At 41.4% G+C, this 477,249-nt stretch overlaps 7 protein-coding genes, 1 non-coding gene and 1 pseudogene across 33 annotated transcripts; 4 read left to right on the top strand and 5 right to left on the bottom strand.

The window, feature by feature from the left end:
- Positions 1-38,376: 38,376 nt before the first annotated feature.
- On the top strand, positions 38,377-258,006 carry MAST2 (microtubule associated serine/threonine kinase 2). 16 transcript variants are annotated; one of them, XM_064589223.1, is made up of 32 exons: positions 38,765-38,881; positions 57,536-57,789; positions 74,116-74,263; positions 77,721-77,863; positions 124,452-124,483; positions 156,192-156,386; positions 194,878-194,969; positions 220,382-220,457; positions 221,884-221,904; positions 223,743-223,821; positions 225,993-226,147; positions 227,977-228,052; positions 238,955-239,164; positions 244,092-244,193; positions 245,186-245,318; positions 246,129-246,190; positions 246,460-246,545; positions 247,007-247,215; positions 248,247-248,385; positions 250,418-250,550; positions 251,333-251,498; positions 252,057-252,158; positions 252,411-252,533; positions 252,712-252,821; positions 253,149-253,303; positions 253,550-253,818; positions 253,927-254,124; positions 254,746-254,969; positions 255,149-255,271; positions 255,692-255,828; positions 255,943-256,136; positions 256,443-258,006. In XM_064589223.1, exons 4-32 carry the CDS (start codon positions 77,813-77,815, stop codon positions 257,948-257,950), a joined length of 5,160 nt encoding a protein of 1,719 aa, XP_064445293.1. In that variant the 5' UTR covers positions 38,765-38,881; positions 57,536-57,789; positions 74,116-74,263; positions 77,721-77,812; the 3' UTR covers positions 257,951-258,006. The 16 variants fall into 16 exon arrangements, with proteins under 16 accessions (XP_064445290.1, XP_064445289.1, XP_064445292.1 ...); XM_064589220.1 differs by lacking the exon at positions 57,536-57,789 and having other exon boundaries at positions 38,377-38,881; positions 255,946-256,136; positions 256,446-258,006; XM_064589219.1 differs by lacking the exon at positions 57,536-57,789 and having other exon boundaries at positions 38,377-38,881; positions 255,946-256,136.
- LOC123860604 (U6 spliceosomal RNA) lies at positions 148,357-148,463 on the bottom strand. The gene has a single exon (XR_006794733.1). It is a non-coding gene; the product is annotated as a U6 spliceosomal RNA (small nuclear RNA).
- Positions 258,007-262,092: 4,086 nt separating the features above from the next.
- On the bottom strand, positions 262,093-385,422 carry PIK3R3 (phosphoinositide-3-kinase regulatory subunit 3). Of its 2 annotated transcripts, XM_064589214.1 has the most exons (11): positions 384,604-385,422; positions 356,537-356,621; positions 310,411-310,519; positions 308,007-308,105; positions 296,466-296,646; positions 295,702-295,827; positions 279,128-279,270; positions 276,772-276,948; positions 274,204-274,278; positions 273,592-273,762; positions 262,093-265,545 (listed from the first exon to the last, which is right to left on the bottom strand). In XM_064589214.1, the coding sequence occupies exons 3-11, from the start codon at positions 310,491-310,493 to the stop codon at positions 265,347-265,349; spliced, it is 1,254 nt and encodes a 417-aa protein (XP_064445284.1). In that variant the 5' UTR covers positions 310,494-310,519; positions 356,537-356,621; positions 384,604-385,422; the 3' UTR covers positions 262,093-265,346. The 2 variants fall into 2 exon arrangements, with proteins under 2 accessions (XP_064445284.1, XP_045753734.1); XM_045897778.3 differs by lacking the exon at positions 356,537-356,621.
- LOC123841834 (ubiquitin-ribosomal protein eS31 fusion protein-like) lies at positions 366,214-368,342 on the bottom strand. The gene is given in 2 exon segments (XM_045871326.3): positions 366,214-367,366; positions 367,369-368,342. Coding segments are annotated over 2 exon segments (447 nt in total). The 5' UTR covers positions 367,517-368,342; the 3' UTR covers positions 366,214-367,067.
- LOC123841835 (large ribosomal subunit protein uL15-like) lies at positions 369,994-370,433 on the top strand (annotated as a pseudogene).
- Positions 385,423-417,592: 32,170 nt separating the features above from the next.
- Positions 417,593-428,133, top strand: TSPAN1 (tetraspanin 1). Of its 2 annotated transcripts, XM_045897780.3 has the most exons (9): positions 417,593-417,724; positions 423,169-423,308; positions 423,755-423,819; positions 426,285-426,491; positions 426,700-426,774; positions 426,943-427,041; positions 427,121-427,276; positions 427,374-427,457; positions 427,645-428,133. In XM_045897780.3, the coding sequence occupies exons 3-9, from the start codon at positions 423,763-423,765 to the stop codon at positions 427,690-427,692; spliced, it is 726 nt and encodes a 241-aa protein (XP_045753736.1). In that variant the 5' UTR covers positions 417,593-417,724; positions 423,169-423,308; positions 423,755-423,762; the 3' UTR covers positions 427,693-428,133. The 2 variants fall into 2 exon arrangements, with proteins under 2 accessions (XP_045753736.1, XP_045753735.1); XM_045897779.3 differs by lacking the exon at positions 423,169-423,308.
- On the bottom strand, positions 419,421-419,960 carry P3R3URF (PIK3R3 upstream open reading frame). Its single transcript, XM_064589215.1, has one exon. It carries the CDS (start codon positions 419,958-419,960, stop codon positions 419,712-419,714), a length of 249 nt encoding a protein of 82 aa, XP_064445285.1. The 3' UTR covers positions 419,421-419,711.
- A 2,146-nt stretch (positions 428,134-430,279) lies between the features above and the next one.
- POMGNT1 (protein O-linked mannose N-acetylglucosaminyltransferase 1 (beta 1,2-)) lies at positions 430,280-439,990 on the bottom strand. Of its 4 annotated transcripts, XM_045897777.2 has the most exons (22): positions 439,852-439,990; positions 439,200-439,369; positions 438,461-438,575; positions 438,191-438,309; positions 437,456-437,521; positions 437,252-437,365; positions 435,893-436,010; positions 435,601-435,699; positions 435,306-435,433; positions 434,886-434,956; positions 434,582-434,657; positions 434,311-434,394; positions 434,180-434,221; positions 433,909-433,967; positions 433,496-433,568; positions 433,277-433,405; positions 433,067-433,192; positions 432,034-432,098; positions 431,794-431,838; positions 431,427-431,562; positions 431,057-431,166; positions 430,280-430,958 (listed from the first exon to the last, which is right to left on the bottom strand). In XM_045897777.2, exons 2-22 carry the CDS (start codon positions 439,317-439,319, stop codon positions 430,871-430,873), a joined length of 1,983 nt encoding a protein of 660 aa, XP_045753733.1. In that variant the 5' UTR covers positions 439,320-439,369; positions 439,852-439,990; the 3' UTR covers positions 430,280-430,870. The 4 variants fall into 4 exon arrangements, with proteins under 4 accessions (XP_045753733.1, XP_045753732.1, XP_054368860.1 ...); XM_045897776.2 differs by having other exon boundaries at positions 433,067-433,405; XM_054512885.2 differs by lacking the exon at positions 435,601-435,699.
- Positions 439,991-443,297: 3,307 nt separating this feature from the next.
- On the top strand, positions 443,298-467,311 carry LURAP1 (leucine rich adaptor protein 1). Of its 6 annotated transcripts, none has more exons than XM_064589211.1 (4): positions 443,298-443,672; positions 455,023-456,186; positions 456,519-456,730; positions 466,890-467,311. In XM_064589211.1, the coding sequence occupies exons 1-2, from the start codon at positions 443,469-443,471 to the stop codon at positions 455,536-455,538; spliced, it is 720 nt and encodes a 239-aa protein (XP_064445281.1). In that variant the 5' UTR covers positions 443,298-443,468; the 3' UTR covers positions 455,539-456,186; positions 456,519-456,730; positions 466,890-467,311. The 6 variants fall into 6 exon arrangements, with proteins under 6 accessions (XP_064445281.1, XP_064445280.1, XP_064445279.1 ...); XM_064589210.1 differs by having other exon boundaries at positions 455,023-456,211; XM_064589212.1 differs by having other exon boundaries at positions 443,299-443,672; positions 455,023-455,376.
- The last annotated feature ends 9,938 nt before the right edge of the window (positions 467,312-477,249 follow it).

Here is a 477,249-nt window from a genome sequence, read left to right as displayed (position 1 = left end):
GCTTCCCGCGGAGCAGGGAGCCCGATGCGGAGCTCGATCCCAGGACCCTGGGATCATAACCTGAGCCGAAGGCAGACGCTTAACGACTGAGCCACCCAGGCGCCCCATGATTCGATTATTTCTATCTTCTCTTTATTCTTTACCATTCACTCAAGTCATTTTTTCTTTTTAGAGATTTTATTTATTTGACAGACAGAGACACAGCGAGAGAGGAAACACAAGCAGGGGGAGTGGGAGAGGAAGAAGCAGGCTTCCCGCAGAGCAGGGAGCCCGATGCGGGGCTCGATCCCAGGAGCCTGGGATCATGACCTGAGCGGAAGGCAGACGCTTAACGACTGAGCCACCCAGGCTCCCCTCAAATCATTTTCTAAGTTTGCCTAAGCCTGGCATTTGGATGGATGCCTGCTTTTGAGGGAAGGGAGAACTCCAAATGTCTAGTTCTTTCCACTGTTGAACCTCAAAACCTCATAATATGTCACATCCGTGGCTTTCAAATATTTTGATCCCAGCCGACAGTGAACAAAAACATTCTACCTCAAACCCAATAATATCACATAGGTATATACAGATATATATATATGAAACAAAAATTTCACAGAACTATATACTTACTGCCAACAATTCACTAAATTTCTATTTCTTCTTTTTGATTCATTACCAAAAAGTGCTAACAGGGACCCCTTGTCAGAAAAATTATTGTCCAAGACTCGGAAATGAGCAAAAGCGATTACTTGGTTGCCCTTTTAGTGTAAGGCTAGGCATTGTCTAGCAGACTTTGGAAGGATTTGAATCCATAAGGACCTATGACTTTCTATTGATGAAGCTATTTTGCAAGAAAATGGGCATTTCAAATAATTCTTGTCCACTCTGTAGAAAAGATTACACAAAAAAACATTAAGTTAGGGGCCCCTGGGTGGCTCAGTCGTTAAGCGTCTGCCTTCGGCTCAGGTCATGATCCCAGGGTCCTGGAATCGAGCCCCGCATCGGGCTCCCTGCTCCGCGGGAAGGCTGCTTCTCCCTCTCCCACTCCCCCTGCTTGTGTTCCCTCACTCGCTGTGTCTCTCTCTGTCAAATAAATAAACAAAATCTTCAAAAAACAAACAAACAAACATTAAGTTATATTAACCTATGGCATATTAAACCACTTTTCCCTCTCAGCAATTTCAACATTCCTGATTCTTAGCAAATTCATACAGCATTCCTGTACCATTTTACTGGCTCCCTCATTAATTAATATAAATAACATTTTTGGCATGTGTTAATTTTATATTTCTATGACAGTCCTAATTTTACCTTTTGGGAAATTATACTTCAGCACCACTAAAATTAATTTCCCAATTTACTATTGGTTTGCACCCAGCAATTTGAAAACCAGTGTATATATCTGAGAGCAGAACTGCTCAAACATATGGCATGTACATCTTCAATTGCACTAGAAAATACCTCTTTTCGAAACTCTGACCGATTTACATTCCCGCCAGTAGTGAATGAGTTCCCTTCCTCCACATCCTTGCCAACACTTAATATCATTAGATGTTTAAATTTTGTATAACCTGGTGAGTGTAAAATGATGTTTCATTTTGTTATAATTTACATTACCTGATCATTTATGAGATCAGGCAGTAAAAAGATGTTTATAAGATGCTACAGACTGAATTGTGTCCCTCCTCCCCCAAATTCATGTTGAAGCCGTAACACCCAGTGTGATGGTGTTTGGAGATGGGGCCTTTGGGAGGTAATTAGGGTAAGATGAGGTCAGGGGAATGGGTCCCTTATGACGGGATTAGTGATTTTATAAAAAGAAATACCACAAAACTTGTTTCCTTCCTCTCTCCGTTTCTCTTTCTCCACCCCTCCCGTTCCCCTTGAACCCACTAACTCACTGTGCACACGAAGACGAGGTCAAGTGAGCACACGGAGGTGGTAGCTGCCTGCAAATCAAGAGAGAAGCCTCAGAATGAAACCTACCTTGTTGGCACTTTGATCTTGGACTTCCAAGCCTCCAAAACTGTGAGAAATAACTTTTTTGTTTAAGCAACCCAGTCTATGACATCTTGTTATGTTAGTCTAAGCGGACTAATACATAGCCAACTAAGTTTCTTTTCCCATAAAACGGCTGTTTATGTCTTTTGTCCATTTTTTCTATTGAAGTTTTTTTTTTTTAAGATTTTATTTATTTATTTGAGAGAGAGAGAGAATGAGAGACAGAGAGCATGAGAGGGAAGAGGGCAGAGGGAGAAGCAGACTCCCTGCCGAGCAGGGAGCCCGATGCGGGACTTGATCCTGGGACTCCAGGATCATGACCTGAGCCGAAGGCAGTCGCTTAACCAACTGAGCCACCCAGGCGCCCCTATTGAAGTTTTTTTAAATTGATTTTTAGGAGGGTTTTTTTTATTATAGGCACACTCATTTTATTGCTCTTCACTTTACTGTGCTTCACAGGTACTGCGTTTTTTACAAATTGAAAGTCTGTGGCAACCCTCATCAAGCAATTCTCTTGACACCATTTTCCAACATCATTTGTTCACTTTGTGTCTCTGTGTCACATTTTGGTAATTCTTGGAATATCTCAAACTTTTTCATTGTTATTATTATATTTGTTACGGAGATCTATTATCCGTGAGTATGACTCATTAAAAACTCAGATGATGGTTGGCATTTTTTACCAATAAAGTATTTTTTAAAATTTTATTTTATTATGTTAATCACCATACATTACATCATTAGTTTTTGATGTAGTCAATAAAGTATTTTTTAATTAAGATATGTGCTTTTTTAGACATAATGCTATTTATTGCACACTTAATAAATGACAGTATAGTTTATTTATTTGACAGAGTGAGAGAGAACACAAGCAGGGGGAGCAGCAGAGGAAGAGGGAGAGGGAGAAACAGGCTCCCAGCTGAGTAGGGAGCCTGATGTGGGGCTCTATCCCAGGACCCTGGGATCATGACCTGAGCCAAAGGCAGATGCACTGACTGAGCCACGCAGGTGCCCTAAAAGACAGTATAGTTTAAACATAACTTGTAGTCTGCACTGGGAAACCAAAAAATTCATTTAATTCATATTAGTGCAATATTTGCTTTATTGTGCTGGTCTGGAACTGAGCCCATGATATCCCCAAGGCTGTATATGTGTTGTTCCTATTTGTGGTTTGTCTATATCTTTCATTTCTTGTCTCTTTTGATGAACAAAACTTCATAATTTTACCAGTTTATCAGCCTATTTATTTTTTGCACTTTTGATGTGTTGCTTAAGAAATTCTTCCTCTCTCCAGTGTCAAAAGATGTTATTTTATATTTTCTTCTAAAAGTGTTATAATTTTGGGGCGCCTGGGTGGCTCAGTTGGTTAAGCGACTGCCTTCAACTCAGGTCATGATCCCAGGGTCCTGGGATCAAGCCCCGCATCGGGCTCCCTGCTCCGTGGGGAGCCTGCTTCTCCCTCCCCCTCTGCCTGCCGCTCCCTCTGCTTGTGCTCTCTCTCTCTCTGCGTCAAATAAATAAAATCTTTAAAAAAAATAAATAAAAGTGTTATAATTTTACTTTTTACATTTAAGTCACTAGGAATCAATTTTTTTAAAGATCTTATTTATTTAGTTGAGAGAGAGAGAGAGTGAAAGAGAAGAAGACTCCCTGCTGAGCAGAGAGCCCAATGTGGGGCTCGGTCCCAGGACCCTGAGATCATGACTGGAACCGAAGGCAGACGCTTGACTGACTGAGCCACCCAGGCACCCCAGGAATCAATTTTTGTAAGTGGATTAATATAGGAGTTCAATTTCTTTTTTTGTTAATATGCATAACCAGTTATCACAACATTATTTAATAGTTCATATTTCCCCACTAATCTGCAATCCCAGATCTCCCCTAGTTACATTTCCTTTAGGCCTGGGATCAATTCTCTATTCAATTTCTTGGTCTATTCATCCATGCCCTACTGTTTTAATTACTATAGTTTTGTAATAACTCTGGTAGGACAAGTTTCTACCTTGTTCTTCAACAGTGTCTTGGCTGTTCCTGGGACTCTTGGTTCTTCTACATGGATTTTAGAACTAGCTTGTCAAGTTTTACACACACATATACACAAGGTGGAGGTTCTAGTAGGATTTCAATAAGTCTATAAGACAATTTAGAGAGAATTAACATCTTTATACATTGAGTATTCTTATCCATTAACAAAATTAAATTTTAGATTTTTTAAAAAGATTTTATTTATTTATTTATTTGACAGAGAGAGAGCAAGAGTGGGAGCACAAGCAGGGGGAGTGGGAGAGGGAGAAGCAGGCTTCCTGCCGAGCAGGAAGCCCAATGTGGAGCTAGATTTTTTTTTTTTTTTTAATTTTTTATTTATGGGGTGCCTGGGTAGCTCAGTCTTTAAGCGTCTGCCTTCAGCTCAGGTCATGATCCCAGAGTCCTGGGATCGAGCCCCGCATTAGGCTCGCTGCTCAGCGGGAAGCCTGCTTCTCCCTCTCCCACTCCCCCTGCTTGTGTTCCCTCTCTCGCTGTGTCTCTTTCTGTCAAATAAATAAATAAAATCTTAAAAAAAATTTTTTTTTTAAATTTATGTAATCTCTAAACCCAATGTGGGGCTGGAACTCACAACCCTGAGATCAGGAGTTTCATGTTCTTCCCACTGAACCAATCAGGCTCCCTTAAATTTTAGAAATTTTAGAAGTTTTATAACTTTACCCATAAGGGTCTTACATGTCTTTTATTAAACTTATTCCTTTTTTTTTAAAGATTTTATTTATTTATTTGACAGAGAGAGACACAGCGAGAGAGGGAACACAAACAGGGGGAGTGGGAGAGGGAGAAGCTGGCTTCCCACAGAGCAGGGAGCCCCATATAGGACTTGATCCCAGGATCCCTGGGATCATGACCTGAGACACCCAAGCACCCGTAAATTTATTCCTAAGTACTTTTATCATACATTATATCTTTTTAAGAATTACACTTTATATTTGTTAGGTAAAGAAACTAAATTCACTTCTGTACACTAGTTTTATAGACAACAAGCTTAACTCCCTTATTAATTAAAAAACTATAGGTTTGTGGGGTGCCTGGGTGGCTCAGTTAGTTAAGCATCGGACTCTTGATTTTGGATCAGGTCGTGATCTCAGGGTTGTGAGACTGAGCCTTGCATCTGGCTCTGCACTGGGCATAGGGCCTGCTTAAGATTCTCTCTCTCCCTCTCCCTCTGCCCCTCACCCACTTAAAAAAAAAAAAAAAGGAATTTGTGCATTCGTATTTATGAGTGAGGCTGACCTTTACTTTTCCTTTATTATACTATTCTTTTCTGATTTGAGTATCAAGAAAACTAACCTTCTAACTTGGATTTAGGAGTGTTTCCTTTTTTCCTTTTCTTTCTCTGCATGAGTTTGAGTAAGGTTGAAGTTGGGTAAGATTGGAAGAGGTTGAACTTGCTTATAAAACTATGTGGCTCCATTGTTTTCTTTGTGCAAGGATTTCTACGTGTTGATTCAATCTCTTTAATGGTTATAAAACTATCATGTTTTCTCTTTATTCTTGAGTCAGTTTTGCTAATTTATATTTTTCTAGAAATTTGTCTTTTTAACAAAATTTTCATATTCATTCACACAATAAAACAATACTATTGTTAATAATATTCTGAAATTTTAATCTCTGTTGTATCTATAGTTATGGCTTCTTTTTAGTTCCTTTTTTTTTTTAAGTAGGCTCCACGCCCAGCATGGAGCCCAACATGGGCCTTGAACTCATGACCCTGAGATCAAGACTTGGGCTGGAGATGAAGTCAGATGCTTAACCAACTAAGCCACCCAGGCACCCCTTCTTTTTAATTCCTAATATTTATTAATGGCATCTTCCCTTTTATCTTCATCAGTCTTGCCATAGATTTCTCAATCTTATTCTCTTCAAAGAACTAACTTTGGCTTTGTTGATCCTCTCAATTATATCTTTGTTTCCTACTTCATTAATTTCTGCTTTTATGTTTATTATTTACTTATCTTAGTTTTCATTGAATTTACTGTTTTCTTATTTTTTAGTTTCTTAAGTTTTTGAGTTGCTTAGTTCCTGATTTTCAGTCTTTTTTCTTTTATTTATTTATTTATTTATTTATTTATTTATTTATTTTTAAAGATTTTGTTTATTTATTTATTTGACAGAGAGAGAGAAACAGCATGAGAGGGGATAGGGTCAGAGGGAGAAGCAGGCTCCCCTCTGAGCTGGGAGCCCGATGTGGGACTTGATCCCAGGACTCCGGGATCATGACCTGAGCCGAAGGCAATCGCTTAACCAACTGAGCCACCCAGGCGCCCAGTCTTTTTTCTTTTAAAATTTAAATTTAAGGCTATAAATTTTCCTCTCAGTATTGCTTATAATATAAACATGAATAGTACCCCTCTGGTAGCTAGGCAACAAAGTAGCCCTGTTGGTTATAGTTGGTGGTAGAGACAGAGCTGATTAGGGAAACATAATTAAATTGTCTGGCAGTAAGGGTTAAAAGCTCAAGCGCTAGAATCAGAATGCCTGATTTGAAAATTAAGACTCTGTCGTTTATTAGCTGTGTGACTTTTGGCTATTTACACTTCTGTTTCTTCGTCAAAAAAATGCAATAAATATCTACTTTCCGGTGGTGTGTAAGTATTAAATGTGTTTATGCATATAAAGTATTGATACCATTTTTAGGAATAAACATTTAGCTATTGTTTTTCTTATTTATCTGGTTTTCACTGCTTGAGATAAGTAACCATGAATTTATAGTGGCATGGATTTACCCAGTTGAATGATTTTCCTTCAATAGTGCTTTGCAGCCTGCCTGGATACGGAAAAGCAACCATTTGGATTGATCCAAGATTAAGGTTTTGCTGCATAGATAGAGTGAAAAAAAAATGGGTCAAGGACCTTGAGGATTTTATGACAGTGGTTGAATGAACTGAAAGAGTCATTCTTTCTTTTTTAAAAAAGATTTTATTTATTTATTTGACAGAGAGAGAGACAGCGAGAGCAGGAACACAAGCGGGGGGGCGGGAGAGGGAGAAGCAGGCCTCCCGCCAAGCAGGGAGCCCGATGCGGGACTCGATCCCAGGGCCCCGGGATCATGACCTGAGCCGAAGGCAGACGCCCAACGGCTGAGCCACCCAGGCGCCCCTCTTTTTTTTTTTTAATTTTTTTATTGTTGAAAGAGTCATTCTTTTTTTTAAAAATTTTTTTGTTATGTTAATCCCCATATATTACATCATTAGTTTTAGATGTAGTGTTCCATGATTCATTGTTTGTGCATAACACCCAGTGCTCCATGCAGAACGTGCCCTCCTCAATACCCATCACCAGGCTAACCCATCCTCCCACCCCCCTCCCCTCTAGAACCCTGTTTGTTTTTCAGAGTCCATTGTCTCTCATGGTTCATCTACCCCTCCGATTTCCCCCCCTTCATTCTTCCCCTCCTGCTATCTTGTTCTTTTTTTTTTTTCTTAACATATATTGCATTATTTGTTTCAGAGGTACAGATCTGAGATTCAACAGTCTTGCACAATTCACAGCGCTTACCAGAGCACATACCCTCCCCAGAGTGTATCACCCAGTCACCGCATCCCTACCCCGCCACCCCCCACTCCAGCAACCCTCAGTTTGTTTCCTGAAATTAAGAATTCCTCATATCGGGGTGCCCGGGTGGCTCAGTCATTGGGCGTCTGCCTTCGGCTCAGGTCATGATCCCAGAGTCCTGGGATCGAGTCCCACATTGGGCTCCCTGCTCGGTGGGAAGCCTGCTTCTCCCTCTCCCACTCCCCCTGCTTGTGTTCCCTCTCTCGCTGTCTCTCTCTCTCTGTCAAATAAATAAATAAAATCTTTAAAAAAAAAAAAAAGAATTCCTCATATCAGTGAGGTCATATGATACATGTCTTTCTCTGTTTGACTTATTTCGCTCAGCATAATACCCTCCAGTTCCATCCACGTCGTTGCAAATGGCAAGATCTCATTCCTTTTGATGGCTGCATAATATTCCATTGTATATATATATATATACCACATCTTCTTTATCCATTCATCTGTTGATGGACATCGTGGCTCTTTCCACAGTTTGGCTATTGCGGACATTGCTGCTATAAACATCGGGGTGCACATACCCCTTCGGATCCCTACATTTGTATCTTTGGGGTAAATACCCAGTAGTGCAGCTGCTGGATTGTACGGTAGCTCTATTTTCAACTTTTTGAGGAACCTCCATACTGTTTTCCAGAGTGGCTGCATCAGCTTGCATTCCCACCAACAGTGTAGGAGTGTTCCCCTTTCTCCGCATCCCTGCCAACATCTGTCATTTCCTGACTTGTTAATTTTAGCCATTCTGACTGGTGTGAGGTGGTATCTCATTGAGGTTTTGATTTGGATTTCCCTGATGCCGAGCGATGTTGAGCACTTTTTCATGTGTCTGTTGGCCATTTGGATGTCTTCTTTGGGAAAATGTCTGTTCATGTCTTCTGCCCATTTCTTGATTGGATTCTTTGTTCTTTGGGTATTGAGTTTGATAAGTTCTTTATAGATTTTGGATACTAGCCCTTTATCTGATATGTCATTGGCAAATATCTTCTCCCATTCTGTCGGTTGTCTTTTGGTTTTGTTGATTGTTTCCTTTGCTTTGCAAAAGCTTTTTATCTTGATGAAGTCCCAATAGTTCATTTTTGCTCTTGCTTCCCTTGCCTTTGGCGATTTTCTGAAAGAGTCATTCTTTTTTTTTTTTTTTTTTAAGATTTTATTTATTTATTTGACAAAGGGAGACACAGCGAGAGAGGGAATACAAGCAGGGGGAATGGAAGAGGGAGAGGCAGGCCTCCCGCGGAACAGGGAGCCCGATGTGGGGCTTGATCCCAGGACCCCGGGATCATGACCTGAGCCGAAGGCAGACGCTCAACAACTGAGCCACCGAGGCGCCCCTGAAAGAGTCATTCTTAAAAGTCCCAGGAAATTTGTTCAGTAGAGCATGCCAGTATGCTCAAGGCCCCAGATAAGTCTGTGGCTGAGGTCTACTGTTGGCTGAGATTCTTCTCTTGCTAACTTTTTTTCTGTTTTTACTGAGAGGAACTGAAGAAGAAAGGGAGAGGAGACATGAGAGTGAGCTTCATTTATTCAACTAATACTTAATGAGTGCCAACAATGTGCCAAACACTTTAGGTTGTGGTGATACAATAGTGAACAAAAAAGGTTCCTGTTCTTGTGGGATTACATTCTGATTGAGGAGGCAGAAAATCAAAAAATAGGTGAATAAATATGTGATATAACAGGGGATGATAAGTGTTATGAAAACAGACTTGGGGAGCAACTGAGCAACCAAGTTGTAAGATTGGGTGGATATTGGATGTGGTCATTGTGTGATGTGGAATTTCAGCAGTTCTAAGTGGGGGCCTATTCCAGGACATGGTCTTGGCAATGGATGGTTGAAGTAGAGTGGAGAAGAACAGTCATGATTCACTTGCTGTTGATCAATGTTTAAAACTAATGTAACATCTTTTAAAGTCAAGTTTATTGAGGTATAATTTACATACAGTAAAATTTATCCTTTTTGGTTATATAGTTCTGAGTTTTGACAAATGTATTGTGTTAGTCCAGGTTATCCATAAAGCAGAGGCCAATATGAGATTAAACATGCAAGGACTTTTGGGGAGGGGCAACACTTATAGTAGAAATGATGAGGGAGCCAGGAAGAGCTGGGTGAACTATCTGATCACAAGGCCAGCCTGATCCAGAATAAAACAAACAAACAAAAAAACACAAGGAAACAAAACCAAGGAGAAAAGGTTGAGAGTATCCTTGAATGCTAAGAAATCTAAAGAAAGATCAGCAAGGACTTTGTGAGGCTTTGAGCTAAAGCTGACCTTCTGAGGAGCTTCTACAATGGACAGGCCTTAATTTTCTTGCTGTGTCCAGTCATTGTCTGGGAATAGACCATTGAAATGTAGCATTGATTCAAATAGGATGATGGATTCCTGGACCCAGCAGGTAGGGCCCCAGGTCAGTTATGCTTCCTGCAGTTGAAAGTCTGCAAGGCACATTCAAATGGCCATCAGAGGTATAAAGTCATATAGCCTACCACAATCAAGACATAAATTATTTCCATCACCCCATAAAGTAACATAACTTTTGAGGACTTGTTTTCTCTTAATTTCTAACCACAAGTATTTTCATTATCTTCAAAGACCTTCTGCAATTTGCTTGGTAAAATTTTGAAACCAATTATCATAGTCAATCTCAACAGCTTAATATATGGTTTCCATTAGTAACTGAATTCATCATGCCCAAGAGAAAACTTTTCACTCCCAGTGGGCAGTTCAGGGATCAGAATCCATGGAGCACCTGGCTGGCTCAGTCATTAGAGCATGTGACTCTTGATCTCAGGGTTGTGTGTTTAAGCCCCATATTGGGCCTAGAGCTTACTTAAAAATAAATAAATAAACAAACAAGTAAATAAAAAGAGAAGTGCAAGTGTGAGCCATTATCAGCCAACACCCCCAGCAACTGGTTGGACCAGCCTAGTAAAGAGGATCTGGGCAGGACAACATCTGTTATGCCCAATATTACGTTCACTTGTCACAAAAGTCTGTCAATCCTATTGTCTTAACATCTCTTGTTATTCTGATTACCACTGGGTTAGTTCCTACACTCTTACATCATTTTTTGCCTGGAAAACCACAAGCCATCATCATCTCTCACCTAGATTATCATAGTAGCATCCTAACCTGTCTCCCTGCTTTAGACCTTGTTCTACTACAATCCATTTTGCCCAACAGAGCAAGCAAAGAGCCATGTAAATGTAAGGTGCCCTTTCATGATAAAAACACACAACAAACTAGGAATAGAAGGAACTCCACCTATCTGATAAAGGGCATCTACAAACACCCCGCAACTAACATCATACTTGATAGTGAAAGGCTGAATACTTTCCCCCTAAGATCAGGAACAAGATAAGGATATCTGTTCTCACCACTTTTATTCAACATTGTGCTTGAAGTTTAGCCAGGGAAATTAAGAAAGAAAAAAGAAATCCAGATTAAAAAGGATGAAATAAAAGGTTTTATTTGTAGTGATATGATCTTGCATAGAAAATCCTACAGAATACACACACACACACACATACACACACAAACTGTTAGAATTAATAACTGAATTCAGCAAGTTTGCGAATATATCAATATACAAAAGTCAATGGTATTTCCACACACTAGAAATGAACAATCTTAAAATTAAGAAAACAATTTCATTTATAAGACCATCAAAAACACTAAAATACTTAGGAATAAATTTAACAAAAGAAGTACAAGAGTAGTAACTAAAACACTATAAAGGCATGGCTGAAGGAAATCGAAGGAGAGCTAAATAAATGAAAAGACATCCTGTGTTCATGGATCAAAAACTTAATATTGTTAAGATGACAACATTTTTTAAACTTATCTCACATTCTAAACTTATATGTAATCCCTATCAAAAACTCAGCTGGTTTTAGGGCGCCTAGGTGGCTCAGTCAGTTAAGTATCTGCCTTGGGGGGCACCTGGGTGGCTCAGTTGTTAAGCGTCTGCTTTCGGCTCAGGTCATGGTCCCAGGGTCCTGGGATCGAGCCCCGCATCGGGCTCCCTGCTCAGCGGGGAGCCTGCTTCTCCCTCTCCCTCTGCCTGCTTCTCTGCCTACTTGTTCTCTCTCTCTATCTCTCTGACAAATAAATAAATAAATCTTTAAAAAAAAGTATCTGCCTTGGGCTCAGATTATGATCCCAGGGTCCTGGGATCCAGCCCCACATCGGGCTCCCTACTGGGAGCCCGCTTCTCCCTCTCTCTCTGCCACTCCCCCTGCTTGTGCTCTCTTACTCTCTCTCAAATAAATAATAAATAAAAATCTTAAAAAAAAAAAATAAAACCTCAGCTGGTTTCTTTGCAGAAATTGACAAGCTGATCCTAAATTCATTTAGAATTAAAGGGTCCCAGAATGGCCAAACCAATTTTTAAAAGGAAGTACAAAGTTGGAAGATTTACACTTTCCAATTTTAGAACTTAATACAAAGCTACAATAATCAAGACAGTGTGATTCTGGGATAAGGATAGACATATAGATAAATTAATAGAATTGAGAGTCCAGAAATAAACCCTCATGTCTATTGTCAATTGATTTTCAACAGAGATGCCAAGACAATTCAAATGGGAAAGAAGTCTTTTTAACAAGTGGTGCTGGAACAACTGAATATCTACATGCAAAAGAATGAAGGTGGACCCCTCCCTCATACCATATGCAAAAACTACCTCAAAATAGATCAAAGACATAAGCGCCAAACTATGGCAGTGTAGAAGAAAACATAGGCATAAATTTTTGTGACTTTGGGTTAGGTAATGGCTTCCTAGATACATACCAAAAGCACAAGTGACAAAAAGAAAAAATAAAGTGGACTTTGTAAAAAATAAAAACTTCGTGTTTCAAAGGATGTCATTAAGAGAGTGAAAAGACATGTATGTTAACTAACTAGAATTTCAATAAAATTGCACGCACACACAAAAAGAAAGTGAAAAGACCACCAAAAAATGGGAGAAAATTTTGGCAATTCATACATCTGATAAGGCACTTGTATCCCGAATATATAAGGAACCCTTACAACTCAAAAATAAAAAGACAACCCAATTCAAAAAATGGGCAAAGGTAAACAGTCATAAATCATGTCGATGGTATGTACCTTTAATATAAGGTGACAGAAATGGCATGTTACCTCTGTGATCCTCCTCAAAACCTACAACCCCTGTCTAATCATGAAAAACACATCAGAGAAATTCTGATTGAGGAGGATCCTACAAAAAACCTGACTAGTACTCCTCAAAACTGTTAAGGTCATCAAATACAAGGAAAGTCTGAGCAGTTGTCATAGCCTAAACACATGACAACTAAACATAATATAGTATTCTGGATGAAATCCTGGAACAGAAAAAGGACATTAGGTAAAAACTAAGAAAATCTGAAAAAACTATGGAATTTAGTTAATAATATTTATCAATATTGATTCATTAATTGTAACAAATGTACCATACTAATGTAAGATGCTAACAGTAGGGAAATTGGGTGCTAGGTAGATAGGAACTCTGTTCTATCTTCTCAATTTTTGTGTAACTCTAACTAGATCTGCTGTAAAACTCTAAAAAATAAAGTCTATTTTCTTTAATGAGCAAAGGAGTTTTGTTTTGTTTTTTTTTTAGAGAGAGAGGGGCAAAGAGAGAGGGAGAGAGAGAATCCTAAGCAGGCCTCACACTCAGTACAGAGCCAAACACAGGGCTTGATCTCAAAATCCTGAGATCATGACGTGAGCTGAAATCAAGAGTCAGATGCTTAACCGACTGAGCCACCCAGGTGCCCCACAAAGGATTTGATTTTACATTCCCCAAAGAATATATACAGATGGCCAATAAGCACATGAAAAATGCTCAACATCATTAGTCATTGGAGAAATGCAAATCAAAACTACAATAAATTCAAAACTACACCCACTAGGATGGCTAAAATAAAAGACAGACAATAGGAAGTGTTGATAAGGACATAAAGAAATGGAAACCTTTTATTGCTGGTGGGATTGTTAAATAGTGCAGCTACTGTGGAAAATAGTTTTGCGGTACCTCAAAAAGTTAAACATAGAGTTACCATGTGACCTTACCATTTCACTCCCAGGTATATACCCAAGAGAAATGGAAACATATATCCATAAAAAAACTTGTACAGGGATGGTCATAGCAGTACTGTTCAAGCAGCCATCAAGTGGAAACAACCCAAATGGCCATCAACTGATGAACGCATAAACAAAATGTGGTATATCTAGGGACGCCTGGGTGGCTCAGTCGGTTAAGCGTCTGCCTTCAGCTCAGGTCATGATCCCAGGGTCCTGGGATCGAGCCCCGCATCGGGCTCCCTGCTCCGCGGGGAGCCTGCTTCTCCCTCTGCCTCTGCCTCTCTGTCTCTCATGAATAAATAAATAAAATCTTTAAAAAAAAATGTGGTATATCTATACAATGGAATATGATTTGGCAATAAAAGAGAATGAAGTACTGATATATATTACAACATGGATGAACCTTGAAAACGTTATGTTAAGTGAAAGAAGCCAGTCACAAAAGGCCACATATTGTATGATTCCATTTATATGAAATGTTCAGAATAGGCATATCCATAAAGATAGAAATTAGATTTGTGATTATCAGGAGCTAAAATAAGGGAGTAAGAAAAGAGTGACTGCTCATGGGTACAGGGTCTCTTCTCAGGATAATGAAAATGTTTTAAAATTAGGTAATGTTGATTGTTGTACAACTATGTAAATATACTAAAAATCACTGAGTTATATACTATCAAGGGATACATTTTATGGTATATAAATTATATCTTTTTTACTTTTTTATTTTTATTTATTTATTATTTTAAAGATTTTATTTATTTATTTGATAGAGAGAGACACAGCGAGAGAGGGAACACAAGCAGGGGGAGTGGGAGAAGGAGAAGCAGGCTTCCCGCAGAGCGAGGAGCCCGATGCGGGGCTTGATCCCAGGACCCTGGGATCATGACCTGAGCCGAAGGCAGACGCCCAACGACTGAGCCACCCAGGCACCCCAATTATATCTTTTTTAAAAAAGATTTTATTTATTTATTTGACAGAGAGAGAGAGAGGGAACACAAGCTGGGGGAGTGGGAGAGGGAGAAGCAGGCTTCCCACTGAGCAGGGAGCCTGACGCGGGACTCCATCCTAGGACCCTGGGATCATGACCTGAGCCGAAGGCAGCCGCTTAACTGACTGAGCCACCCAGGCGCCCCTATAAATTATATCTTGATAAAGCTCTTATATTTTTTTAAGAGTTAGATTGTATTGTTCCTGCACTCAGAACTCTTCAGTGGCTTTCCATTTTACTTAAAGTCAAAGTCTTCAACTGGCCAAAAGATCCTGCAAGATCTGCCTCCCCATTTGACCTCATGTACAGCTCTCCCCTGCATTCACTCTGCTTTAGCCTCTCTGGCTTCCTTACTGTTCTTCCACACTACAGGCACACTCCTGTTTGGGGACTTGCGTTTGTCTGGATCATTCTTCCTCAATATATCTTCGTGGCTCATCCTTTCAGGTTGTTTTTCAGACTTTACCTTCTCAGTGAAACCACCCTGATTTCCCTACTTAAAATTACAGTGAAACTCCTCCCAGAACTCTCTTTCCCAGTCCTCATCTATATTTTTCTCCATAGCATTTATTTCCATTTGACATACTACAAATATTATGTATTTATGTGTTTATTGAGTGTCTTTCCACGTGCAAGCATAAACTCTTTGAAAGTAGGTATTTTCCCCTATTTTTTAAAAAAGACTTATTTATTTATTTGAGAGAGAGAGAGAGCAAAAGAAAAAGAGAGAGAGAGAGCATGTGCAAACAGGGGGAGAGGCAGAAAGGGAGGGGGACAGAAAATCCCAAGCAGACTCCCCACTGAGGCAGGAGCCCGATGCGGGTCTTGATCTCATGACCCTGAGATCATGACTGGAGGGAAACCAAGAGTCGGATGCTTAACCAACTGAGCCATCCAGGCGCCCCTATTTCTATTTTGTATTCCTGTATTTTCAGTACCTAGAACAATGGTTAGTACATGGGAGATGTTCAATATTTACTAAATGAATGAATGGATGAATGAATAGCATTTTACTCTTTCTGCCTCAAGTTGATCCCTGCTCCAATCCATCTCCACCTGCAAATCAGAGTGCTCTTCCTGCATGTGGGATTATATCACACCCTTGCTTATATTCCTTCGGTAGTTTCCTATCATGTTCAAGAAGAAATATAATGAAACATTTAAGAGTACAAGCCTGAGTCAGAGTGCCTAGGTTCAAGGCAATCTGCCTTTGGGCAAGTTACTTAACCTTATTGGTAAAATAAGAATAGTTAGAATGCCTTTCTCTTAGAGTTGTGGTAGTGATTAGAAATCCTATACATGTAATGTTGCCTAGATAATTGCCCAAATCCATTATTTCATTAGAGGTTGCAAAATGTTGACTTAAAATTCTGTCACTTCTTTATCATTCACTTACTAGCAATGATACTTCTATGAAGAACTTTCCCACATCATACTCTTAAAGTATAGTCTATATAGTAAAGACAGGATAGAAGCTGGATGCTTACTGTTATTTATCAATTTTTCAGATTAATGATTCAGTGCCCTAGCAACTTGTAAAGGTGGCCAAAAAATACATTTTGTGTCATTATGAAATAATAGATTTTACATATTTGATTTAGTTCAATTCACTGAAGTCATTATTTTAATTGATACTCAAATTATCCCATCTTTGGTAAGTAGGAATCCCTGTCTAGTTGGCTCCTGTATCATTTTGACACACCACCAGTAGTCTTTGATAACTTCCTTGCTTTCAGGCACAAGATATTTTAGGCTCATCTTAACATTTCTTGTCCCAGGCCTGGAATCAGCCATTTATCCAAAGAGCTCTAGATTCTTTTTAATGGGAAATGGTATTTAGAGACTATAATTTGGACACCAGAGGGAGCTAATTGCTACTGGGTTAGAGCATACATCATTTAAAAAATATTCTGAGTTGTTAGCACAGTTTAGATAATACCATTGTTTTCCTTAGAAGGTTGTGTTAAAGACTAGAGAATGGAGATTTTCCAATTTAGCAAACTACTTCACAATGAAGCAGACTAAATTTATTAATCAGAAGGTGCACTATTATTTGTTTTTTTTCTCTCTCTCTTTTTTTTTCCATTTCTCCTGAGAAATAATAGTTTGAGCTGGAAATGAGGAGTAGGGAAGAAAAATGGTTGATAAAAGAACCTGCTTTAAGGTTTGAGCAGAACATTTGCTGTAGAATTACCAGAGGCAGAGACAAAACAGCATTTCTCATATTAACCAAAGAAATACATAACTCTGGAACGTAGAGAAGACAGAAAATGCAGTGGTTCCTTCAAGAGAGGGTCATGGAAGGAAAGTATATGAATCTTTTTGGTGCATAGCCCAAAAGTGCTCAATAACTCCACAGTCATTATATATATATACTAAATTATTAGGCAAATCAACAGTATCAAAGAACAAGTAAAGTAGCTTATTTACACACCAGAAGAGAACTAACTCAAAGTTCACACTCCACCACTGTCCTTACTTCCCTCAAAACTGAATCTTGAATATTGGTTGAGGGCCACTTTGCATCTAAAACATGTGTTGGTTTTGACCTCTATTTAATACCCATTATTTTATTTTGGTTAAGAAAAGAGAGATGTTGGGGCACCTGGGTGGCTCAGTCATTAAGCGTCTGCCTTCAGCTCAGGTCATGATCCCAGGGTCCTGGGATCAAGCCCCGCATCAGGCTCCCTGCTCAGCAGGAAGCCTGCTTCTTCCTCTCCCACTCCCCCGGCTTGTGTTCCCTCTCTCACTGTGTCTCTCTCTGTCAAATAAATAAATAAATAAAATCTTTGAAAAAAAATAAAATCTTTTAAGAAAAAAAGAAAAGAGAGATGAATGCTGGCTGAACCTCTTGTGATCTGGATTATATTTCCTCTAGGAGCCAGTTTCAGGGCTTCCAGGAGTTGGGTTTAACCAGAGAATCACCCTCAAACAGGATTTTTTTTCAACTAGGTCTTTTTTTCACAAAGTACTTTTCAGACAATTGCCTGTTTCAAAGACTATAGTTCTTAGCCCTGGGTGCCCATTAGAATCACCTGAAGAGCTTTTAAAAAATAATACCATGCTGGGGTGCCTGGGTGGCTAAGTCGGTTGAGCATCTGACTCTTGGTTTTGGCTCAGGTCATGATCTCGTGGTCATGGGCTCAAGCCTCCATATGGCAGCTCACAACATGGCAGCTTATTTCGTCCAATCTAGCAATTAGAGATAGTCTCCTAGCAAGACAGTTACAATCTTATGTAATATAATCACAAACAGATAACCACATATAAATATAGTCACTTTTTCCATATTCTATTGGTTAGAAGCAAGTTACTGGTCCCATTCACATTCAAAGGGAAGGTACCACATGAGGCAATGAACACCAGGGATCATGGGGACCACCCTAGAGTCTGTCCACTGCACAAACTAAATACTAAATACATGAATGAAGGAGGAAAAAGGGAAAGCTTTTGTTTGTGGTAACAGACCAACTAATAAATGTAGAAGAGTGATAGTCAAGTAGTCACTATTTTCAACCATCACAGCAATAAAGGATATAAATAAAAATAGTCGGTGGATGCTAAAATCATTGAATAAAAAGATGTCAGAGAACAGGATATTTACATAATTTCCAAGTATCTCCTCAAACTTTCACTTCCAACCATAATTTACCCTCCAGCATAAAACATGTAATAATTTGGACAAAATATTTACAACAATATTTTTCAAATATTAGAAAACAGGCAGAACAAGAGAGTGATTCTTGAGAGAAGGGAATCAAATGAAGTGAGTCCTATAATTGCCCCAGCTTACTGCATGGAGAGAATTTCCTGCCACAGTTCAAGGGAAGAACTCAGAATCCAGCATTCGTACTGAGTTGAGGAGACAAAGTTGTTTCTTAGTAGTGTAATTTACCTTGTTCTATTCCTTATTTTTTCTGTAACTAGAAGTTAGGACTAAACGTTTGCTTAAATTCAATTAAATATTGAGGCAAGAATATTTCATAGGTTTTACCGGGTACTTTATACTGTATTACATCACGATGCCCATAATGTTAGGTTGTTTCATTGATAGTGATACTAGATTTGATCACTTGGTCAAGTCAGTGACCCCTAGATCTCTAAATTGTAAAGATAGGTTTTTCTTTTTGCAATTAGCAACAAAATAATCTGTGGCTGATGCTTTGGCATGGTGCAAATACCTTGTCCCCCCAAAGACTTTAACTTGTGATTTCAGCATCCCCCGGTTTTTTCTTGCCTTAAACAAGTATTTTATGAGGAGTAGAGAAATGGCAATTTTTTAATTCAATTATTCCTTTTACATTTACTAGCTGACATTTTCCCATAAAGGAAAACTTTTCCTTATCTACTGTTCCTCCTTAAAAGGTAAGGTAAGTGCTTACATTTCTTGGGGCGCCTGGGTGGCTCAGTCCTTAAGCGTCTGCCTTTCAGCTCAGCCTCCCCCTGCTTGTGTTCCCTCTCTCACTGTGTCTCTCTCTGTTAAATAAATTTAAAAAGTCTTAAAAAAAAAGTGCCTATATTTCTTTTAGTAGCCAATTTTCAGAATAGTGTATATAAAAGTTTATTTTCAATTATTTCCTTTTCTTTTTCTGTTGCTCTCTGAGCATCATTATGAACTTTCTAATTAGTATGTATTCAATATTTTATTTTATTTATTTATTTGTTTAAAGACTTTATTTATTCATAAGAAACAGAGAGAGAGAGGCCGAGGGAGAAGCAGGCTCCCCGCTGAGCAGGGAGCCCGATGTGGGACTTGATGCCAGAACCCTGGGATCATGACCTGAGCCGAAGGCAGATGCCCAAACATCTGAGCCACCCAGGCGCCCTGTATTCAATATTTTAAAGTCACAACCATTATTCTTTTTGATTCTAAAGTTATCCCAAATTTGGCCAATGAGAATCCCTTCAACCTGCCTCCTTGTGCTTATGATATGTTTCCATTAGTCTTTGAGAGATTCCTTGTTTTCTGGCACAATAAAATAACCCAGGTTTACCTTACACTTTCCCTGCCCCATACCGCTCATAAGCTATTTCTTTTAAGAAATTGTGGCTCATTTTAGTGAAAGATAATAATTAGAGGTCACAATGTCAGTGCTGGTATACTGATTACTATTGGAGTTTGTCTTCATTTGGATTCCCCTGAAAGCAGACCCTGAGACAAGGATTTGAGTGCAAGTATTTTCTTTGGAAGACGATCCCAATAAGTATAAATCAGGAAGTGGGGAAATGAATCAGGAAAGGGAAAAAAAAAACAATAATGTTTGTATTAATGAACACATTACTGTTGTGAGCAAATGGGGCTAGATCCTGCTGGAAATCTTCTGAAGAAGAGCCTAAAATTTGCCCCAGAACTATCCCACCCAGGGACAGAAATGCTGGTGTATTTATCCACTAGTCTCCATCCCTCACTGTTTGAGGGATTATCTAGATTGTTAAATCCCGGCACCTCTATCAGAGGTTTGAATTCATAAGCATGACTGGAACTATTTACTGTAGCTTCAAGTGAATTCAGAGCAGACAGAAGGGAATATAATATAGGCCATCCACACAACCCAGGTGCTTCTAGGTGCTTTCAAAAGACAAAGCTGAATCCATACTAATTTCAAATACAAAATGAACATTATAGAATTTTTTTCTTTATTTTTAAATTTTATATTGTATCTCCCTTCTCTTTTACTGAGAATCTTGATTTTTTTTTTAAGAGTTTATTTATTTATTTGAGAGAGAGTGAGAGAGAGAACATGAGATGGGGGAGGGTCAGAGGGAGACGCAGACTCCCTGCAGGACCCTGGTATTATGACCTGAGCCGAAGGCAGATGCTTAACAGACTGAGCCACCCAGGCTCCCATTGGTTTTTAATACTAATAACATTTACTTATTTGTTTTATCCTACAATACACATCTTTTTTTTACATTTATTTTTAAATTTAAATTCAATTAATTAACATATAATGTATTATTAGTTTCAGATATAAAGTAAAGTGATTCATCAGGCTTATAATACTCAGTGCTCATTATATCATGTGCCCTTCTTAATGTCTATCACCCCCACCTCCCTCCCCTCCAGCAGCCCTCAGTTTGTTTCCTATGCTTGAGTCTCATGTTTTGTCTCCCTCTGATTTCGTCTTGTTTTATTTTTCCCTCTCTTCCCCTATGATCCTGTTTTGTGTCTTAAATTCAACATATGAGTGAGATCATATGATAATTGTCTTTCTCTAATTGACTTATTTCACTTAGCATGACACACTCTAGTTCCATCAACAGTGTTGCAAATGGCAAGATTTCATATTTTTTTGATGGCTGAGTAGTATTCCATTGTATATATGTCCCACATCTTCTTTATCCATTCATCTGTCCATGGACACTCTGGGCTCTTTCCATAATTTGCTATATAATACACATCATTAAATTAAAAATGCATTACCAGGGGCGCCTGGATGGCTCAGTTGGTTGAATATCCAGTTCTGGATTTTGGCTCAGGTCATGATCTTGGTGTTGTGAGATAGAGGCCCGCCTCAGTCGGGCTCTGTGCCCAGTGCGGAGCCTGCTTGGGATTCTCTCTCTCCCTCTCCATTTCCCCTCCCATGCCTCCCTCTCTAAACAACAACAACACAATAAAATTATTGAATAACATTGAAGATTTCTTTGAAAATTTTTTATCCTTAAGATATACCTTCTGACTGTGTCCAGAATGTATAAAGAACTCTTACAACTCAATAATAAAGAGACAAATAATCCAATTTAGAAGTGTGCAAAGGGTTAAAAAAATGGGCAAAGGATATTTATGAATAGACATTTCCCCATAGAAGGCATACAAATGGTCAATAGCACATAAAAAGTCATTGAGGAAATGAAAATCCAAAGCCCAATGGTGGGACACCTGGCTGGCTCAGTTGGTAGAATGTGTGACTCTTGATCTCAGGGTTCGGATTTCAAGCCCCACGTTGGGTGCAGAGATTACTTAAATAAATAAACTTTAAAAAACAAAAACAAGAGCACCTGGGTGGCTCAGTTGGTTAAGCATTGGCCTTTGACTCAGGTCATGATCTCAGGGTCTTGGGATCAAGCCCCGCATTGGGCTCCCTGCTCGGTTGGGAGTCTGCTTCTCCCTCTGCCCCTCCCCCTTGCTCCTGCTCTCCTTTTCTCTTGAAAAAATAAATAAATAAAATCTTTAAAACAAACAAACAAAAAAAGCCCACTGAGATATCACTTCACATTCATAGCGTGACTGAAACAAAAAGACAAACAATAGCAAGTGTCGGTGAAGATGTAGAAAAATTGGGACCTTCGTTCATTGATGGTGGGATTGTAAAATGGTACAGCCACTGTTTGGCAGTTCATCAAAACATTAAAAACAGGGGTGCCTGGGGGTGCCTGGCTGGCTCAGTTGGTAGAGCACATGACTCTGGATCTTAGGGTTATGAGTTCAACGCCCATGTTGGGCCTAGAGTTTACTTAAAAAAAGTAAAGGGTAAATTTCTAAAAAATGTTAAAAACAGTTACCATATGATCAAACAATTCTACTCCAACAGAAATGAAAACATGTGTGTGCACAAAATTTGTATATGATGATTCACAGCAGCATTATTCATAATAGCCACAGAGAGAAAACGACACGTGTCCACCAAGTAATGCATGAATAAACAAAATATGGTATCTCTATAAAATAGAATATTATTTGACTATAGAAAAGAATGAAGTACTGATATATGCCACAACATGGATGACCCTTGAAAAAATTATGCTCAGTGATGGGGCGCCTGGGTGGCTCAGTCGTTAAGTGTCTGCCTTTGTCTCAGGTCGTGATCCCAGGCTCCTGGGATCGAACCCCGCATCGGGCTCCCTGCTCCGTGGGAGGCCTGCTTCTCTCTCTCCCACTCCCCCTGCTTGTGTTCCCTCTCTCGCTGTGTTTCTCTCTGTCAAATAAAATCTTTAAAAAAAAAAAATTATGCTCAGTGAAAGAAACCAATCACAAAAGACCCCATATTATATGAAATGTCCAAAATAGGCTAATCTATCATAAATACATCTCATCAGTCAAGTCCAGGCTCAACTCCTCTTCCATCCTCTTTGCGTCTCCTCCATTCTTCTCCCTCACTTCAACATATCTCAACTAGCCTTAGCCATAGGAAGTTTGCTCTTATGTTGCCTTGAAACCTAAGGTTTTAATTCTCAGAAGCCAAGAAGCAACTTTTTAGTCTGCTATGTTATTTTTTCCCAAGAGGTGGTAAGTGAGGCAATAAGCTCACTGAATGGCAGAAGAACTAAAGGTATAAGGAAATGTAGAGAAATCGTCTCAATTAATTTATTCTCCCACATATTAGAATTATTCTTTTTAGTAATCCAAGAATCTTCTAGAAGAAAATTGCCGTTTCCATATCTAGGAATTAAGGGCATCAGGTCTCTTGCTGGGGTTGAGGTACTTGCACCCTGAGTCTGATGGAAGAGTCTTAGAGGGATTTCTGCCTTCCTTCTCTCTGTCTGAGCTGAACAGGCCCAGGTGCATACACTGGGCAAGGTTTCTAATACATCTGGACAACTCCTGAGATATTCTGCTCCCGGGTTCCCTCTATCCCAGCTCATACAAAGTTCTCTGAATGAATTGTCAGGAGGAGCATTATGTGGCTGAGCTGAGGACCCAACTATTTGAGAACAATCAAGTTCTTGGGCTTTATAGGGCCCAATGAAGTGGATCCTTATTTTTCCAGGAACCCTTTTTTTTGTTTTGTTTTGTATTTTAAATATTTTATTTATTTACTTGAGAGAGAGAGAGAAAGAGAGCATAAGCAGCGGCAGGCAGAGGGAGAAGCAGACTCCCGGCTGAGCAGGGAGCCTGATGCAGGACTCGATCCCCAGGACCCTGGGATCATGACTTGAGCCAAAGGCAGATGCTTATCCGACTGAGCCACCCAGATGCCCCTTCAGGAGTCCTTGCATGTCTTTAGGAAGGGAGCACTGAAGATACCAGTTTAGGAAAGCAACCAGAAGAGACAGAATTTTCTGGTTTTGGAGACAGACAAACCTGAATTCTAGTCCTAACTGTGTCACTAACCAGTTATATAACCATGGGAAAATCACTTAACTTCTAAGCTTACATCACTTTAACTATGCAATGGATATGACACTGTCCCCAAAGGGCCTAAATGAGGCTCAAATGAGATCATACAGTTAAAGGGCCTCATAAACTGTTTGTCCCTATGCAAGCATATGCCATTGTTATTGCGAGGATGATTGCTTCCTGTATGGCCGAAGTGGCTAGTGGATTTCCTGTACGTGCAGTGTGCATCTGCTCAGACTCTGGCTGCTATACTGGGTCCCAGGGAAGCCATGCTGAGTTTCTGCCTTCATCCAAGCAGTTTATTTTGTTACTTGGCCTGTTCATGTTGGGCTGGCATTGGACAGGACCATCCAGGGAGTTCTGCCTGGCTAGTCTGGGCCTCCTGAGATAAGGGGTTGGAAAATCATTATCTGGATCCTGTATATTATAGGAGAGGGCTTCTCAGTTCTTGGTTCTTGGCTCCAGTTATTTTTTAATATATAAAAAAATTGTGTATAGTTGACACACAATGTTATATTGATTTCAGGTGTACAACATAATGATTAGAGAACTCTATACATTATACTCTACTCACCACAAGGGTAGCTACCGTCTGTCACCATGTAACACTATTACAATATCACTGACTATATTCCCTAGGCTGTACCTTTCATCTCTGTGACTTATTCATTCTATAACTGGAAGCCCATAGCTCCCATTCCCCTTCATCCATTTTGCCCAACCTCCGACCCCTTCCCTCTGACAGCCACCAGTTTGTTCTCTGTATTTATGGGCCTGCTTCTCCTTTGTTTGTTTGTTTGTTTGTTTCTTGGCTTCAGTTTTTGAGCTGTCCACATCTGCTTCACTTCTCTCTGCTTTCTCTGTTTCCTGTCCCTGCTTCCCCTGCTCATGTTCATAAATATGCTTTTTAGGCTCTAGCCCAGGCTCTGCCTGGCTGGACAATCAATCATCTATTTAGCCCACCACCCAGTCTCTATGCAGCTGGCCCCAAGAGTCAGGGCTGCCTGAATAATTTGTCCCTTTAATTTCTCTCAGATCCAAAATCACAGGGCAGCTTTGAAGGAGAGAACTCTGGGCTTGGTGCAAGTTGCAGAGGAGAACAAGGCAGTATCAGCCCCACTCCTCAACCCCCACAGACTGACACACTTGTCCACAGACATGCACACACGAACACAAACACATTGTATATACACATCATGGACATAGACAGAAACATGCACATTGATGTGATCACACATAAACATACATAAATACACACTGATGCAAATACCTTAAGTCGGAAGGTCTCGATGGGGTAAGGAAAGTGATTGGCTCTGATTCCCTTTTATTCCTCAAGGTCTGAGACAGACATGTAAGAACTTTACACAAAGAAGGACTTGGCTTTTTTTTTTTTTTAATTTTATTTTTAAGTAATCTCCACACCCAACGTGGGGCCCCAACTCACAGCCCCGCGATTAAGAGTCACACCTCCACCAAATGAGCCAGCCAGGTGCCCCAGGACGTGGCATTTTGAAAGACATGCCTTCTGTCTTTTTTTTTTTTTTTAATTTATTTATCTGACAGAGAGAGAGCACAAGCAAGGGGAGAGGCAGAAGGAGAGGGAGAAGCAGACTCCCCGCTGAGCAGGGAGCCGAATGTGTGTGTGGGGGGGGCTCAGTGAGGACCCTGGGATCATGACCTGAGCCGAAGGCAGACACTTAACCCACTGAGCCACCCACGTGCCCCTGTATCTGTATTTCTTTGCCTGAAGGTCACTCAGCCCCTGTATGGAGCAGGCTGCAAGTGCACTGGAAGGGATGGTTGTGGAGGGAATGAATACCCTCTGGAGCAGTCCTCAAACAATGACCAATGGGAGTTGGTGTATATATACCCCAGTTCCTCACCCTTGACATCCAGTAACTCTGAGGCTTATATTCTACACACTTTCTTACAGTTTCTCCAAGGAATTAAGCTTAGTCACTACAGTGATAGCTCATTTGTTAATTTGTTCTTTATTGACCTTTCCTTCCCTTTCTCACTCCTCACTTTCCTACTAGTGTTTCCTAATAAACTACTTGTTCTTGAATCCTTGTTTCAGGGTCTGTTTCAAGGGGAATTCAAATTAAGACGCCCACTCTCCAAGGAGACATCAGTCCCTCTGGCATATGTGTCCCTGGTGTTCCCTCCATTCAGCTCTCATCTCTCCGTGGGAAAATTGTCACGTGTTAATTCATACACAGAGCACACACTAGCCCACTAGCTCCACCACAGTCCAGACTCTGAATGCAGTTTGGGCTAAACTGGGACTTCGTGCTGTACCTATAGGTACAAGGAACTGAGGGTCAGAGAAGGAAAGTGATACGTTTCCTTCTGGCTGTATCTGTGCTGAGGTTTGGCACACCTGGTCCTGGTGTAAACCTCAGAGGCTATTTGGAGCTGATCCTGGGTGGGAGCTTTGAGTGTGGACATGTAGATTCCAATGCTGCCCTTAATCCCAGCATCATCGTGACATGAGGCTGGGACTTTCAAAAAGGCTTTACCAAAGGCTTGAAGGTGACACCGGAAGTAAACACAGAACAGCGTGATATTCGACCATCTGTCTCACAAATAATAGTCTGTTCTCTTCACCCAGAGACATTCATTTCCATTCTAACTCTGAGCTACCTCCATGTAGTGTACTGGGCATAATCTGGTTCTCTTTTGACCTGCCTGGGGGCTGGCCTCCAGATTTTTCATCGTCTGGACACTGGAGTGATTATGATTTTCCAGACTTGTTGTCTCTATCAAAATATCTATTGGGCGCCTGGGTGGCTCAGTTGGTTAAGCGACTGCCTTTGGCTTAGGTCATGATCCTGGAGTCCCGGGATGGAGTCCCACATCAGGCTGCCTGCTCAGCGGGGAATCTGCTTCTCCCTCTGACCCTCCTCCCTCTCATGCTCTCTGTCTCTCATTCTCTCTCTCGCAAATAAATAAAATCTTAAAAAAAAAATATCTATTGACTGAATAGAGCACATAGTCCCAATTCATCCACAGGCAACAGACACTTCCTTACACAAGATGAGACCTCAATCAGGTTTTCTTTTCTTGATCCAGCCTCTTTGCCAGCTCTGCATACAATGGCCACTGGGTTTCTAAGAGGCAGCTCTGGCTGCTCCCTGTGCTTTGCCTGTAGGTTTGTCTCAGTTTCCCCTCACTGTCACTGACCAAATGCCTGGATTTTCTAAGCAACGCCGTAATTGCTCAGCATTCCTACCCATTCTGCCTTTCATTTTCCCCAAGGCTTTAGGGGAAGATTTCGTCTTATATCATAGGAAGATTACAGAATAATCTTTTCTACCCTTATAAGGCTTTGACAGGTTGAAGTTTCACCCTAGAAGACACAGCTGTATGGTTGATCAACCAGAGCCGTTTGTACTCCTAATACACACAGAGCCAAGGCAGGCTTGAGAGTCCACACTGAGTTCTGGGGAGATACCAGTGCTCTAGGCTCTATCTACAAGCACCTGAGACCTCTTAACTCTCATCAGCTATTATTCAGAAAGAATTGTAGCTGAAGTGTGGCTTACACTAGCCTAAGGAAATTGTGTTTATAACTTTCTCTGACAACAGAACATAGCAGAGATGAGGAAGCCCAGGGGGTCTATTTCTTTGGCATTACTAAGGAGCCATATTCTCAGAGATACCCTTGAGCAGTTGACCTCGCTATTGGGCTCACCTTGCTATTACTGTTGCTGCTAAGTTACAGAGAAAGAACATTGCCAACTGCATGGGTAGGCAGTGAGGTTAGAACCACCCAGCCTTGGGCCAAAGTGTAAATTGAGCATATATGTGCACATGTGTGAAGTCAGTTATATTCCACTCCCAGAAAAAAAAATGCAGCCATATCTTTTCCAAGTCCCCAATTGTTTAGACAGATCTCGTTATTTATTTGTTTGATTGAAAAAATTGTCCTGTGGTTTTGTGTGTATGACTGAATCAGAAAGAGGGCACCTGGAAACTACTCCTAGTAAGTCACAACTACCTTGTTCAGGGTTCTGCAGACCTGAGAGTCAGGACTGGTCTGAAAGGACTCAGCAGAAGGCTTCATGTGGTCAGGTCGACATCGGCAGATTTAATCCCCTACAGGCTTTCTATTCTTAAAGTTTTTTAAGGTGCCCAGCATAGTCCTAGTACATTGCAGATATTTATTTTTTTAAAGATTTTATTTATTTGTTTCAGAGAGAGAGAGTGAGAGAGAGAGAGCGAGCTCATAGGGACAGAGGGGGAGGGAGAGGGACAAGCAGACTCCATGCTGAGCATGGAGCTGGATGCAGGGCTCTATCTCACGACCCTGAGATCATGACTTGAGCCGAAATCAGGAGTTAGACACTCAATTGACTGAGCCAATCAGGCACCCCCATAGCAGATATTTAATAAATTATTTTTGAGGGAATGGATGAATGAATTTCAATAGCAAGTCTGTCTTTAAAAGTGAATGGAGAGGGCACCTGGGTGGTTCAGTCCATTAAGTGTCTGCTTTCGGCTCAGGTCATGGTCTCAGGGTCCTGGGATCGAGTCCCATGTCGGGCTCCCCACTCAGTGGGAAGTCTGCTTCTCCCTCTCCGTCACTCCTCCTGCTTGTGCTCTCTCTCTCTCAAATCAAAACAAAACAAAACAAACAAACAAACAAAAAAAAGTGAATGGAGAAAATGGCTAGAGGAGGAATGAATTTGAACGTCAAGTCATCATTCAATGAAAGAGGACTGGGAATGAAGTTGGTCAGATAAACGGAGTGTGACTGGTTTTGGTGTCAAAACAACCAACTGCTTGGGGACTAATTAAAATTCTATCCAAACCCAAAATTTCCTGTCTGAAAACTTAATAATGAGAGCAGATCCATCCAGATGTGCTGACTACCTAGTTTTCTTGATTATTTCAGACCAGGCCCAGTAGTCAAGGCTTGGCTAAAAAAGCATCTTCTCTTTCAACCATAAAGCTGAAATGGTCCCATAAGATTTTTTAATCCAGGGGCGCCTGGGTGGCTCAGTCGTTAAGCGTCTGCCTTCGGCTCAGGCCCTGATCGCAGGGTCCTGGGATCGAGCCCTGCATCGAGCCCTGCATCGAGCCCTGCATCGAGCCCTGCATCGAGCCCTGCATCGGGCTCCCTGCTCAGCGGGGAGCCTGCTTCTCCCTCTCCCACTCCCCCTGCTTGTGTTCCCTCTCTTGCTGTGCCTTTCTCTGTCAAATAAATAAATAAAATCTTTAAAAAAAAAAAATTTTTTTTAATCCATCCCCTCAGGGTACAAGAAGGTAGTCTTTAGAGTCTGGTGCCCCAGGCTGTCCAGGACTTTAGAGTGTTGGAGGAGTGGCTCCCAAGACAGACAATGACTCCAACAATTTTTAGCCCTGGTAGCTAATGCTCTTGGTTGTTTAGCAGACTTTTGCATTCACCCTTTTGGGTAACAAAACTTGCTCCTCTTTTTATAGGAAACATAATTCAGCCATGGCCCATTACAGTAGTGCATCTTCCTGGCTCAGTGATTGGTCCACAGGTGACATGTGACCAAGAAGAGCTACTCCAAGTTCCTTCTTGGCTTAACCTACACATTGTAAGAGAGAAGCACCTTCCTTTTTGGTGGCAGGATCTTATCTGAGGTAATGTAAGTCTGGGGCTGCTGGCTACAATCTTTCCTACAGTGCAGAAAGCCTGACAGCTATAGGAAAGAAACCAAGTAAGTAAAAGAGTACCGAATAATACAATTGCCTAGCATTTAGAAAATGTTAGCTTTCCTTCACCATCAGCCTTGTAAATTCAGTCTTCAGTCAAAAATCTTTCAGTTCTTTAGTTTTTTGAATAACAAATGATCCTTCTTGGGCTTTTACCTATAATCTCTATTTTTTATTCTCCCCAGCCAGGGAGCTCAGAGGAAATGTTGGCAGAGCAAGTCTAGCAGAGGAGTTTCATAGAACTAAGGACACAGATAAACAAGACAGGTATTGTCTCTGTCCTCAAGGAGTTAATGCTTTTGGGAGGAAAAAGACATTAGCACAGATAATGACAACACAATATGGCAAATGCAATGACAGAATTATGCATTAGAGGCTGTGGGTGGGATGGGTACAACTTCACGGACAGATGCAGTCCAGGGGAATGAAACTTTGGTCTTCATAGTTGCATGTTCCATCCCACAAGGTCATCACAGCTAAAATCTCCAGGTACCACAGGTGAAGCGTCCGGCTTCTATGCTGCAGTACTGACTTACTACAGTGCTGACTCCTGCTAATGGGAACTTCTGAACTGCCTTCCCAAAAGACAGCTGTCCAGACAACTGCTTAAATTTTTCTTTCTTCCTTCCTTCCTTCCTTCCTTCCTTCCTTCCTTCCTTCCTTCCTTCCTTCCTTCCTTCCTTCTTTCTTTCTTTCTTTCTTTCTTTCTTTCTTCCTTCCCTCCTTCTTTCTTTCTTTCTTTCTTTCTTTCTTTCTTTCTTTCTTTCTTTCTTTCTTTCTTTCTTTCTTTCTTTCTTTCTTTCTTTCTTTCTTTCTTTCTTTAAGACGGGGTAGGGGGAGAGGCAGAAGGAGAGGGAGAGGCTGGGAGTTAAGCAGGCTCCACACCCAGTACAGGGGCCAACGTGGGCTCCATCTCACGACCTTGAGATCATGACCTGAGCCAAAATCAAGAGTCAGACACTTAACTGACTGAGCCACCCAGCCGCCCCAGACAGCCCAGGACTTCTGTCCAAACTCAGCTATAGCTCCTAGAGAGGAGGGGAGGACTTGGGAGAACTGGTCGTGGGGCAGGGAGTGGAACCAGGCAGGAGACAGCAGTGGCTGGAGAGCAGTGGTGGGTAGCCCAGAAGAAATGCAGATGTTTGCCTAACAGCTCCAGAGGCCCCATCCATTCATCTGCCCTATCAGAAAGCCTGACTCCTCAGCCCTGTAGGGGAGATCTTCACTTTCTTTACCAAGCAGAAGAAACCACACAAAGCTCTGCCCTGTCCAGAGGAAGCACTAGTCCATAAATATCTGAGAAAATGCTCAGCCTTACTAGTCATAAAAACAACAACAACAACAAACAACAATGAGATACCACTTTTCCCCTTTCAAATTAACCTCTCTTTCTTTAAAGTTAACAGGTGTAAGCAAACAGGAATTCCCAGTTACTGCAGGTGAAAGGACAGATTGATACTCTTTCTGGAAAGCAATTGGCTTTAAAAGACTTATATCATTTGATCTGATGATTTCACTTACCTATCTATTCTAAGAAGGGAAGTTGACATATGGAGGCCATAGTAGACATTTTTTGAGGTATATTATCAGCTCATAATGATTTGCCTTTCTTTGAGAATGGAGAGTCCTATTCATGTCATCACCCTCCTTACTCCAGCCTCATTGATCCATTGACCTTGATCCATTGGCTACTGTTGACTGGACCAGGGTAGACACCTGACCAAACTAAGTTAATTATCTTTTTCACCTAGAATTCTGATTTAGTTTGAGCTGACATCTTGAATGGAAGGAGTGTAAAAAATCAGGAATTGTGTCAAGGCTATTATCCTCCAGATAGACTGAAGAGCAAAGAACACCAGTCTGTAGAGAGAGGAGAATGAGACAGAGATGTGGAGAGAAGAGGAGAAAAGAGACAGATAAAACATTCTCCAGAGGATTCCACTGCACATTCTAGCTACTTTATGAATTCCTGCCTCTTCATTCTATAAAACACAGTATCCTTATAACAGCTTATAATTTTTCCTTTAAGACAACTTAGGTGAGTTTTAATTACTTGCAGCCAAACACTAATAATAGGTTTACAGCTAAGAGGATGGTGGAGTAAATAATTGTACATTTTTTGTATGTGGATTATCTGCCATTAAAAATATTTTAGAAGACTATTTCATGACATGTAAAATGCTTATCATACAACAATAAGTAAAATTACCAGGATATACAATTTTATATGTGCAAAAAAAAGTTTGCAAACACACAAAACTTTTGGCAGTAGTTACCCTGGGGTAAGCTTTTATTTTTACTTCATACACCTTGGTTTTATTTGAATTTATACTTGGAGCATTGCTAATATTATTATGGTTATGTTAGAAGCATTTTCTATATATATACTTTTTAATTGCTATCATTTTTTAAAAAAATATTTTATTTATTTATTTATTTATTGGAGAGCGAGCGAGAGAGAAACAGCATGAGAGAGGAGAGGGTCAGAGGGAGAAGCAGGCTCCCCGCTGAGCCGGGAGCCTGATGTGGGACTCGATCCCAGGACCCCGGGATCATGACCTGAGCCGAAGGCAGTCGCTTAACCAACTGAGCCACCCAGGTGCCCAATTGCTATCATTTTAATGGTTACATAATATTGCATTGCAAGAGGATATCATAATGTATTAAACTAGTCCTTATGATTTATTAAGTTTTTAATAATTTTTGCTATTGTTTTTAAAGATTTTACTTATTTATTTGAGAGAGAGAGAGAAATAGAGAAAGCACAAGTGGGGAGGGACAGAGGGAGGAGAAGCAGACTTCCAGCTGAGCAGGGAACCATACGCAGGGCTCTATCCCAGGACCCCAAGATCCTGACCTGAGCGTGAGGCAAATGCTTAATCAACTGAGCCACCCAGGTGCCCCTATGACTGTCAATATTTAATATAAAACATAGAAACTGTTGTTGACCATGTTTTCTGCTATATGGATTGGGGAGTAGAGAAAGCCAGATTAGATAAGAAAAGAGTATTAATTCAATATGCAGAGAACAGTAATGAGATAAAGAAGAAGGATCTAGAGTACTCCAGCTTCTTCCAAGAACAGTTTGCTGAACTCCAGTTTAGTTTGTATAATCTCTGAGTTACTTTAGGATCCCTCCAATATATTCTCTTCATCAATTAGGGATGTATTCAGTTGCAAGTAATTAACATGGCTTAACCATATAGGAATTTATTTTCCTTTTTTTAAAATATTTTATTTATTTATTTGACAGAGAGATAGAGAGAGAGTACAGGTAGGCAGAGAGGCAGGCAGAGGGAGAGGGAGAAGCAGGCTCTCCGCCGAGCAGGAAGCCTGATGCGGGACTCGATCCCAGGACCCTGGGATCATGACCTGAGCCGAAGGCAGACGCTTAATGACTGAGCCATCCAGGCGCCCCTGGAGTGATATTCTTGAGTAAATGCAGAAAATGGAATTTTTTTTTTTAAAGATTTTATTTATTTATTTATTAGAGAGCGAGAGAGCGAGAAACAGCATGAGAGAGGAGAGGATCAGAGGGAGAAGCAGGCTCCCCGCTGAGCCGGGAGCCCGATGTGGGACTTGATCCCAGGACCCTGGGATCATGACCTGAGCCGAAGGCAGATGCTTAACCATCTGAGCCATCCAGGCGCCCAGAAAATGGAATTATTGAAAATAATAATAAATAATGATAATAAAGAAATCTGAACTAAAAAAAATCCACTCTTTTTAAATCTATTTCCCAACCTCTATTAGTTATGTTATTATTTCAAATTGCCACAGATTATAGCATTAATTTTGTGCTCCAAAATTATAATGCTCATGGTTATTTGAGTCTCAAGCTGCCATCTGTTTGCAATGATGGAGCATCTGAATGTTTAAGATGCTTTAGAAGCTGTAGGCTTCCTCACTTTCCTTAACCAACTGTTCATTCATTATCCTTACCTTAAATGTTGGACTCCATCCTAGACTTCCTCAATCTTTCTACTTCAGTCACGTACCCTGAATGACATATATATCCCTATAGCAAAGACTTCTATTTCCATGTGCTCCAAAATTTATATATAACCCTTAATGAATGAGGGAGAGCAGCATAGCTCAACATCTGCCTGGAATCATATTTAGAGAAGTACATAGTTCAGCAGCCAAAAGTAACTTCAAAATGATGCAAGTTATTACAGGCATTGCTTGGAAACAGAGAAGAGGATTTGTAGCAATACTCATTACAGCTCCTCTTCCTCTCCTACCCACTTCCTTCACACACCACAAAACAAGTCCTTCCAGCCACCCATACAGTTTTCTTTTCTTCTCTTTGCTTCTTAGCTCCGACCTTCTACCCACCTCCCTTTCCTCCCCTCCTATAGTTCTTCCTAAGTAATTCAGTTTAGACTCTTGAAGTAAGTTCTACTTCTTTTAGCCCTTAAATTATTCTTCTTATTTCGCATTCTCCTTATCCTGCTTCCCAAAGTCCAAAGAAGCAGTCTGGCATCCATAGAACTCTCTTGGCCAGAGGTAGACTCAGGGGTGAGAGAAGGTTGTGAGCATTTGCTTGTTAGTAATTTTCATTCTGTCATGTATATATCTGACTGAGAATGTTCCCTAAATTTTAGACCCATTCATCCATCTGGTAGATCTCACAGATGCTGCAAAATCGACATGTTTCAAAATTGTGCCTCTTTGTAACATCCAGTGAGTGTATTTGTTCAATATTTCCCTCCCATGCAAGATGAAACAAATACTTATTGAGTGTGTGAATAAATGAGTGAATGAAATTATAAAATTTGTTCTTCCTTTACTCTTTCTTGCTATATAACTTTAGTCCCTTCCCACACTGACTAGCTTTGACAATGACTAAATTGTCAACTTGACAGTAAGAAAGTCCTGAAAAGTGCTTTCACACTGGGGCTTGCTGTTTTGTCTTGTTTTGTTTTGTTTTTCTGCTCTTGGAACTCCTACCATTGACACCATGTGAAGAATTTCAGGCTAGCTTGCTAGAGGATGAGAGATATATGACTTAGTTTCTCCCATTACCATGGTCAATAGCCTTCCAACTGCCAGACATGTGAGAAAGGCCATTCTAGATTATCTAGCCACCAGCGAATCCTCAGCTGACTGCAGATGCATTTGCAAACCTGGCAGTAATCAGCTAAACTGGCCCAGATCATAAAAGCCTCCCAGTTGACCCACACAGTTGTCAACTAAATAAATTATTGTTGTTTTAAGTGGCAAATTTTGGCAAATATTGTTATATTACAATAGGTAACTGCCATCTCTTTTAGAACATATAAGAACCTTGGAGTTTTTAGATAACTAAGGTGGAGATACTAGACTTCCTGATAATATGTCATGAGGGGCCTGAGGGACAAAATAGAAAAAAGCCAAAGAGATGTGATCACATTTATACTCTAAGATTACAGAACAATTTATATTAGTTACACATCTATATACTGGTAGCCCTCAGTTCTAAGCTCTAAGTCAGTTTAATCAATGATGCACTGCACATTGTCACTTGGGGGTCTTATCAACACTTGAGAGCAAACACATCTAAAACAGTCATAATCACCTTCAAACTTCTCCTTCTCTCCTGTTCCCCTATCTCAGTTACCCAAGTCAGAAACTCAGAAATGTTCTCATCTTCTCTCTTCAGTCAATAGGTCCTGTTGTTCTACTTTCCAAGTCTAAAATCCATCCACTTTCTTCCTTCACCACTATTGCTCTTTTAGTATTTGTCAGTATCGCCTCTCTCCCAGATATTTGTAATATCCTCTTACTTTGCATAGGATTTGCTAGTGAAATGGGTGTGATGTGTATGAGAAAGAGAAGACTCAAGGATCATTCTGAAGTCCTGACCTAAGCAACTGAAAAAAATGGCTTGTCATTCATTAAGCTGGGGAAGATAAGGGTAAGAGTAGTTTCAGGCCAGATTGTATCACATGGTCATCTCTGACTGATGGGAGACTCAGAAAGTGAGTATTTGGCTGTATTTGTTTTCTATTACTATCCAATAAATTACCACAAACTTATTAGTTTAAAATAACACACACTTGGGTTGCCTGGGTAACTCAGTTGGTTAAGTGTTTGACTCTTGATCTCAGCTCAGATCTTGATCTCAGGGTCATGAGTTCAAGCCCTGCATTGGGCTCCATGCTGGGTGTGGAGCCTATTTAAAAGGCAAAATAAAAAAATAATAATACATACTTAACTCAGTTTCTGTGGCTCAGGAGTCCGATATGGCTGGGCTGTGTTCTCATCTGGAGACTCAACTGGAGAAAGATCGATTTCTAAGCTCTAAGTTGGTAGAATGAATTTCTTTTGGTTGTTGGACTGAGCACTTCGAGGTTGTTTTTGTTTGTTTTGTTTTTTGTTTTCTTTTGCTTTTTTTTCTAGCTCCTTGGTTCCTAGCTTCCAGCAGTTACTTGCAATTTCCTGCTATATGGCCCTCTCCATAAGCAGTGCAGAACATGTAGCTTGCTTCTTCGAGGCCATTAGGAGAGTGAGAGTGAGCCTGCTAGCAAGACAGACTCTTAAAAATGTAAAGTAATCAGGAAAGAGATATCATATCACCTTTGTTATGTTCGATTGGTTAGAAGTAAGTCATGGGTCCCACCTACACTCAAGGGGAAGGGATCACACAAAGGCATAAATACTGGGGAGGAGACAGATCATGAGGTTCATTTTAGAGTCTTTGTGCTGCACTGACTTTCCTAGTCCCTATAGTGGAAGGTGAAAAGTTAGAATGGATTTCTGGTCCCTAAGTTACCAAGGCTGAGTCAGTGGATTCTCCTGCCAGAGACTGTGAATCTGGAATGGTGATGTAATTATGAAGAGATTAGAATCCTTTTGCAGAGGTGTGTGGCAGCAGCATAGTACATTGTCTGGTGGTGGTGTGGGAGTGGTGGTGACAGCAGTGTCCTGAAATTGTTCCTGATTTTCAGTTTGTAGAGGCTTCTTGTTCCTGCCAGTTTTATAAGCCTGTTTCTCCAATCTCTGTTCAATTTTGTGAGCCCCTCTATATAGCCTTCCAATAAATTCTCCCTTAGGCCTGGGATGGTCAGAAGTGTTTCTAATGTTTGTAACCAAGAATGTGGCAGATCTGGTACATGCAGGTAACTATAGACAGCTGGTATAACTGTAAATAATTGGTACAGCAGGAATTAATAGGAAAAGGGAGGCAGGCAGATTTTGGATGGCCTTGTCAAATAGAGTAAGTGAACATTTCATCTTGAGGGGCATGAAAATCCATTTAACTGTTTTAAACTAGGGAGTAACATCATCTTATGTGAAGATTCTTTAAACAGCTTTTTGGAGGATGGGTTTGAAGAGAAAAGGAGTGGATGTAAGTGAAAACAGGTAAGAAAGTTTTTTTTTTTAAAGATTTTATTTATTTATTTGTCAAAGAGAACGAGAAAGAGAGAGAGAGCACAAGCAGGCAGAGCAGCAGGCAGAGGGAGAAGGAGGCTCCCCACTGAGCAAGGAGCCTGATGTAGGATTCGATCCCAGGACCCCGGGATCATGACCTGAGCTGAAGGCAGATGCCCAACCACAACACAGGCGTCCCAAGTTTAGAAAGTTTCTCAGTCAAGTAGGTGAGAGAAAGTAAGACTTGAGCTGAGGTGGTGTCAATGGGATGGAAAGAGGAGACAGTGGAGAGAAAGTAAGGTTATAGAAGCAACAGGACTTGTTGATTAATTGGACATGGGAGCAGAAGGGAAGGAAAGAGTCTAGGATGACAGCCAAATTTCTGGTTGAGGCAAATGGTTGGATGGTGGTGAGGAAACAGGGAATACAAGAGCAGACTGGTGATAGGCTGTATACTTGGTTGTGTGTATAGGGTCTGGTATCTGACAGACCTTGGTTTGAGTTCTGGCTTTGCATTTATTAACTATGTCATATTGAGCATGTTATGCAACTTGAGCCTCAGTTTCCTCAACTATAAACTGGAAATAATATAACTTAACTCTTGTTTGTGTATGTATGAATTGAATGCAAGTGTCTGGTTTCCAGTAGGCACTCTATAATGCTGGCTATTATTACTTCTCAAAAAGGGTTCAGGGAGGAGGCCCAGGAAAAATGGGTGAGGCTTTCAGGAAAGGTTTCTGGGAAAGAACTGTGTTCAAGACAAAAGAGGAAAAATACAACGTTGTGGCAGACCAGCTGAAGCCAGAAGGAGAAGGCCAGACGGGGCTGAGCTACAGCCACGTTGCTGTGAAGATGAGTCACTGGACGTGCAGGCAGGGCTGCCGAGGCCACAGCTGGACTGGCTGTGGCCAGGCTGGACTGGGCTATAACATGACTTCACTGTCAGTAGGGAAACAAAAGGATTGTTCCAGAACAATCCTTTTTGTCCTCTCCTTCCTCCCAGAAGCAATCCATCATTTCTTCCTCGTTTATAGGACTTTCCATAGCCTGTCTTACTTTCTGGAAGCAGCAGGAAACAGTGGAAAGGGACAAAAAGCAAGAATTTGAGTCCTGTCTAGTTTGGTCACTGATTTGCTGAGTGATCTGGTGCATGTCACTTCATCTTGGTCTTCTTATTTGTAACACGAGAATGAGCAGACCTGCATCCAAAATGTGATGTGAAGACAGTTGGTGAGTGCTCAATAAAAAGGCATACATTAGTATTCCATTAATTAATTGTATATTTTGTCTCCTTCTTGTTCCCGGTCCTTCTTCCCCTAGATCCTTGAAGACACTAATCAGTTCTAATTCATTTTCAGATCCCTAGCGTTTCGCTTGGCGGGGCACACAAATTCATGAATGGATGAATGAAAGAATCAATGAGCGCCCTCAGCCGCAGCAGCCGTGCCAAGAGCCCCGCCCCCTTCCGCTCTACCCGCCGCGCTGGGAGGCCACGGGCGGGTCTCTCGCGACCGTTCGCTGGCGCGTGCGCGGGAGGCCGCGCGCGGCCAGAGGTGGCGGGCGGGCTCCCCGTGCGCGCGCGCGCGCGCCAGGCGGGGAGGGCAGGGGCGGGGCCGGGCCAGAGGCGGGCGGGCCGGCTGGCTGCTGGCTGTAGAGCCGGCGGCAGCGGCGGCGGCGGGTGGCCGGCCGAGCGTGTGCCGGGTGGGAGAAGACGAGGCGGTGGGGATGTTGCCGCCTCACTAAGGAGCGCCGGGGAGGTCGTGGCGCTTGAGGCCCCAGAAAGCGCGGAGGAGCTGCGAGCTGGGGTCGGTGGCTTCGGGCGCCCGCCCGGCCATGGTGGCCGCGGGCGGTGGTTGGCGCGGCAGCGCTGCGGCCCGGGGCCGTGCGGGGCCGGGACAGTCGCGGTGCTGACGCCTGCGGGGCCCAGCCACAGATATGAAGCGGAGCCGCTGCCGCGGCCGACCGCGGCCGCCGCCGCCGGCGCCGGCGGCCGGCCGCCGGGAGGATGGGGCTCAGCGGGCGGTGGAGCTGCCCCAGCCCCAGCCCTTGCCGCCGCGCCGGCGAGCGCCTCCCGGGAGGCAGCTACTGGAGGAGCGGACCGGGGCCTCGGGGCCCGAGGTCAAGGAGCAGGTACGGGGGACAGCCGGCGTCCGGGAGGGAAAGGACGGGGAGCGGGAGCCTGAATGGGAACAGTGGGGGAGGGGGATCTCAGGCGGGAAGACTTGGGCTAGGGCATTTGAGGGGTGGGGATTGTGTAGTTCGGCAGGAGGAAAGGAAGGTCTGGAGAGGCAGAAAAATGGGGAGTGGAGAAATGGAAGTCATGGCCTGGGGTTGAATGGGAAATGGGGGAATAGGGGTTTGGAAAAGTGGTCCTGTGGGCGTTTGTCAGGGATTCTGGATGTGAAGAAGGGACGCTGGAATGTAGCCCGGGAGTAAATGAACTGCAAAGAATAGGTTTACTAAAGGGATACTGAGGAGTTAGCCAGAGGGCTAAATAGTGTAAAGTAGGGAAAATCAATATGCAATAGTAAATGTTATCCTGTTTCCTAGAGGTTGTCTTGACAGTTATAAAAACGGATGTCATTTCTAAGCATTCTCTGATTTGGCCATGATTATATAGTCTTGTAGGAATGTGTTCAAATCTTGAAGAGTCTCTTCGGTAACGATCTATTTCACGAGTAAGCACTTTTTAAAACACCTGCATATGTGTAATTCCAAATCCAGCGCTGTGAACAGAGAATTTATAGGGATAGGATCTGTCTTCTAGGAGTTTACCACTGAAAACATCTTCATGGGAAAACAGAGCTAGAAAGCAGTGTAAAAGTACTCATGGAGTTTCTGAATGGACAGGATGTGTTTGTATAATCCATTCATCAAGCATAGGTGTACTTAGAAATAGGGGATAAAGGTCAGTTTTATCAGGGAGGAGAAGTTGCCACTAGTAGCTGTAGGAAGTGTGGTGAAAGGAGAATGTGGTCTGACCTTGTGGGATTTGCAGAAAAATATTCTGTAGTAATGAACTCTAGTGACAACTTTCCTTTTGCACAGCCCTACTTGAGACCCTAGTAACTTCATCCTTGACTTTTTCAAGACCTTTATTAGACCTACCTCTTTCCCATCACTTAAATAAGTATTTTACTTAGACATCATTCTTCATTATATAGTTTCAGTGACGCACGTACTAGCACTTGGATTTTTTTCTTTTATTCTTTCACCTTTTATTCTGCATCCAGCTCTGAGTAGACTGCATCATCTGCTATCTCTGCCCTTGCTTTCAGGCCATTGAGTGTTGTCCCTGGCTGTAATTTCCTTCCTCATCCTTGTTTTTTATATTCTCTGCAGTACCTATTTGAATTAAAATGTACTTAAAGCTCTGATCCTTTCCTGACTCAGTTCACTTGATTCAACTGACCTTATTGCATGCTTCACTAAAGAGTTCAAGGTTACTTTATTTTCTCTTCTTCTCTATCTCACAGTTATTTTATTTATTTATTTAGCAAGCAAACAAGCTCTCCGCCCAATGTGGGACTTGAACTCACAACCCCTAGATCAGGAGTCACATGTTCTACCAACTAAGCCAGTCAGGTGCCCCTCTATCTCAGAATTTCTGTATTCACTCATCCTTTGCTTCAATTCTAGAGAAAGTAGTATTCATCCTCCTTTTCGAGGTTTATCCCTGTACTTACATCCTTGATTTCATCCCCTCTCATCTGATGTAGGCCTTTGTTAGGTATATTATTTGCTTTTTGTCCTATACCTCAAATAAAAACAAAACAACACAAATACTCTGAATTGTGTAACCCACCTAAGTTACTTTGTTATCTCTTCTTTGCTTCATTAGCAACCGTCTCAGCTTACTCACCTGTATACCTTCCTCATATTACAGTTTGACTTCTATTTTTTTTTTTTAAAGATTTTTAAAATTTATTTGACAGAGAGAGACACCGGAGAGAGGAAACACAAGCAGGGGGAGGGGGAGAGGGAGAAGCAGGCTTCCCGCTGAGCAGGGAGCCGGATGTGGGGCTCGAATCCAGGACTCTGGGATCATGACCTGAGCCGAAGGCAGACGCTTAATGACTGAGCCACCCAGGCGCCCCTACAGTTTGACTTTTTTTTCTTCTTCTTTTTTTAAAGATTTTATTTATTTATTTGACAGAGAGAGCACAAGTGGGCAGAGTGGAAGGCAGAGGGAGAGGGAGAAGCAGTCTCCCCACGAGTAAAGAGCCCAGTGTGGGGCTTGATTCCAGGACCCTGGGATCATGACCTGAGCTGAAGGCAGATGCCCAACTGAGCCACCCAGGCTCCCGTGACTTTTTTCTTATTTTTTTTACGTTTGTTTATTTAAGTAATCTCTACACCCAACATGAGGCTCCAACCCATGACCCTGAGATCAAGAGTTGCATGCTCTTCCAACTGAGCCAGCCAGGACCCCCTTACAGTTTGACTTCTACCCTTAAACTATTCCAAAACTATTGTCTTCAAGGTCACCAATAATTTTATATGTTTTTTACTTTGTATGTTATTTACTTTTTTTTATTGAGGTGTGACTTATATACGGTGTATAAGTAGGAGGTTCATTCAGCCCATGAATTTTTATAGAATGACTACACCTATGTGACCACTATTCAGATCAACATGTAGAACATTTCCAGTACCCTACAATGCCTCTTTGTATTTCCTCCTAGTTATTACCCTTCCCCAAAGGTAACCTCTTTCCCAGCCTCCGTCACCATGGATTAGTTTTGCCTTTTCTTGAACTTCATATAAATGGAATCATACAGTTTGTACTCGTCTGACTAGATTCTTTCATTAAATCATGTCTGTGAGATTCATCTATATTATTGCTTGTTGAAATAGTTCTTTTTCATTGCTGTGTAGTTTTCCATTGTGTGAATGTCCACGATGGATGCTAAAACTTATTTTTCAAATAAAAAAATAATGCAGGGTACTTGTGTGAAGTTTTCATTATGAAAGAATTATGCAGAGAGATATGTAGCAGTTAGGAAATTTTAAATGACTAAATTTGTTAGTCTTTACCCCATTCCTCATTCTCTCTGACTTCTTTGAACTCTTTGTCACTGTTGCCCATGTGTTCCTTCTTGATATTTTCATTTCTTTTGTCATAATGTCCATTACAGTCCTATTTCTCTGACTGCTTCCTGTGTGTCTTTTTTGTTTTGTTTTGTTTTGTTTTTAAAGATTTTATTTATTTATTTGAGACAGCGAGAATGAGAGAGACAGAGAGCACATGAGAGGGGGGAGGGTCAGAGGGAGAAGCAGGCTCCCTGCCGAGCAGGGAGCCCGATGCGGGACTCGATCCTGGGACTCCAGGATCATGACCTGAGCCGAAGGCAGTCGCTTAACCAACTGAGCCACCCAGGCGCCCTTTTTTGTTTTCTTTTTTTCTGAATGTTTCTTGAGGATATGTCCTCTGTCGTTAGATCTCTCCTTTATTGTACTGTTTTTTAGCAGGTCTAGCCTATTTGTGGCAAGTACGTAGGTTGTGGAACAGGGTCTCTGGTCTTTTATTCATGGCCTTGTGTCACAGAACCTCCTTGTAGAGTGATCTGGGTTCCAGGCTTGACCTCTTTCCTTAGCTCTACATTTCCATTTTTGTGCTTAATGTTTCCACTATAGACTCAGCATTCGTGATCATAATATTGTGATTTTTATAATTCGATAGTGTCCTTAAAGTCTTGTAATTATTTGATTTTGAAAAGATAAAGATTTCATGTGTGTGTTATGAGGCTGGATGGGTTCCATTCATTCAGGGAGTAAGCTTAGCTAATCAAAAAGCATCGAATTCTCACAGGTGACTTTGTTCTCTTTTTCTCATGACATGGAGTAATGCTTGTTATACTTTATAATATGCTGGTATTTATGAATAAGTTCTGAACAGGATGCAGGATTTGGATCTCTAGATCAGTGGCTTGCTATATCCTTAAAACAGAATCCATTATTTCTCTTTTGAACTGTGCTTTTCCCTTTCCTTTTTCTTGTCATCCAAATTGAAGTTGTATCCATGGTCTTTGACTTCCCCTTTCCTTTGACCCCCTTATCCAGGTTTTTGCTGATTCTACCTTCATGACACCTTTCAAATCTTTATTCTCACAGTCATCACCCTAATTCAGCATTTATAAATTCATCTTGGTTGTTGTAATACCTTAACTGTGTTTACTCTGCTTTTAGTCTTTTAACCTCTAGTTTATTCTGCATTCTAGTAAAGAAAAAAAAAGATTATAACTCACTGCCTACTCGAGTTCCAGTAGTAGATAAATATTTGTTAAATGATCATTTCATTTCTTTTTTTTAAGATTTTATTTATTTGAGAGAGCACACATGCACGAGTGGGTGTGGGGGGCAGAGGGGCAGAGGGAGAGGAAGAGGCAGGCTTCCCGCTCAGTGGGGTTTGGGGCTGGATCCTAGGACCCTGAGATCATGACCTGAGCTGAAGGCAGACGCTTAACCTCTTGAGCCACCCCAGCGCCCCTTATTTCATTTATCTTCAGAAACCTTCATTAGCTTATTATCTATAGAAAAGTCTGGAGATCTTGGCATTTAAGGTCTACTTGATACTTACCACTGTTTATTAGAAGAATTGGAGTTAGATTCCCCTTCTCTAGGTTCCCAAGACTTTGTTTGCTTTATAAATTCTCTGAGGCCCAGACTGTTTCATTTACTGTCCTACAACTAAGGCCCACTATGGTATTTGAAACATAGTTATTAGTCTGAGTAATTATTAGAAACATAGGTATGTGGTAGTGCTTCAAACAGATACTTGCTCAATGAATATGCTAATTGGTTATCAGTGTCTCTTCAGAGAAGAAACTCCTCAGAGACTGTCTTACTCTTTTTTTTTTTTTTTTTTAAGATTGTATTTATTTGTCAGAGAGAGAGAGCACAAGCAGGGGGGAGCAGCAGGCAGAGGGAGAGGGAGCAGCAGGCTCCCCGCTGAGCAAGGAGCCTGATGCAGGGCTGGAGCCCAGGACCCTGGGGTTATGACCTGAGCCGAAGGCAGATGCCTAACCGACTAAGCCACCCAGGTGTCCCGAGACTCTTATTCATCATTGTATCCCCTTAGTGTTTTAACTGGTATGGTAATGGGCAGTCAGTAAATATTTGTTTACTGAGGGGCACTTTCATATACTTATTTTAATTAATTATCCATCTGAAAAACTGTTTGTTCTTTGCTTCTTCCCATTGAAATAATGTTCAAGCTTCCAGGTCTAACTCAAATACCACAGAAACTGTTCTCTGAAGTTGTTTTCCATGTGAGAACCTCCTAAGAGGATCTTTGATTGTGCTTAATAAATCTTCAAATCTCCTGAAATTTCAGTTCTCAAAATTCTGTGATTCAGAAAGTGAAAGCTAGGGTTCTAGGAGATTAAAGGAAAAAATGATTAGAAAGCACTGTAGATAGGTACTTAATAAATACTAATTCTTATCTCACTTTGTTTCTATAATACATTGTTTTGCCCATTACATGGTGTATAGTAGGTTCTGAATAAATATTTGCTCAGTGAGCAGATGAATGAATCAGTGTTTTAGCACTTTTATCCTTCTGTATTCATTTTGTATTATTTCATTTCTGCTTTTAAGTTTTAAATGATTAAGGATAGGAACTAGATCATCATTTTTTCTGCTGAAATGCATAGTCAAGGGCTTTGCTCACAGTAGGTGCTAAGTAATTATTTATTGATGAATAGAAAATGATTCAAATATTTTGAATTTGGGTGATTTGAGTAATAATGATAGTATGATAGAAATAGCCAACTAAAGGAAGTGAGACATTTTTGAGGATGGAGGAAGATGGAGTTTAATTTTGGTTCCTAGAATTCCCTTAGCATCATTGAGAAATTTTCAAGATTATTTTCATGGAAATCAGCACCGTCTCTTTCTTTCTTTCTTTTTTTATTTTAAAAGATTTATTTATTTATTTGAGAGAGAGAGCACATGGAGAAGTTAAGGGAGAAGCAGACTTTCTGCTGAGCAGGGAGCCCGACTCGGGGCTCCATCCCAGAACCCTGGGATCATGACCTGAGCCAAAGGCAGATTATTTTATTTTATTTTATTTTATTTTATTTTATTTTATTTTATTTTATTTTATTTATTTATTCATGAGAGACAGAGGCAGAGGGAGAAGCAGGCTCCCTGCGGAGCAGAGAGCCCGATGTGGGACTCGATCCTAGGACCCCTGGGATCATGACCTGAGCCGAAGGCAGACGCTTAACCGACTGAGCCACCCAGGTGTCCCCAAAGGCAGATTATTAACTGACTGAGCCACCCAGGCACCCCTGTACCATCTCTTTCCTCTGCACTATAATGTTAGTACATTGGCAAAATCATAGAAAAGAAAGTAGAGGGGAAGCTGCATATAGTGTATAGGGAACTAAAATCAGTTTGGTATTGCTGGAGCTTAAAGTTTAAAGCATAGATGGTGAGTTAAGAGACTGAAGGAGCCTGGATTGTAGAAGGTCTTTAGTACTATGTAAAAGGGTAATAAGTATAGGAGCAGGATGGTCTTACTTGTGTTTTAGCTGGATTACTTTGGTAACTGTGTGGGGGATAGAATGTTGGACATGGTGATTGAGACATGGACATTGGAGAATTCTTCTGAGTTTTCAGTGTAGAAAGTTTATTAGGCCTCCTTCCAGTCTTATCCACAAGTAACATGGGTAAAGGCCAGGTCCTAAAAACCTGTTAGCTTTGGAAGATTTGATTTCATCAAAGGTAGTAGGGGTAGAGAGCCTGGGACGGTTGAAGCAGGTGGGACAGTGTTCCCTCATTTTCCTGTCTTTGTTCTACTGGGTGCCTCTTAGCCTAAAGATCAACCTAAAGGCTTTTCCACCCCAGTTACTGATGGTGACCTACAGGCATGAGTATCAGAGGCAGCTAAATATTGCAGTCAGGATATTTACTTCATTGCTGGTCTTAGCTGCCATGACTCTCTGTTAAATTTGTCAGCTCACTTTGTATTTTCTTGATGAAATCCCTATGGTACCTTGGAATTATTACTTTTCATCAGCAGGTGTTAATTGTTTTTCATCATTAATATACATACTTGGGGTTCCAAAGGAGTTTGAAAACTGGGTTTTTTGGATCAAGGCTTAGCCTTGGGGAAGAAGAAAAAGTCCTCAAGGGAGAGTAGAGGCTAGACGTTATTGGGAGTAAGGGTTTCCACAAAATACATTGTTAGTGAGACATAGTTGGCAACCTTTTGTTTTAGTTTTGAACCTCTTTGTTAACTCCCAAAGATTCTTTCCTTTTCTCTGTACTACAGCCATGTACACAGTGGATATATAGTAAATAATTGATGGGAAAAATTGAAATCAACCTGAACCTTCTACTTCCATGTTCATTAGGGATTTTTCATCTTATACCAGTAATTGTTCCATCTCTAAAATCTTAGTTTTGAGCTTGCTACACTCTGACATTCACATCATCCTCTATTTTTGTATTTCAAACTTGTTTTAGAATTTCCTCTTCAAGAATTGTTCAGTCTTTGGAACTTCTAGCTGATAGATTATTATTATTTTTTTTTAAACCATCTTTTCATTGTCAGTCACCTCATGCTTCTACTTTCCTCCTTAGTCAACTTAACATTTCATGGACTATCATAATCATTCCTGTGCATATACCTTCAGTTTCTTTGCCGTTTTCCCTTTCTGTCATATGTGACTTATCTGCAAGTAAATTCCAACTATCATTGCACCAACTCTGAGACTTGACTAAATTCCAGCCATCATTACACCAACTCTGCCTATTCTGCACCTGTGTTTAAGCAACTGAATGTGGCTGGAGAAAAAATGACTATATTGACATCTTAGTTTGTGATCAGGAACCTCAAAGAGTCTATCAGGACTGCCACTCAATCCTATCACATTTCCTCAGTCCAGTCACTTTTTTTTTTTTTTAGAGGGGTGGGGAGGGGCAGTGGGAGAGAGACTTTTTTTTTAAAATTTTTATTTATTTATTTGACAGAGAGAGACACAGCGAGAGAGGGAACACAAGCAGGGGGAGTAGGAGAGGGAGAAGCAGGCTTCCCACAGAGCAGGGAGCCCGATGCGGGGCTCGATCCCAGGACCGTGAGATCATGACCTGAGCCGAAGGCAGACGCTTAACGACTGAGCCACCCAGGCGCCCTGAGAGAGACTCTTAAGCAGGCTCCACACCCAGCACCGAGCTGATGCAATTTGGGGCTGATGTCACAACCCTGAGATCATGACCTGAGCTGAAATCAAGAATTGGACACTTTAATTGGCTAAGCCACCCAGGTGCCCCTTCCCTAGTCCATTCACTCTCTCTCTCTTTTTTTTTTTAATATTTATTTACTTATTTTAGAGAGAGTGTGAGTGGGGGGAGGGGCAGAGGGAAAGAATCTTCAAGCAGACTCCCTGCCAACCAGGGAGCCCCACTCAGGGCTCAGTCCCACAACCAATGAGATCATGATCTGAGACAAAATCAAGAGTTGGCTGCTTAACCAGCTGAGCCACCCAGGTGCCCCTAGTTCTTTCACTCTTTTTTTTTTTTTTTTTTTTTTAAGATTTTATTTATTTATTCATGAGAGACAGAGAGACAGAGGCAGAGGGAGAAGCAGGCTCCCCGCAGAGCAGGGAGCCCCATGCGGGACTCGATCCCAGGACCCTGGGATCAGGACCTGAGCCGAAGGCAGACGCTTAACCGACTGAGCCACCCAGGCGTCCCTAGTTCTTTCACTCTTAAATCATAGTTTAATTTTTCTCCTCAAACCTACAACACTCTCTTTGTCCTCTTTACTGTCAGCTGATGTCCTTGTTTCCTATTTTAAGGGGGAAAAAAGATAATCAGAAGAGAACTTCCACAAGCTTCCATTATAAATCACCCAGCCTACCTCTATCTGTACCTACATTTTATGCCTTTTCTCCTATTGCTGTGGATAATCTCTTCCTACTCCTATGAAGTCCAACCTCTACATCAATTAAGAGTTTTATTCTTGAAATTATTCCTTCATACTCCTGAATCATTATTTTTTCTTTTCTGTTGCATGCTCTGTATGTTCTGTTCTCAATATACAAAGCTGGCTATAATATTTTCCATTCTAAAAAAACATTATTAATCTTACACTGCTTCTTCATTCATTCTTTTTAAATATTTTATTTATTTATTTGAGAGGGAGAGAGCACAAGGAGGGGAGGGGTGGGGCAGAGGGAGAAGGAGAATCAGATTCCCACTGAGCAGGGAGCCCGACATGGGACTGGATCCCGGGACCCTGAGATCATGACCTGAGCCGAAGGCAGAAACTTAACCCACTGAGCCACCCAGGCGCCCCTTTCGTTCATTCTTTGATTCAACAACTTTTTGTTTGTTTTGAGTACTCTTGGATTACAGCAGTGAGAAAGGCAGACCACAAACCCTGCTTTCACAAAGTTTGTATTCTAGTAGAGGGAATGTCACACTTGATCTTAGCCAAAAGGCCCAGAAGTGATAGTAGAGGGAATGTCAGATAATAAAATAAAATATGTAGTATGTTGTATGGAGATAAATACTATGAAACAATAAAGTAGGGAAGGGGGATAAAGAATGTTGGGGGGTTGTGGTTTTATTTATTTAATTTTTTTAGAGAGAGAGTACACACGAGAGAGTGGGGGAGAGGCAGATGGAAAGGGAGAGAAAGAATCTTAAGCAGGCTCCACGCACAGCGCAGAGCCAATGTGGTTCAGTCTCATGACCCTGAGATCATACTTGGGCTGAAATCAAGAGTTGGATGCTTAACTGACTGAGCAACCCAGTTGTCCCTCGTTTTATTTATTTTTATTTTATTTTTTAAAAGATTTATTTATTTATTTGAGAGAGAGAGAGAGAGTGTGCAAGCGAGTGGGAGGAGAGGCAGAGGGAGAGAGATAATCCTGAAGCAGACTCCCCACTGAGCGTGGAGCCTGATTCGGGGCTCAATCCCAGTACCCTGAGGTCATGACCTGAGCCGAAATCAAGAGCCAGCTGCTTAACTGACTGAGCCAACCAGGTGCCCCTATTTTTATTTTAAAAATTATTTATACCATCTATCACCATATGACATTATTATAATGTTATTGACTATATGCTGTATTTTTCATTTCCATGACTTATTTTATAACTTGGAAGTTTGTACCTCTTAATCCCCTTTACCTATTTCACCCATTCCCCCTCACCTACCTCCCCTCTGGCAACCACTAATTTGTTCTCTGTATTTAAGAGTCTGTTTTGGGGTGCCTGGGTGGTGTAGTCAGTTAAGTTTATATATATATATACACCCCGCATGTTCTTTATCCATTCATCTATTGATGGACACTTAGGTTGCTTTTATATCTTGGCTATTGTAAATAGCGCTGCAGTAAACATAGGGGTGTGTATACTTTTCAAATAAGTGTTTTCAGTTTCTTCGGGTAAATACTCAGTAGTGGAATTACTGAATCATATGGTATTTCTATTTTTAATTTTTTGAGGAACCTCCATGTTGTTTCCTACAGTGGTTGTACCAATTTACATTCCCATTAACAATGCATGAAGGTTCCCTTTTCTCTACATCCTTGCCAAAAATTGTTATTTCTTGTCTTTTATGATACTAGCCATTTTTATTGGTGTAAGTTGATATCTCATTGTGGTTTTGATATGCATTTCCCTGATGATTAGTGATGTTGAGCATCTTCTCATGTGTCTGTTGGTCATCTGTATGTCTAATTTGGAAAAATGCCTATTCAAGTTCTTTGCCCATTTTTTTTTTTTTTTAGGTAATCTCTACACCCAGTGTGGGGCTTGAACTCACGACCCCAAGATCAGGAGTTGTATGCTCTAGTATTGAGCCAGCCAGGCACCCCATCTGCCTATTTCTTAATCAGATTGCTTGGGGATTTTTTGGTGTTGAGTTGTGTAAGTTCTTTATGTAGTTTGGATATTAACCCTTTATCAGGTACATAATTTGCAAATATCCTCTCCCATTTAGTCGGTTGTCTTTTGTTTTGTTGGTGGTTTCCTTTACTGTACAAAAGCTTTTTATTTTGGTGTAGCCACAAAAGTTTATTTTTGCTTTTGTTTCCTTTGCCTGAGGAGACCTATCCATAAATATATTACTAAGGCAAATGTCCAAGAGACTATTACTGCCTGTGTTTTCTTTTAGGGACTTTATGATTTCAGGTCTCACAGTTAGGCCTTTAATCCATTTTGAGTTTATTTTTTGTGTGGTGTAAGAAAGTGGTCCAGTTTATTCTTTTGCATGTGGCTGTCTAGTTTTCCCGGCACCATTTATTGAAAATACTATCTTTTCCCTGTTGTATATTCTTGTCTCCTTTGTCTTAGATTAATTGACCATAGAAGCATGGGTTTATTTCTGGGCTCTCTACTCTGTTCCACTGATGTATGTGCCAGTACCACACTGTTTTGATTACTGTAGTTTTGTAGTATACCTTGAAATTTGGCATTGTGATTCTTCCAGCTTTGTTCTTCTTTCTTTCAGATTTTATTTATTTATTTATTTGACAGAGAGATAGCATAAGTAGGCAGAGAGGTAGGCAGAGGGAGAGAGAGAAGCAGGCTGTCTGCTGAGCAGGGAGCCCAACGTGGCGCTTGACCTGAGCCAAAGGCAGCTGCTTAACCAACTGAGCCCCCCAGGCGCCCCTTTGTTCTTCTTTCTTAAGACTGCTTTAGTTATTTGGGGTCTTTTGTGATTCTATATGAATTTTAGGAATATTTGTTTTAGTTTCATGAAAAATGCTGTTGATATTTTGATAGGGATATCATGGGTATTTTAACAATATAAATTCTTCCAATCCATGAGCATAATGTATCTTTCCATTTGTTTGTGTTGTCTTCAGTTTCTTTCATCAGTGTCTTATATGTAAGTTTTCAGAGTATAGATCTTTCACTTCCTTGGTTAAATTTATTTCTAAGTATTTTATTCTTTTTGGTACAATTATAAATGGGATTGTTTTCTTAGTTTCTCTTTCTGCTACTTTGTTATTAGTGTATAGAAATGCAACTGATATCTGTATATGAATTTTGTATCTTAACTAAATTCATTTATTAGTTCTAATAGTTTTTTGGTGAAGTTTTCTATATACAGTATCATGTCATCTGCAAATAGTAGCAGTTTTACTTCTTCCTTACCATTTGGATGCATTTTATTTCTTTTTCTTGTCTGATTGCTGCAGGTAGGACTTCCAGTACTATGTTAAATAAAAGTGGTGAAGGTGGACATGTTTGTCTTGTTCCTGATCTTAAAGGAAATGCTTTCAGTTTTTTTTTTACCATTGAGTATGATGTTAGCTATGGGTTTTTCATAAATGGCCTTTATTATGTTAAGGTATGTTCCCTCTAAATTCACTTTGTTGAGGGGTTGTAGTTTTAAATAGCATCAGGAAAGGCATCCCTTTGGAATGGGATATTTGAGTAAAGACCTGAAGGATGTAAGAGACAGAGGCATTTAGAGTATCTGGGGAAGGGCATACTTGGTAGAGGAAATAGGAAGTACCCTGGGCTAGAAGCATGCCTCTGCTTCTAAAATTTGTGTTTGAGGAACAGCAGGAGGCTGGTGTGGCTGGAGTGCAGTGAGTAAAGAGGATGAGTAGTAGATGAGCTCAGAGGGGAAAGGTGGAGAGAGGAGCACTGGATTGTGGAAAGTTGTAGTTTGTGAAGGGTCTTGTAGGCATTTGTAAGGATTTCAGCATTTACACTGAATGAGATAGGAAGCCATTGGAGAGTTCTGAGTAGAGGAATCATGTGAACTAACATTCATTTTAATCCAGTCTATTGGCTACACTACTGGGACTGAATGGGTATGTGGAAGCAGAGAAACCAGTTAGGCTCTTGCAGTAATTCAGGCAAAAGAGCAAGTCATATGAAATAATTGACCACAAGTAGGAGAGTGCTCCTCTTTATAACTACTCAAAGAATTGTCTGCATTTTTGCTTTCATTTCCTCTCTCCTCATTCTTTCTTGAACCCACTACAGTCAGGCTTTTGTCTCCATCATTCCACTGAAATACTTATGTCAGGGTCATCATGGCTAAACCCAGTGGCCAGTTTGCAGTCTTCATCTCACTCAACCTGTTGCATTTGACATTGTTGATCACTCTATCATTTGGCTTCTGGGACCTTGCTCTCTTGTTTTTTTCCCTATCTCAGTGGTGGTTCAGAGGGTTCAGTCTGCTTTTACAGTCTATTCTCCTTTCTGATATGATCTCATCAGATTGTACTGCTTAAAATTCCATCTGTGTGCTGATGGTTCCCACATTTATTTATCTAATCATGACCTTTCTTTTGAGTTCTAGACTTAATTTCAGTTGTCTGTGCCTATGTCTCTTTTCATTTGGATAGTCAATAGATTTCAAACTTAATGTGTATAAAACTGAATTCTTGATTTTTTCCTCCCATTCTGCTTCTTTCCAGTCTTTCCCATGTCAATAAATGGCACTATCATTCTCTCATTTACTCAGATCAGAACTTGGAAGTTGTCTTTGATTCTTTTCTTAACTTCATATTCACATTCAGTTCATCAGGTCTGGTTGGTGCTACCTTCAAATTGCACGAGACTTTTCCCCACTAGCTCTGTTGCTACCCTAATCTTAGCCTCTATCATCATTCATCTGGATTACTGTAAAAGTCTCCTAACTGGTCTGATTATATTCTTACTTCTCCCCACCCAGTGATATTTTATACACAGAAAGATTGGTATCGTCCTGTTAAAGCTTAAATCAGAGTTTGTCACCCCCTAATTCAAAACCCTATGGTGGCTTTCTGTCACAATGGAAAGCTTACTTTGTTCTATAAGATTCTACATGATTTGCCTCTTGGCCTTCTCTAATTTCCTTCCAGTCTTCCTCTTGTTCACTGAGCTAGTAGTCATACTGGCTGCTTTGATGGTCTCAATATATTAAGCATGCTTAATGCTTTAAAAATTATTATTTGAAGAATTCTACACTTGGTAGTTTTCTTTACCTGAGATGTTCTTTTTACAGATGTATCTATATATTGGCTATAGTTCATTCAGTTTGCTGTTCACATATCACCTCATAGAACCCTTTCTTGACTAGCCTTTTTAAAGTAACACTTAGTCATTCCCTTTCCTTCTTTTTATTCATGTCTTTTATTCACCTGGTACTGTAAGATACTTGTTGTTTATTATCATTCTTCCACATTAAAATATATGGTTCCTGAGGGCAGGAATTTGGGTCTGTTTTTCTCACTGCTATATCTCTAGCTTCTAGAATTGTATATAGAAGGTACTTAATAAATATTTCTGAGTGAATTTGTAATGATGGTTTTTTTTTTTTAAGATTTTGTTTATTTATTTGTCAGAGAGAACGAGCACAAGCAGGGGGAGTGGTGGGCAGAGAGAGAAGCAGGCTCCCTGCTGAGCAAGGAGCCTGATGCAGGACTTGATCCCTGGATCCCGGGATCATGACCCAAGCCAAAGGCAGCCGCTTAACCGACTGAGCCACCCAGGTGTCCCATGAATTTGTAATGATTAAGATTGAGTCATTTTCTGACTTCAGATCCCAGCTCTGTGACCTGAGACAAATTACTTAAGTTCTCCAAGCCTTAATTATCCCATATATGTAACATGGTATTATTACCTATTTTATAGGGTTATTGTGAGGATTTAAAAATCCACATAAAACACTTGTTGAAAGCCTGATATCAAGAAGCTATCATTATATTTTTAAGGTACAGGCACAGAATGTGTGAATATAGAATTCTTTTTTTTAGTGTTCTCATCTGGTTTTAGAAAGAAAGATAATAGAAAAAGATGTGTCTTGACCTTTGATTTGTTGTTTGTATTGAACTATTCTTTTACTTTGTTCAGCTTGTAAAGGAGGCTTTAATTTGTGCATTTTTCCCTTTAGGGAACCTTTTATTTATTTATTTATTTATTTATTTATTTATTTATTTATTTATTTATTTATTTAAATTTATTTATTTGACAGAGAGAGAGAGATAGCGACAGCAGGAACACAGCAGGGGGAGTGGGAGAGGGAAAAGCACGCTTCCCGCTGAGCAGGGAGCCCGATGCGGGGCTCGATCCCAGGACCCTGGGATCATGACCTGAGCTGAAGGCAGACGCCCAACGACTGAGCCACCCAGGCGCCCCAGTTTCTTTATTAAGAAACTGGCTTAGGAGATAGTATAGTCTCCCTAGGTTTTAATGTAATTAAGAACAAATTCAGGCCAACATAACCAACCACGTTTAAAAGTTCTTTGATATCATTTAGCTGTACCAACTTTAATGTAACAATACTTCCTAAGGGTGAACCTGAGTAGCAGATGCACAAATTCTTTAACCCTTAATATGTTGGAGATAAACAAGTCACATAGTTTCTCTGCCTATATTTCAGTAAAGCAGAGGTAATATAGACTTGTCAGGCCTACTAATTTGCACAACTCTTTGAGGCTTTCAGGAATGTTTTAAAAAGCAGAGAGTAGAAATAGTTGGTATTAAATTTTAAAAAGTCCGTAAGCTGGGGCGCCTGGGTGGTTCAGTCGGTTAAGCGGCTGCCTTTGGCTCAGGTCATGATCCCAGAGTCCTGGGATCGAGCCCCACGTCGGGCTCCCTGCTCCTTGGAGAGCCTGCTTCTCCCTCTCCTTCTGCCTGCCTCTCTGCCTACTTGTGCGCTCTCTCTCTCTGTCAAATAAATAAATAAAATCTTAAAAAAAAAGTCTGTAAGCTATTTCTTTTTTTTTTTTTTTAAGATTTTATTTATTTGATGGAGAGAGACACAGCGAGAGAGGGAACACAAGCAAGGGTAGTGGGAGAGGGAGAAGCAGGCTTCCCGCGGAGCAGGGAGCCCGATGTGGGGCTTAATCCCAGGACCCTGGGATCATGAGCTGAAGGCAGATGCTTAACGACTGAGCCACCTAGGCGCCCCGTCTGTAAGCTATTTCAAAGGTGTGATACCAAGATGGTTTTGTTCAGGTGACCCAGGAACATCTGAGTCCTGCTTTTGACCATTAAGAGAAAGGGACATTTTATTAGTAGCTCTCATGTTAGTGGTCTTTTATATTAAGGAACTCTAGTTGCTATAACAGATACACTCAAAAAAATCTAGACTCTACCATTTTCTGCACATTGCTTTCAAGGTCACCTGGAGCAAGTGGGGAAATCTTGTGGGAGGTTTTGATGGGCCAGGTCTGGAAATGGCTTCATTACTTCAACCCATATTCCATTGCCAGAATTTAATCACAGGGCCGTGGGTAACTGCTAAAGGGCTGGGAAATAACTAGTTGTGCCCCAGAGGAAGGTGGGTCATGTTTGGTCAACAAGTAGCTAGTCCCCTCTCCAGGCTTCAAACCACAATATAGTCCTCAACTAGAACTATGTAGAAATCCTCTTATTTTGGGTATAGACAGCCTAGGACTGTAGTCTCCTTTCATTTCTTATAGGTCCACAGAGTTTTGGGCAATAACCATTTTGAATGCAAGTAAAGGCCTTTTTCCAAGAACATCTAGGAGATCTGGAAAAGCTTGTTTCCTCTGCCTCTGGCAGAACTAGTCACTGGCAACCCCCGTACTCCTTCAGTCTTGGTGGCTAGTGAAAGCTATCCTCAGGCTTTTCTCACTTTGTCGGTGGGCCATGGGGAAGAGGGAAAAAGCCAAAAGGAAGCCAAAGAGATGCCAGAGAGAAAGGTGACTGAGTTTCAGCTGTTCTCACTTTAATACACTTCTGGAAGGAAGCATGGCCCTAAAGAGCCCACCTCCACATATTCTTTGACTTTTTAAGTTACAGTAACGTACATTTAACATAAAATTAGTGACATTTAGTACATTCAATGTTGTGGAACCATTACCCTATCTAATTCCAGGACATTTTTTTTTAAAGATTTTATTTATTTATTTGAGGTAGAGAGAGAGCATGAGCAGGGGGCAGAGGGAGAAGCAGGCTCCCAGCTGAGCAGGGAGCCTGATAAGGGGCTCAATCCCAGGACCCCTGGGATCATGACCTGAGCCAAAGGCAGCTGCTTAACTGACTGAGCCACCAGGTGCCCCTAATTCCGGAACATTTTCATCACCCCAGAAGGAAATCTTCTACCTATTAAGTTTGTTACTCCCTGTTTCTTCCTCCCCCCAGTTGTTGGCAACTACTAATCCATTTTCTGTTGCTATGGACTCCGGACGTTTCATATAAATGGAATCATACAATATGTGGCTTTTTATATCTGGCTTCTTTCACTCAGCATAATGTTTTTGCAATTTAGCCATATAGTAGCATGTATCAGTACCTGATTTCTTTTTATGACTGAGTGTATTTCGTTGTATGGATGTACCACACTTTGTCGTCAATTGATGGACATTTGGGTTGTTTCTACCTTTTGGTGATTCAAATGAACTACGATGAAGCTACTGTGAACATGTGTGTATAAGTTTTTGTTTGAATACCTATTTTTCCAGTTTTTTTGTTATATGGACAGGAGTGGAATTGTTGGATCATATGGTAGTTTTATCTTTAAGTTTATGAGAAATTGCCAAAGTGTTTTTCACAGTGGCAGTACCATTTTAACATTGCCACCAGCAATGTACAAGGGTTCCAGTTTGGCCATGACCTTTCTAACACTTGTTATTTTCCCATTTTTAAAAAATTTTAGCCATCCTTGTGGATGTAAGTGATATCTCATTGTGCTTTTTAAAATTTTTTAAATTTAAATTTTTTTTATTTTTTAAAGATTTTAATTAATCTCTACACCCACCATGGGGTCGAACATACAACTCTGAGATCAAGAACCTCATGTTCCACGCACTGAACCAGCCAGGTGCCCCTTATTGTGCTTGCTTATGTATTTATGTATGTATGTATGTATGTAATTTCTACACACAATGTGGGGCTCAAACTCATGGCTCTGAGATCAAGAGTCTCATGCTCGGGGCGCCTGGGTGGCTCAGTCGGTTAAGTGACTGCCTTCGGCTCAGGTCATGATCCTGGAGTCCTGGGATCGAGTCCCGCATCGGGCTCCCTGCTTGGCGGGGAGCCTGCTTCTCCCTCTGACCCTCCCCCCTCTCATGTGCTCTCTCGCTCTCTCATTCTGTCTTAAATAAATAAATAAAATCTTTAAAAAAAAAAAAAAAAAGAGTCTCATGCTCTTCTGACTGAGCCAGCCAGGCGCCCCTAATTGTGCTTTTTGATTTGCATCTCCCTATAGGTTAATGATGTCGAGCATCTTTTTATGTGCTTGTTGACCATTTGTATATCTTTGTTACAGAAATGTTTATTCAGGTTCTTTGCCCATTTTCATTTTATTTATTTTTATCTTTTATTTATTTTATTTTATTGATTCATTTTCTTTGCCCATTTTTAAATTCGGTTGTTTGTTGTTGAGATGTAAGAGTTCTATATTTATTCTGGATACTAGACTCTTATCAGATATATGATTTGCAGGTGTTTTCTCCCCTTTGGTAGACTGTCTTTCACTTTTTTAAAAAAATATTTTATTTATTTATTTGAGAGAGTGAGCATGAGTGGGGGGGAGGGGCAGAAGGAGAGGGAGAAGCAGACTCCCTGCTGAGCAGAGAGCTCAACTCCTGGCCCAATCCCAGGACCCCAGGATCACAACCCAAGGCAGACACTTAACCAACTGAGCTACAGGAGCCCCTAACTTTTATTTATTTATTTTTAATTTTATTTTTAAGTAATCTCTCCACACAATGTGGAGCTCGAACTCACAACCCTGAGATCAAGAGTTGCATGCTCCATCGACTGAGCCAGCCAGGCGCCCTGTTTTAGATTTTATTTTATTTTATTTTATTTATTTATTTTTAAAAAAGATTTTGTTTATTTATTTGACAGAGAGAGACACAGCGAGAACAGGAACACAAGCAGGGGGAGTGGGAGAGGGAGAAGCAGGCTTCTTGCCGAGGAGGGAGCCCGATGTGGGACTCGATCCCAGGACCCTGGGATCATGACCTGAGCTGAAGGCAGACGCTTAACGACTGAGCCACCCAGGCGCCCCTGTTTTAGATTTTAAAGAAGTAAATACAGTTACTATTAGCATCCCTTCCCTCCCAGGCCCCACCCCAGGAGGAACCACTGTCCTGAAAGTGGTGAGTATTTATTGCTGCACGAGTGAGGAAAAAAATCCATTATTAATGATATTTATAAGTAAGATGTAGCAGTATTTGTTTTTAAATTTTATATAAATTATGTATTATTGTATATATCCTTTCACTCTTACTTTTTTTCACTCAACATTGTTTTTGAGAATTATGTATGTCATAGATCAACAAACTTTTTCTGTATAGGGCCAGAAAATAAATATTTTAGGCTTTGTCATACTGTCTCTTTCATAACTACTCATTTCTGTTGTAGCATGATAGCATCTATATAATAGGTAAATGAGTGAATTGCACTGTGTTCCTATGAAACTTTGTATGTAGACATTGAAATTGGAGTTTCATATAGCTTTCATATTCTTCATATTGAGAATATTTAATGAAATATTGTTCTTTGATTTGTTTTCCAACCATTTACAAATGTAAAAACTATTTTTAACTTTCTGGCTGAACATAAATAGGCTATGGTTAGGATTTGGCCTGGCAGCTGAAGTTGGCCAACCTTGATCTATGTTAATACATTTAAATCAGTTTCATTAATTTTTAAAAGCTATATAACATTCCTTTGAATAAATGAGTTTATTCATTCTTAAAATAATGGACCCTTATGTCATTTTCATTTTCCCTGTTACAGTGCTGCAGTAAATATCCTTGTACCTATCTCCTTGTAGATACATATTATTGCCAAATTGCTTTCTACAGTGATTGTACCAATTTGTACTTTGGCCAGTGATGTTTCTCTATGTCTTTGCCAACTCTTGGTGTTATCAGGTTATTACTTTTTGTAATTTGTTAGGTTTAGATGACATGTCAGTGTTTTAAATATATTTCCCTAATTGCTAGTGAATTATAATTTGGATTTTTCCCTTATATCCATTATTTGGATTTTTTGTCTTGTGATTTCCTTATCCATATACTTTCTTGTTTTTCTTATAGACTCTTTTTTTTAAAGATTTTATTTATTTATTTGACAGAGACACAGCGAGAGAGGGAACACAAGCAGGGGGAGTGGAAGAGGGAGAAGCAGGCTTCCCGCGGAGCAGGGAGCCCGATGCGGGGCTTGATCCCAGGACCCTGGGATCATGACCTGAGCCTAAGGCAGACGCTTAATGACTGAGCCACCCAGACGCCCCTAGACTGTTTCTTTTTCTTTTTCTTACTGATTGTTATGAGTTCTTTATTAATGTCATTTAAATATAATATGGAGAAAAAGCATGCTTTGGACTAGGTTTGGATTCTCTCAGTAGCTTGGTAAGTTTGAATATGAAATAAGGATAAGAGTGTCTATTTTGCTGTGTTGTTTTCATTGTTAAATCAAGATTTAGAATTTCTTGTTTGTATTGGATCTCACTGTTTCTGTGTTTTTTATTGTGCTTGTTTTTTGTCACTGCTCTAACTTTATGCGTAGCAGAATATTCCCTTAACTTTTGTAGCAGGCCACTTGTTTTGTGATTTTTTTTCTTCTTCCTTTCCTTTTTTCTTCTTAGCCTTTTTATTGTAAAATATAACAAGTACCGAAAAGCATTCAAAACAAATGTATAGCTTAATGAATTATTATGAGATGAACACCCTTAAAACCATTGCTCTACCAAGTTAGGAAAAACAATTTTGCCAGTCACTCTAGAAATTCCTCTCCCTTTGTCCCATTTCAATCACAGCCCCACCTTCCCTCTAAAAGTAATCAGTGTCCTGACTTAAAAAGTAATAATTTCCTTGCATTTCCTTTTAAGTTTGCATCTAAAACAGTACAATTTAGTCTTCCCCATTTAAAAAATCTAGATATGGTAAAATCTTTTTTAATCTGTAAGTTTTCCTTCTATGTCTTCCTTTTCCTTAAAATTTATATGTTAAAAAACCCCAGGGCATTTGACCTATAGAGTTTCCCACAGTCTAGCTTTGACTACTTATGGTGCATTTCAAAATATTTCTGTGTCCTTTGTATTTCTTGCAAATTACAGCTGGATACAGAGGCTTCATCAGCCTTAGGTTCAGTTCCTTTGGCAAGATTATGGATGGTTGTGTGGTCTTTCAACAGGAGGCATGTAATAATATCTGCTGTTTGCTCTTTGATTTTAGCAGTTGTTGATGCTCAGTGCCAATATTCAGTAATTGGGATTGGCAAAATGGTGACACAATTCTATCATTTTGTTTTCGATCACTAGCTGGAATAACATTTTAAGGAGAGGCTTCCCTTCATCTATTATTTAGTTCTCAGTGGCATAGTACATTTAAGAAAGACTTGATTCTTTCCTTTTAAATTTACCTGGTTTTTAAGATAACGAATTGGTTCCCTGTCATCTGCAGAAGGTGACCAGTTAATTATTTTCTTATTATCAGAAAGCCACTGTCTTATTAAGTGGTTATGCACTTAAATGTATTTGTGTTTCAAACCATATGTAATGTGTTCTTGTACTAATTGAAGCTCAGATTGTCCTGTTGTCTAGAAAGAGCATTGTTCAAAGCGGGGGAAATCGGAGGGGTAGACGAACCATGAGAGACGATGGACTCTGAAAAACAAACAGGGTTCTGGAGGGTTCTGGAGGGGGGTGGGAGGATGGGTTAGCCTGGTGGTGGGTATTGAGGAGGGCACATTCTGCATGGAGCACTGGGTGTTATGCACAAACAATGAATCATGGAACACTTCATCTAAAACTAATGATGTAATGTATGCGGATTAACATAAGAATAAAAAATAAATAAATAAATAAATTTAAAAAAAAAGAAAAAGAAAGAGCATTGTTCATTCCTTAGTCTTTTGGACTTGATCCTAATAGTTTCTTTTTTTTAAGATTTACTTATTTATTTTGGGGGGAGGGGCAGAGGGAGAGGGAAAGAAGCAGACTCTCTGAGTGCAGAGCTAGACACAGGGCAGGGCTCCATCTCAGGACCCTGAAATCATGACCTGAGCTGAAAAAGTCAGTCACTTAACTGACTGAGCCATCCAGGCACCCCTTATCCTAATAATTTTGATAGTTTCCTTGCAATCTTGTGTGTCAGGCTGTCCCAGGCTCATTTTCCACCTTAGGCCTGGAATTAGCTATTTCTCTAAGAACTGATTTCTTTTTCTTTTTTTTTTTTTTTTGAGCCCCATTGAACTCACCACCCTGAGATTAAGACCTGCGCTGAGATCAAGAGTCAGACACTTAACTGACTGAGCCACCCAGGTGTCCCATGAGCTCCTGGTTTCTTTTAATGGGAAATGGTATTTTAGAACAACTACATTCTAGATCTTAAGGATACTTATTGCTATTATGTTGGTCATTGTTTCTGTAACTTTTCAGTGGATACAGTTAAGAAATACATAACTACATTGTCAGTTAACAGTATGTTTGCAAAGAACTACAGAGATTTTTTTTTTTTTAAAGATTTTATTTATTTATTTGACAGAGAGAGACACAGCGAGAGAGGGAACACAAGCAGGGGGAGTGGGAGAGGGAGAAGCAGGCTCCCTGCAGAGCAGGGAGCCCGATGCGGACTCGATCCCAGGACCCTGGGATCATGACCTGAGCCGAAGGCAGTCGCTTAACCAACTGAGCCACTCAGGCGCCCCTACAGAGATTTTTTAAAAAAAATTAATCTCCTGTATATTACATTAGTATTTCTTCTCTTCTGTACCAAGAATCATATTCCCAAAGATTCAGGGGGTGAAAGAATTGAGTGTTGGGGAATGTCATCGAAAAGATGCGACTGCCAGTTTACCTGTGAGCTGGACCTGTGCTCTGGGAGGCTCCTTACTCTCACCCCTGTCCTTGGAATGTGGGTTCCACTTGCCTTTCTTGCTCCCAGAGGCAGGTCCAAGGAAATATAGCCTTGAGGTAGTGATGTAGTGTTGAAAACACCTGCATGGCATACGTGACTACATCTTGTTAAGGCCTCTATAAAGCAAGATCTGGCGGGCAAGTGTGGGGATCCATTTTTCTTGCTGTTCCCAAGACAAGCCTCATATGTAAGTTCCCTTTGCTTATTAATACTGCCACCTACCAACTTGGGAGTTCTCTCTCTTTCTTCTGCCTCTCCCTGCTCTCTGAGTACAGGGGCCAGTTTCAGATTACACCCAGGAAACTTCTGAGAGGGTTTTGAACCAACAATTAGAATATTCAGGAATTATTTAATTACTTTGTCATACGTTAAATATATGTCTCTAATGGCAATACTAATATACTACCACCAATGATGATTAATGAGAACTGTTAAATTTTTTTCTATAAGCTATCTCCATCTTCCCCCTTCCATTTTGTGGTCGACCTATATCTACACTTTCAAATTATATAGCCATTATGTACTATACTCTCCCTTTTAATGTACATTTATTCATTCTACAAATGACTGCATATTTAATGCTAATCACCATGTTGATATCACTCTAGTTATTTTGATTGTATGAATCTTCTTCTCTAGTGGATTCCTTAGGAAGGGCCTATTGGAACAATATTCAGTTATTTATTTTTTTTTTTGAAAGATTTATTTATTTGACAGAGAGACACAGTGAGAGAGGGAACACAAGCAGGGGGAGTGGGAGAGGGAGAAGCAGGCTTCCCGCTGAGCAGGGAGCCCAATGCGGGGCTCCATCCCAGGACTCTGGGATCATGACCTGAGCCAAAGGCAGACGCTTAATGACTGAGACACCCAGGTGCCCCCAGAGTTATTTTATATTGATAGTTTGCCTGTGCCTTTTACCTTGAAGGTTATTTATCCTGGATATAAAATCCTTGGCTCACATTGTCTTTCCTTGAGTATCATATATGCAACCCTGTTTTTCTTTCATGCATTGTTTTTCATTTGTACAATTTGAGCATATTTAAGACAGGGATTTAAAGTTTACTACTAGAGGGGCGCCTGGGTGGCTCAGATGGTTAAGCGTCTGCCTTCGGCTCAGGTCATGATCCCAGGGTCCTGGGATCGAGTCCCGCATCAGGCTCCCTGCTAGGCGGGGAGCCTGCTTCTCCCTCTGCCTCTGCCTCTCTCTCTGTCTCCCTGACTTTCATGAATAAAAAACAACAACAACAAAAACATTTAAAGTTTACTACTAGGTCTAATGCTGGGCTTCCTCAGGCATGGTTTCTGTTAATTTATTTTGATTCTTTGAATGGGCCATACTTCATTTCTTTGTATGTCTTGTGCTTTTGTTGTTGTTGTTGAAAAATGGACATTTGAATATTGGTAGCTCTGGAAATCACCTTCTCCCCTTTCCCTAGAGTTTGTTGTTTTTTGATTGTTGAAGGCTGTAGTTGTCCATTTATCTAGTGAGTTTTCTCAATTTTTTTTTTTTCAGAAATTGAATTCCTTGCTCTCTGTGATACTGAAGTCTCTGTTCCTTAGCTTGTGGGTTTTTTTTTTTTTAAGATTTTATTTATTTATTTGACAGAGAGAGACATAGCAAGAGAGGGAACACAAGCAAGGGGAGTGGGAGAGGGAGAAACAGGCTTCCCGCGGAGCAGGGAGCCCGATGCAGGGCTCGATCCCATGATCCCCCTGGGATCATGACCTGAGCGGAAGGCAGACGCTTAACGACTGAGCCACCCAGGCGCCCCTTAGCTTGTGTTTTGATGGAGATTTCCTTGGTCACCTGGAGCTAAAAACAAACAAACAAACAAACCTCCTAGAGGGTCTTTGCAGATGGACTTTGTGCTTAGCCAGACTAGAGATCAGGCTGAGATGAAAGCTTAAAGTCTTTTCAGGTCTTTCCTGAACGTGCATTTTGCCCTGCCCTGGGCTTTCTTTCTTTTTTAAATTTATTTATTTAATCTCTACACCCAACGTGGGGCTCAAACTCACAGTCCTGAGATCAAAAGCCCATGCTCTTACCACTGAGCCAGCCAGAGGTCCCTGCCTTGGGTTTTCTAAATTATCCTATATACACAGGTATTTTTAGTTGCCTTAATTTCCTAAAGAAACTCTCCTCTTTTCCTCCCAGACTTTATGCAGTCTCTTTTATGTCTCATTTATAATCTTTTGGCCCAGGTCTCTGTGGGTGGTTGGATCACTTCACAGTGTTTTTGAGCAATGCCTTCTGCTTTTCCATCATGAACAGGTTTAGAGTTAGGTGAAATAAAGTTGTGCCTTGTGTCAGTCCTTCAGGTAGCCCCAGACAAGTTAGAACAGATATAAACAATAATTTGCAAATAAGGTCTGTTGTGCTCCTTCTGGAACCAGGGACCAGGTTCCTGCACTGGAAACACCAGCTGACATCTGCAGACCATATCTAGGAGTGGGTGGTCAAGGGCAAGTGAAAATGCCACAAAGCTTTCCTACTATTATTTTTTTAAAAGATTTATTGATTTATTTTAGAGAGAGAGAATGAGCTCGTGTGTGTGCACGAGCGGGGTGGAGGGGTAGAGGGAGACAGAAAGGGAGAGAGATTCTACGGCAGACTCCCTGCTGAGCGCAGAGCCCAAAGTGGGACTGGATCCCTCGACCCTGAGATCATGACCTGAGCCGAAACTAAGAGCTCAACGCCCAACCAATGGAGCCAACCAGCCTCCCCGCTTTCCTACTATTTTTAAGTTGACTTCTTGATTTAGCATTTTCTTCGTTGTAAACCTTTGACTATTTTCCAGAATTCTGACAAAGGTAGTTCTGACACTTTCTGCTTGTTTTTCAGTTGTTTCTGTGTGAGGATGTTAGCTTGCAGCTGTGGGGTTTTTGTTTGTTTTTGTTTTTGCTGACGTTGCCTCTCATTTGATTTTTTTTACCTCATTTGATTTTAATTTTTGTTTCCCTCATGATAAATGATGTTGAGGATTGTTTCGTGTGTTCATTTGCTGTAGTTGCCTCTTGTTTAAGTGTCTATTCAGTCTTTCACTCATGTTTTTTATTGGCTTATGTGTTTTCTTATTATTGAATTTTGAAAGATCTTTCTATATACTGAATGCCAGTCCTTTCTCACATGTGTTTTGCAAATATTTTTTTCCTTGTGTGTGATTTGTTTTCATTTTTTAACAGTATCTTTTCAAGAGTAGTAGTTTTTAAATTTGATGAAGTCTAATTTATAAATTTGTTCTTTTTAAACTTGTGTTTTGTATCTTATCTAAGAACTCTAAAAGTAACAAAAATTTACTCTTGTATTTATTTTCTTCTGAAGTTTTATACCTTTAGATTTTATAGTTTGACTCATGATCCATTTAGAGTTAATTTTTGTCTGTGCTTGATAATGCTTGAGGTATGGGTCAAAGTTCATGTTATATATATATATATATATATATATATATAGATAGATAGATATATATAGATACATACATATAGATAATCAAGCAAAGGTTTTTTGACAGGGATTAAGAGGATGGACTTTGATTAGTGTGGCACCTGGGTTTGACTCTTGGTAGGGTAGGTAGATCAGGAAGACTCTGCCACAAGGTATAGAATTCTTTTCACCTACCAGTCCGCTAAATGAAAGTAGGTTCTTGGTAAATGCTGCAATAAAGTCAATTCACCTGTATTAAGTGAATTTTTTTTTTTTTAAGATTTTACTTATTTATTTGAGACAGAGAGAATGAGAGACAGAGAGCATGAGAGGGAGGAGGGTCAGAGGGAGAAACAGACTCCCTGCTGAGCAAGGAGCCCGATGCGGGACTCGATCCCAGGACTCCAGGATCATGACCTGAGCCGAAGGCAGTCGCTTAACCGACTGAGCCACCCAGGCACCCCTTAAGTGAAATTTTTAAAGGGCAGAATTAGAGGTGCCTGGGTGGCATAGTTGAGCCTGAAACTCACAACCCTGAGATCAAGACCTGGGCTGAAATCAAGAGTCGCAGGCTTAACTGACTGAGCCACCCAGGTGCACCATATCTTTTCTTTTTTTTTTAAATCTTGATGCTGGTTACATGGGTATGTTTAACTTGTGAAAATTCATTGAGTTTCTTGCTTGGGTATGTGTACTTTTCTGAGATGAGTAATATACTTCAGTAAAGTTAAAAAGACATACTAATTTAAAAGTTAAATATCATATCCAATTTAATTAATATTTTCTTCCCTTTGCAAGGTTTTGACAGGAGAGACTTGGAATAAGAAGGGGCATGATTTGCTTTTATTTTTCTTTTCTGTTTTCTGACTTTTTTTTCTTTGGTATGTTATAGGGAGTATTGGTACTGATCTTAATTGGTACTGATCTAGTCCTGTATTGGTGGTTATTCCTTTTCTGGCTAAGACTAATTGCTCATTCATACACTGTAGCAGGCATCCCAGTGCTGGCTCTCTGATGTAGCTCATTTGTAAATTATTTTGGGGATGAGACCTTTCCCTCCCCATCCTGTCTTCATATGGAATATTATTTCAGCTTGATATCTTCCAGGTCTTCCTTACTTTCCTGTGTTCTCCTCAACGATTTTGATGGATTCCTGTCTCACATTTAGGTCTTTCATCCATTTTGAGTCTATTTTTGCATATGGTGTAAGAAAATGGTCCAGTTTCATTCTTCTGCATGTGGCTGTCCAATTTTCCCAACACCATTTGTTGAAGAGACTGTCTTTTTTCCATTGGACATTCTTTCCTGCTTTGTCAAAGATTAGTTGACCATAGAATTGAGGGTCCATTTCTGAGCTCTCTATTCTGTTCCATTGATCTATGTATCTGTTTTTGTGCCAGTACCATACTGTCTTGATGATGACAGCTTTGTAATAGAGCTGGAAGTCCAGAATTGTGATGCCACCAGCTTTGCTTTTCTTTTTCAACATTCCTTTGGCTATTCAGGGTCTTTTCTGGTTCCATACAAATTTTAGGATTATTTGTTCCATTTCTATGAAAAAAAGTTGATGGTATTTTGATAGGGATTGCATTGAATGTGTAGATTGCTCTAGGTAGCATAGACATTTTCACAATATTTGTTCTTCCAATCCATGAGCATATAACGTTTTTCCATTTCTTTGTGTCTTCCTCAATTTCTTTCATGAGTATTCTATAGTTTTCTGAGTACAGATCTTTTGCCTCTTTGGATAGATTTATTCCTAGGTATGTTATGGTTTTTGATGCAATTGTAAATGGGATCCACTCCTTAATTTCTCTTTCTTCTGTCTCATTGTTGGTGTTTAGAAATGCAACTGATTTCTGTGCATTGATTTTATATCCTGCCACTTTACTGAATTCCTGTATGAGTTCTAGCAGTTTTGGGGTTTTCTACATAAAGTATCCTATCATCTGCAAAGAGTGAGAGTTTGATTTCTTCTTTGCCAATTCGGTTGCATTTTATTTCTTTTTGTTGTCTGATTGCTGAGGCTGGGACTTCTAATACTATGTTGAACAGCAGTGGTGATAGTGGACATCCCTGCCATGTTCCTGACCTTAGGGGGAAAGCTCTCAGTTTTTCCCCCATTGAGAATGATATTTGCTGTAGGTTTTTCATAGATGGCTTTTATGATACTGAAGTATGTACCCTCTATCCCTACACTGTGAAGAGTTTTAATCAAGAAAGGATGCTGTACTTTGTCAAATGCTTTTTCTGCATCAATTGAGAGGATCATATGGTTCTTGTCCTTTCGTTATGTAGTGTGTCACATTGATTTGTGAATGTTGAACCAACCTTGCAGCCCAGGAATAAATCCCATTTGGTCGTGGTGAATAATATTTTTAATGTACTGTTGGATCCTATTGACTAGTATTTTGGTGAGAATTTTTGCATCCATGTTCATCAGGAATATTGGTCTGTAATTCTCCTTTTTGGTGGGTTCTTTGTCTGGTTTTGAGATCAAGATAATGCTGGCCTCATAAAACGAGTTTGGAACTTTTCCTTCCGTTTCTCTTTTTTGGAACAGTTTCAGAAGAATAGGTATTAATTCTTCTTTAAATGTTTGGTAGAGGGGCGCCTGGGTGGCTCAGTTGATTAAGCGACTGCCTTCGGCTCAGGTCATGATCCTGGAGTCCCGGGATTGAGTCCCGCATCGGGCTCCCTGCTCGGCAGGGAGTCTGCTTCTCCCTCTGACCCTCCTCCCTCTCATGCTCTCTGTCTCTCATTCTCTCTCTCTCAAATAAATAAATAATAAAAAAATCTTTAAAAATAAATAAATAAATAAATGTTTGGTAGAATTTCCCTGGGAAGCCATCTTGCCCTGGGCTCTTGTTTGTTGGGAGATTTTTTGATTATTGCTTCAATTTCCTTGCTGGTTATGGATCTGTTCAGGTTTTCTATTTCTTCCTGGTTCAGTTTTGGTAGTTGATACATCTCTAGGAATGCATCCATTTCTTCCAGATTGTCTAATTTGTCGGTATATAGTTGCTCGTAATATGTTCTTAAAATTTTTTGTATTTATTTGGTGTTGGTTGTGATCTCTCCTCTTTCATTCATGATTTTATTTATTTGGGTCCTTTCTCTTTTCTTTTTGATAAGTCTGGCCAGGGGTTTATCAATCTTATTAATTCTTTTAAAGAACCAGCTCCTAGTTTTGTTGATCGGTTCTACTCTTCTTTTGGTTCCTGTTTCCTTGATTTCTGCTCTCATCTTTATTATTTCTCTTCTGCTGGGTTTAGGCTTTATTTGTTGTTCTTTCTCCAACTCCTTTAGGTGTAGGGTTAGGTTGTGTGTTTGAGACCTTTCTTGTTTCTTGAGAAAGGCTTGTATGGCTATATACTTTCCTCTTAGGACCACCTTTGCTGCATTCCAAAGATTTTGAACAGTTGTGTTTTCATTTTCATTTGTTTCCATGAATTTTTTAAATTCTTCTTTAATTTCCTGGTTGACCCACTCATTCTTTAGTAGGATGCTGTTTAGCCTCCATGTATTTGAGTTCTTTCCGACTTTCCTCTTGTGATTGAGTTCTAGTTTTAAAGCATTGTGGTCTGAAAATATGCAGGGAATGGTCCCAGTCTTTTGGTGCCAGTTGAGACCTGATTTGTGACCCAGGATGTGATCTATTCTGGAGAATGTTCCATGTGCACTAGAGAAGAATGTGTATTCTGTAGCTTTGGGATAGAATGTTCTGAATATATCTGTGAAGTCCATCTGGTCCAGTGTGTCATTTAAAGCCTTTATTTCATTGTTGATCTTTTGCTTAGATGATCTGTTCATTGCAGTGAGGGAGGTGTTAAAGTCCCCTACTATTATTGTATTATTGTCGATGTGTTTCTTTGATTTTGTTATTAATTGGCTTATATAATTGGCTGCTCCCATGTTAGGGGTATAAATATTTACAGTTGTTAGATCTTCTTGTTGGATAGACCCTTTAAGTATGATATAGTGTCCTTCCTCATCTCTTAGTAGTCTTTGGTTTAAAATCTAATTTGTCTGATATAAGGATTGCCACCCCAGCTTTCTTTTGATGTCCATTAGCATGATAAGTAGTTTTCCACCCCCTCACTTTCAATCTGGAGGTGTCTTTGGCTCTAAAATGAGTCTCTTGCAGACAGTATATTGATGGGTCTTGCTTTTTTATCCAATCTGATACCCTGTGTCTTTTTAATTGGGGCATTTAGCCCATTTACATTCAGGGTAACTATTGAAAGATACGAATTTAGTGCCATTGTATTGCCTGTAAGGTGACTGTTACTGTATATTGTCTCTGTTCCTTTCTGGTCTATGTTACTTTTGGGCTCTCTCTTTCCTTAGATGACCCCTTTTAATACTTTTTGTAGGGTTGGCTTGATGATTGCAAATTCATTTAGTTTCTGTTTGTCTTTGAAGCTTTTTCTTTTTTTTTTAAGATTTTATTTACTTATTTGACAGAGAGAGACACAGTGAGAGAGGGAACACGAGCAGGGGGAGAGGGAGAAGCAGGCTTTCTGCTGAGCAGGGAGCCCAATGTGGGGCTCGATCCCAGAACCCTGGGATCATGACCTGAGCCAAAGGCAGATGCTTAATGACTGAGCCACCCAGGCACCCCTGTCCTTGAAGCTTTTTATCTCTCCTTTTATTATCAGCGACAGCCTAGCTGGATAAAGTATTCTTGGCTGCATATTTTTCTCATTTATTATCCTGAATATATCATGCCAGTCCTTTCTGGCCTGCCAGGTCTCTGTGGATAGGTCTGCTGCCAATCTAATGTTTCTACCATTGTAGGTTACAGACCTCTTGTCCCAAGCTGCTTTCAGGATTTTCTCTTTGTCTCTGAGATTTGTATGTTTTACTATTAGATGTTGGGGTGTTGACCTGTTTTCACTGATTTTGAGGGGGGTTCTCTGAGCCTCCTGGATTTTGATGCCTGTTTCCTTCCCCAAATTAGGGAAGTTCTCTGCCATAATTTGCTCCAATATACCTTCTGCCCCCCACCCCTTTCTTTTTCTTCTGGGATCCCAATTATTCTAATGTTTTGCTTTGTGGTATCACTTATCTTGAATTCTCCTCTCATGATCCAGTAGTTGCTTATCTCTCTTTTTCTCAGCTTCTTTATTCTCCATCATTTGGTCTCCTGTGTCACTAATTCTTTCTTCTGCCTCATTTATCCTAGCAGTTAGAGCCTCCAGTTTTGATTACATATCATTAATAGCCTTTTTTGATTTCAACTTGATTAGATTTTATTTCTCCAGAAAAGGATTCTCTAGTGTCTTCTATGTTTTTTCCCCAAGCCCAGCTAGTATATTTATAATCGTTATTCTGAACTCTAGTTCCAACATCTTACTAATGTCCATATTGATTAGGTCCCTGGCAGTCGGTACTGCCTCTTGTTCTATTTTTTGAGGTGAGTTTTTCCGTTTTGTCATTTTGTCGAGAGAAGAATAGATGAATGAGAGAACAAAATGCTGAAAGGGTAACAACGACCCCAGAGAAATACACATTAAACAAATCAGTAGAGTCCTGAAACTGGGGGGAAAAGAAAAAAGAAGAAAAGAAAAAAAAAGTAGAATATGATCAGGCTGGTGAATAGAACAGAGCCATACACTGGATTTTGGGTGTATTTTGGTCTGTTAGAAGAAACTGGATCCCAAAATTTTAAAGAAAGAAAAACATATATATATATATATAAAATACATAATATACACACACACAAAAAATAAGGTTAAATACAATGAAGGAATGGGATACGACTAAAAATTAAAATGAAAAAAAGATTTACAAAAGGAATTGATAAGAAGTTGGTTGAAAAAAGAAAGAAGAAAAATTAAAAAAAAAAAAAAAGAATTTTGATCAAGCTGGTGAATAGACCAGAGCCATACACTAGATTTTGAGTATATTTTGGTCTGTTAGAAGAAACCGCATCCCAAAACTTTAAAGAGAGAAAAACACGCATATATATATGTAAAATATACATATATATAATATACATATACACACAAAAAATAAGGTTAAATACAGTGAAGGGATCAAATATGACTAAAAATAAAAATTAAAAAAGATTTTAAAGGAGTTGATAAGAAGTTGGTTGACAAAGGAAATAACAATTCAAAAAAAAGAAAAAGAAAATTCGAAAATTAAAGTTGAAAGACTAAAGAATCATGGAGAAAAAGCCATGAATTCTGTGTGTTTTATTCCCCTAGCACTGGAATTTTGTAGTTCTCATTGATCAGTCAGCTTGGTCTTGGCTGGATGGTCTTGCGGATCTTCTGGGGAAGGGGCCTGTTGCAGTGATTCTTAAAAGACTTTGCCCAAGGTGGAATCGAGCAGCCGTTGCCTGGGGCCAGGCTAAGGAATCTGCTTGGCTTTGCCTGGTAGCTTTTGTTCCCTGAAGGCTTTCCTTACAGCTTTGGAGGATGAGAATGAAAATGGAGGCTTTTCCAATCTCTGCCCCAGAGGAGCCGAGAACTCGGGGCCCCACTCCTCAGTGCACCCCCAGAGAAAAGCAGTCAATCCCTCCTGTCTCCCTGGTCTCTGGCCGCACTCCGTGCTCACCCGGCCTGTGACCCAGCATTTCTATCTCTGGTACTCGACCCTGTTTGGAGTCTCCAAACCCAGCAGATCCCCGTAGTGCGCTCCTGTACTGCTCCTCCCTGGGCAGGGGGGGTGGGGGAAGGGGAATCTCCCTGAATCTGCTGCTTGTTGGGTCCCTGCTCAAAGAGTAGTGGCCCGACCGTGCCGGGTATCACGGTTTATGGAGACTCTGAGCCGGCTTCCCTGCTCCGATATCTGGGAGCTCTGCCGCACTCAGGCACCCCTCATCTTCCTGTGACCACAAGGGTCCTGAGACCACAGTGTCCCAGTGAGGGTTCCACCCCCCGCTTAGCCACTGGAGTGGAGTCCCTCAGCGGAGCAGACTTCTAAAAGTTCCAGTTTTGTGCTCTGCTGCTCTATCACTTGTCAGTAGCGGCTTAAGGAGGCTCCCTCCCCCCAGGGTCTATCGTTTGGAATATTTCCTCAGATTCACTTCTCCACATGTCCTACCTTCCAGAAAGTGGTCGCTTTTCTGATCATAGAATTGCTGCTATTCTTTTCTTCAATTTCCTGTTGAGTTTGTATATGTTCAGAATGGTTAGATAACTATCTAGCTGAATTCCTGGGACCAGATGAAATTTAGGTCTCCTACTCCTCTGCCATCTTGTACTCCTCCCCCAATTTACTATCAACTAAAAAAATACTGTTCCTTGTTTCTTCTGTTATTTTTCTTTAACTTAACTTTTCTTTTTTATGTGTGGGCATTTATAAATTATATTCTGGATAGCCACTACCAACCAATACTGGCACTTTCTCATGTTTGTGAACCCACCAATCACACCGAATGACCTTAGAGAGTTGGTTTTTTTTTTTTTTTAATCTTAAGGATGTTGGCATTTTTCCATTCTTTTCCCCCCTGTGGCTTTTACTATTTACTTGAGTCTTGTTCTTCAAACAGCAGGTAACACAGATTTTAGTTGTTTCTTTTTATGTTTCTCATTTTGTCTTCCTACTGTCCATATCACTTTGATGTGCAACTTGTCTGTGTTTGTTATAGCTTCCGTTATTGAAATATGAAAGATGTCTCATTTATCTTACTTTTTTCAAAATAGTTTTTTATTTTTTGACTTTTAAAAAAATATTTATTTATTTGACAGAGAGAGAGATAGCAAGAGCAGGAACACAAGCCGGGGGAGTGGGAGAGGGAGAAGCAGGCTTCCCGTGGAGCAAGGAGCCCCATGCGGGGCTCAATCCCAGGACCCTGGGATCACGACCTGAGCTGAAGGTAGACGCTTAATGACTGAGCCACCCAGGCGCCCCAAAATAGTTTCTCTTTTAATGCTGCCAGTTAGGTGAGCATTTGCTTCAAAATGTCTGAAAAAAATTTTTAAGATTTTGTTTATTTATTTTAGAGAGACAGAGATAGTGGCAGAGATAGAGAGAGCACAGCCAGGAGGAGAGGGAGAAACAGGCTCCTTGAGCAGGGAGCCCAACATGGGGCTTGATCCCAGGACCCTGGATCGTGACCTGAGTCGAAGGGAGAAGCTTAACCGACTGAGCCACCCAGGCACCCCCAAAATGCTGAATCTTGATGATATGTTGGACACTGCTTACTGAGTGAAAAGGAGCAGGCATTGGGATGGAGTAGGATGAACTGGATTAAAATAAAGACAAAAAGGAGGCCCTCTCAATGTTTCATATTGTCTGCATTTTCTCCATAGTACTTCATGCTTTTTCATTGAAATATATTTAGCTCCTATCATAGACCTATAAGGAAAGCTCTACATTTTATTTTAGCATTAATTGAATGTTAGAGGCATTTCTAACTTTGTATAACAGGTAAAGGAAGGTCTGCTATTTATCATTTTTAAAAAACTAAAATAGGCTTTTCTTTACTGGATATAGGAAGAGTGAATAGGAGGAAAAAAGTAAATAAACATAACTAGACATATACTCATTGTGGAAGAAGACTTATTTTTTTACTTTATTTTTTATTTATTTTTTTTAGAGGGGGGCAGAGAGAGAAGGAGAGGGTGGGGGAGGGGCAGAGGGAAAGGGAGAGAGAGAATCTCAAGTCAATTCCCTGCTGAGTGTGGAGCCTGACTTGGGGCTTGATCCCATGACCCTGAGATCAAGACCTGAGTCAAAACTAAGAGTTGGATGCTCAACCGAGCCACCCAGGTGCCCCTTTGACTTTTTTTTTTTTTTTAAGATTTTATTCATTTATTTGACAGAGAGCACAAGTAGTCAGAGCAGTAGGCAGTGGGAGACGCTCGCTGAACAGAGAGCCTGATGTGGGGCTTGATCCCAGGACCCTGGGATCATGACCTGAGCTGAAGGCAGACATTTAACCGACTGAGCCACCCAGGTGCCACCCTTTGACATTTTATAATCAGTGTCCCACAGCCTTCATAGCATACCCAAACAGCTTTTACTAAGAAGTATGTTTCTGGCTTTAGCTGTTGAGGAGAAAGTGTAAAATGCTGGCACTTTTTAACTGCAATGAATGTTGTAGAGATGTTTAATACAAAGTCCTTACACTTTCAGAAAAGACATTACAGACTTATATTTTACCTTTTTTTTCTTTGAAGGATGTCATAGCTGGACTTAGTCCCCTGCTTTTTAGGAAGCTCAGTAATCCTGACATATTTTCATCCACCGGAAAAGCTAAACTCCAACGGCAACTTAGTCAGGATGACTGTAAGTTGCGGAGAGGAAGCCTGGCCAGTTCGCTGTCAGGTGAGTCATTTTGTTTTTTAAGAAATGTGGGACTGTGTTGTCAATATTTAAGGGTATATCAACTGACTTAGCATCTTCATGGCTTCTTCTTTGGTGGTAGTTTTGTATAGAACACTTATGGGTAAGGCCATCTTCCTCTCTTTACTGCTTCCTCATGACATCTCTGAATGGTAGCCTCCTCAACCTGCTAAATATTTTCTTGTTGACCACTATCACTGGTTATTCTCTTTGAATTTGACTTTTGCTCTCTGCTCCTTCTGTGGACTTCACATCCTTTGCTTCTTTTGATTTTCTTTTTCCGATTTTCAAAATCTGTTCCAAAGCCTGCAGTGCCTCCCCACGTTCCCCATAGAAAAGTCTTTAAAAAATTCACGGGGAAGAAATGATACAAGGAAGTCATGGTCCAAATAGGAAACAATTAAAATGTGACATAATTTTAAGCAATCAATAGAATATTAAAAAAAGAGAATCCATTTGGCCTCAGCTAAAAATACTAGATTAGTAGAGAAGAAAATATAATCCACCTGTACTTGCCAGTTGTAAATTTCTTTTTATTTTGTCCCTTTTCAGGACTGTTCCTTGGCTTTATCTTTCCACTCTTAGTGAAATTATTTTGCCAAGCATGTATTTAATCACATAGAGCCATTTTTTTGTTTTCATAGTATTCTGTTCTTTTAAGGATGTATTACCTTATAAATATTGTGTGAATAAATAGAATTTTGATTTTTGTATTAATTTTTAAAAAAAGTTTTCTTTTGTTTCTGAATCAACTCTTTTGAGCACCGAATAACCAGAATCCATTGCCTTGTTCTGAGATGCCATATCCCTTCTATCTTGTGGGGTAATTGGCTATTGGTTACTGGGTGGTACAATGTGAGAATGTGGTTATGTTTGAGTCTTTATAGATTTTCATTTAATCTGAGTTCAGCCTTACATCTTAATTTTATGTCCTCTTTGGTATCTTGCATTTCTGAGTACTGAATTTATCTAAGATTTTGTAGGGTAACCTACTCTCTCATTTAACTGTGATTTAACTGCAACCTCCTCTATGCTTATTATACCTTGTGTCTTTCTTTGCCCATTTCCATTGGTTATGATTCATCTGTTTTAGATTTCCCCAAATTTTATTCATCTCCTCAGTTAATCCCCCCTCCCTCATTATAGCCTTTGTTTGTTTTACTTCTTTATTCTCATTTACTGTCCTGGGTGACAAAAGATAAAAGTATGTGCTCAGTCAGACATGTTTAACTGGGAATATTTTGCATATTAGCCTCTTGAATCATTGTAAGAATAATTAGAATTTTTAAGTTTTTTTTTTTTCTGAGTTATTTCTTTACTAAAGGGCTAGTGTCTCCATTTGTTTGTATTGTTCATTCTGTCTTATGTTGTTTGTTTTCCTCAAATTCTTGGCAATCCTTGGTACATTTCAAGCCCAGACTAGTATATATCCAAATGGGTTTCTTTTGCAGGTGCATAAACCTCTTTTCTCCAGCAAGCTTTTATTTTGAAGGGAGATAGAGAGATGATACTAGCCTTTGTGTATGTGGATAGGGTAAGTCAAGGAGCTAGCTTTCCTTTAGAATATATAGATGAGGAGTAGGCAGATGATCTGAGAACTTGACAACATTGGCAGAAAGAAAACAGGCAGGCTGTCTCTACTCTGGCCTTATGGGAGTTTTGAGTAGAGAACTATTATTTGTAGAGGGTTTTATGGGAAGGCTTTCCAATAAACATACATTTGCAAACAGACTTGAAAGATAACTAGATTTTTAAAAAACATTGCATTTTTTTCTGATTAAAAAAGTAAATATGCTAGTAATAAAAAATTTGAGTTCAAAGACATGAATTATGTCAAAGTGAAAAGTTCTTCTTAATCTTTACTTTCTTTTGTCTCCCTTCCTCCAACCATTTATATATACTCCATTATATTTAAATATACATTTAAAAGTTTATGTAAATATACACAAACTTTTTTTTTTTTTTTTTTTAAATAAAACTGGGGGCACCTGGGTGGCTCAGTCGTTGAGCGTCTGCCTTTGGCTCAGGTCATGATCCCAGGGTCCTGGGATTGAGCCCTGCATCAGGCTCCCTGCTCAGCTGGGAGTTTGCTTCTCCCTCTTGTGCTCCCCCTGCTTGTGTTCCCTCTCTCACTGTGTCTCTCTGTCAAATAAATAAATAAATAACTCTTTAAAAAAAATACATAAATAAAAATTGGGATCATATGCCACACACTTCCTTTCTGCTTTCTTTACTCAACAGGAAATGTTGAATATTTTTCTCTTGACTACATTTTGAGCTGCCTCATTATTTTTAATGGGTTCAGTATTTCATTATGTGGAGATACTACAATTTCTTTAAATTGTAATAAACATTTATTTTCAGTTTTATTCTGGTGAGCATTGCTAAGGTGAGCATTCTGGTCTATTTTTTCATTATACTACATTACTACAGGTGGAATGCTGGGTCCAAACATATTAAAATTTTAGTAAATTTTGCTAAATTGCCCTCCAAATAATTTGCATCACATTTTGTTTGCAATAAAAGGATATGTTGTACCAAAAGCAAAACTAAAAACTCCGTTTGCTCACACCTTTATTATAGTGGGTATTTCCATGTTGAATAGGATTTTGCTAGGAAGAGGAAAGGTTTTCAAGTGAATTGGGTGATCAAGATAAATCCAGGTGAAAATACAGAGCATAATATTGAAGTTGAGTGAGCAAATTGGTGTGGAAAAGAGTTGAAGGAGATGAGGCCAGGAAGATAATCTGGATTTATAGAGGAGGATCTCTTTAATTTTTTTAAAAGTCTGGCTAATTTTGAATAGTAGGGAGTCATCAGAAGTTTTTTTAGGGCAGGGAATGATATCACATTTATTTTGGTTAAATCACTAGCAGCAATGTGAGGAACATTACGATGGAAGAGATTGAAATAGGACTTGCACCTCAATTAGAAAGTCATTGCAATTCTTGATACTCAGTCTTTTATAAGTGACTTTCTTGCAGTCTTTCATTGGGATTAAGGCAGTCAGTCAGTCATCCTGGACTGAACACATGGAGTCTGGCCAGAGCGTTATAGAATCAGTGTTCATCTTCTGGAAACTTAAGGACCAAACTTGTTTAGAGATGCTGTCAGCTCCACTCATGTTGCATTGAGTTGGTGAGAAACTAAGTAACGTGGAAGGGACTGGAAAACTCAGCCTGCTAGGGTGGGTGCTGGCATGGTGATGGATATTACAGAGAATTTAAAATAGTCAATTCAGTTTCAGTATTCCATTTACAATTCTCCTCTCCACCAAGACAGTTGGAATTTTTAAAGGGCTACAGATTCTAAAATGAATATGGCAGAACTTCATTTTGTTTTGGATCACTATATTTTTATCCACTTGATATCATTGTATATTTTCATTAATTAATTAATAAATAATTACAAGTATATTTTCCAAACCTTGTGTTTGAAGGTAAGCAGCTGCTCCCCTTGTCCAGCAGTGTACATAGCAGTGTGGGACAGGTGACTTGGCAGTCTTCAGGAGAAGCATCAAACCTGGTTCGAATGAGGAACCAGTCCCTTGGACAATCTGCACCTTCTCTTACTGCTGGTTTGGTAAGTGTTAGTCAAGACAGTCCCTTGCTCTATGAACAAATTCTTGATTGCCATGGCCACATTTATTATTTTTCTTTTTAGGATTTGGATAGTTTAATTTTTCAAAGTAAAGTATAAAAAAAATGGAATTTAATTGAATGTATTCTGATTGCTCTCTTATGCTGTCACTGGTACTGATTATGTAGGGAGAGTCCAGAAAAAGACTCAGTATGGTTGATTGAATGAATAAATTTTCTGGGAAAGAGCTTTCTTTTTTTAAAGATTTTATTTATTTGAGAGAGCGAGACAGAGATAGCGAGAGAGAGTGCGAGAGGGGAAGGAGAAGCAGGCTTCCTGCTCAGGGAGCCCGATGTGGGGCTTGATCCCAGCACCCAGGGATTATAACCTCTGCCGAAGGCAGACACTTAACCGACTGAGCCACCCAGGTGCCCTGTGGGAAAGAGCTTTCTATTTTTTTTTTTAAGATTTTAGATTTATTTATTTGACAGAGAGAGAGAGACAGCGAGAGAGGGAGCACAAGCAGGGGGAGTGGGGGAAGGAGAAGCAGATTCCCCACTGAGCAGGGAGTCCCATGTGGGACTCGATCCCAGGACACTGGGATCATGACCCGAGCCAAAGGCAGATGCTTAACCGACTGAGCCACCCAGGCGTCCCTAGGGAAAGAGCTTTTTTTTTTTTTAAAGATTTTATTTATTCATTTGAGAGAGAATGAGATAGAGAGAGCATGAGAGGGGGGAGGGTCAGAGGGAGAAGCAGACTCCCTGCCGAGCAGGGAGCCCCATGCGGGACTCGATCCTGGGACTCCAGGATCATGACCTGAGCCGAAGGCAGTCGCTTAACCAACTGAGCCACCCAGGCGCCCGGGAAAGAGCTTTTTAATAGACAGGATTCTTAACCTTGTGAAGTTATGTTGCTTCTTTGTATAGTTCTGTGATACACATATTTAGTACATGAGGATAGGATAGTGGGCAGTTTAGTATATATTGGATGCAAGAATGAGCCTTTTCTTTGTCTAGAATTTGTATGATAGAATCTAACAAAGTTAAGCTGTGTAGTCTGAGCAGGTTGTTTTCTGCCTGTGATTGCATCTTCTACCCTTTTATCCTCAATACCTCTGCCTTTTTATTGAAGGTACCCATTGACTTCCTGCTGATCTCACATTCTTCCTAAAGGACAAGGCACACTAGTAATTTTCAGGGTACAATAACAGAAACTTGTTCCCATTAAAATATAATCTCATCTGTTCTTTGGGATTATAAATCTTTTGGGTTGGCATGTATAGATTAGAAAGCTTTGTCCATTTGTCATTCTGGGAAGTGGGGATAGGGAAATAGTCTTCTTATAGCAGGTGGGAAGGTAATTTTTGGATCAGAAGATTTCCTTATGACCTGAAGTTTGACTCTTAGGCCATAGGAAGAATCAGGAACTTTCCTGCTCCCCAACTTTTTATTTTGAAAATTTCAAATACAGTGAATACCCACATAAACTTACTTAGATTGGTCAATTTGGTTGTAACTTACATTTTGCCACATTTGCTTTATCTGTGTATGTATGTATTTTTTTCCCCCGAAACATTTCAAAGCAAGTCACAGACCTTATGATACCTCACTCTTAAGTATTTTTTTGTAAGACCAAGGACAATCTCCTAAATAACCACAATATATTATCAGATCCAGGAAGTTTAACATCAATTTAATAATAGCATCTAATAGGGGGCGCCTGGGTGGCTCAGTTGGTTAAGCAACTGCCTTCGGCTCAGGTCATGATCCTGGAGTCCCGGGATCGAGTCCCGCATCGGGCTCCCTGCTCGGCAGGGAGCCTGCTTCTCCCTCTGACCCTACCCCTTCTCATGTGCTCTCTCCCTCTCTCTCATTCTCTCTGGCTCAAATAAATAAATAAAATCTTTAAAAAAAATTAAAAAAAAAAAGCATCTAATAGAAAGACTATATTCAAATTTCCTCACTTGTTCTCAGCATGTCTATTAAAGCCTCACATCTTCCTTTTAATCTCTGGAATACAAAAACATATATATAGATTTATGTACCCTATCATAGAGATGATTAATTTAGATTTTAAAGTAATCTCTTGGGGCTCCTGGGTAACTCAGTCGGTTAAGCATCTGCCTTTGGCTCAGGTCATGATCCCGGGGTCCTGGCGTCGAGCCCTGTGTCAGGCTCCCTGCTCAGTGGGGAGTCTGCTTCTTCCTCTGCCCCCCCCTTCGTGCTCTCTCTTTCTCTCTCAAATAGGTAAAACCTTAAAAATAAAATAGTAATCTCTACACCCATCATGGGGCTCAAACTCACAACCCCTGAGATCAGGAGTTACACTGTACTGACTGAGCCAGCCAGGCACCCCCACATAATAGAGATTTTGATCCAGTGGGACTGGGGTGATCCTAGGGATCAGTATTTTCTTTTTTAGAGATTTTATTTATTTATTTGACAGAGAGAGACACAGCGAGAGAGGAAACACAAGCAGGGGGAGTGGGAGAGGGAGAAGCAGGCTCCCCGCAGAGCAGGGAGCCCGATGTGGGACTCGATCCCAGGACTCTGGGATCATGACCTGAGCCGAAGGCAGACGCTTAACGACTGAACCACCCAGGTGCCCCAGGGGATCAGTATTTTCTTTAAAGCATTATAACTGGTTCTAACATGCACCCTTTTGAGAGTTAACTGCCAGTAAAATAAAGCTGAATGTTTTATTTTTTTTTAAAGATTTTATTTATTTATTTGAGACAGAGAGAATGAGAGACAGAGAGTCTGAGAGGGAGGAGGGTCAGAGGGAGAAGCAGACTCCCTGCCGAGCAGGGAGCCCGATGCGGGACTCGATCCCGGGACTCCAGGATCATGACCTGAGTGGAAGGCAGTTGCTTAACCAACTGAGCCACCCAGGCGCCCAACTGAATGTTTTATTTTAAGATGTTGTGTTGCACAGGGAATTCCTGGACTGAGGTTGCTAGAGTCCTAGCCTAGGCCAACTGAAGTAGAGTATTTCTGAATTACTTTTTCTTTTTAAAGGCTTATTGAGATATAATTCACGTAAGATACAATTTACCCAATTAAACTGTACTCTTCAGTGATTTTTAGTATATTCACAGATGCATGCAGCCATCATTATAGTCAATTTTAGAACATTTTAATCACTTCAGAAAGAATCCCTATACCCTTTAGCTGTCACCTCTTTATCCTCCCATCCCCCCAGCCCTATGTAACCATTAATCTACTTTCTGCCTCTGAACATTTGCCTATTCTGTACATTTCATATAAATTGATTCCTATAACATGTGGCCTTTTGTGACTGGCTTCTTTCAATTAGCATGATGTTTTTAAGGTCTATCTACATTGTAGCATGAAAGTATTTCATTCCTTTTTATCACTGAATAATGTTCCATTGTATGGATATACCACATTTTGTTTGTCAGTTGATGGATATTTGGGTTGTTGCTACCTTTTTACTGTGATGAATAGTGCTTCTATGAACATTTGTTTAAAGATTTTCATGTGGACATGTTTTCATTTTTCTTGGGTATATACTTAGAAATAGAATTGTTGGGTTGTATGGTAACTCTGTGTTTAACATTTTGAGGAATGGCCAGATTGTTTTCCAAAGTGGCTGTACCATTTTACATTCCTACCAGTAGTGTATGAGGGGTTTGATTTCTTTACATCCTCACTAATACTATTGTCTGTCTTTGGTTTTAGCAATCATAGTGGGTCTGAAGTGATATCTTGTGGTTTTGATTCGTATTTTTCTAATGACTAATGACATTGAGCATCTTTTAATGTGATTATTGGCTGTTTGCAAACATTCTTGAAGAAATGTCTATTCATATATTTTGCCCATTTAAAAAGTTGGTTTATTTATCTATTTTGTATATGGATTTGTAAAAGCATTATTTCTTTAGACCTCTATTTAGTTACTTCTCTGCTCCCAAGGATCTGCTTTTTGTTTTCTACTGTGTCTTTCTTTCCTGAGCTATTCACTTATCTATAGTAACTTCAGGCTAGTTCCTCCCTTTCCATTCTCCCATCCAAGGATATTTTATGTGGCACATTTTTTTTTTTTAAAGATTTTATTTCTTTATTTGACAGAGAGAGAGATGGCGAGAGAGGGAACACAAGCAGGGGGAGGGGGAGAGGGAGAAGCAGGCTTCCCGCTGAGCAGGGAGCCTGACGTGGGACTCGATCCCAGGACCCTGGGATCATGACCTGGGCCGAAGGCAGACGCTTAACGACTGAGCCACCAGGCACCCCTTATGTGGCACATTTGCTAGTTAGTATTGAATATCTTTTCCTGCTTTGAGTTACCCCACACTGGAATATACCTGGGTACTGCCATCCCAGCTTCTGGCTGTGACATTTCTGAAGAATCTCTCCTACCATGTATTCTCATTCTTAATAGACTTATTGCTACATAGACCCAGCCTCCAACGAATTTTTGGGTCAACAGGAGTCATATATAACAAATAGTTTTAACATTTTAACATTTAATGAACTGTCGATTATGACTTGAAACATAACTAAAAGGGGACAAGAATTATTGGGGAGATAAGTTTGCTGGAGGTTAGACTTGACCAGAGTCTGGAGAATGGATAGCCAGAAGCTCAATGTAGCAAATATTTTCTTTTTCTTTTTAAAGAATTTATTTGTTTATTTGAGAGCATGTATACATGAGTGGTTGGGGGTGGGAAGCAGAGGGAGAGGGAGAGAGAATCTGAAGCTGACTCCATGCTGAGGTGGAGCCCGACATGGGGCTCCGTCTCACTACTGAGAGATCATCATCTGAGCTGAAAGCAGGAGTCAGTTGCTTAACTGACTGAACCACCCAGGCACCCCTATTTATTTATTTTTTAAGGCGGGGAGGGGCAGAGGGAGAGGGAGAGAGAGTCCTAAGAAGCCCCATGGTGCTGAGCGCGGAGCCCCACACAGGGCTTGATCTCATGACCCTGAGATCATGACCTGAGCCCAAACCAAGACTCGACGCTTAACCAACCGTGCTATGCAGGCGCCCTGCAAATATTTTCATTTTGAGGCCATCTAGGTGATAGGTGTTTATGAAGAGATTTTTAGATTTATCCCTCATTTCCTAGTACCAGTTGAGAGGATTTCTCTGAAGACCCATTTCCCCCATATATGTAGAAACCATGATTCCTGATTAGTGGCTTCCAGGGTGTATATATATATATATATATATATATATATATATATATATATGGGAAAAAACTTAGATGACATCTTGTCCAAGATTAATTTTGTCTTTAAAAAAATTTCTATACAGTTGAAAATTTAGTGTTAAAAGTGGTATGGGAGAAACACCTCTGGATTAGAACTTGGAAGAGCAAGATGTGTCTGATACTTAGCTGTCTGAATTTGAGTAAAGATTATAAACTTTTTGAGCCTTTTTTTCACATCTTTAAAATAAACTTAATTTCTGCTTTGCTTTCTCGTGAATGTTAAGTAATACCTAAAACTTTGATCTTTGTCTTTTGTATTTCTGACATGAATCCATTGAACTATATCATCATGTCTAAGACTCCATTTTTTTATCTTTTAAATTTTTTAAAAAGATTTTTTTTTAAAGGTCATCTGTTAGAGAGAGAGCACGTGCAAGCGCACAGGTAGAGGGAGGGGCAGAGTGAGAGGGAGAAGCAGGCTTCCAGCTGAGCAGGGAGCCTGACTTGGGGCTTGATTCCAGGATCCTGGGATAATGACCTGAGCTGAAGGCAGATGCTTAACTGACTGAGCCACCCAAGCGCCTCAGGACTCCCATCTGCTTATTCTGCCTTTCTATTCCTCTAAACCAGTTCTTCCTTGGTTGTTCCCTGTCTTGTTAAGTAGAGTTATTACGCACCAAAAGCTGAAAGCTAGGGACCTGGAACTCCTTCTTGACTCCTCCTCTACCCTTCCTCCCTTCCCCATCTAGTCATCCAGAGAGCCTTAGCTCCCAGCATCTCCAGGTGGTGTACATTTTTTTCACCACAGTTGTGGCCCATTCTAAGCCATATTTACAGTCTTTTTGCTTAGATAATTGTAGTGTCCTTGTTAGGTGAACACCATATTCAGTCTTCTTCCTTTCCAGGCCACTCTTCACTCTAAAGTCTTATTTCAAAAACAAATCTGATCATGTCTATTCTTTCTTCTAGTTTTTTTTTTTTAATTGAAGTGTAGTTGATACTCAGTGTTACATTAGTTTAGGTGTATAACATAGCAATTCAACAAGTCTGTATGGTATGCTGTGTTCACCATAGGTGTAGCTACCATCTCTTACCACCCAGTGCTACTACAGTACCTTTAACTGCATAACCTATGCTGTACCTTCTTTTAGCTTTGTCTTCCAGTTTTTTCATTTGGTTAATATTTATGCAGCACCAGTGTTTAGCTATTCACTTGATTAAAATCTTTTGATAGCTTCCTATAATGGTTATTATAATGTACAATAGTTAATTATTGAGTGAATGAGTTTTCATTGAGATTAGCAAATGGGTAATGAGGAACTAGAGACAGAGATCACAGATGGAAGGGTTAGGCTTGGATACTTTTTCTTCGAAATCAGAATGTTGTGTTCAAGTAATTTATACCTCAGTATAAAGGTTGGCCTAACCAGTGAACTGTACTGAATATTGGCATTTTAGTAGGAGAATTGTAAATCCCAAGAATCTTATAATTGGTAGGATTTGACTGCTTCTCCAAATGTACTTTTGGGATTCTTTTTTTATTTTGTTGGCAGACATTGCCTTTACAGGAATGATGCTAAATTTGAAGATCTAATTAGCTTTATTAAATGATTTATGAATCAGGCAGCATCCCATCTAGCAAGTAGAAGGGAGCTCCAGGGAGTTAAGCAAGAAAAAGGTTTTTTAAAGGCAGGAGGAGGGCATACAAAGACAGAAGAAAGGAATTTATTAGCAGGGAATGCATTATTTAGGCAAGGTTGCCCTTTTAAGGGGAATAGGAGTCTATTAGTAAATTTCCTAGTATTGACCAGGAAAGTCCATGTAGATGGGTTAAAGGTTATATTCCTGGGGGTTGAAACTGCAGTTAGGTTAGGTATTAAGTCTTGGTTTACTGACTTGAGGCCTTAACCTAAGTGATGCCATTTTGGGCCTGTGGTTTTCTTTTTAACAATAGAAATGATCATTTGCAAAGAATGACTCTGTCCATCATCATGTTTCTAATCTACATGTAGCATTATATGTGGCGCATAGTAAGCAATGTATAATTTCTTATTAAATGAGTAAAGAACTTTTTGGAATATATTTGCTAATATTAGAGCTTGTTGGATTAATACTTGTTTGAAGTATAATGTCTGCAAAAGAAGGTTGATTTTTAATGTGTCAGTACCAGTCTCAAATGATGTCACACAGATCTCTATTCTTGTCCTTGTCTTAATAATCATTTTCATCAACTTCTTTCATAAACACATAGAAGGAACGCTTTTCACATAGGCTGATGGTACATTTTCCATGTTGAATACATTCGGTCAGAATCTCACAAACAGAAATGATGGCTCAAGAGGAACCAGCAAATGAGATTTAACAGAGAGAAAAGTAAGCTTTAAAGAACCAAAGCTCAACACCAGATTGAACTTTGGAGTTAAGTCAAGTTCAAAGACATTTTATCACCCTAAGAGAAAAACCTCTATCCATTAAGCAGTCACTCTCCATTCCACCCTCATCCCAGCCCTGGCATCTACCAATCTACATTCTGTCTCTATGGATTACCTAATCTGGATATTTCATATCAATGGAATCATATAATATGTGATCTTCTGTTTCATTTAGCTTCTTCAATTTCATAATGTTTTTGAGGTTTATCTACCTTGTAGTTGAGCTCCTGTTTTAAATTCTTTTGGGTATATCACCAGGAGTGGAATTGCTGAAATCATGGTAATTCTGTGTTTAACTTTTTGAGGAACCACTAACCTGTTTTCCACAGTGGCTGCATTGTTTTGCATTCCCACCAACAATGTATGAGAGTTCTAATTTCTCTACATCTTCACTAATACTTGTTATTTTCTTTTTTTTTAATTATAGTCATTCTAGTGGGTGTTTAGTGGCTTTGATTATTTAAGGCTTTTATTATTGCATTTTTAAAATTCTTATTTTTTTAAGATTTATTTATTTGAACGTGAGAGAGAGTACGAATAGCAGGGAGGAACAGAGGGAGAGAATCTCAAGCAGACTTGTTGCTGAGCACAGAGCCCATTGCAGGGGCTCGATCATGACTCAAGCTAAAATCAAGTCAGATGCCGTTGGGGTGCCTGGGTGGCTTAGCTGGTTAGGTGTCTGCGTTTGGCTTGGATCATGATCTCAGGGTCCTGGGATCAAGTCCCACATTGGGCTCTCTGATCAGCTCTCTCGGCTTCTCCCTTTCCCTCTGTGTTCTCCCTCTCTCTCTCTCCCTCTCTCAAATAAATAAATAAAATCTTTTTTTTTTTTAAAGATTTTATTTATTTATTTAAGAGGGAGAGAATGAGAGAGACAGCATTAGAGGAGGGAGGGTCAGAGGGAGAAGCAGACTCCCTACTGAGCAGGGAGCCCGATGCAGGACTCGATCCTGGGACTCCAGGATCATGACCTGAGCCGAAGGCATTTGCTTAACCAACTGAGCCACCCAGACGCCCCTAAATAAATAAAATCTTAAAAAGAAAGTCAGATGTCCAACTGACTGATCCACCTAGGCACCCCTGTTACTGTATTTTTGAGGTGGGCATATATGGGGTACACTTTTAAAAGAATTAAAAATCCATGATACCACTTAGAACCTTTTCATATCATTCTTTTTTAAAAAAGCATTTGAAATATGGTTAAACTTTATTATGTATTTTTAGATCTTTATGATTAAAAACATTTTTTTAATGTAAATTCAATTTAGTTAACGTATAGTGTATTAGTTTCACGGGGTAGAATTTAGTGATTCATCAGTTGCATATAACACCCAGTGCTCATTACATCAAGTGCTCTTCTTAATGCCCATCCCACTTACCCTATCCCCCCCACCCGCAACCTCTCCTCCAGCAAGGGGCTGGGGAGGAACCCCTGTTTTCATGTTGTTTTATTTTTCATGTTATGTTATTTTTCCTTCCTTTCCCCTATGCTCATCTGTTTTGTTTCTTAAATTGCACATGTGAGTGAAATCGTATGGTATTTGTCTTTCTCTGACTTATTTTGCTTAGCATAACACCCTCTAATTCCATCCATGTTGTTGCAAATGGCAAGATTTCATTGTTTTTGATGGCTGAGTAATATTCTATTTTGTGTGTGTGTGTTTGTGTGTGTGTGTATCTATGTGTGTATATATACATACATATATACATACATATATATACCACATCGTCTTATCCATTCATCTGTTGATGGACATGATTATTCTTTAATTATCACGTAATGACTTCAAAGAGCAATACCCATAGATTTTTGTTTTACCCACTTCTGTGTTATAAAGAGATTCTAAACTGAGCAACTTCCCCTTTCAGTCTTACCTTTCTGTAGCTGTAGCTTTGCATTTTCTACTGTGAGAATTGGAGATCTCTGTATCTATATCATAATTAGTTGTATTGAGGTATAATTTACATAGGATAAAATTCACCCATTTTAAGTGTACAATTTGATGAATTTTCCCAGATGTATATAGTTGTGTCACTACCACCAAACATGATACGGTATGGAAAATCAGGGTATTGAAATTTCTATCACCCCAAAATATTCCCTGTCTCTTGTTTGCAGTCTGTTCTCTCCCCTAGCACTAGCCCTTGGCAACCACTGATCTGTTTTCTGTCACTGTGATTTTTGCCTTTTCCAGAATCTCATATAAATGGAAGTATGTAGTATGTAATCCTTTCTGTCTTGACTTCTTTTACTTAGCATAATGGTTTTGAGATTCATTCACATTGTTTTCAGTATCAGCAGTTTTTTTTTTATTGCTGAAAGTATTCCTTTGGCATGGGTATAATCAGACTTTGTCCATTCATCAGTTGATCATTTGGATTGTTTCTAGTTTTTGCCTGTTACTGAGAAAGCTCCTATGAAAGTTTGTGTAGAGGTATTTGTGTGGGCTTATGCTTTCGTTTCTGCTTGATAAATACCTAGGAATGAGACTGCTGGGATATAGAGTAAGTGTATGTTAATCTTTTTTTTTAAGATTTTATTTATTTGACAGAGAGAGACACAGCGAGAGAGGGAACACAAGCAGGGGTAGTGGGAGGGGGAGAAGCAGGCTTCCCACGGAGCAGGGAGCCCGACGCGGGGCTCAATCCCAGGACCCTGGGATCATGACACAAGCCCAAGGCAGACACTTAACGACTGAGCCACCCAGGCACCCCAAGTGTATGTTAATCCTTATAAGAAACTGCCAAACTGTTTTCCAAAGTGGCATTTTTGCATTTCCACTAACATTTGCTTCTAATTTGCATCTCTGATGACTAATGAGGTTGAATTACTTTTTATGTGTTTATTTGCCATTCATATATCTTCTGTGATGAGGTATCTGTTCAAATCTTTTGTTGATCTTATTTTTGAGTCTTAAGAGTTCTTTGTCTGTTCCAATACTAGTTGTATATCAGATAATATCCTTTTAAATATTTTCTCCGTGCTGTGGCTCACGTTTTCATTTTCTTATCCGTGTTTTATACAAAAATCTATATATGAAAAAAAGCAAAAATCAATTGTATTTCTCTATACCAGCAATGAACAATTAGAAATTGAAATTTAAAAATCATTACTATTTACAATAGCTTAAAAATATGTAATAACTAAATATAAACAATATATTTGTAAAATCAGTACATTTTAACTGTAAAACATTACTGAGAGAAATTAAAGAAGATCTAAATGGAGTGATATGTTAATGAATTGGAAGACTCGATATCAAGATGTAAATTCCTCCTACTGATGTATAGATTCAATGCAGTCCTATTAAAAACCCAAACAGTCTTTTTCAGAAAGTGCCAAGATGATTTCGAATTTATATTGAAATGCAAAGGGCCTAGAATAACCAAAATATTGAAAAAGAAGACTAAACTTAGAGGAATCACTTCACCCAATTTTATGACTTTCTATAAAGGTACAGTAAGCAAGACAGTGTGATATTGGTATAAAGATAGACATGTAGTTCATTGGAACAGAATAGAAAATCCAGAAAGTCCGGGAAAAGCCAATGTAATTAAATAGGGAAAACATAGTCTTTTTAACAAATGTTGCTGGAACAATTTACATGGGGGGAAAAAAAAGAACTTTGACCTTTACCTCATGCTATATACAAAAATTAACTTGAAATGGATAAGATAATAAAACATGTAAAGGAAAACACAGGAGAAAGTCTTTGTGATTTTCGGTGAGGTAAATGTTTCTTAGAGTACAAAAAGCAGCACAAGTCATAAGAGGGAAAAAATCTGACTTTATCACAAAGAAACATTTTTGCTGTTGAGTATTAATTTTTAATGGGATAGAGACAAATGAAGTGCATCTACAATGAGGCACATTTGTAACATTTAACATTGTTAAACTGTTGAAGAGGTAATAGTTTTTGTTGTTTGGATGTAAAAAATATGTATCACTACCTCCTTTGGAGATAAAAATCCAGAAGTCATGATAAGTGATACTTGCAAATAACTCCTTTGGGTTTACCCATTAGTTTCTACTTTTCTAATTCCTACTCAAGAAAATATATTTGAATGAAATGATTGTGAATGCCTTCTACTTTACAAAGGAAGTAAATACTAGCTAAAGCTGTAGGCCTATATTCCATGTTCTTGTCCTGCCACTTAGCAATCATATAAACCAAGGGAAGTCACTGAACTTTAATCTTCTGTGTTCTCATCTTTAAAATCAAGATAATTATAGGGCTTTCTCATGGAGTTATTAGGATAAAATGAGACAATCCATGTAAAATAACATAGTGCCAGATTTGTCATAAGTATGAACTAAATGTTACTCTTTATTTGCATGCCTTTAGGTACCTTAAATAGTAATAGAAGCAGTTATTTATAATAAGGTTATACTCATGGAAAACTGCTGGATTAGATAGAAGAGAATCAAGAAATAAGAATGAATTCATTTACAACTTTGAGGGTTAGATAGTGGTACCTTTAATTGAAATTGGGTATATAGGAAAAAAAACAAGTTGGGAGAGGAAATTAATGAGTTTGATTCTTAGCATATTGAGGACAGGTCATATGGTATAGATATCCTTGTATGTACGTATGCATTTTAAAGATTTTATTCATGAGAGAGAGATAGCGACAGAGATAGCACAAGTGGGGAGGAGAGGAAGAAGCCAGCTCCTTACCCAGCAGGGAGCTTGATGCAGGCCAGATCCCAGGACTCTGGGATCATGACCTGAGCCGAAGGCAGATGCTTAACCAACTGAGCCACCCAGGCGCCCCTAGATATCCTTTTAAAAATAATTTATTGAGATGAAATTCACATAATATAAAATAAGCCATTTTAAAGTGAACAGTTAGTGAACATTTAGTACATTCACAGTGTTGTGCAACCACTACCTCTATCCATTTGTAAAACATTTCCGTCACTCCTAAGTAAAACCCCTTATCCATTAAGCACTTCTCCCCCTTTCCACTTCCACTCAGCCTCTGGCAACCATCAATATGCATTCTGTCTCTTGCATTATCTATCCTGGATATTTCCTATAAATGGAATCATACCCTATATAACCTCTGTGTCTGACTTCTTTGGCTTAGCATAATGTTTGGATGGTCTACCTACATTCTAGCATGTATCAGTACTTCATTCTTTTTGTGACTGAATAATTTCCCATTGTATGTATATAACGCAGTTTTTTTTCATAGATTTTTATTTATTCATTTGAGAGAGAGAATGAGAGAGAGCATGAGAGGGGGAAGTAGACTCCCTGCTGAGCAGGGAGCCCAATGTCGGACTCGATCCTGGGACTCCAGGATCATGACCCGAGCTGAAGGCAGTCGCTCAACCAACTGAGCCACCCAGGCGCCCCTATAACACAGTTTGTTTATCCATTCATCTGTTGATGGACATCTGGAATATTTCTGCCTTTTGGCTGTTGTGAATATTGCTGCTGTGAAAATGTGTGTATGTATACATGTTTGAGTACCTGTTTTCAATTCTTTGGGGTATATATCTAGGGGTGGAATTGAGGGGTCATATGATAATTCTATCTTTAACTTTTTAAGAAATTGCCAAACTGTTTTCCACAGTTGCTACACCATTTTACATCCTCACCAGCAATGTACAAAGGTTCCAGTTTCTCTACACACTTGCCAACACTTATTTTCTATTTAAAAAAATTGTTATTTTTTATTATACTATCCTGGTGGGTGTGAAGTGGTATCTCATTTGATTTTCATGACTGATGCAAATCAAATGGCTGATGACTAATGATGTTGAGCATCTTTTTTTTAATGTGCTTTTTTAGCCATTTATGTATATTTTTAGGAGAAATGTCTATTCAAGTACTTTGCCCATTTAAAAATTTTGTTGTTTTGTTGTTGAATTGTAAGAGTTCTTTATATATTCTGGATACTAGATCCTTATCAGATGTATGATTTGCAGATATTTTCTCCATTTCTGTATTTTTCTTTTCACTTTCTTTCTTTTTTTTTTTTTTTAAAGATTTTATTTATCTATTTGAGAGAGAGAATGAGAGAGAGCACATGAGAGGGGGGAGGGGCAGAGGGAGAAGCAGACTCCCTGCCGAGCAGGGAGCCCGATGTGGGACTCGATCCAGGGACTCCAGGATCATGACCTGAGCCGAAGGCAGTCGCTTAACCAACTGAGCCACCCAGGTGCCCTCTTTTCACTTTCTTAACAGTGTCTTTTGATGTATAAAATTTAAAAATTTTGATGAAATCTAATTTTTTTCTTTTTTTGCTTGTGCTTTTGGTCTCCCATCTTAAGAATACATTGCCAGGGCACCTGGGTGGCTCAGTTGGTTAAGCGACTGCCTTCGGCTCAGGTCATGATCCTGGAGTCCCTGGATCGAGTCCTGCATTGGGCTCCCTGCTCGGCAGGGAGTCTGCTTCTCCCTCTGACCCTCCCCCCTCTCATGTGCTCTCTCTCATTCTCTCTCTCTCTCTCAAATAAATAAATAAAATCTTTAAAAAAAAAAAAAAAAGAATACATTGCCAGATCCTAGGTCATGAAAATATACCCCTGTGCTTTCTCCTAAGAGTTTTATGGTTTTAGCTTTATATTTACTACATAGATCCATTTTGAGTTAATTTTTGTATATGGTGTGAAATAGGGGGGTGCAGTTTCATTCTTTTGAATGTGGATATCCACTTGTTAGATATCCTTTTAAGAGTTAGAAATAAACACCTAGAGTAAAGGAGATCAGTTTTAGAGCTATAAATAGGGATTTGGAAGCTGTGGATTAAATCATGCAAGAAAGTACAGAGAATGAAAAGGAATGTAGGAGAGCATGAAAAATTTATATCTGAAAGGGCAAGATAGTGAAGTATTCAACTTAGTAAGATTTATAGGAGTTTAGATCATTCACTGTCAGTTTGAGAATTGCTCTCTTTTGTACTCTTTGTTTCTTCTTTTTCGTAAGAGGAACATGTTTCTAATGCCACCTAGTGTCTTTTCAAAGTATGAGATTTTATATTAAAAGTTGAGAGATTTTCATGAAATTGAATAGGATATTAGCAGTTTGGTTGCTTGTTCTCACGAACATCCTTAAGAGAGAAGCAAAAGAACAGACCAGTTATTTTTGCCTGAACAAATAGAGCTGAATTTTAACTTGGATTTGTTAAACACTTTAATCATATCTTCTGTGATAATTTGTAAATTTGTAAAGAATTTAAGGTATGTAACCTTAAAAAATAGTGGGTTTCATATTTTTAAAAGACATTTAAAATTAAAAATTGTTTTAACTTAAACTGGTTGATTGGAACTATTAAAAGACATCTTACTGAATTTGTTGAGGGTTAGAATACATGACACAATGTTTATGCAAGGGTTTCATAAAATATCACATATATAAAAAAAATGGTATTGTTAAACTACCAGTTAAAAGTTATAGATATAGGTTTTGTTCTGTTTTTGTTTTAAATCTTGTACAGAAAGTCTTTTAATTGTATTATTAATGTCATGTACTGCTATGCATAGGTGTATTTAAGAATGCTGAGGAAAGATTGAGAAGTACAGGTATTGGTACATTACTATTATTATTTTTTAAGATTTTATTTGTTCATTTGACAGAGACACAGCAAGAGGGAACACAAGCAGGGGGAATGGGGGAGGGAGAAGCAGGCTCCCCACTGAGCAGGGAGCCCGATGCAGGGCTCGATCCCAGGACCCTGGGATCATGACCTGAGCCAAAGGCAGACGCTTAACGACCGAGCCACCCAGGCGCCCCTATTTTATTTTATTTTAAAGACTTTATTTTATTTTAAAGATTTTATTTTATTTGACAGAGGAGAGACACAGTAACAGAGGGAACACAAGCAGGGGGAGTGGGAGAGGGAGAAGCAGGCTTCCCACTGAGCAGGGAGCCTGATGCGGGGCTCGATCCCAGGACCCCGGGATCATGACCTGAGCCAAAGGCAGACGTTTAACGACTGAGCCATCCAGGTGCCCGAGGATACTTAATTTTAGAATAAATGAATGAAAGGAGGATTACTTTCAAAAGAGAATGATTTCCTGTGAGGTTTGAGTAAGGAATCTTAACTGTAGACCTATGCAAATTCTAAAATAGGGGATATCAGAAAATCAGTTGTCTTTTTACCCTGAGGAGTGTATTTTTCCTCTATGAAAAGCCTACCTATTTTGAAGGAATTTTACTTGACTGACTGAGTTTCCATTTAAGCAACAAATAAAGAAGTGCTTCAGGGGTGTCTCCTCCTCTTCTACAAATAAGAAGAATCCTTTGTTGAACGAATGCGAACCATAGAGGCTCCAGGTTCTGTGCTTTGTGCTGTGTGCATTGTCACATGCAGAGGATGTGGTAGGTCTAGTGAGAAAATCTCCTCTGAGACTGCCTTTAGGGTTTAGGTTTTGTAAAAAAGTGACTTTTCTCATTGTGCTTACTTTGGCGTGTTTACCATGTAAAGCTCCTTATAGCTTTCCGTATAGAGGTGTAGTTATAAGATATTCCCTTTCTGATGAATGAAAGAATAATAATTTATATTGAGAACATACATAGATGCAAACTCTTCTGAGAATTTATGTATTCAGCTTTATTTGTGCAGATGTCTAGTTTTAACCTAGTTATTGCTAAATAGTCTTTTTTTTTTTTAAGATTTTATTTTTAAGTAAACTCTACACCCAATGTGGGGCTCGAATTTATAATCCTGAGATCAAGAGTTGCATGCTCTACCAGCCATGTGCCCCGCAAATAGTCCTTTAAAAAAAAAAGATTTATTTATGAGAGAGAGAGCAGGAGCAGGAGGGGCAGAGGGTGAGGGAGAGAATCTCAAGCAGACTCTCCACTGAGCACAGAGCCTGACACAGGGGTCAGTCTCCCAACCCTGAGATCATGACCTGAGCCGAACCCAAGAGTTGGACACTTAACTGACTGAGCCACCCAGGTACCCCTCTGTCTAATTAACACCGTATTAATGTAGATTAACTGATGAAGATGTTCTGCTCATCTTTTCTAGGATAAGCAATCCTCCTCCATCTGTTCTATTTAGTTAAATATGCATGTTCTAGCAGAAACATGGGTTCAAGTTCCTACCATACAGTTTCTAAGCATGTTACATTCTCTTCTTGGGTCCTAACTTCATTTAGTTATGAAATAAAGGGTGTTAGTTAAATTAATACATCCATTTATAAATCAAATTTATTTGAAGCAGAATTCAATGTGAACTATTAGGGTAATTTTTCTTAGCAGTCCTTATGTCTAAACCCTTCCCTTCCCTGGCTGCTGTATTTACTAATCTTCTAATTATTCCTCCCTTCATGTTAGATACTATCATTAGGCATAAGTTTCCCAACTCCTACTATTATCTTTATTATCTTTTCTTCAGCAACCATGTGGGCCCTATCAATATTCCAGCATCATAGTTGCTGGACCTTATCATCATTATTTCTAGTCTACCTTTGTACCATCTTTAGGACTATAGTTTATGCATTGTCATACCACTGAAATGTTCCCCTTCTAAAATCATAATGCTGGATAACCTCCTCACCACAGCTCAATAGATTTCAGCTCCTTCATGTACTTATTCTTAAAGCATACCAGTTCTTAGGCTTATCAGTATCTCTGTTAGATCCTTCTGATTTCTTCCTGTTCTTTCATCTTTACTTTCCTCCCTTTTTAGCTTTGATTCCATGGCCCATTAACTCTTTAACTCTTTAGTCAATGTCATAAATCTTTTGTCCCATTTTTTGTCCGTCTGGTAAATCAGTCTGGTAAAACTTTTGCCTTTGTGTCACTGTAGTCCTACTGAAAAAAGCCACATGTGGAACAGAATGGTGGCCCTATAAAATTATTATGGGTAATGTCAGTCAGTCCTCAGCATTGCTCACCAGTCCTACCTTTTTCTTTAATTAACTCATCATCTTGTTCTCTACATTATCTTCAGATTTCCTTGCTCTTCTCAAATCACCAATCTCTTTGCTTTCTGCCAATTTCCTTCTTTATTTCGCAGAGAAAATAGCTATAATTTGGAAACTTCTTTAGCTTCTTTACTACTAAAATTACAGATATTTTGTTGCCTGTACCTGCTTTTTATAATGTTAGAATGGAAGAAGTATTCCTTCTATCTCTATTTATGTTCTGAATACCATCCATTCCCTTTTTTTTTTTTTTTGAGAAATTTGGCTATGAAGGATAGAAAAAGCTGGAAATGCTGTATAGATTCTCTGTCTTTATTTCCTCATCTCCTACTTATTCTGTAACCCACTGCAATTGGGCTTCTGCTCCTATCACACATCTACCCCAAAACTGTTTTTACAAAGGGCACCACTGACTTTCATGTCAGTAAATTCAAAGGTGTTCTTGGGTCTCCTGGCAGCATTTGTTATTGTTCAGCCTTCTCTGAACACTCTTTTCTTGGCTTCCTTAAGCATTTTATTTTCCCCCATTTCTGTGGTTATTCTTCTTCGGTCTCCTGCAATTTAATCAGTATTTATCAATATTAATACTAAAAAATAAGGGTTTCTTAGATTAGAGAGAATGCAAAATTTATATGAATTTTAAGAATAAAACATGAAACTACTTTTTTTGTTTGTTTTGCTTTTAGAGATTTATTTATTTAAAGAGAGAGCATGAGTGGTAGGGGCAGAGGGAGAAGGAGAGAGAATCTCAAGCAGACTCCACGCTGAGTGTGGAGCCCAACTTGGGGTTCAATCTCAGGATCCTGAGATCATGACCTGAGCTGAAACCAAGAGTCAGATGTGTAACCGACTGTGCCACCCAGGCCCCCAGAACACAAAACTTTATAAAGAAACCAGGTTGGGGAAGGAAATTTTGCACAGTGTGCGCTCTACTCTTGTCATTAGAGATAGTGAAAAAAGTTAAGAATCATTGATATATGTTGTTTAAATTGTTCCTTTCAACAGTCTTATAAGGTAGATGACTATATTCCTATGTATCCACAAAGAATGTGAGATGGAGAAGGATGGGATGTGTTCAGGGAACAGTGTGTTTTTCTTCCTCATTGGAAGGATCAGTTTACAGTAAGGTCGTAGTGGAGATACAATCTATTGTTTCAGTGTTATGGGGTGCCTTGAATGCCAAGAGGAGGAGTTTTTTTTACCTAATTTTTTAGATAGTAAGGACTGGTTGAAGATTTTTAAGCTGTGTACATTTTAGGAAAGGGAGACTGTCATGGCCAAGGGCTGATAATCTGTAACATTAATTTTAGTGACCAGATTGGCACTTCTACTGGAAGCCTTTTTGTAGATATCCTGAGGTAATGAATTGAGCCCTCTATGACATTCCTTTTTTAGCACTTTGTCTTATCTTTGATAGAATTTCTCCCATTGTATCATAGTTATTTGCTTATATTTGACTTCTCCATTGGATTTGAGGTCTTCTAGAATAGAATTATTAGTTTATGGTAGTGTTAATCTTGGTAATCTTTCCTGATGCCCATCTCAGTGCTTAGCATAATAAATGATTCCTGAATTTGTAAATGAATAAAGAGTTTGAATTTTGAATTTCTGGTCTGAACAGTTTATCAGACTGCACCATTTATATTTCTTAGGACTGATTGGAGACCGATTCCTTCCTTGTCTCTGCTGATATATGTTTTATTTACTTAATAAAATCTATTTTGATAGAGAAGTTCTATGGCTTTAAAAGCCTGTGACTTTGCAGACACTCATGTAGTGGATAGTATACCCAATGCAAATCAGCTGTCTGTTCAGGTCTTGTGTTTGTTTTCCCCATAGACATAATCCAGCCATTAGTGGTTTAAAGCAGCAGATGGGAAGAGTCCATGGAGATATGGATTTATTAGCTCTCACAACATAAGACCACACTGGTTGTTGAAGGATTAGAAATTTGTTGCTGAATGAAAGGAAGATGAATCCTGCTTTCTGTGCTATTTTCAGCAGTATGGCTAGTTCTTGCTCTTACAGTTTTAAGAAGACCAGAAAAAGATTTTGTAAATAAACTTTCCTTTAAACCCCAGACTGATGGTACAGCTGCCATAATTATATGAGCGGCAGCTTTTCTTTTCTCCTTGTTGAGTGCAAACTGAATCAGTCTTATGGTTATTGCTATATTTACTCTAAGGAATAAAATGTATATAGTCTCTAAGGAGACCATAACAGCCTGCTTTATATATACTATATATACCTTTATTTTTATTTTTTTATTTTATTATTTTTTAAAGATTTTATTTATTTGACAGAGAGACACCGCGAGAGAGGGAACACAAGTAGGGGGAGTGGGAGAGGGAGAACAGGCTTCCCACCGAGCAGGGAGCCTGATGCGGGGCTCGATCCCAGGACCCTGGGATCATGACCTGAGCAGAAGGCAGATGCTTAACGACTGAGCCACCCAGGTTCCCCTATATATACCTTTATATATACTTTTATGTATATACTCTGTATACTATAGAGAATATAACAGTGCTTTATATATACCTTTATTTGTCAAATTAGGAAATTTGGATCAATATCTCCTGCAATCCTTAGGAGAGTGAATAATTTTTATAGTATGTCCTATAGTTTGAAGAACAAATGATGATGAATTGGTAAATAATGTTTTAACCCTCTTCCTAAAAATATAGTACTGCCTTTGCTAACAATCTTTTTGTGTGTGTGTGTGTGTGTGTGATTTTTTGGAAATACCACCAACTTGCCTCGCGTTTCCCCTGTGTTTACTAGGATTCTGGAAATTACTATAAAATTGGAAAATTTAAAACATTGCTTATGGGGTGTTTAATAAAATCCTACCATGTGAGCTAACCTTTCACTATAGAACTCTTAAAATATATATATATATTTCTAATATAAATTAATACACTAGAAACATCTTTAAACTTGGCTGAAGTCTTGAAAATGGCAGCCAGTGACCAAAGAAATGATCCCAAGATTATTTAGCCTGAGTAAAACTAGACTTTTTCATGCTGTGCCCTTTGAGAAGTCTGATGGAATGGGGAGCTTTTCCTGTGACTGTACTATCAGCAGTGAATAGATGAATGAATTCGTCCATGCTCAGACTCACCACACGTGTACTAGCCCCTTCCGGGACATAAAAGAGCAGGGAAACCGACCTTAGCAGTGATCTAAGCTCCTGAAGAAAGAGGCTTTCGTAACTGCCCAAGAAGTGAAGACCAGCGTATCTAGAGATAAAGAAACAAAAGAGCCTGTGACAGTATCGAAAGAATCTGACATTTGCTTTGTCTATACAAAGGATGAAAGGAATTTTGCCGACTTAGTCAGAACAATAACTGGTTTTAAATCAGCCTCAGCCTAAAATACAGGCGTCAGAATAATATGTTTTTCTTTGTATTTCTGAAGAATTGTTATTTTTTTAAAACGGTATGTGAAGTGGTTTTGTTTTTGGGAAGGAAAACGTGACATGGATTTTAAATGCTCAGTAGCTGCAGGTGGAGATTCGCTTGTTTTGCTTGCCAAACCTTTTTAATAAGCAATGAAGTCAGGAAATCAAAGATTGGATTTTTTTTCCGGGACCTTTATCCTTTTCTTGGTTCTTCAAATATTTTAACCAAAGAGGTATGCCTGGAAAAGAAAAACAAATATGAAATATTTTCCCCTATTTTGGTGGTGATTCAGATGAGATCTGTCTGTACTGCTGTGAAGAAAGACATGGCTCTGATGGGAGGCAGAGATTGTCTACTCACACTGGACTGAGAACTGATTTAGTGGAGTGGTGGTTAGTGGGCACAGCATGGAGAAAGGGATTGTTTGCCTCTTTACCCAGCAGTAAGCAAGTAGACACTAGTAGTTGACTGTCTGGGGAGTGGCTTTTTTTGTCTGATATCTATTATGGATGATTCCAGTATTCTGCGAAGGAGAGGGTTACAGGTGAGTAACAGAAAGCCTTTTTACTGATCTCCTTCCTCTTAGTGTCTTTTGAAAATGTACTAAATGGATTGCTTCAGTTTTATTTAATTCATTTAAATGGACTAAGTTCCTCTTTATTCCATCATGTATAGTTATAATTAGAGAAATTGTCTAAGACCCTTCTACTTTGATAGAAAAAACTCTGCTTGCACTTACTTTATATTAACTGAGTGGTGCAATTAAATCATACCTTTGTAGGATGTGGGCCTAATTTTTGATATTAGACATTACTGTTGACAGATTATTTACAGTAAACATATTCTGCTCCCGACCACTGTGCCTGCTTCCCCACTTCCCCCTCCTTAATTAAGTCACATGTATAATATATATTTGACTCTACACATAGTTTTCAGAACTTTTTAAAATTACCACTTTGCATGCATATATACACACATACAGTATAGCTATATATGATAGCCATATATCTGACACCTGTTTCTGAAGCCTTCTCCTCTTTAAGTCATGGGTAATTTGGCACATGAAGAGGTAAATAAGGTATAATAATGAGGCAAAAATGGAGAGACTGATAGATAGCATTCAGCTGAGTTTCAGTGAATGTCCTTAGCACTAAAAGAAGACCTACCACATTTCTTTTAAATTTTATGATTAGGGCGCCTGGGTGGCTCAGTTGGTTAAGCGACTGCCTTCGGCTCAGGTCATGATCCTGGAGTCCCGGGATCGAGTCCCGCATCGGGCTCCCTGCTCGGCGGGGAGTCTGCTTCCCCCTCTGACCCTTCTCTCTCTCATGTGTTCTCTCTCATTCTCTCTGTCTCAAATAAATGGATAAAATCTTTAAAAAAATAAAAAAATAAATTTTATGATTAATTTTTTCATACTTTGGAAGGAGATCATCCTGTCTTGGTCTTATTAATAAAGAACGAGCCAGTTTTCTTTAGTCCAACATTGAATGTGTTAAAGGACTGACACAGTGAAGGTTTCAGTATAAAACACCGAACTCAACCATCAACCTGTGAAGGTCCCCTCGTGAAATGTAGCTATTTCTCTTGTTTTGATTTTGTTTGACATTTGTAAAGCACTTTTTTTTTTTATACAAAGCACTTTGGGTCTTTTGAATGATCATAAATTAATGTTATTTTGGTTTCTTTAAAGTGCTCAGAAAGAAAATATACAGGATTGGTAAAATTTAGGTGGATTATGATATTTGTAGTTCTTATTATTTATCTTTCTTATTAATGGTATTATGAGCATTCAAAGCCTCCTGGAAGCATTTGCTGAATATTCAGCACTTTTCCAGTATGACCGGCCTTTAAAAGTCAATGCCTTATTTTAATTTCTCCTGTTAGGGCAGTTGCTTTGATGAGATCTGTCATTTGATTTCTTGGGAATATTTTAAGAAGTATTATAAAGTACTCAGAAGACCTCTCATAAATAATGATGTATGATCAAGTAGCTGTTGATAAAAAATGGCTGGCTTTATAAGCACATTTAATTGCATTGCCTATTTATATCTTTATTTAACTTTTTAGTTGCCGGATTCAGAAAGGGAATCCTATTTGTTGAGTGAGGAATATTTTCAATTACTGTGCCTGTTTTGTGTTGACTCCGTCATTTTTCTCCCTAGTGACTGAGTCAGTCTCCAGTATCTGCTAACCCTGTTTATTGATGCCCTTCCTCCTGAGTCTTTGTTTCTATCTAGTGGGGACTCCAAATTGCCAGACTACATACACTGGAGGGTATTTTCTTATAGTCTCCTTTTTTTCCCACTAAATATTTTTTATTACTTTACAGTTCATTCTCCAAAAGACTGCATTGGAACATTCTGAAATAGAAGTAATACTTGAAAAGCAGCAGTTTAGATTATTTGTTTTAAATAGGTAAATTATAATGTAAAACTTCAAAAGTTAGTTTTAGATTTGTGTGTATAAACACACAAAAGTGAAAATGTATCCAGTGGTACAGGTAATTTACTGGATAACCTCAGATTAGAAGATAAAAATCCAAATGAATGTGTGGGCCTTACTAACTCCATTTTGATGAATAATTTAGAGTTCCTAAAAGTTTTCCAGAAAATCCGCTAAGAGACAACCCTGCTTTGACCCTTCTGGCTTTCTTTGCCAGGTTTCCTGGGGGGTGGCAGTGTGAAATGACAGTGCATTTACTGTGTGCCTGTTTTGTGCCCTCCATTGTTAGGCTGTACCTTATGGCCTTCAGTCGTCAGGATGTTGGTGATGCGTAGGTTTTATCCACATTTTCAGGTGCAGATAATTTTAAAGAAGAAACAGAAGATTGGTTCAAATTATAGTTCTGCCACATTGTAGCCATAATAACCATGGTTAAATTTTGAAAAACTCTTAATGCCTTCCATACTGTATTCCACTGTCATGTTGAGAGTAAATTGTAGAGGCAAGAAGATCTTTTTTTTTTAGATTTTATTCATTTATTTGAGAAAGAGAGCGTGCGCGCGAAAGAGAGAACATGAGCAGGGGAGAGGGACAGAGGGAGAGGCAGACTCCCACTGAGCAGGGAGCCCGATGTGGGACTCGATCCCAGGATCCTGGGATCATGACCTGAGCTGAAGGCAGACGTTCAGCTGACTGAGCCACCCAGGCGCCCCAGAGGCAAGAAGATCTAATGATGTGATAGCATCATAAGATCTTCTTGGGGTTGATAGCAGTGGAGGCGGTGGGAGATTTTCTGACTGGCCATTTTTTCAGCTCTGTGAAGCTTAGTTACTTCCTCAAGGACAAACAACTTGTAAGTGGAAGGCTAGGTATATAGGTCTGGATACTCTGATCTGAAAGTAACAGAAAACTCAACTCTGACTGATTTAAATACTTAAAAAGAGGTATTGACTCAAATATGGATATCCAGAGGTTGTATGGGTTTCAGAGTTGGGTAATCTAGTGATCTAGTGTCTTGCTCTGCTTCTCTGCTCTGTGTATTGGCCTAATTCTCAAGCTGGCTTCCTACTTATTAGAGAAAGGCCTGTAGTGGTTTCAGTGTGCATGTTCATACACTTCTAGCATCCTTAGGTCCTTTTAGACATCTGGGAGATTATGTGGCAGCATCTTTCCCTTAGACTAGAGGAGACTATCCTGTGTAGGGATTGACATTGTTTTGTTTGAAGAGTGGTTCAGGTTTGGGTCTTTGGGTCAGCTTTCATCCTATTGCTACTTTTGAGGTTGAAGTTCCTTGTGGATGAAAGAAGGTGCTTTTATATTTGCTTTATTTCCCAGTCATCTTTATGGGAGATGATTTTATTTTAACTTTGAAAGGCCAGCTGATTAGCTACCATAAATACATTTTTATTATCAACTCTTTTGACTGCCATCATTTCTGCATTTTTTGCCTAGAAGGCAGACACAGTAATTGGGCTTCGTTGTATATATAGAGAGAGCCCAGTTTCCCAGGTTCTGAGTTGAGAATATTTATTGTGCTGGTAAAGTTATTGCCCTCAGGTGAAAGCCATGTAATGTTTCTTCCACCCCTTTTCTGCTTTTGATGTTCAAAAATGAGAGTGCTTGAAATTGCCATTGTTCAGGGGCTTTTAATGAACATACGACAACATAATGCATACTGGGAAGCATTGTTGACAAAGCTTTCTTGTTTTTTTTTTTTTTTTTTTAAGATTTTATTTATTTATTTGACAGAAAGACAGCGAGAGAGGGAACACAAGCAGGGGGAGTGGGAGAGGGAGAAGCAGGCTTCCCGCGGAGCAGGGAGCCTGATGCGGGGCTCGATCCCAGGGCCCTGGGATCATGACCTGAACCGAAGGCAGACACTCAACGACTGAGCCATCCAGGTGTCCCAAGGGATTTTTTTAATTTTGAAAATTATGAACTGTCCTAATAAATTACAATCCTCATATGAAATGTAATTCAGTTTAGATTGTAGTCCTTAAAAGCAAAATCTTCAGGAACTAGCTAGATTTCAAACACTCCTTTTCCTCTTAAAAGTTATTTCACTTTTAAAAAGATGATGACATATGGACAAAAATGTAACAATGATTTCCTTCTGATGTTTTTTATTCCCTTTTGTGGGAAGTTGAATAAAAGTAGAGAAACTGCAATTTATACTCATCAGTCCTTAGTACTACTAAATATTTGCATCATGTCAGTAGACTAAATGGCTTTGAAAATTGATTTATCTTATTTGTGTACCTTCTTTTTTCTCTGCCATATATATTCCTGTTCTATGTTGTAGCCACACCAGACTTTTGCCTTTTATTGGGAGAGATTTATATTTAACATATTTATTCATCTTCTCTGACATTTTTCATTCCTGAGTGTTGTTTTCCTCCTTTTCTACCTATCAACCTCCTGGTCATCTTCCCCATGTAGCACCTAATTTTCAAATTCTTACTGTCATCATGATTATCTTCAAGATCTTTGCAGAGAAGGATAATTGGCCTCAGATCTTTAGCGTTCCTCTTCTTCCTGGACTTCATTTTAATGGCACATTTTCCCTAAGCAGGATATATTTTGTCCATGGAGTTGTTTCACATAGAAATCTAATAGTAATCTAAAGTTACATTCCCTTATCATCTCTGAATTAAATTCCTGCATTCTCCTCTGTAAATCAGGATCACAGATGGTAGGTCTGTGAACCACTTCCTGTAGAAATGGTTTTTTTGGCCACCTTTAGAGATTTAAAGAAAATTGATGAATATAGTCCCTATGGATCCTTTCTTGTTTTGTATTTTGCTGCTTCATATATTTACTGTGTTTCATCATTTCTTTTTTTTTTTCTTTTTTAGTTTAGAGAGGGAGAGGAGGTATGGGGAGGGGCAGAAAGAATTTTTTTTTTTTTAAGATTATATTTATTTGACAGAGAGTACAGGTAGGGGGAGCAGCAGTGGGAGGGGGAGAAGTAGGCTCCCTGCTGAGCAGGGAGCCCGATGCGGAGCTCTGTCCCAGGACTCTGAGATCATGACCTGAGCCAAACCTGAGCCAAATGCTTAACTGACTGAGCCACCTGGGCGCCCCAGAAAGAATCTTAAGTTGGCTCCATGCCCAGCACAGAGCCCAGTTTGGGGCTGCAACCCTGAGATTATGACCTGAGCCGAAATTAGGAGTTGGACGTTGAATCAACTGAGCCATCCTGGAGCCCCTGTGTTTCATCATTTATAAGGCTCACATCTTTTTACTTAACAGTTCTGAAATTGTGTTATGTTCTGATCATGTGTTATACATTAATTGGCAGTTATTTTTGTTTTGCTTTAAACATTTTTTTTTACTGATACCTAAAATAATGTCATCTCTTGCAACAATAGTTTTTCAGATTTTATGAAATACATTATATTACTTTACTGGCCCATGGAAGTATTTGAGTTTGCAACATTTATGTTTCAGTCTAAGAACTTCTACCTTTTTTTCAGTTCTCTTCTTTTCCTTTTTTCTAATGTCTTGAACATCTCTGTTCCCTTGATTCTTTGCTTTTCTTTTAATAAGTTGGTACACATTTGATGTGTCCTTTCTGTATCATTTGAGAATATGGTGTTTTTTCTCCATTAATTTATTTGAGGTGTATAACATTTATAAATTTTCTATTGCATAACCACTTGAATTTTGGGGATAAACCCAACTCAGGCATAATGTATGATTCAGATTTTTAAATGGAAGGGATTTAATTTAAGCTTCTTATTTCATGTTTAGGTAGTTTTTTTTTTTTTTAAAGATTATTTATTTATTTGACAGAGAGAGACACAGCGAGAGCAGTAACACAAGCAGGGGGAGTGGGAGAGGGAGAAGCAGGCTTCCTGTGGAGTAGGGAGCCCGATGCGGGGCTTGATCCCAGGACCCTGGGATCATGACCTGAGCCGAAGGCAGATGCTTAATGACTGAGCCACCCAGGCGCCCCCATGTTTAGGTAGTTTTGATAAAGTTTGTAGGATATAGTAATAGGAGTTTGTCCATTTTGTCTGTCTGTTTATTGAGGAAAAAAATGTTGATATTATTTGCTTTTTAAAAAAATCTCTGTTGATGGATGGAACTAGGTGGTATTATGCTAAGGGAAATAAGTCAGTCAAAGAAAGACAATTATCATATGATCTCACTGATATGTGGAATTTATTTTATTTTATTTTAAGATTTTATTTATTTGAGAGAGAATGAGAGAGAGAGAGCACGAGAGGGGGGAGGGTCAGAGGGAGAAGCGGGCTCCCCATTGAGCAAGGACCCCGATGTGGGACTCGATCCCAGGACTCCAGGTCGTGACCTGAGCTGAACCAACTGAGCCACCCAAGCCCCCTGATACATGGAATTTAAGAAACAAAGCAGAGGATTATAGGAGAAGAGAGGAAAAAATGGAACAAGATGAAACCGGAGAGGGAGATATAAACCATAAGAGACTCTTAATCATAGGAAACAAACTGAGGGTTGCTGGAGGGGAGGGGTTGGAGGGATGGGGTAACTGGGTAATGGACATTAAGGAGGGCAGATGATGTAATGAGCACTGAGTATTCTATAAGACTAATGAATCAGACCTGTACCCCTGAACCAAATAATACATTATATATTAATTAATTGAATTTAAATAACAAACAAAAGTCTCTGTTGAGTCTGTTCTTATGTCCCTCTTTGTGTTTCTTTTATTTATTATTTATTTATTTATTATTATTATTTTAAAAGATTTTTATTTATTTATTTGATAGAGAGCCAGAGAGGGAACACAAGCAGGGGGAGTGGGAGAGGGAGAAGCAGGCCTCCTGCTGAGCAGGGAGCCCGACGTGGGGCTCGATCCCAGGTCCTTGGGATCATGACCTGAGCCGAAGGCAGCCGCTTAACGACTGAGCCACCCAGGCCCCCCTTCTTTTATTTTTTTTTTTAAGATTTATTTATTTGAGAGAGAGAGAATTCGTGCATGTGCCAGTGTGTGAGTTGGGGGAGGGACAGAGGGAGAGGGAAGGAATCTCAAACAGACTCTCTGCTGAGCATGGAGCCCATTGCAGGACTTGGGGCTTGAACTCACAACTCTGAGATGAGATCAAGAGTCAGATGATTAACTAGCTGAGCACCCAGGTGTCCCATGTTTTGTTAGTTTTTTTTTTAAAGCCAACTATCACTTTATTTCAAACTTTCTATGTCATTTTGTTTTTGGATTATCTGCAAATGGCATGCAGTAGGTTTTTTGTTTTTTCCTGTCTATGCTGATAAATTTTTCTATTTACATTTATTAAGATTACTGATATATATGAATTTGTTTTTACCCTATTATTTCTTGTATTCCATGTCCTGCATTTCCATAACTTACCACTCCTTTTCTTTTTTGCCATTTAAAAATATTGATAGAGCGGCACATGGGTGGCTCAGTTGGTTAAGCGTCTGCCTTTGGCTTAGGTCATGATCCCAGAGTCCTGGGATTGAGCCTGGGAGTCTCCTTCTCTTTCTCCCTCTGCCCCTCCCACTGCTCACGCTCTCTCTCTCTCAAATAAATAAAATCTTAAAAAAAAAAAATATTGATAGAAACTTTTTGGATTGTTTTTCTTCCTTGATCTTTCTAATTCTACTGTTGAGTTAGAACAAATTCAAATTTTAACCCCGTCTTGAACAACAGGACTCCTTCCCTCTCATCACCTCCTCCAAACTTACATGCTGCTTTTGTACAGTATTTTAGTTTAAAAAAATTTTCACAAATTAGATATTTTTATTACTGTTCTTTTATATAGTCAGACTTACTGACATTTATGTACATTTACTAGTTTTCTTGCTCAGTATTCCTTCTTGGGTCTTAGACTTTTCTCCTAGGATCATTTTCCTTCTTAAAGTATATCATGTAGACATTCCTTTAGTATAGGTAGGTTGTTAGTAAATACTCATATTTATTTAAATGTCTCTGTTATGTCTTTGACCTTGAGAGATTGTATGGGTACCCAATTTTATGTTGGTAGTCATTTTCTCTCAAACTTTATACATATTCAGCTATCTTTTGATTTCCATTATTGCTATTGAGAGATACACTGCCACTGTAATTGTCATTCCTTTGAAGTTTATGGATCTTACTCTCTGGTTCTTAAGATTTTTTTTTTTTTTTTTTTTAAAGATTTTATTTATTTATTTGAGAGAGAGAGAATGAGAGACAGAGAGCATGAGAGGGAGGAGGGTCAGAGGGAGAAGCAGACTCCCTGCCGAGCAGGGAGCCCGATGCGGGACTCGATCCCAGGACTCCAGGATCATGACCTGAGCCGAAGGCAGTCACCCAACCAACTGAGCCACCCAGGCGCCCTTTAAGATTTTTTTTTTGTCTTTGGTGTTTTTCAGTATTACTATCATTTACCTGGTCTGGATTTTTTTAAAAATTAAGCCCACTTGGGTATATTATGCTTCTTATATATGTGTATTCATTTCTATTACCAATCTTGGAAATTGCTTAGACATTATATCTTCAAATTTTGTAACTTCTTTATTCACTTATTGCTTTCTGGGATTCAAATTAGACATATATTGAATAAAATTGCTAGACACAAAATAGTATAGACTTTATATTGTATTTAAGAAAATGCCAAAACAGCAAAAGTGATCTATAAAGTTAGAAATGAAGATGATGGTTTCCTGGGGAGTGTAGGTAGTGACTGAAAGAGTGTAGGTAGTGACAAGAATACTTCCAGGTTGATGGTGATGTTCATTTTTTAAATCCTGGCTGTTGGCTACACTACTATATTCAGTTTGTGAAAATTTGAGTTAAATGCTTATGTGTACTTTTCTGTATTTATATTGTATTTCAATAAGTAGTTAAAAAATATTGTCTTCTTTCATCCAGGAGGATACTGAAGTACAGGATGTTAATTGTCATCAGCAGTGGATTCTGAGTGGGCCCTAGAGTGTTGTTCCCCACTCCTATCCTCACCCCAAGCAGTGTTATTTATGTTAGTCACACTGTATTGGTTTTTGTATAAGTTCTGTAAAGAGATATCTAGTCATTCAGTGGTGAGAATGCTTTCCCCCCCCTTGATTTTATATGTTAGTTCAGATGTCTTTAAAACCTAACTCTCAAACTCTACTCTCAATGGAGTGGAGGATTGAGTTATGTTTCTTGAGGCCTGTTAATTTCCTTCTCTAGGAGGAGTGCTGCTACTGCAGTGGAAGAATGAATGAATGAATGAATATGAGTGAGAATTCAAACTAGAAAGTGTGAGGGAGGCTCAGAGAGGGAGCTGCCTCAGGCAGAGAGATAGCTTTGACCCACCAGTCAGCTCCATGCTGGTGACTATTGATGTAAAGGACAAACACCAGTCTTGTGACTCTTGGCTTGCATATTTACTTGTGGGGGTAGTAGTTATTGCCTTTGGACACTTGGTCTTTGTCTTTTCTTTGGAAATATTTTATGAGTTTAGTCATTGTGAATAATGAGTAATACACATAGACAGTGACTCCCCATGTGAACGGCGCCATCTCATTTTATATGTAATACCTTTAGAAGTTTGTTTTGTGGACAAGTGAAAGGGAATGAAGGTTCTTTCCCTAGAATTTAGTATATACAGCTTTCTTTGCAACTTTATAGTTCAAGAAAATATGGAAATATCCTCTTCAGCAGATGGTATCAAACTATGTCAATTTCAGGGAACCAAAATGGTTGTAATAAAGTTTTAGAGACTTTAAACAATGTATCTTTGAGTTTTAGGGTTAGAGTTAGTTTTTGGAGAACAGTGCCTTATCCATTAGCTTTACAACCTTGCTGCAGGTGCCCCTTAAATGTACTTTTGTATTCTAATCTTAGGCTAACTTTGTGAGATAGGCAAAGTAGGTTTTTGTTTTTTGTTTTTGTTTTTTGTGAAGTAGGTATTTTAAAAAGAATTATTTATTTTAGAGAGAGAGAGTGTGTGAGAGAGCGAGCGTGTGTGCACAAGCCAGGCGAGGGGCAGAGGGAGGAATAGAGAGAATCCCAAGCGGACTCTGCACAGAGCTCAAAGCCCCTCGTGGGGCAATGGAACCACCCTGAGATTATGACCTGAGGCAAAACCACGGGTCAGGCGCTTAACCCACTGAGCCACCCAGGCGCCCTGCAAAGTAGGTATTTTTATTGCAGGTATGCAGAAAAGAAAAATGAGATTTAGGAAAGTATAATCACTGACCAAGATTTATGAGCAAAGTAAGTAGTAGAACTGTGTTTAAAAACTTTTTGACTCTGAGCCCTGAGTTTTTATACCGTGTGGAAATATCCTGTTAGTGTCATCAAGCTGTCTTTACTGTTCCGTCAAACTCACATGAGAACAGCTCATCTGTCACTTGTGTCACAATTTATAGAATAAAATACTTTCATATACATTATTTTATTTGACCTTTATAAACATTGTATCTAAGCCTTAGAGGGAGGTGAAATTCCAGGTCACATAAGTTATATGTTATTGAACCATAACATGAAGTTTATATTGTGTGCTCTTTTCCATGTTCCTTCATATTGTATAATGTAAATACTGCATCACTGAAACCTATTCTCAGGGTGACGACATGTGAATTTAATGGAACGAGGGGAGTGAAATACATTAGTTTCATAGGTGTACCATAGCTGCATATACACTGATTTCCCCCTTGGCTTCAGACCTTAAGATAGACTGACACTCAAGTGTGAGTGAGTGGAGCTAAAACACCATAATGCCCAGAGCAGTAGTAACAGTACATTTGCTGCACAGGAAAGGGACTTTGTTGTGCATCCCAGCAGATTTATTTGCTGCCAGAGCTTAGGGAAGAAGATTGTATTTGGGGATAATGGTTCTTTTAAGGCCAGTTAGTAAATGGTATTAAAGTAGATTTCTGGGCACCTGGGTGGCTCAGTTGGTTAAGCGACTGCCTTCGGCTCAGGTCATGATCCTGGAGTCCTGGGATCGAGTGCCGCGTCGGGCTCCCTGCTCAGTGGGGAGTCTGCTTCTCCCTCTCCCACTCTCCCCCTCTTGTGCTCTCTCTCTCTCTCATTCTCTCTCTCAAATGAATAAATAAAATCTTTTAAAAAAAAAAGTAGATTTCTGTGGTAGGTTATGTTTTTCTTTCCTAAAAGCATTTTTCTTTTTTATGATCATTGTAAGAACTACCAGCCAGAAGACTGTCAGTAAATAATATGTGATAACAGAGTATATCCTTTCTCTAGTAAAGCCTCTTTTGCTGACCTAATTGCAGTTGATATTTTTCGTCAGTTTAACTCCAAATGAGCAAGACCCTATTTTGAGCATTATAGTGATGATAATGATAGTAGTAAGTACCATTTACTTACTTGATTGATTCATTGGTTTACTCATCAAATATTCATTTAGTACCTACTAGGCTAGGTATTGTGCTGGGTGCTAGGAATGTCATTGTGAGCAAGACTAATCTCTGTTCCTGTAGAGCTAACAGTCATTGCCAGAAAACAGACAATTAAGTTAACTAATGATAGTGAAGGGTTGGAAGTGTATAGAGGTAGGCTAGGGAAACTGTATGTAGGGAAATCTTCCCGGAGGAAATGAGATTTAAGCTAAGGTTCAGGAATGTATAAAAGGAAATAAGGAAAAGTATTCCAGGCAGAATAATAGGTGTGAAGCCCTGAAGGTGAAGAGAGGGTATGCCATGTCCCAGAGATCAAAACTCCAGTGAGACTGGGGAGTTGTGCAAAGGATGCTGAAGAGGTAGGGAGTAGCAGCCAGGTAGCATCCTGTAGGCTACAGAAAGGATTTTAGACTTTATCCATTGAGGAGTTTAAGTAGAAAAATGACCCAGTCAATTCTGCATTTTAAAAAGATCCTTTTGGCTGTTTGTTTTGTTAAACAAAGATAGTATCACTTAGAAAACAGGTACTAATTACATGATATATATATTGATATAACATTAAGGATCCAGGGGAACAAACTAAAGGAAGATCAACTAGGAAGGTGGTATAGGATGATGCTTGTTTGGACTAGGGGGACATGGCAGTGGAGATAAAGTGAAATTGACAAGCTAAAGATAGACGTTTTGGAGGTAGAATTGGCAAGGCTTGCTGAATAATGGGATTGTAGGGTGAGAGAAAGTGAATCAAGAATGACTGAACAAACTGAGAGTTGATGGAGGGAGGTGGATGGGGAATGGGCTAACTGGGTGATGGGTATTAAGGAGGGCACTTGTTAAGATGAGCACTGAGTGTTAACATGAAAGTGATGAATCACTAAATTCTACTCCTGAAACCAATATTACACTATATGTTAACCCCCGAGAATTTAAATAAAACTTTGGAAGTAAAAAAAAAAAGAATGACTCTGGATTTGGTGGTACCATCACTGAAATGGAACATACAGGAGGAGCTAGATTGAGTAGAAAGCCAGGTTGAGTTTTTAGACATTTTAAGGACAAGATAGTTATATATAAGACTATAAAGCTCAGGAGAGAGATCTGGGATGAAGATACAAATATGGGAGTCATCTGTAAAAGTATGTAGAGAGCAGAGTTTCCAGGGAGAGCTTTAAGGACAATCAACATTTAAAGGTCTCAGATGATGAAGGATGAGCCTGCAAAGGTGTTTAAATAGTGTTTTCAGAAATAAGAGCTGAAACAGGAGAATGTGGTTTTGGGGAAAGAAAATTCTTTCAAGAAAGAAGAGTGAATGATACTGTCAAATGCTGCTGATCAGTCAAGTCAGAAAAAGAAATGGTGGACTGAATGCAGTGGAGGTTTTTTACATGGAGACCATTGATAACCTGGCAAGAATGGTTTAAATGGGGGTGGTAAGGTCTGGGGATATTTGCAGTGTGTTGAAGAACAAATAGGAAGTGAGAGGAGACAGTGAATGTAGACTAATTCAAGAAGTGTGGTTGTGATTAAAAAAAAGGGAGGGGGGATGGCACCTGGGTGGCTCAGTCCATTATGCTTACAACTCTCTTTTTTTCCAAAAGATATATTTATTTATTTTTAGAGAGTGCTTGAACGAGAGCATGCAGGGTGTGGGGAGGGGCAGAGGCAGAGGGAGAGAGAGTCTCAAGCACACTCTGTGCTGAGCGCAGAGCCTGAAGCGGGGCTTGATCCCAGTACCTGGAGATCACAACCCAAGCCAAAACCAAGAGTCCAGTACTCAACTGACTGTGCCACCCAGGTGCCCCTAGGCTTTGGACTCTTGATCTCAGCTCAGATCTTTGATCTCAGGGTCGTGAGTTGAAGCCCTGTGTTGGGCTCTACTCTGGGCGTGGAATCTACTTAAAAAAAAAGGAAGAAAGAAAAAAAAATGTGGTTGTGAAGTTTTCAGACTTGATAAGGCAGTGGTGGTTGAAGAGGGATGTGTAGTACTTAAGGGAAGAAATTATTTTTAAGGTGGGATAGACATGGACGTGTTCAAAATGCTAATTCTGATCATAAAGAATATGGAGAATCAAGATATAACTAGTAGATCAGAGAAGGCTGAATGGGATGGGCTTCACCTGATGTTATAATGTATTGTCAGATATTACCATCCTAATTTCTAAGATGAAGTGATAACTCAAATTTATAGTGATCTGTCTAAATGAGAGTGCTTCTACCTCAGCCAAACTTCCTGACTTCGCAGCTTCCCTCCTTAATTTGCTATGAATATTCTCTGGGAAAGGGAGGATTGGGAAATTATATCTGATTGGAGAGCACTTTTTGCTCCACTTTGTCTTAGGCTTGTCTTTATGGTACCAGAGTGCTTAGCATTGAAGGTACTCATCTGGGGCCCTGAGCATCCATCTTGCAAGTGCAGGCTTTTGTGGAGGTACAAGGAGAGGATAAGGAAGAAGAAGGGATGGATCTTCACGGATGCATTTTGTTACCTTCTCTAAAAGGGATTCAGAGAGGGGCACATATGCATTTTGTAGAATTTTTATTAGTATTTTATTAGTATTGCCCCCAAATATAACCTACCTCATGTTACCTATTTAAACTATTCAAGAAGCCAGAACTGTCATATAGGATCAAAGAATGGTATTGCCAGTTTTATATAGATTATTTCAGAATAAAGAAGAAAAAGATGACACACTCCCCCACCACATTTTATGAGGATTATGATGCCCAAACTGACAAGGACAGTTTGAGAAGAGAAAGTACATAGGCCAGTACATAGGCCAGTACATAGGCAAAATCCTCAATAAAAGCCTCCAGACCTAGATGATTTTATTAATGAAAACTGTATAATAATTAAGGAAGAAATAACACCAATCTTATACAAACTCTTTCAGAAAATAGAGGCAGGAACACTTCCCAGCTAATTTCAGGAGGCCAGTATAATTGTGATACCAAAATCTGACAAAGGCATTATAATAAAATCTGGAGACCATTATCCCTTATGAACATAGGTGCAAAAATCATAAATAAAATATTAGCAAAGATAACCTAACAAAGTTGGGTTATACCCAGAAATGTAAGATTAGTTTAATAAGGATAGTCACCAACTTATGATAATTTGACTTAATGATTTTTCAACTTTATGATGGTATGAAAATGATACACATTTGGTAGAATTTGAAATTTGGTATTTTCCTGGGCTAGCGATAATGTAGTATGATACTCTCCAGTCAGCCACACAATTGATATTCTTAACAGCCGTTCTGTAACCACACAACCGTTCTGTTTTTCACTTTCAGTACAGTTTTTAATACATTATATTAAGATATTCAACACTTCATTGTAAAATAGACTTTGTTAGATGATTTTGCCCACCTGTAGGCTAATGTAAGTGTTCTGAGCACATTTAAGGTAGGCTAAGGTAAGCTGTCATGTTCGTTAGGTTAGGTGTATTAAGTGCAATTTTGACTTACAATATTTTCAACTTATGATGGGTTTATTGGGACATAACCCCATAGTAAGTCAAGGAAGTTCTGTATTAGGAGATCAATCACTGTGGGGCACCTGGGTGGCTCACTCTGTTAAGTGTCTGCCTTCAGCTCAGGTCGTGATCTCAGGGTCCTGGGATTAAGCCCAGAGTTGGGCTCCCTGCTTGATGGGGAGTCTGCTTCCTTCTCCCTCTGCCCCTGCTCATACTCTCCCTTTCTCTCTCTCTCTCATATAAATAAGTCTTCAAAAAAAGAAAATTAATCACCGTAACTCACCACATTAACAGAATAGAGGAGAAAAATCTTATGATCTTTTCAGTATATGTTGAGAAAGTACGTGATAAAATCAATACCCATTCATGATAAAAACTCTAAACACATTAAGAATAGAAGGAAACTTTATCAATTTGATAAGAGTTATCTATGAAAAACCTATAGCCAACATCATATTTAGTGGTAAAATATGAACTCTTTAAGCCTATGATCAGGTCAGAAACATGGCAAGGATGTCTACCACAGTTCTAGAAAGTGGAAAGAAGTAAAACTCTCTTATTCATAGAGAACATGATTTTTTTTTTTTTAAAGGTTTATTTCAGAGAGAGAGGGAGAGCATGTGAGCAGGGGGGAGGGGCAGAAGGAGAGGGGAAGCAGACTCCCTGCTGAGCGAGGAGCCCAATGCAGGGCTCGATCTCACGACCCCTAGATCAGGACATGAGTTGAAACCAAGAGTTGGACACCTAAACCACTGAGCCACAGAGGCGCCCCAAGAACATGATTGTTTATGCATAAAAATCCTAAGGAATCTACAAAACAGCTATTACAACTAATAATGAATATAGCAAAGTTATAGGACATGGTCAATATATAAAAATTGATTGTATTCCTATGCTAGAAGCAAGCAACTGGAAAATGAAATAATTTTATTTATAGTAGCCTCATAAATATCTACTTAGGGACAAGTTTAGCAAAAGAAGATCTTTTTGCTGATAACTATAAAACTTTGCTTAGAATAATTAAAGTAGATCTAAGTAAGTGGAGAAATACTATGTTCATGGGTTGGAAGACTGAATATTAAGATCTCCGTTCTTGGGGCGCCTGGGTGGCTCAGTCAGTTAAGCGTCTTCAGCTTGGGTCATAATCACAGGGTCCTGGAATCGAGCCCTGTGTCGGGCACCCTGCTCTGTGGGGGGTCTGTTTCTCCTTCTGCCTCTGCCCCCCACCCCGCTTTCTTTAAAAAAAAAAAAATCTCAGTTCTTTCCAAATTGGTCTGTAATCCCAGCAGACATTTTTATACAAATTAATAATTTATATGCAACATTTATATGCAAATGCAAAGAGTCTAGAATGTCCAAAGCATTCTTGAAGAAGAAGAACAAAAAAATACTACATCATTTGACTTCAATACTTAATATAAAGCAGCAGAATCAAGAAAGTGTGGTGCTGGCATAGGGTAGAAAAATGGAATGCAGTAGAGAGTCCCTAAATAGCCTATTCTATTCTATTCTATTCTATTCTATTTATTTATTTATTTATTTATTTATTTATTTATTTATTAATTAAAAGATTTTATTTATTTATTTGACAGAGAGAACAAGTAGGCAGAGAGGCAGGTAGAGGGAGAGGGAGAAGCAGGCTCCCCGCTGAGCATGGAGCCCGATGCGGGGCTAGCCCATTCTATTTTAATTTGATTTTCAGCAAAGGTGCCAAAGCAATCTGTTGGTCGAAAGATGGTGTTTTCCATAAATGGTGCTAGAATAAGTGGATATCTATATGGAAAAAAATGAACCTTAACTCTAACTCACATATTACCCCCAAATTAATTCATAATGGATCATAGACCTAAATGTAAAGGCTAAAAGCCTTAAGCATCTAGAAATAAAAATAGGAAAATATTTTTGTGCTTTTGGCATGGGCAAAATTTTCTTAGGCAAGATCCTGAAAGCATTAACAATTAAAAAAATATTGATAAATTGACCTTCATCAAAATTTAAAACTTTTGCTTATCAAAAGATACCACTAATGACTTCAGTTAGGCAAGCCACAGACTGAGAGAAAATATTCATCAAATATATCTAACAAAAGACTTGGGTCTAGAATATATGAAGGATTCTTACAACTCAAAGATAAACAGCCCAATTATAAAAGGGGCAAAAATATTTTAAGATACTTCATAAAAGAATGTGTGCTGATGGCTAATAAGGCACATGAAAAGATGTTTAACATTATTAGTCATCTTGAAAATGCAAATTAAAACTGCAATGAGATACAATTACACACTCACTACAATCTAGGCTAAAATTTAAAATACTGATGGCACATATTGGCATGAAAGTAGAGCAGTTGGAATTCTTGGGGTGAGTATAGAGCAATTCTTATTATCAGTAATTATTATTACTATATTAGAGTGTGGAGTAATTAAAATTCTCATACATTGTTAATGGGAGTGTAACTTGGTATAATTACTGCAGGAAAAGATCTGGTAGTTTCTTATAAAAATAAATATATACCTATCCTATAACCCAGTAATCCCACTCTGAGGTATTTACCCAAGAGAGATGAAACATAGGCCTATTAAAAGACTTGTACAGGAATGTTAATAGCTCAAAACTGGAAATAACCCAAATATCCATTAGTAGAAGAAAAGATAAATAAACTGTGGTATATTCATATGATTAGATTTTGCTACTCTTTCATGTAACATATAGATGAATTTCTAAAATGCTGTGCTGAGTGCAAGAAGTTTTACATACAAAGGTTCATACTTGTTCCATTTATATGAAGTTCTGGAGCAGGCAAAACTAATCCATGGTGGAAAAATGGGAATAGAATTTACTTGGGTGAGGGAATAGTGGTTTGTTGGGAATTTACCAAAAAAGATATGATGGAACTCTCCGGATTGATGGACATCTTCTATATTTTGGTAGGGATTTGGGTTATCTGAGTTTTTCCATTTATTAAACTTATCACGTGGCATACTTAAGATTAATTAATATATATATTATATATATGCTTTCATGTTGGAGATAGATATATGGGTATAGAGATATATATCTATTACATGAAAGCATTGTAAATAAATGCTGAATTCTGGGTAATGATAGACATGCTTAAGTGTCTACTGATGTCTGTAGTCTACTTGAAGATGCATTTTGTTTTTTTAAAAATGGATGGGTAGCTAACTATGTGATAAAGCAAATACAGGCATACCTTGGAGATATTGTGGGTTCAGTTCCAGGCCACCATAACAAAATTGCTTATATTGCAATAAAGCAAGTCAAATGAATTTTTGGTTTTCCAATGCATATAAGTTATGTTTACACTATACTGTAGTCTATTAAGTGAGCAATAGCATTCTGTCTAAAAAAAAAAAACTACATACCTTAATTAAAAAATACTTTATTGCTAAAAAATACTAGACACCATCTGGGTTTTCAGCAGTCATAATCTTTTTGCTGGTGGAAGGTCTTACATTGATGTTAATGGCTGCCAACTGATGAGGATCGTGGTTGCTGAAGGTTGGGATGGTTGTGGCAGTTTCTTAAAAAAGAGAACAGTGAAGTTGCCACATTGATTGACTCTCTTCCTTTCATGGATGATTTCATGAATAGTGTGACATGTGGTTTGATAGTATTTTATGCACAGAACTTCTTTCAAAATTGGAGTCAGTCCTCTCAAACTCTGCCAGTGCTTTATCAGCTGAGTTTATGTGATATTCTAAATCCCTTGTTATCGTTTCAACATTCTTCACAGCATCCTCACCAGGAGTAGATTCCATCCCAAGAAACCACTTTCTTTGTTTATCCATAAGAAGTAACTCTTCATCCGTTCAAGGGTTATCATGAGATCGTGGCAATTTAGTCACACCTTCAAGCTCCACTTGTAATTCTAGTTCTCTTGCTATTTACACCCCATCTGCAGTTACTTCTTCCACTGAAGTCTTAAACTCCTCAAAGTCACCCTTGAGGGTTGGAATCAACTTCTTTCAAACTCCTGTTTATGTTAATATTTTGACCGCCTCCCATGAATCATGAATGTTCTTTATGGCCTCTAGAATGGTGAATCCTTTCCGGAAGGTTTTCCATTTACTTTGCACAGATCCATCAGAGGAATCACTACCTATGGCAGCTAAAGCCTTACAGAATGTGTCTCTTAAATGATAAGACTTGAAAGTCAAAATTACTCCTTGATCCGTGGGCTACAGAATGGTTGTGTTAACAGGCATGAAAACATTAATCTTGTACATCTCCATCAGAGTTCTTGGGTGACCAGATGCATTGTCAATGAGCAGTGATATATATATATATATTTTAAAGATTTTATTTATTTATTTATTAGAGAGCAAGCGAGAGAGAAACAGCATGAGAGAGGAGAGGGTCAGAGGGAGAAGCAGGCTCCCCGCTGAGCCGGGAGCCCGATGTGGGACTCGATCCCAGGACCCTGGGATCATGACCTGAGCCGAAGGCAGTCGCTTAACCAACTGAGCCACCCAGGCGCCCGAGCAGTGATATTTTGAAAGGAGTCTTTTTTTACTGAGCCGGTCTCAACGGTGCGCTTAAACTATTCAGTAAACCATGCTATAAACAGATGTGCTGTCATCCAGGCTTTGTTGTTTCATTGATAGAGCACAGGCAGAGTAGATTTAGTGTAATTCTTAAGGGCCCTAGGATTTTTAGAATGGTAAATGAGCGTGGACTTCAACTTAATTCACCAGCTGTATTAGCCTCTTAACAAGAGAGTCAGCCTGTCCTTGGAAGCTTTAATGCCTTGACCTCTCTAGTTAGGGAAGTCCCAGATGGTATCTTCTTCCAAAATGAAGCTGTTTCATTTACTTTAAAAATCTGTTGTTTAGTGTAGCCACCTTCATTAATTATCTTAACTAGATCTTTGGACAACTTACTGTAGCTTCTACATCAGCTCTTGATGCTTCACCTTACATTTTTATGTTAAGAAGATGGCTTCTTTCCCTACAGCTTAATGAACCTACTTTTGCTAGCTTCATACTTTTCTTCTGTAGCTTCTTCACCTTTCTTAGCTTTCATGGAAACGAGAGTTAGGGCCTTGCTCTGGATTAGGGAATGCTGTGGCTGGTTTCATCTTCTGTCCAGACCACTCAAACTTTCTCCTTATCAGCAATAAGGCTGTTCTGCTTTTCTTATCATTCATGTGTTCACTGGAGTTGCGTTTTAAATTTCCTTCAAGACCTTTTTCTTTGCATTCACAACTTGGCTATTTGGTGCAGGAAGCCTAGCTTTTGGCCTGTTTTGACTTTTGAAAAGCCTTCCTCACTAAGCTTAATCATTTCTAGCTTTTGATTTAAAGTGAGAGACGTGCAGCTCTTCCTCTCACTTGAACACTCAGAGGCCATTGTGGGGTTATTAACTGGCCTAGTTTCAGTATTGTGGGGAGACTAGAGGAGAGGGAATGAGATGAGGAGAATGGCTAGTCAGTGGAGCAGATAGAACACACATATTTATCAGTTAGGTTTGCCATCTTGTATGGGCAAGGTTTGTGGCACCCCAAAACAATTACAATAGTAACATCAAAGATCACTGATCATAGATCACCATAGCAAATATAATAAAAATGTAAAAGTTTGAAATTTTTGAGAATTACCAAAATGTGAGAGACACATGAAGTGAGCAAATGCTGTTGCGAAAATGTTGCTGATACACTTGATGTAGGATTGCCACAAACCTTCAATATGTTAAAAAAAAAAAAAGGCAATATCTATGAAGAACAATAAAGTGAAGTGCATTAAAACAAGGCATGCCTGTATTGTGAAATGTTAAGAATTGAACACTCTGGGTTGCAGGTATATAGATGTTTGCTGTACAGGTTTTTAAATTTTTCTGTTTTCTGTATCTGAAAATTTTCATACTATATTGGGAGGAGTGTAATGAAATACAACTCTTGGCAAATGTGTTTTAAAAATATGATATAATGGCAGCGAGAAAATATAATGTACTTAGAAATAAATCTAACAAAAATATTTGTATAATCTTTATTGAAAAATTATCAAACTTTATTAAAATATATTAAAGAAGACCTAAATAAATGGATGGGTATACCATGTTCTTGTATAGTAGTTGTCTGTATTGTAAATATGTCAGTTATCTCCAGATCAACTCTGGATCGAGTGCAGTGTCAAAGTTTTTATCTACAAGTTGATTCTAACATTTATATGGAAGACCAAAGCCCCAAGATTAGCTCTCATAATTTTCAAGAGTAATAACAATGTGAATGGACTTGCCTTACAAATATCAAGATTTATTGTCAAACTATACCAGTTAAACAGTGTGGTATTGGCACAGGGGCTGACAGTACACGGAACAGAATATAGTCAAGAGAGAGACCCGTGCATTTATGGAAACTTAATATTGCACTGAAATTGCACATCATTTAACAAATGACCTGGGATAATCATATGTATAGAAAAAAATATAATAGGATTCCTATCTCCCTCCATATGAAAAATAAGTTCCAGGTATATTAACAAACTTTGTGTGAAAAGTAAACCTACAAATCTTTTAGAAGAAAATATAAGCAAATACATTCATGTGTCTATGTGTTAGAGATGTATTTCTTACATATAAAAAATAATACAAGGAAAGATAAGTTTGACTACATAAAAATTAAACCTTTTGATGACTCCGTTAAAAATAAAAGTAAAAAAAATAAAAGTAAAAAGATAAGACTGAGAGAACATTTTTAATGACTTTAACTTATAAATAATTATTATCCAGAATATATCTTATAATTCAATAAGAAAAAAAAAAAAGGCAGGAAATCTAATAGAAAAATGGACCAGGGTATAAATAGGCAGTTCACCATTGAGGAAACCCTAGTGGTCAACAAACATACAAAACCTTGCTTAACTTCACTAATAATTATAGGAAATACCAATTAAAACCATACTATGATCAGGGTTGCTTGGCTGGTTCAGTTGGTAGAGCATGTGACTCTTGATCTCAGGGTTGTGGGTTCGAGCCCCCACATTGGGATATAGAGATTACTTAAAAATAAAATCTTAAAAAAAATTGAAAAATTGAAAACCATACTATGATCAGAGCTGATCGATTGGTAAAAATTAAAAAGTCTGGGGTGCCTGGGTGGCTCAGTTAGTTAGGCGTCCGACTCTTGGTTTCAGTTCAGGTCATGATCTCGGGGTCGTGGGATTGGCTCTGTGTTTGGCTCTGCGCTCAGTGCGGAGTGTGCTTGAGATTCTCTCTCCCTCTCCTTCCTCCTCTGCCCCTCCCCCCTGCTTATGCACGTGCACTCTCTCTCTCAAATAAATAAATATAGTCTTAAAAAATTAAAAAGTTGGGGCACCTGGGTGGCTTAGTCAGTTAAGTGTCTGCCTTCGGCTCAGGTCATGATCCCAGGGTCCTGGGATCAAGTCTCACATGGGCCTGCCTGCTCAGAGGGGAGCCTGCTTCTCCCTCTCCCTTTGCCTGCCGCTCCCCCTGCTTGTTCTCTCTCGCTGTCAAATAAATAAAATATTTTTAAAAAAATAGAAGGGAAAGCTTTCTTTAAAAAAAAATAAATAAAATTAGTCTGAAAATACCAAGTATTGGAGAGTGTGTGTTCAACAGTTATTTTTTGAGCATCTACTATATGCCAATCACTGTTCTAAGTCATTCAGATGCATTAGTAAATAAAACATACTGAGATCCTTGCCCTCATGGAGCTTAGATTCTAGTGAGTGAGGATAGAAAATGGGCAATAAACATAATAAATAAGTAGATTACATAGCATGTTAGTGATAAATATATTGAAAGTATATTGGTGATACATTAAAAAAAGTTATAGCAGGATAAGAGGGTGATGGGGTGTAAAGTAAGTTGCAATTTATGTAGGGCTATCAGGGTAGTAGACTTCATGCTCAAGTAAAAATTGAGCCAAGATTTTTTAAGGCTGTTAGGGGTTAAGGAAATATTTGGGGGAGGAGCAGCATTATAGGTAGAATGCACAGATTAGTGAAGGTAGTAGAATGCTGGATGTGTTTGATGAATAATAGAGTCCAGTATGGCTGGATCAAAGTGTGCAAGGGAGAGAGGAGGTCAGAGAGATACTGGGAAGAGGCGGTGGATCACCCTTCTAGGTCTTTATGTGGATTTTGACTTTCACTTGTGAGTGAATCAGGGATCCATTCGAGGGTTTTGAGCAGGAGTGTTAAGATCTAACTGACCTTTAAAAGGAACACTGTTGGGGCGCCTGGGTAGCTCAGTTGGTTAAGCGACTGCCTTCGGCTCAGGTCATGATCCCAGGGTCCTGGGATCGAGTCCCGCATCGGGCTCCCTGCTCAGCAGGGAGTCTGCTTCTCCCTCTGACCCTCCCCCCTCTCATGCTCTCTCTCTATCTCATATTCTCTCAAATAAATAAATAAAATCTTAAAAAAAAAAAAAAAGGAACACTGTTATGTTGAGAATAGACTATAGAGGGATAAAGGTAGAAGCAGGAATGGGGTACCAGTTAAGAGATGGTTGAGAAGCCAGGGAGAGACCATGGTGGCTTAGAATGCAATAGCAGAAACCAAGAGGCTTTTCCCTAACTTTAACTGTTCAGGTGACAAAATTGAATTGAGATTCTTTAGACTTTATTGTGACTATTGTATATTTTGTTTCAGAAATTTTAATGGATTTTGTGTTTTATTGGTGCCGTAGTCTTTTTTGAAGTAGTTATATGATCTATTGTTACATAATATAACATGTATGTGCTGTTACTTTAATACCCACCCCCCCAATTCCAATATCTAAACATGACTAAATCCAAAGTTTTTGTTTAAGAGGTTGTATGTATATATACATTGTGGAGATATGTCTGAAAAATGGTTGTATTCTGGATATATTTTAAAGCTAGAGCCATTAAGAATTCTTGATGGATGGTATGATTTTACTCATATGTGGAATTTAAGAAACAAAGCAGATGAACATATGGGAGGGAGAAAAAAGAGAAAGGGAAACAAATGATAAGAGACTCTTGATAGAGAACCAACTGAGAGTTGATGGAGGGATGTGGGTGGGAGATGGACTAGAAGGGTGGTGGACACTTCTTATGATGAGCATTGGATGTTATATGTAAGTGATGAATCACTGAATTCTACTCCTGAAACCAATATTGCACTGTATGTTAACTAACTAGAATTTAAACAAAAATAAAAAAAAATAAAATACTTCAGTAGAGAGAAAAGGGAAAAAATGATGGATTGTGACAAAACTCTTGATAATTATGAAATTTTAATGGTAAAAAATAAAAATATAAAATAAAAAAGAATTCCTGATGGATGGGATATGATGGATGTGAATAACAGAGGAATCCAGATGTTTTGGTCTAAACAACCAGAAGAATAGAAATAACCATCATCTGAGATGGGAAAAGCCTGTGGTTGGAATCAATTTTGGTGGAAAGAACGAGCTCAGTTTGGGACATGTGGGATTTGAGATGTTGAGTAGACAAATTGGTTATAAGTGTCAAGAGCTTGGGAGACAGATCTGGGAAGCATTGGAGGGGGAGGTTAAATCTAAATGTATACTTCCAAGAAACTTTTTATAATGTGCATGAAGAATCAAGTACAAGCTATTTATAGGAGCATTGTTTTGATGGAGAAGAAAAACGTGCAAAGAAAATTAACTTTATGTTTCCTGGAGAATGGATAAATAAATATTATAAATAAGTGACAAAATAAATTTATAAAGTGGACTAATGAACAAAAGTGAAAAATATCGACGTGGGTGAATCTCCCAGTTATAATGTTGAAGTCAGCAGATGAATACATATTTTAAATAATTTAAAATACATATAAATATTTTAAATAAATAATTTAAAAACATGAAATGATACTAATAATTATTTATGAATATATATGTAAGGAAATATAAAGACATATGGCAAAGATAAACAAAGTTTATTAAGTAAGTAGGGAGTTGTGGGAGGTGGGACTTGATAAATTTTGAAAGCAAGTCACAGAGGCCCAACTGTTCTCACACCAGTGGTGTCTATAGTCATCCCTTTGTTATATTATTTTCTATACTTCTTTGTCTAAAATGTTTCTTAATTAAAAAAAAATTCCATGTTGTTCCTTTCATATCCCTGACTCTTAATGATGGTGAATCCTTTACAATTCATCAAGTTAATGGCTAGCCCAATGGGTATCTGGGATAATCTCCACTGGTGAGATGGTTCCATCTAGTGGGGAAAATGCTGCAAGTAGTCTGTGAGACATTCTTTTTGGGAAGGAAGAATAAAGAGGTGGTAGTTAACCTGACTGCTCTTTATTTCACTGAATTTAAAAGATAAGGGAAGAGGTTATTGTTTGGAAATATTTAGTTTTTGCCATTGTTAAGATACTGCTGTAGGACATTTAATGCAGACCTGTAGGACCAGATGTGTCCTTATTTCTGTGTAACTGTGTTTGTGCTTTTTTTTTTCAGAAGGAGTTGAGCCTTCCAAGAAGAGGCAGCTTGTAAGTTGATGACTATTATGATTATGATTATGAATACTAGCTTAGAAATCCCTCCTGGGGACTGTTGTCAGTATTATTTGGAGGAGTCCCATATATTCCTCCCGCCCTGCCCCCCAACTCTTTTTTTTTTTTTTTAAAGATTTTATTTATTTATTTGACAGAGAGAGAGACACAGCGAGAGAGGGAACACAAGCAGGGGGAGTGGGAGAGGGAGAAGCAGACTCCCCGCAGAGCAGGGAGCCCGATGCGGGACTCGATCCCAGGACCCTGGGATCATGACCTGAGCCGAAGGCAGTCACTTAACCAACTGAGCCACCCAGGCGCCCCCCCAACTCTTATCTGGGCCAGGGAACCCGGTAGGCCGGCCAATTTCTCTTGCTAGTTCGGCCAATTTCTCTTGCTAGTTCGGCCAGTTTTTCTTGCTAGGTCAGATCCTCCCCCTTCCCCCACCCCTTCTCACCCCCCAGTCCCCTTTTCTGTCTCGGTTTTTACCTAGCATTTGAAGAAAAGCTGCTACTTAAGTACCCATCACAGTTTTATACTTGTGTTTTGGGATTTACCAAGTGTTCTTTTTTTAAATTTATTTTTTATTTTTTAAACAATTAAGCTTTTTGGGAATGTTCAAATTGAAACTCATTAGCATCTTTATCTGTCCCATAACATGATACTAGGGAGAGGCCAAGTTTTCTTTTCTTTTCTTTTCTTTTTTAAAGATTTTATTTATTTATTCATAAGAGACAGAGAGAGAGAGAGTCAGAGGGAGAAGCAGGCTCCCTGCTGAGCAGGGAGCCCAGTGCGGGACTCGATACCAGGATCCTGGGATCATGACCTGAGCTGAAGGCAGACACTTAACCATATGAGCCACCCAGGCGCCCGAGGCCAAGTTTTCTGACAGTTTGAGGGCAAGGGCAGCACCAAATTTGGATACAGGGTAGGAATAAGTGCGGAAGCCTTCTAAAAACTGGGCAAAGGTGCTACCAGAACTCTTAATGGATTGATCTCTACTAAGTATGTATACAAAACTGAAAAGGAGTGACTTTTCAGCATCTTGTTCAACAAATATATATATTTAAAGATTTTAAGTAATCTCTACACCCAACGTGGGCCTCAAACTCACAACCCTGAGATCAAGAGTCACATGCTCTACTGACCAAGCTGGCCAGGCACCCCTGTACTTGGTCACTATTCTATTATTTCTGGCATTTTTTCTTTTGCTTCCTCTTATTGGAAGTTCTCTGAGATTTGCTCTTTGCTTAAGATTAGGTGAAATGAATTAAGGCCTGAGGCAGGTAGCTTCTTCTAGGAGTGTGTGCCTCCAATGAATGGAGTTTGCTGAGGAGAAGGAAGGATATCCTGGGAAAGTGATTATTATTTGAAATTAGAGGAATTGGGGGGTCATTTTAGTTTTACCCTTAGGAATATCTTGGTCATTTTAGTGATATCTAAAGTTAGGCTTACTGTAACTTCCTTAAAATATTTAATTAGAATCAGAAATAAATACCTTTTAATAAAGTAACTCACATTTAAACAATTGATCATTCGGTAAATGCACACTACTGTCTATTGTGTGTTGGGCACCGATCTGGGTTTTGAGGCTATAAGATTCAATTAGACATAACCTTCTATTTTGAGGATTTATCATTAAGTAAGCTGGAAGTACCTCAGTGCAAACAGTGTTTTTTTTTTTAATCTTTAATATTGGAGGAGTAGAAAAGTTTTATTCTGGAAGGAAGCTGGGAATCCTGGATACTAATCTAGGCTTTGCCACTAATAAGTTATATGTCGACAGGAACTATAATTTCTGGGACTGAATTGTCTCACTTACAAAACAAGGGGGTGGGCCTACCTCATGTCTGTGCTTAGTTATCTCCCCAAATGATTGAAGCTTCATGGTACCTCTTTTGCATAGAGCTGGGCAAGTCTTTATAGGAAGTATGCAATAGGAAGCAAAGTATGGCTTAGCATTTGCAGTAAAGAAGCCAGGAAGGTATAAACAACACAACATAAGATGTTTGAGTAAGTTTACTTAAAAGTTTGTAGTAAGTGTGGAGAAACTGATGTTAATAAAACAAGTGACTTAGCCATTTGCTCCATTGTTTCTGGTCCTTGTAGACTAGTCTGGAAGTTTTTTTGTTTTTTAAGATTTAATTTATTTGAGAGAGAGAGCGTGAGCACGTGCACGAGCTGGGGGAGGAGCAGAGGGGGAGAGAGAGTGAGGGGGAGAAAGAATCTCCAGCAGATTCTGCGCTAAGGGTACAGAGCTGAAGCCCGAGAAGCCAGATGCAGGCTGATCCCATAGCCCTGAGATCATGACCTGAACTGAAACCAAGAGTCAGACCCTTAACCGTCTAACTGACTGAGCCACCCAGGTGCCCCATAGTTTGGAAGTTTTAAAGGTTATTATAATTATCTTGGGATGCCTGGCTGGCTCAGTCAGTAGAGCATGAAACTCTTGATCTTGGGGTCATGAGTTCAAGCCCCACCTTGGGCATGGAGATTACTTTTAAAAAAAAAAAAAAGGTTACTCTAATTGTCTTCTGAGTCTTGGTTGGAAGGAGAAGGGGGTGTTGTACTTCTGTCCCTGTTTGTCTCTGTCCCAGAATGGCTCTTGAAGAGCAGATGCTACTATATGCCCATTCCAGGTGTAAAGCCTCCTTTTCTTTGGCATATTCTCTCTAGTATATTTTATGGGTGCAGAGAAATTTGGGGGTTGCAGCTAGTTTGGTGTCTTTTGAGAGAGAGGTTCATTTAATAAGCATAATTTTGAAAGTAGCTGAGCAATATAAAATAAATGAAGTTCAGTAATTTTGGAGGCTATCAATTGTTATGCTTTTCCATGTAATATGATAGTTGCATTAAAATAAATAGAAACTAAAAAAATGGATTTTTAGATGTGCTATATTAGCATTTTACAAAGTACACACTCTTCCACTTAACAAGTAATACCTCCAATGTCTCCAAAATCGGAAGTAAAGTATACCATAGAAATGAAGAGCTTGGATTTGACAGTCAGGCAGACCTGGGCCTGAGTCTTGCCAATACCCTTTACTAGGTGTTTTCTTTGTAAAATGAGTTACTGTATTTCTCTTTGTCTTTTTGCTTCTATTCATTTGTTCATTTGTTTAAATTCATTCATCATATATTAAGTTCTTATTATGTGCAGGCACTATTCTAGATACTGGAGATGAAGTAGTGTTTAAGCAAAGTTTCTACTCTTATGGAGCTTCTATTCAAGAGAGACAGACACACAGAAACATATATCAAGTGTGTTGTAGGGTATTGAGCGCTATGAAGAAAAAGCCAGATAAGAGATAGATGGTATATGTTTTGTGGAGCAGAGGTTGAAATTTTAAATTGTGTTGTCTAGGAATATTTTCATTAAGGTGACATTTGAGCAGAGAACAGAGAGAGTCTGGAATGAGCGATGTTGATATATATTGGGCAAGAGCATTCCATGTAGAGGATATAACATGTGCCAAGGTTCTGAGGTAGGAAAATGCTTGGCATGTTGGAGGACAGCAAGGAGGCCAGGGTGGCTGTTGCTGAGTGGAAAGTGGTGTTGGGGTTGGTGTGGGGGCGGGAGGGGGGCATCAAAGAATATGAGGCAGAGGCTGGATTTTGTAGTTGTAGGCTACAGAAAAGATTTTTGTATTTTACACTGATTGGGACAGAAAGTCAGTGGGTGGTTTTAAGCAGAGAAAGATGTGATCTGTCCTAGTTTTTGTTTTGTTTTGCTTTGTTTTTGTTTTTTGGAAAAGGGCAGTTTTATTGAGATATAATCCACATATCATATAATTAAGAGTGTACAGTTCACAGGGTTTTATAGGAATTACCACTATCTTAATTCAGAATATCTTCATCACCTGAAAAGAAAACCCCTACTTGCTAGCATTCATTCTCCATTCTGCATTCCCTCGAGTCCCTGGTAACCAACAAATCTACTTTGTTTCTTAATAGATTTGCCTATTCTGAACATTACATTTAAGTGGAATTACATAATATGTGGCCTCTTGTGTCTGGCTTCTTTTGCCTAACATTTTTTTAGAGATTCATCCATGTTTTAGTTTGTCATACTTCGTTCCTTTTCAAGGTTAAATAATATTGCATTGTATGTATGTATCACATTTTGTTTATCCATTATCTGTTGATGAACATTTGGATTGCTTCCACTTTTTGGCTATTGTGAATAATGCTGCTGTGCACATGGGTGTACAAGTATCTGTTTGAGTCCCTGCTTTCACTTAATTCAGGTAGATACCAGGAAGGGGAGTTTCTGGATCATATGGTAATTCTGTGTGTAACTTTCTGAGGAACCACCATACTGCTTTCTACGGCAACTGCACCATTTTACATTCCAACCAGCAATACATGAGGGTTCCAATTTCTCCACATCCTAGCCAACACCTGTTGTTTTCCATTTTTAAAATAATAGTCGTCTTCGTAAGTGTGAAGTGGTATTTCATTATGGCTTTAATTTGCATTTTCCTAATTACTAGTGATGTTGAGCATCTTTTCATGTGCTTACTGGTCATTTGTAAGCGTTCTTTGGTGAAATCAATTTCTTTGCCCATTTTTGAATTGGGTTGTTTATTTTTAGTGTTTAGTTGTAGGAGTTTTTTTATATATTCTGGATATTAAACTTTTTTTTAAAAAAGATTTATTTTTTTTTACATTTATTTTTTATTTTATTTTATTTTTATTATTATGTTATGTTAATCACCATACATTACATCATTAGTTTTTGATGTAGTGATCCATAATTCATTGTTGGTTATAACACCCAGTGCTCCATGCAGAACGTGCCCTCTTTAATACCCATCACCAAGCTAACCCATTCTCCCACCCCCCTCCCCTCTAGAACCCTCAGTTTGTTTTTCAGAATCCATAGTCTCTCATGGTTCGTCTCCCCCCTCCGATTTCCCCCCTTCATTCTTTCCCCTCCTGCTATCTTCTTCTTCTTCTTCTTTTTTTTAAAACATATAATGTATTATTTGTTTCAGAGGTACAGATCTGTGATTCAACAGTCTTACATAGTCCTCACCGTAGCACATACCCTCCCCAATGTCTATCACCCAACCACCCCATCCCTCTCACCCCACACTATTCCAGCAACCCTCAGTTTGTTTCCTGAGATTAAGAATTCCTCATATCGGTGAGGTCATATGATACATGTCTTTCTCTGATTGACTTATTTCGCTCAGCATAACCCCCTCCAGTTCTATCCACGTCATTGCAAATAGGAAGCTTTCATTCCTTTTGATGGCTGCATAATATTCCATTGTATATATATACCACATCTTCTTTATCCATTCATCTGTCGATGGACATCTTGGCTTTTTCCACAGTTTGGCTATTGTGGACATTGCTGCTATAAACATCAGGGTGCATGTACCTTCGGATCCCTACATTTGTATCTTTGGGGTAAATACCCAGTAGTGCAGCTGCTGGATTGTACGGTAGCTCTATTTTCAACTTTTTGAGGAACCTCCATACTGTTTTCCAGAGTGGCTGCACCAGCTTGCATTCCCACCAACAGTATAGGAGTGTTCCCCTTTCTCCGCATCCCTGCCAACATCTGTCATTTCCTGACTTGTTAATTTTAGCCATTCTGACTGGTGTGAGGTGGTATCTCATTGAGGTTTTGATTTGGATTTCCCTGATGCTGAGCGATGTTGAGCACTTTTTCATGTGTCTGTTGGCCATAAGGATGTCTTCTTTGCAAAAATGTCTGTTCATGTCTTCTGCCCATTTCTTGATTGGATCATTTGTTCTTTGGGTGTTGAGTTTAAGAAGTTCTTTATAGATTTTGGATACTAGCCCTTTATCTGATATGTCATTTGCAAATATCTTCTCCCATTCTGTCGATTGTCTTTTGGTTTTGTTGATTGTTTCTTTTGCTGTGCAGTAGCTTTTTATCTTGATGAAGTCCCAAGAGTTCATTTTTGTCCTTGCTTCCCTTGCCTTTGGCGATGTTTCTAGGAAGAAGTTGTTGTGGCTGAGGTCGAAGAGGCTGCTGCCTGTGTTCTCCTTTAGGATTTTGATAACTCCTATCTCACATTGAGGTCTTTCAACCATTTTGAGTCTATTTTTGTGTGTGGTGTAAGGAAATGGTCCAGTTTCATTCTGCGTGTGGCTGTCCAATTTTCCCAACACCATTTGTTGAAGAGACTGGTTTTTTTTCCATTGGATGTTCTTTCCTGCTTTGTCGAAGATTAGTTGACCTTAGAGTTGAGGGTCCGTTTCTGGGCTCTCTCTTCTGTTGCATTGATCTATGTGTCTGTTTTTGTGCCAGTACCATACTGTCTTGATGATGACTTTGTAATAGAGCTTGAAGCCCGGAATTGTGATGCCGCCAGCTTTGGTTTTCTTTTTCAACATTCCTCTGGCTATTCGGGGTCTTTTCTGGTTCCGTACAAATTTTAGGATTATTTATACCATTTCTTTGAAAAAAGTGGATGGTATTTTGATAGGGATCGCATTGAATGTAGAGATTGCTCTAGGTAGCATTGATGTCTTCACAATATTTGTTCTTCCAGTCCATGAGCATGGAACATTTTTCCATTTCTTTGTGTCTTCCTCAATTTCTTTCATGAGTATTTTATAGTTTTCTGAGTACAGATTCTTTGCCTCTTTGGTTAGATTTATTCCTAGGTATCTTACTGTTTTGGGTGCAATTGTAAATGGGATCGACTCCTTAATTTCTCTTTCTTCTGTCTTGTTGTTGGTGTATAGGAATGCCACTGATTTCTGTGCATTGATTTTATATTCTGCCACTTTACTGAATTCCTGTATGAGTTCTAGCAGTTTTGGGGTGGAGTCTTTTGGGTTTTCCACATAAAGTATCATATCATCTGCAAAGAGTGAGAGTTTGACTTCTTCTTTGCCAATTTGGATGCCTTTTATTTCTTCTTCTTGTCTGATTGCTGTGGCTAGGACTTCTAATACTATGTTGAATAGCAGTGGTGATAGTGGACATCCCTGCCATGTTCCTGACCTTAGGGGGAAAGCTCTCAGTTTTTCCCCATTGAGAATGATATGTGCTGTGGGTTTTTCATAGATGGCTTTTATGATATTGAGGTATGTACCCTCTATCCCTATACTCTGAAGAGTTTTGATCAAGAAAGGATGCTGTACTTTGTCAAATGCTTTTTCTGCATCAATTGAGAGGATCATATGGTTCTTGTTCTTTCTTTTATTAATGTATTGTATCACATTGATTGATTTGAGGATGTTGAACCAAGCTTGCAGCCCAGGGATAAATCCCACTTGGTGGTGAATAATCCTTTTAATGTACTGTTGGATCCTATTGGCTAGTATTTTGGTGAGAATTTTTGCATCCATGTTCATCAAGGATATTGGTCTATAATTCTCCTTTTTTTTTTTTTTTTAGATTTTTTATTTATTTGCGAGACAGAGAATGAGAGACAGAGAGCATGAGAGGGAGGAGGGTCAGAGGGAGAAGCAGACTCCCCGCTGAGCAGGGAGCCCGATGTGGGACTCGATCCAGGGACTCCAGGATCATGACCTGAGCCGAAGGCAGTCGCTTAACCAACTGAGCCACCCAGGCACCCTATAATTCTCCTTTTTGATGGGGTCTTTGTCTGGTTTGGGGATCAAGGTAATGGTGGCCTCATAAAACGGGTTTGGAAGTTTTCCTTCCATTTCTATTTTTTGGAACAGTTTCAGAAGAATAGGTATTAATTCTTCTTTAAATGTTTGGTAGAATTCCCTTGGGAAGCCATCTGGCCCTGGGCTTTTGTTTGTTGGGAGATTTTTGATTACTGCTTCAATTTCCTTAGTGGTTATAGGTCTGTTCAGGTTTTCTATTTCTTCCTGGTTCAGTTTTGGTAGTTGATACATTTCTAGGAATGCATCCATTTCTTCTAGATTATCCAATTTGCTGGCATATAATTGCTTATAAAAAAGATTTATTTATTTATTTGTCAGAGAAAGAGAGAGCACAAGCAGAGGGAGAAGCAGGCTCCCTCCTGAGCAAGGAGCCCGATGTGGGACTTGATTCCCGGACCCTGGGATTATGACCTGAGCTGAAGACAGATGCTCAACAGACTGAGCCAATCAGGCGTTTCCTCCCTTCCTTTTTAAAAGCTTTTTTGGATATTATTACACTCTTATCAGATAAATGATTTGCATATATTTTCTTCCATTCTTTGGATTGCATTTGCATTTTCACTCCCTTGATAATGTCTTTGATACAGAAAAGATGTTTTCATGAAGTCCAGTTGATTTATTTTTTTCTTTGTTGCCTTTGCTTTTGGTGTCATATCCAAGAAATCATTGCCAGATCCAGTGTCAGAAAGGCATCGTCCAGATATTTTTTTCTAAGAATTTTATAGTTGTTTTTTTTTTTTTAAGATTTTATTTATTTGACAGAGAGACACAGCGAGAGAGGGAACACACAAGCAGGGGGAGTGGGAGAGGGAAAAGCAGGCTTCCCGCTGAGCAGGGAGCCCTATGCGGGGCTCAATCGCAGGGCCCTGGGATCATGACCTGAGCCAAAGGCAGACGCTTAACGACTGAGCCATCCAGGCGCCTCAAGAATTTTATTGTTTTAGCTCTTTGATCCATTTTGAGTTAATTGTTGTTTATGATGTAAGGTAATTATCTAACTTCATTCTTTTGCATAGGAGTATCTAGTTTCCCTAGAATTATTTGTTAAAAAGACTGTTTTTACCCCATTGGATGGTCTTGGCACCCTTGTCAAAAATATTTGACCATATATATTAACATTTATTTTGGGACTCTCTTCCATTGATCTAAATGTCTGTCCTTATACTAGTACCACACTGTTTTGATTACTGTATCTTTGTAGTAAGTTTTGAATTAGGAAGGTTGGTATCAACCTCTGTTCTTCAAGATTATTTTGGTTATTTAGGATTTCTTGTGATTCTATATTTCTGTAGAAATGTCATCGGGATTTTGATAGGGGTTGTATTGAATCTGTAGATCAATTTGGGTAATATTATCAGATTGACTAATATTAAGTTCCAATGTTTGAACATAAGATATTTTCCCATTTATTTAAGTCTTTAATTTCTTTCAGAAATGTTTCATAGATTTCAGTGTATAGGTCTTTCACCTCCTTAGTTGAACTTATTCCTAAATTTTTATTCTTTTTTTTTTTTTTTAAGATTTTATTTATTTATTTGAGACAGAGAGAATGAGAGACAGAGCATGAGAGGGAGGAGGGTCAGAGGGAGAAGCAGACTCCCTGCCGAGCAGGGAGCCCGATGCGGGACTCGATCCCGGGACTCCAGGATCATGACCTGAGCCGAAGGCAGTCGCTTAACCAACTGAGCCACCCAGGCGCTCCCTAAATTTTTATTCTTTGTTATATTATTATAAATGGACTTGTTTCTTAAATTCTTTTTTGGATTGTTCATTGTTAGTATATAGAAATGCAACTGATTTTTGTGTGTTGGTGTTATATCCTGCAACTTTGCTGAATTTATTTTTCATCGTGGTTTTGATTTGCTTTTCTCTAATAACTAATGATGTAATAGTTTTTCTTTCTTTCTTTTTTTTTTTTAAAGATTTTATTTATTTTTTTGAGGGAGAGACAGAGATAGCAACAGGTAGCGAGAGAGAGCACAAGCAGGGAGGAGAGGGAGAAGCAGGCTCCCCTCTGAGCAGGGAGCCCGATGCAGGGCTCCATCCCAGGACCCTGGGATCATGACCTGAGCTGAAGGCAGATGCTTAACCGACGGAGTCACCCAGGTGCCTCTCTCTCTCTCTCTTTTTTTTTTAAGATTATTTATTTGAGGGAGAGAGTGTGTACACGAGTAGGGGGAGGGGCAGAGGGAGAGAGAGAGAATTTCAAGCGGACTCCCTGCTGAGTGCGGAGCCCAATGCAGGACTTTGATCTCATGACCCTGAGATCATGACCTGAGCCGAAATCAGGACTTGGAAGCTTAACCAACTGAGCTACCCAGGTGCCCCTGTAGAGTATCTTTTCATGTACTTGTTGGCTATTTGCATATCTTCTTTGGAGAAATGTTTATTCAAGTCCTTTGCCCATTTTTTATTTGAGGTATTTATCTTTTTATTGTTGAATTATAAGAGTAGTTTATATATTCTGTATACTAGACCCTTATCAGATACATGATTTGCAAATATTTTCTTCCATTCTGTGGGTGGGTGGTTGACTTTCTTGATAGTGATCTCTGATGCATAGAAGTTTCTAATTTTGATGAAGTCCTGTTTATCTGCTTTTTTTGGTTGTGCTTTTGATATCACATCTAAGAAACCATTGCCTAATTCAAGGTCTTATTTGTTCCTAGGCCTTAATATGTAAAGGTAACTAAGTAATGACACAGAGAGACTAATGCTATTGAAAGAAAAATTTATTACTTAAAATTTCCCCAACAGAAAGGGGCATGCCATGCCATGCAGGCCACATGAGGAAAGCACCAGGTTTAGTCAGGAGGCAGAAAGGAGCAAGAGGAAAGCCTAAGCCAGAGTCTTTATTGGGGTTTGTATAGGAAAGGCAAGGCAGGGCAAGGTAACCAGCTTAGGACTGGCTACTTTGAATAACATTGGCGGGTTCTGGGCTGTAGAGGTGATTTTTAGTTGCTGGTACTTGACCCTGAGTGATACAGGGCAGGGGAAATATTGGCTTGATGTGTGAGAGTTTGATAAAGGTTGGGAGTATGGACTCAAGTTTGGTTAGAAGGTTTGTTAATAGGAGTTTTGCACATTCACAAAAACTGGATTGCAGGGGAGTACAAATAAGTTTGGCTTTTAGTTTGGCCCTATGATTAATAAGTGCCAAATAGGGGGTGCCTGGCTGGCTCAGTCGAGCATGCTTGATCTGGGCGTTGTGAGTTCAAGCCCCACACTGGGTGTAGAGATTACTTGGGGGGGAAAAAAAAGCCAATAGGCAAATACAGAATCTGAGAAAACATAGAACACTGTTGTGATGATTTACCTCTATTTCTTTTTAAGAATTTTATGGTTTTAGCTCTTACTTTTGGTCTTTGATTCATTATTAGTTAATTTTTATATGTGGTTTAAGGTGAGGATTCGATTTCATTCTTCTGAATGTGGATAGCTGTTGTCCCAGCTCCATTTGTTGAAACAACTTTTCTTTCTCTGTTGAATAGAGTTGTCTTAGGTTTTAACAAAGTCACTTCCTGCTCGGAGTGTAGGGAGAGCAGAAGTGAAAGCAGGGAAGTATGTGAGGAAACCATTACAAAAATCAGTCAAGGTGGTGATAGCTTAGACAAGGTGGTAACAGCTGAGGTGGTAAGAAATGGTTGGGTTCTGGTTATATTTTGAAAGGAGAGCTGACAATATTTCTTGATAGTTAATTTTGGTATATGAAAGAAATTGAAGAATTGGTGGTGACTGCAAGGTTTTAGGACTGAATAGCTAGGTGAATATGATTGCCATTTATCAAGCAAGATGGGGAGTATGTGATTGGCACAGGGTTGTTTTCTGTTATTTTTTGTTCTTGGGAGGGGCAGGAGTGGGAGTTGTTGGAGGAATCAGGACCTTGGTGCTTGTTTGACATCTGAGAAGGAGTGTTGAAAAGATAATTGTATATATGAATTGGGGATCAAGGGTGAAATCTGATCTGGAGATACATATTTGGAGATTGACAACAGATAAATGAAATTCAAAGTTATGAGACTGGAGAAATAAACTACTAAAATGCTACTCAAGTGTGGTCAGCTGACTGGTGGTGGCTATCGAACTGTTACCAGTTTGCCATGAGTTAAGTACAGAAGTTTAGAGTAACCAACTGACATTGTTGTAACGTTCAAGCATTTGATCATTTTTCTGTTCTTTTTTTTTTTTTTAAAGATTTTATTTATTTATTTGACAAAGAGAGAAACAGCGAGAGAGGGAACACAAGGGAACACTTGAGTGTTTACTGGTTAGGAGATAAGGAGAATCCACTGGTAAAGAAAACTGGAAAGGAGCAGTCAGTGAGGTTGGAGGAAAACCAGAAGAGAGTGGTGTTTCCAAAGCAACAAGAAGAAAGTATGCAAAAAGCTGCTGCTGACAGGTTATGTAAGATGAACACTTAAGAATTGACCTTTGGATTTAGTAATAGGGAATTTCCTAATGGTGACCTAGGTGAACAGTATCGATGGGAAGTGGGTATAGAACTTGAATTGAATGGGTTCAAGAGAGAATGGGAAACAGTATTATCTGTGTAATATTTGGGTTAAAAATGTTTAACCTTAGTGTACTATAGGAAGAAACAATCAGAGAAGTGCAAACTGAGGGGGCAATATGTAGAAACTATTGGCCTGGACGCTTCAAAAATGTTGAAATTGTAAAAGATTAAAAAAAAAAAAGACCAAGGATATGTTCTAGATTACTAGATACAAAAGAGACTTGGTGAATAAATGTAATGCTTAATTCTTGGGTGGATCCTGGATTTACAAAAAAATAGTTGAAAGACATTATTGGGACAATTGATACTTGAATGTGGACTTTTATTCGATAATATTATTGTGTCAGTGTTAAACTTTCTAGTGGGACAGTTGTGTGGTGGCTCTCTCTTGTTAGGCAAGGATTAATTGTGGAAGTATTTGAGGGAGGAGGTATTACAGTGTTTACAGATGACTTGCCAATGGTTCAGCTAATTAACAAAAAGTAATTGCATGTGTGCGAGTCTGCCCGCCTGCCTGCGTGCAGAGAGAGAAGAGGAGGAGAAGGGAGAGAAAAAAGCAAATCTAAGTGAAGAGCATATAGAATTTCACTTAATTATTCTTGTTCCTTTTCTGATGTTTTGGGGAGGATTAGTGAGTAATATTATTTCAGAGATTTGCTGAGAAGAGGATCATAGAAATTAGGTGATAGCTGGAAAAGGTCATGGAGTTTTCTCCCCTTCTTTTTAAAATGTAGATGGGAGATATTACATTATGTTTTTATTTCAATGAAATTATCCAGTAGAGAAGGAAAAGTTAATGTGAGAGGGGATGAACAGTTGCTGGAATGTCCTCGAGTAGGCAAAAATAGAGGACACGGGGCGCCTGGGTGGCTCAGTCGGTTAAGCGTCTGCCTTCAGCTCAGGTTATGATCTCAGGGTCCTGGGATCGAGTCCCCACATCGGGCTCCGTGCTCAGCGGGGAGCCTGCTTCTACCTCTCCCCACTGCTCGTGTGTGCTCTCTCTCAAATATATAAATAAAATATTTTTAAAAAATGGAGGACACATATCTAGGTACTTATTGAAATACTGGGCTTAGACAGGAGCATTGACAATTTGTCCCCAGTAGCCTTGGTTACCTCAGTTTATTTGAAGAAGATTATGCATGTAAAGTGAATGGCATAGTGCCTGCAGTTAAGCCCTCAGCTATTTGTTATAGAAGTTAGTGCAGTGCCTGTTATTAATAAACTTCAAAAAAACCCAGTAGTTTATTATTGCTTTTATTATTAGCAGGCCATAATTACCTGTTAGAAGCCGTAAATTCTTCAGAAACACAAATTAGTGTTAAAAAAACAAAATTCTACCTAATAAATTTGAAGATGTAATGGGCTTTATTAAATGATTCATGAGTCAGGCAGCATCCCACGTAACAAGTAGAGGAGAGTTCCAAAGGGCTACAAAAAGGGAAAGGTTTTTAAAGGCAGGACAAGGAGGTCATAAACAGAAAAAAGGGTTATTTCAGGTAAGGTCATATCTGGGGATGAAAGGGTTTTAGTAGGTGGATGGGGAGGGCCCATGTGACAGATTACCCTTATTGGTGCTGACCAGAAAATTCTTCACCTGTTAAGACTACGTTCTGGGAGAGGTTGTAAGTGCAATTAGGTTAGGTATTATGCCTTGGTTTGGTGACTTGGCCTAAGTAACATCATTTCAGGCCGGTAGGTTTGTTTTGTTTTGTTAACCTTAGTAAGATGCTAAACCAAGTTAAATGAACAATAGTGCACCTTAGAAAAGCCACAGGATATTCATGATTGGCTTTGATCACATAAGGAAAGAGAGCAACTAAGTTCCAGTATGGGGAATGAGAAAATCCAGGCCTGCAATGATGAGGGCTTTGTTGGGGCAAGTTGGTTATGTAAGTTCTTTTGGCTTGGCTCATACCATTTATATTAGATGTAGCTTTCTGAAATAAAATTTTCATTTTTAGAAAGCTATTTCACACTCAAGCCCATGTGTATATTTTTCAATGCATTAAAAAATGTAGTCTAGAATATCAGACCTAGAGGAGTTGATAACCTTGTTAAAAGTGTACATATCTGTGGAAAAACAATTGAGAGAGAATGAAGTTCTGACTATTTGTATTTGTTTTCCAAGCTATGGGAATATTGTATTTTGCTTTTTTCTCAACTGGACTAGCTCTGAATAGCTTCCCTTGCCCAGCTTTATGAGGCAGGCCTCCTTTGGCAATTCCTTTCAAATAGGATTGCTTTTTTGTTTGTGGATTTCAGGACCAATACCTAGACCCTACACTTAGGAGTTCAGTGTAAATAGTGTTTATGTCTCTAGTTACCCAGAAAGTTAAGCTCTTGTACTATTCATTACAACTTAAGGTAATCTTCGTATTTCTTGAAATGTCATTGCTTTATTTCTTTGAGGCTGTGAGCAGTCCAGTGGAGGTGAAGAACAGACTATAGGAGTGAAGAGGTGGCTGAAGCACCTGTCATGGTGTGTGTGTGTGTGTGTGTGTGTGTGTGTGTTGCTATTGGTGACCTTTATTCTTAGAGTCCTTGGGAATAGTTATCCTTTTGCGTTGTTGACTTACTTATTCAGGCAGTGGACTTAGACATCAGATATTGGATGAAAGTAAATGCCAGGTATAAGTAAATGCAGTGATAGACAGTGGGCAGGGAGGAGTTCCTGGGGCTCAAGGATATGATGTGTTTAACTTTTGCCCCTGTGAAACTGACATATGAAACAGTGTCATGTACTTTCCCACTCTGATGCAACTTAATGGTATTTGCCTGGATAAATGCTTCTGGAGAATGTGCTAAAAAGAGATACCACCTGCTACACATAATAAACCCTTTGTGTGCTGTCAGTGGTGCCTGATACGGGGCTTTAGTTTCTCTGTGGACTTTGAAAATCAGGAAGTTTTGGTAGTTTTAAAGACTCTGAAGGCCAGATTAATAGCTCTGTGCTATACTTAATAGTGTGTCTTCTTTTTTTTAATTGGACTTACATAGGAAATGATTTCACATAGGTTCTCTATCTCCAGTGGGAAGGCAGGGGTTGGCTGAAGTTGGCAGGGATAGAATAATAGTCATCACTAATTTCCTAGCCGGAGCCATTTTGTTGTTAAAAAATGGTTGTATTTTGTCAGTGAGCCATGAGTTTGTGGACACAGGACTTGCAAATTGAAAATCTTTGAGAGCTCATTATTATTTTTAGAATTGCTTTTGTTATGCTAATTCTCCTCACATTTATATCTCTAGACCTCACAACTACCAGTTCACTATAATCTACTTGGGTATCTCAGAAACATCTAAACTTTAGCATTTATAAAACTGAAGTCATTGTCTTTCTCAAAAACCTACTCCTCTCTGGCACCTGGGTGGCTCAGTTGGTTAAGCAACTGCCTTCGGCTCAGGTCATGATCCTGGAGTCCCAGGATCGAGTCCCGCATCGGGCTCCCTGCTCGGCGGGGAGTCTGCTTCTCCCTCTGACCCTCCCCCCTCTCATGCTCTCTCTCTTTCATTCTCCCTCTCAAATAAATAAATAAAATCTTAAAAAAAAAAAAAAACCTACTCCTCTCATATTCCCTAGCTTACTAAATGGTATCACTTCCTGATAGAAAACTTTGTTGTTATTACCTTCTTCTTCCTTACACCTACAACTCCTTCCTATTATGCCTCTCAAATATCTCTCAAATATTTCCTCTACTTCTTTCTACTATCCCTGGTATGTCCATATAGTCCAAGCCATTGTAATCTCTTGCCTCTGTTGCTGCTATAACTTCCTAACTGGTCTTTCTTTGTCGAGCATTGCTTAGCCCCAGTCTATTACCCATCTATCACATAGTAGCCAGAAAAAGCTTTTTAAAGTGCAGATTTGGTTATTAGATGTTTATGTGAACTTGTTTAGTGAATTTTTTAGTACTCTTAAGATCATACCTGAAAGTCTTAACATAGCCCTTAAAACTATCTACACAATCTGGGTGCTGTCTTTGCTTCCATATCTTGCACAGTATGTTCCTTGTACCTGGAATGTTTTTTCCCTCATATTTACCTTGCTAGTTCTTATTTTCTGTCAGGTGTCAGCTTATATCTCACTTCCTTATGAGAGGCTTTTCTGACCTCATCCATACCGTGCTGTCCCTAGACTTTAAATTGGATTTCCCAGAATGTACTTTCATTAAACCTTGTACTTTTCCTTCATAGCTTTTTATAGCAGTTGTAAATAAAGAATTATTTATCTGTCTTCTCCCATTGTTTGATCTGTTAGTCTGCTTGGGCTGCCATAACAAAATACCACAGGCTCGGTGACTTACATAACAGAAGTGTATTTTCACAGTTCTGGAGGCCAGATGTCCAAGATCTAGATGCCAGCAGTATCGATTTCTGGAGAGGGTTCTCTTTCTAGCTTGTAGATACCACCTTCTTGCTGTGTGATCACATGGCCTTTTGTGAGGGAGTTGGGAGAGGAGGGGTAGGGGGCATGTGTACAAGAAAGATTTTTTTCCTCTTAAAGGCCACCAATCCTTTGAGATTAGGGCCCCACATTTATGACCTCATTTATCCTTAATTACTTCCTAAAGACCTGTCTCCAAATAGGGCTTCAACATATGACTTTGGGGGTGGGTGGGACACTGTTTGGTCCATAGCAGATGGTAAACTCCATGAGATCAGGACCATGTTGTGTGGTACAATACTCTGGCCCTAGGGCCTAGTATAGAGTTTAACACATAGCAGGCAATCACTTAGCCCTGTTCCTAATGTTTGTTTAGCCTGGAACAAAAATAAAATGGAGATATAAAGTTGGAGTTTTACATAATGCTAACAAACTGTAAAATAAAATATGTTCTATTTTCCTATCCTGATAAATATAGCTTTATAATAACAAATTACAAAAAGATGTGTGAAGCTATTGATTAAAAAAATAGACGTGTTGGTGGCGCCTGGGTGGCTCAGTCATTAAGCGTCTGCCTTCGGCTCAGGTCATAATCCCAGGGTCCTGGGATCGAGCCCCGCATCAGGCTCCCTGCTCAGCGGGAAGCCTGCTTCTCCCTCTCCCCCTCCCCCTGCTTGTGTTCTCTCTCTCGCTGTTTATCTCTCCCTGTCAAATAAATTAAAAAAAAAAAAAATAGACGTGTTATATATATTATTTAACTCAATAAGGGTACCAGGCAGATGTTGAGGCCAATTCAGAGAAATGAAAGAAGCATAGCTTTATATGTATAAGGAAATGTTGAAATATATTTGTAAATGGTTACAAAACTGGATTTTTCTGTGGGGAGAAGGGAAGTCAATTGAACCTCAACTCTACAGAATTTATAATATCTATAGACAAGAACTATTTGTATCAGTATCAATTATTATAGTTTGCAGGGTTGTAAAATAGCTCAAAGGCAGTAAAAGGCTGGAACAAATAATGTGTTCTCTAAACAATACATAGTTTTCCATCAGAAGATTATTATGTTTTCTTTGATTATACCAAGTTTCCTTACAGTCTTACCCTTTTGATCCAAAGCAATCTCAAGTATTATTCTTAATTATAAAACAAGGTTGGTCTTATTAAGTTTGGCTTGGTTATTTACATGGGGTGGCAATAATGTTAATTTTCCATATAGACCTTTTTAATTTGCTTTGCTGGAAATTTTATAAAGAATCTCAGACTGAACTTTTAAAAGCCTCTATCATTTGTATTTTTTTTTAAAGATTTTTTAAATTTATTTGACAGAGTGACAAAGCGAGAGAAGGAACACAAGCAGGGGGAGTGGGAGAGGGAGAAGCAGGCTTCCTGCTGAGCAGAGAGCCCGATGCGGGGCTCAATCCCAAGACCCTGGGATCATGACCTGAGATGAAGGCAGATGCTTAACGACTGAGCTACCCAAGCGCCCCTATTATTTGTATTTTGAGGCTAGAAAACCAAGCTTAAGAAATGCTCTATCAGATTTCATCTGCAGTACTGATAAATTTGGGTGAATTCTTTTCTCAAGATCCCCCAAATGTCCTAAGGTCCTGGGCCTTCCAGGAAGTGACCTTCCTTACCATCTAGAAGGCTGAATCCTGGAAAGCTAGGGACCGGGGCAATTTTCCTGTGAGGGTTTTGTTAGTACTGGCTCCATAAAGTCAACTGTGTTTCCTTAAAAGTGGTTTAAGTAAGTATCATTCTCAAATATGACATTTCAGGCAAATTCTTCTTCTTCTTCAGGTATAATTCAGGAATGTTGCATTTTACAAAAGCAAAGGGTATTAAATTTTTTAGGGTTTAGATAGCTTAAGAAGGAAGAGAGCAGGCTTCCTTATATATCTAGAAAACAGATATTAAGAAAATATACCAAACAACGGGGCGCCTGGGTGGCTCAGTTCGTTGGGCGACTGCCTTCGGCTCAGGTCATGATCCTGGAGTCCTGGGATCGAGTCCCGCATTGGGCTCCCTGCTCGGCAGGGGGTCTGCTTCTCCCTCTGATCCTCTTCCCTCTCGTGCTCTCTGTCTCTCATTCTCTCTCTCTCAAATAAATAAATAAAATGTTTAAAATATATATATATATACCAAATAACTATAATCATCTCTCATAGTTCATTTAGGCCTATGTAATTAATTCTCGTTTCACTGGATCTAGTTTAATGGTCTGCTTCTCAACTAAAAAGAGTTTTGGAAATTCTGACTCAGTCCACTGGAATGGTCTGGAAGTTGTCCAGTTGTCCAAGTGATGGCTTCAGAAGTCTGTCCCCAAGAGTCCATTCTTTGAAGTGTCAGTAGTTTGAGATACCTGCTACAGTCCTTTTCCAGGGGGCTCTGAGACAGTCCTTTGTTGAAAACACAGACTTTGGCTTCTAGCTGATTGCAGATCATTCAGACTAGCATCTGTGTAAAACAGAATCTCTCTGTAGATGACAAAGACTTAAAATAGCTGTGGTCAGTTTATTACTGGTGATCTTTAAATGTGAAAGGTCTAATGAGAGTTCATAACAAGAATAATGCAACTAACCAGGGAATTAAGTTGTTTCTGTGGCATGCAAAACAAGAATATTAAAGCCAATTCAAAAATGTTTTAGCAAAATGTCTCTAAGAGTAGTTCTTTTCAAAGAAGACAGTGAATATTATAGCTGATTTATAAAACATGAATGAACATAATTATTGCAGAGGAAAAAATCCTGATATATAGCATATAATAATCTTATGGCATAATGTATATACCAAGACTATACTAAGGATCTCAAGTAAAAAGATTTAGTGAGTCAGGAATAAGTCCTAGACATCTGTATTTTTTAATAAAACTACATTGACCTAGAAGATTCCAATTTTAAAAGCAAGGTTACCAAGTAAGCAGTTTATTTATTTTTAAAAGTTTATTTATTTAAGTAATCCCTTCTGTGGGGCTCGAACTCATGAGCCTGAGATCAAGAGTAGCATGCTCTTCCAACTGAGCCAGCCAGGTGCCCCCCAAGAAAGCATTTTATTTATTTATTTATTTATTAAGTTTTTTTTTTTTTTTTTGACAGAGAGAGACACAGTGAGAGAGGGAACACAAGCAAGGGGAGTGGGAGAGGGAGAAGCAGGCTTCCCACCCAGCAAGGAGCCCGATATGGGGCTCGACCCCAGGACCCTGGTATCATGACCCAAGCCGAAGGCATATGCTTAATGACTGAGCCACCCAGGCGCCCCTCAAGAAAGCATTTTAAATAATAAAATGCTAGATTCCAATTTTAAAAGTAAGGTTGTAACGTAGTTAGCATTTTATTTTATTTTTTATTTTTTTATTTTTTTTAAAGATTTTATTTATTTGACAGAGAGAAACACAGCAAGAGAGGGAACAAGCAGGGGTGTGGAAGAGGGAGAGGCAGGCCTCCCGCGAAGCAGGGAGCCCGATGCGGGGCTCGATCCCAGGACCCTGGGATCATGACCTGAGCCGAAGGCAGACGCTTAACGACTGAGCCACCCAGGCGCCCCCCCTAGTTAGCATTTTAAATCATAACTGAAATTAAGCCTGAAAACACTAAACTCTTACTTCCTAAAATCTGGCAAAACACCATCTGGACTCATAAACAGAAACATTATACATTATGAGGGCATTGACAGATCTCTGGGAGTTTCCCATAAATTATACAATTTCTAGAATATTTATATTAATTTTACCTGTACAAATTTAAACTAGGGAGGGATGAGTGTCTTTTCTGATTTGAGAAGTTTTCCCATGAAACTCATCAAAAGTAAAATATCAAATCTATTTCTAGTACCTCTCTAAAAATTTGAAAGAAAACTTCTTTGTGATTTTTCCTGGGATGCTCTGGGATACCTCAAAGATAGTTTTAGTTAGTAAATATATACTGAAAGTTTTGTTGTTTTCTATATTTAGGATCTGATTTGGGGAAGACAAAACTTCAAAGAGTTGTCTGAAAATAATTAAGATAGTGTTAGTGCTTGAGAAAGAATACCTACCCATTTACTTAAACGCTTTATTTTTATTTTGTTTTGTTTTGAAGATTTTATTTATTTCTCAGAGAGAGAGAACACAAGCAGGGGGAGCGGCAGGCAGAGGGAGAAGTAGGCTCCCGCCTGAGCAAGGAGTCCGATGTAGGACTCTATCCCAGAACCCTGGGATCATGACCTGAGCTGAAGGCAGACGCTTAACTTACTGAGCCACTCACGCGTCCCTGACAATAAAACACTTTAAAATAAACATAGAAGGTAACCAAATTTGAATAATCACAGCTTTTTCATGAGGAGACTTTGTTTTCTTACATAATTAAGGACATACTAAGTCAGCATAAAGCCAAGCAGGGGGAGCAGCAGAGGGAGAGGGAGAAGCAGACTTCCCGTGGAGCAGGGAGCCCGATGCGGGGCTTGCTTCCAGGACCCTGGGATCATGACCTGAGCCCCAATTTTATTTATTTGAGAGAGAGAGAGAATGAGTGGGGGGAGGGGAGGGAAAGGGAAAGGGAGAGAATTCCAAGCATCTTGGGGCTCAGTCTCAGGACCCTGAGATCATGACCTGAGCCGAAACCAAGAGTTGGATACTTAACCAACCCAGACTACCCCTGAACTTTTTATGTAAGTTATCCATCTTATATGTTACTGGCATAGGTTATTCATGGTATTCTCATTCTTTTATTGTCTATTGAAATGTTGCAGTAACCCATCTTTTATTCCTAAGAATGGTAATCTGTGTTTTCTCTCCTTTGCTTCTTGATTTGTCTTACTAGGATTTTTTTTTTCTTTTAAGTAAACTCTATGCCCAATGTGGGGCTTGAACTCATGACCCCAATATCAAGTGTTTGAATGCTCGGGGTGCCTAGGTGGCTTAGTCGGTTAAGTGGCTGCCTTCAGCTTGGGTCATGATCCCGGGGTTATGGGATCAAGCCCCACGTCGAGCTTCCTGCTCGGTGGGGAGCCTGCTTTTCCCTCTCCCTCTGCCTGCCTCTCTGCCTACTTGTGCTCTCTCTCTATCTCTCTGTCAAATCAATAAATAAAATCTTAAAAAAAAAAAGTTGGTGGGTGCCTGGGTGGCTCAGATGGTTAAGCGTCTGCCTTTGTCTCAGGTCATGATCCCCAGGTCCTGGGATCGAGTCCCGCATCAGGCTCCCTGCTAGGCGGGAGCCTGCTTCTCCCTCTGCCTCTGCCCCCCCCCCCCCGACTCTCATGAATAAATAAATAAAACATTTAAAAATAATAATAAAAATTTAAAAATTAAAAAAAAGTTGAATGCTCTACCAACTGAGCCAGCCAAACACCCCTCTCTTACAACGATTTTTATTAATTTTATTAATAGTTTCAAAGAACCCACTTTTGGTTTTGTTAATTTTTTCTATTTCTTTTCTGTCATTGATTTCTTCTTCTTTTTAAAAACATGTCTTAAGCCATCCAGGCAGCTTCTAGAGCTTGTGACAGGGCTCTTCTATCCCACCCCGCCCCGCTTTTAAATTGAAGTATAGTTGACAGTGTTTCAGTCATTGATTTCTGTTTTTACTTTTATGTATTCTTGTATTTTGAATTTAATTTGCTTTTTTTCAGTTTTTAATGTAGAGGCATAAGTTAGTGATTTTAGATCTTCCTTTTTTAACGTAAGCATTTAAAGCTATAAATTTCCTTCTAAGCACTCCTTTAGCTGCATACTATAAAGTTTGGTATCTTGTGTATTAATTTTAATTGAATCTAAATTATTTTCTAATTTCTTTTGTCATTTCATCTTTGACCAATAGATTATTTAGAAGTGTGGTTTAATTTTCAAATGTTGGGGAATCCTGTAGGCTTTTTAAAAATTGTAATTGATTTTGAGTTCTGTTGTGTTCAGATAACATTACTTTATAAGATTTCAATCTTTTGAAATTTCTTGAGACTTCTTTTATGGCCTAGCTTGTGGTCTTTCTTGATGAATGTTCAATGTATGTTTGATTAGCTGCCCTGAACTCTAACCTGTGCCTTCTCAGCTTAGTGGAACTACTGTGTTTTGCTTGAACTGTAGCTCTCTTTGCCACTGTAAGAAAATTGTTCCCAAGCAGAGGGTAGGGACAACTGGGATGTCTCTGCATTTGAGTTTCCCTTTTTTCTAGGCTTGCATTTTTGTGTTGCATTTTCCTAGTGCCTGAAAACTACTGCCTCGTATGTTTTGTCTAGTTTTATGGGGGTTCGTAGTAGAATGGTAAGTTTTGTTTCCATAACTCTGTCATAGTTGCAGGTGAAAGTTTGACCATATTAATGCCTAAAATTGAGAAATTTTTCTTAGTTCTTTCATAAGTCAGAACCTGTATTTTGTTTCCAGTTAATGAAATTCTCATTTCTACTTCCTCATTTTCCTCTTCAGATAACTCAGTAATATATATAACAAAGTTGTTCAACATGACTTTTGTTCCTGTTATCATCTATAGAACTGAGTCGTATATATTTTTTTAAAAAGTTAGGTATGATTTTTTTCTCGCTTTATTATCAGTAAAATTACTAATTTCATTTAAGTCTTTATTCTTGTCAGTGACCATTTGTTTCATCATTTTTTATCCAGCTTAAATGTTTAGCCATTTTAGTGTCAAATTTCAAAATAATTTACATTAAACCTATAAATATTTTTTGTTTTCTGTGATTACATCACCGTTAAACCACAGGAGAAAAAAACACCTTTATATTTGGCTAAATATTGGATAGATAATATTATTTTAAGAACAATTATACTTTCTTTCTATATTGACATTTGCTTCACTTCTTTGAATATAATGGCTTATTTCCTGTTTATTGTCTTTTCTTTACCACTGATAATTGTATGTGTGCTTTCTGTGTGTGGTGAAGTCTGTTCACTTTCATTAGTTTTGTTTTTTCATTTAAGCAAACAAACTTATTTGTAGATTTTCTATTTCTTTTTTTAAAGATTTATTTTTTATTTTTCCTTTTTTAAAAGATTTATTTATTTGAGAGAGAAAGGGAGAGAGCACACAAGTGGGAGGGGCAGAGGCAGAGGGCGAGAGAATCTCAAGCAGACCCCATGCTGAGCGTGGAGCCCAAAGTGGGGCTCAGTCTCATGACCTTGAGATCATGACCTGAGCCAAAACCAAGAGTCAGATTCTTAACCGACTGAGCCACCCAGGCATCCCTATTTCTTTTTCTTAAGCTCCACTTTCCTGCTTTTCTATCTCCGTCCTGATTATAGCTCGTACTCATTATTATAATGATCTAGAGGATTTAAAAATAAAATGTAATTGTATTCAGAGAGTACCAAGTTTGAATATATACTTTTTCAGTTTCCAAAAATATATTACAAAATACAAAAATACAGAATGCTTCATGAATTTGTGTGTCATCCTTGTGCAGGGGCCATGTTAATCTTCTCTGTATTTTTCTAATTTTAGTATATGTGATGCTGAAGTGAGCACAAGTTTGAATATATTTTTACAAAAAACATAAAGTGTTAAAAATTGAAAATTTTCATGCTTCCAAAGTTATTTTGTTTTTATTTTTTAAAAAGGTTTATTTGTTTATTTTAGAGAGAGCACAGGAGAGCACGAGCTGGGGGAGGAGGGGAGGGAGAGAAAGAATCTTAAGTAGATTCCCCGCTGAGTGAGGAACCCCACGCGGGGCTCAATTTTATGACCCAATATCAAAATCAAGAGTCAGATGCTCAGCCAACTGAGCCACCTAGGTCTCCCTATTTTTATTTTTAAATATTTAAAATTACTGGGGCGCCTGGGTGGCTTAGTCGGTTGAGCATCAGACTCTTGGTTTTGGCTGGGGTCATGGCCTCAGGGTCGTGGGATTGGGCCTCAGGCTCTGCACTCGGTGGGGAGTCTGCTTGGGGTTCTCTCTCTCCCTCTCCTTCTGCCCCTCCCCCTGCTCATGCACTCTTTCTAAAATAAATAAATCTTTTTTAAAAAATTAAGCTAGGGGCGCCTGGGTGGCTCAGTCGTTAAGCGGCTGTCTTCGGCTCAGGTCATGATCCCAGGGTCCTGGGATCGAGCCCCGCATTGGGCTCTCTGCTCCGCGGGAAGCCTGCTTCTCCCTCTCCCACTCCCCCTGCTTGTGTTCTCTCTCTCACTGTGTGTCTCTGTCAAATAAATAAATAAAATTAAAAAAATAAATAAATAAAAGTTAAGCTAAATTTAAAAATTTTGTGATTTTTAGATAAATCTAAGTATGTATTTTTATAAAAAACATTTCAATTTTAGCATTAACTGTACAGTTATCAGTATAAAAAGTTAGTCTATGGCCTTACATATGTTATGTCTAGACCTGCACAAAAATAAATTTGCTAGTAGTATGAATTCTTTAATTCTGCAAAATGTTCCTCAGCTGCCATGTGCTCTGTTATGCATACTGAGCTAAATGATGAATATCTTTCAAACCATGAATTAGAACAGAAAGAAATCAAGTAGATAGTTAGTTTGGCTGTGTTTGGAACCAGTACTTGTATTAGCCAAGAAATCTATTCCACTCATGTTACCCGAGAGGAGGAAGGATTTGACAGGTTAATTAGTCTTTTTGCTTACGCCTAAGGCCCTTTGCTGTTAAAATATTTTATACTCTCAGCAGGGTTCTTTCAGAAGTTTGCTGTTTCACAGTCTGTAACAGCAATCTGACATGGTTGTCTTCTTAAAAAATACATAGGAAGAAAAAAACATACATAGGAAGAAAGATGTGGGCAAGTGTTTTCCTGGGGTTTGAACAGTGTAAATTATAAGAATGGATTTTTAGGGTTGCACTCTGTCAGTCAGTGCAGTACTCCAGATCACAAGTGTGACAGAGGCAACCCATTTCTTTAGTGAATTTATTTTTTGCGTTTGTGATTTTGCATAACTGCTAAAGTGAGAAGCCCATAGCAGAGACCCTTCTCGCGTGGCCCTAAGGGTGGTAATGCAGTCGATAAATAGTTGTGTGAACAAATAAGAAAAGGTTGTTGTTTGATTTTCCTTACCTCAAGTTGTTGAGTGCTGTCCAATCCCAGGGAAATGTTAAGCTTTCCTAGTGCTGACAAAGCTAAAGGAATATTGGCACAGATATATTATAATGCCAGTAAGTTTAAAGAAAGTGCTCTCTGTGGGAATATGTTAAACCCTAGGAGTTAAGAGTGATACTTTCTTTGGGTCAGATGAAGGACATAAGATAGGATTCTCATTCTCTAAAAATCAAGTATTTTCCAACCTTTAGCATTATTTAAGGAGCTCCATGCTCTCTCTCCTCTCCCAATTTATTATTGCACAGCAGACTAGAGAGAAATGTATTTGCTATTGTCAGAATCTTCTGCTGAAAGGTATTTATAACATAGCGGTTCATAACATTGATTCTAGAGATTACTTCAGTTCACTAACTTGGCTGAACACAGGAATACTTCTGGCTAGCATAATTCATATGTAGGGTAACTAGGTGCAGATATATTGAGGAAAGGGTACCTTCCCCTTTACCACCCCTTTAAAGATTTTAACCTCTTTGTGTATGTTTTTTTTTTTAATGGAATTATAATAATAGCACATGTATTATAGGACTGTGATGAGGACTACCTTGGTATTATGTGTAGAGTGCTTAGAATAAAATCCAGTACATAGTAAGTACTTATAAATGTTGGTTGCTGTTATGTCATCATTATTATATTACTATTACTATTACTCAGGAGAATGGGCTTGGGTATTAGAGAATGGACTGTGTTGAGTAGAAACTTAGGGCCTGGCCTTAACTGCATGGCCTTGGCTTGGGACGGGGATAGACCATGGCTGGTTTCTTAGTTGTGGGAGTGTGGGCTTTTGTGACTGACCCTGATAATATCACAAAACTTTCCCAAAGTGGGACTCAGGACTTATTGAGAAGTTGTAGATTTCTGAAGAGTGTTTCCATTTTCATTAGGACTTACAGAGAGCAGGGAATTCTGAAATAGGAGCTGTGAGAGCCAAGTGATTAGACTGGTAATGGGAGGAATTGAGTGTCTGTAGCTACTAGGTGAGAGTGAGTTTGCTTGGGTAATAAGTACAGTGGCTTTCAAATTTTTTAGTTTCTGACCCTTAATAAAAAATAGATCTTACACTGCAGCCCATCACATCGTTTGCCCTTGTATTTATATGTATTATCAGGGGCGCCTGGGTGGCTCAGTTGGTTAAGGGACTGCCTTCGGCTCAGGTCATGATCCTGGAGTCCCTGGATCGAGTCCCGCATCGGACTCCCTGCTCGGCGGGGAGTCTGCTTCTCCCTGTGACCTTCCCCCCTCTCATGTGCTCTCTCTCTCTCACTCTCTCAAGTAAATGAATAAATAAAATCTTAAAAAAATATATATATATATGTGTATTATCAGTAATAAATGTCACAAACATACATATTTCACAAAACAGGTCTTACTGTGTGAAGCACTCTAGTATTTTCTATTCTATTTCATTCTCTTTCCCTTTTAAGAAAATGTTGGACCTGACTTCTAAATTGATTTTATGAGTTACTAAAGAGTTGTGACCTGCAGTTGAAAAAGTATTGGTTGGGGTAGGAGTTAATCCTTTGAATGTTACCCTAGAAAAATAGTTTGACATACTTTGTCATCTAAATAAATGAGAGGAACCCTTCAGAGTTGGCAGGTTCTCTGAAACAGGGGACCAAGACTTTTGCTTATTCTGGTTCCTTTAGCTCCACTTGATCACTTGGCTTTACCTGAGCACTTGGCTTTCTTCAGGCCAGGCTGTTTTTGTCAGATGGTTTCTTGTATGTTTGGGCTTATCTCCTCCTCTACATTGGGAGCCAGCTCCTGGAGGGCAAGAACTATAATAATAGCTAACACTTTTGGGCACCTGGGTGGCTCTGTCGGTTAAGCGTCTGCCTTTGGCCCAGGTCATAATCCCAGGGTCTTGGGATCAAGCCCTGTGTCGGGCTCCTTGCTCGGCGGAGAGCCTGCTTCTCCCTGTCAAATAAATAAATAAAATCTTTGAAAAAAAAAAATAGCTAACACTTCTATAGCACTTCCTCTTTGCTAGGCACTTTTCTGTTTTACTTATATTAATCTTCACCACAACCTCTTTATTAGGTACCTTAAATTATTTTCATTCTACAGATAGGGAAAACAAAGCATATGGAAGTTAAGTAGCTTACCCTTCATTAGAGTTCTTCTGTAGCTTACCATAATGTCTTGTGTAATATCTGCCATACAAATGATTTCATTAATAGTTACTGACTGAAATTAAACCAAATAGTTTCTGGGTTTATTTTCTTAGCTTTCCTATGGCTTTTCTCACTACAAGTTTATTCAAGTGATTAGAGAGTAGTAGAAATTGAATTAAAAATGATGCTGAACTTTGTCTAAGGAAGGAATACAGAGTTTATTTAAATTGATCAAATTCAGAATTTGAATAATGGCTATGCTTTGAGCCCTAACATTAAGATTGTCATCCTCGGGCGCCTGGGTGGCTCAGTCGTTAAGCGTCTGCCTTCGGCTCAGGTCATGATCCCAGGGTTCTGGGATTGAGTCCCACATCAGGCTCCCTGTTCGGCAGGAAGCCTGCTTCTCCCTCTCCCACTCCCCCTGCTTGTGTTCCTGCTCTTGCTGTCTCTCTCTCTGTCAAATAAATAAATAAAATCTTAAAAAAAAAAAAAAAGAAAAGATTGTCATCCTCCACCGGACGTGGGTTTGAGAATGAATAATGTTGCAGAAATGCCCACATATTTAGCTCCTTAATTTACTGATTTGGGATCTTAGTATGCTTTCTTCCAGTCCCCTGCCCACTGCAACAGCTGTTCTATACTGGCCCACGCCTCCAGAGGTAATGGTATTTCTGTCACAGTGTGAGTTTTCAAGTTGGTATATACAATTTTTGCCAGAGTCTTCACTGCTACCAGGCCTCAGGGTTGGAGGTTGCAACTGACTTGTGGGGGAGGGAGTTTGGTGCTTGTCACTGAGGAGGAACAAGGTGCTCTCTGACGCTCTGATTTGTTACAGGCCTAGTGTGAATGATGTCAGGCAGATCAGAGGACAGCTGATTCATTTGGGATCTGGGACTCCTCACTGTGCCTCACTGCTGCCTCCTGGGCTCTTAGGTCTTTTGAGGTGGGGGTGGGGGGAAATTCTGAATATTATGTTTTTGAAGAACAGTGCTTTAATTTTTCTCTTAAGTTTGGGAAGCCTTTGTAAGTTTCCTTTGGCTTATAGACCGCATACCCCTTGTGTGAGAGAACTTCCTGCCAAGACTCCCGAGTGTGAGAGGGCAAAAGCTTTGAGTAGCCAGGAAAATGATGAAACGGAGGAGAGAGAGACTGGGAGCACCATGTCTGCGGATTCAGTAAGGAGGCTGGGGTATCTGAGTGGAAACTGGCAGATGTTAGGAAAAGAACTAATGCCAACTAACACACTTTCATTTGCTTGGATAAAGACTCTGCTTTGGAGATGCCTGTCAGAAAGAGGGCTGAGCTGGCTTCACAAATTCAAGGTCAAAACACTGGTCCCTGGCAGGGGCCCACGGGGCTTCTAATTATGACATTGAGTTAGATACCATTTTAGGGGTGCTTAGGTACCTGGGGAACTGGGTTAACAATGAAGATCTTTCTTTCCTGCCGTGAAAGCAGATGTGTATTTCAACTTAGTGTCGAAGCTGCATATACAAGCCCCATGAATGTGAGAAACAAATGGAAATGAAAGTATCTTCTCCTTGGACTAGAGAGGGTATTGTATTTCTGCCCCTGGCCTGTCAGCTCAGGACCTCAGATCTGCCCTTGCAGATCCAAGTCTGAGTCCTTCAGGGTGTGACCTGAATTTTATTTCTGTGTTGGCCAATAGAGAAATAAAATAGAAATAGAAAAATACTTAGATAAGGATTTCATAGCTGGGGAATGGAAGATGGCTTCCACGTCAGGGTAGCTTTTCCAAGAGCTGCTCAGGCTTATTTAATGAAGAAGTGCAGAGTGCATTGATCAGCAAAGTAGGGAACCAGGGAAAGAAGTGTCCTAGAATCCATTACACTTCAGTGATCTGTCTTGAACTGCCTTTGCGTAACTCAGGCTGGAGGGCGTGCCCTTGACTTTCTTCCTGTGAATGTTAGAGCTTACCTGGAGATAGTGTGGTATACTTGAATAGACACAATTCTTCAGTGGGCTTCCTTTGGGTCATTGCCTTTCTGTGTTAGTGGATGCTCATTGATTTAAGTAATGATTCGACCAGACTTTGGAAGACTGGACTTGTCTGAAGTATATAATTGGAAAGATTGGCCTATGTTTAAAAAAGTGTTTATCCTCCTACTAAGACTAAAAGTTAAAGACCATAAAAAAGAAGCTTTATGAACTAAAGTGTCATTTAAAGTGAAGAGGATTTGTTAGCAAAATTGTAAATTTTTTAAATTAAGTTTGTAGTTTAAGAGAACATAAGTGGTCAAAATCATGCTCTCCAAATGTTGTTGGTACACTACGGTAATCATTGTGTCTGTTTTAGTGACTTTGAATTTAGCTTAGGAAAATTCCCCCTGAGGAGCTAGTAAGTAGTTTATAAATCACTTTTCCTTTTTCAAACAATCCTTTTTAAACTCTAGCCTCATTGTATAACCAGTTTGCCAAGGAGTTAATTACTAGCAAATAAAGAATGAGATTTGGAATCACAGATCTGTACCTCTGAAGCAAATAATACATTATATGTTTAAAAAAAAAGAAGAAGATAGCAGGAGGGGAAGAATGAAGGAGGGGGAGACGAACCATGAGAGACTATGGACTCTGAAAAACAAACTAAGGGCTCTAGAGGGGAGGGGGGTGTGAGGATAGGTTAGCCTGATGATGGGTATTAAAGAGGGCACATTCTGCATGGAGCACTGGGTGTTATATGCAAACAATGAATCATGGATCACTACATCAAAAACTAATGATATAATGTATGGTGATTAACATAATAAAAAAAGAATGAAATTTGGTTCTCATAGATTTATAATCTTAATTATATATTCATCAAAATGGCTAAGGCTCATTTTACATATTAAGATTTGAGACTCTAAAATTTTGTATAAGCAATATTATTTAGGTTAATAAGAACTGTCTTATTGTATGTTCTAATTAGCTCTAGCTTATATATACTAGGGAGCTGATTTTTGCAATAGTTCTTTAGAAAAGTGAAAATTATTTTTGAAAGTGAGAGCCAAAGTTGATATTTTCAATTCTTGTAATTTTTATTATTATGTTGAGTTTGTGGAAATTTGGGCACATCTGGAATTTAAAATACTTTTCTGCCCTCTATCTTTCTATCCTTTTATATCCACATATTGTGTACTCCTCTGGGAAATATGCTGAAGCCAGCTAAAGGGATAATTAGTAGGAAGGCAAAGATTTCCTTTGAATATATATAATTAAACACAAGTAGAATGTAACCGTATATAAACAGTAATAACAGTACAGGAAACTAATATTTTTAAACAGGTGCTTATGTGATACTTGTTTTTTTAAATCTTTGAAATGAAATATTGTGGCTAAATATGGTATTTGTATAGAAAGCCATGTTCCTACTATAGCAAATTAAATGCTGTGCATCTGTCAATTATTTTTCATCATCTGTGACCTATCAATCAATGATCAACAAAGTAGAAGTCCATATTTACCATCTGATTTCAGTCTAATGATGTTATTTACTTAATAGTCTTCATTAGGACTTAACACATATCGAGATGGTTAGGTTGTTTTTAGGGGAAAAAAGTAACCTAAAAAACTAAAATTTAAGTAGAAGCAAAATTTATTATACAGAGTTAAATGATGTTATTTGAGGTTTCATTAGGCAAAAGTTAGCTAAATAAGTTGGTGTTATGGTAGATATAGTCTAACTATTAATGTTTTACTTTTATGGATATATACATTTCTCTAGGAAGTTTTAGTCATTGACACAAAATATTACTTACTGCTTGCTAATTGGTGAGTTGTTGTAGATTTTTCCAGAAGCCAAATGTAAATACTTTGAATACCCAAAGATTACATTTTTGGTTTTAATTCTGTGGATTAAATTTTAGTCTCAATGGTCCCTGTGTGCCAACATTGCACTGAAGTATGATATTCGAGAATGATTTTTGACCACTTTTTTTTTTTTTGAGCTTCTTGCCTAAACTAACCCACTTTGAATATGTTTCTTTTTGGTTGAGAAATTATCCCTGACCCTGCTTTTTTCTACCGTGGTATGTTGTCAGAATCTCTACTCTTTGCCGAGGATCTGAAGTAAACCAGCACATGTTTTCACCCACATCAGCTCCAGCCCTGTACTTCACTAAAATCCCATTTAGTGCTGATTGTGCCCTGGCTACTTCTCCTCTTGCATTTTTCCTGAACCCACAAGCTCATAGCAGTCCTGGCAGTCCCTGTTCCAGCCGCACGCTGCAGTGGAGGTAAGGAAACCTGCTCTGACGTGAATGTAGGCCTTGGTGATTGCTTTTGGCCTAGTAGCTAAAACCCAAACCTTTCTCCTTAATAATGGGGAGGAACAGAATAAAAGTCACAGAGAAGAGTAAGGGGAATGTATGTCAGATATTTCTGCTATATTCAAAATTCAAGAGAAAGAAAGCATATCAGTAGACAGTTATGTGCCCATTGTGATGGTAGGACAGCCCTGTGACCACTCCATGGGAGGAGCATAGTATGACAGAATGCTAGAGCTTTCTAAAGGTTAACTAGTCCAAATGCCACATTTTACACAACAGGAAAATTTGATTCTGAAATAGGTTAAGTGATTTGTTCAGATTGCTGAAAATAACTCTCTTCTCATTTCTTTCTGCCTTTTTATATAGTCACCATTTGAGTACATGCTATGTGCTGGACACTGTTTTAGGCATGGAAAACAGAAGAGTGAACAGAAAGAACTAAAGCTCTGCCCTCAGAGGAGCTTAGATTCTAGTGGAGGGAGACAATGAGTAAATATATAACAGATGGACATATGTGATATTGAGAAAATAAAATAGGTTGAGGAGAGTAGGGAATGTGAGGCCCAGGGGTTGACATTTTATATAAGATGGTCAGGGAGGGTCCTCACTCATAAGCTGACATATGAGCAAAGAGCTGAAGGTAAGTCACAGAGCCAGAATAGAGGTATCTGGAGAAGAGTGTTTCAGACAGAGGCAACAGTTAAGTGCCAAAGACCTGATCTAAGAGTTTGCTTCATGTGTTCTTTGTTCAGCAGAGTCCAGTGAAGCTTATATGGAATGAGTTAAGAGGTAAGAAGTGGGAAATGAGGTCTGAGACATAGTGAGAAGCCAAATGGAATAGAGCTTTAAATCCATTGTAAAGATTTTTGTTTTTATCCTGAGTGACATGAGAAGCTGTTGGAGGGTTTGAAGCAGAAGAATATTATGATCTGATTTAAATCAAAAGGATCCCTCTGGCTATAGTTAGAAGGTTACTGGTATAATCTTGGTAAGATTCAGTGGTTGTTTGAACCCATGGTGGTACATGTGGTAAAAAGTGGTCAGATTTGAGGATGTATTTTGGAGGTAGAATTGATAGGATTTGTTGATGGATTACATGGCAGAGTTTGAGAAAAATATGAGTGAAGGATGACTGAAAATTGGGGGTTGAACAGCTAGAAAATTGTAAAAACCATGAACTGAGACTGGGAAACTGTCAGGGATCACTGATTAGACATTCAGTTAAAGATAGGTGAAATTTGGACTGAAGATATATAAGGAATTATCAGTGTTTAAGTGCAACAAATGATTAGATATATGAGATCATCCAATGACTGTCTGTTGATAAAGAAGGAAGAAATGTCAAAGGATTGAGCCCTGAGGCCATCTGACTTTAAGAGATTGGGGAGATGAGGAACTAACAGAGGAGAGACTGAAAAGGAGTAGGGCTTTTTAGGAATGGCAAGAATCAAGAGAGAGAGGTATCTTGGAAACCAATCAAAGAATTTTTCAAGAAGGAAAGTATGTTTGATCAATAGGTATTTGTAAAGCTTTTTGTTAGGAAAAAAAATTACCAGGAAAACGAGAAATTTGAGTAGAAGCAATACTTATTATATACAAACTTCAGTGACATTATTTGATATAGGAGCTCAAATTCCACAGACATATTAGTACAGTGTTAGACATTGACATAGGACAGTGTTAGAGGCTGACTTCTGACGTCACCTTTCCAGAGGTCCTAGACTTGCTGTGTGATGCTGAGTAAAATTGTAAGTTGGGTAGCACTCACGACCTAACGTGTTCCCCCTTCTTGGCACATGACTTGAAGTACTATCTCTTCACATCTGTGGTCTTGCAACTTAGGGCTTGAAAACTTCTTATATTTTGTTATGTTTTTTCCTAGGCTTGTTCCCATGTCTGGTAACTGTGTTAGTGTTTCATTCCGTTCTTCTTTTGTATCCGTCCCATGCCAAGTACCACTTCAGTGATACAGCAAGATGATTTTACCTTGTTTGCTGCATATGTTTGTATTTCTTTAAACATTCTTGAATTTTATTCTGGGATGCAGTTATATTATTCAGAAATAGTTTGATTCTTTCAAGGATTACTTTTTGGCTTTGTTGGGTGGGCCTAGAGCAGCATTTGGGGCTAATTTTTCCTTAATTCTGAGGCAGTGCTTTCTGAGTACTCTACTCGACGTCTATGCATTATGAGTTTTTTTTTCCCCACTCATGCTGGTGGGAACATGGTCTATTCCTGGCCCTGTATGAGCTCTGGGAAGTGTACTACCTACTCATTTTCTTGGATAGTTTTCTTACCCACATCACTCAACTGAAAATTCAAGAGGAACCCCCTTGCTGAGCTCTCTCCTTTCTAGTACTCTGCCTTTCAACTTTTACCCCCCTTAACCTCCCCAGCTTCTCAGTTTTGACTCTTCAACTCGGGTAGACAGCTCGGCTCTTTGGGTACTCCCTGTGTTGCTTCCTAGAAATGTTCTCTAGGTAGTAAACTGGGGCAATCTTAGGACTTACTTTGGAGCAGTTTTAGGGCTTACTTTGTATGTTTCCCTTCTGTAAAATGTCTAAGAGCTGTTGTTTCACATGTAGCATTTTGTTTTGTTTTTACTTTTTGAGGCACAAGGAGGAATCTGGTCTCTGTTTCCCCATCATGGCAAGAAGCAGAAATCCAATCTTTCCTAATATTTTGAACTCATGCTTCCATGATCAGAAGTGAAGACTGCTTCATGAGATTATTGGTAGACTGATTCACATGTTAGATAAACCTAGTAGAAGCAGGACAGACTCTTTAATTGTTTTATCATGCTTAGTCAAGAAAGGTTGAGAAATGAAACAACAGAAGAATAAGAATAGGTAAAATTTGCCAAGCATTTACTGTGTGCTAAGCATTTTTCTAATCCTCAGAATACCCTGATAAGATGGTAATACAAGTCCATTTTATTGATGAAGTGGATCATCCAAGTCAATCTTTTTTTTTTTTTTAAAGATTTTATTTATTTATTTGAGAGAGAGAGAATGAGAGAAAGCACATTAGAGGAGGGAGGGTCAGAGGGAGAAGCAGGCTCCCCGCCAAGCAGGGAGCCCGATGCGGGACCCGATCCAGGGACTCCAGGATCATGACCTGAGCCGAAAGCAGTCGCTTAACCAACTGAGCCACCCAGGCGCCCCATCCAAGTCAATCTATTTATAGATGAAGGCACTGTGGTACAGAGAGGTTAAGGAAATTGTTAATAAGTAATAGAAACTGGCATTCAGCCCCACAGAATCTTATTACAGTATCTGTTGTCTTAAACCCTCTGCTCTAATGTTTCTGATGGAACGTGTGCTATTTTGTATTTAGTTAATTAACTAACAAACTCTAAGGACTTCATAGGTCCCAGGTAGCATTCTAAGCATTAAAAAATTTGAGGTCATTCAGTCCTCACACCAATTCTATGAGGCAGGGATTATTATTATGCTCATTTTGCAGATGAGAAGACCAAGGCACAGAGAGGTTAAATAAATTACTCAAGATAAAACAGCTGGTAGGGGCACCTAGGAGGCTCAGGTGTTCAACGTCTGCCTTCAGCTCAGGTCTTGATCCCAGGGTCCTGGGATCAAGCCCCACATTGGGCTCTCTGCTTGGCGGGAAGCCTACTTCTCCCTCTCCCACTCCCCCTGCTTGTGTGTTCCCTCTCTCGCTGTGTCTCTCTCTGTCAAATATATAAATAAAATCTTTAAAAAAACCAAAAAACAGCTGGTAAGTGGCAGAGTTGGGAGTAAAACCTAGGCATTTTGGCTTCAGAGATCATATTCTTTTTTTTTTTTTTTTTAAGATTTCATTTATTTGAGAGAGAGAGAGCACGAGAGCAGTGGGGAGGGGAAGAGGGAGAAGCAGACTTCCCACTGAACAGGGAGCTCGATGCGGGGCTTGATCCCAGGATCATGACCTGATCCAAAGGCAGATGCTTAACCCACTGAGCCACCTAGGTGCCCTGAGATTATATATATATATTTATTTTTAATAGCACAGCTTATGTATTTCAAATGGACAATAAATTAGTATCATTTACAGTATCCTAAGATAAATTGCCTTTGAATGGGAGCTTCCTTTCCAGTACTTTGAGGTCTATAAGACGTATCCAGAAAATATACTCCTGTGGGAAATGACTGCTTAAATCAAAAGGGGGGGAGGAGGGAGGGCTTGTGGTTTCTTTTTTTGATTAATTGCTGTAACACTGTCCTTTGGGCAGCTGAGGGAGTTTCATGTTTTCTTTAGACATCATTAGGTGCTGGAGCTCTTGCAGGACAACTTTTTTTAATTTAATTTTATTTTATTGTGTTATGTTAGTCACCATACATTACATCATTAGTTTTTGAGGTAGTGTTCCATGATTCATTGTTTGCGTATAACACCCATGCTTCATGCAGTATGTCTTGCAGGACAACTTTGATGCTATATGAATTCTGCCATTTTGCTAGCACTGATACGGCTCTTGGGTCCACCATTCCATTAGAACTATTAACTATTAACATTCATATTAATTTTTGTTACAAATCTTACAAAGGGGGGTGGTTCTGGGTGTTTAGGTCCACATTCTATTTTAGGACTGTATATTAGGTTTTCATAAATTGTCTGAGCCCGTGGTGGCTGCCATCTTGTGTTGCTGTTGCTCAAAGGCTGGCCCCCTGAGATCATATTCTTAACAACTATATTGTTCTGCTTCTCCATCTAAGATACTTCATTAATCTAATATAGTATATTCTTAATCTATATTATTTTGCAGACCCAGGTTTTCTCTTCCCAAAAAGACATGTTCGTGACATTCTTTACTAAATTTCCGTATACTGGGGGTAGGAGTTGGTATTTTACAGTCTATTGTCACTTCCAGGCCCCTGCCTTTATTACCTTTTTTCTTCTTTTAGGCTTTATTCGATTTTATCTTTTACCCCTGCTCATTGCTGTTCAGTTTTGTTCTCTCTATTCATTTTCAGAGCCTAGGAGAGCATCAGTGCCTAGTGAGCACAATGATGCACTTAAATTCTACAAAATCCTTACCATGTAGATGTGTTTATTGAATATTGCTGTTAAGCAATTGAGCAAATACAAGTTGAAAGAAGAGAAAAATGATTCTGGTAAACAATATGAAGAACTAAAAATTGAGAGCTACTGGCAGTGAATTTGATCTCTATTTAAAAATAGATGACCCAAGGGACGCCTGGCTGGTTCAATTGGTGGAGCATGCGACTTGTGATCTCGGGGTTATAGGTTTGAATGTAGGGAGCTAGGATTTGTACACTGCCATCTTGCAGTGGCCATATTGAATTTGTCTTTTATTCCTGTGGAGTATAACTATTGATATGGGCTGAATTGTGTCCTCCTTAAAATTTGTATGTTGAAGTTATAATAAGTATATTACCTTTAATGTGACTGTATTTGGAGATAGGGTCTTTGCAGGTTAAATGAGGTCATTGAGGTGTACCCTGGTATGAATGGCGCCCTATAAAGAGAGGATTTATGACAAAGACACAGAGGAGACAACCATTTACAAGCCAGGTAGTGAGGTCTCAGAAGAAACCAACCCTACTGACACCTTCTAGCCTCCAGAACTGTGAGGAAATAAATGTCTTTTGTTTCAGCCACCTGGCCTATGGTACTTAGTTCTGGTAGTCCTAGCAAACTAAGAGCTATTGAGGCTTTTGGCTGCTTTGCCCTAAAGGGCTAGAAAATAGTATCCCTTTGCATGGTTGTTAGAACTGGCCCCCCTCAGAATCTTAACCTTCCTTACTGACTACATCTTAGTCATGTGCTTAGAACCTTACAGATTGTTGCCCATAATAATTTGAAGAACAGTCAAGGCACAGCTTTAAAATGATGCCCACTCAGTCTGTACTACATTTCTCTTTGTTCCTTGATGAAAAAGGATAGATGGGTCTGTTTTAGACGAGCTTGATGGTGGCTCTTACGTGTCTTGGTAGGGTCTGATCAACCTTAAGAGGCATGATACATATGATAATGATTTGGGTTGAACTAATTAGCCTGTAACCTTCAGTCAACTTATACGTCTTCCAGGAATATGATTCCAGCTTATTGACTGGCACTCAGACATGGTTATTGCATTGTTGACATAACCTGATTTGAAGGGGTGCTAGATGTGGTCTGTGGTGTAACTGGTGTCCCTGCAGAGAAGAAAGGCTGTTGTGTCTTTGGCTATTCACTGGCCCAGCTAGGCCTCCTGGGGAAAAAAGTTTGGTGTTGGCAACTTCCTGGAACACAGAATGATTGCGATTTTGATTCAGTTTTAAATTGCCATAGACTTTGTCAGCCCTGTAGTTGGGAGGATTTACAGCAAGAAATCCTTATTAGGGTTATACTGGAAGGGTTCTAACTCTAGCCCACTCCCTACTGTATAGGAATTCTTTTTATATATTGTCTAGGAAAAAGCTATCCAGCCTTTGCTTAAACATCTTTAGCAAACAAGAAGTTTGCTACTGAAGTTTGCAACTGATACTAATTCAGCCCTCTGACCACTCCCATGTCACATGTGCGAGAGGCTTTTTGTAGACTTTTACGGCCAAGGACAGGTGTTCTTTTGGGCCTCCTCCAAAACTAGGCAGCCTTTGAAACCCCTTTTTGGTAGTGTCAAGATTGTTTCCTGCCAGAGAGAAAGCACTATTTTCATTTTACCAACACCTGCTTTTCTTGTCTGTCTTTTTTTAAACAACTGCTTTTCAAAGTAACTCTAAAGAAAAACGTCTCCAGAACTTGTTCTTATCCTGGCCCTGTTGAAGGCAAATTACTTCACTTCTTTCTGCCTCAGTTTTCTACATCATAAAAATGGGGATAATAATAGGTTCTTCAAGGGTTGCTCTAAGGATTAGATGAGTCAATACAGGTAAAATTGCTCAGAATTCTACCCAGGCTGCTGTAACAGTTACTGTGTTGCCATCTTTGTTGGAAAACTTATATGTTGTTGGTCCTCACACTTCATTTTGCTTACATATGTTTTCTCATATTCTTGTTTTCCCTTGGATAACTCTAGGTATCACTTATCATTATGTCCTGCCCATGGAAACTCTGTTACTGGCTAAGATAAGGCAGTGGCAGCTGGGTGCTCTTCTGCCCTCTCATAGAGTTTCACTGATTTCTGCTAAAAATTGGCCTGTTGGGGCATAGCAGGATGTGGACTAAAATGAGAACAACTCTTTTGGGGTTATTTTTTGGCAGTAAGAAAAGTTCATCAGACTAGGTTTAAGGTGTTTCATTTTTCCTGTCCTCCTGTGTAAGGGAAAGAACAACTTGAGAGTGCCTTCAGGAGATAGGATTCTCCTATTAGGAAAGGGAAAGTACTTTTTTTTTTTTAGTAGAAAGGTAAAATAATGAAGAATACTAGCTGTGACTTATCCTTTGTGTGGCAGAAAATTTTTCATAGATCCTGGCTTCAGGTAACTCTGAATAAACATATAATTCTATTTAGCAGGATGCCAAAGGCTTGCTCTTAGATTAAGAGTAAGAAGCTGAGGGTTTCTAGGATATTTGTTTCTGGAAGTAGGAAAATTTTGTTCACTAAAAAACTCTCTTTTTAAAATGTTGTATTATAGAAAATATCAAAAACGTTACAAAATAGAGTAGTCTCATATCTTGAGTGTCTACTTATTATCAACTCGTGGTCAGTATATTATCTCCTCTGCATCTCTACCTAGTCCCCCAACCCGATTATTTTAAAGCAAATCCCAGACTGTGTCATTTTACCTGTAAATATTTGTTTGTATCTCTACAGGTAAGGGCTCTTTAAAAACATAAGCATATTACCGTTATAACACCTAAAACAATTAATAAGAATTTACCAGTATCGTGGACGCCTGGGTGGCTCAGATGGTTAAGCGTCTGCCTTCGGCTCAGGTCATGATCTCAGGGTCCTGGGATCGAGTCCCACATTGGGCTCCCTGCTCCTTGGGAGCCTGCTTCTCCCTCTGCCTCTCTCTCTCTCTGTCTCTGTCTCTTATGAATAAATAAATAAAATCTTAAAAAAAAAAAAAAGAATTTACTAGTATCATCAAATTTCCAGTCAGTATTCTTTGCTTTTTTGGTTATTTTTAAAGACTTATTTATTTGTTTTAGAGAGAGAGAGAGAGAGCAGGAGGGAGGGGCAGAGGGTGAGGGAAAGAGAAACTCCAAGCAGATGCCACACTGAGCACAGAGACCATATGGGGTTGATCTCACCACCCCGAGATCAGGACCCCAAGCCGAAACCAAGAGTCAGACGCTTAACCAACTGTACCACCCAGACACCCCTGTTTTATTTGTTTATTTTTTATTTATTTTTAAAAATTTTAAAAGATTTTATTTATTTGAGAGAGAGAGAAAGCACAGAGGGAGGGTGATAGGGAGAAGCAGACTCCCCTCTGAGCAGAGAGCCCGACATGGGGCTCGATCCCAGGACCCTGAGATCATGACCTGAGCCAAAGATGCTTAACCGACTGAGCCACCCAGGCACTCCTGTTTTTCTTTTTTTTTTAAATCAATATCCAAACTATGCCAAACACAGTTCATTTGATTAATATGTCTCTTAAGTAGGGTGATCTTACCATTTATTACCTAAACTGGGAAACTTGATAATGAAAGGAAATTCTATTAACAATTATACTGGGACAACAGGTAGAAACCTGATTGTCATGGACAAATTGGGATGTCTGGTCACTCTGCTTCTAAGTTTCTTTTAATCTAAGTTTTTCCACCATTTTTCTTTTTCATTTTGCATTTCATTTGTTGAAGAAACTGAGTTTGTCCTCTAGACTTTTCCTATATACTGGATTTTGTTCACTGCATCCCTGAGAGGTTGTTTAACATGTTTTTATGACCTCTGTTATTTCCCGTAAACTAGTAGCTTGATCTGATTCTGGTTTGATTTGGGGGCCTGGGGAAGAACACTTAATAGTTGGTGCACTGTACAGTTGTCAGGAGGCAGGTAATGTCAGATCTCTCCCATGTTTTGATAGCATTGGCCATTGGTAATTATCACCATTATTTTATTAGGAATTTACAAAAGGGTTATTCCCATTCCCTTTTCATCTATTAGCTACAGTACCTACAGAAAAGGAATTTCCCCCTCATTATCTATTTGTTACCCTTACTCTTGAGTCAATTTAGCTAGACTCTTTCCTGGCTCTTCAACCTGATGCCTCAAATGTCACCAGTTCCTTGGTCTTATTTCAAACCTGGTGACTACTGCTTTGTAGTGAAGATTGTATACTCACAGTAGTGCAACAGAAGATTTTTGTGCAAGGCCTTTGGAGCTTGCTGTTTAAGTAGCTGCTAACTGATTGCTGAGCTGAGGAAAACCTTGGCTTCCTCTTTTGGCTCCTAGTAGTCATCCTGGGGTACCTTTTATGTAGACGCTTGTTATGCAAGTGCTCCAAGAGGTGAGAACTGATCCAGATATCAAGAACCCAGCAGCCCAGGCAACCGCAAAGATAAATGTTACTTGTTCGTGGTTTTTTTTTTAGGAGGGGCTCTTGCAGCAGCTTCTCTTTCATGCCCCTGGATGCTACCAGAGGAGGAACCAGTGCCAATCCTGATTGCCTTAGAGGGTCAATCCCTTCCTTGTCTTGGTAGATAGGAGGTTTGGAGTTAGACAGTCCTTCTTTTGAGGAACTAGCGCACTTGTGGAAGAGTTGAAGACACAAATAATTTTCAATGATAGAGTTATCTAGCATAGAAGAGTTAATTTTCATGGTGTACCTTCAGGATAAATTCCTAGAATTGGGGATGCTAAGTCAAAGAATAAATGCATATGTAGTTTTATTAACTATTGTCCAGTTTCCCAACATAGTGCTTATATCATTCTGTATTTCCACTAGTGGTGTAAGATAATGTCTACAGTAGTCCCCTCTTATTTGCAGAGGACCCAGTGGATGCCTGAAAGTGCAGATCGTATCAAGCCCTATATATGCTATGTTTTTTCCTATACATACATACCTATGATAGAGTCTAATTTATAAATTAGGCACAGCAAGAAATTAACAACAATGAATAATTTTAAAATAGAATAATTATAACAATATACTGTAATGAAAGTTATGTGAATGTGGTCTCTTTCTCTCAAAATGTCTTATTGTCCTGTACTCACCCTTCTTGTGTTGATATAAGATAATAAAATGCCTACATGATGAGATGACGTGAGGTGAATGATACAGGCATTGTGACATAGCATTAGGCTCCAGTTGACCTGACAGTATGTCTTCCCGACTGTGGGTGACTGAAACTGCTAGGTGTGAAACTTCGGGAAGGGGGGGGGTACTACTGTCATTTGTCAACTATACTTCAGTTAAAAATAAAAAGAAATTGAAAAATTAAAAAGTAGGGGAACTACTGTATTTGCTCACAGCCTTGCCAACCAAATATATTATCAAGCTTTTGAATTTTTGCCAGTCTGATGGGTGAGAAATGATATCTGAGTACCTAACTAAAAAAAAAGTCATATTAAGGGGCAAGTGGGTGGCTCAGTTGGTTAAATGTTTGACTCTTGATCTCAGCTTAGGTCTTGATCTCAGGTTCGTGAGTTCAAGCCCCGCGTGGAGCCTACTTTAAAAAAGTAAAATAAATAAAAATTTAAAAAGTAAAAAGTCACGTTAAAATTATCCTAAAGGATGAAGAATGTGTTTTCCAACCTTATATGGAGGGAATTAGTTTTCCTGCCTAGGAAATGAGGTGGATTCATCCATTATTTCATTCAACTGTGTACTAGATCCTGTGAGTAGAGGAATAGGCCCAAATTGGCAGTAGGAAAATTCCCAGCACATGGTGGAGTGAGAGGTAATGCTTTTTATCCAGTAAGCTTTCAGCTTTCAGCCTCATTCATCTCTATTACAGCCATTCTGAGAACATTTCAGGTGATTGCTCTGGAGTTTAGCAGATATATATATTTTTAAATATTTTATTTATTTATTTGAGAGAGAGAGTGAGAGAGCACAAGTGGGGGAGAGGAAGAAGCAGGCTCCCTGCCAAGCAGGGAGCCCGATATAGGGCTCCATCCCCGGACCCTGAGATCATGACCTGAGTCAAAGGCAGACACTTAACCTACTGAGCCACTCAGGTGCCCCGAAAATTATTTTTAAAAAATACCTGCTAGGGGCACCTGGGTGGCTTAGTTGTTTAAGCATCTGCCTTCAGCTCAGGTCATGAGCCCAGGGTCCTGGGATGGAACTCCGTATCAGGTTCCCTGCTCAGCAGGAAGCCTGCGTCTCCCTCTCCCTCTGCCCCTCAGCCCCGCTCGTGCTCTCTCTCTCTCAAATAAATAAATAAAATCTTTAAAAAAATAATTTCAAAATTGCAAGAATAGTTCAAAAAGTCCCCCACCCCTAAACCAGTAGTCAGCAGACTAGAGCCCGTGGGCCAAATGCAAGCTACGGCCTGTGTTTGTACAGCCCTTGTGCTAAGAATGGATTTTACATTTTTGAAGGGATGTTTTTTTAAAAAAACCTAAGGACTGTGTAACAGAGATCACATATGGCCTGCAAAGCCTAAAATATTTATTATCTGGCCCATTACAGAGTTTGCCCTAATCCATTTCAGAATCCATTCCTGACATGATATCCCATCACTCCAGAATACTTCAGCATGTACTTCCCACAGATACATTTTTGTAGCTATGATATAGCCCTTAAAATCAGGAAATTAATATTGATAAATACCATCACCTAATCTACAGATTAATTCATATTACTCCACAAGTCCCAGTAATGTCTTTTATAACAAAATGATCCAACTGAGGATCATGTATTAAAATTTTACTTCTTTTAGTTTCCTAAAATTCAGAACAATTCTGTAGTCTTTTCTCAACTTTTATGACTTTGACACTTTTGAATGTTATAGGCTGGTTATTTGATAGAATGTCTTGCAATTTGGATTTGTCTGATATTTCCTCAGGATTCGTTTCAGGTTATGCATTGTTAGGGAGGAAAAACTTTTCCTCTGCCCTCTTAGTTCAGTGCATGGGGGCCTGTGAATTAAACTAACAAAAGAAAGGTTAGCAGGAGAAAAGGCATATAATGTTTATTAATATTTACATGCTTAGGAGTTCATAGGAAAGGAAATGTAACTCAAAGAACTGGTTAGACTCAGAAGCTTAAGTACCTTTTTACAAAGAAAAGCGGGTTTGGGCTTCAAGGGATGATAATTTGTGGGGCATATAGGAAATATGTGGAGGAACTAATGGAAAGTAAACAAACTTCCATAATGATAATTATATCTGTTACATAAGCCAGCCAGGGTATGTCTTACAGGGCCAGAAAACATACCACTGTTACATCAGTATTATGTCTACTACTGTAGACATTATCAAACTTCCTTACTTCCACAGAAATGGAAATGCAAACACATTGTAGCTCTTCTCTCCCAGGTACAGAGGGACGGACATATTCCTCAAAGGGATATCTGCCTGGTTTCAGGCAGATAATGAGAGGGCAGAGAGCTCTTCCTGCCTCTGTTGATTCTCATTTGCCTTTGGCTTAAAATAATCCTTTTACCAAAGTAGCATATTTTGGGGTGGCAAATTCTGGTCCCCTTCAGCATGTTTAGCAGGATGTTCCTTTTGCTGTTCCTGAAAAAGGGTGGTGTGTTCTTGTTGCATCCTATCAGGTGATACAGGCTTTCATTTTATCCCATTACCCTGATATTAACCTTGATCACTTGATATGCTGCGTTTCTCTGCTGTAAGATTACTTTTTTTTTTTACCTCTCTATTTAGTAAGTATTTTGAGGGAAAGTTACATCACTTTTTTTTTTTTTTTTTAGATTTTATTTATTCATTTGAGACACAGAGACACACACGGAGAGAGGGAGCATGAGCAGGGGAGAGGCAGAGGTAGAGGGAGAAGCAGGCTCCCTGCTGAGCCAGGAGCCCTATGTCGGGCTCGATCCCAGGACCCCAGGATCATGACCTGAGCCGAAGGCAGACGCTTAACCATCTGAGCCACCCAGGCGTCCGAGTTATGTCACTTTCAATGAAATTATGTAACCACCCCATTTCTCATCAAATTCTAATCCACTATTTTTAGCTTCCATTGATGTTTCTTGGCTGAATAGTTACTCTATGCTGGTTGTCAAATGGTATTTTTCAAATTCCATCATTCTTTCTGCACTCATCAGTTGGCATTGCACTATTAAGGGAAAGGTTTCTCTTCTCCCTGTTCATTTTTTCTCTTTGATATATCAGCATGAATTCAGTGGGCTCTTATTTTGTTTAATGGGTTATAATCCATTTTTTTAAAGATTTTATTTATTTGAGAGAGAGAGCACAAGTGACAGAGGGAGAGGGAGAAAGAATCTGAAACAGACTTCACACTGAGCTCAGAGACTGACAAAGGGCTTGATCCCATGACTGCAAGATCATGACCTGAGCCGAAACCAAGAGTTGGATGCTTAACCAACTGAGCCACCCAGGTGCCCCTATTTAATGGGTTATAATTTATTAATAACATTATATATTTTGATGTTGAAATTGTACCATATTTGGTCAAGGGGAGTCTTTTCATGCTGGCTTTTTTTTTTGGACATGTCCCCACTATTGAGAACTTTGTAACTTTCTGGCCCTGTAAGACATACCTGGCTGGCTTATTTTGTACTCCCTACCCTAGCCCTTGTATTAGCCATTTCTCCAAGGAACACAGGTCCTTTTAGTGGAGAATGGTATTTAAAAGCCACAATATTGATGATAGGCATGTTTGCTGATACTTGGGTTCACTGTTCCAGGGAATGTATTCATGTACCATGCCTGTGTGTGTGACTTCCCCCAACCACTTGGCCATCATCATCATCTAATGGCTTCTAGACTGAATTATTCAGGAAGGAAGAGGAGGAAGGAGGATTTTTAATTCCACTACATACATTAGATGCAGCCTTAGATGCCTGCATAATTTTTAAAATTAAGGCTACTGATATCATTTACATACTATAAAATCCAATTCTCTGTTATCCCGTGGTTTTTATCAAATTTGTAGAATTGTGCAGCCATCAGCATAATCTAAATTTAAAATATTTCCGTAACCCAAAGAGTTTCCTTGTGCCCATTACACAATTGCAGTCTTTTCTCCTTGGGAACCTCTTACCTTAGGCAACCACTGATCTGATTTTGGCTGTATAAACGTGCTGTTTCTGAACATTTCATATAAATGGAATCATATACTTTGTAGTTTTTTGTTGTTGTTTCCGGCTTCTTTTAGCATAATGTTTTTGAGGTTTATTCCTTTTTATTGCTGACTAATATTTCATTGTATGGATAGACCACATTTTGTTAATCCATTCACCAGTTGATGAACATTTGGATTGGTTCCAGTTTGGGACTATTTGGCATAAATGTTGCTGTGAACATTTACATACATGTCATTGTGTGTACATATGTTTCCATTTCTCTTGGGCAGATCCTGGGAATGAGGTTGTGTTGTATGGTAAGTTTATACTTTTTAAAAACCTCCAAACTGTGTTCTGCAGTGGCTGTATCATTTTTTATTCCCACCAGTGATACTTGAGGGATTGTTTTTCTACCTTCTCACCAACACTAGATATACTGTCTTATTGGTTATAGCCATTCTAGTGGGTGTGTAGTGGTAGCTTATTGTGGTTTTTTTTTTTTTTTTTTTTTTTAAAGATTTTATTTATTTACGTGACAGAGAGAGAGAGACAGCGAGAGAGGGAACACAAGCAGGGGGAGTGGGAGAGGGAGAAGCAGGCTTCCCGCTGAGCAGGGAGCCCGACGCAGGGCTCAATCCCAGGATCCTGGGATCGTGACCTGAGCCGAAGGCATATGCTTAACGACTGAGCCACCCAGGCCCCCCAGCTTATTGTGGTTTTGATTTGCATTTCCTTAATGATTAGTGGTGTGGAGCAGCTTTTTATGTGCTTGTTGATCATACATATATCTTCTTAGGAGAAATGTCTTTTCAAGTCCTTTGGTCATTTTAAAATATGGTGTTGTTCGTTGTTGTTTAGGAGTTCTTTATATATTCTGGACATTAATTTTTGGTAGTATCTTTGCATAGATTTTGTTCTGGACCTATTTGGATTACTAATTATTTTATTTTATTATTTTTTAAAGATTTTATTTATTTATTCATAAGAGACAGAGACAGAGAGAGAGAGAGGCAGAGGGAGAAGCAGGCTCCCCGCTGAGCAGGGAGCCTGACGCGGGACTCGATCCCAGGACCCTGGGATCATGACCTGAGCCGAAGGCAGACGCTTAACCATCTGAGCCACCCAGGCACCCTATTTTTTTTCTTTTTAAGATTTTATTTATTTATTTGACAGAGAGAGACACAGCGAGAGAGGGAACACAAGCAGGGGGAGTGGGAGAGGGAGAAGCAGGCTTCCCGCTGAGCAGGGAGCCCGATGTGGGGCTCGATCCCAGGACCCTGGGATCATGACCTGAGCCAAAGGCAGACGCTTAATGACTGAGCCACCCAGATGCCCCTGGATTACTAATTATTTTTAAAAGAGGTATATACTCCCTAGTCTAAATGTTTGCAAGAAGTTCATGTAGAAGAAGGACCAAGGCAGTGACCTAGACTATATGGAAGTGTCTGTGGTTCATAAGGAAGCTCATTATATTGCAGTTTTTTCTACCTGTAAGTCTGTCCTTGGGCCTCTGCATTATGGTCCCAAATAAGGGAGCTTATTCAGAAAAATAAACTCATAACCATCCATTCATTGTGTCTTTGAGTGGGTTTCTTAGTACTGTCTTTCACTAATTCTCTTTTTGATTATTTTACCTCAGAGTTTACCTCATCTGTTGAGTTTTAATAATTTTTAAAATTGAGGTATAACTGACATTATATTAGTTTCATACAACATAATGATTTGATATTTATATATATTGTGAGCGATCACTACAGTATGTCCAGTTAACATCCATCACCATACACAGCTACAAAATTTTTTTCTTGTGATGAGAACTTTCTTTTAATTAATTGGAGAGAGACTGAGCGGGGTCAGGGGCAGGGGCAGAGGGAGAGGGAGGAGAGAGAGAATCTCAAACAGACTCTACACTGAGCCTGGAGCCCAACATGGGGCTCTATCCCACAACCTGAAATCATGACCTGAGCCGAAATCAAGAGTTGGATGCTCAACCAACTGAGCCACCCAGGTGTCCCTGTGATGCAAACTTTCAAGATCCCCTCTTTTAGCTAATTTCAAATATGCAATACAGTATTATTAACTGGAGTCACCATGCTGTAATTCATTGACATGACATTCATTTTATAACTGGAAGTTTGTATCTTCTGACCCCCTCCACCCATTTTGCTGTCCCCCCCCCACCTCAGACAACTACAGTCTGTTCTCTAGATCCACAAGCTAAGTTTGTTTTATATTCCACATATAGGTGAGATCATATGGTATTTATCTATTTCTGTCTGACTTATTTCACTTAGTATAACGCCCTTGAGGTCCATCCATGTTGTTGCACATGACAAGTTTTCATTCTTCTTTGTGGATGAATAATAATCCACTCTCTATTATACCACATTTTCTTTATCCACTTATCCTTTCAACATCTACAATTTTAACTTATAAAATAGCTAATTAAATTATTTTCCATATCTATTCTTATTACTGCTGGTTTTGATTCATTAATTTTTATTTTAAAAATGTTATTTATATTTCTGATAAGCTAAAGTATTTAAAAGACTTTCTCAGATTTCTTTTAGTTGAGTTTCTTTCTTTCTCCTTCCCTTCCCTTCCCTTCCCTTCCCTTCCCTTCCCTTCCCTTCCCTTCCCAGAGAGCGAGCGTGAGCGGGGTAGGGGGAGAGGGAGAGAGAATCTTAAGCAGGCTTCATGCCCAGCCTGAAGCTCATCTAAAAACCGTGAGATCATAACCTGAACCAAAATTAAGAGTTGGATGCTTAACTGACTGAGCCACCCAGGCATCCCAATTAGTTGGATTTTGACCCAAAGAAATTCATCTTCCCATCATTGATTTTATTGACTAACTTTCTTAGCATTAGAATTCATTTGCCCATTATAGAAATTTCCATCTAAGCTGCAAAGTGCTTTTCAGTATGTTACATCAGATGATCTGATCACCCCAGCATTACTCCTAGAGCCCTCTCTTCTTTTGTTCCACTCTAGACTGAATATTCTCCAGTCCTCTGGCATAGTTGTTGTCATGGTATTCCCAGTACCTCTCTCCACTGTGCGTTCTGAGTTCCCCAGGCCTTCTGCCTTCTTCTTAGTTTAATCTTTCATTTTTGTGGAGCACAGACACCCAGATTCTTAAAAGGAAACTGTGTCAGTATATGTTGCTTGAGTTCTCTTCCCTGACATATCTAAGTTTCTTCTTTCTTGGGCCTCTGAAGGCCAAGGATTGATTGTATTTGCACATTTTTTTTAGTCCTTTGAACCTCACAATTAACTGTCACTAAAAACCACTGTGATATAATTTGGCTACTGAAAGTGGGGGCCTGGTCCTTAAAGTAGCCTCTGTTTGTACTGCTGCTTCATAGAAACAGAACTGTGTTCTAATCTTCTCTATTATTGAAATTTGGGCATAGGCCAGACAGCTGGGCTATTTATTGAGGAAGGAGGCAGAAAAGAAGGGCTGTTACTAATGCAGGGTTTAATCTGGATGTTGGACTAACATACGGTGTCATTACAACATCTTTTTAAGTTTATTTATTTATTTAGGTAATCTCTACATCTAGTGTGGGATTCAAACTCATGACCCCAAGATCAAGAGTGGCATGCCCTTCTGAGCATGCCAGGCGCCCCTTCAAGACATTTTTATATCTCCCTTTAACCAATAGCTCTCAAAGAAACTGGTCTGGAAATGTAACCTGGGAGTGGGCTCATAATTTGGAATTTCCAAAGGAATGTAGAAACCATGGGAATTAGTAAAGACAAACCAAATTTACCACAACTTCCTAGACACTGTGTAATCAAGAATAACTTTATACTATTTCATTTTACCAGGGCCTGTATTTGTGGAGGGCCTCTTTAGTGAAAGTATACTTAATTCAAGGAAAAAATCTTTAGTCTCAGGATGCCTGGGTGGCTCAGTCTGTTAAGCATTTGCCTTTGGCTCAGGTCATGATCCCAGGGTCCTAGGATCTAATCCTGCATCAGGCTCCTTGCTCAGTGGGGAGCCTGCTTCTCCCTCTGCCTGCCACTCCCCCTGCTTGTGCGTGCTCTCTCTTTCTCTCTCTGACAAATAAATAAATAAAATCTCATTGACCACTTTCCTTTGACTACCAAGTGATGTACTGCTTTAAAAATGTATGATAGGACCATTCTGTCTTTTTTTTTTTTTTTTTAAGAGTTTATTTATTTATTTTGACAGAGAGAGACACAGTGAGAGAGGGAACACGAGCAGGGGGAGTGGGAGAGGGAGAAGCAGGCTTCCCGCAGAGCAGGGAGCCCAATGCGGGGCTTGATCCCAGGACCCTGGGATCATGACCTGAGCCGAAGGCAGACGCTTAACGACTGAGCCACCCAGGCGCCCCAGGACCATTCTGTCTTATTCATTAGTTATCCAAGTAATAATAACTGTGTATCAGCCATTGTCCTGGGCCCTGAAAATACAGACATGCTTAGAATACACAAATTCTGAAGCAGTGCCCACTCTTGGGCTTTTGAATTTCTCTCCCATCTTTATGGCCAGGTTTATTAATTTAGAACCCTGGGAATGTGAACATCAACTACAGTCACCAATGACAGAATTATCTGGTCTCTAGATGGTGGGCACACTTACTAAGGTGTGGTGGGTAATTCTTTCTTCATCTTGAGACTGGGGGTGGGGACATGTTGCTGCCGCCATGTTAGGGAAACTTCCCACCATGTCACACAATTAACAGGGGAGGATATTGCACTGGTCTACATTTGGCCAGTTTCCCCCACTCTCCACAGGTTTTTTACTTTAAAACTGTTGATTCGTTCCAAGCATTCTGGGTCTTTTAAATCCATGTGGTGGTACCTTGGACATTGACATTTGAACTTTAGACTTATGTTTATTTCTTTTCTAAGTTGTTATTGTTGCAGGACGATGTTGCTGGACTTTTAGGTTTGGCTGTTATAAACTGCTACAAGCTGAATCATACCCTTGTTTTTGTGGATACATGCCTTCTGAATCATCTTTAGAATGGAGATCCACATTAAGAAAGTCCTACACATGATCTAAGCCAAAATGCCAAGAAGCAATTTCACATTGAGAAAGTCCTAGAGCAGAGATGTAAATTACATTCGGTTTTCAAAAAATGTTAGTACCTTATTGTGACTTAGGACAAACTACTTAGCCTCTGTGCCTCGAGTTCCTTGTCTGTATAAGGGGAATAATAATAGTACCTGCTTCATAGGGTATGAGATACTACATGTAATGCTTTAAATGGTGCCCAGTTAGCACTCAATAAATATTAGCTATTATGATTATTGCTTTAAATGCATAGCTAAATTCAATAGACTGTGAAGAAAATGCCAAGGGACCCAAATTTAAGGAAACAGTAGCTGAACAGTGGAAACCAGTGTGGAACTTCCAAGAAAGTGGGATAAGGAGGAAGTGTACTAGTCTTGATATCCTTTAGGGAAAAGAGGATAAGGCCTTGAGCTTGTTTGGGATAGGGAGACTCTAAGGTAATATAGAATTGAGATCCCATATATAATTAGGACCCTCAGAGGACTTTACCCTCAGTGGACTAGGAAAATGGTTTACCACTGGCATGGAGAGATGAAAGGAAGTTCTTTAGTCTCATCTTGGTTTTTATTTTATTTTATTTTAATTTTATTTATTTTTTTAAAAGATTTTATTTATTTATCAGAGAGAGAAAGAGAGAGAGCACAAGCAGGGGGAGTGGCAGGCAGAGGGAGAAGCAGGCTTCCTGCTGAGCAGGGAGCCTGATGTGGGACTTGATCCCAGGACCCTGAGATCATGACCTGAGCTGAAGGCAGACACCCAACCGACTGAGCCACCCAGGTGTCCCTCATCTCCATTTTAAATAGGGCTCTTAATAATAAGAAGTTTCCTTGAGAATTTTTAACTGTAGGCCTTTTATTCAAGTGAATTTGGAACCTGGAGTTTATAATGTATATGTGGTCTAGGAACTGATTCTGAGGTGGTAATAACCTTGACAAATCTGTCAGAAAGAAACTCAAAACTTCATTTAAATGACACACCCTGAAATCAGGTAGTACAGGGTTTCCATATATAAAGCCACAATGAAAGTGATTTCACAGTACAAAATTATAGATCATACAAGGAAACAATCTACCACAAATGAGATTCAATAGAAAAAAAGAAACAATAAGCCTGAGAACTTCAGAAAGTAACATTATGGATAAAGATTATGAAATAAGTATATTTAAAATGAACAAAAACATAAAAGACACAAGAGAAAAAAGACATGTTTAGTAAAAGAGATCAGGCATATTTGGGAAAAATGTGAATTAGAATTCAATAAATTAAATATGTTGTGTCATTAAATTTGAAAACTTAACAGTCAGGTTATATAGTAAAGCCATGGACAAAGTTAGTAAAATTTTATCTAGAGTGCAGCACAGAGATGGAAAGATGTAAAGTACGAATGAGAGCTAAGAAGTATGGAAGATACAATAAGAATGTCCAACAGAATATAGAGAAATGGGGGAAAGGCAATATTTATAGAGATAATGATTGAGACCTTCCAGAATTGATTAGAAATAAAATAACATCATGAAGTACAAAAAGCAGAAATAAATCTCCATCTAGATACATTGCAGTAAAATTGCAGAACCATAAAAACAGAGGTCTTGAAAGAAATTAGAAAACCCTCAAGAACCCACAAAAGCTAAAAGAACTCTAACAAATGAGTTCAGTAAGGAAGTCCACCCAAGAAAATTGAAAACAGATATACACACAAATACACAAATGTTCATAGCAATATTATTTAAAATAGCCATAAAATAGAAACAACCGAAATGTCCCATCAATTTTGAATGGATAAATAAAATGTGGCATATTCACACAATGGAATATAATTTAGCCATAAAAAGAAATGAAGTACTGTTAAATACTACAATGTGGGTGAATCTGGACAACATTATGCTAACTGAAAGAAGCCAGACACAAAAGACCACATAATGTATTATTCCGTTTCTATGAAATATCCAGAATAGCTGAATCCATAGAGATAGAAAGTAACATTGGTGGTTGCCTGGTAAGGGAGGTGGGGGAAGAAGGGGGAATGGGAGTGACTGTTTATGGTTATAGGAGTTCTTTTGGGGGTAATGAAAGTGTTCTGGAATTAGCGATGATGGTTGCACAGCTTTGCGAGTATACTAAAACCCCCTGAATTATATACTTTAAAAGGTTGAATTCTGTAGCATGTGAATTATATCTAAAAAACAAGGTTAATGGTTAAAAAAAAAAAAGAACTAGAGAAAAAAGAAAAATTACAAAGGAATAACAATCCTAAAAGCAAGCTGCTGCTGCCTTTTTTTTTTTTTTTTTAAGCTTTTATTTATCTGACAGGACACAGTGAGAGAGGGAGCACAAGCAGGGGGAGTGGGAGAGGGAGAAGCAAATTCCCCGCTGAGCAGGGAGTCCCATGCAGGGCTTGATCCCAGGACCCCGGGACCATGACCCAAGCCAAAGGCAGACGCTTAACGACTTTGCCACCCAGGCACCCCTAAGAGCAAGCTTCTTAACTGCAGTAACAGGAGCCATAAAACAATGGGATAATATCTTTAAGATACTGAGAAAAAAGTCACTCTCAATAAGAGGTTGTAGGATTCCATACCTGCTTAATTATCCTTGGAAGTCATTGAGCAAAATAAAGACATTTTCAGACAAAGATCAAAATTGAGAAGGTTTATCACTATCAGATTCTCACTGAAATCATTGCTAAGAAAAGAGGAAAAAAGGTGTGAGATCTAAGAGGAAATGCTGAGCAAAGAAATTGGAAAATCTATGAGTAAGTTTAAGCAAACAATTCTTTTTTTTTTTTCTTTTAAGATTTTATTTATTTATTTGACAGAGAGACAGCGAGAGAGGGAACACAAGCAGGGGGAGTGGGAGAGGGAGAAGCAGGCTTCCCGCCAAGCATGGAGCCCGATGCGGGGCTCGATCCCAGGACCCTGGGATCATGACCTGAGCCGAAGGCAGACGCTTAACGACTGAGCCACCCAGGCGCCCCTAAGCAAACAATTCTTGCATAGAACACTAATAATTATTAATTTGACAATATAAAAACAACCTAGACCTGAAATACTGGACCAAATACATGTAAGTTAAAAGGGGATAGGGGAGAATTGGAGTTAAGATCTTTTAATTTTGTTCAGAAGAGTTGAGATGCTGGCTAACCTTAGACTTTGTTAAGACAAGAATACTTGTTAAAACTTTAATAATAATGGGGACGCCTGGGTGGCTCAGATGGTTAAGCGTCTGCCTTCGGCTCAGGTCATGATCCCAGGGTCCTGGAATCAAGCCCCACATTGGGCTCCTGGCCCAGCAGGGATCCTGCTCCCCCCTCTCCCTCTGCCTCTCCCCCTGCTCATGCTCTCTCTCTCTCTCTGTATCTCTGTGTCTCAAATGAATAAATAAAATCTTAAAAAAAAAAAACTTTAATAATAATTACTGTTTTTTAAAAAAGGAAATAAGAGTGTATAATTTCCAAATCACTGAAGGAAGGGTTAAAAAATACTTGATTAGGGGCGCCTGGGTGGCTCAGTTGGTTAAGCGACTGCCTTCGGCTCAGGTCATGATCCTGGAGTCCCTGGATCGAGTCCCGCATCGGGCTCCCTGCTCGGCAGGGAGCCTGCTTCTGCCTCTGACCCTCCCCCCTCTCATGTGCTCTCTCTCTCATTCTGTCTCAAATAAATAAATCAAATCTTAAAAAAAAAAAAATACTTGATTAATCCATGAGCTTCCATCAAAAAAAAAAAAAAAGAAAGGAAAAGAAAAGGTAGAGTAAGGGGGATTGGGGAGAGCAGGTCACAGTATCATATAGGGAAATAGGTAAGTCACATTTTAGTAGGTCTTGAAAGAGGTAAGGGATTTTTGCCATTGTATTACAGGGGAAAGGGCATGTCAGGTAGAGGGAATAATTCATGCAATGACTGTAGTAGCTACTGATTTCTGTGTGAAATTAGCCTTTGGAAGGTTTGGGCAGAGTAAAATAATCTGATTTATGTTTTTAAAAGATCCACTATGACTTCTTGAGAATAGACTGGGAATAGGAGACAAGAGTAAACCAGCAAGAATAGTTAGGAGGCTGTTGAAATAATCCAGGCAAAAGATAAATAATGGGTTTATTTCCAAGCAGCACCCTTTCTTGACTAAGAGAACATACCTTTTCTCCCACTCTAGCTTCTCAGTCTTTTTTTCCTTATTTATTTATTTACTGATTCACTTATTTACTTTTCAAACTACGGTATAATTTACAATGTTATATTTGTTTCAGGTGTACAATACAGTGATTCAACAATTCTATACATTACTCCATGCTTAACGCAGATAAAGTGTACTCTTAATCCTCTTCACCTATTTCACCTATCCCCCCACTTTCCTCCCCTCTGGTAACCGTCAGCTTGTTCTCTGTAGTTAAGATTCTGGGTTTTTTGTCTCTTTTTTAAATTTGTTCAATTGTTTTGTTTCTTAAATTCCACATATGAGTGAAATCATATAGCATTTGTCTTTCTCTGACTAATTTATTTCACTTAGCATTTTACCTTATAGGTCTATCCATATTGTTGCAAATGGCAAGATTTCATTCTTTTGATGGCTGAGTAATATTCCATTGCATATATATACCACATCTTCTTTATCCATTCATCTATTGATGGATACTTGGGTTGCTTTCTTTTTTTTTAAAGATTTTATTTATTTATTTGACAGAGAGAGACACAGGGAGAGAGGGAACACAAACAGGGGGAGTGGGAGAGGGAGAAGCAGGTTCCCGCGGAGCAGGGAGCCCTATGCGGGGCTCGATCCCAGGACCCTGGGATCACGACCTGAGCCGAAGGCAGACGCTTAATGACTGAGCCACCCAGGCACCCCTTGGGTTGCTTTCATATATTGGCTATTGTAAGTAACACTGCAGTAAACTTAGGGATACATATATCTTTTTGAATTAGTGTTTTTGTACTCTCTGGGTAAACACCCAGTAGTGGAATTACTAGATCATATGATAATTATATTTTTGATTTTTCAAGGAACCTCCATACTCTTTTCCACAGTGGCTGCTCCAGTTTGCATTCCCAACAATAGTGAACAAGTGTTCTTTTTTCTCCACATCCTTTCCAACACTTGTTGTTTCTTGTGTTTTTGATTTAGTCATTCTGACAGGTGTGAGGCAGTATTGTAGTTTTGATTTGCATTTCCCTGATGATGAGTGATGTTGAACAACTTTTCATGTGTCTGTTGGCCATCTGTATGTCTTCTTTGGAGAAAGTCTGTTTATGTCTCCTGCCTATTTTTAAATTGGATATATGTGTGTTTTTGAGTTGTATCAGTTCTTTATATATTTTGGGTATTAGCCCCCTAGTGGATATATTGTTTGCAAATAACTTTAACCATTAAGTAAACTGTCTCTTAGTTTTTTATTTTTTTAAAGATTTTGTTTATTTGACAGAGAGAGACACAGTGAGAGAGGGAACACAAGCAGGGGGAGTGGGAGAGGGAGAAGCAGGCTTCCCGATGAGCAGGGAGCCTGATGTGGGACTCAATCCCAGGCCCTTGAGATCATCACCTCAGCGGAAGGCAGAGGCTTAACACCTGAGCCACCAGGCGACCTTTTAGTTTTATTAATGGTTTCCTTTGTTGTGCAGAAGCTTTTTATTTTGGTGCAGTCCCCTTAGGGTTTTTTTTGGGGGGGGGGCTTTTGTTTCCCTTTCCTCAGGAGACCTATCTAGAAAAACGGTGCTATTGCTGATGTCAGAGAAATTAATACCTGTGCTCTCTTCTAAGATTTTTACGGTTTCAGGTCTCACGTTTAGGTCTTTAATCCATTTTGAGTTTATTTTTGTGTATGGTGTAAGAAAGTGGTCCAGTTTCATTCTTTTTTTGTATAGCTGTCCAGTTTTCCCAACACCATTTGTTGAAGAGACTCTTTCCCATTACATAATCTTGCCTCCTTTGTTGAAGACTAATTGACCATATAATCATGGGTTTATTTCTGGGCTCTCTATTGTGTTCCATGCCGACTATGTGTCTATTTTTGTGCCAGTACCATACTGTTAAGATTACTACACTTTGTATTATATCTTGAAATCTGGGATTGTGATACCTGCGGTTTTGTTCTTTTTCATGATTGCTTTGGCTATTCAAGGTCTTTTGTGGTTCCATACAAATTTTCAGATTATTTATTCTAATTCTATGAAAAATGCTGTTGGTATTTTTTTTTTTTTTTTAGATTTTATTTTATTTTTTAAATTTTTTCTAAAGATTTTATTTATTTGTTTGAAAGAGAGAGAGCATGAGCATGAGCAGGGGCAAGGACAGAGGGAGAAGCAGACTCCCCGCTGAGCAGGGAGCCCGACCCAACACAGGACTCGATCCCAGGACCCTGGGATGACCTGAGCCGAAGGCAGACGCTTAACCAGCTGAGCCACCCACGTGCCCCTAAGGTTTTATTTTTTTTAAGTAATCTCCACACCCTACTCGGGGCTTGAACTCACAGCCCCAAGACCAAGAGTCGCGTGCTCTGACTGAGACAACTGGGTGCCCCTGTTGCATTAAATCTGTAGATTCCTTTGGGTAGTATCGACACTTTAACAATATTTTCTCCCAATCCTTGAGAATGGAATATCTTTACATTTGTTTGTGTCATCTTCAATTCCTTTCATCAGTGTTTTATGGTATTTATTTATTTATTTATGATTTTATTTATTTATCTGACAGAGAGAGACACAGTGAGAGAGGGTACACAAGCGGGGGTAGTGGGAGAGGGAGAAGCAGGCTTCCCGCTGAGCAGGGAGCCTGATGCGGGGCTCGATCCCAGGACCCTGAGATCATGACCTGAGCCGAAGGCAGATGCTTAACGACTGAGCCACTCAGGCGCCCTGTTTTATGGTTTTGAGAATACAGGTCTTTCACCTCCTTTATTAATTTTTTTCCTAGGTATTTTATTCTTTTTGGTGCAATTGTAAATGGGATTATTTTCTTAATTTCTTTCTGCTACTTCATCATTGACGTCTAGAAATGCAACAGATTTCTGTATATTGATTTTGTATCCTTCGACTTTACTGAATTCATTTATCCATTCTAGCAGTTTTTTGGTGGAGTCTTTCAGGTTTTCTATAGTATCATGTCATCTACAAATAGTGAAAGTTTTACTTCTTCCTTACCAATTTGGGTGCCTTTTATTTCTTGTCTGATTGCTGAGGCTAGGACTTCCAATACTATGTTGAGTAAAAGTGGTGAGAATGGACATCCTTGTCTTGTTTCTGACCTTAGGGGGAAAGCTCTCAGTTTTTCTCAAAGTATGCTGTTTGCTGTGGGTTTTCATATATGGCCTTTATTATGTTGAGCTATATTCCCTCTAAACCTACTTTGTTGGGTTTTTTCATGAATGGAAATTGTACTGACAAAAATGCTTTTTCTGCATTTATTGAAATGATGATATGGTTTTTGTCCTTTCTCTTATTGATGTGCTATATGACCTTGATTGATTTGCAAATATTCACTCATCCTTGTGTCCCAGGAAGAAATCCCACTTGATTGTGGTGGGTGGATTTTTTTAATGTATTGTTGGATTTGATTAGCTAATATTTTGTTGAGGATTTTTGCATCTGTGTTCATGAGAGATATTGGTCTGTAGTTTTCTTTTTTTGTAGTGTTTTTACCTGGTTTTGGTATCTATAATGCTGACCTCATAGAATGAATTTGGAAGTCTAGCTTCTTAGTCTTCACAGGGACATTGTCATGGTTGTTACTCTGAAATAACATCTGAAAGTCCTTGACCTTAAATGATCCCAGATTCTTCTGTATTTTATTGATCACGCTTAATGAACCAGAAGTGGTCTTTTCCTCACTCTAAATTCTGAAGGGAAGTAGCCGCTTGTTAGCCAGTTACTGAGTTCTCAAGTTTCTCGGAGCAGCTGGACTTGTGGGATTTGGAGATTGGAGAGGTGTAAGGGGTCTGCAGCTATGCTTCCTACTCCATACCCTGAATTGCTTCAGACTGGGAAGAAGCAGACCTCCTAAATGAGTTTACAGCAGCTCCTGGAGGGAGGGGTTAGGGGTCAGATTTGCATAGTTGCTGGATGATGGAAAGAAGAATTTTTGAAGGCTGGGATTTCTCCAGATATGGCCACAGTTCGACAGTATCACAGAGCTTGCACAGGTGCTTTAGTCGTTGCTCCCACTATCCACTGAGATGACCGTGGAGAAACATAGAGGAAAATGAAATGCCAGGTCTTGCTCCAAGTGACCAAGTGACTGGGATGGTATTGAACAGCAGTCTGGTTTAAGCCAGTTCTTGCCATAGGCAGCAGAGCATCAGCTCAGAGGCCTTCTAGGTTTCCTCCCATCAGCTGAGAGTTCGTGTGGCTGACTCTGTAAACATCCAGTACTTTCATCTTGCTGGGATGAAGGAATTAAGAACTGTTCTTTATCTTCGAGGATCCTGGGGCAATGGCCAGAGCCTGTTGAAATGGAAAAATTAGCCAGTTCCTTGTTTCGGATCCCAGCTGAGTCATGGCGTCTGTATCAGGGTGTCTGACTTTTTTCCCCTGGCAGCTGTTGCAGATTTGCCAATTGAGATTATGTGTACCTTCATAAAAAGGCATGTGGCCTGGAAATATGATCTTTAGTATTTTGGATTTTCTTTTAAATTAAATTAAATTTTCTTTTAAATTTTAAATAAGATCATGGCAAATGAAATTAGAATCAATTATCTGTCCCTCCAGTGTCAAGAGATCTTCATTTTCATACACAAGGAGTTTAGAAATAATGGTTTGATATACCTTACACATGTGAGGTATACAAGTATCTTATTTTAATCCTTATGACAAATCCTATTCATCCATTCATTCATTTAACAAATATTTTTTGAGAGCCTGCCATGTGCCAGGCAGTGTTCTAGAAATTGAGGAATACAGCAGTAAGCAAAGCATACACAAGCTTCTGACCTCATAGAGCTTAGATTCTAGTGGGAAGAGAGACAAACAAACGAAATGAATTTGCAAAATATATAGTATGTTAGTGATAAGTTCTCTTGAGAAAAATACATTGGGAAATGGAGCTAGAGAGTTTGGGGAGGGAGTTACATTTTAAATAGAATGATTAGGGGGGCACCTGGGTGGCTCAGTCATTAAGCGTCTGCCTTCGGCTCAGGTCATGATCCCAGAGTCCTGGGATCCAGCCCCGCATCGGGCTCCCTGCTCAGTGGGAAGCCTGCTTCTCCCTCTCCTACTCCCCCTGCTTGTGTTCCTGCTCTCGCTCTCTCTGTCAAATAAATAAATAGAATGATTAGGGGCAAATTCATGGAGAAGACTGCACTTGAACAAAAACCTGAAGGATGTGAGGAAGCAAACCATGAGGCTATCTGGGGAAACAGAGGCAAAGGAAATACCATTTGTAAAGGCCCTGAGGCAGTGGCATGCTTGGCCTACTCTAAGAAAAGGGGGGAGGCCCATGTGTCTGGAGTAGAGTGAATAAGAGGGAAAGAGGAAATGGAGATCCAGACCATGTAAAGCCTTGTAGGCCACTGTAAGAACATTGACTTTTACTTTCAGCGAGACAGGGAGAATTTTAAGCAGAAGATTGACTTTGATATTACTTACATTAAAAAAATTTTTTTTTTATAGTTTTGTTGAAGTATGATTGAATTATACTAGATTGTACATGTTTATAAAATGTACAATTTGATGGGTTTTGATATATCTATACATCTGTGAAACCGTTATGACAGTCAAGATAAACATATCTATAAGTCCCCCAAATTATAATCCCTCTCCTGCCTCTGGTCAGGCAACCACTAATCTGCTGTCACTGTAGGTTAGTTAGCATTTTCTTAAATTTAATATAAATGGAATCATTCAGTATGTACTCTTTTATGTCTGGCTTCTTCTTGCTTTCATCATAATTATTTTGCGATTCATCCATTGTGTGACTTAGTAGTTCATTCCTTTTTTACTGGATAGTCGTCCACTCTATGGACATATTATGATTTACCGTTCATGTCAGTGGATATTTGAGGTGGTTTCTAGTTTTTGGCTGTCACAAATAATAAACAGCATATAGTTTGGCCCTGCTATTTTGTTCAATCTGACAGTCTCTGCTGTAATTCAAATATGTATTTAGAACATTTATTTTTTATGTGATTATTGGTGTAATTGGCTTAAATCTATTATCTTATTATTTTTCTCTTTTGCCCAACTGTACTTGTTTTTCCTTTCTTTTTTTTTTTTTGCCTTTTTTTGGATTGAGTATGTTTTATGGTCCCATTTTATTTCCTTTGTTGGCTTATTAACTGTACCTTTTTTTTAGTAGTTGCCTTAGTATTTATAGTATAAAATTTTAACTCACTTCAGTTAACCTTCAAGTAATATTATATCACTTCACATTTAATGTAAGAGCCTCACAGTGATGTACTTCCATTCTTCCCTCCGAGCCTTTGTGCTGTGGCTGTCCCACATTTTGTATCTACATAGGTTTGTAAAGCCCACAGTAAATTATTATATTTCCTTTAAAATCCAGTTATCCTTTAAAGTCGTTTTAAAATAAAAACAAGATGCATATTTGCCATATATTCACCATTTCTGGTGCTTTTCTTTGCTTTGTGTAGATGTAGATTTCTATCTGGTATCATGTCCTTCTGCCTGAAGGCCTTAATGAAGGTCTGTTGTTAATGAATTATTTCAACTTTTGTATGAGTGAAAAAGTCATTATTTTGGCTACCTTTTGTAGAGATATTTTCACTTGGTATTGAATTTGGGGTTCCATATTTTTAGATGTTTCTTTTCTATCTTCTGACTTGTATCATTTTCCAATGAGAAGTCTGTTGTCATTGTTATCTTTGTTCTTCTCTGTGTTACATAATTTTTCTATGTGGTGCTATTAAGATTTTATCACTGGTTCTAAGTAATTTGATTATGATGTACTTTGGTATATTTTTCTTCTGTTTCTTGTGCTTGGGGTTCATTGAGTTCATTGAGTTTCTTGGATCTGTGAGTTTATAGTTATCAAATTTGGAAATTTTTCAGCAATTGTTTCTTCAAATATTTTTTTGGCCTCTCTCTTCCCTTTAGGGACTCTGATTACACGTCTAGTCTGCTTGAAGTTGTCCCACTGCTCACTGTTGCTCTTTCCATTTTTAAAAATTTGCTTTTCTGGGTGCCTGGGTGGCTCAGTTGGTTAAGCAACTGCCTTCGGCTCAGGTCATGATCCTGGAGTCCCGGGATCGAGTCCCGCATCAGGCTCCCTGCTCAGCGGGGGGTCTGCTTCTCCCTCTGCCCTCTTCCCTCTCGTGTTCTCTGTCTCTCATTCTCTCTCAAATAAATAAATAAAATCTTTAAAAAATAAAAATAAAAATAAAAATTTGCTTTTCTGTTTCATTTTGCATAGCTTCTCTTGCTATGTCTGGATTCACTGATCTTCTGCAGTGCCTCATCTCTGTTAATGCCATCCAGTTTAATTTTCATCTGAGACTTTTATTTTCTAGAAGTTCTATTTGTGTTCTTTAAATATCATAAATATTCATAAATCTCTCCTTCACATGCCGATACTTTCCTGTAGCTTATTGAAAATATCGAATATAGTTATAATAACAACCTTAATGTTCTCTTAGTTCTATCATCTGTATCATTTCTGCATTTATTGATTAACATACAGTGTAATATTAGTTTTAGGTGTAGGATTTAGTGATTCAACACTTCCATACACCTGGTGCTCATCACAAGTGCTCTCCTTAATCCCCATGATGTATTTAACCCATTCCCCCCTGCCCACCTCCCCTCTGGCAACCTTCAGTTTGTTCTCTCTAGTTAAGAGTCTGTTTCTTGGTTTTCCTCTCTTTTTTTTCTTTTTCTCCCTATGTTCCTTTGTTTTATTTCTAAATCCCACATATGAGTGAAATCATGTGGTATTTGTCCTTCTCTGACTGACTTATTTTGCTTAGCATAATACTCTTTAGCTCTATCCACATCATCTCAAATTGCAAGATTTCATTCTTTTTTATGGTTTAGTAATATTCCATTGTGTGTGTGTGTGTGTGTGTGTGTACGTACGTACGTACACACCACCTCTTCTTTATCCATTCATCTGTCAGTGGACATTTGGGCTCTTTCCATAATTTGGCTATTGTTAATGGTGCTGCTATAAACCTCAGCGTGCATGTATCCCTTTGAATCTATTTTTGTATTCTTTGGGTAAATACCTAGTAGTGCAATTGCTGGATCCCAGGGTAGTTCTATTTTTAACTTTTGAGGAACCTCCATACTGTTTTCCAGAGTGGCTGTACCAGTTTGCATTCCTACCAACAAACAGTGTAAGAGGGTTCCCCTTTCTCTGCATCCTCACCAACACCTGTTGTTTCTTGTGTTGTTAATTTTAGCCATTCTGACAGGTGTGAGGTGGTATCTCATCATGGTTTTGATTTGTATTTCCCTGATGATGAGTGATGTTGAACATCTTTTCAGGTGACTTTTGGGCATCTCTATGTCTTTTTTGGAAAAATGTCTATTCGTGTCCTCTGCCCATTTTTAAACTGGATTATTTGTTTTTTTGGGTGTTGAGTTTTATAAGTTCTTCATATATTTTGGATACTAACCCTTTATCAGATATGTCATTTTTATTCCTTTCAATATTTTTGAGCCTTGTTCTGGGATACAGTTAAGTTACTTGGAAATAATTTGATCTTTTTTTTTTTTTTTAAGATTTTATTTATTTATTTGACAGAGAAAGACACAGCGAAAGAGGGAACACAAGCAGGGAGAGTGGGAGAGGAGAAGCAGGCTTCCCACAGAGCAGGGAGCCCGATGCGGGGCTCGATCCCAGGACCCTGGGATCATGACTTGAGCCAAAGGCAGACGCTTAACGACTGAGCCACCCAGGTGCCCCAATAGTTTGATCTTTTTCAGGATTGCTTTTAAGCTTTGTTAGGTAGGACCAGAGTAGCATTTGGAACTAATTTTTTCTTGCTGCTGTCCCATGAATAACCAGATTTTCCCCTTCTGGCTGGTGGGAGCACAAACTATTCCTGACCCTATGTGTACACTGAGGAATTTTCACCTCCTTTTCTTGGGTAGTTTTCTCAACTCGGGGAGACTGCCAGGCTCTGTGCAGGTCACTTCCTCCCTGCACTGTTGCTAGGAAGTCTTTTCAGATAGTAAGCTCGGGTAATCATAGGACTCAGGTTGTTTGTGCCCCTTCTCTTAGGGATCCCTGTCCTGAATTACTACTTGTCCCGGGTCTGAAAATGGTTCTTTTTTTTTTTTTTGTCTAGCTTATTATATAAGGTGAGAGGGTAATTATATTATTTGTTACTCTATCATGATTGGAAGTAGAAGTCTTTTCTGAATTATATTTTAAAGGCTGTTTTGTTGAGAATAGATTCCAGGGGAACAAAAGTGGAAGCAGGAATACCAATGAGGAAGCTAGTTTATTTAATTCAGGTAAGAGGTGATGGTGTCTTGATCCAAGGTGGTAGTGGTAAAAGAAGTGAGAAATGATCAGATTTGGATATATTTTGATGTTAAGGCCAACAAAATTTATGATGGGTTGATATATAAAAGAAAGAGAGGAGTCCAGAATGACACATAAGGTTTATATTATCTTCATTTTATAATTGGGAACACCAGAGCATGAGCATTTATGAGGCTTGTTCAAGGTCAAACAGCCAATTTCAAACTCAGGTCTTCTTTTTTTTTTTAAAGGTGAGGTCACACTGCATGAGGGTGGGTCCCAAATCCAATGGCTGCTGCCCTTTTTTTTTTTTTTTAAGTTTTTATTTATTTATTTGACAGAGAGAGACACAGTGAGAGAGGGGACACAAGCAGGGAGAGTGGGAGAGGGAGAAGCAGGCCTCCCGCTGAGCAGGGAGCCTGATGCGGGGCTCGATCCCTGGACCCTGAGATCATGACCTGGGCCGAAGGCAGACGCTTAACGACTGAGCCACCCAGGCACCCCGCCCTTTTTTTTTTTTTTTTTTTTAAGATTTTATTTATTTGAGAGAGAGAGAAAACACGAGCCGGGTGAGGGAGAAGCAGACTCCCCGCTGAGCAGGGAGCCCGACGCAGGGCCGGATCCCAGGACTCTGGGATCAAACCTGAGCCAAAGGCAGACGCTTAACTAACTGAGCCACCCAGGTGCCCCTCAAACTCAGATCTTCTAATTGCAAAGCCCTGTCTCTTTCTCATGTACCACAGTGACATTTAGATTGTGAGTAGGATAAGCTACAAGTACTAAAGGAGTGCAAAGAAAAGAGAGACTTTTTCCTGCTTGGAAGAATAAAGGAGCATTCATACAAATCCTCATTTGAGCTCGTGCTTTCTAAAAATTTGGTGTAATTAGGTAAGTCCAGGAGGGGAGGGCATTAATTATTGAGGGAATAGGGTGACCTGAAGTACAGAATTCTCTGATGTATCTTTTGACTCAGGATTCCCTTGATCTGGGTAAGCTCTCTGAGGGTCAATATAGTTTCATATGTATGTTTTGTAAAATTTCTCATGTTCAAAACTGAAGGGCCTAGTAACAATATTTGTATACTATTTGCCCTTAGAACAAGGGGCTGAATAAACATAGGTATGTTTCTTTTTAAGAAAACCCCAAACACAAAATCTTACCTAAGATCCTTAACTTAAAAAAAAAAAATCTTTGGGGCACCTGGGTGGCTCAGTCAGTTAAGTGTCTGCCTTCGGCTCAGGCCATGATCGCAGGGTTCTGAGATCGAGCCCCGCATCAGTCTTCCTGCTCTGCGGGAGGTCTGCTTCTCCCTCTCCCACTCCCCCTGCTTGTGTTCCCTCTCTCGCTGTGTCTCTCTCTGTCAAATAAATAAATAAAATCTTAAAAAAAAAAATCTTTATAGGAGGGTTAATTTGAATCACCATGGTAAGGAGTTTGAGTTATATTCCAGATGTGATGGGAAGCCATTGGAGGGTTGTTTTTTTTTTTTTTTTAAAGATTATTTATTTTAGAAGAGAGAGCTCAGGGCGCCTGGGTGGCTCAGTTGGTTAAGCGACTGCCTTCAGCTCAGGTCATGATCCTGGAGTCCCGGGATGGAGTCCCGCATCGGGCTTCCTGCTGAGCAGGGAGTCTGCTTCTCCCTCTGACCCTCCTCCCTCTCATATGCTCTCTCTCTCTCATTCTCGCTCTCTCAAATAAATAAATAAAAAATCTTTAAAAAAAAAAAAAAAGAAGAGAGAGCTCATGTGTGAGTGGGGGAGGAGCAGAGGGAGAGGAGAGAGAGAATCTCCTGCAGACTCCCTGCTGAGTATGGAGCACTACGTGGGGCTTGGTCCCAGGACCCTGAGATCATGACCTGAGCTGAAATCAAGAGTCAGGAGCTTAACTGCCTGAGCCATCCAGGTGCTCTGCCATTGGAGCTTTTAAAAAGGGAATTCACATGATTTCATCTATGGATTTTAAAATATTACTGTGGCTGATAGGTGAAGAATCGACTGGTAGGAGCAGGGGGATGGGCAGGAAGAACCAAAGTGGAAGGAAGATCCTTTGGAAATTTTTTATAGACTTGAACTGGAGTAGTAGTAGTAGTATTGGAAGTAATGAGAATGGCTTGCATTCAGGATATATTTTTAAGGTATAATTCCACAGAACTTGCTGGTTGTTTTGGATGTGGGTGTGAAGAAAAGAGAAAGAACAATGATTCATAGGTTTTTGCCTGAGCATCTGGATGAATGGTGGTACCACACAGGGAGATAGTACAACTTAGGGAGGAGCAGCAGATTTTAGAGGGAAATTCAAGAGCTCTGTTTTGGAAATGTTAATTTGAGATGCCTTTTAAGACATCCAGTTGGAGATGTCAAGTAGGCACTTGAATATGTGAGTCTTGCACTCACAGGAGAGAGCACAGTGTTAGCAATAAAATAAAACACTAGGTATCAGCAACATCAAAGATTTAAAACTATGAAACTGGAAGAGCGCCTGAGTGGCTCAGTTGGTTAAGCATCTGACTCTTGATTTTGGCTCAGGTCATAATCTCAAGGTCGTGAGATCAAGCCCTGCGTCAGACTCCATGCTGGGCGTGGAGCCTGTTTAAGATTCTCTCTCCTCTCTCCCTTGCCCTTTTCCCCCAACTCCCTGCTCATGCTCTCCTTCTCTCTCAAAAACTATGAAACTGGAGGAAAAAAAAGATCATTTAGGGAGTGAGTGTAGGGAGAGAAAAAAGATATTTCAGATCTGAGCCCCAGAGTACTAAAGGATTTAGTGGTCAGGGAGAGAATGAACTAGCAAAGGAGAATAAAAGATGAGCAGCTAGTGAGATAGGAAGACCAGGAAATCATCATGTCCTAGAAACTAAACAAAGAAAAGTGTCTCAGGAAGAGTTACACGGATATTAGGTTGAACAAAAGGGAAACACACACAAAAATACATAGTGTTCAATTCTACTTACTGGAAATCCAGTAAAACAAAACTAATACCATATGATAGAAGAAAGTGATTGGGAGACAAGGAGTTGACTGGAAAGGGGCACATGGGAACTTTCTGGGGGTAATAGAATTATTTTGTTTTGGATGTTGTTATATGGATGTATATAATTATCTCATTGAACAGTACACTTAAGATCTGTGTATTTTATTAACTGTAAATTATATCCCAATTAAAAAAAATTTTTTTTAAAGAGGGAGTTAAAACTAAATGATGTTGAGGTTACATAAGATGAGGATCAAAATCTTTGGTGATTTTGACAGCAGTGGTTTCAGTGGCAGGATGGGGATGACTGTCTAGAGTGGGCTGAAAAGAGAATAGGAAATGAAGGTGTGAAGATGACAAGTACAGAACCCCCACATGGAATCTTTCCTAAAGATGGGAGCGAAGAATGCACAAGTCAGGGAGGTCTAGGGAAGATTTTGTTTTTATTTTTGTAAGGTAGAAATGATAGCATGTTTCTATGATGATGAGAACGATTCAGTAGGAAGTAGAGATTCATGGCATCGGAGAGGGAGGGCAGTATAGGTGCAGACTTCTTGAAGAGAGAGTCAGAGTAGTTGCCTTCGATAGGAGCATGGTCTTTCCTTCTGTTGTAGATAGGAAACTAGAGTATAGGGATACAAGTTTAGGCTAATAGACTTGTATAGCAGAATATGAGCTATTTTTGTGTTGTTGCTTTTTACCCCTAGTTGAATAAAATGCAAAGTCAGCAGATGAGGGTGAGATCTGGGGAAGGAGTGCTGGAAGTTTGGAGAGAAGATGCGAATTAGTTGTCTTGGAGAGAGAGTGAGCACACATTGCTTAGGTAACTGTAATATGGTTAAGGAGACCCACTTGACAGTTACCATCTTAAATATAAAGAGACACTGGCCAGCATGATTTGGGGTTTTTCTTTAGTCCCCTTCAGCTGCCTGAGTGCAGTTGTAAAATAGATGGAAAGTTGGGTTTAAAATGGTTGGGATTTCACCAGGACTGTGGTGTCCTGTGTGTGTATTGGGAGGGGGGTTAAGCAAGGTTTCAGTTAGAACTAGAATTTTTTTTTTTTTTAAGATTTTATTTCTTTATTTGACAGAGAGAGAGACACAGCGAGAGAGGGAACACAAGCAGGGGGAGTGGGAGAGGGAGAAGCAGGCCTCCCACGGAGCAGGGAGCCCGATGTGGGGCTCGATCCCAGGACCCTGGGATCATGACCTGAGCCGAAGGCAGTCGCTTAACCGACTGAGCCACCCAGGCGCCCTAGAACTAGAATTTAAAATGAATGTTGAGGGGCGCCTGGGTGGCTGTCGTTAAGCGTCTGCCTTCGGCTCAGGTCATGATCCCAGGGTCCTGGGATCGAGCCCCACATCGGGCTCCCTGCTCCGTGGGAGGCCTGCTTCTCCCTCTCCCACTCCCCCTGCTTGTGTTCCCTCTCTCGCTGTGTCTCTCTCTCTGTCAAATAAAGAAATAAAATCTTAAAAAAAAATAAAATGAATGTTGAACAAAGAAGTTGGGAATATAGGGAGTTTGCTGACGACAGAATGAGTTCATGGAAGCACAGTGTAAGCTTTTTTTGTTGGAAGATCAGAGAATAGAGGGAGACTGTGTCAAATTAGAGAAAGAGAAGCTTGGACATATGATGGTGACTAAGGTAATGAGGGCTGTGAGACAGGATTAGATTCGTCCTTATGGTTTCTTAGGGAAAAGTGCTAATTATTTCTTATCATGATCTCGTTCTTGAGATTGATCTCAATCTTTTCTGTGGTTTCTTGTCACATTTCCAGTAGTTCTTTATGACAGTCTACCAGCTCTACAGAGTCTGGCTGTGATCTACCCCCATAGCCTTTATAACCTACTCCTTTTCCTATCATTCTCCCCTCCTGTCACCCACTTTACTATTTCTTGAACATTCCACCTGCTCCCCCACCCTTCTCTCTTTATCTTTCTTCATAGCAGTACTCCAGTTTGAGGACAGAGACTTTCTCTTGTTTCCTATCGCTTCCCTAGCATCTAGAACAGTGCCTGGTGTGTCAGGTAGGTGTTTGGTAAATATTTGTTTGGATGAATATAAATAGCAAGCTTCCCTAATGCCTTTCAAATAAATTTATACACATTTTCACTAGCAAGTATAACATGAAATGGCTTTTCATCATAATTTGGTTTTCTCTAACCACAAGAAAAAGCCTCAGGCATTAATTAACCTGTTATAGGAAGACAGTTTTTAGAAAGAACCAGGCCTGTTCTGAAATTTATGGTGAAATGAAAGTATTACTTAATTCTTGATTAAGCAGGTTTTTTAAAAAAGATTTTATTTATTTATTTGATAGAGAGACAGCAAGAGAGGAGACCCAAGCCAGGGGAGTGGGAGAGGGAGGAGCAGGCTTCCTGCGGGGCAGGGAGCCCGATGTGGGGCTCGATCCCAGGACCCTGGGATCATGACCTGAACCGAAGGCAGCCGCTTAATGACTGAGCCACCCAGGCGCCCCAGCAGTTTTTTAAAAAATAAATTTCGTGGGTTAAGTTAATGGTTTCATTTTTATGGCAAGAACATTAATTTTTATGAGATATGAGAATATGACTTGGTTTTTTGTTTTCTAAATCAAATTTACCATGACCTTTCTTCTTTAGATACCATTAAGTCATGGTTGTTACCTTTAGAGGAGCTCCTTGAGTTTGCTTGGGAAGCAAAATGAAAACATTAGAAAAGTGCAATGGTAATACAAGATAAAAGCCAAGACAGTGACAAAAGTTATTATAAGGTGGAACACTATGAATTATGAAGTCTTTCTGAAGCAAACAGGATTTGCTGACCCAGTTCAGTTTAAAGTTGGATACTGCTCAGTCCATGGAATGATGTCACTCTTGTTCCTCAGTAGCTATTTAAGTTCTCAGAGCCCATGGTGGACCCTGTTATAACTGACATTTCTGTTTTCATTGCAGTTGTCGGACAAGTAACCGCAAGAGTTTGATTGTGACCTCTAGCACATCACCTACACTACCACGGCCACACTCACCACTCCATGGCCACACAGGTGAGTGCTTGAAGGTTAAGAAAGGTGGGATGAAAGAGTGGCCAGTGACACTTCTTTCCTACTGCTCACTTTGTGTGGCTCAGCATATTACCTTGTTACTTCACTTGGTTGACTGAGGCATACCGAGTTCATGGGCATGCTTTCTATGGGAGAATGTGTTCAGTCTGTTTTTGACTCGTAGTTGTTTCTTACCTCAACCTGCCAACATTCCTTTTGGTCTTGTACATATTTTGGGGCCAGGTTTGTATCCTGGGTCCATGGCCTCTATTGGGGTATATTGAGAGCCTGTTATGGCTCCAGTCATCTGGGGCTGTGTGAAAAGAGCTTTATTAAATGTTGTCCTACCGTGCCCAAGGGGCAGTCCTTACAAAGATGGTTTTCTGCCTCATGGGACTCCTGATAACTTTCTCTGTTAGAATAGGAGTCAACAAAGGTGAGAGGAATATTTGTTTTTTGTTGGTATTGATTTCACATATTGGAATTGAGCAAAAGATCTCATATATTCAGACTCTGCTCCATCTGGAATCTGGGCTCCTCTAGACAGTATAAGGACTGATTTAGTTGCCTCTGACTGGGGAATATAGAAAAATTATGAGGCAGAAGACCTTATTTGAGTTAGCCATACATTTTAGTCTAGACATGTATTTTTGTACCCCAGGAAAGCCAGTGAGGGGCCTTAGCTTTGCTAAAGGGGTTGTTGCACTGTTACACTGTTCATTGCTACATTATTTACAGTGGAAGTTCCAGACCTAGGTGTAATGGAAATGGAACAGGCTTAGAATCGTAGGAAGCCGTTTAGAGCTTACTGCATGGGTTTGGTAAGCCATGGGCCTTGTGTATCTTTGGGCAATAAAACAGTACCAAAGCAATGCAACAGCTCATCATCAAACCAGATAAGACAGGTCTGTTTCACTTGGGTTTGTCTCCGTGCTCACAGTTTACTGTGTCTTTGGAGGGAGAAAATGAGGGTGCATGTGGAATAGTTGTGTAAGCACACTGAGAGTCTGGTGATTCTGAAATTGATCTTTGTACTTTGGAGAAGGTTCTCACTTTACTGGGCTCATCTCCAGCTATTCAGTGTGCTCATGGACCTTTTCCAGGAATCAATAAAACTCTTAAACACTAACTCTCACATTAGAAGACACCACGAAGAGTGCAGGGGGACCCAGGGGATTGGAGATTTACTGAGACTGGAAAGCAAAGCTCTCATTGTGTTTAGGTATGTTCCTCAAACAGACTGGGTTATGTGCACTCTACCCTGGAACTTTGTAAAAACAGCATATATCTGACCTTGCCTTTTCATCCTATAGAAATAAATTTAGCATCTCTAGACCTTATACATTATTTCACAACTATAATGTGAGTACTAGGCATTAATTACTACTGGCTGTTCCTCTCTGAGATGATTATCTCTCTATTTAGATCCCCAGCAGTTAGAGTTTTGGATCAAATCTTCCCTATTCAAGTGACTTTGACTGAGAACATCATCTGGTCTTTTCAGCCTGCCTAGGGCTGTGGACTCTTGTTTTGAGTTAATAAGTATAACATACTTCATACTCCATAAATGTTACCTGTCATCATCATCATCTCTCCCCAAATCACTGCAAAAAATCCAGGTGGGCCTCAGACCCAGGAAAGAAGGATTGACGTAAAAGCCTAATTCATGGCTGTAGACTCTTTACTTAACCTATATGTTGAGAAAGGAAGCACTGATTGTTCCATGCAGATCAAACTTCCCATTAGTTTATATCCTCAGATCTTATACATCCTGATCTGTTGAGTAATATGAAGCCTGTTGATTTGAAAGTAGGTCTATTTATTCCATACAGTTCATTCCATTATTAAACACTTACTGTATATAATATAACTACAGTAAGGTCAGTTTAGTAGGTACTTAGTCATTCTGGAAATAGAACCTTCCTAGTTCGTTGTTTTTTTAAAATTTATTAACTGTGCTTTTTAGAGCAGTTTTTAGGTTCAAAGCAAAATTCAGCAGAAAGTACAGAGAGTTCCCCTATATTCCATTGCCCCACACGTGCTTAACCTCCCCTACTATCAGTATCCTGCACCAGAGTGGTACATTTGTTAAAGTCAATTAATTTACATTGGCACATCATTATCATTCAAAGTCCATAATTTATATTAGAGTTTGCTCTTGGTGTTGTATACATCCTGTGGGTTTTGACAAAGGTACAATGACATGTATCTATCATTGTAGCATCATGCAGAATAGTTTCACTGCCCTAAAAATCCCCTGTGCTCTGCCTTTTCATCCCTTCCTGCCTCCAAACCCCGGCATCCACTAATCTTTTCACTGTCTCCATAGTTTTGCCTTTTACGGAATTTCATATAGTTGGAATCATACAGTATGTAGCCTTTTCAGATTGGCTTATTTCACTTAGTATTTGCACTTAAGATTTCTTCATGTCTTACCATGGCTTGATAGCTCATTTCTTTTTAGCACTGAGTAATAATATTCCATTGTCCGATGTACCACAATTTATAAATCCATTCACCTATGGAAGGGCATCTTGGTGGCTTCCAAATTTGGCAGTTATGAATAAAGCTATTATAAATATCTCTGGGCAAATTTTTTTGGACATAAGTTTTCAGTTCATTTGGATAAATACCAAAGAGCTTAACTGATTGCTGGATCATATGGTTAAGGGTATGTTTAGTTGCAAGAAACTGAAGAACTGTTTTCCAAAGTGTACCATTTTGCATTCCCACTCGCAATGAATGAGAGTTCCTGTTGCTCCACATCCTTGCCATCATTTGGTGTTGTGTTTTGGAATTTGGCTATTCTAATAGGTTCGTAATGGTATGTCGTTTCAGTTTTCATATCCCTAATGGCATATGATGTTGAACATCTTTTCATATGCTTACTTGCCATCTTTTTTGGTGAGGTGTCCGTTCACATCTTTTGCCTGTTTTTTAATCAGGTTTGTTTTCTTATCTTGAGTTTTAAGTGTTCTTTGTGTATTTTGGATAACAGTCTTTTATCAGATAGCTTTTGCAGTTATGTTTTCCTAGTCTTAGGCTTGTTTCTTCATTCTCTTTTGCATAGCAGAAGTTTTTAATTTTAATGAAAACCAACTTAATTATTTCTTTCGTGGATCATGCCTTTGGTGGTGTGTCTATTATTTATTTATTTATTTAGTTATTTTTGAGAGAGAGAGAGTGTGCGCTCACGCAGGGGAGGAGGGACAGAGGGAGAGGGAGAGAGAGAATCTTAAGCAGGCTCCATGCCCAGTGCAGAGTTTGATGTGGGGCTCCGTCTCATGACCCTGAGATCATGACCTGAGCCAAAATCAAGAGTTGGATGCTTAACCGACTGAGTCAGGCGCCCCTGGTGTTGTGTCTAAAATGTCATTGCCAGGGCTCTTGTGTGGCTCAGTTGGTTAAGCCTTTGGCTCAGGTCATGATCCCCAGGGTCCTGGGATTGAGCCCCTCGTCAGGCTCCCTGCTCAGCAGGGAGTCTGCTTCTCCCTCTTCCCCTCCCCCTGGCTCGTGCTCGCACTGTCTCTCTCTCAAAAATAAATAAATAAATAAATAAATAAATAATCTTTTTAAAAATTTAAATAAAATGTCATTGCCATACTGAGGGTCATCAAGGCTTTCTCCAGTGTTACCTTCTAGGAGGTTTATAGTTTTGCGTTTTATGTTTAGGTCTGTGATCCATTTTGAGTTAATTTTTTTTTTTTTTTAAAGATTTTATTTATTTGACAGAGAGAGACACATTGAGAGAGGGAACACAAGCAGGGGGAGTGGGAGAGGGAGAAGCAGGCTTCCCGCGGAGCAGGGAGCCTGATGTGGGGCTCGATCCCAGGACCCTGGGATCATGACCTGAGCCGAAGGCAGACATTTAATGACTGAGCCACCCAGGCGCCCCTAATATCACCTGATTTTAAACTAGTATACTGGAACTTAGAGGATGACTTCCCTGAACCTTTGGACCAAGCCCCAGTAATTTATTCCTCTTTATTCCCTAACACTTGCAGCCTCCTCACTCTATCTTCCTTGAATGCACTAAGGCTAATTTCATTATCCCTTATTCCTGTTAATATCAGTCACTACAGGAATCCCCTGGCACACTTCCTTCCCATCTCCTACACTCTTAATTCCTATAAATCTCTGAATATTCCCTGTTTTGTCCCTTTTTCTCAACCCTCTCTGACTCTTGAAACACTTCCAGCGTACCTTTTGGAATTTATTATCAGCACTATCTCCTATATTCTCAGTCTTCTTCTAATGGAATCCTGTAGGAGAGGGAGGGGTTAGAACAGATTGTCCTGCAGCTCTCTCAAGTGTTAGCTCTTACCTATCCCATGACCTTATACCATTGGGCCAGAAAGGAAGAGGAAGATGTCCTTATCTTTTCATTATTCTCCCTTTTTTTTTTTTTTTAAAGATTGTATTTATCCATTTGACAGAGAGAGACACAGAGAGAGAGGGAACACAAGCAGGGGGAGTGGGAGAAGGAGAAGCAGGCTTCCTGCTGAGCAGGGAGCCTGATGCGGGGTTCAATACCAGGACCCTGGGATCATGACCTGAGCTGAAGGCAGATGCTTAACGACTGAGCCACCCAGGTGCCCCTCCCTTTCTTTTTCTTAATGTCCCCAACCTTTGATTCTTATATTATTAAATTTTATCACTATCTATCATTGCAGTTGTAAATATCTTAGCTCTTGACTCTATTACTCTTCACTTCTAACTCCTGTTATTCTTGATGGTTTGAATATACTCATTGATTTTTCAGTTGTTTGAACTCCAGTCTTCGAGTGAGCTTCTCCTCCATAGTACCTCAGTTACTTAGACTGTGCCTGCATAATTTTAGTTTCATTCTTCTAGCTGCTGTCTAAGCACCTCCAATCTTTCTACCTTGTGCCATCTAGAAGCCCCATCCCCCCCAAACCAAACATTTGATTCCAGGATCTCCAGTCCTTGAGACCCTTAAATATATTAAGTTTAGGATGCCTTCTAAATACTGATATGGGTAGATCAATGTATTAGGCTGGAGAGTACCTGGAAGAGAACATAAGGAGCCAACAGAATACCTACCCCATCTCTAGGGCCTGTGATGCAAAAGGATGTGTAAAAGCAAAGTTATTACTTGAAAGAACTTCAGGGGAAGCTATGTATTCAGGGTGAGAGTCAAGTTTCACCTAATAAATATGTTAAGGGCTATATTAAATATATGTCCAGGGTGCTTGGGAGTACAAAATCAAGGATAACACTGGCAGTTGCAAGATCAGTTAAGAGACCACTGCCATTGTCAAGATGTAAGGGAGTGTTAGAAATGGAGAAAGTATATGTATATGAGAAAAATTTATGAGGTTAAATAATCAAGAGATCAGAATCAATTATCTCCAGATTTCCTGCTTAGGTGATTAATGAGTAATAATACACTTAGCTTAAATAAGGAATACTGAAGAATCAATGTAAGGGAAGGAAAAAGAAGATCCAAGAAGCAAGTCTATACATATATGGACACTTGATTTATGGTGAGAGTAATGCTGGGACAATTGTATGTCCATATGGAGAAATTGAAAGATTTAACTCTTACTTCACAGAAATCAATTCCAGGTAAATTTTAGATTTTTTTTCAGTCTCATTAAGGTATGATTGATAAAGTTGTAAGATATTTAAAGTATACAACACGATGACCTGATATGCATTGAATTGTAGTTTTAAATGTGAAAGTCAATACCCTCTAATTCCATCCACGTCGATGCAAATGGTAGGTATTCATCCTTTCTAATGGCTGAGTAATATTCCATTGTATATATGAACCACATCTTCTTTATCCATTCATCTCTTGAAGGACATCTTGGCTCTTTCTACAGTTTGGCTATTGTGGACATTGCTGCTGTGAACATTGGGGTACAGGTGCCCCTTCTTTTCACTACATCTGTATCTTTGAGATAAATACTCAGTAGTGTAATTGCTGGGTCGTAGGGTAGCTCTATTTTTAACGTCTTAAGGAACCTCCATACTTTTTTCCAGAGTGGCTGTACCAGCTTGCATTCCCACCAACAGTGTAAGAGGGTTCCCCTTTCTCCACATTCTCGCCAACATTTGTTGTTCCCTGTCTTATTAATTTTAGCCATTCTAACTGGTATAAGATGGTATCTCATTGTGGTTTTGATTTGTATTTCTCTGATGACTAGTGATGTGGAGCATTTTTTCATGTGTCTTGTTGGCCATCTGTATATCTTCTTTGGAGAGGTGTCGGTTCATGTCTTCTGCCCATTTCTTGACTGGATTATTTGTTTCTTGGGTGTTGAGTTTGTTAAGTTCTTTATAGATCTTGGATACCAGCCCTTTATCTGATATGTCATTTGCAAATATCTTCTCCCATTCTGTGGGTTGCTTTTTAGTTTTGCTGACCGTTTCCTTTGCTGTGCAGAAGCTTTCTATCTTGATGAAGTCCCAATAGTTCATTTTTGCTTTAACTGGAGGGTATTATGCTAAGTGAAATAAGTCAGTCAGAGAAAGAATTATATGGTTTCAGTCATATGTGGAATATAAGGAATAGTGCAGAGGACCATAGGGGAAGGGAGAGAAAACTGAATGGGAAGAATTCAGAGAGGGAGACAATCCATGAGAGACTCTGGACTCTGGGAAACAAACTGAGGGTTGTAGAAGGGAGGGGGGATGGGGTAACTGGATGATGGGTATTGAGTAGGGCACTTGATGTGATGAGCACTGGGTGTTATACACAACTAATGAATCGTTGAACACTACATCAAAAACTAATGATGTACTATGTATTGGCTAATTGAACATAATAAAAATAAATGTGAAAGTCAAAACACTATTCTTTTAGGTGTATAGGAGGGGTCTCCTGACTGGCTCAGTCAGTTAAGTGTGGGACTCTTGATTTTGGCTTGGGTCATGATCTCAGAGTCGTAAAACCAACCCCCGCATTGGGCTCTGCACTCAGCACAGAGTCTGCTTGAGATTCTCTCCCTCTCCCTCTGCCCCTCCTGCTCTGCTTGTGCTCTCTCTCTGTCTCTCAAATAAATAAATAATAAATAAAATCTTAAAGAGAGAATATCTTAATTTAAAAAAAAATAAAGGGAGTTTTTTTTTTTAAAGGATGTAAAGAGGTTAATACTTTTGACTACCTTAAAAGTAAGAATTTGTGGACATTAGAAGATAATGTGAAAAAGCAAGCCACAACGTGGGAGAAGATAATTATGCGCTTAAAACTGGTAAAGGGCTTGGATTCAAAACCTGTAGAGAACTCCAGCAAATCAATAAAATAAAAAGTAGTATGACTGAAAAACATTCAAGGGACTTGAACAGGAGTTAGTTAACAAAAGCAATCCAAATGGCCAATAAATACATGAAGATACTTTAATCTCATAGTAATTATGGAAATGTAAAATAAAATCACAATGAAATGCCATTATGTGACCACCAACAATGGCTTGAAGTGACAAAACCAAGTGTAACTAAGTATATGAAACACTGGTAATCCTTAAACACTATGGTGGAAGTATAAATTTGTACATTTTACAAAAACAGTTTGGCATTTTTTTCATATAAAGTTTAAAAATAGACAAACTAGAAAATGAAAAGTCACTTATTTGTATGACTCCATTTCTATGAAATGTCCAGGATGGGCAATTCCATAGAAACAGAAAGTAGGGGCTCCTGGGTGGCTCAGTCGTTAAGCATCTGCCTTTGGCTCACGTCATGATCCCAGGGTCCTGGGATCCAGCCCCACATTGGGCTCCCTGCTCAGCGGGCGGCCTGCTTCTCCCTCTCCCACTCCCCCTGCTTGTGTTCCCTCTCTCTGTCAAATAAATAAATAAATAAATAAATAAATAAAATCTTAATAAATAAAAGAAAGTAGATTAGTGGTTTGCCAGGAGCGTAGGGAGAGCGGAGAATGAGGAATGATTGCTAACGGGGACAGTTTCCTTTTTGATTGATAACAATGTTCTGGAAGTATATAGTGGTGATAGTTGTACAACTTTGTGAATATACTAAAAACCACTAAACTGTACACTTTAAAAAGTTGGATTTTATAATATGTGAATTATATCTCAATTTTTAAAAACTATATGAGAAAAAACTAAACTCAAATATTTAGAGATGCCTACCTAGTTGATAAAGCTATAAAGAAACGATAGCCGGGCGCCTGGGTGGCTCAGTTGGTTAAGCGACTGCCTTTGGCTCAGGTCATGATCCTGGAGTTCCGGGATCGAGTCCCGCATCGGGCTCCCTGCTCAGCGGGGAGTCTGCTTCTCCCTCTGACCCTCCTCCCTCTCATGCTCTCTGTCTCTCATTCTCTCTCTCGCAAATAAATAAAATCTTAAAAAAAAAAAAAAAAGAAATGACAGCCATAAAAGTAAGGGCAATGTAAAGGGGAGGGACTTTGGAAGGATTATATAGAGGGATTTTGGAAGACGGCATTGTTAACCTGGATGGTGTTTACATAAGGGCTTGCTATATAATTATATTCCTTTATAACTAAACTGTGTTAAGTGAAGCAGCTGGTTCAAGGTCAAATGACTGTTCCCTGTTCTGTTTTTATATGTTTCATTATAACTTGTTTCTCTGGCATGGATGACTGTTTGCCTTTGAACTGTCTCCTCCAACTGCTAAACTGCTTGGTATTGGTAAAGTTGAAAAAAGCCTGGTTTATAGGCTGCTGGGTTTTCTGTCTTGAGATTTTTTTTGTCCTATTGATCCATTTCTGGCTGTTTTTAAGAAAGAGTTCTTTTTTTTTTTCTTTTTTTTAAGAGTTCTTCTCAATAATTGATTTTTAAGAATTTAAATATTTGCTTCAAAATGTTAATATTCTAACATCTTAATTTTCTTATTTTTAAGTTTTTATTTAAATTCCAGTTAGTTAACATACAGTGTAATATTAGTTTCAGGTGTACAATATAGTGATTCTACACTTGCGTACATCACCCAGTGCTCATCACAACAAGTGCACTCCTCAATCCCCAGCACCTATTTAACCTATACTCCACCCACCTCCCCTCTGGTAACTACATTCTTCATAGTTAAGAGTCTGTTTCTTGGTTTGCCTCTCTCTCTCTCTCTTTTTTTTCCCTTTGCTCATTTGTTTTGTTTCTTAAATTCTGCATATGAGTGAAATCATATGGTATTTGTCTTTCTCTGACTTACTTTGCTTAGCATATTCTCTAGCTCCATCCATGTTGTTGCAGATGCCAAGATTTCATTCTTTTTTATGGCTGAGTAATATTCCATTGTATGTATATACTACATCTTTTTAATCCATTCATCAGTTGGTGGACAGTTGACCTGTTTCTATAATTTGGCCATTGTAGATAATGCTGCTGTAAGTATCGGGGTGCATGTATCCTTTTGAATTAGTGTTTTTGTATTCTTTGGGTAAATGCCTAGTAGTGCAATTGCTGGATGGTAGTAGAGTTCTATTTTTTTTTAAGTTTTTATTTAAATTCCAGTTAACATACAGTGTAATATTAGTTTCAGGTGTACAATATAGTGATTCAACACTTCCTCACAACACCTGGTGCTCATCACAAGTGTACTTTTTAATCCCTATTACCTATCTAACCCATCCCCCCACTCACCTCCATTCTCACATCTTAATTTTCCCCTCAAAATAAGACCAATTCAGAGGCACCTGGGTGGCTCAGTCGGTTAAGCATCTGCCTTTGGCTCAGGTTGTAATCCCAGGGTCATGGGATCGAGCCCCTCGTGGCACTCCCTGATCAGCAGAGAGCCTGCTTCTCCCTCTCCCTCTGCCCCTCCCCCTGCTTATGCACGCATGTTCTCTGTCAAATAAATAAATTTAAAAATCTTTAAAATAATAAGACCAGGGCGCCTGGGTGGCTCAGTCGTTAAGCATCTGCCTTCAGCTCAGGTCATGATCCTGGGGTCCCGGGATCGAGCCCCACATTGGGCTCCCTGCTCAGCGGGAAGCCTGCTTCTCCCTCTCCCTCTCCCCCTGCTTGTGTTCCGTCTCTCCCTGTGTCTCTCTCTGTCAAATAAATAAATAAAATCTTAAAAAAAAAAAAGGCCAATTCAAATTATTGATTTTATTTTGTCACAACCCTCAGATGGGTAATTTTGGCCTTTTTAAGGTAAAGTGAATGTTGGAGAAATAGAGAAAACAGGAAAAGTATCGTGCCATTTTTAGGCCATGGCATCTGGTGGTATAATAAACAATTTCTCTGGTCTTTATCCCAGGTTCCTGGTAGAGAGCTTCTAGAAACCTTGTAATTTCCAGGGTGATAGGAGTGTCTTTGTTATGCTAATGGAGCAGTTCAAAGCGGCCCTCTAGGTAGCTTCAAGATGGCGGCTTGTTCACCGGGAAGGAAGACCAAGCACATGATTAGAAAGTTGGAGCTTTGGGCCAGCCCAACCTCCTGGGAAGGGGAATAGGAGGTGGAGATTGAGTTTAGTTGTACAGCCAATGATTTAATCAGTTGTGCCTGTGTAATGAGACCAAATTAAAAACTGTAGGCACCAAAGCTCCAAGTAGAGCATCCTGGCTGGTGAACACATTTATGTGCTGGGAGGGCAACACACCCTGTTTACACAAGGAGAGGGCACAGGAGCTCTGCATTCCTTCCCTGACCTTGCCTATGTGCATCCTTTATAATAAAAGTGTAATACTAAATATAACACTTCCTGAGTTCTGTGAATTGTTCTAGTAAATTATTGAACCTGGAAGGGGGAGCTAGGGAAACATCCAAATTTATAGTCATATGTCCAAAGTACAGGTGGCCTTGTCACCTTCCTTCCCCCAAGATTTATGGCTTGAGGCAATCTTGAGGACTTTGCTCTTAATCTGTCTGATCTGTGCTATGTGTGGTTGGTATCATAATTAAATTGTAGTACACCTACTTAGTGTCAGAATAGTATCCTTTGAATAATCTATTGGAGCCTGTCCAGTTGGAAGGAATGCTTGTTACGATCTGTTATTTTGTCAGCTTTCAGACATTATTATTTCCCTTTGAACTATAGAAATTTTTTGCCAAAGATTACCATCTCAGACACAGGTAACAGTTTTTTTTTTTTTTAAGATTTTATTTATTTGTTAGAGAGTGGGCGAGAGAGGGGGAGCAGCAGAGGGAGAGGGAGAAGCAGGCTCCCTGCTGAGCAAGGAGCCTGATGTGGGACTCGATCCCAGGGCACTGGGATCATGACCTGAGCCGAAGGCAGACGCTTAACCGACTGAGCCACCCAGGCGTCCCACAGGTAACAGTTTTTGACTGTTTCCCTGGCAACTGCCCCATGACTTGCAAGCCATTTCCTTACTTTGATGTTGGCCATATTTGATATTAAAATATTAAATTGTGAATCAGCTCTAAAAAGTTCTAATGAACAAATGCATAAACCTTAAAAACTGATAAATTAGTAAGTACTTACCTTATTAACATGGGAATAAAGTACCATACAGTGCCTTTAGTTCTGGTAGATGCCATCGAGGATTAAAAAATAGATGAACAGAGGAGAAACAGAAGACATACTCAGTTTAAGATTCAGGAAAAGCTGGGGTAAGGGGGGAAAAAAAAACATTGAGAAAAAGCCTTTGATAAACTAATTCTAGGTGAATATATTCTGACTTTTTATGGTCTTATGGAGGCCCTAATCACCTTTCATTTGACTTATTGAAGAAACTCCCTAACTCCTTTTTTCTTTCTACTCAGCCCATTCTAAATTTTGAAACTGGACATTTTTTTCTAATATATCACTTTGTACCTCTCATTCTACTACTTAGAATTTTTTTTAAGGATTTTTTTTTTAAAGATTTTTTATTGATTTATTTGACAGAGAGAGACAGCGAGAGAGGGAACACAAGCAGGGGGAGTGGGAGAGGGAGAAGCAGGCTTCCCGCGGAGCAGGGAGCCCTATGTGGGACTCGATCCCAGGATCCTGGGATCATGACCTGAGCCGAAGGCAGACGCTTAACGACTAAGCCACCCAGGTGCCCCTAGAATTTTTGAATAGCAACATTCTCCAAAGTGGTTCTCTAAAGACGATCCATTCGAGCATGGGGGAAAAATACTAAAACTAATTTTTTACCATGAAAAATGAGAATTAAATCAGGTTTTACTAGCGTTTAAGTATGGAGCAACACTGGTACTACCCACATCAGATCCAAGCATTAGCCTGTGTCATAAACTGTACATAACATACCATGAACAGAGTTGAGTTCCCCTGTACACTCTTAGTCATCATTTTCCTTGAGCATACTGCAGCTTACAGGTTTTGCTATTACTTAAGTCTCTCTCTCTTTTTTTTTTTTAATTCCAGTATAGTTAACGTACAGTGTTAAATTAGGTTCAGGTGTACAATATGATTCAGCAATTCTGTACATTACTTAGTGCTCATTAGAATAAGTATACTCTTCATCTGCTCACCTTTTTAACCCATCCTCCCACCCCCCCACCCTGGCAACCACCAGTTTGTTCTCTTACAGTGCATTTGTCCAGAACCTTGTAATATAATGTGGAGGGAGCCTTTGAAATGGTTTGTGCAAGAAGGAAATTTAGTGGTTGTCTTGTGGCAAATTACTTAAAAGAATGGTCAAACTAAATGATGTAGCAGTTTTCTTGTACAAAATGTCAAGTGTTCCAAATTTCCTGAACTTTCCTGTGCTCACAAGTGGTTTTCACAGTAGTATGCTGCCTAGGAGTTGGGGTGGGGGGTGGGCAGCAGTGACAAATACTCTTAGTCTATCTGTTAAAGTGAAGGTAATGTGTAACAGTGAGTGAAAAGGTAGCTGCATTTTGAAAGAAATTTGTGCCACGCAAAGAGCATTTTGAAAATGGGTATTTGGAAATGTTACCGTTTGTATGTGATTTTGTTGACAAAAATGATGCCACCTCTTAAAACAGGTAAATCTGCCTCTTAAAAAATTGGAAAGAAAATGTTCTCATCTTCCCCATGAAAGGTTTAATAGATTTTGAACCTATTTGTTAAAAATATAGAAACATTAGAAATCTTTCTATTCATTTTCAAGAAAAACTGCTTGGCATCACAGAAGATAGAAATTTACCATCCTGGGATGTGTGGGTGGCTCAGTAGGTTAAGCATGTGCCTTTGGCTCAGGTCGTGATCTTCAGGGTGCTGGGATCCAGTCCTGCATCGGGCTCCTTGCTCTATAGAGAGCCTGCTTCTCCCCATGTCTGCAGCGCCCCCTGCTTGTGCTCATTCTCTTTTTCTCGCTCTCTGACAAATAAATAAATAAAATCTTAAAAAAAAAAGATATTTACCATCCTTTGGGTGGAATTGAAAAATGAGTACCATGATCTAATTAATAGAGCTAGTAAAGCACTTCTTCCATTGAGAGCTACATATCTTTGTGACATTTATTTTTCATCTATAATAAAACCAAGTCACAAAATAAATTTAAAAACTAAACTGCAGAAGACCTAAGATTTCTAAAAATATGAACAATCTTCAGTCACAGTACACTCAAAAAAGGGGAACAAAAAATTGTGTACCATGAATAAAATTTAATTTACAAAATATTTGTTTTAAAGTATATAATTTGATAAAATTTGACTTACATTTATACCTATAAAACCATCACCACAGTCAAAATAATGTATGTATCCATCATGTCCAAAACTTTCTTCATAACATTTTATAATTCCTCCCATCTCCAGGCACCCACTGGTGTGCTGTCACCTATAGATTAGTTTGACGTTTGTAGAATTTTATCTAAATGGAATCATATAGTATGTGTTCTTTTTTGTCTCCTTGTCCTTTGCATTTCCATATAAGTTTTAAAATCAGCTTACCCAAAAGGTAGCTGGTAGGAGACGGCTATGCATGAGTGAGGGCACAGAGTATTTGGAAAATCCTGTGCCTTCTGCTCAATTTTGCTGTGAACCTAAAACTGCTCTAAAAAATAAAATCTATTAAAAAAAAAAAGGCACCTGGAGTTTTGACTGGATTGTTCTGAACCTATAGATCAATTAGGGGAGAACTGACTTTTTAACAATGTTGAATATTTTTTACCTGTGGTATATTTCTCCATTTATTAGGCCATCATTAATTTCTCTTAACAATGTTTTTTAAAATACTTTAAATTTATTTTTATTTTTGAAATTTATTATTGAACATTGCATACAATGTTTTATTCATTTCAGGTGTAAAACATAGTGATTGAAGAATTCTGTGCATTGGTGCTCACCATGATAAGTGAGGTCACCATCTGTCACCATTGACTATATTCCTTATGCTGTACTTTTCATCTCCATGACTTATTTATATTGTAACTGGAAGTTTGTGCCTCTTAATGCCCTTCTCTTAACAGCGTTTTGTGTCACTCTTGAACATCTTTTGTTAGATTTATCCCTAAGTATTCATGTTTTTATGCAATAAATGGTATTGTATTTATTTTCTTTTTCTGGTTATTGCTAACATATAGAAATATAATAGATTTTTGTGTATTGTCCTTGTATCCTGTAGCCTTGCTAGACTCATTTAAGTAGCTTTATTGTAGATTCTGTCAGATTTTCTCTGTAGAAATATAATATATACTTTATATAAATATCAATCTATTATATAAATATATTAATATAAATATGTACTTTAAAACAAATATTTCGGGATGCCTGGGTGGCTCAGTCGGTTAAGTGTCTGCCTTCGGCTCAGGTCATGATCCCAGGGTTCTGGGATCGAGTCCCACATCGGGCTCCCTGCTCCGCGGGGAGCCTGCTTCTCCCTCTGCCTCTGTCTCTCTCTCTGTCTCTCATGAATAAATAAATAAAATCTTTAAAAAAAAAATATTTCTCCCTTTCTGATCTAGATGGTTTTTATTTCTCTTTATTTTCTTATTGCACTCACTAGATTCTCCAGTACAAATTTGAATACAAACGGTGAGCACAGATATCCTGGCCTTGTTTCTGATCTTAGAGCATTGTGTCGTAACCATTAAGTATGGTGTTAGCTATACGTTATCATTGATGCCCTTTACTGATTTAAGAATGTTTCCTTCTATTCCTAGTTTGGTGAAAGTTTTTATCAAAAAAGGTTGTTGGGGGGCACCTGGCTGGCTCAGTCAGTAGAACATGCGACTCCTGATCTTGGAGTCATGAGTTCAAGCCCGATGTTGGATGTAGAAATTCCATACTTACATATATACATACATACATATATACATAAATGTTTAAAAAATGATTGTTGGATTTTTGATAAGTGCATTTTCTATGTCTAGTGGGATGATCATATAGTTTTTCTTTGTCAGCCTATTATAATGATGGGTTGTATTGATTGATTTTTTTCAGATTTTAACCAACTTGTATTCCTGGGACAAATCTACTTGATCATAATGTATTATCCTTTTTATAATTGTTGGATTTGATTTGCTGAAGTTTCATTAAGAATGTATGCATATACATTCATCTTTGTGATTTTGGTATCAAGGTGAGGCTGACTTCATAGGATGACTTGGGAAGAATTAATTCCGTTCTCTTCAATTTTCTGGAAGAATTTGTGTAGAATTACTTATTCCTTGAATGTTTGGTAGTCTTGTCCAGTGAAGCTATGGGACCTGGAATTTTCTTTGTGGGTATGTTTTAAATAATAAATTTAATTTACATAATAGATTACAGGGCTATTCAGGTAACCTATTTCTTTGTGAATGAGCCTTGGTAGTTTGCATCTTGAAGAAAATTTTCAATTTTCAATTTCATTTAAGTTGCCAATTGACATAAAGTTGTTCATAATATTGCCTTATTATTCTGATATCTGTAGAATCTGTAGGATATCACCTCTCTCATTCCTGACATTGGTAATTTGTGTTTTCTTTCTCTCTTTCCTAATCAGTCTGTTTGTAGTTTATTAAGCTAAAATCTGTGTATGGTTTGTTAATTTACTCTGTTGTGTTTTTTTAATTGGTTTCTCCTGTGATCTTAGTGATTTCCTTTATTCTGAGTTTCATTTGCTCTTTTTTTTTTTCCCCTAATTTAAGATAGAAGCTGAGGTCATTGAATTTAGTCCTTCTTTTCTAATGTAGGTATTTAATGATACAGTTTTCCCTCTAAGAACTCGTTTAGCGATTTCAGATGTTATGTTTTAATTTTTGTTTAGTTCAAAGTACTTTTGTAATTTCCCTTTTGATTTCTTCTGTTGTTTAGTTTCCACAGATTTGGAGGTTTTCCAGAGATCTTTCTGTTACTGATTTTTATTCAATATCATATTTGTCTTGAATTATTTTAAAATTATTGGATCTTGTTTTATGGCCCAGAATATGATCATTCTTAGTAAATGTTCTATGTTCACTTGAAAAGAATGTATATTCTGCTTTTCTTCTATTAAGTTGGTTGATAGTATTTTTCAGGTGTTCTGTATCCTTTCGGTTTGTCTCTTCCCCCCATTTATTAATTTGTTTAATCATTTATATCACAAATGATATAACCCATAGATATTTATTCCATAGTATAACTTTTATAATATTATAATATAAATATTATAATATTTGTAATCTATTAATACTTCATTTTGTTGCTCAGACTGTTCCACCTTTGGCCATTAGGAGTTCTTTCAGTTGGCTGCTGTTTTGCTTGGCATACCACCATTAGTGTGTTTTTTGCTTGTTTTTGTTTTTATTTTTTTAAAGATTTTATTTATTTATTTGAGAGAGAGAACGCATATGAGTCGGGGGGGGAGGGGCAGAGGGAGAGGGAGAAGCAGACTCCTCACTGAGCAGGGAGCCAAACTTGGGGCTTGATTCCAGGACCCTGGGATCATGACCTGAGTCGAAGGCAGACGCTTAACTGACTGAACCACCCAGGCACCCCTGTTTTTTGGTTTTGATTTGTTATTTTCTTACTTCCTTACTTTCTGGCACTACAAGATGCTCCAGGCTTATCTTGTATATTTGTTGCCCCAGCTCTAGAATCAACCATTCTCCAAGGAGCTCTGGATACTTTTATTGGAGAATAGTATTAGAAACCAAGATCTGGGTGCTAGATATGCTTATTGCTACTGGAGTGTCCTTTTATACCCTCTTAGCCAACAGATGTATACACACCTGTGTATATAATATATGTAACCATCTGTATCTCTATTAAATTAAACATGAGTTCTTGCTGATGTGTCCAGCACTAATCCATTATTATATAGATCATTCTAGTTTCTTCCCCTTGCTGATCTGTAAATTTCCACTCTTAACAGTGAGATTCAGGGCGCCTGGGTGGCTTAGTCAGTGAAGCATCTGCCTTCGGCTCAGGTCATGATCCCAGGGTCCTGGGATCGAGCCCCACATGAGGCTCCCTGCTCAGCAGGGAGTCTGCTTCTCCCCGCTCCCTCTGTTCTCTCTCTCTCTCTGTCAAATAAATAAATAAAATCTTTAAAAAAAAAAATGAGATTCTTGGCTCCTACCATCTGCCATCTATATACTTAATGATTCACTTCCATTGTATACATACATATAACAGTGTCGGAATTACAAATGCATATCTACATGGAAAACAACTTTACTGACAAGTTACGTCATGTAGTTCCTTTTGCCTTTAGTCTTAATAGACTCCATTTCCAAAGTTTCTTAGGTCAGCACATTTCCTTCCACTCACTTTAATGAAGTTGTTCCAATACATTTATAATACAGTTAGATTCTCTTATCACAGTTTACATTCTTCCCTGGGATCCCTCAACCTCATAAATGATTTTTTAAATTTTTCATATATCACTCTTCATGTTGTAAAGTTCTGTAGGTTTTTAAACAAATGTATAATGTTATTTGTCCACCATTACAGTGTGATACAGAAGAATTTCATCACCTTAAAAGTGCATGGTGTTTTACCTGCTTGTCTCTTATCCCTTTGCTCTGCCCTAGCAATCACTGATCTTTTTACTTTTCCAGAATGTCATGTAGTTGGGATCATACAGTATGAAGCCTTTTCAGATTGGCTCTTTTCACTTAGTAATATGCATTTGTTTCCTCTGTGTCTTGTCATGCCTTGATAGCTTATTTCTTTTTAGTACTGAGTAGTATTACATTGGATGTACTACAGTTTATCCATCTTCTACTGAAGGACATCTTGGTTGCTTCCAAGTTTTGGCAATTATGAATAAAGCTGATATAAACATCCATATGCAAGTTTTTGTGTGAACAAAAGTTTTCAACTCAATTGAGTTAGTACTTAGAAGTGTAGCTGCTAAATTGAACAGTAAGACTATGTTCAGCATTGTGAGAAACTGCCAAACTGTCTCCCAAAATGGCTGTACCGTTTTGCATTCCCACCAACAAGTAAGAATTCCTGTTGTTCCACATCCTCATCAACATGAGATATTGTCAGTTTTTGAGCCATTCTAATAGGTGTGTATGAGTATCCCATGTGGTTTTAATTTTTAATTCCCTATGACAGATGATGTTGAGCAACTTTTCATATGCTTATTTGCCATCTGTATATCTTCTTTGGTGTGTCTGTTCAGATCTTTCCCTCCTTTTTTTTTTAAGATTTTATTTATTTGACAAGGAGAGACACAGCGAGAGAGGGAACACAAGCAGGGGGAGTGGGAGAGGGAGAAGCAGGCTTCCCACAGAGCAGGGAGCCCGATGCGGGGCTCGATCCCAGGACCGTGAGATCATGACCTGAGCCGAAGGCAGACACTTAATGACTGAGCCACCCAGGCGCCCCTCTTTCCCTCCTTTTAAAATTGGGTTGTTTTCTTATTGTTGACCTTTAAGAGGTTTTTATACATTTTGGATACAAGTGAGATGTTTTATATGTTTTGATATAGATGAGATAATGTATTTTGCAAATATTTTCTCCCAGTCTGACTTGTTTTTTTGTTTTTTTTTTTTTTTTATCTCTTAATAATGTCTTTTGCAGAGCAGAAGTTTTTACTTTTCATGCAGTCCACTTTTTTTTCATTGATTGTGCTTTTGGTTTCACATCTAAATAGTTATCACCAAAGCCAAGGTCACCTTGATTTTCTCCTATGTTATCTTCTAGAAGTTTTGTGTTTTACATTTAGGCAGATGTTACATTAGGATCATTTATATTATCAATGTTGAGTTAATTTTTGTGAAAGGTTGTGTCTAGATGCTTTTTTTGCATATAGATGTCCAGTTGTTCCAGCACCATTCATTGAAAAGACTATCCTTTCTCCATTGAACTGCCTGTGCTCTTTTGTCATTTATCAATTGACTACAGTTGTGTTTGTCTGTTTCTGAATGCTCTGTTCTGTTTTATTGGTCTATATGTCTGATCTTTCACCAATACTACATTGTCTTGATCACTATAGCTTTATTGTGAGTTTTTTTTTAATTCCAGTATAATTAACATACAGTGTCATATTAGTTTCAGGTATATAATATAGTGATTCAATAGTTCTGTACATTACTCAGTGTTCATTATGATAAGTGTTCTCTTCAGTCCCCTTCACCTGTTTCACCCATTGTCCCACTCACCTTCCCCCTGGTAACCACCAGTTTATTCTCTGTATTTAAGAGTCTCTTTTTTTGTTTGTCTCTGTTTTTCTTTGTTTTGTTTCTTAAGTTCCACATATGAGTGAAATCATATGGTATTTGTCTTTCTCTCACTGATTTATTTCATCTAGCATTATACCCTCTAGATCCATTCATATTGTTGCTGATGGCAAGATTCCATTCTTTTTTTATGGTGGAGTAATATTCCATTGTGCATATATATATCACTTCTTTATCCATTCATCTCTTGGTGGACAGCACTGGGGTTGCTTCCATATTTTGGCTATTGTAAATAATGCTACAATAAACATAGGGGTGCATATATCTTTTCAAATTACTGTTTTCATATTCTTTGGGTAAATACCCAGTAGTGGAATTGCTGGATCATGATAATTCTAATTTTAATTTTTTGAGGAACCTCCATACTGTTTTCCAGTGGCTGCACCAGTTTGCATTCCACCAACAGTGCATGAGGGTTTTTTTTTTTTTTTTTCCCTTTCACATCCTTGCCAACACCTGTTGTTTCTTGTGTTGTTAATTTTAGCCATTCTGACTGGTGTGAGGTGATATCTCAGTGTGGTTTTGATTTGCATTCCTCTGATGACTAGTGATGTTGAGATTTATAATGAGTTTTGAAGTCAAGTAATGTCAGTCCCCCAACTTTGTTCTTCAGTATTGTGTTACTTTTCTGGTTATTTTACCTTTCCATATAAACTTTAGAATCCATTTGTCAGTATCCACAGACTAGCCTGTTGAGATTTTGATTGAAATTGCATTGAATCTGTAGATCAAGTTGGAAAAACTGACATCTTAGCAATATTGAATCTTCCAATCCATGAACATGCAGTACTTCATTTATTTAGATCTTTGGTTTCTTTCATCATTATAGTTTACAGCATATAAATAGTGTATATATTTTGTTAGAGTTATACATAAGCATTTCATTTTTATGCTAAAGTTAATTGTATTCTGTATTTTTTTAAAAGATTTACTTTTTTGAGAGAAAGCGAGCATGAGCAGGGTGAGGGGCAGAGGGACAAGCAGACTCCCTGCTGAGCAGGGGGCCTGACTCAGGGCTGGATCCCAGGACCCTGAGATCATGACCTGAGCCAAAATCAGACATTTAACCGACTGTGCCACCCAGGCACCTCTTGTGTATTGTTTTTAATTTCAAGTACCAATTGTTCATTGCTAGTATAAAGGAAAGCAATTGACTTGTATATTAGCCTTGTATTCTGTGACTTTGCTGTATTTGTTTATTAGTTCCAGCAGTGATTTTTTGCTTTCATCTTTTTCTTTTTCTTCTTCTTTAATTCTTCAATTCAATTCTTCTTCGATTCTTTGATTCAGTTCTTTAATCTCTACATAGACAATCCTGTCATTTGCAAACAAAGATAGTTTTACTTATTCTTTCCTAATGTACTTACCTTTATTTTCTTAAAGAAAAAAAAAAAGTCTTATTGCGGGGCATCTGGGTGGCGCAGTTGGTTAAGTGTCTGACTCTTGGTTTTGGCTCAGGTCATGATCTTGTGGTGGTTAGATCGAGCCCTGGGTGGGGCTCCGCGCTCAGCTTGGAGTTTGCTTCAGGTTCCCTCTCCCTCTTCCCCTCCCCCTGCTCGTGCATGCCTGCTCTCTCTCTCCTTCTCAAATAAATAAATAAAATTTCTAAAAAATCGTATTGCACTGACTAAGATGTTCGGTATGAGTTGAATAGGACTGGTGAGAAGGGACATTTTTGCCTTGTTCCCAGTCCTAGAAGGAAAGCATCCTCTTTCTCACCATTAAGTCTAATGTTAGCAATATGTCTTCTGTAGATGTTCTTGATCAAGTTGAGGAAGTTCCTCTCTTTTCCTAGTTTGCTGAGAGTTTTATCAGGAATGGGTTTTAGATTTTGTCAAATACCTTTTCAGAATCAATTCATGCAATTATATGGTTTTTCCTCTTTAGTCTGTTGTGGTGGCGGATTATATTAATTGATTTTCAAATGTCAGATGATCTTGCATACCTCGAATAAATTGCACTTGATTGTGGTATGTAATTTTTTATACATTGTAAAATTTTATATTTCTAATGTCTTGTTGAGAATTTTTACAACTATATCCATAAGAGATACAGGTCTATAGTTTTCTTGTAATGTTCTTCTCTGCTTTCTGTATTAAGGTAATACTGGCCTTAAACAATGAGTTTAGGAGGTGTTCTTTCCACTTCTATTGGAAGAAATTGCATAGGTACCAGTTTTTCTTTAAGTGTTTAATGGAATTATCAGTACAACATATGAAACTGATGTTTTCTTTTTTTCAAAGATTATTAATATGGATTCAGTTTCTTTAATAGGGTCTTTCTTTTTAATCCAATCTGACAATCTCTGCCTTTTAATTGGGGTTTTTAGACTATTTACATTTACTGTCGTTGATACGGTTTGGTTTAAATCGGTTATATTCCTATTTGTTTTCTAATTGTTCCATCTGTTTTTTCTTCTTGCTCTTTTTTGCTTTATTTGGGGTTGAATGGTTTTTATTCCACTTTATATCTTTTACTGGCTTATGAGCTATAACTGTTACCTAGTAATTGCATTGGCATATGCAATATATATCTTATCATATTATACCTTTTCACAGATAGTATAAGAATAATACCATTCCATTTTCCCTCTTTCAAGTTGATGTTGTTTTCAAACTTTTTATTCTCATATGTTATAAATCCTACACCACCTTATTATTATTTTTGTTTAAATAGTTATTATTCTTAAAGAGATTTAAATAACAAGAAAAAAGTATTTGTTTTCCCATGTAGTTAACTTTTCTTTCTTTCTTTCTTTCTTTCTTTCTTTCTTTCTTTCTTTTTTTTAGATTTTATTTATTTATTTGACAGAGTGAGAGAGCACAAGCAGGGGGAACAGTAGAGGGAGAGGGAGAAGCAGGCTCCCCGCCAAGCAGGGAGCCCGATGCGGGGCTCAATCCCAGGACCCTGAGGTCATGACCTGAGCCAAAGGCAGATGCTTAACCATCTGAGCCACCCAGGCGCCCCATAGTTAACTTTTCTAGTGCTCTTCATTCTTTTGTGTAGATCCATATTTCCACTTGGTATCTCTTTCTGCCTAAAGGACTTTTTTTTTTTTTTCTTAATTGCAGTGCAGTCTGCTGTTCTTGAGGATTTTTTCTTTTTATCTGAGAAGATACTTATTTCACCTTGTTTTTAAAAAATATTTTTACTGGTACGATGACTTTTAACACTAATTACCGAGAATTAATCCATACTTTACAGGTTTTGGACATAGTCCTTCACAAAATTGTCATTACTTTAGACACCCAACTACAAGCTTGGGGTTCCCAGGCCACCCGTAATTCTGACCGACTGGATATAAATTCAAAGGTTCCCACTAACTCTTCAGGTTAATATTTCAGTAGAATGACTCAGAACTGAGGAAAGTATTATACTTACAGATAGAGTTTTATTATAGCAAAAAGAATATAAATCAGAACTAGCCCACAAGAGAGACTCATAAAATGAGGTCTGGGATGGCCCCACATATGAAGCTTTTGGTGTCTTCTCCCCATGATGTCTGGATCTGTCACCCTCCCAGCACACTGATATGTAGCAATATGCAGAGTAATAACCAGGAAGCTCACCAAGTTTTGGTGTCCAGAATATTTATTGGAGTTTCATGTAGGCATGATTGATGGACTCATTGAATATGTGATTAAACTCAGTCTCTAGCCCTGCTTCCATTCCCTGGAATTCAGACTGATATCAAATGGCTTAGAGCACTGAGCCTCTAACCACATGGTTGGTCTTTCTGGATTGACCAGCCACCATCCTAAGTCATCTCATGTGCATAAACTATTAGGCCCCACCATGAATAACAAAGACACTCCTGTCACTTGGGAAATTCCAAGGATTTAGAGGCTCATCCCAGGAACTGAAACTAAAGCCACCAAATTCTTTATTACACAGTAGCTGGATATAGAATTCTGGGTTGGTAGGGTTTGTTTTTCTTTCCATAATTCAAAGATATTGCTCTGTTGTATTCTTACATTGTTTTCAATAAAAAATCTGCTAGACTTGTTATCTTTGTTCCTCTGTATATAACATGTCTTTCCCACCCACCACCCAACTGTTTTTAAGATTTTTCTTTTTATCATGTGGTTTGAGCAATTTGATTATAATGTGCTTTGGTGTAGTTTTCATCTTTCTCATGCTGAGGGTTCTTGGAGATTCTTGGATATCATTTCTTCAACTGTGTTTTCTGTATCCCTCACTCTCTCTTCCTTTAAGGATTATTAAGCTGCTTGAAGTTGTCTTGTAGCTTAGTGATGCTCTGATGATGATGGTGGTGGTGGTGATGATTTGCAGGATTTTTTTTCCTGTTAGTGTTAGTTGCTTTTGACATGTGTATGTTCTTTGAATCCCTAGCATTACTGTTAGCACCTGAAAGATTCTTTGTGTTCTGTCCCATAACCAGCACCACACCTGGTCCTTAGAACAGCAGTCATTGTTTGTAGAATACCCATGTTTAGGGATTTCTTTGAGGCTTTAGCTGAGTAGTTTGGGGAACCAACAAAGGGCATCTAGCTTTACACTCAAGGATCAAACTGAAGGTATTTGTTAATTTTGGAGATGACACTATTTTAAAAGAATAGAATTTTTTTAAAAGGCTTTGATAATTCTGAGGAGGCCTGATACTTATTAAGTCCTGGCTAAGGAAACAACTACTGCAGATCATTTCTCTCACACCCTGATAGCCTGTGCTAGCCAGGAGGTAGGAATAGATCGTAAGAGATAGTCCTAGACACAGAGCATGGGAAACCCAGAGTTGGTACTATGTTGCGAGCAGACCTAGTACATGAGGCTGTGCACCTCACTGAGGCTCCCAGTCAAGGGAATAAGTGGAAGCTGAAAAAGCCTCCTCCTAATTAGTTTTCCCATAGAGAGTACATTTATTTATTTATTTATTTATTTATTTATTTATTTGTTTGTTTATTTATTTATTTAAGATTTTATTTTTAAGTAATCTGTATGCCCAGCGTGGGGCCTGAACCCACAACCCTGAGATCAAGAGTTGTACACCCCCTGCCTTAGCCAGCCAGGCACCCTAAGAATGCCTTTATGTAACTGAGACAGAGGTGCTGTGTGGGAAGTGTGTACAGAAGTGGGGAGGTGGACAGAGATTGGCAGAGAGGTCAGCACAACATATAGTATGGTGCTTACTTTGGCATGGCCCTTTGGGTAGAGACACGTGGACAGCTTCTGCCAGCTAGGAGCTTCTAAATACTAACTGCCAGCTGGAAGTTAGGCCAGAACAGTATGGCAGTCTTAGGCTCAAGAACTATTGTGACTAGTGCAAAGGTAAGCAAAATTTTATTCGAACCTTCTTCTGTGCTGTATGTTAGCAAGTTACAGGGAACATGTGAAAACTAAAAGGGAATGGAAGTAATTCCTATACCATGAGGAGGTTGGGCATGCTTTGCAGACTTGGGGGACTTGTGTTTGGTGTCTTTTAAGGAATGCTGCTATCTTAAGTCCCCACCAGAGAACTTGAGTTTCTCTTAAGCATGCACATTTCTGGGTTAGCCTTGGATGCAGTGTGCAGAGATATATATCCAAGAGACTTTTAGACCAGGAAGGAGTCCTGTTGCCTTTCAAGAAATGTTTAAGCATCTGCACCAAATGAATTCTTCAAGCCTTTGGAAAGTTGGGTTAACTTGACTAGGCAGATTGGAGCCTGAGGTGTTCCGAGGAGGGCAGGAAATTGGCAAGTTGCTGCTGTAACTAGAATGGATGTCTGAGAGACATGAGATGGTTACAGGCAACTTGGGAACAAGGGAGAAACCTCTGGGCTACCAAACTTTTACAAAGAGAGAATTGTTAAACTGACGGAGGCCTGAAAACATAACCACCTGAGTGCTAATTGCCAGTGCGAGGGATAGAGTTCTTCCCTAAAGGTCGCCTCAGTCCTCCTCAGAAAGACTTCACAGAGGGTTGCTTTTCCTTTCCCCACCCGCAGGTAACAGTCCTTTGGATAGCCCCCGGAATTTCTCTCCAAATGCACCTGCTCACTTTTCCTTTGTTCCTGCCCGTAGGTAAGTTGATAGAAAACCTCTGTGACTAATGTGTATGTGGCATTTGCGTGAATGTTAGTTAAATGTTAGCTTCCGCTTTTGAGGCACTGCCCTTCCAAGTGTGTTACCTTGGGCTACTAGCCATCAGCATTGCTTTCCTCATCTTGTTCAAATTTTGCTTTCTAGATGCCCTAGGTATTTGCCTTTAGATATTTGAATGGCAAGTAGATATAAGAAGTGGATTTGTTTTTATAATCCTAAGCACAAGTCCCTGGTTTCCTGAGGGTATGTTCCAAAACATTATACTCCTGAATGAGAGCTATCCTAGTGTGATCAATGAGAAAATGGCCTCTCATCCCAGGGAGACCCAAGGTTTTACTCTTACTCCTCAACCAGAATAAAAGTGCCTTTAATAGAGATTCGTTAATATTGGAAAGCTGTGTCTCCTGGTGTATAATAAGCACTTATTCAGTGCTCTTTGGTTGAACGAGTGATGGGGAAGAATAATGAACAGGCAAGCGTTTATAGTTGTAAACTGTGATAAGCACCATGAAATGAAAGAACATGATGCTGCATGAAAGCAGAGGAAGGGAATGGGGCTGGAGGATCTATACAGGGTGGTCATGTAAGGCCTCCCGGAAGGGGATTGACTTTTAAGCTAAGACCTGAAGGATAAGAGTGAGCCTGCCATGTTGAAAGTGAGGACACAGGTGTAGGCCATTGTAGGCAGAAGGAATAGCATGTTCCATTTGTGCCCTTGTGTCTGCCTTATTACCAGGGCTTTAGGAATAGGATCAGCTAGGGGATTTCGGGGCCTGGTATTACGATCCAAACAGAGCTGTGCTAGGTGGCATGAAGTTTGAGTCATGTGTATGGAACATGGAACTCTGGGCTGTTCTCTTAACAGGACATAGTAGGAAAAGCAGCTAGGTATTAGTAGGGGTAGGGAAGAAGACTTCAACCCTGCCAAATAGGGTACTTAGGAATTGTGTTTGCTAGGTTACTGAGGTCAGGCTTGAACCTTGTAGGATCACATGGGTTTGGAATATCACACAAAATAGATTTAATGAAATGCTAAGGATAGATCCATCAATCCTGCAATTTCACTTCAAACATACAATCCTTTTTTTTTTTTTTTAAGATTTTATTTATTTGGCAGAGAGAGACACAGCGAGAGAGGGAACACAAGCAAGGGGAGTGGGAGAGGGAGAAGCAGGCTTCCCGCGGAGCAGGGACCCCGATGCGGGGCTCGATCCCAGGACCCTGAGATCATGACCTGAGCCAAAGGCAGATGCTTAACGGCTGAGCTACCCAGGCGCCCCTACATACACACAATCCTAAACAGAAAGTTTGCTCTTGCCAAGGGTGACCAAATGCCAGGGGTCAAACAGATCAGTCTCCTTGGTTCCATTTGATTCTCACTGTCATATATGTCTTTTCACTACAGCCATGGCCACAGAGCAGACAGGTAATAGTGGACATGATGGGGAGAGGGGCTGGGAAACTGCTATGCATGGCCAGACAATATGATTTGTGGTGTTGCGCTTGGTGAGAACTGGTTGTGATGAGTCTTCTCTGACTGTGGGTATGAACATTTGGCCTTTCATATCTAGCAAAGAGGCCCTAAGGGAACCCCCTGCTGGAACCAAGGCTCAGAGCTCATATACTTAGAGGCAGGAATTGCTAATAGTTCCAAGTTTCTGAGCCTAGGGACAAGTCACCCTCATCCCCACAAATTCCTCGGTCACCCAGTGAGATGACCAGGCAGAGGAAATGGAGGCATCCTATAGTGGCATTTCTTTCTGACTGTGGTAGCCCTTGCTCTTCAGATTACAGAAAAATGGCTGCCCTGCAGTTGGTTTCCATTTCTTTCTAAAGAAGGAAAGATGATCTGTGAAAAAGTCTATTTGACAAGGGTTTGGGAAATTCCTCCCTAAGTTAGACTAGTGCTATCTTTGCTGAGCTCTGTTTTCCTGGAATTGACTTGCTTTCTTGTATAGAGCTCCCAGGACCCAGCAAAAGAGGTCAGAGAGAACATCATGTTTGAGCAGCTTCCTGGACATTTCTTTGCCTCAGAGACTAGGTTCCAGCAGAGCTAGCTGCCTGGGTAGCATGAAGTTTGAATCAGGTGCATGTAGCATGGAACCCTATGCTGTCCCCTTGCAGAGTCTAGTAGGAAAAGCTGCTCGGTATTGGTGGGAGTGGGGGGAGTGCTTCAAAAGGGGAAGCCCTGGCAAGATTGAGTCCTCTTTTTTCTCCTTCCTCTCCTTGCCTCTCTCCACCTCCCTTAACTGTGAAGCCTGGACTAAATCACCAAATCCCTGGGTTATAGTGTTTTCTCTGAAGATTGAGGGTATTTAAATTCTAATGGTCCTCCATTGCTAATGTTCTAAAGTTCCGTGGTAGCAGCAAAGAAATTTTCGCCAACTTCAACTAGAACAGGCTGTGCCCCCATGCTTCACAAGAAAAAACGCTTGTGTTACAGCACATCCCATAGTCCAGGAGAGAATCACTTGTCCATGTAATAAAAGCTTCACACCAGATACCTGCTTGATCTTTCTCCTCCACAGCAAAGCAAATAGCTAGTTCTCTGTGATGAGAACTTTGGGGTGCATCCTTTCAAGAGCAGCAGGAAACCTGCTCCAAAATCTTATATAATACAGCCAAGGGTATGCCACCTGGCTGTCTCTTCATGAGGTTACTACCACTCTTTACGAACATTCTCAAAGACTGGTTTTATGGGTCCTAATGGATCTTAAGTAACCTTGGACTGTTTGCCAATGATTGGTTCATACTCAGACTCAGATGGTGGTCCACTTCTTCTTCATCAATCCAGTGGCCTGGGAAAGACCAAAGAGCCTTTCACATGGAGCTTTCAAAAAAAAGGAATAGCTGTATTTCAGTGGCAGTTCTGTCCTTGTGGTGATCCCTTCAGCTAGAGTCCTCTGTCATTGCTTCTCTAAAAGTGAATACGTTGCATAAATAAATAAATACATGTGACTGTGTTGAGAGTATGAAGATTTTTATTTCAGAACCACAGTATTATATAACGGATGTTCTTATTCAAAGTCACAGACTCCTTTTTAGTTAGAGATGTTTGTCTTTGCAGTGGAAAACTCACGACCATAGGCCTCATGTAGGAGAGAGATGTGAAAGCATGTACTAGACCAAGCAATACTGTCTAGAGACAAGGAAGAGCCTACCTGTGAGCCAACTGCCCAAAACAGTGCTGGTGGAAAGACAGGCAGGTCCAGGGCTCAGGGTGGGGTCCTTTAGAAACTGCCTAATATTCTTAATTTTACGTAGGACTGATGGACGGCGCTGGTCTTTGGCCTCTTTGCCTTCTTCAGGTTATGGAACCAACACTCCTAGCTCTACTGTCTCAGTAAGTAGCCAAATCTGTGGCTTTGCTTCCTTCATCCCAAGGAAGTACTTCCCTACAGATTATTGCTGCCTATCCCTATGGGATTGCAAAGTAGTTCTCAATTTTTCCTCCAAGGCCAAATTCAGAGAGATTGTTTGGAGATGAGGCTGAGTGGGGCAGTGGTGGCCCTTAACAGCCATAGCCAGATATAAACACTGAACACCTTTAGAAAGAACTAACCAGCATGCTCTCTGGGCACCAGTTTTTCCAAGTGGAGTCAGAGGAGGGCTTGAGGATGGACTTTTGCTTTGCCAGATGTGGAGGATCCTAAACATGGTTCCCCTGCTTCCTTCATCTTACTTCTAGAACTGCAACCAAGAGCAGATAACCCCTCCCATGTCCCAAAGGCCTGATGGACCCTCTTTCTCCTCTTTCACCTTTTCCTTTCAAAAAAAGAAGGGAAGAATGATTATTTGATATTCAAGTTTGATGTGTATCAGCAAAAAAGCTGGGCCTGTCTCTAAAACTTCTAGTTATGTTTCTTTAGAGAAGGTTTTAGCCTAAAACACAACAGATGTCCTAATTGCTGCTATGCACAATTGACCGTAAAATGAGTCTTCCTCATTGAGCAAGTTTTAACTGAAGCCAGAATGACAAGGTTGGCAAACTCTCTCTGTAAAGAGCCAAATAGTAAGTACGGTAGGCTTTGCAGGCTGGGTCGGGCAGCACACTGGGTGGCCTGTTCCCCATGTCCTCCACCATTCTTCCAGTCTTCCCAGGGCAGCTTGTTGACGTTTGTGACTCCCAAGCAGGTAGAAGGAGTATCATTTCCTCCCTTGACCTAGATATAACTCATAAAGTAATCCAAAGATCTCATTGGTCTTTTAGCGGCAGTTAAGCTTCAGATCTTTCCCTGGTAAATACTGCTTTCCCTATAAACCTTTACCGGACAGGTGACTTTTTAGACCTAAGGCAAGAGTCATATTATATATATAATATATACCTGTTCAGTAAATTTTAATAGACTCAACCCATGGCTGCTGCTTATTTTATTGGGATACAAAAATTTTACTTCCTGTCAGTGGCAGTTGGGTGAAGATACTTTTTACAGCTTCTGTGCAACCATTTTCCAAAATGTGGCCAAGACAGAGCCCTGGGGAGACCTCCCCCAAGCTGTTTAGAGCTTCCTGTATTACAGTATTCCATGACAGAAGGCTGTGCTGTTTGCCCCCCCCGCCAAAATTCTGATTTCTCACTCGGTATTGAGACTTACTTGTGGCAAGTGAGTTTTCTTAGTGTGGTGCTGCAGCTTTGACTCTAAATGGATTTGGATATTTAAACCCCAGATCCTTCATCAGTTGATGAACAGAAACTGAGCCAATGATGTTAGACTTGCCTGCTCTCTTAGCCAGTTTGTCAGGAAAGGTGGCCTTCCCCGATTCTGGTGCCGTACTAGGCTGTCACCGCGGTCGCTGCATCTCTGGGATGCCTGCAGGAGCATGGCTCGCTCCCTCACATGGTCTGTCGTGGTTGGCAGTGGGCTCTTGTCTGGAATCTCAGTCATTGGGCCCTGTTTGGAATTCTCCGTCATTTTCAGGTCACGTCTAATCTTTGGGTTCCAGATCTAAAAGTAATTTTCTTCCCTGCCAGATTTTCTTGCCTACTTGTGTCCCTAGAGTATGGCCACAGTCTTCCTAGCCTCAACCGTGCCAGTTGCACTTTGGGTAACAGCCGAAAGGAAACATTACTGAGTTCTCCCAGCACTGTGGAAGGGAAAACTTCCAGGGATTTCATATGTAGGCTGAGTATACCTGGGACAATTCCTAAGCCGGGAAGCATGATTTATTAATTACTTGCCATTCCAACTAGCCAAAAGCTTCACTGAGGGTAAAGCATCCATGCAGAAGAATCTGCCTTTTGCCACCAAAAGAGGTTCCCTAGGTAGTTACGGACACCCACATCTTGTGAATGCCTGGATCCAACTGCCTGCCGGACTCATGAAGGTTCCTAGTATCTTGGCTTCCTCAGGACTGAAGCCTCGGAAGGAGTAGAGAGGGGAATCGTGCACAATGGAGGCGAAAAGGAGCAAGGCAAAGAAGGCCTGCTGTGGGTTAGCTTTGGGAAGTCCTCTCTGTGCCTGGACTGCCCTGAGACATGTCTGTAATGCTGCTTGTTAATGTTTTTCTCTCTAGTCATCATGTTCCTCACAGGAAAAGCTGCACCAGTTGCCCTTCCAGCCTACAGCCGATGAGCTGCACTTTTTGACGAAGCATTTCAGCACAGAGAGTGTACCAGATGAGGAGGGACGGCAGTCTCCGGCCATGCGGCCCCGCTCTCGCAGCCTCAGGTGAGGGCTCCTCTCTGCCTGCTACCCCAGGGCCTGTGGAGCTCGGCTTTTCTGCACAGCGTAGGAATAGGCAAACAGTTATAAAGGGCAAGAGAGTAAATAATTGAAGCTTTGTACGCCATACAGTCTCTGTGGCAACTACTTAACTCTGCTGTTACAGTGTGAAAGCATCCACAGACATCTCATAAACTTTATTTACGAAGACAGGCAGTGGGCCAGATTTGGTCTGTGGGCCGTAGCTTGCCAACCCAGAGCTTAGCTCAAATGAGCCAAGGCCAGTGATGCTCAGGTACACCTGATGACCCTGTCAAGTGGTCCCTCTCTTTTCCCTTTGAGGGTAGTTAGCAGTGGGAATATACTTTAAACTCCACTTAGCAAAAAGAGAGTAATAGTATCATCCATTCTGATAGTTACCTGGCTGCAGAACCCACAGGCCCAGGGTATAGGAACTAGGCCAGCTACAAAAGGTGCTGCTGAAGACACTTGCGGCTGACTTGGGGAAGAAGCCCATTTCAGAAGCAGAAGGAAATGCCCATCTGAATCTCACTCATTTCCCTGAATCACCTGGGCTCATCAAACCAAACAAACCTTAGTAGCTGATTTATCTATGAATTCCTTTGATTAATTAGCTCTTTTCTTTGGCATTAGCTGGTTTAAAATTATGCCAAAATTCCAGGGTAAGGAAGAGGGTGGAAATTAAAATGGGCCTGGCTTTAGTGACTGAGGTCAGTTTTCCAGAGCTCCTAGGAAATGATTAATTGGCTAATATGTTCGGGGTGGGAACCCAGAGGAGCAGGGCCTGCCACGAAGAATCTCCTCAGGGATTATATTCCCTGAGTATCAGGGAGTAAGCTGAGCCAGACCACAAAGATGGGTTCAAGTTCAGAGACTAATGAAGATGATCACGGGGACTGTTGTGCAAAGGATCAAAAACACAAATGAGTTTTTGTGGAGTGTGGATCTCAGTGCCTTTCTTTGTTTCACTCATAGGAATACCTGAATCGGTACTTTCCGCAATGCACAGGGTAAAAGGTTCATTTTAGGCCATATGAGACTGAGAAGAATATAGTGTATCAGGGAAATCCCTGCTATATTACTCTTAAAATACTTGGTAATGCGTAGTGATACAGCAAGCAGACCGTGGCTCACTCCAGGGAGGAAAGGCAGAGAAGAACAATTCTGAACCGAGCTCAACTTAGGTCATATGTCAGGGGCACCAAACTGGGCAGGACTCAAATATCCATTCATTTCTGTGGATCAAACTTTGAAATCCTTTAAGAAGGTATAACTGCACATGGGCCAAAGAGGAAGATTTAGATGATCCAGGCTAATAACTCACTGCAGGCTGGATTGGCCTCATTGGCTGCAGCTTGTTTGGAAAAGGATACAGGTATACATGGTCTTCCTTTGGTGTTTCTGGTGGTGGTTTGATTTGATTTGATTCCTAGAACATGCTGGGATATACTCAAAACCCCACTGGCCAAAGCAAAGAAGACCCAGAGAGTTCTGTTCTGGGGGAGGTCATCCTAGGAAAGCCACCAGTAGACTCAGGAGTGGTTTCCTCCTTTCTAGGCCTTTTCAGGCCCTGGCAGAGGTCTTTGTGAAAGTCAGGCTTCTTACAGGAAGGTAGCCTGGTTCCAGATGGCACCATTTTGAGCTAAACAAGGTGTGCTAGGAGCTTCAGGAAAAAGGAAGACTCCAGAACTCAGCACTCATTAATAAGGTGGGAGTGCTGCAGACAGTGGGAGGGCAGGGACTCTGGGGATGGTCATCTTTCTTCTTGAGAGTTCCATGGCACTAAAATAACACAATGTGTCTTTCTTATTTAGTCCTGGACGGTCCCCAGTTTCCTTCGACAGTGAAATAATAATGATGAATCATGTATACAAAGAAAGATTCCCTAAGGTAAGGATCCTGAGGATGGCTGCCCCTGTGGGAAGACGGGGTGAGGGGATGGAGTGCTCTCACCAGAGGTAATCAAGAAGAGCAGAAAGGCACCCAGGAGGAGGAGGAGACAAGCGCCAGGCTGTCAGACTGCTGGAGAAGAGGCGGCAACAGAGGACTGAGTTTGGGGCTCATATTTGGAGGGCCTCTATTTCTCCACTCCCTGGGGAGGTATCTAGGGGGAGATGTTAAAAAGGTATTCCCCCCATATGTTATGGGGAAGGAGAGAACTGGGACCTTGTCTCTAACCATGCGCATCAGGGCCTTGAGTTAGAGTCCCTGCAGAACGGGATTGGCTATCGGAAGGCATGTTCATTCTATGCAGATTTCTTAAGCAGTGCCTCATCACCAAGCCCGGAGTGTGCACAGACCTGTGTGCTGGACTGGCAGGAGGCTGGCTGGAGGGAGCAGGAAGGTGGGAGACAGAGTTTCCAAGCAGGAAACTGCTGAGGAAGGAAGGCAAATTACTCTCCTGAGATAGCTGAGAAAAAGTCTTCGCAGCTCTGTGGTTTGGCTAGAAACCATTGTGTATGTGGAACCTAGGGTCTTATTTCCCATTTGCATTTCTTTTTGACCACGGCATGCCTATAAGCTCTGACCTCACCTCATGACAGGCCCTGTTCCTGCAGAACATAGCCAGCTCTGTCAGAACCAGGGCACTGACACAGTTTTCCTGTCCATGACAACAAGGAGCATGGAGCCCTCAAGCCTCTTGTCCAGACTTCCCTGCGTCTACCTATTCCTCTGAGTCCAGGGGCTGCGGTGTGCGGTGCTTCCCTGCTCTGCTGAGAGTGTCCTTTTTCTAGACTCCGGTATAGCCTCCTGGACACACATGGATGGCTTAGGGAAATGGTATGAAGCCCTATGCCTTCCCTCTTGACATACACAGTGAAGCATAGCAGTAAGGAAGGACACACATTCTGGAACCAGACTAAATGGTTTCAAATCTGCTTCTACCATTTACTAGTTATGTGACCCTGGACAGATGATTTAACTTCTCTGAGCTTCATATGCCTCATCTGTAATTTGGGATAATGAGAGTATTTATCACATAGAGAGTTTGTGAAGATTAATGAGCATTAAACTTTTCTAACTATGCCCAGGACATAGTAAGCACTCAGTAAGTGTGAGCTGTTATTTCTCTGCTCCCCATGGTCTATGTTTTCTAGCCTTGGAGCAGGCTTTAGAGAGGAAGAGTGAAGAAGAGGGCACAGTGGACAGCTGGGGAATCATGCTGTTATGCTTGATCCTGTATAAAGACGTTTAGGAGTGGGGTGTGGAGTTAAGATGGCCGAGGAGTAAGGGACCCTAAGTTTGTCTGGTCCCTTGAATACAGCTAGATAGTTTCAGATCATTCTGAATACCTGTGAAATCAATTGGAGATCTGAGAAAAGAGATGCTGCAATTCTGCAAGTAGAAAGGTGACCACTTTTTAGAAGGTAGGAGGGGTGGAGATTTGAATCTGGGGTGATATGGCAGGATACGGTGGAGGGAAGGGAGCCTGCTTAAGGAGGCTACCACGAAGTATTATAAGCAGCAGAGCACAAAATCGGAACTTTCAGAAGTCTGCTGCAGTGGGATATGTCCCTGGCTTAAAGGTGCTTAGGTGGCAAAGTGGGGTAGAATCCCAGGGTCCACAGCGTGGTCTCAGGATCCCCGGGGTCACAAGAAGAACGGGGGTGCCTGAGTGAGGCAGAGTTCCCAGGCACAAGAGTGGGGAAAATGGCTAAGAACAGCAAGGCTAGGTGCCAGCTTTCTGCTCTGTGTTGCCATAAACTGTGAACCACTGTGCAGTCATGGGACCGCTTTACTGGCAGGGGTCCAGCAAACGGCAGAAGTGAGGTGAGACCCGCCCCCTCCCCGGGAGAAAGAGCACTGGTTCATGCTGCAGGTGTCCATAAAATTTGGAGTTTTGAGGGGCGCCTGGGTGGCTCGGTCAGTTAGCATCTGCCTTCGGCTCAGGTCATGATTGCAGGGTCCTGGGATTGAGGCCCACATTGGGCTCCCTGCTCAGTGGGGAGTCTGCTTCTCCCTCTCCCTCTGTGTGCTCTCTCTCTCTCTCTCACATAAGTAAATAAATCTTAAAAAAAAAAAATTTGGAGTTTTGAAACTCACTCAGATAAAAACACTCAGGCACAGGCCAGGTGAACACAGAGTTCTAAGGGAAACCAGGGAGACAAGAGTGATTCACTGCTTTTCCGTGAGGGCTCACCAAAGTGGGGAGGGGGGCACAAACTTTCAGCTCCAGGGCTAGAGAGCAGGGTGCCGCCATTTTCATCCCTCCTGTGAGTGCTTGAAAGCCTTCAGGGAGCAAAACAGCACCACATAGTAGAATCCGGAGCTGCCTATACCAAGCCTGCCTCCCTGTGCACTGAAGGTGAATTTCCACTAGGGCAAGTGCACCTGAGAATTAGTGCAACAGGCCTCTCCCCCAGAAGAGCAGCTCAAACAACTGGCTTGCATCAAGTATACTGATCATAGAGGGCTACAAAGCTTCAGCTCTTGGGGAAAACAGTATATAGTATTCATTGTTTTGATTTTTTTTTTTAATTCTTTAGTCTTTCAGTATTTTTTTCAGTTATTATTTTTTGAATTCTTTTTTTAAAATTTTTTAAAGATTTTTATTCAATTATTTTTAAATTTTTATTTTTATATATACATTATGTGTATTTTGTGTTTCATTGTATTTTATTTTTGTATGTATATATAAGTTTTTCCTTCTTATTTTGGGATCTAGTTTCTTGTAACAAGCAGACCAAAACACACCCAGGATCTAGTTTTTTGTTTTGTTTTGTTTCTTTGTTTCTTGTTTTGTTTTTGTTTTTGTTCTGGTTTGTTTGTTTGCTTTTCTGTTGTTGTTGTTGTTCTTATTTTTTTTTTCTTCTTTCTTCTTTTCTGGACAAAATGACAAGATGGAGAAATTCAACCCAAAAGAAAGAATAGGGTAGTACTCATTGCCAGGGATTTAATCAATACAGATATAAGTAAGATGTCTGAACTAGAATTTAAAACAACGATTATAAAGATATTAGCTGGGCTTGAAAAAAGCATAGAAGACACTATAGAATCCTTTACTGTAGAAATAAAAGAACTAATATCTAGGCAGGCTGAAATTAAAAATGCTATTACCAAGATGCAGTCCCACATGAAGGCTATAAAAACGAGAATGAATGAGGCAGAAGAGCAAGTCAGTGATATGGAAGATAAAATGATGGAAAATAAGCTGAAAAGAAGAGAGAAAGAAAACTACTGGATCACAAAGGGAGACTTAGAGAATTCAGCAATTCCATGAAGCAAAATAATATCCAGATAATACAGGTCCCAGAAGATTAGGAGCAGGAGAGAGGGGCTTTTGAATAAATTATAGCTGAGAACTTCCCTACTCTGGGGAAGGAAACAGGCTTCAAGTTCAGGAGGCACAGAGAACCCCCTCAAAAATCAATAAAAATAGGTCAACACCTCAACATATAATAGTGAACTTGCAAATTTTAAAAATGAAGAGAAAATCCTGAAAGCAGCTCGGGACAAGAGGTCCTTAACCTACAGGGGTAGACATATAAGGCTGGCAGCAGACCTGTCCACAGAGACCTGGCAGGCCAGAAAGGACTGGCATGATATATTCAACATGCTAAGTTGAATGTGCAGCCTAGAATACTTTATCCAGTAAGGCTGTCATTCAGAATAGGAGAGATAAAGAGTTTCCAAAACAAACGAAAACTAAAGGAATTTGTGAACACGAAACCAGCCCTGCAAGAAATATTAAAGGGGATCCTTTGAGCAGAGAGAGAGCACAAAAGTAACAAAGACCAGAAAGGAATAGAGACTATCTACAGGAACATTGACTTTATAGGTAATACAGTGGCCTTAATTCATATCCTTCAATAATTACTCTGAATGTAAATGGACTGAATGCTCCAATCAACAGACATAAGTATCAGAATGGGTTAAAAAACAAGATCCATTGATATGCTGCTTACAAGAGACTCATTTTAGACTCAAAGATACCTCCACATTGAAAGTAAGGCACTGGAAAACCATTTATCATGCCAATGGACCTCAAAAGAAAGCTGGAGTAGCCATCATTATATCAGACAAACTAGATTTTAAACCAAAGACTGTAATAAGAGATGAAGAAGGACACTGTATCATAATAAAGGGCCTATCCAACAAAAAGATCTAACAGTTGTAAATCTTTATGCCCCTAACTTGGGAGCAGCCAAATATATAATCAATAACAAAATTAAAGAAACTCCTTGGTAATAATACAATAATAGTAGGAGACTTTAACACCCCACTCACAGCAATAAACAGATCATCTAAGCAGAAGATCAAGAAGGAAACAAGGGCTTTGAATGACACACTGGACCAGATGGACTTAACAGATATATTCAGAGCATTTCATCCTAAAGCAGCAGAATATACATTCTTCTTGAGTACACATGGAACATTCTCCAGAATAGGTCACATACTGGGTCACAAATCAGGTCTCAACTGGCACAAAAAGATTATACCATGCATATTTTTTTAAAAGATTTTATTTATTTATTTGACAGAGACAGAGAAAGTGAGAGCAGGAACACAAGCAGGGGGAGTGGGAGAGGGAGAGCAGGCTTGCCGCCGAGCAGGGAGCCTGATGTGGGACTCCATCCCAGGACCCTGGGATCATGACCTGAGCCGAAGGCAGATGCTTAACGACTGAGCCACTCAGGCGCCCAACCGTGCATATTTTTAAACCACAATGCTTTAAAACTTGAAGTCAACCACAAGAAAAAAATTGGAAGGACCACAAATACATGGAGGTTAAAGAGCATCCTATTAAAGAATGAATGGGTCAACCAGGAAATTAAAGAAGAATTAAAAAAATACATGGAAGCAAATGAAAATGAAAACACGACAGTTCAGAACCTTTGGGATGCAGCAAAGGCAGTCCTAAGAAGGAAGTATAGCAATACAGGTCTTCCTCAAAAAACAAGAAAAGTCTCAAATACACAACCTAAGCTTACACCTAAAGGAGCTGGAAAAAGAACAGCAAATAAAGCCTAAATCCAGCAGGAGAAGAGAAATAATAAAGATTAGAGCAGAAATCAATGATATAGAATAAAAAAACTGTAGAACAGATCAATTAAACTAGGAGCTGTTTCTTTGAAAGAATTAATAAGATCGATAAGCCCCTAGACAGACTTATCAAAAAAGAAAAGAGAAAGAATCCAAATAAATAAAATCATGAATGAAAGAGGACAGATCACAACCAACACCAAAGAAATACAAACAATTATAAGAATATATTGTGAGCAATTATATGCCAGAGCAATCTGGAAGAGATGGATGCATTCCTAGAAACATACAAACTACCAAAACTGAAACAGGAAGAAACAGAAAACCTGAACAGACCCATAACCATCAAAGAAACTGAATCAGTAATCAAACAAACAAGAGCCCAGGGCCAAATAGCCTCCCAGTGAAATTTTACCAAACATTTAAAGAAGAATTAATACTTATTGTTCTGAAACTGTTTTAAAAAATAGAAATGGAAGGAAAACTTCCAAACTCCTTCTGTGAGGCCAGCATTACCTTGATCCCAAAACCAGACAAAGACCCCACCAAAAAGGAGAATTACGGACCAATATCCCTGGTGAACATGGATGCATAAATTCTCACCAAGATATTAGCTAATAGGATCCAGTAGTACATTAAAAGGATTATTTACCATGACCAAGTGAGATTTATTCCTGGGCTGAAAGGATGGTTCAGCATTCGCAAATCAATCAATGTGATACACTACATTAATAAAAAAAAAGGACAAGAAACATATGATCCTCTCAGTAGATAACAGAAAAAGCATTTGACAAGATACAGCATCCTTTCTTGATAAAAACTCTCCGCCATGTACGGATAGAGGGAACATACCTCAATATCATAAAAGCCATATGCAGAAACCCACAGCAAATATCATCCTCAGTAGGAAAATAACAGAGCTTTTCCCCTAAGGAAGGTTAGGAACACAAGGATGTCCACTCTCCCCACTGTTGTTCAACATAATACTGGAAGTCCTAGCCTCGGCAATCAGACAACAGAAAGAAAGAAAAGGCATCCAAACCAGTAAAGAAGAAGTCAAACTTTCACTCTTTGCAGATAACATGATAATCTATTTAGAAAACCCAAAAGACTCCACCAGAAAATTGCTAGAACTGATACAGGAATTAGTGGCAGGATATAAAATCAATGCACAGAAGTCAGTTGCATTTCTATACTCTAACAATGATGCAGAAGAAAGAGAAATCAAGGAATCGATCCCATTTACAATTACACCAAAACCCATAAGATACCTAGGAATAAACCTAACCAAAGAGGTAAAAGGATCTGTACTCTGAAAACTATAGAACACTTATGAAAGAAATTGAGGAGGACACAAAGAAATGGAAAAATGTTCCATCCTCATGGATTGGAAGAACAAATATTGTTAAAATGTGCTACCCAAAGCAGTATACACATTCAGTGCAATCCCTATCAAAATACTGTCAGCATTTTTCACAGAGCTGGAACAAACAATCCTAAAATTTGTATGGAACCAGAAAAGACCCTGAATGGCCAAAGTAATGTTGAAAAAGAAAACCAAAGCTGGAGGCATCACAATTCTGGACTTCAAGCTGTATTACAAAGCTGTCATCATCAAGACAGTATGGTACTGGCACAAAAACAGACACAGAGATCAGTGGAACAGAATAGAGAACCCAGAAATGGACGACCCTCAGCTCTGTGGTCAACTAATCTTCAATAAAGCAGGAAAGAATATCCAATGGGGAAAAAAAGTCTCTTCAACAAATGGTGTTAGGAAATTGGACAGCCACATGCAGAAGAATGAAACTAGACCACTTTCTTACACCATACACAAAAATAAAATGGATGAAAGACCTCTAAATCTGAGATAGGAATCCATAAAAATCCTAGAGGAGAACCCCGGCAGCAACCTCGGTGACCTTGACTGCAGCAACTTCTTGCTAGACACATCTCCAAAGACAAGAGAAACAAAGGCAAAAATTAATTATTGGGACTTCATCAAGATAAAAAGCTTTTGCACAGCAAGAGAAATAGTCAACAAAATTAAAAGGCAGCCTACATAATGGGAGAAGATATTTGTAAATGTCCTATCAGATAAAGGGCTAGTATCCAAAATCTGTAAAGAACTTCTCAAACTCAACACCCAAAAAATGCAGTAAAGAAATAGGCAGAAGACATGAACAGACATTTCTCCAAAGACATCCAAATGGCCAACAGACATGTGAAAAAATGCTCAACATCACTTGGCATTAGGGAAATATAAATCAAAACCACAATGAGATACCGCCTCACACCAGTGAGAATGGCTAAAATTAACAAGTCAGGAAACAACAAATGTTGTCAAGGATGCAGAGAAAGGGGAAACTTCCTGCACTGTTGGTAGGAATGCAAACTGGTGTAGCCACTATGGAAAACAGTATGAAAGTCCCTCAAAAAGTTAAAAATGGAGCTACCATACAACCTAGCAATTGCACTACTGATTTATCCAAAGGATACAAACACAGTGATTTGAAGGGGCACATGCACCCCAATGTTTATAGCAGCAATAGCCAAACTATGGAAAGAGCCCAATGTCCATCAACTAATGAATGGATAAAGAAGATGTGGTGTGTGTATATATATATACATATATGTGTGTGTGTGTGTGTGTGTAAAATGGAATATTACTAAGCCATCAAAAAGAACGAAATCTTGCCATTTGCAATGACATGGATGGAATTAGAGGGTATTATGTTAAGTGAAATAAGCCAGTCAGAGAAAGACAAATACCATATGATTTTACTCATGTGGAATTTAAGAAACAAAACAGATGAACATAGAGGAAGGGAAGGAAAAATAAGATGAAAATAGAGAGGGAGGCAAACCTTAAGAGACGCTGAACAGTAGGAAGCAAACAGGGTTGTTGCTGGAAGAGAGGTGGGGGGGCTTGGGGTAATTGGCTGATGGGCCTTAAGGAGGGCATGTGATGTAATGAGCCCTGGGTGTTATGTGCAACTGATGAATCACTAGATTCTACCGCTGAAACTAAAATATACTATATGTTAATTAAATTGAATTTATTTATTTATTTATTTATTTATTTATTTATTTTTAAAAGATTTTATTTATTTATTTGAGACAGAGAGAATGAGAGACAGAGAGCATGAGAGGGAGGAGGGTCAGAGGGAGAAGCAGACTCCCTGCCAAGCAGGGAGCCCGATGCGGGACTCAATCCCGGAACTCCAGGATCATGACCTGAGCCGAAGGCAGTCGCTTAACCAACTGAGCCACCCAGGTGCCCACTAAATTGAATTTAAATGGAGAATTTGGGGGGGGCACCTGGGTGGCTCAGATGGTTAAGCGTCTGCCTTCGGCTCAGGTCATGATCCCAGGGTCCTGGGATCGAGTCCCACATCGGGCTCCCTGCTCCTTGGGAGCCTGCTTCTCCCTCTGCCTCTCTCTCTCTGTCTCTGTCTCTCATGAATAAATAAATAAAATCTTTAAAAATAAATAAATAAATAAATGAAGAATTTTTTTAAAAAGTTTAGGAGTGTGTAGTGTTTAAAATGCACCTCACATGTTTCCTCCTCCTCCTTATATGTATTAGGTATCGTATTGTCATTCTAGCATTGCATGTGTTTTGTATGCTTGTCTCCATCAATGTAAAGATGCACTGTTAGAGAAGATATATTAAGATTCCTTTCCTTCCACTCCCTCTCCCCTCCCCTGCTTCTCTCTCTCTCTCCACACAACACATACTTATGTGCACATATACTTAGATTCTCCACACAACACATACCTATGTGCACATATACTTAGATATGTGTTTATATATGCGGTTCTAGGTAGTTTCACATAAGCACTTTCACTACATGGCTAATTGGCCACTAGGCAATTTTGCTGTAAAAACTAAGGTCCCCCAAGACAAATGAAGGACATTTATTAAAAAAGGCATAATGAAAGAAAAAAACAAATAACAAAATTGAAAGACTATTGCAAAATACAGAATATTTTAATACTTTCAAAATGTATAGTGTAGATTCATGGTAAGACAGCACAAAGGACTGATTTTGTTTTGTTGATTGTACCTAAGCACTTATCTTCAAAGTCTTTTGGTCATAGCATTATACATTTTGGTTTTGCTTGTTGATTCATCTTCTTGCTTGGCATCACACTTTTTCTTTTTTCAAAAATTTCCTCCTTCCTTAAGAGAAGTATCAGTTTCTACATACGAGGGTAAGTATTTTTTTTTTTTAAAGATTGATTGATTTAAGAAAGAGCGAGCATGAGTGGGAGGGGCAGAGGGAGAGAGAGAGAATCCTAAGCAGACTCCAAGCCAAGCACAGAGCCCGATGCAGGCCCGATATCACGACCTGAGCTGAAACCAAGAGTCAGACACTTAACTGACTGGGCCACCCAAGCGTCCCACGAGGATACATATTTATAACTGAGCTTTGTATTGCATTGTGAAAGCCTTCCATGTTGTTCTTTGTCCTTGGCATATTGTCACATGTCCGTTTATAGACGTTCCAAATTTCTACGGGAAATGTAGGTTCAAAACTCTGAGCCACTGTATAGACTGTTATGAAGGCTAAGATTTATATGAAGAGTGGGAGTACTGCATCATTGGAGAAATGAAACCAAACTGTCAGATGAAACTATCAACCAGTTATTGTTTTCTTTTACAGCAAAATTGCCTTATGGCCAATTAGTTATGCAGTAAAAATGTGGCAAAAATTCTTATGGTGCAAATATCAGACACACACCCCTAAACAAACACTGGAAATCAGAAATTGCCACCTGGTGGCAAAGGAAAGAAGGCCAAGTCCTAGATAGGCAGTAGAAACTTGTTAACTGGTATAATTTATCGTTTGGCATGACTATGAAGTTAGGTCCCCAAGAAGCTTCTGAGCCAGACACCTGTTCTGCTCTTCTGAGGGTCCAGGTCCATGAGGAGGCAGGTTCACACCTTCAGTAAACACTCTCTGAGCATCTGCTTAGTCCACTTGGGTCCTAAGGTCAAGTAAGAGGATCCTGAGATAAATTCTCTCTGACATGAAATTCCCAGTACAGGGAAGTCTTTAAAAAGCAGCAGTGTCCATACAGTAAGTTTCTGCAGTTGTGAGGGCCAGCGGCAGCACAGAGGAAAGGAGGCCCCAGGTGGCCTGGAGGAATCAACGACTTCCCAGAGGAGAGACAGATGATGTGGGAACTGAAATTGGAAGGAATGCTAGGAGTTTGCCAGGCAGACCTGGCAGGTGAAGAAGCTACACACAGGGCACAGCATCAACAGGCCTGAGCCTGCATGCTGGGGGATGGGGGGGCAGCAACCACTTCCAGGTCCTCAGAGCAAAAGAGCACAGCCTCCAAGTAGTGAGGGGAGATAGACAAGGCCAGATGAGAGAGGGCCTTGACTATAATGTTTTTGTTCGTTTTAAAGATTTATTTATTTATTTTAGAGAGAGAGAGAGAGAGAGACAGTACACGAGCCCGGGGAGGGGCAGAGGGAGAGGGAGGAGAAGTAGACTCCCCACTGAGCGCAGAGCCCCTAGGGGGGCTCAATCCCACAACCCTGAGATCACACAACCTGAGCAGAAACCAGGAGTTGGACACAACCCACTGAACCACCCAGGCGCCCCTTGACCATGTTTTGATGTGACTTAAGGGTGATCTTGTCATATGTGTAGTTGTTGGGTTCCCCAAATGCAGCATCAGGACACCAGGATCACAGAGCGTATCCTTAGGCTATTAACAGTCGTTCGGGCTGAGCTCCCGACTGAGCTGCAACTAGAAGGGAAGTGTCACTTTTCCTGCTTTTATTTGCAGGCCACTGCGCAAATGGAAGAGCATCTTGCAGAATTCATTTCCTCTAACATGCCAGACAGTGTGCTGCCCTTGGCAGATGGAACCTTGAGCTTTATTCATCATCAGGTGATTGAGATAGCCCGAGACTGCCTGGATAAATCCCAGAATCGTCTCATTACATCACACTACTTCTATGAACTTCAAGAGAATTTAGAGAAACTTCTACAAGATGTGAGTATCCTTGTGCTAGAACTCTGGTACATCCTCCTTGAGGTAGTGGATTATTTATTCCAAGCTAAGATAAAGGCATTAGTGGTGTTTCCAGTCTTCTCGACCAGCTTGTCACCTCCTTGCTCATATGCAGGATGCACCCCCAAGGGTGGCGCTGATGGACTTGGTTCCTCCTCAGTCCCCTGCGTTACTAAGAGAAGTCTGTTTGGTATCAAAAGAACTCAGTTCTGTGGGCTTTTTTCTGATCCCACTTACTCTGCCTGAGGTTCCAACATTGGTAGTATTCATAAATATTTGACTGCATTTGTAACCCAAAGCCTAAAAGTGGCCCCAGGGGTGAGTTTTCTTCTAATGGAAATATTGGGGTAAGCAGAGCCTTCAGAATGGTTCTGCGCAGCCTGGGGGAAACTGGCTAGGGCTTGCACTCTGGGTTTTTCTGTTTCCTGACATTGTATTTACGTGGTGAGAAGTTTGCTAGTAGGGATTTAGGTGTTTAGAGACCTGATCCTCCCCAGTATGAAAAGACTTCTTGGGAAGCTAGAGATAAAGTAACCCAGAGATGGTCAAGACCAGAGTATTCAGTAAGGTGTTTTTTTTTTTTTAAGATTTTATTTATTTATGTATTTGAGAGCATGCTTGTACACGCGAGTGGTAGGGGAGGAGCAGAGGGAGGGGGAAAGAATCCCAAGCAGACTCTGTGCTGAGTGTGAGCCTGACACAGAACTCAACCCCAGGACCCCAAGATCATAACTGGAACCAAATCCAGGAGTCGGACACTCAACCAACTGAGCCACCCAGGCACCCCATACAGTGAGTTCTCAACCACTGCTTCCTGCTCTAGGGTTTGCTTTCCTCTTAGCCTCTACAATAAGGTGGTCAGTTGCCTTCCCCCCTCAAATCACAGTTGCCCCATATTACACCATTAGTACGAGTACAGTGGGGAGGACATGTGCCCCTGCATGTACTAGAGTATTTCCTAATCCAGACCCCTATTACCTCTGACACATGACCTTGCTCTGGTGTTGTACCAACTGAGCTGGACCCCAGGGCTATGATCAAACAGGACTTTAGTGTGTTAGTCTAGAAATTAGGAGTAGGGAGTTGTTTTGTTTTTAATTAGGGAACAGTTGAATCTAGAGAAAAGATGACTAAAGATGACCATGATTAGTGCTGTCAAATACTGGAAGATTTCTCATACATAATAGGTAGCAGATTGTTCCCTGTCCTCTAAAAGGCCTGTTAACCTAGTGGATAAGAGTTATAGTGAGGAAAGTTTTGATTTAATAGATGAAAAAGTGCTTCCTTCTACAAAAATGGTTTTTTTCTGATTTCAAGAGTAATGCTTAAATTCAAACATTGTGGAAATATTATTTTAGGCAAACTAAATTCTCATGCAAATCCCTGGCAGCTCTGTTTCTGTTCAAGAATAACTTTCTAACAGTGGATAAGAATCCAGGATTGTGGCATCAGGTAAAGGATCAAAGTGGAGTGACTTCCCAGGTTGCTTGTATATCTAAGACTGATTTTCTGAAATGCTAAAGTCAGAGCCTTGCCCAAAACCTTCAGGCATTTTCCCAGACTCATGGCCTCTGGGAGTAGTTTGGTTGGTGCAGTAAGAGCACTGAATACGGAGCCAGTGTGTTCATCTGTCCCCTAATTTGCTAGGCCCTGGGGATGCAGAAAAAAGCTCATTGCGGGTTCCACCTCAAGGAATTTGCTGTCGAGTGGGGTTACAGACCCATCAACAAGTGAAAAGAACACTTATCATTTCTTGAAGTGTACTGTGTGCCAGACACCACCCTGAGCCCTCTACAGGAATTATCTCACTTTTATGTATTACAGTGATTTCGATTGATGAGCACTGAATAGTAGAGGTCTGTTCTGAGCATAGTTCTGCGTGGAGAGTTCGGGAAAAGTTTGAGTCTTGACCAGTAGGTAGGAGTTCACCAGACCTAGGAAAAAGTTTTTTGTTGTTCTTTTTTCCTTTTTTTGTTTTCCGTGAAATTCATTGTTTCCACATTAAAAATTTTTTTGCGGGGAAGTGTTTTCTTTTTTAACCACATAGTGCCCAGGGTAGACCACCATCATAAGTCAGTAACATGTGAATTTTGAATAAATAAAAGCTACAAAGTCCAGGTTATATACAAATATTTTAGGCAATAATATTTACAAACCTGTGTACAACAAAACAAATGTAAACAATAAATGTAGCATGAGAATAATCAAAGGATACACAGGAACAACCACTTATGGTCAGTCTGCCCACCAGGAGCGGGCATTAGCCAGGCCCTGGAATCAGGCCACTCTGAGAGGTATAAAGGAACTAGGTGCATTCCAGGAATTGCAGATGAAGTAGGTGAAGGATGCCTGCAGGGAAGAGTTGGTAGATGAATTTGAAGCGTTAGAATGGGAGGGGCAAAGGCTAAAGTGTTGTGAGGAGCTTAGATTTTATCATGAAGGCAATAGGGAGATTATTGAATAGTTTTAATTTGGAAAATGGCATGGTAAGATTTACATTGAAAATATAATCACTATCATTTATCGAGCACTCAGTGCATACTAGACAATACATGATCTCGTTTAATTTATCTAATGTAATCTTCACAATACTGTAAGTAAGGTACTACTGTTCTCTAAATCTACAGATGAGGAAACCAAAGCTTTAAAAGAGGCTAGGTGAACCCAGTGTAACTCATTTCTTAGTAGCAGAGCTAGAACCCAAAACCAGGTTTGTCTTATTCCAGAGCCTGAGATCGTATTTCCAAACACTTCATCAACAAACATTGAAGTCAGCTATATAAGCGGCACTATGCTAGTCTTAGGGCGTAAGGGAAGAAAAAAAGACACAGTCTCTCTGTTCACAAGGCTCTACAGTGTAGCTGTAGACAACTAGTTATACAACAACATGTGGTACCATGTGGTATGAGCAAACAGAACATAGAAAAGGGAGCGGTTACTTCCTGTTCTTGTGTGTTTGGTCGGGGATGGGGTACAGGCAGAGGACTTAGAAGAGGGTTCACAGAGTTGATACTTGGGCTAAGTCTTAAAAGAATAAATGAGTTTCACCAAGTGCCAAGCTTCTCTCTTCATTTGATAACCATTTTTTTTTAAATGGTCCTCATTTGTTATTTTTCTTTCCTAACAACCTGTTCACTGCTCAGTCTTGTGCCTTCTACTTTCCCTTCCCACCATTCCTCTAAAGCTGTTCAGGCAGAAGTCACCAAGGAACAAACCAATCAATTGCCAAAGAGATCCTATGGCCTCTTTCCATCCTCATCTATCTTCACAAGTCTACAGAGCTCTATACCATGAGTATCTCTCCTGGACCTTTTTCCCCCGCTGGGGGTCATGACACTCTTCTCTCCAGTCTTACAGTCTTGCTGCCCCTTCACAAGTTCCTTCTCTGCCCATCTCTTAAATGCTGGTGTTTCATGTTGCTTAAGCAGGGCATCTGGCTGGCTCAGTCGGAAGAACACACGACTCTTGATCCCAGGGTCGTAAGTTCGAGTCCCATGTTGGGTGTAGAGATTATTAAAACAACAACAACAAAAAAACACTTAAAAAAAAATAGAAGTATTAAATGCTGGTGTTCTGCAAGGCAGTACCCTGTGCGTCGTTCTCCTCCTCCTTTCTTCACACTCTCCCTGACAGCTTCATCTCGTTCATTGTTGTCCGTACACTGAGCACGCCCACCTGGCTGTGTCCCTCCCTGTTCTCCTTAGCTCCAGATCAGTGTTGTAGCTGCTTCGAAAAAGACGCCTCCACTTTGACTTCCCAGATTGGTTAGTATTCTTTGGTTGCAAGTAATAGAGAGCCAGCTCAGAGTAGTTTAAGCAGGAAGGGGAAACTCATTACAAAGATGAAAAGGGTGGGTCTTTGAGAATTGAAGACAGGAATGCAGCCGGGCCCTAAGGGGCCAAAACCAGAAACCAGAACCTGTGGGAAGCTCAGGAAGTGGTCATTCTCCTCTCATGCTGTTTTTCTCTGTGCTGCTTTTCCTCTGTGTCTTTGGTGGATGCGGCCATCCCTTTTCACCTGACAGTTCTGCCACACTGGTATTAACAGTTGTCTTTCCGTCCATTTTTAAATTCATAGGAGAGTCATCCACACTGGTCAGCTGCTCGAGGTGGGATGGAACGGGCAGCCACACAATACAGAGGTAGCTACTAGACGTCAGAGCAGTTTCCATAAAAGAGAGAAAGGCTCCTGGGCTGGGTAAATACCCAAGAAAGTATCTAGCATAGGTACCTCCAACTCTGCACGTCCAAAACAGATCTTCTCCACCTGCCCTTACCTGAACTACTTATCTTCTTACAGCTCTTATTTCATTTGTGGGTTCACTGAAATGCCCCAAAAATTGTAGTTGCATTTCTCTTCTCTTCTTGCTGCTAGCCCCAGCGTCTACTCCCTCATCTACCTCGGAAATGGCCCCAGGCTGGCTGTTTCTGTCCATCCTTCCTGCTGGGGTTTATGGCTTTTTCATGCACGTCACCGCAGTAGGCCCTTAATGGATTTTCCCGCTTTTCTGCTTGCGCTCTTCCGTGTGCTGTCCACGCTACAGCCAGAGTGATCTTTCTAAAATACCTGTCGGGTCGCCTCCCTCCTGCTTTGAAGTCTTTCCATTCCTGACATTCTGCCTGGGTTGGGAAGTGATCAGTGAAAGCTCCCTTGAGAGTTGCCCCTTGAGCTGGGGTCTGGATGGAGGAACAGGGAAAGCCACGTGGCTCTGTGACATTCCCTGATGTCATGTAGTGTCCTAAAGCTCCCTCTCACCATGCACTGGCCTTCTCTAACTTCTTCATTTTGCAGAAGTCTCTGTACCACCCAGTTGTTGCTCCCCAGAGCCAGCTCTGCCCAGCCCTGTCCTGCGTTAGCCCAACTACGCTGTGCCAGTGGATTGCTTAACCAACCTTTGTCTTCTCTACAGGCTCATGAGCGCTCACAGAGTTCAGAAGTGGCTTTTGTGATGCAGCTGGTAAAGAAGCTGATGATTGTCATTGCCCGCCCGGCTCGACTCCTGGAATGCCTGGTGAGTGGACTCGCGGGAAGGTTGGGAGGTGGTGGGGCGCGGAGGGGAGGTATCCTGCTAACAGCAAAAGTGTGGTAGTCCTCGTTTAAACGTGACCTGCCAGCATGGGGGCCCAGGCGAGTTCCTGTGAGGAAAATGGCCGCCCCGAGGGGTATTAGCCTGGCCCCCTCACACCGAGCAGGCCCCAGGTGAGTTGGGCATCCGGGCGGTCAGGAGCACGGGCCAGTTCCGTTGGCATAAGTCAAGTCCTTCACTTGGTCGTGCGGCAGCACTTTACTGAGCACCTACTTTATGGCAGACACTGGGGACACAGAGTCCCTGATCCTAAGGTGCTCCCTCTGTAGTGCAGTCAGTCTTTTCGTGCCTCAGAGAGGAGGCATGGAGACATGGAAGTAACAGTTAGGATACTGCAGGCAGCGCTGTAGCTGAGTTAAGTCCAAGGTGTGACGAGAACAAGTCAGTGCCTCTCTGTGGGGCTTGATTTCCTCACGGAGGTCATAGAACCCTGGTGATAGCAGGGTTTAGCCCAGAGTGTGGCACTTAGTGGGTACTCAGTAAATGGAACCCTCAGTCTTCCATGCTCGGGGCAGACAAGGACTGCCGTGCCGTCCTCATGGCTCTCCAGCCGCTAGCAGAGGAGGCTCTCGGTAAATATCTGAGGGCAGGTGTGCGTGCGTGCGTGCGTGCGTGTGTGTGTGTGGCAGGAGGCTTTGGACCAGGTCAAGAGGCTGAGCTATCTTGAAACCAAAAGGTCTGGTTCTTATTGTTGGGAAGACAGCATCTGCTTAGGATGTCCAATCTGGAGCTGGCCTGGAAGGCGGCTTTGTCCCCGTTCTTATGATCTCTGAATCATGATGTTACTGGGTATTCGGGGGCAAGGGTGTCCAATCACAGAAAAAGTCCTGTCATCGTCCTCGGGGTATGTGCTGTAAAAACCAAAGAGGCCTTCACTTGCAGCCCTCACCACTGACTGCCTCTCTCCCCTGGTGCAGGAGTTTGACCCTGAGGAGTTCTACCACCTGTTAGAAGCAGCTGAGGGCCATGCCAAAGAGGGACAAGGGATTAAATGTGACATTCCCCGCTACATCGTTAGTCAACTGGGCCTCACACGGGATCCCCTAGAGGGTGAGCATGCTGCCTGGTGGCTGCAAACACGCCCCACAGCCAACGAGCTCTGACCGCAGGGAAGCCACTCGAAGAAGAGGCTTATATTGGACATGGACACGACGCAGCGTCAGGGGCCTCAGGGCTGCCAGAGAAACCCCGTCTTCTCTGTCATAATGCAGCCCCTCCTTCAGATTTGTTCACACCCGCCTGATATAACCCAACCCAGATTGCCATGAGCCCTGCTGGGTTGGATTTAAAACCTAATGTCAAAAGAGGCCAACAACAAAGGACCACAGTTTTCAAAAATGGTCACCTCCTCTGCATGCTTACCTCCCCTTCTGCCACCTTACCAGCCTTCCTGTGACTTGGGTGTGGTCCCGACCCCAGGCTTCAACAGATCTCTCCGTTCTTCAGGGCGTCACACTGCGCCCCTGCAGGAACCCTGGGCTTCTAAGTCCCTGGTCTCTATTCATCCACCGTCCCTGCTTCCCGACCCCACCGGTAAAGTGGGATAAGGACCAATAGCCCAACCTTGGGCCCTGTTTTCCAGGAATTGTCCTAAATTTGAGGGAAGCTTTTAAAAATTTGTCAGGCCTTGTGAATGGCACTGGGCTTCTAGAAATAGGAGTGGCAATATTATTTGGCAAACAAGTCCAAAAGCTGTGACTGCTCTGAGGCTGGAGCCACAGGACCGGATTTGCACCCCAGACTGATGCAGGAGATACGAATGCCTACCTTGCATGCACCTGTCGTGGGCTTTGAGTGGACTGTTGAGATGCCTGACATTGCTGCGCACACCTTTCTCTTGTGCCCTTGCTTTGTTTCTAGAAATGGCCCAGTTGAGCAGCTATGACAGTCCTGACACTCCAGAGACAGATGATTCAGTGGAGGTAAAGACCTGGAGCTTCTGCCCCAATCCCAGAGGCTGGGCCCTATGAAGCAAAGGGCCAGAGTCCTCTCTGAGAGGACATCTGAGGGCGGGATGGAGGAGTGGGCCGTTGCACCTACTATCTCCGAAGTCACTCAGCTCCTGCATCAGGAAGAATGGGTGGGGGCTGCAGCAGGACTAAGAGCTGAGCTGATGCTGGGGCTCCAGCTTCCCCAAGCATGTGGGCTCTAAGATGCATGCTTGCCTCCTGCCTTTGTGCTTGTCTTCTAGGGCCGTGGGGCATCTCTGACATCTAAAAAGACACCCTCTGAGGAGGACTTCGAAACTATTAAGCTCATCAGCAATGGCGCCTATGGGTAAAGGCAGGGGTGAGGGTGTGGCCAGGACTGGAGCTATGTCAGCCCTTGGGCTCTTCCTTCTAGAACCGTATGATACCTACTCCTCTGGGCAGCAGATGCCTTAGGATAGACCCTCTCCCTCCCAAGGCCTCCTGGAGAGACAGGAGTTGTTTCCTCTGACATCTGAGCATTGTTCCTTTCCCAGACAAGGTCCCCACTCCTCTTGGTAGTACTCCTCCTCTCGCTGAACTCTGGGGAAGGGTTGAACTGTGTCCTCAGGACTTGGTGTATTGGGAAATTGAAGAGTTCTGTGGGCAGGAGGCCCAGATCCTTCTCATCGATAAGCTCACCCCTGCTTCTTTGGTCTGTGCGTTTATAAGATGGGATAGGAGGCAGTTTGGACACCCCAGCTCTGGGTGGTGTGGAGCACAGCCCAGGTGCTAAGGGCCCATGGGAGATGGGATGGGCTGTGTTTCCAGGGCTGTATTCCTGGTGCGGCATAAGTCCACCCGGCAGCGCTTTGCCATGAAGAAGGTCAACAAGCAGAACTTGATCCTTCGGAACCAGATCCAGCAGGCCTTCGTGGAGCGTGACATATTGACTTTTGCCGAGAACCCCTTTGTGGTCAGCATGTTCTGCTCCTTTGAGACCAAGCGCCACCTGTGCATGGTGATGGAGTATGTTGAAGGTACTGGGGGGGAAAGGCGGCCTGGCATGGAGGCCAAGGCACAGTGTGAGGCTTAGCCCTGAGCTGGGACCAACAGCTTTGTATAGGGGTGACATTTCAGGGCCCAGCTTGCCAATCTCTCTTTGGCATTGGTTTTTTGCCTTAGGATCTCAGAGACCATTTGGCCACAGTGGGCACAAGGCTCCCTGCCCCTCAAAGGGAGAGGCTTCTGGAGTAGTAGCTGCCATGAGGCCGCCATGTCAGGTGCAAAGAGAGGCATTCTGGGACAAGATGTATCTGCCCAACAGCTGTAGAATCCTGCACCCCAAAGCCTGGATGGTCTCTACTGCTGGTGCCAGGCAGGACCAAAGGAGGTAGCAGAGCCACACAAGCCCAGGGTTGCATGCTGGGAGGACTGCATCTGGACCCTCAGGAAAAAAAGGAATGCCATTGCCCTGACTGATGGCTTGTGAAGGGGACACCCCTTGAGACCACACAAAATGCTCTGGGGATGGAGTCGAAGAGCATCCTGGGGCCCCCCTGGGGAGAGACGGCAGCTTTCCCAGTGACCTTCACTCTTCCCTTCGCACTGCTGGGTACAGCTTCCAAAGATATTTGGCCTAAGTCTTGAAGTTGAAACTGAACAAAACTCTCCTTTTCATCCGGAGAGTACGTGCTGGGAGTTTACAATGTTGCCTTATTCAAAAACCAAAGGATAGCCAACAGGAAGGACATAAGTGGACAAATGTTGGAGTCTCAGGCCGATGGACTCCCACCCTGAAATAACTTCGCGCTACCCCTACCAGTCCCCTCACAGGCATGGAGGCCCGGGTTCCTACCCTCTCTGGCCTGAACGATGGCCTTGACAGCCATTGGCAGATTCGCTTCCACCTACACCTCTCCACTCTGTGTGCCCCCCATACCACAGCGGGAGGGCTAGACTCCCAGCCTCTAGCACCAGGGGTTTCCCCGAGGCTTCAGAGACCTAAGCCTGAGACCGTCCTGACGAGGGAACTGGGTCCTTCCTTCATGGTGTCCTGGGCTTGTTACAGGAGGAGACTGTGCCACTCTGCTGAAGAACATCGGGGCCCTGCCTGTGGACATGGTGCGTCTGTACTTTGCGGAGACCGTGCTGGCCCTGGAGTACTTGCACAACTACGGCATTGTGCACCGTGACCTCAAGCCTGACAAGTATGCCCACTCTCGGGGCCCCGGCCCAAGGTCTCCCTCTTGGGTCTCTAAATAAGTGGAGGCAGACACAGCATGTTTGAATCGATCCCAGAATGGCTGCTAGAAAACAGTGCTCATGTGGGTGTCTGTCTAGGCCTAGAACTCCAGCCCCTGACCACCCCAGATGCAAAGCCGGTTGCCAGCGAGTCTGGCCGGGGCTTCGTAAGGCCTCAGTGACATGGAAGAGCCACTGAGGAGCTCAGCTAAAGAAACCAAGCCGGAGAGCGTCAGCACCATCTAGTAGAGGCCGAACAAGGGTTCTCACATTTGCTGACGTCCCTGGGCCAAGCACTATGATCTGGGCTGTAAGATGGTCCCTGACCTATAGAACTTCAGTGTGGGACACAGAACTATCTGAGTATAGGCTACTTCTCAGAAGGCATTAGTCAGATGGGGAAAGGTGGGAGGAGCTTTCTAAAGCCAGGAAGCAAGATTTGCAAAAGGCACACAGGTATGAGAGCACGGGACCCTGGAACTACAAATAGTACATTATGTGGAGACTGGGATCTTTAATTGGTCATAGTAGTAAGAGATAAGGCTGGAGAGATAGGCAGGGAGCAGATCTCCAAGGGTCTTTTTGTTAGGTTTGGATTTTATTTTAAAGGATCCTAGTGAGTCGTCAAAGGGCCTGTTAGCCAGAGGTATGATAGAATGACACGCCCAGATTTTGGTTTAGGCTTAGAAAGATCACTCTGCCAGTGGAAAGATGGTGAGGCTGTTGCAGGAGACCGGACCGAACCAGCCATGCCTGCAGGATGCAGAAGAGAGGGGAGACCGTTAGGAAGTAGAAAGGAAACCTAAAGGTGGGGGAGGGGTGCGTGGGAGAGAAAAAAGGAGCAGAGTCTGGGCTATCTTCCAGATTTCCAGCTCAGGACTAGTGCATGGGGATAAGCCTCTGTCATGGAAAATGGCTTTGACACTAGACAGACCAGAGTTCAAATGACCACTTGTTAACTCTGTGAGCTTGGATCTGTTAATTAAACCTCTGAGACTCTTGTCCCCCCCGCCTTTTTTAAAGATTTTATATATTTATTTGACAGAGAGACACAGCAAGAGAGGGGACACAAGAAGGGGGAGTGGGAGAGGGAGAAGCAGGCTCTCCGCAGAGCAGGGAGCTCGATGTGTGGGGCTCAGTCCCAGGACCCTGGGATCATGACCTGAGCCGAAGGCAGACGCTTAACGACTGAGCCACTCAGGCGCCCCTGTTCCTCCCCTTTAAAATGGGGATAATAACACCTACTTTTTCTGTTAGTTACTCTGTTGTAAGACCTTTCAGGAGCCAGAGTATCTTTATAAATAATCAAGTACTTCTCAGAGAGCTCAGAGGTAACAGAAATCATTTTCTGAGAAGAGTACCAATTAGGAGGTGTGTGTGACTCTGCTTTGGACAGGTTGAGTTCACGGTGCCTGGAAGACATCTGGGCAGTTAGTAGGCATGGAGCTCATAAAGAAAGTCAGATGCTGATTTGGAAATCAGAATAAAGGGGTGGCAGGGTGAAGCCTTTGTCATGAAATGGAATGACTCAGTCAGGGTATGTGACGGGAAGGAGACCATTTCCTGTGAGCTCTTATCTCTGGTTTCTCCCAACCAGTCCTTCTTTAAAACCAGCTGTGGGCACAGCACAAAATTATGCGTCCCTTTCCCCTCTCCCTGAGCCTGGGTATTGTGAGCCACCCAGGTGAGGAGAGCCTCGGGCTGAGGCTGATTGCTGCTGGTACCTGCCCGCAGCAAAGAATACGGTTGAGGGCAGTAAACGGTAATGAATTGGGGGAATGGGCAAGAGGCAGGTGAGTTGCTTGTGCAGAATGCAGGACTCACAAAGCCAGAGATGCCTTTTCTTTCACAGCTGCCTGGCTCCCGGCTGAAGCTACCCTGCTTAAGTCCCACAGGAAACCTATAAAAGCCTGAGTGGGAAAATTTGGCATGTACTAAAATCAGCACTCTTGGAAAACCAGGAAATAACCCCACACTTCTGTGTCTCTGACTTCCCAGCCTCCTGATTACATCCATGGGGCACATCAAGCTTACTGACTTTGGCCTTTCTAAAATTGGCCTCATGAGCCTGACAACAAACTTGTACGAGGGCCACATTGAAAAGGATGCCCGGGAGTTCCTGGACAAGCAGGTAAGGAAGAATGGTTGAGACCTTGTGTGTTGAGGTCCAGACTTTAGAATATGTGGTGAGGGGCCACATACTTAACCCTGTAGCTACATGTTGAGACTGGGAGCTCCTATCTTTTCCGCCTTTTGGCTCCAGGGAGGCATTGAGGTAAGGGAGCATATTTGGAAAACGGGGTGGGGCTCAAGAATCATAGTGGATATAAAATCCGAAATCATTTTCTTCCTTGGGGTTTGGAGAAAATAGGTCATATAACCATTGTTACTCTCTGAGACTAACATGAGATTAGTCCTGAGCCTCCTAGCCTCAGTCAAGGGCAAGGCTCTTCTGGAGTCTGTTGTTCTTGGAACACGGCTCCAAGTTTCCACCAGGCTGTGGTCCAGCTTCCTGAGAGTAGCCTCTAGATGTTCCCTGATTTGACAGTTCAGATGGTAACTGTTTGCAAGTCCCTGTGAGTAGTCATGTGACTGTCGGGGCTGTCCTTTGAGAGACTGGAGGGCAGAGGCCAGTTTTGGGAACTAGATGCCATAAAGAGGTGTTGAGCGCTCAGGGGGTGGTTGTTCCAGGCTAGAATTATATGTTTTGGTTAATTGGGAAGAACATAAACTCACCCCACCAACAGTTCCAAGTCTGATACCCTGGGTTCCTGTTGATCTTGCTCTTTAACCAAAGTAAGCTGAGTCTTCATTCAGAGATTTCTCCAGAGGTGGGACCATCCCTACCCCTTCAGCCATGATGCCAGTGAGCTGCCTCAGGAAGCTGAGGTAGCCTGGCTTCTGTGTGCCCAGGTATGCGGGACCCCGGAGTACATCGCGCCTGAGGTGATCCTGCGTCAGGGCTATGGGAAGCCGGTGGACTGGTGGGCCATGGGCATAATCCTGTATGAGTTCCTGGTGGGTTGCGTCCCTTTCTTTGGAGATACTCCGGAGGAGCTCTTTGGGCAAGTGATCAGTGGTAGGTACCATCACCCAGGCACCCTGGGGAGACAGAGTCTGGATCCACAAATATGATTTATGCATGCACCTGTGAGGCTTATGTTGTGAATTCGTGTGTGTGTGTGTGTGTGTGTGTAGTATGCTTGCCTCTTAGATGTGTGTGTGTGTGTGTGTGCACGCGTGCATGTACTCTGTCACCCGGGGCTTGTTCTGATTGAGTTTATGTCTCCCCCATGTGGGCGTGAGTGTGCCTGTGGTGTGCGTGTCCTGTGAGTATGAGGTTGTGTGTGTGTGAGTGTGCTGGTGTCTGAAGTGTAGAATCAGGCTGAGCTAGAGCTTCAGGACAGGGAGTCCTGGATCACAGGATGGGCCATGGGTGAGCGGGTGTGAGACCCCCTAGGAGGACAGGAACCTATAGAACTTAAGGAGTTGGCTTTCAGGGGCTCTGGGCTGGGCCCTCTATGCCTCCCTCCCCATATCTTATCCTAGAACCTTCCTCTTTATGACCCCACTCTGCCTGCAGCCTCTGAGACCCTCTTCTAACCCACTCCTTCCCTCTTTCCCCCCAAATCTTCAGATGAGATTGTGTGGCCTGAGGGGGATGATGCTCTGCCGCCAGATGCCCAGGACCTCACCTCTAAACTGCTCCATCAGAACCCTCTGGAGAGACTGGGTACAGGTAGGACCGGCCCCACTGACCTTTCTCACAACTTGGAAGAGGGAGATTGAGTCTATGCATCCGGAAAGCTCAGGCTTCAGGTGTGGGCAGTGCATGTGATCCTGAGACTGCCCTGCTCTGAGCCCAAGAAGAGAGGTGCTGGAGCTGAGGCCCTCAGGACTGGCCTCTGAGGTCTGGCTTCTCACCAGATCTGCTGGTCTGGACTCCGCGTAGCACATCCCGCGCCCTTGCTCACGCCCTTCCTGTCCACAGGCAGTGCCTCTGAGGTGAAGCAGCACTCATTCTTCACCGGCCTGGACTGGACAGGACTTCTTCGCCAGAAGGCTGAATTTATTCCTCAGCTGGAGTCAGAGGATGATACCAGCTACTTTGACAGTAAGGCCACTGGTGGGACGGGGAGGAGTGGGGATCCTCTCTGTTTGCCCAGAAACACCTGTGCACCCTGAACTTGGCATTAGGAGCAACTTCTCCAGGCCCTCTGAGGTCTGATAAGGGTCAAAAGGAGGCACCACCAGGGGCCTCTGAAGGGACCTGTCCTGTGTGTCTGATCCAGCCCGCTCAGAGCGCTACCACCATGTGGACTCAGAGGACGAGGAAGAAGTGAGTGAGGATGGCTGCCTGGAGATCCGCCAGTTCTCTTCATGCTCTCCGAGGTTCAGCAAGGTGCGACAGAACAGGCCTAGGCTGGGCAGAACAGGAGGACTGGGAGAAGAGGGCCTGTCAAGGGCCATGGCTGGGGGGCAGGTGGGGAGAGCAGGTGACGGGGCTGCCCCTAGGAAAAGAGGAAGAAAGGGCTGGGCCTGCCTATGACAGAGACTGCAAGAAGCACTCCAGGCCCCCTCAGTGGAAGAGCTGCTTCCTCAAAGATTCACCTGGGGTGGAGGAGGGAAGGGCAGAACTGGTTCCAATTCCTGGGTGTCAGGTGCCAAGGATACTTCTGGGAGGTGAGGCTGCTGGGGCCTGTCCCCAGCACAGCCTCTGTGCCCACAGGTGTACAGTAGCATGGAGCGGCTCTCGCTGCTCGAGGAGCGCCGGGCACCGCCCCCGACCAAGCGCAGCCTGAGCGAGGAGAAGGACGACCGCTCTGACGGCCTGGCAGGGCTGAAGGGCCGAGACCGGAGCTGGGTGATTGGCTCCCCTGAGATGTGAGCACCCAGAACTCCCCTGGGGCGGGCAGCACAGCCATCCGTCAGGTGTTGTAGGTCATGGGCGAGATCCAGATGCGGGGCGGAGCGCTGGTGGCAGTGAGCGGGGGGCCTCAAGCACAGCTTCCAGAGGAGTGTCTGAGGGAAGAAGTTCTGTGACTTATAACCCTTGTGAGCTCCTACGGAAAGCCTGGGCTGGAGGAGGGAGACCGCCTGCCTGTCTCACCTGGGCCTGGTGTCTCATAGATTGCGGAAGCGGCTGTCGGTGTCCGAGTCATCCCACACAGAGAGCGACTCGAGCCCTCCGCTGACAGTGCGACGCCGCTGCTCAGGCCTCCTGGATGCTCCCCGCTTCCCTGAGGGCCCTGACGAGGCCAGCAGCACCCCCAGGAGACAGCAGCAGGAGGGTACATGGCTTCTGACAGCCCCTTCTGGAGAAGGGCTATCTGGGCCAGTGGAGCGGCGGCTGAAGCTAGATGAGGAGCCCCTTGGCCAGAGCTGCGGTCCCAGCCCAGGTGTGGCCCAGCAGGTGGCCAGAGGGCCTGCAGTGGAGGCAACTGCAGGCAGGCAGGGTGGGGAGGCTCGGCGGCATTGCAGGTTTCATTGCTCACTTGGGCCCACAGCGGTGGAGACTCGAGGAGGCCGTGGGACCCCACAGCTGACCGAGGGAGCCACAGCCAAGGCCATCAGTGACCTGGCGGTGCGCAGGGCCCGCCACCGGCTGCTCTCCGGGGACTCTGTGGAAAAGCGCACCACTCGCCCCATCAGCAAAGTGATCAAGTCTGCCTCAGCCACAACCCTGTCCCTCCTCATTCCTGCAGGTAGGGCCCCCAGGGAACTAGGATAAAACTCGCAGGAAGGGCCGTGGAGTCTCTGTGGGTCTATAGCAGGGGTCTGCACGTGGCAGCTGTGTCTGTGCCTTGTGCCTCAAGGAGCGGGAACTCGAGAGGCTGTGTGTCATGGCTGCCCCCGTGTTAGGAGGTGAGAGGTCTGTAAGGGTGTACAGTGGTGTCAGGTTGCCCTGTGCACATGCCACAGGGCAGGACGGCACCGGGTGACGAGTGCCAGCTCTGAGGCAGAGAGCTTACATTCAAATCCTGGCTCCATCACCAAATGGCTCCTGACTTTGACAAAGTTGCTTAACCTCTCTGAGTCTCAAGTTCCTCATCAAAAAACTGGTGGTAGCTCGTAGGGCAATTGAGATGTTTGAATACGTACGGGGGTACAAGGACACCCTCAGGGCTAGCTGCCGTTGCCTCCTGGGGAGGGTCTGGGCACATGAGGAGCTTGGCTGCTCCAAGTCTGTGGGGAGGACGTCCCTGGGCCTAGGCTCTGCCTGTGGCTACAGCTGCCTGGGATCAGCAGCCTGGATGGGGCTGGGCTGGGAGCATGGCCAGCCCGGGGTCCTCTGACCTGCTCAGTCCTGTCTTTTCCTTCTCCAGAACACACCTGCTCTCCACTGGCCAGCCCCATGTCCCCACATTCCCAGTCATCCAACCCATCATCCAGGGATTCTTCTCCAAGCAGGGACTTCCTGCCAGCTCTCAGCAGCTCAAGGCCCCCCATCATCATCCACCGAGCTGGCAAAAAGTATGGCTTCACCCTGCGGGCCATCCGTGTCTACATGGGTGACTCGGACGTCTACACTGTGCACCACATGGTGTGGGTATGTTTATCTCCCATTTTCATCACTCCTCCACCTTCCCCTCACCAGGGCCTGTCTGTCCCTGCTTCTGTCCCTGCCCACACTATCCTCAGGGGCCCAAGGAGGGTGGGTCCCAGCAGCACCAGGCCCCACACTTCACGCTCAGGCCCAGGCTGAGGACTGTTATCTCCCTGGGGCAGCACGTGGAGGATGGAGGTCCAGCCAGTGAGGCGGGGCTTCGTCAGGGGGACCTCATCACTCATGTCAACGGGGAGCCTGTGCATGGGCTGGTGCACACAGAAGTGGTGGAGCTGATTCTGAAGGTTAGTGCTGGGTGTGCTGCCTCTCTGGTCCCCAGAGGACTCCTGCCTTGTGAGTCTGTGACTGGCCATAGGGGAGTGGGAGAGTTGGGCACACGTGGCACTGAGGACAGAGGCACCCAACACAGGGGGTTTTCACTGGAAAGCAACATCTTCACTGACCAAGGCCCAGGCATCCTTCTGAGCCATGGACAGGACTGCAGAACAAGGCAGATGAGCCTCTTCTCTACCTTCTCAACCCCAAACTGCCCAGGCTCCACTTGGAGCCATTTCCTAATCCGCGAAGAGGGAAGGAAGGCCTGTGGTTCAGACTTGTTAATGCAGGGGCAAAAGCTAGAGCTGTGGTGTCGCCGTGCCCGAGGGTAAGGGCGGGGGCAAGAATATGCTCACTACCTTAGCTTGGGTTCACGCTCTGTTCCCCAGAGTGGAAACAAGGTGTCTATTTCAACAACGCCCTTGGAGAACACATCCATTAAAGTGGGGCCAGCTCGGAAGGGCAGCTACAAGGCCAAGATGGCCCGAAGGAGTAAGCGGAGCCGGGGCAAGGATGGGCAAGAAAGGTGAGCCAGACTGAGCCACCTGGGTGGCTAGCATGTGCTGGGGACCCTGGCCACTGGGCCCAGTATATGCTGTGCCCTGTGCCCCAGCTCAGCCCTTGACCCTTGTTTCTGCAGCAGAAAAAGGAGCTCCCTGTTCCGGAAGATCACCAAGCAGGCATCCCTGCTCCACACCAGCCGCAGCCTTTCCTCCCTTAACCGATCCTTATCATCAGGGGAGAGCGGGCCAGGCTCTCCCACACACAGCCACAGCCTTTCCCCCCGATCTCCCACTCAGGGCTACCGGGTGACCCCCGATGCTGTGCATTCAGGTATGAAGTGCTCCCTGCAGATCGCAGAGACAGCCCCTGGGAGGTGGGAAAGAGCCTAGGCCCTCTGTGCTGCTCTGTGGCCCCACTCTGAAACTCATTCACCTTACCCCCTGAAAGACCCAGCAGTCTTAGGGAGGAGGGGGCGGGGGTGGAGAGGACCTTATTTCTGTAGCTTGGGCTCTGGATCCCTGCTGGGGTCGCCTTGATCCTGGGACATTCCAGGGCTAGCCCTGTCTTGCCCCTCAGTCACTTCTATCAGCTAACATTGCTCTGCCTTTTCCTGTGTGTCTGTCTGTGTGTGCACAGTAGGAGGGACTTCGTCACAGAGCAGCTCCCCCAGCTCCAGCGTGCCCAGTTCTCCAGCCGGCTCTGGGCACACACGGCCCAGCTCCCTGCACGGCCTGGCGCCCAAGCTCCAGCGCCAGTACCGCTCTCCGCGGCGCAAGTCGGCCGGCAGCATCCCACTGTCACCCCTGGCCCACACCCCTTCCCCACCGCCAGCAGCTTCACCCCAGCGCTCCCCATCACCCCTGTCTGGCCATGGAGCCCAGGCCTTGCCCGCCAAGCTTCACTTGTCGCCTCCTCTGGGCAGGCAGCTCTCACGGCCCAAGAGTGCGGAGCCGCCCCGCTCACCACTGCTAAAGAGAGTACAGTCCGCTGAGAAACTGGCAGCTGCGCTTGCTGCTTCAGAGAAGAAGCTAGGCACTGCTCGAAAGCATAGCCTGGACCTGCCCCACCCCGAGCTGAAGAAGGAACCGGCACCCAGGGAAGTCAGCCCTCTGGAGGCGGTCGGGACCAGGAGTGTGCTGTCTGGGAAGGGGGTGCTGCAGCCTTCTCCCTCATGGGCCCTCGGCACCCTCCGACAGGACCGGGCTGAACGGCGAGAGTCCCTGCAGAAGCAGGAAGCCATCCGTGAGGTTGACTCCTCCGAGGATGACGCCGAGGAGGGGCCCGAGAACGGCCAAGGTGTACAGGAGCCCAGCTTGGCACCAAGCCCGGCAGTGGGCCGGGTGCCCCCCCTCGCAGGAGCAGGAGAGGGTGAGGAAGAGGATGCCTTCTCGTCCAGGGGTCCCCAGAGTCAGGGCCCGGTGGTCCCAGGCCTATTGACAGAGGTCACGCTGAAGCCTCCCAGAATGGAAGGCCCTAGTGTCCCCCAGAGGAAGCTTGGGATCCCACAAGCCTTTGAGGAGGCTGCCAGCTCCTCATCAGCGGCCCCCAGCCTACGTAAGGCTGGCCGCACAGAGCCCATCCCTCCTGAAGGCTGCTGGAAGGCCCAGCCCTTCCACACCCAGGCACTAACAGCACTTTGTCCCAGCTCTTCAGGACTTATCCCCACCAGTCGCTCTGCTGCCACCTCCACCTCTGGAGAGCCAGGCCCATGGTCTTGGAAATTTCTTATCAAGGGTGCAGACAGGGCATCCCCAAGCAGAAAGGCAGCAATGGAAGGTGGGATGGCCAGCTCCCAGGATTTGGAAACCATAACTCCAGCCCACCCTGAGAACCTGTCTCCCAGACAGGAGGGGAAGTCCTGGCCACCTGGTGCTCCTGGGCTGGTCCATCCACCTCCTGAGTTTCCCCACCAGAGCTGGCTGTGGGAGCCCACGGGTGCACAGAGAGAGAAAGAGGAGCCAGCCCTGGGCATCACCGAAGTGCCTGATGCCTCAGGTGACAGGAGGCAGGACGTTCCATGCAGAAGCTGCCCCCTCACCCAGGAGCCTGGGCCCAGCCTACTCCGGAGGGGCCGAGAGCCAGGGGCCCCTCAAAAGCATCAGGACTTGGCATTGGTACCTGATGAGCTTTTAAAGCAAACATAGCCATTGTTTGCCATTTCTTGCACTCAGACCTGTGTAATACATGCTCTTGGAAACCATCTTTGTCTTTTGCTTCGTTCTTTCAGTCAACACAAATGTAACTCAAGGTCTTTGTTGCTGCTGGGAATACAGTGGTGAATAACACTTTCCACTGTCAGGGGAGGGTTACCTAGCCCAAGTTGGCTTCCCAGAGACTATGACATCTGAGCTCAAACCTGAAGAACAGATGATAGGTAGTAGTTTGCTGGGTTAGAAGAGTGGGGATTAGTCCGAATATCCAGGCAAAGAGTACAGCACCTACCATATATCTGGTATATTCAAGAAACTGAAACCAAAGTGGAAATGGGTCTAGTGAGTTAGGCAAGGGCCATATTTAATGATACTTACAGTTTAGACTTTCTGTCGGTGATGGGGAACCATGGAAGACCACGTAGCAACTAATAGCTCTGCTTTATAGAGGAGGGAAACTCAGGTTTTCAGATAGTAACATAGCTTGGGCAGAACTAGGATTAGAACCTAGGTCTTTCTGGACTCCAGAAACCACCTTTATCTTCTTAGTTGGAGTGCTTCGTAGCCAGAAAATGAGTAAAAAAGATGGAAGGAGGTGGAGTTAAACTTGGAATATATTTGAGGTACTTGATGGACATCCAGAAGGTAACTGGATGCATGGGCCTGGAACTCAATAGGAAAATCTAGACTGAAGATAGAAATTTGAGAGCCATCAATGTATCAATAGTGGTACACTGAGGAACACTATCATTTAAGTCAAAGAAGACTTAGAAGCATCTAGAAAAGAGTCCTAAAATCCAAGAGAGGGAAGAGTTTTGAAATGGATGGAGAAGTTACTTGTTAAAATGTTGAAGGCCCACTTAAGATGAAAATACAGAATTGCCTTAATGTTTGTAGTCATTGAACCCTTCCTGGGCTTTTGTCAGGCAGGCCTTACCAATGGAGGTGGACATCGCTGAGGCGGACACCTCAGCATTGGCAGGTGGGTGAGTGGATGGTGTGGGAGCGGGGAGGACATCTATGGGACCATTGTGTTGGAGGAGTCAGGAGATGGCATCACAGGGGCAGGAGAAGGGCTGTGATGGAATACCTCCATGGTGATGCAGGACTTTTCAAACTGTGGTGTTGCACTAACTGTCCCATAATCCAATGCTTAGGTTTGAAAGAGAGGCGTCCAGAGGCCTGGAGACAGGGTGCGGGGGATGCCTCAGGGCCACTGGCTGGGGGCCTCCTGCACCCCGCAGCCTCTGTAACCTTGCATGGAGAAAGCTGTGGCCGCCAGAGGGCGTGCCCTGCCCATGGCCCATCTACAAGTAGATGTCTGGCCCCTTAGCCTTCAGTCCCTTCTTGAACTCACTTCTTCCTTCAGCCGTTCACTGGCAGCAGACCCTCAGCCAGCCTGTACTGGATGCTGGGAACACAGGTAACTGGTTGCTTTGGGGAGCCTCCCACGTTTATCAGGATCTGGTTAGAAGCACCATAGCAAAGGTGAAGGAGGTGGGGTAGGCACATCTTGCAACAGTTCCTGTGAGAAAGGAATTGCCCCCTTAGGGAGTTGGAAATGGGGGGTGGGGAGGTGGGGGAAGGAGGAGGCACAGAGATGCTAAGCCTCCTGTAAACCATAGGGCAGCTGCCCCAAGTGCCAGTGGTGCTCCCTTTGAGAAACACCGCCAAATTAGCGTGAGGGGTTTCTGAACGATAACTGCAGGGAAGTGGTATAATCACATTTATGTTTTAGGAAGACGCTGGCTGCAGCGTAAGGAGGCTCTAGTGGAATTCGCAGAGCAGAGAGAAAATGATGTAGTGATGCGTTATAGTGATCTGAACTAGGACAAACTTGAGGATGAACCGTGTAGGAGCCAGACCCAGATTTGGCAGCCATCAGCAAATAGACAGTAAGGCCAAAGAAATAGATGGCAATTGTACAGAGAATATGCAGAAGAAAAACCCAAGACATTGGGACTGGCTGAAGGGAAGGATCCAGGGAAGAGTAATAAAGTAGGGGAAGAGATCCTAAACTTGGGAGAAACCAGACCACTTTAAGAATTTTGTAATTTACCCTAAGAGTGATTGAAAGTTAATGGTTTTACACAGGTTCAGATTTGTATTTTGAAAAGATAACTGGTTGTTATGAGAATGGACTTGGGGGCAACTATGGAAGAAGGGAGGCCTGTTCAGTATTAAGTAGTGAAGAAATGAAGTTGGGGAGAAGTAATGTCTTTGACATTTAGGAAATAAAATTGATATAGGTTGTCGGTGTGTATTATGTCATCCTGAAACATAGGAAGTTCTCAAGGATGATGACTGCATTTCTGACTTACATAACCAAATGAGGCATATAGTGCTACCACTGAAATGTGAAATAATGAAAGAGAACCTGGGCTAGGTGGTGACCCTGCATTCAATATGCTGTGAGGTACCTCCCAATAGAGGATTGAGCAGGAGAAACACAGACATAAATGGCCTAAAGATGGTAGATGGAATCATGGATGTGGATAAAATTGCCAGGGAAAAAGACCTTGTCCAAGAGAATTAAAAGGAACAGTCAGAGATCTAGGAGGAAAACCAGATGTTGAGTCATCATGAAGTCCACGGGAAAGTTTTTCATGGCAAGGAGTCAAGGATGATGGTTATTGAAGACCTCAAGGAAGGAGAGCAGTTTCAGCTGGTGGTGGGACCTGTACCGAAATGGTGGAGGAGAGAAAATAAAGACAAATTTAAACAGTTTTTGTAAAAAGGTTTGGCTTTGAAGAGGGGCAAAGAGATAAAGGGATACAGGATTCAGTAGAGGTTAGGAAGTGGAGTGAGACACATTCAACCATGTTTAAATGTCAATGGATGATCCGGTTGAGAGAAAACAACAGTGAAAGAATTGACAACTGATCATGGGAAATTCCTGAGAAGAAGGGAGAAAACAGGATACAAAATTATACAGATTGTGGAAACATTGGCTTTTAGTTGGAGGGGGGCTACTTTAACAGGTGAGAGGCAGAGGAGTTAAGTAGATATAGGCGGGTTTGTAGGTTTGGTGGTAGAAAAGTAAGGGAATTCATAGCCACGCATACGTTTTCTCTGTAAACAAAAAGTTTGCAATGCCTGTGGGACACTCAAGGCCCCAGTGGAGCTATCCAGCCAATAGGTGGAGTTCAGAAGACAGGACTAGGCTGGAGACAGGAATTTGAGCATCCTATGCAAAGAGTAGGAACAACTCTTGGGATTTGGGGAAATCCTCTATAGTTCCTAGGAGTGGGGAGAAAGGACGTAGGCAAGATAGAGCAATGGACTATCCCCTACCCAGTCTGATTTATAATTCACTACACACCTGGGTGGGGCCTGAGAGACTACATGAGAACTACAATGTCCTATGCAAAGAGGTGGTCACATTTTGTTAATTATGTTGACATATAGAAACCGTAACAAAGTGCTGTGGCAGGAGGGTGACAAGGGCCTTGGGCAACAAACATTTTCCCTGCCCCCAGAATAGACTATGGAAATACTTTTATTTCCAGACAGAAAGATGTGATGAGAATCAGTAAGCTGGACTTTCTAATACTTCAGAATGGGGTGAGAAGGAAAGCGCTCTCAGATTTAACTTTCTCAGGACTAGTTTCTGAGTCTCACTGTGTCCTGTGCTGGATGGACAAGATGCTGGCATCATGCCTATTAGGGTCAGCTTCTCTTGTTCAGGGGAAGAGCGCCTCTGGTGGCCCCGTTCAGCCCCAGGACCAATCTTTTGGTGCTCATGGGAGAGGTTTGGGAGTTTCAGGGCTTTCAATAGCCTAATCCTCTTGCGGCCCACCCCTAGCCCACCCCTCCATAGCATGAGGACAAAAAGGTGCTTTATTGCAATGTCTTTATTGCATTACTGGAGCAAGTTGGCCAGACTGTCCCCTCTTGGGGAAGATAAAAAAACAAAAGACCAAAAAGTATCTCCCCTCACTTACCCCCCACCCTCCCCACAACTGCACAGCAATGTCTGAACACATCTGGTGACAAGAACAATTTGCAAAAGTGGTCTAGGAACTACGTTATGAACTGTCCCAACACAAGACATATAGTTGGCTTCTTTGTGAATCAGATATTTTTACGTAAACTACGTGGTTTTTTGTTTTTGTTTTTGTTTTTTAACTACATCAAAGACAACAGAAGAATAGGTTTTTCACAAGTAACAACAGGGCACCAAAGTCACATGCTGGAATTTGTAAGGAAACAAGGTTGTCACAAGTGGCTAGAGCTAGGGCAAGGATGAGCAGCTGACAGCAGGGAGCCCAGCCAGGCCCCCATCTGCACCCTCTGCTTTGAGGCCACAGAAGCCTCACAGAGGCCTACTCTGGAGTCTTAACTGGCAACAGAGACCACCTTGTAACCAGGAATTGTCCAGATGCAATTCTTGGCCAAGAGGACCCATGAAGCTGGTTCCTTGCAGCAAGAAGAGGAGACCTATGGAAGACGCCACATTGGCTATCAATGCTTCTTTAGAGCACATGAGGTCCAGAGTAAGTGGGAGGTCCCATCAAGGCTTGGAGATGGAGTAGGGGAGGTATTAGAAGTCCTCAACCTTGGCCAAATCAGTGGTAAGGACACAGTTAGCCTATACAGTCCTGAGCCCTGGCCAAGATTTACCATCTATGATCAGGAAGAGACAGAGACCATTGTTCTGTGATGAAATCTCCACCCGGAAAAGATGGGCCTAGGACCTGTGTTCAGCCAGCTTCAAGCTGCTTCCATGCTGATGGCTGGCTTCCCCAGCCAGAAAAACAATGAGCCCCCTGGTCTTTGTCTGTCTCTTTACTCTCTGCTTCAGTGAAGCTGCAGTTAGGATGCCAAGAGAGAAAGAGTCCAAGGGCCTAAATCATGGGACAGGACACAGAGCTAGCTAGGCTCAGATGAAGGCCGCCAAGACCATGAAGTATAGGAGCTGCATACTACCCCTCCATGTGGTTAGCAGATTGGTCCCTATGCCATTTCCACTGGCTCAGGATCAAGCAAATCATATGGCAACTAGTCAGAAGAGATACTTTCCAACTTCTCAAATGATCCTTAGTTCCCACAAAGCAACAAATTCAAGAATGAAAAATAGGAAAGAAAAAGTGAAGGAATATAGGATTAAAAAAAGAGCAGTCCTTCTCCACAAGCCAGTCCTTATATGTAAGTTTAGGTATTAGATGGTCCTAGCTCCCTCCCCACGCACCCTTTGTATCTGCCTAAAAAGGAGCAACACACTGCTCAAGGTCACAGGCGTGCATCCTTACTCCCATTTTATTTTAAAGAGAGTCAGAACACACTAAATTTTAATACCAGAAAGGAGGGGTTTCTTGCACCCAATCTGGAGCATCCAACTGCTTAAGCAGGTTCAACACCAGGTGGAAGGCCATCCAGCAGCAACTAGCCTGACATCACTCAGTAAAACCTTCAAGATTTCAGCCTGGCAATGTGGAGAAGAGGTGTGCAGCTGGCTTTCAGCTAAGGGCTTAAGTCAGAACATGACACTGGAAGGATGGGTTCATCTGTCTGCCTCGCCTAATCCTGAAACTGCAATGGAACCAAAGAAAAGCCGAAGATAGGCCCTTTCCTTCCTATCCTCATTGTTAGTAACTCTAGAGCTTTTTCCAAAATTTTTCATCTATTTTTATATCATGGTCCATTCTAGACCCTGTCACCAAGATAAGTGCTCAGGGAAAGCAGTATTTATTTTTTCATTCCATAACTACAGCTTTCCTAGCTGTAAACCTTATGTACCAAGACCCAGATATTGGCTGCTTCTCTAGTTCAGCCAGGACGCCTGACTGCACAGCTTTGGACTCAAACAGCTGACTCACTCTGAGCCTATTATGGTTCCAGCATTGGCTCAGAGGCAGCTGAACTCTATTTGTCGAATGAGTGTTGACTGATGGAGGTGGGGCATAAAGGAGGTAGGAGTACACGCCTGCCCCCAGCTCCATTCGCCTAGCTTCACTCAGCTGGAAGGCTTAAACCACATGGAGCGGAAGATTCCTGGCCTAAAATCAGGGCCACTGGAGCATGAGGACCGTCTGTGCACATCATCTTAATGGCAGGCTCACAAAAATGGCAAAGAGAAAAACTTCCAGATGGCTTTTACTAACAGTCTATAAACTCCAAGCCATTATTTCCTCTCCTTACAAAAGTTTCAGAAACCACTGCATGGAAGCACACGGGTAATGTGGATGACCCTCACCCTAGACACCAGAGCCTCCGCGGTCCCTGACAACAGTCAGGCTCCCTTCCTGCTACAACCTTTGCCACCCATGGCTCCCCTAAGCCCTACCCAACAAAGGACAGGGAGATGAAGGGAAATTAAACCATGTTTCCTGTTTCTGCAGGGCCTTCAAATTTGGGAAGCACATATAAGACTGTTGTTCTATATCATTATTTGGTATATCAAGCCATCTAAAAGCACTGGATTGCACCTTTTCTTTACTCATACAAACAAGTTACAAAAATTTTCAACAACAGATCATTCTTTAGGCTAAGGAAACACCACACAAGCACCAACTTCATTTTATGATTCAAAGTTCACCATGCCCACAAAAAGAACACTATTTCTCATCTCTGAGAAACAAGGGCAGGGCAGGAGTTACACTGACCAATTTTAGTGTTTGCTAAAACTAACAAATTCTAGTTTTCCTTTCACTTTCAAGTTTTGGTACAGAAGTGTGCATTCAGATACTAGTGCTGTCTTCTTCCATCAGACCTTAGTCTGGCAACAAACATTGTTCTGCTGAGATCAATTTGGTTTCTAAACATAATGCTTCTTTAGAGGGAGGAGCTACTGAGATGTTGACGCTTAGCTTATGTTAGTTAGTAAAGTACCTTCAGTTGAAGGTGTTTTTACCCCCTTGACTAAGATTCTCTCAATGAAATCCCAAGCCTCCCCATTTTCCTTTGGTTGTCTTTTTCACCAAATGCCATTCTACCACAGAACCAAAACAGCCTTCATTTTAGGAGGAAGTTAAGAGAGACCGCCAGATCAAAACAGAACTCCCCAGAGCCATGCCCCTGCCACATTCCCAGAGACAAAGACCAAGAGAGGACGTGGACTCTTCAGAAATTTCCAACCCCCTACCCCCATCAAACCTAATGTGTTCTTTTGAGGGTGCCTGGCTAAACAAAACAAAAGCCCCAATGAAACAGACTTTCCAAAAAAACATCTGCTTCCAGCTTCCTATGTCAGTGCAGCGGCCCAGCTGAGTCTCAGAGAACCTCAGGCCTCTTGTGCCCCCATCCTGGCCAGCTGCCGCTCAGCCTCTCCACATTCACAGAATCACTTCTTGTGCAAAACAAGCAGTCTACGTAGAAAGAATGCCCTCATAGTCTAATAAAAACTGTAGGAAAAAAATGCTAGAGAGCGACCTCTCTTCCCACTCCCTCTTTATCTGCAGAGTGAGGGCATCTGTGCGTGGACAGGGTAGGCAAGCCTGACGTTGAGGGAGTCGTTGTGCTGAACGAGGGATGTCTGCTGGTAATGGAGCACCAGCTCCTTCAGTGAGCTGTACAGGTTGTAGGGCTCTGCAAAGCCATAGCCCCGAGCAGTGCTGTAGATCACACAGTGCTTCACTTCCCCATCGGCACTGCAAAGACACAACACACAGACACCACAGGGAATTAAGGCAGGTAACGACAGATAAAGAGACCCCCAAATGACCAGAAGTCTGAACAGTTTTTCTGCAAAGGAGGAGGTGTAGAAGTGTTTTGCCAAAGTTTGTAAAATGTCACGTCCACATGTGTCCCCTCGCCCCCTTACAAACTTATCACAGAGATATCTGTCACCTCGCACCAAGACCTGGTGGAATGAAAATGGGTGGCTGAATTTAATCACTCAGCTCTGCATCTTCATGAGGCAAGAATGCACTGGAAAGAGAACACTTTTTTTTTTTTTTTTAAGTATACAAATCAGTGATTTTTAGAATATTCACAAGGTTGTGGAACAATCACCACTATCTAATTCCAGAATATTTTCATCACCCTAAAAAGAAACCATATACTCATTAGCAGTCACTCTATTTCTCCTCCCCCTGGACCTTGACAAACACTAACAACTTTCTGTCTCTGTGGATTTGCTTCTTTTGGCATTTCACATAAATGGAAGCCTTCAATATCACGCAACCTTCTGTATCTGATTTCTTTCACCTTAGCACATTTTCAAAGTTCATCCATGCTGTAGATACATCAGTACTTCATCTGTGGCTGCATAATATTCTGTCTGGAGAGCCACATTCTGTTTATCCATTCATTAACTGATGGACACTTGGCTTGTTTCTAATTTTTGACTATTTATGAATAATGCTGCTCTGAACATTTGTGTACAAGTTTTTTGTATGGACGTACTTTTTAATTCTCTTGTATCTAGAGAGAGCCAGGTGTGGAACTGCTGAGTCATATGGTATCTCTTTTTGAGGAACTGCCGAACTGTCTTCCAAAGTGGTTGTACCATTTTATATTCTAGCCAGCAGTGTACAAGGGTTCCAATTTCTTTACATCCATGTCAACACTTGTTATTGTCCATCTTTTTTATTATAATGATCCTAGTGGTATCTCATTGTGGTTTTGATTTGTACTTCCCTAAGGACTAATGATGTGGAGCATCTTTTCATGTGTTTTTTGACCATTTATAGATCTTCTTTAAAGGAATTTCTATTTTCTTCGGGTAAGTACCCAGTAGTCCACTTACTGAGTCATATTAATTCTATTTTTAATCTTTTGAGGAACCTCCATACTGTCTTCCATAGTGGCTGCACCAGTTTGCATCCTCACCAACAGTGCACAAGGGTTCTTTTTTCTCCACATCCTTGCCAACACGTGTTGTTGACTTTAGCCATTCTGCCAGGTGTGAGGTGGTATCTCATTGTGGTTTTGATTTGCATTTCCCTGATGATGAGTGATGTTGAGCATCTCTTCATGTGTCTGTTGGCCCTCTGTATGTCTTCTTTGGAAAAATGTCTGTTCAGGTCCCCTGCCCATTTTTAATTGGGTTATATGGGTTTTTTGTGTGTTGAGTTGTCTAAGTTCTTTATATATTTTTGGTTATTAACCCCTTATTGGATATATCATTTGCAGAAGTCTTACTCTCAGTCAGTAGGTTGCCTTTTTGTTCTGTTGATTTCCTTCACTGTTCAAAAAGATACATGCACCCCTATGTTTACTGCAGCATTATTTACAATAGCCAAGATATGGAAGCAACCCAAGTGTCCATCAAGATAGATGAATAAAGATGATATGGGAGATACACACACACACACACACACACAGAGGAATATTACTCAGCCATAAAAAAGAATGGAATCTTACCACTTGCAACAACATGGATGGACCTGGAAGGTATGTTGCTAAGTGAAATCAGTCAGAGAAAGACAAATACCATATGATTTTACTCATATGTGGAACTAAAGAAACAAAACAGATGAACAAACAAGGGGAAAAAAGACCAAAAAAACCTCGACTCTTAAATACAGAGAACTGGTGGTTACCAGAGAGAAGATGGGTAGGGGGATGGGTGAAATAAATAAAGGGGATTAAAAGCACACTTATCTTGCTGAGCTTTGAGAAATGTATAGAATTGTTGAATTATGTAGCACACCTGAAGCTAATATAACACTATGTTAATTGTACGTGAATTTTTTAAAATGTGTATCCAAATCCTTTACCATTTTTTTAAATGTCCATCCAATTTTTAAATTGAGGCCCTTGGGGTTTTTTTACTGTTAAGGGTTATGATTTAGACACCAGTTGCTTAACAGATACATGATTTGCAAATATTTTCTCCCATTCTGTGTGTTGTGTTTTCACTTTGATAGTGCCCTTTGATATAAAATGTTTTTAATTATGGTGAAATCCAAATTATCTAGTTCTTTTGTTGTTTGTACTTTTGGTTTGCAAGAAACCACTGCCTAATCCAAAGTCACAAGGGTTTATTTATGCCTATGTTTTCTAAGTATTTTATACTTTTAGCTCTTTTGGGTCTATGATCCATTTTGAGTTAATTTTTATATGTGGTGTGAGGTAGGGGTCCAACTTTATTCTTTTGCATGTGGCTTTCCAGGTGGCCCAGCTTCATGTGTTAAAATGATTTCCTCCCCATTGAATGGTCTTGAGGCCCTTGTTGAAAACCAAATGACCATAAATGTAAGGGTTTATTTCTTGACTCTCAATTCTATTCATTGATCTACATGTTTATCCTTGTTAGCATCTCACAATTTTGATTACTACAAACAAACACCTTTGTTTTTTAAGTTTTGAAATCAGGAGGTGTACTTCAACTTGCCTCTATTCTTTCAAGATCATTTTGGCTGTGCTGGAACCCTTGTACTTTCATATAAATTGTAGGATCATTTTGTCAATTTCTGCAAAAGTCCAGCTGAAATTTTTGATAGGGATTACATTGAACATGTAGCTCAATTTGGGAAGTTATTTCTATTGTAACAATATTAAGTCTTTTAATCCATGAACACAGGGTGTCTTTCCACTTATTTAGGTCTCCCTTTGAGTTCTTTCAATGATGTTTTATAGTTTTCACCATACAGCTCTTGCATTTCTTTTTGTTTTAATCCTACTACATATTTTTGATGATATTGTATGTAGCATGCCTTCTTCATTTCATTTCAGTTTGTTTGTTACTGGTATTTAGAAATACAACTGATTTTTGAATCCTGATCTTTTAACTTGCAACCTTGCTGAACTTATTAGCTCTAATAGTTTACATCTTCCTTACCAAACTGGATGCTTTTTATTTTTCTTGTCCAATTACCTTAACTAGAACCTTCTGTACAATGATGGTGAGAAGTGGTGAGAGTGGACATCTTCGTTTTCTTCCTGATCTTAGGGGAAAGCACTATCTTTCACCATTAAGTATACTAGCTCTGAGTTTTTCATAGTTACCCTTTATCAAGTTGAGGAAGTACCCTCCTATTCCTAGGTTTTTCAGACTTTTTTTAAACATGAAAGAGTGCTAGATTGTGTCAAATGGTTTTTGTGATTCTACTGAAATAACCATGTGATTTTCGTCCTTTATCCTATTATGCAATATATTATGTTCATTGTTGTTTTTTGTTTTGGGGGATTTTTTATATTGAAAAAACCCTTGCCTTCTGGGATGAATTCTACTTAGTCATGGTATATAATCCTTATATGCTGCTGGAGTTGCCTTGCTAGTATTCTGTTGAGGATTTTTGTGTCTGTGTTCCTAAGGGATATTGGTCCATAGTTATCTTGTGGTATCTTGGTCTGGTTTTGGTATCACAGTAATACTGCCCTCATGAAATGAGTTGGGAAGTGTTCTCTCCTCTTTTTGTGGGGAAGAGTTTGTGAAGGACTTTTGTTAATTCTTTTTGAAAATATTTGGCAGAATTCACCAGTGAACATAATTGGGCTGGGCTTTTCTATGTGGGTAGCTTTTTTTTTTATTATTAATAACCCAATTTCTTGTTATAGTTCTATTCAAATTTTCTGTTTCCTCTTAAGCCAGTTTTGGTGGTTTGTGTGCTTCCAGGAATTTGTCCATTTCATCTGGGTTTTAATTTTTTGGTATATGATTATATTCCCTCATTATCTTTTTTTTATTTCTATAAGGACTATAAGTAATGACCCCTCTTTCATCCTGATTTTAGTAATTTGTTTCTTCTCTGTGGGGATGGGGGCAGTTTAGCTTGAGGTTGTAATTCAGTTCCATCCCAACTTTTGGTTTCACGGATCTTCTCAATTGTTTTCTACTCTTTATTTCATTTACTTCCATTCTAATCTTTATTATTCCCTTTTTTTTTTTTTTGCTTGGGTTTAGTTTGCTCTTCCTTTTTTAGTTTCTTAAGGTGGAAGGTTACTTTATTAATATGTGATCTCCCTTTCTTTTTTTTTTTTTTCTTTTTAAAGATTTTATTTATTTATTTGAGACAGAGAGAATGAGAGAGAGAGAGCACATGAGAGGGGGGAGGGTCAGAGGGAGAAGCAGGCTCCCCGCCAAGCAGGGAGCCCGATGCGGGACTCGATCCAGGGACTCCAGGATCATGACCTGAGCCGAAGGCAGTTGCTTAACCAACTGAGCCACCCAGGCACCCTGTGATCTCCCTTTCTTAACATAAATGTTTAGTTATAAATTTAGCATTTAGCACTGCTTTAGCTGAATTCTGTGAGTTTTGATAAGTTGTGTTTCTGTTTTTTCTCATCTCAAAGTATTTTCTAATGCCCCTTGTTTTCTTTTTTTGATCCACTGGTTATTTAGGAATGTGTTGTTTACTGTCCACATTTGAGGATTTCCCAAATTTCCTGTTTTTGATTTCTAGTTTCTTTCCACTGTGGTTAGAAAGCATATTTTGTGGGATTTCAACACTTTTAAATGTATTGAGACTGTGGCCTAACCTATGGCCTATCCTGGATAATGTTTCATGTGCCGTTAAGAAGAATCTGTATTCTGCTGTTGTTAGGTGGAGTGTTCTGGATAGGTCTTCTAGGTCTAGTTGTTTTATAATATCGTTAAAATCTTCTGCTACCTTTCTGATCTGTCTAGTTCTATCCCTAATCAAATTTCTTATCCCAAATGGCAATAAGGATCACAAGTGTTCACTACCTGAATTCTTAACCTAGTGAATACAGGCATTGCTGGCTGCAGGTCTTTAGCCTAAGAAGGTTGTAGAGTTAAGCAATTTCTTCTTAGGCTTCTTGATGATGTCATTAACAAATTAAAATGGAAGAACAAATGAGTTCCATGTGTGATTTCCTACATGATCATGTTAATTCTGCTATGAGAATCTCCTAAAAAACTGAACATATTCATATTCTTACTTCAGCAAATGTTCTAAGTATACTGGTAGATTACTGTAGGCAGGCTTCCTATAGCCAGAATGGCTGGCAAACAAGTGGGAGTCTTTGTGATGCCAGACTCTTTTGCTTCCAACCATCCTCAGTGTGAATGCCAACATGATATACGACTGCAGATGTTTTTCATAATCAAGGGAATTCCACACTGTTGTGGACTTAATGGTCAAGTCTGTGGCTAAAGGAAGGAGAAAAAGAATACACCTCCTCAAGATACTCAAGCTGCTCCTTGGTCTCCCAGGAATTACCTGAGCTGCTGGGCAGTATCTTCCACCAGCCAAGTCCTTGACCCACAGGCTGCCACCCAATGACCTGGGTGAGGGTGCCAATGCACTGGGCTTATTGCCTTTCTTCTTTTTATTTTTAAAAGATCTCAATTTCTGTAAGAACCACCCTGTCTGGGCATTTCCACTCAGGTAACTTAAGCAGCCCGGGTAAGAGAAAAAAGAAATGTTTTAAATAATTGTAGGGGCACCTGGGTGGCTGAGTCCGTTAAGCATCTGACTCTTGGTTTCAGCTCACATCATGATCTTGGGGTCCTGGGATCAAGCCCCAAGTCAGGCTCCATGCTCAGTGGGGAGTCTGCTTCCCCTCTCCGTCTGCTTCTCCCCCTGCTTGCGTGCTCACTCACTCCCACTCTCACTCTCTCTCTCAAATAAATAAATCTTTTAAAAATATTTAAAATAATTGTATCTTTGTAAAACAGTAATCCAATGCACTTTTCATGTCCTCCCCCATATTCTGCCCATAGATATCCCATTATTCATCCTTTCAAAGTCCAGTTCAAATGCTACCTCTTCCACAAAATCTCCCAACCCTCTCCTTCTCCACCAGAATTAATAGTTCTTCATGTGTACAGCCTACTGATGATACCTATTTCACAGTGATTCTATTTATCTTGGATATTTATAATTGTGAAATGAAAAAAAATATGGTGCAACAGTAAAACGTGGGCTTTGAAACCAGGTAAACTTGGATTCAAACTCCGACTCCACAGACCAACTAAGGACGAGATGATCACGTGAAACACTGGGCACTCTGTTAATATGAGTGTCTTTTGTCCATTCTCACCACCTTGCCCTCTTTGAGGGCAAAATCATTTTGTTATTTTTGCTTGCTTTCTGCCATGTCCATCAGTAGCATCATTATCATAATAATACTGGTAGACAACATTCACTTATTATGTACCAACATTGATCAAAGCACATTACATGTATTAACTAATTTAATACTTATAAAAACCCTCAAGTACATATTATTATCCTTATTTTTCAGATAAGGAAACTGGACAAAGAAAGGTTAAGTAATTTACCCTAGGTCACAGATCTGGTAAGTAGAGTCAGGATTTGAATGCAATATATTTGGTACCAAAGCTTGTTCTCATAACAATCATAATATACCTTCACTCTAAGTATGGTCTTTGTCAATGAAGGAGTATACACAACACTTAGGCAAAATGTGACAGACATGGTTAGTTGTCCCCAGAATTTCACTTTCCATTAAAAAGAAACTAATAGAGGCACCTGGGTGGCTCAGTCAGTTAAGGATGGGACTAGTGATCTCAGCTCAGATCATGATCTCATGGGTTGTAGCGTGGGATCAGGCCCCACGGGCGGGCTCTGTGCTCAGCAGGGAGTCTGCTTGAAGAGTCTCTCCCTCTGTCCCTCCCCCTACTCTGCCATGCACTTACTCTCTCTCTCAAATAAATAAATCTAAATAAATAAGTAAATAAATAAATGGATGGATGGATGGAAACTAATAAAATAGGCTTTTCCAAACAAAGTCATAAGATCATCTTATAGAAAATACCAACATTTTCAATCACTACCCCAAAAGAAAACTACTTAAGTACAAAATTTAGATAGTTTTTCTTCTGAAGTAAAAACAGTTCTTTTTTTTTTTTTTTTAATATTTTATTTATTTATTTGAGAGAGAATGAGATAGAGAGAGCATGAGAGGGGGGAGGGTCAAAGGGAGAAGCAGACCCCCCCGCTGAGCAGGGAGCCCGATGCGGAACTCGATCCCGGGACTCCAGGATCATGACCTGAACCGAAGGCAGTCGCTTAACCAACTGAGCCACCCAGGTGCCCAGTAAAAACAGTTCTTAATCAAGCCTTACTTAAACAGACATTGAAGCCCAAATTAGACATACAGGAGACTACTACAAAATTATGTGATTTTTTAAAAAAAATTTTTTCAATTAATTTATCTATTTAAAGTAGGCTCCACAGGGCGCCTGGGTGGCTCAGTTGGTTAAGCAACTGCCTTCGGCTCAGGTCATGAATTCTGGAGTCCCGGGATCGAGTCCCACATCGGGCTCCCTGCTCGGCAGGGGGTCTGCTTCCCCCTCTGACCCTTCCCCTCTCATGCTCTCTGTCTCCCATTCTCTCAGATAAATAAATAAAATCTAAAAAAAAAAAAATAAAGTAGGCTCCACAACCAATGTGGAGCTTGAACTAGTGACCCTGAGATCAAGGGTCACACGCTCTACTGACTAAGCCAGCCAGGCACCCCTCCTTAGGCGATCTTTCAATTGAAGATCTCATTACTTTTCACAAGTACCTGAAAATCCAACAGCAACATTATAGGGCTAATCTGCTTACCATTTGAAATTAAAATCCCCCAAATAATTTCAGATATCATTTCTCCTAAAGCAACTAACTGTTTTCTTTATACAAATATTAAAGGTCTAAGCCACTGGTCCTCATTACTGTACTTCAAATAATTTTTAATTTTTTGAATTTTATGAGGGGTTGAGTTTCTATTAATCAATGCAGAAATTTTCAAAAGGTTAAACCGCAGAGAAGACTTACACCACAGAGCAAGCATAACATCCTTTCTTGCTACTCTCACGAATTAAAAATGCACCATCAGGTTTCCCATAAAGCAAGTCCTCTGCTTGTACTCGATTGATATCCTCAACAAACCAGGTTTTCTCATCATAATGGGGCAGGTTTTCATCTTCCTCATTGATAAAATAGGTCCTAAAAATTAAATGTTAAAATATTATTCTAACAATCAGGTTACTTACATCTAAATGCAAACTCATGAATAAAACACTCTTCTAAATCTTTAACCACGAAATGACAAAGTAAAACTACAATTACTTGGGACGTTTTTTAACAACTTTGTTATTTGCTATGGTGCAGAAAACACGAAATTCACACCTCTCATCCAATCAGCTGACAAAGAATGTCTGAATGAGCAAGCTTATGCACCCAGATTTCACGTGGCTCAGCAGGTCTCTGACCTCAAGTGCCTGTATGGTACTCTACTCTACAATTCAATTCAATTTAAAAGAGGTGGCAAAGTCCTTGATTCAATGTCCTCAAGTGACAATGAGAGCCAACATTTAGCATGTATAAAGAAGCCCCACATCTTAGATTGGGAACAAAACCCCTCTGATAGAAAGGTAGAGAACTTACTCATCAGCATCCTCATTCTTGATTCCCAGCCAGGCATTTAGGCGCTTCTGTCTCACGCCTTTGTGATTGAGCCACCTGCCGGAAGGAAGACACCAGTGTCAGTATCTGTGCAAACTCTGCCTAATGTAGACATGTCCAAGCCAACCAAATTTCCAAAGTCCAGGAACCTCTTATTTTAACCCACTCCCACTAAAAGTGGCCAGAGACTTCCTTAAACTAGTTTCTCCTTAACTTTTCCTCCAACTTTCCACAAAAAAGCAGAAACACAGGGAGTTATCTGAAATTAGGCACTTCTCTCATTTTTCATTTTCCTTTTCTAGAAGTTTGTACCACCATAAGCACACATATACTTTCACTTAAACACATGGGGACATCTGTTTCTGAAATCATTAGTTATGTGAGCATGGTGTCACATTTGCAATCTCCACTAAGCCAGAGGACTCAATTCCTGTGTGGCCCACTACATTGAGTTAAACATTCTAAAACAATTTCAAGGTCTATTCTTGTACCTAAGCAAGCCACAAGAAATTCAGGATGGCAATCTGAGTAATTAATATAAATTTACCTCATCACTAGGCAAATCATAGTATTTTAAAATATACCAAAACTTTAAATGTAAAACAACATACCATTAAATTTAGTTCCACTGACATGGCCACTGGTCTAAAAATCTAAGTGAGTATAAAAACTCTTTCACTCATTACCATCCTCCAACCAGGCTCCGATCATTCAGGTCTCATCATAAACATCATCTCCTCAGGGAGGACTGCCCTAATTATCCCAACTAAGGCAGTCCCCTTGTCACTCATTTTCTATATTTTACCTTATTTTATCATCTTCATAGCACTTGCCTGAAATTCATTATTTTATATTTTCACTTATGTTTGTCTCCCCTACTAAAATGTAAGAAAGGGGTCTGTCCTATTGTTCATGGCTATTCCCAATGCTGAAAACAGTGCCAGCATATAGTAGATCCTCAATAAATATCTCCCTAAACACCCTAGTTATCTTTGCTAGCAGATCATGATTTATCACCCATGATGTTATCTAAACTCTCTTTTATATTAAGTTTACATAATTTGTTAAAGGAACTTTCAAGGTCTAGTTTGCCACACTTATTCATGCCTCTTGGGATGGTGTATTTTTTAATAATCTCATCACTTTCCAGAGCAAACAAGAGCTTCCATTCATTCCTTTGGTCTGTGGCATAAGCCTTCTTCTTGGGCCTTCTTCAGCTTCATTATATAACCAGAATCACATAAGCTTTCTGAGAACAGACACACCCTGATTTTAGACAAGGTACCTCCTTGCCTTGTTTCCAAGGCTCTTCTGTATGCTATGTGTACTTGCTTGACGTTTGTTTTTTGTCCACAATAGCAAACTGAAATGATCTCTAGAAAGGAGTTATTAAAAACTACTCAGCACAGCATAGTTCTAATTGTTTGCCCCCAAAACTTATCACCTTAAATTTTATTCTACTGAAACTCAATAGCCACTGTCCCCACCTCTAAGCTTTTATTTTCTCCCCTCTCCCTTTCTCATACAAAGAAACCCTGAAGTTGGGGCACCTGGGTGGCTCAGATGGTTAAGCCTCTGCCTTCGGCTCAGATCATGATCCTGGGGTCCTGGGATCGAGCCCCGCATCGGGCTCCCTGCTCCGCGGAAAGCCTGCTTCTCCCCCTCCTTCCTGCTCAAGCTCTCTCTCACTATCTCTGTCTCTCTCAAATAAATAAATAAAATCTTTAAAAAAAAAAAAAAGAAAGAAACCCTGAAGTCTATGGAAAATCCAGTCAGAGGTCTTTATTTTGTGTTCTACAAAGAGTTTGAATCAAGTTGTATTACATGCATGAAAGTCACCTATAAACATATTTTGTAGCAGTCTATTCATTACCTAGAACAAAACATATTTTTGTTTCTCATGGATTCTCTCCTATAAGATAGTCATTTGTCCTAAAAATCTATCATCTTGTTCTGATAATATATCTTCCGATCTATATTTGAGTAATATCCCTATATCTATCTAAATCATACAGTTTTCTATAATATTAAAGAGTTGAGTTTCATTCCTCAGGTCAGATTATCTTACATGCCTGCTATTGGCACATTTCTATTATTTGAATACAGAATTTCATTTCTTGTATATAAAAACCCTTTAGGAGACTGTCCTGTAGACTTATTTGTAGGCCCCCACTATTAGTGTTATTGTCTGTGCTCATGAGGGGTAATTTCTATTTCTGTGGTTCTATGTAATCAAAGATTCTGGTTTTTGTATTTAGGCAAACATTAACCTGTCCTTTTTAAGCTACACCACATTGCTCATGCCACACCCATCCTCTGAGATTTCCCATTTGTATGGACTGGAATCTAGAATGCTACATTCTGGTTTGCCCCACATGTTGACTTTAGGTAAACTCAGGTACCACCAAGTACTACCAAGTTTGCTTTCCTAAATTCTTACAAATCTCACTGGCCAGTTCTCAATTACAAATCTCTTCTACCTCTAACAAGTCTAGTGCCAGCAGTAATCTGGTACTGGTGTTTCCTCCCATACAGGCCCAGACTACTCACACAAGGTGCTGATCTCGGATCTTGCGCAGCTGGATCAGGTCAGGTTTGATACTGTTCATTTTTTTATCTATTTCCCGGTTGTCCAAAGCTTGTTTCTTCAAATCCTGCTCTAGACGCATTTTGCTATCATGAATCTCACCCAGACGTGATTTCAATTTGTCATAATTCATCATAATTCTGTGAAAATATTGACATATTAAGGCTAAAACAGGAACCAAGCAGAAACATTCTATAATGTGAGCATAGTCCTAATATCTTAAGTGTGGTAGACATCTGTTGTTTTTGCCTAACCCATATCCATTCTCATTCTTTTGGTAATGGCACCTTGATGTTCCCTGTAGGAAAGGGCTCCCTGCCCCCATCTCAGAGTCACAGGTGAATATTCATACAACCCAGCCCAGCCATTAAGAGTATTCCATTATATCCTATCGCTACCCTCAGGCCACAGTGACTGATTCAGGAATGGGAATAATACCCTAACTGACCCAACGAGAATCAATTCTGGTTTGCTAGAACTACTGTAAACAGAGATTCTCTCTTCTCACTGAGATTGCTAAATTATAAATATGTGATTCTAGGACTCCCAGCAGCTATACTGCTACCCCATAGGGAAAGCCTGCCTGAGGATGATGCCAACACAGAGAAAAACAAAGGCAAAAGACAGAGTATGAGAGAAAATCCTGATGACCTTGTTTGGGCCCTGGATCCAGACACGAATGAACAAGTAAAGCTGTATGGATGATCTTCAAGAGGTAGCACGATACAACAGTTAAGAGCAGAGCTTTGCAGTCAGCCTGCCTAAGTCTGAATCTCTGCCCTGCATGGCCATGGGCAAGTTATTCAGCTTCTCTGTGCCTTCATTTCCTCATCTGTTTAAAATGGGTAGCTACAATAGTACCTACTTCACTAAATTATTATGTGAATTAAATGTGATAATACATGTAAAAGGACCAAACAGTGCCTGGTACATCTTGGCAAGCACTCAGCAGATAATGACTATAAGCTTTCCAGCATACAAACTTTTGCTGTGCTCTGAAGGCAATAACTGTCCACATCACTCATTTGCCACTCAAAAAATATGGTTTTATATTACTGTTAAAACTTCATCATCAGCTACTTCCTTTGCAACAAAACTACAAGTTCTTTTCTATCCCTTGTTAATAATAATAGCTATTTATATATATCATATGCCAAGATACATTCATACATACACACACATGCCTTTCTGTCCCATAAATATGCATGTGTGTATCTATCACCTGATTCTCACAGCATTTTAAAAAGTTATTACCTACAGTTTATAGAGGAGGAAACAGGCTCAGAGAGTTAAGTAACTTACCCAAGGTCACACAGCTAGTAAATGATCAATACAGAAGTCAAGCCCATGGTTTTAACCATTAAGCTATACTGCCTCAACAGCTCTTAGCCCTATTCTTATGCACACAGAAGTTCACTGACATTTTGGTGCTAATATGAGAAATAATTTTGCTTTTCCCTTGCAGATGATTCATTTTTATTTATTATCCACTTTTTCATTCCTCAGCCCACTATTATCTGGCTCAGTCTCCCAACATTCCACTAAATATGCTATGGTGAAGACTTCCAATATCATTTTAGCTGCCAGACCCAATACTTCTCATGCTGCTCACTCTCTATAATCTTCTCAGCATCTCCTATCACCTACACACTTATGCCTCCCAAATCCTTTCTGTACCTTGAGTTCCAAAACCAAATAACCAGCTGTCTGCCTCTCAGACAACTCCATTTGTTTTTTCACAGGAACCTCAAACTCATTGGTTCCAACCCTGAACTTTCCTCATGCACTTCCTATTGTGGTGAGTAACATCATTCCTTATTCATTCATATCAGAAATCTAGGAATAATCTTTGACTTCTCCCACACCTATCATATCTGGTCAGGTATCAAGTCCTCAGCATTTCCATTAATTCCCCCTCCTTTCCTGCCATTGCTCTGGTTCAGGCCCTCACCATCATTTAACCTGATGACCACTCAACACTGTCGTCACTCGCAACAGTCAAGCTGGTCTTCCTGCCCGTGGATTTTTTCAGCCTCCAATTTATTCTCAGAGTGCTGTTGATTTTCAGTTCAACAAAAATTCAGTGAGCATCACGGACTTTTCTTAGAAAAGTCATGCAAAGGATGAGCAGGAGTTAAAATTTGGAAGGATGTAGAAGGAACACAGAAAAGAGAAGGTTCAGTGTGATGCCATTAGTCAGAACAGCAAATAGTTCCATATATGACATTTAAGGGGGTAAAAGCAAACACAAAAGAGATTATTGGGGAATAAAAGAAGTCTCGTCTCACTGAAGCACTTGGAAGGGTTAGGTAGATTTACCGTTCAATTTCCTTTTCATTCCCCTCTCTGCGAAATCGCTCAATATATTCTTTGCTATGTTGTTCTTGTGTGTGACACTGCTCTTCAAATATTTTAATTGTTTCATTAAAAGCTTCAATTGCCGTCCTCTTCATCTGTATTTCCTATAGGAGAGAAAAAGGAAAGACATACACTTTATTATCTTTATTTTTTTTTTGTAACCTTGGTCTTAAAACAAATCTTAAAATTCCAGTTAAAATTCCATATAAGACTGAATTAAGATCCCTAAAACAACTATTTAACTCCTACCCTTATTACTTATATGCAAAATACATCATTCAAACCTTAAAATAAAAGAAAAAGAACTATTACTTGAAATATAGCTGAGAATCACCACAAAAAGGCCTGAGTTGCTAAGAGAGATTAACCCTGAACTCTTTGAAGACAAGGATAAAGTTATGCCTTTGCACTTATTATATTGCTGACCCCCAAAAGGTGCTAAAGAAGTGAAAGAATAGAATGGAGAAGTCCATACACCAGTGTGCATAGCCTTATTCCCAGAAGAGTCCTTTAGAATCTATTTATTCTATCAGTTCTAAAATATGTAATTTTCCAAACAGATTCATCAATAGATTAATCTGATTAGAAGCAGAAAATGAGGGGCATCTGGCTGGCTCAGTCAGTAGAACATGGGACTCTTGATCTTGGGGTTGTAAGGCAAGCTGCACATTAGGTGTAGATTACTTAAAAATAAAAAAGATCTTTAAAATGAAAACAAAGAAGCAGCAGAAAATGAAGGGGGGAAAAATAGCAGCTAAAATCAGATGCAGAATAAAATGAAAAACTAAAACTTCACAAAACAAATGCCCAGTAGGCTAAGCCATTCAACATTAGGATAAGTAGTCCTATACATTTTGATGAGTTCTGAGGTTATTTATAGACTTTAGCATCTGAACCCTGATTCCCCAAAATCTTCAGAGGGTTAAACTTTGTTCAATTTATATTAGAAAGTCAAGAACGATGCATAAACATCTAGAAAATTGCTATCCTGAATGTTTACAATTTTAAAAGTTTTGCTGCTTATGGGATAATTCCTCAAAACTATCTAGCATTGATTAATTTCAACAAATGATTACTGAGAATCCACTGTACAGAAAGTATAATCTGGTGATAAAGAGATTAATAAAACATGAAGCCTGCTCTGCAGTTTTAGAACACATAGGTGAAATTGATTTCTGAACTCCAATAAAGTTCTGTTTCATGTCATGGTAGAAGCAATCAAGTTAGGGTGAATTAGTTATTTACTGCTTTACAGTCTTCATGGAGGAGACAAGAACCTTATGCTGCTCCATATGGATGAGATTATATCATACATATCTCAAATAGTACTGTGAACTTATTGGAATGCCCACATCTAAATAGCTTCAAATTCTACAACTCTCAAATTACAGTGGAGAGCCTTGGCTCCCTTGCCGAGGGTCAAAAATTACCTACGAAGCTCTGGCCCTGTATCCTTAAAGAAGACACTAATAATCTACACTTTACTAACACTGGTGTGTTTTACAGCATTGCCAAAGCAGTAGCTGCCCCATAAACAATGCCACTATACCTGTATATACCGCAAAAACTATGAATCTACCTGTATCTACACCCCCTTCTCTCCTTTCTTTTCTCCAACCCCTCTTATGATTCCTTCTCATCAGCATACAAACGAGTTCTAGTAACAGCACTTTGAAAAAATAATCCCTGAACCCTAAATTCTCTTCCGGTCAATTAAGTTTCTTGAACAAACAGTCTGTATGGGCTGTCTTTCTCACACTCCAGCTCACTCTATTCTGGCTTCTGTACCTACCATTCCACAGAGACTGCTCTTTCCAAGGTCACCAATGATCTCATTGCCAAATTCCTGTCCGTTATCCCAATCCATCACTAAGTCCTATCACTTCCTCCTAATTACATGTAATCCAGATGTCAAATATCCCCACATGCAGTCTATTCTTACCCTGTGCCAACTATGACTCAGGATACACAATGTCTTTCCATTCTCTGGGAAGAATTCACTTACATCAAAGCAATCCAAATTTTATCTAAGATTTCACAGAAAAAACAGAGGAGGTCTATAACACTTACAAATACTTATAAAGAGAGGAGATAAATTCTTTAATTTCCCTTTAATACTCACCATCCCAGCACATCTCCTATACTGCTAATCACTGCATCCCTCCCTTTCTTCCCCCCACCTCCCAAAGCTTTAAGCCTCCACAGCTCTTCTCTGCTCAGCCATCTCACGTTTTGCTCTCATTTCTCACACAGTTAGCCCTCTCCCAGCTTTGACCCAGGGGCTTTTTTGGCTGCCTCCATCTACTCCCATGTCTGGCTCCCCAGCCAAGGATTCCAAGTCCAGAACCCAGTCTCACATCAGCTGCTCAGAACTCATATGCTGCTGTTAAATCCTCAGTATTACTGAGCATATGGGCAGCATTTTCTCTAGCCCTGACAAGAAAACAGAAATGCAGTTCTATACAAGCCTAAGCTGCAGGCATCAGTGGCCACTTTTTCTAGCCTTTTTCACAGGAGGTTTAGTGCCCGCCTATACTCTAGTTCAGACCATGAGGCTGACTCCAGAGCCCCGCCAAGATGGAGTGCTTTTGGTTCATTATCTTGTATAAATTCATTCAAAAAATAAGTGAATGCAAACTATATGCCAGGCATTACTTGAAGCATTTGGGATATATAAGTAAGCAAGCTTAGATAAATATTTCTGCCCTCCCAGAACTTATAGTTTAGGGTGTTATACAGATAATAAATAATAAACACAATAAGTAAGTAATTCACGTAGTTTGTTAGAATTATTAAGAATCTATAAGAATTGTTACGGAAAAAAGAAAAGTAGAGTGGGAAAGGAAGACTGAAATGCGAGTTGCAATTTTAAATCAAGCTACCAGCTAGGTGACTATGGGGGGTGGGGGGGTGGGGAGTGTTTCAGGCAAGGAAGCAGCCAGTGCAAACACTCAAAGGTAGGAAGCAGGCCTAGTATATTCGAGGAACAGCAAAGAGGCTAGTGTGGTTGGAGTATACTGAGGAAGAGAGAAGAAATGAGGTCAAAGAGGAAGAGTGGCACAATCATACTGGGCATTATAAAAAGCACTCTGGCTTTTCCTATGTGTAAACCATGGAACCAGAGATATGTCTTAAACAAAGGAGTACTGTGATCCTACCTATGTTTTATAAGTACAGGTTTCCCCAGCAGTCTCAAAGTACACAGTTCCTATTAAAATTTTCATAAGCCAAAATGGCATAAAGCAAAGAAGCAATTACCATGGCAATTTACGTGGCAAAAATCTTTCGTGTTCCTAGAGTCAAAAAATAACTTCTCCTAGGCTTTTTTTCTGATACGTTAGGACACATCTTGCTAAGGGATGCACAGAGTAAATGGAGATAAAGTACAGATGCTCACAGACACAGTTCAAAGTTATGGTGGCTTGATGCTGAGAGGCTGAATGCAGTTCTCAGGGAAGGAACGGCACCACTCTCACTGCTCGAGGATGTGTACTGCTTCTAAAAGCTCGCTGCAAAACAAGCTCAGAACGTTATTGTCACTTTTCACTCTTTTTTGTAAAAGCAGAAGTCTTCAGATTTCTTCCAGTTAGTGAAAACAAGTACTAATGTAGGTCCTTCATAAAAGCCAAGTGGTGTAATGTGAACTTGCAAAATGCAGGAGATACCTGTATTACCAGCTACTCTACTGAGAATTGATCAGGGGGAGGGGAGCATGGATAAGGGCAAGAAGATCTGTTAGAAGGTTTCTGGGGTAAATCAAAGCAAGAAATGATAGTGGGCTTCAATCAAGGTAGTAGCAGTGGATGTGGCAAGAAGGGGTCGCATTCTGGCTGTATTCTAAGGTAAAGTAAACAGGAATTCCTGATGGATTAGATGGAAGATGTAAAAGAAAGAGTCTTGGATGGGCTTCAAGGCTTTTGACCCGAGCAAGACGGATATGATTGCTCTCAACTGAGATGGGGAAGGCAAAGGGTAGAACAGCCTTGAGTTCAATTTTGTTCATGAATTCAGTTTTTACATGTTAAATTTAAGATAGCTATTAAATATCCAAGTGGAGCTGTTGATAAGGTAGTTGAATATATATGAGTCTAGAATTAACTTAGAAGAAGCAGAGGGGCACCTGGGTGGCTCAGTCGGTTGAGCGGCTGCCTTCAGCTCAGGTCATGATCCCAGGGTCCTGGGATCGAGCCCCGCATCGGGCTCCCTGCTCAGCAGAGAGCCTGCTTCTCCCTTTCTCTCTGCCTGCCACTCTGCCTACTTGTGCTCTCTATCTCTCTGTCAAATAAATAAATTAAAAAAAAAAAAAAGAAGAAGAAGCAGAGATGTTAAGTTTGGGAGTTACTAGCATATAGATGGTATGTAAAATCATGAGACTGTTTGAGATCAACAGAGTGAATAAGTAACCAGAAAAAAGAAGAGGATCAATGTCAAAGAGGAGAAATCAGCAAAGAAGTCCAAGAAAGAACTACCAGGGAGGTCAAATTCCCAGTTGTTTCTATTTATTCCTAGATCTGGAAGTTCCATTTATAGTTGTTATTATGGTTTTCTGTTCTACCTCTGATCTATAGAAATAATCATATTGTTTCTGCATAGAGCCATGTTTTTAGTGTGAGATATAATAAGTGCATAAAACAAATACACAGTTGAACAAATTATTATAAAATGAACTTCCACTACTAGCAACCCCAGAAATTACTTGTGTGTCCTTTCTGGATCGTAACTCCCTGCTTCTTCCCACTCCACCTCCTCCACCTTGGTGATAACACTACCATGCCTTTTATGATGATCATTTCCTTGTTATTCTTCATGATTTTACCACTTTATATACCCATCCAAAATAAAAAAAAAATTAACATTTGCCTGGTTTTGTACCTTCTATGAGTAGACTCATAGTATATGTATTCTTCTGCATCTTTTACTCAACAGTCTTTGTAAGATTAAACATAGTGTTGTATGTTGCCCTTTAAATAAATATGCGCACGGGAATACAGTAATCCACCATTGCTTTGTTTGATGCAGAGAAAAGGGATTAAAGTATGCCATTTTGCCAAATGCACATTGTGTTTGACAAATGTTGTCAGAGTACTTCAACCTTTTGTGGAATAGTCTCTTCTCTCTCTCTGTGTTTCTAAAGTCAAGCACAGTATCACACCTGGATACTACAAATGAACTAAATTGGAATTTAGAAGATTTATATTCTAATCCTGATTATGCTAAAAATTGGTTAAGTCCCTTAAGAGAGTCTTTCTATGCTTTAAGTTCCCATCTATAAGATGGAGATAATGGCAACCCCAGCTATATCTGAGAGAGAGAGAGAGAGAGTGTGTGTGTGTGTGAGAAGAGAGAGAGAATCAGGTGAAAAAAAAAAGGGGGGGGATTAAACATCCAAAAACATTTATTGAATACCTTAAGTCTAGTCATATTTTAACCATAGATGACTATGGTCATATGACTAACCATATATTTTTCCCTTGTTTTTTTTTGTGTAATGTTATCTTAGAAATTACTCAAAATTAGGGGGCACCTGGGTGGCGCAGTCAGTTGAGCGTCCGGCTCTTGGTTTCAGCTCAGGTCATGATCTCAGGGTCATGAGATTGAGCCCCATATCTGGCTTTGCTCAGTGTGGGGTCTGCTTGGGATTCTCCCTCTCCCTCTGTCCCTCCCCCTGCTCATGCTCATGCATGCTCTCTAAAAAAAAAAAAAAAAAATCTTTAAAAAAAAAGAAATTACTCAAAATCGGTAAATATAGGCCATCATTTTTTGATGGTTATAGAATAATTTTGTATCATTTTGTTTAAAAAAAGGTCATTGTGTTATATATATTATTGTTATTAATGTGCATACTATTATTTCTATTATTTCCTCCTTTCTATTTGTAACTGTATTTTTCCCAAATCCCCTTAATTCTATCACCTCAAACATCCCAGAATATTTTCATAAAGTGTTCCCTTCAGGTTAGTGGGTATACTCATAGATGAAATCACTCTGTTCACACACTTCTACATGCTGGCTCCATTGCCTGAAACTACATCATAAGCATTTCTCAGGTCATCAGGAATTCCTAAAAAGCACTTAGTCATAGCAGTTACCTCTACCTAGGGAATGGGAATTTTTACTTTGTATGCAATAATTCACATAGAATTCAGCAATAATTTATACTGAATTTTACATAAATATTTATATAACTTTTGTCACTTTTTAAAAATTAAAGTTTTAAAATAATTTCTGGAAACCTATTTTAATAGCTGTATAACATTCTATTATATGTATTATCATTTCACCATCCCCTGATGTTGACCATTTATGTTGATTCAATCTGAAGAAGCATCAGTGACTTTTCCCCCATTCTACCCCAAACACTGGCCTCATCACAGATAATTCATCTGGAAGAGCTAAAGGAATACAGAGCAGTGTTTAAAAATGTACACAGGCACACCAGAGATACAGCTCAAGTATCAGGTAGAAAGAAAAAGTTACTAAGATCACTCTGAGTAACTAACTAATAAAATAAACCCTGAAAATAAAATGGAATTAAACATCTCACATAGAAAATAGACCATTAGAGCATTTCTGGCCACTGGAATCCCACATCTTTTCCCAGTCAGTACTATCTCATTCCTAATTGATAATCCTCATAGGGCAGTATCCCCTAGTGAGCCCCACAGCCTTGAAGATCCAGGTGTAGTCTCTATCTTAACACTACCCACCACAGATACTAGCTTGGAAATAAGATCAGTGGCTTTGGGCTGGAAAATCAATAGTATAAATACTAGGGCCAAAACAAGAAACCATGAGTTACAGTAATACTAGAATAGCTCATGGCTGACCTTTCCACAGGTAACAATTATAAACTATGAACAAAGATATAAGAAACATGTATTTTACATTATACTCAAATTGTCAAAAGACAAAGAGAGAATCTTGAAAGAAGCAAGAGAGAAGAAATTTGTCATGTACAAAGGATCCTCAATCAAATTAATAGCTGGTTTCCCATCAGAAACCATGGAGGCCAGAAGGCAGTGGAATGGTATATTTAAAGTCTTAAAAGACAAAGGCTGTCAATCAAGAATTCTATATCCAAGTAGTACCATCCTTCAAAAATGAAGAAGAAATTAAGATATTCCCAGATAAACAAAAGTTGAGGGAGTTTGTTACCACTAGATCTGCTCTACAAGAAATGCTAAAGACTTTCAGGCTGAAATTAAAGGACACTAGACAGTTACTCAAAGCCACATGAAGAAATAAAGAACACTGGTAAAGCTAACTGCATAAATAAATATAAAGTCAAGTAGTACTGTACTTTTGGTTTGTGACTCTTTTTTTCTATAAGATTTAAAGGACAAATGCATAAAACAATGATTATTAATCTATGTTAATGGGCATACAATATATGAAAATGTAATCAATGACAATAACAATATAAAGAAGAACAATTATGTATAGGAGCAAAGTATTTATATACCACTGCAAATATGAGTAATAAGTTGTAATTAAAACTAGATTGTTGTGCAGTTACATGTTAATTATAATCTTGAAGGTAACTCCTAAGAAAAACTTCAAAAAATAAAGAAAAGGAAAGAAGTGGGGCATCGAAAAAAAGGTACACTACAAAAAAATCAATTAAATACTAAAAAAATCCAGTAATGGTAGAACTGAAGTGCAAAAGACACATAAGACATATAGAAAACTAATAACTAAATGCCAGAAGTCAGTCCTTCCTTACCAGTAATCAGTAATTATTTTAAACGTAAATGGATTAAACTCTCCAACTAAAAGGCAGAGACTGCAGATGGATTAAAAATTATAAACAACCCGGGTTGTCTGGATGGCTCAGTCGGTTAAGCGTCTGACTCTTGATCTCAACTCAGGTCTTGATCTTGGGGTCATGAGTTCAAGCCCCATGTTGGGCTCCACGCTGGGCGTGGAGCCTACTTAAAAAAAAAAAAAATTAAAAACAACCCATGATCTACCCATATGCTCTCTACAAGAGACTTGCTTCAGATGCAAAGAATACTCATTCTTCTCAGGTATACTGGGAAACCCACAGATATGTGGAAATCAACACGTTCTTAATCAATGGATCAAAGAAGAAATGAGAAGAGAAATTAGAAAATACCTTGAGATAATTAAGAAATAAACACAGCATACTGAACTTACGGGATACAGCAAAAGCAGTGCTCAAGGGAAATTTATAGCTGTCAATACCTGCTTTTTTTTTTTAAGATTTTATTTTATTTTAATATTTTATTTATTTACTTGACAGAAAGAGACATAGCAAAAGCAGGAACACTAGCAGGGGGAGTGGGAGAGGGAGAAGCAGGCTTCCCACTGAGCAGGGAGCCTGATGTGGGGCTTGATCCCAGGACCCTGGGATCATGACCTGAGCCGAAGGCAGATGCTTAACGACTGAGCCACCCAGGCGCCCCAAGATTTTATTTTTTCTTAGTCTAACTAAAGGTTTTTCAATTTTGTTATCTTATTAACTAATTTTTAGGGGCGCCTGGGTGGCTCAGTCAGTTAGGTGTCTGCCTTTGGCTCAGGTCGTGATCCCAGGGTCCTGGGATTGAGTCCCATATCTGGTTCCCTGCTCAGTGGGGAACCTACTTCTCCCTCTCCCACTCCCCCTACTTGTGCTCTTGCTCTCTCTCTCTCTCATCAAATAAATAAATAAGACTTTATCTATAAAAATATAATAATTTAAAAAAATAAAAAATTTTTTAAAAAGAACCAATTTTTAGTTTTGTCAATTTTTCTCTATTTTTCTGTTTTCTATTTCATTTATCTCTCTAATCTTTATTATTTCCTCCTGCTAGCTTTGAGTTTAGTTTGCTCTTCTTTTTCTAGTTTCTTAAGGTATACAATTAGATTATTGATGTGAGATTTTTTCTTTTTTTAAAATGTAGGTATTGACAGGGGTACCTGGATGGCTCAGTCAGTTAAGCATCCGAGTCTCGGTTTTGGCTAAGATCATGATCTCTGGGTCATGGGATCAAGCATCAGTCTCCACGCTCAGTGGAAAGTCTGCTTGGGATTCTTCTCCTCTCCCTCTGCTCATGTGTGTGCTCTCTCTCTCTCCCTCTCTAAAATGAAGCGTCTGCCTTCAGCTCAGGTCATGATCCCAGGGTCCTGGGATTGAGTCCCACATCGGGCTCCCTGCTCAGTGGGAAGCCTGCTTCTCCCTCTGCCACTCCCCTTGCTTGTGTTCCCACTCTTGCTATCTTTCTCTCTCTGTCAAATAAATAAATAAAAATCTTTAAAAAAATTATCTCTTAAAAAAAAAATAAAAACTTCCCAACAAAGAAAAGCCCAGGACCAGATAGATTCACTAGTGAAGTTACCGAACATTTAAAAAAGAATTAAGGGGTACCTGGGTGGCTCAGTAGGTTAAGCGACTGCCTTCGGCTCAGGTCATGATCCTTGAGTCCCAGGATCAAGTCCTGCATTGGGCTCCCTGCTCAGTGGGGAATCTGCTTCTTCCTCTGACCCTACCCCCTCTTGTGCACTCTCTCTCTCAAATAATAAATAAAATCTTAAAAAAAAAAAAGAATTAACACCAATCCTTCTCACACTTCCAAAAACTAGAAGAGGAGGGAAGAGGGAACACTTTCTAACTCATTCTATGAGGCCATCATTACTCTGATACTGACACTGGATCAAGAGACTACAAGAAAAGAAAACTATAGAATGACATCCCATTTGAATATAGATGCAAAATCCTCAACTAAATACTAGCAAATATTAAAAAGCATATTAAAAGTACTGTAACTATACACCATTACCACGTGGAATTTATCCCAGGAATGCAAGGGTGATTCAACATACAAAAATCAGTCAGTACACAACATTAATATATTGAAGGAAAAAACCCACATGATCAGATCATCTTAACTGATGCAGACTAAGTATTTGACAAAATCTAATACCCTTGCATGATAAAAACAATAAACTAGAAATGGAAACTTCAACATGATAAAGGCCATTGTTATAGATTGAATTGTGTTCCCACATAAGATATGATCAGTCCTAATCCTCAGGACCTTAGAATGTGACCTTATTAGGAAATAGGGTCTTCTGTGAATTAAGATGAGATCACATTGGATTAGGATGGGTCCTAATCCAATGATTAGTTAATATCCTTATAAAAAGGGAAGAGAGAGACACAGAGGGAGAATATCATTGATAATGAAGGCATTAATTGGAGTGATGTGTTCAACCCAAAGAATGCCAAGGACTGCCAGCAACCACCAGAAGCTAAGAAAAACAATGAAGGTTCTTCCCCAGAGCCTCCACAAAGAGAAGGGCCCCACCAACAACTTGATTTTGGACTTAGAGCCCCCAGAACAGTGAGATGATAAATTTCTGTTGTCTTAGGCCATCCAGTTTGTCATTCTTTGTTACAGCAGACATAGAAAACTAATATTGCCATATATGAAAAACACAAGGTTAACATCATACTCAATGGTGAAATGGGAGAGCTTTCCACCTAAGATCATGAACAAGACAATGATATCCACTTTAATTCAACAAAATACCTGAAGTTCTAGCCAGAGCAATTAGGCAACGAAAAGCAATTATAAGACATCCAAATTGCAGCGGAAGAAGTGAAACTATCTCAAATGATATGATCTTATAGGTACAAAACCCTAAAGAATCCACCAAAAACTATAAGAGCTAATAAATTCAGCAAAGTTGCAGAATGCAAAATCAATACACAAAATCAATTGTATTCTATACACTAGCAATGAATAATCTGAAAGAGAAACTAAAGAAATAATTCCATTTACAACAACATTAAAAAGAATAAAATATTTAGGAATACATCTAACCAAGGAGGTAAGAAACTCATATACTGGAAACTACAAAAAAATGCTGAAAGATATAATAAAAAAAAATGCTGAAAGAAATTAAAGAAGACATAAATAAATGGAAAGACATCCTTGTTCATGGATTGGAAGACTTAATATTGTTAAGATGATAATACTACTCAAAGTGATATATAGTTTCAATGCAATCGCTATCAAAATCCCAACCACATTTTTTACAGAAATAGAAAAACTGAACCTCAAATTCATATGGAATTGAAAGGGACCCAGAATAGCCGAAACAATCTTGAAAAAGAACAAACTTGGAACACTCACACTTCCTGGTTTCAATATTAAGAAGCTATGGTAATCAAAATATGGTACTGACATAAGGATAGACATATAGACCAATGGAATACAATAGAAAGCCCCAAAATAAACCCTCACACTTATGATCAATGTCTCACTTCAGCAAATATCCCTAGATCATTCAATGGAGAAATGGTGTTGGGACCACAGTGCAGGGAAAATGTATTTTCACATGTAAAAAATAAAGCTGGAACCTTAACACACCACATGTAAAAGTTAACCCAAATGGATCAAAGATCCAAATTGAAGAGTAAAAACAAAAAACTTCTAGAAGAAACATTGAAAATATCTTTATGACACTGGATTTGGAACAACTTCATGAATATGATACCAAAAGCATATGCAACAAAAGAAAAAACAAATTGGACTTCATAAAAATTAAGAACATTTGCATGTCAAAGGATATCAATAAAGCAAAAAGACAACCTACAAAATGGGAAAAATATCTGAAAATCATGTATCTGATAAGGGATTTAAAAAAAAAAAACCTAAAACTCAACAATAACAAAAACAGTATCACTTCATGACTACTAGGCTGGCTATAAAAAACTGAAGTAAAAACACAAAAAATAACAAGTCTTATTAGAGAGAATGTGGAAAACCTGGAATCTTTATGCATTGCTGGTAGGAATGTAAAATAGTTTTGCCAGTATGGAAAAGTTTGGCAGTTTCTCAAAAGGTTAAATATAGAACTGCTATATGATCCAGCAATTCCACTCCTAGGTATATATCTAAAAGAAATGAAAGCAGAGACTTGAACAGTTATTTGTACACCAATGTTCATAAGCAGTATAATTCACAATAGCCAGAAACTGGACCCAAATGTCCATCAATAAATGAATGGATAAACAAAATGTCACATACACATACAATGCAATATTATTCAGCCATAAAAAATGATACTTTGATATATGCTACAACATGGATTTTCCTTGAAAACATTATAATTAGTGAAGTAACCAAAGGACAAATATTGTATGATTCCATTTATATAAAGTACCTAGAATAGGCAAATATTATAACAATAAATTATGGAGTTAACATGTAGATATAAAATACATGACAGTAATAAGAGGTGGAAATAGAATTATATAATAGCACAGTTATTATGTTCACATGCTACATGGTACAGTATGAACTTAAGTAACTGTGATTAAGAATGCATGTTGTGTGCTCACTTTGGCAGCACATATACTAAAACTGGAAAGAATGCATGTTGTAATCTTTAGAGCAACTTCCTATAGGAAAACAAAAAAGGAGACAGACATAACTAAAAGGCCAGATGAGGAATCAAAACGGAATACTAAAAAACATTTGACGCAAAAGACAACCATGAAAAAGTTGCTGAGGAACAAAAACAGATGGAGCAAAAAGAAAACAAATAGCAAAAAAGTAAATATAAACCCAACCATATCAATAATTACAAGACATACAAATAGATTACACACTCCAGTTAAAAGGCAGAGATTGTTAGGCTGGATTGTTTAAAAAGCCAGACCCAACTATATATTATTATCTATAAGAAATGCACTTTATGGGGCGCCTGGGTGGCTCAGTCGTTAAGCGTCTGCCTTCGGCTCACGTCGTGATCCCAGGGTCCTGGGATCGAGCCCCGCATCAGGCTCCCTGCTCCACGGGAAGCCTGCTTCTCCCTCTCCTACTCCCCCTACTTGTGTTCCCTCTCTCGCTATGTCTCCCTCTGTCAAATAAATAAATAAAATCTTTAAAAAAAAAAATGTTAAAAAAAAAAAAGAAATGCACTTTAACTATAAAGGCACAAATACATTGAAAGTAAAAGGACAGAAAATAAGTAAAAGGACAGAAAAAAATATATCATGCAAATAATAATTGTATAAAAGCTGATGGGGAAATATTAGAAAAAGTAGACTTCAAGACCAGGAAGATTACCAGATATAAAGAAGACTATTTCATATTTTTTAAAAAGATTTATTTATTTATTTGAGAGAAAGAGAGAGAACGTGTGTGAGAGAGGAGTGAGGGGCAGAGTGAGAGGGAGAGACAGAATCTCAAGCCAACTCAGTGTGGAGGAGGAGGGGCTCGATCCCACGACTCTGAGATCATGACTGAGCTGAAATCAAGAGTCCAGCGCTCAACCAATTGAGCCACCCAGGCGCTCTGAGGAATATTTCATATTATAAAGGAGTAAATTTACTATTAATGTGTAAGCTCTTAATAGAACTACAATACATATAAAGCAAAAGCTAACAGAACTAAAAAGAGAAATAGACAAATCTACAATGGTAACTAGAGACTTTAAGACTCCTAATTAACTGACAGTACTAGTAAAAAAAAAAAATCAGTAAAGATATAGAATATCTGAATGACACCATAAATCACTTTGACCTAATTGATATTTATAGAGGACTATACTAACAACTGAAAGAGCACTATACCAACAACATTATTAGTCTTTGTCAGTGTGCAAGTTAACTAAGATAAGGCATGTACTAGGTCATAAGTCAATAAATTTCAAATGATGGCAACCTTAATGAATTATGTTCACTGACTACAAAAAAATTAAACTAGAAATAACATAGTATCCAGAGAAGCCCCAAATATTTAGAAATTAAAGAACATATGGTCAAAGAAGAAATCACAAGAGAAATTAGAAAATATTTAAAACTGAATTAGGAAAATAATAGTATAACAAAATTTGTAGGATATACCTATAGCAGTGCTTAGAAGAAAATTTATAGCTTTAAATGCTTATTTTAGAAAATAAGAAAGTTTTAAAGCCAATGAACAAAATTTTCACCTTAAGGTAGTAAAAGAAAAGCAAATTAAATTGAAAGCAGGGGTGCCTGGGTGGCTCAGTCGTTAAGCATCTGCCTTCAGCTCAGGTCATGATCCCAGGGTCCTGGGATGGAGCCCTGCCTCGGGCTCCCTGCTCCGCAGGAAGCCTGCTTCTCCCTCTCCCACTCCCCCTGCTTGTGTTCCCTCTCTCGCTGTGTCTCCCTCTGTCAAATAAATAAATAAAATCTTTAAAAAAAATAAAAATAAAAATAAATTGAAAGCAAAAAAAAGGAAATAATAAAAAGCAGTAATATTAACAAACAACAGAAAACAAACACTAGAAAAAATCCATTACTCTTATGTCCAATAAAGGATTCAGCCAAGTTATTATGGCACTGAGAATTCAATATGAATTTCGTAGAATGGACTAATGCTACCATAACATGGACTAATCAACACAGACTAATGCTTCTATAAGTTATTTGATGTTCAAAGTAATAACCCGTGTTTCAAAAGAATGTGCAAAAAAGGGGAGCCCAGGTGGCTCAGTCGGTTAAGCATGTGACTCTTGATTTCAGCTCAGGTCATGATCTCAGGCTGGTGAGACTGAGCCCTGCAATGGCTGAGCACAGAATCTGCTTGTCCCTCTTCCTCTGCTCCTCACTCCCCCTCACCCCCCTGCCACTCACCCTGAGCATGTGGACCCTCACTCACTTTCTCTCTCTCTAAAATAAATAAATAATCTCTCTCCAAAATAAAAAAACAATCCTAAAATAAATAAATAATCAAAAGAATGTGGATAAGAAACCCAGTTAGACATATTTTCTTAGGCCACTACTGACCCAAATATTGCAATGGATAAACTTCCCTGAAGACCTGCACCTTCATAAAAATTCCCAGCACCTTTTATATTTTAGGTAATGACTCAGGGCAAATTAAACCAATTCAAGTGTAACTAGAAAAGAATCAGAGTAGTTCTAGGAGGGGTGCCTGTGTGGCTCAGTTGGTTAAGTGTCTGCCTTTGGCTCAGGTCATGATCCCTGAGTCCTGGGATCTAGCCCAAGGGCTCCCTGCTCAGCGGGGAGTCTGCATCTCTCTCTGCCCCTCCCCCTTCTTGTGCTCACTCTCTCTCCCACTCTCTCTCAAATAAATAAAATATATATTTTTTAAAAAGTAGTTCTAGGGCGCCTGGGTGGCTCAGTCGGTTAAGCGACTGCCTTCAGCTCAGGTCATGATCCCAGGGTCCTGGGATCAAGTCCCACATCAGGCTCCCTGCTCTGCAGGGAGCCTGCTTCTCCCTCTCCCACTCCCCCTGCTTGTGTTCCCTCTCTCGCTGTGTCTGTCAAATAAATAAATAAAATCTTTTAAATAAATAAATAAATAAATAAATAAATAAAAATAAAAAAGTAGTTCTAGGAAAAGAACTAAGAAAACAAGTTCTAGGAAGAGAACTAGAGTATTCTTCAGAATTTTGTTCTATCGCATACATGTGATAAAAGAAATATTATTGATTATTAAGATTTATGATCTTGGGGTACCTGGCTGGCGTTGGTTAAGTGTCTGCCTTCAGCTCAGATCATAATCCCAGGGTCCTGGGATCAAGCCTCACATTGGGCTCCCTCCTCAGCAGGGGAGTCTGCTTCTCCCTCTCTCTCTGCCCCTCCCCCTGCTTGTACTTGCTCTCTCTCTCTCTCTCTAATAAACAAAATCTTTAAAAAAAAAGATTTATGGGGGCGCCTGGGTGGCTCAGTCGTTAAGCATCTGCCTTCGGCTCAGGTCATGATCCCAGGGTCCTGGGATCGACCCCTCCATCAGGCTCCCTGCTCCGTGGAAGCCTGCTTCTCCCTCTCCCACTCCCCCTGCTTGTGTTCCCTCTCTCGCTGTGTCTCTCTCTGTCAAATAAATAAAATCTTAAAAAAAAAAAAAAGATTTATGATCTAAAAACTGTGGTTAAGACTACTAGTGGTCTCATAATTCCCATTAATTCCTTCTTCCTCAGTAAACTCTCAAATGTTAGTTGAGTATACCTGACCAAATAAAAATTAGCTTTCTTAGCCTCCCTGCCGCTAGTTGTAATCTGCAGCCATGTCTTACCAGGGGGATGAAAGTAGATGCAGTGTGTACTTCTTCTAGGAAGTAGCCTTAAAAACAGGAAATTTTCAAAAAAAAAAAAAAACAGGAAACTTTCCTTCTTATTCTTCTATCTTGTTTGCTAGAATATTGTTGTGATGGCTGATATTGGAGTAAGCCAACTTCTACAGATAGCAAAGCATCAAAAAAGAACCCTAAGCCCTAATGACTGTGTAGTTGACACAATATCCCTGGTACTGCGCCTATACATGAAAGAAAAATTTCTATCTGAAGCCTCTGCTATTGTTATTTTTTGTCATTTGCAGTCAAACCTTATCCTAGTTAATACTAACTGAAAAAAATTATACCTTAGCCAATAAAAAAGTGATTTATGAATGGGAGAAGAATTTGTATCATCACAGTCTCAAAAAGGTTGTTCAAGATATTAAGACAGTTAAGGACTGTCAGGTGAATTATAGAAAATCTGATGTAACTGTAGCATTGCATACTTACTGGCCTAAACAACAAATATTTACTAACCTGGGATGTTCTGGTATATTCCTCATATAGCCTGTCATACTCTTTACTCTTTTCCTGATACTGAGAGTGGTACTCTTGCAATTTTTTACCAACTGCATCAATGTTGTCTTCTTTTACCAACTGATCCTGTACAGTTAAACAAAAGAAATAAAGAATGTTAACAATTCTGACACATGAATTTTTCCACATCTATTTATTTTTAAATTGCATTTCTACTGTAAGTTTAAGCCACTGTATTAATAGTAAGCATGCAAAAGCACTAAATCCTTTTGTTAACACTCACCCTTTAGATCACATCAAAATAATTAATACTTGAAAAATTAAGAAATGAAGTATAAATAGGAAACAGAAACAGAAGTATTTTTATATAAAGTTAATAAGTACATGCAACAAGCTGTTAAGGACTAGTAGTCACAAAATAAGCTCCAAAAATATCTTAAATCTTAAGTAGGAAATTTAAAATGACTAGATTTTTTTTTTAACTGATAAGCCTGGTAAATTAAAATGAAACGATGTTAAAAATGACTTGTTGAATAGCTATCAAGAACTTCTATAGGGGCATGAGGGTGGCTCAGTTGGTTAAGCATCTGACTTTGGCTCAGGTCATGATCTTGGGGTCCTGGGATTGAACCCCACATCAGGCTCCCTGCTCAGTGGGGAGTCTGCTTCTCCCTCTCCCTCTGCTCCACCCCCCCTGCTAATTCTCTCTCTCTAATAAATAAATAAATAATCTTAAAAAAAAAAAGAAACTTCTATAATCATACCTGTTGGTATCTGGACACTGGGTACATTAGCTTCACATCAAGTTTGGGATTGTACTGAGCAAGAGATTCATGATGATAGTGGTTAATGAGCTCCACCACAGAATTAAATGTCAGAGGATCAGAAAAGCCGTATTTACCATCTCGATGATAGATCTTTATTAACTTATTATTGCCTCCCTTCCTGTGAACAAGACAGCAGCTGTAGATTTTCTTCCCCCAAATTCTATCAAAGTACTACTTTCATATGGAGATAAAAAAGTATAGTGTCTCGTAATAAGTTTTACTAGGTTAATCAGATTGGAACAGGTGAAAAGGCATATATAATTATGTAAAAGTATATACAATATCTTATTATTTTTACAACTATTTCATTTGTCTATAAAATATCTTGGTTACTAAAGGCAAATATACCTAACCAGCAGTCAGTATCAACAAATTTAACAAAAATAGTCACTTAAGAAAAATAACTAAAACAGAAGTAAATTATATCTTTTGTTTATTTTCTGAATGAATTTTCTAATTTAAATTCTATTTATATTTTTTCAGGAAGAAGAGAGACAATCTCTTTGGGACCTAAAGATACAAGGTTGTGTGTCTGTGAGGAGAAGCAGACCATCTCTGTATGAAGGGGGATGATAAACATGTGTCACACATAATCACCAACACCCTCAAGGTTTTATTGTGAATGCATAAACATGAATGATTTATGACTGAGTAATTAATCTAGCACCTTACATTATTTTGTCTTTTATATTTGCTTATAATTCTGGAAATGACTATTTATTTAGACCATCACAATAAGTAAATGAGTCAACTGTCATTCAACTGTTTTATAAAGCATAGCTTTTGAAGAGCCATTTATATTAGAATGAGGTAATTTGATGCTTAAATAGTTTAGACCACTTTTGTTTACTGAGTCATATACAATGGTCCCTTAAAGATAATTTATACCCAAAGCTTAAAATGGCAGTGTTTTCCAAGTCCCACATAGTATAATCAAACCACAGCAGGTTGATTCATTCTATCATAGCAAAACACTGCAGCATTCCCATTCAACTCTTCTTATAACAGCATGCAGACTTAATGGGGGGAAAAGTACATCTCCACATCTCTTTATGCCATGCTATTTACACATGATAAATGAGGCATCGGGATTTGTGAAAGGTCAAACACAATAGCTTTGTATATATGGAATGATTTAATAATGCTTATAGAAAGTCAGTATTTAGATGAATGAAGAACTATTCCTATAAAATGTACATTAGAAGAACCACCTAATCACATGTAGTTACTATAGGTAGGTACACCCATACATACACTCACAATAAATGCAAGCTGATCTCTCTGCTACAGAAAAGTTAAAAGGCACTCATTCATTCAAAAAAACTTTATTTGGGGTGCCTAGGCAGCTCAGTTGGTAAAGCATCTGACTTGATTTCAGCTCAGGTCATGATCTCAGGGTGGTGAGACTGAGCCCCGCATCCGGCTCCACGCTGAGCATGGAGCCTGGTTAAGATTCTCTCTCCCTCTCCCTCTGCCCCTCCCCACTCTAAAACAAAACAAAACCCAAAAAACTTTATTTTGAATATCTACTATGTGCCAGGAACTGTATGAGGTACGGTGCACATAGGAATGAACAAGCCAGACTTAGTTTATGATAAAACATAACAACAAACAACTAGATATATCAAATGGTAATAGGTCCTATGGAAAAAAATAAAGCAGAGTAAAGGAAAGAGATAGTTCTGGGGGTATAGGGTTTGCTATTTTACATGTTGCACAAGGAAAACCACTCTATTCAGGTGACATTTAAGCAGTCTTAAATGAAGTGAGGGAACTAGCACAGCAGATACCTAGGGGGAAAGGTTTTCAGGCAGAGGAACAGCAAGAACAAAGCCCCTGAAGTAAAAGCATGGTTGGCATGTTCAAAGAACAGCAAGAAGGCCAGTGATGCTGGGGCTGAATGAGCCAAAGGGAGAATACTAGTAGGAGAGAAGAGCTGTAAAAGGAGCTCAGATCATGTAACAGTCTGTAAGCTTTGGCTTTTACTGAGTAAGATGGGGAGACACAGGAGGATTCTGAGCAGAATAATATCATCTATCATGTATTTTAAAAGGCTCACTCTAACTGCTGGGTTAAGAAGAAACCGGTCAAAGTGAGCAGGGGTAGAAGTAGAAAAATCAGCTGGGAGACTATTTAAATAATCTAGGCAAGAGATGATGGCATCCTGAACAAGGATAGTAGCAGAGGAGGTAGTGAGAAATGGTGGGATTCTGAATATATTCTGAAGAGAGAGCTGACAAGACATGCCGATGACATGGACATGGACATGGATGGGTATAAGAGAAAGGCAACATAAAGATGATTTCAAGTTTTTTACTTTAAGCAATTAGAAGAATGGGATTTTTATTGAAATGAAGAAGGCTATATAAAAAGAACATGTTTAAAGGGGGAAAATATTTTGTTTTTAGACATGTTAAGTCTGAGATGCCTAGTGAACATCTGAGAGTAGATGATCCAGCAGTCTACTTGAAGAATCTAAAGTTCAGGAGCTGTCAGCCTATAGATATTACTTGAAATGAGCATAGCTGAAAAAAGAAGAGGTCCAAGGTCTAAGTCCTGGGGTTCACCAATGTTTAGCAGTTAGGAAAATGAGGAAGAACCAGCAAAGGAAACCAAGAGAGAGCAATTAATAAAGTTAAAAGAGAACTAAGAGCATGGTATATTTTTTTTTTTTAAAGATTTTATTTATTTGACAGAGAGAGAGGCAGTGAGAGCGGGAACACAAGCAGGAGGAGTGGGAAAGGGAGAAGCAGGCTTCCCTGCTGAGCAAGAAAGCTGATGTGGGGCTTGATCCCAGGACCCTGGATCATGACCTGAGCCGAAGGCCGACACTTAATGACTGAGCCACCCAGGTGCCCCAAGCATGGTGTATTTTTAAGAAAGCAATGATCAACCAGATAAATGATCTCGGGGCTTGGTGAAGTACAGATCACTAAGTGATCGTGACAAAATAGTTTCAATGGACTGTAATGGATTAGAGAATGAAAGAAGACAAAAAAGAAATGCCTACAACAACTGTCTTGAGGAGTATTGCTGTAAATAGGGAGCAGAGAAATAGGGAAGTAGCTGGAAAGAGATATAGGCTCAAGGGAATTTTCTTTCTTTCTTATTTTTTTTTTTAAGATTTCATTTATTTATTTGACAGAGCAAGAGCACAAGCAGGGGGAGTGGGAGAGGGAGAAGCAGACTCCCCACTGAGCAGGGAGCCCGACACGGGGCTCCATCCCAGGACCCTGGGATCATGACCTGAACTGAAGGCAGACGCTTAACCGAGTGAGCCGCCCAGGCGCCCCTCTTTATTATTCTTAAATGGGAGATAGTATCACATATTTATACGCTGACAAGAATGGCTCAGTAGAGAGACAAAAACTACTGATCGCCAAAGAAAAAGGACAATTACTAGGGTTATGTCCTTGAACAGAATAGAGGGATGGGATTTAGCCCACAAGTAATGATGTGGATCCTAGACAAAAACTTGAACAGTCTATCCACTGGAACAGGAGAAAGAGGGTATTCACATTCAGGTGTATATATGTTGACAGCTGTGGCAACAGGACCATGAGGGAGTTAGATATCTTCTGACTACCTCAAAGTTACCAGTGAAACAGGAAGCAATTTCTTTTTTTTTTTTAAGATTTTATTTATTTATTTGAGAGAGAGAGAGCACAGAGGGAGAGGGAGAGGGAGAAGCAGACTCCCTGCTGAGCAGAGAGCCCGATGCGGGGCTCGAGCCCAGGACCCTGAGATCATGACCTGAGCCGAAGGCAGATGCTTAACTGAGCCACCTAGGCGCCCCAGGAAGCAATTTCTTTAGTTAGAAGGGGGGAGATGAGTTGCTGATTTGAAGGGAAAAAAAAAAAAAGAACACATGAAATTGTCATCTTGGAAAGTGGGAGAGCAAGCCAATTGCAGAAATGCAGAAATTTAGCTGAACTATACTAAAGGCCCACTTAAGATCAGTAGTCACCAGTGAGCTCAGTGTATTCTTCTCCACATTTAGCTACCCAGGTACAGGCAAGAAACAGATACAGAATTTAATTTAACAAGTGTTGGAATAGAGTTGGATGACTACAGTGTAGGAAAAGAGGAACAAGTTTACTGAGGATATATTCACAAGACTAATTTTAATAATAGATCATGGACTCTAAGCAGAGAAGGAGGGAAGTGAAGACATGAAAGAACTAAAAAATGGTGAATTTTTTAAAGATTTATTTTATTTTATTTATTTGAGAGAGAATGAGAGAGAAAGAGCACCAGTGAGGTGAGGGGCAGAGGAGAAGCAAACTCCCCGCCGATCAGGGAGCCTTGATGCAGGGCTCAATCCTGGGACTCCCAGGACTCCAGGATCATGACCTGAGCTGAAGGCAGACACTTAACTGACTGAGCCACCCAGGTGCCCCAAGAATGGTGAATTTTCAATTATATGTCTCTCTCCCTCACTGTACTCTTCTTAAACAGAAGAATCATGCTATTCCTTCTCATATCCTATAACCTGGCCTAATGCCTGGCATATAGCAGATTCCTAAAGATTTAATTATCCAGGGGCACCTGGGTGGCACAGTTGGTTAAGCACCTGACTCTTGGTTCGGCTCAGGTTGTGATCTCAGGGTTGTGAGATCAAGCCCACATTGGGCTCCATACTCAGCACAGAGTCTGCTTATGACTCTCTCTGCCCCTAACCCCTGCTCTCTCTCTCTCTCTCTCAAATAAATAGATCTTTAAAAAAAAAAGATTTAAATGTGCAGATTTTCTACAATGAATACTATTTTTAAAAGTGGTTACTGGGGGCGCCTGGGTGGCTCAGTAGATTGAGCATCCAACTCTTGGTTTCAGCTCAGGTCATGATCTTGGGTCATGGAGTCAAGTCCCACATCAGGTTCTGAGCTCAGCACAGAGTCTGCTTGTCCCTCTCCTTCTGCTCCTCCTCTGACTCACACGTGTGCCCTCTCTCTCAAATAAATAAAATCTTAAAAAAAAACAAAAAACGGTTACTGAATTGGAAAACTTCTATTTCCTTATCACCTACCCTTCACAGTCTGATTTAACTCTCATTCCTCTCATTTGAGGGTCACCAACTTTTTTTTTTTGAGAGAGAGAGCGAGTGTGGGAGGGGGGATGGCAAAGGAAGAGAGAGAATCTTTTTTTTTTTTTAAGATTTTATTTATTTATTTAAGAGAGAGACAGGGATAGCGAGAGAGAGCACAAGCTGGGAGGAGAGGGACAAGCAGGCTCCCCATCAAGCAGGGAGCCCAACTCTGGGCTCGATCCCAGGACCCTGGGATCATGACCTGAGCCGAAAGCAGACGACTAACCAATTGAGCCACCCACGCGTCCCGGGAGAGAGAGAATCTGAAGCAGGCTCCATGCCAAGCACGGAGCCCAACCTCACAACCCCAAGATCATGACCTGAGCCAAAATCAAGAGTCAGACACTTAACTGACTGAGCCACCCAGGCACCCTGAGGGTCACCAACAACTTTTACTTGATTCAGACTCTGCCTGCCTCCTCCCTCTACCCCAGGCTCAGATTCTTTGCAGTGCTGAGATTTCTACTTTCCCTTCCTTCTTCCCCCCACCATTTGTTTTTAATATTTTGTCCTCCCATGACTTCTATGACATTACACTTTTCTCAAACTCTTAGACTATTCTTCCTCTGCTCCTTCCCGCTGCTAAACACAGCCAGTCCCTAAAAATATTTGTCTTCAGCCTCTACCTTTTCTTCCCTCTATATACTCTTTCCTCAAAATTCCATTTACTCTATGTAGATGGTATCTGAATATTTTTCCAGTTTTATGTTCTCCTCAAAGCATTAAATCTGCATTTCTAGCTATATTCTAGATATATTTTTACCTGGAAGTTCTGGAGCAGGTAAAAATCAACATCTTTCCCCTGTTCTCTATAAAACAACTGTTCCTGGCTTGCCTATTTCTATAAATGGCACATTCATTCTAAGCCCAGCAGGCTCAAACCAGTCATCTTTAACTCTCCCCTCAACCTCATACCTACTCTATTATTAAATCCCTTGTGCTCTTAGCTGTCTTTTGCCTCTTACTTTGACTCCTCAACTCCTTTCCTAGATCTGCTATCCTAGCTAATAGTGTATTCCACCTTTCCATCATTTCATTCCCCTGCTTAAAACGCTTTGTTGGTGGTGGTTTTTGTGAGTTGTTTTTTTTTTCACTTAGAAATAAAATTCAAATCCCTTACCATGGCTCATTAGACTCTATGCATCTGCCTCCTTCCCACTTTCAAGTTCATCTCCTACCACTCTGTGGTTCACACTATAAGCCAGCCACAGCAGTCTTTGTATTCACTGGATCCACCAAATCTTTCCAAAATCAGTGTCTTGGCATTTTCTGTCCGTCTTCCTGGAACACTTTTCTGGCTGGTTCTTACATATCCTTCAGTTTTCAGAGGTCATTTCCTCACAGAAGACCTCCTTCTCAAAATTATCTTAAATTCCCTTTCCCTATATCCCTATCACATAATCAGGTATATTTCCTATGTAGCATTTCATATACTGTGAAGTTATTTTTTATGTGTTTATTGTGTCTTCCTCTCCTCTACTCCTATCTCCACCTCCAAATATAAACACTATAGACAGGAGACCATGTTCAGCTTGTTCATCATTTCCTTTTCCTAGAATAGTACCTAGAACATTGTGGGCACTCCATAAATATTAAATGATTAAAGAATAAATTCTATTCTGGATCACCATTACCTCTCAATTCATAATATTCTATGTTTTTAAATTTTCTTTTTTTAAGTAAGCTCTACGCCCAAAGCGGGGCTTGACTCATGACCCTGAGATCAAGAGTAGCATGCTCTACCCACTGAGCCAGCCAAGCACCCCAATGATTCATGATATTCTAACCTTTTACTAGTATCTATCCTCTTTTATTCTTTCTATTCAAATAGAGTCTGATCATATGCTTCCCTGCTGAAAAAATGCAATGGTTTCCTCTGCCTACCTATAATATTAAATGCAAACTCCACATTTTAGAATTCAAGGCCCTCCTTAACATGACCCTTTTCCAACCCTCCATCCCCTATCACTTGTTCCTCTTGTGGACTTAACCCTCTAGCCAAATGGGACTGCAGCTCAGAGAACAGGGCACAATAGTTTCTCACCTCCATATCTCTGTTCCTCTTGTTACCTAATCCTGCAACCTCCCTTCCCTCTTTTGACATGGCCAAACCTATCCCCTTCTTCCAGATACATGGCAATGCAATTTTTTCCATGAAGGGCAGCTTTCTATATCCTCTCAACAAGCTATCTCTTTCCTTCCTTTCAGCCCCCAAAGCACAGTTTGAACTTCTATTATTTTGGTTTAATTCAAGGCAGTTTTCTTATTCCTGTTGCCTTCACCAGACTATGGCTTCTTTGAGACAAAAATGTTAACTCTTTGTCAGATCTTCTGCAGAGTAACTAGTACTGAGCTATGAGTATTTACTAAACCCTAGTAAGATCATCACTTTTCTTTCTTTCTTTCTTTCTTTTTTAAGATTTTATTTATTTATTTGACAGAGAGAGAGACAGCGAGAGAGGGAACACAAGCAGGGGAAGTGGGAGAGGGAGAAGCGGAGCAGGGAGCCTGATGCGGGGCTCGATCCCAGGACCCTGGGATCATGACCTGAGCTGAAGCCAGACACTTAACGACTGAGCCATCCAGGTGCCCCGATCATCACTTTTCTGCCTAACAAAATCTATCAAGGCCTAGCTAAACTGTCATTCCCTCTGAGAAAACTTTTCTTCATCTTTCTCTCATTTATTTTTTCCTTTCAAATAGTTACTGAGTACCTACATGTCAGACCTTTTGTTAGATGCACAAAAACTTTAAAATATTCTTGCCAATGTCCATTGACCAATGGATAAACAAAATGTATACATATGTAATAGAATACTATTCAGCCCTAAAAAGGAAGAAAAGTCTGACATGCTACAACACGGATGAACCTTAAAAACATTACTTTATATAAAATAAGCCAGACACAAAAGGATAAATATTGTATGATTCCACTTATATGAGATACTTAAAATAATCAAATTCACAAAGATAGAAAGTAAAACAATGGTTACCAGGAGTTAGGGGAAGGGGTGAATGGGGAGAACGCTAATATGACACTACAATGCATTAAGGTATAGTATATATGTATCTCTCCTATTCCACCAATACACACTGAGATTATGAACTCTTGAGGGTAAAACTATATCTTATTCATGTCCTTATTCCTGGTCCTACCATAATATCCAGCACGAAGATAACTCTCTAAACTTTAAAGCTGCCCAACAATAAAATGGGCTGCCTCAGAAGGAAGATGCTAGCTCCCACTGACTGAAAGATAACATGGAAGTTCAATGACTCCGAAAAATGTTATGCAGGGAGTTCCAACATCTGCAGAAACCCAGTTGAATGAGCTAGTATTAAAGATCCCTTCCAGCTGTAGGTCTCTAGCAGAAAAATTCTCATGGTGGCTGTGAGTGGGACCCCTTGCCAGCCTTTGTTCCTGAACAGCGCTGCAACTTCAGGTAAGTAATGGAACTTTTGCAGGCTCTTTTCCTCATCCCAAGATACAAAAATTGTTGCTTTTAGTTAGTTGCACTTAGGAATCTAACCATCATAAAATAATGCCTTAGTATGGGATTTTTCAGGGGTGCCTGGGTGGCTCAATCGGCTAAGTGTCTGCCTTCCGCTCAGGTCATGATCCCAGGGTCCTGGGATCGAGCCCCGCATCGGGCTCCCCGCTCGGCGGGAAGCCTGCTTCTCCCTCTCCCACTCCCCCTGCTTGTGTTCCCTCTCTCGCTGTGTCTCTCTCTCTGTCAAATAAATAAATAAATAAAATCTTTAAAAAAACACACACACAAAACCATTTTTCAGATAAATGAGGGCATTCATTCTGTTAATAAATATTTATTAGGCATCCATTGTCTAATGCCTATCCATTACCACACACTGGAGTCTGGAAATGTAACAATGATTAAACAAAGTCCCCAATAGCAGAGAACTTAAATTCTAGTGGGGTGAGACCTACAAGGTGGGAGAGGAGAAGATACAGAAGTAGCCCATACAGAAAATTAAATTGAGGCAATATATATCCTCGGATAGCTACTTTGGACTGAGTGGTTGGGGAAGCCCTGAAGAGGTGGCAATTATGCAAAGATCTGAATGACAAAAAGGAAACAAGGATTCAAAGATCAGAAAGGCCTGTTGCAAAGGCCCTGAGACAGGAATAAGGCTCACTTGCCTGAGGTACTAAAAGGCTAGTGAGGCTGAAGGTAGTGGGGGGAGGGAAGAGGGAAGATATGAAGTATAAGAAGTAGACCAAGTCCAGGTCAAATAGATAAGTTAGAATAAAATCCAAATTCTTTACCTTAAGTGCAGTAGGGAAACTCTTAAAAGAATTTTAAGCAAAAGAGTAATCAGACTCATACCTTAAAATGATCACTCTAGTTTCTGTGCAGAAAATGGTCAGCAGGGGTGGGGAAGGTTAAAAATTGTAAGATGTTGACAGGCCTGTCAGGAAATGACTGCAAAACATCAAGCAAGATGATGGTGGCTTACTGTTGGGTGGTAGAGAAGTATAATGAGATTACAAATATAGATTTGGAGGTAAAGTTGGCAGGACTTGTTTAATGATGGATTTGGATGTGAAGATGAGGGAAAAGAGAGGGGAAAAAAGAGCTGTAACATGAGTACTATAGAGATGGTGGTTCTATTTCTGAAGAAAAAAAAAAGTAAATAGAAGAGAAACAGTTTGGGTAGGAGGAGTTGGGTTAGAAATCAAGAATTCTTCTTTGACCATGTTCAAATTAATATGTCCCCTAGTTATCTAAGTGGCAAAATCAAGTAGGAAGTGGATATATGCATGTAGAGTTCTGGAGGTCAGAGCTGGAGATGGGGTTTATGGATCATCACCATGTAATTGTATATTAAAGCCGTGGAACTGGATAAGCTCACCTTGGGAGAACCAATACAGAGAAGAGAAGGAGGCCCAACTCCAAGCTTGGAACACTTAACATTTAGATATTGAGCAAAGGAATGGCTGGCCTAGAGTTAGGAAGAAAATCAGGAGAGTGTGATGTCACAACAGCCAAGACAATAAACTGTTTCTAGGAAGAAGTGCCTATGACTAATGCTGCTAAGAGGTCAGGTAAGGTAAGAAGAGGGAAGTGGTCATTGGTTTAGCAGTCCTTGTAAGAGTGGTAAGGACAGAAGCCTGACTGGAGCAGGGGGGAGAAAATTGAGTCAAATGAGTCATTACAGAACTTTGATTATTCCTCAACACAACTAAAGTTCCAAGGTATTAACTTCTTATAATGTCTTTACCAGAAACTCCAAATTTCTAGCATAAAATAAATGATTTTTCCTAAAGATAGTAGGCAGAAAGGCAGAAAAGAGTCAGATAAATCTGGATCTGAACATATCCTCTGCCATTTACTAGCTATAGGTCTTTAGGAAAGTTTCTTAACCAGGTTAAGCTTCAGCTGCCTTGTCTATAAAATGCAAATATTAATAATACCTACCTCAAAGGTTGTTGTGAGGAATAATAAGATATTGCGTGTAAAATGTGTAGTACAAGGGAGTTGTTATCGCTGCTGCTTTCATTATATTTTTCTTTAGATAGTCCCTTTTTTAAAAATCACAGTACTTTATTATAATTAGGTTATTTTAATTGTTAAAATTAAATGTAAAAATATCTGATGCAGTTTTACTAATCTTTTAAAATATATGTCCCATCTTCGTAAATATAAAAGGTGATACATCCACCACCACTTAGGAAATTCTAATATGGATTCTACATCCGTTCTACATGGATGGCATGATAGAGGCTAAGAATTGCTTTATCTTCGGGCGCCTGGGTGGCTCAGTTGGTTAAGCGACTGTCTTCGGCTCAGGTCATGATCCTGGAGTCCCGGGATCGAGTCCCACATCAGGCTCCCTGCTCAGCAGGGAGTCTGCTCTCCCTCTGACCCTCCACCCTCTCATGCTCTCTGTCTCTCATTGTCTCTCTCGCAAATAAATAAAAAATCTTAAAAAAAAAAAAAAAAGAATTGCTTTATCTTCTACATATCCTCATCAGCCTAAACTATGCTAAGTTTTACTCTCTTAAGTCTGCATTGAGGAAAGTAATAGGGTTATTAGAGGGGTGGATTCCCAACATATCATTAATAACCTCAGGCTGTGCCCATGACTTCTACTTCTTGCACAAGGTCAACAGTATAATTCTTACTTCATAACTTACTTTTAGGGATTTTATTCCTACATAAAAATTAAAATTGTTGCCATCTTTATATAAGACATTTAAATATTTAACGTATGGAGAAAGGACAGTTAGCCAAACAACTAAAAATTGTGTATCTAAATTAAGTAAAAATATTTTAAAATGTGTAGTCATTTAAATAAATACAAAAATCTCTGTATACCCAGAAATAAATAACGCTAGTAGAACACTAGTCAAAATGCTGAAAAATACTCACCGCAAAGTCAAAGTGTAATCCCCCTGCATTTTTGTTGAGGCATCTCTGACCAAGAACGTACCATCTGGCATATCCCGTAATTTGTCATTTACCTCCTCCCTGAAAAATAGAATTACAGGAAAAATGAAAAAAAATTAATCATCAATTATTCTCTTCAAATATTACTAAGGCCAGTTAGGAGGTGAGTATGTCTAAGGTCATAGAATTATGGGGGCCTTCAGAGGTCATTTAATTCCTCCCCCTAGATATGATCTTTCTGTTTTGATTTTCAGTATTATGCAATCTAAGGAAGGGCTATTTGCTTTTTAAACTCTTCCAGATTTCAACCCGTCTGTAGGGGATAGTATTTCCATTAAGCCTCTAGGGCTTCCTTAGGCAAGTCTAAACTTGTAGGGTTTCAGGAAAAACCAGCAGCTGTTTAGAAAGAAGGTTGTGTTTAAGCAACAGTGGCAGCTGTGTCTGATCAGAGGGGGGTAAATTCACTAAGTTCACAACCTTTCAATATAATCTTCTCCAATTTGAATTTATACTGATGATAAAGTCCTCCTGCAGAGTTGGTTTAGGACTTAAGAAAAAACACTAGAACACTCAGGATATGGCAGGGCACAGAAGACTCTTGAGTTATAGACCCACAAGGTCTTAGAATATAAATTTAAATGGTATTTAAATATAATAGATCCTTTTATTGTACAATTATAACAAAAATTTTCTGATCCATTTTAATATAAAATATATTAAGTCTCCTTCAAAAACTTAAACATAGAATTACCATATGACTTAGAAATTCCACTTCAGGGTATGCACCCCAAAGAACTAAAAGCAGGGACTTGAGGGGCACCTGGGTGGCTCAGTCGGCTAAGCAGCCAATTCTTGATTTCAGCTCAGGTCATGATCTCAGAGTTGTGAGATCAAGGCCCATATGGGCTCCGCGTTGGGCGGGGGGCCTACTTAAGATTCTCTCTCTCCCTCTGCCCCTCCACCCTTTAAAAAATAACAAATAAAAATGAAAAAAATAAAAGCAGGGACTTGAATAAACATTTCTACACCAGTGTTCATGGCAGCATTATTCACAATAGCCAAAAGCTGTAAACAATCCAAATGTTCAAAGCCAAATGTCCAGATGAATGAATAAATAAAAATGTGGTATATACACATAATGGAATATTATTCAACCTTAAAGAGGAAGGAAATTCTGATACATGCTACAACATGGATGAACCTTGAAGACATTGTGCTAAGTGAAATATGCCAGTCACAAAAGGATAAATATTATATGATTCCACTTATGTGAGGTACCTAGAGTGGTCAAATTCATAGAAACAGAAAGCAGGTTGGTGGTTTTCCAGGGCTGGGGAGAATAGGAGGAAAAGGCAGTTAGTGTTTAATGAGTACAAAGTTTCGCTTTGGGGAAGATGAAATAGTTCCAGAGATGGATGATGGTGATGGTTGAACAATACTGTGAATGTACTTAATGCCACTGAACTGTACATTTAAAGATGGTTAAAATGGGGGCGCCTGGGTGGCTCAGTTGATTAAGCGACTGCCTTCCGCTCAGGTCATGATCCCGGAGTCCCGGGATCGAGTCCCGCATCGGGCTCCCTGCTCGGCAGGGAGTCTGCTTCTCCCTCTGACCCTCCTCCCTCTCATGCTCTCTGTCTCTCATTCTCTCTCTCTCAAATAAATAAATAAATAAATCTTTAAAAAAAAAAAAAGATGGTTAAAATGGTAACAAAGGAAAAAAAAAAAGAAATGAGTACCACTTTGGTAGTTGAAGAGAACAGACAAGAGAAAGAGAAACACAAGCATATTGAAAAATACAGCATCAACCTTGAACTCAATTTGACAGAAATGGATAGGTCTTTTTTAAAACAAAATTCAAGAAAAACAAGAAATTTGAATATTCAAATTCAATATATATGTTTTCCCTTCTCTAGGTTCAACATTTCCCAAAACCACATTTTACCTAAAAAGCATTCTACTGCTCTAGAGTCCCGTTTCTCAAAATGAGGCATGTGAAGAGTGCATCAAAATCACCTAGGGAGGTTAAATGCAGATTCCTGGGCCACACCCCAATTGATTCTTGTGCATGCAAAGATTGTGGAACCATTGCCTTAGACACAGAAAGGTAAAGAAAATGAAGTATCTTTTACAGAAAAACACATGTAGCTATCCTAAATCTTTTGTTTCATTTATTCAGAAATCTATCCTTAATACAGAATTAAAATAATCACACCTGTAATTTAAAGATTTTCTTGTCATTTTCTTGTTGAAGGACAGCATTTAGAAACTTTTGAAGCATTCTCACAATTTTTAAAATGGTAATCTTTAAATGACAACTAGTAGGGCACTTCTCAAAAATGATTTGTTTCTAAACTGCATTGAATTATAGTAGCATTCTAGTTACCTTGAAATATCCCCCCAGTACCATTCTGCATCCTGAAGAGAAACAGAACTGTCCTTCATTCCATTTGTAACGGCTGAAGTCATTGGCTTAGGTGGCTTTGGTGGAAGAGCTAGAAGAAAAATGAATATTATTTTGTAGATGTAAATTACTATTTGTTTTCTAATTTCCTCAGTCAGGAACAGCTCATTAACCAATGTACATTAAGATTCAAATAATTATAAATTCAATAGTGTTATTTTATGTTAAATGTTAGCCAAAGAAGGAATCCTTCTAGAACTCTACCAATCACTGCCTAAAAGGTAAAATTTTCAAGTTACTTGGGTTTTTTTTCCTTCTTATAAAGTGCTTTTAATTCTAAACAAATAGCCAAAAAAACTTCATCGTCTCTCAAAAGACAATGTGACACCCCTTCACAAATAATTCAGTCCAACAGCCATTAAGTGAGACTGGTCATGATGGCCAAGAGTTGGTATCAGAGCCCAAAGCAGGTGAAGGAGGATTATGTCCATATAGGAGGGCAGCAGGCACAGCACAGGATCTCAGAGCTTCAGGAGGGTGAGGAGGAGATCCTCACCGGTGCAGTCTGGCATGAGATGTTAAAGCTGAATGAAGGAAAAAGGGCAGTGGCACAGGGCCCGGGTGGCACAGAGTACTGGAGACCAAGCCAATGAGGACACAGGCCTCAGAAGACGGCATACCAATACAATGGGACAAAGCCAGATAACGGTGAAGAGTTTCTACTTGGGGGAGGGGAGGCTGAGAGGTATCAGGGGGAATGCAGCAATGGCTGTAAGAGATTGGGTACATACAGAGAGATAGATCAAATAAGTACAACTATTAAAAATAATAGGAACCAGCTTTCTCATAGTCTAAAAAGGAAATTACAAATATGGAAAGGCGAAAAAAAACAGAACGATCCCTCTGGTTTGAACTGGAATTACAGCTATTGATATGAACTCATGAAATTTTATAAAAAGATGAACTTTAATAGAAATTTAATAGAAAGATAGATATGTCTATACATATAGGGAATAAAACTATTCCCTAGCTCTGTCCCCTGAGAGGTCCTAAGATGAGCAGCACCCCCAATATGCATAACTAGCACCCAGATCTTGGGGTTTTTGTCTGTTTGTTTGTTTTTAAAGGTTTTATTTATATATTTGACAGAGAGATAGCAAGAGCAGGAACACAAGCAGGGGGAGTGGGAGAGGGAGAAGCAGGCCTCCCACCGAGCAGGAAGTCCAATGCGGGGCTCGATCACAGGACCCTGGGATCATGACCTGAGCCCAAGGCAGACACTCAATCATCTAAGCCACCCAGGCGCCCCCAGATCTTGGTTTTTAACGCTATTCTCTACTAAAAAGAACCAGGGCTCTTTGAAGAAAAGCTGATTCCAGGGCTGGGGTAGAGCTGGGCTAGAGCTAGGGTAGAGCAAGAACCAAATGAACCTCAAACATCATATTATACCAAAAAGTAAAAAGCAAGTGCTCAAAGAATGAGGGGCCATGACAAAAGAATAAAGAAGCTAGCTTGAAGGGGCTTCCACTACCAAAAATGGAACAACTGGAGCATCAATACAAATAATGATAGTAAGGAAATATAAACTATCAAACAAAATAAGAATCCATGTGCCCATGCAGCTATAAATAAAAAAATGAAAAAACCCAAAAGATTAACAGGGAGGATTTATATAATCTCAAAGGGCTTTCCCACAAATGCTTATTAGTCACAAAAGTAAAAAGACAGTAATAGTGGAGAAGCCTGGCAAACACTACCTTAATCAAGTAATCAATCGAGTTAAAACCACCAGTAATGATAAAATCTTGGGCCCCCAATAGGATGCACTGAGGAGGACATTAATATCACTTTTGGGATATTCTTGCCAAATACGCATAAACTGAATTTAATCATGAGGAAACATTAGACAAATCACAATTTAGAGATATTCTACAAAAAAACTGGCCTGTAATCTTCAAAACTGTCAAGGTCATGAAAATCAAGAAAGATTGAGAAACTGTTCCAGATTGAAAAAGACTAGAGAATCATGACAAATGCAGTGTGTGATTCTGGACTGGATCCTTTTTGTTATAAAGGATATTACTGGAACTTGAATGGAAGCTGAGGATAAGATTGGTATTGTAATGCATCAACATTAATTTTCTGATTTTCTATTGTAGTTATGTAGGAAAATGTTCTTATCGGTGGGAAATACATACAAACATGATCATTGCGGGGTATCATGTTGGCAACTTTCTCTCAATGGTTCAAGAAAATAAGTTATTTGTACTGCACTTGCAACTTTTCTATAAGTTTGAGATGCCTTCTACATTTCTTTTAATTAATAAAAAAGTTAGAGACAATATAGGGGGAAGGGGGAAAATGTGAATATATTCTTCAAAAAGAAACTCTTTACTGTCAAATGTTCTTAACAAGGATGTCAAAAAATTCAATGGTAAAAGAATAGTCTTTTTAATAAATGGTGCTAGGACAACTGGTTACCCGTCAGACCCCCATATCATACAATATGCAAGAATTAACTCAAAATGGATCAAAAACCTAAATGTAAGAGCTAAAACTGTAAACCTTTTTTTTTTTTTTTAAGATTTTATTTATTTATTTGCAGAGAGAGAGAATGAGAGCGAGCACAAGCAGGGCGAGCGGCAGGCAGAGGGAGAAGCAAGCTCCTCCCGGAGCAAGGAGCCCGATGTGGGACTCGATCCCAGGACTCTGGGCCAAAGGCAGATGCTTAACCAACTGAACCACCCAGGCATCCCAAAACTGTAAAACTTTTTAAAGAAAACAGGATTGAATCTTCATAACTTTGGACTAGGCACTGGTTTCTTAGATAGGAACCAAAAGCACAAACTAAAGAAAAAAAAAACAGATAAACTGGATTTGATCAAAATTAAAAATTTTTGTGCTTCAAATGACATCATCAAGAAAGTGCAAAGACAACACACAGAATGGCAGAAAATATTTGTAAATCATATATCTGATAAAGTTGTATCTAGAATACATAAAGAAGTCTTGCAACTTAATAAAAAGACAAATAACTGAATTAAAAATGGGCACAGGATCTGAATAGACATTTCTCCAAAGAAGATATACAAATGGCCAACAAGCACATGAAAAGTTAATATCGGCCATCAAGGAAATGAAAATCAAAATCACAGTAAGATACTACTTCAGGGGCGCCTGGGTGGCTCAGTCAGCTGAGCATCCGACTCTTGGTTTCAGCTCAGGCCGTGATCTCAGGGTCATGGGATCGAGCCCCGTGTGGCTCTCCACACTCAGCGTGGAGTCTGCTTGGGATTCTCTCCCCGCCCCCCGCCTCTCCCCTTGCTTGCTAGAGTACTCTCTCTATCAAACAAATAAGTAAATTAAAAAAAAAAAAAAAAAACACTTCACGCCCACTAGGATGACTATACAGCTGACCCTTTGACAACAGGGGTTTGAACTGCATGCAGGGTCCTCTTACACAGATTTTTTTCCCAATAAATACGTTAGAAATTTTCTTGGAGATTTGCAACAGTTTGAAAAACCTTGCAGACAAAGCACATAGCCTAGAAATATTGAAAAGCTTAAGAAAAAGTTAGATATATCATGAATGCATAAAATATATGTATATGCTAGTCTATTTTATCATTTACTACCATAAAATATACACAAATCATAAAAAGTTAAAATTTATCAAAATTTTATGCAAACACATACAGACTGTACATGGCCCCATTTGCAGTTGAGAGAAATGTAAACAAAGGTAAAGATACAGTACTAAATCGTAACTGCATAAAACTAACTGTAGTACATACTGTGCTAATACAATAATTTTGTAGCCATCTCCTGTTGCTATTTCAATGAGCTCAAGTGTGTTCATCTCTCCAGTGAATTGTATATTGCAGTAAAAAGTAATCTCCCATGGTTTTTGCATATTTTTTGTGTTACCATAATCCTTGAATAACACCAGAGGACCCATACAAAGTGCCACTAGTGATACTGGAAGCTCCCAAGAAGCAAAGTCATGACATTACAAGAAAAAGTTGAATTGCATGACCAAAGTCTGCAGTTGCCCACCAGCCTAAGGACCATTGGGGTTTTTTTTTGTTCATTCGTTGTTTTTTTTTTAATGGAAATTTGTGAAACCATCCCTGTGGCTATGCCAGTAAGTGCAAAAACCTTGTACCTTTTAGGAAATACTGAACCAAATATACTACATTTTTTTTATCCTGTATTGAAAATGCAGCTTTTATGTGGGTGCAGGATTGCTGTAAGATACCTATAGACTCTAATATTATTCAAGAAAAAGCTAAGTCATTATATGACAACTTAAAGCAAAAGGAAGGTGAAGGATCTAAAACTGGAGAATTTAAACAGCATAGGATACTTTGATAATTTTAGAAAGAGGCTTTAAAAATGTCAAGATGGGGGCGCCTGGGTGGTTCAGTCGTTAAGCGTCTGCCTTCGGCTCAGGTCATGATCCCAGGGTCCTGGAATCGAGCCCCACATCGGGCTCCCTGCTCGGCAGGGAGTCTGCTTCTCCCTCTCCAACTCCCCCTGCTTGTGTTCCCTCTCTCGCTGTGTCTCTGTCAAATAAATAAATAAAATCTTTAAAAATAATATAAATAAATAAATAAAAAATAAATAAAACAGCAGAAGCAGCTTCTGCCAACCAAGAGGCAGCAGACAAGTTCCCAGAGGCCATTAAGAAAATAATGAAGAAGAAAGGATGTCTACCTGAACAGGTTTTTAATGCAGACAAAAGTGCCCTTTTCTGGGAAAAAAAAAAAAATGCCACAAAGGACATTCATTAGTAAGAAAGAGAAGCAAGCACCAGGATTTAAGACAGGAAGGAATTAAAAAAAAAAAGACAGGAAGGGATAGGCTAACTCTACCATTTTGCACAAATGCAGTCAGGTTTATGATCAGGACTGCCTTATCTATAAAGTTGCTAACCCCTGAGCCTTGAAGGGAACAAATAAACACCAGCTGCCAGTCTTTTGGTTCTACAACAAGAAGGCCTGGACAACGAGAACCCTTTTTCTGGATTAGTTCCATTGATGCTTTTTGTCCCTGAAGCCAGGAATTACCTTGCCTTTTAAAGTTCTTTTGATATTGGACAATGTCCCTGGCCACGCAGAACCCCACAAATGCAACACCTAAAGTGTTAAAATGGTCTACTTGCCCCCAAACACATCTCTAAATCAGCCTTTAGATCAGGGGGTCATAAGGATCATTATGCACAATACTCTTTGGAAAGGATTGTCAATGCTCTGGAAGAGAACCCTGATAGAGAGAACATCATGAAAGTCTAGAAAGATTACATCACTAAAGATGCCATCACTGCTACAGAAAAAGCAGTGAAAGCCATCAAGCCCAAAACAATAAATTCCTGTTGGAGAAAACGGTGTCCAGGTGTTGTGCATGACTTCACAGGATTTACAATAGAGCCAATCAAGGAAATCATGAAAGAGATTGTGGATATGGGAGAAAAAAAGAAAAAGAAAAAGATGGGGAGTGAAGGGTTTCAAGATATGGATCTTGGAGAAATTCAAGAGCTAAGTGACATCACACCAGAGGAATTAACAGAAGACAACATGATGGAGATGAATGCTACTGAAATGGTGTCAGATGTTAAGAAGGTGAAGAAACAGTTCCAGAAAACAAATTGACATTAGACAGTCTGGCAGAAGGGTTCCAAATATTCAAAACTGCTTTTGACTTCATTTAGGATATGGACCCTGTATGATACAAGCATTGAAACAAAGCAAATGGTGGAAGGATTGATACTGTATAGAACAGTTTTTTAGAAAAATCAAAAAGCAAAAATGTCAGATAGAAATTACTACATATTTCCATAAAGTGACACCAAGTGTGACAGCATCTCCTGCCTCCCCTTCCATCTCCTCCACCTCTGCTGCCTCTGCCACCCCAAGACAGCAAGACCAGCTCCGCCTCCTCTTCAACCTACTCAACATGAAGACAAGGATGACGATCTTACGATGATCCAATTCCTAACAGCAAATAATCATCATACTGTATAGTTAATAAACTTATCTGTTGTACATGTGTCTTGATATGAAAATCTGATCTATATAGCAAGAACTGCATGAGACATTTTTGTCATCATCATTGCCAATCATATTGATGCTTCATTATCAATGCATGAATTGTTATATCTGTAAATAAATATGAATTTTTTCACATTATCTTTTCATTTTTGATGTCTAATGTTAGTTGCATGTATAACATCTTACAGTGTTTTGTATCATATCATATTGATGTAGGTACTGAAAGGCAGATGATTCAATTTGTAAACAGACAACATGAACTTACACAGTCGATAAATACAGTACTGTAAATGTATTTTCTCTTCCTTAATTTTCTTACTAACATTTTCTTTTCTCTAGCTTGCCTTATGGTAAGAATACAGTATATAAATACATACAACATACAACATATGTGTTAAACAACTGTTTCTGTTATCAGTAGGGCTTCTGGTCAACAGTAGGCTATTAGATAAGTTTTTGGGAAGTCAAAAGTTATACACAGATTTTGGACTACACAGGGGATTGGCTTCTTTTTTTTTTTTTTTAAGATTTTATTTATTTGAGAGACAGAGTGAGAGAGAGAAAGAGCACAAGACGGGGGAGTGGGAGAGGGAGAAGCAGACTCCCTGCTGAGCAGGTAGCCCGATGCAGGACTCGATCCTGGAACTCCAGGATCATGACCTGAGCCGAAGGCAGTCGCTTAACCAACTGAGCCACCCAGGCGCCCCAGGGGATTGGCTTCTAACTCCCACATTATTCAAAGGTAAACTGTAATCAAAAAGACAAGTGTTGGTGAGAATGTGGAGAAACTGGAACTCTCACTGCTGGAACTTTCCACTGCTGATGGAAATATAAAATGATGCAACTGTTCTGAAAAGTTTAGCAGTTCCCAAAAAGTTAAACCTAGTCACCATATTACCCAGCAATTTCAATCCTAGTTATATACTCAAGAGAAATGAAACATACACCTACACAAAAATTTGTATATGAATGTTTATAATGGCATTGTTTATAACAGCCAAAAAGTAGAAACAACCCAATATCCATCAACAGATGAATGGGTAAATAAAATGTGGTATATATTCGTACAGTGGAATATTATTTAGTGGTAAAAAGGAATGAAATATTCTATAAAATGTATGAACCATGAAAACATTTAGGCTAAGTGAAAAGCCAGTCATAAAAGACCACATTAGATGATTCCACTATCCAGAACAGGCAAATTTACAGAGACAGGAAGTAAATTAATGGTTGTCGAGGGCTGGGGGTGGGATTAAAGAGGAAAAGGGAAGGACAGCTAATGTGTGCAGAGTGGGGTAATAAAAATATTACAAAATTGTTTGTGGTGATGTTGCAAAACTCTGTGAATATACTAAAACCTAGTGAATTATACACTTTAAGTGGGTGAATTGTATCCTATGTGAATTTTTTTTTTTTTTAAAGATTTTTATTTATTTATTCATGAGAGACAGAGAGAGAGAGAGGCAGAGGGAGAAGCAGGCTCCCAAGGAGCAGAGAGCCCGATGCGGGACTCGATCCCAGGACCCTGGGATCATGACCTGAGCCGAAGGCAGACGCTTAAACATCTGAGCCACCCAGGCGCCCTCCTATGTGAATTTTATCTCAATAAAGCTGTTACTTAAAAAAAAAAAAAAAAAAAACTATCAGGCTACTGAAATTACTAGATGAGGGAAGAGCTTGCTATAATCCATACTTTTTTTCTAAATGCTATTTATACCTATCTTGTTTGAAAAGGACTTGATGTGGCTTATAGAAAGTAACTACAGTTGGACCTATAATTTTGCAAAATTTAAAATTCTTCTACTTATCCATTTTATAAGGATTAACAGTTTAAACTTATGCTATATAAAGCATTGTGCTATAGCTATGAAAGGTACAAGGACAACGTGTTTCCAGCACTCAAAAGAACAAACCTACAGGGAACGACATATAGAAACACCTAACCATAACACTCAGCAGAATGAAGTAAATACTATAATAAAGGTAAAAGCAAAGCGTAATGGAAACCCAGCAAAAGGAGCAATTGATCCCCTCCTGTGGAAACTTTAATTCAAACACTAAGCTTCTCAAACTGAGTCCTTAGTGAACTGAGTGCCATGACCAGCAGGGCCCAACAAGAACCAATATACCTCCTTGAGTTAGCAGTGGGTTACACCCTAATCACCAAAAGGAATCACAGAGACTTGGTGTTAGCTATATCCCTTCTCTGGAGACACTCTATGCTAAACTGAGTTGACGAAGCTGCATGGGAACACTCTATTTATGGATAATAATAGTTCACTGATAGCTCTACCACCAACAAACATATAATGACCATTTCATCTATTACAAAGGGCTGCCCAGAGCTTCCTTGTATCTTTTCTCATCTGCAGAAATAAGAATGAAATGATGTTCCTAAAACAACACAACTATAATGAACTATAAGATCTGAAATGAGTACAATACTGGCCTATTTATACATTCTTATCTATCATCATTCTATACATATATTAAATAATTATTGAATACCTCCTATGTTCTAAAAGCTGGGAATAACAGCAATAAACTAGATAGACACAGTCCCTATACTTAAGGACTCTACAGTCCAAAAGGATAGATTTCAAGGTAATTCATTTTCCTAAAATCATGAGTATGTTCAAATTTAGCTCCACTAAACTAGTCTTCAAACTAAGTGTTTTGATTTCTCTGGTATTTGATCCCCATCTCCATGTAATTTGCAGAATTTACTAAACAAAAACAAAAATTCATCTTAACCTTCTAATTATATGGATAAGCAGATTTGTATCCATATGTTGTTTCCAGATTATATTATAAATAAGGTTAAAAAATTCCAAATCACAGGGCGCCTGGGTGGCTCAGTCATTAAGCGTCTGCCTTCAGCTCAGGTCATGATCCCAGGGTCCTGGGATCGAGACCCACATCGGGCTCCCTGCTCAGCGGGAAGCCTGCTTCTCCCTCTCCCACTCCCCCTGCTTGTGTTCCCTCTCTCGCTCGCTCTCTCTGTTGAAAAATAAATAAAATCTTTAAAAAAAAAAAAATTCCAAATCACATATATTTTAAGTAGGTCAAGTGCAACATAGTAAGAAAAGCTAATTAGGGTACATTAATTATCTTTCAACCACTTGCAAAGGTAGTTCTTGCACGGGGGGAGAACTGAAGTGCTGAGTGATGTTAAATGCACCTGAACAAATATCTTCCTCAATAAGTATCTGTAAAATACCTAGCGCTTTTGTTTCTGTTTAGTAGATGATATAAAGGATTTCTCTTGGGATGCCTGGGTGGCTCAATCGGTTAAGCTTCTGCGTCAGCTCAGTCATGATCCCAGGCTCCTGGGATTGAGTCCCGCGTTGCGCTCCCTGCTCAGCAGGGACCCTGGTTCTCCTCTGCCTCTCTCTCTGTCTCTCATGAATAAATAAAATCTTTAAAAAAAAAAAAAAAGGATTTCTCTTTCCATTTCAGACACTATATTACAAGTTTTAAAAAATCAACATATACAATGATTGTTAAATTCAGTTTTAATATGTAGATATATTAACATATACACACATATACATGTGTGTTATTGTGCACATGTGTGTATATATGCATAAAGACATCTGGAAAAATACAGAAACTGTTAATACTCTATATAACAGGGATGGGGGAGCAGCACAGGAGAACACTTTATGTGTGTATGTTTCCTTTATGTATGTTTTAACAAAAACAAAAATGATGGTTATGAGTAATTTTTCATTTTAATCCATTGTGTTCTTCAACTTTTTAGAAAAACTTTCAAAAATTCACTTTGGTATTTTTTTTTAAAGATTTTATTTATTTATCTGAGAGAGAGAGAGAGAACACAGGCAGGGGGAGCAGCAGAGGGAGAGGGAAAAGCAGACTCTGCTAAGCAGGGAGCCCGATGTGGAGCTTGATCCCAGGACCCTGAGGTCATGACCTGAGCCAAAGGCAGACGCTTAACCGACTGAGCCACACAGGCGCCCACTTTGGTATTTTTTAATTAAAGAAAGTATTCAGGCGCTACAGCACTGTAAAAAGATTATTTCTTTAGTCGTAATCTACAAACAACCTATAAACAGTAAAGTATCATATCAAAGTTAAATGTACTGAAGTTGATAACTGTGGTAACTGTGGAATGTAAAGGAGCATTCCTATTCTTAGGAAATATATATTAAGGTATTTAGGGGTTAAGGGCCAGGATGATTGTAACTTATTTGCATAGTTGAGAAAAAAGCAGTATGACTTTATATAAAGAGAGAACATGAATGATAAAAAAAATGGAATAAAATGTTAATAAGTGAACCTGATTGTTCTTTGTATTCTTATTTTTGAAACTTTTCTGTAAGTCTGAAATTATTTCCAAATAAAATATTTAATTAAAAAAATAATAAGAATCAGAGTTAGGTACTTATTAAAACCAGGGAGGAGGGGCGCCTGGGTGGCTCAGTCAGTTAGACATCTGCCTTCAGCTCAGGTCATGATCTCAGGGTCTTGGGATCGAGCCCCACGTCAGGCTCCCTGCTCAGCAGAGAGCCTGCTTCTCCCTCTCCCTCTGCCACTCCCCCTACTTGTTCTCTCTCTCTGTGTCAAAAAAATAAAATTTTTTAAAAATAAAAAAAACAGGGAGGAATGGCAGATGTCAGCCCTTATAGTCCATGCTAGGGTTTGACTTTATAAGGATGGCTTTAAATAAAAAATGGAAGAAAAAAGGCTAAAACAACATTTGAATGTAGGTCTCCAGTCTGTGCTAGGGGGAGAAGAGGCACACCTAAGTATATAAGCAATCAGAGAGAGTGCCAAGCCTTTTGATTCCAAGTACCACAAAACCAGGAGCCGGCTATATATCCCTCATTTCAGGGTGAAGTTTTAACCAACGTTCTGTCTGAAACTCTGACCAAAGACATTCTTAATTCTGTAACCCAAACATTTTTCACAGTGCCTGGTACACAGTACATACAATAAATGTGTTCATTCAACAGTGCTGACCTACTTATTCTAGGCCTTTGTTTCCTCCGTCCATAAAATAGGGCTAAAGTAGTATCTACATGGTATGGGAATTAAATGATTCAATATATGTAAATTTAAAACAGTGTATGAAATACAGCAATCAATAAATATTAGCTGTTAAATATAGGTGCTAGGCTAGATGCCAAAGATAGTAACAAGACAGTCCAATGGGCAATTTAAATAAGTAAAACATATAATTACCGTGCTATCGTTAAACACAGTAAAAGTATTTTTAAAGTATATCTTAAAGGGTAAATATTATAGTATATGATTTGGACCTCAATTTTTTAAAAAGAATTTATATATATTATAATTTGACAGAGAGAGACTGAGACAGAGAAAGATCACAAGAAGGGGGGAAGGGCAGAGGGAGAAGCAGACTCCCCACTGAGCAGGGAGCCCAATGCAAGGCTTGATCCCAGGACTCTGGGATCATGACCTGAGCCAAAGGCAGAGGCCTAACCAACTGAGCCACCCAGGCACCCCTGATTTATATCTCAATTTTAAATAAAAAGAGAGATGGGAGCCCCTGGGTGGCACAATTGGTTGGGCCCAGTACACAGTACACACAATAAATGTGTTCATTCAACATATGAACATGAAATGTGTTCAAAACTCTTGGTTTTGGCTTGGGTCGTGATCTCAGGGTTGTGAAATTGAGCCCACCATCGGGCTCCGGGCTCCGCAGGAGTCTGCTTAAGATTCTCTCTCTCCCTCTGTCCCTCCCTCCCACCCACTCTCTCTCAAATAAATAAATCTTTAAAGAGAAAGAGACAGACAGACAGAAAGAATAGGATGCCGTGGAGCACAAAATAAGGGCACTGAATCTTGAGAGAGTGAAGGAAGACAAGATAGTGTCCCAGACTAAAGCATGTATATCCAAAAAAAAAAAAAAAAAAAAAAAGTCCAAGAGAAAATTTAAAGAAATGCCTGAAACATGGAGAATTACAAGGTGGGGAATAGTGGAAGTTCACTTTAGCCACTTGTCATCTACTGTGTTCTCACCCCAATGTAGCCACCTCCCCACTAAACCATCTCCTCATTGCTCATTATTCCATTGTCTTCTGGGGCTTCCTCCTTGATCATTCTCCCTAGATTGTAATTAAACTATTTTATAATTTCAATATCTTCCCAGAAAGTGTTTTTTCCCCACTTCCTAGCCTACTCTGAAATCTGGCTCTTCCCGAAGAACACTACTAATCTTGCAGCCCTCATTCTTAGAAGGTTGCTCATTTTCCCACACCTCACGTACTCTGGGCCTCTGTTCTTCCTTAGCTCTCAATTTTCCTAGAAGGCCCTTTCTTCCTTCATCCACACCTTAAAACTGATATTTCCTTGACCCACTTTTTGCTCTATACTTGCATCTACTCCCATAGCTTCAAATAATACCTATACTCTGATCCCAAAAAAGTATTTCTAACTACAGGATCTTTTTTAAATATCTGAGTGTCCAACAGAAGACACCTAATATGTGTCAAGCACTGTGCCAGGCACAGTGAATTAGACCAATGCTTCTCACATTTTAATAAATTATAAATAATCTAGGGATCTTATAAAAATGTAGAATAAAGGGGCACCTGGGTGGCTCAGTCATTAAGCATCTGCCTTCAGCTCAGGTCATGATTCCAGGGTCCTGGGATCAAGCCCCACATCGGGCTCCCTACTCAGTGGGAAGCTTACTTCTCCCTCTCCCACTCCCCCTGCTTGTGTTCCCTCTTTCACTGTCTCTCTCTGTCAAATAAATAGATGATATCTTAAAAAAAAAAAAATGTAGAATATGGTTTGCTAGGTATGGGTTGGGGCCTGGAATTCTGCATTTCTACCAAGCTCCCAGGTTATATAGATGCTGCTGGTCCGAACTTTGAGTAGCAAGAAGCTTATAGAGGTCTCTCTTTGGAAAGCTTCTATGGGATAAAAAAAAAAAATTAGGCAAGTAGATTACAATAGCTAAAATACACTTGATTTAATACATGTCGCTCTTTACTACCTTTAACATCACTCCAAATTGGCAATAAAATATATTTTCAACGGTACAAATACACAATAGCAAAGAGATGAGGAGAGGAAACAACAGCAGATGATAGCAACAAAACTTTAATACAGAAAAAACAAACAGATGAATTTGACTTGGTAGAGTGCAAAAATTGAAACCTAAGCCTGAAAAGAGAAAGTCTAATAAAAAAAAAAAAATCTAAATCGTACCACTGTACTCTGGGAAGCCAGAAATTGAAGGCACAAAAAATCTCTGAAGGGAGGATTGAGTGATGGGGCCATAACCTGAAGAACCAGCTGACAGTTTACAGAAAGAACAGTTAGATCCCTAGTTCTCCACCCCAAACCCCAAGCAACCAGTCAACTACCCCTCCTCCACCCCACACAAAGGCTGCCTGCCAACTTATCGATCCAGAGAAACAATTAGAGAGGCTCTGGACTCAGGGAACACCAACCACAGCTAGGACTAGGGGTAAGTCCTTTATTGAAAATAGCAGAATTAAGAAGAAAAGATAGATGTCCCAACTCCCTTCCCCACCTCAGTTCTTTGAACACTGAACCACCAAGCTTATATTCCCAGGGAGGAGTCAGGGAGATTTTTCTCTGGGGAAACTGACAAGAATTCAAAAAAGACCTAAAAATATGGGTATTTGGGGGTTACGAATGAAAAAGATATTCACCATCTTATCAACTTTCAGTGAAGGCCTCCAATTAACACAGCCTGACCACTGACGTGGAGTTTCCAATCAGCTTTTTAGTATATCATTCTTAAATAAGAATAAACCCTTTAAAAAAAAGGAAGTTCTGACACATCCTACAACATGGAGGAATCTTAAAGACATGTCACAAAAGGACAGAAAAGCCAGTCACAAAAGGACAAATATTGTGTGATTTCTCTTATATGAGGTAGCAAGAGTAGTCCAATTCAGAGACAGAAAGTAGAACGGTGGCTGCCAGAGGCTGGGGGAAGGGGAATGGGAAGTCAGTTTAACAGGTGCAGAATTCCAGTTAGGGAAGATGAAAAAGGTCTGGAGATGAATGATAGTTATGGTTACACAACAATGTGAATGTACTTAATGCCAAAGAATTCTACACTTAAAAAGTATTAAAATGATAAATTTTATGTTATGTATATTTATCACAATTTTTTTTTAAGATTTTATTTATTTATTTATTTGAGAGAGAGAATGAGATAGAGAGAGCATGAGAGGGGGGAGGGCCAGAGGGAGAAGCAGACTCCCTGCCGAGCAGGGAGCCCGATGCAGGACTCGATCCCAGGACTCCAGGATCATGACCTGAGCCGAAGGCAGTCGCTTAACCAACTGAGCCACCCAGGCGCCCTAATTTATCACAATTTTTAAAAAAGAACCAGAGGACATTAAAAGAAAGCTATCAAAATTAAAGAAAACCAAAACCAAACAAAACAAAGGAACTTAAAAGTAAACAAAGAATTAAAGGAGAAGAAAACAGACACAAAAAAGTATAACATCCTCAGGAAAGGAAATATTGCATCTATGAAACACAAACAAGATCTATAATAAATTAACATTAAAGAACAAGAGCCCTTACATATTAAAATTACGATAGAGGTTTAAAAAAAAAAAAAAAACCTCAACTGACAAGGTGGCAAATAATGTTGAGGAATCTCCCAAGAAGTACAAAAAAAAAAGAGAAAGTAATGAAAACCAAAGATAAAATAGAGGATAAACCCAGAAGACCCAACATTGAACTAACAGAAGTTCCAGAAAGCAGAAAGAAACTTTTAAAATAAATATGAGAAAAAATGTTCAGAAATGAAGGACATAGATTTCCAGAATAAAAGTCCACACTAAAGGGGCACCTGGTGGGTCAAGCAGTTAAGTGGTTGTCTTCTGCTCAGGTCATGATCCCAGGGGTCTTGGGATCAAGCCCTGCATCAGGCTCCCTGCTCAGCAGGGAGTCTGCTTCTCCCTCTCCCTCTGCCTCCCATCGCTCATTCTCTCTCTCTCTCTCATTCTCAAATAAATAAAACCTTAAAAAAAAAGTCCACACCACATAATGAATGAAAAATACCCGCATCAAAGTACATCTCTGTGGAAAATCACATCAGGGATAAAGAGATAGTCCTAAAAATCTGTCATAAGGGGGGAAAAAAAAAAGTCAAAGGACTAAGGCCTGGAATGTCTTTGAATTCCTCAATAGCAAAGCTGGAAACTAACAACACTGGAGAAAAATCTTTGCATTTGATGGCAAAAATTATATATCCTGCCAAATTATCAATTATATGAGGGTAGAATTAACATTTTCAGACATAGAAGGTCTCAAGCAACTTATAACCTATCTCTTGGAATCCTTTCTTAGGAAGCTCCTGAATGGGTGTGTCTGGGTGGCTCAGTCGTTAAGTGTCTGCCTTTGGCTCAGGTCATGATCCCACAGTCCTGAGATCAAGCCCCGCATCGGGCTCTCTGCTCGGCTTCTCCCTCTCCTTCTGCCTGACACTCTGCCTACTTGGGATCCCTCTCTCTCTCTGTGTGTCAAATAAATAAATAAAATCTTTTTAAAAAAAAAAAAGGAAGCTCCTGAATGATGTGCTCTAGCAAAATGAAGAGATATACCTAGGAATGAAAAGATGATGTATAGGATTCAGGAAAATGGATGTCAGTACTAAGAGAAAAGGAGAATGGATGCCAATGCTAAGGAGAAAAGCAAAGGCAATCCCCAGGGTAATGGTGAACAGGAGTACCAGGATGACAGTTGTAAATAATAGTTGGGATTCCAGCAATAGAATGAAGGGCAACTTAGGGAGTATGTTGAAGGGGGAAAAAAATGGAAATAATTATCTAATGTTTAGCCATACTGAGATGAGTTTTATAGTTCTGTCACAGAGTATGGGGATAATACTGTCATAAGTACCTTTAAAAATCAGGCAATTATTTATGGCAATTAATTTCAAAAAATTATATAAGAAGATATAATCAAAAAAGATGTAATCCTAATATACTAATGGCTTGTCTGTATGCACTGTTTACATGATCATAACATGTAAATACTGAAAGATAATTTAAGGAGCACCTGGCTGGCTCAGTCAGTAGAACATGAAACTCCTAATCTCAGGATTGTAAATCTGAGCCCCACTTTCGGTGTAGAATACTTAAAAATAAAATCTAAAAAAAAAAAGGTTAATTTAAGAAACAATTATAATTGTCATATATTAGTAAATGGGTAAAGAAGAAGAACATGTAAAGCATAAGAGAACTAAATCCCCATCTGCCTTAGAAGGAATCAATAATATCAAAAAGTGAAAAATCTTTTTAAAAAGTGTAAGCACATTATGAAAAATAGGGAGGTAGAAACCAGAAGAAAAAACTAAAAGAGTTAAATGTTAGCACTGTAGATTAGAAATTGGGGATAGAGAGGGTAGATCAGGGAACTGCTGTTTTTTTCAGGGGGGTTCCCACTATAAACCTTGAAGTATCTTTTAACTTTTTAAACTATGAACTTATGTTGTTTTCATGAAAATAAAAATCAGGGGCACCTGGGTGGCACAGTCGGTTAAGCATCTGACTCGGTTTCAGCTCAGGTCGTGCGTAATCTCAGGGTCAAGAGACAGCCCAGCATCGGGCTCCGCACTCAGTGGGGAGTCTGCTTGAGATTCTCTCTCCCTCTCCTTCTGCCCCTCCTGCTCATGCTCTCTCTCTTTCACAAATAAATCTTTAAAAAGAAAAATCAAATGAAAAGAAACAGTTTAATCTGATTCTGGCACTTAAAATTGATTTGGGAAATTATCTCACCTCTCTAGCCTTCACTTCAATGATATGTTAAAGCCAACTCATATAGGCTAGCAAAAGCTGACACATTTTCAGGAATTTTGCAAGCCAAGGTTATACACAATCAATCATATAAATGCACAATGAAGTTATATTAAAAATAAAGATGGGGTACCTGGCTGGCTCAGTCAGTAGAGCATCTAACTCTTGATCTGGGCATCATGAGTTTGAGCCACCCCACATTGGCTGTAGAAATTACTTAAAAGAAGAGGGGGCACCTGGGTGGCTCAGTTGGTTAAATGTCTGACTTCAGCCCAGGTCATGATCTCAGGGTCCTGGGATTGAGCCCCACCTCAGACTCCTCACTCAGCAGGAATTCTGCTTGTCCCTCTGTCCTTCCCCCTCTGCTCATGCTTGCTCTCTCTCAAATAAATAAAATCTTAAAAAAAGAAGAAAAAAGGTAATAAACACTCAACATTCATCTCTACATTAATATTTTACTATGTTTTATTTACCTAACTAAAACTGTTGTATTTATATAACAGAAATACTCTGTGCTACTGCACATCTCTTTCAAACTCTTCATTCAGTATAACACATTGGTAGCTTAAAATCAGCCACAGTGGGAGTATTTACACTTCAGAAACCAGCAAATGCTACAAGTCAGAGATTGATTTATTGTTGTATTTATTATCTACCAGGGGTCAGCAAACTATGGCCCTCTGCCTGCTTTATACAGTGCAAAGAATGTTTTTTATATTTTTTAATGGTTGGAAGCACACACACACACACTCACAAACACAGAATATGCAACCGAGACCATATGTGTGCTACAAAGCCTGAAGTATTCACTATCTGGCTCTCTACCAAAAAAAAAAAAAAAAAAATTGCATCTGTCCCTGATCTAAACTTAATAGAGAAAATGTCAATTCAGCTTAATAATCTTAACTCTATGGCTACAGCTTTAGTGCAATAAGAAATTAGATGGTGTTCAAAAACAAATATATCTTCCTCACCATCCACATCACTGCAAACAAGATTTCATTTTTTGATGGCTGAGTAGTATTCCATTGTATATCTATACCACATCTTCTTTATCCACTCATGTCATTAGACATCTGGGTTCTTTCCATAGTCTGACTGTTGTGGACATTGCTGCTATAAACATTGGGGTGCAGGTGCCCCTTCCGATCACTACATTTGTATCTTTAGGGTAAATACCCAGGAGTGCAATTGCTGGGTCATAGGATAGTTCTATTTTCAACTTTTTGAGGAACCTCCCTACTGTTTTCCAGAGTGGCACCAGTTTGCATTGCCACCAACAGTGCAAGAGGGTTCCCCTTTTTCCACATCCTCGCCAACATCTGTCATTTCCTAACTTATTAATTTTAGCCATTCTGACTGGTGTGAGGTGGTATCTCATTGTGGTTTTGACCTAGAGGGTATTATGCTAGGTGAAATAAGTCAATCAGAGAAAGACAATTATCGTATGATTTCACTCATATGTGGAATTTAAGAAACAAAACAGAGGATCATGGGGGAAAGGAGGAAAAAATAAAGTAAGATGAAATCAGAGAGGGAAACAAACCATAAGAGACTCTTAGGAAACAAACAGGTTTGCTGGAGGGGAGAATGGGTGGGGGTATGGGTAACTGGGTAATGAGCACTGCTGTTATATGCAACTGATGAATCACTGAACTCTACCTCTGAAGCTAATAACATACTATATGTTAACTAATTTAAATAAAATAAAATTTTAAAAAATACCTTCCTCACCAAACCTATTCCTCCGGTCTACTCTATCCTGATAAAGGGCATCACTATGCATTTGTCAAACTCTTAAAACTATACACTAAAAAGAACAAATTTAACCATATGTAATTTTTTTTTTTTTTAAGATTTTTATTTATTTATTTGAGACAGAGAGAATGAGAGAGACAGAGAGCACACGAGAGGTGGGAGGGTCAGAGGGAGAAGCAGGCTCCCTGCCAAGCAGGGAGCCCGATGCGGGACTCGATCCGGGGACTCCAGGATCATGACCTGAGCCGAAGGCAGTCGCTTAACCAACTGAGCCACCCAGGCGCCCTAACCATATGTAATTTTTTTTTTTTTTTAAAGATTTTACTGATTTATTTGACAGAGGGAGACACAGTGAGAGAGGGAACACAAGCAGGAGGAGTAGGAGAGGGAGAAGCAGGCTTCCCACGGAGCAGGGAGCCTGATGCAGGGCTCGATCCCAGGACCCTGGGATCATGACTTGAGCCGAAGGCAGGCGCTTAATGACTGAGCCACCCAGGCGCCCCACTATATGTAATTTTAAAATTTTTTCTTTAAATCACATGTGAAACTTATTTTTTTTTTAATTTTATTTATTTATTTGACAGAGAGCGAGCACAAGCGGGAGAGCAGCAGGCAGAGGGAGAGGGAGAAGCAGGCTCCCTGCTGAGCAAGGAGCCCGATGTGGGACTCAATCCCAGGACCCTGAGACCATGACCTGAGCCAAAGGCAGACGCCTAAGCCACCCAGGCACCCCACATGTGAAACATTTTAAATGAAAATGCCTCAGTCCAACTCCCTAGGAATTGAGTCAGTTGATCCAGAATGAGACCTGAGCATGTGTTTTTTAAACACAGCTGGCAATTCTGATTAAAAAACAACTTTTTTTAATTCTGGTTAATTAACATACAGTGCTATATTAGTTTCAGTTGTAGAATTTAGTGATTCAACAATTCCATACATCACCCAGTGCTTATCACCTGCTTAATCCATCCTCCCCACCCACATCTCCTCTGGTAACCATCAGTTTCTTCTCTATAATCAATCTATTTCTTGGGGTGTCTGGGTGGCTCAGTTAAGTACCTGCCTTTGGCTCAGGTCATGATCCCAGGGTCCTCAGATACCTGAGTCAGGCTCTCTGCTCAGCAGGAATTATGTTCTCCCTCTGTCCCTCTCCCACCCCCCCCACCCCATGCTCGTGCTCTCTCTCTCAATAGATAAATGAAATTTTTTAAAAAAATCTATTCTTGGGGGGCACCTGGTGGCTCAGTCATTAAGCATCTGCCTTCGGCTCAGGTCATGATCCCAGGATCCCGGGATCAAGCCCAGCATTGGGCTCCCTGCTCAGTGGGGAGCCTGCTTCTCCCTCTCCCACTCCCCCTGCTTGTATTCCCACTGCTGCTCTCTCTCTGTCAAGTAAATAAATATTAAAAAAAAAATCTATTTTTTGATTTGTCTTTTTTTCCCTTTGCTGGTTTGTTTCCTAAATTCCACATTTGAGTGAAATCATATGGTATTTGTCTTTATCAGACTTATTTCACTTTTACCATTATACTCTCTAGCTCTATTCGTGTCATTGCAAATGGTAAGATTTCATTTTTTTATGGCTATATATATATATCACATTTTCTCTATCCATTCATCAGTTGATGGACACTTGGGCTGATCCCATAATTTGGCTATTATAGATAATGCTGCCATAAACATCGGAGTGCAGGTATACCTTTGAATTAGTGTTTTTGTATTCACTGGGTAAATACCTACTAGTGTGATTGCTGAATGGCAGGGTAGTTCTATTTTTGACTTTTTGGGGAAACTTCATACTGTTTTCCAGTGGCTGCACCAGTTTGCATTCCCACCAATAGTGCACAGGGTTCCTTTTTCTCCACATTCTCACCAACACCTGTTGTTTCTTCTGTTGTTGATTTTAGCCATTCTGACAGGTGTGAGGTGGCATCTCATTGTAGTTTTGATTTGCATTTCCCTGATGATCACTGATGATAAACATCTTTTCATCTGTTGGTAATCTGGATGTCTTCCTTGGAGAAATGTCTGTTCATGTCTTCTGCCCATTTTTTAATTGGATTATTCATTTTTGGGGGGTGTTGAGTTTTATAAATTCTTTATGTATTTTGGATACTAACCCTTTATTGGACATGTCATTCAAAAATATCTTCTCCCATTCCACAAGTTGCTTTTTAATTTTGTTGTTTCTTTGTGCAGAAGCTTTTTATTTTGATGTAGTCCCAATAATTTATTTTTGCTTTTGTTTCCCTTGCCTCAGGAGACATATCTAGAAAAAAGTTGCTATGGCCAATGTCAAAGAAGTTATTGCCTGTGTTCTCTTCTAGGATTTTTATGGTTTCAGGTCTCATATTTAGGTCTTTAATCCAGTTTGAATTTAACTTTGTGTATGGTGTAAAAAAGTAGTCCAGGGGGCGCCTGGCTAGCTCAGTCAGTAGTGCATGCGACTCTTGATCTCAGGGTCATGAGTTCAAGCCCCATGTTGAGTGTAGAGTTTACTTAAAAATAAAATAAAATTTTAATTTAAAAAAAGTGGTCTAGTTTCTTTCTTTTGCATGTTGCTGTGTAGTTTTCCCAACACCATTTGTTGAAGAGACTGTCCTTTTCCCACTGGATATTCTTTCCTGCTTTGTTGAAGATTAACTGACCATATAGTTGTGGGTTCATTTCTGGGTTTTCTATTCTGTTCCATTGATCTATGTGTCTATTTTTGTGCCAGAACCATACTGTTTTGATTACTATAGCTTTGTAATATAACTTGAAGTCCAGAATTGTGATGCCTCCAGCTTTGCTTTGTTTTCTCAAGACTGCTTTGGGTATTTGGGAAGAGAACCCTGCCTAATCCTACAAACATACTCTGATTTCTATCTCTACACAGCTTTCCCAATTACTCCAATACTCCCCCTGTTCTTTCACCTCTGTTAGACCTCCGATTCCGCAAACTCATTACTTTCTATACCATACTGGTCTTCACGCCCTCTCTGTCTCAAACTAATACCCACTTCAATTTTGTCCCTTTCATCTTCCCAACTGCACCTGCCTGGCAAGACCCCAATCACAGCTCAATCCATTTTCATGCTTTTTCTGCTCTCTCCTTGGGTTACCGGGGGGGGAGGGGAACCATGTTCAATATGGTTTCATTAGTAATAATCTTACTCACAAGTAGACCCTCCACACGATCCAAATATCTTTCCTGGGGCACCTGAGTGGCTCAGTCGGTTAAGTGTCTGCCTTTGGCTCAGGTTGTGATTCCAGGGTCCTGGGATCCAGACCCATGTTGGGCTCCCTGCTCAGCGGGGAGTCTGCTTCTCCCTCTGCCCCTCAGCTTGTGTGCTCTCTCTCTCTTTCAAATAAATAATCTTTGAAAAAAATTAAAAAATTTAAATTGTGCACAGAGAACTACTTCAGTTTCCTGCCATTCGCCTATAAATGTAATTGCATCTACACTCACTTTTTTTTCTTTCTTGTCTAAATTTAGTCCCTCTACCAAATGCTCTGGAGATCACAACCGGAGCCAAAACCAAGAGTCAGAAGCTTAACTAACTGTGCCACCCATGTTCCCCTCTGGACATTCTTTCTAAATCTGCCAGAAGCAACTTTTCCCAGGCCAGTTAGGGTATCATTAGGTTGCCTCCTTACCCACCACTCTACACAGCAAAGACATCACAGACTGGCAGTCCACAAGGTTGATTTTAATGGTCAGAACTCTATACCTATTACAATGCATATTCTCCCCCACCAACTCCAATCTCAGAATGTTTTGATTTGCCAACACTTAAAAGTTAGGGAATTCCACATCAAAATCTTCATCTCTTGTTTCTGTCAAAAAACTGGAAGGTCTGGAAATTCTGAGCCCATTACCACAAGGCAATATTCCTTAGAGGCTCCCAAATACTAAAGTGAAGTATCAGTTGTTATTTTCATTTTGCTGGTGTAGCATTTTTTAAAAATATCTGGCCTGTTTCACTCGATGTTACTTATAGACATGCAAGTTTGCAACACTACGCTCTGTACACTTTTCTGGGGTAATTTCATGCTATAGACCTCCAAATCTTATTTCCAGCCACTCAGCCCCCACCTGGCTATTTTCTACGTGTAATTCATCCCTCTTCATGAGGGAAACTTCTCAGATTCCCCCTTCCCCTGCAAGACTAAAGTGACCCTCTATTTGATACCATAAAGCATTCCCTACTTACCCCTATTATAGTACTTGTCAGTCTCTGTGAAAATAATTTCTGGGGTGCCTGGGTGGCTCAGTCCTTGGGCATCTGCCTTCGTCTCAGGTCATGATCCCAGAGTCTTGGGATCGAGCCCCACAATGGGCTCCCTGCTCTGCGGGAAGCCTGCTTCTCCCTCTCCCACTCCCCCTGCTTGTGTTCCTCTCTGGCCGTCTCTTTCTCTGTCAAATAAAATCTTTAAAAAAAAAAAAAAGAATTTCTTTTTTGTAGTCCCTACTAGCCTGTAAGATCCTGGAAAGCAGTGTATACTAGTCATCATTATAACCTCTGTACCTAATATAGTGCTGAATCTCCACAAGTATTTTGTAGAGTTAGTAATGGAATTTCCTGATATACTAATTAACCTTTAGTTTATCAAAGCAAACAATAACTAAAAATCCACTGTACAGAGCTTAATAAAAATATTCCTCTTCAGTGGGGACATGTACTACCATTTACTGAATGTTTACATACTGTATGTCAGGCATTGTTCTAAGTGATTTATATTATTAATTTATACCATGTTACAAATGGAAAACTGAGGCACAAAGAGAAAGAGATTAAGTAGCCCTTGCCCAACTAGTAAGAGTTGGAGCTGGGAAATGAACCCAAGCAGTCTTGCTTTGCTCTAGATTCTATCATTTTAACCACTTTGAAGACCACTTCTTACTCATACAGAAATGAATGATCCTTTTCTAAGCCAATAATTTACAACATGCTTTGGGAGATGATTTTGAATGAAAGTGGTCCTCCCTTCATAAGTCAACATCTTGAGCAAATAAAATAATTAGGAAAATGTTTAAACATGAGTACCAAGGGGCGCCTGGGTGGCTCAGTTGGTTAAGCAACTGCCTTTGGCTCAGATCATGATCCTGGAGTCCCAGGATCGAGTCCCACATCGGGCTCCCTGCTCAGCAGGGAGTCTGCTTCTCCCTCTGACCTCTCCCCTCTCACGCTCTCTCTCTCATTCTCTCTCTCAAATAAATAAAATCTTAAAAAAAAATAAACGTGAGTACCAAAATGAAATTTTGCTACTACAAGAATGCCTGAGCAATTCTTACTGGATGGAGAGTAAAAAACTTAAAACATAAAATGCTGTATATACATTTTCAACATAAACTTGTAGATTAATTTAGGGATTTTTGAAAGCATTCAATATTACCCATTAAGTTTTTCTATGTAATAGAAAGTGTTGTTTTAAAGCAGTCTCATTAAATTGTGGAAACTGGTAACAGTGAAAATTCAAACCTATTGAACTGAGTATTCTAAGAAAATCTGTGGTTAAAATGTAACAAAGAACCACTCGAACACCAGACAAAAATACTGTTTTATGAATCAAGGGACCTGGGCTTCAGTCTTAGATTTGCCACAACTGATAATAACCAAATAGGGCCTTGGAGCCAAAAGGTTTTTTTTTTTTTTGGCTAGTTAGCATCCATCTCCCCTTCTCAGGTAACAGTACCACATTGCATCTAGTAGAATAACTCCTTCCCCATATGTACATCTTAGTAAATCAAGGTCTCTTCCTATCCCCTAGGCTAAGGGGCTAAGGGATGGGCACATAATCTGAATAGAGCAAATTGAATCTTTTCTTACAGGACTTTGAAACCTGAGCAAAATGATGCAAAAATGGAGCCTGGAAGTTCTAGCCAAAGTAATTAGGCAAGAAAAAGAAGCAAAAGGCATCCCAATTAGGAAGGAAAAAGCAAAACTATTTCTATTTGCAGATGACATGATTCTAAACACAGAAAATCCCAAAGAATGAAAAAATGTTGGGGTTCCAAGATAAACACATAAAAATCTGTGTTTCCATAAATAGCAATGACTTCAGCAATGAACAATTGTAAAGGAAATTTAAAAAAACAATTCCATTTACAACAGCATCCGAAAGAATAAAATACCAACTCCATGCAATTGAAAATCCATGTATAACTTCTGACTCCCCCCAAAATTTAACTACTAATAGCCTACTATTGACTGGAAGCCTTACTGATAACATAAACATCTGATTAACACATATTTTATATGTTATGTGTATTGTATAATGCATTCTCACAATAAAGTAAGCTAAAGAAAATGTTACTAAGAAAACCATAAGGAAGAAGTAATACATTTACAATACTGTACTATATCAAAAAATATCCATATATACATGGACCCACACCATTCAAACTCGGGTTGTTCAAGAGTCAACTGTATTTGCAAATCATAAATCTGATAAGGGTTTAACACCTAGAATATATAGAGAACAAATCAAGAACAAAAACAACTCAGTCAAAAAATGGGCAAAGGACTTGAACAGAATTTTCCAAAAGAAGACATACAAATGGCCTATAAGCACATGAAAAGATGCTCCACATCACTAGCTATTAGGAAAATGCAAATCAAAACCACAATAGGTTATCAGTTCGTTAACTATTAGGATGGTGGCTATCATCAAAATAATGGAAAATAACAAGTACTGGTAAGGATCCAGAGAAATAGTAACCCTGGTGCATAACTGGTGGGAATGTAAAAACGGTGCAGATGTATGAAAACAGTTTGATGATTCCTCAAAAAGTTAAACATTAAATTACAATATGATCCAGCAATGCCACTTCTAAGTATATGCCCCAAAGCAGAGACTCAAAGAGATACAAGATACCAATATTCATAGTGGCATTATTCACAATAGCCAAAAACTAGGAACAACCTCATGCATATCAGCAGAACAAACAAAATGTGGTATATACATATAATGAAATTCTTCAGCCTTAAAAAAGAATGAAATTCTGATAGACTACAACATGAATGAATCTTGAAAACATTATGCACTAAGTAAATAAGCCAGACAAAAAAAAGAATATTGCATGATTCAGCTTATCTGAGGGACCTAGAATAAATTTATAAAAACAGAAAGTAGAACAGAGGTTACCAGAAGCTACAATGTAGGGAAAATGGGGAAATATTAATAGGTACTGAATTACTGAAAAGGACAATGAAAAGTTCTGGAAATGGATAGTGGTAATAGTTGCACAACATCATAAATGTACTTAATGCCACTGAATTACACACTTAAAAATGGTTAAAATAAATTTTACATTTTGTATTTATTAGAACAATTTTACAAAAATCACAACCAGAATTTTTTCTTTTTGTCTTCCTATACAGTACTAAATAAATGACCAGGGTAATTTTCACTAAAACAGTCATGACATAGGTAAAGCACTCTTCTCTTGATATAGAGCAGCAGTTTTCAAAGTGTGTTCCACAAATCCTTGGGAGTCCCTGAGACTTTTTCAGGGAATATACAAGGTCAAAACTATTCTCATATTAATACTTCCTTTTTTCAATGTATATGGTTCAGTGATAGTGTAAAAGCACCTTAGATAAAAGATAAAGCAGTGGCATCAAACTACTATTTCATCATTTTATGTACTCTATTCTTGACTCTCACACACCTGGAGTTTTTTTTTTAAAAAGTCAACGGCACTTTGGGACACATGAGTGGCTCAGCCTGGGATGCCTGCGTGGCTCAGTCGGTTGAGCATCTGCCTTTGGTTCAGGTCATGATCTCAGGGTCCTGGGATCAAGCCCAGCATCGGGCTCCCCGCTCAGCAGGGAGTCTGCTTCTCCCTCTGATCCTCCTCCTTCTCTCATGCTCTCTCTTATTCTCTCTCTCTCAAATAAATAAATAAAATCTATAAAAAAATGACTAACAAACTGTAATTATTCAGACTTGGCTTTTGGCAGACATATTTCTTAAAAATAAAGTACGCCTGTCACTTTACAGAAAACTACAGTGTTTGTTGTCACTGATAAAATCAAGCTTTCAAAAAAAATATTAGAATTCTGCAAAATTTGAAAGCTTCCCAATAACTTAAAAACTGTTCTACTGAGATCAATGGTGAAATTAATGTGATTACTTCATGTTGCAGAATAACATGTGAAAACATCCAGAAGATCCACATAATTCAGTCAACGGATATTTCCAAAAAGAATGCTATAGACAGTGTTTGTATCCCCAGAAAATTCATATGTTAAATCCTAACTCCCACAGTGATATTATTTGGAGGTGGGGTCTCTGAGAGGTGATTTGGTCATGAGGGTAGGGCCTTAATGAATGATATTAGCACCCTTACAAAAGGAACTTAGAGAGCTCCCTTGTCCCTTCTACCATGTGAGGACATAGTGAGAAGTGGGCCCTCATCAGATACCAAATCTGAGGGGCACCCTGATCATGGACTTCTCAGCCTCCAGACTGTGAATAAATGTCTGCTGTTGGGGCACCTGGGTGGCTCAGTCAGTTAAGTGTCCGACTCTTGATTTCGGCTCAGGTCATGATCTCAGGGTCCTGGGATCAAGCTCCGTGCCAGGCTACATGCTCAGCGCAGAGTCTGCTTGTCCCTCTCACTCTGCTCCTCCCCCCTGCTCATGCTTGCTTGCTCTCTCTCTCACAAATAATAAATAAAATATTTTTTTAAAAAATGTCTGCTGTTGATAAGCCATACAGTGTACAGTACTTTTGTTACTGCAGCCCAAATGGACTACAAATCATGCATGGGTAAGAAATCCAATTAAAGTGTAAGACAGACCAATGAATTGTAATATAACAGAGTATGAAAAATTCTTCGATATAGTTTCTGATTCCATGTTTCAAATAACCTTTAAGAAACTACCACTTGGGGCGCCTGGGTGGCTCAGTTGGTTGGGCGACTGCCTTCGGCTCAGGTCATGATCCTGGAGTCCCTGGATCGAGTCCCGCATCAGGCTCCCTGCTCGGCAGGGAGTCTGCTTCTCCCTCTGACCCTCCCCCCTCTCATGTGCTTGCTCTCTCTCATTCTCTCTGTCTCAAATAAATAAATAAAATCTTAAAAAAAAAAAAAACAAAGAAACTACCACTTGTCAAGTTTTGGTGTAGTATCAAGGAAGAACTTAAATATTAATATTAATTGACATTAAAATAGTCCTCCTGTTTGCAATTATGTGTCTGTATGAGGCAAAATTTTTCTTCATGGACTTCAACCAAAACAACATATCACAACAGATTGAAAAAAGCAGCTATAAGAAACCATCTGCCTTTTAATACATCTGCCTTTTATTAAACCAGAAATTAAAGGGATTTGAAAAAAAATGTAAACAACGCCATTCTTCTAACTAAATTTGTTTTGGAAATTAAATTATTTTTCATTAAAATGTGCCATATATGTTCCATGTAACAGTTCTGTTATGTTATTTTTAAATAAATAACATTTTTAAACTTTCTAAGTTTCAATTTCTAATATAGTAACAACAGATATAAGTCACATAAGCAAAAAGTCTGTGGGGCCTGCAATAACGTTTATGAGTATAGAGGGTCCCAAACCAGAAAGTTTGAGGGTGCCTGGCTGGCTCAGTCAGTAGAGCATGCAGATCTTGATCTTGGGGTTATGAGTTCAAGCCCCACACTGAGTATTGCTTAAACTTAAAAAAAAAATTTTTTTAATAAAAAATAAATTAAAAAAAACAAAAAATTTGAGAACCGCTGATCTTTGTTTCAAAAAGGGACTTTTTCATTACCCCCTTTGTTCAGGTACAAAAAGGGTTTATGTATAACTGAATTGTACCCTGAAACAAACAAACAAAAAAAGGGCTAAAATAAAGAAGAGGCTCAAGTTCTGATCCTACAATCTATTCAAAAAGCCGTATTTGTTAAGGAACAAAGCAAGTTCAGTGAAGGGAATGAGAATATGCCAGCCCAAAATATGTCACTTTGGCATAAGGATTATCTTGAGCTGAAGGCAATTAAGAAATAGCAAACACAGAAGGAATTCTGTGCCCTCCCTCTTTCTGCCTAAAAAGCAGGGCACATATTTCAATTTATAAAGATGTCTCCCTCTCCCATAACAAGAAGAGGAGAATGATTCTTAACCGGTGGGGATTATTCTTATCACAGGTGTCAGCCAACTTGTGTCTGCATAAGACAAACTTTACTAAAATAACCCTTAACTTCCATTAGTTTCTCCTACATTTTGCCTTCCCATAATTTATGGCCCGCACAAGCCTAAACCCCTTTTACTTTGTTTAATCACTTCTCCACAACTTACCACTCTTCCTTGCTAGACTTAGAGCTAAAAGAGAGTTCAAATAAAATCAGAAATGATAAAAAAAATCAGAAATGAAAGAGAGGTTACAACTGATACTACAGAAATACAAAGGATCACAGGAGACTGCTACGTACAAAAAATTAGACAACCCAGAAATATGGATAAATTTTTAGAAACATACAATGAGGACTGAATAATGAAGAAATAGAAAATCTGAACAAACTGATTACTAGTAAGGAGACTGAGTCAGTAACCAAAAGCCCCCCAACAAACAAAAGTCCAGGACTAGATGGCTCCCCACTGGTGAATTCTACCAAATATTTAAAGAAGAATAGCACTCCTCAAACTCTTCCAAAACACAGAAGAGGGAAGACTTCTGAACTCAATTTGCAAGGCCAGCATTACCCTGATACTACAAGAAAAGAAAATTACAGCCCGGGGTGCCTGGATGGCTCAGTCATTAAGTGTCTGCCTTCAGCTCAAGGGCATGATCCCAGGGTCCTGGGATCGAGCCCCACATTGGGCTCCCTGTGTGGCGGGAAGCCTGCTTCTTCCTCTCCCACTCCCCCTGCTTGTGTTGCTCTTGCTATCTCTCTCTCTGTCAAATAAATAAATAAAATATTTTTTAAAAACTGGTTTAAAAGAAGAAAAATACAGCCCAATATCCCTGATGAACAAAGCCACAAAAATCCTCAACAAAGTATTAGCAAACCTAATTCAATAAGAATTACTGATTCAATTCAAAGGATCATACACCATGATACAAGGATGGTTCAACATGCACAAATCAATCAGTGTGATATTAACAAAATGAAAGATAAAAACCATATGATCATCTCAATAGACAAAGAAAAAACATTTGACAGAATTCAACATCTATTCAATAAACTCTCAATAAAGTGGACATAGAGAGAACATAACTCAATATAATAAAGGCCATATATGATAAGTCTATAGCTAATACCACATTTGATGATGAAAAGCTGAGAGCTTTTTCTCTCAGATAAGAAATAAGACAAAGATGTCCAACTCTTAACACAGCTGTTTTATTATTTATATTTTGCTTTTTTAAAACTAGAAATGGGACCATATATATAAAGTAACTTAAAAAAAGATGCCCAGTCTTACCACTTTTTTTTAGTTTATTTATTTGTTTGTTTGTTTGTTTATTCATTCATTCATTCATTTATGAGAGTGAGAGCACGCATGCAGGAGCAGGGGAAGAAGCAGAGGGAGAGGGAGGAACAGACTCCCTGCTAAGCACAGAGTCTGATGCAGGGCCTGATCCCAGGACCCTGAGATCATGACAAGCTGAAGTCAGATGCTTAACCTACTAAGCCACCCAGGCACCCACTCTTACCACTTTGTCAGCACAGTACTGCAAGTCATAGCCAGAGCAATTAGTCAAGAAAAAGAAATAAAGGTATCCAAATCAGAAAGGAAGAAGTAAAACTCTCTATTTGCAGATGACGTTATATATAGAAAACCCTAATGACTCCACAAAAAAACTGTTAGAATAAACGAATTCAGTAAATTTGCAAGATACAATATCAATATATAAAAATCAGTTGATTTCTACATACTAATAACTATCAGAAAGAGAAATTAGAAAATCCCATTTACAACTGCATCAAAAAGAATAAAATACCTAACAATAAATTTAACCATAGAGATGAAAGATCTCTGTACTGAAAACTATAAGCATTGATGAAAGACATTGAACACAGACATAAATGGAAAGATATTCCATGCTCATGGATTAGAAGAATTAATATTTAAAATGTCCATACTATTCAAAGCAATCTATAGATTCAATGCAATCCCTATCAAAATTCCAATGGTATTTTTCATAGAAACAGAACAATCTAAAATTTGTATAGAAGCACAAAAGACCCTAAATAGGCAAAGCATTCTTGAGAAAGAAAAGGAAGCATCACACTTCCTGATTTCAAACATTATTACAAAACTAAAGTAACTAAAACAGCACGGTATTGGCATAAAAACAGACACGCAGATCCACAGAATGGAATAGAGAGCCCCAAAATAATCCCACATATATGTGTCAATTAATTTATGAGAAAGGAGCCAAGAATATACAGTGGGTAAAGGACAGTCTCTTCAAGACAGTACTGGGAAAATTGGGACACCCACATGCCAAAAAATGAAACTGGAGCGGGGCACATGGGGAGCTCAGTCATTAAACGTCTGCCTTCGGCTCAGGTCATGATCCCAGGGTCCTGGGATCGAGCCCCACGTCGGGCTCCCTGCTCCGCGGGAAGCCTGCTTCTCTCTCTCCCACTCCCCCTGCTTGTGGTTCCCTTTCTCACTGTGTCTCCCTCTATGTCAAATAAATAAAAACTTTTTTTTTTTTTTAAGATTTTATTTGACAGAGAGAGACACAGCCAGAGATGGAACACAAGCAGGGGGAGCGGGAGAGATCATAAAAGAAAAAGGAAATCTTGTCATTTGCGACACCATGAATGGACCTTGAGGGCATTATGCTAAGTGAAATAAGTCAGAGAAAGAAAGACACATACTGTATAATCTCACTTACATATGGAATCTAAAAAAACAGAGAGGGGTGCCTGGGTGGCTCAGTCGGTTAAGTGCCTTTGGCTCAGGTCATGATCCCAGGGTCCTGGAATCGAACCCTGCATTGGGCTCCCTGCTCAGCAGGGAGTCTGCTTCTCCCTCTCCCTCTGCCTCTCCCCCCAGCTTGTGTTCTCTCTCTCTCTCTGAAATAAAATCTTAAAAAAACCCAAAACTCAGAGAACAGATTGTTAGTTGCCAGCAGGGGGTGGGAGATGGGTGAAATGGGTGAAGGTAGTCAAAAGGTACAAACTTGAAGCTGTAAAATAAGTCATAGGGATATAATGTACATCATGGTAACTACATTTAGTAATACTGTATTGTATATTTGAAAGTTGCTAAGAGGGGTGCCTGGGTGGCTTAGTTGGTTAAGCGTCCAACTCCTAGTTTCAGCTTAGGTCATGATCTCAGGGTCATGGGATCAAGCTGCATGTCAGCCTCCGTGTTCAGCGCAGAGTCAGCTTGAGATTCTTTCTCCCTCTTTCTTCCTCCCCATCTGCTCCTCCCCCTGCTTACTCTCTTTCTCTAATATAAATAAAATCTTTTAAAAAGTCTCTAAGAGAATAAATCTTAAACATTCTCATCACAAGAAAATAATTTGTAACTACATGTGGTGATCCATGTTAACTGGACTTATTGTGATCACTTTGCAATATATACATATATTGAATCATTATGCTGTACCCCTGAAACTAACATGTTATATTCAGTTATAGCTCAATAAAAAAGAAAAAAAAATACTAACTATCAAGCTTAACTGCTGCTTTGGGTTTCACTTCTTTCCTGTGAAGCTTCCTGGGTATATGAGTAATAAACCTTTTCTCCTGTTAACCTGGTGTTTATCAGTTTAATTTGCAGACCTCAGAAACAGAGCCTATGAGAGTAGAGGAAAAGTTTTTTCTTCTCTGCCCTACACTTAAGCAAAGGTGACACGCAGACACCAAAAATATTAGTCATTCATAGGATATTTCAGTTATCACTAAGTAACCTAAGTAACACATGCAGAACCAAAATGAAAAACATAAAAAAAGCAGTCATTTCTGTATTAGTAAAAGTCCCTAACACTTCTGGCTTAGTCAGCTGTTACTGACTAGAAATGATGAACTAGTAGAACAGAAATTATCTTTAATTTCATAAAGAAGAGGAAGAAAAAGAAATTTATGTCTCCTTTTTGAGGTTAACTCCTTTAAACTACATTCAGTTACTGGTTCTGATCAATCAAAAAGAAACAAAGGAATTTGCAATGCTCTCTTAATATCTCCTTTTCTTTTTCAAATTCTTAAATTTGGTTTTAATTTTTTTTAAGTAGGCTCCATGCCCAGCGTGGAGCCCAATGCATGGCCTGAACTCATGACCCTGAGATCAAGACCTGAGCTGAGATCAAGAGGCAGAGGCTCAACCGACTGAGCCACCCAGGTGTCCTTGGTTTCAATTCCTAATATTTACCCTCCAAATAGTAAATCCTATCTTCTACAAATATCCTTGACATAAAAATTCTCAGTTTAAGAAAACTACTTTATTTATATAAACCTTTGCTATATGGTATTGGGGGTATTGTGTCTAAATACTAAGTACATAAAAAGATTATCCTGTTAAATATTGCTAAAATCAAATGATATTATCAAAGACACATGACAAACCCTGAAATTTTCATCAGATGATAAATTCTGACTACCTTAATAGAAAGTTTTAACCATGGTACTCTGATTGACCACATTAGCAGAAAGGTAGCTTAGATTTCTGGAAACATTACTTTACTTATTGTAAATTAGTACAACTTTTACTAACTACTGCTAAGGAACCAGGGAACAAGAAAACAAAAAGCCCAGTACATATATTTGTGAATAATCAGAAATTATACAAGGTTTCATATACAAAAACCAATAAAACTAGTTTTATTAGAATACATTTCCTAAACTCATAATCTATTTTATTTTAGAGGAATACAAATAAAAATAATTATGTACCTGAAACTAATATAATACTGTATTTTAATTATACTCAAATAAAATAACACTAATAAGAAGAATAAAACAAAAATAACTAAATAATTAAATAATAATTAGATGTTATGATATAATCTTAGATGCAGAAAAATGCTTAGGAAAAAATGACTGGTTGATGAAGCTATCCAGAAAAAAATAACAATTATCTTCAGGGGGAAAAAAAAAATTTTATTCAAATTAAATCTTCAGCTTTTGAAACACTAAAAATGAAATTATAGAAACAGGAGGAGAGAAACAAAAACAACATTTTAGCTCTCTAAAAGGGAAATCTTACCACTTGCAATGACATGAATGAAACTAGAGGGTATTATGTTAAGCAAAATAAGTCAGCGATAGACAAATACCATCTGATTTCACTCATATGTGGACTTTAAGAAACAAAACAGATGAACATAGGGGAAGGGAAGGAAAAATAAGATGAAAATTGAGGGGGAGGCAAACCATAAGAGACACTGAACTCTAGGAAACAAACTGAGGGTTGCTGGAGGGGAGGCGGATGGCGGAAGGGATAACTGGGTGATAAGCAATAAGGAGGGCACTTGATATAATGAGCACTGGGTATCATATGCAACTGATGAATCACTAAATTCTACCTCTGAAACTAATAAAAAATAAAAGGGAAAAACTGACAGCTTTAAGGAACTTCTTTTTAAAAGACGATTAAACAAAATTTCCCCTCAGCATCGGTGAGCTGCCACATTCAAATCGACTTCACTGACTATTAGGCATGCAGCATCGAATTACAGAACAATTTTGCTCATGCATGAACAAATGCTATTTTTCACCACTGAAATGATTTATCTGTAGCACACTCATTAGTAACACTAACCCCCTTTCCTATGTTCCAACAACCAACCTGCTTTGTGAGCTAAATCCCAATCCCAAATCAGATGTTGTTGGCAAAACTAATCTCTGAATGAAAACAGTACAACAGCCAATCAGAACACAGAATTTGGATCGTATGTTACTGACGTTGAGAGAGAAAACTATGCAGTTTCCAGCAGGTAGTTTTAGTCAGGTTTCTTGGCTCAGCAAAATTGAAATATCATCTTTGGAGACATATATGGTATTTTCTTGTAATTATATTGCTGACTTTTTTCTTGGAAAATATGTTTTGGGTTTTTTTTTTGAAAGTATGTTTTTCTGTCAGGCTCGCTTCGGCAGCACATATACTGAAAGTATGTTTTTCTAAAAGACTGTCTCACAACCCAAGCAATGATTTCAACAATTAGGATAAATAGTCTGTAATATTTAATTAATTAAAAGTTAAAACATTTGGGTTGGAATAGTAATATGATTTTCTCTCTGTGCTCTTCCTCAAACTAGAACAGAGCTCCTTCAGATTTCAATTTATTTTGACAATGCCTTTTTTTGCCCACTCACTTGATATAATTTAGGTAAACAGCAGTTTGTTCAGTTAAAATTAACTGCTTTGAAGATTTCAAAATGCTAATAATAATTTCCTCCCAATAACGATGAATTAATTATATTTTCAAGGACTTCTCCAGTTGGAGAATAGGATGATTAAGGCATGATAAGTTTTAGACATATTCCATTCAAATAAACAGAATACTGTTTCTTAGCATTGTTCGCAAACACACAGATGGAATTGAAACAATTTTTTTAACTTACCCTTTTCACAAATTACTAATCACGTGAATGACAGTTCTCTTACACTTTCTTGACTGCTTATCTATAAAATGTTTGATTACATCTACATAGTCCCTCCTGTCTCTCATTTTAAATGGGCTCTTATAATTGGCCATCCAAGAAAGATAGTATCCTAGGCAAATTTCACAAATTTCATTAAAAGTTGACTGGGGTGGGGAGGGGGGAACACTCAGTCTTTGGGCATCCAACTCTTGGTTTCAGCTCAGGTCCTGATCTTAGGGTCCTGGGATTGAGCCCCTATCAGGCTCCTCGATCTGTAGGGAGTCTGCTGGTGATTCTCTCTCTCCCTCTCCATTTGCCCCTCCCCCCTGCACTCACTCTCCCTCTCTCTAAAATAAATAAATAAATCTCTAAAAAATTTGACTGGGTACCATAAGTCATATTCCCAACTGGTAACCTAAATGTAATTACGAAGACCGCTAAGTTTTTCTGGGTGTTCATAAAAAGACTAGAACCAAAAAGAAAAGCATTAATAAATTTTTTCAAATGAGTAATAAAACTAAGGAAAACTGGTATTAGATTTAGCAGTAGGGGAGTGGAGAAACAAAACAGAGGATGGAACACTTTCCAAATCATTATATGAGGCCAGTATTACCCTAATGCCAATACCAGAAAAAAACAATATGAAAGGGACACCTAGGTGGTTCAGATGGTTAAGCATCAGACTCTTGATTTTGGCTCCGGTCATGATCTCAGGGTTGTGGAATTGAGCCCTGTGTGGGGCTTCGTGGTGGGCACAGAACCTGCTTAAGATTCTCTCTCTCCCTTTCCCTCTACCCCTACCCCCTCCCCCACCACTTGTGTGCATGCTCTCTTTAAAAAAAAAAAAAAGACAATACAAGAGAAGAAAACTACAGACCAATACCAATATCCCTTAGGAAACAAACACAAAAATCCTCAACAAAATACTACCAAACCAACTCCAACAACACATAAAAAAGATTATATACAATGACGAAGTGAGATTTATTCCAGGAATGCAAGGTTAGTTCAACTAACAAAAATTAATAATGTATACACCATATTGACAGAATAACAGAATAAAGGTTTGGTTATCAAAATAGATGCAGCAAAAGCATTTCACAGAAATCAAACACCCTTTCCCAATAAAACACTCAACAAAGAGCAAAGGGCATTTCCTCAACCTGATAAAGGGCATCTACAAAAATCCTACAGCTAACATCCTACATAATGGTGAAAGACTGAATGCTTTCTTCTAAGGTCAGGAATAATACAAGGATGTCTTCTCTTGACAATTCTATTCAACACTGTACTAGAGGTTCTAGCCAGAGCAATTAGGGAAATAAAATCAATCAAAGGCACCCAGATTAGAAAGTAAAACTATCTCTACTTGCATATAGAAAATTAAAAAGAATACACAACACACACACACACACACACACAGAGTTAATAAACAAGCTCAGCAAGATTGGAGGATAGAAGATCAACACAAAAATCGGTTGAATTTCTATACACTAGCAATTAACAATCCAAAAATGAAATGAAGTGGTGCCTGGGTGGCATAGTTGGTTAAGTGTCCATCTCTTGATCTCAGCATCACAAGTTCAAGCCCCTCACTGGGCTCTGCACTGGGCATGGAGCCGACTTTTAAAAAAAAACACAAAAAAATGAAATTAAGAAAACAATTCTCTTTACAATAGCCCCCCTAGAGAATAAAAAATTGAATAGATATGGGGCGCCTGGGTGGCTCAGTCGTTAAGCATCTGCCTTCGGCTCAGGTCATGATCCCAGGGTCCTGGGATTGAGCCCCACATCGGGCTCCCTACTCAGTGGGAAGCCTGCTTCTCCCTCTCCCACCCTCCCTGCTTGTGTTCCCTCTCTCGCTGTCTCTCTCGCTGTCAAATAAATAAAATCTTTAAAAAATAAAAAAATAAAAATAAAAATACATAAAAAGACCAATCACAGAGAGGAGGATGAGTTTCAATTTAGGGCTTACTTTCAACCCATTACCACAATTTTATATATAACAGAAAAACTACCTGGTTCTGAACCTTTTTAGTTATATGTTTAGTTATATGTTTTGGTTGCTCCTTTTTAAGCTCCTGGCCTCACTTTTCTTCCTCTGCCACTGTTTTTCACCCCTTCCAACTTCCCTTATTTTTCCCCAGAGCTCTGTCTCTCCCAACATACTTTGTCAGTTTATGACTTCCATAGGAGGAATCACCCCATAATATTTCATTCTACATTGTGCTTTTTTTAAGATTTTATTTGAGAGAGAGAGCATGAGAGAGAGCGAGCATGAGTGAGCAAGCACGATGAGGTGGGGGGCGGCAGAGGGAGAGGGAGAAACAGGCTCCCTGCTGAGCAGGGAGACTGACACAGGGCATGATCCCAAGACCTGGGGATCATGACCTGAGCCGAAGACAGACACTTAACTGACTGAGCCACCCAGGTACCCCTCATTCTGCATTGTTTTTAAGGTTCACTTATATTGATACATAACTACAGTTATGTTCACTGCTCTCTATCTTTACATGACTATTCTATAATTTCTTCATTCTATTATTGATGAATTCTTTAGTTGTTTCCAATTTTTTGCTTTAACAAATAACATTGCTATGAACTTTCTTCTACTTGTCACGGGTACAAACTCTTGCCCACCTCCTAGAGTTACCATAGGGTATATACTTTACTAGATACTGCTAAATTATCCTTTTCTAAAATGGGGTTCCAAATGATACTCTACTCCCCACAGCAGTATATGATGAGTTCTCATTACTCCACATCTTCAACAAAATGGTGAGTATAAAATATTGAGATTTTTAACTCGCATTTCCATAACAACTAAGGAGATTGAACACTCATACCTACAAGTCATTTGTGTTTCCTCTTCTATGAATTTCCAACCCACTATTATTATCACTGGTTTATAAAATATTCTTTATACCATCTGGATATTAATCCTTTTTAAATGTTCTGCAAACATTCTCTCCCAGAGTATTTTTCATTTCATGTTGTCTTTTGATAACTGCACATTTTTAATTTTGATCTAGACCTATTTATTGATCTTTTCCTCTACAATTCAAATTTGAAACCTTATTGAAGAAATTTTTCCTACCTTTTCCACCCTGATATCATAAAAATATTCTTCCAGTGTCGCCTGGGTAGCTCAATAAGTTAAGCAACCAACTCTTGGTTTTGGCTCAGGTCATGATCTCAAGGTCGTGAGATCAACCCCTGCATCAAGCTCTGCACTAGGTATGGGGCCTGCTTGAGATTCTCTTTCTCTCCCTCTACCCCTCCCCCACCACTCACTCTTGCTCTCTAAAAAAAAAATAAAGTAAATATAAAAAAATTAAAATAGAGGTTCCTCAAAAAGTTGAAAATAGAGCTACCATATGATCCAGCAATTGCACTACTGGGTATTTACCCCAAAGATACAAAAGTAGGGATACGAAACTAATCTAAACTACATCTAAAACTAATGATGTAATGTAGGGGATTAACATAAGAATAAAAAAAATAAATAAAATATTCTCCCATATTTTTTCTAAAAGTTTTGCTTTTCATATTTACATCTTTAATCATTAGGAACTTACATATATGGTGTGAATAGAAATTCCATTTTATTATTTCCCATATAACCAACTGTTTCATTATCATGTATTGTTTAGTCAGTCCATCATTGTCTCACTCGTCTGCAAAGCTCTATCATATGTTTTAGTTTCCTTATATGAAGGAGTTCAGATTCTTGTGCCTTTGTTCTGCTCCATTGTTTGGTTTATCCTGTGCCATTAATTAACACGTTGTTAACACATTAGCACATTGTTTTTTGTTGGGTTTTTTTTTTTTAAAGATTTATTTATTTGAGCAAGTGAAGGGAGGGAAAGAGAGAGAGCACAAGCAGGGGGAGAGGCAGAGGGAATGGGAGAAGCAGACTCCCTGCTGAGCAGGGAGCCTGATGTGGGACTCGATCCCAGAACCCTGGGATCCTGATCTGAGCCAAAGGCAGACGCTTAACTGACTGAGCCACCCAGGCACCCCCCAGCACACTGTTAATTAGTATGGCTTTATTTATAAGTTATACTATCTGAATAAGTAAATTCAGTTTTTTTGGCAGTCTGCTCTCCTGTTATAAATTTTGACAGAACTTGTTGTATTATATGAAATATCCTATCATTATATTAAATAGAATTGTATTACATGTATAAATTAATTTGGAAAGAACTAATGTGTTCATGATACTGAGTCTTCCTACCCGTTAATATGGTATCCCAATTTATTTAGATCTTCTCTGTCTTTTAATAAAATTTTATAATTTTCTCCATAAAAGGTCATGTGCATCTTTTGTTGGGTTCCAAGGTAATTTTTCAATTGTTGTTGTTGCTCTAATAAATTTTATCTTTTTAAAATTACATGTATTGTGGGGCCCCTGGATGCCTCAGTCCATTAAGCGTCTGCCTTCGGCTCAGGTCCTGATCCCAGGATCCTGGGATCGAGCCCCACATCAGGCTGTCTACTCAGCGGGGAGTCTGCTTCTCTCTTTCAATCTGCCTTTCCCCTGTTTGTGCTCTCTCCCTCTCAAATAAATAAATAAAATCTTAAAAAAATAAAAAATAAAATAAATAAAATTACCTGTGTTGTAAAAACACAAGGGTCTATCAACAGATCAATAGATATACAAAGGTGGTATACACACCACATACACACCACATAATGGAGTATTATTCAGCCATAAAAAATGAAGTTCTGAAAAAAAAAAAGTTCTGATACATGTTATAATATGGATAAACCTGGGGCGCCTGGGTGGCTCAGTCGTTAAGCGTCTGCCTTCAGCTCAGGTCATGATCCCAGGGTCCTGGGATCGAGCCCCACACCGGGCTCCCTGCTTGGTGAGGACCCTGATTCTCCCTCTCTCGCTCCCCTGCTTGTGTTCCCTCTCTCGCTGTGTCTCTCTGTCAAATAAATAAATAAAATCTTAAAATAATAATAATAATAATAATAATAATAATAATAATATGGATAAACCTTAGAAACATGCTAAGTGAAATAAGCCAGACCAAAAAAAGGACAAAAACTTACAATTCTATGTTTATGAACTACCTAGAACAGGCAAATTCATAATTATTTTTCTAGACTCAGGTAGAGTTTATCTTAAGTTATGATTATCCATAAATATCTTATACTCACTTATAAAAAACTATATAAGCCTGATTTGGGTGACTACTATTAAAAAAATGAGAAAATAAAAAGTGTTGTTGAGTATGTGGAGAAACTAGAACCCTGGTGCACTGCTGGTGGGATTGTAAAAATGGTACAGTACTCTGGAATACAGTATGGAGGTATCTCAAATCCAGCAATTCCAATTTGGGTTTATATCCAGAAGAATTGAAAGCAGGGTCTAGAAGAGACATCTGGACACCTATGTTCATAGTTGCACTATCCACAGTAGCCACTGGTGGAAGGAACCCAAATGTCCATTGATAGATGAATGGATAAACAAACTGTAGCATATGCATACAATGGAATATTACTCAGCCTTAAAAAAGAGAGAAATCCCACAGCAACTTCTTGCTAGACACATCTTCAAAGACAAGAGAAACAAAGGCAAAAATGAATTATTGGGACTTCATCAAGATAAAAAGCTTTTGCACAGCAAGAGAAACAGTCAACAAAACTAAAAGGCAACCTACATGATGGGAGAAGATACTTGCAAATGTTGTATCAGATATCCAAAATCTATAAAGAACTTCTCACACTCAACATCCAAAAAACAAAAAATCCAGTCAAGAAAGAGGCAGAAGACATGAACAGACATTTCTCCAAAGACATACAAATGGCTAACAGACACATAGAAAAAATGCTCAACATCACTCGGCACGAGGGAAATACAAATCAAAACCACAATGAGATACCACCTCACACCAGTCAAAATGGCTAAAATTAACAAGTTAGGAAATGACAGATGTTGGCAAGGATGTGGAAAAAGGGGAACACTCTTGCACTGTTGGTGGCAATGCAAACTGGTGCCACTCTGGAAAACAGTGTGGAAGTTCCTCAAAAAGTTGAAAATAGAGCTATCCTACAACCCAGCAATTGCACTCCTGGGTATTTACCCTAAAGATACAAATGTAGTGATCCGAAGGGGCACCTGTACCCCAAAGTGTATAGCAGCAATGCCCAATTATAGCCAAACTATGGGAAGAGCCCAGATGTCCAATGACAGATGAATGGATAAAGAAGATGTGGTATATTCAGAGTTTTTTCTACTTTCCTTTCCCAACCTATCAGTTCCTCTTTCCCCAGTGGAGGTCTGTATTTTTTTTAAATGGCAACCAACATAAATGATATATGATCATTAATAAATAAAGTGATTCCACAAAAATAAAAGATGTGGTGTGTGTGTATACACACACACACACACACACAAATGGAATAGTACTCAGCCATCAAAAAAATGAAATCTTGCCATTTGCAACAATGTGGATGGAACTAGAGGGTATTATGCTAAGTGAAATAAGTCAATCAGAGAAAGACAATTAATGATCTCATTGATATGTGGAATTTAAGAAACAGAACAGAGGATCATATGGGAAGAGAGGAAAAAAATAAAACAAGACAAAATCAGAGAGGGAGACAAACCATAAGAGACTCTTAATCATAGGAAACAAAACTGAGGGCTACTGAAGGGGAGGGGCTGGAGGGGATGGGATAACTGGGTGATGGACATTAAGGAGGGCTCGTGATGTAATGAGCACTGGGTGTTATATACAACTGATGAATCACTGACCTCTACCTCTGAAACAAATAATACATTATATGTTAATTAACTGAATTTAAGTTAAAAAAAAGAAAAAAATCCTGTCACATGCTACAACAGAGATGAGCCCTGAGGACATTATATTAAGTAAAATAAACCAGTCACAAAAAGGCAATCACTTATGATTCCACTTTATATGAGGTAACCAAAGTAGTAAAATACATAGAAACAGAAAATAGAATGGTAGTTATTGGGGCCTGAGGAAAGGCGGAAAAGGGAGTGGTTATTTAATGGGGATAGCATTTCAAATTTGCAAGATGAAAAAGCTCTACATATATGTTCCACAACAATGTGTATATGCTTAATGCTACTGAACTGCACACTCAAAAATGTTTATGCTGGTGAATTTTATGGTGGTTTTAAAACTGTAATTAATTATATGGGCCTGATATTGTTTGGGTAGATAGATTTTTTTAAATTACTAATTCAGTTTTTTTTATGGCTAAAAGAGTATAAAGATTTTTAATTTCTTCTCAAGTCAGTTTTGGTAAGTTATTCTTAGTTGTTTTTAGAATGTGCTTTTGCTACTGAAGCTACCTTTTCATAGCTCATTAAAATGTCTATATTATCTTTACTTCTTTGTAGTTACCAGATGGGCCCTATTAGAAAGTATCAAGTATTCATTTAAAGCCATAAGCCATTATATATGGACTTGATCCTAAAATTAGACAAATTATAATGGTGACTACTTCTTGTAGAAATATACAGATGCCAATTATAGACGTCTCCAAATATAAAAACTGATAAATAATATATTTATACATGGCAATCCCTACTTTATGAGTAAAGTGAGATCATTCTTATTAAGTCCTTTCTGATAATTCTTGAAGATTCCTCATATGTAAAATGTTTTATATTCAAATGCTTCTTCCACTAAAACCACAGAATGAAAGTGCCAAGACTGGAGAAAAAGGTAAATGGAAATTTAACAACCCTAGAAAAAGTCCTTATTTTTCCCCTTTCAGCTCAGCATGGAAGAGCTAAATCCCTGGTTTCAGTCGCCTTTTAACTACTGTTTCAAATGAAGTGTTTTCTTCCATTAACCATAATAAGCACTCAAATATAAATGATTGTTTAAGGGGGAAAAGAACTAGATAGACAGATTTATAATTATATTTGAAACCTATTCTAGAAGGCCTACCAATGAGTTCATGATTCAACTTGCAAAGTTAGTTGGAAGACATTATTTCTTCCATTCCCTCCAAAGCAGTCTCAAAAGTGATGCACTAGAGATCCAGAAATTATGTTGGGTCCCTTTATGATATCTACAGATAGGCTTGGTCTTTCATTAAAAGTAAGCAAGAGGGGTACCTGGGTGGCTCAGTCGTTAAAGCGTCTGCCTTCGGCTCAGGTCATGATCCCAGGGTCCTGGGATCGAGCCCCGCATGGGGCTCCCTGCTCTGCGGGAAGACTGCTTCTCCCTCTCCCACTCCCCCTGCTTGTGTTCCCTCTCTTGCTGTGTCTCTCTCTGTCAAATAAATAAATAAAAATCTTTAAAAAAAAAAAGAAAAGAAAAGAAAAAAAAATAAGCAAGAAAAAAAAAGCAAGAATAGTATTTTTTTTTCTTATCGGAGTATTTTTTTTTCTTATCAGAGCAAAAGGCTCCAGAAACATGATACAGCCTATTATAAAGAATCTTTTTTTTAACGTGAAAAAAACAAGTCAAAGAGACCAAAAAATAAGACTAGCCTACATATCCTTCAGTCCAAGTTCAAATATAATCATCTCCAAAGTCTCTCTTCTACCCTAGTCCACAACATCTCCTTCGGCTGAACTTCTAAAGCACTTGTTGGTATCACTCTTTTGATAGTTATCTATTGCTCATATTATTAGTCACCTCAGAATCTGTTTTCTTAACTGGGAAATAAAAATTAGAGCAATAAAAGAGGAAAATATTAAGTAAGACTGCACATAAAACAATACCTGAGACAGTAACTTTTCAATAAGTACTATAAAAGTTACCTCTCTCTCTGCCATTTATCAAATTTATGACTCTGAACAAGTCACTTTTGCTAACTCTCATTTTCTTCATCTCTAAACTAGAAATAATGATCCCTGACAAATGACTGTCTATGCGCTAATAGGGATGACCAATACTCTTTGGTTTTCAGAGCATTTTTTCATCATTATGCCTAACACAATCCCTTAACTATTACAGTTGACCATTACTAACCCTTTGTACAATATACAACACTTTTGGGATGCCTGGGTGGCTCAGTCGGTTAAGCCTCTGCCTTCGGCTCAGGTCATGACCCCAGGGTCCTGGGATCAAGTCCCACATCGGGCTCCTTGCTCAGCAGGGAGCCTGCTTCTCCCTCTGCCTGACTCTGTCTCTCTCTCTCTCTGATAAATAAATAAAATCTTAAAAAAAAAAAAAAAAACATACAACACTTTTATTACCTTACCATTATAAAATAAGCACTTTATAAACTATAAACATAAATATCAATAGCTAGAAAATAGTTTATACGAATGTGTCATAATTTACTTAACTATTCCCTCAAAGTTGTGCATCAACTACTCTCTTGTCAGTATCTCCACCCAGCTTCTTGTTCTTTTACCACACCAGCCCAGTAAATCTCTCAGCCATGGGGAATCAATCCAACCATCTGCTGAATTCTGAAGAAAATCACAAGCTGGCAATTTGTGCCACTACAAATTTACGAGTCTCTACTTTTGAGATCAACTATCCTATTAGTAATTTATCTACATGCCTCTGATCAGTGACCTACTCCATCCCACAGTGATCAGCGGCTATGCCATATCTAAAGCCTAACCCTACACACCTCTTCTCTCACAACTGCCATCTGCCAGAAAGAAGAAACCTGATTTCACCCAATTTTCCAATCTACATTCTTCTTTGAACCCATCTTCTTCCTTCCAAGTCTTAGACAAAAGTATCTCTCCTCCTTCCCTGTGGTTATAATCTCTTCTCACCACCAAACCCATCCTTCCTGTTCCATCAAATCACACCCCATATAACTCAACTTTATCTCTACCTTATCATCTCCGCCAAAACATAATATACATACAACTCTTCTATCTTTGAAAAAAATTGTTTCTCAGATCTACATCTCTATCTAGCTACCTCTCACTTCTGCTTCACAGCAAGTTTTCTGAGTGGTCTATAATTGTAGTCTCTATTTTCTTACCTCCCACTCAACTCTTGAATCTAATTTGATTTCTACCCCATTCACAAAATATAATCTTGTTAAGGTCTTCTCAGCAACAGAGTCCAGCAGAAACTTTTCTATATTTCACAATCACTTTAAACTTTACACTGTTAGCCATTTTTTCCTTCTTGAAAGGGTCTCCCTGGATTTCCCCAGAGACCAGTTTCCTTGTTCATTTCCTACCTTTCCTGCTGCTTTTGAGTCTTGAATCTAGTCATGTTGGTTTAGCATACAATATTTCAAGAGTTCGCAACTACCTATAGGATAAAGTCCAAATTCAAACTCTTCATTCAGCATGGCATATAAGGCCCTTCATGGTCTGGCCTCTTTTTTTTTTTTTTTTTAAGATTTATTTATTTGAGAGAGGGGGAGAATGTGAGCGCGAGAGCAAGGGGAAGGGGCAGAGGGAGAGAGAAACTCAAGCAGCATGGAGCCCACAACCCAGAGATCATGACCTGAGCTGAAACCAAGAGTTGGACGCTTAACCGACTGTACCACCCAGGTGCCCCTCTGCTTACTCTTCTAAGCTCATTCTCCTATTACTTTCCCACAGGCACCTTTTACCCTAGCCACATCAAAAAGACCCACAGCTCATCCAAACACACAACACTTTCTCATGCCTGTACTTATGTTCCCTGTACTTCACAGAATACCCATTCCTTCCTCTCTCCCCTCCACCCCTTTCTCTCACCATACTCCTTTATAACCAGCTACTTTTGCGGGGGGGCGGGGGGCTAGGTCATACACAATTTTTTCTGTGAAACCTTCCCTCACATCTTTAGTCTAAACACCACTACTTCTTTGATTCCACAGAGCTTTTCTCAACCTTCTAATATAAAGCTTATTCATTATAGTTTAGCTATTGACTTGTCTTTGTGCTAAACTGTGAGCTCCTTGAGGATACACATTTTCTTATTTATCTTTTATATCACCAGTGTTGAGTGTCTCACAGAGAGAAGACACTCAATAATATTTGTTGAATTAATACATGAGATGATCAGCATTTAGGCTTACCAGAGAGAAGTGAAGATCCAAGAATAATAATGCTGTAAGTACAGCATGGAATTTTACTGAAGGCAGGGGGAAAAAAATGATCAGCCTGGAGAGAGAAAAAAAAATTTGAAATTTCCCATAGAAAAAGGTAAAATAGGCTAACAGAAAAAAAAAATGATAATCAGCCACACTTGCTACAAATATTAACTCATTGCTTCTTTTTGCCCAAAATTTTACCCATACGGATCTTAGAGCCAAATACACAATAGAGTCAGGTAGCTTCTAGCAAGTAAGATGTATAGCAGCCTCCAGCAAAACTTCTAGCATAAACCACTCGCCTTAACCTCTCTAACATTTTCTCACTGTTATCACAAAAACACAGACCTTCCAGAAAAGTGAGTACCTGCTACATGCCAGATACAAGCTAAGTATTACTTCATTATATGTATATGTATGTATATGTAATAATTTTATAATTCTTATAAAAATCTTTGTGAATTAAGTATTACTACTCCCATTTTATAGATGAGAACCGTTCAATGCCACATCATTGTTAAGCAGACTAAATTCAAACCAGTCTTCTAACAAAGTGTAATTATCTCTCAAGGCAGCAACTACATGAAATGAACATATGATCTGAAAGTTTCCAGTTGTCTTTCAGGCACCCTTACATCATGTGTAAGGCTAACTCTAAGCTAGCTTTCTACAGCAGATGTTGTAGAAAATTCAAGATAAGACATTCACCAAATTCATTCTCTGCTAGTAAGGGTCCTCTCTCTTTTATCCGTACTTCCAATTCCTCGTTCATCAAACCCTAAGAAACAGGGTTAGTGAAAATTTTATTCTCAAATTTAGAGTCTGTAAGGTAGATAGAATAATAGCCCTACAAAGATGTCTACATCCCAATCCCTGGAACCTGTGAATATATTATATTACATAGCAAAAGGGACTTTGCAGAGGAGATTAAGTTAAGAACATTGACACAGAAAGATTATTTTGGATTATCCATGTGGGCCAGAGAAATCAAAAAAGTCGTTATAAGAGGGAGGCAAGAATATCAGAGTCAGAGAAACAGATATGACAACGGAAGTAGAAGACAGAGAGATTTAAAGATGCAACATTACTGGCTTTGAAATGGAGTAAGGGGCCAGGAGCCAAGGAATGCAGGCAGCTCCTAGAACAAAGTGGATTCTTCTCTAGGGCCTCCAAAAGGAATACAGCCTGCTGACATCTTGATTTTAGGACATTTGACCTCCAGAACTGCAAGATGATAAATTTGAGTTGTTTTAAGCCACTAAATTTATGGTAATTCATTAAGGCAACAATAGGAAACTAATAAGAGTTTCTACTTATCAATGCCTGAGAGTAAGAGGCGATTAATTTTTTGTATTAAATTTAGTATTTACTTGGATTACTAGGATTGAGAATTCTGTAGTAAAAGTAAAAGTAAAAGATTTACTTTTAACTTTTTATATGTACTTTTGACATTGTTTTTGCTGTATAATAATAAATCTAGGACAAAAACTGTCCACAATCCTGTTATCAAATCAATGTTTTCATTGGATCATATTCTAGGTCTTTTCCTTCACCATATTCTATTTTTATGTACTTGTGGTAATATCAAGGAATGGATTTTGTAATCTATATTTTTACTAGTAATGCTTACTCCATGAGTTCTTTCCCATTTTGCTTCATTTTTTTCTGAGATCCTCTTAACCCGTTCTCCTTTTTAACCTCAGGTAAGCATCTTTTGCTGCTCCCGCAACATTTCAAAAATATTCCTGCATCAAGTTCTTTGTAATTGCTGCTCACTCTTCCTCTAATACCCTTCATTCAGCTTTCCCCACAACTCACTCCTTCAACTTCCTCCAGGTCTCTGCTCAAAATGTCATCTTAAGATATTTGCAATACATGTAAAAGACAAGAATATCCAGAATCTTTAACTCCAACAAACCAATAAGAAAAAAAGACAATGCAATAGAAAAATGGGCAAAAGACATGAAAAGGTGTCTCATACAAGAGAATAACCAAATGGTCAACATGTGAGAAGATGATCCACATTAGGAATAAGGAAAATGCAAATGAATTTAAACCATAATGAGATACCACTACACATTTAGATGATTTGCAAAAACGTAAATGTCTGACAACACCTAGGGCTAGTAGATGTAGTTAATGCTCAGATACCATTACAGATAGAAATAAATTGGCATTCTCTAGAAGGGCTGAGATACACATATTTTATAAACCAGAATTCTCAATCCTAGATATACCTTAGAGAAATGCATTCACATATGACATATGTGCAAAATCTTCATAACAGCATTGTCCATAATAGCCAAGATAGAAACTATCCAAATGTATTAAAAGTAGAAATAGGGGCGCCTGGGTGGGTCAGTCGTTAAGCATCTGCCTTCGGCTCAGGTCATGATCCCAGGGTCCTGGGATCGAGCCCCACATCGGGCTCCCTGCTCCGCGGGAAGCCTGCTTCTCCCTCTCCCACTCCCCCTGCTTGTGTTCCCTCTCTCATTGTGTCTCTGTCAAATAAATAAATAAAATCTTAAAAAAAATAAATAAATAAAAGTAGAAATAAACTATTCTACAACGAAATACCATATAATAAAAAAAAAAGAAACTATGGCTACATAAAAACAGTATAGATGGGGGCGCCTGGGTGGCTCAGTCGTTAAGCGTCTGCCTTCAGCTCAGGTCATGATCCCAGGGTCCTGGGATCGAGCCCCGCATCGGGCTCCCCGCTCGGCGGGAAGCCTGCTTCTCCCTCTCCCACTCCCCCTGCTTGTGTTCCCTCTCTCGCTGTGTCTCTCTCTGTCAAATAAATAAATAAAATCTTTAAAAAAAAAACAATATAGATGACTAAGCATAATAGTGAGCAAAATACACAAAAGCATACATACAGTGTAATTCCATATATAGCAAATTCAAAAACAAGCAAAACTAAAATATATTATTTAGGAATGCAATTATAAAGAAAAACAAGAAGATAATTACCATAAAAATTAAGTCAATGGTTTACTCTGGTGGGAAGAAGAGGGATATATGCCAAAAGGGCATGCTTTTGGCTTCTGGGAAGCTGGACATCTTCGACATCTTTATCTGTGTGGTAGTTACATAGTTGTTCACAAATGTCAATAAACTACATTTATGTTTATATACTATATAAACTACATGTATGTTTTATACACTTATTAGCATGTATTTTATTTCACAATAAGAAGGTTAAACCACCATATCAGTGAGGCCTCTATCCAGAATAAAACAGTTAATTCCTCTCTGCCCTCCATCCCCTTTAGCCAGTTGGGGTTTTTCTCCATACCATTTATCTTCGCCTAACATACTATATATTTACTTCTTAATTTATTGTCATACCTCCTCCTGCATAAAACAGGGACTATATTCCCAGCCATTAGAAGAGTACTTGGAATAAAATACACCTTTACACCTTTCTCTATGTGCATATAATGCTAAAAAAAAAAAAAAAAAAGTACGTATTTATATCTTTATTTTACAAAAATATTATACACATTTCTTTATAACTTGCTTGTTTTAATCTATAACCTCTCAGATATCCTTCTAGGTCAAGATACATAGATTTAACTCATTCTCTTTGGGTTGCATAATATTCCACAATAGAAGTATATTACAATCTATATTCATGCCCACTAATGATAGACATTCAGGCTATTTCCAGTTTTTGCCATTAAAAACAACATACTTTCATTTCTACAGAATAGATTTCCAGAAGAGAAATCTGACTAATTGCCAAACTTTCCAAAATGGCTATAGCAATTCACATTTTTACCAATACTGAACCTAACTCATGAATCTTAACAGTTTTCTTTTTTTTAATTTTTTTAATTATTAATATTTTTAAATTTTTTAATTATTTACATATAATGTATTATTTCTTTCAGGGGTACAGGTCTGTGATTCATCAGTCTTACACAACACACAGTGCTCACCACAACACATACCCTCCCCAATGTCCATCAACCACCCCATCTCCCCACCCCCTCCCCTCCATCAACCCTCAGTTTGTTTCCTAAGATTAAGAGTCTCTTGGGGTGCCTGGGTGGTTCAGTCGTTAAGCCTCCACCTTCAGCTCAGGTCATAATCCCAGGGTCCAGGGATCGAGCTCCACATCGGGCTCCCTGCTCAGCGGGAAGCCTGCTTCTCCCTTTCCCTCTGCCTGCTGCTCTGCCCACTTGTGCTCTCTCTCTCTGTGTCAAATAAATAAATAAAATCTTAAAAAAAAAAAAGAGTCTCTTATGATTGATCTCTCTCTGGTTTCATCTTGTTTCATTTTTTCCTCTTCCCCTATGATCCTCTGCCTTATTTCACAAATTCCACATATCAGTGAGATCATATGATAACTGCCTTTCTCTGACTTATTTCGCTTAGCATAACACCCTCTACTTCCATCCATGGCATTGCAAATGGCAAGATTTCATTTTTTGATAGCTGCATAATATTCCATTGTGCGTGTGTTTGTGTGTGTATATGACATCTGGGCTCTTTCCATAGTTTGGCTATTGCGGACATTGCTGCTATAAACACTGGGGTACTAGTGCCCCTTAGGATAACTACATTTGTATCATTAAGGTAAATACCCAAGTAGTGCAATTGCTGGGTTGTAGGGCATTAACAGTTTTCTTATAATTTATGCCCACTTGCAATGCAGCAAAAGTGGTCCTAAGAGGGAAGTATACAGCAATACAGGCCTACCTCAAGAAGAAAAATCTCAAATAAACAACTTAACCTTACACCTAAAAGAACAATAAACAATGCCTAAAGCCAGCAGAAGGAAGGAAATAATAAAGATTAGAGCAGAAATAAATGATATAGAAACTAAAAAAAACAAATCCATGAAACCAGGAGCTGGTTCTTTGAAAAAATTAACAAAATTGATGATCAGATTTATCAAAAAAGAAAATAGGAAGGGCCCAAATAAATTCACAAATAAGACAGGAGAAATAACCAACACCACAGAAATAGAAACAATTAAAAGAGAATAGTATTATTATTTTAAAGATTTTATGTATTTGAGAGAGAGAAAGAGAGCGTGTGCACGAGTGGGGTGAGGGGCAGAGGGAGAAGCAGGCTCCCCGCTGAGCAGGGAGCCCAGTGCAGGGCTCGATCCCAGGACCCTGGGATCATGACCTGAGCTGAAGGCAGATGCTTCACTAACTGAACAACCCAGGTGCCCCCTATTATAAGAACATTATGAAAAAAACTATATGCCAACAAATTGGACAACCTAGAAGAAATGGATAAATTCCTAGAAACATATAAATTACCAAAACTGAAACAGGAAAAAACAGAAAACATGAACAGACCAATAACCCATAAAGAAATTGAATCAGTAATCAAAAAACACCCAACAAACAAAAGTCCAGGACCAGATGTCTTTGCAGGTGAATTCACCAAACGTTTAAAGGAGTTAATACCTATTCTTCTCAAACTATTCCAAAAAAACAGAAAAGGAAGGAAAACTTCCAAATTCATTCTCTAAGGCCAGCATTACCCAAAACCAGGTAAAGACACCACTAAACAAGACAACTACAGGCCAATATCCCTGATGAACATAGATGCAAAAATCCTCAATAAAATATTAGCAAACCAAATCCAACAATACATTAAAAAATCATTCACCATGATCAAGTGGAATTTATTCCTGGGTTGCAAGCGTGGTTCAATATTCACAAATCAATGTGATACATACACCACATTAATAAAAGAAAGGATAATAACCATATGATCATTTCAATAGATGCAGAAAAAGCACCTAACAAAGTACAACATCCATTCATGATAAACCCTTCAACAAGGTAGGTTTTGAGGGAACATAACCTCAACATAATAAAAGCCATATATGAAAAACCCACAGCGAGTATCATCCTCAATGGGGAAAAACTGAGAGCTTTTCCTCTACAGTCAGACACAAGACTGAGATGTCCATTCTCACCACTTTATTCAGTAAAGTACTGGAAGTCCTAGCCACAGCAATCATACAGCAAAAAGAAATAAAAGGCATCCAAATCGGCAAGGAAGAAGTAAAACTTTCACTAGTGCAGTTGACATGATACTCTATATAAAAAACCTGAAAGACCACCAAAAAACTGCTACCACTGATAAATGAATTCCATAAAGTTGCAGGATACAAATCAACTTACAGAAATCTGCTGCATTTCTATACACCAATAATGAAGTAGAAGAAAGAGAAACTAAGGAATCAATCCCATTACAATTGCACCAAAAACAATAAAATACCTAGGAATAAACCTAACCAAAGAGGTGAAAGATCTATACTCGGAAAACTATATGACACTCATGAAAGAAATGAAGATGACACAAGAAAATGGAACGACATTCCATGCTCCTGGATTGGAAGGACAAATATTGTTAAAATGTCTATACTACCCAAAGCAATCTATACATTTAATGCAATCCCTATCAAAATACCAACAGCATTTTTCACAGAGCTGGAACAAACAATCCTAAAATGTGTATATGGAAGCACAAAAGACCCCGAATTTAGCCAAAGCAATCTTGAAAAAGAAAGGCAAAGTTGGAGGCATCACAATTCCGGACTTCAAGCTCTATTACAAAGCTGTCATCATCAAGACAGTATGGTACTGGCACAAAAATAGACACATAGATCAATGGAACAGAATAGAAAACCCAGAAATGAACCCACAACTATATGGTCAATTAATCTTCAACAAAGCAGGAAAGAATATCCAATGGGAAAAGGACAGTCTCTTCAACAAATGGTTGGGAAAACTGGACAGCAACATGCAAAAGGATGAGAGTGGACCAGTATACCATATACAAAAATAAATTCAAAATGGATTAAAGACCTCAATGTGAGACCTGAAACCATAAAACTCCTAGAAGAGAACACAGGCAGTAACTTTTTTGACATTAGCTGTAGCAACTTCTTTCTAGGCATGTCCCCGAGGCAAGGGAAACAAAAGCAAAAATAAGCTATTGGGACTATATCAAAATAAAAAGCTTCTGCACAGTAAAGGAAACAATAAAACTAAAAGGTAAACAACAGAATGGGAGAAGATATTTGCAAATGACACATCTGATAAAGCATTCCTATCTAAAATATATAAAGAACTTCTAAAACTCAATACCCAAAAAACAAACAATCCAGTTAAAAAGTGGGCAGAACAGACATTTCTCCAAGGAAGATATCCAGATGGCCAACAGACACATGGAAAGATGTTCAACATCACTGATCATCAGGGAAATGCAAATCAAAACCATGATGAGGTATCACCTCACACCTGTCAGAATGGCTACAATCAACAACAAAAGAAACAACAGATGTTGGTGTGAAAGTGGAGAAAAGGGAACCCTTTTGTGCTGTTGGTGGGAATGCAACCTGGTGCAACCATTGTGAAAAACAATATAGGGGTCCCTCAAAAAGTTAAAAATAGAACTACCCTACAATCCAACAATTGCACTGTTAGGTATTTACCCAAATAATACAAAAATACTAATTCAAAGGGATACATGCTTCTCGATGATTACAGCAGAATTATCTATAATAACCAAATTATGGAATCCACCCAAGTGTCCACCGATTGATGAATGGATGAAGAAGATGCACTATATATATACAATGAAATATTATTCAGCCATAAAAAAGAATGAAATCTTGCCATTTACAACATGGATGGAGCTAGAGAGTATTATGCTACGTAAGTCAAAGACAAATACCATATGATTTCACTCATATGTGGAATTTAAGAAACAAAACAAATGAGCAAAGGGGGGAAAAAAGAGAGAGAAAGAGGCAAACCAAGAAACAGACTCTTAACTACAGAGAACAAACTGATGGTTACCAGAACGGAGTTGGGCAGGGGGATTAGTTAAACAGGTGATGGGGATTAAGAAATGCACCACTGTGATAAGCACTAGGTGATGTATGAAAGTACGGAACCACTATACTACATACCTAAAATGAATATTACACTGTCTGTGAACTAACTGCAATTTAAATAAAAACTTTTTTTTTTAATGTTTTATTTATTTATTCATTAGAGTCAAAGAGAGAGAGGCAGAGGGAGAAGCAGACTCCCCGCCTAGCAGGGAGCCCGATGCGGGACTCGATCCCAGGACCCTGGGATCATGACCTGAGCCGAAGGCAGACGCTTAACCATCTGAGCCACCAGGCGCCCCTTAAATAAAAACTTTTAAAAAGAACATACAAAATAAAGTTTATGCCCACTTGCTTTAAAAAAGCTGCTTAAATAAGATGAAGCAAATTAAACATCTGGAAATTTTTTTTTTTAGTCAACTTTATCCCTAATGTGGGGCTCGAACTCATGACTCCAAGATCAAGAGTCCCATGCTCTACCAACTGAGCCAGCCAGGTGCCCCACTTCTGGAAATTTAAATCGACCTCAGCAACTAATAGCCTGGGAGTAGTCAAGGACCCACTGCAATCTCTCCCACACCTTTAGGAACTTAATTGTATCTGATTTACTACTATCTGCTCTAGGTTTCAAACCTAGAAGCAGTAAAAACTGTTGCCTTTTCCTCCCCCAATAAAGCCTAAGAGAAAAAGAACTCCTCCAAAAGGAGAAAATCTTTTCCAATTCACGTCTGCCTCATTTTGATTTAAGAAGCCATATGATCCAAACCTGTCCTTCCTTCTTAAACTGTGTCTCTTGGTTTATAGTACCATCATCTCCCAAGCCAGAAAACTAAAAGTCATTCTAGATTCTTTCATTTTTCTCAGGATAGTCTCTAAGTTTCATCAATTCTACTTTTTAAACAATTCTATTTATTCTCACTACTACTATCTTATCTTAGGCTTTTGGGGGGTTCTCTTTTTTAATGATTAGAAAATTAAATAAAAATACAATGTCCAGTTACAAATATTAAGTGGGTGTGGATGCAGAACTAGGGATCAGTAGTTAAGATTGGCTAATAGAGGGGCGCCTGGGTGGCTCAGTTGGTTAAGCGTCTGCCTTCAGCTCAGGTCATGATCTCAGGGTCCTGGGATCAAGCCCCTTATCAGGCTCCCTGCTTTGCAGGGAGTCTGCTTCTTCCTCTGCCTGCCACACCCTCTGCTTGTGCTCTCTCTCTCTCTCTGCCTCTGTCAAATAAATAAAATATTAAAAAGAAAAAAAAGGGGCACCTGGGTGGCTCAGTCGTTAAGCGTCTGCCTTCGGCTCAGGTCATGATCCCGGGATTCTGGGATCGAGCCCTGCATCGGGCTCCCCGCTCAGCGGGAAGCCTGCTTCTCCCTCTCCCATTCCCCCTGCTTGTGTTCCTGCTCTTGCTATCTCTGTCTCTGTCAAATAAATAAAATCTTCTAAAAAATTATATAAAAAAAAAGACTGGCTAATACAGGGGCACCTGCCTAACTCAGTGGTGGAGTATGGGACTTTTAATCTCGGGTTGTGAGTTCAACCCCCAAGCTGGGTGGTAGAGATTACTTTAAAAATCTTTTAACTCTAAAAAAAAGGGGGGGGGCTCCTGGGTGGCTCAGTCATTAAGCGTCTGCCTTTGGCTTGGGTCATGGTCCCGGGGCCCTGGGATCGAACCCCACATTGGGCTCCTTGCTCAGCGGGGAGCCTGCTTCTCCCTCTCCCACTCCCCCTGCTTGTGTTTCCTCTCTCACTGTGTCTTTCTCTGTCAAATAAATAAAATTAAAAAAAAAAAAGTGGCTAATACAATGTCTCTACTGCTAAAACAAAATTAAATTTACAGTGGAAATCTCCATGAGTCCACATGAATTCTGCACACCAGGTCTCCATCTCCTCGCTTCTTCCATATTTTTCTTTTTCACCTTAGGCTTTCATAGTATCTTTCATCTGTACTGAAATAGCCTCCTAACCAGTTTCTCTTCTTTAATCTCATTCTCCTCCAATCCATATATCACTTTTGCAGCTAATATATTCTTTTCCCTACTTAAAACCAGTCAATGGCTCCCCAACCTGTAGGTGTAGCATTCAGGGCTCTTCATGATTTGGCCTTCACCCTCTCTCCAGATTCATCTACCACCACTTCCCACCTCATACATCATGTTTCAACAAAAGTGAATTACTTACAGTTCCCAAAATACACCAAGGTGTTTCAACAATCCTGTGCATTTATCCAGGCTTACGTCTCCACTACCCCATCAGTAAACCAATCATTCCCTCTTCACTTTCTATATTTTTCTATTACTACAGTTAAAACATTCATTCAACCCACATTTACGGAGCACCTCTATGTGCCAGAGTGCTAGGTACTAGAGATCCAACAGTTAATTATAGTCCTTATCCTGATGGAATTTATAATCTAATGAGGACTAAAGACATTAAACAACTGATAATAAATGTGGTTAAGGATTACAAAGGAAGTAATACAGTATATAATGGAAATGTGTATTAGATGGAAGCCAGGAGAAAGGGAGGGAGTTATAAAGAGAAATACTACACGCATTTGTTTACACGTTGGTATTCCTCAATTAGTCTGAGCTTTTTTTTAAAATGTTAGTTCATGTCTTTTATTATTAACCCATATACAATTACTTGTCTTCTGGTTTGTTGAAGCAATAAGTCAGACAACATTTGCCACAATAATGTCTGTCGAAGTGGCTAGCCATGAAAATTCCAGCACCATGCTCATCTGAAGGGCACGCCTGATGAAGGCGACTGATTTTGCCATTCTCATCCACCTTATAGTATTTCAGGATGGCCAGTTTAACCTTCTTTCTCTTATGCTTATTCTTCCTGGGAGTGGTATAAGACTTCTTCCTTTTCTTAGCACCACCACGAAGTCTCAACACAAGATGAAGAGTGGACTACTTTTGAATGTTGTAGTCAAAGTGCGTGCCTTTGCTGAGATCAGTCCCTGCTCATCAGGAGGAATTCCTTCCTTATCCTGAATCTTGGCCTTTACATTTTCTATTGTATCCGAGGGTTCAACCTCAAGAGTGATGGTCTTCCCCATAAGGGTTTTCACGAAAATCTGCATCTTGGAGGCGGTTCCACCGCAGATGGCAGATCGGAAAGGAAAGCCTAGTCTGAGCTTCTTAAAGACCAGAATTATGCCATCTTTTATCAATAGCCAGGACAGTAAATAGTAATGTATAGTAATGTGCACTGACTGTTTACAAAGATGGCTGCCCTAATCACTGAGGTCAGGTGAATGCAATAATCTTAATGGCCAGGCCATTAAGCCAAGTCCTGAACTAATGTCTGAACTAAAGCGCGCAAACAGGCAAAGGAGAGAGTTAAAGGGAGATGGATACTCCTGGAAAAGGGAAGAATAAATTTGAGAAAGGGAGGAAAAGACAAAAAGAACGAGACCATTCAAATTATGAGTTTGGCAAGTTTTAAAAAAGAAAAGGAAGTCTGGGATTAACCATGCAAAGACATTGATCAAAAATGGAGAAATCAGATTTTAAGTAGTATTACAGTATGGTATGAATGCTATCCCCTTTGGCATTTTTGAGAGGCTGGAATAAAGATTTAAATTACTTTTCAACCTAACTGAAATGTTAGGCTGGTGCTTCCTCTGAATGGAAGAGAGGAGATATATCACAAAACATCCCAGGTTAATAATGAAAATAATAAAACAATAGATACCTGCACTAAGGGTCTTACATGTACTAATATATAATTCTCTCAATAGCCTTACAATGGGGTTAATATTCTTCTTCCTGCTATATAGATTAGGAAACTGTCCAGGGTCACAAACTGTAAGTAGACAGGGCTAGAATTGGAAATTCAAGCAATCTGAGTCTAGAGCTCCTAAACAGTGAGCAACACTTCCCTATTTTATAGCATTCTCTATACTCAAGCACTTAAGCATTACACTAATAAAACCAATATAGTTTAATTATTCTAAAATACCAACAACTTTAGCATATAAAATAAAATGAAACATGTATGGCATGATTTTAATTCTCTTTAATTTCTTCTCCCCTTGGGGTACCTGGCTGGCTCAGTCAGTAGAGCATGCGACTCTTGACCTTGGGGTTGTGAGTTCGAGCCCCACCCCTTTGGGTGTAGAGATTAGTTAAAAATAAAATCTTTTAAAAAATAATTTCCTCTCCCCTTCAGAGCCCACCATAGAAACTAAGAACCTTTTTTTTATATATATAAGATTTTATTTATTTATTTGACAGAGAGACAGTGAGAGAGGGAACACAAACGGGGGTGTGAAAGGGAGAAGTAGGCTTCCCACTGGGCAGGAAGCCCGATGAGGGGCTCAATCCCAGGACTCTGGGATCATGACCTGAGCTGAAGGCAGATGCTTAACAACTGAGCCACCCAGGTGCCCCAGAAACTAAAAACCTTAAGATAGCTTCCTTTCCAAAGTTACTTTTGAAAGTAAATTATAGTATAGTCCAGATTTATACGGTAATGTTCATAAAAGTAACTCATGACTAGGTCTTTATCAAGTAACTAACTCCACAGATTATGCTGCTTTACACCCAGATGTCAGAGATCAGAAATCACAACACTTTAAAAAAGAGAAAAATGGGGCACCTGGGTGGCTCAGTCAGTTAAGCATCCAACTATTGGTTTCAGCTCATGGTCTCAGGTTCCTGCGATCTAGCCCTGTGTCAGGCTCCGTGCTCTGCGGGGAGTCTGCTTGAGATTCTCTCTCCCTCTCCCTCTGTTCCTGTCCCCCAAGCTTGCTCTCTAATAAATCTTAAAAAAGAGAAAAATACATTAAAAAATATAAAAATGGTTTGGCATTATTTTAAAAGTTAAATCTTTTAATTATTAAACCATATGGTGAAATATAAAGCTAAGAAATTATATATAATATAACTAATAATAATGTTCAGAATCCAGCTACTTTTTTCTACCTCTGGAGCTTCCACCCTTGTCCAAGGCACCATCATCCCTCAGCTTGTTTACTTCAGTAGCCTCCTAACCACTTTCTCCACTTCCACCTTTTCCTATCCTCCACCAGCAGCCCGAATGATCCTTTTAAGCCAAGGATCATAATACATCACTGTTTAATACACTTGGATGGCTTCTCATCTCAGTCAAGTTTTTAAAAGCCAAGTTCTTACAATGTCCTATATGGTCTTCCCTGCCACCCACATTACTTGTTTTCATTTTTTTAAAATACATATCACATTTTTTTAAATTTTAATTTATTTAAATAATCTCTACACCCAACAAGGGCTCGAACTCATGACCCCAAAAGCAAGAGTCACATGCTCTTTTGTCTGAGCCAGCCAGAGGCACCTACTCATCTTCATTACTTTTCCCTTATTCCACTCCAGCTACACTAGTCTCCTAGATGATCCCTGAACACAAGACAGAGATGCTTCTTCCTCATAGTAAGCCATCTGGTATTCCCTCCACCTGGCATATTCCCCAACCTCACACTTCCCAAAGATCTATGTGCCTTGCTCCCCTACTTCAAGTCAGGCCCTCCCTGTTCTCCTATTTAAAATAGTACTCCTTTTTTCCATCTGGGCTGCCGACATGTCATCCAGACTGAGGAAGACCCAGAAACTTCGGGGCCATGTGAGCCACGGCCGCATCGGCAAGCATCGGAAGCACCCAGGAGGCCGGGGTAATGCTGGTGGCATGCATCACCACAGGATCAACTTCGACAAATATCACCCAGGTTACTTTGGAAAAGTTGGTATGAGACATTACCACTTAAAGAGGAACCAGAGCTTCTGCCCAACTGTCAACCTTGATAAACTGTGGACCTTGGTCAGTGAGCAGACACGGGTAAATGCCGCCAAAAACAAGACTGGAGCTGCTCCTATCATTGCGTGGTGCGATCGGGCTACTACTAAGTTTTGGGAAAGGGAAAACTCCCAAAGCAGCCTGTCATCGTGAAGGCCAAATTTTTCAGTAGAAGAGCAGAGGAGAAGATTAAGGGTGTCGGGGGAGCCTCCGTTCTAGTAGCTTAAAGCTGCATTGGGGGGGTTCATTAAATGCTAACAAGTGCTTTAAAAAAATACAATGAAATAAAATAGTACTCCTTGTGTTGTTGATTGTAGTCATTCTGACAGGTGTGAGGTGATATCTCATCATGGTTTTGATTTGCATTTCCCTGATGATCAGTGATGTTGAACATCTTTCCATGTGTCTGTTGGCCATCTGGATATCTTCCTTGGAGAAATGTCTGTTCTGCCCACTTTTTAACTGGATTGTTTGTTTTTTGGGTATTGAGTTTTAGAAGTTCTTTATTTTAGATAGGAATGCTTTATCAGATGTGTCATTTGCAAATATCTTCTCCCATTCTGTTGTTTACCTTTTAGTTTTATTGTTTCCTTTACTGTGCAGAAGCTTTTTATTTTGATATAGTCCCAATAGCTTATTTTTGCTTTTGTTTCCCTTGCCTCGGGGACATGCCTAGAAAGAAGTTGCTACAGCTAATGTCAAAAAAGTTACTGCCTGTGTTCTCTTCTAGGAGTTTTATGGTTTCAGGTCTCACATTGAGGTCTTTAATCCATTTTGAATTTATTTTTGTATATGGTATACTGGTCCACTCTCATCCTTTTGCATGTTGCTGTCCAGTTTTCCCAACCATTTGTTGAAGAGACTGTCCTTTTCCCATTGGATATTCTTTCCTGCTTTGTTGAAGATTAATTGACCATATAGTTGTGGGTTCATTTCTGGGTTTTCTATTCTGTTCCATTGATCTATGTGTCTATTTTTGTGCCAGTACCATACTGTCTTGATGATGACAGCTTTGTAATAGAGCTTGAAGTCCGGAATTGTGATGCCTCCAACTTTGCTTTTCTTTTTCAAGGTTGCTTTGGCTAAATTCGGGGTCTTTTGTGCTTCCATATACACATTTTAGGATTGTTTGTTCCAGCTCTGTGAAAAATGCTGTTGGTATTTTGATAGGGATTGCATTAAATGTATAGATTGCTTTGGGTAGTATAGACATTTTAACAATATTTGTCCTTCCAATCCAGGAGCATGGAATGTCTTTCACTGACCACCAGGGAAATACAAATCAAAACTATGATATCACCTCACACCTGTCAGGATGGCTAAAATCAAAAACACAAGAAGTAACAGGTGGTGGTGAGGATGTAGAGAAAGGGGAACCCTCTTGCACTTTTGTTGGGAAATGGGAATGCAAACTGGTACAGCCACTGTGGAAAACCGTACAGACGTTCCTCAGACAGTTAAAAATAGAACTACCTTATGACCCAGCAATTGCACTGTTAGGTGTTTACCCAAAGAATACAAAAATACTAAATCAGAGCAATACACGCACCCCAATGTTTATAGCATCATTATCTATATTGGCCAAATTATGGCATCAGCCCAAGTGTCCAATGATTGATGAATGGCTAAAGAAGATGTGATACACACACACTATGGACTATTAACCACAAAAAGTAATGAAATCTTGCCATTTGCAATGACATGGATAAAGCTAGAGAGTATTATGCTAAGCAAAGTAAGTCAGAGAAAGACAAACACATATGATTTCATTCACGTGGAATTTAAGAAACAAAAGAAACAAGCAAAGGGATAAAAAGAGAGCCAAACCAAGAAACAGACTCTTAACTATAGAGAACAAATGGATGGGTTACTAGGGGGGAGGTGGGCAGGAGGATGAGTTAAATAGGTGATGGGGATTAAGGAAGACCCTTGTGATGAGCACCGAGTGTTGTATGGAAGAGCTGAATCACTATATTGTACACCTGAAACTAATATTACACTATATGTTAACTGAAATTTAAATTTTTTAAAAAAGGAGCAACTGGGTGGCTCAGTTGTTAAGCATCTGCCTTTGGCTCAGGTCATGATCCCAAGGTCCTGGGATCAAGCCCTGCATCAGGCTCCCTGCTCAGCGGGAAGCCTGCTTCTCCCTCTCCCACTCCCCCTGCTGTGTTCCCTCTATGCTGTCTCTGTCAAATAAAAATACAAATCTTAAAAAAACTTTAAAAAAAGTAAAAATAAAATAATGCCCCCTCCCTCCCAACCCTATTTTCCTTCTCTGCTTTTTTCCCCTATTATTTATAACCATCACTATGTATTTTACTTATAAATTTGTGGGGGGTTTTGTTTTTTTGTTTTTTTAAGAGGCATGTTATGACTTTTTTTTTTTTTTAAGATTTTGAGAGATCGAGAGAGAGAGAGAGAGAGTGTGTGTGTGTGTGTGTGTGTATACAAGCAGGGGAAGCAGGAAAAGCAGGCTCCCCGATGAGCAGGGAATCCCACATGGGGCTTGATCCCAGGGCCCTGGGATCATGACCGGAGCCAAAGGCAGCCGCTTAACCAACTGAGCCCCCCAGGCACCCCTAAATAGCATGTTACAATTTTTTTAAAAGATTTTATTTATTTGAGAGAGTGAGCAGGGAGCCTGATTCAGGGCTCAATCCCAGGACCTAAGATCATGACCTGAGCCAAAGTCAGACGCTTAACCAACTGAGCCACCCTGATACCCCATAAATTTGTTTATTCTCTACTTTCTCCCCTCCCTTAAAACATTTCATGAATTTATCAAGTTTTGCTGTTCTGTTCATTGTTATACCTAGAACAGTGCCTGACCATCAAATATTTATTGAAAAACATGAATTAATACATGAACAAAAACATTTATGGGGGGGCACCTGGGTGGTTCAGTTGGTTAAGCAACTGCCCTTGGCTCAGGTCATGATCCTGGGGTCCTGGGATCGAGTCCCACATTGGGCTCACCCTGCTCTGTGGGGAGCCTGCTTCTCCCTCTGCCTGCCACTCCCCCTGCTTGTGCGCACATGCTCTCTCTGTGTCAAATGAATAAAATCTTTAAAAAAAAAAAATCTATGGGTGCTTAATATGTTCCAGGCACCACGTTAAGTGCTTTACAGTTATGAATTTACTAAATCCTCACAACAATCCCATTGAAGTAGGGACCGTTATCAGCCCTAATTTGGGGGTGAAGAAACCAAAACACAGAAAATATAAGTTGCCCAACAACACATACTAGAAAGTGGCAGAGACACAATCTAAACTCAGGCAGTCTGATTCCAGAGACAGCGCTCTTAACCACCCCACTATACAATTTATACTGAAAATTCAATACTTAGCTACAGTACATTTTATTAAAGACTTTATTTATTTATTTGAGACAGAGAGAATGAGAGACAGAGAGCATGAGAGGGAGGAGGGTCAGAGGGAGAAGCAGACTCCCTGCCGAGCAGGGAGCCCGATGCGGGACTCGATGCGGGACTCGATGCGGGACTCGATGCGGGACTCGATCCAGGGACTCGATCCAGGGACTCCAGGATCATGACCTGAGCCGAAGGCAGTCACTTAACCAAGTGAGCCACCCAGGCGCCCCTAGCTACAGTACATTTTAATTGAAAGACATGATCTGGGCGCCTGGGTGGCTCAGATGGTTAAGCGTCTGTCTTCGGCTCAGGTCATGGTCCCGGAGTCCTGGGATCGAGTCCCGCATCCGGCTCCCCGCTCTGTGGGAAGTCTGCTTCTCCCTCTGCCTCTCTCTGTCATGAATAAATAAATGAAATCTTAAAAAAAAAAAAAAAAAAGACATGATCTATAGGTTAAAGTAGTGTCCTAATTTTTTTTTTTTTTAAGATTTTATTTATTTGACAGAGAGAGAGGGAACACAAGCAGGGGGAGTGGGAGAGGGAGAAGCAGGCTTCCTGCAGAGCAGGGAGCCTGAGGCAGGGCTCGATTCCAGGACCCTGGGATCGTGACCTGAGCTGAAGGCAGATGCTTAACGACTGAGCCACCCAGGTGCCCCAGTAGTGTCCTAATTTTTAAGGCTAGTCATTCAAATCATAAATCATGCCACAGGTCAAGCTTATTACTTAACTTACTAAACTTTGGAATGTGGACTTTATGGTTTGGCAAAATGTTCTCTCATACTCATTAACTGACACACTAATATACTCTATTCCCAATACCTACATGCTTCAAATAAGGAAATGGTCAACCAGAGAAGTTAGCTTCCTCATCTTCTAGTAAGCAACTGACAAAAAGACCTTTTTAAAAATATATATTATTTATTTTGGAGAGAGAGAAAACGTGAGCAGGGGGAGGAGGAGAGGAAGGGAGAGAATCCTCAAGCAGACACTCCCCCTGCCCCGCTGAGCATGGAGCCCAATGTGGGGCTCCATCCCAGGACACTGAGATCATGACGCAAGCCGAAATCAAGCATGACTGTTTAACTTTATATTAACTCTCAGTACTATGTAACCCTGTGAATTCCAATTTAGAATAAGGAAACTATTTCCCACAACTAGATTAGAGTTTTGAAAAAGGAAAAAAAAAATGCTAATTCTTTTTATTTACAAACACAAAGAACTCTGGAAGGAGGTATGGTTCTCCAAACTACTTTCTAAAATGGCCACTATTATCTACCTAGCTAGCATTCATCCCCTCCTTCCTTCCTAACAGAATCCCTCCCCAATACAAAACCTCAGGGGAAGTTTTTACCACTCCCAAATTCAGGCATGGTCATGATTAGTTCAAGGGTAGTCACTACTGATTGAGTCAGGAATAAGCATAGGACTCAATTCTGGCCAAAAAGATGTGAAAGAAGTCTGCTAGAGGTTTTTAGAGAAAGTTTCTTCTCTCTGTAAAGAAGCATAGGAAGATACCTCTTTCTTCTTTTAGAAGTTCTTGGGTAGGTATATAGAATTGTTGAATCACTATATTGTACACCTGAAACCAATATGACATTATATGTTAACTATACTAGAATAATCTTATAAATTTTTGGTCAATTTTATTTACAAAAAAAAAAGTTCTTCTGTATGGATATGACACCTGGAATCACTATACCATTTTGCTACTAGTCTGTGGATGAAGCCAATTCCAAGGAGAGCAGAACTGAACAGTGGAAAGAATATGAGATTTCACTGGCATTGTTGAACTGATGTAATCAACCAACACCTGAAGCTGCTCATGAGAAGATAAAATTTCTTATTTCTTAATCCATTTTGAATTAGATTCCTGCTGCTTGTAGCTGAAAATATAGTATTTTTTTTATGAAAGATATCCCAGAACTAATCTCAAAAAAAGTTTGTGGTTGGGATGCCTGGCTGGCTCAGTTGTGGAGTGTGCAACTCTTGATATTGGGGTTGAGTTTGAGCCCCACACTGAGTGTAGAAATTACCTAAAGATAAAATCTTTAAAGTAAAAAAAAAAAAGGTTCGTGGTTAATTCCACAAATGCGTATTAGAAATTCAATATGAATTATACTATACTAAGTGTTCTTGTGGAGTTAGAAAGTTAAAAAGAACAGTGCACATGAAAAAAAACTCCAAAGTGGTATTTTTCAAGCATAAACAATTCATTTCAATAAGGTATTCTCCAAAACAATTTATACACAAATTTTAAATTTTGATTTGTTATTGAATTTACTTTTTCTTAGGTTTAAAAACAAAAACTATAAAGTATTTAAGATGACACAGACACAAGCTCTTGATTTGTTGCCCTATACCCTTAGACAGAGGTAAACAATGTGGCCCACAAACAATCCAAGGCTGGATAATGGTAGATGGTAGGACATCATGGTATTGACTTTAGCTTTGTGTTGCTTATATTCACAGGGCACAGGGCAGTTTTTATATTGACAAGACACATGCAAAATGGTAGGATGTGGCAGGCTGGACGTAGCCTACTGACTCTTTTATATTAAAAAAAAGATAACCCTCTTACTTTATATGAATTTACAAATATTCACAAAGAACAACAAATAGATCATATATCAGCAAACAATTTGGAAACTAATCTTATGAGGCTACTTGGCTGACCTTACCTTGTTATCCCAAATCAAGTCCTACACATTCTAAATTTAACTGGTATAACACATTGGGTAATTTAAATCTACATTTGGCACAGTGCTGTGTACAACTAGCCTAACAAACTTTCAAAATTTACTACTCACTTCTAATTCTTCAAAATTTCAAAAATGACTAACTCAAAACCATAAAATTTTGCTAACATTAAGGATTGTACTTTTTCATTATTTCCTTTGTTAGAATAAATTATCTTGGGGCACGTGGGTGGCTCAGTTGGTTAAGCGACTGCCTTCGCCTCAGGTCATGATCCCAGGGTCCTGGGATCCAGCCCCGCATTGGGCTCCCTGCTCAGTGGGAAGCCTACTTCTCCCCTCACCCTCTGATGATCCCCTTACTTGTTCGCTATTTGTCAGAAAGAGAGAGAGAGAGCTAGCACAAGGTGGGGAAGCAGCAGGCAGAGGGAGAAGCAGGCTCCCCACTGAGCAGGGAGCCCGACGTGGGGCTCGATCCCAGGACTCTGGGATCATGACCTGAGCTGAAGGCAGACACTTAACCAACTGAGCCACCCAGGCATCCCAATAAATAAAATCTTAAAATAAATAAATAAATAATCTTTATAAGCTTATAGGTCACATGTTGTTTAATAAATATTATCAACATTTTAAAACTTAAGTCACAAAATGAAGCTGGTTAGATCCACAGGCCTACGACTTCAATAAAATATTTGAGAACAGGGTATTCTGAGGGGGAAAAAAAAAAAGAAAAAAGAAAGAAATATATAGTCTGACCTCAAGAAACTGATCTTGTTTTGGGGAGAAAAATTATATTCACAAAATAACTAAATGTCTTTAACATAACATGATTTTGTATCAAAACAATGGACTGTAGTCCTAGATAATTATGTGACTCAGTGCTAGAAATTTTGGAGGAAGAAAAGGGGACCTGCAAAGGATCCAAATTTGAAGATGGGGGTGGGATGGGCATAATCTAACATAAGCAGCAGCATAAGGAAAAGGCTTAAGATTGGAATAGGAAAGGGTATGCAGTGGATAGCAAGGAACTGGGCTAAAAGTAAAAATGAGAATGGGGCGGGGGGGTGGGGGACAACCTGACTGTCTCAGTCAGTAGAGCAGGTGATTCTTGATCTCGGGGTTGTGAGTTTGAACCCCACGTTGAGAGTAGAGTTTACTTTTAAAAAATGAGAATAGAGGATTAGTAAGTTGGAAATGTAAATTGGTGCTAAAGATCATGTATGCCTAGTTTAAGAATATGGCCTCTGCTTAAAAGAAACGGATAGCTTCTGATTATTTCCTGTATTTAAAAATTATTTCGAAATAACATTTGAGTAGGATTAACCTGGCTGAAGAATTCTGGATACGTTTATAGGGGAAGAGAAGAAGAAATTAGAAACAGAGCAACCAGTTAGGAGGTGCTTACTGGTTAAGAACCAGGGTATTGGGCGCCTGGGTGGCTCAGTTGGTTAAGCGACTGCCTTCGGCTCAGGTCATGATCCTGGAGTCCCTGGATGGAGTCCCGCATCGGGCTTCCTGCTCGGCAGGGAGTCTGCTTCTCCCTCTGACCCTCCCCTCTCTCATGTGCTCTCTCTCATTCTCTCTCTCTCAAATAAATAAATAAAATCTTTAAAAAAAAAAAAAAAAAAAAGAACCAGGGTGTTGGGACGCCTGGGTGGCTCAGATAGTTGGGCATCTGCCTTCAGCTCAGGTCATGATTCCAGGGTCCTGGGATTGAGCCCCACATCGGGCTTTCTGCTCAGCAGGGAGCCTGCTTCTCCCTCTCCCTCTGTCTCCCCTCTGCTCATGCTCTCTCTCTCTCTGCATCTGTGTCTCAAATGAATAAATAAAATCTTTAAAAAAAAAAAAAAAAAGGGCGCCTGGGTGGCTCAGTTGGTTAAGCGACTGCCGTCGCTCAGGTCATGATCCTGGAGTCCTGGGATCGAGTCCCGCATTGGGCTCCCTGCTGACCCTCCCTCTGACCCTCCCCCCTCTCATGTGCTCTCTGTCTCTCTCATTCTCTCTGTCTCAAATAAATAAATAAAATCTTTAAAAAAATAAAAAAAAAATAAAAGAACCAGGGTGTTAGCAAGACAGACCTGCTCTGCTACTTGCTAGCTGTGAGGCACTGAATAAGTTATTAAACATATCTAAGTCTCAGTTTCCTGTCTGTAAAGTGAGGTAATAATAGTACCTATTTTATAAGGTTGTTGGTGTGGCAAACAGTAATAGTACATGTAAAAACATTTAACATAATGCTTGGTCCATACATTCAACAAATGTTAGTAACTATTACCTTCATTATAAATCACTTCAAATATGTGGTGGTGAGGAATTAGACCAGGGCAACAGAAACTAAAAAGAAATGATGACTTGGAATGACATTTCCATAGACTCATGAGATGCTATAATATAAAAAGACCCTAGAGAACTCTTCCAAAAACAAAATTACTCCAGTTTAAATGTCAGGGATGAAGGGGAAAAAGATGGAGCAAGAGAACTCAAAACGTTCTGACTGCAAGAGTATTCAAAGAGGTAGACTTGGGATAATTACATGTTAACAACATGCTTTAAGATATAAGCTACAATGGGGCACCTGGCTGGTTCATTCAGAGAAGCACGTGACTCTTGATCTTGGAAATGTGAGTTTGAGCCCCATGTTGGATATAGAGATTGCTAAAAAAAAATAATAAACTAAAAAAAAAAAGATATAAGCTACAATGAATCAGGTCTATACCATGTACCAAACACTGTGCTAGATATTGATATAGTATATCTAATCCCCAGAAAAACTCTGAAAGGTACAGTATTAAATCAATTTTACAAAAGAGCACTACCACCCTGCTTCTCAATGCAGAAAGAGGTTAAGTATGAGCCATATAACCTTGGTAATGGTAAGAAGCAAAGCTAGGTTTGGAAGCCCTATCATGTTTCCAAAGCCTGTGTTCTTTCTACTTCACTCACACTGCATCCCCCTTTAATAGCAATAAAATTATATTACATAAACATACTTGTAATTATTTTTCTACCTACTTTCTTAAATATGGTGACCATAAACATGTCCAATCTTTCCTATATTCTAAGAAAAATATAAAGGTATTCAGCATGAAACAATGATGAGAATGAATTTTAAAAGCATTATCAAATGGAGAATTATCATACTTCTAATGAAATATAGCTGAGTATACTATAAACTATAATATGTTAAATGAAAGCAATGACTAATCTTTTTAAGAAGAAGATGCAAACAAATTTGGCATGGCTTTCCCATCATTTGATTATATTAACATTTGTCCCACACTACAATATCATTTTAAAAATGACACTAAGCTCATAAAATATCTTACCACACACAGGAGAAGAAGCATTTATATAATAACCCATAAATGTTCAGTTACAAAAATTCAACCACAGTAGAATGCCCAACCTGCTAACAGTAAGGACCACATGGTGGCAGGTGACCTATTTCTTCAGTGTGTTTCTCAGCAAATATTTTCCCCAACCACAGGGCCAGTGTGCTAGTTCTCCACCAGAATGTCAATCTAAATTTCACTAGGATGAAAATACCAAGTATGCCAGAGTAAGCAAGTAAGTTTCCTGAAACAATCTTTTCATCTGTATTCAAAAAGAGTCAGAAAATACTTTCCTAGATTGACCATAAACTATATAGTCACAAACCATGTAACTTCTAGACTAGTTCTTAAAGTGTAGTCCATAGACCCCCTGCATGTCTCCAAGACCCTTTCAGAGGATCCAAGGGGCCAAAAATATTTTCATAGTATTACTAAGACATTATTTGCCTTTTGCACTCATTCTCTCACATCTGTATAGTGGAGTTTTCCAGAGGCTAAAACCTGTGGTATCTAAACATATTGAATATAGGAGCAGACATGGGATTTTTTTTTTTTTTTTAAGATTTTATTTGAGAGCAAGCGCACACACAGGGTGAAGGGCAGGGGGAGAAGTGGACTCCCTGCTGAGCAGGGAGCCAGATGTGGGACTCGGTCCCAGGACTCTGGGATCATGACCTGAGCCGAAGGCAGACGCTTAACCAACTGAGCCACCAAGGCACCCCAGACATGGGAATTTAGAGGTTTTCCATTAAGCCAGACATTAAAGATTAAAATGCCAGACATTAAAATTATTTGCAAAATATAAAACAATGGCCACTCTCTTCACTTGTTTCTTTTTAATATAGTTATTTTTTCATTAAAATAAATTACGTTAGGGGAGCCTAGATGGCTCAGTTGGTTGAGCAGCCAACTCTTGACTATGGCTCAGGTCATGATCTCAGGGTCCTGGGATCAAGCCTCTTGTCAGGCTACACGCTCAGTGGGCAGTGTGCTTGAGGATTCTCTCTCTCCCTCTGCCTCTGCCCTTCCCTACTGGTGCTCTATCTCTCTCGAATAAATAAATAAATAAATCTTTTAAAAAAAAAGATGTTAACGTGTAATATTTTATTATTTTTAAATGAATCAAATTTTTAAATTTCTTAATTTTATTCTAATAGAGTAAATATTAGTAAATAGCTCTTTGAGATCCTCAATAATTTTTAAGATTATAAAAGGGGTACTCAGACCAAAAAACAGAGAACCGCTTTTCTAGACCTTCCTATATTTTGCCAATAAAAACTTCTAATTTTCTAATTATACTGAAGAGATGTTGCTGCCCTACAGATAATTTCAGAAATTTGTTTTGATAAGAAAAATGTCTATAAACAATCTTTAAAAGAATGTATCCATTAATTATAAAAAGAAATCACCTGTTATATCTTCCCCAAATAAAAACAACAATGTCAAAACTAAAGTGCTAGCCTACAGACCACTGTCTATAGCTTTGGGCATGAGTTTATCATCAGCTGTATATCTGTAATCCTCCAATAGCTCCTATACAGGAGACAGGGCTCTTTGAGAGGCCTACCCAGCAACTGTTCTATTACGGAATAATCCTGATTCCCAAATCACAACAGGACTAACCAAGATACTCAAAAGCAATTCTTTGTACCACACTCTTAACATTTCCAAAATAAAAAGTTTTGTTTCATCTGAACAGTTCACTATTTCTACTCCTTCTGGGAAATAAAGATTAAGACGTCGAACATTTGGATCCAATCCTTACATTGTCAGTGAATTACAGTAGATGTAGCAATCCATACAGTTATTAGAAACCTTTAGGATGCATGGTAATGGTAGTTTTTTAAAAAATAGGCTGGAGGGAAACACCTTTGGAAAACAGTTTTTGAGGCCACTGGAAGCAATAATGGATAACAATTTTGCATTTATGGTTCAGTCTTAAATGAAGATGAAAATCATTTTTAAAACTGTAATATTAATATTACAGTTAAGGGCCCTAAGTCAACAACTGTCTAAATCAAGTTTTTTAACTCTAGGCTATTGCAATAGGCAAGGAATGAGGTGACCAAGGACCGTAAGTAGAAAAGCACTTAGAGGCTAGAAAGAAATGGTGCTCCTTAGATATTTATTAATTCAACACATATTTACTAAATTGTCTACTGCTTGCAAGAATTGAGCAAGCTAAGAAGCTCATAACTTGATGGGAAGACAATTCCATGGGGGGGAGAGGGGAGGGAGTATACATAACACAGAAGCTACTCCATAGACAGAATGAAAAGAAGTTCTGAGAAGTGCTAGAAGAGAAAAGGAAAGGAAAGGAAGGATGTCTTCTAACAGGAGGGATCGGGAAACATACATCCTTGCAAAGAAGGCATCTAAGGGTAGACCTTAAACATATGTAAGATTACAGCAAGTAACCAATGGTAGTGAAAGGCATCCTAGGAAGAGGAAAAAGCATACATTCAAGAAACAGCAAGCATAAAATAGCTTTCCACAGTACCTGTGATGGACTCTAGGAAGAGACCAGACTGGAAAATTAGGTTGCAAGCAAAAAAAAGGGGTGGGGGGGTGGGGGACTTATATGACAAGGTAAGCAATCTGGGACTCTTTTTAATAAGCAAAGGAAAGCCACCGGAAGGTTTTCAGAGTCATTTGAAGATTTACCACTGGAAGGCAAATCATCAGACGGTGCTTTAATAATACTGTGGATTGAACAAAATAGAAACAGGGAGAACAGTAAGAATAGTTAGAACACTATCAAAACAGTCCAGTCAGGAAATAAGAGGTTTGAGCTGGGATAGGAGGTAGGAGGAAGACAGATACAAGACATGCTGCAACCTCTTCACTAATAATTTACTTAGTTTTAAATGTTTCAAAACCTTAATTTATCACACAAAACAAGACTGGCATTCATATTATTTCCATTAAAAACCATTCGCATCACAGGCAATATTCCAGCATATTCAAGTGTGCTTCCAAAAAGCTGTTAGGCATAACTAGCCATAATCTACATTAAAGCTACAAAATGGGTAATAAAGAACAGCATATGCATATTTCCAATATTTTGAATAGAATCTCAGTATGCAAAACTTCATCCAAGAATGAACATTTTAAACTCAAAAGTTTATTTCTCTGTAAATGCACAAAGTTTGGATCAGAATTTTCTATACAACCTTATAAGACCCACATCGCTACATAATTATAATAGTCAACTTTTTTTTTTTAATTCACTTATGGACAACTCAGCTTGGCCAATATGGGCCTCATAGAAAAATATTTTTCAAACATTAGTGCCTGCTTCATTTTCTCCCCTCCTCCCTACTCACCTCTCCACCCAACAAATTCCCTTTGTATGTCTGCAAAGCAAGATACTATGATACAGTGATTCTGAGGCAGTTTGAATATATAATTCTTATAATATAAATCTAGAATTATTAACTTTACTTTTTGCAGGAGGACCCAATGATGTACTAAATTTCCATTTACATGAATGACAAATGCATCTAATAGAAATGATGCTTTACCGTTAGGGGGAAACAAAGGGGGAAATACACACAATAGATGGGTGGCAAATCTTACAAACTTTGCAAAACACTGAAAAGCTGCATCTGGATTGCAGTCACAATTACAAAAGCAAATAAAGAAGGCTCCAAAATGAAGGGAAAAGAGAAAAATGTTAAGTGATCATTAAGAGTAAAAAAGGTTGGTTTAATAGGAGTTTTTGATATAGCATTACTTAACACTCTAATTGGAAAAAAACAAAGGATGATTTACAGCTCACAAGGACACAAGAAATAATTTCTACATACATTCTACAAGACAGTTATACTTCATTACACTTGCATGGGCTCCAATCCTTTTAAAGGTTTCCAAAAATAGTCTTATAATAATTGAGGTTCCCCAATGACACACAATTTATTCTGTAAACTTAACATATTTACACATTTTTAAAAGACATAATCAATTCAACCTCAACAAAAATAAGGAGTCACAAAGGCCCTCTACTTATTCAAAATCATTACGTAAAGCATCTATAGCTACAAAAAAGGGTTTGAAAATCTGACAGCTAAAAATCATAAAATGGGGTTAGAATTTCAAGAAAAACAACTACCCAACTTTTCCATTTTCCCTTCCTTTTCCTTTCCTACCAGATACACAAAATGTCTGTAAGGGTCTCAGACAAAGCTCTGAAGTAAAAATACTGTATATGTATACTTTACATTATGTGTATTCAAACCTATCACATATATGTACACATCACATATATTCACACAAAAAAGGAAGGTTCCTTTTTTTTGCTCTAAGAATTGAAGTTACATTAAACCCTATCCCATAAATTAAATCACCATAAATTAAAAGAGTAATAAAATACTGCACGTAGATCTCTCTGATAGACTATATCCTCAGAAGAAAAACCTCAGACTAAGACCACGACTGAATAAAAACGCCCAATCCCTGAAAATCACTAACCGGCATTTGGTTTCTGTAAGAGAAAAAGGGGGTCTTAAAATGAATAATCACATAGGCAACCCAGTTTCAGAAGTTAACGAAGGTAAAACACAGGAACCAAATAAGACAAACGTATGAAATGCCAAGCTTTAAAGAATTCCCCCAAAGGGAAAGACTGACTTCAAGGCTCGGATATAAAGCATCCTTTGCAGGTAGAAGAATCTTTAATTGGAAAAAAAAGGGGGGGGGGGGAGGAGGCACAACAAAAACCTGAACGACACGCAAAGGCAAAGAAGTAAAAGAAACGGGTCTTTCCTCCCACCCCCACTCCAGCCCCCACCCCCACCCTCGCAGGACAATAGGATCAGGGTCCTAACTGCAAACTTTAAACGGATAAACCAGAAGCAGTTTCACTGCAGCTCTAACTGCAAATCTGCCCCTCATCCCAGACCTAGCGCTCCCAGGAACACTTATGCCCTGAAAACACCACCAAGGTCTCGTTATATACAAATCAGACCCATCACAAGATTCTTTTTCTCTCCCAAGTACCTGGAGGATCCATTTCAATATAAAATATCAGTTCTGTCGAATAGGGCATCATCACCTCCCTCCAGTCTGCGTCATCGCGGTCCATACTCCACACCGTATTGTACATCGCGCAGTCAGGGGCAGGTCGTCAGGAAATATATAGAAAGCATATATTTTTTTATCTGATATTTAAAAATCTAAAAATATAGATCTGTAAAGTCCCACACGGATATGTACTTCGGGGTTTCCAACGGCCGGTACAAGTCCAGCCAACTACCAGGACGAGGATGGGGTCCTCCCCCCTCTCCTCTTACAGCACCCAGCAAAATGCCCCCCGAACTTTCAGTCTACGGGCTTTTTCTCCTCAGAGAGGTACAGGGAGGCTTGGGGGGGCAGAGGGCTGAGGTGTTAAAAAGCAGCTTCCCAAAAATCCCTTCCACACAGTCGCTCTCCAAAGAGAAAAGCTCCCACTGCCTCCAAATCTTTCCTCGGCAGCCACTTTTGTGTCCTTCGAGGGAGGGAGAATGAAGAGCGGGGAGAAAAAAGAACGCGCTGGGAGAAAGGTGAGGAAGTGACAAAGGAAGGCATAAAAAGGGGGGTGGATATTGCGTTCAAGTTTCGGGGTCCCACTGGTCTGCAGAGAGCGATCCCCTCAGGGGCCGGGACTCGGGCTCCGTTTCAGTCAAGCTCGGAACCGAAGCTGCTGCAGCTTCGAGAAGAGGGCCCGTCGGAAAGTCCAGTTAGCGCTACCCGACTGGGCGCTCCCGCCGGGCGATAAATAAGCCCGCCAGTGCCGGCTCCCCTCACGCTCTGCCCTGACTCCAACCACTAGAGTTTCATTTTAACGGCGCGGAGGGGGACACCCTCCCCCGCCTCACGCTCCCCCGCTGAGGCGCCACCCAGCCACACCGGGCAGGGGGGACAAGCGACATCACTATTGCTCCTTCCCCTCTATTCCGACTCGATGTACTGGGGATTCTATCAGGTGCCTGTGAAAGTGTTCAGAAAACTGTCCTCCACTTCGGCTTTCAATTCTCTCCAACACTCTCTGGGTTTCGACTTCTTAATCATTCATCCTCTCTCCCCCCAGCCTCAATCAGAATGGTACGGCCCGGGCGCTGGCCGCACGCCAGGAGTCAGAGCCGGGAGCACGCGAGCCCGGCCGGGAGGGAGAGGAGGGAGGGAAGGAGGGGGTAGAAAGAGAGGATAAGGTGAGTGGTGATTGGCTGATCCGGGTTGCCGGAGCCCGGAGCCTGCGTCTTTTGTCTGCCTTCCTCCAGCAAAGGAGCGGGAGACGGCTGCGCGCCCCAAGCGGGCCAATCAGGAGCCAGCCGGCGCTGGCCGGCCAGCCGGCGATTGGCCAGAGCCCAGTTACTAAGCGGGACAAAGGCAGAGGGGGAAAGAAAAGAAGAGGAGAAAAAAAAAGAAAGAAAGAAAGAAAGCGCAAACGGCGGTTACTGACAGGCTGGGCGAGCGCTCAGGGGCTCAGGCTGCCCGGAGACAGGCGGGGCTCCCGCTGAGGCTCGGTCGGGCCGGACGAGGGGGGGAGGGCTTGGGAGGGAGGACGAGCTGGCGCGAGACACCTCTGCCCGGAGACTGGCCGCGGGGGAGGGGAGCGAACTGAGAGGGGCGCGTGCTGTCACTTGGCGGGACGTGCGCTCCTCTGGTCGTTAGGAAGTCCCCGGGCAGAGTCCCTCCCCACAGACCTCTTCACTGGGCTGGGACAGCCCCCCACCCCGCGCGGTAAGTTGTCAAATAAAGAAAAGGTCCCTAAGCCCACTGGTAGGACCGTTACTACTCGGTGAGAGGAGATGCCCATGGCCCTGTAGCCTCCCCAGGCCGCTACCACAACCCAGTCCCGGCTTCTTCCTCTGAGCAGCTCGGCTTTTCTTAAGGAGGCATTTCGCAGTTCCTCTGCGCGTCCCATCCAAGGACTTTTGAGCCCAGAGGTAACTCCCCACACCTGAAATAAATAGGGAGCCACAGCAGGCCCCTCAGCTCGGGTGCTCACGCCAGAAAACATGCCTTGAAATTACCGTGCATGTGTGATTTGAGATAAATCACAGGTGTTCGGATCCCCAGCCAAAAGGGCTCTATTCTGTTTGCCTGACAGACCCCCTTCCGCATACACCCAGTCCCTCCCCCAAGCTTAAAATTATGATAGGCTTCACTATGAAAATGCTGAATATTACCATGCATTTCAGAAACAGCTAATTAACTTGCTGGGGAACACTGAATAGCCAAAAGCAGATTTGTGTCTCCCGAAGGTTATGCCTGGAATTGCCATCCTGCATACTCTACAATATAATCTGGGGAGGCCAAAAACTGCTCCATTTCCTCTTTACACAGGAGTAACAAAGCCCATTGTGTTTGGGTTGACAACCTGATTTAAGCCCTAGTGAAACCTCCTACCCTGAGTGGATCTGCTGTATTGATTCCTTCCTGTGAAAGAGTTGCCACGTTTCACCCTCTACCTTCTAAAGTTATTCTGCCTTCCTTAAAGGTGCTCTAAGTTGAGACAGTTCCTGGGAGCCAACAGTCGAAATGTGTATGGGCTCAGTGTAGAGACTTGAATTAAAAAGAGCCAGTAAGAATAAATGGACAGGGTGGAACTGAGGAAACACATCAGGATTCTTACATGCTTTCTTTTTTTACATTTCTGAAATCCAAACCTGATTCAGAAGCCAGATCAACTTGGGGACAGGGCATGTTGTTAATTTGAATGTCCTGAGCCATTTCTCGAGGTAGAAGATGCTGGAAAATCAACTCTAATTTGTGACTGGCTTCCCAGCAGTCTCTTTACTTCACCATATCTGGGAGCCAGAAGTACTCACATGTGATAACTCGAAAGGCAGAACAATCAGTCAAGGGCAAGTTGGTTTATTTTTGTTCACGGATATCCCTGTGCATTCCCAAACAAAATGAAGGTGAAGAGAGGAAGTGTGGAAAAGATAATGGCTTTCAGATTTCCACAGCAGCTTTTGCCTGGACCACTTTTCATCATTTAGTGGTGGGGTTTCAATTTCCAATATGCAGAGCAATCACCCAGCCTTTTCCACACCTAAGACCTGGAGAGATGTAGTAAAGCAGCAGCACGGTATATAATCTGTTCCTCAACACTGGCACATGGAGTAAAGCTTGAGTCAACCTTGCCACCTAAAATTATATGACCAACTACCCAACAAATAAAGCTTTGAATAGGAGACCTCCAAAAAAATAACAGTGATGCAAGAGGCAATGATGAATCAAAGGGAAGTACATTTTCTTTGGATGGGCTTGAACCAGTGCCCTGTTATGGTGGGAAACGCCTGTCATATGATGCTGGCCTTACTTTCCTTCAGTTGAGAAATAAAAGTGAGGTTGTGACTGCATGTCATCATACCACCTCAGGCTCTTTGGCAAGGGCAGAGAATGTTAGCTCTGGTGTCCTGGACCATTTCCATCCTGGAGAATTATATTTGGCCTGGGTGTGGATTAAATTCAGCTCTAAGAGCTCTAACTCCTGGGTCACAACCTGCTACTTTGGGATTTTTTTTTTCCCCTTTGTCTCCCTCCTTTCTTTTTTTAACTTTTAAAAAAATATTTATTTAGGGGCGCCTGGGTAGCTCAGTCGGTTAAGCGTCTGCCTTCAGCTCAGGTCATGATCCTGGGGTCCTGGGATTGAGCCCCACATCGGGCTCCCTGCTCAGCAAAGAGCCTGCTTCTCTCTCTCCCTCTGCTGCTCCCCTTGCTTGTGCTCTCTCTGTCAAATAAATAATAAATAAAAATTTTTTAATCAAGTTGGGTTTTTTTTTTAAGATTTTCGTTATTTATTTGTCAGAGAGAGAGAGAGAGAGCACAAGCAGGGGGAGCGGCAGGCAGAGGGAGAAGCAGGCTCCTGCTGAGCAGGAAGCCTGATGCGGGACTCAATCCCAGGACCCCGGGATCATGACCTGAGCCAAAGGCAGCCGTTTAGCCGACTGAGCTACCCAGGCGTCCCATAAATAAAATCTTTTTAAAAATATTTATTTATTCATTTATTTGAGGTGGGGCTGAAGGCAGAGGGAGAGAGAGAATCCCAAGCAGACTCCGCACTAAGTGCAGAGCCCAACGCAGTGCTGGATCCCACAACCCTGAGATCATGAACTGAGTGGAAATCAAGAGTCAGACGCACCTAACCCAACTAAGCCACGCAGGTGCCCCTCTTTTTTTAATTTAAAGTAGTTTTAGGTAAATCAAAAAATCTGTCTGCCTTCATTTATGTATCTGTGAAATGAGATTGCATTCAGATTTATGCAAGCTTCTTAGCTCATTGTGAAACACTGAGAATTAAAAAAATGCCACTTATGTACTTAGAATTAATAGTACCTTTCTGTAACTCCAAATGAATAGGGTGTCCTTCACTTTTCACCCTGGTATGGTCTTGCTATCAAACTGTTCAAATATGCTCCATTTCCCCCTCTTTATTTCAGAGATGGATGAAATATTTCTCCTGTGCACTGAATATAGGGTATGATCTCAGAGCTCTCCGTGCCAGCAGAATCAGCCTGGAACTCAGCCAAAAGTTCTTCGTGATTAAAGGTGCCATCTGAGCACACAATATTTTTTAAAAGTCTTGCAAAATGGAAACACACTTTTATTATTTTTTTAAGGTCACTAGCTTTAATGCCAGGACTGACTTTAGCCTTTGGGGAAGGATCACTGGCCTCAATCCCCCTATTTTTTTTCCCCTCTCTCATCATCTTTCTTGACCAAATGTCTTATGATAAGGCCAAGTCCAGCAGCTAAATAAACTCAGTAAATGGTATCCCAAGAAAACTCTACAAGTCATCAGTTGCAGATTTGAAGACCTCCTCAGCCATATGCCTTTGTAAGTTGGGCATATATCAAGTTTTGATGGAAAAGTTTGCCTTTACTTTTGTAAAAAGTAAAAAGACCAATGTAAAAAGACCAATGTTAGTGGATCTTCCAGAAAGACCTCTCACCTGGGAATTAAGTCATCTCTTCAGATAGTAGTGTCTAAAATCATGATTTTCCATTTTTTCAGAATGGTATTCCTTTTACTTAGCATTTAGAATTTTTTCTCTCCTGCACACCTTACTTAAAACTTGAAAACTATGGGGGCGCCTGGGTGGCTCAGTTGGTTAAGCGACTGCCTTCGGCTCAGGTCATGATCCTGGAGTCCTAGGATCGAGTCCCGCATCGGGCTCCCTGCTCGGCGGGGAGTCTGCTTCTCCCTCTGACCCTCCTCCCTCTCATGCTCTCTGTCTCTCATTCTCTCTGTCTCAAATAAATAAATAAAATCTTAAAAAAAAAAAAAAAACTTGAAAAACTATGTAATGGGGATTAAGGAGTGCATTTCTTGTGATGAGCACCAGGTGTTGTATGTAAGTGTTGAATCACTAAACTGTACAACTGAAATTAATACTATACTGTATATTAACTAACTGGAATTTAAATAAAAACTTTTTTAAAAAAGGAAAGAAAAAAGAAACTATGATAGTGTTAATGATATCAGCCCAAGGCACTGAAAAATTATAAACATTGAATGAATGAGTGGTCTTCTTAGAACTGGCATTCCTCCAGATGCTGCTAAACTCCTGGGTTTAGGGGACACATTTGAGGGCTTCCTCAGACCCCTCAGCACATGATATCAATCTTCTCTGCCTCACTTACCCCACTTTGGGTCCTCCTGCAGCTTTAGGGGGTCACAAAAAAGCAGGTATCCCTCTCACTCTAGCCTAACATACTCCCCTCTTTTTGTTGTCTGCCCTTCCAGCAACACAGGGGCCACCTGGATGGTATGTATGCGGCTGCTGCTGCAAACTTCCCCTCCACCAAGGCAACAGCTTTCAGCTCAGCTCTCACCAGGAGAGAGAGAGCAAATGAGATCCAAACGACAGAAACAATAGTCTAGGCTGTTTGACAAGGGCAGGGCACAAAAAGGGCAGGCAGCTGGTGAGCTCTGTTACCTCATTTAATCTCCATAACCCTGAAGAGAAGGGTTGTATTTTTATTCTCATTTTACAGATGAGGAAATTGAGCCCCAGAGCAGTGAGGGGACTTGTTCAAAGTCACTCAGCCACTTGGTAGCAGAGCCAGGATTAGAGCCCCAGGTCCTGACAGCCAGTTCAGTACCTTTTCCACAGCTTCCCTCTCCCCTTCATTCACTTAGTGAATGTTTATTGATGCTTCCAAACACTGGGGGTACAAAAATGAATAAAACAGAGTGCTTAACATTGAGTCTGGAGCCCATAGAGGAGGGGCCAACAAAGGAATAAATAATTATAGGCTTGTAAGTGCTATAATAGAAAAATTGACAAAGTTCTATGTGAGCGCCCAAAACAGTGATGATCTCTGCCCACCTGCAGGTGAGTAAAGACTTCCTAAAGGTGGTGGCATTTGGGTGGCCCAAACCTATATATGCCTGATTTAAATATATGGTCTGTTTATTTGTTTCCCAAATCTGTATGATTAGCTCCAAGCCTGAAAAAGTTTCACTGAAAGCTGAACCAAAAATCAGGTCACCAAAGAGACCCTCATCATCTTTAATCAGACTCTGCAACAACTTCCTTATAATCTCCCTGCCTTGCCTCCTCCAGTCCATACTCTACACAGAACGATGGTTCTAAATAAAAAAAGTGATCATATTACTCCCTTGCATAAACCCTGCCTTAATTCCTTCTGCCTTCAGGCTAAACTTTAAGTCTCAGCCTGGCATTCAAGGCTTTGATGACCTAGCCCCTGCCTACACCTTGGGTCTCTTCCCACACAGTTTTTTCCTGTCACTCCTAAGACTAGTCGTACTGCAGTCCTCAAAACAGTAGAAATTTCTCCTCAAAAATACACTCCACTGTTAAGGGGCAAACTCCCAGTTATATGCATCTGGTCTCTCAGACTCTGCTCAGGCAGCCACCTGAGCCAGCCTCTGCACAGCCGTTGGCACACCATGTTCAAAGTGTCTGTTTCCAGGTGCCTGGGTGGCTCAGTTGTCGGGCGTCTGTCTTCAGCTCAGGTCATGATCCCAGGGTCCTGGGATCGAGTCCTGCATCGGGCTCCCTGCTTCGTGGGAAGCCTGCTTCTCCCTCTCCGGCTCCCCCTGCTTGTATTCCTTCTCTCGCTGTGTCTCTCTCTGTCAAATAAATAAAATCTTTAAAAAAAAAAAAAAAGTGTCTGTTTCCAGGTCTCTCTCTCCCCCATGATGACGGATTTCCTCATAGATGGAGACCATGTTCTTGAATCATTAGTGCCCAGTATCAGGTCTGGCACACAGTGGGTAGTCAGTGAATGTTCTTTGAGCAAATAAAAGTTGTAAGAAGAAACTAAACTCTCCAAGAAGGTTCTGGGGCAGTTTAAGTTCAGGTTACCCTGATAATCGTTTCTGTAGGTCTTCAGCTGATTCCTGTTTATTTAAGAGGACAAAAAGAAAATAAAAAAACTGTACAGTTTTTGGTTACAGAAATGCAAGGGACAGACAGTGACCCTTGATCCTGCTGGCTGCCTCTAGGGTCCTTCATCACAGACCCTGAGTTCTGCTGCCTTTCTATTTTATCAGCTGTGAATTGTTTGCAAAATTCCAAGCCACTTGTAGGAAATTCAGGAAAACTCAGCAGCGAGAAGAGAAGCTGGTTTCATTTTCCAGCCCAGCTCATTTCTGAAATGTAACACCATATAGGGTTTTAAAGTATGCTCACTTCCTGTGGTCATTATTTCAATAGTTTGGAACAATTTGCAGTTCGTGCCTCCGTTCTGGAATGTACAATAATTACCCTATAATTCCATAGGTCTCAAATCTGAACTGTCTTACATGTTTTGTTGTGACAGGGCAAAATCAGTGCAATTCCTGTTTTAGACATTTTGGTTTAAAATTTTTTAAAAAAACAACAGCTTCTGTGAACAATAAAATCGCAAGCATCCTTTAGAAATATTTTATAAAATCAGTATGTTAAAACAAGGCCTCCTGCCTCCTCCCCCCACCTCCCGCTCCCCACACATTTGCAGGGGCATCATTCCTGAAATGTATGTGGGGAAATGATGCAACCTCTGGGGCTTAAGGATCACCATTTGAATAAGTAAAGTACAAGTACAGAATGTGAAAGACCTGGTCATTTTTATCTTCAGCTCTGAGAATTTGAAAAATGATACACTCACAATGATGTTCTTTTAATTCAAGAGTAGGGACTACCTTGTGTTCTGCTCATCTTATGCTTCTTGCAAAGGAGGCACTCAGTGAAGATCACTATTATTCCCTTTGGATCCTGTTTCTCCCCTCTTAGTACCAATGTGTGAAATTCTAAATTATGTAATTTAGGGCTAAGTAAAGTCACCCAAGGTGCTGGGAATATATATTCAAAAGCAACATCTTTTCATATTGTAAACAAAAAATGTAATTGGTCATCACATATATCAAATATGTAATATGATAGTTGCCCTTAAAGTAGATTTATCAAATGTTAAAAGTAGAAGGAAAGAACAGTCCAAAATGACAAGCCTTTTCAGTTCAGTTCAACCTGAGCCCCTTCCACGGGCTAGACTTTGTGCTGAGTGCTCATAAAACACTATTCCTGTCCTTCATGAGCGCATCACCTAGTAAGGGAGACTTAGATGAACAAGCAATAACAGTTTCTGACCCCTGTGCTTTCAAACTGACGAACTCCCTGAGGTCTTAAGATCAGGGCAAGATAGCACCCTTTATTCATCCTTTCCACCAGGTTTCCTTTCAAACAAATTTACTCTGTTTGCTAGCCTCTTCCTGACCTCCTGGACTGCTGAATCTCAACCTCACACTCCTCATTGATTCTGTTCCTGCAGCATTGACTGCTGGCTTGTGTTGCCGAACCATGACTCAAAGGTGTCCCTTGTCTTCCATCCATCCACGAACAGTTATCCCTTGACCACCCCTTTGGTCTAAAGGTACTGACACTGACATTCCTTTCTGTCCTTAGGAGAACAGATCCATGGAGAAGGCCCAATGCAGGTCTTGGAAACAAGATCTGTGAGGTCATTCCGGCAAAGAATTCCAAGAGCGTGATTGAGAAGAGGGAAGCCAGAGGGCTCTGGATGGATGAGTTCCCTTGACTCCACTGATTTCTCATCCTCTGAGGAGAGGTGGGCTCAGAGCCCTTTAGACCGTGTGCTGGGCCCCTCTTTCCCAGGTCTAATAGGGGCTGCTTGTATGAATTCCTTGTTTGTTTAGCAGGTTCCAACTAGATACTTGCAACCCAAGAATCCTAACTAAGGCCACTACCTTTACCCTCTGAACTATTGCCCAGTTTTTTCACTCTTTCCCAAACGGCCCGTAAAAGTGTCTGAGAGGGCTTCCTCAAGAACCCTAGTGCTTATTGTGTGGGCCAGAAATAGGCAAGCAGCTTTTTTCACAGGTTCTCCCTGCAGTGGTAAATTATTTTTGATCAATCACTGTGACTTTCCTCTCCCTCTTTCAGGCTATACATTATACTTCCAATTAGCTCTTTTGAGTTTAATGGGCAGCCCCAAATCCTAAAACAGCATTTTATTTCTTTCTTGCATCTTCTAGCACCACCCTCAACATCACATTAAAGTTTCTGGGCCTTGCCTCCCATCTGATTTGGGAGTCCTCCAAAATGGGAAGGGTGTTCAAATGCTAGGCAGCCAAAAATGTCAGATGTTCTGTATAACCCCATTAATCAGGACTGGAAGCCATCTCCTTTGGAGGATGCTCTGGTCCTCTCCCTTGGAAGCTTAGAGCATTTTCTTTGGGGACAACCCCCGTATATATACACTTGGCTTGGGTCCTGCCAATCACTCCTCTCCCCAATTCTGCATTCACAATTAGGGTAGTAATGATTTGCTCTGGACCATACAGTCAAATGCCACCATAAGCATGGTATCTAAGGCTTCCTGCTAGACCTGTCTCAGAGCCTGACTCTCAGAGGCCTATGAGTATAGCTAGTGAAGAGAAATCACCAGCATGCTCACAGACCTATCGTAGCCAGTTATGAGAAGCAACTAGCCTAGCACTGGGAAACATATGAGCACCTGAGGCGTAGTCTAGTACCTGACACGTAGTCTAGTACCTGACACAGCTGGTCTGTCTCAGAACTTACCTGTGATTTCCTTCTTTTGATCCAGGAACTCTTTTTTTTAATAGTGTTGTACCTCACTGTTGGACAAAGTAATTTGGCACCCCTGGAAGCAAAGTTAACAAAAACTATAAACTTTTCCTCTTCTTCATTTTTCAAATGTAGCACCTACTCTGGATGCCCTCAAAATTATTATCAGTGCGGGTGAGCAATTGCTAGGACAAGCCTGAACTAAGTAGCTCATCAAGGTTACCAAGGCCATGAACTCCAGAAAAGGGTCAAGGGAGTGAGGAAATTGACTTCCTTCTGGATTTTAAGCTAACTTCTGAATTGGTGCTCTGGGTCTATCTTGATAATGCCAAGTTAGAAAACAAAAAATGTTTCCAAAGTGGGATGCCTGGGTGGCTCAATTGGTTAAGTGTCTGCCCTCAGCTCAGGTCATGATCCTAGGGTCCTGGGATCAAGTCCCACATCAGGCTCCTTGCTCAACGGAGAGCCTGCATCTCCCTCTGCCCCTCCCCCTCCTTGTGCTTTCTCTCTCTCCCCCCAATAAAGAAATAAAATATTTTTTTAAAAAGTTTCCAGTGTAGGGCGCCTGGGTGGCTCAGTCGGTTGAGCGACTGCCTTTGGCTCAGGTCATGATCCCGGAGTCCCGGGATCGAGCCCCGCATCAGGCTCCCGGCCCGGCAGGGAGCCTGCTTCTCCCTCTGACCCTCTCCCCTCTCATGCTGTTTCTCTCTCGCTCACTCTCTAATAAATAAATAAATAAAATCTTTAAAAAAAAAAAAGTTTCCAATGTAATCCTGGAAGAGTTTTTCATAAACATAAACATTATGAATATTTCTACTTTTCCATATTTGATAGGGTGGGACTAGTTATTAACAATGGATATCTTCTGGGGTGCCTGGGTGGCTCAGTTGTTAAGGGTCTGCCTTTGGCTTAGGTCATGATCCCAGGGTCCTGGGATCGAGCCCCAAATCAGGCTCCTTGCTCGGCGGGAAGCCTGCTTCTCCCTCTCCCACTCCCCCTGCTTGTGTTCCCTCTCTCGCTGTGTCTTTCTCTGTCAAATAAATAAATAAAATCTTAAAAAGAAAATGCATATCTTCTGTGTTTACCCCCTGTGTGATATTACATGTCATCACCTTTTATTGAGATCAAACAAAATTACTCAAGTTCTAAAATCTCCCACATGGTCTAGTATCACCATTGTATTAGTGTGACTTTTTTAGTTATAAATGACAGAAAATGAACTTAAGCCAAATAAAAGGGTGGTCTTACTTGACACACAGCTAAGTAGAGGTGCTCAAACAATGTTAGCAGGAACCAGATTCATTCTCAGTTCTCCTTCCCTCTGATGTTTCCCCAGGTGATGACAAGGACAGTCTCCAGCAGCTGCAGGCTACATTCTACCTGCATAGCAACTCCATCAAGCAGAGTGCAAGTTTCTCCACATAATTGCAGAAAAATTCTGGGGGTTGAGTCTCACTGGCCTAGCTGGGGTCACATGCTCACCCCTGAGCCAATCACTGAGCCCAGTGAGATGGAATGTTCTAATTGTACAGGCCTAGGTCATGTGGCACCCTTGGAAGCAGAGTATGGGGTCATGCACCCAAGCTACAGAGATTGAGAATTCGGGAGGGGCAGTTTCTCAGAAACAATCCGGGCAGACAAAAAAACACTTTCACTACTCTTGAAGAGCCATTGTTCATGCTTTTCCAAGGTTTTGGAGAATTTACATATGTATGTATATATATATATAATGACTATATAAATATTATATATAAATGAATAAATAAAACACTTCCAGATAAATTCACATGACCAATCACTTTGTCCAGTAATCTCTGAACAGTAACAGGGGTCCTGAAACCCCCAACCCTTCATATTGTTAGATCTACACAAGACAGATAAAATCCACCCTGTTTATGTCCTCTGCAGTCTAGGGACTTTATAATACCTGCTCTGACATCCAATGCTGGAAACAACCAACTCTATAGGAAGTGGCTAAGCCATCCTGTATAAGGAACACAGTGTGCTGGACTATTTTGGACTGTCTATTCAGAGCCAGGAAATCTACACAAACCCAGATCCAACCTGATTTTTTTCTTCTCTATCACAAAAGGGAATCTATGGGATATGAAACCCAGAGATGGTGCAGTTAATCAGTAGGTCTTCAAAGTGATCTAAAAAATCATCCATCTCAGACAATATAGACTTCCTGCACTGTTTTCTAAAGGGCCTGGGTTTCCAACTTCAAGCTTATGTTGCTTATCCTAAGCCCAGTCATTCCTCATTCTTAGAGAGAGAAAACTGTTCCTGGTTTTCGTCCTTCCATGACACCTTCTCTTTCTACTTTTGAATTTGGAGAATCCTCAAAATTAAAGCTTTAAGGTAGGAGACCCAGAGTGGAAACAGAGAGGGTGGGAATTTTTAGCTCTTCCTTGCCTTGATTTTCCTGGCAAAAGATACCTGGTATCTTTTCTCACACTCTCTGATAGAGCAGAGGGAAAAAATCTGAGCACACCTGTGGTTATAAATCCTGCAGGAGCGCCTGGACGGCTCAGCCGGTTAAGTGTCTGACTCTTGATTTCAGCTCAGGTTGTGAGATCAAGCCCCACATCGAGCCCTACATCCAGCCCTTCATTGAGCCCTGCATTGGGCTCCATGCTGGTCATGGAGCCTGCTTAAGATTCTCTCTCTCCAGGGCGCCTGGGTGGCTCAGTTACTGAGCGTCTGCCTTCGGCTCAGGTCATGATCCCAGGGTCCTGGGATCAAGCCCCACATCGGGCTCCCTGCTTGGCGGGAGGCCTGCTTCTCCCTCTCCCTCTGCCCCTGCTTGTGTTCCCTCTCTCGCTGTCTCTCTCTGTCAAATAAATAAATAAAATCTTAAAAAAAGATTTTTTAATCTTTCTCTCTCCCTCTCAAATAAGTAGTTAGATAGATAGATATTAAGCCCTCCAAACTGCTAATTTGGTCAGAACATTCAACACTCAGCCAACTGACACTGAAGCCTTGGTAGCCTTAAAAACTTCCTTTGTCACTCGGAGGTTCTGCTATCACTTCTCCACATCTGGTATCCACAACTCACAGCATCTCAGTAGACTGCCCAACCAAGAGCACACTTTTCTCATGCCAGGGGTGGCCTTCCTCAAAAATACTCCCAACTTTTGGATTCTCATAAATCTCTATATTAACCGAGTGGCCTTTCCTTTCACCTGTCTCCAGTCATTAGGCCAATAATTCTGGTGGCAGCTGGGGCTCTTTTCATATAGGAGAACTTCTAACCCTATCCAAGACTGAAACTCTGTTCCCTGTTATTTCCCTGAGACTGCAGGCTAGTTCACATCTTTAGCAAACTAAAGAGCTATAATCTTACCCCTCCTAAAGACCTCTTTATCTGCTCGAGGACCTAACAGAAGTTCTCACGGCTTCTTCAATTTCAGGTTTTTCACAGTTCCTTCGAATCTCATAATTCATGGAGGCTTCTAGAAGTCTATTATCTACCTCCATGTGCAATTTTCAAATGTTATCTTGGCCACTATCCTAAATATTTTAGTTGGCTTTATTTCTAGTTGTAGTGATGAGTCCATGGTACAGATATAAACGTAACTAAGATATAAAGATACACAGGTCCAGATACACAGCATGTAGAAATCCCAGATAGAACGCCCAAAACATAATCCACATGTCCTCAGGTGCATTTGCCCGTATGAAATGCGATTATATTATTTAATAACCTTCTTATAGCAAGTTATTCTAGCATGAGCACCCATTTGCCTACTTGTAAGAATTAACCCTACCTCAAAATGTCTCTCAGCTATTTCTGAGAGTCTCTCCAGGGCCTCTTGAGTCTTCGAGAATAAGTTCAAAGACTAGTCATCTTGCCACCATATTTTCAGCTTTGGTGGCAGATGACTCCCAGGAGCTGGCACTCCCAGGAGTTTTACTGCATTTCCAATAGGGGCCACAAGCAGCAACCCACTCCGGCCTCCAGGAGAGATGCCTCATTCTGTCATGGCTGTTCCCACCTTTGCTGGCAGGACTAGAATCTGCCCTCTTGAGGCTGGTGTGACTTACAACTGCTCTGCGGAGGCCACCTGCCTTCCTCTTTCTCTCCTTCCTCTGAGGGTAGTTTCCCAAGATCTGAATCATTCAGCCTTACTGCCCCTGATGTCTCATTAGAATTGGATATGGGCACGTACTGCATGGAGCACTGGATGTTATACGCAAACAATGAATCATGGAATACTACATCAAAAACTAATGATGTAATGTATGGTGATTAACATAATAAAAAAATAAAAAATAAAAAAAATAAAAGAATTGGATGTGGGAGTTGAAGAGGAAGGAAGAACGAGGGCTATCTGTGCTCCCCTACAGCTCAGTCCTCACAGAGTGCACTCTCACTACTTTGCAATTACTCCATCACGTGTCTGTTTTCCTCTCCAGACCACAAACTCCTTATTTATCACAGTGCATGCCTTCTATTAGGCTCCTAGTCCGTGCTCATTGACTGAATAGTATACTACTCAGCTGTACGTGCAGAGTACTGTGAGGCCACAGAGGAAGAAACAATTAGCTTTCCCTGGAGAGGATGCGAAAAGCAGTACTTAAGGCCTGATCTTAAAGGATAAATAAGAGTTCACCAAGAAGATGAGGAAAAGTAAGAGTAGAAGCAAAGGTGCTCTAAGCCAACATACAGCATATCAAACAAGACAGAAGTTTCTTTTTCTGTCATGTAACAGTCCAGAGGTAAGCAAGTAGTCCAGGGCAGGTAGGAGGCTCTCTCCACACGCCCAGCTTAAACTCAGGGAAATCCTATTACTCAGAGGAAGGAGAGAATGGTTACAGCCAGACATGCCGGCTTGAGGGGACAGATTATGCAAATGTCAGGAAAAGAACAGCTTGTTTGGAGAACAGAAAAGTTCAGAATGCCTGGAAAATAGAGTGTGAGGGGCAGACCAGTGGGAGATGAGGAGGAGGCACAGTGGGGGCTTGATTATAAAGGTCCCCCATCTATCTCTTGCCTCGTCTTCTTACCCATCTCCCTACACACACTCACACCTTTGCATCATCAACTTTGGCCTTCCACCTGTCAGGATCACATAGCCCTCAGGGCCCTCTCTGTAGAATATTCTTTATCCCAGATCTTCACTATAACTTCTCCTCATTCAGGTCTCAGCTCAAATGTTACCTCCTCAAAGTGGCCTCCGTGATTATGCTAGCCAAAGTAGTCCCCTCCACATCAACTTTTATTCCAGCACCTATTTTTTTTTTTACTACTAGCACTTACCACAACCTGAAATAATGTTGCTTACATGTTTTTTATTGACTATATCTCGAGGTAGAAAGTAAATTCTAGGGGCGCCTGGGTGGCTCAGTCAGTTAAGCATCTGCCTAAGCATCCCTGCTCAGCGGGGAATCTGCTTCTCCCTCTCCATCTGCTTCTCCACCTGCTCATGCTCTCACTCTCTTTCTCAAATAAAAAATTAATAAATAAAAATAAATTTTAAAAAAGAAAGTAAATTTTAGGGGCACCTGGTGGCTCAGAAGTTTAAGTGTCTGCCTTCGGCTCAGGTCATGATCCCAGGGTCCTGGGATCTAGCCCCGCATCAGGCCCCTTGCTCAGCGGAGAGCCTGCTTCTCCCTCTGCCTGCTACTCCCCCTGCTCGTGCTCGTTCTCTCACTCGATCTCTCTCTCTCAAATAAGTAAAATCTTAAAAAAAAAAAAAAAGTAAATTCTGTGAAGTCAGACGTTCAGAGGTATGGTTTGTATTTCTATATAACCAATACCTAGGACACTGCTCCATAAATGCACTTAATTCTTTTTAATTGTGACCTAGAGAAGCTGTGGAATTTGCTTGAAGCCATGGGTGTTTCAGTGTTCTCTCAGCACCCCACACATCTGAGTCATCAACTCTGCCACCCCTCCAACTTTGTTACAAGATTTCCACCACAATGTAAGTTTGGGTTTTAAATATTTCACAATCTTGGATGTGTTCAGCATGCCAGAACACTTACTGGACACATAATCATTCCAAAAGAATTCACCTTTAGGAGTTTTTTGGTTTTTTTGTTTTTTTTTTTTTTCTTCAAAGATTTTATTTATTTATCTGAGAGAGAGAATGAGAGACAGCACAAGAGGGAAGAGGGTCAGAGGGAGAAGCAGGCCCCCCGCCGAGCAGGGAGCCCGATGCGGGACTCGATCCCGGGACTCCAGGATCATGACCTGAGCCGAAGGCAGTCGCTTAACCAACTGAGCCAGCCAGGCGCCCCTCACCTTTAGGAGTTTTATTTAAAATGTGCGATTAGACAGTATGGTATTAGCAAAATTAGCATTGACATATAGATCAATGGAACACAGTTGTGATCCCAGAAATAGGCCCACACATATAAGCTCATTGATTTTTGACAAAAGTGCAAAGGCAATTCAATGGAGAAAGGATAGTCTTTTCAATAAATGGTGCTAAAACAATTAGATGTCAACATTAAAAAAAAAAGAGCCCCAATATATACCTCATACCTTCTATAAAAATTAACTCAAAATGGATCATAGACCTAAATGTAAAACCTAAAAATACAATGTTTCTAGAAGAAAGCATAGGAGAAAATCTTTGTGACTTTGGGTTAGGCAAAGACTTCTCAGAAATGACATAGAAGTACAATCTATAGGGGCGCCTGGTTGTCTCAGTGGGTTAAGTGTCTGACTCTTGAATTCAACTCAGATCATGATCCCAGGGTCATGGGATCGAGCCCTGCATCGGGCTCTGCGCTCAGTGGGAAGTCAGCTTGAGATTCGTTCTCTCTCTCTCTTTCTCTCTCTCCCTTTGCCCCTCCCCCAGCTTGTCCATGCTCTCTCTCAATAAAGTAAGTAAATAAATCTTTTTTTTTTTTTTTTTTAAGTACAATCCAGGGGCAACTGGGTGGCTCAGTGGTTGGCTGTCTGCCTTCGGCTCAGCTCATGATCCCAGAGTCCTGGGATGAAGCCCCTCGTCCGGCTCTCTGCTCAGCGGGAGCCTGCTTCTCCCTCTGCCCCTCCCCGCCCCACTTGTGCGGTCTCTCTTTCTTTCTGTCTCGCTCACTCTTGCTCTATCTCAAATAAATAAAATCCTAAAAAAAAGGAAAAAGTACAATCCAGGCGCACCTGTGTGGCTCAGTTGGTTAAGCGTCTACCTTCAGCTCAGGTCATGATCCCAGGGTCCTGGAATGGAGCCCTACGTCAGGCTCTCTGCTCAGTGGGGAACCTGCTTCTCCCTCTCCCTATGCCTGCCACTCCCCCTGCTTGTATTCTCTCTCTCTGTATATCTGTCAAATCAATAAATAAAACATTTTTTAAAAAACTAAAAAAATTTAAAAAGTACAATCCATAAAATTAAAAAATTGATAAACTAGACTTCCTAAAATTAAAAGGTTCTGCTTGCAAAAGATACTGTTAAGAGAATAAAAGAAAAGCTATGGGGCGCCTGGGTGGCTCAGTCGTTAAGCGTCTGCCTTCGGCTCAGGTCATGATCCCAGGGTCCTGGGATCGAGTCCCACATCGGGCTCCCTGCTCTGCGGGAAGCCTGCTTCTCCCTCTCCCACTCCCCCTGCTTGTGTTCCTGCTCTCGCTGTCTCTCTCTCTGTCAAATAAATAAATAAATAAATCTTTAAAAAAAAAAAAGAAAAGCTATGGACTGAGAGAAAATATTGGCAAATCACTTATCCAACAAAGGTCTTGTATCTAGAGTATATAAAGAACTTAGATAAAACAAACCACTTCATTAAAAAATGGGCCAAAAATATGAACACTTCACCAAAGAAGATATACAGGTAGCACATAAAATGATGCTCAACACCATTAACCATCAGAGAAATGTAAATTAAAACCACAATGAGACACCACCACACACCTATTAGAGTGGCCAACAACCAAACAAGCCAATCAACCAACCCTGATAATACTGAATGCTGGTTAAGAATGTGGAGCGGATGAAACTCTGAACCATGGCTGGTGGGAATTCAAAATGGTACAGTCACTTTGGAAAAGCTTAGCAGTTTACTATAAAATTAAACATACAACTACCATATGATCCTAGGTGTTTACCTAAGAAAAATGAAGACTTACATTCACACAAAAGCCTGCACGCGAATATTTAAAGCAGCTTCATCCATAATCACAAAAAACTGGAAACAACGCAAACACCTTTTAACTGGTGAGTGGACAAACTGTGGTATATCCATATAATTGAATACTAGTCAGCAATAAAAAGGAATAAATTAGTGATACACTTAACATGAATGAAGGTCAAATGCATTATGCTGGGTAAAAGAAGCCAAACTCGAAAGGAGACTGGCTGGGGGCGCCTGGGTGGCTCAGATGGTTGAGCGTCTGCCTTCAGCTCAGGTCATGATCCCAGGGTCCTGGGATCGAGTCCCACATCAGGCTCCCTGCTCCTTGGGAGCCTGCTTCTCCCTCTGCCTCTCTCTCTCTCTCTCTCTGTCTCTCATGAATAAATAAATAAAATCTTTAAAAAAAAAAAAAAAGAAAGGAGACTGGCTGTACGATTCCATTTATATGTTGTTCAGAAAAATACAAAATTATAGGAACAGAAAATAATAACTACAACGAACTGGGAGGGAGGGAGGTGCTGACTATCAAACGATAGTGTAAGAGAGACTTTTTTTTGAACAATAGAACTGTTCCTTATCTCGAGAGCTGGTTTAGAGGTGGTAGCGGAGAGTGCAGTTACTAGCACACCCTAGACCAAAGATCTGTCCTCCTCTGTTGGGGGAAGGTTGTCCTCTTTGACAGAGTTCGAGCAGCTTCAGGAGGGACGCACATGGAGCGGTGAGGGAGGAAGGGGATACCCGCCTAGCCAGCCAGATCAGCCACATCAACCCCTATGATGAATGCGGTGACAGATGTCACAGCCAGATCGCCCTCACATCCAAGAACTGTTCTGTATCTTGACTGTAGTGGTGGTTAAATGACTGTATACAATTATTTAAACCAGTGGTTCTTAATTGGGAGCAATTCTGGTCCTTAGGAGACATTTGGCAATGTCTAGAAACAGTCTTACTTATCACAACTCCAAGGGAGAGCGGATGCTATTGGCACCTTTGGGTAGAGGCCAGGGATGCTGCTGAAGATTCTGCAATGCAATAGGACAGCCCCTACAGCCAAGAATTATCTGGCCCTGGGGCGCCTGGGTGGCTCAGATGGTTAAGCGTCTGCCTTCGGCTCAGGTCACGATCCCAGGGTCCTGGGATCGAGTCCCGCATCAGGCTCCCTGCTAGGAGGGGAGCCTGCTTCTCCCTCTGCCTCTGCCTCTCTCTATCTCTCTCTCTGACTCTCATGAATAAATAAAACAAACAAACAAACAAAAAAAGAATTATCTGGCCCCAAATGTCAATAGTGCCAAGGCTGAGAAACCCCGGTCTAAGCCAGAGGTCAGAAAGTATAGCCCAAGGGCTAAATCCAGCCCACCACCTGTCTTTGTACAATCCACAAGCTAAGAATAGTTTTTAGATTTTTTTAATGACCGGGAGAAAAATCAAAAGAATAGTTCATGAAAATTATATTAATTCAAATTCAGTGTCCATAAATAAAGTCATGCTTATTTATTTATGTATTATCAGCAGATGTTCTGGCATCCCAAAAGTAAAGTTGAGTATTTACGACAGAGACTATATATCCACAAAGCCTAAAATACTTACTACTTAGCTCTTTACAGTTAAGTTTGCTAACCTGTCTAAACCATGGAAATATACACACACAAACAACAGTAGGTTTTACTTACATAAAATTTGTAAGTGAGTTTAAAAATGTGAAATTATAAGATGCCTACACTGATTTCGTAGGAGTCGTGCTAACACTCATTTCTGTAAATGTGCATGTCCTTTCTGGTTTTTCTGATAGAAAATAAATAGTGAGTAATAGGAATTTATCACTGACTGGGTTCTGATGTGAAATTTTCCTATTAAAAAAAAATCAGGGTGCCTGGGTGGCTCAGATGGTTGGGCGTCTGCCTTCGGCTCGGGTCGTGGTCCCAGAGTCCTGGGATCGAGTCCCGCATCTGGCTCCCTGCTCCGCGGGGAGTCTGCTTCTCCCTCTGCCTTTCTCTCTCTCTCTCTCTCTCTCTCTCTCTCTCTCTCTGCCTCTCATGAATAAATAAATAAAATCTTTAAAAAAAAAAATCATATGCAACATCCCTGACCGTGAAGAATCTCATTCAGCTTCCTGGACACAGAGACAGTTCTCCAGAGAAGACATCTGTGATGAAGCAGCTAATACCCACTGCACTTGTCATCAGATCAGTAACGGGCTCTGACTGGGTCTCTCTGACCATGACTGCTCCTGGACTGAATGGGGCATTTATCACACTGTCTCGGGCAAACCAGCTGACCATCATGCACATGGGCCCAAGAGCCTGTGAATTAGCTCCTGTCTGTTAGCTCCTGTCCAAACACTCTGTACTGTAGTCACGTTATCAGTCCCCTCCAGACCCTGGAAGCGTGATCAGGCTCCCTGTCTCCTACCATCCCTCATCTCCTCTTGGACCAACTGTCAGTTAATTAGCTAATGTGGGTAAAAATGCTCGTAGCTGAAAAATGCTCAGCTGGGCTATTATGATAATCATCTGCTGGATCCCCTCCCTCCAAATCCCTCCACCCCAAAGTCAGCCCACAGGACTCCTTGCTGTCTGCAGATGGGAAAACTCTGGAGGAGGTCACTGAGTGGTCACCCATGTTTAAGGCCGGAGCCCCCCTAGCCGCCTGATGCTATGCCAACTGGCATTATAAATCCTGAAGCCCAGCGTCTGGATTGGCTTTCCTTATTTAAAGGGTGCCTGGGTGGCTCAGTCAGTTAAGTGTCTGCCTTTGGCTCAGGTCATGATCTCAGGGTCCTGGGATTGAGTCCCACATCATAGGGCTCTCTGCTCAGCGGGAAGCCTGCTTCTTCCGCTCCCTCTGCCTGTTGCTCTGTGCTCGCTCTCTCTCTCTGCCAAATAAATAAAATCTTAAAAAAAAAAAGAAAAAAGCAACATGGCAGATCTAGGATTCCCCCAAATTATCGAATTTTGGATGATCTTTCATTTCTTTCTTCAGTTAGGTAGATCATTTAGAAAGTCAAAATAGCCTTTTGAAAAGATTATGTGGGAATCATAGCATTATCTGCTCCAAGTTTACAGAGCTTTAAGCCCGACATTCCTAGGGCCAAAACTCAATTCTCTACCTCTCAATTCAAGCTCTACCTCTCAATTCAAGAGAAATCCCTGTTCAGAAAGTTGATCCCTAAAGGGCAGGGTGATGGCTAGAGTGCCCCAACCTGCTGAAGTTTTGTGCAGTTATCAAATGCCAAAACAGGAAGGTGTCTAGGGCAGACACGTACTCCTATCTATCTCCCCATTCTGAAAGGTCTTTCTGTGGGATGGGACTGAAAATAGCTGACCTCAATTCCCCAAAGCCCAATTTCAGAAGAGTTAACAGCACAATTTCATTGTAGCCATATCTGGTCAATTCCTATATGTTCCCTGATGATCCTTAGAGAGCAGTTAGAGGATCCTGTTTCTCCTTGCATCTCTATCATCCTTCTTCTCCATCTCCATTCCTAAAGTTCCATCAATTCTCACCAAGGCAGCTGTTACAGCCTCTTTCCTGGGTCCCTGCTCCCATCCTGTGTCCCTGCTGACTCCAAGCTCTCCTCCTCTATAGCCAGACAGATCATCCCCAAACACAACTGTGACCATATCACTCCCTGCCCAAAAATATTTAATGGCTCTCTATCATTGACAGAGTAAGTCCAAACTCCCTAACTAGACAATCAAGTCCCTTCCAAATTTTGTCCCCACTTTTCAACCTTCCAACACACTCTGCTTGTACCATATCAGGCCATTCCCCCTTCCCCCACCTGTGACTTGGACGTGCCAGCCTCTGTGCCCATGCTCACACCTTTTTCTTCCTTCTGGAATGCCCTTTCCACCTCTTCTGCATCCATGAAAAACCTTTCTTCAAGAGTTAGCCCAAATTCCACCTCCTCCAGGAAGCCTTCTATGAGCTCACCTCTGAACTGCCAGAGCCTTTTGTTAGTTATTCTCTTGGGCCTGCTTTGCTTTCTATGGTGGCTATTAAGGTACAGACGTACTTTTCCCCATGGGACAATAGGCATTTTTTAAAAAGCCCTATAACCTAGTGTAGTATATAGTAGGTGCTGGTAATCATTAGTGACTGACGAACAAACTGTGGCAGAAGATATAGGCTAGTAGACTAACAAGAGCATGAATCAGAGGAAGGGAACTAGGTTGGAAGGAGAAGCACAAGTCAACCAAAAAAAAAAATGGCCAACATGGTTGAAGACTTAGCTGTCATCTTAATAACAATAGCTTGCAAGGCCTGGGAATTGTACTAAGCATTATCCCATTTATTCATCACAACCAGTCTAAAACACAGATACAATTGTCATCGACATTTTTCAGATGAGAAACTGAGGCTCAAAGAGGGTGAATTAATTCTTTCAGCCACTAGCCTCCTTATTGGTCTTTAAATACATCCCATATACTCCCACTTCTGAGTCTTTACACCTGCTCTACCCTCTGCCTGAAACATTCTTCCCCCAAGTACAGGCAGGGCTTGCTTCCCCCCTTCTTGTAAGTCTCTGCTCAAATATCACTCTACCAATGAGTTCTCTTCTGGCCACCCTATATAAAATGGCAAATAATCCCCCAGTCAGGGGCAAAGCCCAGATTTAAAACCAGTTCTGACTCCAAAGCCAGATGACAAAGCTATAGTCATGTAGGTGAAAGGGACTAGAAATGCCCATCACAGTGATGATTGGTCAGGCTCGGGTCTCAATGCCCATCCCTGGAATTGGGTGGGGTGGGAGGGGAGGCCCATTTGAACCACATGGATCAAAATGGAGGAGGGATGTTCCCCAACAAAAAACTGAAAAACAAAACAAAACAAAACCCTGGGAGACTGCAACCCAAAGGAAGAGAGAATTCCAGGCAGGTAAAAACAGTAGATGTTCACAACAATAGCCAAACCCTGCCAATTTAGTGAAGGAGACAGTCTAATCTACTGATTAATTCTGATCAATTCACCAGTCAGACTGGACCAAATCATCGACCTAGTAGACCCATGTTGCTCTGGCCTCCAAGAAACTACTCATCAGCACCAAAAAAATGAGATTCCATTTTTTACTTATCAAATTAGCAAGAATTTTATTTTTATTTATTTTTATTTTTTTATTTTTATTTTTTTTATTTTTTATTTTTTATTTTTTTTCTAAAGATTTTATTTATTTATTTGACAGAGAGAGAGACAGCGAGAGAGGGAACACAAGCAGGGGGAATGGGGGAGGGAGAAGCAGGCTTCCTGCGGAGCAGGGAGCCCGATGCGGGGCTCGATCCCAGGACCCTGGGATCATGACCCGAGCTGAAAGCAGACGCTCAATGACTGAGCCACCCAGGCGCCCCAAGAATTTTATTTTATTTTTAAAGGTTTTTATTTATTTGAGAGAGCAAGAATGGTGGGGGGCTAGAGGGAGAGGGAGAAGCAGACTCCCCGCAGAGCTGAAGCCCCGCAGAGCCCCAAGGTGGGGCTTGATCCCAGGACCCTGAGACCATGACCTGAGCTGAAGGCAGATGTTTAACCGGCTGAGCCACTGAGGTGCCCCAAGATTTTTTTTTTTTTAATGTTAATACCTCTATCAGGGTGATGGAGTATAACTGGTAGAACCTTTCTTTCTGGAAAGCATTTTGGAAAGACATATCTAGATCTCAAAAAATATTTTGATACTCTCAGTAATTCCTCTTCTAGAAACTTGTAAAAAAAATAATCCAAAATATGGGCAAAGATTTAGGCACCAAGCGGGCGCCCAGGTGGCTCAGCCAGTTGAGCAGCTGACTGTTGATTTCGGCTCAGGTCATGATCTCAGTGTTCTGGGATAAGCCCCATGCCAGGCTCTGGACTTAGCGGGGAGGCTGCTTCAGGATTCTCTCTCTCCCTCTGCCCCTCCCCCTACTTGTGCACACACTTTCTCTCTCTCTCAAATAGATAATTTTTTTTTAATATTTTATTTATTTATTTGACAGAGAGAGACACAGCGAGAGAGGGAACACAAGCAGGGGGAGTGGGAGGGGAAGCAGGCTTCCCGCCGAGCAGGGAGCCCGATGTGGGGCTCGATCCCAGGACCCTGGGATCATGACCTGAGCTGAAGGCAGACGCTTAACGACTGAGCCACCCAGGCGCCCCTACATTTTTTTTTAAAAAAGATTTAGGCACCAAGGTTTTCAGCACAGAGTTTTTATAACAGCAAAAAGAAGAGAAAAGAAAAACGGAAAAGAAGGAGGAAAGAAGGAAAATTTATATGTATAAGGATTAGGGTTTGGTAAAATAAAATATAGTAACTCCATACAGAAGATTATGCAGTCATTAAATTAAATGATACGGGATAGTTCATATCAATTTGTTGAGTAAGAAAGCATGATACAAAACTCTCTACATAGTATACTAACCATAGTATAGTAAAAGAAAGCCACATATGCCCAGAAATGAAAAAGATAAATATATAAAAAATGCTAGTAGCATTTACCTCTCCTTGATGGATGCTTTATATAGTTTTTCTTCTTGCATATATTTTCCACAATGAGCAAATATTACTTAAACATTGTTTTGCAAGTAACCCCTTTTAGCTCCTAAGAATTTGGCTACTCATTTACCATCTCAGCCATTTAGACACCTGGCGAGAAACAGCTGGTGGGTGACACAAGAAGGTTAGCAACATTTTTTGTGTCTTACAACTTCTCCCCAATCATTCACAGAAAGAGCAGTTTTTCTTGCATTTTGCCAGTCCACCCTTAGAAAGAATCCATCACTTCCTCACATGATGCCTCTTTTTTTTTAAGTAAAACAAAACCTGGGAACGGACCATAAACTTGTGCTGAACCCTGATATGAAAATGGGTAGGTCGTGGGCGTCCAGCTGTCAGTGGAGTGACAGGACAGAGGGGATGCCCAGGCTGATGGGTGCCAGAGACAGGTAAAAGTGCCCCACCACAGGCCTGAAGTGCCTGCAAGAATTCCAGCCTGCCACTTTCTGGGTTCTGTGGACACATTCTGCCTAGAGGCCCTCAGAAGCCAAGGTCTCCCTCACTGCAGGCAATGGCTGATTGCCAACGATTGCTGGCCTGGGAGACAGAAAACAAGATTATGCTTCTATGACAACACAAACGGCACCACCTCCAGGAAGCTTTCCCTGCCTCCTTCCCTGGTCCCCACCAGCCCTCCAGATTACATTTCTCCCCCAAGGAGCCACAGCCCTGGGTACTTTCCTTGCCCCTCTTGGAGCAAATGTCCCCAGTGATGATGTGGCAGCCAGTACTATGAGAAGACATCCCACAGACCTTGGTTCCCTCCCTTGCTCTGCCACTCACTTCCTGAACCTCAGTTTCCTCGGCTGTAAAATGGAGACAGTAAGCAGCACAGAGAACTGCCCCCATTCGGGGACCTGACAACCCTATCCTCAAGCTCCTGTAACACGATTGTACCCAAAGAAACTGCTGGGCAGCCCAGAGCCACAAAAGAATACCCACTAGGCCCAGCCCAGTGGTGGCAGCAACCCCCCCCCCAAACCCGGCCTCCCCACCCAGACCTCCAGCCAGCCGCAGCCAGGGAACAGACAGCTAGTAGTGGCTAATGATACCTCTCCCATCATCTGGACAGAGTAATTGCCAGGTGGGATGGCAGGACCCCAATTATTGAGGGTCTGTCCAGGGGTGTGGTCACAGGCATGTCCAAAACTGAATTCAGCTTCCCCTCAAATGTGTTACCCTTCCTGCTCCCCGTCTCAGAGAATAGCACCACCCCGGGGTGGGGTGGGGGGAACCCAAGTTGGAAACCAGGACATGGTCCTCACATCTCCTTGTCTCTCATTCAATCCATCTGTCCTGCCATTTCTCCCTCTCAGATCCATCCATTTCTTTCCATCCCAGGGCTGCCGCTGTAGTTCATGCCACTATCCACCTCTTCACAAGTCTCCTGGCCTCCACACTGCCTCACAGGGAGCCTCTCTCCTCCTGCCGCTGCTGAAGACCCCCAAGAGCTCTCAGAAAACCAGCCTCAGTAACTTTAAGCTCCCCACCTTGCTCCAGTTTGCTCCCAGCTTACCTTTCTAACCTCATCTCCATTCAGTAGTTTCCCCCAATTCACTGTCCTCTTTCTCACGAGCCTGTTTTTGCTCATGTCATTCCCTGTCATTAATGTCCTTCTCTTCCTCCTTTTTTTTTCCTTCCTCCCTTTTCCACTGACTAGTTCCTTTTCATATTTCAAGACTTAGCTCAGATTTCCATTCTTCCAGAAGGCTTTTTGCTCCCCCATTCCCCACACACAATCCCAATCAAACCAAGTGTCCTCACTGTTGTCATTTACTGTGAGCACTGTTCCAAGGACCTCTGATGCTTTAACCCATTCAGTCTTCACACCAAACCCTGTGCCTAGGTTCCCCTATTATTACTATCTTCAGATAAGAAAACTAAGGCTTGCAGAAGTTAAAGCAACATTTCCAAGGCCAAATCAGTGGTTTAGCAGTGCTGAAACCAGGTCTATTTTTTTTTCCCAATAAAAAGACCTGCATTGTTCTTTTCTGACTGTGAAAGTACCAAGAAAAAAGTAAGAATCACTCTTCTTTTTGTCAGTTTGGTGAATACCCTTAGTCTGGCATGCAGTAGGCACTCAGTAAGTGCCATTTCTCTATGCCTATGTATACATGCCGATTTGGAGAGCATTTTATATAAACTGCTCACACCAGTCCTGCAGTTTCCTGAATCTGGAGCTCCTGGGAGTACACCGAGCACCCCCACTCCAGCATCCATCCTGTCCCTAGTAGTGTCAGGCTGACAGGCCTCTGAGGTGTAACTACAGCTTGGTTTCCCTGCAAGATGAGGACAGGGATCGGTGGAATTTGTTCTCAATGCATAAACCACAACTGTACAGAGACCAGAGACTAGAGACCTGGCGAGGTGCGGAGCCGCGCTCAGGCTGGGGGTGGCCCCTCCTAGGCCGGAGGATTCCCCCTCGATCCACCCTCCAACGCTGTCCAGCCCTACACCTTCTAATCTTTCTATCAAAACCTCCGGCCCCGGACCTGGAGACCAGAGTCCCTACCTGCCCAAGGTGCCCCCACCCACACACTCCCAGTCAGGCTCTCGGGGGCTACTACTCGGCATCTCGGGTCTCACACACCGCGGCTTCCGGCTCCCCACCCCGCGCCCCGCCCCCCTCGAGCTGTTAATTACAGCCCCGCCCCCAGGCCTGCGGCCCGGGCCGCCCCACTCCCGGGCTCCCACCCGCACCGCGGCTGCGGGCTGCGGCCGCCGCAGCCGCGCGCTGGGGAAAGTACCGTCCCCGCCCCCCGCCCCGTTCAAGGCCCTGGCGCCCTTGGGTCAGGGCGGGAGGAGGCCCTTCCAGACAAGGGCTGGCGCCGGGTGCGTCGCATTTTACGGAAAGGAAGCCCGAGAATAAATCCGGAGCGGATTTGCATCACAGCAGCAGGGGAGGGCTCGCAGCCACCGAGGTTCCAAAGCGGAGGATGTCCCCGTCCTGTCCCGGACCAGTGGCGGGTTTAGAAGCAGTGGGGGAGTGGGAGGGAAGCTGCTTCAAGGGAGGAGGTGTGCGCACTGGCCGTGAAACGGGGCGGGAAGCCAGCTAGCAGGGAGTAATCTCTTCTCTTCCCCTTGCCTGGGCGGACCTCAGCCCGGGCCTGGGTCCTCGTCGAGGGAAGTGGGGACCGAGGTTGCCTGTGCATGTGTGTAACTTGGACTAAAGGAAACAGCCCCGGCCCGGGGGTGGGAGAGCTTAGCAGTCCCCAGCCATACTGCTAAGAATCTCCTGAGATCCCTCCTACCACCCGCTGGGGCCCTTCTACCCCTGTGGCCTGCACCTCTGTGACTACTGTGCTCTCACAGGGCAGTCAGTTCTGACCTCAAGTCCTAGCCCGGGCTTAGACTGCTGCCCATCAGACTTCACTCCACCTACGTGGGCCAGTCTTTGCAGGGCAATTTATTCATGTCCTTCCGTGAGGCAGCTCATGCTTTCTCAGCCAGAAAGTCTTTTACCCCTTTATATCAGCTAAAATGTTGCTCCCTCTTTTAAGCCCAGCTCCAAAACCACCTATACATCTTCAGTGAAGCCTGTAGGGGTCCGTGCCCCCACCTTTCTAAGCACCCAGTGTCCCAAATCTGAACCTCTTTTTTAACCCTGACACTTCTCTTGGTGTATCTACCAAGCCTGTTTTCTCCATCAGGCTGCAGGTTTTCAAGAACAAGATTCAGCTGTGTCCTCGGTGCCAAGGGGAGTGCCAGGCACTTGGTGGGGACAGCATTGGCAGCTGTGTGATCTTTGGCAGGTCCTGCTCCCTTTCTGGACTTCAAACTCCTCCCTCACCCTCACATGAAGCATTTGGATGAGATGGCCCCCAGGGTTGCCTCCCTCTCTACCCTGTGAGCCAGTGACTTACCGGATCTCCAAGCCTCCTGTGATGACCCACCTTGGGAAGGGCAGAAGTCAGCGTTCCATTTGAAATCCTTCCACTCCACTGAGTCAGTTAACAGAGGCAACTCTGCAAGGTTGCTGAGGCTTAGGGACCCAAAAGGTTCCTAGAGGTGAGTCTAGTGCCAACACACCATGATGCTATCCCACCTGGCAAGTCCCCTGCGACCAGGTTCCAGAGCCCTGAAAACAAGTTTCGTTGGGGGCTGGGGTAAGGGTGGTTAGGCGATCCCAGAAAGTGAAGAAGCCCCCATTCCCCACCCCTTCCCAACACAGACACACTCTCTCCGGGAGCAGTGGCAGCAGCCCCTCAAGCCCCTAAAGACCAGCTCAGGACCAGCCCACTCTCCACTCAGACCCTGCATATACCCACCCCCCAGTCCAGCTCTCTCCTGTCTGAGCTGAGAACACCCAGAGTTCCCAAGAGGAAGAGACTCAGTTCAGCTTTTCTCACAGCACAGCCTGTCAGCCCCTATCCCACACTCCCTAAATGGAACTCCTTACCTACCTAGGGCCAGCCACACGGACTCCTGCTCCCTGAAACTCCCATCCATGGGTTTTCATTTGACCTGTTGAAGCCACTTGGATTAATGCTGATCTGAAACCATAGCCCTCAGATTAAGACAGACCTCGCTGAGATTCCAGTTCTCTCCAGTCGGATGACCTTGGGCATGTTGTTTACCCTCCCTGAGCCTCAGTTCCTTCATCCATAAAATGGGAGCAACAATGATTTATATACACAGGGTGGTTGTGGGCATCATGTAAGAGTTATAAAACACCCATCATGGGGCGCCTGGGGGACTCTTCGGTTAAGCGTCTGCCTTCAGCTCAGGTCATGATCCCAGGGTCCTGGGATCGAGCCCCGCATCGGGCTCCCTGCTCAGCGGGAAGCCTGCTTCTCCCTCTCCCACTCCCCCTGCTTGTGTTCCCTCTCTCGCTGTGTCTCTCTCTGTCAAATAAATAAAATCTTAAAAATAAATAAATAAATATAAATAAATAAAATACCTGTCACATAGGGGTGTCAAATGTGAGCAGTATTTATACTCCCTATTCCCTCCATTCTCCCCTGAAGCTGCCTGACACTTTTTCTGGAAGCTGAGCACGGAGACGTCTGAAAGGGAACTGATCTGGACAAAACCAGGAATATAAAATACTAAAACCTGCGCTTAGGACCCAATTATCGACTTCAAAAGAAAGCAAAGGAGGTTTGAGGCTTAGGGAGGGGACACGATTTGCCAAAGCTCACACAGCAGATGGAGGTGGGAGACTGGCAGGCAAGCAGGGAGAGGGAGGCAAATGAGGATGTGGGTAGGGGTCAGGGCTGAGGTTTGAGCTGAATCCAAGGACAGGCGGCCGAGCAAGAGGATCTCCAGCTGACATTGCCCCATTCCCCATGCCCAGAAGAGCTTGGCATTTGCCTCTCTCTGGAACTGCTTCTTCTGGGTTCCTGAGTTTGCAGTAGTTTCCCAGAAATGCTAGGTAAATATCCCTGTTGTTTACTGAGTAACCAACCCCATAATCAGGCATGAATCCCCATACCAAGTGCTGCCTCAAGTTTGGCTCCTTTTGTAGAGATGCCCCTCCCAGGCACCACCCCAGGCAGATGCTCTCCACAAGGTCCCTTACCAAGGCCTTGCTAGGGGCTCTGCACCCCAGCCCACAGCGTGGCTTTGTTGGTCACAGCTCAGTATCCTCTTTGGAGAGTCTGCTCTTCCCAGCAGCCCCAAGAAATTGTGGTATACAGAATATTTTCTACTTGGTACTTTCCTTCCCAAAAAAGCCAGGTGTGGCTTGCCGTTCCAATGTGATAAGGAGTCTTACTAACCTTCGAAAATGTCCTGGGCTGGTGTTAAACCCAATCATGGAGAAATCGGAGGCATTGTGGCTGGTGTATTAGGCTACTTGATAATCTTTTCTTTAGGCTATGTTTTCTTTGTCTATAGTTCCCCTCTCTGTGCTCCCTTCCTGCCACCCCACTCCCCTCATCCTTAGAAACCAAGAATGTGTCCTCATGGAAGATGTCTGTCCTCTGTCTGGTTTGTTGCAGGCTTCTTAACTTATCCTAAGCTCATGTGTCCTGAGCTCTCTGCCTCCTCCTTAGTGTTCATGCATGAACTCCTTTGCCCATCCCCAATGCCCATCCTCTAGTTTAGACATCCACCTGAAGGTGAAGACTTCACTAATTGATTTCTCAAGACTTCTCTATTTGAGGATACTCTAACCTTGTGATCTGGGAATCAGTGTTGCCAGAATTCTGTATTTCTGACTCTGTAACTCAGATTTCACCATGCTAGAATTCTGTGATGCTAAGATTCCATGACTATGGATTCTATGCATTTAGAATTTTATGGGTTTTGTGTTTTCATGAATTTATTACTGACTTAGTGACTATAACCAGGACTCACTTGTCCTAGGTTTTTGTGTTTGTTTTCCAGAGGAAGCAAGTCTCAGCTCTGGGCTCTCTTCTCTGAATTCGCTGAAGGCACAGGAAGATTGTTGGATAGGTAAAGGGTAACATTCCCACTTCCCCTGGGGCTGGAATATGCAAAGGCAGCGCTGGCCTAGGCCCCAGCACTCAGTCCACGCCCCTCCTCCCAACCCCCTCATTTGGGCTTGAAGTATCTGATGGTAGCAGGAAAAGCAGGCTCCTGTGCAGGCCTTCCACCCAGCTTCCTTTCCTCCCGGGCCTGCCCGAGGATCCAGGGACAGAAAGTTAACTGGGAGACTGGCCCTGTCAAGTGGGCAGAGGGGGAGGGAGGGTTGAGCACAGGGCAGGGAGCCAATAGAGTAGGTATGGGAGATTCCCCAGAGAGCCCAGTAGCTTTCTCTGAAGGTGAGGAAGGAACAGAGGACGGAAGTCGGGGTGTGGGTGAGGGTACTGGTAAGGGTGGGGTGACCCATATAGCATTGTAGGGCTGGAGCTAGGCTTCCGGCGATTGACCCATTGGTGACAAGGGACCTCCAGCCTGGCGCCCTGGGGACAGTCTGTTCCCGTCCCAACCCATTGTCCCAAACACAAAGTTTGTGTTTCTCTGCCCGAGTCAGACTCCCAGGAAAACCCAGAGGGCAGGAATTGGGGATGCGGAAAGTAGTCCTCCGGCTCGACTTCCTGGGAGGGCCCACTCAGGCCAAGAAAGGGGGCAGCACTTTCCAAGGATCACACTGAGGTTTGGGGCAGAAGAAGGACTGGAATTCCGGCCTCTTGCTTCCAGCGCAGAGCTGTTCCCCCCACACTCCAAAGGGTCCTCGTATTACAAAATGCTCCCCCAACAGGACAGCTTGGTCTGGGGCCTGGCCAGACTCTGGGTCAGAGGATGAGCCCGCCCCCGGGCAGCCTCCCCAGAGCTGCCCGGACCCCTCCTCCAGCCCCTGGGCACTTGGCCCAAGCTGCCAAACCCGATTTTCTGGTGGCTGCCCAGAGGCTGGCTGGAGCAGGAAGCCTGCTCTGGGCAAGGACCCCTCGGGCCACAGTCCTCCTCCCCTCCTGACACACCCCCACCCCCGCTCTTCCCACACCTGTGCCGCCACCACTTCCTCCTCCCTGGGCCTGCCATCTCCTTGAGTTGCTGCCTGGGCACCAGGAGGTGTGATCCTGCCCTACTCCTCTACTCCTCTCCGAGTTTCACTTTTCGCATCCACAGATGGAGGACTAAGGACTGGCTCCCAGGGATCAACGGGGAGGGGGGGAGGTTCCAAAGAAAGGGGGCCATGAATCGTGGGGGGCCACCACTTGGAGGGTGGGTTGGGGCGATGTTGGGAGCACAGCCTGGGGTGTGAGGAGGAAGCTCTGCTCTGTAGAATTCTGGAGTGTGGTTGTTGGGGTGGAAGGTGCAAGGTCAGGGAGGGTACCCCTCTGGTTTCCTCGGGTTATCTCCATGAGATAGAAAGAGAGAGCATCATCCCAGACCGAGGCCCCTTGTTACCAACGTTCAGAGTCCTTGACACAGTTTGGTGCAGTGCCTGTGTGATCTGTTTAATGTCTGTCTCCCACCGAGCTGTAACACCCACCAGGAAGAACTCCTGCTGTCTTGCACACTGCTCTAGCTCCAGAACTTGGCACCCTCCCTGGCACATGGCACGCACTACTGACGGAGACGGAGTTTCAGATTGAAAAGCAGAAGCGGAGGCACCCTAGGGGCTGGAGACCAGCCAGGTCTGCTCACCGAACCCAGGCCCCTGTTCCAGGCTGCCACATGGCCCAAGCCTCCTCCTCTGGTGTTCTCAACCTCCAGGGAGCTCTGGTGGGGTGGGAACGAGTGAGCTGTACCCAGTCATCCAGGGGTCACCTAGACTGGAGTGGTGGGTGCCCTCTGGCTGCAGCTGCCTCCGGGAGCCTGGCAGGGGAGGGGCCGTGGAGGAGCCCGTCATTGCAGAGGAAACTAAAAATAGCCAGAAGAGATGATGTCATCAGGTTCCCACAGCTCAGCACCCCCCCCCAGTCACACACATACACACACACTCTCACAGACACAGATACACACAGACACAAGTGGGGGCGTGCGCACACACACACACACACACACTCACTCTTATAGGGGAGGGAAGCTTCTGGGTTCCAGGGCCGGGCAGGGAAGTCTGGTGAGTGTGTCTGCATGTGTGCGTGTGTCTGTGTGTGCCTGGGTTTGCATGAGTGTGATTGCACGTGTGGCTGTCTGTGCTTATGTGCTTGTCGAGACGCAAGCATGTTGACGTCTGCGTGCGTTCTTTTACAGGCACGTGCATTGTAGTTACATATGCCAGCCGGGGAGGGCCAGGGGCAGCAGGGGCAGCGAGTAGCTCTGTTTATAAGCCTGTACTTGCATGCACCTGTGTTTGTTGCATTGTGTGTCTGTGAGTCCACTTCTACTTACACGTCTGCATATGTTCATGGACTGTAACATGTGTCTTTAAACGTGTGGGCCCCTCTGTGGGCCTTGGGCGCTAGCCCAGCCACCTTCCTGCTTTGACTGAGGTTCAGCACCACTTCCCCCATACCCCGCCGAGCCTCATGCCCCAGCCTGCGCAGTCTGCGCGCAAAGTGTCAGTGACTTCTCTGTCCCGTCCCTCCTCTCAGGGTCCCGGCAAGCCTTGGCGTTGAAGGACACAGACACAATTCCTTTTCTCCTCACAGGCTTCCTGAACCCCGGGGGGGGGGGAGGGGGGGCCAGGCCCAGGCTCTCAGGCTTCACTCCCACCCCCAACCCTTAGGGAAGGGAGCCCCGGACACACACCCATGCATACAGCGACGCCTTAGAGAAGAGTCCCTCACAGTGTTTCCTGCCACTGAGACACAGCTCCGTGGAGACACACCCCACAGCCACCCAGTTACACCTGATGACACATGGGCACACACTCAGAAATCCAAATGGAAAATCCCCAGGCCGGAGTGCTCAGCACCCTCCCCCTTTGTGGACTCGACTCAGTCTTGCCCCACCCCTAACCGCAGAGGCTCAGCTGACAGCCTCGGAACACACTGGCCTCAGGGAAGAGCTAGGGGGCCGAAGGTGGCCCGCCCTCCTCGGAAGCAACCCTCTGCTGCCTCAGGCTGCCCGCACCCCATTCCTGACCTTCATTCCTCTCAGCCAAGCCTCCCTCTGGCACACCCAGACCCTTACAAACACACCTGATGCTCTGCCAGCCGCAGAGGCACAACCCATTGCGGAGGCACACTGAGCCACATGTCTGCTCACAGGCCCATGTCCTGGCCTCTCTCTCTCTCTCTCACACACACACGCGCACACACACACACACACGCACCCCAACATCTACATCTGCACACTCACCGTCGCAGGCACAGAGCCACACAGAGCTCACACTGAAGCACTCTCGGAGTTAGACTCCAGCCCTGAAATCTCTCGTGCCATCCCTGTCTGATCCATGCCTCTACCTCCCTCCTCAAGCATCTGGCTCTCTGTAACTTCCGAGATGTCTATGGAGACCCTTTTCCCTGTGCAATGCAGGAAGGCCCCCTACCTCATGGGGCAAATCAGTAGCTGAGGCCAAAGATGGAGAAATGGTGTGTGTTGCTGACCTTGTCCTGTCCTTCCATTGTCTAACTGTGATCCCATCTGTCCTCACTGAAGCCTGTCCTTGGGAGCGTTCAGCCCCAGCCCTGCCGTCGTACCCCGCATAGTTGTCTGGAAACACCTTGGAGTGGAGTAAGGCCGTTGGAGCAGAAATGATTGTATTTGCCTGCTGTCAACCACTCATGGCCCCTAGAAGATGCAGGTCCGGAGCCAGCCAAGCTTCTGGACTAGTTTCTGGACATTTCTAGAAGATCAGAAAGCTGCCAGGTTGACAAAGGTGTCTGAGAACTGAGGAGAGGAAGGAGAGGGAAGAGTGTGAGGAAGACAGCAGTTCTGGAAGCTCCACTGTTCTTAGATTCACAGTTCCCCAGGCCCTCCACTCAGCCAATACACCCTCCATTAAGGCTCTCAGCCTTTAGGAGTCTGCCATCAAGACCCCACCATATTTTGGGGGTGATATTTCACACAGGGTGTGCCCCCTAGAGTGCCTAGGCAGGGCTAAGGTGGGGGAAACAAATGGCCCTGGTTTTTCCAACCCCCACCCGCCTCAGGGCCCTTGGCTAACTTTGTGGCAGAAGGATCCACACACTCGTGGTGGCGGTAGAAGTGTTGTTGATATCTGTGGCCACGGTGGCAGGATTGGTGGCTGCAGTGGTGGCAGCTGGGCCTTGGGGTTTCTGCCGGTACCTTCTGCGGCTACACTTGAACATCCTGGGATTTCGAGGCCGACGCCAGCCCAGCCCTGGCCTGCGGTAGGGGGAACTTAGGCCCCGGGGCCGAGGGGCACGGACAGGCTGAGAAGGCCCCATGGGCACAGGGAGCTTCTGTAGTGTGCCCGAGGGTGCTCCTGGCCAGGGCAGCTGGGGCCTCTATGACATAGAGTCCGCATAAGGGTAGTGCTCTTTATTATAGGTCCTGGTCCCCTGCCCCTCCCCGTGGGTCAGGCTCCCTCAGGGTTCTCTCAATGGGTCCAGCCCAAGGGCCAGAAAAACCTCAGCTTGGCCCCTAGGGAAAAGGAACTCTGAGTAGGGGAAAGTTACTCCCTCCCTTTCTCATTTATCCACATGGACAATATTAACAATGTTTCTTAAGTATTTACTGTGTGCCAAAGAGCGCCCAGTACTCTACAAACACTCTCTCATTAATCCCACAACCACCTTACAAGGAGACTATCGTTATTCCTATTTCATATACAGTCGATTCTCATTATTCACAGTAGTTATGGTCTAATAAAGTCCCCACCACAAATAGCGCATTAGCAAATCAAGCCAATGTACCTATCGGGTTAGATTCCTACCAGCCTCGGGTCATAACATTTTTGTCAACTGATCAATCAGAACATGACCTCGTTTTATGTGTGTTTCTGTTTATAGATACCTAATTTAAACTATATTGTTGTTGAGTCATTAACATTAAACTCACAGCCAACAGCACTCTAACTTGTACCTGGATGACATTTATCTAACATACTTCCTCGTAGGTCACATCACAGCCTTCTTGTGCTCAGAGACACTAGACAGCACTTCAGCAGTATTTGATAAACAGCAAAATCACTAACCAAAAGCACAAAAATGGGAAAAATGTGACATTGAATAAACCACAAGAAGAACAGGTGTACATTATAAGAGGTGAAACAAGGAGGCAGAGAATCCTTTTGTTCAGCCTCAGCTGAGGACACGTGGATGGGGCAGCTCAACATTTTTGCAGCTCTGCAAATGTCCACGAATGACCGCAAAGTGACATGAGTATTGGTGTGGGGATACAAATAAATTCTAGCGAGTAAATCTATCTATTTACAGATACGGAAACCATGAATAATGAGGATTGACTGTATAAGGAAACTGGGGCTCAGTTAGGTGAGGTCACACGATTAGAGGCAGGCAGGGGTTCCCCCCATCCCTGATGGCTACGGTCCAAAGCCCAGACATTTAACTCTTGATGTTCTATGCTCATTTATTCATTCAATCATTCAGGAATTGTTCACTAACAACTTCATGTGTGCTGGGCACTGAGGTCATAGATGGAGGTGACCTGGCTCCAAGTCTTCCTGAAGGGAAAGAGAAAGCCATTCATTAGTGCAGGTGGAGGAACAGCTAGGTCCCTAGGGGAATGTAAGTTGTGTCAACGTTTTCTTGTAGCAGACAGGAATGTCAGTGGCTCTGCCAAGCCTTGCACTGAGTTGTTGTGGAACAGTGGACTTCAGCCCCCTCTCTCTTTCTCTCTTACTCCACCTCCAGTCCTCCTTCCCAGCCTCCATCTTTTCTCTGGTCCTGTAGGAACCTGCAAGGAGGGCTTGGGGTCCTCAACACCACCCTTAAAGGCCTCACACCTCCTTCCCCTCCATCTTCTACTCTTGCCATCCTCAGTCTTAGAAAATGGACCTTGCTCCCATCAACTTCTAGCCACTATTCCTGTAAACCCACTTGCCCTTGGCCATTTTCTTCCTCCAGCCCCAGACCAAGACCTCCTCTCCTGTTCTTTCTGGAAGTCAGCTCCTCCTGCCTTCTTAGAAATTCCATCACTAAAGACAGTCTGCTTGGTGGTTAAGATACAGACTCTGGCACCAGACTGACTAGGGGTGAATCCTGGATTCACCACTTACAAGCTGTGTGATCATGGCAAGTACTTAACCTTCCCGTGCCTCTGTTTCCCTATATTTAAAAAGGGGGGGGAAGAGAATCTATCTCATAGGATTGTTGTGAAGAAGGGGAAAAGACCATATATGTAATGCATTTAAAACACGATCTACACAGATATTAGCATTATTGACCCCCCTCCTGTTTCTTCACCTGCTTCCTCCCATTATAAGAAACAAAAATTAGTGTCAAATATATTCAAATTTTTAAAAAAATGTTAAAAGTCCACTTTGTCCATCCCACACCCCCTCTGGCTATGACTCTCCCTACTCTGACTTTCCCACTCTGTGGTCATTCCCGGTTTTCCCAGAGTGGGGAGAAAATCTTACTTAAAATCCCTATAACTATTCTGTTATATAGACCAGGAAACAGGCTTAAAACTGAGCTTAAGAAATCCCCTCCTCCCGCACCCCCCCCCCCCCCCCGCCAGGGTCACACAGCTAGGAAGCATCAGAACCAGCATGGGAGTACCTGGCCTGAGTGACTCCAAAGCCAGAACTTCCGCAGCACCTCGATGTGGGGAGCATTGGAGTGGAAAGTAGGACAGGCAGTGGAAAGAGGCAGGCAGCCCTTGAGGGATTCCTGTAGACTGGGACTGCGAAGTTTTAGAATTGGGGGTGATGCTTTTGTGGGATCATGGTGCCACCTTCTGGCAGAAAGGAAAGGGGTGCTTGACAGATTGCTAAGAACACTGGATTGAGGGGAAAGAAAGAGAAACGAAGGGGAGGGAGACGGGTAAGGAGGAAAGACGAAGGGAGGAAAAAGATGGGGAAATTGAAATTTTATAGAGGGAAAAGGACTAGGAGTCACATGCTACTCAGAGGAGGGGGTAGAAGCTGCTAAACCTGGGTCATTTCCTTGAAAGTGTGTGTGTGTGTGTGTGTGCTTGAGAGTGTGTGTGAGAGAGAGACAGAGACAGAGAGACTTTAAGTATGTCCCTCGGATGTTGCTTTGTGGTTTCTTACTTGCTGGGAGTCAGTCCACACACAGTGCGGTGTGTGTGAGGCATGTGTGCGTGTGTGCACTCGTGAGCACGGGTAGGTGTTTATGTATGTATCTGTGTGTGCAGATGTGTGTGCCCGTGAGCACACGGGGTATGGATGAATGGATCAGCAGATGTAGGCTAGAAAGCATCCGTGCACCATTGCGGTGGAGGGCACTCGGAGATTCTGGGGGCCCCTTGCTTACCCTCCAACTTCTCTTCCTTCTTCAGATCAGGAAGGGTGTTGCTGTGGTTGGCGTTGCCAGGCTGAGGAGGCCTGTGGCTATGGGGACATATCTCCAGGCAGCAGGGGGCAGCAGGGAAAGAAGCTGACTGGCTGCGGGGTGGGGCAGGCGGGAAGGTGAGCAGAGGACTTTAAAACTCCTGCCCCACCTGCAGGGGAGCAGTGGTGCTTGAGAGCTAGCTCCGTCTCACGGCCTGCCCACTCGAGTGGCAAATCCCTGGAGTAGTCTGTCCCCTCTGGAGCCTCAGCAGATCCTTCAGGTCTTTCAGAACTCACTACCAAGAGCCCTGAACAGGTGATGGCACAGGACAGAGATGGTCCTATGAAGTAAAATCAACCTGGAAACAGGTTTGGGAAGCTGGAAGGCAGATGGGGAGGGTCCTGAAAGAGTCCAGGGTTGGTTTAGTGGAGGGGTCCAGGATATGTAGGTGCCAAGGAAGGGCGTGGAGTGACCTGTGGTGTGGGGGTTGGGCTTGGGGTGCCAGTGGAGAAACCTGGGGTGTCAGTATCTGAGTGTCAGGCGCTGGGAGAGGGCCTGGGCCCTATAGAGAGGCAGAGGTGTCAGGATAGGACTTAGGAAAAGTTCCGAGGTGTCAGAGGCTAGATGCGGGGGGAGTTTGGGTGATTTATGGGTCCTGGATGCTGGGGTCTCGTATGTCAGGGTCCAAATGCCAGGGCTAGCCCAGGTGGCAATGGAGGCAGGCAGCACGAATTCCTAACTCACACTTATCTGCCTCCCAGGAACCACCATGCAGTGCTTCAGCTTCATTAAAACCATGATGATCCTCTTCAATTTCCTCATCTTTGTAAGTATGAGGGTTGTGGGATTTTCGAGCCTCCCTGCGGGAGTGGGTCACAACCTAAGCAGAGTTCAAGCTGGGAAATGGGAGATCGCTGTGCCCAGACTCTGTTGTGCAAGTCTCCCATTATGATAGGGTGCAGAAGTCTCCCTAAATGCTGAGTCCTGGTCTCAGGAACAGCCTGGCTGCCACACAAGTTGGGGTAGAGAAGCTTAGGAGGAACTCCTCCTTTCCAGGAAGCTTCAGACCCGACTTAGGGCAGGGTAGGGTAGGCTAACAGGAGTAATGTCCCCGTTTTATAGGCACTGGGGGCCCAGGGAGGGGAAGAGGTTTGCCCAAGTCTACCTAGTGTACAAGGAAGTTCAGTGACCTCTGTAGGATGGACGGGGAATTGAAAGGAGAGATGCCCAGAGACCTCAGAGCAGAGAGTCTGCCTCAAGCAACCCTTATTCGTTCAACAAACATTTATTGCCTAAGACTCTAAGTGCTAAGTGCTGGGGGAAAGGTGAGTGAGCTCTTTCTCTGCCCTTGAGGATCTCAGGTCCAGCAGGCCAGATAGGCAGACAGTTGCAACATACAATGCCTGGCCTTAGCACAGGGGCTATGGGAGCCCCCAGGAGGGGGCTTGAACCCTGGTCAGAGAAGACTATCTGGTGGAAATAGCTGAGACTGGACATTTACGCTGGGTGAAGGGGTTGTAAAGCATGCAAAAAGGCCCAGAGGCAATGAAATCAAGTATTGTTCAGGAAACCAGGAACGGATTGTATAGGGCATGTCTGAGGAAGCTGAGTAATAAGGCATGACCCTGGAAATGGTGGTGGAGATGGGGAGAAATGGACTAAGAAAAAGCCCTCAGATGCTGGCTGAGGGACAGAAGGAGGGGCAAGGGAAACAGAGGCTTCAAAGATAAAGCCCGTGTCTCTGGTCTGAGCAACCCAGGGGATGTCTCCCAGGCAGCTGCGTACCTAATGGGGTTGCAGCTCTGGTTGGAGCTGGACATGGATATTTGGAAGTCACATGACCACAAATAATGAGCAAAACCATGGGAGTGGGTAAGAGCTCTCAGGCTGAGTGAGTTCAGCGAAACCCAGTTTACAAGGGATATGTGGAGAAATGGCCACCAGGAAGCAGATAAAGAGTAACAGGAGGAAAACAAGGAGACCACGACCTCAGAGAGGCCAGGAGGGTATGGCGCACAAAGTGCCCACCTGATTTCGCGCAGGATGGCACCACAGACCTTGGGGCCACATTAGAATGGCTTAGAGTGAGTGAAGGTGAGGAGGTGGAGACATGAAGTAGAGAGGGATTTGGAGAAATTGGGCTACGGGTATGTTACCTCTCTGACTCCGATATGGTGCATGCCTTGGGCTTCTTTTGGCTTCAGGGAAGTAGCCTTTATCCATATGTCTGGGGAAGGCAGAGGGATCCCAGCAATACGGAGAGCAGATGTTCTGGCCCGAGGGGGTTAAAGCAGGTGTTCTGGCCCGAGGGGGTTAAAGGCAAATCCGGTTTGGTTTCTGGCCCCTGTTGCTCAGGCTTTGCCAGGCTGGGCAAGGCAGGGCAGGTCTCAGGCTCCTTGAAATTTGACCCTGTAGGCTGGGAGCCCAGCTCTCTGTCCTTGGGCAAACATGCCTGGGATCTAGCCACAATCTGCCGTCGCACTCCTGGTTCTAGCCTCAGTTTCTACAGCTGGGGCACCAAGGTGGTTATCAGGCTGATTCATCCACTGATGCTCTGGATCAGCAAGGCTTTGCTCTAAGAGTTGTGGCATCTGGACAGAGTACCTCCTCCCCCGTCTGGGCCTCTGGATTCACTGAGGTTTGGGATTGAGACAGAGAGCCTCTAAGAGAAGCCCCGGCTGCACTCCCCCTCTGGTGCCTCAGTTTTCCTTGTGAGGCAAGGAGGGGTCTAGGTTAGATGAAGGGCAGGCCTGGAGTTTGATCCTGGAGAGGAGCCAAATGGGGCCCCAAGGTAGGTGTCTTTTCTCACAGTCCCACTCCACGGTTGGAAGCAGGTGTAAACCTCAGCCCCACCTCTGTTGCTATGGTGACCGTTGAGCCTGTTCAGGGCTTCCACCCCACTGTCTCACCTGTCCCAGGACAGAGGCGGTCAGCTCCACAAGGAAATGGGGTGGGGGGCCCTGCTGGCCTCACCCGCTTCCCTCCTAGCCATGCGGCAGGACCCTGACAGCAGTGAGGAAAAGTCTTGCCTTGCCCTCCCCCATCCCGTGGATATTTCTAGAACCCCCGATCCCATTTATATCTGCATTGGTGTGCAGCCTGGTGCTGGCTATGGGTGGCCCAGCTCCCATCCTTCTGGCTCTACAGAATGTTTTTCCTCCCTGCAGGATGAGTTTTTAGACTCCTTAGCCAATAAAAGGAGAAATTTCTCATTTTCCATCTTCCTGACTCAACTGCGTGGTAAGGAGCTGCTTGCCCGCACGGTTTTAAGGCCTGCCTCTCTGTCCCCAGCTGTGTGGTGTCGCCCTGTTGGCCGTGGGCATCTGGGTGTCCATCGATGGGCCGTCCTTCCTGAAGATCTTCGGGCCGCTGTCGTCCAGTGCCATGCAATTTGTCAACGTGGGCTACTTCCTCATCGCTGCTGGTGCTGTGCTCTTTGCTCTCGGTTTCCTGGGCTGCTACGGTGCTCAGACTGAGAACAAGTGTGCCCTCATGATGGTGTGTCAAACCCAGCTCCCCGGGCCCATACCCAAGACCCAGGGTCCCCTCACCCTTGAATCGAGGCCCTGGGGATCCCCAAACCGTGCTCTGGACTCCAGGGCCCTCAGCAGAGGGGGCCGCGGCCTCCTTTTACTGGGTGGTGGGTTACAAGTAAGGCATGAGGGACCGTCTCTCTCTCAAACTCAGAGCTCTGTTCCCCATCCAGTTCTTCTTGATCCTCCTCCTCATCTTCATCGCGGAGGTGGCAGCAGCTGTGGTCGCCCTGTTGTACACCACCACGGTGAGGGGCAGGGTGAACCACCACGGTGAGGGGGGGCGGGGCGAACCACCACGGTGGGGGGCCGGCGAGGGGGGAGATTGGGAAGAGCCCTGCAAGTGGGCTGCGGCCTGTGCGTGGCCACCTTCCAGGCCCAGCCCTGAGCACGGGCCTGCCCCCCCACCCCCCCAGGCTGAGCACTTCCTGACCTCGCTGGTAGTGCCCGCCATCAAGCGAGACTACGGTTCCCAGAAGGATTTCACCCAAGTGTGGAACACCACCATGGAGGGGGTAAGGTGGGCTGGGGAGACTTTGGGGTGGGGGGAAAGCAGCAAGGCCCTGCTGACCTCCCTTCCCGCCTCCTCTTCAGCTCAAGTGCTGCGGCTTCAACAACTACACGGACTTTGAGGACTCTCCCTACTTCGAGAAGACCCGTACCTTTCCCCCTTACTGTTGCTCCGACAGTGGCAACGGCACAGCCACAGGACCCTGCACCAAGGAGAAGGCGAATGACACCACTGTCCAGGTGCGGCATGGAAGGTGGGGGCTGCTTCCGTGGCCTCAAAGTGCTGAATGCGGGAGGGGCGCAGCTGCTGACTGTGGCTGCTCTCCCCTCCCCCCAGGGTTGTTTCAGTCAGCTTCTGCATGAGGTCCGAACCAACGCAGTCACCGTGGGTGGTGTGGCAGCCGGAATTGGGGGCTTGGAGGTAAGGGGGGGTGGCGTTGGGGGGGCAGGATAACCCCACTGGACCAGGGTGCTTGACCCATCTCCGAGGCCTTGCTGGAGGAGACAGACCTCTACCGGAGCTCCCTGCAGGGTATCCGGGAGGCAGGGGGCTAAAGCGTGAGGGCCCTCAGCACATCCCTCACCTCGGCCCGTTCCTTTCCCACCAGCTGGCTGCCATGATTGTGTCCGTGTATCTGTACTGCAATCTGAAATAAGTCTGCTTTTGCCTCCGCCACCGCCTGCTGCCACCTAAGAACTGGGGAGAGGCACCCTGGCACTGCCAAGCGGCAGTGACTGGGGTGGGGACAGGATCCAACGGTGTCACTTGGGCCAGAGTGGGCTGGCCTTGCTGCTCTGGACTTGGGGCCAAATAGGGGATGGCCCCCTTCAGGCTGTGCCTGACTTTTCCTTCCATGGGTGGGGTTGGGGCCAGGACCTCTAAGGCAGCCGGTTCTCCTGCCCACGCTTCCAGTCTGTCCCTCAAACCCTTGGCAGCCCTTCAGGCCCAGGGGTGCTCTTGGTGACCCCAACAGGCCCCTGGGGGATGAGAGAAAGACACCCTATCACGCAGGCATATGTAAAATCAGCAGGCACCGGACAGAGAGGTAGAAGGCACTTCAGAACTAATTACCCAATTAAAATGTCTTCGTTCGGAACTCTTTCCGTGTATTCTTGGAGAGGCAGGCCCGCTTGCCCAACCTGGCCTCAGATTCCTGAGGGGCTGGTGACTCAACAAGGCTCCGGTAAAGGTCACAGAAGGAAAAGTAGGGGGAAAGTAGGTGCCTGTTTCTCCTTCACTTGAATTCCAGGCCTGGGAGGGAGCCTAACAGGGATGACCAAGAGGGCACTCAGGGAGGACTTGGGGGCTGGGCCAGTCTGCCTACCTATAATGTGGGAGGACTTTGGCCTGAAAATACCCCCTCCTGGGTGGGGGCAATGGACTGGAAAGCTATGAAAATAACAAGTCTGTGCCCAAGTGGGGGCAGAGAGACCAGAAATACTGCCAAGGCAATGGAAGAGGGTCACTTCTTAGGCTCTGGAAACCCTCCAGAAGCCCCTATCACAGGATCCAAGCTGCCTATCCTTCTCAGTCGGGTAAAGCCCCACACCTGTCCCGGCTTTGGGTATTTTAGAAAGAACTTTGTTTATTTTTGGTCTTGGTTTGTCTCTGGGACTCTACAGATCTCATCTCTTATTTAATCTTAACCACCCCCAAGCTCCAGAAACTGGGCCTAGAAAGGCCAAGTGACTTGTTCTACACCCACAACCTTCCCTGAAGGGCTGAGCCTTGATTTGGGCCCAGGCTGTCTGACTCCAGAACCTGGCGCGGTCCTGGCTGGCATGGAGTCAGATTCACTTGAAGGCCAGAAGATCCCAGACAGATCTGATTGCTGCTGAACCAGGACAGCACTAGCGAGGGAGGCTATGGCCAACAAAACCCAGCCTGACAGACCGTCTTCCCCCTTGCTTCCCTTGGACCCCTGGTCCTTCCTCCCTGGCTTTTCTAGGGCAGCCCAGCTCAGCCTTGCTGAGCCCAAGAAGGAACAACAACCTGGCCAGAGCTACACGGTGCCCGAGAGCTAATCTGAGACCTAGCTCAGAAGCCTGCGAGGGGTGGGGTGGGGGTGGGGGGACAGGGAGAGCAAGTCCCCACTAGTCCCTCTCCCCCCTTCACCACCTGACCATCTCTCGCACACCAGGTGCGTACACAGAGGCTGTAGGGCGTTTGTTTGCCCAGGGCGGACCTCCACCTGGTCTCCACCTAGTCATGGGCTCACTTCCCCTCAACCCGGTTGTCGTAGCACCTCAAGCACTATCTCTATCTCCAGCAAACACTGAAGGTGTCAGGGTGGCGAGAAATGGTCCAAGCAGCACACCGTGTGTGCCACCTGTCCTATCGGGGAGCTGGGCTCCAGGCACCGGTAGGGGAGGGAGGGGTATAGCTGGTGAAAGGGCAGGAGTTCTAGTCAGTTCCTGCCCCCCTGGCCAAGCTCTCTATAAGGAACTCCCCAGGCTCACCTTGAAAGGACTCTGCAGGCTGACTAGTTCTCAGGAGGTGTGTTCTACACTCACCTCCCTGATCTTAAGTCCTGGGCAGATCCCTTAAATGTCCTGCCCCTTGCCTTAGGCTTTCTCATCCACTACCTCCAGACAACCGCCTTCATTTCCTGATGCTTCTCCGACTATCTAAGTTAGATCTTCCTCCTCTCTTTGGGTCACTGGCTGGGTGAGAATCTGATAAAAATGGTGGCTTTTCTCCAGAAAAATGCCTAGGTATGTGATCTGCATACAAAGTACCCCGAGGGCCACAGATCCTTGCTCCTATAACTTTCTATCTGCAGCCCAGTCCCAGCCTCCTGAATAATGCCGCCCCGGTTCTGTCTCACCCACTTCTATCCCCACTAGACTCACCTACTCTCCCATCGCCTCCCCCACCCCAAGTATCTCTTTTTGCTCTCTTGCTCCACCTTTGGGGACAGGTACCTGCCCAGACAAGCTAGGCAGGTTAACAGCTCTGTTGGGAGGGGGTTTGTGGTGGCTGCTCTAAGCTCAGCCCCAAGTAGGGTGGGGCTAAGGTCAGGCTCAGTTGTCCTAAGGTGGAGCTTAGAGAAGAATCTTGGAGTTTGAGACTTGGGCATCCCCTGGTGGCCAAATGGCCCCAAATGGAAGCTAAACCCTGTGGAGGACAGTAAAGAAAACTCACTACCCTCACGACCATTCTCTCTCCTACTTATCTATTTCTCTCTCTCTCTCACTCACTCACACCACCCCCCCACCCCACAATCATAAAACACATCCCCAGAGGTTTTCTCCTTTTTTAATCAATGACCACCTTATCCAGCTTTGGAAACCTGGACAAAGGGGAGGCTGAGAAGAGGCCTGGTTCCATGTCTGAGGGTCTCTGAGTGAGTCTGCATCAGCAGGAGGCCCCAGTGGGCCTGTCCATGGGTTGGGCACAGGGCACAGCAGGTTCCTGAGTAAGAGCCAGCCCCACCCTCAGGGCAGCACCCCAGCCGAGAAAGGAATCAAGGCCCTCCAGGCTTCAGCCTATTCCCAAGGCCCTCAGGACAGTCAATAAATAGGTTAGATTCTGAGCCAGGCCTGGGAGGAGGGAGTGTGCAAAGGGCAGGATCAGCTGCCCAGGGACCCCAAAGATTCCCAGGTACTATCCTGCCCCTTCCCAACAGGGAAGTAAATAAATAGACCTCCAACTCAGGTACCGGGGTGTTGGAGCAGGGGAAGCCTCCCCTTTGAGTTAGTAATTAAGTCTCATGTTAAAAACAAGCCAGCCCCAACCCCTACCAGTGTCTACAAAATCCTACAGGATGGGGTGAAGGGCCAGCCTGCCTGGGGGTACACAGTACCCAGCCCTGCAGGGTCCTGGAGGAGGTCTCATGTCTGTTCTGCGGCTCCCGGGGCTCCCTCTTCCTTTGGGGGTGGCTCCAGGAAAATTGGGGTGATTGATGGTGGCTTCTTCACCCTGGGAAGATAATTTGAAAATGTGCAGGGAAGAGGTAATTAGCTATGTCCTCTAATCCCACTAGTCTCCCATTTCCCAGGGCAGAAAAGAGTACTCACGAGTAGGGGGAGGAGGGGACGCCCACCACCAGGAAGTGATTCTTCTTTCGAAACAATCTCCACAGGCCCCGGTGGTTGCCACGCACATCCAGGTCCCAGATATGGAGGCACTGGTAGAGGTGGGGTAGAGGGGAGAGGCAGGGGTCAGAGAGCTGTGGGGAGGGGGCATTGAGGACCCCTGGCCCAGCCTCCACCCCTCCTCAGCAGTCTCCTCAATTTTCAAGATGTAGCATCTTCTAGAATATGGAATTGAACAAAAGGGTTGGAAGAGGGGTTCCCAGAGTATGAAGAGAAGGTTCTAAGGCAGAAGATTGGCTCCCTGTATCTGGTGGGGAGGAGTAAGCCTGGGGTGGGTGTGTTGGTGGAGCACCTTGGCAAGCTGGGTCCAGGTGGTGAAGTCATCATCTTTCTCCATTCGGATGAAGGCCACATAGGTGTGGCCCTCTGTATCTGGCAGGAAAGAATCTTCACAAGGGTTCTTGCTGTGGTCCAGAACCTCAGCCTCACTGTAGCAGGGGGTGGGGGAGAAAGGCCAAGACGGAGCCTGCATCACAGGTGTGCTACCCAAGGCCCTGTGCTTAGTTTAATGCTCTGCTACTGCTGTCTTAAAATTCTTAATTTTTGAACAAGGTGCCCGCATTTTCATTTTGCAGTGGGCCCCAAAAGTTATGGGGCCAAGACCCCCAGTATTTGCCTCCTCGCTCCCTGCCATATATCCCTACTGCCAGAGGCCATACCTGAGCAGCCTGTGAATTTCCACTTCATAAGCTTCCTTCTTCAGACTGAAGGAGAAGGAAAAATGGGTCAGGGGAAGGGGTCACCCTTCAGGTTCCAGGGGCAAGGCAAGGGACCACATGGGAATTGGGTGGCAGCAGGGCTGGGGTAAAAAACCTGGCCCCAGGGTTGAAAGGGAATACTGGGGATTGGTCATCAAGGCTCCTAGACATCCTCCCCTTTGCCCTGTACCCAGCCCCCACCTGTCCACGTTCCTGAGCTGGACACCTGGAACTGTGTTGAACTTGTGCTTCTTGAAGTAGGCCTCCTGGAGTGGGTGTGAGGATGAACATCAGGCCTCCCACTGGCAGGCCCACACCTGCCCACTGACCCAGCACATATCCACAAGGCCCACAATTGAAGTCCTGGACCCATAGAGGTCCCTCTAACCACCGCCCCCATCTTCCCCATCCTCTTCTTTGTAGCATCCTCGGCAGGCTCTTACTAGCTTTAGTTTGGGCTCCACCACTGCCAGAGAGCTCATGCCCACGCCGGCAGCTCATGCTACTGACCCCCGAGCTAGGCCCTGCTCCCAGTGGTTATCCTTGGGTCTGCTGTTGTAGGGCCACAGAAACCAGAGCGGGCCCTACAGGGCAGGGCCTGGTGGGCAAAAGGCCGGGCTGTGCTGAGAGGAAGGAAAGTGCTGTGACTAAGGTACTGACAGTGACCTCAGGTAAATGCCTGCCCCTCTCTTGCATAAGCCAGCCTCTCACGGTCCTTCCGGCTTCTAGGAGGTTCCAAGCCATCCAAATGTTCCTTTGGGCCGGGCTGTCTCAAGGCATACTCTTGCTGTAACTGGGGAGTGGCCCTTTAGACGCAGCCAGGTTAAGGCCTGGGGGCCTGGGGACGTCCCTGTTCACTTCAGGCTGAGGCTTGGCCCCCCACATTTGCAAGGACAGGAGAGGGCAGAGGCTGCAGGGCTGCGTAAGTGCCTGGTGGCAGAAATGCCCTCCCCACACCGAGAGTCTGGTGCTAAGAATAGTAATAATAAAAATAATACCAGCTAACCCTTATATAATGCTTGCAGTTCAAAGCATTTTCCATATAATAACTCATTTAAACCTCATCACCTCAAAACCTTATGAGGTAGGTAGCAGTTTTATCCTCATTTTACAAATAAAGAAACTGAGGCAAAAGAGGATACAGAATTTTCACCCAGGTTAGTCAGTGGCAGAGCTGGGAATGCTCGGTCTACCACACTGTGCCCGCCTCCCCAACACCCGGCTTGCCACTCACGTGGAAGTAGCCGTTCATGTTGAGGCCAACAATGCCGAAGTGGTAGGATCGGGACACATCAGGGATGATGCACTCTCGGCCCCGGCGTTGTTCGGGCATCCGCATCCACATGTCCCAGTCCCAGAGCTGGGGGCATGGAAGATTACAAAGGTGAAGAGGTTTGGAGCTGGTGGGGGACTCCAGCCCACTCCCACTACCCTGCCAGGGCACCTTTTCTGGTGTGGGCCACTTGGGCTCAAGCTCCTCCTTGTACAAGGACTTCCTGAGCACCCAGCCCAGCCCAGGCATGGTCTCCACACGGTACAGCAGTGCCGGGTCCTCAGCCGTGTGTTCATATCCCTGGGAACGGGCGGGGAGGGAGGTGTGGTGGGAGGTCTTAGCTTGGTGCTTGTACCAATTCCCCAGCTGACCCCTGGCCCCTGGGCTTACCTGGTCATTCCAGGCAGAGATACAATACAGGCTGTCATCCTCCTCCAGCAGGTGGATGGACTGGCTCAGGAAACTGAGAGAGGCAGGGTCCAAGGGTTCAGGGAAGGACAAGGACAAATGCAATCACAAAGTGATGCTTGGGGAGCTGGAGATGGGACTCAGGAGTCATGCCTGCTGGTCCCGGCCCCCAGAGCCCCACTGTCTCCACCCATCCCTTCTACTCTACTCCAACCACAACACCTGCCATCCTACCTTTGTGCAGGCTTTCCCCCCACTTCTGAGCTGACTTCTCCCACAAAGCTCTCCCAGACACCCCGTGCCTTCTTCCCTGGAGAGCCAGTTAAGGAAGTAGGCCCGAGGCAGCTGACAGAGGCTGCACAGAGAGGCAACTTATGGAGGGGCACTCCCCTCACCTGAAAAAATCCACAGCAATGTCCAGGTCCTCTTCCAGAACCACGGCAAACCTGGCTTCCTACAGGGGGAGAGGGGACAAGCATGACCCCCAGGGGGCCTTTCCCATCCTGTGCCGCCTCCACCCCCATCTCACTTCCAGGCAGCACTACCCCCATTTTCCAGATCAGGAAGCTGAGGCCCAGAGAGGGGAAGAGCTTGCTGTCTAATAAGACCAGACTTTATACCATGTTTCCCCTCCCCAGGTCCAAGGGCTTTGTCCTTACTACTCACCGGAAACAGGTTGAAAGTGGCAGTGAGGCTGGCTTTGTAGTGCTGGGTGGGGAGTGGAAATAGGGCACATGAGCCTTGGCATGGACGGCGGGGTCAGGTGTCTGCCCCTTCCATCCTTGCCTAGGCAGTACCTGAGATACACGGGCGTTCTTGATGCTGATGGGAGTGTGCTGGATGCCCCTCAGACCAAAGAGTGCCACCACATCCATTGGCTCCTGGGGGGCATGGCTACTGGTCACCATGGGAACCACCTGCCCCCTGTCCATCCACCTTGCAGGCTCCGCCATGCCAAGCCATTCACATTTCACAGCCTTTACCTGGGCTGTCTCTCTTGTGATCACTGCTCCTCCGCACCCGCAACCCTGGGCTCTGCTTTTCCCATAGTCCCCAAACCCCACTCACCTCGTAGTAGCCATCGATGAAAACTGTTATCATCTGAGGAGACACCCCCTGGGCTGAGAGTAGAGAGCGCAGCATCCTGGGGAGCCCAGGGATGGGTTAGGCCTCTCTGTCCTCGCAACTCAGGGCCGCCCTGTGCTTATAAATGGGCTCACATTCCCCCTGTTCACCCCCATGGTGAATGGGCCTAGAATCTGTTGCCTTTCCTCCCACTGCAATAGTTCCTCCTGCAGGCCGATGAGCCCGAGGCTCCCCCGTGGTGAGCACCCTCCCGTTCAGCGCTGGAACAGCCCACTCCCAGGCTCACCTATACAAGTAATTGGGCCGGTTCCCTGCAATGACAGCCACAGGCACGTTGAGGACCTTGTTGTCTGGGAGCTGAGAGAAAAACAGCTTTTAGCTCTTGCCTCACTCCCTCTTCAAACCGGGATCCCCACCTAGGGAAGAGTTCTTTGGGGAGAAGGCGACTCCAGAGTAGAGAAAGAAATGGCAGAGGGTCTCCCTGTGTGGGCTCTTCCACACACTCAACCCAACTCCAACTCTGGGCCTTTGTTCACATGGCCTAACGCCCCGCCACACACACCCCCGTCTTTCAGGGGTCAGCATAAGTCCCCAGGGCCTGGTTCCCTCTCAGGCTGGGGTCGGCAAAGCCCAACCTGGCTCTTTCCGAGATCCCCCTGCCAAGCTGAGAAGGGGTCTAAGCCGCACTGCCTGAGGCCCCACTCACTGGGTCAGGGCTGAACTCGATGGGTGTGGGGTCCTTGCAGCTGCACACACTCCCATAGCCCTCCACTTTGCTGCAGAAGCGCCGGCGGCGACGGTTCAGCTCGGTGTCTGCCCAGTGGCACTCCGCCTCTGAGGGAGGGATGTGGGCAATGGGATGAGGCACGAGGGGGCTCGAGGCCAGTGTGGTTTACAGAGCCCCAGGCACCCAGTCAAAAAAATAAAGCTTCATAACTAGGACCCTAATGCCCACCTGTAGCCCAGGCACTGCCCTGGAGCCCAGCCCCCACCAGCCCCACCTTCAGCTGAGCTCAGCGGCACATCTGTCTTCAGCAGGACTGGGTCCCCCCAGGAGGAGAGGGCAGGTGACCTAGAATGTTTCTCCCCAAGGACAGGACCTAGCAGGGGACAGGAATGAGGCACAATGGGGGCCCAGGCTCCAGTTTTAAAGCTTCTTCCCATCTCTCTGCCCACTTTCATCCAGCCCACCGCTTCTGGCTCCCCTTTGCCCCCAACCCCACCCCATTTCTTGGGGTTCTGCTCCTCCCGGGCCCCTGATACTATAGGGTGGATGGCCTATGGTGCCAGTACCTCCTTTGCATCCCACGAAGGCCCAAGTGTCCCTCCAGCCCAGGGCAGGGCCAGCCTGGCTGCCCAGGCTCCTCAGCAGAGCTTTGGCTGTGTCCTTGAGGTGGAAGGAGCCCTCGTCCTGGGAGACCAGAGAAGGTAGTCAGCCTGACCGGCATGGTTCTGGGAGACCTGGCTTCATGGAGCACTCACTCTGTGTCAGACACCATGCGAAACCTTTTATTTTAAATTAGCTCATGAAACGGTCACGACAACCCTCTGAGGCTACTATCCTTTCACAGATAAGAAAACTGAAGGCTTAGGGAGATTCTGAGAATCATCCAAGGTCAGCAGGCTAGTAAATCCTTACCAGGATCCCACACAATTTGCACCTCTCCGCCCTCTTTTCCCACCACTCCCCTCGCCTCCCTGAATCTCCAGCTCCATCGGCACCCCTGCAGTTCCTCAAGCACACCAGCACCTTCCCACTTCAGGGCCTGCCCCCTCGCCACTCTTCTTATCTAGAACATTCTTCCTTCAGATATTCGCCTGGCCCTCTCCTTACTTCCTCCAGCTTTCTGCTCACATGTCACTTCCTTACAGAGACCTTCCCTTTCTAAAATACATCACCCAGGGGCGCCTGGGTGGCTCAGTTGGTTAAGCGACTGCCTTCGGCTCGGGTCATGATCTTAGGGTCCTGGGATCAAGCCCTGCATCAGGCTCCCTGCTCCACGGGAAGCCTGCTTCTCCCTCTCCCACTCCCCCTGCTTGTGTTCCCTCTCTCGCTGTCTCTATCTCTGTCAAATAAATAAAATCTTAAAAAAATAAAATAAAATAAAATACATCACCCATTACTCTGTCCCCCTTGCTTTATTGTGTTCTTTAAGTTATTGTTTCCTGACGTTATATGTGTATTGGGCTTTTTTGTTGTTGATCTTGCCCTGCGGAATGTAAGCTCCATAAAGGTTGCTTCCTGTTGTATCTCCAGCACCCAGAGCGGTGCCTGGCACACAGTAGGTGCTCAATAACTACTTGCTGAATAAAAATGACAAGGCTAAGATTGGAAACTGTATTACCTTCCTTCAGAGGCTCCTCCCACTATGCTTTATTTTTTGAAAGATTTTTTATTTATTTGACAGAGAGAGACACAGCGAGAGAGGGAACACAAGCAGGGGGAGTGGGAGAGGGAGAAGCAGGCTCCCTGCCGAGCAGGGAGCCCAATGCGGAGCTCGATCCCAGGACCTGATCCGATCATGACCTGAGCCGAGGGCAGACGCTTAACGACTGAGCCACCCAGGTGCCCCCCCTCCCCCATTGTGCTTTATTAGGGGTAGAGAACACAGGGCCATAAGCAAGGGTGGAGGTGGGGGCAGAGTCACTGACCTTGACAGTGCAGATGAGCACTCGGCCAGGTGCCACCATGTTAAGGAACAGCACCATGGCCTCATCCTCATGAGGTGAGTATGTGTCAAACACACGCTTTGCCATCACATGGCCCTGGCAGGGGACATACCGCTCGTGAGTTAGAGTCACCAGCAAGGAGGGCTCAGCTTCAGCCCTCCAGGCCCCCCACCCCTAGAACCTCACCGTAGCCTGGTTGAGAACGATGACGTGGATGCCGCGGCCTTGCTCCCGAGCCTCGTCCTCCAGCACCTACCGGGCGGCAGAGACCAAGTCCAGCTCTTCACTCGGGCATTCAAGGTCTCTGTCTTATGGGAACTCAAAAAACCAGCTGCACAAAACCTCCCCTCCTGCCTGTGCTTCTGTGAAGAGCTCTTTCCCGACCAGGCCTGAACGCCCCCTCTTCCAGAAAAACTCCTTAACTTACCCATCGAAAGAGATCAGATCTTTCTACCAACCTCCTCTCCACGGGAGAGCCTCCTCTCTGGGAGCTTTCAGGCTCTTAGAGCCCTTGAATGTCTCCTCCTCATGCTGGGGATATCATAATCCATCAGAGCCCCTCAAATTGGAGCCAGGTCTGATTATCCCCTAGGTCCCCAGTGCCCAAGACACGGCTGAGGCCAAAGAAGGGACCAGAAAATAGTTACGAAATAAATAAATCAATGAATTATCTGCCTACTACTCCTAGCGAGCACCTTTGATAAGATCCCAATACATGTCACACATTTCACACACTTTTCACTTAACCCTGACAAGTAGGAGTCACTAGTCCCAGCCTACAGATAAGGAACTGAGGCCTCCAGAGCCACATCGCTCCAAAGTGGCGGAAATGCAGACCCACTCAGGCAGTGGATCCCAGAGCCAGGGGACCACACCCTGAGAAGAATACAGGGACACTACCCCAGACACGGGCCCACTCACCGTAGTGCCATCCACTGCCACATACACTTTGCTGCGGCTTGAGTACACCTCCACATCCAGAACCCGTCGGGGTCCACTGCCTCTGCGCCGTGAGGGCTCTAATCGGCCCAGGGCCTCATCTGTGGGGGCGCAATAGGTTATGGAGATAGTTTCTCCAGCAGAGTCTCATCCTTTGGGATCTGCCTATCTTTTCAGCTGTGAGATCCTAGGGGACCCCCCCCACCCCATCCTTCACCCCACCAGCCAATCCCAGCCTCAGCTTGGCCCCACCATAGTCTCGATCTGGCTCCGGGTCTCCATTGGCCTCGCTGATTGCTCGCCGCGTGTCCAGAATCAACTTGATGTTGACAATGACGGTCACCAGTAGGAAAAGCACCGCCCCTGTCTGAGGGGAGCAGTAGGGATGACTAAGGAGGAGTGCCCCTCCAGATCACTGAGGGTCTTCCTGAAAGGAAGGCCCTGGCTGCAGTGAGGACACAGGGAGAGCCTGGGGCATGTCTTTCCTCCCTCTGTCCGCCCAGTTCTACTCCCCCAACCAGGGTCCAGTTTCAAGACCACCTCCTCCAGGGAGCCACCCCTGACCCTTCTCACTTCATCAGGGCCCTCCTTACCCAGAGCTCCTGTATTCTTCCATTTGAGGCCCTGATTTCCTTGGTCCCCTCCACAGTTAGTTCCCAGAGATGGAGCCAGTCCCAGAGAACCAAGATGGGGATCAGAAGACCTGGGTCTTAGTCCTGACTGCCTGACAGGTGTGTGGCCCTGAGCAAAGCCTTTCTGATCAGACTTCAGGTTTCTGTCAGAAGCCTAGGGGGTTGTACTTGGGTTCTGATTCCAGAACTCTGGGCCCAAACTACCACCTCGTAGGGGCATGACACAAAGAGGTTTCCTCTCTAGGAACCTGCCGCCTCTTTCCAGGGTTGGGAGCAGCCAAGGTAGGTCCCAGTGCCCATAGTCTAGGTTAGGGTAAAGCTGGGAGGGAGCCCCTGGGGGAGTTGGGACATCTCTATACCTGACAGAATCTCCGCAGGGCCCGCTGGTTGGTGAGTTTATACTTCCAGGTAAGATACCAGCTCCGCTTCTTCCGAGCCCCAAAGGGCTTGATGAGGGAACTGGGCTTCCAGTCGTCCATGCCGGATTGGGGAGTCACCACTGTCCTGGCCAACCCATGCCTTCAGGAATCTGAGAGGACCAGAGGGTCGGAGGGAGTAGGGTGTACCTCCCAAAGTCTGATGCCTTCTGAGGAGACCAGGGCGGACCTCCCAGCAACTCTTCCCCGCCAACATCCAGGCTGTGTGACCTGGGAAAAGTGGCTCAACTGCTCTAAAAAGGAACCCTTCGGCGGGGTCAGATCACCTGGAAACTCCCCTGGGGCTGGGGCTGGGGTGAGCCCCCCCCCCCTCCAGAGCAGAGGCCAAGTAATCAGCTCTCAAGGTTCAGCAGCCCCTAAAAGGACCAAGCCCCAGGCCTTCCTGGTCCTGGGGTGGGCAAAGGGCACAGGCACCACCCCCCAACCCTGGCCCCCAATCCTCCACCTCCTTGCGCCCTCGCCCTCTCCTATCTGGCCCCGCTCTTCTCCTTCCAGGGCTCGGGGCCGCCCTGAGGACTCGGAGACCTGCCCCGGCCGCGCCACCCCTCCGGGACTCCCGCCCAGAAGGACTCACGGTTCAGGGGGCCCGGGCCCCGCTCGGGCCCCTCTCGGGCCCGCACTGCTCTGCCCGGCGCGCCGCGGCCTCCGCCTCCTCCATGCCGCTCGCGGCCCCGCCCCGGCCCGGCCCGGCCCGCCTCCCCGCTTCCGCCGCCGCCGCCGCCGCGGGGTGAGAGGGCGGCGGGCGGTGCTTAGGGCGGCGGCGGCGGCGGGGGTCCGAGTACTTAGTCCCCCGGCAGCTTCGCAACTGGCGGCGGGGTGGCTGATGGGGGGGAGCAGCAGCACCCCCCGCCCTTAGTCTTGGCCCCCAGCATCGTGGATGGCAAACCCGATTCAAGTCGGAGTCCTGGAGCCTCGGACGAGACCGCTCGGGGTGCCAGGGTCAGAGGGCCTAGAGGCCTGGGACACGGCTACCCGCTTTCCCTGCTTAGGCAAGGCTGAACCCAGGCCTGCGGTATGCCTTTGGAGGCTAAGAGGAATTAAAAATCTGCTTCTACCACTACCCTAGACCTTGGGCAAGTCACTTCACGTCTCAGGCTGGATTCCCTGATCTGTGAAATGGGGGTATGCTTATATGATGCTTACTCTATGCCAGTCACTGTTCCAAGCACTTTTCTTCCATCAACTCATTTAATTCCACAACAGCCATGAAATAGGTACTTTAGTAATGAGGCCCAAGGTCACAAAGCTGGGAGAGCTAGAATTCAGACCAAGTTATCCCAGCTCGATTCCACTCTTAACCTGCCGCCCTATATTGACAAGAGTAATACAGAGTTGTCCTTAAGGTTTAATGAGATAATACATACAAAGCACTTAGCTTAACACAGTGGTTCTTAAACTTTACCTTGCATCAGAATCACTCGGAGGGCGTCTTAAAACACAAATTGCTGGGCCCCATTCTTAAGAGTTTTCGATTCAGTAGTCCGGGGCAGAGCAGAATACTGCATTTCTAACAAGTTTCTAGAAGATGGCGATGCTTATTTGAAGTGAGTAGGTAGACAGGGAAGTTTTAAGCAGAGGAGTGATATATTCCTATTTAAGAGAAACTTTACTGTTTTGTGGAGAATGTTTTAAAAGGAAACGGAGGAAGCCAGAAGACCAGTTAGATTTTTTTGAGCTCTCCATATTCCACCTGCTTCCTAAATGGTGGGATGGTATCCCCCAAAATGTTAACATAAGTGATTTTTCCTTTTTTTTTTTGTATTATTCCTAATAAGTATGTATTAGAGAAAATCTAACACATTTTATTAGCATTTGAAAAAGATGTCCCTCAGGGCTCCTCCCTGATCTTCACTGCTCAGTCTCACTCTTCATGGTAGATCTTTTTTTTTTCTTTTAAGATTTTATTTATTTATTTGAGAGAGAGAGAGCATGAGAGGGGAGAGAGTCCGAGGGAGAAGCAGACTCCCCGCTGAGCTGGGAGCCTGATGCGGGGCTCTGGGATCATGACCTGAGCCGAAAGCAGTCGCTTAACCAACTGAGCCATCCAGGCATTATCCCCTCTCCTGACCTCTATTACCGCCTAGATTCTTACACTCATAACGGCAGCCCTAACATTTCTCCTGAGCTCTAGGCTGACCTGTGTCCAACTGCCTGCTGGAAATCTTCACAGGACCCTCCAACTCAATGCAAACCCTGCTGTGATCATCCCTTCCCATTCCTAGACTTCTTTTTGGGTTCCCTTCCTTTTTGAATGGCATCAGGCCAAACAGCTGTCACCCATGAATCCTCTACTCCAACAACCAGTCCAGGTCTGTTTGCTCATCACTGTATTCTCTGTACCACACACACTGGCTAACAAATAATAGACTCCCCATAATATTTATTGGAATCATTTGCTTTCTTGAACAAGCCTTCATGAATGCCACTATAAATAAATGAATGTAACTAGTCAGCAAGTCTTGTCAATCTTACCTCCTTAAGAGTTCTCCATTCTGGCCTAACTCTTCTCCAACCTCACAACCAGCCACTGGTCCAGGCCATTTCAGTTTCTTGCCTTCCAATCAGTTTCCTTGACTCCAGATTTGCACCCCTCCAATCCTTTCTCCCTTGGAAAATCCAGAGTAATTTTTCAAAAAGGCAAATCTGTTTTTTTAACCTCTGATAACCCTTCTGTGGACCAAGAGATACTAAGGAAAAATATTTTACTTAAGGTTACAGAGGTAACCATTAAATGATCTAAAAATAATGATAGAAATATATAGGTCAATGGAAGAGGGCAAGTACAGAGTGTGAGATAAATCATATTTATCATAGCAGGAAGTCAGTAGACAATATTTAAAATTAATAAATAGTAGTGCTGTATAAGTGTATGTGGGGTTTTTTTTTTTTTTTAAGATCTTATTTATTTGACAAAGAGAAACACAGCAAGAGAGGGAACACAAGCCAGGGAGCGGGAGAGGGAGAATCGGGCTTCCTGCCGAGCAGGGAGACTGGGAGACCGATGTGGGGCTCGATCCCAGGACCCTGGGATCATGACCCGAGCCAAAGGCAGACGCTTAACGACTGGGCCACCCAGGTGCCCCAGTGTATGTGGGGTTATATGTATAAACACCAGAAAAAAATAGTAAAATGTCGTTGCCTCCGGGGAGTGGGGCTAGAGGTGGAAAAGGATAGAGCTGGTTAACTATCTTTACATTGTAAATCCTTCTGTGACCACGCACTGGAATTACTTGGATTAAATACCCAAATCAAGCCAAAACAAAAAAAGTTTTTCATGGCTCCTCATTGCCTATAAAGTATAATCCAAGCACCATGGAACCATCTTCTATGACCTTGTTACTCAAAGTGTGGTCCCTGGCCCAGCAGCATGGCCATCACCTGGGAGCTTATTAGAAAAGAACCTCAGACTCCTTCCCGGATCTACAGAATCACCATCTGCGTTTTAACAAGATTTGCAGAAAATTCATAACCACAGACAGTCAAGCTTAAGAAACATCAGTCTACAGGATCAAGCATGATCCGGCCCATGTGGACCTTTTCATCTTCAATACTGGTTGCTTCTCATTGGCCAGAAGAACGTTATTTTCTACTTCTTTAAACTCAGTGACAGGGCAGTGGGCTGGCTCAGTCAGAAGAACATGTAACTCTTGATCTCCGGGTCTGAGTTTGAACTCCATGTTGGGTGTAGAGATTACTTTAAAATGAATGAATAAATAAACTTTAAAAAATAAAAAATAAATTCAGTGGCTACACTGAACTTGTGTGTGTCAGTAGCTAGCTAAATTCTAACCATTGCTGTAGACCCAGCCCTTCTACTCCAGGAAGCCTTTCAAAACCTTCTGCAGCTTCTGTCACCACTGTTCCTTAAACGCCCATATCCCTAACGGAGGATGCTTAGCTTTTTTCAGCAAACACTTATTGGGCGCCTGCTGTGTGACTGGCTGGATTCAGTTGGCAGAGTGGGGAGAAGGCACTGAACTCTCCTAGTGCTCTTTCAAGTACAAATCCAAGTACAAATCGCCCAGCCCCGCTCTGCGCGGCTTTTCTGAGTGTTACGGCGCCCTCCGCCCGCCCCCGCGCGACGCCGGCGGGGACCCACCGGTTCGGCTCCGCACCGCAGCGCGGAAAGGAGAACCCCGGGAACGAGACCCCGCCGTCCGGTCGCCCAGTCCTCTTCAGCCGTAGGCCCGCATGGAGTGGACTGCGGAGTCCCAGACGCCTGACCTGCGAGATGTGGAGGGCAAGGTGGGCAGGAAGACCCCTGAAGGGCTGCTCCGCGGGCTGCGGGGCGAATGGGAGCCGGGAACGTCCGGCGCCCTGCTGCTCCCGGGGGCGCCTAGCACCGGCCACGTCCACGGCCTGGGGGACAAGATCATGGCGCTGAGGATGGAGCTGGTGAGTGTGGGCTCCATGGGCCAGGAGGACGGAGTCCCCAGCTAGGGTTGGAAGGGACAGATTTATGCCCCCAGAGTTGGAGTGGAGAGGAGCGAATTAAAACTACCTAAGTCCTCAGGATCCCCCCCCCCCAGATCAATTCTTAAACCCTGGGGTCCATTAATTGCCCCTCCAAGGGTGAGTGGGTCCTGAAGACTTGAGGTGGGAGGCACTGGCTCTTGGAAGTTTTTCCTGCCAAATATTTGGGAGGGGAGAGGTGAGGCTGGGAAGCACTGAGAATCTAGCACAGCACAAATCTGCCCCCACCCTACCCCCCACCTTGGGCCATCTATCCCCTGGCCGCCATTATAGGGCAACCAGTTTCTTCTACTGCAAACTGGGTGCAGCGTTTGCTCGTCTGAGGCCTGGGTGTTCATGACAGGATTCAGCACAGAAGAGATCTGGGTGAAAACCGCCTGGACTAGGGCTACTAGAAACATCCTCCCTTTCCCCAACCTCCCCCCACCCAACCCCCACTTAAAGTACTTGGAAGTTCCTAGAACCTGGGCAGAGTAGCAGCACCATCACCTCTGAGCCCCCCAGGTGTACTGGATTTTTGCATCTCATCTGTACCTTCTTGGGGAGAAAAGAAGGAAATAGGCACCCTCTCCCTCCCCTGTTGCTGCTGGTCTAGATCCAGAGCCAGAAGGGCATTTGGGGCTGCCCAGGCTCCCCAAGGCCCTGGTTCCAGTGAAGGGGGTAATTTACACCTGCCACTACTTTGCAGCCAGTTCTGGGGAACTGAAGAATTCTCTCTGGCTCAGAACCAGGAGGCCACAGTGAGTGTGTCAGCTAATAGGTCTTTCTGGAGCCCACCATCTGCCTAGCTGGGCTGTGAGAGAGCAGAGAAGGAGGGCATGGGGGCTCTTAGGCTGGGAGGAGAGCTTTCTGGGCAGAGGAATCAGGGAAGGCTCCGTGGGGGAAGGATTTAAATGCCATGTGTGTACTTGGCCTGAAGGTTGGAGGTGAATGCCAAATTCTTCAGAGAGGGCTGTGACTGCCCACCTAAGGGAGGGGCTTGACTTTGCTTCATTGTACAGAGTGGTGCCAGGCATCATGCTGAGCACTTTACCAAATATTCGCTTAATCTTCACAGCAACCTTATTAGGCAAATGATATTTTATAGATAAAGAAACAGGTACAAAGAGGTTAAGTAACTGCCCAAGGTCGTACAAAAAGTAAAAAGCAGAGCCAGGTTTTGAACTCAGATGATCTGCCTGCACTTTACATTTTCACCATTGAGATCTGCTTTGTGCCAGACACTTTAAAGACATTTTATGTCATTGAAGTGAGAAAAGCAGTCATCTTTCCCCAGTCCCATAGATGAAGCATGCTTGCAGGTGTTAAGGGGCTCACCTGTGCTTACACAGGGAGCCAGTGGAGAAGTCATGCCTCTTCTCTGGCTCTCACTCTTTTGCCTTTGATGGAGATTAGCTGTTTGTAAACTTTAAGGGGGTACCTTTAACTTCTGATTAGGTCTCTACGTTCTTGACCTAGCCTGGCCCGGGACCCTAGGCTGCCCATTAAAGGTACAAAGGAGGGAGCCTGCTGGGGGCCAGAACAGGGAAAGGCTCCCTACCCCATTCCTTTCTCCTTCCTTGGCCAAGATGTCTTTGTGTACTCAGCCCTGCCCACTGGGGGGGGGGGGGGGGTTGGGGGCTGGGCAGACGGTTTCCCTCGGAGCCACTCACTGGTGGCAGAACTGGTCCAAGCTCTCTAAGCACTCCTGCAGGGAGGGGGCAGGCCTGCTCTTAAGGCCAAGGTTATTCCTGCCTCTAGGCTCCTTTCCTCTTGCTTCCCTCCCCCTCTCACCGGTTGAGTGAAGCAGCCACACTCTGGGATTTGTGGGAAGGGAAACAATGGCAACCTCCCCTACTTAATCCTCCTACCCAAGGAACTGTTGCTGCGACAACCCACCCCCACAGAGCAGTTTGAAAAAAAAGCTTTAGGCAAGGAGGGGAAGTCATGGGTTCAAGTCCTGACTCAGCTCCTGAGTCATTTTGAGATCTTGAGCAGAGCCCTGACTTTCTGTTGGCCTCAGTTTTTCTGCCTCTTGGAGGATGAGGGGACAGGGACTTGTGGGATCATATAGTCCTAGTAACAATAGTGTGAGAATCTCAATCCATGGCCAGGGAGCTGGGCCTGGGATCTCCGGGCTTTACCCCGGGGCCTGATGTGGATTGAGCAACGAGGAAGCCATACTTGTGACCCTGGGGCTGGGCAGAGAGTCTGCTGTTTATGTGTTAAGAGGGGTAGTAGGGGACCTGAATCCCCCTGGGAAGAGAAGTGGGTTGGAGTAGCCTTTGAGGCTGCATCTGTCCTGAGGATTTATCCCCTTTCTGTTTCCAAAGAGATGGTATGGAATGAGTGTTTCTTTTTCTGGCAAGAAAGCCTTGCTTTTTTCTATTCTGGGGAGTGTTGCTGTCACAGTCAGGGAATCCCACTGTCACAGGACTATAGAATCTAGTTCTCAGATTCATTTCCCATCAACACGGTAAAACTCAACCCCCTGAATCCTGGAGACCACCAGAGGGGCCAAGAATACTAAAGGCAAGAGATCACAAAGCTGACTCTGACCCATCCAATCTGAGGCTAAGCACCATCAACGAACTGTGCAGGACCTGCTGTCAGGGAGCTCACAGACTGAGTTCACAGGAAGGAGGGAGACAGACTAATAACTCTGGTACAGGATGATAAGTGTTACTAGAACCCAGGATGGGCTTCCTGGAAGAGTCTTCATTAAGGAGTCACATGGTCAGATTTGTACTCTGGAAAGACTACTTTTTTATTTTATTTTATTTTTTATTTTTTATTTTTTTTATTTTTTTATTCATGAGAGACAGAGCGAGAGAGAAAGGCAGAGGGAGAAGCAGGCTCCCAAGGAGCAGGGAGCCCGATGCGGGACTCGATCCCAGGACCCTGAGATCATGACCTGAGCCGAAGGCAGACGCTTAACCATCTGAGCCACCCAGGCGCCCTACTTTTTTATTTTTAAGATTTTATTTTTGGGGCTCCTGGGTGGCTCAGTCGGTTAAGTGCCTGCCTTCAGCTCTGGTCACAATCTCAGGGTCTGGGGATTGAGCCCTGCTTCAGGCTCCCTGCTCACTGGGGAGCCTGCTTCTCCATCTCCCTCTGCCTGCCACTCCCCCTGCTTGTGCTCTCTCGCTCTCTCTCATATAAATAAAATCTTTATAAAAATTAAGATTTTATTTTCAAGTAATCTCTACACCCAAAGTGGGGCTCGAAACTACAATCTCTAGATCAAGAGTCACACGCTCTACCGACTGAGCCAGCCAGGCACCCATGGAAAGGCCACTTTGAATTGGAGGGGATACATGCTGTGTCCTCTGGTTGGAATGCCTCTCTCCACCGCTTACTCAGGCTAAGTCCTACTTAACCTTTGTTTTTGTTTTTTTAAGCTTTTTTTAAATTTAAATTTAAATTTAATTTAATTTATTTGACAGAGAGAGAGACAGCGAGAGAGGGAACACAAGCAGGGGGGAGTAGGAGAGGGAGAGGGAGAAGCAGGCCTCCCGCCGAGCAGGCAGCCCGATGCGGGGCTCGAACCCAGGATCCTGGGATCATGACCTGAGCCGAAGGCAGACGCTTAACCGACTGAGCCACCCGGGCGCCAACCCCCCCCATTAACCTTTGTGTCTCAGCTCATGTGCCTTATCACAGGAAACATTTTCTTACCTGCCTTGGTTGGGTTATGGTCCTCTGGATAGCACTTGTTTCCCGTAGCATTTGCCACCCTGGATCTTAAGTGCCTGTGTCATCGTCTTATCTTACCCATAAACTGTGAACTCTCTGAGGTTAAGAAATGGTGTCTTTTCTTCCTTTAACACAATGTGATACCTATAAGAAACACTCCCTAAATATTGTTTCATAACTGAATAGATTAATTCTATCTTTTTTTTTTTAAGATTTTATTTATTTATTTGACACAGAGAGAGAGAGACAGCGAGAGAGGGAACACAAGCAGGGGGAGTGGGAGAGGGAGAAGCAGGCTTCCCGCCCAGTAGGGAGCCGGATGCGGGGCCGATGCGGGGCCCGACGCGGGGCTCGATCCCAGGACCCTGGGATCATGACATGAGCCAAAGGCAGACGCTTAATGACTGAGCCACCCAGGTGCCCCCTGGATTAATTCTATCTTAAGGAAGAGCAGGGAAGACTTCCTAGAAGAGGAATGGCATTTGAGGCTGGGGCTTGAAGGATGAATAAAGTCAGCGAGAATTCCAATTCAAGATGGCAGACTGAACGCATGCATTTACCTCTATTTCCTTCTGAAACTTCACTAAAAAGCCAGTAGAAGGATTATTTTAAAGGCCATGAAACCATTATGACAACAAAAACAGGAGAGAAGATGACAGGAACAAAATTTTGGAAGCTGAAAAGCAGAAGTAAGAGTGGTAACTTAGAAGACCTGAAAAAAGCTGAATTCCAAGCCAGCAGCAAGGAAAGCTGAAAAAGCAACACATTTTGCACTACAGAAACTCTCAAAGGTCTCAGGAGTTGGAAGCATGAGGTATTTCTGGAACTGGGGGCACAAGTGAAGCTGAAAACAAAAGGGTTTGTGAATGTCTGTTTAAGAATTGTACTCTAGGGCGCCTGGGTGGCTCAGTTGGTTAAGCGACTGCCTTCGGCTCAGGTCATGATCCTGGAGTCCCTGGATGGAGTCCCGCATCGGGCTTCCTGCTCGGCAGGGAGTCTGCTTCTCCCTCTGACCCTCCCCTCTGTCATGTGCTCTCTCATTCTCTCTCTCTCAAATAAATAAATAAAATCTTTAAAAAAAAAAAAAAAAAGAATTGTACTCTAAGATCCCCTCCCTAACTGGGCAACCAGGTGCCAGCCACTTCTTTATCCTAACAGAAGATTGGAGTAAGTTCTGGAAAAGAATAGTTCAGAGGGAAGGGAGGAAGGGGGAGGGGAAGAAAGGAGGGAAGAAAGGAAGGAAGGAGACAATACCGCAGGAGAAGCATTTTTAGTATGAGAAGTTTTGATTAATACCTTTAGTTTGGTTATGGACTAGGACCGTTGGTTTCCCCATTTATTTGTCCCCAGTATGAAATCACTGAAGATCATCTCTTTTATTGTATGTCATTAAGAATCTGTATAGTCTGTGGTATTTCAGTTATTTGTGTCCATATCTCCTTATTGAAACTGCAAGTTTCTGTCAAGCAGGGACAGTTTCTCCATGATCTTTGTAATTACTAGACAAGCCAGGTGCCAAATAATCATTTGTTTAATTGAATTAGAGTTGTGATATTATTCCAAAATCCCAAATAATTTCAGTTACAAAATTTTGTTCTGTGCTTATGCCGTGGTGAGTGAGCTGACTATGGTAGTATATGAAGCCAAATAGCTGCCATTCCTGAGCTGAAACTTGTCAGGCAGCATCCTGTGCATGTGAATATGTTCCTTCCATTTTTAAAAATAAACCTTTTAATGAGATAGTATCCCCATTTTACAATGAAGGAATGAAGGCTTAAAGGGGAAAAAAATTCCAATTTCCTCATGGTTTGTTAATGGCATAAGTGGAATTTGAATCCAGGTCCGTTTAATTCCAGTGCCTGTATTTTTCTCAAGGTACGAATACGTAGTCATATTCTGGTTTATCATTCTAGATGTAAGACAATTATGTCCTGAGTAATTTTTTTAAAGATTTTATTTATTTATTTGAGAGGGAGACAGAAATAGCGACAGAGAGCATGAGTGGGGAGGAGAGGGAGAAGCAGGCTCCCCGCTGAGCAGGGAGCCTGATGTGGGGCTCTATCCCAAGACTGTGGATCATGACCTGAGCCAAAGGCAGACGCTAACCAACTGAGCCACCCAGGCGCCCCTGTCCTGAATAATGTAATAAATATTTATCAATTAATATATATTTTAAAAAAAACTAGCACTGAAGGTCTCCAGATTGAGAGACAACAAGTAAAGTTGAGGGCAAGAGGGATTAGTAGGGGCACCTGGGTGGCTCAATTGGTTAAGCATCCAACTCTTGATTTCAGCTCAGTCCATGATCTCAGGATGGTGAGATTGAGCCCCACGTGGGGCTCCGTGCTCAGTGAGGAGTCTGCTTGAGATTCTCTCCCTCTCCCTCTGCCTCTCCCTGCACCCCCACCCTTATCCCCCCAACCCCGCTCTCTTGCATACACCACTCCATCTCTCTCTCTCTCAAATAATAGATAAATCTTTAAAAAAAGAGAGATTAAATAAAAATGTATCAAGTGTTCTTAAATACCCTTACAGCCTTTCCCCTTACTTGGCAGCTTTATGTTATATTCTTGAGATGGGTAGAATATGGTGAATGTGGTGAACCCAAGAGAAAAATACTGCAAGAGATACTGACTTCAGGGCTAACCCAAGTAACCCAGCCAGATGGTTACTAGTGAGGCTTAGAGTTGGCAGGCCTCACGTATGTACATAAAGTTTGCAATCAGCTTTTTAGAGACCATTCTGAGGTCTGAGCTGCTGCTAGAGGCTGTAAGACATCTGATGAGACCCTCTGACTATACAGGCATAAATAAACAGAAAAAACACCTTGAATGAAATGGACATAATACCAGGAGATGAGAACTTATATAAAACATTAATTATAGAGGCGTCTGGGTGGCTCAGTCGTTAAGCATCTGCCTTCGGCTCAGGTCATGATCCCAGGGTCCTGGGATCGAGCCCCGTATCAGGCTCTCTGCAGGCGGGAGGCCTGCTTCTCCCTCTCCCACTCCCCCTGCTTGTGTTCCCTCTCTCGCTGTCTCTCTCTCTGTCAAATAAATAAATAAAATCTTAAAAAAAAAATTATGTCCTTAAAAAGAGAAGAGGTATTATTGCAGCCACAGCAGGAACCTATAAAAAGGAAAACATTCAGGGGCGCCTTGGTGGCTCAGTCCATTAAGCGACCGACTCTTGATTTCGGCTCAGGTTAGATCTCAGGGTTGTGGGATTGAGCCTCGTGTGGAGTCGGCTGGGGATTCTCTCTCTCCCTCTGCACCCCCCCCCCAACTCACTCACTCTCTTTCAAGTAAGTAAGTAAATCATAAAAAAAATTTTTTAGAAAGGAAAATATTGGGGTGCCCAGGTGGCTCAGATGGTTGAGTGTCTGCCTTCAGCTCAGGTCGTGATCTCCAGATCCTGGGATTGAACCCCGCGTGGGGCTCCCTGCTCAGCAGGAAGTCTGCTTCTCCCTCTCCCTCTGCCTCTCCCCCTTCTCATGCTCTCTCTGTCTCTGTCTCTCTGTCTCAAATGAATAAATAAAAAATCTTAAAAAAAAAAGGAAAACATTCAGAGAACTGGAACAACTCTTAGAAATAAAAACATGATAGGAAAATATGAAAAAACTCAGTAGAAACATTGATAATGTTGAAATATTTCAGAAACTAGAACAAATAGAGAAAAAGATGGAAGAGAGAAAAAGAAAAGGATCCATCCAGGACACCCTCTATTCAAATAATAGGATTTCCAGGAAAAAACAAAAAAGTAGTGGAGGAGAAATAATCATCAAAGAAATAAAGACAATCTCCCAGAACTGAAGGACACGAGTCTCCAGTTTAAAAGGGCTCAACACAGGGTGCCTGGGTGGCTCAGTCAGTTAAGTGTCTGCCTTTGGCTCAGGTCATAATCTCAGGGTCCTGGGATCGAGTCCCACTTCGGGCTCCCTGCTCAGTGGGGAGTCTGCTTCTCCCTCTGCCTGCTGCTCCCCCTGCTTGTGCTCTCTCTCTCTCTCCCCCCTCTCTCAAATAAATAAAATCTTAAAATAATAAATAAATAAAAGGGCCCAAGAAGGGGTTCCTGGGTGGTTCAGTCGGTTGAGCGTCCAGCTCTTGGTTTCAGCTCAGGTCATGTTCTCGCTCCCCCCCACCCCAGTCCTGTGTCAGGGTCTGCACTCAGCAGGGAGTCTGCTTCCCCTCTCCCTCTCGCTGTGCTCCTCTCCCCCCCCGAAATAAATAAATAAAATTTTTTAAAAATAGAAGGGCCCAACAAGTGGCCAATTCAATGGATGAAAATAGACACACCATGGCAGATTATTGGGATAATTTAGAACACTGGGACCAAAGAGAAGATCCTGAAAACTTCCACAAAGAATAGGAAGACCGTCACATATGAATGACCAGGAATCAGAATGGCATCAGACTTTTCAAGTGTAACACTGAAAATTAAAAGACAACAGAACAGGGTGCCTGGGTGGCTCAGTTGGTTAAGCAACTGCCTTCGGCTCAGGTCATGATCCTGGAGTCCCTGGATCGAGTCCCGCATCGGGCTCCCTGCTCGGCGGGGAGTCTGCTTCTCCCTCTGACCCTCCTCCCTCTCATGTGCTCTCTCATTCTCTCTCTCTCAAATAAATAAATAAAATCTTAAAAAAAAAAAAGACAATGGAGCAATGCCTTAAATCCTGAAGAAAAATTATTTTTTTTAATTTTTGATTTTTTTCACTTTTTTAAAAGATTTTATTTATTTATTTGAGAGAGAATGACAGAGAGAGAGCACATGAGAGAGGGGGAGAGTCAGAGGGAGAAGCAGACTCCCCGCCGAGCAGGGAGCCCGATGCGGGACTCGATCCCGGGACTCCAGGATCATGACCTGAGCCGAAGGCAGTCGCCCAACTAACTGAGCCACCCAGGCGCCCAGAAAAATTATTTTTAACCTAGAATTCTATACCCAACAAACTGTCAACAGTGTGAGGGGAGAAGAACAGCATTTGAAACATGTGAATCTTCAACAAATGTACCTTCTATATAGACTTCCTCAAGAAGCCACTGGAGGAACTGGAGGCAATACACCACATACACGGTGAAGGAGGGAATCAAGAAAGAAGATGACATGGACCCAGGAAACAAGGGATCCAACTCAGGAAAAGAGGCAGAGGAATCCCTAGGTTGCTAGTGCAGGGGGATCCGTGGAGGACAGTTGTGCAGCTGGTTCAGATTGGGGCAGATCAGAAGGCTTCTGAAGAGCTGCCTCTAAGAACATGGAATAGATAGAATATGTGATATGTTTAAATGCCTTGAGATGAAAATTCAGACAATTGGGAGAGGGTTTGGGGATGACTTACTGATCACTATGTAGCAAACGAAGCAAAAGAGAAGGACTAGTAATGTAGTGGTAATAATAATATAACAATAATGGAATAAGGTGTGGTATATATCATTTACTATTATTATTCTAAGGCATAATTCTAAGGAATAATAATTATTATTGTTATTATTGGGACTCCTGGGTGGCTCAGTTGGTTAAGCGTCTGCCTTCGGCTCAGGTCATGATCCCAGGGTCCTGGGATCGAGCCCCACATCAGGGTCCTTGCTCAGCGAGGAGTCTGCTTCTCCCTCTATCTGCTACTCCCCCTGCTTGTGCTCTCTCTCTCTGACAAATAAATAAAATCTTAAAAGATCATTAAAAATTATTATTATTATTATTATTCTAAGGAAAACATGAAGTAAGAAATGAAGAGTAACCATAGTGAACTGTACAACTCAGCTGTGAATAGCATTTCCAAATCCTTATAAGGTAATCACCAAACAGCTCATTTTATTGCATATGTTGGGAATACCGGGAGATGGGAAAGGTGTCTGTATGGCAGAGGAGTGGGTAGTAGGATGAGAGTTAAATCCTTAACCTTCTATCATGTGGGAAGTCAATAGAAAATACCTAAAACTTAAAAGTCAATAAGTAGCATGTTATTTGGAGATTCGAAAGAAGTACCAAAATAAACAGCTAAAAAATTGATTAATAGTTGTCTCAGGGGAGTGAGATTTAGGATTTGGATGGGGGCCTATTACTTTCATGATAAATCTCACAGAACTGTTTGCCTCTTTAATCCATGTGCATCCATTACTTTGATTACAAGGAAAAGCAAATAAAACAAAATCAGAAGGTCATGTGTGACAAGACCAGGGGCTCCCCGGGGCAGTAAACTAGAGGTGAAGCTGGAGAGACGTGCAGGGGCTGCATCCTGAGAGCTTTGGAATGCCAGCGCTGAAGGGTTCAGATTTTCTTTTCCAAGAGCAGTGCAAACCCCAGAAAGGCTTTTGAGCAGGGGAGGGACAGATTCAGACTTGTGTTTGGGGAAGATAACTTAGGGCATCTGAGCTGGGAGGGACCCTAGAGATTCCCCGGTAAATCAGACTTACTCCCAGTACAGACAGGGAGAGAGGTGTGTGGTGAAGAGAAGCCCCGAATCCCCAGCCAGCAGGATTCTGACCCTTTGAACAACGGCTACCAACACCCTGAAGGGACTGGGGAACCAGGTTAGCTTCCTCTTTCTTTCCCCAGCTCTTGCCTCTCTTTGGCCCTACTTCCTAATTAACACCAGGCTCCCTATCAGGCTGTTCTTTGAATCTGGACTGTTTCAATAGTTAATACTCTATCTATGGAAGTTCAAAGCTCAGTAGGATCAGATTTCAATACTAAACATTTACTGAGGGGCGCCTGGGTGGCTCAGTCGTTAAGCGTCTGCCTTCTGCTCAGGTCATGATCTCGGGGTCCTGGGATCGAGCCCCCACATCGGGCTCGCTGCTCGCAGGAAGCCTGCTTCTCCCTCTCCCACTCCCCCTGCTTGTGTTCCCTCTCTCGCTGTGTCTCTCTCTGTCAAATAAATAAATAAAATCTTTAAAAAAAAAATTTACTGAGACCCTACTCTGCGTCAAGCACTGTGTTGAGTACTTAATAAATAGCATCTCAAAATTCTCACAGCCATCCTGTGAGATGAGTGATGTAGCCCAGTTTTACAAACAAGGAAACCAAGGCTCAAAGAATATAAGAAAGTTGTCCACAGGGTGCCTGGGTGGCTCAGTCGGTTGAGCATCTGCCTTCGGCTCAGGTCATGATCCCAGGGTCCTGGGATCGAGCCCCACGATGGGCTCCCTACTCAGCGGGAAGCCTGCTTCTCCCTCTGCTGCTCCCCCTGCCTGTGCTCTTCAGCTCTCTCTCTGTCAAATAAATAAGTAGAATCTTTAAAAAAAAAAAGAAAGAAAACAGAAAGTTGTTCACAGTCATCTACTCATCAGTGGTAGAACTGAGATTTTTTTTTTAAGATTTTATTTTTAAGTAATTTCTACACCCAGCATGGGGCTCGAACTTACAACCCCGAAATCGAGAGTCGCATGTTCCAGCGACTGAGCCAGCCAGGCACGCCCCCGAACTGAGATTTTAAACAGTGATCTGTCTGCTTCTAACGCCCACTCTCTAAACCAACCATGCTTCTATTCCCAGCTCTTGAAATTGGAGCATGGTTGGTTGGACTACAAAGCGGGGCCTCTGGAAACATTTGGGAAACCCCTGGCTCAGAACCCCAGACTGATTCCTTCTCCCACTCCCCCAGGCTTACCTGCGAGCCATCGATGTGAAGATCCTGCAGCAGCTGTTGACCTTGAATGAGGGCCTCGAGGCTGTGCGCTGGCTGTTGGAGGAGAGGGGGACGCTGACCAGCCACTGCGGCAGCCTCACCAGCAGCCAGTGTAGCCTGACGGGCGGGAGCCCAGGCCACTCGAGGAGAGGCAGCTGGGACAGCCTGCCAGACGCCAGCTCCGCTGACCGGCTGGACAGCCCCTCCATTGGCAGCTTCCTAGACACGGTGGCCCCCAGCGAGCTGGATGAACAGGGCCCCCCTGGGGCTGCCCGTCCTGAGGTGGCCTGGGCAGAGGGCACACCCAGTGTGGACAGGGCCGGGACGGAGGTGGGCCTGACAGCCAGCAGGCTAGGGAGCTTGAGGGCTGTATGGAAGCCCCCCGGGGAGGTCCAAGGCGGACCGCCTGAGCCACTGGGGGACGAAAGTGCCAAACTGGGCTCTGAGGCCCACTGGTACTGGCAGTGCCAGGATGACGTGACCTTCTTATAGTAACTTTCCCACCCTTTTGTATTCCGATGGCTCTCTCATCGCTAGGCCCTGGTCTCCCTGAAATTTATTCTCCCTCATTCTGGGCCCAGGAAGAGGCGGCATTGGAAGCAGTTACCATGGAAACCTGGCCTCATCATCCTTTGGTCCCCGAGGAGGCTCTGCCTTTATCCCTCAATTATGGGGACCCTAGAGCTATTTCCATAGATACATTGACTCTAGAGGCTTGACCTGTGGCTTATGGTACGATAGGGCCTTTCCCTTTTCCTCTGCAACTAGGTAAGGATCTGAGGGATTTCGGAAGCCTAAGAGATCGCTGATGAAGAGATGGAGTAATGACCTCACCCAACATCTAGGGTCTTGGCCGCCCCCTTGGCCAAGGTGGAGAACTGGGGAGGCACCCGGACATTCAGGGCCAACCTCCCAGGGACTGGTCCTCCCAGAAGCCTTTGGGCCTGGTAGGACCATCCCTTCCTGTCTGGTAGTGATGTCACTTCCTGCCAGGATGCATGAGCCTTTCCTCTGTACCAGTCTCTCAGGGGTGGTGGTCCGTACCGAGGGGGCTGAGCCCTTGCTGCTAGGCGAGCCCGTACCGTTTATTCTCCACACCGTTACTTCTTGCAAGCAGGACCGCACCCTTCCCCCCTTCTGGTAGGAAAGCGTCTCACTGTCAGAGGTCTGTGCTGCTTTTCAGAAAGATTCTTACTTTTTAAACGGGGTGCGCTCATTTTATTCTAGAGGGTCTCACTTCCTCTGTGCCCGCATCCCTGTCTGATGCAAGCACTCCTACATCTGTGCTTTTAGGAAGGGAAACGCGGGGGCCTCTACCCACGGCTCTCCAAAGTTTGTCCGGCCTGCCCGGTTGGGTCCCCTGTCTTTCCCTGTCCCGGGGTTGCCGCCGTTCTTGTATTCTGGCCCCAAATCTGTCTGCCAGGAGGTCCAACCTTTGTGTCTCCACACCTTCTCGGTTTCCACTTCCACAGGCCTTTTATATGCCGGTGAGTCCTCCATCCACCCCCCTTCTGTCCCCATTGCTGATGGAAATCAGAGGGAGGAGAAGCTTGAAGTCTCCGAGCGCTGGAGGTGTATCGTAATTTCCAAAGGCGGGGAGGTGTCTTCTTGGATCCTGTGATTTCCCTTCCCCCATCCTGCCCCGGACTTTCCTCCATTTGGTCACAAGGATGTGTGCCAGAGGGTGAGATACAACAAATCCCCTTGTCTGGGTTACAATGGGTGGTGGTTGCGGGGGAGGGGGTGTGGCAGGGAAAGACAGAGGCTCTTTGGTCCTAGGGCCCACATCCTGGGAGGGGGAGAGATCCAGAGGAAGCCTGCTTTCTTTCCTCCCTTAGAGCAAGCCCTAGACTCCTGGGACCTGAGGAGAGAGTAGGAGACCAGCTCTGGGCCTGGGGCCTAGGGCCCTAGTGATTTACAGCAAAGAAAGAATACACAGAAGCTGCCAACCTGGGGCCCAAGGAGGGGACGGGACAGAGGCGGGGGCTATAACGATGTCAGAGAATGAATGCTTGGAGATTAACCCTTTGAACCCCAGCTAACTGTCCAGATTTTGGTCCTTATTTTTCCTGGGGCCTGAAACTAATTATTGGAAGGCAAAAAGGAGAGAAAAGGATGTCGGGTGATCCTTGCCTAGTTGCTGTGCCATCTTGCATGAAGAAGTGGTCTTCCCCAAATCCTAGAATAACTCCTGCATTCTTTACTTTTCATTCTATGCTGGGGAAGGGAAGGAAGCCAAGTTCACCTCCACTTCCCCTAAATTCCTCAGGTTTTGTTCTGCAAGCACCACTCCAGTCCTTTTGGGGCAATACATTCAGCCTGTGGCTCTCCCCTAAAGACCCTCTCTTCTCCCGTCTCCTCAAAGTGATAGAAATCTCTAAAGTATATTCCTAGCCTCTTCTCCTTTGCTACCTACCAGCCCTCTCCATACCACCTCTCCTGGTCTTGGGGGTCCTGATTTCCCCTCTGGCTGGGAATACAAATACCCTTTTCCGGTCCCTACTCTGTTGCCATTTTGTAGTGTGCTTTTGGGTAAACTACCTTTTTCACTTAGAAGCCTTGTATGCCTTTTTGAAGCTTCCTTGTTTGATTAGGCTACAAACTTCTGAGCTGAAGGGGTTGCGCGCCCTCTTGTGGCCATTATGCACCATTGCCAGGAATAGCTGCATAGAACCTCCAAGCTCAAGCACAGCCTTACAGACCAGCCCGTCAGTGCACAGACAGGCTAGAGAGACAGGCCTAGAGAGGGCAGAGATTTGCCCAGTGTCACCCATTGTAGATGCACGGCAATGCCCGGGTTAGAGAACCCAGATCTACAGTGCCATCACTTGGCCAGCCTGTCTGTTCCCCTGTCCCACCCAGTCAACACCACTCAAGCCCAAAGGACAGAGAGCAGTTTTTCTCATTTAAGATTTGGGTTCTTAATCCCACCCTAGAGAGGCAGCTCAGTGTTTGGAGAAAGAGCTGTAGGCTCTGAGGGAAGAGAACCTTGGACCTGGATTGGGTAAAGGGTTCATGAATCTGGACTGCAGATACAAGAAAAATTATCCTGGACCAACAATTTTTCCAGGGAGGGCCAGGAGACCCAGATAGGATGGAGGTAGAGAGCTCAGCATTTCGGACCAGGAGGTTAGAAGTGGGGTGGGGGTGGGGAGCTTTGAGATGAGGAAATGATGGGTCCTGTGGAGTTGGGGAGCTCCACAGGTCAAGGGAGTACATACAGCCCGGTTTGATAGGCACAAACGGGTAAAGGCAGGTTTGAGATATGGCAGCTGCAGAAACAATGTCTAGGAGGGTAAGGAGTGGTGCTGACGGCATGATGGACCATCAAGGAGCTATGAGACCACGGGAGTGGGCAAGTGTAAGGGCCCGCATTTAGGATGGGATGGTAAGGCTGAGCACTGGGCGGACTGGAGGCTCAGTGGCAGCTTGGGTGAGAAGTGCTCAGGGTTTGTAGCAGACAAGCTCACTGTGTGCAAGGGGCCAGGCACTGCTGGGTGCTCTGTGACACCTGCTGAATGAATGGAAGAATGAATGTGTGTAAACCCACAAGGAGATGTGACTTATTATTTTTTTTAAGTGGGTAATTAGGTAGTAGTAGGTAATTTAAAACATTATTCTATTTAATTCTTAGCAACACTATAAATAATGCATTATTAGCAACGTATTGTTGCTTAGACATTTGCTCAAGGTCAGATAGACAATAAAACAACTGTAATATGAAACTGGGTTAGTCTGGCTGCTTGGGCTTCCAGAAAGTCTTCTCTGATTCCCCAGTCCTCGGTGTCACAGATGTCACTCTTCTAGAACAGGCTATGCTGCCCAGCAGCAGGGCCAACGTACTAGCTTCCTGCTGCTGCCGTGATGAATTACCGAAACTCCTTGGCTTAAAACAACCCAAATGTAGTATCTCACAGTTCTGGAGGTCAGAAGTCCCAAATCAGTTTCACTGGGCTAAATTAAAGTCAAGGTGTTGACCTGTCTGTATTCCTCCTGGAGACTCTAGGGGAGAATCCATTTCTTTGCCTTTTCCAGCTTCTAGAGGCTGCTCGCATTCCTTGAATCGTGGCCCCTTCCTCCATCTTGAAGGCAGCCGATAGCATCTTCTCTTCTCTCTGACCTCTGCTTCCATCCTTTGATCTCTTTCTAATTCTCCTTTCTCTTACGAGGATTACGTTGTGATTACATATGCTTGTGATTATATTGGGCCCCCTGGGATGATCTAGGATCATCTCCCCATGTCAAGATCCTCAATGTAACCTTATCTTCAAAGTCCCTTTTGTCATAAAAGGTGAAATATTCACAGGCTTTGAGGCTTAGAACATGAATATCTTTGGAGGAGGGCCATTATTCAGATAATACCGGAGATGGAGGGTGGGCAGATGGATGCACCCAGGCCCAGAATGAGCCCCTATGTTTTGGCTAGCCTCCCTCAGCCTGGAGTGAAGGGTGGTGGGAAGGTGGTGGCCAGGTCCAGGCCCCATGTCTGGAGAATGCATCATCACTACCAGGGAGAGCTGAGACTGAAGGGAGAAATTCTCAGCTTAGGGAATTTTCAGGCTTGACACTTTTCCTGGTGAACATGGTGGACAGTTCCAGAAAGTTCTGTCTTCAACACTGCCTCCTCCCTAGAACCATTCTGTGCTCCTCAAGGCAGAAGATAACTACCAGCGAACTAGCCTGGGCTCTCTCTGGAAAGGGTAGATTCGTTGTCACCTTTTTATTTTTATTTTTATTTATTTTTAAGATTTTATTTTATTTATTTGACAGAGAGAGCACAAGCAGGGGGAGCGGCAGGCAGAGGGAGAAGCAGGCTCCCCATGTGATTCGGGGCTCCATCCCAGGACCCCGGGATCATGACCTGAGCTGAAGGCAGATGCCGACTGAGCCACCCAGGCGCCCCTCCTTGCCACCTTTTTAAATTATTATTTTTTATTCCTTAATAAGTTAAACCATGCTCCTCAGAGCATGGTAAACTCTCATCCTCAGTTGATACGAGACCCTCTGTTGCTTTATTTTCTTCTTTTGATCCTTGAGCCCTATTCTCATTCCTCTCCCTGACCTAGGCATACCCTCTAATGTTTTAGTATGTGTTTGGATATGTTTGTGTCTTTAAATATATATATGATTGTGTACCTATGTGTCTTACTATATATAAATATTCTTTTACAATAAGCTAACTTCCATAACGAATTGCCTCATATTTCAATGATTTAACGCAATAAAGATTTATTTTTCACTTACAGGGGGAGTACAGGTGTTCCTGCTCGGACTCCTCTCTTCCACTGTCCATTTCAGGTCCCAGGTTCCTTCCATTTTTCTGGTGGTGATAGCCTGATTCTGCATCATAAAGTTCCTGTCAATTTTTTGCCAAATTGTTTTAACATCTATTAATGTCTGTTTTATAAATTGGTTAATTCACTAGAGATTACAAAATGATGACTTTTCTAATGCTGTTATGCCCTCTTTTATTCTAATTCTATAGAGAAAAACTTTTTCACATCCTCTAGGACTATTTCGTTACCCTAAAATAAAGTTTATACCAGAATAGCAAGATGAATGCTTAAATGTCTTCCCTTATTTATCACTGTTAAAGTAGTAAATTGATGCCCTAGCAACTTGATGTTCGACGATTTTGTTTTGTTTTGCTCTCTCTTTAAATTATTATTGTGAATTTGTAGTTTTTAATATATTTAATGTCTTTTAATCACTTGCAGTTGTTTTGTTTTTATAAAATGTCAAGCATAGACAAAAGTAGACAAAGTAGTACAGTTGACCCTTGAACGATGCCATAGGTTAGGGGCACTAACCCCCTGCCCAGTTGAAAATCCACATGTAACTTTTGACTCTGCAAAAACTTAACCACTAATAGCCTAATGTTGACTAGAAGCCTTACTGATAACAGAAACAGTCGATTAACACATATTTTGTAGTGATATGTACTACATATTTTTTCCTTACAATAAAGTAAGGTAGAGAAAAGAAAATGTTAAGAAAATCATAAGGAAGAGAAAATACATTTATAATAGTATACTGTATTTATAAAAACAAAATCCATGTGTAAGTGAACCTGCACAGTTCAAACCCATTTTTCAAAGGTCAGCTGTATAGTGTATAAACCACTCCCCCACACACAGACAAACATACATATGGTAAAATACCTCATGAGTACATATTAATACTTTCAATTCAAATTCAAGATTAAAGAGCTTTTACTCAATCTCTTGTCTAGTTCCTTTTTTCTGTACCAAGAATCCTGGTTTTCAAGGATGCAGGTGATAATAGAATTAGGATACTCCATAATTACTCATTTCTTTTATCTAATCCACAAAGCGCTCTCAGAATAACAATACTACCACCAATATGATTACTGAAAACATTAAGAAAGCATTTTGCAAATGCATTTCCCATTCTCTACTTCATTAAAAACCTTTGTAGTAAATCATTGTCAGGGAATATAATCATTATATAATAGATCTCTCCTTCTTAGCCCTTATATGTTTTAGTTCTACAAGTAATCTTATAATTAACATTAATCTCTAGTCTTTACGTCATTCTACTCTCTTTGGTTGTCGGAAGCTGATTTTCTAGTAGATTACCCAGGAAGGGCACTTGGCAATGGTGTTTTCTGAGATCTTACATGTTGATAAGTCTGTGCCCTTTATTATTTTTTTTTAATTTTTAAAGAACTTTAGATGTTTTCTCATTTGTTTTTTTTGTAAGATTTTACTTATTTATTTGACAGAGAGAGACGCAGTGAGAGAGGGAACACAAGCAGGGGGCAGTGGGAGAGGGAGAAGCAGGCCTCCTGCGGAGCAGGGAGCCCGATGCGGGGCTCGATATGGGGCTCGATCCCAGGACCCTGGGATCATGACCTGAGCCAAAGGCAGACGCTTAACAACTGAGCCGCCCAGGCGCCCCAGTCTGTGCCCTTTATACTTACAAAGTCTGTTTTGCTAGGTTCACACTTTCCTTTCTTGGGTCTCTTAAATGTTACTTCATTTTCTTCTGGCATAAAGTGTTACTGTTAAAGCCTAATGATGGGGGCGCCTGGGTGGCTCAGTCAGTTGGGCGTCTGCCTTCAGCTCAGGTCATGATCCCAGGGTCCTGGGATCGAGCCCCGCATCGGGCTCCCTGTTCAGCGGGAAGCCTGCTTCTCCTTCTCCCTCTCCCACACCCCCTGCTTGTGTTCCCTCTCTCGCTGTGTCTCTCTCTGTCAAATAAATCAATAAAATCTTTAAAAAAAAAAAAAAGCCTAATGATGATTTAATTTTTCCTCTGTGTGTGTGTGTTTAGATGCCCAAAGGATTTTTTCATTCTTTTTTAAAGATTTTATTTATTTATTTGACGGAGAGAGACACAGCGAGAGAGGGAACACAAGCAGGAGGAATGGGAGAGGGAGAAGCAGGCTTCCCACTGAGCAGGGAGCCCGATGTGGGGCTCGATCCCAGGACCCTGGGATCATAACCTGAGCTGAAGGCAGACGCTTAACGACTGAGCCACCCAGGCGCCCCAGGATTTTTTCATTTTCTTTAAGGTTCAGTCATTTTAGGGGTGCCTGGCTGGCTCAGTCGCTGGAGCATACGACTCAAGATCTCAGGGTTGTGAGTTCAAGCCCTACATTGGGTGTAGAGATTACTTAAGAATAAAATCTTTAAGGGGCGCCTGGGTGGCTCAGTTGGTTAAGCGACTGCCTTCGGCTCAGGTCATGATCCTGGAGTCCTAGGATCGAGTCCCGCATCGGGCTCCCTGCTCAGTGGGGAGTCTGCTTCTCCCTCTGCCCCTCCCCCCTCTCATGTGCTCTCTCTCATTCTCTCTCTCTGAAATAAATAAAACCTTTAAAAAAAAAGAATAAAATCTTTAAAATAAAGTAAACATTTTATTAGAATGGCTTTTTGCAGGTCATTTTGGGACCACATTCTCAGCTTTGCAGTATGCTCTTTGAAGACATAGTTTTGAGGTTTTCCTTTATTTCAGGAAACTTTCTAGAATAGTTTTTAGTATTCTAGTCCTTTGCTCTGGTTTTCTTCTTCGGGAACTCATCTATCCGATTTTTTTCTTTTTGCCCATTTTCATTATTTGTCAATGTCTAACTTTATCTCTTCATATTTTTTAATTTTTAAACATTTCCTCTTTTCCATTGTATATCTAAGGCATCATCTTTTGTGCTCACTGTTCTTGTGTACTTTCTAGTTTAGTCTTCACTTCTAAAATGATCTTTTTCTTTCATTTCTCATCCGTCCTGAGTACTGTTGCATCATGTCTGAATTTTTCTGATTCTGATTTATGTTGCCCTTTCATGTATCGTATCATGTTCTTAGTGTCTTTTGGCTTGTTGTGAAATAGTAGTTAGGAGTTGTGGTCTGTTTTGTGGCATGCCTTTCTGGTGTGCTCCATTATCCGTAGTAATGTGACTTTTATGGTTCTTTTATGATAACTATATGGGATTTGACCTTGATACTTTTGTATTGTTCATTTTCTGTGAAATTAGTTTTCCTGAACTGAAAAAATGAGGTGGGGTTCGGAAAAACTTTTATCACATCACAGAGCTCCCTCCTCTGTTACTTTGTCCGGCTTGCTTTCTGGGATATCCTGGCTCTGTTCCCCTCCTCTAGCCTCTTTCCTTTCCTTCTTCTGTGTTGTCCCCACCTTACTACATTTTGATTCCACTCCAAGCAACTTCTCCTCGGTGTGTGGCATGGTACTAGAAGGAAGCTGTGGTGGGTCAATTTGACAGTTCATAGGAGCCATACCTGCCCCAGTCCCTTCGACTTTCTCACTGCAGGCCCTCGGCACTCTCCTGCTATTTTAGATGGCAGATCCCTCCTAGTTTCATTTACTGTTCTCAATTGGCCTGTCTTGGTTCCGGTGACTATCTGTAGGCTTTTTTGAGCTCTGTTCTTATTCTGTCAGAGGCCATCCCTTTGTTTCCTTCTTTCTCTTGCACCAATGCTGATCCTGTGCAGGTCTGGTGGATGTTGGTGGTTTGTTCCCACTTGCTTTTATTGGGGGGTTGTGGAGATGCCTTTGCACCAAATTTTGTTGTAAATGCTGTCCGTGTTTTTTTCTTTTTAATTTTACTCTCCAGTCACCACATAAATTTTTATGCGGGGATAGACATAGAACTATGCTGCCACCATTACCATCGTCTTCCCAGAATCTTCTCCTTTTATCCTTTGATGTCTATAAAATCTGTCGTCACATCCCCTCTTTCATTCCTGATATAAAAAATTTGTGCTTCTTTGTTTTATTCTTGACCAATCTTCCTAGGAGTTTGCCCATTTTATTAATATTTTTAAAGAACCAACTTTTTTGCCAAACCATAAATTCCACATTCCAAAGTTTAGTAAGTTAAGTAATAAGCTTGAGACCTGTGGCATGATTTATGATTTGAATGACTAGCCTTCAAAATTAGGACACTACTGGGGCGCCTGGGTGGCTCAGTCGTTAAGCGTCTGCCTTCGGCTCAGGTCATGGTCTCAGGGTCCTGGGAACGACAGCCCCGCATTGGGCTCCCTGCTCAGCGGGAAGCCTACTTCTCCCTCTCCCACTCCCCCTGCTTGTGTTCCCTCTCTCGCTATGTCTCTCTCTCTCTCAAATAAATGAAATCTTTAAAAAAAAAAAACAACAACCAATTTTTTGGCTTTGTTAATTTTCTCTATTGTTCATTTTGTATGTCATTGAAATTTAATCTTTATTTCCTTTATTCTATTTGGGTTTAATTTGCTCCTCTTTCTCTAGTTTCTTAGGTGGAAACTTAGATAATTGATTTTTAAGCCTCTATTTTCTTTTCTTTTTTTTTTTAAAGATTTTATTTATTTATTTGACAGAGAGAGACATAGCGAGAGAGGGAACACAAACAGGGGGAGTAGGAGAGGGAGAAGCAGGCCTCCCGCTGAGCAGGGAGCCCGATGCGGGGCTCGATTCCAGAACCCTGAGATCATGACCTGGGCCGAAGGCAGACGCTTAACGACTGAGCCACCCAGGTGCCCCTCTATTTTCTAATATAAGCTATAAATTTCTCTCTAAGCACTGATTTACCTGCATTTCATACTTTTTTTTTCCTTTTGAGAGAGCGAGCTGAAGGGACAGAGGGAGAGAGAGAATCTTAAGAAGGCTTCATGCCCAGCATGGAGCCCTACTCGAGGCTCAATCCCATAACCCTGAGATCATTACCGTAGCAGAAATCAAGAGTCCGATGCTTAACTGACTGAGCCACTCAGGTGCCCCCATCTCATACATTTTTAATATATTTTATTATTATTGTTATTATTATTATTATTATACAGTTAAAAAATGTTTTATGATTTCCTTTGCTATTTCTTCTTTGGCCCATGAGTTAATTAGAAACATTGCTTACCAGGTATTTGTGGCTTTTTAGAAAGCCTGTTATTGATTTCTTTTTTTTTTTTTAAAGATTTTATTTATTTGAGAGAGAGAATGAGATAGAGAGAGAGAGCATGAGACAGGGGAGGGTCAGAGGAAGAAGCAGACTCCCTGCCGAGCAGGGAGCCCGATGCGGGACTCGATCCTGGGACTCCAGGATCATGACCTGAACCGAAGGCAGTTGCTTAACCAACTGAGCCACCCAGGCACCCTGATTTCTAATTTAAATCTAGAAAATATATTCTGTATGATGTCTATTTTTAAAAATTTATTGAGATTTTTTTTATGGTCCAGAATATGACCTTTCTGGCTGAATGTTCCCATACCCCCTTGAAAAGAACATGCACTTTGCAGTTGTTGTGTATGATGTTATACAAATGTCAATTAGGTCAAAGTATTCGATAGCGTTGGTTTAGTATATCCTTGCTGATTTTTTTTTTTTTAAGATTTTATTTATTTATTTGAGAGAGAGCGCACATGAGAAGGGGGAGGGTCAGAGGGAGAAGCAGACTCCCCGCTGAGCAGGGAGCCTGATGCGGGACTCGATCCCGGGACTCCAGGATCACGACCTGAACCGAAGGCAGTCGTTTAACCAACTGAGCCACCCAGGCGACCTATCCTTGATAAATTTTTATCTGCACCGTGCTCAGCGGGGAGTCAGCTTAAGGATTCTCTCTCTCCCTCTGCCCTTACCCCGACTCATGTGCACACACTCTCTCTCTCTCAAATAAGTAAATAAATCTTTAAAAATAAATAAATAGGGGCACCTGGGTGGCTCAGACATTAAGTGTCCGCCTTCGGCTTAGGTCATGATCCCAGGGTCCTGGGATCAAGCCCCGCATCGGGCTCCCTGCTCAGCGGGAAGTCTGCTTCTCCCTCTCCCACTCCCCCTGCTTGTGTTCCCTCTCTCACTGTGTCTCTCTCTGTCAAATAAATAAATAAAATCTTAAAAAAAAAAAAAAAATCAAGGTGCCAGCAGGGTTGCATTCTTTTGGGAGCCCCTAGGGGAGAAACTGTTCCCTTTCCTTTTCCAGCTTCTAGAGGCCATCTGCTCTCGGACACTGATTCCTCTGCCTCCCTCTTCCATTTTTAAGGATACTTCTGATTTCTTTGGACCAGATAATCCAGGATGATCTCTCCATCTCCAGGTCATCTGATTAGCAACCTTAATTCACCTTTGTCAAGTAACCTATCATATTCACAGATTCTGGAGATTAAGCCAGGGACATCTTTGATGGGCCATTATTCTGCCTACCACACCCACATATTTATCATTTCTGGTGATCTTCATGCCTTCCTGTAGATTATTTGGTGTCATTTTCCTTTAGTCTGAAGAACTTTCCTTAGCATTTTTTGTAGTATGAGTCTGGTGGTGATGATTCTCTGTATTTGTTGATCTGAACCTGTATTTATTCTGCTTTCATTTTATTTTTAAAAAACTAAAATAACCCGAACAGCTTCCCGTCAGCCGGTGCCCGCGCTTCGTGGTGGTCCCTCGTGCCTGGTCGTCTCCCGGGGCGGCGCTGGGTCCCCCACATCGTGTTCGGAGACAAGAGCTGAAGGGACAGCCCAACATGCGGCTCAGCCTGGGGTCAGAGCCTGCGACGTGCCCTGACCCGAGGGTCCGGGGGGCGCCCGTGACCCCCTGCGCATCCGGGCACCTGGTGGGTGGGCTGTGGTGTTTACACGTTGGACTCAGGGATCCTCCCCTGGCCCTGCAGGGGCTGGGAGGGGCGGGTGGGCGAGTTCGTCCTGCTCCTGGACCACCCGCTAGAATGGACTTTCCACGCAGCATAAAGTAGATTCCACCCCCCCCCAAAAAAACTAAAATAAACTTTATTGAGGTATAATTTACATATAATAAAATGAACCTACTTTACATATACAGTTTGATGAGTTTTGACAATGTATACACTCATGTAATCATTATCACAATCAATACATAGAACATTTTAATCATTTCAAAAATGTATCGCATGCCCCTTTGCAGTCAGGCTCTCTACTGCCCTGGCTCCAAGCAACCACAGATCTGCTTTGTATCAATCAAGATTAGTTTCTTCTTGTTTTAAAATTTCATATAAATAGAATAATACAATATGTACTTTTTAAAAAAAGATTTTATTTATCCCCACAGATATTTTATTTATTTATTTATTTATTTATTTATCCCCACAGAGCAGGGAGCCCAACGCGGAACTCAATCCCAGGACGCTGGGATCACGACCCGAGCCCAAGGCAGGTACATAACCTGACTGAGCCAGCCAGGCGCCCACAATATGTACATTTTCATATCTGGCTTTTTTTGTTCAGCATCATGTTTTTGAGATTCACACATGTACGTATCAAGAGTTTGTTACTTGTTACTGCTAAGAAGTATTCAATTGTTATTTGTTAATCCATTGACTTATTGATGGATATTTTAGTTGTTTCTAGTTCCTTGCTCTGAATTAAGATTCTGTGAGCATTCATGTACAAGCCTTTTTGTCAACATTTTTTTAAACATTTGTTTATTGAATAAATACCTCTCTTGGATGAATACCTAAGAGTGGAATGGGTGAGTTCTATGGCAAGTATAATTTTAAAAGACACTGTCAACCCTTTTCCCAAAGTGCTTGTGACATTTTACATTCCAACAAACTATGTGAGTTCCAGTTGCTCTACATCCTCCCCAACCCTTAGTATTGTCAGTCTTTTTAATTTTAGCTATTTTAATAGGTATGTAGAGGTATCTAATTTGCATACATTTTCATTTTTTGTCTTTGAAACTATTAATAACTGCATTAAAATTCTTGTCTGCTAATTTTAACACCTGTGTCATTTTGGGGGAGGTTTTATTGATGACTTAATGCATCACATTTCCTGTTTCTTCACTTGTCTACTATTCTTTGTTGGATGCTGGACATTATGAATGATATGTTTTGGGATTCTCTTATGTTCTTTTTTTGTTTGTTTTAAAGATTTTATTTATTTTTTGACAGAGACACAGTGAGAGAGGGAACACAAGCAGGGGGAGTGGGAGAGGGAGAAGCAGGCTTCCCGCGGAGCAGGGAGCCCACCCAATGCAGGCAATCCCAGGACCCTGGGATCATGACCTGAGCCAAAGGCAGACGCTTAACGACTGAACCACCCAGGCGTCCCTGTTATGTTCTTTTGAAGAATGGTTTTTGTTTTAGCAGGAAGCTAACTTGGCTAGACTTCGATTCCAAATTCTCTCTCCAGCAGTGGGCAAAAGCTGAAATCTTCACCCAGTTCTAAATGTTGGGAGAATTTTAAAAATGTGACACAGACATAAAGTGAGCAAATACTGTTGAAAAAAAAATGGCACTGATAGACTTGCTTGGCACAGGATTGCAGAAACCTTCAATTTGTAAAAAAAACAAACAAACATTATCTGTCAAGTGCAATAAAGTGAAGCTCAATAAAATGAAGTATGCCCGTATAGTTGGAGATTTCAACACCCTTTTCTAAGCATTTAATAGAAGGACTAGACAGAAAATGGGCACAAATATTAGAAATAATAGCACTGTCAACCAACAGGATCTAATGGACAATACTCCACCAAGCAACAGCATGATATATATTCTTTTAGAATGCCCACTGATATCTTGATACCAAGATAGACCATATCCTGAGCCAGAAAACAAATTTCAATAGCAAATAATAATAATAATAAAGAATTGAAATCATATAGAGTGTATTCTCTAGCCACAACGAATCATTAGGAATCAATAACAGAGATTATAAAATTTATTAATAGTTGGAACTAAACACATTTCTAAATAATCCATTGGCCAAAGAAGAAGTTTCAAGGGAAAAAATATATTGAACTGAATAGAAATGAAAATACAAAATATCAAAATTTGTGGGACACAGCTACAGCAGTGTGGAGAGGGAATTTTATGGCATACATTAGAAAAGAGGAAAAATCTTGGGGCACCTAGGTGGCTCAGTCCTTAAGTGTCTGCCTTCGGCTCAGGTCATGATCCCGGCGTCCTGGGATCGAGCCCTGCATCAGGCTCTCTGCTCCACGGGAAGCCTGCTTCTCCCTCTCCCACTCCCCCTGCTTGTGTTCTCTCTCTAGCTGTGTCTCTCTCTGTCAAATAAATAAATAAAATCTTTAAAAAAAAAAGGAGGAAAAATCTCAAATCAATAACCTAAACTTCCAACTGAAGCATCTGGAAAAAGAAGAGCAAAATAAACCCAATGAAGGCAGAAGTAAGAAATAATACAGACAAGGGGCGCCTGGGTGGCTCAGTCATTAAGCGTCTGCCTTCAGCTCAGGTCATGATCCCGGAGCCCCGGAATCGAGCCCCACATTGGGCTCCCTGCTCGGCAGGAAGCCTGCTTCTCCCTCTCCCACTCCCCCTGCTTGTGTTCCCTCTCTCGCTGTGTCTCTCTCTGTCAAATAAATAAATAAAATCTTTAAAAAAAAAAAAAAAGAAAGAATACAGACAAGAACAGAAATCAGTGAAGTTGAAAACTGATTAACGGGTCTTAATTTATAAAGGTGACTGATAATACAGAGAAATCAATGTCACTAAAAGAGAGGTTTAATGTTACTGCTCATAATTCCCCTAGAAACAAGAAGCACAGCTCACCATGCAGGGCCATGGGGGAAGCACCAGTATCAATCAGGAGGCAGAAAGGAGCAAAGGGAAGGCATAGGCCACAATCTTTATTGGGGTTCCATGGGAAAGGTAGGGCAGGGTGGATAAACAGTTTAGGATTGGTTAATTTGAATAATTCTGGTGGCCTTTGGGGCATAAGGGCAGCCTCTGGTTGTCTGGAACCTGGCCTTGGTTGATCTAGGGTAGGGTGAATATTGGCTTGATGTGTGGTTAAAAAAAGGAAGTAGTTGGGGCTATAGACTTGGGATTAACTGAAGGGTTTATAACATGATTTTCAATGCCTGTGAAAGCTGGATTTCAGGAGAGATGTAAACAACTTTGGTCATTAGTTTGGCCCTGTGATTAATGGGTGCCAAATAGACAAATGCAGAATCTAAGAAAACGCAGAAGAAAAACAGAAATAGAGAAAATCAATGACACAAAGAGTTGGTTCTTTGCAACGATCAAGAAAATTGACAAATCTCCAGCAAGGCTGTTGAAGGACAAAAAGAGAAGACACAAATTAATTATATTAGTGATGAAACAGGGAATATCACTACAGACCCTGTAGACATCAAAAATACAGTAAGGGTATGCTACAAACAACTCTACACATATAAATTCAACAACTTAAACAAAATGGACCAATTCCTCAAAAAATACAAAGTACCACAACTTATCCAATACAAAATAGATAATTTGAATAGTCCCATAACTATTAAGGAAATTTAATTCATAATTTAAAAACTCCCATAAAAGAGATCTCTAGGTACAGATGGTTTCACTTAAGAATTCCAGCAAATATTTATTTTATTTTATTTTTTTAAGATTTTTTTTTTTAAATTTATTTATTTGACAGAGAGAGACACAGTGAAAGAGGGAACACAAGCAGGGGGAATGGGGAAGGGAGACACAGGCTTTCCGTGGAGCAGGGAACCTGACATGGGGCTCAATCCCAGGACCTTGGGATCATGACTTGAGCCGAAGGCAGATGCTTAATGACTGAGCCACCCAGGCACCCCTCCACCAAACATTTAAAGAAAAATTAACACCAATTTTACACAATCTCTTCTAGAAAATAGAAGAGGAGAGAATACTTCCCAATTCATATTATAAAATTAAGTATTACCCTGATTCCAAAACCAGACAAAAACAGCACAAAAAAGAAACTACAGACTAATGTCCTTAATGAATATAGATGCAAAAGTTGTTAAGAGAATATTAACAAATAGAATTCAATAACATATAAAAAGATTTTTACACTATCATCAATAGGGTTTATTTCAGGGATGCAAAGCCAGTTCAATATTTGAAAGTCAATCAATGTAATCCACCATATTAACAGTCTAAAGAAGAAAAATCACATGATTGTATTAATTGATATAGAAAAAGCATTTGACAAAATTCAACAGCCATTCATGATAAAACCTAAGATAGGAATAGAGGGGAACTCTTCAAGTTGTTAAAAAAGCATCGACAAAACCCCTACAGTTCGGGGTGCCTGGGTGGCTCAGATCATGATCCCAGGGTCCTGGGATCGAGCCCTGCATTTGGGGTCCCTTGCTCAGCAGGGAGTCTGCTTCTCCCTCTCCCCCTGCCCCTGCTCCTGCTCTCTCTCTCTCTCTCTCTCTCGTGCACTGTCTCTCTAATAAAGAAATAAAATCTTTAAAGAACAACAACAACCCTATCGTTAACATTATACATAGTGGTGGAAGACTGACTGTTTTCACCCTAAACTGGGAACAAGATAAGGATGTCTTCTTTTACCACTCTCACTCAACAGTTCTAAACCAGTACAATAAGGCAAGAAAAGGAAATAAAATGCATACACATTAGAAAGATAAATAAAACTGTTCCTATGTGTAGAGGACAAGATTGTCTACATGGAAATCCCAAGGAATCTACAAAAAACTTCCTAGAACAAGTGACTTCATCAAGGTCACAGATTACAAAATAAATATCCCAAAACCAGTTGCATTTTAGGGTGCTTGGCTGGCTCAATTGGTAGAGCATGCAACTCTTGATCTTGGGGTTATGAGCTCGAGCCCCACATTGGGTGTAGAGATTATTTTTTTTTTAAGATTTTATTTATTTATTTAATTGACAGAGAAAGAGACATAGCAAGAGATGGAACACAAGCAGGGGGAGTAAAGGAGGGAGAAGCAGGCTTCCTGCGGAGCAGGGAGCCTGATTCAGGGCTCGATCCCAGGACCCTGGAGCCATGACCTGAGCTGAAGGCAGTCGCTTAACCAACTGAGCCACCCAGGTGCCCCAGGTGTAGAGATTACTTTAAAAAAAAGTCAATATAAGCAATGACCACATGGCTACTGAAAATAAAAATACAATACTGTTATCTAGAACTAATGATGTAATGTATGGGGATTAACATAAGAATAAAAAAATAAATAAATAAAAATTTTAAAAAATACAATACTGTTTACAATAAAAAAAAGAAAAACAGAAATACTTAGGTATAAATGTGAAAAAACATGTACAGGGTGTGTATACTGAAAACTACACAATGTCAATGAATGAAATAAAAGAAAATCTATATAAATGGAGAGATATGGATGCCTCGGTGGCTCAGTCAGCTAAGTGTCTGCCTTTGGCTCAGTCAGGATCCCGGAGTCCTGGGATTGAGTCCTGCCTTGGGCTCTTTGCTTATCAGGGAGCCTGCTTCTCCCTCTGCCTGCAGCTCCCCCTGCTTGTGCTCTCTCTCTCTCTGATAAATAAATAAATAAATAAATAAATAAATAAATAAATAAATAATCTTTAAAAAAAATCCAAGGGTAACTTAAAAAAAAATGGAGAGATATACTTTGTTCAGGGATTGGTAGATTCAATCTGGTAAAGATGTTAATTCTCTCCAACTGGTATATGGATTTAATGAAATTCCTATCAAAATCATAGCAAGATTTTTTTGTAAACATTGACAAGACTATTTTCAAATTTATATGGAAAGACAAAGGAACTAGAATAGCTAACACAACTTTGAAAAATAAAATAAAATGGGAGGACTCCGTCTACTCAATTTCAAGATTTACATACCTACAGTAATCAAAACTGTAGTATTGGTGGAGGGTTAGACACATAGATCAATGAAACGAAATAAAGATCCAGAAATATACCCACATGAACATGCACAATTGATTTTTGGCAAAGGTGCAAAAACAACTCAATGGAGGAAAGACAGGCTTTTCAACAAATATTTGTTGAAGTGAATTTCTAGGCCCAAGTTGGAGCCAATTCTGTGCCATGTCAGCAAACAGAAACTTAGATAACTTTCAGGTCCTTAAAAATGCTCTGCTTGACCAGAAACAAAGTATATCCACTCAGCCAGTCTCCAAACACCAAGCCAACCCTGGGCTCTATATTCATTTCCTGTTCCTTCTCACCCCAGAAAAGGTTCACTATGTTGTCCCAGCCAATCAGATATTTTCTATTATTCTCTTCCTTGTTCTTTATTCTTGATCCTATAAAAGCTTCCTGCCTTCTGCCCATTTAGCTGTTCTCCAAATGGAGACTGACCACTTCATGAAGTATTAAAGTTTGTATTACCTAAATTGTCATCTTCTTCTTCTTTTTAAATTTTATTTATTTATTTGTCAGAGAGAGAGCACAAGCAGGGGGAGTGGGAGAGGGAGAAGCAGGCTCCCTGCCGAGCAAGGAGCCTGATGTGGGACTTGATCCCAGAACCCTGGGATCATGACCTGAGCCGAAGGCTGACACCTAACGACTGAGCCACCCAGGCGCCCCTAGACAAAATATTCTTAACACCAAAGTCATGATCCATAAAAAGGAAAATTTGATAAATTGTACTTTGTCAAAATTAAAAATGCTTGTTCTGGGGCACCTGGAGAGCTCAGTCATTTGTGTCTGACTCTTGGTTTCAGCTGGGGTCATGATCTTGGGGGTGTGGGATCCAGCCCCCTGTCAGGCTCCATGGTCAGCAGGGAGTCTGCTTGAGATTTTCTCTTTCTCCCTCTACCCTTCCCCCTGCTCTCTCTCTCTCACATGCATGTGCGCACACACTCTCTCTCTCAAATAAATAAATAAATCTTTTGGGGAAATGCTTGTTCTGTAAAAGACTCTGTTAAGAGGATAAAAAAACAAGCTACAGAATGGGAGAAAATATTTACAAACCATATATCTGACAAAGGGCTAGAATATATAAAACATGCTAAAAACTCCACAGTAAAAAACAATCCAATTAGAAAATGGGCAAAAGATATGAGACATTTCACTGAGGAGGATATACAGATGTCAAATAAGCCTTGTAAAGATGTTCAATGTCACGAGCAATTAGGGAAATGCAAATTAAAATCACAATGAGATGTTACTTCACACCTATCAGAATAGCTATAGTAAAAAATAGTGACAACATCAAATTTGTGAGGACTTGGAAAAACTGGATCACTCAAACATAGCTGGTGGAAATGTAAAATGGTACAGCCACACTGGAAGACATTTCGTCAGTTTTTTCTTTTTATATATTTATTTTAAAGATTTATTTATTTATTTGAGAGAGAGAGGGAACAGGCAGAGGGAGAGAATATCTAAGCAGATGCCTGCAGAGCCCAACGGGGCGGGGGGCGGGTCCTCGATCTCATGATCTCTCATGAGATCAGAACCTGAGCTGAAACCAAGAGTCAGACACTTAATGGACTGAGCCACCAAGGTGCCCCTGTCAGTTTTTTAAAAAACTAAACATGCAACTACTCTACAACCTAGCAATTGCACTCCGGGGCATGTATCCCGCAGAATGAAGACTTATCACACAAAAATCTACACACAAATGCTTACAGCAGTTCATAATAGCCAACACTGGAAACAACCCAGATGTAATTAAATAAACTGAGGTACATCCATACCATAGAAAACTACTCAGCAATAATAAGGAACAAATTGTTACACATAATGCAACAATACAGATGAATCTCTGGAGGATTATGCTGACTGAAAAAGCCAATTTAAAAAAGTTGCATACTATGTAATTCCATTTATATAACATTCTTGAAATGACAGAACTATAGAAATGGAGAACAGATTATTGGTTGCCAAGGGATTAAGGAAGGGGTAGAGGTGGGACAGAAATGGATGTGGCTATAAAAGGTCAACATGAGGGATCGTTGGGCGGTGATGGAAATGTTCTGTATCATGACTGTATTATTGGTAATATCTTGGTCATGATGTTGTATGATGGTTTTACAAGATACCATTAGGGGTGGGGAAAGGGTACATAGGATCTCTCTGTATTATTTCTTACAACTGCCTGCAAATCTGCAATTATCTCAAAATAAAACATTTAATTAAAAAGATCAGTAAGTGGGGCTCCTGGGTGGCTCAGTCATTTGAGTGTCCAACTCTTGGTTTTGACTCAGGTCATGATCTCAGGGTTGTGAGATGGAGCCAGCACCAGGCTCAGCACTGGGCAGGGAGTCAGCTTGGGATTCTCTCCCTCTGCCCCTCCCCCACTTATCTCTCTCAAAAATAAATAAATAAAATCTTTAAAAAGATCAGTAAGTAAAACATTATTGCCCTCCACCACCCAAATAATAATAGTTATCATCAGAGGCAGATTTACCATGAAGCTAAGGGTAAGCTTCAGGGCCCATCTGCATAGACCCTGCGAGTGCTGGAAGTTACTAGAGATTTGTAATCAGTGTTCTAATTGGGGAGAAGCCAGATTGTAACAGGAAGCATTTCTAATCAACTGCCTAGAGAAGTTTCAGAGGAAAGGGACCTAAATTTCCAAGATTCCATAATTGGGTACTCTTTTCCTCATTCTAAGCAAATATTAATATGTGTACCTAATTTTAGAGGGTCTCAACAAGTACTTAACAAAAGGTTCAGGCCCCACAAAACCCGGCTCTGACCCTCCTTAGCAAGGTGGCTAAGGACAATGACTCTGGAGCCACACACTAGGTATGTGACTCTAGACAAGTTACTGGTTTCTCGTAGCCTCTTTCTTCATCTATAAAATGGGGACAATAATAAACCTACCTCATAGTTGTGAGTACTAAATGAATTATTATATCTCAGAAGCTTGGAAGTGCTTGGTAGTAAATGTTATGTATACCATTATTATTATTAGTGAGCACCTAGGTTGTCCCTGGCACGGTGTTGAGGACTTTATTTATTTTTTATTATTTTTTAAAGATTTTATTTATTTGACAGAGAGAGAGAGCGTGAGCACAAGCAGGGGGAGTGGGAGAGGGAGAAGCAGGCTCCCCCTTGAACAGGGAGCCCCATGCAGGGCTTGATCCTAGGACCCTGGGATCATGACCTGAGCTGAAGGCAGAGGCTTAACCAAATGAGCCACCCAGGCGCCCCTATTTATTTATTTTTAAAGATTTTATTTATTTTTTTAAGTAGGCTCCACGCCCAACTTGGGGGTGAACTGGATCCTGAGGTCAAGAGCAGCTTGCTCCACCAAATGAGCCAGCCAGGCGCCCCTATGTTGAGTATTTTAAACGCTGATTTATTTAATTCTCAGAATAACCTTGTGGGGAAAGTACTAATAGAATGCACATTTTATTTTTTTTTTAAGATTTGTTTTTAAATATTCATTTATTTGAGAGAGTGAGAGAGAGCACAAGCGCGGGAGTGAGGGGGGTGGGGCAGAGGGAGAGGGAGAAGCAGATTCCCAGCTGAGCAGTGAGCCCAATGTGGGGCTTGAGCCCAGGACTCAGGCATCATGACCTGAGCTGAAGGCAGACACTTAACCAACTGAGCCACCCAGGCGCCCCTATTTATTTTAGAGAGAGAGAGAGGGAGGTGGTAAGGGGCAGAGAGAGGGAAGCCAACCCCATGCTGTAGCTCAGAGGCTGGGCTCGAACTCAGGAGGCTGAGATCACCACCGGAACTGAAGCCAAGAGTCAGACGCTTAACTGCACCACCCAGGCGTCCCTAGAAAGTATATTTTTGATGTGAAGAAACTGAAGTTTTGAGAGATAGAGTCGTTAAGTCTCGATTCCAAGAATCACACTTCCACCAACATGATTTTGCCTAGATAAGAAAGGCAGCTTCCTTCAAGAAACCCCTGATCAAAGAATCACATCCCCAAGGGTGGTATCACTGCCGGAGCAGTGCTGGAGGTAGGCACTCAGCGCCAAAGACTCCTGCCACCCTCCGGGTGGGCGAGATCTGACTCCGAACCTGCATCACAGCTCCAGGCCCAGCACAGGGGAAGTGCAGAAGCGTGCCGTCC

The sequence above is a fragment of the Mirounga angustirostris genome, unplaced genomic scaffold, assembly GCF_029215605.1.
Source record: "Mirounga angustirostris isolate CCGP_5_RB_7025 unplaced genomic scaffold, mMirAng1.0.hap1 SCAF_4, whole genome shotgun sequence".
NCBI classification, from domain to species: domain Eukaryota; kingdom Metazoa; phylum Chordata; class Mammalia; order Carnivora; family Phocidae; genus Mirounga; species Mirounga angustirostris.
The sequence above is the reverse complement of the archived record's forward strand: the minus strand, read 5'-3'. Positions and strand labels throughout refer to the sequence as shown.

Coding starts and splice junctions, on each gene's coding strand:
- TSPAN1 (XM_045897779.3), top strand. CDS start 423,763: ATGCAGTGCTTCAGCTTCATTAAAACCATGATGATCCTCTTCAATTTC. Junction 427,042..427,120: donor GGAACACCACCATGGAGGGG/GTAAGGTGGGCT, acceptor CCTCCTCTTCAG/CTCAAGTGCTGCGGCTTCAA. Junction 427,277..427,373: donor CGAATGACACCACTGTCCAG/GTGCGGCATGGA, acceptor CCCTCCCCCCAG/GGTTGTTTCAGTCAGCTTCT.
- POMGNT1 (XM_045897776.2), bottom strand. CDS start 439,319: ATGGACGACTGGAAGCCCAGTTCCCTCATCAAGCCCTTTGGGGCTCGG. Junction 435,434..435,600: donor GCCGCTGAGCTCAGCTGAAG/GTGGGGCTGGTG, acceptor TCCCTCCCTCAG/AGGCGGAGTGCCACTGGGCA. Junction 431,167..431,426: donor CCTGGACCCAGCTTGCCAAG/GTGCTCCACCAA, acceptor CACCTCTACCAG/TGCCTCCATATCTGGGACCT.
- LURAP1 (XM_064589211.1), top strand. CDS start 443,469: ATGGAGTGGACTGCGGAGTCCCAGACGCCTGACCTGCGAGATGTGGAG. Junction 443,673..455,022: donor TGGCGCTGAGGATGGAGCTG/GTGAGTGTGGGC, acceptor CCACTCCCCCAG/GCTTACCTGCGAGCCATCGA.
- P3R3URF (XM_064589215.1), bottom strand. CDS start 419,960: ATGGGGCCTTCTCAGCCTGTCCGTGCCCCTCGGCCCCGGGGCCTAAGT.
- PIK3R3 (XM_045897778.3), bottom strand. CDS start 384,709: ATGTACAATACGGTGTGGAGTATGGACCGCGATGACGCAGACTGGAGG. Junction 276,949..279,127: donor AATGAAAAGGAAATTGAACG/GTAAATCTACCT, acceptor ATATTTTCACAG/AATTATGATGAATTATGACA. Junction 274,279..276,771: donor ATCCGAGATCAGCACCTTGT/GTGAGTAGTCTG, acceptor TCCTTCCGGCAG/GTGGCTCAATCACAAAGGCG.
- MAST2 (XM_064589216.1), top strand. CDS start 38,687: ATGAAGCGGAGCCGCTGCCGCGGCCGACCGCGGCCGCCGCCGCCGGCG. Junction 38,882..74,115: donor GGCCCGAGGTCAAGGAGCAG/GTACGGGGGACA, acceptor TTTTCTTTGAAG/GATGTCATAGCTGGACTTAG. Junction 156,387..194,877: donor AGCCGCACGCTGCAGTGGAG/GTAAGGAAACCT, acceptor TTTTCATTGCAG/TTGTCGGACAAGTAACCGCA.